Source organism: Stegodyphus dumicola, chromosome 6 (genome assembly GCF_044657685.1).
Source record: "Stegodyphus dumicola isolate Sdum_Otavi_A_Nest chromosome 6, ASM4465768v1".
In the NCBI taxonomy this organism is placed as follows: domain Eukaryota; kingdom Metazoa; phylum Arthropoda; class Arachnida; order Araneae; family Eresidae; genus Stegodyphus; species Stegodyphus dumicola.
In genome coordinates this window covers 25,859,942-26,436,657 of record NC_140773.1, presented here as the reverse complement: position 1 = coordinate 26,436,657, position 576,716 = coordinate 25,859,942, and the positions used below count along the sequence as shown (strand labels likewise).

Genomic DNA, 576,716 nt, shown 5'->3' with positions numbered 1-576,716 from the left:
GGTACGTCGAAAATGGCCAATTTAACATTGTCGGTATAGGGGTTTCTGATACCCCTTAAATTACAAAGCGCTAATGTTTATATTTCTTTGTAACTAATCAAATAATATTTTTAAAAAATAGTAATTAAGGTAGCTCTTATTGCACAGGCAAACAGAAGAAATGATATTACGAACATAATGCATATAATGATGATTATCTTTCATCAGTTTAAATAAAATCACTTGCACATGCTCCTCACTCCTTACTCCTACATAACATTATTTTTACTTCCTGTATTATGATGTCATTTATTTCTAAGAAGTAAGAAAATAAAATACGGCTCAGTGAATGAAGGCATCATGCACTGTATTTCCCTTACAATTTAACTCACACATCGAGGCCAAAGTTTAATGAAAACCTACAAGAAAATATCAAAAGAATGGATCTTTAGTATCCACACGTTGCATGAAAATCACAACGATCTTTCATTGTATCAGAAAACAATACCTTTTGTCAACGTTAACCAAGGGTTGTCATAACAAATTTGAGTGAGAGTGCATTCGAGCGAGCCAGTACCTCGAACGTTTTGGTTGTATATAAAGGCGGAGGCCTATTAGTTAGCATTCCATTGCATACCTAAAATATGTAACTACATGGCGGTACTTAAATTCAGAATCCTTTTTAAAACATAGAATTATAATGTTTCATTTGATCATATAGATCAGAGATTTCTGAATCTTTCTTTTTGTGTGTGTGTGCGCGCGATGATAAAGTGATAACATTGTAAAGGTCTTCCATGTAATTTCTAATGAAAGGTTATCAATTAAATTTAACAAAAAGGCAATTTATCAAAACGAATAACAAGATTTCTATGTACAGAGGCTCAATTTTATCGCTGTGCTATTTTTGAAAGCAATGTTTGCATGGAATAGGAAATTGTTCTTATACTTATTAATACTATTTATTTAAATATTATTACCATTTATTAAATTTATGATAACTAAAACTTTCTATAGCCAAAAAAAAAAAAAAAAAAAAAATGCTGATATATACAGCACATGACTTCCTTGCACGAAATTTTAAATTATAATCATTTTTTCCTGCATTTAGTTTAAATTTGCCTCCTCGAATTTCATTAGAGATATATTTCACATTTATTTAATTCAGTTCTCGCTTCGCGGCAAAGCAAAAATGCATAAAAACTCACAACATCTTCATTAAAAATAGCAAAAAAGAAATCTTCATTAAAAGAAATTGCATCAGCAAAAGAAAAAAAAAAAAAAAAAACATAATACACTAAATACAGTTAAAAAACGAATTTTACAATTAAAATTAGAGTTTCTAGGCAAAACAAGCAATTCGCACAGCTGTTAAAAAGGCAGACTTTAAAACTGAAAGTTTACTTTTGTTCCCACTCGGGGAAAAAGACACTGAAGGTGCAGAAAGACTTAATTCACTATTCTGATAAATTTTCTAATGTAAACAAATATGGCTGTTATGGTTTAAAAAAAAAAAAAAAAAAAAAAAAAAAAAAAAAAAAAGGCATTAGCCGCACTTTAACAACTTTTAAATTGCTGATAATTCTATAACTATTGCATGCAGATTAACTAAAGGCATAAAATCCTTAACCGGAAGATAGGAACAACATAATTGAATAATTTTTAAAGAAAAAATGCACAATTTCCAACATATAAGAATAAACAAACTGAGCTCTTCGAACAGAGTAACAGAGTGGATATATATACTTTTGGCGTAACCAAAAAGGGAGATTCACAACTACATGTTATATGATACAGAATTTCAACGTTCTGAGGCTACTCGTTTTGGAGGTATGGCAGACACATACATATGTACGTACAGATACCTCGAAAAAAAATCTCTTCTGAATACATTTTAAATCAGTTTTCTAATTCGTTTGGGGGAAAAGAGTCCTGTATTCTGTCCTTACGTACAGATGTCATGCAGAAACATCACTAAATGGCATTCGATAACGGTTAAGATGGATATTTTCGTTGAAATATGGTACCCGGAGTTTTTCATGATTACAATTCTTTCTTTACTTCGTACCCAGGAAGTAAAAAGAAAAAAAAAAAGTCTTTTATAATATTGTTGCGTGCGTACGGGTTATTAATGAGTTGAATGCACCCAGAACCGATGATAGCTTGATAAAATTTATTTTCACGAAAGAAAATCTTTACAGTTCTTGAAATTTCTACAAACTGAACGTAATGCAAAACGAATGTAAAGAGAGAAGCTGGCACGGAGATCTCACTCTGAAGCGAAAATTGCGAACTGATGTTCTCTTCGGGCTTATATAGTTCCCCGCGGCCTCCGAGAAATCTCTAGTACCTTCCATTTCTCGAAATTACTGGAAGGAATATGCGGTTAAAGTTACGTATAAGGGTCAGATGCGATTACATTTACATATAGGGATCAATTACAGTTATTTAATTACAGTACCAATTACACTTATACAGGGATTAGACACAAATGTTGCCAAATGGTAGCCAAGTTTGGCGCCTTTACCGATTTATCGCCAAATTTGGCAACAAAAATTAGTTACTGATACCATTGCCAATTTAGCAAGATATTTAGTATTTATCTCAGTGTTAAATTGACATGCTCCTGTAATCTTATATTTTCCGGCAGAGCTTCACTTTTTTAAGCGTTTCATGTTGTATTATACTGGTAGTTCGGTCCGAGGTTCGAATCCCGCGAACGGGCTGGCTGCATGGGTGTTTTCGTGGTTTTCCCCATGTGTAACGTGTATACGAGCCAGTTTCCCTTAGAAAGTCCTCCACGAAGGCATCCCTCCTCTTAGGCAGATAGCCCTAGTGTGCTTTGCCATAATTAAATACACACACACACACACATACACACATGTTGTATTATACAAAAGATAGTACAGTTTCACAAATAATTTCACAAAAACTATTTACATATATACAAAATTCACAATAATATCTTTTAACAACCTCAAAATTTACTCTGCTTCTTCTTAGAGAGACCTTGGCATCACTTTCCTTAAGCAGATTATCTTCGGATACTTTGTGGTACTTGAAGAAACCAATCAAACTATCTTCGTTCTAAAATTTCCAGAATTTTATCATAAGAGCAGTTTTCTTTAGAGAATCCTCCACGAAATCCTTTTTTAATTTGTGCAGCTAGCTGTTAATGAATTTTGCCCTACTAAACAAGTAAACAAACTCTCTTTTCCAGTCTACCTGCTTTTTTTTTTAAAAAGAAATAAATGATTGTGGACTTTTGAGCTGCAGAACTTTGTCGCAAAATTTAAAAGAAAAGATACAAATCTATAAATTGACAGATGGCAATTTTTTTCAATGAAATCAAAATTTAAAACTATTAAAATTTTCATTATGGTATCCATATAGTGTAATAATAAATAATTTAAAGACATATAAAATAATTCCTTTTATCAAATGTTCGTCATTTTACAGCATGAGGTATGTATAAAAGGAAGATTTAAAAACAAATGATATGGAACTGCTACCCTAAGTTTGCAACATTTTTTTTTTTTTTTTTTTTTTTTGCTGCACGATAAAGATTCTAACCTTGCATTGTGATTTTTTTCATAAAGAATATCTACCACTAATCATAATTCTTGCAATTGTATTATATAGCTTCATTATGATTTTCTCATTTAAATACCGTTTTATTTATTTATCTATCTTATTATTAATAATTTTGTTAGTTCTTTGAAATTTAGATTTGTTTTTTGTCTTATTATTTGTAATTAATATAAAAAAAATAGAAACAATGCTTATAATGACGATATTTCATGATTCTTTTCCGGTTTTTAACATTAATGTGAGTAGAAACGGAAAGTATTGAATTTCATCAAAATATTAATACAAAACTAATGCTTTCATTATCTTCTGTAATATCAAGCGACTGAAAACAGAGCATTAAAAGACATAAATATAAAATAACAGCTTTATTAAAGGGTAAAATATAACAGCTATTAGCAACCGCCTGTTTCATTATTTTTATGAATATCATTTGGCAGTTGCAATAATTGGCGATAATTTCTTATTTCTCTTTTTTGTTTCTTTTCTACTTCTTTGAATGATGCATAATGTTTAGCATTATATGAAATCGGTTTCGCCTCTTCTTCAAATTGTGCAGTATTGAAGAGAAATGGCACAGGAAGTAATCAAAGCACTTGTCACATTATAAGGTATTTCTCCCACTTCCCTAGCGTGCCTTTGTGGTGTAATGGTAGCACACTGGGCCGGTATTCCAGAGATCCGTGGTTCGATTCCCGGCGAAGGCGGTTGCATATTTTTCATCTTTTCTACTTCCAGTTAACCTAATGACTCTACAACATGACTTCGTTGTTTCAATAACTGAAATACAAATTTAGTGAAATTTTATTTTCGTTCTTTTCATTTTTAAGAAATTTCTTTTACTTAAGTATAATAATATACTTTAATATTATATAACCAACTGTAGTTATAAACACAGATTGCAGAATAATACTGCAGTAAAAAACACGGATTGCAGAATTTGAGCCCACAATATGTTCAGTGTTGAAATTTCGCTTGGATATGCGAACTTTCAACACTGAACTGTCAAATTTTACACCATATTTAGAATACTTTACCTTTTTGGATCAGTCTTGTACCGTCTTGGCTGTTTTAGACACTTTGTCAAGCAGCATCCAGTTTTCCTATAGAAATTTAAAAATAAGCTAATTTTTTAATCAATTTCATAGATTTATACATTATCATATGGAACAGAAAATATAATTTGTATAATACAACACTAATCAGTGGGCGAACGGTTAAGACTGCTAGTCTATTCCTTGGTGGTTGAACGGTCTGGTTGCACGAGGTTTTCGTAGTTTTCTAACCATGCATCGTAAATACGAGCCAATTATCTTTTACAATTATTGACCCAGTCACAATTTCTTTGCCAAAGTGAAATAATTCAGTTAGCGACAGTGCTTGAGATTATAAAATTAAACAGTCGAAAAAAACAATAAATCAAACAAATATAAATTCATAAAAACATAAAGAGCTAAAAGTGATGGTTTGGTTAGTGGAATGCAGGAAAGGACATTTCGGTTATCGACCTAAGTGGACGGATGCCTTCGAGGATGACTGTCTAAGACAAAATAGCTCATATTTCCTTTATACATGTAAAAATTCAATGAAACATCTATATTCATTGAAATTTGAACCCGGATCAAACTGCTACTGTTCAGCGTTCTTATCAACACTTTCACTAATGGGCTCAGAGCTAATGTTATATGATATGTCTTCCGCCTTCTTAGCATGCCTTCGTGGTGTAACGGCCAGCACACTCGGCGTGAATTCGAGAGGTCCGTGGTTCGAGTCCCGGCGAGGGTGTTGCTCATTTTTCATCTCTATTGCTTTCAAAAAAATAACTAATGTTCTACAGTGGCGTCTGAACTACAAAAGATGCTGGATGATGATTCTCCACCACCAGGATTTGGCGACTGGATCTCTAACTCCAGTTGCCATTTAAAAGAGGGAGGGGGAGTATATAAGGTATTTCTTCCGCTTCTTAGCATGCCTTCGGGGTGTAATGGCCAGCACACTCGGCATGTATTCGAGAGATCCGTGGTCGAAGGAGGTGCTTATTTTTCATCTCTTTGGTTTTCAAAAAATACCTAATGTCTTTACAATGGTTAATAAAGTTGAAGAAATTAATAAAGCTTAATTTTTTGTAGAGGCATTAGGTATTTTGAAAACAGGAGAGTTGAAAACTGAGCAATGCCTTCGCCGGGAATCGAACCATGGACCTCTGGAATATGCGCCCAGCGTGCAGACCACCACACCACGAAGGCAAGCTAAGAAGTCGGCAGAAATACCTTATAAACTGTTCACAAACACAAGATCAATTTTCCACTGAAATGGCTGGGCAAATTTCACGTTGCACAGTATTCTAAATCCTAACATATTTTCATAATTTTACATAGAATGTTAAACCATTTGGATTTTTTTTTTTTTTTTTTTACTTAGTCTTAAGTTATTTATTTATACTTAGAATCAACAACGATAATGATATAAGGACTTGCTGTTTTAAGTTCTTTCTGATGATGGATAATTTTAATAGCTTTCACGAGGCATATTTACGAGGAACTTCCATGCTTTCTTTAGAATAAGTATTAAAAAAAAATGAAAGCTTAAATAAATTTTAAAAGTGATATTTGAAATTTTAATATTGTTATCTCATAAATGTATTTTGAATTAAGAAATTGACCCCTACTTCAGAGAATTATGATAAATTTTACACTAAATTGAAATAAAAAGTTTTCGAAATCAAATGGAATCACGCTTTTAATTTTCTTTATTTGATAGTTACCAGAAGGTAAAGAATCACTGCCTTCACTGTGAAGCACAGCTTTGCTTTAGTAAGTGATTTATCACCTTTAATCCGAAAAAAGGGCCCTCAAATCGTGATATGAATAGATGGAGCATTTTTCTGGATTTGGACTGTGTGGAGTCAACCAAGGGTGATGGCGTTGCCAATAAATGCTCTTTCAATCCAACGCTTTAGTGAAGGGAGACCCCATAGTTGCCCAACAAGATGTCAGCAGCTATAGTCCTTGGTTTCCATACTTGTCAAGCATGGTTCGCTGGCGGGAGTTCTTTCTGTCGGGTCCTGTTGATGAGCCAGAGGGCCCTTGAAGGGCCACCACAATCAACAGCCACAACACGGGCCCTCTCTCAGTTCGCTTCACCAAGCATCCGTCTAAATTTTTGCCACTTTCTTTTAAAAAAGTGTTCGCCATATTTTTCATCGCACATGCTCGTAGCATTTTTGTTCTTTTTACTTTTTTTTCCCCTAGATAAAAACGAAAAGGGACTGTTCTCGAATTGCATTTTCGAATGCTCATCTTAACCGCTTTAAATCGCAGCCAATATGTCATTAGAGCTTCCTATCTTAATTCATTTAATTTGATAAATTAGTTGTTGGATGATTCGAGGTATTTTGCTCTTTAAGTTTGGTTAGTTCTTTGAGGTATTTCTAGTCGATGGTTTATAAGGACTTTAATTACTCTTTCACATTAGTAAAATATATTGATTAATTAGCACTTCAAAAGTAATATACCTAATTTTTAGTAATTTTATTTTGATTGTGTTTTTAGTAATATTTGTATTTTTTTGTAATTTGAAATGCATCTAATGTATGCGATCTATAATACTATATACTTAAATGATAATTTTTAGATATAATACAATAAGCTAAGTCATAATTTTCAGATTTATTTACACCATTGTTTTGATTAATAAGAGTGTTTATTATGCCACGTACTGCATATTCCAGGATATTACAACCGTTTGCATGCGGTCTAATGACGAGACTAGTTTTTAACATAATCTCTATGATGGTAATCAAATGCATTTAGTTACATATGTTTTCTTATCAAAATATTGGAAGTTGTTCCTAGTAGTTAGAACATTAATGCTGCAGCTTTATAAATCCTGAGACATATTCTTTTTTTTCCATAATTAACACTTTCAATAAAATTTCTCGGACGCGTGCTTTTCTTTCTTTACAAACTGCATAAAACTTCCTAGAGGGAAAATGCTATTAAATGCAACTTATTTTTTTCCCTTTCTGTTATCATTATGTATTATAATTAATTTCTTTTAAATTAGTAATTTCTGTTTAGTTATATTTGATGTAAGAAGTATTATAAGTTAGAAAGTAATATAAGTTACGTAAAAGGCATTATCGGAGGCGACTTTTACGTAACTTACTCTCAAATAAGGAAATATAGGACAAATGAAGTAAACCTAACATGCAAAATGTTTCAGATAGTTATAAAGCCTTTATTACAGTAAGTGCGACGTAAAAGTAAGTTTCAACTACCTTTTTTAATTGGTTTGCTTCGTCGATTGGTTTGTTATCTATCTAAATTTAAAATTTGATATGAAATATTAATTTAAAACTATATTTCAATATCTAATGCTACTTTTAAATAGATATTAATACTTTAGAATTAAAAATATAAATTTGATGCAAAATTTAATATTTTATGGTGAGCTTTCATTATTCTATTCATACAACTATTGAAAATAAGGTTTTCAAAGTAATAATAAGTTATAGCTTTTTTTAAAGGGAATACGAGAGTTGTGTCGGTTGTTAATTTTTAAAGTTTATTTCTTGGGTTAATTCTTCTAATTTATTTCTTAGATGAATTTGCTTTCTTTTTTTAATATTCCTTTGGGAAGACTGATGAAAACAACTATCCATTCATATGTTATATTTCGGAAATGCTTTTCAAAAATTTCAGAAGTTGGTTTCAAAATGGCAAATGGCAAATATTAAAGAAAACCTGACTACGTGTGCACTTTAAGCTGCGTAGGAATCTTTCAAGGTTTTCTCTTTCTTTATTATTTAAAGGTCTCGCAGTATAAGGTGGCATTACGAAAGAAGTTCCAATTAGAAGTTATTTAATTAAAAGGTGCAGTTTCAGTTTAGTTTCTTGGAATTTTTAATTCATGCTTTAAATTTTCAAACACGTTACTTTTTTTATAAAAAAGTAACTAATAAACTAATAAAAAATACTAAACCAAAAAAATAAAGTAACTAATAAAAAACTAACGTATTTTCTCCAAAAACACGTTACTTTTTCTTCCTTGTACGAAGTAAAAAGGAAGTATTGTAATCGCGAAAAGCTTCAAGCAGCATACTTCAACGAAAATATCCACTTTGACCGCTTTCGAATGCAATTTAACGATGTTTTTGCGTGATATCTGTACGTAAGGACAGAACAAAAGACTCTTTTCCTCCAAAAAAACTAAAAAACTGCTGTAAAATTAATTCTGAAGAGAATTTTTCGTGGCGTCTGTACGAACGTATGTACGTACGTGCGTACGAACGTACGTACGTACGCATCTCGCGTAACTCATAAACGAGTAGCCTCAGAACGTTGAAATTTTGTATATAGGACTACTATGTATAACATGTAGATGTGCACCTCGTATTTTGGTTTTAATCGGCAGCGCCAAACGTATATAAATATATTTATAAATATATTCACTCTGTTACCCAGCTCAGTGATCTCAATTTCTTTACTCTTATATGTTTATAAATTGTACATTTTTTTCTTTAAAAATGATTGAATTATGTTGTTTTTATCTTCCGGTTAAGGGTTTTATGCCTTTAGTAAATCTGTATACAATATTTTTACAATTATCAACAATTTAAAAGTTGTTTAAGTGCCGCTAAGCCTATTTTGATGGTGGCCATTGCTTGTTTACATTTGAAACAGCTGAGTAGTGAATTTGTTGCCAGTCTAGAGAAACGTAGCTTCGCAGCAACAAAGATCAACGCCTTCATTTATTATTGCGATTTAAATCATGCTTAATCCTTTCTGGAATTTTTTCGAGGAAATAAGTGTTTAAAATTTACTTAATTTTTAATAATTTAATTTTTAATAATTTAATTTTTAATAATTAGTAATTTAATTTTTAATAATTAGTAATTTTTTGTAGAGATATTTTGAGTTTTTATGTATTTTTGCCTTGTGGCGAAGTGGGAACTGAATTCATTGAATGATAAATACTCAATCGTTTGTGAAAAACTGTTTCTTTTTTGTTTTGTTTGCTTAATTTCTTTTATGCATCGTTCTAGCTTTATTATAGTACTTGAATAGAACATGTGGCAACGATTAGATAATTCTTTAAATGATACAAATTTTGTGCATTCTGAGTTATAATATGAATGAAATATAATACTGTTAAGTGAAGCTAGCGCCAGAGTGTCGCTATGGTAAACAAATAGAGGGATTTTTAAAGAATGCACGTATTCTATTGTGGTTTGTGCGCTGTCGGCGAATCCAATAAGTTTAAACAAAATGCAAGAAAAAATGCGTATAATTTAATATTCTGTACAAGGAAGTCATGTGGTGTAAACATCAGATTTTTTATTTGTGAGATATAACATAAAATAAATTAAAATTTAAAAGTTTCAGTTGAAATGATAGAGTTAACAAATTACTCCTATGATATAACTTTTTTAGTAAAGAGCACAGAGATTTTAATCATCCTCAAACTAATAACTTTAAAAGTTCCTTAAGAGAGAGAGGGTACGAAGGTTCCTATAAAGGGTATTCGCACATTTTTTAGAGGATTTTCATCGTATTTATAGAAATATTTTACCTAAACCTTTTTTGTTTAAATGTTATAATTGATAACCCTTATTCTTCATTATCTTACTGCACCGTAATTTCCCCGGGACAATAAAGGCTTTCGTAGAACCGGAAGAGGTATTTTATCCCATTTCTCTTGAATAGATGTCCAAAGACCAAGATGGGTTGTAGATCGACGTTCAGACAATCCTCTTTTTAAGAGTCCAAAAGTCTAAAAATCCATTGGTTGATGCATCAGGATATTTAGTAGGGATATTAATGAAGGATATAGGGTCGATAGCATTTTCTTGTTATATTTCATCCCATTCCTCTTGAATAGATTCCCAAAGTCCAAGAAGGGTTGTAGATCGACGTTCGGACAATCTGCTTTTAAAAGTCCAAAACCGTTAAAATCCATTAGTTGATGCATCAGGATATTTAGTAGGGATATTAATGAAGGGTATAGGGTCGATAACCTTTTCTTGTTATATTTTTTCCAGAAATTAAAAGTGGATTTTGACGTGTGGCCGCTTGCACTGCCTTGATGCAGTTCTGCATCAAGCCTTGATGCCTTGATGGCATAAAGGCAATTCAGTTGGCCAGAGCCTTGATGGCACTGGGGATAAAGAGAAGGTGTTTCATATTTGAAAATTGGGTACAAAATATGTTCCTGATAACATATAGAGTTGATCATAACATTTGTTTTTCACTCTCTTTATTTTAATTTGCCGTTGTATGAAAAACCAGCAATCAAAAACCCGTTTGGAAACCTTTCTTCAGATTTTTGAATCATGCTTTGATATTTTATTCTCCTCTTTGATGATAATAATTTAATCTTTTTATTGCAGTCATTTAAATATGCCCACGATTCATGTATTGTGACAATATTTTTCCATTTTAATCCAGATAAATGTTTCTCATAAAGAATTCTGCTGCGAGTTCTGTGTTCGGCGGTATGTCGTGGAGAAAGACGATGCACGTTATGTTTTTTTTGTGTGTGTTTTTAAGATTTAAATCAGCATTAATAATTTGGTTTACAGTTGACAGTCATTATTTTAATAAGTTTCTAATTGTCCCTTGAATTGCCGTATTTTATATTAGCAATAAAGATCTCACATTTGCAACATTCGAAACATTCAGTTTTTAACCGTTGGGCACGTATCTGGAACAATTTTTTAATTTATGCCAAACTTTAACGTTTTTAAAATTTTCTTGTTGACCATATTACCTATCGCGGCTTTAAATATCGGAAAACCATGGATTTCACAGTCTTTTTTAATAATTAGATGCGGATAATTTTCTTCGGAAAGAACATAAATATAGCTCTTCACCCATTGTTTCTTTTAAAGCGCCATTTTGCATGAAAACAAAACTGTCAAGTAGCAAAATATAATTTATACTTTCAAAAATCTAGTTTCAGTTAAACAAAATTCTAAGCAGAAGAGCCATCTTTTTAAAACAGAAAAGCAAAATCGCCTAAAAAATGTGTACATAGCCTCTGTATATAATTAAATATTGCGAAGAATTCAGTATAATTGTTTTAAAAATAAATAGTGTTTTAATATTCAATCATTGCCAAAATACTTAAAGAAATATTCTGAAGAGAAAATACTTCACAATCTATTACTTGCAATGCATTATGTTAATATTATAACTGAGGTTTATTGCAACAATAATACAATATTCTCGTCTTGTTAAAAAAGTCAGTATTAAACACACAAATAACCTGTTGCTTATTATTGTTTTTTTAGCATTTAACTTCATATATAGCATTTAAATCTAATTTAATTTGAAAAGCGAGAAGTTGTAAAACGCATATTGATAAGGCATGACTAATTAACCTTATAAGCGCCTTGAACTGAGCGTTTTATTGTTCATGCATAGTTTAATCACACTTAAAAATCTGTTTTTATGAATTATTATATAGTTTAAAATAGTAATCAATTCTACTGTTAACAACCAGGAACTCGTCAAATGCCAAATTAAACTAAATGCACCTTTACAGCAGTCAATCATATTCTTAAATGTTGACATTATTGTATATATCACTGCTGTTATTATTGTTGTCGTGTCTATGATAAAGCCTATTCAAACAGAACCTTTGGAGAAGATGTCAGCCCTGGCATTCTGCAAAATTTTACCATCTTAGATGATCGGTTTCTTAAACAAGACCCCATTTTTTACCAATTCGGCAAGGATGGCTGGAACAATAAAAAATGTGTGCAATTGTCAGTTCTGTATCCGGGCACTTATCACAATTCCTGTAGGTCATCCTGCCCTCTCTGTCAATTTTCAATCCTCCGTGATTGCAAGTTATATAAGTCTGACTATGGGTTTAGTTATAAGTCGATCTCCATTGATGTTATGGAGCGTTGGCCATGGCATTTCCGTCCAGGTAACATTAACGTTTTTGTTATTGTTGAGATTTCGAGCCTCTTTTGCCAGTTTATCTGCGTTCTCGTTAGTGATGTTGACATTTGCTGGCAACCATTAAAGAATGCAGGCCTTAGCCAAGTTTTGAAGCCAGAGTCGTAGCTAGGGTTTTCAGCGCCCAGGGACAACTGAAGATTTCACGCCCCCTATTGGTTGCCAAGGATGGAAAACATTTAATTCTAAAATGTCGTAACATCAGTTTGGCGCCCCTTGGATTCTGCTCCCGGGGACAGATGCCCCCCTTGCCCCCCTCTAGCTGCGCCCCTGTTTGAAGCTCGTTTAGTTAGGCGAAAGTTGGTAACCTTCTATCCAGGATAGCTTACAGAGCTGTCTTACAGAATCACAGAAGACAACGATTCCTTTCGCTTTCCCCAAAATGGGAATACATGTCAAGAGCCTTCGCCATTTCCAGAAGCTAGCAAGAGCAGTTAGAGACTATGGCTCCAGCACCAATTTTACGTTGATGAGTAGGGTAGTGAGAAATACTCTAGAATCTCCATTAGTGATTTTTTCATCAGATGAATCATCATACAGATGGTTCTCTTTTGGTCAGATGGTCCTCTCTCTTACAAAGTCCTCTTTTGGATACTGTCCAACGGTGCTGATCCCTTTCGCTTTAATTATATCAATCAATTGTTTTTTGCTGCATGACTCAAGTAGGTTGAGTACTATTTTAAAGGTCATATAAAGCTTGGCTCTTAGAAGATGGGAAGTTTGTTGGGATCGAGGTCGAGAACTGCTCTAATATCTTTGTAAAATTGCATATTAGATGACCTGTTCAGTTTAGTGCTGTATTTAGGTTTTCAAAGGTTTTTCTAAATTGTACGTCACTAATATATTTGTCATTTTGGCAGAATGTAATGTTTTCCCAAGTGTTTCGAAAATATGTAGAGAAAATTCTGGTACATTTGAGATTCGAGTTTTCTATTTTATATGAATTTTAAAGTCTTTAACAAAAATTTGATGAAATCGTTTTACGGTTTTTGATTTCAAATGGATAAGGAGAACGAAACATATTTTCGAAGCATATTAATCGACTTTTATGAAGCTTTAATTCATTTTCTTCTGATGGCGGAGTTTCAATAAAAGGAAATTAATTTTCATTTGTATAATTTTGTATATTTCTCTTTCGCATTTTTATTTTTCGAGATTGTACTACTATGAATTCTTTCTTTAATTGGATAAGTTTTGGTATTGTGTTACACCTCTTATACATGGTTGCAATTATTGTATTATAGAGGAATGGCCTTGCTTCTATTCCAATCTACTATTAATTTAGATGCTTTAAGTTTATATATATATATATACTAATTCAGAAGTCAAACAACAAAAATCAGCGTTATATTTTCAAATTTTCACAGGACTAGTTTCGATGGTTTTACAAAACCACCATCCTCAGCTGCAAAAGCGCAAATGAACGAGATAGGATATAATGATTAGATAAGGTAAGAAAACCTGGGCAGAAAATAAGCTAGTGGCGCCATCTGTTGATGAAACCAGAACTAAAACACAATTTCTTAAAGGCCGAAGGCAAAGGTGGATTGGAATTAGGATCGTTAACTAGAACAGAACTATTTTTTTGAATGTGAAATGCCACTAGAAAATCCAGTTCTCCAATGGAAGATGTTTTTTGAATAATTTTGGCAGCAGAAAAATTAAAAGTGTGATTTTCGGACCAACACTGTTGGGCAACAGAAGACTTCTGTGTTCCCTTTTTTCTAACATATGGCTCATGTTCCTTGACGTGAAATTTTAAGGTTCTCTTAGTTTGGCCAATGTAAATTAATGATTATTGTGTCTTAATATATATACATATTTAACACTGGAAATCCTAGCATTAACCATATACAAAATTTAATCCACCCGTAAAATTAGCTGGTCTATATTCCACAGTTAAAATATACATATTTTTTTCACTAGTGTTTTATCTTACGCGAATCATAAATGATATTGTAAATACTAATTTGCGAGAACAAAATAGTCAATAAATAGACGTAATGTGAACGTTTATCGAAGTTATTGATAAGGTAAATGGTTTTACACAGACAAATCATGAGTAAGAATTGATTTTGAAACGTAAAATTTGAAGATATTTCAGAAATTAAATATAAATATGATAGAAATTAATTAAGTCATCACTTTCTTCAGTGTTATCTGTTATCAAGTTATTAATGTATTAAACGTCTGTAAAAATAATAAAGGATAAATACCTTTTGAGTTATTCTTGATATTGCCATATAGAAACGTTATGTTAGACTTGCAGTCAATCCCCGAATGTGAGACTTTTATTTTTTGTCACACAAAAGACTTTTTCGTAACAGTGTGAATGGGAAACGTTTCTATTTCAGATTTTCCCCACATAATATCTTCCAGCTATTCCCTCACTGCTTCTATGCATGTTGTGGTTGAGTTTAACTTTTTATTTAACAACACGGGCTAATATATAATCCTGTGAAAAGCCAATTTCTTCCATTTCGAAGAACAAGTACCATGGATGACTGCTCTTTGCTTTTTTTAGGGGGGCTTTTATTCAAAGGACCGGAACGGTGATACTTTGGGGCACCCCCGTGGCGCCTAGCTCTCCCTTACACCTGGTCCCCTGGAACAATTTATAAAGCAGTGGGGGTTCTGGTACTTAAAAACGCGCTACTTCTTTTCTCAAGAAACCTTGCATTATGGCTCGTTGGTCGACGCTCACCAACCAATGTACGAAGAGAAATTTGACGACATTACGCATCAGTTGTCAAAAAAATACGTTTATGTTGAAACTGCAGAGCACGTGTTAGTTTTGCTTTTCTTCGCATCTTTTCGGCATGCCTGTCAGTGTCGCATGTCAGACACCGGAGGAGGGACTTACAGCCTGATTCTGATTGGATGAATAAGTGAGAGATGTTATTATGTAGATCTAACGGGTTGATTGCTGGCTGCCTGAAGCAAACTCTTGATCTATCAGGGTAATACAGTATTTTCGGCGTCCACTATTAGCTAAAAAGCACGACTGATCTGAAAACAGTTTTAAGGGGTGTTGGAACCCCAAAATCTTCAAAAAATTGTGATTTCGGATTTTTGCATTTTCAAATTCTCTACACTTTTATCTTTCTAAAAATACCATTCTTTAATCTCTATGAAAATTAGAACTGTAGAAAAACCTAGTTTTAATTTGTCGCCTACTGCTTTGATCAATGAGGACTTTTACATAAAAACGCGTTTTTCTCCAAACGTGATTTTTTTATACTCAATGTACCTTTTCTCAGGAACTACTGTTCACAGATATCTAAACTTTTTATGGCTTATTTATTAGGTTCCCTAATATTTACTAAAATGAGCTTTTTGTAATAAACTTAGAAAAAAAAATTAAAAAAAATTTGTGTGTGAGGAAAGTGCTATATTTTACTATGCCTGACAAAATATTCTGTAATTTACTCTAAAATTCAAAATGCTTCAAAAGCTCATTTCAGTATAATCAGATAGGTATACTTTAATTACAGAAAAAATTTCAAGCTTGGAATTACAGAAGAATTTGAGAAAAGGTACATCAAAAATGGCCAATTTAACATTGTCGGTATAGGGGTTTCTGATACCCCTTTTAAAAAGGCAGGAAAGTGGGAAAACCTATATTATAATTAACAGGAAATACTACCAGCAATTTACCTGCAATTTTAAACATTTTTATTTAGAATTCAGAGAATTATTTCATTATGTAAATCAAATAAGCATTAAAAACAGGAACAAATAAAATTTTTTAAAAAAAATCTGAAAGTTTTCAGAGGCCTTCCAAAGAGGTTTTTCTTTAACTTTTTATGTGTTACCTTTATTTATTAAATATCATGTTCTTCGTACTTAAACCATAAAATTCAATTCAAATGCAATATCACAAAATATTTAAAATAGCATATGTTTAGAATTTCTGATACACAGTTTCGCGCGCTGGAAATAAAAATGCTTTTTTCTTCGTACATTGTTGCCACTGCTCGATTTGAAATCGTTGAATTATTAACCAAAACTGATAAATGCTTTACAAAGTATGAAATAGATAATAAAACAAATTCCAAATTTGGACTTCCAGATGCCCATATTGGGGTGGAGACGTATACGTTATTCAAAATTCGATGGTTATAGCTACCGTTGCTTTATCACAATGCGAGAAACACACATTTATGTAGATTTTTCATTATTTAATTTCTTTAAATATAATACAGGGCGATATTTGGTGGCAACCATTTGAAAAGTGAAACGGGATTATAGCCGTACCCTTAATTTATTTTTGAGAGATAACTATTCATTTTTAATAGATGGTATAACTATATTTATATGTTCCAGATTCTTGCAATTATGTTAAATGATGTTGTGTATAAAAACAACTTCGCAACGCTGTGACATCATCTGCTATCTCTTCTATTTTCACACCCAAACTCTTCCTCTTCTTGAATTTCCCGTAAAAATTTTGCTTTATTCTACCGATGTGTGTTAATACTTTTTTCATTGTTCCGCAATAGTAATCAGAAGTTTAAAGGATGGTTTGCAAATTATATATAAAACTGAAATTAATGTTTAATACGTGTTTCGAATTAATGTATTTCGGTTTAAAAATTATTCATAATAGATAATTTACTGATTGCAATATTTCGCTATAGCTTGTTTTTTACCTAGACTTAGCTTTGTATTTTACCTAAACTTTGTATTTTACCGAAAATTTAATTACGTCACTAATGCATTAGTACAGTAGTTAGAACGAAAAAATATAGCTTTATATCTAGCCAAAAATTTGGATAAGACTTCAATAATATCTTATTCTTTCTATTTATCGTTTATACACGCAATTTCATCTTTTTGTTCTGAATCAAGGAGAATTATGAAGTTAATAACATCAAACATGCTATATTTAGTATATTCATTTTTATAACTTTCCATGTATTTACAATTGTGTATCATTTTATCAATTTGGGCCCACCAGCGGCCGAGCGGTAAAGTCGCTGAACACTGGTAGTTCGGTCCGAGATTCGAATCCCTCGAACGGGCTGGTTGCATGGGTGTTTTCGTGGTTTTCTCCACCCAGTTTCCCTTAGAAAGTCCTCCACGAAGGCACCCCTCCTTTTAGGCTGATAGCCCTAGTGTTCTTTGCCGTAATTAAATAAACCAAACCAAACGATTTTATCAATTTTAGATACCAAGCGTGAATTCTGCTTTTAGAATTCTACAGCAATATTACGTGCTTAGTAGTTAGCATCGTTTCACTTCTTGACACAAACGAAAACAATGGATTCAAATAATCTCCTCCCCAGGGGAAAGAGGTTAGAGAATATTATGTCTAACGTTTAGGTGGGAAAAAGGATTAGTTGGGATGATATGGATTCACAGTAAATGCTGGTGTTACACAAGAAGCCCTGGTTTAATGCCAGAGTTAAAAATGTAAGCGGATATCCTATATTTCCAAGAATTGGAATAAAATACCCTATTTAGACAAGTAATGCATTGTTACAAAAGGACAAATTGTCGCTGTCTGAAGATAAACTTAAAGTACCTTATCTAGTCATCACTGATGAAGTTTAGGTGAAAAAAAGTATGTTTACGCGCACAATTACTCAAATTTCAAATTCAAGAATGAACTCTTTATGTTGAGAGGTTGATTAGTGGTTTGTTTATCAGCGTACAGCTTTTTTTTTAGACCAAGAGCTATCTACAAACATGCTTTAACCTAGATCGAAGCTAGCGGTAGACGATTATAGAATTTTAGATCCATCTTCAAGCAAAGTTTAAAGGCTGAAAAAGTATCTACTGTTCTTTCGTTTGTATATGGAGGGAACTGCAATACCTTTAGCTAAGCTTCGAATAAATTGTGAGTTTATCTAAAAAAAAAAACAGCATAAATGTTTCCCAAAAGGAAAGAAAATACTCCAGTAACAAAACAGTATCATTTTGTTAACTTTCATATATTTTTTGAGGATAAATTAAGTTGTATATTATTGCAAAAAGGAATACATAAACCGCCCAACAGTGATAGTGGTTAGTGACTCTGACTGCCGTACCGAAGCGCCTGGGTTTGAACCCCGGTGATGGCATAGATATTTGTGAATGTATAGTGTCTGTGCGGCATGAGGCACTTAAAATATGCGGTGAGTCGAAAGTCCTCTGGAGAGGTTGGTGGTATGGGACAGATAGTTGACAGATAGATCCGCGCCGGATGCTTTCCTTCGAGAGGGCGGAAATGAGCAAAGTCGTACTGTCACGTGTATGGTGCTCCAGGAGCGACGACAGGAGCAATCTTGCTCCTTGCCACGATGAATTTTGCGGGCTTGTTCTGATGTCAGAAAGCGAGATAGTCAAAATAACCACAGCAACAATAACAGGACTACATGAAACTTTTCTAATTTCGGCTTTCTTGTTTGCAATTGCAATAGTTGATGATGAGCAACTCGAATCGTTGAGTTTCAAAGATTTAGTAAGCTAGTCGCACGTTGAAAATTCTCATTTTCATTCGAAAATTGACGTACTGTCTGGATTTAGAATTTTTTTTCCCTCTCGTTTGAAAAGTTTACGAAGTAGTTGCGGTATTGCAAGTCAAATGAGTAGTAATTTATTCTGTTTTATTATTCAGAAGTATAACTGCCTGAGAATAATTTCGATTCTCCCTGTTTCTACTTCGATTTGCAACACATCTTTCTTTTGAGATGCTTTACACTTGGTTTCGATAAAAAAATGGCTATGCAACGATGCAAGTGAGTTTTGTATGTCAATAATATATTCTGTTCTTACAAGCAAATAATTTTGGGAAGTTGGCCATTGCTATCCGGAGTATTCTTTGAATGCTACCATTGACTCAAATATCTACAACTTGACAGGAAGTAGAAACAAAGCTGTCCATAGGAATTTGTAAATTTATTTGAAGAAAGATGTCACATGTATAACTTGTTTTTCTGGACGCCCAATGCACGAGAAAACTGAAGAATACAGGTTTATTGCGCTAAATGGGGCTTTAATATATTCTGATGATTTTCGCAATATCTCAAAATTTTAAAATTTTATTTAAATTAAATTTTATTTAAATTAAATTAAATTTTATTTAAATTAAACAAAATTTTAAAATTTAAATAAAATTAAATTTAAATAAAATTTTAAAAATTGAAACATTGAATTCATTTTTAAAATTGAATTAGTTAATAGAATTAAAATTAAACCTATAAATTCGAAGTGATCAGTGACTAATACTGTATTTATTTATTTATTATTTAAATCTTCAAAAGACGAATTAATTTATTCTGCTCTTAAAGTTATTCATCATATGAAATTCTTTCTTCTCATATTATAAAACTTTTACAATACGGGATTAAAAGGAAGACTATTTTGAGAAAAGAAAATGGCGTTCTTTTATAGGAATTAGGAGTATCAAATGCTTAACTTTTAGGAAAAGAGATATATTGATTATTGAGAGAGACAGCAAAGGCACAGAGAAGCAAAGAAAACAACCTTCTTATTTAGTACGCAATAGAGAAAGTACCCGATGCCAGTTGAGTTACATTGAGAGTAATGCATCTAAACACAAAGAGAACGATACCGCTGTAATCCTTCTCTAATAACGATGCAAAAAATACGATCCATCGTCATACATTTTTCAGGCAGATGCGATATGGGACACACATAAAAGGTTTCGATAGAAAAATAAACCATTTCTCTCTCATTATCTCAGCAACAATGGCACGCAGTTTTTAACGATTTTCGTCTTTCTAATCAAATGGTCGTAAATGCTCAAGTTCCATTCAATATTTCACCTATATTCAATTTAGTCGATTAAATGTGGCAAAAGATTGATCATAATTGATCAAAAATCAATAACGCGAACAAAAGAACAAACACACAAACAGACATTCTCCTTTATATATATGCCGGGTGGCCATAATTAAACTGACAGTGCTCACAGTGTTCTGTAGCGCGATTTCTTTGCGAGAATAACGCCACATTTTGTAGGAAGATTAAACAAAACGGGGGAAGAAGGATTCCGCGAAAAAAAAATTAGTTCCAAAAGTCACCGCTAGGGGAATATTTGGCGCTGTGTAATAGAAAATAGAGTGTTAACAAATGCAAATTAATACGGAATAAAATTACCTTTTATTATGTACATTTTCTGATTTAGTTCAAGTGCAATGTGGCAACACTTTTAAAAAAAGAGTAAAATCTACATAAACACCGATAAAGTCTCGTGATCTGCAATATCACGTACGCTAAGCAGAAGAAGTTCTTTATTCAAATTTCACGTTACATCCATTCGCACAGTGCCAGCTGCTTGGGTTTTAAAGTCAATGTGTTAAGTTTCGAATCAATCGGATTGAAAGTTTATGTGCAATGTCTCCTTCTTTAGACGAGCGTGCGTTACTGGTCAAATTCTTTTACCTTAACCAGTGCAACGCGTCAGCCGCTCTTCGTGCTTTTAGAACGCACAAAAAATGCGTAAAGGTAACGGTCCTGTGTCAGTTAATGGACTAAAAGCAATGGTTGCGACGTTTGAGGAAACAGGTTCTCTGAAGGTTCAGTCAGGCAGAGGACGAAAACCTGTACCACAGGATACAATCGAAGCAGTTGCCACGGCGATTGTCGACAGAGGACCAGACAATATTGCTGCCACCTCTAGCGCTCGTGGAGTAGCTCTGAATATGGATATGCCTTACAGTACGGTATGGAAAATCTTACGAAATATTATCAACTTCTATCCGTACAAGATCAGCCGTGTACAGAGTTACTGAACCCCGACCATGATAAGCGATTGACTTTTGCTTTCACCTTTCTTGCCAGAATGGAGGTGGATGATGCTTGGCCGTGATGGATGATCTTATGGGGAGACGAGGCCCACTTTTACCTGAATGGAACTGTGAATACCCAGAACTGCCGAATTTGGGATGACAAATCCCCACATGCAGTTACAGCATTTCCCTTACATTCACCAAAGGTAACTTTTTGGTGTGGGTTCACAGCGGAATTTATCGTAGGTCCATTCTCCTATGAGAATATTACCCCGACAGGACCGGAAACCTGTTCTGTTACCGTAGAGAAATATCGCCACATGTTGAACAGCTTTGTCATTCCGGCACTTCAGCAAAGACAATGCCTGGGGGAAATCATTTTCATGCAAGATGGAGCCCCTCCACACTTTGCTGTACGGGTGCAACAGGTTCCGACAGGACCGGAAACCTGTTCTGTTACCGTAGAGAAATATCGCCACATGTTGAACAGCTTTGTCATTCCGGCACTTCAGCAAAGACAATGCCTGGGGGAAATCATTTTCATGCAAGATAGAGCCCCTCCACACGTTGCTGTACGGGTGCAACAGATGCTACGACAGAAATTCACAACAGAAAGAGTCATTAGCCGCTACGTTCCAACTGCATGGCCACCTCGGTCGCCTGATCTTACCCCATGTAACTTCTGGCTATGGGGTTACCTTAAGTCCAAGGTCTATCAAGGAGTGGTCCAGGACCTGGCTACGTTGAAGGATAACACATCACGGACTGTACGGGAGATTCCTGCAGACATGTTACTTTCTGCTGTTGTGCATACTGTGTACAGAATGCAATATGTGGTTCACAACAACGGCAGCCACGTTGAACCTCATTTGAATGCAAAATAAAAGGTAATTTCCGTATTGATTTGCATTTGTTAACACTCTATTTTCTATTACACAGCGCCAAATATTCCCCTAGCGGTGACTTTTGGAACTAATTTTTTTTTCGCGGAATCCTTCGTCCCCCGTTTTCTTTAATCTTCCTACAAAATGTGGCGTCATTCTCGCAAATAGATCGCGCTACAGAATACTGTGAGCACTGTCAGTTTAATTATGGCCACCCGTTATATAGATTTTGTAAAACTCACCAATTTTTGTTAACAAACTCTTTGAAAAAGAAGCAAACAGTAGTTGAAAGCAAAACAGTAGCATCGTTGAATTTGAAAATTTTTTAAGTAATTTGAATTTGAAAAGTATGTAAGTTGAACTTGAAAATTTGAGATTTTCTTAAAACAAATTTATTATTAAAAATTAATCAAATTTTTCATTAATTTTTAATAATAAATTTGAAAGCAAACAGTAGCAACACTTTTCGACATAAAGCAGAGTTTTATCTCCAGCGTACGAGACTGTTGCCACTCGGAAAAATTAGTGCGAAAATTAGTGCTTTCAGAGTTTTTAATTAGTATCTTGGCTGATTCAAGTCGTACGAAGATGGGAACAGTCGAAATGGCTTTCCGCGAATTTTTTAAATCGGGAATAATGTATTTCCGTTTTGGCAATGCTATTTTTATTTCATTACAAAACTTAGAAAATTTTTATTAACAAACTGATTTAAAAGCGAACAGGGGCAACACTTCTCGAAATAAAGCAGATTTTTATTCCAGCGTACGAGACTGTCGCCACTCGGAAAAACGAGGGCAAAAATTAGCGTTTTTAAAGTTTTTAATTAATATCTATAATTTTAGCATATTTTTTTCGGGGGGGGGAGGAGTGAACTTCGACTTTTTCCTTGACCCATAAAGGAATTGTAGAAAGTTTGGTGACTATAGTAGTGACTGATTTAATCGCGAACAAACAAACGCAAAAACATATATTCTTCTTTATGTATATAAATAGATAATATGCACATAATACATAATTTTTATATTAGTATTGAGAAGACAAGAAAAACATTCCCTTCAAGTCGTTGTATTACATCATTCACTTTGCTGCGGTGGCGTGGACAGCAAAACTCTCAGTGATTCGAGATGTACTGGCTTTAATTGATAAAGCGTGAAAAGTTAATGATTTCGCAGCTCCCCTTCCCCCACTAACGTGAAGTGATTATGCCTCTAGATAATGGCAATCGGACGACCCCTGTCATTTCCGCGTGGCCGTTTTGCGAAGTGGGAGTTAGCGGGCATGGGTTTTGCATCACGGTTCGCAAGAAGGCGCGACCATTGCCCACCCCCGCGTCTCTGGGTCTCTCTGTGGTCTTTGTCGTGTCTCGGGAATCCTTTGTGATCTTTCACCGCCTTGTCTAAGCAAATAAAGGGGTTCATTTCCGACGGTATGTGAAGTTATAGGAACTTAACTGAATTTGATGTCAGTGTGCACTAGAAGAAGCGAAAACCACCAAGCATGATATCATTGTAGCCAGGCAGATGTGTTCAAAATTCGTAAGTGTGGTCTGCACAGATCCATGCAATGACGATGAGTAAACGATGATCACAGTTACATAGGAAATGGGAGAATTAATTGGCAACTGACTAAAGCAGTTCAGATTGCATATATAATGAACTCTTTCATCGCAAAACTCTAAGACGATTATTTCTAAAAGAAACCAATATTTCTCAAAACATACGAATCTTATTGAAAATCAGTTCTCTTGTACAATCATCTCCACAGAAAATGAAAATCATCGGGAACTGCAGGTGATTGCATTTACAGGGTTCTGGGAAAGGAGGTTGAGAATACTTGATTATTGAAGTTACTTTATTCTTCCTCGTACGAAGTATTGCAATTGCAAAAAAATTCAGCTACCATATGTCAACGAAAATATACATTTTGACCTCTCTCGAATCCATCTGGTGATTTTTTGTGTGAAATCTGTAGGTACAGACAGAATAGAGGACTCCTTTTTTCCAAAACGCATTACGTATCTTTCATAACTAAAAAATGATTAGCAATAGAACATTGAAATTTTATGTATATGACTGCCATAACATCTAGTTGGGTGCCTCCCTTTTTGATTGCATTCAGCCTCTCCAAATGTACGTATATATTAACAAATAATCACATGTAAGTAACAACTATTAAGAATACTTAATAGTAACAATTACTAAGAATATTGCATCTAGGCTGCATTGATTCAATTAAACATAATTATAATTAAAGGGGAATACTCCTATTAAAATTCTTACATTTCAAACTAAATTAAGAAAGCTAATAAAGAAAAATAATTAAAATTTGAAGTTTAAATAAATTACAATGCACAAATTCGTAAATTTTATTTAATATTAAAAGATTTTTAAATTTTAAAATGTATCAGAAAAATTTTTACAAGTATTAATTAGTAAAAGTTAAATAGGCATGGAAAAATTGCTTTACCAGCAATGGCCAATAATGGTGGATATGCGTAAAATTGGGATAAAATTTGCTAATGATAATTAAAGCCATATAAAGAAAATTACTTAAAAATGAATACCTGAGAGGAAACCGAAATAATACCGACTCTTCAGGGGGAATTATCTTATCTCGTCCTTGTTATGCATATGCAAATCGAAAATAGAAATGAAATGAAACGTAAATATATTATTATAAGACACGTAATCCCAAATTTAGCATACTCATGTGCATATCAAGAATTCCCTTACACGATGTAAATTAATTTAAATTATTTGGAATGAAAAATTTTATTTAAATGCCAAAATCTTTTAGAACAAAACATAAGCATCGAATCAATGAGATGAGTAAAAATGTGATAATAAAATATTATAATGCAAATGTAAATAAAAGAAAAATAACGTAATGTATAAAAATATTCAATTAAAATGAAATTCAAATTTAAAAATGAATTAGGCCAGAATAATTTTAAAAACCACTCTGTATTATCGGTCTAGGAACTTATTCTGTATATCGTTCTAGTAACTACAAAGAATGTTGTAGTATTCGTTATCTCAAGGGCAGCTGCTTTGCTTGTTGTTGTCAAGTTTATAAGAATAAATTAAGTTGATAAAAATTGTAATTATGGCATGGATAGAAAGTGCGATTGAAATAAATTGGCTCTGAGTTAATAAAAATATTCAATTAAAATGAAATTCAAATTTAAAAATGAATTAGGCCAGAATAATTTTAAAAACCACTCTGTATTATCGGTCTAGGAACTTATTCTGTATATCGTTCTAGTAACTACAAAGAATGTTGTAGTATTCGTTATCTCAAGGGCAGCTGCTTTGCTTGTTGTTGTCAAGTTTATAAGAATAAATTAAGTTGATAAAAATTGTAATTATGGCATGGATAGAAAGTGCGATTGAAATAAATTGGCTCTGAGTTAATAAAAATATTCAATTAAAATGAAATTCAAATTTAAAAATGAATTAGGCCAGAATAATTTTAAAAACCACTCTGTATTATCGGTCTAGGAACTTATTCTGTATATCGTTCTAGTAACTACAAAGAATGTTGTAGTATTCGTTATCTCAAGGGCAGCTGCTTTGCTTGTTGTTGTCAAGTTTATAAGAATAAATTAAGTTGATAAAAATTGTAATTATGGCATGGATAGAAAGTGCGATTGAAATAAATTGGCTGTGAGTTAATAAAAGCTTAGAAGCCAGAAAAAGAATATTAAAAATTATAAACTTTGTACTATTTACATATGTACAAATTTTCAATCTAAGCCATCCAACTCTAGCCTCCTTATTATAGGTTTCGTGTTATAGTCTTCATATGTCCTATACTCCAAGATTAAAAAATTAAAATGAATGCCTGCTTTTTACTTCCTTGTACGAAGTAAAAAGGAAGTATAGTAATCGCGAAAAGTTTCAAGCAGCATATTTCAACGAAAATATCCATTTTGACCGCTATCGAATGCAATTTAACGATGTTTTTGCGCGATATCTGTACATAAGGACAGACTAAAAGACTCGTTTCCTCCCCACTCTGTTACTCGGCACAGTGATCTCAGTTTCTTTACTCTTGTATGTTTGTAAACTGTACACTTTTTGCTTTAAAAATGATTGAATTATGTTGTTCTTATCTTCCGGTTAAGGTTTTTATGCATTTCGTAATTCTGGAAGCAATATTTGTACAATTATCAGCAATTTAAAAGCTGTTTAAGTGCGGTTAAGTTTTAAATAACATGGCGGACATATTTGTTTATATTTGAAACAGCAGAATTGTAGATTGGTTGCCAATCTAGAGAGACTAAGCTTCGCAACAACAAAAATAACGCCTTCATTTATTATTGCGAATTAAATCATGCTTAATCCTTTCTGGAATTTTTTCGAGGAAATAAGATTTACTTAATTTTTAATAATTAGTAATTTAATTTTTAATAGTTAGTAATTTTTAATACAGATATTTTGAGCTTTTATGTATTTTTGTCTTGTCGCGAAGTGAAAACTGAATTAATTGAATGAGAAATACTCAATCGTCTGTGAAAAAATGTTTCTTTTTTGTTTTGTTTGCTTAATTTCTTTTTTACATCGTTCTAGCTTTATTATAGTATTTGAAAAGAACATGTGGCAACGATTAGATAATTCTTTAAATGATATACATTTTGTGCATTCTGAGTTATAATATGAAGGAAATATAATACTGTTAAGTGAACCTAGTGCCAGAGTGTCGCTATGTTAAACAAATAGAGTGAATTTTAAAGAATGCCTTTATTCTATTGTGGTTTATGCGCTTCCGGCGAAGAAGGTTTAATTCAGTCTAATAAGTTTAAATAAAATGTAAGAAAAAATGCGTATCATTTAATATTCCGTACAAGGAAGTCATGTGGTGTACACATCAGATTTTTTAAATTGGGTACAAAATTCAAAATTTCTAAGCTTATATTATTTCTAAGCTTATTAAATTATACTACTGGAAGTGTTCTAAAATTGCATTGTTAATCTCAGTTGATTTATTATTAGTTTTTGTGCTACTATTTAACGTAGAAAATTTTTTGATATGCGCTATGAAAATTTCGGAATAGTCAAACTCTAAAATATTGTTGCTTCTGAAAAAAGTAAAAATGAAATCTTAATCTTTTTATAAGCTGTCAGTTTTAAAGTGAAGAAGACGTATAATCAAAATTTGCAACTTACGAATGTTACACGTATTTTTAGCTGTAAAATTTTAGTGCTATTACTGTATTACTTCTATTATACAAATTAATTTTGCTACCCAGCTTATATTAAATTTCATATACTACATTTTATTGAGAAAAATAATAAGAGCGAAACCCACCAAACATACATTAAAGTGTGGTTACGGGTTATGAACAGTAATTTAATTGAGCCGTAAAGAGGCAAACTTACAGCTCTTACTAAAAAAGGACAAAACCGACATTTTTATCAAAACAGCAGACGGCCTGGAAATGTTATAAAACAGTACCGTCTTATTCAAACTGCGTGTTTAAATGATTTAATTATAGAGAACGTTACATCAGTGATTCATATCAAAGCTATTATGTCTGAATATTACACACAGAAAAGCCAATATTTTAAATTTCTGCTGCAAATAGTAATATATAAAAAAAGGGGCAAAGGATATATTTTTTTCACTTCAATAAAAATCTCTTTGCTTGGAAATTATGTGAACGTCTTATGTGTATGTCTTAAAAAATGTATTTTATTTGAAGAGAATAAAGTTTCTGCAAAATAATTACTTCGCGCAGGCGCAGAACGTTTTTTCGTGACCTTTCTGACATATAAATTAGAGTATAAGCAGCGAAAGATAAATACTAGAGATATAGTTGGATGTTTTATTGCAGGGCATTTTTAATCCCAGACTCATAATGTCCGAAAGATGTTCCCAAGACTCTCAAGTCGAAACTGTCACTTCTCCCACGGTACTCGGTTGAGTTACGTCTCAACTTCGAAGTTTCTTTTTCCTTTACAAGCCACTAACATAACCACGAGAGCGGCATCAAACTGTCAAAACATCATCTTCTCTCTGTTTGCACAAAACAAAGGATCTATCCTATAGACATAAAAAACAAAAAATGCCTGCAACATTCTCTCCGGCGTGGAATTCTAAATGCATACCTGAGACGCCATTTTTGAACACTAGTTTACGGAAAATAAGGGAAATGCTCAAAGACGATTGCTGCTCCTTTCTTCTCACCAAAAATTTGAAAAAAAAAAAAAAAAAAAATGCTCGGATTGCTTTTTTATTCTTTAGCAAGTTGTATTTGGATTTACATTATTTTCATTTTCACAAGTGTACACTTTAATAAGATTTGTTAAATTTAGAGGTTGTGTTGCATAATGTATTTGTAAGATTCAGTGTAGCCAATGTCGAGTATTGTACGCAGTCAAATGCACTCGGATTAACTTTGTCGTTTATTTATAACACACAAAAAAAGATTATATATACTTTATATAAACAGAAAATATATTTATGAGGGCAGAATTCCTGATTATATAATCACTATATTGAACATTCGACCTCTGTCGCGGAACGCCAGTCTCGAGTTCATCTTTTTCTCCACCTACAGGGTGCTGAAGTCAAGTTTAGAAGGGTGCTGGAGTCAAGTTTAGGTTCTAGAAGTTTTTTTAGTGTTAATTTATCATGAACCTATTTTCTTAAAGACAACATCTTCTATTTAAAAGCTTTTCATTTTTCCTATTCAATGATTTTAGTTGATATAAATGATTTAACAAAAGCAATGTAAAGAAATTTTAAATATCAGTGTATAGGATCTAGGACGATTAGAACTGCCAAATCTTGTTTATCAATTAGTAGTGTAGCAAATGTGAAAAACATTTTGAGAAGAATATAAGATTTGAGAGTCTATTTGGAACACTTTGCTTCTAGAAATTTATAAGTTTCTGTTACGAGAATTTGTTTCTAGATATTCACAACGTAATTTCTCGTTTCTTATTAAAAAATTGTCTATAGATACTCCGAAACGCAGCAGTCTTCAGTTTATTAAGTTTATTTACTATTGTTCTGTTTCGTTCAGCACTTTGTGAACTGTAAATCATCGAAGAGGTTTAAAAGTGAGTAAGAATGAAGCAACTGCTGAACATTTTTCAAATGACTTAAAAAAAAAAAAAAAAAAAAAAAAAAGACTAAAGCAAAAAAGCGGAAACAGGCAGAACGTTACACCTTTGATCGATCCATTATGGTGAAATATCTCTGATAACTTCAGGTCACATTATTGTTCAAACTATCTTCTAACGGAGATCCAGTTTCATCTCTAATCTACTATTTTGTAAATTTGGTGTATTCGCAAGCATTCAGGAAAATGTTCTCTATGTATAATTAGATACAGAGGCTAAATTTCTCCAGCGATAAATAAATTTCATAAAAGGTAAGTACCTTTTTAATTAAAGGAGAGATTTTTTATGTTTTGATTTACCATACTTACAGTATTTTGTATATTTATCATTTTGTTTGATTCATGAATTGCTTAGCCACACATTATTTTCTCAAAGCACAGATGAACGTAACTCTGTCTAAGCTGCATCCCCCAGTGGCCGAATAACTAAGGCAGCACTAGAATCTGATATGAATTTTGATCCCTGCAAACAAGCTGGTTGAAGGATTTCAGAATAGGTAATATAAATCCGAACCAACTTCTTTATAAAGTCCTACACAAAAGCATCCCTCTTCTTAGACAGGTAGCATAACTTGACTTGCCATAACCAAGTAATTCAATTCAAATTCGTCTTAACTCTTTGAAAACCGAAGTCTTCGTTAGCCCGTATGCATAAAAATACCGAACCGTCCGAAAACGTTTTCGAGAGTCACAGCAAATTTCTTCCCTCCCCATCCATTAACGCACTAAGAAGAGTGAAAATTTCAAATGACATCCTTCCTACTTCCAAATTCATTGTATCAGTTTATTGCAGACAGTGTCTGCAATAAACTGATACAATGAATTTGGGGAAACTACACCTGCTATTGCATACCTTAGGGAAAGGAAGAAAACAACGTCGAAATTTGGGCCGTTTCGGGCGGTTGTGGTTGTTGGAATGAAAGGCCGTCTGGGGCGTTATGGTTTTCAAAGAGTTAACTGAGTCGCTAAGACAATCGAATGCAGTTAATGCGTCTCATATTTTTATCTCGGTGACAAAAATAGCTTGATGTTTGAGTTTTATAATTTTCTGTATGTGTAACATAAATACAAGCAAGTTTGTTTAAAAGTCTTAAATGCCTTTCCTTAAAAGTCGATGAAAATTCGGCATTTGCGGTAGGTATTCGTTGAATGTTTTACTGTAATAAATAACTGTTATGAACCTGTATCCACAACGTATTAGCATTTACACCCTGTTTAGGTACTATTGTATTGAAATCGAACTCCAGAAAGGTAGTCATGAGATTATATAATTCTGTTAACAGTTTACTCCTAATTAGTGTACTTGAGAAACTTAGGTACTGCGATTAAAACTCGGTGCTTTGCTGAGCAAAAATTTTGAAAAACAGTATTTTCTGAGCTTAAAAATATACAGGAAAAAAAAAAAAAAATGATGATTTACGGAAAATTGGGTAATATTTGTAGGAGAAAAATCTAGATGAAGATACTTGCTGTTCTTAATGTTTTCAGGAAAGCAGATTAAAATTTATAAGGTATTTTCTCCCTTCTTTCGGCATGCCTTTGTGGTGTAACAGTAGCACAAAAGTCCAGGTTCCAAAGTCCAGGTCCAGGTTGGAGTTTCGCTGCTCATTTTTCAGGTCTTCTGCTTCAAAATAACTTAACGACTCTACATTGGCGCTCGAACTAAAAGGGGGGTGAAACAATAATTCGTCACCACCAGGATTTGGCGATTGGGTCCACTCATCCCCTGTCGCCTTTTAAAAGGGAGAACATGTAATGTATTTCATCCCCTCTTTTGGTATGCCTTTTGTGGTGTAACGGTAGCATACTCTACGCATATTCGAGAAGTCTAGGTTCGAATCTCGGCCAGGACATTGCACACTTTTCCCGTCTCCCCCTTCAAAATAGCGAAATGACTCTACAAATTTATCAAGCTAAATTTGTCTAAGGCAAACGTTGATTACTGATTGCAGGTTCTGAAAATCATATTTTTTAACAGCTAGAAGATCCTATCATTTTCAATATGCGAAAAAGGACAGAAACTGCGTATTGCGGAAATAGGAAATATGATCAACTTAGCGCTGAAAATTGTTTATAAATAAAAACTTTTCACCTGGTGTCTTATCTGTTATTATTATGGAAAAGTTACCAATTCAAATATCAAAATGTATTTAAGTACAAAATGTTGCCAACTCATTCATCCAATTATCACAATTTATTTTATTTAATTAATGTTATTTATATTATTTATACTCCATTTGTACGACATTTGTATTCTTTACTGCTACTTTATTACTGCAAGGGATGCCTTCCTGGATGAATTTTGAAAAGAAACTGATTCATATTTGTGTCACAATGAGAAAAACCACGAAATATCAGTTAGTGAACTCTCTAACTGCACTTGTTCAACATTAAGAGGATTTTCGCATTTCGCAGATGATCTTCAGAACGGATTGGTAAAATTTAACAGAGTTCGATGTGGACATATATATATGGAAATAGAAAAAGAATGTACTACTCAGCGATCTTGGCATATTTCGCATGATCAAGCGTAAGACTCATTGGCACAGGAAAGTCTAAAATAGAGGTTTTAGGCTGGAACAAAAATGAAGGCTTATAGGAGGTACTACATATTTTGAATTAAATTTTTAGCATATTTGAATTTGAATTTATTTTGACCAAATTTCCAGCTACCAGTTTTGACTGTGAGGTTTGAAATACTACATGGTTATTGGATATTTTCCAAACAGACTTCCAATTGCTAGTAAAATGTTAATGCACATAATTTTTCTTCAAATATTTTAACATTTAACTATAATTCAAATGTCTATTTTGACCTTTCACTTCATCACAGATCTTAAATTTTAATAGCTCTTTTAGTGGCTTGATATTGGAGAAAAATTAGATATGAACCAGTTCCAAAAAGTATCCATTCATGACAGAAAAAATGAATTCAAGAATTTAAGCATTAAAAATAGAAAATTTCTGATTTTGCTATCACCAGAAGAAGAAAAATATCAGTACAGTACAAAGCAGAAACAGAAAATGAAATTAATAAAAAATTCTGAGCAATTTCCATTTAAATATTTACTTAAGAAAAATAAAACTATCAAATCATGAAACGTATTTTCGTTGAATACCTGCACAGCAAGTGTTCAACTGAAATGGTGTGACCAAATATGGCTAACATACTGTTCCTCAGTTTTTGAGGGAAGATCATATTTATGGCCAATGTCAACAGCGTAGACACGAAATGGTGCTGGCTCTGTAGTTATTTCTCAGTACACGAGATTTTTTTCGGCGACGAGATATCAGAACCGAGTCCCTGGCAAGCATCAGGAGGCCCCGATGGCAACGTTAACTCGTCTTCCCGTCATATTTACGGCCGGTAGAGCTGACCCTTGAGGTCAACCATCTCTACTCGCTGACGAGTTACAAGATACATAAAAACCGTGCTATGAATCTCTCTTCTTCGCTGGGATGTTAACTTTCTCATGAGACGTATATTAATCTTGTTTTGGCGACCGCGGGCACTTTGCAGTTCTACCAGCTATAGCCTGCGGGAAACTGCTTTCACAGGGAAGAAATTTTTCGTTTTACCCTATCACTCCTATCTTCAGATTATTAAGCCAAGAAGTGTGTTTGCTTTCAAACAGAAAAAAACTTTGATACAGATATCTCAAAATGAGGAACGTATTCTACAGGAAGCATTAAGTGTTTAAGAAGTGTTATTTGAATGCATCAGATGAATCCTTTATTTCATATGACATGTATCTAAAACGATAATTAATTCAGAAAAGACATAAGCCTACCACTTTCAGCATCAAATGTTCCTTAGAAGCGTAAGCAAAACTTTTAAACTTTAAGCTTTTTGTTATTATCATTATTATTATTATTTCTTTTTAAATCAGGCGCTGGAATACTCTTTTGTATTATCATTGCCGAATGGTGTCATTTATTAAGGTAGCAATGAAAAGGAACTAAAATTTCATTCACATATTTCATTATTAAATTAATAAATAATTTATTTTTATTAATTATCGCTGTAATTTAATTAATTAAATAATATTTATAATAAATACATTTTTTTAGTTACTGTATACTTGTCTTTTTCTTTTCCAAACATTTCCCTTTCCTTCCAGTAAAAAAGAAGACTTTCAATATATGGTATTTTAAACAAAGTATAATGAACTGAATTAATAGTAATAGTGATAAAAAAGAGCGCACAAGAAAAAAAAAATAATTTTAAGCAAAAAAATTAGTGAATTATCAGATTATTAGTACAAAGGGGCTTTGTCCCTGAAGGACTATTGTTTTCGTTTTGCGATGAATCACTATAAATGTCCGTTTCACTTTTCAAACTGTTGCCACCAAATGGTAGAGTCCTGCATTATATTGGAAGAAATTAAATAATTAAAAATATGCATAAATGTATGGGTATTTCTCGCACTGCGATAAAACAACGGTCCATAGAGCCATCGAATTTTGAATGACGTAATCCTCCTACGAATATGAACATATGGAAGACAAAATTTGAAATTTGGAATTTGTTTTATTATCGATTTCATATTTTCTAAAAGTTTTGTAAGGATCCTAAGTTTTACTAACGTTTATTTTATTTTAAATCTTTACTATCACTTCTTATTTTCTACTTCCGGCCAGAATTAAAAGCTTTAACTTATTTATGCAAATTTGTCTTGCTAACGCCAAGTACTTAAGTTGTGGCTTTTTGCCAAGCAAGGGAGAGGAAGGAGCTATTAGAAGCAGGCCTCTTGCCATAGTAGTTTTACTCGGTTGCTGGTTGCCTTCAGGACCAGAGGTTTAATCCTCTTGATAATTTTAAACGTATCGTAGTGTTAGCAGTTCTCTGTACTACATACGGCTTTTTGTTAATATACGGCCAATCTTGGAGTTAGGCACTTGCTTCATTAATACAAAGTTAGTTTAGTTAGAGTTTAGTTAATATTTTTATGTTCTTACGTTCAGACCACAAGTGGTTGGTCTCTGTATTCCGAGGTCCGGAAATCATTGTAAAGAAAGAAAAATAAAGGGTTTCGTATACCCTTCCTGTGTGTATTGTCTACTTCCCAAATTTATTGATAATAGCTTTAGTAAGCTCCCTGTTCCGAGTCAGGACAGTTAATGTTCCCTAAGCAAGTAAGGAGGAACACAGAACCTGAGAGTTTAACGAATTTTTGAGTAACAAACTCAACTATTTAAAAGCGAGCAATGGCAACACTCTACGGAGGAAAAAAGACCCTTTTTTTTATCTTCAGCGCGCGGAACTGTGTATCGGGAATTCTAAATATATGTTCATTTTAAAATTATTTTGCGACATTGCTATTAAACTGAATTTCATGGTTTAAGTGCAAAGAACATGAAATTTAATAAATAAAGATAACACACAAAACGTTAAAAAACGCCCCTTCGGACGTAATTTAAAGTCTGAAACTTCTCAGATTTTTTTTAATTTATTTTTTTTAGGAAATACTTTATATACTCTGCATTGATGATATCAGTTCCAATCTATGGTATCTATTTGGGCTCCCAATTTTATATAATATGAACATGCAATATATTGTAGCTTCAGAAAAAAATAATGGTTAGTTTTATCAGTCTTAGACCTGTATATATGTGTAGGATAAATCTAATTAATGAAAGAGCAGAATTGTTTACTGAAGAACTTTCAGAAATACGCTCTGATTCTATAGAGATTATGTGTATTCTTTGATAGCATACACCCTGAACTCTACGTCGAAGACGAAGTAGCGAATTCTCACTATGTTTTTAAGAATAAATACTGCAGAAGAAAATTTTAAATAACCTTTTTATTTAAAACATAAATTAAAACAGGTGCACGCATTTCGTGCTCACAAATCACCACCACTCGTGATTACGTAACAGAAAATAAGAATGTAACAATTTACTAGTAAATTAAGGTAACCTAATGACTGGCTCCTTAAATCGACGCTAATCGCTCCTAACGTTAAATCAACGCTAATCACTCCTAACGTTAAATCGACGCACACAGCAAAGATGAGCCGGGAAATATCACTATAAACTAAAAGGTGTCGAACACCGAATGAGAGAGCTAATTACAGTGTCTCACAAAAGTGATGGAACACTTGTGCTTCTATAGTACAAGTGTCTATAGTAAAAGAAATCTATAGTAAAATTAATTAAAAGAACATGTAAAAATTTTTTGTGGGTGTGTTTCATACTTAAATTTAGTAACAATTATTACATAACATACATTTTCTCGAAATATTAAAATATTAATTTAATAAAAATACAATTGTTTAGAACGGAGCAAAAAATGGCTCACATAAGTGATGGGACACTTACTTTTCCATCAAATATTTATCCAAAAATTTTACTTTTTAAAAGGTTTTAATATTTAGTTGGATTTCCTTTTACTTTTAAAACATGATTTAATCTTCTTGGGATGTATTCGACTAATTTTTTTGTGATTTCTGGAGTGATTTTACCCCATTCTTCTTGAAGCACCGATTTTAATTGTTGTTTTGAAGAAATGGTGTGTTTGCGAATTCTTGATTTCAATTCTTGCCAAATATTCTCTATGGGATTTAACTCTGGAGATTGTGGTAGTGTTTTTATTATTTCAGGACAGTTATACAGCAGCCAGAGTCTAACGTTCAAAGCAGTGTGCTTGGGGTCATTGTCTTGGTAGAATTTAAAATCGTCATGAAGGTTCAATTTTCGTGCTGAAGATTTCAAATTTTGATTTAAAATGTCAGTATACTTGTACTGATCCATTATACTGTCAATAAAAACAAGAGTACCAACTTCAGCGGACGACATACACCGCCATACCATAATTCCTCCTCCACCATGTTTTACTGTTGGCACAAAGTTCTGTTTGCGAAATTCTTCCCTGGGTTTTCTTCACACCAAGATTCTACCGTCAGAACCAAATATATTAAATTTACTCTCATCAGCAAACATAACTTCATTCCAGTAATCAGAATTCTTATTTATGTTGGATTTTGCGAAAGCATTTGAGTTTTCTATTCTTTTAACTTAAGAAGAATTTTTTCCTGTCTGCTCTACCGTGATATCTAGCAGATCGAATTACTCTTCTAATAGTCTCAGGATTAACAATTACTCCATATAATGCTTGTAAATCAGCAGCAACTTTAGGAGCACTCATTCTTGGATTTATTTTAATATTTTGAACAATAATTCGCTTTCCATTGGATAGCTTTGATGGTCGGCCAGGTCTTCTTTTATCTTGAATCATATGATTCTTTTTATAACGTTTAATGATATTGAAAACTGTTGAATGACTCATGTTAACTGTTTCAGCAGTTTCTATAATATATTTTTCACGTTCAATATGCAAATTAATAACTAATTTTCGAATTTCAGGCAAAGTTTCTTTTCGTTTAGCATTCATGGCTGCACAGAGCTAAAAAACACAAAAATTACAAAACAAACCAGAGAGAAAGACTGCAGACGATTTTATAAATTATTAAAAATAAAAACCCCAAAAAATATTTTTATTGTAGTACGTAGTAGTATCTAATGGTATCCCATCACTTATGTGAGCCATTTTTTGCTCCGTTCTAAACAATTGTATTTTTATTAAATTATTATTTTAATATTTTGAGAAAATGTATGGTATCTAATAATTGTTACTAAATTTAAGTATGAAACACACCCACAAAAATTTTTTACATGTTTCTTTAATTTATTTTATTACAGTTTCCTTTTGTAAAGCACAAGTGTCCCATCACTATTGTGAGACACTGTAGCTTAAATACTGTTTCTGAAACACGTTTAAAATTTGCATCTACGTCATACAAAATATACATTCCGGCAGGAAACTGAAATCAGGATGGAAAGGAAAGAAAACTAAAGATAACTGTTTAGAATAAAATAAATCCTTACAATTTCTCTGAAGCCAAGTATTACCAAACATAATGTTTTATTTCAACGGTTAAGTCTACAGTAAAATCGTCAACTATAATATACATCTCATACGATGAAAAATTAAGCGTGCTAACAAATTTTAAAAAAGGTAACTCATTACCACACCTAGTAATTGCTTATATAGTGAAGTTACGTTATACAGGCAGTTGTGATGCTATTCTCTCTAACTGTTGCAAAATAAGTCAGCAAAGTGTCTGAGTGTCTGAGCCCTATGGAAGATTGTCAGATAAAGTAAACAATAATAAACAAATAATTAATTATTGAAATATAAAATGCAATTTAAAGAGATAAAAATAATAAATTAAATTGATGGCGAAAGTTTAAACAATAAATTAAAATACCAAATTTCATCTTATTTTGGTCTCCGGTTGAAATAAGATTTCTCTCAAAAATTGGCAACACAAGCTTCGATGAGCTCCATTTAAATTTAAATTCTCTCTTTATTAAATATTTTAAAAGAGCAGGTGACTGGCTAAATTATGACTAAATTATGAAATCGAAATTCACAGTGATAATAATATGTGAGAATTGTTAATAATCTTAACATTACAGGAATAATGATAATAAATTTTTAAGAAGAGTCTATAAACCTCGTGAACGCGCAAACATTGTTAATGAATGAGGAAGTTCAAAAGATGAACATGACATTTCTAATAAAAAGCAATATATAAAATTCATCGATTTCTCCTATCTCAAGATAATACAAAAGCAGCTTTCAACGTTTATTTTAAAGATAGTTTATAAGCAATGAAAGACAGGTAGCTAGAATTGACGACTATTTTAAACCCATTAGAAAAGAGTTTTTCTTGAAAATAAATGCTATTTGATTAAATATTGTTTCCCTGTACATATTGCTTATCAAAATTAATGGAAATTGAAATAAATAAAACTTACTGAAACATGATTAAAATCAGTTTGCATAAAAGTATTTATTTCTTAACATAAATTGCCATTTCTATCAGTTGATTATCCTCAAAATATCGCATTTAAAGATAAATTTATGGAAATTAAAAAATGATACTGAGAAATGATCTCTGTTTTGCACAAGTTTTTCCGTAATGTGACCTATTATCTCCGCAAAAAAAGGGCAAACCTCACATCTTGATTTCACATTACTTAGCAAAATATTAATAAAGGTCTTACAGAATTGCACCCACTTCTCTGAAGATACACTTTTCATTTTGTAGAGCTATTAGGTTATTTCGAAGCAGGAGTACATGAAAAATGAGCAATGCTCTCTCCAGGACTCGAACCACGGACCTCTCGCGCCGAGCATGCTCACCATCACATCACGAAGGCATGCTAAGAAGGCAGGAGAAGTACCTTATATACTCCCCCTTTTAAAGGGCGACTGGGGATAGGGGACCCACTTGCCGAAGCCTGGCGATGGATAATCATCATCCACAACATTTTCTAGTTCCGGCGCCACTGTAGAGACATTAGAGAAGAAAAATGAGCAGTGCCCTCGCCAAGACTCGAACCACGGACCTCTCGAATACGCGCCGAGTGTGCTGACCACTACACCGCGAAGGCATGCTAAGAAGGTGGGAGAAATACCTTATAATTTCCTTGAAGTTTTGGGCAGACTTTTAAGTTGACTGTTGGGACATTTCCCATATGCTCAATTATAGTGAGAAAGTTGGGCAATCTATTCCTGTGACAAATTCTGTTTTAAAATATTATGATTTCCCAGATGCACGGTGTAGGCGAACATTATTATTCATTAGCAAAAAATATAAGCTGCATTGTTAAGCAGACTAACAAGGTCTTCCACACGTATATGACCGGTTACAGAACCATCAAAAGATATGCAGTTCGGTACAGCGATTTTTCATGCTAAGAAACAACCCATGACATGAAACCGCTTCCATGGGAACGGAATCTTTCATGATAATAAAATGCAATTTTTTGGCCCCCTCCATATCTAAACACTTCCAAAATTACAGTTTAAGCTATACTTTGACTCTTTGGTAAATAGCATATGCTTCCATTCCTCTTGGTTCCACTGAACATGACAACGACAATAGTTTAAATTCGTCCCTCTGGAAGATGAAATGAGTGGGACACAGATCATTGGTTTTTCTTTCATAAAGTCTAACTTCAGGAAACCTTAGTGCAGTAGTGGAATGACTGATTCGAGTTCTTGTGGCTTTCTTGACCGCATATAGGCTGATTTCGTCTAAAGACCTAAAATCAGCTCTCTCTTAGTCGCTTCACTGTTTCGTCCAGCCAACAATGACAGAGAACATATGCAGTTGTCGCTCTGGTCTCAGTTTACCAATTGATTTGCTGGTTCAAAAGTAATTCCAGGTTTTTGATACTATAATTTAAGGGCTATTTGAATCTTGGGCCATTTTTATTTGTTTTGCCTTGTTTCGAGTTTTGCCTTGCTTCCATTAGTTAATCACATTTTTCCGCGTTCATTTAAAAGACGTCTTTGAATCATAACTAATGCATATTAATCACCCTCAGAAACCACATTAATTTTAAACAATACAGCAGATTCAAAGTTTTAAATGCATCCATTGAGCAGCACACTGCCTTTCGTTTAATTTGTGTATTTCATGCCCTAATCTATACGCGGAAGTTCAATTCTGCGTTGAGATAACTACAATAAATAATTATAGCATTAGGCATTTACTTGTTGTTGTTTTTGTTACTAGTCTCCATGCCTAGAAATATATTAGATGAGGTCCACGAGTCCATTCACCTTTAGAAAATCGAAAACAAGGTTAGGAGACCCGTAAAGGTCCACAAGAGACAACTCCAGGCACTCAAGGATATGTGCCGGTGATGCGAGTGCATTGTGACACTTAGAACAAATTAGGTGCATCTTGATACCACTCTCAAAAGTAAGTCCCCTCAGGTGCCCACTGAAGAATCGGGAGAGTGTTGTCTGAAGACGTCTTTCGCAATCCATAGCAAGGGATCTTCCAGGACAATCCATTTGATACCAGGTATGACTCGGGGAAGGATGTCAGCATGTCCTCTAATGGAATGCAGTTCAAGATACAGGGGTTGGACAAAAATATGGAAAAACCTTTAAAAAAAAACATGTTTCTTTGCTTAATATGGTGTAGGAAACCCGTTGGCATCCAAAACAGCTTGCAGTCTTCTCGGAATGGATAAATACAGTTCCTGTATGTTTGCCAAGGGAATATTATACCATTCTTCCTGCAAAACGGTGGCAAGTTCAGATAACGATGTTGGCGGGGATAACGAGAACGTACTTTCCGTTCCAATGTAGACCACAAAGGTTCGATAATATTCAGGTCTGGTGACTGTGGTGGCCAGGGAATATGGGACAACTCATCCTCGTGCTCAGAAAACCAGTCCTGGACAATGTGAGCTGTGTGAACATGGGCTTTGTCGTCTTGGAAGACACCATCACCATCGGGAAACAAAGTTTGTACCATGGGATGAACTTGATCGGCCAAAATGTTCACATAAGTCTTGGCAGTCATGTGCCCTGACACAGTTATCATGGGGCTAGCAGAGAACCACGATATGGCTGCCCAAACCATAACAGAGCCCCCGCCATGTTTCACTCTTGGCAACAAGCAGTCTGTATTATAGGCTTGAGATGGCGTTCTCCAGACGTAAACTCGGCCAGAAGTGGGAAACAATGTGAAAGAAGACTCGTCAGACCATATTACTCGCTTCCACTGCTCTATAGTCCAGGCTTTATGACTTGAACACCACCTTTTCCTGTTACGGGCATTAGCATCACTGATGAGTGACTTCTCAATTGCAGCACGGCCAGCGATTCCCTGTTTATGAAGCTCCCTTCTAATTGTTTTGGTACTCGCAGGGTTCGGTAACACAACATTCATTTCAGAAGTAACTTTTGCAGCTGTGGTCTTCTTATTTTTCGTCACAATTGCCCTTAATGATCGTCTGTCACGATCACTCAGGACACACTTTCGTCCGCGCTGTGATTTAGCAGATGATGTTTTTCCGCTTTTCAAATATGCGGAATAAATCTTCGATACAGTACCTCTTGAAACACTAAACACCTTAGCTACCTTGCTTACGGAAGCACCTACCATACGTGCTCGAACAATTTGCCCACGTTCGAAGTCTGTTAACTCTGACATAATGCAATGACAACCTCACATGACAGTACTCCGACAACAACTGAACTGTTTAGCACATTTACGAAGTTGTATAGATGGTGTCAGTAGTCAAAAACGCCAGCGCCACCTACATATTTCATTAAAATCAATCTTTCTTTTCAAACATGCATTTCACAAGGTGTTTCCATATTTTTGTCCATCCACGTATGTCAGGGAATTGAAAAGGTAATTCAAAAATTCAGGCATTTACTGAAAATTTTAAACAGTAAGCGTGTTTTTTCAGATTATCCGTTAGATCTGACGAGCACTGCATCTGTAAAATTGTTTCTATTAAAATGCGAAATGTTATATTTCTGTTCGTTCAAAAATTTAAATAAATTTTTCTACTTTTTTACTCCCCTACTTCACTCAAATTCTAGTTTGTCATAGAATATTGTCTCTGCATCATGGCGTTTCAACTTAATGAGGATTCAATGCATGAACTTCATTCGGTTTACTATAACTGAAGTGAGTCGACTTCATTTTTAAATTTCCAGTTAACTGTTTGTACAATAAGATTTCCGAGTAGAGAGTAACTCCATTAATTTTCAATCGTTTCTTTAATATATATTCATGCCGAAACTATTTAATGATTTTCGAAAAAGTATTATTTTTGCTAAATTTTTCCCAGTATACCACGTTAGCAAAAAAGTACTTTGCTATGCTGCTTAAATGAAAGATTTAAAACTAGATTGAATGATTTTAGATATTTCTATAATCATAACTATAATAAGATTATTTATTTTTGGCAAAATTCCACGGATTATTTAACTGTGGTACGTCTCAGTTTTGATGGGAAGCATTCCATAACAGGGAATCTAACGCTATCATCGAGGTTTTTAAGAAAACGTTCGTCGCAACAGCTTTTAAGTACTTCAAGTTGCAATTCCAATAGTCACAAACATTCATGCCTTATCCGAAATTCGAAGCTAAACCCAACAGTATAGGAATCCGTTTTTTTTTTTTTTTTTTTTAGTCCAAAGGGATTTGAATCCCGAAGGACTCTTAGTTTCGTTTTGGCATTTTGCGTCGGACTCATAAATGTCGGTTCACTTTTCAAACTGTTGCCATAAAATGTTAAGAGTCCTGCATTATATTTGAAGAAATTAAATAATGAAAATCTGCGTAAATGTATGTATATTTCTCACATTGTCATAAAATAACGGTACATAGAGTCATCGAATTTTGAATAACGTAATCCTCCAACGAATATGAGCATGTGGAAGACCAAATTTGAAATTTGAAATTTGTTTTATGATCGATTTCCTAATTTTTAAAACTTTGACGAATTTTTGATTAACAAACTCAAGGATTTCAAAGCGAGCAATGGCAACGTTGTGCAGAAAAAACATTTTTATCTCCAGCGCGTGAGTCTCTGTATCGGAAATTCTAAAGATATGCTCGTTTTAAAACTATTTTGCGATATTGCTGTTGCATTGGATCTTATGGTTTAAGTGCGAGGAACATGATATTTAATAAAGAAAGGTAACACACAAAATGTTAAAAAACGCCCCTTTGGACGTAATTTAAAATCTGAAACATTTCAGATTTTTTTTTTTTTTTTTTTTTTTTTTTTTAATGCAAAGAGACAATTTGCCCAGAAGGACTATTAATTTCGTTTTGGCATTTTGTGTTGAAACGTCGGTTCACTTTCCAAATTGTTACCACCAAACATTAGATCCCTGTATTATATTTAAAGAAATTAAATAATGATGAATCTGCACAAATGTATGTTTCTCGCATTGGGATATAACAACGGTACCTAGAGCCATCAAAATTTGAATGACGTAATCCTACTGCAAATATGGGCTTCTGGAAGCCCAAATCTGAAATTTGGAATTCGTTATATTATTGATTTGACATTTTGTAAAACTTCAACTAATTTTTGACTAACAGACTCAATGATTTAGAAGCGAGCAACGGCAACTCTGTATCGAAGAAAAAACATTTTTATCTCCAGCGAGCGAGATTGTGTTTCGAAAATTCTAAAAATCTGCTCATTTAAAAATTATTTTGTGCTACTGCTGTTGAATTGAATTTTATGTTTTAAGTGCGAAAAAACATGATATTTAATAAATAAAGGTAACACACAAAACGTTAAAAAAAGCCCCTTTGGGCGTAATGTAAAATCTGAAAGCTTTCAGATTTTTATATATTTTTTCTTTTTTTACTTCCTTGTACGAAGTAAAAAGGAAGTATTGTAATTGCGAAAAGTTTCAGGCAGCATATTTCAACGAAAATATCCATTTTGACCGCTATCGAATGCAATTTAACGATGTTTTTGCGTGATATTTGAACGTAAGGACAAAATAAAATACTCTTTTCCTTCAAAAAAAAATTATAAAACTGCTTTAAAATTAATTCTGAAGAGAATTTTTCGTGGCGTCTGTACGAACGTATGTACGTATCTCGTATAACTCAAAAACGAGTAGCCTCGGAACATTGAAATTTTGTATATAGGACTGCTATAACATGTAGATGTGCACCTCGGATTTTGGTTGCAATCGGCCGCACCAAACGTATATAAATATATTATTCACTCTGTTACCCGGCTCAGTGATCTCAGTTTCTTTACTCTTATATGTTTGTAAATTGTACATTTTTTGCTTTAAAAATGATTGAATTATGTTGTTTTTATCTTCCGGTTAAGGATTTTATGCCTTTAGTAAATCTGTGTGCAATATTTTTAGAATTATCAGCAATTTTAAAGTTGTTTAATTGCCGCTAAGCCTTTTTTTAATGGCGGCCATTGATGTTTACATTTGAAACATGAGACTAGTGGATTTGTTGCCAATCTAGAGAAACTTAGCTTCGCAACAACAAAGGTAACGCCTTCATTTATTATTGCCAATTAAATCATGCTTAATTCTTTCTGGAATTTTTTCGAGGAAATAATTTTTTGAGATTTACTTCGTAATTTTTAATATAGATATTTTGAGTTTTTGTGCATTTTTGCCTTCTCGCGAAGTGAGAACTGAATTAATTGAATGAGAAATACTCAATCGTCTGTGAAAAACTGTTTCTTTTTTGTTTTGTTTGCTTAATTTCTTTTATACATCATTCTAGCTTTATTATAGTATTTGAATAGAACGTATGGCAACGATTAGATAATTCTATTCTTTAAATTATATCAATTTTGTGCATTATGAGTTATAATATGAACGAAATATAATACTGTTAAGTGAATCTAGCGCCAGAGTGTCGCTATGATTAACAAATACTAGAGTGAATTTTAAAAAATGCATCTATTCTATTGTGGTTTATGCGGCGAAGTAGATTTAAATCAATCCAATAAGTTTAAATGAAATGCAAGAAAAAATGCGTATAATTTAATATTCCAATTTAATATTCCAATACAAGGAAGTCATGTGGTGTACACATCAGATTTTTTTAACTTAGTAATTATAACTGATTTTCGGATCATACTCCCATGATTTTTAGAATGTACTGAGACATTTTAATTCGTTGCTTAAAAATAAGCTTGCTTTTCTTCCTCTGTCCCGATATTTACCTCGACATACTATTTTGCACATAGCTCATAGCTAAATATTTCAAAGGATTCCTTAATTGCAGAAAAATAGTTAATTTATACTCTATGTATCAAAGAAAGTAATGGCCAAGGTAATCACTAAAAGACTAGAAAGATTTCCAAATATCAACGTAAGATTCATTGGACAGACAAAACGTAAACTGAGTTTTCCTTTTGCTTGCTTTAAATTTACTTTCGTCTAGGCTGCAGTTCAGGACAGGGTGACAAGTCTTGGTTGTTCGTTTATGAGTTGTGACCGTCGCAGCGAAATCACGTCCACCCTTAGGACCTTTATGGCTCAGTGATTTACGCCACAGACGATATTAGGCAATGTAAAAAGCTGTTTTGCATGAAATTTCGCAACCAGATGTGCCCGAAGCGAGTCACGACCGCGTTATCCAATATGTTGTTGCCAGTTTACGATAGTCTCGGTATGTTTCTAAGATATCGACATAAATGCTCGCAGCTACCGATGTATTGCAATTCGGGCAGTCAGTTGTTCCATTTCCGAATAAGAATTTTGAAAATTCTGCACATGTGCCTTGCTTGATTTTTTATTTTCCTTTCCTGCACAGTTCAGAACAACGAACAATGAATACTTAAGTAGAATTATACAGAAAATTAATGAGCGAAACATAGATATAAAATATGTATTTAATATCAGCATTCATTTAAATTGAAAAAAAAATAAATATGCTTTTCTTTGCTGGGGGGGGTTTAGATTTGTTCTGCAGAGAAGAGCTTTTAATTTTCCGGGATACTGAAAGTATTTACATTATCAATTCAGTGTTTCGAATAATGTTAAGCTTACAGAAACAGAATAAATGCGCCCGGAAAAAGTCTATTGTTATAAGAATGCTTTATCTCCTCTTAATAACTTAAGGATTTGAAGATAATAATGCAGTTTTTTTATTATTGTGGCTCCATTTTTAGGTTTTAGCTTTTAATTAAAAAACTATTTAAGTTTCTCTATTTATTATTCTCTATTAAGTATCTCTCAATTAATATTTTATTGTTTATCTTCTTACTTGTTTTACCTTTCCTGTTTAGTTTTAATTTTAATCTAATCTATCTATTACCTGTATCTATCTCTCACTCCCTCTCTCTATATATATATGGATTAAGTTGAAATTAAAACTAGACGGTACAGGAAAAAAAAAAAAAAAACTTAATATTAAGGTAATTTTCTTCTGCCTGTACCGTTTAGTTTTAATTTTAACTTAATCTTCCTATATATATCTTACTTTCTCCCTATATATAAATATTGATTAAGTTAAACTTAAAAACTAAACTCTACATGCACAAAAAAAAAAAAAAAAAAAAAAAAAAAAAAAAAGTGTGATTAATAGTTTAAGCAGAGGGTGGGTAATCAGAGATGAATAAATTAAGCAAACGGTGATTAACAATTTATATTTTTTCTCCCATTAATATTTTTTCAAACTTTAATTACCCTTTTAAGAAAATTTTTTTCTCAGATTTAACATTTAACTAAGAATTAACATGAGGCAATATTAATACCCTAAAAAAATTTTCCTAGAATGGGATATCTTTTTAATGAACAATTAAAAAAGATTTTTCATTATAATAATTTCCTTAACATTATACATATATATATATATAAATAATAATTTATTTCCTAAACAATATTATATATAGTCAAAAATAAGAAATTTAGAATCCATTTTACAAGAGGAAGACTTCAAAATTTTCGAATAACCGTTAGAATTAAAAAACGTAAGACAGTTAGTTCATCACCTGGTTTAGAATACAGAAACGGAAGGGTTTTCGAGAGGCAGGGGGATTGTAATTGAGCCTGATGTATTCTCCTCTTGATAATGTTACATTGGATTGAATTGAATTCTTCTTCTTTATTTTTTGTCTGGTCTTGGTATATTTTTTCGGATTTTTATAATTTTTCGGTTTTAATTTCACATTGCTTTAATTCTTTTTTTTTTTTTTTTTTTTTTTGTATATTTATAGGATAGTTTGAAATTTATTGGTATTGAATTTTACCTTTTTTGGGTCTTTGTGTAAAATGGGTTCTAAATTTCTTGGCACTGAATTGCAGATCTTCTTTCAGTAAAATAGAGTGTAGCCTCATTTTGGGAGTCATGTGCGAGACGAACTGAATTGTCGACTTCCAGGACAATAGACTGTTAGAAACAGACTTATTCCACAGGCTGCAAGGAGTCTTAATCTTACTTCATTAGACGTTTTCTCTGAAATTTTGTCAAGCATGATATTCAAAGAGAAAGAATCTCACAAGCAAGTGCAAAAGTATACCAGACGTTTTTGTTAGAATAGAGAATGCCGCTATGATGTCTATCGTGCTGTTTGTTGATGCTGCATTGGAAACGTTTTGATCAACTGAATTAAATAAAAGTACTTTCAAGCCGTTTAACGTAATAATAAATGTGCTTTACAAAGACCTTTTGAAATCCAGTTATTCATTACTAGAAAACTGGTGAACTAGGGGAGCAACCCGGCTCTCCTTGCAAAATAAATTTGCTCTTTGGCCATACTTGAGCTGCACCAATTCCAACAACAAACGAGAACATCCACCGGTCCGACCATGTCCCATAAAAAAGGTTTTAATTGAATGAATCAGCACCGAAAAACTAGGCCCTGTGTCCCGAGTAATTAACGTACTATGCCAATGGCCTTCTTATCGTTGTTGATGACCTTCATTATTTTCCTTGCAGTCTTCAGAGCACAATGTATACCTTTTTTCATGAAACTCATGTCTGCTCCTTTGATATGTCTTGTTAAAGCGCATTTTATTATAAAGTGCAAATTATCACCAACTTTGCTACAAGTTCTAGATACGTCACTGTTCTGTAAATTAAACATTTTTAATTAATGAGGAAATCTGTCGTGTCCAGAAATCAGTTAAATCAATATCACAAATGGTTCTCAGTTTTTGATTCGGTTTAAAAAACACTAAAAAATGAAGCACTTTTTTCAGAGGTTCCCATTGAATTTTCCATTTCACAAAAATATCCCTTTTCATTATGTTGATGCATTTCTTTCTAGCGGCTTGAATGTATATTATACTGTAAGGGTTGTGTTATGTTAATTTTATTAACAGTTAAATTTTGAGTTAAACTTCTTTCCTGTCAAATTCTTAACTTCAACTTACTACTTCCGGCCAGAACGTAGTTTTAGATTCACGTTTGAATACATAATGAGGAGGAGAGGTATTTTACCGCGTAGTTCTACTTGCTGAGTTAGAGAGAGAATCAGAGATTCTGATTAACGCGCGTCCGTCTTTTTGGCTACTCCCTCTCAAATCTGTTATTACGCTCAGTCGTACTCAGGCCCTTGATAGCTTCGCAGTCATCTCGTGTTTAAGGGGCCAACTACGTTAAAACTTTGATAGCTTCAGCTATATCTCTTTAGTTAAGCTTAGTTTTAGTTTAGTTCTTAATAGCTTAAGTTCAAAGCCCGAGTGTTCGGCTTTATTGTAAAACTCCAAGACGGAATTCTGTTAACTCTTATCTGAACAATAAAGGGTTATTTTACCCTTTTTGCTTGTTGTTTCATCTACACGATTATTCGCTTACTAGTTCTTAAGATTCTTCACGTTCAACTGCAACGTAACATTTACAAATTGAGGAACTCTACAATACATGTATCCATTCATGATGCTGCCTCTTTTTTTAAGGCATCCGTCCTCTCGTTGCCTACATGCTCTATATGGGTTTTGACCCAATTAAAACTTAGTTTATGTTTTCCAGTCAGCTGAAAGTATAAATTTTTAACAATTTGAACATTAAAATTTTGTTGTTCGGGGGGGGGGGTCAAAGAGAGCCTGCAGAACAGACAATCTGTCAGTATGAATTATTATCTTATAATGTTGCGAGGCCCCAACTGGTCAGCAACAGTAGTAGTGACTGCTATAAACTGTAAATTACACAAACTCGTAAGAAGGGTTTAAATCCCTTTTTATTCCACTTTCGAAATACAGCTGCGTTCACTTGACGCTCACAAACTACGCCGACCCGGCGGTTTAACAAAATAGACAAAAATGCAACTAAAAATAAATGACAGGATGAATAAATAACGAAATCACTACCTACGGGGCTCTATAATCGTAACTAACTTAACCGCGTTCTAAGATACAGCTGAGATTCAGAAAACTTTCTGATTAAGAAGTTGAAAGATTCAACGAACTGCCGAAATAGGCACACAGGCCGAAACGCGCGGTTCTTAAATTTCTACCTAGCAACCTTCACGCTCGTGATTCAAGAAGCACACTTACAATCTCGTTTCCCTTCTATTTAACTCAATTTACTTCTGCTAAAAATTTGAATACTCTGCGCGTTCTACTACGATTTACATACTCTGGCAGTGGCAATTCTAGGGGAAAGTAAAGGCTTGACAGGAAAGATAGCTTAAAATAAATGTTAGTTAAAATAAATATAAACCCTACAATCTCATGCGATTCTTTTAAAATTTCTCAGCAACCATTCCATCGCCTTTTTAATTACAGTCATGTCCGCTTGAAGCATGAGAGAATTTCAGGAGAAATTCGAGAAACATGAGAGAAATTCATTGCGCGAAGAATGCATATATTTCTTAAAGAGTTCATTATAATTCGTCTTTAAACTAAAAGTAATTAAATTAATTAAATGAATTATATTTTTCAAGTCGAAATTTTTTATTGTCGATTTCAGTGCCATGATAATATATTACAAAGGCCAATCCAACATTTTCCTCTAACGCCGAACCATCTGTATAAACAACTATTTCTCCAATTCTTAGAATTTGCTTATTAAAACCAATAGAGCGTCAATTCCTTGGGTGTAAAAGATGATAATTAAAAACTCAGAAGGCAGTATTAAAAACAAATTCGTCACCATAACTGTACAGATCAAACCTTCCCGCTCTCAATGCATATTTCCAGTACCAGAATTCAAACCGGTATAATATTTAAGGATAAATGTAAGCAAAATTAGTTTCTTTTGTCACTTCAAAAATGCAGGTACAAATGATAACCATATATTTAATAAAATGTTATTCTGTTGACAAGTCAACTCATACATTATCATCACCATCGACTGATCCTTTATTTGATACCGCAAAACTATTTCTTGTTCAGAGTCTGCCATTTTGTCTGAACCTGTCTTACCCCCATCCCCTCTCTCTCTCCTGGAGGTATGGAAAAACTTCCTTTGACCTGTCCTGCTTCAAGCGCACTATATTTCTCTCTCCGACTACAGGGTCTCTACGGCCACCCACCACACAAACATCTGTTGAGGGACTCTCTTTCTCTCTCTAGTCATATTAAGACTACCTTCTCTGAAAGCGATTAGACTTTTATTATATCGCTTTTGAATTTTAATTTCTCTAACCACAACCGTGCTTTTGAGTTTTGTACGTAAGTGCAACTAATATTTCAATGATTACCAAGGCTGATTTAATAACAACACTTAGTGATTAAAATTATTATATTTTATTTTAAGAATAGGTTAGGTTAGGTTACGTTATTTGGACATAGCAAAGTATTCAAGGACTATCTGTCTGAGAAAAGAGAGACCTTCGTAGAGGACTTTCGATAGGAAACTGGCTCGTATTCACGTTGCACATTGGGAAAACCATAAAAAAACCAAACGTGTAGCCAGTCCTTCCGCCTCGCATCGAACCCAGATCAAACTTCCAGTATTCAGAGTTTTTCATCACTCGGGCCCACTGGTAAAGCGTTTTAAGAAGAGAATTGTATACTTGAGCTGACGCAATGAAGTTCAACGGCAATTGTTTTAAACTTTTAATAAGAATGACCTATTTATTACTTTTAGTTTAATGAAGAATTATAATTTGGTATTGAATTTAACTCTTAAAGAAATATATGCATTCTGCGCACGATGAATTTCTCTCATGTGTCTTTAGAATCACGTTTTAAAGAAATAAATATTATACGGTGAGTAATTTAAGTGGCTCAGATATCTCCACCACGGCTAAATAACTTAAACGAAGACACCTGAAATGATAAAAAATTACAAAAATAATAATAAAAATAATAAATCTGAAAGCTTTCAGATTTTATATTCCTCCCAAAGGCGCATTTTTTAACGTTTTATGTGTTACCTTTATTTTATTAAATATTATGTTCTTCGCACTTAAACAATAAAATTCAATTCAATGGCAATATCACAAAATACTTTAAAAAGAATATATCTTCAGAATTTCCGGTACACAGTCTAGCAAGCTGAAGATAAAGACGCTTTTTTTTTGTTTGTTTTTGTTTTGTTTTGTTTTCTTTTTGCACATTGCTGCCATTGCTCACTTTGAAATAATTGAGTTTGTTAATCAAAACTTCGTTAAGCTTTTACAAAATATTAAATAGGTAATAAAAGGAGTTCAAAATCCCAAATTTGGGATTCTACATGCTCATATTCGAGTGGAGGACTACGTTATTCAATATTTAAGGTCTCTATGTATCAGTATGACTGTTCTTTCACAGTGCGAAAAACATACATACATACATTCATGCAGATTCTTTATTATTAATTTCTTTAAATATATAATGCGGGGCTCCAATATTTGGTGGCAACAATTTGGAAATCGAAACGCCGTTTAAGCAACGCAAAATGCCAAAGCGAAATTAATAGTCCTTCTGGGCAAATTGCATCCGGGCTGAAAATGAATGTAATTTTAAACTACATTCGAGTAATTACAGAAACACGAAAGACAAAGAAAGAAATAAAACTGAGTAAGAAAAAAAAAAGTAAATTAAAGCATATTAGCCTTCGCACATTTTAATTAAGATCTGAAGTTTAAATCCTTGTTTCTTATATTTCGTCGAAAACTATGAGGTTTGACTAGAAAATTTTTGAACACATCAAAATCAGTTTCGTCATGAGCGGCAGATATTTGACGTGTTACTGAATTTTATGATTAATAAATGTGATTCGTATAATTTATCGACTCTTTGTCATAGTACATACAGAAAATGGCAGATAAATATCTTACTCGTTTAACAATTAGATAAGTATTTTGTACTGTACTTTTAAAAAAAATTAAAAAGAAAAATTTAGCTTTTTTATGTTTCTTTTATGTATAAGTTTATTTTTAAGTTATGAACAATGATGTATATGTATATACACATAAAATTATGCAATAGTATGGAATTATTTAGTTCTTGTCTTTTATACAGAGGCTGTTCGCACATTTTTTAGACGATTTTGGTAAGCGGTAATAAAAAATCGTTTGATGCAAAAGAAGTAATTGCAATTGTATTATGTTTTTAAAAGTCAAAATTATCGTCTGTGGCTTGAAAATTTGGTTTTTAATCAAAATGGCGAATTTAACAAAGCAGTGATTCGAAGGCTACATTTACGCTCTTTCCGAAGAGAAATATGCATACTGCGTTATCCAAAAACGATGTGAGAGTCATGGTTTTGTGATATCTAAAGCGTCGATAGGTAATATCATCAACAAGAACGGAAAAAAACGTCAAATTGGAGCCTCAAGTGGGACAAAAATTCCAAACAAGTATCCAAGGAAAAAACGGACATCTTCGACTATTGCAAAGGTACGTTGTTTAATGTTAAAAGAAAATCCCCCTAGTCAAAGGACAGTTGCAAAATCATTAAAATGCTCGGTGTCCACTGTAAACAAAATGATAAACGTTGATTTAAATATTAAGAAAGCGAAAAAGCGCATTGTGCATGGTCTTCTTCCAAAGCATATCGCTCAACGCAGGACGCGCTGAATTCTATATGAGAAACACTTATCCAAAGAAAAATGGAAAACAAATAGATGAAGCATGGGTGTATTTAAATGATTGTAACAAAAAAAAAAAAAAAAAAAAAAAAAAAGAGCCATTTATTATCATAAAAGGGGAGAAAAATATTTAAGTACATGGTTCAAAGAATCGAAAGAAAGTTTTTCTAAGGGATTCATGATTGTTGCTGGTTTTTCTTATAATGGCAAGTTAAAAATAAAGAGAGTGCAAAAAAATGTTAACTCCAAATACTATCAGGAAGATATTTTATAGCCAATTTTTCTGAATGAAATACCATCGCTTTACCGACAGTGCCATCAATCTGTGAGACTCCATCAGGACAAAGCTATGTGTGAACAGCCTCTGTATATGTTGGATAGGTAAATGTAAAACTGTTTTCTGGCAAAGTTTCAAAGTACTGATGTATCACATGGGAAAAATCGCATGACAAAATCTCTTGCATGCCTTCTCTTGAAAATGTCGCACGATTTAGAAACCTTGGCTTGATTTTTTTGGAATGGGATGATTAAGAAATGATTAAATAAATAAAGTTATAAACAGATTAACAGCTGAAGTATTAAAAGAAGAAATAAACAATAAACTAAAAGAAGGGCTTCACATCGCCAAAGCGCAAATACACTACATTACTCCCATTTGCATAAAGTTTCTGATCAACTGTTTCTAAAGCAACTGCCATCTTAATGCGATCATCTTCACATTAATGTAGTTTCTTAGTGTTATTATCATTTAACCATTTCTTAATGAGTTCCTCATCATCATCATTATTTCTTAATCTAATCATTGTTTTTGAATGTGTTTATATAGCTTGAATTAAATCACGAAACTTAAATCTATTACTGAAGTGATAGTTTAGGAATTTATTGTTATGCAATTTACTTAATACTAGTTCTAAGTGAAATTTCTTAATAAAAGGAGATATTAAAAACTAACAAAATTAAACATCTGTTTGATTTTGGAAACAAACAAAACAAACAAACAAAAAACGGGAGGGGGGGAGAAGAGAGAGAGAGAGAGAGAAAACAAAAGCTCATGAAAATGTGAGCCCATTTATTGAGCAAACTAACTCAAATATAATGAGAATAAAGGAAGAACAAATTTTATGTAGGAAATCCCTACAAATCGTTAAGCATTTTATTGGACAGAAGATGGGAAAAATGTGCAATACCTTCGCCGAGACACAAACTCTCGACCTTCCAATTGCTAGCCGGAGTTACTTTGCACACTGTAAGGGGAGCGAAAAACCTTGGATTCTTCCTACTTAAAGGGCAGTTGGGTAGAGAGTGACCCAATTATTAACCCCTGGTGACGAATCACCGTTTAATTGGGGAGCCATTGAAGAATTTACTGGGTAATTTTTCGAAGTCAGGAAACCAAAGGATATCGCAATGATGTCTCGAGGGCTCGAACTTCGGATCTTCCGATTGTTAGCCATACTTACTTTCCAGTTACACAACGAAAGAACACAGTAAAAAGAAAGAAAATGTCTACAATTGCGTAGCTACCTTTGTATAGCGATAAATGAAATTAAAATTATCTTAAAATTTGCTTTCATCCTTTTCTTCCTATTTTATTTCTCGACTGTCTTCCTGGGTGTTTTCTCCACGAAAGCTTCCCTTTACTCAGACAGATACTTTTTACGTGTTTTGCAGTCGTTTAAACAATCCAGTTTAATTCTATTTGATTTCTTCATATTTCTTCTTTAAGTTAGTTCAATGTTAAATGATGTGTGCTTCTTACTTCTGTGAACTATAAGTCTCAAGAAGTTCTGCGAATTGTAAGTCTCAAGAAGTTCTGTGAACTGCAAGTCTCAAGAAGTTCTGTGAACTGTAAGTCTCAAGAAGTTCTGTTAACTGAAGGTCTATACGTTAATTATTAATTTTGAAGTAATTTTTGCATCACTGCTCAAGTATATTTTTCCTAATTATTGCACAAGATCGTAAATTAAAAATTAAAATGTTAAATGATGTGTGCGTTCTGTGAACTGCAAGTCTCAAGAAGTTCTGTGAACTGTAAGTCTCAAGAAGTTCTGTTAATTGTAGGTCTATAATACGTTAATTATTAATTTTGAAGTAATTTTTGCATCACTGCTCAAGTATATTTTTCCTAATTATTGCACAAGATCGTAAATTTCTGAAAACGTATACAAACTAAATATTACTTCTTTATCATTCAAGAAGAAGCCCCTTTGTTGATGGGCTATAAATTTGTAATTAGTAAAAATGATTTCAATTTAGTGATACAAAAGATTTTACAAAATTTCCAAGCCAATGATCAACAAGAATCTTGTATAGAAATTTAGATATAAGCACCACGTTGTTATATCTCAAACGTGCAGACGAGGCGTCAAACCACACAACTTCTTCTGGCCCTGGTGTTAGAGGTGGGATATCCGTGACCGCAGGTGCCCTGTCATTAGGGGGTGGCAGATTCATGCACCCTACATTTTCTTTCTTCCGCTTTCCCCTTATGCCTACCCCTTGGTGTTATGTAAACAACCACCCAACACGCTGATAGACTCGTTATGAGGCAGGATGGATGCATTTTACGCCGCGAGGCGCCGAATTAAGAAAAACCAAGAAAGTTTCTAGTCGGTTTGTCTGCGAGATTCCATTTGGGGGAGGGAATAGAAACAGGAAGAGGATGGTGAAGCTGGTCTTGCACGCGCCCTGTTACCCGACTCTTGTCAGTTCGTGTTACTGTAGGTTTTAATTTTATGGAAAAAAGTACCATTTTCATTCAGGATGTGCTAACAAAACGTTGTTTCAGGTTTCATTTAGCAGCCGGAATATCTAATGCATGACTTGTTCTTGTAGCAAACTCTAGAAATTTAAAGATTTTAAAATTTCGTGATTAATTTAGCAAACTAAAACAATGAAAAGGTATAAAATGCTAAAATTCTGGTAATTAGGAAATAAATGAGAAGATTTTATTTTTACCAATTTTTTTATTTCATTGTAAGGCAGGAAGTATTGTACCTGCAAAGGAAGTATTGAAACTGCGAGAAATTTCGGGCATCATACTTCATAGAAAATATTCATTTCAATCACTCTCGAAACCATTTTAATGATGTTTTCGCTTGACATCTGTGCTTACGGGAAGAATAAAGAACTGTTTTTTCCAGAAAAAAGATTGTAAAATTGTTTTAAAATGGATTCTGAAGAAGCTTTTTGTTACTGTCTGTGCGTACGTAGGTATGCATGTATGTATCTCGCATAACTCAAGAACGAGTAGCCGTAGAACGTTGAAATTTTGTTTATGGGACTGCTACAACATGTAGTTGTGCAACTCCCTTTTCGTTTGCACCACCTTTTTCGTTGCAATCGTATATAAATATACTTTTCTTTAGAGTACACATATTTCCGTTCCGTTACATGGCTCGGTGAGCTTAGTGTTTTTAATCTTATATATTGGTAAACTGTACACTTTTTGTTTTAAAAGTGGTTGAATTATGTGGTTTTTATGCTCCGGTTAAGGTTTTTACACCTTTAGTTAATTTACAAGCAGTAGTTGTAGAATTATCAAGATTTTAAAAGTTTAAGTGGCGAGTTAAGCCTAACGAACCGCCATTGGTTTACATTTGAAACTAAGTAGAGTAGTGAATTAAGTCAGTTTCTGCACTTTCAATGTCTTTTTGCCGAGTGGGACAAAAATGAAACTTACACTTTTGTGCACCGAAAAATCTGCCTTCTTGCCCGCTGGCCGAATTGCTTGTTTTTGCGTAGGAACTCTAATTTTATCTGTAAATTATTTTTTATTTTACTTTATTTATTTATTTATTTTTATTAACTGTATTTGGTGTTTTATGCTTTTCTGTATTTTACAATCTTTAATGAAGATTTTTTGAGTTTTTATGGATTTTTGTTTGCCGCGAAGTGAGAACTGAATTAATTGAATTCGAGGAAATACGTTTAAATGAAATACAGCAAAAAGTGTGTATAATTTACTAGGTCATATAGAGAAGTCCTGTGGTATCCACATCAGACTTTTTTATAAATAAAATAAACCTTTACACTTGATTTTATAGAAAAGACAAACATTAATATGAAAAATATAAATAAATATATTGAGAATATACTCAATATATTGAAAGTTGAGGTCTTTTAAACTATGACTGATTTCCAGAACTTAAGTGACTTGAAGTAAATTCTTTCCAGGAACTAAGTATACTAAAACTGTAAAAAATTTACAGTAAAAAATTTACAATTAAAAATTTTAAAAAGAAACCTGTACTGATGTAAATAAATGTCGTTTTAATGCTGTCAAAGAAATAATGCAAGACATTTGCCCAAACTACAACCATTATAAGGTAAATAAAAATTAATCTCAAAACAATGGTATTAAGGTTTGTTAAAAAATAAAGGTAAAACAGCCCTCAGTACAATTAAAGAAAGATAATGAATGGAATCAAAATGAATCCAAAAATAATCGTATTATAGTTTGTTAAAAAATAAAGGTAAAATAGTTGTCCTTTTAATCCTGTCTTCTTAGCATGCCTTCGTAGTGTAGTGGTCAACACACTCGGCGCGTATTCGAGAGGTCCGTGGTTCGAGTCTCGGCGAAGGCATTGAACATTTTTCATGTTTCCTGTTTCAAAATAATCTAATGTCTCTACAGTGGCGCCCGAACTAAAAAATGATGATTCTCCACCACCAGGATTTGGCGACTGTGCCCCCTAATCCCCAGGGGGAGTATATAAGGTATTTCTCCCGCTTTCTTAGCATGCTTTCATAGTGCTGTGGTCAGCAAGCTCGGCGCGTATTCGAGAGGTCCGTGGTTCGAGGGAAGTGCTCGTTTTGATGGCAGGAAGAAGAGACAGGAAGATTTACTTACAACATCTTCCCAATACCTTATCTCAAGAGGCTCAAATGCAACCGACTCTTCCTCCAAGCTTGTACCAACCACGGGAAATTCCCAGCGTATTACAGACGATTCCTCAGACGGGACGTCAACTGTTCTTGCGGTTTTCGCGGGGAAGACTCGGACGCACTTCATTACCTACTCTCCTGCCCTCTGACAGAGCACCTTCGACAGCAGTTCTTTCCTTCCGACTACATCACATATCCTGTGAATAGACTGTTCACGGACTATTACTGCAACAAGGACATCTTAGAGATAATGAAGCAAGTGAATGAAAATAATTATATCCAAGAAACTACAGATTAATGTAAAATGCAGAAAGGCGGCCTAACCGTCAGATTGCTAGCAATGACTAGGATGACTTCCTAACCTTGTAGTGCCATTAACTTAGTTTGGCGGAACAGGTTACGTAAAGTGACCATATATCTCTCTTGCTTTCAAAAAATACTTAATGTCTCTACAAAACAACTGTACTGCTCTAGCTAAAATAAAGTTATTTAACTGTTAGAGCCTCGTAGAACTGTAAAGCGGCTATTCGCTTTGTGTTATGTAAGTAACAACTCAGTTGAAGGGTTAAAATGCAATTTTATTTTAACTCAAATATGCCGAAAGATGGCCCCACTTGGGCGTACATGAGTCCAGCACTTACGGCTTGAACTTAAGGATAGAAAACGTAAAACTAAACTAAAGTAGTGTGTGTGTGTGTGTGTGATTATGGCAAAGCCTCGAGGGCTATCTGCCTAAGGGAGGGATGCCTTCGTGGAAGACTTTTTAAGGGAAACTGGCTCGTATACACGTTACACATGGAGAAAACGAACTTTTCGAAAATGTCCATGCAGCCAGCCCGTTCTCGGGATTCGAACCTCGGACCGAACTACCAGTGTTCAGCGACTTTGCCACTCGTGGTGGGCTAAACTAAAGTAGAATGATCAGCCTAAGCTTCAGAGAGGTGTGTAACGCGAAGCTGACTGTTAACTAAAATCACAGGCGAAGACTAACAGGCCCGTAATAAGCAAGGCCGTAAAATAGCAAGATTTACCTAGCAATTAACAGCGTGGCCCTAAGGCAGAACACGCTCTAACCGAAGTAGCGCAGATCTCATAGTTTCACATTGTTCTCATAGTAGTTTCTACACTATTTTGCATAAAGCGTAAAACCGAAAACTCATTCTGACAGGAAAGCGTAGGTAGGAAAATGAGGAAGTAAGGAAAACTGTTTCTAATATAAAAATAACTGTTAGAAAAATAAAAAAAAGACCCTACAAAATAATGTAAACAATCAAAATGAATCCAAAAATAAACGTACTAAAGTTTGTTTCAGAATCGTTTACGATTATTGGTTGGTGCATTTGTGTTAAAATATCAATTGAAAAGTTGGCTGTGATGAATGAATAGCAAAGAAGAATCTGGCATCAGTTTTAAGGCGAGCATTTAGTTTCCTTAGATCAACTTGTTAAAGGTACCAAACTTCTGAAATGAAACCATATTTAGAGATTAAGAATAGATCTAATAAAATGGCACCTCGGTATACGTCATTAATGCATTCCAGATCACCCCAGGGTAACAGGTCCGACAGTCTCCCACCCCTCTTCCACTACACCAACCTCTCGAGAAAACTTCTAGCTTGTCCTATATTTCAAGTGATCCCATGCCGCTCAGACACTATACATTTACAAACATCCATGCCTTCTCCAAGATTCGATCCCGGACCCTTCGGACGGCAGTCAGCCTCGCTAACCACTCCAGATCAGGGATCAGAATCGTGTCTTTAGTTAGTTTCTTTCACTCGAAATCGTATCTTTAGTATAACATATATCCTCAGTATTTATTTTATACACAACACATTGTCCACAATATATCACATGCATATAGTAGTATTTGTATAGTTATTGATTATTCCGCTCGTAACAGTGTGTTTGTATTTGTAATTGGTACAGCTTGAGTATAGGACCCCATTGGCGACTTTTGGCTTGGCGCACTTTTTGAACGGTTGTTTTTCTGGTAACCCAGCAAATTCTAGAACACTCTACTTCGGCAACCCTGTCGCATTCCCGTATTCAACAAATTTCTCGAAATTGTAAGGGACATAAATTGGGCAGAGTATAGGATTTCTTTGTAAATTTACCATGATTTTGTAAACTTTACCAAATTTCCAGCATTTCTTTTATTTTTAATTTAAACATGTATTCTGAACTCCTGTTTTCAGTTTTATAATTTAAAATTATATTCAATTTTAATGGCTTTCTTTTTAGAGTTGTTTTATCTGATGCTTAGTGATGTTATGAATCCAAAAAGTGCCTGTGTTATTATGCTCATCTTTCAGTATCCATGCCTGAAATGTGTCATGTTTAACCTTTTGAGGCCGGGGCTTTGGTGGCAGTAAAAGCTACCAAAGGACGGGGAATCTTAAACCGAATGCTTTCCCCCCTTTAAGAATTACCTCCTATTTGCAACAAAGATTCCTGTGTGTAGTTTAATGGATTCTCAGAGGTGTGCATCAATGTCGCAAAAGGAAAACTTTTGAAAGAGATAAGTGTTAAAAACCCCAGGGACGTCAACTTTGACATTTCACCCCACATTTCAGCCTGGAAAATGGGGGAAAAAGACATGGCCACTAAAGTGGACAACCCCGTCTTTTCAAAGAGAGGACTCTATGGCCACTATAATGGCCATCCCGTCTTCAAAAGGTTAAGTACCAACTGTTTACAATCAGCAAATACTATTCCTTTGTATTTCTTAGCAACACTATGCAATTAACCCTTGTTTCGCATTATATACTTTTGAACATCTCTAAATGAACTCTGATGAGGTGCCCCTGGAGAACCAAGACCTGCTTGTCCTAGTAAATTGTGGGCTCCAGACAATACCCGAATAGTCTATGCTAGCCGCTTTGAGTGTCGTATCCCGCTTTTACCTGTCACCTGTGTTGCTACAAGTAAACAGTAAGTATATCATAAGCTTAAAATTTGCATTGCATAAATTACAGGACTATTCACATCAATTTCATGGAATCACTCTGCGCCAGATATTATAGGAACCGCCAGATATTATTAAACAGACGCCACTGTTGAATGTTTAACATCATTTCTTGCTCCAGAAATCCTAACAGACTCTACAACCATAGTGAATTATTTCCTGATGCTTTTAAAAAGTTCTTGCTTTGATACTGATAAATATGACTATAGCAAAATTAGCAAAATGCTTGCTTGTCTTCCTTTTCAAAGCTCTTTTATGATGAAGCATTTTTTCATGAACTCTCTTGCATTTTCAATGTATGAGGGACAAAAACTTTGTTGGAAATTGAAATCATCGAGCGAGATTAGTTATTGACCAGAGAAATGCCAGACTAGTCTTTTGGTCAAACTTTATTTAAGGTCGCTTCTACTCTCTACTTCTGGCTTGCATTTCTAACGGTTTACCATAAATACAGAATTAGAATGTAGTCATTATATAACATCGAAAATGCAGAATCAACTTTCAATATTCATATACAATTACAATTAAATGCTTAGAAGAAGTAAGAAAAGTTCTTTTAATTATTTAAGATAAGAACATAATGAAAATGTACTAAGTTAATGTCATAATCTGCATTGTGTTTAATATTCCCCCTGCAGCAATGACTTTTTTTGGTATTAAAATTAAATGCTTTAACATCCATTTGATAATTTAAATAAACATGAATGCCTTTAAAACATGAATTCCTTGAAACTCATGAGCAAAATTTAATTATCAAAAATTCTAATGAATCTCAGAATAAATATATATATATTTATTTATTGTCATGGCTGTAGTTAAATTTCAGAATGATAATTTACCACAAATATTATTTTGAATTGTTTAGTCTTTTCATAGTTTTAATTTAATTTTAACTAAAAATTAAATGAGAGGACAACAAACGAATACTTTGAACAAAACGAAGTTTGCCATTGTGAAACGTAACTTAACAAATTCATTTTATAAAATTAGCAGCCAATTTGTAACCATTTATTTCTACTTAAAATATATAACAAATTAATTCTGCGTATTCCGTAAAACTACTTCGATGTAAAATTGCAGTAATTTTGCCAGTGGATGAATGTAAATTTTGTTCGTATTATGAAAACAGATTGAAGAAATTGTATTGTTTCCTGCCAACAGATGGCAGCACTGATCCAAGTGAGAAACTGCTTATTGAGTGGAATTGTGTAAATTTGATTGCAAAGTTAGGTACGAATCACTGTCATAATTGCTTGCCGAATTTTTTTTTTTTAAATCTTTGAACAACTTTTTAAACTAGAATGATATGAACTGAGATAATACAAGTTACTTAAATGTTTCAGTTTGAAGCTATGAATGCCACCTGTATTGCACTAAAATATAATGTTAACTTTCTTTCATTGAAAATTGGAATTTATTCAAAAATCTGTTACCGGGTTCTGCTGCTAGGATAAGCTGCCTTCAAAAGTAAAATTTGAAGAAAGGGGTGTAATGCAATATATATTCTGCAGTAAAACTAAAATTGTGAGAACTATTTTAAGCGAACTTTGCCGTGTTTGTTTGTGAAAAGGAAAACTTTGTTTATTATTAAGCTACCACTTACAAGGAAAGGTATATATTTATTATTTACTTCCCTCTTTTCAAAACGTGTAAATTAAATGTGTTAAAGTAAATTGACTGACTGATATAAAAACAGTATCACAAACAAAAAATATAAGACATTAATGTTAATTTACAGACATTAATGTTAAGACACAACAACACGCCGAATAAATACTAATTCAGAAGTCAAACAACAAAAATAAGCGTTTTAGGATTGGATTATTTAATTATGGCAAAGCACACGAGGGCTATCTGCCTAAAGGGAGGGATGCCTTCGTGGAGGACTTTCTAAGGGAAACTGGCTCGTATACACGTTACACATGGGGAAAAACACTATTACTTAAGAAATTGAAAGTCTCGCTTTCTCTTTTTTTATATACTGTAGCATTTACATTTCATGTAAGCGAAAACTATAACTTCAGAATTCTAGTTAAAATTTAAAATTTAGAATTTTCCCGCTTTTTAAACATAAAACACGGAGAAGCTGGTAAATTTTCTATAATGAACATTTGTAAACTTAAAATAGATGATTTTATTTTCGTGATTTTACTCCCAGACACTAGAGTGTATTCCAAGGATCGGGCGATTGGTTATCCACGAGGCCAGATTTCCATTTGACTTTTATTAGTGATGCAATTCAAAACTGTGGTATAAATTGATGTTTTAAAGGGCTGTTCATCTGGAATATTGCACAGTGGAAAGCGTACCAACGAACACCGGTAGATATTGTCAAAAGAAATCTGGGGGCCTGGAGATATCTTCAACTGTGTATGCAACGTAATGTGGAAACATCAAAGATTTTTTAGCATGAAATACTATTGTCTTATGGTTTCCGGCACGGCAATTTGGGATGCATTTTCTTGCATGGACAAAAGTACTTCCATGCGGTACTAAAAGTCAAGATTGCCCTTTTATAAATCTCCAGATAGGGAGTTTTGTGCCTTATGACGAGCGCTTTTTTTTTTTTTGAAAAAATACCGTATTTACTAATACTGTCGTAACTAATATTACCGTATTTACTAATACTGTCGTAACTAATATTACCGTATTTACTAATACTGTCGTAACTAATATTACCGTATTTACTAATACTGTCGTAATAGTCGCACTTTTTTGGTCAATATTTTATTGTGAAAGTCTAAATGCGACTACTATATGGGGAAATCTACTGCACAATATTGTACACATTTGACGCCTTTTTCTGCTTCAAAACGGGGCTGCGACTATTACTTGTGTAAATACGGTAACAGTAGCCACGAGATGTTTACGCGTGTTCGTATGTATTTAAAATATGAATTACTGAAGGAGTGTTAAATGTTAGATTTTAGTTTAATACTTGCCTTTTAAAAGATAAGAAAAAATCCCACCAAAAATGAATAAATCAAATGGCTCAAAGGATGCATTATATCGCTTTCCATAAATAGTAAAAAGTAGTAAATAAAATGTTTTCACTGACATCAATTTGAAACTAATTTTGTAATCAAATGACAGGTCAAATAATCGGATCTATCGTGATGAAAATGCATCTTTCAAGAAAACGCGTATTTAAAAATGTATGTAAAACATATAAAATGTTCATCAAATGATATTGCAAGAAGTATTCTATCCACATATGCATGAGAAAAGTATTTTGAACTACACTATTTTCCATTAATAAGAAAACAAACAGAAAATTCGCAACAATTTTAATAATTAATGGTATTATCGAATTTTGTCATTTTGTTATTAATGAATGTTACCTCAGTAAATTGTATAAAAATTAACCTAAGCTGCATCAAGCTTTATAATTTCCTAATAACATAAAAGAAAGTATTTTGAAATGATTTTTTATTCCGTAATCTAAATGCAAGTAAATAAGTCCAGTCTAGCGATTTTTTGAGAAAATTGTCGATATATCTAAACAAATTGCAATAGAATGCTGCCCATCAGCTCCGAGTCCCCAAAAATGTTCAACTGCAGCATGATGACTAAGTGTAAGTTTTTCTGTCATTCGAAGATGTTGAAATAATTTTCTAAGCATGTTTTTTCATCCCGAAACTCCAGTGTAGTAAGATCTGACGTTGTGGACTAAGATTCGATAAAGTTTCTCTCTCGTAGCAAATACCATAAGTATTGTAAAAACATCATGACTTCTAATGAGTATATAAAGCTTCATATCAGAGATTTTTATCCTATGTGGTCAACACTTTATGTATCCGTCACACATTTTCAAATAACAGAATAATAGACTTGAGAACACAGTTATAAGAAACGGATTTAATACCAACGGTGGTCCGTATTCTTCGCCTATGTGTCTCTATGTGGCTGCAGAAAGTTGTCCAACATTATTCGATGTGGAATTAATTTGGAAAACATTTTTTAAAGGGACTATTATTGCTAAGTATCCTTGGAATATTTTCTTTTTCAGTGAGCACACAGACCTTTGTGAACTGACAAATGAAACTTTAGAGTTTAAAATCATAGAGTTAATTAATATCCTGGAATTTAATGAAAAATCTATGATGTCATCTCTATACTTTGGAATTCCAATATACAATAACATTATAAGGAAAGCTCTTACTTCTAAAAATAAATTAAGAAATTGAAAGTCTCGCTTTCTCTTTTTTTTTTTATATACTGTAGGATTTACATTCCATGTAATAATAGTTTGTAGAAATTTTATAGGTGAATCTCTCGTTCATACGGAACTTGAATAACAGAACTAGAACTATACACTGAAGAGGGCACCTGATTGAATAAATATGATACTTCCAAGAAAGATTAAATCTTATTGAATATGTATGATACGTCCTAGAAAGATTAAATCTTAGTGAATATGTATGATACGTTCTGGAAACATTAAACATGATTGAACATGTATGATAAGTCTTGGAAAGATTAAATCTGATCGAACATGTATGATACGTCGCAGAAAGATTAATTCTTATCTAACATGTATGATACGTCGCAGAAAGATTAATTCTTATCTAACATGTATGATACGTTGTGGAAAAAATTAATCTGTTCGAACATGTACAATACGTCCTAGAAAATTTAAATCTGATACAGCATGCATGACACGTCCTAGGAAAACTAAATCTTATCGAACATATATCATATGTCCTAGAAATATTTAATCTGTTGGAAAATGTATAATGCGGCATAGAAAATAAAACCTGATCGACCATGAACGATACGTTCTAGTTACAAGTTAAATCTGATCATACGTGTATAATACGTCCTGGAAAGATTAAATCCAATCGAACACGTGTGATACATTCTAGAACAATTATACCTTATTGAACATGTATGATACGTCCTAGAAAGATTAAATCTAATTGAACATGTATGATACGTCGTAGAAAGATTAATTCTTACCGAACACGTATGATACGTAATGGAAAAATTTAATTTGTTCGAACATTTTACAATACGTCCTAGGAAATTAAAATCTGATACAGTATGCATGACACGTCCTAGAAAAATTAAGTGTGATTGAACTTGTGGGATATGTTCAAGAGAGATTAAACTGATTGAACATGTATTATGCGTCCAAGAAGTATTAAATCTGATTGAACATGTAGGATACGTGATAGAAAATTAAATCTGATCGAACATTTATGATACGTCCTAGAAAGACATATCAATCCTTAAATTTCCAGCCGGCTTTACCATATAGCCTATACTTATTTTTAGCAAATATTCTCATAAAAATATGGAACAGTGCTGCTGGTTTTACATTATTGTAAGAGATGGCCACATACCATGGCAAAGTGCTTTGACATGTTAGTTTTATTGTAGATATATTTGGGAGGGCAAGTGTTTGCATAAATTTTAAGCATCAGAACTTAAGACGAAAAGATAAATTATCAGCCATATATACTGAGGAAACAAGTGACAGAAAAGAACAGTTGGAAGCAGTTTTGAACTTTTGTATGAACCAATATTTCAGTGAAAACCACTTCCTGTGAAAAATCTTTTCATTTTAAGTTTCATACTATGATAAGTGCATATTCATTCTTTCTTACTTTTATCGGTCATATTTAGTCTTTTTTACTTTCATCAAAATAGTTTATGTATTTTCTCTTTACGGCTATTTTCTAATTGCTCCTTAGTTTACAGATATTCAGGTATTATATTTCAGATATATTTTATAGGTTCAGATGATTTTCTATAATTTTCCTAGTTCAATTAAAAACCCATTAAAAATAATCAAAATTTAAATAAATGTACCTGTAGTTTTTGAATTTTGGAAAGTGTGGAGGGAGGCATGATCATGTAGTAATGGTGAAAGGGGTGCATGGGAGATGAAAACAAAAGATTGAAAACTACTAGCATAAAGCTTGCTGGTACAGTACACCATCAAAATTCAACTCAAGATTATTAAAAAAAAAAAAAAAAAAAAAAAAAAAAAACCTGGATGATGTCCTGAACGATGTTTTTACGATGCTCACATTTTTTATGAAATAGATATCGACAAATTTTAACGAAGATAACATTTTTATTATTTTCTTAAATCGAAAATAAAGTTATAAAAATGTCCATTTCTTTAAATTGTTCTAAAACATATTATCAGATAAGCTATGGACTATTAAGAAATTAAGTGTGAAGAAAAAAGGTCATTCAATAACTAAAGCAAATTACTTATTGAAAAAAAAAAAAGGATATTAGAAATTAAAAACAATAAAATGCCTTCTTTCGGTCGTATACTTTTTACCTTAATTGCAAGGTAATTTGAGCCTTTTTTAGGCAAATAATACACGTTTGAGTAGTTAAATCATTTTAACGTCATTTTAATTAGTTGAAATTCTTAAACCTTTCCAAGCAGAAATGTTAACAATTATCATTACTAATATTTTTTATTATCATATTCGTATTTTGCATGAAATTTAATTTTAAATATTTCGACACCTTCTTCGTTTTGACAGACGTGTGACTAGCTACACATATTTACTAGTCAGCATTTTCTAAAACAGTAACATTCTCATGGAATCCGTTTTCATAGTGTGTATCTACCATTTCACCACACTGTGCATGAGTGCTTTTCAAATATTTAAACTAGATATTAATATCCTGTATTAATTATGCATGATAATGGTCATTGACATAAACTGCCATACATGTTGTGGATAAGTTATCTTCCGACTTATTCACCTTTTCTACGAAATGGTCGGACATAGTCTATCTCCTATCAATCCATTCCTATATTTAGATCTCTAGCGATGGCATCAACCCCAACAAGTGGCACCCACTGCCACACTGTTTACTCACTCGCTCTGCTGATGGACAGTTGCTTTGGGCGAATGGGAGACGGTGGTGGTGAAGGGGCTTTCACTCGCCCGCGGGTTATAGCTGAGGTTTACTCTCTTTGAAGAGGCCTTAGCTGTGACCGCCAATATCTGTCACTGGGATCTGGGGAGCTCGTGTAGTCTTCAAAGTTGACGATGTAGGTGCATCCGGGCGCTCTTTTCTATTCATGCTCGCCACCCTCACCACCATTTCCCTTCTCGATATTCGTCAGGATGCTGCTGTCGAATTTTTGGCCATTGCTCCGAGTGATTGTTTACAGCATGTGTTCCATGTTCAAAACTGTCTTCTGGACGTGAATTCAATTTCCTCACGTCCACTTCGGTGTTATTGCATCTTCTAAGATAGTAACTGAATCTCTAATATTGCGATCAAGCATTGCTTCGACATAGAGATATAAATCGCGACACAATACAGAATGGAGACCAATACGGTGAAATTGACTTCGTGTCCCTGTCAGTTCTGTACATAAGTAATCTCTAAATTCAAGGATCCATTAAAGTTAGCAGTTGACTTGTTTGCCGTTTACAAAAGAACGCAGTTCTGTTTTAATTGGGAGACAGGTGCAAGTTCGGAGGGAATTCATTTTTATGATGGCTAGAAGCAGGGGGACCATGTAAATTTAAGAATAAGTTTATTTCTCTAATTATTAATGTTTTGCTAAATTTCTTTGGACAGTTTTAGAGAGGTAATTAAGGTATTTTCTGCCTGGATTGTTGTGAAAATAAAACTTAAGGTTAAAATGGAAAATTACACTGTTGAACATAAGAGGTTTAAAATAATGTAAATGTTTACACTCAGTTTTTTTTTTTTTTTTTTCCGGATGTTTAAAGCTCTTTTAATACAAAAAAAAAAAAAAAAAAAAAAAAAATAAAAAGCAGAACTCACGTCTTGAAAATCGCATATTTTTTCTGCTATCCTTTTAGTAAACTAATACATTTTAGATAGTAAAATTCTGTGTAAGAAATCCTGTACAGTTACTAAATGGAATAAAAGTTAACGAAAAAAGTATGAATGAAAAAAAAAATGGTGTAATGTACACGAATAAAAAGAAATCGTTACAAAGAGTATATAAATAAAAGTAAAGCACAATACCAGAATAGCATTGCCAGATTAAATAACTGTGTGCATTGTGGTGGAAAATGTCAATATGTTGTAATACCGCCTGTGGTTCTGAACAAATGGTTATCGGGGTATCATAAATACATAAAATTCGTGGATAATATGCTTGAATAACTGGTTTGCTTTTCGATATTGTGATATGGGCACATTCAACCTCAACCAAAACATATTCGAACAGAAAAAAGTTGGAGCGATGAAGTTAACCATGGAAGGGTTATTCCTGAAACCGAGTTATTCCTGAAAGAATTAGGTTTTGTGTGTTAAAGTGTTGCTTTATTGAAAAATGGCTGGTTGAAGACGCTGCATTAAGAATGCTAATGAAAGGGTCTTAGAATATCATCGATATATTATGCTGCTGTTATAATGGCACGGGGATCTATCGATGGTGTTTGACTATCCTAGGAAACAAACTCTCAGACAATCCCCCTAGGGCAAGTTTTGGCGTTATTATATTAAAACAAGATTCTATGAGTTGAAAAACCTATCTTCAGATATTAAGAAAGCGTCATTCGTATACAGTGCGAACTATGATACAAAACTTAAGATCATAAGTTTAGCTAAAAGCAGTTCCTTGTTGAATGGGATAGACACCATGGCAAAGAGAGCCGATAATGTTTTCGTGCATGATACGCAAAGCAAGGACCTCCTGAAATACAATAAGGATTCTGAAATGTTCTCTTAAATTTGGGTAGGGTGTCTGTATTTATTGAGTTCGTTATATGACCACAAGTGAAGAACCGAAACGTTATGGGTTCTAGTCGTAGCGTTATGAAAACAGTCTCTCATGAGCTTTTCTCTCATGGTCTGTTTGTCGTGGTCTTTTACTCTGCAAGACGTCAGGATTGTATCTTCCATAGCCTTCACCATCATTAACTCCAGCGTCATTGGACTGCTATTTTGATCCAGGTTATATACTGCGAGATAGGTCTGTTGAACCAACTGGCTCCTTCCAACCCACTGTTGCAACCACTTTCAGTACCGTTCAATCTGTGCGTATTACGTAAAAAATGACGTGGAATCCTCATGCACTGTCAGTTTGTAAAGTTGCGCGCCTCCAACCTGCACGCAACAAAGTGGTGACTGCTGAAACTGGAAATTAGAGTCTTGAGAAGGGTTTAAGTCCCCTTTTTATTCAACTTTAGAAATTACAATTGCGTGCTCTTGACGCTCACAAACTACGCCGACCTGGCGGTAAAATAAAAATAAGAAACTAAAAAGAGATACTAACAAGTAACTAACTACAAGGCTCTCTAAACGTAACTAACCTCACCGCGTTTTACAATACCGCTGATACTTCAGCAAACTCTGAATATCACGTTGAAAGATTAACAATTGGCCGAGGCAAGCACACAAGCCGAAACGCGTGGTTCTTCAATTTCTAACTAGCTACCTCCACACTCGTGAAGCAAGAAAGCACACTTCGAACTCGTTTCCTTTCTATTTAACTCAGAATACTTCCGCTGATAATTTGAATCCTTGCGCGTTCTACTAAAATTTACATACTCTGGCATTGGCAGTTTCAGGGGAAAGTAAGGCTTGACAGGAAAGATAGTTTAAACTTAAAATAAATGTTAGTTAAAATAAACATAAACCCTACAAGTTTTAACGTAAATTCAATTAATTTTCACAGTTGTCCTTGCGTTCGGGGTTTGCTGTTGATATGCTCATTTAGATGTATATTTTCCAGGCCGCTACTGCGAATCATTATTAAAAGACATTAGACTTAACCTTTTAATCATTTGCATATTTTATACTTGTAATATTTTCATGCGGAATTTCATCAGGATGAAATTGTTTCCTTCGAAGCACTTTATTTGTTTTATTAATAGTGCCAATTTTATCGTTATTGTTAAACGGAATATTTAAACGCCTTCACATTTCATTCATTTTTAAAGAATTTTGCTTAACTTTGCTAAAATTTAAACCTCTTTAAATTAAGGGAAAATATCTAAGGCACAGAAATTAAGAGGAAGAAAATATATATCCAGTTCTCACCCTTCAGAGCAGAATGAAAATTCAAACAGCTGTTATTAAATTAACTGTTTGTCTACATGTCTGATTTAATTAAATTTAATCTAAATAAATGGATAGAGTCAAAGACATTTTTATGCATTTACTCCTAAGAAAATCTCTTAATTCCTATATTCATTGGATTCATTCGAGTTTCATGTACATTTGTAACTAACTCCAAATTATATATAAAATTTATTTTACATTTAATTTGGAATTAGCTATAAATGCTTGGAATTATAAATATATACAGGCATAAATTTGACATTTATAAATAATTTCATATCTAAAATTACAATGATTTGGCATTTATATGTAAGGAAATAAATGATATTTAAATGAATAATCTTATTTTCAAGTCTTCAATAAATGCTGTCACATATGATAAGCTTGCTTCAGAAAGCTTCCTAAATTTCCTCTGCTAAAATGTGGATGCAATTATAATCCTACTTGTCTAACGTGTGTTTGGCGATCCGCTACACTTCAACGTTTCCGTTTGCGAAAGCAATATGGAGTACGCGAGGAGACCATAACTTTCGAATTTTCCGCTCGGAAGGCCTCTCTTCAGAGGGCCACAATTTTATTAGATCCGATATCAAATCGCGAGGCTTTCCGCCCCACCGACCTCTATATAGGCACTTAGTGCTCGAGTGTGAGAGTTAGACCATGGAGGAAATCGGGGAGAGCGTAGGGGATGTGGTAACTCTCCCACGTGCTACTCATATATGTCTGTCGGGGAGGAACACATCCAAGGGGATTCTTCTCAAAAAGAATCGGTTAGAATGACTGTTTCGGGTCGAAGGTGGAACAAATAATTATTTATGTTCTTTGCGAAAAATACTAAATAATAATATTAAAAAGGTGTAGTTATTTTTTTAATACGTGCTGAGATGTTTTAATCTAGCTATTTCTTGCAAAATATTTTTTTCTTTTGTCTATGAAAGACAAAATGTTTTGCAAAAAGTGCAATACAGTAAAATCTTTTGCAAGAAATATAATAATTAAATTGCATATTTTGCTCTTTTTCCCATTTGTTTTCTACTGCAATTTTGTTGCTTTAATTTTCGATTAGTTTTTTCATATTCGTCTGGTTGGTTTTAGAGGAAGTATTTTTTTTTTTTTTTTCCAATGGTGAGTCCAAACCGTCCACAGACGTCGGCCACTATTAAACCGCGTTTCAACCAACGCGGTCACGCGTTCGCGCGTAAAGCGTTAACCAATCAGGAGCGAGTTCAGAGGCGGCATTTGCCGGATGGCCGGAGACCGCGTGAGTTGGCTTAACTTCAACTTTTTGACTCTTGACGCGTCAGTTTCAGGCATCTCGTTTCAAACGCCCAGTTTATACCATGGTTTTTAAATGATTGCACTTTCAACAATTTTGATGGAAAAAAAAAAAAAAAAAGTCAAATGGACTAATCTTAAAAAAAAATTTCAGATAATAATAAAAAAATGCATATTCTAATAGAATAAATAGCTTTATAAATTATTTAAAGGAAAATTCTCAAGTTTATTAGCAGTAATAGACCTTAATAATCAACCATAAATGATATATGGTTGATAATCTTTATAAAATAATCTAAAGCAATAGATTGTTGCGAGCAAATAGTGATCGATTTCGAAATCCCAGATTTTGAATTTGTCTTAAAATCATCTTAAAATGATCTACATCAGTTTAAGGTTGCTCTTGTTGCCCAGTGGATAAAACGTTGGCTACTTGAGTTAAAGGTTTTGTATTGAAGCGTCACCAGGATTGGTGTTGTAATGGAGTTGTTATTATTATTATTTTTTTTAATATTTACAGAAAATATTAACGCTTGTTTCAGAGTAGCCCAAATGCTTCTTCAGTTTCCTGAAGGTGAAGTGTGAAAAGCACGCTTACCCGTAAGGTACCTTAGTGCACGCTCAGTAGGAAGTAGTAACACGCTCAGTAGGAAGTTCAGTTTTTACTGAGGACTTGTATTGCGGGTTGGGGGCTTGCTTTTTCCTACCTTTGATGATGGTACGAATACACTTTTCTTTTAATATACCGCGACTTTTTTAGGGAGGTGGAAATGACAAGCTTGCATATATTCTTCATTTCATTTCATTCATCATTCATATAAACCCAATTTTTGCTCGGCATTTTGTGCATTATCCTTCTTTTGACATTCGGCCGACACGAGACTAGCAAAAGCGATACCGGTGTGTATTTTTTTGGTGTATTTAATTGTGGCAAAGCACACTAGGGCTATCTGCCTAAGGGAAGGGATGCCTTCGTGGAGGACTTTCTAAGGGAAACTGGCTCGTATACACGTTACACATGGGGAAAACCACGAAAACGCCCATGCAGCCAGCCCGTTCGCGGGATTCGAACCTCGGACCGAACTACCAGTGTTCAGCGACTTTACCGCTCGACCGCAGGTGGGGCTAAAAGCGATACCGGTATTAATATAAAGTTGTTGTTTCATCTAATTAAGAAATTTAGTGAGTTCTGAATTTAAAACGAGTGGTGACGAGTAAACCATTTGTTAAAAAAAACTCAGAAAACTTATTTATACAGAAAAGAAGCTCAATAGTATGTACCTGATTTTATGGAATACTACTACGCATTTTAATGGCTTCATGTTTGTTTTTCTTGACATGCACGACCATTTTTCGACAGGTTTAATCTTGATGATAATTTTTCATGAATTTAAAGAATTTTTGCAGGAGCATTAGCAAATTTGCTAATTACGGAATTCACTTTTTAACGCAGGAAAAGCAGTATTATATAAATGCAGTTAATTCAATAAGTTTTAGATAAAAGTGACCTCATAAAATAAACCTTTAGATACTGGCTGTTCACACAAACCAGTCCATATATAGGAATTGTTTGAAAAGAAACTTCTATTTTATTTTTTGGCTGTATGCTAATCTCCATAATCTAAGTTAGTTTTAAATTTTTACCTTGAAATCTTGCCAAAAATCAAACGGCGAACCCTAGGTGTGCCCAGACAGGGCTCACCGATAATCTAGGACAAATGAGAGTCCGTATTCTTTGTTTTTCCGCATTTCATCGGTCAGTTCATTGACATCAATGCTCGTTTCAGGACACTTTCCGAAGCTCTATTCAATCAGTGTGCCCACTTTGGGCACACCCACAGAATTAAAACGATAAGTGCTCTCTTCACAAAATTTTACTTGTGTACTCCTCTAGGCCTAATTAGACCGCTTACCTTTTTTTTTTTTAAATCAAAACTCGGACTTTAAAAGGTAGCGTGCCGGAAAGGGTTAAAGACCCTTTCAAAGCCGAGTCTCCATCAATTTCACAGCATAGCAAGAAGTTTTTTTCCTCTCCCAATGGCGGGCTCTAGCCTTTTATAGGCGTTAGCCACTACTAGGGCCTGAAGAGGTGATCTCTTTGTTATGAAGGTATCTAATAGGTGGGCCTCCTATGAAGGGACGGAAAAATTACATCCATGTCTTCGCTGGGATTCGAGCCTGGGGATTTCAGTACGGCAGTCAGAGTCACTAACCACACTCTCGTCTGCACGGCGCTTAGCAAGGAATAGTTTTTTGGTACTTCAATAGAATCCCACTTAAAAGCTATATGGAGCAGGAGAAAGAAGATCTAAACTTCGAAGATAATTTTGTTGAAATATCTGGAAAAGCTAAAAATAATCTTTTTTAATGCAACTGCCTTTTCGCCGCCAAAAGGGTATAGCGGTTAGCGTCACTGATTGCCTCGCCGAAGGCCCGGGTTCGAATCCTGGAGAAGGCATGGATGTTTGTAAATGTATAGTGTCGGTGCGGCATGGCGCCACTCGAAATATACGGCGAGCCGAAAGTCTTCTCGTGTGGTTTGGTGAAAGGGGAGAGGGGTTGGAGACTCTCGGACTCGTCCTCCCGGGGTGCTCTCTACCAAAACTGGACGCGGAACTGAGATAAATCGCACTGTCACCTACCTGTAAAGGTCCCAATCACATTATATTTCGGCTACGCGGGACTTGACGTCGAAAGGGACAATTCTCAGAACCCGCACAATTCCAGGGAACACACCTTGCTAGGTTACCATTCTCACTTAATACAAAGACTTGAACGCCAAACTGTCATCGATTATGGCTCAATTTGGAATCACGTGGTCCTTCAGAAGCAGAACTTTCGTCTGATTGGTTGTCTCTACAAGGGACCGGAGACATTTTCGGTGAGGTTTGAAAAAATCCCGCGTAGCCGCAACATTTTTCGGTAGCTAGGCGGGACTTCGCTTCCAGCGGGCTCTTTTTTCTAGGAATCCTCCCATTTAAACCAGTGCTACCAGAATCTAGATTCTCAGAAAAGTCTGTCTATCAGGGACTGTAGCCATATGTGATAGCCATATAAGGTGCTCATGGACTCCTGGCCACGAGGAATTTCGTGGGCTTGGGCTGATGTTACTGTTAGACAAGTGAGCATAAGTAACAAGAACAACAAAAACCTACTTTCTCGATGTAATGCTACAGGACTTCTAGCAGTAGCCATCGTCATACACACAGGCTGAACATAGAAAAGATGATGAAGATCGTGATCTTTAATTTTCTGTTAAGATATAAAGATAGAATTCAATGCCGTGGGGAGAGGGAAAAGTTTCCTCATTCCATTAACTGTCTAATTAAAATATACAATTCTATAAAGCTGCACATTAATATTTTTTTTATAAATATACTTAAGTCCATAGTTTGATTAATTTTTCTTTCAGGTTAAAGATTCTTAAAGTTTAAGATAAAAAGATAAAACTGTTAAGATAAAATTTTAAGATAAAATTTTAAGATAAAATTTTTCAAGCGTATCGTAGTCTAACAATGTAATAAATGCCTATAAAACATGCACATATTAAAATATTTACTACTACTAAATTTTTACTAAATATTCTACGAGGTAAATTAACAGTAAATTCAGGCATAAGCCACTGGAGTTTTGGATCAAAATATTTGCATATGATTGGCTTACATATCTTACTCGTCAAAACAATAGACATTCTAATATTGAACAGAGATGCAATCATCTCTGTTCTTGTTTCTCTGTTCTGTTTGACTTCTAACTTTATTTTTGTTCGGCGTGTTAGGTCACCTTCATTAAAAGTATATTTCAAGATCTTCATCAAACCACTTTGCGTTACGATTAAAAGTATAATGTAGAAATTAGCTTAAAATTTCCTAGTTATATGTATTTAATCATTTAAATACAAGAAATACTCCCATGCTAATATTAATCCTTAACTCCATTATTAATAGTTTGAATACGAAACGTCGAGGCTTTCAGTTTTAGAAGCATTTAAAAATGTTTGAAGGATCTTTCATGCTGAAAATCCTTCCTTAAGAGTGCTTGAAGGCCTCATAAGGAAGCCTTAGGTTTGCTTAAGACTGTTTTATATAGACTTTACCAAAAGTAAAATATGGATTGCCCTATCAGTAAATAAAAGTGGTAGAGGAAGCATTTTTTGAGGGAGACGTTACCAATAAGGATACATTTCATATATCCTACCCCATCTGCAGATTTTTTACGCATCGTTTAACCTTACCCATTTTCAACTCAACAGACAGTGGCACTATAATCAGCTTAGCCTGGTAAAGTGCAGGAATGCGACTCTACTTCAAGCCATTATCCTTATCAACTTAAGGAGGTGGTCCTTGCACCCGCATATTTTGTATAAAAGGACTCTTTTCTTGGTAACATAAACGATTCTTGATGGTACATCGAGTTGAAGATAAAGTGGTGAAGAGGCAAGCTCGTTTCGTGATGGGAGTAAGGATATATATGCAGATTGAGGCTTTTTTTCCTCACCAGAAGTGATATTGTTATTGCGTGCAAAAAGGTTTACCACCATATATCTCAGTTTTCGATAGTTAATGGCGAAAATTTCGCAGCAGCCGTATAGAGTCTTTTTATTTAACAGAACTTAGAACATAAATGCACTTCTCGTGCTCACAGAAATCAGCCATCACTTGCGACGATGCAACTAAAATAATAGTCAAATTAAAATTAAAATCTTGGCTGGTAGTCAAAGATTATACGAGTAAATTTAAATCGAAGTTGGCTCAATGCTCTAACCAGCGTAGCAATTTAAACGTATGCAGCAAATAACTCAGTGCCCACATGATCAATATGTTCTTACTAACAATAAAACAGTTAAACAATTAATTACGCACAGGATAATAAAAATTTAGAAACGAGAGTTTAAAAGAATAAATTTAATTTATATTTTAACTTGAATAATATAAAAAAATAAACTACAGAATGTAATTAATTCTGAATAAAGGTGCTACAGCAACTTTTGAATCTGAAAAATATCGTAAACGAATATAACTGTCAAATAATGTTTAGCCCTTCAAATTCTTTGCTTTTCTTTATTAAAATTTTCCAAGTCGTCGGTTAGTTTAAGATTTCTTAAATATGCTATTATATCACCTTTCCAAAAAATGAGAAAAGCAAAATGAATTGAATTACTCCTGAAATAACATAAAACAAAAGACAAAGCAAAGGAATGGCCTTTTTTACTTCTTTTCCTTACCATTTCTTAAAAAATTTCCTCACCTAGAAGACATTACATAAATTACAACACGCAAATTTTGATTATAAAGATGTTGTAGCTCTGTTTTCAGTACAGATGGTTCCCTCTCTCGTAGCGCTTAACATAATATATTTCTTGAATTCTGTTCGTAAGTATGAATGATTTCTGATTTTGTTTAGTTCCATAATACTAAATCATTTCACTACATGATTTCTTTCGTAGATTCTAAAAGGTACTGCAAGTGTTTTAGTTATCAGACAAGCTTTACTTTATATTCTAATTAGTAAATGTGACATAACTCTGAAAAGTCATCACCTTAATTTATTGAAGCCGATTAATATTGTTAGTTGATTTATCTTCGCGCCTGTGAAAGTAACCACAGATTCAGAAGAAGGTGTATATAACCTTTTTATTTAGTAAATTTGGAAATTCACAGTGCAAAAGCACAACAAGCAATGGCTCAGTTTTAAATAAAAGCGCGAGGGATTCAGCTAGCAAAAAGCTAGCAAAATTCATCAAGCACCTAGCCGGCTAACCTAAGTGCTTGATGAAGAAATATCACAACAGTCAACGTCGCTGCCAAAGCTTTTTGCCTCCTTGATCGGTATCATGGTTAGCTTCTTGATCGGTATAAATAGTACCGATGGGCCTGAGGACGAATTCTGGAGTTGGTATGGATGTTTGTAAGTATATAAGGTTTACGTGGCATGGTATTACTCATATTGGAGAGCCTAAAGTTTTTTTAATTTAAGTGGTAGTTTGTGGTCAGTACTTTTGTCAAGTAGTAGAAAGTCAAGTAGTTTGGTGGTACAGGAAAAAGAGCAGGATACCTTCATATAGTCTCTCGAAAATGGATCTTCATCAAAATTGGGTACAAGCTGCACAGTTAGTGCTGTGAGCTTAACCTGTAAGAACCTGTACTACCAGTGAGCTTCTAGTGTCCTGCTAACTAGTACCTGTATCTATACCTACCAAATCACACAGTGTAACATTCCAGAACTAAATTCTTACACACACGTATCTCATTTACATCCTGGTGAGAGCTAACGAAAAGAAGTAATAGTACAATTAAAATAAAAATCCTAATGAATTACTTAATATAAATACTCTACAGCTCAAATGTGAATACGCATGAAGTTGACGTTGCCTGTATTTCAGATCTGTTGTTTGTCAAAAGCCACTAAAAGTTGTATAATGAATACTATTTTACAGAGTACGTTTTGTTTAAAGGTACAGTTACCATCACAGTAATTACAGTCACAGTGATACCTTTACAGTAATTGCCGTCAACCAGTAATATAAGCGAATTTTTATATATGTTGCATGAGTGTGTGTATTATTAAAATTAATACTCTTAATACCATTTTTTCTAACACATATAGCTTAATTTAAATCCAAATTTAAGCAAAATTTCACGCTTTCTTCAAATTAAGTCTCTTTAATCTTTCAGTTCAGTATCTCCATATCATAGGATATACTAGGTTGGCAGCTTTTGAGTTTGTTGTTAAGCCGCTTCTTGCGACACTGTGCATCATGAGATAACGATTTTACTCAAAATTGCTGTTCCCGTGAAACACAAATCGTATTTTATTTTCTGCATATTGAAATATTGCTTTCTGAGTAATATAGTGGCTTGTATAAACTTTCTGACGTTATCAGCTGTTATCTCATAAGTTCAGAAAACATCTACTTTCTCATGCTGCACGTAGCTATTCATAACAATACTTATCTTTTCTGGTATCTATAAAATTTGTGAGAAACACATAAGAGGGCACGCATTGATCTTTATGTAAGAGCGGATACTGAAGGGTAGGTAGGCGTTGAAACATGTGTCATCCCGATATTATGTTTGCTGTTCAAGTTTGAGACAGATGATAACAGATGTGTTCATTTTGGGTTTTAAGACTTGTGCTATTGTAATTTGTCATTATCTGGAACATCTGTTCACTTAATTTGATTTATTTAGAGGTTATTATTGATTTCTTTTTAAATTTATGCGGCAATATACTTTACTGATTGATTTATTGCATTGGGTAGAATTAAACGTATGGTAGATAAATTTTTTAATAAATTTTGCTTCATGCGAAACAACGCAAAATAAATTTCGATAACCAGGAGATAGATTTTAGATGAATACTTTTTATGCTTGCTTTTGTTTATTATTTATCATAATATACAGTTATTCATTTATAAAGCGATTAATTAAAAGCCATATACTTTATTATTATCACTCATCTTAACATAAAATTTCTGTTAGAAAGAAATTTACTATTAAAAATAATGAATAATTATTTGCAGAAGAAATTTGTTAATGAGCAATTATCAATGATTGAAACCATCTTTCAACCGTCTATTTTCAGACTTTTGTAAAGCTACGAAAATATGAATTTTGATTATCAAACCTTATTACTAAATGCAGATGAACACTGACTCTCACAAAGGTCGCATATTTATACTAAATACTTACGCTTGTTTTATATTTAATTGAGCAGAAACAGGTTTTGTAACAATGAAGTTATTTCTTCACAACGAATTGCGACTTTTAAATCTTTATCATTTGTCAATATTTTTGAAACATTGGGCGATTTAAAGAAGCCACTTCAAGGAAATAATTATAACATAGTCACGTTAAAATATAAAACCGGGAAGTTTTGTTAAAAATGTTAACCTATAGGAAAATTGAAAATGAATCTTTATAAATGCGTACAGTTGCCATTTGTTTTATATAACCGTAAATTACTTTTCCAAATTTTTAATTCTAAGTGTTATAATTGACTATTTGAAACGTCTGTTGACGCAATTTCAAAAATACTTCCCTTCCTGATACTGAAAGGGGTAAATGGAATTCATGATGGAATTATTCAGTAATTTAAAGAAACCTTTCTTTTATTAAAAGAAAGGGGGATTTTGTATTCTTGCACTGGTCCGTGTTAAAATCAATGTATGGTTTCAGCCATGCCGTCTGCTTAAATTTCAAAATCCTATGCACTGCAGTTAATGTTAAACCTTGCTTTAAATAAAATTGTAAATTCTTGTAATATAGTACTATATAATTTTGCTTATGGTTCAAATTGGGAATTAATTTCATTTGGCTACTGAAATTTTGATAGGGCAGGATGTTCAAGAAGAAATATCTTTTAAATTAATTTTAAACTTTTAATCGATATGAGAGGATAATCGTTATGGGCATTGTGCAGTTCGGAAGTATATTCCAAATCCACTTCCAAAATATATCCTTCAGTGGAATCTTCACTAATGGAGAGAATCCATTCAGGAGTCACTGCTTTCGCTGACATCCATTCAAATTAACCATATGGTAATGATTGAGACATCGCCCATCTATACAAGTTGTTTGCATCCAAATACATAATATAACTGTCTGGTTTGGTACAGTCATAATTTTGAATATAGTGATTATTGGCATACGCCCACCGCTTTGTAATCGTTGAAATTCCCCTTGTATTCCCTGGTGTATGAAGAAATGCATATCTATATTCGTTAAAAGTTCCAGAGGCTGATTAGTCATTTTTAGGCATGCTTGCCAAGACAGGTTGGGAGACGTCATCATATGTGCACAATCTATTTTGTAAAACTGCAGACATAATTAAATTATCAAATACATCTGCCAGTTGAAGGTCATCTGATTTTACATACAATTCATGATATTCTCCCATCGTACGGATCTTGAAATTCGTCCACACTGCCAGCGAATGTTCATAATCTGTCGAAGAGATCTCCTCATCAGTTAAACTATTGTGAAGGGCGGAAGGAGGTGGTAAAGCAGTCTCTTCAAACATATCGAAGGACTGGATGTAATCGTAAGGGTAAATACCCTTCTTCAAGAGAAGAGAAAGATCCCTTCTGTTACATTTTCCTTCAAAATGTAAAATTTTTCTGCAGGCAGGTTTTGTACCAAGTTCTCCAGAGACGTATTTACAAACAGGAAATTATCGATAAACTGCAAAGAAACTTTGAGGTTATTATGTTTCTTGCTGAGGGCAAAAGCGATATATTTTTCCATGCTTGTAGCGAGTACTTCAATTACATGGTCTTCAATTTTCCCCAATCCTTGCATTACATGATGAGCAACATAATGCTTCAAATTATGAAACACCACAGGTATCTTTTTTTGTAGACGGTATTTCAGGTTGCACGAATTGTGTAACGCTCCTCTATAATGTTCGATCAGGTGATCATGATCGCGAACGAGATCCTTATAAAGAGGCTTCTTACATAGATTACAATGCGTAGCTGTTACAAAATCCTGCTCTTGTTATGGGGACATAGTTATCGGAACGATGCGGGTTAATTTTTACGCAAGTTTGTCTTTCTCGCGGACGATATTTTGTAGAAAAATATCCACTGCATGCGTTCCTCGATAAACATGAGCGAGCTTTACACTTTTTCCATCAGGACCTATTATGATATAGACGTACCCGCAGGCTTCGTGCTTCATAATGGTTTCCGTATATGAGGCTGCATGACTAGGTTAAGAAATGTGCACCTTTTTTGACTATGGCTTCGAAATCATCATATATAATAATCATATATAATATACAGAACTAGATGCTGGAAATGCTGATTTTTCAATGAAAGATATTTTTCTTCCTCTGTGAGCATTTTGATATGCTGCGGTGAGTGTTCTCTGCAGAATGTACACTGGTGTGCAAAACTTAAGCAACAATATAATTTTTAATCAGATAGCCATGGAATTGCAGAAAAGAGGTTCTTCCGATGAGTACAATGAACACGCAATTCAATAGAAAGTTCATACGTATGCAAATGTCAAGAACAAAAAGTCACAGGCGACGTAAGCGTACGCAAAACACGTGTGGTCGGCGGGCTCAACTCAAGTCTACAATAAAAGGAAGGACGTAGACGCAATTAAAGACATTCACTGCAAGTACAAGTGGGTTCTTCCGTGAAATATGGCTAGAAGAAATCACCTGGATGACTGCACACCTGGAAGAACGATGGAAAAGCTGGAGGAGGAGCGTAGTGTGACCAGTGTAGCTGAAGAGTTCGGAATGAACAAAAGTGTCGTTTCGAGCGCTTGGAAAACTTTCCAAACCATAAGTACAGCTGTTAGCCAGGTTTGTGGTGGCCGTCCCAAAGAAAACAACTGCAGTGGATGACCGATATATAGTCCTGCATGTAAAAAGAGCCAATAAAGCCTTTTTTGTTTGATTCCATACTGTTTGCATTGTATTCATTTTTGTGCACCCATGGTTTCGTCATCGTTTAAATACAAATTGCTGTCTCACATTTCTGAATTTCATGCCTCTCAGAAGATTTCTCGTGGAATTATGGCAAAAAGAACATCTGTTGCTTAAGTTTTGCACACCAGTGTAACATACTTCTTCAAATTTTCCTCCTTCGAAAATGTGTGGACCATAACGCTAGTGTATGGAACATGGCGCTATCGTTGGTCAATGACTTCACAGTGGATTTGTGGGAAGGGGCTGGCACCTGAAAATTTAAAAAAAAAAAAAAAAAAAAAAAAAAAAAAATATGACTGTGAAACAGTGAAAGAGAGACCCTCAGGTGTCAGAAAGCTGCGGCTTTCGGTAAAAGCCTATGTGTGAATATGTGTGTGTGTGTGTGTGTGTAACTAAGTGATGAAATTTATTCTTTGTAATATTTTTAACAGTAATTTCTTTACAGAAAAGGACACTGTCGTGTCGTCATAGTAATCCACAGTTAACATCAGTACAATTATCGTTACCACGGTTGCCACTCGATAAAACCTAAACTTTTAGTGTTGCCTAATCCAATTCCATAGCAGCAGCATGTGAACTCCTCCACAATCTCCGCTCCTTCCGTTGATGTCATGCATGACGTAGCTTCGCTCCCGCTAACGTCACTGACCACGCCCACACCGCGTGTCGGCTGAACTCTCATATTCTATCTACTTAAATGCAACAATGGGTTGACTAGGTAAATGAAATAAGTATTTGAATAACTGAAAGTATTTTTCTAAGGAAAACTGCCTCGTATTAAAATGCGACAAATCAAGAAATTCTACGCAATTAGTTCGTTTTGTCACCAGGAACAGAAGAGATGGATTATTAACATCATCTGGTCTTGTCCAATTAGCAGCATCTAAAAATCAGCTAATGAATCAGATTAAGAATCGAATTTTCCTTTTAATAAATAAATTATTCAGCTAAATTAAGGTTGAATTTAGTTGAACAACTTATTAATTAAAAATTAGTCGGTTTTTTTCGAATTCTGTTAGAAATACGAAATATTCACTGATAACCAGCAGAATGAAGCTGGTAAGACCCGCCTAACGCTAGAGGGCGCTGAGAGCGCCATTGAGTGTGTGCTGAGATTCGATGGAAGTTACTCGATGGAGGATGTGCGATTTCTAAGATTGAGATATTATTATATTTAATTAAATCAATTTATATTTTATTGATTGGTGATTATTGATTTGGATTTATTGATATGAGATGTGATATGTTTTGCTGAACCACCACACTTTCGACAAACTTGGATTACCACTGAATCTTAAAACCACCGATGCGCAGAAGCATTTTCGATAGTAAAAGCAATCTTTCTTTCCGAGAAAATGTGATATTACGTTCCGCAATTTTTACTAGAAGAATTCTGTAAGAAGAGTATGTTCATCATCAGAATTTGATAAAATTTGTGACGTTTAGTTAATTGGCATAACAGTTGTTTTCTGTCTGAAATCTTTACTGTCACTTCTCTCTTCCTGCTTTCCCACTAGAAAGCAAATTATGTCAGAGCATGTCATGCCGTTTGAAGGCCACGTTACTAGGTTTGCTATTCTATATAAGAGTTTCTGTCTTCAGCCTTGCTTCTTGACGCTAGTTTAAATTCACACCCGTGTTCTGAGCCAACTTCGCGACCAAATTTCTTGGTGTAGCCTTTGGCTATTAGCTTATAAACCAGATTTTTTTTTTTTTTTTTTTAATTTCTATTTTGAGTTTTCTCCATAAATGCTGGCAGATTTGTAAGCTTCAAAAGTGCCTTCTGTTTATCTATTTTAGTTTAAAATAGAAGAGGCTTTCACACTTTCTCAAGTTTCTGTATCTTAATTTTAGACTAAGTAATATATCTTCTATAAGTCTACAATGAATTTAAGTCACAATTTATAGTGGTAAAAGACGTTAAACCTTATAAATTAAACACAATCACGAAGACGTGACTTGGCCAGTGAACTTAACTGTTTTAGTGAAGTCCAAACTGCTATTCCCTGTTTTTGCTCGTTTTATGTATGCATGTATTTTTTAATGCTTTAGTTCACTTTCTTTTATAAGCCCGTGTTGTACATCTGTGATGCACGAGGAGATTGTATGTGTTAAAAAAAAATAACGAAAAGAAAAGGTGTTCAGGTTCTGGCTCTGTCTTTAAGAAAACAGATTTTGTGATAGAATTAAGAAATTATTTGTTTTGCTGTTGGTGGTCTAAATTCATGCTTAAAACATTATAAGTTTCACAAAGACAAACTGCTAATCGTTTATTTATAATTGGCAAAAATATCGCTCATTACGAAAAGTGATATCCCCCAGTTTCAGTCTCCTTCAACGAAGTTATGCCGTACTTGCCCATTACTGGTGCATTTCTCCGATAGCTATCACACTGTAATCTGTGCTCCTTACTCATCAACCCCTATACTCAGATAAATGTTCGTTTCTGTACAAGTTGAATATCCTTTGCTGCTTAGTTCTATCGATAATTCAAGTCTGGCAGTCTGGAATTCGAAATTCCGAAGAGGGAATTAAAATCCCACTTTCCAAGTCCCTCCCCCCCTAATGGTTTCTCTCAGAGCACAATGGCGTCTCTTCGAGTTACAGACGGAGCGTGCATTAAGAGTAACACGTGTACCAGGGCGTCCTTTGTCGGGAGCCTTGAGCAAGGGCGAATAATTTGCAAGTGTCTGCTATGGCTTGATGGATGAAGTGGGTCCTACTTCAAATAATTAGGAGCGCAACAAGCAGGAGCGGGTTTTCCTCGGGATTTTCCATTAAACGGCATTAGGAGCAACGCAGGGATGCATTAGGTCCCTTTCATTGAGATGCCTTGCGTGAGAATAAGAGTAGAGAATCGGGAGGTCCTACAGTCTAATGAATAATTTCTATTTATAGGTCACATTCCTTACTGCTTCGAAACATTCATCGTAGGTTACTTCAGCAATAGTCCCCATTTTCATGAAAATCTTCAAGAGTAGTTTTAAGACATTTTAAGAATTCCTAATTTCATTAGTTGTTTTTTTTTTCCCTTCTCCTTTCTTGGAAATTATAAAGCGCACATGCTTTCAGCCGATGAGGCCGCCTTTTGTTTCAGGTTATACGAGTAGAAATGTTTGAAGTAAGTATTTAGTATTTTAGTTTTAATCTTAAATTTCTGTTTTAATTTCCAGAACTTTCGTGGATTTAATGTACTTTACCTTTTAAGTCGTTTTCTGAGATTTTAAACTCCACAACTTATACGTTAATACGAGTTAAAATGACTTAAAGTAAAAATTCGCGTTATTTTTTTCTACTAAGTTGCACTATGATTTTTAACAATATTTTAGGCTGCACTACGATTTACGAAACGTCCTGTAGTACCAATAAGGAAGCTTATTTTTTTTTTTTTTTTTTTTGATTAAGGGGACTCATACACCTTAAAACCCATAAGATGTTCGAATAGGTGACTGTTGCAAGAATTGGAATAACTTATTTATTTTAAAAGCAAATACTTCCAACTTTTCACAGCTGACGACATAATATAGCTGCTTTCTGAAATAGTAATCAGAAAGTTTGTGTTGCCACAAATATTTTTATAATTTAATCCGTTTTGTGACAACATTTTTCGTCATGTTTACAACTTGCGCGCACAGTTTAAAACATTCTGTTTCATAATTTAATTCCATATTTAATATATAGCTTTTATAACATTTGGAAACTACTGTGAACCTAAAATTCTAAGAATTTCATGTTAAATTTTTATTTTATTTTGAGTTGAGTTTATAAAATGTATTTTATTAAAAGAATTTTTAATGTTTTCGCCCATAAAATTTTTCAATATTAAAATATTCATCAGATTGTTGGTTCAGTTAGAAAATAGTGGCCATATAAAGAATTCCATCCAATTTCAAGTATGTACCATTAGCCATTTTTTAAATATCATGCGCGCAAGGTGGAAACACGGCGAAATATTTTGTCACAAAGAGGATTAAATTACAAAAATACTTGTGGCAACACAAACTTTCTGGTTACTAGTTTCCAAAGCAGCTATATTATGTCGTCAGCTGTAAAAAGTTGGAAGTAATTGCTTTTAAAAGAAATAAAATATCCCAATTCTTGCAACAGTCACATATTCGAAGATCATGAGGGGTTTAAGGTGTACGAGTCCCCTTAAGAATAATATTTTGCAGTATACAAGCACGCCTTTTGACGATGTGATCGCCATATTTCTTTTGGAAATTCAAAATATTTTAAATAGTTTAGTAGTAATTATTTTTGGCCTATTGCACATCTTTCTGTAAAATTTGGCGTGATTAACTTGTTTATCTAGTGCACTTTTTTTTATTTATTTATTTCTGAACTTAAATGCAGTGAAAGTGTTTTTTCCTTTTAGTTGTTTTTTGAAGTTTAAATTCTACAGTTTAATTTTTTGAGATCTGAATTCGCATTGAGCTATATTCTTGATCTTTGAAAACGGGAAATAAAATATTTTTTGTTGCACATATATTTAAATATTTTTAATAATTCTTTTTAGAAATTTATTTGTTGTCTCAATTAGTCAATGGAGACGAAATGCATTTAATTACTCAAGTTTAATTTAAGCTAATTACCTCCTGAAGAGTCTTTGCCATAAAATATTATGGCAAGATTTCTCAATTGTTTTTTAATTCTTAGCTTAAAAAATTGAGAAAATTAATTTTAATTTTATTATATTTTGCTTAATTTTAATAACTATTTTACTTGCTAAATATTTGTATAAGTTGCATTAATCCTTTGCACATACATATTGTACTTTCCCGGACAAAATAATCATTAATTATTGAAAAATTAAATTTAATCAATCTTAGCTGCATTTCGCTAGATTTTCACACCGAAAGTTCTAAATTTTACTCACTTTTTTAAATTGTCGTTTAAATATATTAATAAGGAGTTAATGTTTTTTAAATCTTAGCTACTTTAGCGCTAGTGTTTTTTTTTATATTGATTGTTAATATATATAGTATATTATCACCTTTGGTAAAGGTAGTAGAATTTTATTGGAATGAAGTAACTTATAAACATATTTAAAAAATGAAGCTTGATTTTTTTAAAATTGAAATATCAAATATGAATCATGAATAAATTGTAAAGGGATACTTCTAAAAAATGAAAATGTAATCAACAAACCAAGTAATTATCGTCATTGACCGGAAATTGATTGACTTTTCAAGGGGAACAAACAACCCCCCCGATCAATTAACAATAATTAATAAATGCGGAGGTATTTCGTCTTTTATTCAAGTAAGAATTATGCCAAAAAGGTTGGGTGGATAAAATAGTAAATTACATGTTTAGTATTTTGCACGATAAGAAATTTTGTAATTTTGCACGATAAGAAATTGTATAGTTGAAGAAACTGTGTATTTGAGGAAACACGTAACTGGGGAAATATAAGGCTTTTTTTGAAAATACCTTCATTTACATTATTTGGTCTAAATCAGCGTTGCCAGCCGGTGGTCCACGGACCACTGGTGCTCCGTGGAAACCTTTTGATGGTCCGCAGAAAAATTGGGACATTATTTATATTTTTATGAAGATTCAGTTTAAAAATTGACGAGTAACAAAACCTATTATGGAATATGGATCATACTTTTATTTAAATTTTAGCTGCTACTTTTGGCGAAATTCCATCTGAATTTAGAGACTTTTTAGCTACTTTAGCTGGTGTATCTAACGAAATTTGAAAGTGAGAGTTGGCACCCATGGATATGCTGCTGTTATCTATAATAGCGCGAACTTTTTTCTCTTTCCTTTTTAATTACAAACATATGCTATTGTAGTCGTTAATAACACAGTTTTTTTTCCGTGTCAATAAGCAACTTGATGGAGTTTTATGAGAACCATATGCTTTCTTTTTATAATTGCATCACTGGAAGTTTCCATTTTTGTTTTGTCTAACTGATGATTGATGGCGCCACTGCTGAGTAAGCAATGATTTTTATGTTTACAATAATTAAATATTGGCGGCATAACACAGTCAGTTTATTGATATTGCTTTGCATTTGCTGATTTGTTCTTTATTTTCGTGAAGTTCCTTTTGAGTGATATGGAAATCTGAAGCTTTCTGTACAAAAAGCTAAGATTTTTGTACTTTTCATATAATTTTTTAATGTGAACAAAATATGTGTGTCAGTGAGATGTTAATACTGTTTTAATTGTTACTCATAATCAGGGACGTAACCTGAATTTCCGTAAAGGCAGCATGACTTTATGCTGCCAAATGTTTCGAAATGAACACCAAATGTTTCGAAAATTATAATGAAATCAGAATTCCAGTTAAATGAAAATCAGAATTCCAGGTATTGAAAAATTGAATATTGTTTCTGCGTATTAATATGTTGTTTTTAGGGTCTGATTTAAGTTTTTTTTTTAATTCATATTAGTGGTCCGCCAAATATAAAATTATATATATAGTGGTTCGTGAAGTTCTAAGGGTTGAAGACCGCTGGTCTAAATTACGTTCTTGTATAAACATTTTTCTTTGCTCCATCTATTTTATTTACTTTTTTTCAGTTCGAAAGCCTAATAATCGGAAATAAGATGTAAGTGAAACATCCGTAATGCTCAAAACACAAGTTTCAGGAGTTTTCAGCATTACGGATGTAAATGGAGTTCTTTTTTCTGAAATGAAACTCGCAAATTCTCTGGCAGATAATTCACTATCAGCATTTTGAGTTATGTTTAATTTCGGTAATTATCAAATCAAAACATGATCTAAAGCAGAGGTTCTCAATCGGTGGTACGCGTAACACTGGTGGTACTCAATGAAGCAAAGAATTTTTAACTATTAAATTCCAAAATTTAAACCCCAACATCCTGATTGAGTTTTTTCTCTAACACTCGTAAATTTATGCAATTTGAGCTTTGTTCAAAAGTGGTGGCGGTAGTAATACTTTGTAGTGGTGGTAATAAAGGTTTTCAATTTTTGCTTAGATGGTACGCATTAGTCAAAAGGTTGATATTCAGATCTAAAGTATTATGCATCATTTTTAATGTAAATATCGTATCTCGAAGGAGATGTATAGTTTTGGGTTAGCATGTAAAATCCGCATGGTTATGGAGGGGATATTGATGGAAGAAGGAAAATATCTATCAACAGCATAAGCATTCTGTAAAATGTTGCCACTGTGCGAAGCATAAAGCTTTTAACTTATGCATCATGCAACGTCGAATTGAATCAGTGTTGCCAGTCGGCAGCGGTTAAGTTCTACAATTAATATTTTACACTTAATCAAGCTGTCATTGGTTAACAACATGCAGAGGTTAAAAGCAATAAAGCCACTTATTTCATAATTAAAAGTTTCAATTTACTTTTTAAATTATATTCAATTTATTGCATATCTGGCCGAAAATTTTCCATGAACATTTGAAATTTCGTTGCAATTAACAAAATACGATTCTAATTACATATTGGTCCAGATTATTGTTGTTTTTTACAACTTTTACAATGCATTGCCTTTTTAATTAATTTTTTTAGCTTTTTAAATTTTTAATAATAACTCTCGTTCTTGAGATGTTGACTTATAACGTAAAATTTTTAAATATCGATTTTTTTTAATATCTGCTAAACTAAAAAAAAAAAAAAAATCTGAAATGTTTCAGATTTTAAATTACGTCCAAAGGGGCGTTTTTTAACATTTTGTGTGTTACCTTTCTTTATTAAATATCATGTTCCTCGCACTTAAACCATAAGATCCAGTGCAACAGCAATATCGCAAAATAGTTTTAAAACGAGCATATCTTTAGAATTTCCGATACAGAGACTCACGCGCTGGAGATAAAAATGTTTTTTCTGCACAACGTTGCCATAGCTCGCTTTGAAATCCTTGAGTTTGTTAATCAAAAATTCGTCAAAGTTTTAAAAAATAGGAAATCGATCATAAAACAAATTTCAAATTTCAAATTTGGTCTTCCACATGCTCATATTCGTTGGAGGATTACGTTATTCAAAATTCGATGACTCTATGTACCGTTGTTTTATCACAATACGAGAAATATACATACATTTATGCAGATTTTTCATTATTTAATTTCTTCAAATATAATGCAGGACTCTAACATTTTGTGGCAATTGTTTGAAAAGTGAACCGACATTTATGAGTCCGACGCAAAATGCCAAAACGAAACTAATAGTCCTTCGGGATTCAAATCCCTTTGGACTAAAAAATCTTTTTGTAGAGCAATTTATTGTGCAAATATGAAAAAAAAAAAACTTTATAAAGCAAAAAATATGTAACTTTTTCGACGAAATAACGCACATGAAGTTATCTTAAAAACACACTTTATTACCTTAAACTCTTTTTAATAGAAATATAAAGTAGTCATCTTTAGTCTCCTTTATTCAAAATAACATTTAAACCATCTTCCTAATTCGTGATTCATATTTTTTTTTTTTTAATGTCAAAGCGGAGTCTAAATATCTCTGCATAGAATATACCACAAGCTATGATTCCTTATCAGAATGAATGCATATTTTATAAGGATTAGCCGTCATTCAGATAACGTAGCTTGTGATTGGTCCCTCCTGTGATAGGACGATCTCCTTTAATAAACCTTAAGAATCGATTGAATCGCTCGACAGGAAGAAAGGAGGACCCCGAAGTCAGGCCCATAGAGGAGCCTTTTAAAACCTTTCCTTTTGTCGGGAGTAATAGAGAAACCTTCGTTAATTCGAAGAGCCTTTTTCTTCCTCATTCAATCGGGAAATGATAAGATGGAACCTTCTCGTAGGTTGACTCGTGTAATTTGCAACTCATGCTCCTCTTCTAGGAAAAGAATGGCAAATACATTGGTTTTGTTGATTTTTTTGAGCGGCAAGACTTTTCTTGTTTCAGTCAACATAATGCTTATTTTAAAATTTAATACTTAAAATATATCTTTTATCATAGATTCCGCTCAATCAGCTTTCCTGTGTCGCTCGGTTGGGAAAAGTGAGTGAAAGTTGTAGTTCGTTCGCTAGAAGTTTGAATAAGGAATATTTTAAATGTATTATGCTTTCTAATTATTGCGGATGCAAAATATTTAACTTATGCTCCATGTACATTTTGAAATGCTATACATAATTTTATCAACTCATTTATTTTTATTTATTTATTTAATACTTCGAAGAAATATTTATTCTTTCGCGTCAGTTTATATCTTAACAAAATAAAAAGTTTGATGTGTAACGGAAATATTTGTTGAGCAAGCGATTTAATCTCCAATAACTCCAAATAATAAATGCATAGGTCTTCATATGGCTTAATTTACAATGCAATAGTACTCTAGTAACATTTTGCTTATTATTTGATTTTGCTGATATGAACAGCATATTTTAAATACGTGATTCAAATTTCTATAGCTTTAATTTTCAGAGATGAATTTTAAAAACTAGTAGGCCTGTCTAACTGTTTAACTTAAAATTGCTTCAGGTGTTAAATTAAAATACAAGCTAAATTACACATTATTTTTAATCTTATAATTTTACATTAAAAAAATTCCAAATCTTAATGGTATATTCCTCGAGATGTCAGGTTGCACTCCGAAACACTGAGGTTAAGTTTTGTTCTATTTTAATTATGTTTATTTGTTTATGGCATTATCTTTGAATTTATGGGGTATGAATATTAACGTATGCTTAAGAATCCTATGAGCATTCAGATTTATTTTAAAATTTGATCCATAAAATGTTTAGAATAAATTAGTCTTTTGATATGTTTATAGTTTTTGTTACACGTATTTTGATTTTAATTCCATTGTAATATTTTTGAAGTCTCTTTATTACATTTAAAGATTTCGTTGATGTATAGCTCGACTTAAATTCATTATCCTAAGTGCCCTGAAAACTTTTAAGGTATGTTTTACATTTATTTACTTAACAACATAGGGCATATATTCTACGAAGAATCTAAGGAAAAGTTATTGATCAATATAATCATTAGGATATTAATTATCTTTTATAATGCTATTATGAAGTAAGAATGCATCGTAATATGTAATAAACAATTTAAATGGTAATAAATATAATAAATTTGTAAATATCTCGTAAGTGATGCTCACTTTAGCAATATTCTTAGAGTGTAACGATTCTTTGTAATAAATCACTAGGTAGCTGGAGATTTTTCTTCAGTATTTCTGCTCATATTTTCTCGTGGTTTCCCTTTGTATTATTTCGGGAAGAAATTGTTACGAAGTAGGATTTGAAACTATTAATTCCACCAAAAGAATTTTCCATCTTGAATAATTATAACCTTTGTTGAATCTTTTGTCTCCAGAAACCATCTTCTCTCCATTATATGTTTCCAAAAACGAAAAATTCTTTGCCTCTAAAGAAAGTAACTCATTTTATTCTTTTCCCGAAAACCAAACAAAAGCTATGCTGTATACACCATTATGAAAGATAAGCAGTCGTTAAGCCTTGCAAAGATAAAAATTGTGTTATCCTGTGTAACACGAAATGGGTTAAGTGTTCGACGTCAAAGCCTCGAACTTAAACAGCGATGATTAATTTTGGATAAAACAATAGAAGGAGAATAATCATTTTACACAGATTTGGAAGAAGCAGCTAAAGAAGGAAAGATAAAAAAACTTGTGAGGTTTCCAATTACATGCGGAGACGTCGTCACGTTACTGTTGTTTCCTGTTGCTATTGGAGGCGAACTCATTGCCAGTTAGTGGAAGTATGATAAACGGGCGACAGATGCTGGTTGGTGGCTTGTGGTTAGAAGAAAGATGAGTGATGATTTCGAAAAGTTCTGCTCCTGGATTGTCTTTGTTCGTCAAAGCATGGAACCTTCTATTGTTCCCATTTTAAAATGCGTCGCTTAACACATAATGAACTGCGAGTTTCAATTTTTCTTCTTGAAGACGGGGAAGGTTTTTAATTCGAAGCGACCGCCTGCGTTTGACTGAACGATGAATTTTAAGCGGCTCGTGTAACTGGAGCTTGTTCCATTTAGCGTTATGAATTGGCCGAGGTTTCGGTTTTCCTTCTTATAAATATGGAAATGTTACAAAAGACGTTCGCTCGACACACGTTTGGGGCGTAACGCGATCCGACAGTAGCTCTCTTTTTGAGTAGCTCCTTATGGCTGTCAGGAGAGTTGGAGCAAGACCGTGTACGCTCGATTCGAACATCGGTTTTAAAGAATGAGTAAAAATTCTGGAGATTGTTTCCGGAAAGATATCTACGACCACCCACCGTGAACTAGTGCCTCGATAAAGGTTTCGGACGAGTACAGTTACGACCAGTTTGTTCGTGGAAACACTGCATCGCCAACAAGAGCAGTTTTACTTTTGATTTCGATGCTTTGTTGCTTTGTCTAATCATAATCAAAAGTTGTTTCAAGCTAAGTGAAGCTTTTCTGTCTTCGATATATATTAAATCGAACGTAATCAAAAGCGTGTAATTTCAAGCCCAGGAAAGGATTTATGTCTACGATACATATCATATTAAACATTGTCGAAAATTTGCTGTATAGGGGGTAGATAAGGGATTTTATATCCCCAATATATATATCTGGCGCAGTCCATAAAAAAGCCATAGGGAGGCGTAGAGTCTGCCAGGAGGGTCGGGCTGCATCCCTCATATCATATCATCATCCCCAATATATATCAAATTAAACATAATTGGAAGCTTGTTCTTTCAAGCTAAGTAAGGGCTCGAAATATCAGCAATCATCACTTTAAACTTAGTAGAGCGAAAATACTCATTAAAAAGTTCTAGACACATTTCCCTGATATGAAGATAACGAAGTATTAACTTCCGAAGCAAGTCCCAACATTTAAATGCTTTATGTGAGCGAACACTTTTTAATTAATTTCATTTCAATATGCAGTGTCTAGATTTTCCTTTATATGTGCTAAGAAATTTTTCATATCTAAACTCTGTGCATTGGGAAGGCGATTCAGATACTTTTCAATTGTTTACTAACAGTAGAATATCGTATTAAACTTCCATATTTAGAATATTAGCATTTCAAAGACACTTGGTGAAGAACAAGCATATCAGCATAAAATACTAAGCAGAACTTTACTGCCTCTCTGCTGGTGATAGATGATGAAGAGCGGACTAGAGGTTGGATCGTAGACTTCTGGTGGCTACGAGAGATTGGTTTCTAACTGCAAAAATCTCCCGTCAGTTAATCTACTGATATTCTTTAGCTAATGACCTCTATGCTACTATTTACAGCTAAGCTCCCCTCTCCCCCCCCCCAGTTGCTGAGTGATTGAGAACTCTGAATGTTGGTATTTCGTCCTGGGTTTTCACTCAGGTGAATGGGCCGGTTGTATGGTCGTCTTTCTCTATGTTTAATATGGTTATAAGCCATTTTCTCTCAGAAGAAACTTCTACGGTTCTTCGTTCCCTTAAGCAGATAGCAATTGTGAGATTTGCAACATTTCAGTAAACAAAACCAATGCAGACCTTCCCAGCGTAAAAATATAAACTCGAACTATTGCCCTAAATGATGCAATAAAATCGGTGGCCTTTTTCATGCTTGTCAAATTAAAAAGTTAAACCGCATACTCACTTTAATACAAATCAATTCATATGCGCAATTAACTGCAATTCATATGTAATTCCTGCGTGAAGTACAACAAGTTGATTGGGGGCTACCTTCATGCATATGTTCAAGTATTTTTATAGTTACAGTGATGTTCAGCGCTGAGTGTGTTATCATTATTTTAGCAACAATGAATTTCAAAGTTGTGGTATAATACAAAACTACTTAAGTGTGTTCTATTTTTTTTTCAATGGCAGATTGTGAACAATTACAAATGTAACCCAGTCCATTAATCTATCGGCTAAGTGTGTTCTTTAATACAAGAAATTTATGCACAGCCCATGTGCATATTAACATTGATGTCTAATGTTGTAATAGTGCATATTAACATTGATTGTGTATTCCTAGTGATGAGTCGGTACTACCGAACCGGGTATTTTGTAACGGGTACTTAGTTGTAACGGGTACTGAAAATCGGTACGTCCAAGTACCCGTTACTTCAGTACCCAAATCGGTACTTTTCGGTATTCGTTACTTCTGTACCGAAACGGGCACTTTTCGGTATTCGTTACTTCTGTGCCGAAACGGGTACTTTTCGGTATTCGTTACTTCTGTACCGAAACGGGAACTTTTCGGTATTCGTTACTTCTGTACCGAAACGGGTACTTTTCAGTATTCGTTACTTCTGTACCGAAACGGATGCTTTTCGGTATTCGTTACTTTTGTACCGAAACGGGTACTTTTCGATATTCGTTACTTCTGTACCGAAACGGATGCTGTTCAGTATTCGCTACTTTGAAACGAAAATATGCGTCTCTTCTCGGTATTTCGGTATTCGTTACTGGAGGATCGATGAGGGTTCAGCTCACTTCAGTTTTGGTACGAGGACAGTAGTATCTGGTTGTATTTGCGAAATGGTGATATGCGCTCCTTGTGTCCATGAATTGCCTGCTCCTCAGACACTTGCGTAGTTGACATGTTTTCTGATATTCAAAATCTTACTCCGTACAGATAAAATCAAACACGTGGTGACGTGGCAGAGTTCCTTCAGTGCCCAAAATCGTTAGCTGCGTATTTCGGTACTTCAAACCGTTACTAGGCCACTTCGGTACTCCAAATCGTTACTAGAGTACTTTGGTACTCCGGTACAGCAAACCGTTGCTAGGGTACTCCGGTACAGCAAACCGTTACTCCGGTATTTCGTTACTTCGGTACTCCAAATCGTTACTTGGGTACTCGGTACTTGAAATCGGTTTTCGGTACTTTTCAAAGTAACGGTTAGTTGAGTAACGGGTATTTTGTACCGGGTACTTGTCTGTACCCGTTACTCTCGTACTGGGTACAAGAAAGTACCGAATTTGCCCATCACTATGTATTCCTATGCTACAACATCTCAACTCTTACATTCCTTACGATATCAACGGAGTTACTATCTTAACGGATTAAGCTATTAGTGTTAAATGAGTGATTTGGATAAAGGTTATGGTATTGTGGGAAACCTCACTTTTGATGAAACATCAGGTTTATATTAGAGAACTTCCTGTTCTCATGGGAACACACCCTAAGTGTCTTCTGAAATGGCCGGAATGTGATCAAGAAAAAAACTCGTTAAGGACAACCCCCTTTGCGCGGTTTCCTAGTGGCCCAAGCGAAAAAGGTATAAAAAAGGAGCTTTTGTCTGAAAAATGCCGTAGTAGTAAGTCGCATCATGCGACGTGAAAGTTGTAATTTCTTTTCTGTAAATGTGCCGATATTTCACTTTTTATTTAACAAGAAATATTTGTTTAAGTTTTTAAATAAATACTGATTGTGTCGGCGTGTTATTGTGTCTTAGTTATTGTGTCTTAATTTTAAATAAATGTTAAAAAGACCACTGGTCTGATTATTTTTCATCTCGGAATCTTGCTTACGTTACAGTATTTAAATGTAAACAATATGTAAAGAACAGTTGAAAACTCATCATTTCAGCAATGCATAGCTTATGAATGCCAGAACTATTCCACATGCACAACACATGCTAATTCATCTTTTAATCATCTCAGTTCTAAATCATTCAAAGATCTAAAGCATTTTACTTTCTTAATTTAAATAAATATTTCTTAATTTAAATAAATAAATAAATAAAACTTAATTTAACTTAATTGAACTAATTGGAAAATATCTTCTTTTAATTTACTTCTCTTTTTAAAAGAGATAAAGCTCTACCATTTGTTTTAAATATTGTACATCGCGTTGTAAAATCGTGTTGATTTTATATTTTCCTGTTTAATGTGTTTTATACACGATTATTATTGACGTTATACTTTATGTATAGTCATTTTAGCATGTTTTATCATCAGACTGATATAGGATTCCTGTCAAAAAGATGCTGCAAGGAAGAAACTGGAAGATTGCCGTCAAGAACATTTGATGAGGATATGTAAGGTTATAAGCCAGGAAAGTTCACTTCTATCACCATGTCATATACTTTCTTGTTATTCCTTACTCTGAATTGCTTAGTATTTAATAAGCGAAAGTACTGATCGCATATAGAAGAGTATGCTCTTCCATGCGATCAGTGCTTTTGCTATAACACATTAAAATATGCTAGGACTCACTCTTAATTTAAATAAAAATAAATAAATAGATAAAAAGTTATTAAAAAAACTTACGAGTTTACACATGTAAACGAATGCAAAAGTAACGACTGAGCTATTTGATAATAATTATGATTCTCAATAGCATCCTTAAGTTCAAACACCAGGACATAAAAAAATTAGGATAATTTTTGATGATGACAAAGCACATGAGGGCTACTTGGCAGAGGATTTGCAGAGATTATAACCCGGGTCAAAGTACCGGTGTTCAGCAGTCTTATCGCCCTGCCAGTGATGGCAAAGGGACATAGTACTAAAGCTTTATTGCAGCCTGCAAAATTATGGGCTGATGTAAACGAAAATTTAATAATAAGCCAAAGTTCAATTTCATTCTCAGGTTTTTATTACACTAGTTAATTAAGAACTGCTAAAGAGAACTGAACAATTACGCTCTGTTTTAAAAGGTTATTAATTAATAACGGATTTTCCCAACTGCATTCTGTATGTGTAGGACAATGTATACATTACTTATTTCCCAACCACCAAATGAATAGTTTTTCATTGTAGCAACACTTCTATTTGTTATGCTGTATCCATGAGCTATGTATTCTTAATGTTTTGAGGGTAGAAGTTCAAACAGCAATGCAATTCAATAAATGTAAAATGTGCAGTATGCATACCTATTTGGCGCAAATATTAAGTCAAGTCCCTCGAACTTATGTCTGTTTTATTCATCTGTATTAGTAATTGTCAGTGTATGTATATTTTAGATGCATATATTATAGTACGTATATTTTAGATTCAGCGTCTGTACATACATTTCATTACCGTATCAAAAAAAGAGTGACACAAAGATAGATATCGATTACAATATGAAATAAAGGTATTTCAGAATAAATAATAGCATTTTTTTTTTTTTTTTTTTTTTTTTTTTTTGCAAGTTGCAAATCGGGAAGCAAGCAGACTGATATCAGCGATTGTAGATCACTTAGCGGAAGTATCGACAATGTATTCAGATTGTAAGCGAGCCTTAAAACTGACGAGCTTGAAAAGCCTGGTTACAGACTTTTCAAGCTCGTCAGTAATCCTATAATAATTCGTAATTCTATAGTTTCGTAATCTTTGGGAATTGGTTCCTGTTTTTCTGTAGATATTTTTAATTTTTTGAAGAAATAGGGCACTATTATAGCCATTTTACAAGAATGATTAGCTATATTTGAATATGTGTTTTTATGTTGTAGAAATACCTGCCAATTTGTATAGATTGAAATTATTATTTGTGCTACTTATAATTGTATAATAGAATTTTATTATTTTAACTGCCATGAAAAAAAAAAAAAATAGCTGCAGTTTTTTTTCCATGTATATTTGTAGTATGTTTGATTGGTAAATATTGTAACTGTAATAAAAAATTAGTTGCAGCATTTGAAACATGTGTATTTTATGGTATGATGATTGGTATATAATAAGTGCTGAGTAATTATGTATTTTATGTCCATTTTAATTGGGAATTAGTTCCTGTTTCCATTAGAGTTTTAAACAAATATGTAGTTTTACACAATTTAGAATTGTATTAAAAAATTTAAGAATTAGTTTCCTTCCTTTTTTTTTTTTTTTTTTTTTTTTTAAGTCCAAAGGGATTTGAATCCCGAAGGACTATTAGTTTCGTTTTGGCATTTTGCGTCGGACTCATAAATGTGGGTTCACTTTTCAAACTGTTGCAACAAAATGTTAGAGTCCTGCATTATATTTGAAGAAATTAAATAATGAAAAATCTGCATAAATGTATGTATATTTCTCGTATTGTGATAAAACAACGGTACATAGAGTCATCGAATTTTGAATAACGTAATCCTCCAACGAATATGAGCACGTGGAAGACCAAATTTGAAATTTGAAATTTGTTTTATGATCGATTTCCTATTTTTTAAAACTTTGACGAATTTTTGATTAACAAACTCAAGGATTTCAAAGCGAGCAATGGCAACGTTGTGCAGAAAAAACATTTTTATCTCCAGCGTGTGAGTCTCTGTATCGGAAATTCTAAAGATATGCTCGTTTTAAAACTATTTTGCGATATTGCTGTTGCACTGGATCTTATGGTTTAAGTGCAAGGAACATGATATTTAATAAAGAAAGGTAACACACAAAATGTTAAAAAACGCCCCTTTGGACGTAATTTAAAATCTGAAACATTTCGGATTTTATTTATTTATTTATTTATTTTTTTTGTCATCTGGGAGCCAAGTTATTATTTACAAAACATTTTATTCTGTGGATAATAGTAAAATAGTGTACGTAGTACAATGAACTTCCCAACTGCAATTTCGTGATCGCCTTGTGGATAATTGCGACACAGTGTGCAAATTGCTATGGACACACATAATGAGGTGTGGTGCAAACTGTTAAGGACACGAAGTTATGATGTAGCGAAGTGGACAAGTAGTATTTACTTGAACAATGAACTTAACAAAAGTGTACTTCGAATTTATCAGAAGTTAACTTAGAATTCAGTTTTATATGAACATTGAATAGCCTACACAACATCATATACTTTGGGCTATGGAACTATCAACTACCTGAAGTGATGTGACTGGCTTACTCTGTGGATAACTGAAAAAATAATACGGATACACGTCGTTAGGTTTGTAACTGATAAGAATATGAAGTTATGACATATTGAAGAAGACATGGGTTTAAAAATTGGTTAATATATACCAAGTTCCACTTTCCACAACATAGATCCTATCCATGACAATGTAATTATTAATTGATCGTATATTTATTCTTCATACGGATTATTATGTAACAATTATTGTATAGATGACATTGTCAATTTAGCATTGTAATATTACTATCATTGATTCAGTGAATGCCGCTGGATGGTAGATGCTTTTCCGTCGCATGGACTGGTGTAGAACCTTAGGTCGGAGGTCCATGCGACTGCGTTTCGTTTCAGTTTCGTAATCCTCTAATGTAAAGCTAATTGTAAATTACACATTTAATTTTGTTGATCCAACAACGGGTGCTTTCGCCCAAAATGTAGAAGGACTGTGGGGCTGCATTAAATGGCGAAACCAAAAAGCAAAGGGGTACGGCTCGACATCATCTAGAGCCGTACCTTTCGGAATTCATGTGGCAGAAATTCTTTGGGAAAGATAAGCCTTTTGATGCCATATTAAAAGCAGTCAAGAAGATACGGCAGCCACAAACTACATGCAAGCATTAAACTTGGTGATAATCTCGGAGCCATTTTGATAACGGGAGCGTTGAAAATCAAGTAGTACCGTTATTTCTGCTTTGTTAAGCTTTATAAGGTACTGTTCTATTATCAGGATCTGTTTCTGCAATACATGTGTGTATGCATGTATATATGGATGTAGGTGTTCATGTATATATGTAAGTACGATTGTGTGTGTGCATGCATATACACATATATGCACATACATACATACATACAAACGTGCAGACATTCATACATTTCAGAATCCCGTTCCAATAACAGAATAGTACTCTTTATAATATATACTTACGTAATCTTAGTTCATTAGGTTTATTTCAGTATTTGTCTATAGTGACTGAGTTTAGCACACTACATAACAGACTAGCGCCAACTACTTGCGCACTTATTAATATTTCAGTATCTCTTCATGCAACTGGAGTGAGAAGTATTTTTTTATGTTGGAAAGAGATTATTTAGTTGTTAAAAAAATTAGTTGAATTTCACAAAATTAACAAATTTTAGAAAATATTACCAAATTTGTGTACAAAATTCAATTTTCTTGATATCCGAAGATGCCAACTGAAAGTACTGAATGATGCAGGCAGTTTTAAGTTCTCTATGGGCTTTGTGGCCGTTTGACACTACACTTCTCCTTCATCCATCAACCAGTGGGGCACCTCACAAAATGGTATCACTGTACAAGCCACATTACACGAAAGGGGGTCTACCGAATTCACAAATTCTAATAGAATTCTCACGTTCGCGCCACTATGTTGCTTTGTATCGCTTCGACCACCCCTTCTACTCTGTACTTTGATGTATGGGAGGGTTGGGTCCTTGCAAGAATGAAACGTTGAAAGGTCTTCCACCTCATAACTAGTGGCGAATATTTTGTGGTGTTTAGTATTAAGAGTAAATTATTGGTTATGAAAGTTTATAGTTTATATGTAATTCTACGAAGTTAAACTCAATTTCATTCAGATATCTTAATTTAAAGCATTTTAATTTTTTAAAGAACAGGGCAAAAGTTCTATATAATATTTATTTTTTTAAAACGATTTAGAGTTAAAAATTAGAGTCAGGAATTAATAAATTTTAAGAATTTGATTTATTTTTATCTAGCCAGTTGTTTTATGCTAAGTAGCTTTACTGCCATTCTCTTTTTCCGTTTTCTGCCAGAACGCTAATTTTAGTTCGCGAGTATTCAAATAAGGTAAACAGAGATAGTATTTAAGGAAAGGTTTTAGACTGTTTAACCAGAGCGTGTTCCGCCTGCCGAAGGCCACGTTACTAATTGAAACCCTTCGATAGCAGTTTTTTCGCGGCGTTGCTTTATTCTTGCCGTTAATACTTGTCACGTCGGATAAGACTGAGCCAATTTGCGTGTTATTAATTTTGTGTAACCTTTGGTAACTTGCAACATAGTTTAAACTGAATTTACTGCTTTTTAGTTACGCCTTAAATGCTGCCTGGCTTTGTAAGCACAAAAAGTGCCTTCTGTTAAATTACTCACTTTTACTAAAAGGGTATTTTACACCCTTCTTACTTTCTCTGTCTTATTACTGGACATAGCGATAAGTCGCCGAAATTCAGGTAGAGTCTCATTTTAGTTAATGCTTCCCAAGATGGTGAGACTCTACAAAATGATAAAATGCAGTTTTATGCAATGGCTCGATCTTCCATTTTTGGGAGCTATCATTCTACAAATTAACTGCCTATCTTTCTCATTTTTTCTCGAAATAACAATGAGTCCAAAGAAAATCAATATCGAAAACAAATTAAATTTTACATTAAATTTATAAACATTTATTTCAATCTTGACATGCAACTCTGCAATGATTAATGTATCTTTATAGTTTCAACAATTTGTTCGTAGAATGGGTGTGATGCAGACAATCTAAAGTAAAATCTGTGAATATACTCGAAATCTTCGAGACAAATGGTTTCAAGTGAGTAACAACTTCATAAGCAATTGTGATAGAAAATGGATTTTAGGATTAAGGATATAGAATTCATAATTCCCATCAAAATATTAAAACTGAATTAGTTAATTAATTGTTTAGTTCAAAGCTAAATTTAACTGAAAGGTGTGACATTTCCATTGATATCCCTTTAGTTCGTTTATGAGTAAAAACTGCGAAGAGAGACAGCTCAGTACACAGATATATTATATTAGACAGAATATTTGATATATATATATATAGATGTATAGAGAGAAAAAAAAGAAAAATAATTATTGTTTTTTAGGTCTAATTAAGGTCTAATTAAAATTAGCAAATTATCTTCCGCCAGTTTTTTTTTATCTCGATATATAATATATCAAATACAGCTTACCAGACGGTACAGTGGTTAGGGAAGGCCGACTGCGATACCAAAGGGCTCGGGTTCGAATCCTGGAGAAGGCATGGTTGTGAATGTCCATCCCTTCATAAGAGGCCACCTATTAGGTGCCTCCAAAATAAAGTGACCACCACTTCTGGCCTTAGTAGTGGCCAAGCCGAAATCGGCTGAGGGCCAGCCATTGGTAAAAAGGGACGGGGGGGAGGAGTATTATATAAAAGACAAAAAGGGAAAATATAATTTATTGCTTTTTAATTTTAATTAAAATAACAAATTATGTTTTATCAGTTTTATTTTTCACATTATTTTTTCACTTGCTTTCATTTATTTACTTATTTACATTAAGTCTAGATTTTTCCCACCTTTATGTAAGTACTCTAGTTCAAATCTAAACCTAGCTATAAATGCCACAAAGGAAGTCTCAAAACTGTAGTTATTCCAATATTTCTACCTTAACGGAAGTATTTAAGAATAAAGTTATTTATGGCAGTAGTCAAATTAAATTTTCATTAATTGAAGTAACAATGACTACATGCAACTCCGTCAAGTAAGAAACAAATAGAACCAGTATAAAAAAAAATTATAGTGGTTATACGAGGGCCATCCAGGAAGTAGATTACGTTTCCGTCTGTGTCCGCTAGGGGCGGGGCTAGCGCGGCCATCTTGGGGTCAGAGCGTTGCGCAGCTCAGTCTGCATCTAGCCGTGCTAGTGAGAGGTTCGTGCTGTGCTCCGTTCAGATACTGTGACGGTTTGAAATGTCTGCGTTAATTGAAAATCCTGCGAGGTGCGCTCAGTAATAAGGTTTCTGACTGCAAAAAACTGTAAACCGATAGAAATCTATCGGCAGCTTCGTGAAGTGTATGGGGACAACATTATCACTGAAGGTGGAGTGCGTCAGTGGGTCATAAGATTTCAAAATGGCCGAACCAATGTTCACGACGAAGATCGAAGTGGGAGACCCAGCATAGTGACCGCCGAACTTCTCGAAAAAGTCGATGCTAAAGTCCGTGAAAATCGAAATTTCACAATAACGGAACTTTCTTTGAGTTTTCCACAAATTTCGCGAAGTTTGTTGCACGAAATCATCAGCGAAAAGCTTGGTTACCACAAGTTTTGTGCAAGATGGAAGGCAAGAAGAGGTAACGAAGTGGTTGAAGGCGCAGGCGGCCGAATTTTTCGACGAAGGAATTTCCAAGCTCGTACATCGCTACGATAAATGCCTTAATTTGTATGGTGACTATGTAGAAAAGTAGTATTTGAGTGTGGCTTTCATCTGTATATAATAAAATTTGTTTCCTATACTTTGTTTATTTTTTTATTCCAAAACGTAATCTACTTTCTGGATAGCCCTCGTATACTGTTTGAGTCATTTTTTTTTTTTTTCCTTAAGAAACTTAAAAAACCTACAACTAACATATTTTCATAGGTGAGAGTTTTCAAGGACAAACTTCTTTTCAATGTCCCATCTAAGCTACTACACTCAAAGCAACAACCTCAATACTTTAAACAGCATGAAATCTGAAGTCACTACTCATATTACCTGAAGTAATATTATTTTACATATTGCAATTGACGTGCATCATTCTAAATAAAAAGTTGAAACTGAAATTGCTGAATGAAGCCAAGGAATAAAAGAAATATTCAAATAGAAATAATAGCTAGTCTATGTTAATTAATTATTGTAAAACAATTCAAGGTTATCTCCTTTTCAGAAGATCATCCTAAACTTAAAACTGAATAAGACTGTAAATTTATACATCGACGATAATTAATTTTCAAGATGCAAAAATAAATCTGGATTTAAAAGTAATCTAAATCATTTGATATACTGTTCCAAAATTTAAAAAAAAATTTAAAAAAAAAAAAAAAAATCTGGAAGAGTTCAGATTTTAACGAACGCCCAAAAGGATTTACTAAGGTTTTTTACGCTCTCTCTGAGCCCGCAGTCTAACAGCTAGGTTTATTAAAAGCACCATTCTCTTCCTACTTACGCCATATACGATTCAACAGCAAAGTTACAAAAATTTTAATTCCAAATGCATGGTTCAGTGTTGGCATGTATTTTCCTATTTTTTAGCCCAAAGGAGAGTGAACTCAAAAGGACTATTAATATCCTTTTCGTATTTTGAATTGATTCACTATAAAAACCTGAATCACTTTTCAAATTATTGCCACCAAATATTACAGCCTTTCATTATATTTAAAGAAATTAAGTAATGAAGAATCTGCATGAATGTAGGTATGTTTCTCACATTGTGAAAAAACGATGGTACCTGTAGGCATCAAATTTTGAATAACGCATTCCTCCACTCGAATATGGGCATCTGTAGGCCTAAATTTGGAATTCGTTTTAACACACACACACACACACACACAAAAAAAAAAAAAAAAAAGGTCCCTTTAGGCTTAATATTAAATCTGAAAACTTTCAGATTTTTTAAAATTATTTTTCAGTCTTTTCTCAGTTCATCCTATCAAGTTTCTTAGTTATTAGTTTTCTTAGTTAAGATGGCATGCAAAACTTTTGTATGTAATTTTATTATTAAAGTTTCGTGTGTTGATTTAATGTGCTACATATCACGTTCTTTGCACTTACGTCACATAAACTTAAGGATTATGTTAATTTTATTAACAGTTAAATTTTAAATTAAAGTTCCTCTCCTGTCGGTTCTTAACTTCAACTTACTACTTCCGGCCAGAACGTAGTTCTAGAATCCAGTCTGAATACATAATGAGGAAGAGCGATATTTAACCGCGAAGTTCTTCGGTCTTAGTGAGAGAGATACCAGGTATTCTGGCTGCACGCGTCTGTCCTTTTATGCTACACTCTAGTAAGCTATTATTACGCTTCACCGTACTTTAGGCCCTCGATGGCTTCGCAGTCTATTAACGTTAAGAGGCCAACTTTATTAGAATTTTGATAGCTTCAGCTATACCTCTTTAGTTTAGATTAGTTTAGTATTATTCTTAGTCACTTAAGTTCAAAGCCCAAGTGTCGGCTTTGTTGTACCCTCCAAGACGGAGTTTTGTTAAACCTTAGTTGGAATAATAAAGGGTTAGTTTACCCTTCTATCTTGCTGTTTCCTGTCACACGAACTCAAGCGATTATTCTCTTATCAGCTCTTAAGATTCTTCACTTCCAACAGTAACTTAGTATTACAAAGTCAGGAACTCTACACTTCAATTCAACAGCAAAATCACAAAATATTTAAAATCGGCATATCTTTAAAACTTCCGACAAACAGTCTCGTGCGCTGGTGATAAAAAATATTTTACTCCGTACATAAAATGTTGCTATCGCTTCCTTTCAAATCGTTGAGTTTGTTAATCAAAAATTAATCAAAGTTATACAAAATATGAATAATAAAATTCGTGCTTCCAGGGCCATATGTTGGGATGGAGAACAATGTTATTCTAAACTCTAAACTTAATGACTCTGTATGGTAATTTTTTTACAATGCGAGGAAAGTACATATATGCATGCAGATTGTTCATTATTTGAAAACAGTTCTCTAGTGTATTTATACACATGTACAGTGAGTTACAGACATAGATTTCCGTAGGTAATATTCTAAGGATAAGAAAAATTAGACAGAATTACGTCAATAAATTTTTATTTATTTGTTTAATTTGGAGGAGGTTTACAAATAGATTACAAAAATACCATCTATCTATACAATACTATATACATATAAACGAATAAATACAAAGTAATAAAATGTAGTTCATCTAATCCAATTGCTCGCTGAAAGTACTGATGGTAATAATTGAAAATAAAATAAAGTAAAATATACGTTTAAAATTAAATTTATCGGCATTTATCATTATTTTCATCACCAACTGCTTTTACTTCTGTTTTTTAAGCTATACCTAAATCTATATGGCAGTATAGTTTGGATGCCCTTAATACAGAGGAATTAGAGTTTCTTGTCAAAATTCTAACAATGGTCTTAATTTACATTAGACTGTCTAATAGTTTTCTATCTCTTTTCAGCTCTAGGTTGCTTATAATTCAAAACATTTTTTCAAAATGCTGTCTTAGCATTTTCTAAATTTGCTCAGAACTTTGCTCGTAGTTTACTAGAAACAGCCCTTACAAATACACAATTTACGTTTTTTAAATTTTTTATTTTTCACATTTTTTTTTCTTCTAAAAAAATTTATAGTGCATTAAAATTTTAAAAATGTATTTTTTTGTATTAAACACCATAACTTACTCGATTCCTTGAACAACCTTTTCCATTTGTTCAACTAATGCGAACTAATATTTTATTTGTACTCTTTTTAGGATTTTTTTATCCAGGTAATTCGATGTCTTTTCATTTTACAAATTTCATTTTTACTTCTAAATTTTTATATTGAATTTAATTGATCACTACAAGAAGTTTCTTCTAGTTATATTTGAGTTCATATATACTAGAACTCAAATTCGTAGTTTGCAATACAACTTATGCCATTCGTTGAGTTGAATACTACAATTTTTTCCGTTCGTTGAACTAAAGCGAATTAATACCTCACTAGAACTCAAACCGGATGCCTTTATTTATTAAGAATTCAGGTAATTCGATGTTTTTAATTTTTTAAATTATTTATTTTTACTTTTGTATTTTCGATATTGCCATAGAAATTTTTTCTAAGCATCCTTTTTTGAGTTGAATCAGTTTAAAATCATTATTGAATATGAGAGGAATTTGAATCATGTATTATAATTTATTTTATTCTGCATTGCTATACATATATATATAATTTATTTCCTAAACAATATTGATTAATTTATTATATTATCTCCTCAGTTTAATTAAAGTAGAATTATTTTAAAAGAGTGAATCCATACTTGTAAGTTATATTTTGAAAGAAGTTTTGAAGTAATTTGAAAGCAAAATGTTAATAATGTTTTAACGGGGACTGGAGTTAAATCATCATGAAGAACAAAATTTCAATTGTAAAAGGAAAAATTAAAAACATGTAATCATTGTCATTGATCGGAAATTAGTTGACTTTTCAAGCGGAGCAAACCAACTCCCGTTCAATGAACAATAATTTATATACTAGACATATTCTATTGTTGCGTGCGTACGGGTTCGTTATGAAATGAATGCACAAGTCCGATGAAAAATGAACAAAAATTTATTATTATCACAACAAAAATGCTTAATTTTTCTCAAATTATCATGCAGTATTACAACATCTCACAGTAGTTTTCTTTTAACTACTCAAATGTCAATAGAACGTAATTCAAAACAGCTAAAGAACGCTAATCCGCGAATTCGCTACAATCAACAACAGTAGTTTTCTAAACAACAACAAACTAAGCAACTACTACAAACTGAGATGTTTTCCTCCTTTTATAAGATTTTAAAATCACGCGCTAGAATTTTCCAGTACTTTCTCGAAATAAAAAGAGATATTTATTTATTTAATGCACGCGCTCTTGTAGTTTCAATTTTCCGGCTTAGCTTTCTTTTAATATTCGTCACGCGCTGCACTGCGCGAGAAATAAAACCATTTAATTTCTAATTGAACTAACATTAGCTTTTTAAATACCAAATTCGTAACACTGCCCCCTTCCCAAGGACTGCACGTCCCGGGCAGTACAATCCCTGGACAGGAAGCAAAACTTACAACTGTGGCATAAATGCATTAATAAGCATTACATTACAATAATAAACAACATGAACAATAAATGCAATACATAAAACAAATCAAATGCTATCAAATACAAATCAAATACACATTTAAAAACAAAATGGACCATGGTCTTATACTATTTACAATTAGTTACATTATGTACTATGGCCATAGTAATGAGCTAACCTGTCGTAATGAACGACTTTAGGTTTAGAGTTCGAAGACTTACGAATCCGAACCACGACGTCATTCAGCCTGTTTAGGACTGTGTACGGCCCATCCCAAGGTGACTGTAATTTCGGACAAAGTCCTTTCCGTCGAGTCGGATTCCACAACCACACCTTGTCTCCTTCGTGGAATTGATGTTCAGTAGCTCTTGTGTCGTATCGGGTCTTCATCTTCTCCGTCGCCAAGTTGACTCGCTCTCGTGCAAAATTGTGCATCACTTCAAACCGGGCCTGGAGATCTTGAATATATTCCTCAGACGATGAAGGAGCATCCGGAGGGCGGCCAAACAATAGATCACAAGGCAGACGAAGGTCAAGACCGAAGAGCATCTGTGATGGAGAATAGCCGGTAGTCTCGTGGACAGCACTGCGGTAAGCCAGTAAAAAGAGTGGTAATTTCTTGTCCCAGTCCTGTTGGTTTCTGGAAACCACTAATGAGAGGTTATTAAGGATGGTTCGATTGAACCTCTCTACCATGCCGTCCGACTGGGGATGCAATGGCGTCGTTTGAGTTTTGTCAATGCCAAGTAGTTTGCATAGTTCTTTGATTACTGCCGAGGCAAAATTCCTTCCCTGATCGGAATGTAACTGAAGAGGCACTCCGAACCTGGAAATCCAGTGCTGTATCATTACCTCAGCTACTGTGACTGCCTCTTGATCAGGAATAGGATAAGCTTCAGGCCACTTGGTGAAGTAATCAATGACAACGAGTATGTATTTGTTGCCATCAGCAGTTCGTGGCAGAGGTCCCAGGATGTCAAAGGCGATACGTTCAAAAGGCGCACCTACGTTGTAACGTTGCAGTCTGCCTCGGCTGCGTTTCCTCGGTCCTTTCCGACCTGCACAGGCATCGCAAGATCGGCACCACTTTTGCACGTCATTCTTTGCATTATTCCAGTAAAAGCGCTCACGAACTCTCTGTAAGGTCTTCATAATTCCAAAGTGACCTCCTGTAGGGCTGTTATGTAGTTCTTTGAGGACATCAGGAATCCGGGATCTCGGAAGTATCAGTTGCCATCGGAACGTCTTCCCATCATCCGACTCGAATTTCCGGTATAAGACGCCGTTTCGAATGTGAAGTGAATCCCAGAGTGCCCAGTATTGTTTTGTTGTAGGACTACAGATAGAAATGTCCTGCCATGTAGGTTTTCTGTTTGATGACTCTATTAAATCAAGTATGGGTTTAATGTCGCGGTCTTCCAGCTGGTCTTTCCTGACTTCATCATCACTCCACGGGTCTCGAGCAGCCGATGTTGATGTTGTAATTTGTCTTGCGACCGGAGTCAGCAGTTCGTATTTCGCTTCCACCCTGGAACAATATCGGCAGTTTTCTTGGCAAGGTCTTCTAGACAGGGCGTCGGCGTTTCCGTGTGATGATCCCTTACGATGACGGATAGTGATGTCATATTCTTGGAGTCTCTGTATCCACCTGGCTATTTGACCCTCAGGATTTTTGAAATTTAAAAGCCACGCCAATGAGGCATGGTCCGTGCGGAGGAGGAATTTTCTCCCGTATAGATAATGATGGAAATGTTCTACAGCTTTGACTATGGCGAGCAACTCTTTCCTTGTGACACAGTAATTCCTCTCCGGTTTAGACAGGCACTTGCTCCAGTAAGCTACTACACGTTCTTGGCCGTCTATTTCTTGGGACAAAACAGCACCGACACTTTCATTGCTCGCGTCGGTGTCGAGAATAAATGGTCTGTCGAGCTGAGGATACGTCAGGATTGGAGCAGATGTTAAAGCTTCCTTTAAGTTGTTAAATGCATCCTCGCATTCCTTTGTCCACAAGAATCTTTGCTTGCTCCCTGTCAGCTTGTGAAGTGGTCTTGCGATGGAAGAAAAGTTCTTCACGAATCTCCTATAGTAGGTGCAAAGCCCTAGGAAGCTTCTCAGCTGATGGACATTTTCGGGACGCGTCCAGGATTTAACCGCTGATACCTTTTCAGGATCCGTGCGCACACCTTCTGCAGAGATGACATGTCCCAGGTAAGTCACTTCCTTTCGAAACAATTTACATTTAGCGGGAGTCAGCTTCAGATTGGCCTCTTTCAGTTTTTGAAGCACCTTTCTAAGATTTTCTAGATGCTCTTCAAAACTCTTTCCGACGATGATGATATCGTCCAGGTATATCAGACAGGCTTCGTAAGAAAGGCCTTTCAAAACAGTCTCCATAAGACGTTCGAATGTTGCCGGCGCATTACACAGTCCAAACGGCATCACTTTGAACTGCCAAAGTCCTTGTCCCGTAGTAAATGCCGTCTTTTCTCGGTCATCAGGATGGATTTCTACCTGCCAATACCCACTCTTTAAATCAAGTGTTGAGAACCACTTGCTTCCAGAAAGAGTGTCTAGAATGTCATCAATTCTAGGAAGAGGGTAACTGTCTTTCTTCGTAACCTCATTCAACCGGCGATAGTCAACGCAAAATCTTGTTGAGCCGTCTTTCTTTCTGACGAGAACGATGGGAGATGCCCATGGACTCGCTGAAGGCTCGACGACATCGCCTTCTTCCATATCTTTTAACAGTGTTCGCACCTCTTCCTGTTTAGCAAACGGTAGACGTCTTGGATGTTGCTTGATCGGGGGATGATCGCCAGTATCTATTCTATGTTGTGTCAAACTAGTTCGACCCACGTCAGAAGACGAGCGGGAGAAAACAACTTGAAGATCTTTAATGACGCGATCGGCAGCATTTTTCTCTTTATCGTTTAATTGTGCATTCTGCAATAACTCCGATGTAATGCTCTCTGAGGACACGGATTCTGGGATGTTACTCTTTTTTTCAACGCTGGTTACTGGAGTACATGTTGCAACCACTTCACCTTTCTTAATAACTCTCGACTTTTCAGTTACATTGGCGACTCTCACCGGGATAACCGTTCTGGATAGGTCGACGAGTGTTGAGGCTACTAATACTCCTTTTGGGATATTACAGTTATTGGGATATTCTATGATGCCGTAGCGGAAATTTCTATTTTCGGCTATGGATTCAGGAAGTAAAATTTCTGTTCTTGCCGGTATTGTAATATAGTCTTGTGCTATGATTTTATGGACAGATTTAACTTCTTCATCATTAACGAGAAATAACGCTATGTCCTCAGATGTAGAATGCAATTCGTTATTTTTAAAATCCAAGGAAAAATTGTATTTCCTTAGAAAGTCCAATCCGAGTATGCAAGAATCAGTGATCTCTGCTACATATGCCGTGTGATGGTAAGCGGCACTTCCAAACGTGATGTTAACATTTACTTTTCCGTCGATGTCGATCTTCTCACCGGACACAGTCTGGAGGGTAACGCAGGGCGGCGTCCAGATAAGTTTTAAGTTTGTTTCCTAGTTGTTGAGCCAAATCTTTTCGGATGATGGTGACGTTGGCTCCTGTATCTATAGTCATATTGCACGGAACTCCATTAATATGTCCTATTATGAAAAGTCCATTACTGCCGCCTCTCACTGCAGAAATCTGAAGCGCTTTAAACGGGGGCTTTTCATTATCTGGCAACCTCCGCCCCGCGAGATGGCCACTAATTAGTTTCCCTGCTGCTTGTTAGAAGCGGTCTTAACATCAGTACCCTGGGGTGTTTTGCAGTTTCGTCGTATGTGTCCTTCAGCACCGCAGTTCCAGCACTTAACGGTCGGTTTCTTCTCACCAATATTCCGTCTCAAGGCGTTCAGTTGTCTAGTTAAATCGTCAAGTCGAGCGGTGACTTGATCCCCTGGCTCCTGGACTTGAGCAGCTCTGACTGGGTGGCGGTCTCGACGAGTGGCTTGCTGGGCTGCCTCAAATTTCATGGCGTACACTAGAGCACTTTTTAAATCTTTTACATCCGCCATTCGTAGAGCTTTCTGTATTTCAGTATCTCGGATGCAGTCGATAAAGTATTGCAAGGACAGGATTTCCCTTGTTTCTGTCGGGCATTCCGAAAAGGCGAGATGGGACAGCCTTTCAACATCCGCGGCGAGCTCCTGAAGTGTTTCGGTAGGCTTCTGTTGACGAGATTTTAATTGGAGCCTGCTGTAGTCTTTTAAACACTTCTCCCCAAAGCGCAACTCCAAGGCGCCGGACAGAGCTTCGAAATCTAACCTTTTGTTTTCGGGAAGAGTCTGAAGGATATCCGCTGCGTCGGCTCTTAGAGAAGCGGCGAGATGACAGGCCTTAGCTTGGGAATCCCATCCATTCGCATCCGCCACGATAGAAAATTGTGTCTTATACACCTGCCAGGAGGTCTTCCCATCATATGTGGATAGCTTCAGAGGTGGACGAGCAGGCATTGGTAAGAATTTAAAATCATCACTCCTGCTCCCTGCCGACGCTACGAATTTCTTTAAAGTATCCATTTCTTTGGCAACTGCAGAAACTCTCTCATCAATTTGTTCTTTTACAGAAGAAACTCTTTCTTCTATTTCTTCTTTCACCGAAGAAACTCTTTCTTCAATATGTCCAACTTTATTTTCAACTGCGTCAATTCTGCCTTCCATAGCTTCAAATTTATTTTCTATTATGCAAGTAATTTCTCTTTTCATTTCTTCTTGACCAGCTTGAACGGCTTTCATTTCGTCCTTAACGGATTCCTGGCCCAATTTCATTTCTTCCTTAACGGATTCCTGGCCCAATTTCATTTCTTCCTTAAATGATGCTTGGCCAGCTTCCATCTTTTCTTGGAATGCAGCAAAAGCACTAATGAGCTGTCTCAATTGTTCTTCCATCGCTCTTGTTATTGGCATTCAAACCCCACTCCTGACACCAAAAATTGTTGCCTGCGTACGGGTTCGTTATGAAATGAATGCACAAGTCCGATGAAAAATGAACAAAAATTTATTATTATCACAACAAAAATGCTTAAATTTTCTCAAATTATCATGCAGTATTACAATATCTCACAGTAGTTTTCTTTTAACTACTCAAATGTCAATAGAACGTAATTCAAAACAGCTAAAGAACGCTAATCCGCGAATTCGCTACAATCAACAACAGTAGTTTTCTAAACAACAACAAACTAAGCAACTACTACAAACTGAGATGTTTTCCTCCTTTTATAAGATTTTAAAATCACGCGCTAGAATTTTCCAGTACTTTCTCGAAATAAAAAGAGATATTTATTTATTTAATGCACGCGCTCTTGTATTTTCAATTTTCCGGCTTAGCTTTCTTTTAATATTCGTCACGCGCTGCACTGCGCGAGAAATAAAACCATTTAATTTCTAATTGAACTAACATTAGCTTTTTAAATACCAAATTCGTAACACTATTATTATTTATTTATATTCATGGCTGCAGATAAGTAAATTGATAATTTCAGAATGATGTTTATTTTGAAGATGCAGCTTATTCGAATGAATCGAAACAAATGGTTTTGGCAGAATTAAATGCAAAATAATATTTTATTTGCAACAAGTATCTACTTTTACTTCTATAAGAGTGAACTGACAACTGCACAGAGAGTTTTACTTTCAATGCTTCCACATGAAATTTTTTTTCTAATCGAGTTCCACCTGTGAGTTGGTTATGTCTCTATTTTTCACTTGCTTTTAGGAAAATAAACAAGATCTAAATAGATTTATTTTCATCACAAAACATTTGACACGCGGAACGCCTGAAATTCCGAAATACGACATAGGCTACCCCCTTTCCACCACCTTTTCTATATAGATCCTGCTGTGAACACCGCCCCTTGGAAGACCACTTTCTGGAAAAGCATTCATACCCTTTTCATTCGTCGGTGTCAGAGGCTTGGTGGAAATCTCATTTATTAGACCAACTCGACATCAGGGATAGAATATAACGATAGAGCATTGTGGGAAGACGCATAGTAGCCGAGTTATTGTGTCATTTTGTGGTTCAACGAGCTTCAAGGCTTGGCATTCAAATGTGGCAGATAGTGTCGTAATAGCGAGAAATGTGCATTTGTGACTTGTTTGCAATTACTCATTTAAGGTTTGGCTTCGCTGAACTCAGTTTTCATAAGATGTCGTCGTTTACAAATATCGATTAGAAGAAAGAAAAATGTGAACATAAGTTTATCACAATACAAAGAGGCGTAATTTTTCTGAAATACATTTTTGGTGTTGCAGCTCAGCTGTTTTCATTTAGTTTAATTCATAATTAGCTGAATTATTACTTCCTTGTATGAAGTAAAAAGAAGTATTGTAATCGCGAAAAATTTCGGGCATCATATTTCAAAGAAAATATCCACTTTGACCGCTATCGAATGCAATTTGACGATGTTTTTGCGTGACATCTGTACGTAAGGACAGAATAAAGGACTCTTTTCTCACAAAAAAATTATAAAACTGATTTAAAATGAATTCTGGAGAGAATTTTTCTTTGCGTCTGTGTGTACGTAAGTATGTATGTGGTGTCTGGCATAGCTCAGAAACGAATAGCCTCAGAACTTTGAAATTTTGTATATAGGACTGCTATAACATGTAATTGTGCAACTCCTATTATACTACAACTATCCTAACTACTATTATATATATATATATAATGTTGTATGAACTTAAATCCATTTAGTGCGAATACAAGTTATTATTACTTGCGCAATTGCTGCAAAGTTAGTTAATAATAATTTATTTCCTAAACAGTATTGATTAATTGATTATATTATCTCCTAAGTTTAATTAAAGTAGAATTATTTTAAAAGTGTGCATCCATACTGGTAAGTTATATTTTGAAAGATGTTTTGAAGTAATTTGAAAGCAAAATGTTAATAATGTTTTAACGGGGACTGGAGTTAAATCATCACGAAGAATAATATTACAATTGTAAAAGTAAAAATTAAAACATGTAATTATTGTCATTGATCGGTAATTAGTTGACTTTTCAAGGGGAACAAACCAACTCCCGTTCAATGATCAATAATTGATAAAAATACGTAAATATGAAAGTGTTTCGTCTTTACTCGAGTTATAAGTTAAAGCCAAACCGGCAATTCTAGTCAGGCCAAATATTTCCGCGAATAGTTGTTACTCAAAGAACTTATTCTCATGAAGCATTTTAGTCAATTCAATTTGGAGTAAAAATCAATTACTGTAGAGAAATCCTGTAAAACTCGAGTAATCGTCCCAGACACTATCATCTTTATGTATTTGAGTACTACATTATTTGTAGAAATTAAACATTGGAAATTGTCATTATGAAATCGAAATCAATCAATACTGTTTAGGAAATAAATTATATATATATATATATATATATAATAATTTATTTCCTAAACAGTATTGATTAATTGATTATATTATCTCCTAAGTTTAATTAAAGTAGAATTATTTTAAAAGTGTGCATCCATACTGGTAAGTTATATTTTGAAAGATGTTTTGAAGTAATTTGAAAGCAAAATGTTAATAATGTTTTAACGGGGACTGGAGTTAAATCATCACGAAGAATAATATTTCAATTGTAAAAGGAAAAATTAAAACATGTAATCATTGTCATTGATCGGAAATTAGTTGACTTTTCAAGGGGAACAAACCAACTCCCGTTCAATGAACAATAATTGAAAAAAAAAAATACGTAAATACGAAAGTGTTTCGTCTTTACTCGAGTTATAAGTTAAAGCCAAACCGGCAATTCTAGTCAGGCCAAATATTTCCGCGAATAGTAGGAATTATGAACTAATGCTGATACTCAAAGAACTTATTCTCATGAAGCATTTTAGTCAATTCAATTTGGAGTAAAAATCAATTACTGTAGAGAAATCCTGTAAAACTCGAGTAACCGTCCCCGACACTTTCAGCGTTACGCATTTGAGTACTATATTATATTATTTGTAGAAATTAAACATTGGAAATTGTCATTATGAAATATATATATATATATACTTTGTTACTCGGTAATGAGCTCAATTTTTTTATTCTTATATATTGGTAAATTGTGCATTTTTTGCTTTAAAAATGATAGAATTATGCTATTCTTATCTTCCGGTTAAGGTTTTTATGCCTTTAGTTAATCTGATTGAAATATTTCCAGAATTATCAAAAATTTAAAAGTTGTTTACGTGCGACTAAGCCTAAATTTTTTGCTATAGCAGCCATATTTGTTTACATTTGAAACTGAGCAGAATAATGGATTCGTTGCCAATCTAGAGAAACTAAGCTTTGAAGCAACAAAGATAACGCCTTCTTTTATTATTCCGAATCAAATCATTTCGAGGAAATAAGTGTTTAAGATTTACTTCGTAATTTTTAATACAGATATTTTGAGTTTCTATGTATTTTTGCCGTGTCGCGAAGGGAGACCTAAATTAATTGAATGTGAAATACTGAATCGTTTGTGAAAAAAAAATTTATTTATTTTTGTTTGTTTAATTTCTTTAATGCATCATTTTAGATTTATTATAGTATTTGAATAGAACAAGTGGCAACGATTAGATAACTCTTCAGATGATATAAATTTTGTGCATTCTGAGTTATAAAATGAATGAAATGTAACGCTGCTAAGTGAACCTAGCAGCAAAGTGTCGTTATGGTAAACAAATATAGTGAATTTTAAAAAGTGCATTTATTCTAGTGGGGTTTATGTGCTACCGACGAAGTAGATTTAATTCAATCCAATAAGTTTAAATGAAACGTAAGAAAAAATGCGTATAATTTAATATCTGTACAAGGAAATCTTGTGGTGTACACATTATAATTTTTTTAATGTTAATAACACTTAATAGATTCAGTGTGTATTTGAAATCTCTCATCTGTGGAAGTGGTAAATATGCTTCAATACTTGGTATACAGAAAATTTTGTTGAATAAAATAGGAAAAACAAAATAATTCATATTCCAAATAGCATATGCATTTATAAACTGAGTAATAAGTAGTGAAGCTTGTAATTCAAATCGGTAACAGCGAGGAAAGTGAAAATTTAGCAAATGAATTCCTCTTATATTCATCTTGATGAGAGAACAAAGAATTTTTTAAATTATTAACTTTCATACTGAGTTGAAGTCTGTTGCAACTGTTAAGAACTTGATTGAATTGTATTAGGCAAATCTTAATACTGTGATATGATTGATAACTATTATAGTTTTCTTGCTAATGTTTAATAATTTACTATAATCATCCTTATTGAATCTTGCATTGATATTTTAATAGTTTTGTTAAAGTTTTTAGACTGTTCAATAATTATCTTTAAAAAATATTTTTAAATCACTCTTTTTGGGGAAATGGCAGTAGCGTAGTTAGTGGGCAGCAAAAGGAGGGAATCTGTCCCCTGAAGCAGCCTCCAGGGGGGGGGTGCCAAATTGATATAAATTTTTAGAATGAAATATTTTCCATTATGGGCAAACAGAAGGGGGCGCGAAATCTTCAGTTGCCCTTGGGCGCTGAAAACCCTAGCTACACCTCTGGGAAAGGATGAATAAATTCCTCTCCTCAAATTTTATTTCATTCTTTGACTCAAGATTAAATAATTAAGAATCGTTTGAGAGAAATCAGAACCTGCGCCTACCCGTTTACGAATACATTTTGTCAAATTTTTGTCGATAGATCACAAATAAATTAATTTGTGTTTTTACAAAATTCTAACATATTTTCAAGTTTTTTAGCTGTATTATTCAAAATTGAAATTTAAAATTTAAAAAAAAAATAGATTTTTTGGGGTGAAAGCACTTTTGATTTATTTAAACGTTTCCGAAATATATTTTATACTCCTTTTATCACATTAAAATACCTTTTTAATAAGTTGTTTTTATTAAAATAACAATATTCTGCATTTAAAAACGCATTCTCTCTCATAGGAACTTTCTTGGGTGACTCTTATGCAGAATTTAGCATCCAAATGTGACATCAATACTTCTGAATTCAAACTAGAATCCTTTTTTCTTTGTTTCTTTTACATTAATCATCTATTTGTTTTAAAGGAACTAAGGAATGTAACTTACTTTATGGTAAGAAATCTATAGTATCTATTAAGATTTCCAAAGCAAGAATCATAAATCCTTTGCATTTAATATTCCTTTATATTTAATATTCAAATTACCTCTTTTCCGACTACTAGCCCGGCGTCCTACTACTTGCAATTTCTGCTTTATCACGATTCTTTATGTCGTTTACTTTCTGTTAAATAATATTGTACTTTGAAATTATTGGAGCACTGTCTGTCTCAGGAGAAATGTCATTAAAAAAAAAAAAGATTTCCAAAACCCAAGAATAGATTTTTATAAGAGCAACACCTTTTATTTCAGAATGGAAATTTTGTTATTCAGTTAACTGTAAATTTAAATATCTAACGTGTATAAAATTGTATAGACTTAAGATGACTTATCTTGAAGTAGTATGAAAGCAAAAATTGCGAAACAAATTGCCATTTTTTTAATCGAATATATACCCTTCCGCTACATTTCAGATACGATTTTTTTCTTAAACTTTTATTAAATGAATTTAGTTATTTGTGATTTGTGTTTCAATTTAATTAATGGAACACAAGTGGCCGAGCGGTAAAGTTGCTGAACACTGTAAGTTCGGTTTGAGGTTCGAATTCAGCGAACGGGCTGGTTGCATGGGCGTTTCCGTGGTTATTCCTCATGTGTAACGTGTATACGAGCCAGTTTTCCTTCGAAAAGTGTTCCATTAAAGCATCCCTTCCCTTAGACAGATAGCCCTAGTGTGCTTTGCCATAATCAAATAAAGCAAACCAAACCAACCTTAAAAGTTCAACACCTCAAATATCGGTAAACTTCATAGACGTGTTCGAGATTTTTCTTCTTGTATAATATAGTAAATATTGGTGACTGGGGAACCTTTAAATATTCGATGATAAAATTTCACCATTCCATTATTACCAAACTAAATTCTGTTATTATTATTTCTCTCTTTAATACTGTGCTAAATCTATTACAACGAATTATAAATAAAACTAATAAATAACTGAGACATTTTCAATGCCTTACAATAAGTAATTAATGTTGAACAAAAATATATTGGGACACTGCGGTTACAAATATGATAAAGAGCCAATCTTGGCAGGCTATCGTTTAATTGTTAGAAAGAACTATTTTAAACCTGATTTAATTTTCTCCGTAAAGCGAATCGAAGGCACAAATTAAACTCGCTAAGATATACATTAAAAAGCCTCAAGATATTTGGAATTGGGCTATATTTACATATAAAATCTAATTAAGAATTTTTGAAAATAATACACAGCCTTAGCATTTAATTTCGAACGGAGAATATTGCATTCAGAAAAACACAGTGGAGGTAGCCAAACATCTGGGTTTGCATGAATACTTACGGCACTGAGTTCTAAATTTTACTGATAGTAATATGAATAAATTTATGTATTTAAATATTTTAAAACAGAAACTTGGAACTGAGTACTCAAATTTGGGCATGTGGTCGCATTACGAATTTTATCAGGCTAGTGGTCATGAGCCAATATTTGCAAACTGAAGGTTTTATTATATCATCGACGTGCAATCAAAACGCCTGCGAAAATCCAGACCTCAGGTTTTGAACATATTGAACATATTTGCAACTATTTCAAGACAGAAACAACCAACTGAAAATTTCCAATAGAATGAATTCGGAGAAAATTCGTTTCAGAACGCTAAGAAACAGAGGCAAAGTTTTGACAAAATCTTGCAAATTTCGTAAACATGTCTCATCGGAATAGGAAAAAAAAAGAAGACAAGTTATTAAATACACATATTAAAGTATTTAATCCAAAAGTAAATAAATAAATTTTTTAGTCTCAAAATGCGATTTTTCATGGCCCACTGTAAATGTTTTTTTTTCATTTTTTTATTGGAACATGTTGCCATTCAGAAAAATGTAAGATATTATTTTTTCATATTTAATCTGTCTGTTATTAATTAACAAATTAAACTATTTAAAAGCAATATACGCAGTTCTTAAAAATATTAGTTTTCCAGTTTTTAATCTTATTTAAATAAAAATATATTTAATTCGTGATATAGCCAATTATAAACAACAATTATTTTTATAGAATTGCCTTATATATTTTTTCTCTCTTTAAATATACACATGATATATAATGTTCCTATGTTAGTTTAATTGCATATTCACTTATTATCCTATAAAATATTTCGTTGTTCCACATAGAACATTTCTTTTGATAATTTGTAGTGATGAACCATATTAAGAGCTCTTGTGGACAATCGTTAAATCTTTATAGTGTTTTCGTTTACTTTTTCAATAAAAATCTGTCTGTGAGCCCATATAGTCTCTTTTCTGACCATTACTTTCTCGTTTGCCCCCAAAAAGTGTATTATTCAATATTTATTTAATACTGTTTTTAGTCAATTTTAAGACTTTTCAATTTTGTTTAGGCCTAAGATATGCCATGTATGGGAAGCTTTCGTTTAAGTTAAATATTTAATTTGTGTTTCAAAAAATGTTTGAATACTTGTTATGCCTATTTGACTCACTATAAATGCAAGCCATTTTCGTTTAGAAATTCCTCTACGAAGACTTTCCTCCATCAAACAGGTAGCCCTCGCTTGTTTTGCTTTAATTAGTTAATCTGCTCTAAATTTCGTTTAGTTTATTATGGCAGAGTAAAATAAAATAAAAAAAGAATAATCTTGTATGCATTTAATGAAATATTTTATGAACTTAAGCTTTCTGAGCTAACTCTGAAACTGAACTTATTCTGCAACAACGTACTTTTCACGATGGTTTACATTTTTTTCGGTCTTCTCAAAAAAATCTTGAACCTTAGAATCATGTATTTTGCCAATGCAGTGAAATGTTCGCCAAGCTGGATAACTGAGATCCGTGTGTCTTACAGTCGAGCAAACAAGTCAGACCCATCTACCTAGGAACTCTATTATCCGTGCACCGGAGGGACCCGACTTCTATGATATATCCCCAGTTCCTATTGGGACTCGCTATGGCGGAACAAATACCTGAGTGTCCGGAACGGATCAACTTGCCTTCCACTGACTCCCCTACTCCCTGACGGGGGTTGACGCATCGGGGGATTTATCCGTCCATGATACTCTTGGCGAGAATCATGTTGAGAACTCAATGTAAAGCTTAGTGTTCCCAATGTATGCACATTAAAGGCCGACGAATAAAGAAAATGCTTTACGCTTATTTGGTGTTTTAAGCAGTAAGGGGGATACAGAGAATCTGTGTCGATTTATTAGTTGACTTAATTACTTATTATGCAAATAACTTAGAAATGAGCACTATTATTACCAAACTTGGGTCTAAGGATTAGTGTTATCATGCATAATCCTCAGAAAGAAAAATGTCGTTATAAATTAAATATACGTATTAAATGTAGTAGACTTAAACAACTGCAATATATTAAATATATTGCTGTTGTTTAAGAATACAGAGGTACCTAGATATTAAACGAAATAATTACAATTTTAATAAAAATACACTTTTGGAATGATGTCTTTCTAGGAAGGATGCCCCAGGTAAAACCTTCTAAGATTATATTAATTCACTGATTGTATTTACTTCAGGATATATTCCTCATGCATATTATCATATTATCATGGGCATTCCTCAGGCAGTCCCATGAAGAAGGAATGGGATGGGGTATTTGGATTACGACAAAGTACATTAAGGTTACTTGAATATGCCAAAGCACAACAAGGATATATGCTGAAAGAAAGGATGGTTTTGTGGAGGAATTTCTAAGGAAAACTGGCTCGTATTCATGTTACTCATCGGAAAAATCACGAAAATTAACAACGCAGTCAACCTGTTCGCTTGGGATCGAATTTCTAGTATTCAGTCGTCTTTGAAATTCGGCCACTGGCAGGGCTAAAGCATCCTAGGATTATGTGCTTAAGGAGAGAATTGCCGTAGAGGTGTACTTTCTAAGGCAAATGCTCGTATTCACGTCAGATGTGAGAACTGAAATTGATTTGAGCCAGGAACGAGAGTAGTGGGAAGTAGTTTCGTCTGCTTGGACAATCTGAATTCGAAGTGCTACCATATATACAATTTTTCAGTTAATGGATAAGAAAATAAGCTATGTTGCATTATTTTCCATGTAATATCACAAGCATCCCTTTGCATTATAAAAAGCAAAACAATTTAAAACTAAAATTATTATTAATATGAATGGTAGATCATAAGTTGTGAAGCATAAATAAAAGGAATAAAAATATATCTAAATCCTTATTAATGAAAGAATGAAATTAAAATTTTTCCTGGATTCATTCAAAAAATAAATTTACGCTTGGAAGTAACCTCAAAATTTCATGCAAGACTAATAACTGATTGCTTCCACTTGACTTGTTACGTAAGTGGAATCCTTACGAAGATCGTTTGTTCAAAAAAGATATTGATCTTCTGATCTTCTTTATGCTAGGATACTGAGGTAAAGATTTCTATCTTGGCATGCACTGATGGTTGACCTGCATATAGGCCGCCACTTTTATGAAGAGTCCTGTCCAGAAGAATTTCTATGTTTACAAATGTCCTTTTAACGAAAAATGTTAATCGTTTAGCAGGCTTTTTTCCTAATTTGGATCCAGAGCAAAACAGGAGGACTTATCTGCTTAAGAGAGGGAGGAGTCATGAAGGATTTTCCCCCATACCAGACGGTTCACCGGGATGAATAACCGGATCGAAACACCACTGTTTATAGGTTTAATCACTTAATAAGTTTAAATGAAAATTGCAAACATGAGGGCTGTTTGCCCAACTTGAGAGATGCCACTAACTGGATAAGAATCTTAAACACTAGTAATTCAATTGAAGATAGAATTTCGGAGAAAGTTTCAGGAGTCAGGTAGTTTGCTTCGAGGTTCGAATCCAGCGAAAGGAATGGCTGCACAGGAGATCTGCATATGTAACGTGCATACGAGCCAGTTTCCCTTAGAAAGTCTTCCACAAAGGCATTCTTCCCTTTAAGATTCTTGCTTCTAAAAGTTAATAAATATTCATTTAAACGTAATTCATAAGTTAATAATATTATTAATTATTATTAACTTATATTGCACATCAAAGGACGGAACTTAGAACAGAAAATTACGACAGAAGTAGCACTTTTTCTGTACTCTGCGTCAGATTTCCTCCACACATAAGATTTATTTCCCTCTTGATAATTACTATATGCTTGTGGCAAATGGAAAGAGAGTGACAGCGCGCTTTTACTCTTCATCAGATAAAAGAATGTCTGGAACAACAAAAAGAAAATACGAAGAATCAAGATGGTAGAATGGGATATTTCACTTAGCGGCCATCAGTCGGCGGAGAAAGATGAAATGAATGAAAATAGACCAGCAATGTGAAAAAAAGTTGGATCAGTAAGACAGTAGGTACTTCAAATAATTAACAAAATGTTAGGTTAGAATATCCGAAGGATATTTGTGTTTTGCTCTAGGAAATGGTGAGCATCGCAAAGAGCTGATACAGCTGTTTGGATGTAATAGTACAAAAAGAAAAAAATTTATTGCAAGTTTTTGGATATAATTTTGTATAGTATCAATTTGAAGATCTCTGTGAATATATGAATTTGAGATGAACCAGGGTGCATTAATAATTTCACGAAGGCTTTTATTTTGAATAACTTCGATCTTTTTTAATAATTACTATACTATGTGTAATAAGTGAGCAAATTATTTCCATCAGATTCTACGCCAATAGCGACTGTTTACCGACATGATTTAAAAAATTCTACCTCTTTTACTTTTCCCCCTTTTCTTTGTGGTCAGTTGCCCACTCTTTGATTCCCCCCCCCTCCCAAAGCTCGCTGGACGTAGAATAGGGTTATTCCACAAAAGTAAGGGCATTAAAAGAAAGAGAAATGTCAAGAAAACGTCAGGAGAAAAAAAATTGCACAGGAGGGGTTGCAAGTTCTCTCGAAGCCAGACGATCGCTCATGCACGTGATCCGATTTTTCATGGGTGTTAACAAGTAGAAGGATGCTTTCGAATGATTGCCAACAGCACTTGGCAATCCATCTTCTGCAGATACAGCGGTTTTCGGGATCCAGCGCCAAAACCTGCTCATGGTGACTCACGAAACGGAGCCTGCGCGAGACGGGTACCCTTCCATGAGAGGGATTTATAATTTACCATGAAATAACGAATAGAGGATTCTTTTTTAAGTCGATTTAAGTGATTTGACATGGTTTATGCTTCCTCTTTAGAGAAGGGGGCTGCCCCGTTCCAGTAATTAGTATACTTCAACGCTCACGCTACTAGATATGGCAGTTGTTTATGCCAGTCAAGCATTCATTTGTTTCACACCGTAAGAGTGCTGGAGGAAATTTCTGGTATACGTAATATTTTTTCGAAATATTTTGAAGAATTGATCTAGTTGTAAATTTAAGATTGGAAGAATTCTACCTGAGACGAGTTTTTATAATTTGCCTTTTTCCCCATTCCCCCTCTAATAGTTTGGCTTGGTTTATTCAGTTACGGCAAAGCGCTCGAGGGCTATCTGCCTAAGTGGAGGGTGCCTTCGTGGAGAATGTATTAAGGGAACTTGACTCGTATACACGCTACACATGGGGAAAAACACGAAAACGCCAAGCCAGCCCGTTTGCGGGATTCGAACCTCAGACCGAACTACCAGTGTTCAGCGACTTTACCGCTCAGCCGCTGGTGAGCCCTCCGTCTATAATGAACTGAATCTGAAATATTTCATAGAAAATTGAGGAAATATTTCACATTTCGGAGATCCATATTCAGCACATCAAGTGTGCACATTATGTGACATACATCGTTAACACTAGATTGCCTAAAAGTCATTTTGACTGCTTTTCAATTTCAATTAGAAAAACAATTATGTATATACTGACACAGCTACGTATAATTTTGTGACTTTTTGTACAACATATAAATGCATTTATTAATCATTGTAGTTGCCTCCCTCTCTTTCATTTCCTGTATATATATGTGTGTTATACCTGTATTGCTTAAAAGCAGTCGTTTTGACTGCTTGGAAATTTTTGAATAATCAATTGACTTTTGTTATTGAATTGAGTAAATTTCTTATATGACCTGTTCGGCTCTGGATTGGAATAACAGTTTATATATGTATATATATATATATATATATATATATATATATATATATTTACCGTCACATGATAACATACAAGTTCCTGATAAATTGTCTATTTGGGCATATACATGATAAGTTGCAGTTGTGGCTGCTATAAATGCTTGGATCCTTCGCAAAGAAGCGACAGGAATACAAATACAACGAAAATAGTTCTTGTTTGAATTAGCTGAACAGCTTTCCACCGGTTACAGAGCTGCAAGACAGAAAAATTCATCAGAGCATGAAGACCCACAAAGATCAGCTGCAACATTAACAAATACAATATATTCTAACAAACGAAAAATTTGTCAAGTACGACTTTACCACAATAACAAGACAAATAATATATGTGAAAAATGTCAAAAGTATGCTTGCGGAAGATGTGCACATAAAAAGATTTCCACTTTCATTTGTTTAAAAATGTACAAATAATGCATAAATTATTTTTTTCCCAAGTGAAGTAATTTTTTTATTGTTAATACTTGCTAATAAGCAAATAATATAAAAATATTAAAAATTAATTTTGAACAAATTTCTTTACATATAAGTTATTCTTTCACAATCCAGTCATTTTGACTGCTTTGGGACAATATAGGTATACACTAAGTTTTAGTCTTTATAGTGTTAAGGATAATATAACTAAGCACATATAAACTATATGTCACTGGAACTTGATTTAATATGTGATTTTGCCTAACAGTTTAAGTGTTGAGATTCCTATCGGAGTTATGGTAGCTTTGTTTAATGCCGTCCATCTTCCATCACAATGAAAATTCTATATAACACTGACACAAGCACTAACATTCCGTATAACGCATACAACATTAACATTCCATAAAACACACATCCATAAATTCCATATAACCCATCATATGACATTCTCAATATTAAATTATCTTTAGCTATATTGTATATTTTAAAGTTTACATGAAAAAATCATTATAAATTGATAAAATGGACACCTATAAAAGCAATATTTAATCATGGCTAATTGAGAAGGTATTGGAGGACCTAAAGACGCGAAATATTTCATTCTAACATGTATTAATAATTACATACTTTCATTTATAATTCTCATATCATTTGCAGATTGTGTAACGACCTCAAGGAATTTTTAAATACGTCATAAATTAAACGTGAAAATCATTTTGATTACAAACAGCTTCGTCAAAGCCATAGATGATTTATCATTCAACCAATGTTCTAATAACGCTTAACGTCTAAGAATTTTAATTGGGCAATTTTACGTACATAGCGTAATTTATTATGGAAAACTACTGAAAGGGAAAATGCTTTTATAGGGGCCTTATAAATACCAACCAAATTTCCTTAGAAAATTCTGCACGAAGTCATCACTTTCTTTAGGTAGCTCTCGAGTACTTTTCAAAAATCATTTAAGAAAAGAAATAAATATCTTTGGAGAAATACTTACCTATTTAGTTTTGGTGTATTTAATTATGGTAAAGCACGCGAGGGCTATCTGCCTACATGGAGGGATGACTTCGTGGAAAACTTTCTGAGGAAAAGTGACCTCGCATACACGCTGCACATGAGGATAAGCCACAAAAACGCCCATGCAGCCAGCCCGTTGGCGGAATTCGAACCTCAGACTGAACTACCAGTATTCAGCGACTTTACCGCTCGGCCGCTAGTGAGCTCAAACTGCTTTTATAAGAATTATTTTTACATGTTAGGCTGAATTCCAAATGTGCTAGTGCACACAGTCACGTTCAACTCTCCAAGGTCACGGACACAAGACGGAAATTCATTCGCTCGACGTGGGATCTTTCCTATTTAATTTACTATGCAAGAGAGCTAACTATTAGAATTTTATAAAAGCTACGAAACCCGAGAAATCAACTTTACCCTCGCAAGTAAGACTACCGATTGCTAGTCAGACGTGCTATCAGTTACACTCGGAGTGAAGAGAACGAACTAAACGCCTATGCGGTAAGCTATTTCTGTACTTTGAAACTAAATTAAGATCACAGATAGGTGAGTTCAGTCCACTTAACATCTGCTTAACTTGGTGTTTATGCAATAAGCAATTTTAAAAAATGAGAGTTACATTCTCATTGCAAGAATGTACAAAAATCCTTTGTTGTGCCTTTAACAGCAAAAGTTGAACTTTTTGAGTGTTCAGTAAGAGTATGTACCTTGCCTTCATTTGGGTGTAATAAACTAATTAACAAGATGTAAATCTCAAACTAATGCCAGACTAATTGTATTGCAAAGCTAATAAAATGATACCTATGCTGTTACTGTGCTGTACAGGGTATCTTATTTGCCTTACAGTTATTGGCAATTAATGGGGGCCTTTTCCCATTAAGTGGCAGGAATTTGTACTCAAGTATTTAGCAGAACTTTTAAGTGTGTTTTGTTAGACTGGTCTATGCAACATTAAAGATATTCTCTTTTTTCGATGCCCTTTTGCAATGAGCAGACGACTCCCACGCTTGGTAAATAGCGCGAAATACAGCAGGTGGAAGTGCCTCCCCCCTTGAAAAAGTCCTTCCCTGCAGGTCACGATACCGACCACAAGTCATTGGCTCATTACCTGCGTGCCTAACAAAAGATCTGGACTTCCGGATAGACAGACGTGCGAAACACGATCTCCAAAATTATATTTTTCTATGTCACCATCTCTTTCTTCTGGGACTTGATCGATGATGTCTCTGCCAGCAAAACAGGAATTCCACCTGCACTAGCAGTTTCAATGGATTAATAAAAGGGTGGAAGAGTTAGTGTGTCTTTTATGATTAAATGATTTAGGTTGGGGACGATATTTTTTCCTTTTTTATCGGCGATGTCGAGGGTGTAGTTTTCTTTTGTGGACGGACGTGTTTCTCATGTTCTCAAACAAACAAACGGATTTTTCAGAGAAAGGATATTGTTTTGTTTTGTTTTTCTTTCTTGTTCTCGTATTGGTGACAAATTTCCGGGTCAAGGGCATCTCCAGCTTGCGGGGGAGGTTAGCACTTGAATAGAATATGGAATAATTTTTCATATAGCATATAAAAGATGACTTACAAATGGTTTGATATTTTCATCTCCGGGGCGGGAGGGGAAGAGTATGTAGTAATAAGCTTTTTGTTTTCTATATCGTTAATAATTTTAAGGGCCTAAAATCTTACTGGTTAGGAAACCTTACCTAAAAAAGAGAAAACGAAAAACACATATAAATTTGTGACTTGGACGACGACAAATAACCTTCAAATATTGTGATAAAGTGATCGAGGCAATGCAAACAACCATTCTGTCTAAAAGTGACCGAGTGGTTAATGCTACTAAACACTGGTAGTTCGATTTCTGGCGCAAAGTTCTACGCCATGTTAGTACTGCGCATTGTCGATCCCATTAAGGCTCACTAGCAGCCTAGTGGTAAAGTCGCTGGACACTGGTACAATTCGACCTGGATTCGATTCTAGGCGAACGGGCTAGTTGCAAGGGTGTTACCTTAAGATTTCCTCCGCGAAGGCATTCCTTCTCTTAGATAGCTCTCGTGTGCTTCCTCATAATCAAATAAACACAAAGGAATCACTGTTTAACTTCAGAATTCAGTTCGCGGCCTTTCTTTTTCTCGAACGTCACAATAACCAAGCATGAGTCTTAAATTTCATCATAAGCCTGTTCCATTCTATTCTAGTATTTCAAATATGGTACTCAAGTTCTTAACTTTGAAATATTAGCAATCAAATTTTTATCAATGCAGGGAATATACTTCATATTTTTCTTTTGGCCGACTACATACAGGTGCATCTTCCTCAGGAGCAATCTTTGCAGATTCTTTTGGTCCTGACGAAGAGGGACCTGCACCTGTGTTGCCCTTGAAATCGATTGAGATCTTGACTAAATCTACGCCGAATTCAAGGTTGTCGCGTTACTAATTTCATATAAACCTCATTTATATAATTAGTAAACATGTATATACTTAAGACACAATAACACGCCGAATAAATACTAATTCAGAAGTATTTATTCGGCGTGTTAATTCAGCATTAAACAAAACAACAAAAACATTCAAACAACAAAATTCAGCATTATATTTACAAAATTTTCACAGGACTAGTTTCGATGGTTTTACCGAACCACCATCCTCAGCTGCAAAACCGCAAAAATGTATTTACTTGTATCAAAACCTAACATATTCCATATTGGCTTCTTAGACTTACGTAGAGAAAGCAGACATATTTGAGAAAGTTTGCACAGCAAAGTTCAGTTTAAGTACAAAACTGGTACAAGGACAAGTTTTGTAAAACGTGCATTATAAGGTATATCTCCCACCTTCTTGGCGAGCCTTCGTGGTGCAGTGGCTTGCACACTGGGCCGGTATTCCAGAGATCTGTAGTTGGATTGCCGGTGAAGGCGTTGCTAATTTTTTATCTTGCTTGCTTCCAAAAACATCCTGATGTCTCTACAGTGGCGCCCGAACTAAAAGGGTGTTGGATGAGGATTCTCCACACCCAGGGATAGGCGAATGGGTCCCTTAAAAACCCAGTCGCTCTTTAAAAGGAGGAGAATATAAGGTATTTATCGCGCCTTCCTAGCGTGCCTTCGTGGTGCAGTGGTTCTGCACGCTGGGCCGATATTCTAGAGGTCCGCGGTTCGATTCCCGGCGAAAGCGACTGCTAATTTTTCATCTCTCTTGCTTCCAAAAAAATACCTAATGTCTCTACAGTATCTTAAGAAGGTGAATCCCCACATTTAGTTTTCTCATATGGAATAGAACAATACATTTTTTATTATAATCCCATTCTTACTTAACAGAGTTCACTGTGAATAAAACAATATGTCCATTTATTACAAGCTGTCATTAGTTGATAGCGGGCTTTCTTATATGTGCAGAACAATGTGATATTTGATTACAAGTGCTCAATAAAAGTTTACTTATGTATGTGGAACACCATATCACTTGATTATAAGCCCTCCTTAAAAGCCAGTTTTACGTGCGAAACAATATGACTCTTAATTACAAGCCAAAAGAGCTAACTTAGCCTATATTGCAGATTGTGTGTGATTCTGACAAAGGAAGAGTTAGGTCTCTACTTAGTTCTAAATGTATATTTTACAAAGGTGTTGGTGTATTTAATTATGGCAAAGCACACTAGAGCTATCTGCCTAAGGGGAGGGATGCTTTCGTGGAGGACTTTCTAAGGGAAACTGGCTCGTATCTACGTTACACATGGGGAAAACCACGAAAACACCCATGCAGCCAGCCCGTTCGCGGGATTCGAACCTCGGACCGAACTACCAGTGTTCAGCGACTTTACCGCTCGGCCGCTGGTGGGCGCCTATATTTTACAAAGGATAATTGCATATTATTTCCTTAGAAATGAAATAAATTCGACTACAGTAAGACCCCGCTTAACGCGGGGGATACGTTCCATCGAAGTAGAGCGTAATGCGAAACAGCGCTAAGCGAGGCTATCTTAACATGTAAATAATGGGTTTAGGGGAAGACGGATAAAAAATGGTTAGGCATTAAATTTAATAATGTTTTTTTAATAAAAATAAAATCAAACATTTATTTCTTACAAAAATAAAAAAAAATATAAACGAATATACTTTTAAAAACAAATAAAATTCTTAGTCAGATCATTCAGTCTATTCTGGGTTTCCAATTTTCTGCCTTTTTGTCAAGAAGGCATTAGGATAGATTGGCTTAATGGCATATTGCGTTCAATTTCGTCGTCAATCCATATAGAGAGTCGTTTTTCCATTTCCTCTATAATGTTATTTCTAGAACGGGTAATTCTAGTTGCAGAGCTTGACGTAGTTGCAGTTGCCGATGACAGTATTTTTTCTTTATTCTTAAGAATTGTCCTTATTGTTGAAGTTGCCAAAATCAAATGCAGCACTAATTTGAGATTGACGTTGACCAGAATCTAATCTTCTAATCACTTGCATTTGAGTTTCCAGTGAAATGCTTTTTCTGGTTGCTTTCTTTTCTTGTGTTTTACTCGTATTAGCACCCATGATAAAAACTAAAGATCATACTATTTGTCACTGTATTATTAATCGTTATAGTATTATATATCAAACTTACAATAATGTCAACAAATGTTGTTTCAAATGATAAAAAGCAAGAAACACAACTACACTGTTTCGGATATGTTATTTGGAAACCTAGCGCTGCGCACAATTTCGGAGAATCCCCGGGTTGAAATAAAAGAGCGCTAAACCGAAACAGCGCTAAACGAAACAGCGTTAAGCGGGGTCTTACTGTATTTTTGCGTCCACGAAAATGTTCACCTGGCTTTCCAGTCCATTTCTGAGATGGCAAAATCCGGGATTTCAGCTCTCTTCAGTTCAATTTGTATTCCACGTGCCAGAAACCCTAAAATCCGAAAAGATAATGTAGCTTTTGGAGAAGAATCGAAAAGATAGATTGTTCAAAGTCTTATCCCTCCGACAACGTTACAAAACTACCTCAATTTGTGGCACCCTGCTTCAGTTTACTTTGAGTACAAAGTAGAATCGAGATCTCTAATACTTTTGCGGAGGAAATACACGTGTTTCTGGAATTCGAAATGCTTTCAAAAGTAAAGTGAAAAGCCTCCCTAAACTCGTACGAGGAATACAAAATACCACTTCGTGTTCCATCAGAGAAGATTTTCAAGAATTTCAAAGCACGTAATTTCCACCAAGTCTTTTATTTCCCTTTTTTTTTTTTCTTTTACTTCATATGTTTGTTTATTTCGTTGACAAGAAAGCTTTTACAGACGATGCAGCTGCAGAAATTTAGTACAACGTTAAGCTAAAGGAGATTGATGTTTGCAAAGTTTCGAAATAAAAGTGCAAAATAAATCAGCTTGAAATTCTAACAGCTTTTCTTTGCTATTTAGATTAAACTTTAAAGTTGTTGTTGTCTTGTCCATATTACATGAAACAATAGTTGCCAGAGCCTACTCCAAAGAGAGATTAAACTTTAATGATTGAGTCTTTAAAGCAATGAAAAAATAATATTACCTCTGATAACGAAGTATACAAAGCGAGAGTTTAAAATCCATCTATCAACCAAGAAAGAGGTGTAATTATCCAGTTTGTGGTGACATTAAGGTAAAATATTTCCTTTTCACAACTGTGTCTACTGTGTGTGGGGGGGGATGCTTCAGAATTCTTATATATATCCGAGAGAAATATTAAACTCATATCTGCTTTCGATTGCTATTATAATAAAATATCCCAATTGCTTGTTGTTTTTGCTATTTGTTCTTGTTTTTAATGTCAGGTTGATATCGCAATGGTTAATATTCGGCTTTACCATTAAGATTTTTTTAAGCCAGTTTAAGGGGTCTCATACACCTTAAACCCCTTACGATCTTCGAATATGTGACTGTTGCAAGAATTGGGATATTTTATTTATTTTAAAGGCAATTACTTCCATCTTTTCACAGCTGACTACATAGTAATATAGCTGCTTTAGGAACTAGTAACCGGAAAGTTTGTGTTGCCACAAATATTTTGTAATTTAATCCGCTTTGGAACAAAATTTTTTTTCATGTTTCCACCTTGCGCGCATGATATTTTAAAAATGGCTAATGGTACATACTTAAAATTGAATGGAATTCTTTATATGAGCATTAGCTTCTAACTGAACCAAAAATATGATGAATATTTTAATATTAAAAAATTTTATTCATGAAAACATTACAGATTGTTTTAATAAAATACATTTTATAAATGCCACTCCAAATATAATAAAAATGTAACATGAAATTCTTAAAATTTTTGGTTCACAATAGTTTTCAAATGTTGTAAAAGCTACATATTAAATATGAAATTAAATTATGCAACAGAATGTTTTAAACTGTGCGCGCAAGGTGGAAACACGACGAAACATTTTGCCACAAAGCGGATTAAATTACAAAAATATTTGTGGCAACACAAACTTTCTGATTACTATTTCAGAAAGCAGCTATATTATGTAGTCAGCTGTAAAACGCTGGAAGTAACTGCTTTTAAAATAAGTAAGTTATCCCAATTCTTGCAACACACATATTCGAAGATCTTATGGGTTTTAAGGTGTATCAGTCCCATTAAATCCTGTAGCTCGTAGCTATTCAAACTTTATTTTCTGTAGTACAATTTCTGCAATTCTTGTTATAAATATAAGTAATAGATCTAAGATTTTCTTATCGAAAGATTGAATTCTAAGCAAAGAACTTAAAAAAGATTTATTATTTTAAAATGCTCAAGTTCTTTGCACTTATCTTATCTTCTTTAATATCTTAAGTTCTTTGTACTTAGAACTATAAAACATAATTTAAAAACTATGAGCCAAATATTTTGAATATTGAGTGCTGAAAATATTTTCACAGATTCTACGCTTAGTGGACCCAAATTTGATTGTATTTTTCACTGTAAGGTTTTTTTCCACTGTGAAGACTATATTCACTATTAAGTCTTTTCCACTGTTATTGTAAAATTTTTTTCATCGTTATAGTCACTGTTTTTTTTTTTTTTTTTTTTTTAACTACAAGATTATATTCACTATTTTTTTAGCGTAAAAGCGGCTATTAATCTCAATGGAAATTTCAAAGAAATCAAATACTCAAGAATCTGCATGTGTGTAGGCATGTTCCTCACAGTGTGGAAAAACGACGGTACCTAGAACCATAAAGTTTTGGATAACGTAGTCCTCCACTCAGCATGTGCATCTGGAAAAACGAATTTTGAATTTTATATTTCAAATTTAGTAAAACTTAAATATATTTTCATTAACAAGCTCAACGTTTTAAAAATTTTGACTTTGAATTGAATTTTATGTGGCGTAAATGCGGACTGTGAATGGAAATTATAAAGAACGGGATATTTCTTGAATAAATTTAACACGTAAAAAGTTAATAATAAAAAGACAATTTTTTATATTATTCATCTAACTAAGGTAACTGAATACTGATATGACAAACTGAGAAAAGACTGAAAAAAATATAAAAACGTATGCCAACACTTAACAATGCATCGGGAATTCTAAACATATGTTCCTGTGCAGCATTTATAAATTTCGTGGTTTTGTTCAATTGCATGTGGCGTAAGTGCAAAATAAACGATGCTTAATATAAAAAGCTAAAAAAAACAAAAAAAGTGGGTTAGCAGGAGTGTGTGATAGAGTGATACAGCAGTGACAGACTGCGAGCTAAGCGAGAGTTCAAAATACCTTAACAAACCATTTCGGGCGACCGTTAAAATCTGAAACATTTTAGACATTTTTTTATCTGCTTTCCTTAAATACTAATATTTTAATATTTCTACTTAATTAATTGATATCATGAAATCTTTTGTCTTTTACTTTTGAGTGCTCTCCTTGAATTCTGTTATTGGTTGAGTATAATTTAGTTGTAAGTTTTTTACCCAAAGTGGCGTTAGTCCAAAAAGGGCGTTAGTCCAAAAGGGCTGTTAGTCTCAAAACGGCATTTTGCGTCGAATCACTGTAAATGACTGTATCAAATATTATCGCCCTCTATTAGATTTAAAGAAATCAAATAATGAGGAATCTACATGAATGTATGTATATTTCTCCCACAGAGAAAATTTAACGGTACCTAGAGCCATCACATTTTGAATAACGTAATCCTCCGGCCTAATATGGGTATTTGGAAGCCCAAATTTGGTAATTAGAATTTGTTTTATTATCTATTTCAAATTTTGTAAAACTCTAAAGAATTTTTGATTAACAAACTCAAGGATTTCAAAGCGAGTAATGGCAACACTGTACGGGGGGGGAAATATCTCCAACGCGCGAGACTGTGTGAGAGATTATAAAGATATGCTCTTTTTAAATATTTTGTGATATTGCTTTTGAACTGAATTTTATGGTTTAAGTGCGAAGAACGTGCAATTTAATAAATAAATGCAACGCACAAAACGTGAAGAAACGCCTCTTTGGGCATAATATAAAACATTAAAGCTTTCAGATTTTATTTATTTTTTAATTGTTTATTTATTCATTTTATTTTTATGTAAATAAATGGTACTGTGAAATGAAATTTGAAATTTGGCTTAATTTTGAATAATGCTTTACGCGTTAGAAATGCTGCCTGAAAAGTATTATATTGTATGATTACGATGCACAATTTAATTCATCTGTACGTTTTTATAAACATTTCAAGTAATAGTTTCTTTGAGGAGTTTTATTCATTGTATAAACTGAATTTTATAAAGGTGTTGGACATTACTTGTGTGTTGGAGAATAACGGACAGTTTTCAAAACTGTGCCGGAACCTTCGTACAAGTTAACTTTGCCGGTGAATGAGCACCATTTGCCTTAGGTAGAAAACCTTAGTGTGCCTTGTCATAATCTAATTCAGTCTTTAAATCTTAAGACATAAAAAATTGAGTAGTCTATCGAAGTCCTAGATTTGAAATTTGTTTTTGAAAATTTTACAAAAATTTAATTCGTTTATAAATTATGCATTAAATTAAATTTAATTTCTTTATGAATGCATGTAATAACTAACATGCAAAATATTCCTTCGCTTAAAATGAACTTAAAGAAATCCGAAAGCGATTTTTTAAGCGACTTTTATTTTAGAACCTCATATGAAAATTATAATTTCTTTCAGAAATTCTGAAGTGAAACTTTTAAGTCAATTTAGGTCACGGTTCAGATAATTCTAGTGAATTTGTATGCAACTTTAGGTCTATAGAAAGATAAAAAGTTATATTTTTGTAATTAAACTTTTATTTCTAATAAACGAATTAAAATTTTTAGCACGGCTTCTTTTCCCAAGAATTAACACTGAAATAAAAACCTATTTCTTCTTTTTACTTCCTTGTACGAAGTAAAAATGAAGTATTGTAATCGCGAAAAGTTTCAGGCAGCATATTTCAACGAAAATATCCATTTTGACTGCTTTCGAATGCAATTTAACGATGTTTTTGCATGATATCTGTACGTAAGGACAGAATAAAAGACTATTTTCCTTCAAAAAAATTACAAAACTGCTTTAAAATGAATTCTGAAGAGAATTTTTCGTGGTGTCTTTACGAACGTATGTACGTACGTATCTCGTATAACTCAAACACGATTAGCCTCAGAACGTTAAAATTTTGTATATAGGACTACTATAACATGCAGATGTGCACCTCGTATTTTCGTTGCAATCGGCCGCGCCAAACGTATATAATATTTATAAATATATTTATATATATATCCACTCTGTTACCCGGCTCAGTAATCACAGTTTCTTTACTCTTATATGTTTGTAAATTGTACACTTAAAAATGATTGACGTGCGTTGTTCTTATCTTCCGGTTAAGGTTTTTATGCCTTTAGTATATCTCTATGCAATATTTTTAGAATTATCAACAATTTTAAAGTTGTTTAAGTGCCGCTAAACCTAATAAGGTTTTTGATGGCTGCCATTGCTTGTTTACATTTGAAACAGCAGAATAGTGGATTTGTTGCCAATCTAGAGAAACGTAGCTTCGCAACAACAAAGATAACGCCTTCATTTATTACTACGAATTAAATCATGCTTAGTCCTTTCTGGAATTTTTCGAGGAAATAAGTGTTTATGATTTACTTCGTAATTTTTAATACAGATATTTTGAGTTTTTATGTATTTTTGCCTTGTCGCGAAGTGAGAACTGAATTAATTGAATGAGAAATACTCAATCGTCTGTGAGAAACTGTTTCTTTTTCGTTTTGTTTTCTTAATTTCTTTTATACATCGTTCTAGCTTTATTATAGTATTTGAATAGAACATGTGGCAACGATTATATAATTCTTTAAATGATATAAATTTTGTGCATTCTGAGTTATAATATGAACGAAATATAATACGGTTAAGTGCCGCAAGAGTGTCGCTATGGTAAACAAATAGAGTGAATTTTAAAGAATGCATTTATTCTATTGTGGTTTATGCGCTGTCGGCGAAGTAGATTTAATTCAATCCAATAAGTTTAAACGAAATTCAAGAAAAATGCGTATAATTTAATATTCCGTACAAGGAAGTCATGTGGTACCTACATCAGATTTTTTCTTCTGAAGAAAGGATTAGAAGAAAACTAATCACTTTGTTAATAACAATCTGTTTTCCAAACGTACCTTGAATGGCAGTTGTTTAAATTTCGTAGGTTAGTGCGAAATTCTCCTTATTTGTGGAAATCAGATCAGGGAATGTATTAACGGCATTTACATCTAAAGAGGTAAATGCATGCGGCAATATTCTATTTATTGCTTGAAAACGGCTCGACACTCGTTTAAATAAAATGAATTTTTTTTTTCACTTAGCGCTGCTAAAATCCTATATGCTTCAAGATAAGGTTTATTTTAAAAGTCTAAATAAAAGTAAAACAGCTTTTTTTCCCGCAGAGACAAACAAGTGGAGGGCAGATAAAAAATACTCTCTCCGCAAATTTCAAACAAATTTTCCCACTTTCAAGCAAACATTTTGGAGCAACTTTTTTCGCCTCTCTCGACTTTTTAATAACATGACTCCAGTAACGGGGTTGGTCTTCGGAATATCAGCTTCGGGCAAATAATCCGGAGGCTGAAGCGAAAGGAACAAAAAGACATCTGTTTGCCCACTCGAGGCCCACTTTAATAAGAGCGGGCTGAAAGCCAATAAAAAAGACAGAGCACCTTACAAACAGTGGAAATGGTTGGTTGGGGGGGGGGAAGAGATTTGCTCTTTTTTGCATATGGAAAACAGTGTTTACGAAAAGCTAACTGTCACTCATTTATGTTGATTAATATCATTCGATTTCTACATAAGTATTCTAAACGTAACGAAATAATTTTTGATTTCGCTAAATTCTTCTTGATTTTATATGAATTAGTTATTTTTATTTCTATATTTAATTAATCACTTCAATTAAACCTCATTAGCTGTTAAACTATACTTGTTTTTGCTAAAGTTTATAAAGTTTATTGAAGAGTCTATTATATGTCTTCTGGTATAACTAAAAATTTAACAAAAACTAGGCGCTGCCTTTCACACGTAACAGAAATGCAAATAGTTAAACAAAGAGGTTACTTTCAACATCTTAATAATTAAAAACTCGCTAATTTTGGCATTCATGTTTTCGAGTGGCAACAGTGTCGTGCGTTGGAGATAAAAATGCTTTATTTGGAAAAGTGTTGTTATTGCTCGCTTTCAAATTGTAGAGTTTATTAATAAAAAATTTGTAAGTTTTATAAAATCTATCTATATATAAATAAGAATGTCTGTTTGTGTGTTTGCTTGTTTTTTCGCATTAATGATTTCTGATTAATTACGATGAATTTTTTGCCAAATTTAATCGATTAAAATTGAATACAGGTGAAATATTGGATGGAAGCTTTTACGACCATTTGATTAGAAAGACTAAAATCATTAAAAACTGCGTGCAATTGTTGCTGGGATATAATGAGAATATTAGCTTATTTTTCTGTCGAATTTTTTTATGTGGGTTCCATATCGCATCAGACTGAAAAATGTATGGCTATGAATCGTATTTTTTGCACCGTTATAAGAGAAGGATGACGGCGGTATCGTTCTCTCTGTTGTTAGACGTACTAACTTAACTGGCATCCGGTACTTTCGCTAGTCTGTAATAAAAAAGGAAAAAGTAAGGTCAATAAGTTCGATAAAGAACACCCTAAAATTATTTTGCTCACTGTCTTGTAAGATTTACTTTAACACTTTTTTGTTATCGTTTTTTCTGTCCTAAACTTCTTTCTTAATTCAGCTGCAACAGGAATGTAAACTAAATAGGCTTAGATAGCGAGTAAGTATAAGTTTTTGGCCGCAAAAGCAACTGCACTGATACCTATTACAGGTTTAGATTTTAGTGAATGTCTTTAGACTGTTGCTAGAATTTGTGCTTACGTTTTAGAGGCCGGGTGGTTATGTATTTGATTGATTTGTTATTTGTTTGTAAATATTTTGCTTTGTTGCTTTTCCAGAGCCTCAAAAAGAAGCGATGCTCAACTGTCAACTATTTAATTGTAACCTAAGAGCTGTATATTGATGTTTTAAATTAGCTTTTTGTAATTTCCATAAGTTGACTGTAGAGTAGGACCATTTAAACAAGCTGTAGAGCTCTTTTAGAAATTTTTGGAGTCAGAAAGCTGAAAAAATCCGCAATCCCCTAGCCGGGATTCGAACTCTGGTCCTCCCGAATACACGTCGAGCATGCTTCCAGTTACACCACGAAGGCATGCAGAAAGGAAGGAGAAAATACCTTATATACTTCCTCTTTTCAAGTGCGACTGGAGACTAGGGGACACAGTCACCAAATCCTGATGGTGATGAATTACTTTTCACCGCCTCTTTACTTCGGGCGCCACTTGTAGAATCTCTTGCATTTTTTTAACGAAGGAAATGGAAGAAATTCGTAAATGCTTCCGTGAGATTCGAACGTTGGACATCCCGAATACGCGTCGAGGGTTCTTCCAGTTACCTTAAAAGATATGCGGAAAGGAAGGAGAAAATGCGTTATAAAGTATGCAGTTTCAGAGTAAATTTAGGTTTAAAATTATGGTCTTCGAGCTTTTCTAACATTTCAATTTTAACTTCAGAATGCAATATATAATTTATATTAAAATGCATGGTCAAGAATGCAGATAGTTATTCTTGCAACAGGCGCTTATATATTTTTTCGGTTAACTGCGTAATAGAGAATGCGTAACATCTGTCATAAGTCTTTTCCCTAAGGAATTTGGTCAACGAAATCTTTCATACTCTGCCCATAACAAGGAATTGTTTAATAATATTGAAATAATAAGGAACTGTTTTATTATTTTGAAGGAATAATAAGTAATTGTTTAATTATTTTGAAAATAGCACATATTCCGTAGACAAAATGTTTTCTCATTCAAATACCTTTTGCATTTCAAGACAAATTGTTCCAACAGGAAAACAAGTTTTATCTTCGTTCATTGCCCAATGATAAATGCTGCCACCTTATATACAAGTCTGGGGGAAAATAATATTTTAATCGTAATTAAAACAATAAAATATTTTCTTCATTTTTTTTCCGAACAAAAAATATAAGTGTTAATATATTTTAACGACCACAGTATACTTTTTCTGTTTCTTCTTCTCTTTTTGTTGCTGTATGTGTATGGTGGAAGTGCACTTCTATTTATAGAGGCTAAATGGTTTATAATTGTATTCGCATGTCTAGAAACTTATCAGTTTATATATTTAATTTATCTTACTAGCAGATTACCCGAAGCCAGTTAACTTAGATTGAAAGTAATGTATCTAATAACAGAGAGAACCATACTGCTTGTAATACTTCTCTAATAACGATGAAAAGAAATACGATTCATAGTCATACATTCTTTAGTCTGATACCATATGGAACCCACATAAAAATTTGGACAGAAAAATAAAGTAATCCTCTCTCATTATATCAGAAACAATGGCACGCAGTTTTTAATGATTTTCGTCTTTCTAATCAAATGGTCGTAAAAGTCAAGTTCCATCGCATGTTTCACCAATATTCAATTTTAGTGGATTAAATGTGGCAAAATTTGATCATAACTGATCAGAAATCAATAATGCGAACAAACAAATACACAAACAGACATTTGTCTTTATTATTTTCTTGGCCCACCAGTGGCCGAGCGGTAAAGTCGCTGAACACTGGTAGTTCGGTCCGAGGTTCGAATCCCGCGAACGGGCTGGCTGCATGGGCGTTTTCGTGGTTTTCCCCATGTGTAACGTGTATACGAACCAGTTTCCCTTAGAAAGTCCTCCACGAAGGCATCCCTCCCCTTAGGCAGATAGCTCTCGAGGCTTTGCCATAATCACACACACACACACACATTATTATTTTCTTTATTTCTTTATTTTATTTATTTATTATTAGTCCAAAGGGATTTGAATCCCGAAGGACTATTAGTTTCGTTTTGGCATTTTGCGTCGGACTCATAAATGTCGGTTCACTTTTCAAACTGTTGCCACAAAATGTTAGAGTCCTGCATTATATTTGAAGAAATTAAATAATGAAAAATCTGCATAAATGTATGTATATTTCTCGTATTGTGATAAAACAATGGTACATAGAGTCATCGAATTTTGAATAACGTAATCCTCCAACGAATATGAGCATGTGGAAGACCAAATTTGAAATTTGAAATTTGTTTTATGATCGATTTCCTACTTTTTAAAACTTTGACGAATTTTTGATTAACAAACTCAAGGATTTCAAAGCGAGCAATGGCAACGTTATGCAGAAAAAACATTTTTATCTCCGGCGCGTGAGTTTTTGTATCGGAAATTCTAAAGATATGCTCATTTTAAAACTATTTTGCGATATTCCTGTTGAATTGAATTTTATGGTTTAAGTACGAAGAACATGATGTTTAACAAATAAAGATAACGCACAAAACGTTAAAAAAACGTAATTTAATTTGGACGTAATTTAAAATCTGAAACATTTCAGATTTTTTTATTTTTATTTTCTTTATTAGTGTGTTCGATCAGAAAGGCTATTAATTTCGTTTTGGCATTTGGCGTTAAAAACTTAAAATGTCGGTTCACTTTTCAAACTGTTGCCACCAAATATTAGAGCCCTGCATAATATTTAAAGAAATTGAATATTGCAGAATCTGCATACATGTATGTATGTTTTTCGCATTGCGATAAAATGACGGTACCTAGAGCCATCCAATTTTGAATGATGTAATCTTACTACGAATATGGGCATCTGAAAGCCCAGATTTGAAATTTGTAATTTGTTTTATTATAGATTTCATATTTTGTAAAAATGTAAAGAATTTTTTATTAACAAACTCGACGTATATTTCAATTTGAATTTGGTTATTTGTTACAATTTATTATAAAATAAATCCAGAAGAAAAAATGGCTGCTTTTATGAATTTATTTTCCTAAAAGTGACTGTACACGATGTAATAATACAGAAATCTTTTTAAAAAAATGCTGAAATCCTGTAGAAAAAGGATCGATTTAAAGACTCTAATTTATTAATACAGTAAATCTTAAATCATTACGATTTAATATAATAAGTAATTAACGCATTTTACTTGGCATTTCTTTTCATCATTTACGATTAATAATTTTTATTTTTGCATTATTAAAATAATTTGATAATTCTATAATTCCGCTTTTGCATTGAGACTTATCTTTCTAATATTGGCTCTGTTTAGTATATTTACAGTTAGCCATGGCTAACATTTATAGCTAGCTCTTGCATCTCGTCTCAGGTTAAGGCCTACACAGAATTTTTAAAGTTTTCCGTATGTAAGTAAATATAATACAATTTTCCTCCGAATACCTTCCGCAAGAATAGTCGCATCCTCAGACAGACAACACTCGTATGCTTAATGAATCTTGCTTGTCACAAAAATCTGCCCAATCTTTTGGATACGAATTTATACTTGAAGTAACTTATATTAACTAATGCATCAGGTTTTACTTATTTTTAGTCGAAAGGGGCAATTTGCATGAGAAGGACTATTAATTTCGCTTTGGCATTTTGCGTCGATTCACTACAAACGTTGATTCACTTTTCAAATTGTTGCCGTTGCAACTTTAGACCAAGTATTCTTATTACAATAACGCCACAGTCATATTATAATCATGGCATAGTTTTATTATATATACATATACATAATATATAGGTAGCTATGTGAAATACAAAAAATGACAGTATACATCTTATACTAGCTAATAATTCTGCAAATACGGATTTGTTGCTTTGTATGCTGAACGTATTTCACATAATTTTTAATTTATTAACGAAAAATTGATAATTTGTTTCCCAGTTATGTTTCATTATAAGAATTTTAACAATTAATAACAATATTTAAGGTACTTTTTTTAATTGAGATTTTAACGTTTTTCTTACGTTATTTATAACTGATTTTACTTCTATTAAAATATTTTCTTATTAATTGTCATAATTAAATACTTTTGGGCTTCTAATTATGACTTTTAACTATAGTTGTTCCTTTCGTAATTTTTTGGAGATCACGGAATAAGTTGAAAATTCAACTTATTCTATGATCACACTCAACTTATTCTGTGAGTTGAAAAAAACACAGATTTTAATAAGTTGAAAATTCAAAACAAAATTATTTGACAATTATTTAACAATATTTTAGATGTTAATTTTTGGGAATATTTACTTCAAGTGCACTTAGTGAAGCAGTGTATATAAGTTAGAAATTATATATTTACGTAGCATAGCTGTATGTATAAGCTATAAATTATCTAGCAGTTATAAAATATAGCTGTATGTATACGTGTATAAGGTATACAGTAGTTATAGCTGTACATATAATCTATGTAGTAGCTATAAAATACGATTGTATATATGAAGTATGTATTAGCAATATAATATAGCTGTATATATGAGGTATGTAGTAGCTGTATATATAAACTATATAGTTTAAAGACTTGAATGTTTCTAAAAGAAAAATTGATAAAGTTATGTAGAATTCCCCCACTTATAACTACATTTTCCCTTTAAATACATTTTAGTGGAAAAAGAAATGTAAAAAATGTCAATCAAATTATACATCAATGAAATATATGACGTATTACGCTTATAAGAGTTACACGTATTTTATAAATGCATATTCCTTTTTTTATGACTTGGAATTTTATTAAAAGTTAACAGTAGCGAAACACACAATAACACCAGATATCGGGGTAGACATACTCTTTGTTTGCGCATGGAAGGAGGGAATCACTGCACACATATTGACCCACCCCAGTCCCGTTTTAATTAACACGTCGAATGTCAACAGTCCCACACCCGCTTCTCTTCTTCAGAAGATCAACAGTAGACGAATTACACTTGTTCTACGTTTCGCAAAACGCATTTCTACTTTCCACTCTGGCAACCGAATGATCATTCCAGCAAGCACTCGAAGATGCCTATTTTTTAAATTTTGCGGTTGCTCAATATAAATATATTGTAAATAATGGTTTATCTTAAGAAATAAACATTTTGCTCTTAAGCTGAGATTGGATTGGAAAAGAAAACTTCTATATTTCGTCACGAGATGGCGTTTCCTGTCATTTATCATTCGATGTTGCGTTATCTGAAGCATTCATGTAAAATTTGAAAATGAACATCTAATCACACTGGATTTCTTTTACTAAATGCAACAGTTTTAAAATCCAAGTAATAAATGATGCAATAAATTAATAAAAATAAAAAAAAAATCTGAAATTTTTCAGATTTTAAATTACGTCCAAAGGGGCGTTTTTTAACGTTTTGAGTGTTACCTTTATTTATTAAATATCATGTTCTTTGCACTTAAACCATAAAATTCAGTTCAAGAGCAATATCGCAAAATAATGTTAAATTAAGCATATCTTTAGAATTTCCGATATACACAGTCTCGCGAGCTGGAGATAAAAGTATTTTTTTTTTCTATATAACGTTGCCATTTCTCGCTTTTAAAGCATTGAGTTTGTAAATCAAAAATTCGTTAAAGTTTTACAAAATATAAAATCTATAATAAAACAAATTCCAAATTTGGGATTTCAAATGCCCATATTCGCAGTAGGATTTCGTCATTCAAAATTCGATGGTTCTATGTACCATTGTTTTATCACAATGCGAGAAATAGACAATCATTTATGCAGATTTTTCATTATTTAATTTCTTCAAATATAATGCAGGACTCTAACATTTTGTGGCAACAGTTTGAAAAGTGAACCAACGTTTATGAGTCCGACGCAAAATGCCAAAACGAAAGCAATAGTCCTTCGGGACTGAAATCCCTTTGGACTAATTACGCTAAAAATCATTCCGGGTAATATTAAATTCTTAAAATATATCCGCAGCAGGCAAAATGAGAGAAAGACGAATCGCAGTTGCATATGGTATCTTATTCATTTATTTTTACGAGAAGGGAATCATAATGTTGTTTAGCATTTAAAAGCATCCATATTATTTTTCAAAATTACATGCATTCACGAGGCTTCATAATAGTATATATTATTAAGCAGGATTATTCATTAATTACAAGATATAGTCTAAATTGAAAATAAACTTTTATTATGCAATTATAAAGACTAAATCAACGTTTTACTACTATTAAATGTATTTTTTATGGACTTCGGAAGAAACAATAGCAACTTTATAGCAAGAAGACTGTTAACTTTTAATGTTTTTTAGCACCTCAAAAAGAAGCATTGTTCTTTTCACTGCGTGAGTTTTTCAATCTGGCAGAATGGAATTTGTTTTACTTGTTTATTCCATTTTAAATGCAAATAAACATTTTTTGTTTCGCAAAGAAAAGAGCTGATACAGCTGTTTGGATATAATAGTACAGAAGGGAAAAAACTTGTTGCAAGTTTTTTGATATAATTTTGTATAGTATCAATTTGAAGATCTCTGTGAATATATGAATTTGGGATGAACCGATTTTCCTTGAAGCTCCATTTAGAATGCTATAAGTACAAACTTCACGCACCTCAAATCCGCGCTACTGTTTTGTCAGCCGTATCCACTTGCTGTTCTTCCCATTCAACAGCTGTTGAATTCTCTCGACCAGCTATAAATGAACCGCAGTGAAGTCATAAATGTGATTCTACAGCCTTCAAACTTATTTTATTCAAAGTGCAAGGAAAAAGTACAACAGTTACAGTTAAGTAACACCTCTGTGCATTAAAACAAAAGGTGCCTTGTCGAGAACTGATTAGGGTTGCATCAAATGAAAATTCAGGTGTTACGAGTGTGTTGGGATGTCTGCTTATTGGTGTTAAATCGTATTCCTATGTGTTAGTTTTATGGTCGACGAGATAAGTATTAATGATTCTTATCAATTTGCAGATTTTGTGTCATGGTTAATTAGAATATCACTCTAGGAAAGTATTTGTTGCAAATCACCTATACAGGCGGTCCAGTTGTCAGGACTTGTGCGTCTCTTGTTTTGCTTTGGAAACATGGAATGCCCTGAATAAGAACAAGGAGCTTACTGAAGCTATGTTCAAGATTTGTGTATAACAGATGACACAAGCAGGAAGGGTATACGAAACCCTTTATTTTCAATACTTTACAGGCACTTCCGAACTTCGGAATACAGAGACCAACCACTTGTGGTCTGAACGTAATAATATAAAACTACTAACTAAAACTCTAACTAAAAGCTAACTTTGAATTAGTATACAAATGCCTAGCACTAAGACTGGCCTTTATTTAAAAGGGTACGTATGTAGTACGCCGAGCTGCTGAAACTACAATACGTTTTCAAATATCAAGAGGGCTAAACCTCTGGCCTTAAAGGCAACCAGCAACCGAGTGAAAACTCGTAAAACTGCAGTGGCAAGCGGCTTGCTTCCTAAAACTCCTTCTTTCTCTCCCGCTTGGCAAAAAGCCACAACTTAAGGACTTGGGCATTAGCAAGACAATTTGCATAAACAAGTTAAAGCATTTAATTCTGGCCGGAAGTAGAAAATAAGAAGTGAAAGTACACTTTTAAAATAAAATAAACGTTAGTAAAACTTAAGATCCTTACACAGTGAAATAAATACACAGCTATATCATGAACAATTGGGTATTATTTTCTTTATTAAATAAATGCCCCAAATCTCTCAGGATTTCATTAGCGATAGCATGAAAACATAAAATAAGTGATTTCAAATTATGCTGGTCGTAAATTTCAGCAACAAATGTAATTTGAAATTCGATTGATTATGTATAACGTATTCAAAAGTTATTGATTTATTTCTAACCTATTCGCTATATTGATTACTTTTTACTTCTGTAATATATGTGAGTAAAAGGTGTGGAAGTGCACTTGAATTGAAAAATAAAAAATTACGCAGGACTTTGTAGGCCCGCAAGTCCAATACAATCATTTACATAAGAAAATAAGGAATAATGAATTAGCCGACATCACGTGCCTACATTCAATAATGGCGTCGTTGCGAACTGCTCTCTGGACAAGCAAACTCCTTGTCGGACATATTTCCGTCCACGTGGCTGCCGATTAAAAGCCTGAGTCACAGGGTTTGGGAAAACACAGACCGTGATTTGCGAACAGTGTCCTTTTCCCAGTGCACTCCTCTGCTCTAAAGGGTCAATTTCCGCAACCATTCGTTTACCATCCTCCTTCTCCTCCTTATCCGCACTCCCTTATCCGCATAGGTGTCATCTCCGGCCGAGCTTTAAGTTGTGTGTCAATAACCTATCGCGGTCCCCCTATTAAGATTGAGGACAGTGGAAAAGTGGTTCAAGTCAACTGTCTCGAATCAGGAGTTCTATGACGTTTCTCAGGGTTTACTGCTTAATAATGAAAAGTAAAAGGCATAGATCCTAAATCGAAATCTTGCCTATGTTAGATTTGGCCTTTGGAGCAGATTACCAATAAAATTCATATACAGGGTGTTTATAAAGTCCCGGACCCATTTTGATGTTTAATAACTCATAAAATAATGAAGATATAAACAAACGTATGGCATTTATGGATGGAATAACTTATATATTTTCCTTTTCAGGTTTGAATATCTTTACTTTTGTAAATATCGTCTGCGCGTGTGGTTAATTTCAGATAATTTCATTTTCGAGTCTAAATATCGTCTGCTTATTAATTGCATTTTTCTCGCTTTTGTTTTTTTGCATCTTTCTGGCATTGTTAATCGCCATAATGTACGCATATGGGGATCTGAAAACCCCCATGAATACCGTAAGGCACAGAGGGATTTCCCAAAGGTTAATGTGTGGTATGGACTAATGCACGACCGAGTCATCGAGCCTTTCTTTTTTACAGAAAAGACGGTCTCATCAGTCGTATACTTAGACATGTTGGAAAACTTCGTATTTCCACAACTAGAAGAGCTTCAGCCACATGTCTTTTCACAGCAAGATGGTGCACCACTTTCATTGGGGTACCATCGTTCATCGTTCGTAGTTGTTTGAATGACCATTTTACAGGAAGATGGATTGGGCGAGGAGGTCCAATTCCTTGGCCACCCAGATCACCTGATATAACGCCGCTGGACTTTTTCCTCTGGGGATTTGTAAACGACAACGTTTACAGGAGGAGAGTGTCGAACATGGATGACCTAAAAGCCAGAATGACAATCGCAATAGCCTCTGTGGATGCCGACGTGCTTGCCGGTACCTGGCGCGAAATGCAATACCGACTCTATATTCTCCGTGCGATGAAGGGGGCACACGTGGAAGTTCATTGACAAGGGTCATGAAACTTTTTGAGTCTATCTAACCATTTATGTTATTAACTTTAATCTATCTTTATTATTTTATGAGTTATTAAACATCACAATGGGTCCAGGACTTTATAAATACCCTGTATAACGAGAAATTTCTTAAACGGTTTTGGGTCCATCGATTGGCCTAGCCTCAGATTTAAACACACCAAACAATGTCTCTAACATTTTTAAAGAGTTTTGTGTTTGGTAATGAATTTTTAAGTAGATAGCAGCCTCAATAGCAATCTTTTCTTTGTTAAATTCCCTCCGCCAGAAGAATTTCTTGACGAGTTTTGGAATCACCGATTTATCCGGTAATTAAATGCTATCAGAATAAAATTCTTCTGTATCTTAACATAATTGAAATATTTTGATTTACACTTTTTTTATTAATTTAAAGAATTTTCTGGATTTTGAGACTATAATTTATTGCTATCTAAGATTTTTTTTCAGTTGTAAAAATGTAGAAAATTGTAATTAAATTTTAATCAAAAGAATCAACACATATTCATTGCTTATTTCTGTAATAACAATAAGCTTTGTTTATTTACAGTTGTCTAGTCTTTATGAATAATTGTTAACTGAATAAACAAGAAAATAATAATAATTTTAATAATAACAAAAATTTGAAAGAATTAAGATTTTAATGTGGCACTAGAGGATTTGTTAAGGTTTTCTATGCTGTCTCTGAACATTGTAAATTACCAGTCTGCTCTTAGACTCCTTTTCCCAGTGCCCTCCTCTGCTCTAAAGGGTCAATTTCCGCAACCATTCGTTTACTAACCTCCTTTTCTTCCTTATCCGCACTCCCTTATCCGCATAGGTGTCATTTCCGTCCGAGCTTTAAGTTTTGCGCCAATGACATATTAACTTTAATTTAATTTAAAGTGTATAAGGTATTTCTCCAGCCTTTCTAGCGTTGCCTTCGTGGTATAGTGGTTCTGCACGCTAGGCCGGTATTTCAGAGGTCCGTAGTTCGATTCCCGGCGAAGGCGGTTGCTAATATTTCTTCTCTCCGACTTTTCCAATTAACCTAATGTCTCTACAGTGGCGCCCGAACTAAAAGGGTGTTGGATGATGATTTTTCTCATCCAGGATTTGGCGACTGCGTCCTCTAAAAACCCCAGTCGCCCTTTAAAAAGGGGAGTACATAAGGTATTTCTCTCACTTTCCTAGCGTGTTTTCGTGGTGTAGTGGTTCTGCACGCTGGGCCGGCATTTCCAGAGGTCCGTCGTTCGGTTCCCGGCGAAGGAGATTGCTCCTTTTTCATCTTGCCTGCTTCCCCCCAAAAAAATACCTAATGTCTACAAGTTAATTTATTAATATAATTATTAATAAATAACTTTATCTAAGCATCACTAAACATCGCTTATGCCTCATATAACTTAAAAGTAAAGTTATAAAATATTTAAAAACAGTATAATTTTAGATTTCTCGATACAGTCTTAGGGGTTACCATATTTTTTTTAAATATTCGCTATATTATTTCTTTATAAACTGACCGCTCGATAGGCAAACAACCTAAAAGTGTTGTCGTAAAGAGAAAAAGAGTATATAATGATTTCAATGCGTCCAGTGCCCAAAAGTGTCATTCCGTAAAAGTATTTAATATTTTTAATTAGACTTCTCATGATTTTAATACGCGTTTATTTAAATCAATCGTATCAAAAAGTAGAAAAAAAATAACCCTAAGTGTTGTATTTATCGCTTTTAAATCGCTTAGTTTATAACTCAGTAAGCTTCCAGATTAAATTTCAGACTATCTTTTTGAAACTAGCTGAATGGCAAAATATAGGTGGACGGAAGATAAAAGTATTTTATTTTCAGCCGTGGCAACATATTGCTTTTCTAGAACTGAGTTTGTTAGTTAACTGAAAGGTTAGTATCTCACATTTTTCTGAATGGCAAGTCAAGGAGATGCGATAATTTTTTTTTTTTTTTTTTTAATTTCGAATAGTATTATCCCTCTTCGCTTTCAAATTGTTCAATTTTTTTTATCAAAAACCCATTAAAGTTTTATGAACTGTTAAATAAATAATTAAACAAAATTGAAATTAAAATTTTGGACTTCTATGTTCACATGTTCGGGTGGAGGATTGCGTTATTCAAAATTTGATGACTAGTGCCGCCGTGTTTTCCCACAATCCGAGGAACATACGTACACACATGAAGATTCTTCATTATTTTAATTTCATTAAACATAATACAGGGGGATAATATTTGATGGCAACAATTTGAAAAGTGATTTTTATTACGAACCAACGCAAAACTCATTTCGAGACTAATAACACCTTTGGGGCTAATAATCTGTTGCAATAAAATATATAACTTTCATTAAATAACCACAAATGTTCTAATAATTTTATTAAAATTCTAGTGAAAAGACAAAAATTAGCAGAAAGAAAAATAGTGAAGATAGTTAATACATTTGTTTTCTTTATTACAGGTCACAAATTATCAGTTATGCTAGAGAACAAAAAATTATGTTCTCATGAACTTATTATAATATTAAATACAATTAAAATATTCTATACAAACTTTATGCAAATCTAAGCATAAATAATATCTTTAATTATGTACCAAAAAGAAAATAATAAATGAATTACAGTATATATTGGCATTCTGGTCTTTTATTCAAAAACTGCACAATACCAGGCCCCTTTTTCAGTCAGCACTTAGTTTGAGACCTGTTAACAACAACAATGCTTAACACTGAAAAAAAAAAAAAAAAAAAAAAAGTCTTTAAGTTACTTAAAAATAATGTGAGAAAATGCGCTTTTTAACTTATTTCTTTCAGGCATTATACTCTTCTTATACGTGAGGAGAAAATTAAAGTGATTTATTCATAGAAATTTTATTTCGACCACATATTCAGTAATTTAATTTAATCCGCGGCAAGAAAAGATCTAAAATAAACTTGAATTTAGTAACTCCGTTCATTTCCTCGGTGTAATGGAGGGTGATGAGTTAAATTGAATATTTACGCTTTTCAAAATATATAACAGCTTAAAATAATGTCTTTTATAGCTCAGATTTAAAAATTCATATTTTTATGCATTAAATGTGGGTTTCATAACGATTGTTATATACTTATCCCGGTTAGATAGCTAACTGAAACTACTCACTAACCATAACTAACTAACTAACCATAGCAACTAACTAAACCATAACTAACTAACCATAACTACTAACTAAACAACCATAACTAACCACAACTACTAATTAAATAACCATAACTCCTAAGTAACCATAGCTTAACTAACCATAACTACTAACTAAATAACCAAACTAACTAAATAACCATAACTAACTAACCATAACTGCTAAGTAACCATAACTATGCCTTTTCAAATAATCATCAGCCGAGTGTCTTTATGTATATTACTGTCGTAAATTCGTTGATATTGGAATGATGCTGAAAATTTTGAAAACAAAAATTATGTTAAAGTTATCTTTCCTCAAACAAACAATTGTGTTTGAATGTTTCGCATAAAACTTACCTATTCTTTGTATTAATTTACTGTATCTCCTTTTTATTGATTTTTTTTATTTTACTGGTATTATTAAATTATTCGATATTTCATTTTCTGAAAGAGACAAAATGGCTACTTTTTCTTCAATTATAGTTTAGATTTTTTTGTTAGTCTAAATGGGCTTTGTCCGGAATGACTATTGTTTTCGTTTTGCGATTTTGCGTTGAAAACTTTAAAAAGGCTGCATCACTTTTCAAATCGTTGCCACCAAATACTATCATCCTGTATTGTATTTGAAGAAATTAAATAATGAAGAATCTGCATAAATGTATGTATGCTTTTCACATTGTGAAAACTAAAAAAAAAATGTAGAGCCATCCAATTTTAAATGACGTAATTCTACTGCAAATACGGGTATGGGGAAGCCCAAATTTGAAATTTAGAATTTCTTTTATTATCTATTTCATATTTTGTAAAACTTTTATTATCTGTTTCATATTTTGTAAACTCTATACGGGAAAAAAAAAATTACCTCCAGCGCGCGAAACCGTGTATCGGAAATTCTAAAGGTAAGCTCATTTAAAAAATATTTTAAGATATTGCTGCTGAACCGAATTTGATGGTTAAGTGCAAAGAACATGATATTTAATAAATAAAGACAACTCGCAAAACATTAAAAAAACGCCCCTTTGGACGTAATTTAAAATGTGAAACCTTTCAGACTTTTTTTTTTTTTTTTTTTTTTTTTTACTGTTTAGGAGGATAAAAGCGATTCCTCCAGTTTCTTCAGATTGGGAGCAATTTTCCCAAACCTAATCCTATTCAAAAATTATTATGCTTAGACAAAAAACTTACACTTGCTGAGCAAAATTAAGCTCTTTTTCTGTTGATGACGCTACGCTGCAATTTCAGGTACAAATCCGTCATTTAGGTACAAATTTAAGTACAGATCCCCGTACTTCATCCGTCATTTCCAATGTTTTTATGCTGATAGTTAGAAAATCATAGCTATAAATTGAATGAGGTTTGAATCTATATCTGTAACTAAAACCTTAAATAAATAATCTTTTTTGCTGAACAAAATATATTTTTCAATGCAATTCTTTCAATAGAGCAGTTACACTTAATCAGGTATTTTACCCACCTTCTTAGCATGTCTTCGGGGTGTAGTGGTCAGCACACTCGGCGCGTATTCGAGAGGTCCGTGGTTCGAGTCCCAGAGAGAGCATTGCTCATTTTTCATCTATCCTGTTTTCAAAATAATTATATTGTCTCTATAACTTATTTATATTACTTTTCATTAGTTTTAAAACAGATTTATTACTTATGAAACATACAGATAGCTATTTTATCATAAATTAAAAATTGAATGACAGTTAAATTAAGCTTTGATATTTTCTTTTTGTTCATATTCATTTATTTTTTAATGATAAGCGGAAAATAATTTATACAAATACTTTCTTTTTTATGTATTAATATATTTTTAAATATTCTGGGTCTACGTAAAAGTCACAGTTAGTGCAAATTTAAAAAAAAAATTAACTTTTTCAAAGGATAATATTACACTAATCCATATATAGAAGGAAAACCTCTTTTATGCCTTTTCTGCTAAATTTGATGTACTTATTTGTTAAGATCACTTCCCCCTTCCCCCCAAAAAAAAATATCCATCAGTTTTGGGTTTTGTGATGTTACTACTTTACGTTATCTACTAAGCTTTTAATTTACGTAACTTAAAACATTTTAACAGAAATTTTATAATTAACAAGCGTGAATAAAGCAGTGCTTTTATTTATAATTTTCTACCCGTCGTTTTATCTGTATTCTGTATTTTGAAGTCTGTCATAATATGGTCAGATACAGTCAATAATATGTCGACAACGGAAGCTATACAGCAGCCCAGAAGAGAAAGTTGTTAGTGATACTGACTGCCATGGCGAAGGACCTGGGCTCGTATCCCAGAGCATGAATGTTCCTTCATAAGAAGGAACATTCATGCCTACTCCGGGATGCCTACTTCCTTCTGTCCCTTCATAAGAAGCAGCAGTGATTCTCTTAAGCGCCTGTATATTAAAATAACCGCCACTTGCCAGACATTGGGGGAGGGAAAGGCTGCTATGCTCTTTTTCCTGCCTTCATAGCATGCCTTCATCGTATTCAGCACAGTCGGCGCGTATTCGGGAGATCCGAGGTTCGAGTCCCGAGGACATTGCACATATCTTCAGTTTCCTGACATCGAAAAATATCCTAATAACTCCACACTGGCGCCCGATCTGAAAACGTTGGTAGATGATGTCTCCACCACCAGGATTCAGCGATTGAGTCCCCTAATCACTAGTCGCCCTTTAAAAGAGGAAATATATAAGGTCTTTCTTCAGCCTTCTTAGCTTGCCTTCGTGGTGTAGCGGTCAGCACACTCGGTGCTTATTCGAGAGGTCCGAGGTTTGAGTCCCGGCGAGTGCTTTGCTCATTTTTCACGTCTCCCGTATCATGAAAATGCCTAATGTATCCACAAGGTGAAGTTCTTGAACTAGCTTAGGTTGGTTATTCTTCGTGCAAGACCAACCTGCAACTGAAAGACTAAGCAGCTAGAAGCTAAAAGTTTCATCCGGGTTCCAAGGATTTTTTTTTTTAATGCATGCGTAAGACTGAGATTCTTTAAGAGTAAGAGGTGCTCATTTCCTTTCAATTTCTCAAGGCAACATATCAAATAACCGTAACGTACGCAATCAAATAACCCTTTACATAGACTTACCATAATTAAGTAACCTAGTAAGTGTATGTACTATGTTATCATGAAAGGCCGAAATCTGGAGAATGTTGACACTCTCCGGTGAATTTCAATTTTCACATTCATTGTCGCTCTGTGTATGCCCGAAATACTTGCTAAATATTCTTTATTTGTCATGTACACAGGCAAATATTGACCTTCACCCTGCATTGATGCTGAATGTTGAATAAAAATATTTATTTTACGTTTTTAAATATACTTTGTTATTAAAATATGTTATGATTACATCTTAAATGGGAAAAAGTTTCAGTAACAGCACATATAGATAAACTGTTTATCTTAAAAGAAACAGTACGCGCTAAATGAGAAAAGAAAATAATCCGAGTAATAAACTTATTTAATTATGTGATTGACTTTATACAATCCAATTTATTGCAACCAGAGTATGACAAATGGATGCGACGGGACCTCAGTTGGGGCAGAACAAAGGATCTGGCATTTTTTTTTTAGTCTCTCTATCTGTCTTCTCGGCTTCTCGTTTCGACCTCCACTAAAGCATATTCTGCGCTTGTCGACATTCACCGGTAATGGTCCGAATGTGTAAGAATATAACCAAATAATATTCTGCTTTTCACAGACGTATTTGGTATGCATTGACATTCATCGGAGAATGTCGACATTCTCCATTACGGTGCTAACATATATAAATCCTGTAATAATAAACCCATAAATCAAATTTGGTAAATAAATACTAAACAGATTTTCATATCAGCGATTTCATCGCTATATGCTAATGTACCCTAGAATATCATTTTAATAATAATTTGAATTCTAATTTTTTTATGTTATTTGAATAATACTCGCAGTTAAACAAACATTTTCTGTATAACATTTTGAAATTAAATGTTAAATTTTCGATTAAATATTTTGCTTAGCTGAATATCAAAGAAAATTTATAAATTTATAAAATCAAAGTAATATTTTATTTTATTCATTAATGTTGATTGATTTGTTCAGTTTTCTTAATTAAAATTTAAAAAAAATTTAGATACATAAATGAATAAAATAAAGAAAACATGTGTTATATTATATTGGTTTCACCGGAATATAGTTAGAATTATTCAGTAATTGTATCCTGTAATAAATTTCTGGCACTCAGTTGAATTTGCGCATTATGAAAAGTAAATGGTGTCTTTGAATTTGAAACCACTCATTTAAGATCACAGATTTTTCCGCTAAATTAATTATTTCAAAGTAATTAATTTTTCCAAATTATTAATTTCAATAAAAATACCATACAAAAGGAGACAGTTTCTACTTTTAATAACCACGAGCTAAGTTTTCTTTTTGGCGAATGTATTCTAAGCTAGTTTTTATTTAATCAAAACTGCTAAATAAAATATAGTTTTAAAATGTGTTTTAGCATTTTATTTCATTTTTTTTAGACTCAAAGCGTGGCCTTTCTTTATTAGTAATGCTGAAAATAAAGAGCGCGTTTCAGAATTGATAGGCTATCAGAGGTTCTTAAGATAAGACTTCTGAACAATTTTAGTTCGATTGGACATGGTTTTCCCCAAATGTAACATGAATAACAGACAGTTTCTGCAAAACGTTTTCCAAGAAGGCATCTCATACTTCGCCACAATCCATAGAATAAGCAATCAATTTACAATAAAGGCGAAATATTTAGATTTTTATTTATTTATTTTTTTCTTGGTATGTTCCATATCACTTTTAACTTTCAATTTTTACTATTCAATAAGATTATAAACTTTTAAGTTATTTAGTCTTTATCTGATGAATTTTTCCCCCCACAGAATGATAATAATAATAATAATAATAACAATACTTCAAATCTTTGCTAGCTCATATGTTACTTTTCCTCTGATCGTATACTAAATTAACTGCTGTCGAACTCTTGAAGGGGGGGCAACTAAGGGCGTCCGGTGGACAGACGGACGGAAGCATAAACATTCGCGTGTGTTCATCGGGGTTATATACACTAGCCGAATGGATTCAAGTGAAATCAGCCGACCGCTAAGAGAACTCGCCGGAGATATTTCCCTAATCGAACGTATTATTCGGTCCGTGTGTTTGGAGGGTAGATGGAAGCTTTGAGTACTCTTCCCGCATCGGCAAGGGGGTGGTTGGATCTCCGAAACCACTCAATTTCCAATTAGTAGAACCCATGCTGTGCATCTGAAAGCTCTCTATTCTGTTTGTTTCAGGGATATAGATCTTTCTCTGCTCTCTTTCTCTTATGCTGCTCATGGAAGAGAGCATCAGAGAAGATTTTCCATTTCCACTTTTAATAACCATAAGCTAAAATCTCTTCTTTTTCAAATTTGGACGAAGTTAGCTTCGGTGCAAATTAAGAACAATTTTCTTAAAGACGTAACTTTCATGAGTTATTCGATTACCATACAGCAGAAAAGTATGGCAGTTACTATGCATTCATTCAGGTATTTTCGCCAATTAACTAATGAGTTCTTTAGTTACAAATAATTTTCATGAGTTATTTGATATAATATAACTCATGAACGGATAGTTATTGGCTACATACCATGTCATGTATATTATGCTTTGAACCACTTCGCATTGCAGTACTCATAACAAAATGTTAAACTTAAAATTATAAATTCCATTTATAAATAAGTTTCCGTTTTGGTACTTAATTTTTATTCCAAGATAATTTTATATCACATTATTTTTTTTAATTAAAAAATACAAAAATAGGAAACTTTGCGTCATTTAAAACATTTTTGGAATTGAAAGTATATGTGTACGGTGAATGGTTGTGAAAATAAAGGACGGGTAAGGACCTTTGTAGTAACGATGTATATAAAGTATATATATATATGTAATAATAAATTATATGTAATAATAAATAATTTAAAAAATAAAAAATAGTCAAGAATACACTTAAAATTCTAACTGTATGTTCTTTTCATTTTTAATGGCGACGTTCTCTTATTTGAAAGTACGTGGAATTAAATCTACAGCCCCGTAGTCAAGTTGTTTTTCCCGCCTTTTCTACACGTACAGTTATAGAATGTTCTGAAGATATTTAAAGCGAACTGGATTGGCTGACGAGGCTGACGTCATTTCTTGGAAGCTCCGCCTTTCCAGAGGCCATAAAAGGACTCTCAAAGGAATATAAACTTCATACAAAAAGTTATTAGTAATTCTTTTTTATTTACTCCGGAGATCAGATTTTTGTAATTGGTATTTCCCCTGAAATATAATAAATGGATCCTGTTTTTTAAACTTATCGTCTGATAATTTAAGCTACGACTACATTTATGATTCTTCACCAATCAGTCATTAAAACAAAAGCTGGTACATCACACACACACACACACACATATATATATATATATATAACGAAATCCAACTGGCCGCTGATAGCACTAACAAGTAGAGGTAATAATACAAAATAAAAAACACGTTTAAAATTCATCCCATATTCAATTCGGAATAAACTACATACAAAAAAGAGAAGCACAATGGCAAACTACAAGACACAAAGGGACACAGTGTGCCAAAGAGAAAAACGAAATTGGAATTTACGTCATTCGGGGGGGTGGGTGCAACTAAAGAAGTAAATAAACAAAACAGCCCGTTTCAGAACCGAGAAAGGCACAAATAAAAGTTTAAAATTTAAAAGTAAGTTTACAATGAGTTAAAATGGACTTGAAAAGCTTACTCATTTTTACTCATCTTATTCATTTTTTACATTCCATTTTTGCTCAAATTGAATTGCAAACCCAAAACCAAAATTATCATTGCGTATGTTCTTCGATAGCTAATCATAATTCAAATTTAGCCACAATTATAATTTTGGGTCTGCAAAAATTATCCAAAAAGTTTCTTCCATTGGTGAATGGGGTTTTCTTGAAGCTTTTCACATTCACAAAGATTTAATTTGTTTAGTAATTGACTTTGATTCCAACTGAATCCTCCCAAACGCTTTTAAATTTCTATTAACGTAAATTTTCCCGTTTCGCTACTATTTCAGTCGACAGATGGAGCTACCTTCTCGTTCGCTTTACTCCTTTTGGGTATACATACAACTGTAACTTTCCTTTCATCGCTGGTTTCCTTGCTTCTGATGAACAAGGACCTGCACCTGCTTGCCTTCGAAATCGATATAGTGTTGACTGAAATCTACCCCAAACACAACGTCGTTGCTTTGCTAATTTTGGCATTTATTTCATATTGCAAAACATTTAATGGATAACAGTAACTAATTAAAGAAAGGAAGATAAAATATTTAAATTAACGTTGTTAGAACAGAATGATATTTAGCGAATGAATGTTCAGAATGATATTTAGCAGATTGACTGCTATGTTTTTGACACAGGGATCGAGTTCTGGAAAAAGTGTGATATTTGCATTGTGTCATGCAATAAATAACGCAGTTTTCTCATTTGAATTAAAAGTGTGAGAGGCAGGGAATAAATTACTCCAGTCAACGTACTGTAAAAGTAGGTCGCAGTTTTACTTTGCTCATTTTCGTAGTTCAAGGTTTGATGAGTGCAGTTCTATTTTAACAGTTTTTTCAAAGCTATATGGAAGTGATAAATCAGCATACTGTAATGTCAGAACACCCGGGTTGGGTGAAAAAAAGGGCAGATTGTCTTTTAAAATATTTATTTTAAAAAATTAATAAGAAATTAAAATAAATATTAAAATAATTGAACCATTAAGCCATAATTCATACAAAGGCCGCTGACGCGGCTACGACGCTGGATGCGTCTTCTTTCTCTCGTTTACAACATCAAAAGCTTTTTTTCACAAATCCCTCTCTTCGTTTTGTTAAAAACCTGGAATGGGTTTAATTAGTCTCTTATGTCCGGAAACCGCACCAGGAGGTTTCCGCTGCGCCTTCCTTCAAAAGGTCTGCTGTCCATTTTGTCTCTGAACAAACAGGTAGATCTCATTAAGCACCTGGAAGTCCGAGGTGTGCATGTGACTGATCGGGTTACAATACTCAGCGTATTTTGCCTTACGAGTTCAGTTAAACAATTATTAAAAGGAACAATAATGTTGTATATAGAGAGTTGACAATGAAGAGCAGCATCTCGGGAGAAATCTGTATAACTTAGCGTTTTGTAACATCTATTAATTCTGGCAAATCTCTAAGATTTGATTTGCATACTTTGGATTTCAGGTACCATAAATCCATCGGAGTAAGATCGGGACATTGCGGTGATTGCGAAACTGCAAAAGTTGCGGGAGATAACTCTATTTTGAAATGTTGTACACCTTGGAAATTTGTGACTCCAATAAAAAGGTTTGCCATTTTCCTCTCTGGTCATTGGTTCTTTGTAATATTCTTCTTCGCAAATGTTTTACGCCGGCAGTTTTCGTCATACCAGTAGCGTTCCAATGTCTTTCAGTGCGCTGATTCAGAAAAAAAAAAAAGGGTGTTGCTATTTAAAAATTTGAACATTTTTTCATAGTAACCGTAACTATGAAAGCTCGATTGTTTTAAATCATCATAACCTTGTGCGCATACCCAGAAATAATAACATCTGGAATTATATTTCCTCTGGCTGACCGAATAAGGCACCAGGGGTTCATATATCGGGGAAGTATTTATGACCATCCTGCATTAAGATCTAGCAGAGAATGATGGAGAATATGTTTTAAATTAAGAAAGGATTTTGTTTATATTAGTTTTGAAAGTTAAAGAAGTATAAAAAACCGCATTGTTTAAAAGGATGGCCCAAAAGTTATTCATACCTTCCACACGGTTATAATACACTGACTACCAATAAGTATTTGGACACCTGTGATAGAAAAGAAAAACTAACTTTATTGAAAATCAATAGTTGGTAGAGCCTCCACGAGAGGTAATTACAGCGTGGACCCTCCGGGGCATACTTTCCACAAGTCTTTGTATGACAGCTAGTGATATTTTCTTCCACTCGGCTTGGAGAAGACGTAGAAGTTCCTTCACCGATTTTGCACGGGTAGTGCACCCCTGAATTCCGCGATGCAACTCGTCCCAGAGGTTCTCGATAGGGTTCAGGTCTGGACTCCGGGCAGGCCAGTCCATTCGATGAACTCCATTGGCACCATACCAAGCCTTGGTTAATGTCGAAACATGACAACTGGCATTGTCGTCCTGAAAGTAACAGGGATCCAACCCGTAAAACTACCATAACGTAGGAAGCACATTGTCATCCAAAATAGTGCAGTAGGCATCGGAGTTGAGCTTACCATGAATGGTGAACAAGGGTCCCAGCCCATACCAGGAGAAACACCCTAGACCATAATTCCACCTTCGCCGAACTTGACTGTTGGCACAATGCATTCTGGCAGGAGACGTTCTCCAGGTAGAAGCCAGACCCAGACCCTGCCATCCGAACGGTAAAGGGTGAACCTTGATTCGTCACTCCAAAGAACCCTTTTCCACTGATCTACGGTTCAATTTCGATGTGCTTTGCACGACATTAACCGAGCAGCGCGGTTGGACTTTGTGATCAAAGGCTTATGGGCAGCAGCACGACTATGAAAACCAAGCAGATGTGCTTCCTTACGGATGGTATTCATCGAAACAATACTCCCGGATGCCTGTTGAAACTCCTCGCGGATGAGGACCATCGGTTGGGTGCGGTTCTTCCGAATTCCTGTGGACAGTACTCGTCGGTCTCTATCTCCCAGTTTCGTTGGTCTGCCGACTCGGGGCACATTCCGACAATCACCGCTCACCTTCCTCTTCTTAATCACATAGGCCACTGTCGATTTTGGGTACTTCAAATCGCTAGATATGTCCCTTAAGGATCGGCCACATTTGTGATACCCGATAATTATAACTTTCTCGAAATCAGAGAGCTCCGAACTGCGAGGCATCTTGCATGCGACTAAAGCCGATGCTGTTTCCTACACGATATATACCGGCGAAGTCCGTGACGTACCTTAGGACCGCAGATATCGTCATTTGCATAGGTGTCCAAATAAGTATTGGTAGTCAGTGTATATTTACCGTGTGGGATGATCTTAAATTCACTTAGTGCGAAATCAAGTTATTCTACTACTTGCGCAATAGTTGCAAAGTAAGTTAGTAAATATTTATTTACTAAAGAAATATTGATTATATTATCTCCTAAGATTAATTTTAGTAGAATTATCTAAAAAGAGTAAATCCATGTTTAGTAAGTTTAATTCCGAAAATTGTTTTAAAGTAACTTGAATGTAAATTGTTAAAAATGTTTAATGGGGACCCGAATTAAAAGTCACGAACAACAAAATTTCAATTTTAAAAAGAAATTAAATCAAAAGCAAGTAATTAATTTAAAAGCAAGTAATCATTGCCATTGATCGGAAATTAGTTGACTTTTCAAGGGGAACAAACCAACTCCCGTTCAATGAACAATAATTAAGAAAGAAATACGAAGGTGTTTCGTCCTTTACTCAAGTAATAAGGCGATGCCAAACTGGCAATTTAAGTTAGGCCAAATATTTCCGTGAATTGAAGGGATCGAGAACGAATGCAAAGCACCCAAAAACCCATTCTGATTAAGCATTTTCGCTAATTCAATTCCGAGTGAAAAGCATTGAACGGTAGTGAAAAGCACTGAAAGGGAGTTCATTGAACGGGAGTTTGTTTGTTCCCCTTGAAAAGTCAACTAATTTCCGATCAATGGCAAATGCTTTTAATTTAATTACTTGCTTTTAATTTAATTACTTGCTTCTGATTTGATTTCTTTTTACAATTGAAATTTTGTTGTTTGTGATTTAATTCGGGTCCCCGTTAAAATTTTTAACAATTTACATTCAAGTTACTTTAAAACAATTTTCGGAATTAAACTTACTAAATATAGATTCACTCTTTTTATATAATTCTACTAAAAATAATCTTAGGAGATAATATAATCAATATTTCTTTAGTAAATAAATTATCATTTACCGTGTGGTATATATAATACTTCTGGCTGTCGCTGTCAGTAATGAGACAGATAAACAGCCAATGGGAATGCCTGTTCCCGCTGAATGCATTAAATTGCAAGTGTATAAAATAATGTATTGACCGTTTTAATGTCCGTCAATATACTGCAACATTTATTTTATTTTCAAATAAATATTTCTTCTACTTCAAAACGGTCTGAGTTTACAACACAACTGGAGAGTATATTCATTTAAAGAAGCAAGGCCTTTAATAAAACATTAAAAAATTATATAATAATAAAAATACAAAATATTTGAAATGCACTTCTAACTGAATTAAAATACAGTGTAATTAGAAATTTAGAAAATCTTCTATGTCGATTGCATTGATTTTACTTTGAAAAAATTTTAGTAGATAAGAAGTATGTAATTTGTATCCATATTTCTCAAGAACAAAATTTATTTTTCCGAAACTTCACTATCTTCATTATAAACATATCTTACAAAGAATCCATATATCCACTAGATTATATAAAGCAATAGATGAATGTAGTAATAATTCATATCGAAAAAGAGTAAATGTTAATATACATATTTAATGCTCTTTTAACTACTTTACTTAACTACTATCTATAACTTAACTACCTTTAACACACTTAATGCTCAGTTATGGAATTTCATGAAATTCGCAAAGCATTCTAAGCTACATAAAACAATATGACGAAGCTGGAAAATCAAGTACTCTATCTTTATTCTCACGTCTAGAAATACTATTTCATTTCTATTTCCTAGAAATGATAATAGATGGCGCTGTGCTCCTGGGAACACAACAATATGTTTTAAACAACCGGCTCTTTAAACAATTTCTGGAAGGAGAATAATATCAAGCAAGAGAAAAATGACTGCAACTTTTAGTTTATGTAAAACTAGCTTTTCCCAGTAAGTAAGTCTATTTTTTATTGTAATAAAAGTTCAAATATCTGTTTTACAAATACTTGCTTTTCAAAGAACCTGTAAAACGTAATTTAAAGCAACCTTAAAGCACAGAATTCGAATTATATATTTAGAAAATAAGTACAAAGAATTTAAAATTTGTTAAAAAAACAAAAGCATTCAGAACTATATATATATATAGATACATATAAGCAAAAATTTATTTTTATTAAAAAATAATTTGGGACTTTATTTCTTATTCTTATTCTTGAAATACTTCATAATTTTACTGGTTTAAAATGCTTCTAAACTGTTCTAAACATTCATATTACCAAGAATTTTTTCAGTTGTTTTTCTAAACATTCATATTAGCAGAGATTTCTTCAGTTGATTTAGCTTTAACGCATAATTAGTTAAATTAGCATAATTATATTTATAATGCAGAGCTTCATTGCGAATTATACCGAAGAAACTTGAGATTGAATTAAATATAGAGCTGCCAAATTTAAAGATCGCGTCCTTTGTGGGTAGTCTTTATTTTGGCCCTCTCTTTTTTACAATATCAAAAATCATTGCTAGATTAGTACTTCTTGTTATCATTTTTAAAAAACAATTTTTTTTAATTCTTTCCATTTATCTTTATTTCATCACAGAATATATTGCAGTTTGTGTGAAAGAATTTAAAAGTGTATATGCTTAATTTCCTGTAAAATCTAGGTATTCTTCTGTTTTATGACTGAATGTAAAACCTCAAGCGCCTAATATAAGTAAATCATAATAACTAGTTTCAATCAGTAAATTTTACAACGCTGTGATGTAGGAAATCTTCAAGACTTTCTTTGTATCTGCAGTGTAGAAGTCGTAAATGTTTGCTAAATTTTTCTGAAGAAAACGTTTGGTAAAAACGTTTTCACTGCGTTCGTATTAGTTGTGATGATATTGATCATGGCATCATTGAGAAAATGCCAAAAGTACGATTATGCTAAATTGGGGCTTTAGGAAAAAACGTTTCAAAGTTTGAACAGAAATTTTGTTTTCCAATATATCAAATTATGATTTATGAATAATAATTTTGAATATTCACCTGAAAATGCATTTCTGTTTCTCTTTTAATATAGAATAAAATGTTGAAATATGTTGAAATATAGCCTAAATGCAGGTTACTATAAACAAACAAGCAAAAAAAGTGATGCAGATTTGTGGATTTAGTCACAAAATATTAGAAGTAGCGAAAGTTTAGTCAGAGCGAGTTTTCGCTACTGCTACTGAGAGCGCACGTTGTTAATTCTACCAGTTGTTTGATTTTTGAATTTCGGCTTCACATTCTTATCGCCGAAATTCGTTTCTCGCCGGTTTCTGAGTCAACCTGCTAGTTTAAATTAAATTGAATAGTCCTGTACTACTAGTTACCTTTAAATTTAGTTTGTTATATCATCTTTAAGTTATTTACCACAGGTGGTTCGCGAGAGTATAAGTACAATTGCGCAAGTCCGTGCCGTCTGTAAATAAATGTGTTCTATAAAAGGGAATTTTACACCCTTACCCTGTCGCATTCGTCTTCTAGTTTTTGCAAGAAGCCGCAACACAGACTTCAAGTAAATCTAGTTACAGTGTATGATAGCAAAGAATGCTAAGTCCTACAACTATTATACAAATTTTCTAGAGCATTATACGCCTTTACATATAGCATAATAACTGAGGAATCAAACTAAAGAAATGAAAGTGTACATTTTTGAAATACAAATTGATCAAGTCGCAGGCATCCATTAAAATAATAAGAAAAAGTGGAAGCATAAAATACTTTTTACTCAAGTGGCAAGTGTAATATTCAGATTTCTTTTTCCTAATTTGAGTGTACAAAACGTTAAGGAAGTTCTTTAAATTAAATATATATATATACTTAAGTTTAAAAATATAATATTGAAAATTTCTAACATTTAGAATTATATGAATTGTTAGAGAAAACTATATAGTAGTTTTATTTAAATAAATAAAAAAATTAATAAATTTTCCTAAAAAAATTAATAAATAAATTTTCCTGTTAAATAAAACTACCATATAGTTTTCTCTAGCACGAAGACTAATCACAAGTTTCTGAAGATTGAAATAATATTTTTTGGAATCACGATTTTTCGGAAACGATGTAATACTGTAAACGATTTTTCTTTGTAACATACTGTAGGCTCCTGTTTAATTTTTCTAATCCAATACTCGTTTAATTTTCTAGATCATTGCCACTTATCAAATAGCAATTACTCAAAAGGAATATTCTACTACAAAAAACACTGAAGTGTTCCCATATCTTAAAATCTTCAGTAATTTTGATTTCACAGGAGATTTCCAGTCATTTATGAAAGCAATGATTTATTTTCTATAAAAAATTCCTTTTATATAAAAGCTTTTGAATATTTCATCGATTATCTGCCCAGAAGAATAATGCTCCGGCTTAACCCTGCCACCTGCTGCTGAAAGACATAATATCTTATATATATGCGGCTTAAGCATTTGTCGTCGACAGTTTATTGGTTGCTTGTGTAACTGTAAATTGTTTTATTCCCTGTGCAGTGCAGCGCGTGAGGAATATTATGAGAAAGCTAAGCCGGAAAAATTAAAATACAAATTTAGCACGTGCATTTAACATTTAATAAAGAAATTTAGCATCTATATACAATAGAATTCGGAAATATGCAACCGGCAAAAACCGGAAACGATGTAAAAAGAAATAAAATGAAGTAAATAAATATCTTTATTATATGCGGCTTCAGTGTCTGTTTGTCGCCGATAGTTTATTGGTTGCTTGCGTAACTGTGCTAGCCAAAGGGGGGAAGTTGCTACGGCACAGGGTTTACCGTTTCAATTGAGACGTAGATAATCTCCTGTAAAACTTGCCTTTGCTATGACCATCGATAAGTCTCAGGGACAAACGCTTAAGCGTGTTGGCATTTTTTACCTGAGGCTGCATTTGAACACGGTCAACTTTATGTTGCCTGTTCAAGAGTTCATGAAAGAACGAACGTAAAATTAAAAATAATGGATGGTCCTCTGTAAGGCGAGCTTCAAAGTGATGGAAAGATCTGCACAAGAAATGTTGTGTACAAAGAGATCTTTGACATGTGAATTAGCATTTTATTATTTAAATAACCTTTATTTATTGAACTAGCGGTGGCTTTTAAGAAATGTACCGCCAGTGGTTTCCTTCATTGCACTCTACTTTAAGCATTTAAGCAAGTAGAAGGGGGAAACCGTGGGGCAGTAAGCAAAGGGGCGTCCTGGCTGCCTGCCCTGGGTAATTCAGTATGAATTAGCAGACATCTTTGCACAAATCGTTTTAATTACAATTTATAATATCTAGAACAGCGCTCATTTCGTATGACCGCCGGGCTTTCTAGCAATATTATAACTGTGTAAATAAAGAAAAGAGGTTTATGAAATTAAATGAAAGTTAAATGCACAAGAAATTGTTTTCTTATCAATTAATTAAGGTTTACGAATGTAGAAAATATTTAACAGCAGCAGCATTATATAGACCAAAATATGTAAATAATAAATAATAATTTAAATAAAATTAATTTAACAAAACTATTATGTAAATAATAGTTTTGTTTTCGAAAATTACCTTGTAAAAAAAAATTCAATCATTTTGCTTATACCTGTATGCATCCATTTTTCATAAGATTTTCTTTATAATGACATTTCTTCGTAAATACCTCATTTTACATTGTATAATTATGTGTTATTCATAAGTAACATACATCAGTTTTGTATGCATGACTGTGATTATTACAGGCTATATAAACCGATTACCGTAGACGGTTTTGTATCTGCAGAGTAGTTCATGCATTTAACCTTCTGACAGGCTTGGCAAGTTTAATCCTTTTATAAGAATTGTTTTTTTTTTTTTTTTTTTTTTTTTTTTTTTCTTTTACCACTTTGTTTCTCTTTGTTTAAAATGAAATTTTGCGCTGAATTACTAAAAGCACTGAATTACTAAAAGTGCTGAATTACTTTTCAAAGTGTTGCCACCAAATGTTATCGTTCTGTGTTATATTTTAAGAAATTAAATAATGAAGAATCTGCATGAATGTATGTATATTTCTCGCACTGTAAGAAAACGAAAGTACTTACGGCCAGAAGATTTTGAATACCGTAATCCTCCACCCGAACACGGGCACATGAAAGTCTGAATTTAGATTCAAATTTGTCTTATTATCTATTTTCATATTTTGTGAAACTTTTACGAATTTTTGATAAATAAACCCAAAGATTTCGAAGTGAGCAATAGTAACACTGTGAGAGGGAAACAATTGTTTTACCTCCAGCATGGCACACTGTCTATCGGAATTTCTAAAGATGTGCTATTTTTAAATATTTTGTGATATTGCTATTGAATTAAATTTTATAGTTTAAGTGCGAAGAACGTAATAAAGGTAACACACAAAACATTAAAAACGCTCCTCTGGGCGTAATATAAAATGTGAAAGCTATCAGAATTTTTTTAAATATTGTGAATATTATCCTTAAAAAACTGAAGTAACTAAAATTAAAGTAAGTAGCTGAAGTAAGTAATTGAATAAAGAAATTGCTCAGATTTTCAGTTCTTTAGAATAGTATCAAGCATATATAGTGTAAATCATCAGGAATGAATCCAAATGTTTGGATCCTCAGTGGTTTAATAATGACCTTAATTTTTATTAAACTCTTTGCTAGGTAAGAATGAAATCTAAAAAACCATAAATAAAGTATTGTATCTTTGTATGACACAATATTGAAGATAATCATTTAAGTAAAATCATCTACAGAGTTGGTAAGATGTTTCTTAGGTGTTTCGAAGCAGAAAACACGGAAAATTGACTGCGCTCTCTTTCCAAGATTCGAGCCATTGTTATTCCGTTTGCTATGAAAGAAAACCTGCAGAAAAGCGTCAACTCCGTACTTTCTCTTTCGACCATTCCTTACTTTCTTATTCGGCGGCTGAGGAATAGCACGGAAACCCATTCGACCAAATCCAGGAGACGAAGAGTGATTATCAACATGAAGGAGCGTGATTATTCTTTACAGACGAAGCATGAGAATGTTTAAAACCTGGATATAAAATGTAGGAGAAATGAAAGTCATACATTTTCCACTCAGGATTAGATAAGGAAAGGCAACTTTCAAGCCAATTTAAATTATTTTTCTATTTAATTCTAGCATGAGAATACGCATGAGTATGAAACTAATCCGCAGTCCGTCATGCTCATTAATTCTAGCAGTCTCATGCTAAATAATTATAGCATGAGAACACTCATGAGATTATTCTTTACAAAAGAAGCCTGAGAATTTTAAGGCCCTTGGTAAGAAATTAGGAGAAATGAAAGTCGCACATCTTCAGTTTAGGATTAGATGAGAAAATGCAACTTTCAAGCCAATTTAAATTATTTTTGCAATTAGTTCTAACACGAGAATACATATAAGGGAGTACACTCCCTCATGCTTATTAATTCTAACATTCTCATGCTAATTAATCATTTCTAATTACTCATTTTCCTGCCAATTAATTTTAGCATCAGGTAACGTAATCATTCTTTACAAACAAAGCATGAGAAATTTTAACACCATCGATAAGAAATATAGGCGAAATGAAAGACATACATTTTCAACTTAGTCGAGAAAACGCAACTTTCAATTTAAATTCTTTTTCTAATTACATTATTTTGTACATCGAAATTATTGCATTGATATTACTTTTCGTTCTTACAGTGATATTACTAGGTTAGATGATGGATCCGCCATGCAGGCCGAAAAGACTCACATTCTGAACTTTCGTTTCATTAATATTATGTAACTAAATATGAATTTTTGTGGTCTGGAGTCTCTCAGATGGCTTTTGAAGAGCAAAATCTACACCACTGAATAAAGCTTATTAAAGCTTTTGCTATTTACAGAAAGAAAAGTGCTAACTGAATAAATGTAAGACATTTAAAGGATTTAATATTAAATCTGTGTATTAAATTACATATAGTTATCAAAATTAATCTCTTGTGTCTAACATTTACTTGTGTCTACGTATCATTCATAGATTATTGTATCGTACATTTGTATCTTACTGATTTTCAAAATTTTCCTTATATTTCCAAGTAAAGGGTGTCACAATAAAAGCGCCAGATTCAACATGCCCAATAAAAGGAATATATATTTACATACAGACAATTGCAACTAGTACGTCCGGGAATTTCTCTATTAGTCTGCGATTCCATTAAGTACATTAAGTACATTTTAACCATTAAGTTCCATTAAGTACATTAAGTACATTTTAACCATTAAGTTCCATTAAGTACATTTTAATGTTAAAGGATTGCACCAAGCACCATAAGAAAAGACTGTGTAAAGCACTCGCCAATTTTGTAATGAATTTTCGCAATCAAAACTCAGTCCAAATCTTATCCCACTAAGTCGACTAAACTGCAACGAAGCTGTGAAATGAACTGATAGTGATAAAATGCCACTCTTGGGAGATCAAATCAGAAATGAATCGACAGTGATAAAATGCCAGTATTGCCAGGTCAAATCAAATTCAACATTCTTAAATCAGAATATTTGCCTGCTGTAAGAATGTAAAAACATTTTCTACCTTCTAAAAATAAAGTATTCGTGTGGGCATATTAAATCTGGCGCTTTTGTTGAGACACTTTTTATTTCTCATAAATGCTCATTATATACCGTATTTTACGGACTGTAAGACGCACATTAATTTTTAAACATTCCTTTTAAATAGCATTTTTACAATTTTTATTATTAATTTGAAAAGTCAGACAGAAAGAAAAAATTCTTAGTTTATAAAACCGAACTGACCTTTAAAGTCCTTGAAAACCGTCATCTGAACTTTCTTCTTCTTCTTCTACCGATAACACAAATCAATTTCAATTCAAGTTCACTGGCACCGTAGACTGCATTGATGCATCATAGGCTACACAATATTCTGGGTTTGTGATGGCGGAACGGGAGGGAAACAGTGTTGCCAGTTGCTGCCAGTTGAATCCAATGTTGCCAGATATAGATAGGTTTCCCGCGGCATCGAGTATATGGCCATTTTTAAGACTGGCGGGAATTTTTAATCAAACATTGGACATTTTTATATTAATTTCGAATATAAGACGCACCTGAAATTCGGAGGCATTTTTTTTTTTTTTTTTTTTTGAAGAAAAACGTGTGTCTTATAGTCTGTAAAATACACTAGTTTCTATTATGGAGAGAAATAAGAAAGTCTGGAAAATTACATTTAAATAAACTTTTTAAAAAAGATATGTTCATGATACTAGCAATTCTCATCCTTCTAAACATTTTCTCGCAGTGTTTTTGTTTTTATTTTCTCCCCTCCACCCACAGAGAAGGAATATAATCCTTGAAGGAAATATCGATATCTCATTAAAAACTATAACATATACTTAAATACAGTTCAGCTTCAGAATCGACTTTGGGAACAGTATATTTCATTGCTAGGTGTGTTTTCCAAAAATTTAAGTGATTCATTTTACAGTAAGATTACAAGGGCAAGAAAAGATATTTTATCGCTATAAACTAAACATTATTTCTTTTCTGGCTGCACATTTTCATGGAACTTTTCCGTCGAATAATTAGTATCCTGCTTTTTTAACTGTAGATGCAAAATAAAATGAAGCTATTAGCAGTTTTTGTTAAACTGGTGAAATAGTTTTAGGTAAGGGTTGTCATAACAGAAGTTAGCAGAAGACTGGCTTACAATCATAGTGTCTAAACTGTGTAGAATCGACACGACAGTTAGCAGAAGACTACCTTACATTCATCGTGTCTAAACGGTGTAGAACCGACACGATAGTTAGCAGAAGACTGGCTTACATTCATAGTGCCTAAACTGTATAGAATCGACACGAGAGTTAGCAGAAGACTGGCTTACATTCATAGTGTCTAAACTGTGTAGAATCGACACGACCGTTAGCAGAAGACTGGCTTACATTCATAGTGTCTAAACTGTGTAGAATCGACACGACAGTTAGCAGAAGACTGGCTTACATTCATAGTGTCTAAACTGTGTAGAATCGACACGACAGAGGAACAAAAGAGTTACAGGAGAAAACATAGCAGTAAAAAACATCGCGGACGGAAACTTTGCTGAGAAAACTACTCAAGGCGGAAACGTCCTCCTACAAAACATAGTGAAAGAAAACGAAGTAAGGAGAAAGCATCGCAGTTCTAAAACATCGTAGTACAAAACATCGTTGTCGAAAATAAAGCAAATCAAAAATTTCGCAGTTTAAAAACATCGTTGTCGAAAATATCGTGGTAAGAAATAAAACACCATTGTATGAAGACAACATCGAAAAAACTTGTTTTTAAGGCTTTAAAAGTTGTAAATACATAATTGCATAATGATTTGTGAGATGAAGAAAGGAATGACGAATATTTTTTGTTATTATATTTTTGAATTAACTAAAAAATTTTTGCTGAAAAATTAAGAAGGAAACGTAAGCATTCAGAAACTGAAAATGACCAGAAAATTAACACTAAGATAACCGCAAACAGTTATTCATCATCCTTTTTCTAATCTTTTTTAGACTATATTTTGCATGAGAAATACCAAATTGAATATGAAAATTTAAATGAAAATGAAATTGAATAAACGAGATTATTTAATTAATGACAGTTATTAATTAAGTATATTAGCTTGAAATTCTATTAATCGCTACACTTAGCGTTATTTTTCCACTCAGTTTCTGAATATTCTTCTTATGTTTTCAGCAAAAATTTATTAATTAATTCAAAGACATGAAATATTAAAGATATTCATCATTCTTTCTTCATTTCCCAAATCATTATACGAATGAGTATTTACAAATTTTAAATCCTGAAAAACACGTCTGCGATGTTATCGTAATGCGCTGATTTTTAAAGACAAAGTTTTTTAAACCTCGAAGTTTTTGAACGGCTTTATTCTCCACGGCGATGCTTTGTACCGCGATGTTTTAAAACTGCGATGTTTTCTTCTTGCTTTGTTTTCTCCCACGATGTTTTGTAGGACGACGTTTTCGCCTTGCTTTGTTTTCTTCGTGACATTTTCGTCCACGATGTATTTACCGCGATGTTTTTTGGCGGACACCGAACAAAACTGCATGGGAACGACCCGGTGTCCGCCGATAACATCGCGGCAAAAACATCGCGGACGAAAACGTCGCGTAGAAAACAACGCAAGGCGAAAACGTCGTGCTACAAAACATCGTGGGAGAAAACATCGCAAAGAGAAAACATCGCAGTTCTAAAACATCGTGCTAACAGAACATCGTCGTCGAAAATAAAGCGATTCAAAAACTTCGCAGTTTAAAAACATCGTCATCGAAAATATCGTGGTAAAAAATAAAGTATCTACAAATCATCGCATGACGATAACATCGCACAGACATGCTTTTTTCAGGTTTTAATAATTGTAAATGGATATTCCCATAATGATTTGTGAGCGCAAGATGTAAAGAAGGATAATTTTTACTTTCACATTTTTTTTATTTACTAATAAATTTTTGCTGAAAAAGTAAGAAGGAAACTTAAGCATAAAAAATTAAATGCAAATTATAGATTATACTTTTCATGAAAAATTACCAGTAAAAACTTTATAAAAAAGATTTATTAATGGCCTTTTTTAGTTAACTATGTCGGTTTAAAATTCTATTAAGTGCTATAAGTTGCATTAATTTTCTATGCTTAAGTTTCATTCTTATTTTCTCAGCAAAAATTTATTAGTTAATAAAAAGTATGAAAGTAAAAATTATCCTTCTTTCCATCTTACGATCACAAATCAATATGGGAATATAAATTTACAGTTATTAAAGCCTGAAAGAAGCATGTCTGCGATGTTATTGTCACGCGATGATTTGTAGATACTTTATTTTTTAATACGATATTTTCGACGACGATGTTTTTAAACTGCGAAGTTTTTGAACCGCTTTATTTTCGACGACGATGTTTTGTACCACGATGTTTTAGAACTGCGATGTTTTCTCGTTGCGATGTTTTCTCCCACGATGTTTTGTAGCACGACGTTTTTGCCTTGCGTTGTTTTCTCCGCGACGTTTTCGTCCGCGATGTTTTTGCCGCGATGTTTTCGGCTGTAACCGAACGACGCTGACTGATTGCACTATATTATCAATAATGAAACAGGATAGATACCGGTGTATGATCGATATTATGAAAATGAAATTTGAATAATGGTGTAGTAATCTGTACACCAAACTATCGGTATATCATAAATGCGCTCATTATGAAACTGTATCGGATCGACTCCTTGTGGAACTGTATCCAATTAACCCACCACAGGAACAAAACTGCATGGGATCGACGCTCCTCATCGATACGCCATATTATTACGATTATCGATACGCCGGAATCGAAACAGGATTAAATCAACATTATAAAAAAGCAGTTTTGAATAACGATGTAATAATAAAGAGGATTAATGCATATTTTTTCTTTGCACAGAGTGGAAACTGAGAAATGGCTGACTCTATATAGGGTCGACACCAGCGTACTATCGACGCAGCGTTATACAGATTCAGACATAAGACCACGGAATCGACATGACATAGGATTAAAACCCGTATACTATAAACCTGACTAATTTTGAGCAGAGGAAGAAACTGATATCACGTGGAAAAGAATAATCTAGAGGAAAGAATATTGATTGAATTATTGTTTATTAGGATACCTGCATAAAACCGACACCGGTGTAGAATCGACGCCAGCACAAAACTAATATTTTGTACAGGATCGAAACCTAATTTTGAGAAATACAAAAATGTTGTCTATTCTATCTAGAATTGATTCTGTATTGAATTCCGGATTATTTAATATGTCAAAGCTGATTTTTAATTGAGAAATTCATAAATTTTAACTGTAAAGAAATTGTAATATCAAAATAAAGCAATGCTTTATAGATTTTCTTTGGGAGCATAAACGAGAAGCAAACTATGAACTATTTATTGTTGTGTAAGGTATAAATTACAGAGTCTTGGGAAAATTAGAATAACCTTTCTATGAAAATCAGAACTTGAACATAAATGCCCGTCTTGTGCTTAAAATGCCAACCACCACTTAAAATAATAGTAATGCCAGAATTTAAACAAAGCCTAATAGTTGAAGGCTACACAATTAACTTCAATTCTAAGTTGGCTCAGAACTTTTCATTGGCTCACAATTTAAGTGACGGCAGCTGTAACGCAATGCCGAATAATCACAATCTTATCAGAGCTGGCAAAAACTTAGTAACGTGGCATTGAAAGGCAGAAACAAGCTATGTCTTATAATCCAAAACCATCGACTTAAATACTCTATAACGAATTTGCATTCTGGTGAGGAAACGGAAAGGAAAAGTGATAGTAAAGACTGAAATTATAAATAACTCTTAATTGTAACTATACAGCTAATAGTGAAATAATGGTAATTGTACAGCTTTATGATTCTGTTCCAAAACGAACTCCAAAACTTCCAAAACGAACTCCAAAACTTCCAAAACGAATATGATTTTAAAAATGTTTTTAGTCGATGTGTTTAATGTCAAAACTAGGAGGCTGTAAAATTTTAAGGAAGGATTTTCTAAATTTTTTTATTATATTTCATAGGATGACTCTTTCATTAGATGACCCGAAAACGGTATTAAGTAAGTTATGAAACGTACATACGTGGAAATTGCGTACAAGGAGGTGGGACATTGGAAAACGAACAGAAAAAGTTTTGATGGTCATCAGGACAATGACATCAACAGTATGTCACAAGGAAAAATGAAATCGGAAGCTTCGATAACCGGATTGTTTTTAAAGGCAAGATCTTCTGACAAGATCTATAACAGGCAAGATGTAGATGGATTAAAGGCAAGATGTAGATGGATTAAAGGCAAGACCTTCTGACAAGATCTATGGCAGGCAAGATAAAGGCAAGATGCAGATGGATTAAAGGCAAGATCTTCCGGCAAGATCTATGGCAGGCAAGATAAAGGCAAGATGTAGATGGATTAAAGACAAGATCTTGGGTTTTAATCCAAGGCAGGCTCTAGATTAAAGGCAAGATCAAGGGCTTTAATCCAAGGCAGACTCTGCATTAAAGGCAAGATCTATGGCAGCCAAGATCGCCTGACTTTCTCCCTTCCGATGTGTTCCTATGGGGTGGTTTAAAAAGAGAGTTTACACTTAACACGAATGCAATTCATATTCCAGTTTAAACAACGTTAATGTAAACAACATTCGACGTGAAACTGCAATGATTATTGATATAATCTTGCAGGTCATTTTCGTAAACATAAAGCATCACATTCCGCTATGTTTGGGCAAAAGTAATAAATATTTCTACCTTGTCCTCTGCTATCTAAGTGATACCCTTGGTGCAACGTATGTGGTTACGTTTTCATATTAAAAATTTAATAAATAGTCTTTGAATTAGTATCTTTTACTAAGGTCTAGTACCGAAAAGTCCCTCTGAGTTATGTTACGCTATCACATGCTTATCTTTTAGGCAGCTGGGAATTGCTTAATTAGGGGAAAGGTAAGCCTTTTCTTTTATTACCTATAACCGCCATTTTCTAGGCCGTTGACATTTGACATGACGCTGGCCTAAGATATCTAATTTTCTTTTCAAATTACAATTCTTCTCAAACTGAAAGATTAAAAAGCAATAAATGTATTCCTTAGCAATTAAACATTTACTTCATCAGTATATTTAATTCATTGATTAAATATGTTTGACTTACAATATGTCCAATTTATGTTTATGGATATTTGTAATACTGTTATGAATAAAAAGATGTTTTCTAACGCTTTAGTAGGTATTTCAAAGCAGAGTCTGTAAGGCTTTTCCATAGTAATTTGAAATATATTTCATTGAATTCTCTTTGTGCTGATTGATATGCTAAGTTGAGGAGCAAAAATTACATAGCACTGTTTTGTAATCCTCCCAGATCTAAGCCAATTTGTCATTTCATCAATTAGAGTTTGTGAGAACTTAATTAACGTCTTATAATCTATAAATATGCAAAACTTCGGAGATATGTGACTCGTTTATGCTTTTGTGAGAAAGTAAGAATCAGGGTGGTATTAAACTGCAATTTACGCTGTAAACCTTTTCTCGTCCCAGGAGACCCAGCAGGTGCAGGTCGAAGAAAAGTTTAAAACGCCATCGTTTCTTGAGGGGAAACCTGAAATGCTTTAAAAACATTTCCCGCTCCGCTAATGAATCTTTATTTAAGTCGAGGGATTTTCCGTCTGCCTATGGAGAAAAATCTGGAAAAATCTTTTCTTCCTCTTCTTCGCTTATAATCATCTCGAATTTGGAAGCAATCGCGAGCATTAAGGCAAATTGCCCCTTGCAAAAGCATTTTTACAGAAGAAGCCTCTCTGCCGAAAAGCTACATCTCGAATTTACATATCTAATTAAACGAATAAGTTCTCTTCGCCGTGCGTCTTGCCTCACTAATTAGTGGAGAAGGAACTCAAGAAGGTTTTCAGACGCCATTCCACCCAGATGGGGGAGTCCGCGGTCTCAGAGGATGATCCAACTTTTACTTCGTCAGAATATCTGTTTGTGTAAAGACAGCAAAGTACGCGTTGGGGGATTCGGTAATCTGCCTGAATTTGTTAACTTTGGATACACGAAGAGATCTTTCTTTTTAGAGAGCGACAGAGAGAGAGTCTCTTTTCTCGCTCTCTTCCGCTACTCATTCTCTGGCTTTTCGGCGTTCTTGAAAAAGTTCTTTTTCCCGCGCTTCCGGCGTGCTTCGAGTTTCGTTAATAAGCAAGGTTTCGACAATGTTAATTTAATACCAAGACCCGAGAGCAAAGGGATTTGGATGAAAGAAAAGGTTTTTGAAAAGAAAGGTTTTCTAATTATCAATTTTCTCTTCCCAACAAGAAAGCAAAATGTTTCTGGTGGAGACACGGCACCGACATTTTCAATTCCGAATGATCTGCTTCTCAGCAGTTTCAGAAGGTAGCAATTTATTTTTCAGTCAGGAATTTCTTCAGTCAAAAGCATATTTCGGAGAATAGTTTTAAAGTACTTTATTTATATTATATTTGAATGGATTCTGTTGTTTTAAGGGGACTCATACACCTTAAAACCCATAAGATCTTCGAATATGTGACTGTTGCAAGAATTGGGATAACTTATTTATTTTAAAAGCAATTACTTCCAAATTTTTACAGCTGACTGCATAATATAGCTGCTTTCTGAAATGGTAATCCGAAAGTTTGTGTTGCCACAAATATTTTTATAATTTAATCCGCTCTGTGACAAAATTTTTCGTCAAGTTTCCACCTCGCGCGCACAGTTTAAAACATTCTGTTGCATAATTTAATTTCATATTTAATATATAGCTTTTATAACATTTGGAAACTACTGTGAACCTAAAATTCTAAGAATTTCATGTTAATTTTTTATTTTATTTTGAGTTGAGTTTGTAAAATGTATTTTATTAAAAAAATCTCTAATGTTTTCGTGCATAATTTTTTTTTTAATACTACAATATTCATCAAATTTTTGGCTCAGTTAGAAGATAGTGCCCATATAAAGAATTCCATTAAATTTTAAGTATGTACCATTAGCCATTTTTAAAATATCATGCGCGCAAGGTGGAAACATGACGAAAACTTTTGTCACAAAGCGGATTAAATTACAAAAATATTCGTGGCAACACAAATTTTCTGGTTACTAGTGTCTAAAGCAGCTATATTATGAAGTCAGCTGTAGAAAGTTGGAAGTAATTGCTTTTAAAATAAATAAATTATTCCAATTCTTGCAACAGCCACATATTCGAAGGTCATAAGGGGTTTAAGGTGTATGGAGCACCCTTAATTTGCGTACCAATCAATTATCTTCCATTCGCTTCTTTCGCTTACACTAAAATAAATATAGTCTAAAAGCTTAGTCTCCTACTACCTCTGTCCCATAATTATTGTAGCAAATGAAAATTTAAACCGGAATTATTGGCGAATGCAGCTATAAGTTACGTTGTAGCTCAAAATTGCAAAGCCTTCGTTCAAAATAAATCTTTCATAACATCTGTCATTTGTTTTGGCCTATTTTCAATTTTTAAGTTAACCGTATCGTTATTAATGGTAATTATTTTTCTAATTTTATCCGCCGATAGAAATGAATATTTTTATTCCAATTGAATATCATCCAACTGTAAAAGTAAAAGACAGAAAAAGAGTTTTCTAGGAAATATCGAATTGCGATTTCCAGCTCTTGTAGCACCAAAAGAAAAACGAAAAGTTGCAGAGCGGTGGAATTTTGTCAGCTGCAAAACAATTTAAATGCAACAAAATGACCTTACCAAGAATCTGGAAACGTGCTTCCGAAAATATTTTTTAAGCTAACGCTGATGTTTTAAAAAAAAACAGATCTGTGGATGTAAATTATAGAGAAAAACCTGGGAAAATTTAGACAGATTCCTCTTAGCAGAACAGGCACCACAGCAGCAGTAAATATAAGTTTTAATTCTATCTCCCTGGAAATACTGGTTAATACGTTTCTATCACTTCAAAAACATATTTAAAACAATAGAACTCTCATGTTTACAGTTACAGTGGAAACAATTTCGAAATTTTCGAATGGCAACACCGACCTTTTTTCCTGCGCAAATTGATCAGCGCATTCTAAAGCCATAAATGGTGTTGGAACGATGCACGTATAACGAAAATCGTCGGTGTAAAACATTTGCAAAGAAGAGTATTATAAAGAACCGATGATAACTCGACAGAGGAGAAGTTAAAAAAGAAAAAATTTATTGGAATAACAAGTTTTCTGCCTGCCGACCTTCGTAGACGATAACATATTGCCGCACTTCCTGTGGAAGATTGTTGACAATAATGACGAACGTAACATCACAGGGGGGTATCTATATAACTTAACATTTTATGCATCTGTCAATTTCAACAAATCTGGTGGATTTGATGGGTACACCTTAGATTTCAGATAATCCCAGTACCAGATATCCATCGCAGTTTGCTAAACGGATAGCGGTGGCCACAGACCTGCCTAGTTAAGGGAGATGTCTCTATTTCGAAATGCTGTACTCGTCAAATTCTTGTAATTCCAGTAAAAGCTTTCTTCGTTTTCCCTTCTTGTGTTATAATTGGTCCTTTGATAACAATGATTCTCAAGAGTAGTGTAGAGACATTAGGTATTTTTTGGAAGCAGGAAAAGGGAAAAATGAGCAAAGCCTTCGCCGGGAATTGGACTATGGACCTCTGGAATACGCTTCCAGCATGCAGACCACAACACCATGAAGGCATGCCAAGAAGGCAGGAAAAACACCATATATACTCCCCCTTAAAAAGGCCGACTGGGGTTTTAAAGGACCCAAAAACCAAATCCTGGGTGTGGAGAATCATCATCCACCACCCTTTTAGTTTGGGCGCCACTGTAGAGACATTAGATTAATTGGAAGCAGGAGAGATGAAAAATCAGCAATGCTTATGCCAGGAATCGAACCGCGGACCTTTGGAATACGCGCCCAACGTGCAGGGCACTACACTACGAAGGCACCCTAGGAAGGCGGGAGAAATACCTTATATACTCTCCCTTTTAAAGGGCGACTGGGGTTTTTAGGTTACTCAGTCGCCAAATCCTGGGTGTGGAGAATCATCATCCACCACTATTTTAATTCGGGAGCCACTGTAGAAACATTAGGTTTTTTTTTTTTTGGAAGCAGAAGTGAAAAATGAGCAACGCCTTCTCCAGGAACCGAATTATGGACCTCTCGAATACGCGCCCAGCATGTGGACCCCTACACCACGAAGGCACGCCAAGAAAGCCGGAGAAACACCTTATAGTAGGACTGTGCAACATAGGAGTACCTAAGAGCGATGACTTTGCCTCCATCGAAAAATGGTAACTTTAGAATTTATCAATGAGATCTGAAATGGAGGCTCTAACGGTAATTACGGAAGTCCAGAATTTGGAGAATTAATTGATAATGTTCAAAATTTTGGAAATTAATCATAGCTGCCAAGCTGGCGATGTTGGAATAAGAAACTTAGCATGCAAAACGCAATTACGAAAATATAAAGCATTTAATAAAATTAGTAATACATAAGCAAATCAAACTTCATTCACGCGCCCAATGGTTGATTAATTACATCGAATAATTTTGGTGTAGACACCAAAAATCTTGTTCATTTCACGAATGATCTTCATAAAAGCTGCAGATATGTCAATTGTGCAGTTTTTCTCTTGAGCATTTATATTTTTTTTTGGTTATCTGCTCTACTAAGAGATGGGATCTAAGTCTGGTTATTTACATCAATGTCAACATCTGAAATTTCATTTCAATGAGATACATTCCGATGACATCAGAGATCCCGTGACTTATGCATAGCTAATGTAAACAAGCAATGCAGATGACCTCAGAGATCACATGACTTATGGCTAATGTAACAACAGCTAATGTAAACAAGAAGGTCATTCTTCCTCTTCTTTCCTTGCGGAATGTATCTCATTGCTTGGGTGGATAGGCCGCTAGGACTTCAGATAATTGGGAAGTTTCTTTATGACCACGCTGTATTATGATCTAGCAGAGGATGAAGAAGAATATATTTCAAATTAAGAAAGAACTCTGTTTATATTAATTCTGAAAATAAAAGAAATATAAAAAAAACCGCATTGTTCAAATGATGGCCCAATGGTTATTCATACCTTCCTCACGGTTGTAACATATTTCTACTACCGGATGCCGCTGTGAGTAATGAGACGGATAAATGACCAATGGGATTGCGTATTCCCATTGGTCATTCTAGAATAGTCTATACAGAGGGGGTTCAAGGGTCTCATGTTCTAGTAATTCTCTATAGAGAAGTATGTTCTAAGTAATCCTTCCTATCTTACTGAAGCATTTAGACAGAGAATATGTAACAAAAACATCAAACTTAATTAAAGATTATGAAACAAACTTTTATTCAAATCTACTTTAGGGAAATCGCTAAATTTTCAAAATTAGATATCTAGATTTTCAGCAAGAAAAGTAGAAAAAAATAAAATCATGTGGCTTATGTTCAATAATTTCGTTGGTGAGAAAGCTAAAAAAAAATTCTTTGCTATAAAAATATTTTGTACTTATACTTGATCTTTCTAAGGTGTAAAAGCTGTCAAATGAATTTTGCGAACAGTAATTATTTCTACCAGAAGCCACAGTGAATGAGCCTAAAAAGAAGATGAAGAAAAAATAAAAAAGTAGCATTAAAAAGAATGAACAACATTTCGCATTTGTAAGTATCGCCTGTCCAAAATGGCATAACGGAGGAGAAAAAGGATCAAGTTTTCAGAGAAGATTATTTTTGAATATCGTTCTTGTGTGCTTCGCTGCTTTCCCTGTTACTACCCCCTTCTCCATTTGCAACGCGAGTGGTTTAGTTCTGTATCGGGGATGACATAGAATAGATAGGCCTAGAAAGGCTTACGTAAAAACTGGAACAAAAAATGAAAAAAAGAAAAAACTGGAAAAATAGGAAAGGCTACACGCCTAACGACCGAGTCATCATACCGTTTCAATATTCGCGCAAAAGTATCTACATCTGCATGCAGGTGGTATTTCTGGAGACGTAGTTGGGAGAGGGAGGAACAAAAATAATATACTCCGTGTAAGACTGAGCTTAATAGTAAAAACGAAAAAAAAGGGAATTTTTTTTTTTCCCTTTGAGAAAGACATCGGTAATACCGTAAAGAAAGAAAGGGGAAAATAAAATACAGAAGGCATCAAAACGTAAAATCAGTAAAGGGAAGAAGAGGAATGTTAGAAGGGGAAAAAAGGGGAGCAAAAAAAATGGTGAATAAATGAAGGCACTTTAGCTTCACCACATCATTAGACTAAGATATTTCATCGAAAAGGTTTCGAGGGGGGGGCTTTGGGGAACTACAATCTTCTTTATGTAAATACCCGAGGGAAGCAGCAGCAACAACAAGCCGTAGGACTTAAAGAAATCTTTGAGGAGGAGGGAAATGTATTGTTGACGGTCTGCGTATCGAGATTATGCAGTGAACGTGGATTACACGTGCCCGGAATACCGACCCCCAGACCCCCAGGGGGCTTTCTTTCATTTTTTTCAGAGAGTCATTTTCGTTATCCGGCGCATTTTTTAGATCTTTCTAATGATTCGCAGGATCTCAAATTGCAGCTAAATCAATACTGAAAGCAACCGGTTGAATAAGCTAAAACATTGCTCTAAGTCTTTGCAAAGAGGAAGAACTTCAATCGCAATTCTTTCGGAGAAGTAATACGATTTGGAAATTTCTATTACTTTTCGTTTGAAGCAGACTCAGTGTAAGCCTAATAGTTTCTTTTATTTACAGTTAATAATTACATAGAATATTCATTATATAGTTCATTTACCGTACTTGTAAAATATTAACTTCGTGCAGCTTATCCATATCTACATTTTTATTGAGTGTACAAAAACTCCTTTGTAGAATATCTACTTAAGTTAGCTCATACACCTTAAACCCCTTATGATCTTCGAATATGCGACTGTTGCAAGAATTGGGATATTTTATATATTTTAAAAGCAATTACTTCCAACTTTTTACAGCTGACTATGTAATATAGCTGCTTTTGAAACTAGTAACCAGAAAGTTTGTGTTGCTACAAATATTTTTGTAATTTAATCCTCTTTGTGACAAAATATTTCGCCATGTTTCCACCTTGCGCGAATGATATTTTAAAAATGGCTAATGGTACATCCTTGAAATTTGATGGAATTCTTTATATGGGCACTATTTTCTAACTGAACCAAAAAGCTGATGAATATTTTAATATTGAAAAATTTTATGGACGAAAACATTACAGATTTTTTTAATAAAACACATTTTATAAACACAAGTCAAAATAAAATAAAAATTTAACAAGAAATTCTTAGAATTTTAGGTTCACAGTAGTTTCCAAATGTTATAAAAGTTAGATATTAAATATGGAATTAAATTATGCAACAGAATGTTTTAAACTGCGCGCGCAAGGTGGAAACATGACGAAACATTTTGTCACAAAGCGGATTAAATTATTAAAATATGTGTGGCAACACAAACTTTCTGATTACTATTTCAGAAAGCAGCTATATTATGTAGTCAGCTGTAAAAAGTTGGAAGTAATTGCTTTTAAAGTAAATAAATTATCCATATTCTTGCAACAGTCACATATTCGAAGGTCTTGCTGGTTTTAAGGTGCATAAGTTCCCTTAAGTGTTTCAAGCTTCAAGTGCTGCTGAAAACGAAAGTATAAGGATTATTACCTTAGAAGCAGAATTAATCTGTTTTCTCGATAGCTTAGAAATTTCTGTGCCATGTCTAACAAATGTCAGATCGAGAATGGGATATCTAACCGAAATGAAAGAAAGTTTTGATCTGATATCCTATAATATTGACTGAAAACAGTTGCTGTAGTGAATGAGTATCGTTTGGCGAATAATGGTTAAGCGCCGCTGACTCTCGTGCCGAAGGGTCCGAGTTCAAATCCCGGAGAAGGCATGGATGTTTGTAAATGTATAGTGTCCGTGAGGCATGGAGACACCCTAAATATAATGCTAGTCGGAAATCCTCTCCAGAGGTTTGTGGTAGAGAGAAAGGTGTGGAAGACCCTTGTCCTCCTCCGGGTGCTTTCCATAAAAACTGGGGGAGGAACTCGGTTAAGTCGCACTGTCACCTGTAAGGTGCTCAGGGCTGTTGCCAACGACAGGCGTAATCTTGAGCTCCTTGCCACGAGAAATTTCGTGGGCTTCTGCTGACTATAGGTCAGACAAGTGAGCATCAGTCAACAACAACAACAACGATCTACCAATGTAGTGGAAGGAGTGTACTATGAAGGAACTTAATCTTACAGTCTCTTCACATTTCTAATGTCTAGTTATAGGCAACAAAAATTTAAAAAGACTTTTCACGACAACAAACAGACTTTTAGTTACAAAGGGTTCGTTTCGTTTGCGAAAATTATTCATCATTTTCCTTGTAAATTATCTCAAAATACGAAAAACAGCTGTCTATGGGTGATTTATTTTAATTATTTTTTACACTGAATTTATCATTCACTTAAAATACTACAGAAGACTTCATTTTGTTAGAAAAGAAAAAAATATGCGACGAAGATTATGTCTTTGCATATTTTTTTTTCTTTCCTAGCAAAATGAAGTCTTCTGCGACAATTATGTCTTCGCAAAAGAAGATTTTTCTCACGAATTGAGTTAAAACTGCAAGACGCCAATAAGATGTAACCACAGAAAAAACATAAACACATATATTCTCATAAAATAAACCATAGAATTTCTAAGATTTCAAGCACAAACGCATACTATTCGGTTTTGGATCTCTGCCAATGACATAGGGAACTGGGCAAAGGGTCTACGCAAGAGGAGAACTTTCTAAGAGAAATGGTTTGGCTTTTACTTTATACATAAAAAAAAAAAAAAAATTGTTTGATAGAAATGAAATGTCGTTGTTTCGGATTGATGATGAGCCTTCGAAAAAGCAAAATTTCTTTCAGAAATCTTCGAAAAGGCTTTCAATGTGCCATCCTCCTCTTTATAAAAATCTTGGAGACAAGTATTTCATTTTATCACAGATTACCATCAGGGTCATGAACCTGCAGTATGGGGCTCTAACAACAAACATTCACTGCAAACAACCAGCAGACGTAATTTTTATTCTACTCTAAATCGTATCCATACTAAAATACTTAAATATACGTCAGTTCAAAGCAATAATAGATGCTACCAATCTTTCTATTACAACATTTCTTCATATATTTGTCTGTGTCGCCTGACGGTAAGGTGGTTAAGCTAGCCTACTGCGGTACCAAACGGCACGGGTTTGAATCTTGGAGAAGGCATGGATGTTTGAAAATGGTTAGTATCCATGCAGTATGGGGACATTTCAAATACACGGTGAACCGAATGTCCTATCGAGAGTTTCCTGGCAGGGGAAGAAAGATGCAGAAACTCGTCCCGCCCCCCGGGTGCTCTGCATTAAAATTGGGGGCAGAACTGAGCGAAGTCGTACCGTTTGTTACCTGTATGGTGCTCAGGGCTCTTGCCAACTACTGGCATAATCTTGCACTCCCTGCCACGATGAATTTCGTGGGCTTGTTTTGTTGTTACTGCCAGACAAGTGAGATAAGTCACAACACACCACCAGCATATTTGTCTGTTTAAAAGTTTATTAAAGATTTTTATTCAAGTTTATTTATTTAAATGTAAAACGCCTGTTCTGATAAGTTAACCGAGTGAGGAATTCTTGAATCGATAAAATAAGTAGGATTTTTTTTTCCGTTTAATGAAAAGTTTTCATCAGGTTGTAGGGTTTATATTTATTTTAACTAACATTTATTTTAAGTTTAAACTATCTTTCCTGTCAAGCCTTACTTTCCCCTGGAACTGCCAATGCCAGAGTATGTAAATTTTAGTAGAACGCGCAAGGATTCAAATTATCAGCGGAAGTATTCTGAGTTAAATAGAAAGGAAACGAGTTCAAGGTGTGCTGTTCTTACTTCACGAGCGCGGAGGTAGTTGGCCAGAAATTGAAGAACCCCGCTTTTCGGCCTGTGTGCTTGCCTGGAAGTATTGTTAATCGTTCAACGTGATCTTCAAGTTTGCTGAATTAGCAGCGGTATTGTAAAACGCGGTGAGGTTAGTTACTTTTAGAGAGCCTCGTAGATAGAGTCTTCTCTTTAGTTTCTTTTCAGGTTATTATTTTTATTTGACCGCCAAGTTGGCGTAGTTTGTGAGCGTCAAGAGCACGCACTTGTAATTTATTACGTTGAATAAAAAGGGACTTAAACCCTTAACAAGACTTTGTCTTTTATCCAGTTTCAACAGTCACCTCTTGGTTGCGTGCAAGTTGGAGGCGCGCAACGTTACAGGGTATTAATTGCAAGTGTAATACTGTAAAAAAATAACATAATCTATTTGCTTAATACATTTGAACTGATGAAATAACAAAGAAATATAATAATAATACACTACACAACAGATCTTAAGATGTAATTAAAATGCTACTGATAATAGCGTTCGAAATAACTACTTTCCTTTCATTCCAGTACCTTCAGATCGAAAGAGGAATTTAGGACAAATATTTAGCATGCCAGTTACATTTATACCTTTTTAGTCAAACCACAACAAATTCCGATTGGCAGAGATTAAAGACAATACAGCTTTACTTTCAAATATTTTTTTTTTTTTTGATCAAAATCTCCCGTTCGTTGAAATTGCAAGCTGTCGGAGAACTCATCCAAATCTTTTTTTTTAGCCTTCACAAGTTTAATGTGTCTTCCCCCTCCAATTCGCCAAGCAACTACGGCTAATTTTTTGATCACATGCAAAAAATTTTCCTGTTACAAGTAAAGCCAAAAAGTCTATTTTTCTTGAAAGTGCTGAGTTTTTTTTTTTTTTTTTCCTAAATTTCTCCTTCGTGTGCAGCGTAACATTCTATCGGAAACCTCAACCAAGCCTTTTCTTTGTCCTACAAATATCTGATGTTTCTTTCCCCACTTCAGTGCCATTTTAACAAACATGGTTGCTTCCAATCCAATGACACCCCCGCTGAAGTGTTTTCTCTTTCTTTATTCTCACTACCTTTATAATTTGCTTGGAAGGCGGTCTCAGTGGCTGTGATGGTAGCGCTTGGTAAGGGCACTGCAATTTGCTCTGGAGCGGATGTGCGGACGTTGCAACCACACCCTTGGCGGATATTTCTCTGATTGGGTGAAAGGGCCGACAGCCATTTGCCTTAATACGCACAAAACTCAACTATTCCCTTCTCTACCCCTACTATTTTTTGCGATTATATACCCGGGCATGTTTTCAAGGAAGGGCGTCCCGGTTAGATTTCTGTCTGCTTACTTAGAAATTCGATGTAGTACTAAACATTAAGATTGCTATTTTATGTTTTTTCATCTTTCTTTTAGTTCATTCATGACCTTCCCAACCTTTCTCAGCCTTTAGTTTCGAAATAAAATTCTTTGTCTTTTGTTCGAGATGCAAAAGATGGACAAATGTCTGAAGAATTTATTCTGCAAGTGCTATAGCAGCTCTTTTTGTTCATGCAAAAACTATTGTTGATTCGTGTTATTGGTAGAATTAGATAGCTAAAAAACTTTGTTAATTTGTGTTCACTGGTGGAATTAAATAATTTAAATTCATTATTACAAATTATTTCTTATTAGACCAGAAGGGCTATTAGTTTCGAAGTGGCATTTTCCCTCTAAATGTCAGTTTTACGTTTCAAATTTTTGCCACCAAATGCTATCGCCCTGTATTATAGTTAAAGAAATTAAATAATGAAGAATCTGCATGAATGTATATGTATGTTTCTCGTATTGTGAACGCATTGTGTGTAAGGGTTACAGCCGAAAACATCGCGGCAAAAACATCGCAGACGAAAACGTCGCGGAGAAAACAACGCAAGGAGAAAACGTCGTGCTACAAAACATCGTGGGCGAAAACATCGCAAAGAGAAAACATCGCAATTCTAAAACATCGTGGTACAAAACATCGACGTCGAAAATAAAGCGGTTCAAAAACTTCGCAGTTTAAAAACATCGTCGTCGAAAATATCGTGGTAAAAAATAAAGTATCTACAAATCATCGCATGACGATAACATCGCAGACATACTTTTTTCAGGTTTTAATAATTGTAAATGGATATTCCCGTAATGATTTGTGAGCGCAAGATGGAAAGAAGGATAATTTTTACTTTCATATTTTTTATTAATCAATAAATTTTTTGCTGAGAAAATAAAAAGGACACTTAAGCATAGAAAAATATTGCAACTTATAGCACTTAATAGAATTTTAAACCGACATAGTTAACTAACAAAGGCAATTAATAAATCGTTTTTTATAAAGTTTTTACTGGTAATTTTTCATGAAAACTATAATCTATAAGTTGCATTTAATTTTCTATGCTTAAGTTTCCTTCTTACTTTTTCAGCAAAAATTTATTAGTTAATAAAAAAAATGTGAAAGTAAAAATTCTCCTTCTTAACATCTTGCGCTCACAAATCATTACGGGAATATCCATTTACAATTATTAAAACCTGAAAAAAGTATGTCTGCGATGTTATCGTCATGCGATGATTTGTAGATACTTTATTTTTTACCACGATATTTTCGACGACGATGTTTTTAAACTGCGAAGTTTTTGAACCGCTTTATTTTCGACGGCGATATTTTGTACCGCGATGTTTTAGAACTGCGATGTTTTCTCTTTGCGATGTTTTCGCCCACGATGTTTTGTAGCACGACGTTTTCGCCTTGCGTTGTTTTCTCCGCGACGTTTTCGTCCGCGATGTTTTTGCCGCGATGTTATCGGTGGACACCATGTAGAGCCATCAAATTTTGAATAACGTTATCCTGCTCCCGAGCAAGAGCACTTGAACACCCGAATTTCGAATTTGTTTTATTATCTGTTTCATATTTTGTAAACATTTAACGAATTTTTGATTCACAAACTCAAGGACTTCAAAGCGAGCAATGGCAACACTGTACAGAAACTAACATTTTTAATTCCAGCGCTCGAAACTGCGTATCGGAAATTCTTAAGATATGTTGTTTTTAAATATTTTGTGATAATGCTGTTGAACTGAACTTTGTGTGGTTTAAGTGCTAATAACATGATATTTAATAAATAAAGGTAGCACACAAAACGTTAAAAAAACGCCCTTTGAGCGTAATATAAAATCTGAAAGCTTTCAGGTTTTTTTTTTTTTTTTTTTTTTTTTTTTTAATTTTTTATCTTAATTTTCCAATGCTTATTGTCTGTTAATGATTTCACTCTTGTCACTCAGTTACTTTTCCCAGTCTATCCTTAACAGTTGAACTACCAATCTATTAGAACGGAAAATTTTACTCCTTTTGCTGAAAAATGCTTATTAATCGTCTGTATTTTTAGTGTTAAAGAGTTTAGTTTTAGCAGTAACTTAACTGTCACACGATAAAAATCAACTCGAAATAAATTTTACCTGTTTTAAGAATTATTCAATGTCTGTTTTTTTAAGAATAGGTGTTAACTGATTTAATTTTATGGATTTATGAATAAAATTGATTAATTTTACGGATGGCTATTCGTGAAATTATTTAATTTTATGGATTTGTAAATAAAATTGATTAATTTTACGGATGGCCATTCGTGAAACTAGATTTAATAAAGGCTCACCAATGGCCAAGGTCTAAACATTTTTGTTCAAATGTCGGTGAACGAGTAATGAGCATGAGAATTTTCGTGGTTTCCTCATGTGTAAAATAGATACCAACCAGTTTTCCTTAAAATGTCCACCCCGAAACCATCCATCCCTTAGACCAGATGTTATTAACCAGAGGGGACGCACAAGGATCTGTCTGGTTTTATGTAGCTAAACTTATTAGTGAACTAGTTGTGTGCCTTTGCTATGTAACAGATGTCTTTTTTGCCTTCTTTTTTACCTTTTCACCTTTTATGTCTTTTTTACCTTGATATACTTTTTACCTTCTTTTAAATGGTGAAAGTTAGAGGGCGCGATGAACTTGGAAATAATTCAATTCAAATAATTCAATAATTCCATTTTAATTTATTCAAACATGAATTCGAGCCTTGAGCGCTGTACATACATATTAATTACTAAATTCCTAAATTTTCTGATTTTTAATACTGTGAGTTAAGATCACTTATATCTTTGATACACAATACCTAAATAGAAAAATGTCACTAACATGAATAAAGAAATTATCTATCGTTTTGTATTTTTTAGATTTTTATACAAAAAACTGAGAGAAAATTTTATAAAAGTTGTGAGGTATTTAGATGCATTTTTATTGCTTTATCTTTTACCTAAATAACGATATAACATTTTAAAAATCTTCTTCTCTCATTTATATGCCAGATTTCTGTAGACCTAGCTTTAAAATTTCATTTTCCTTGAAATGATTTTAATAGATTTTTGTATGGTTAATCTTACTGGTATAAATTAACTAAAAATATAAATGCATTAAATTTAACTAACTTTGTATTTTCACATTTATGTGCATTAAATTTTAAATAAAGAAGAACTAATTTTATGAGAAAATGAAATGAGATCGATATCGGATAAATCTCATCTTAGGAAAAATAAGTAAATAGAAGTATCCAGAACCTTTCCACAGAAATAAAAATTAATTTTCTAATTGAACACCATTTGAAAATAATTATTTGATAACCAAAAATAAATGTAATAATTTTCAAATCGACCTTCTTTTGAAAAAGAATCCAGAAGTTCTTTTTCTGAAAATGAGAATTCGTTTCCACTTGAGAAGAAAAAAAAAATTAGCTAAAATTTTGTTTCCTTAAAAAGATATTGTACCATAGCTATAATTAAATACAATTATTTGTTATTCTAATTAGTAACGAGTAAATGATGCATTAAATCTTAAATTTGCTCTGAAATATTTGACCTGATACAAAATTTTCTCGGTGTTTCAAATAATGTTGAATAAAACTACTTGAAATAAAGTATCAAGATCAAAAACGTTTTCTAATATTATTTTTATAATACGTTAGTGTTACTTTAACGTAAACAAGTATTCAAAGAAATGTTCTAATTTAATTAAAAGTCTTAGTTTAATATTTCCCTACATCACCAAGGCATTTATGTTGTAGTTTCGGTCTATTTTAGTTAAATTTTTAGTACAATTTCTTTTTAAGCATTTAACTTTTTTATGGAAAGCTAATGAAATATTTTGTAATTTCTTGTATATGAATTGCGATTGTTCTTGTCTGTGGGTTTAATTATGATAATTTTATAATGTCAAAAAAAAAAAAAAAAAAAAAAAAAAAAAAAAAAAAAAGAGAAAATTTCAATTTAGCACTTTTGCGATATTTACTCAAAAGTAAGACTCCTCGATATAAGATTTTCTTTAAATTTTAAGGTAATTTTTAAGAAATAAATTGCAGGTGAATATATGATTAAAATTTATTTGATTCCAGTTACTAGAATGAAATGTAAGCTACCGAATTAAATACAATATTTTATCACGAATTAATATTTTTTTTCATTTCAAAACTTTTATTGCCCTGGTATGGTATATTTATTTATGACAAAGCACTGGTGGGCTATTTGTTTAAAGGGAGGACTGCCTTCCTGAAGAACTTTCTAACGAAAACGGAGGCTCGTATACACATTTATTTAGTACAAAATAGCGAAATTATAATATACTGTGTGATAATTAAACTTCTTTTCATTTTGCGATTTTATTTATCAATATTCCCGATTATTAGTCTTTACTAAGTTTTAGAACTAAAAATAAATTCGCCTCCAAACAAGTGTATTCGGACATTTAAGTAACAGTAGTTTCAATCCAAATCTCGTTTACAATTCAACAAAATTAATCATTCAAATAAATTTTCAGAAGTAAATTTAATTTTTTTGAAGATTTTCAGTAAAGCGATTGAGTTTTGTTTAAAGGTATTTTAAATTCGAAAAGAATCTTCTGTGCAAAAAAAGAGTTTCGCTATTAAAACATAAGCTTCCATAACGCATAAATCATTTAATCCTTTGATAAATGTCTTTGATAAATTCCTTTGATAAATTCTGTTTATTCTGCGATGTCCTCTTCTGCGATTCTGTTTATTCTGCGATTCTGTTTATTCTGCGATGTCCTAACACTTAGTTTTTGAATAATTAATCTTCAAAATGCCTGATATGTCTAGCTAAGTTAAACAACTATAATTCACACATTTGGCGATAAATCCTCCATTCACAGTGTCTTCGAATAGCCTAGCATCTCAATTACTGCAAAATGTTAGTTATCTTTCATTAGACTTTAAAAAATCGTTTTTCCGTTATAACACAGTAGTTCAACTTATTGGACGGTTTACATAGACCAGTTTTAAAAAACATTAACTTCTTTAATGCAGCTTTATTATATACACATTTGTGAAACGTTATTTTAATATCGTGTAGATCTTCTAAAAATTGAGATGATATACTAGATTAATATATATGGATGAGCAGATCGGAAAGCGTATAAACCATATTGCTTTTTTTCTCTATTTAGGACAAAAAGATAGATTCGAAATGTTACATCGTCAGAAAAGTACATTGAAAATTTGAAAGCGTATAATAATTTGCATCTATTTCCGTGTATAAGCCAAGAATAAGTGTTCCAATGGGCCCAAATGATGCGTTATGTCCAAAGGTTAGGAAAATTAAAAAATGAGAAACTGTTTCCAGCCAAAATCGTCTGTTTATTCTGCGATGTCCTAACACTTAGTTTTTGAATAATTAATCTTCAAAATGCCTGATATGTCTAGCTAAGTTAAACAACTATAATTCACACATTTGGCGATAAATCCTCCATTCACAGTGTCTTCGAATAGCCTAGCATCTCAATTACTGCAAAATGCGCAATTAAGCAATGACGAAAGAAGTGGTGGAGAACATGTCAGTCAAGAATGTAAAGATGTTTTCTCCAGCACATCTTCTGACGTAGATGGAACCAATTTGACAGAGCATAAAATTGATACGGGGGAAATAACATCACAGGCTTCTACCGATTGCTAAACAGGAAGAGGCATGGAAACTTCTAAAGGACATGAAAGAAAGTTATCGAGTCTTCAACAAGTCCCTGAAACTCTTCCATCATCCTGGTCAGAAAAAAGATGGTCCGACTATATTTTGCGTAAACTATCGCCGATTGAACGACGTCAAGAAAAAACAGTTACTATCTTTCCAGAAGCGACGACATTCTGGACACTCTGGAAGCAAGTGGTTTTTGACTCTTGATACTAGTTTTTACAAAAAAAAAATTCAGTTTTAGGATTATACACGGGTCGGCTTTTATTGAAATATATATAGTATTTATTTTATGAGTCTCATTTCTAGTAAAATCGGGATTACTTACGTCATTATTAAAGATTAACTGCAGCCGGAGGGAAAACTGATTGTTGTCTAATGTACAGCAATCTATTCCATAAGGCTTATATCTGTTTCCATTATTAATAATTGCAAATTTTTTTTGCTTTGTACAATTTGGTACTTTTATGTTAAAGGGCCTTCAGTTTTCAAATGTGCGCCAAAGCTTTAGATCTTGTAGCCTATTTATATCGCACCATGAACAATTGTGCAATGATTTCGTAGCGAGTAAGCTGGAAGAATGAATAATGAGCATCAATCCAGGGATTTTATGTCCAAGCTTTACAGATGCTTAAATGGATGAATTGGCAGCTTCCTGATGTAAGATTGTAATAACAGTAGTTACTTGTAATAACAATAGTAACTTGTAATATTTTCTAGTAACTTGTAATATTTTCTGGTAACTTGTAATAACAATAATAACTTCGAGTAACTTGTAATAACAACAGCATAACTTGTAATAACTTCTAGTAACTTGTAATAACTACTGTAACTTGTTACAACAGTAATATTCAATAGTATTAGTAATATGTCATATCATAAAATACAAACAATGTTTAATTGAATGCATTAGAGGGCTATCAAATTTAGAAGGAAGGCATTTATATAGAAAACTGGCCATCAAGTAAGTTCGCCATCGCGCACGGCCTCAGCAATGCGCACAAAAAAACGCAATTATATACAATATACACATATAATTTTTTAAATATTTTTTGAAGGTTGCCATAATGTTTTCTAGTTATTCTTTTCCAAAAGCTTTTATGTATCGTTAGGGCTTTTGTTAGATTTCGAGCCAACTTTTTGCTTGGTGCTAAATGGCGTTACGTTAACAGAAAGCACCAAAAAGTATTTGGGTAATTTTTTAAAAAAACAATGCATTATAATAACTTCTGCATCATGATTTATATTGCATTATGCGACGTTTGAAACGTGCACAGTTAAAGTTATCACAGCTGCACAGTTACTTGCTAGGTTACACGCACAGTTGCACAATTACGTCAAGTGCACAGTTATTCTTACAGATATATAAATCTGTTTTCGTAAGAAGTTTAGGAGTTTTTGAGTTTAGAAGTTTATAAGTACATTTAGATTCCTCTTTTACCTTTGTTACGAAATATTAATAATCAAGAGTTAATACAAGTATTTCGTGGGAGGGAGGGGGGAATGAAGCATCAAACTTATTTAAAAGTAAATGTGTTTCAGTCGTAAAATTTATGCTCCGCTAAGTGCTTTATTTCCCATTAAAAAAATTGCCTTTCAGAATAAAGTCGCTCTGTACGCACTCAGCCGTTCTGAATTACTCCTACTTCGCAATTATTTTGAAGTATTCCAATTCAAATAATTCCTGATAGCGTACATAGCTTAGCACAACATAAGACACAACCCGTCATAGGCCTCTACTATCATCTACCAGCCACTGTAATTTCTCGCATTATTTGCTCTCTGCCACCAAATGTTTGGACAGAGTCCACCCCCTCCTTTTGTATTTTTTTAACCACCTTAAAAAACGGAAGGAGTCACGGTAACTCAGGCGCCAGAGAAGAGAATGACATTTCATGCATTAGCACCTGTTTGCTCCGATTTCATGCTTCCACGGTTAACTGTAAATCATTGTAATAAGACGGTTTTGAGTCTAGGATCTCAGTTCCTCCCACCCGTCGCCGGTTGTTCTCTATTTTTGCTTTCATGGTATTTTTCTTTTCTTCAATTGCCACCCCCTACTTCTGGCACCAGGACTGCGGCGGAATTGTCTATTCTTTTCTCCTCACATGCATGTTTAGTTCCGTATGTGAGTATCAGAGATGAGCAGCAGTGATAATAGAGTTTTTTTTTTTTTGAATAATATACGATTACGTGGGTTGCTTTTGAGATTATATGTATGATTATTATCAGAATTCCTGTAGGATCTCAGCTTATAATGCCTTGGCCAAAATTATTAGCCACCCCATATTTTTATGATATCTTTAAAAAGTAGTACTCAGATATAAAAATGTTTATCTACATAAAAGTACGATTTTTTTTTAAAGTCAGTGCAATTTGTAAAACACAAAAGCAAATAAACAACTTTTAATTAATTTTTGTTGTTTTCGTTAAAGAACGAGATTTGTTAAAATTTTAGAACTACTTTGTTTCAGTGGAAATTTCATTACCATTTTATTCAGGCTAGTCTGTAATTTTTACAGAAAATGACAAAATGTAAGCATGTACAGGCGTTAGGTAGTTTTTTGAAGCAGGAGAGATAAAAAATGAGCAATGCCTTTGCCGGAAATCGAACCACGGACCTCGAGAACACCTGCCCAGCGTGTAGAACCACTACACCATGAAGGCATGTAGAAAGAAGGGACAAAATACCTTATATCCTGTCTATTTTTGGCGTACGGGTGGGAAACTTTTAATTTTATATTTTCATAACTAATATGAAGCTTTCCCAAATATAATTTTGGGAGACCACATTAAAAGTTAGATTTCTTTGTTTGTCCAAAATTACTTTTTTAAATTTGACATTTCTGCCCGGCGTGCTGACCACAACACTACGAAGGTCTGCTAAGAAGGCGGGATAAATACCTTATAAGAAACAGTATTAATTTTTTTTTTTTTTTTTTTTTTTTTTTTTTTTTTTTTTGTGAATAAGCAAGGAGGATGTGCAGTTAAAATTCTCGAAAATCTTAAATGCTCACGATATGCTATAGAATATGATTTGGAATATTTAAAGGAAATAAGTTACACTTGAACAGAAAAGAAATGGGCGAAGAAACATCGAAACATTAACGTGGAAACGAAACGTTAGAACTTTGATTGGAAAATATGTACGAAATCGAAGAAAAAATTCTTATGATCTTGTGCAGAGTTATCATAGGAAACTGGCAGTTCGGGGGGCACAGAGAAAGTAAAGAAGAGAGAGAGAAAATTAAAAAAAAAAAAAAAAAAAAAAAAAAAAAAAAAAAAAAAAAGAGAGAGAGAGAAAGAGGTTTTAATTTTAGATTAAAATGAGTTCTATCACCCAAGCAGTTTATAGGTAAAGAATGGCCAAATATTCTTTTTTCTGATGAGTCGAACTTTCAAATAAGCTTTGTTTTGCGTCTGTTTTCAACAAAATATTCTTTCGTATATGCCCGAAATACTCTTGGCTGCCCTTGAGTTTTAGGCTTTTCAGTTTTAGGTTACTTATGGTGCAATGTGAGAGGAAGAAAAAGGCGAGGAATATAGTAGAAACTGTATAGTTGCTATTGTAAAACTTACAGGAGGAGGTATTATGGTCTGGAAATACACGTTGTCAATGGTGTAAGAAAAATGTATATTTTTGAAGGTCAAGTGAACAGAAAAAAAATTATATGGATGTTCTTGAACCAACTTTAGAACAATTCTGTTATAAATTATTCTGGGAAACAAACATCGATGGCGTCACGTTTTAGCAAGATAATGCACCATGCCACAAATCCATGACTTCAATGTAGTAGATTTGTGGCATGGTGTACTAGAAAGTCTCTGATCTTAGCGGATATAGAGTCTTTTAGGTCTTTTGGACATTGCAGCACTAATCAACACTCAGTTGCATTTAAAAGTTACATAAAAGTAAAAGCTGCACTAATCAACACTCAGTTACATTTAAATATTTCCCTTAAAAATGCTCTTGAACAAGTTTGTAATTGCATAAACGTGAAAGAATATCGTAAAATAGAGGCCAATATGCCGCTCACAGATGCTTCTGTAACAAAAGCTACAGTTGGAAACACCAGACATTAAAACTGTGAAAAAAGTTTGCTTATATTTAATGGTAAAATGTTTGCTTTTTATTTACCTCAAAACTGTTTCAAAATAAAAGCATTATTATAGGATGCTTGATAATTTTGACCAAGGTTGTATTTTCGAGTGGCAGTGACCACGACGTTTTCGCCTTGCGTTGTTTTCTCCGCGACGTTTTCGTCCGCGATGTTTTTGCCGCGATGTTATCGGAGGACACCTTTTCCCATAGAGTTGGAAGAATTAAGGAATTTAATCAAATCGGAACCATGACTAGCTGTGCTACAGATCGCCCAGATATAAATGTATAATTTTACATTGTTTCAAGGATTTGGTAATGATAGTTAAAGTCAGGAGGTGTGGCAATCGGGTGCTTCAAGAACTAAAAGATGAAAACAAATCACAATGCAGTCTTCAATCTTCAGTCTTAAGAAGAAAGATTCCTGCAATGAATTATGATTGTGAACGAGCAGTGAATGTTCTGCGACAGTCGTACCTGTTTGTTGCAGCGGGAGTGAAAGATGTGCCAAATGTTCTGATGATGCTCATTCCTTTCTCGAAGTGAAATGATAAATGAAGCTTTTTATATTACAAACATGAGGCAGATGCATGACAAGTGCTATATAATCGATAATAATAAAACACAAATAGCATCGCGAACTTCTTAGGAAAATTCTGGTTTTTAGATCAAACAAACTGTGTAGTTTTGATAAATGGCTTGTTTTCTGGCATGTTTAAACTTTTAGCCAGACGTTTTATGATTCAAACACTGTATTACGTAAAACACTGTATTACGTTACATTAGTGATAAACATAATTCAGCGCAGAACGTAATCAACTATTAGCCATTAAAAATCAACAATTAGCTATTAAAATCAACAATTAGCCATTAAATCAACAATTAGCCATTAAAATCCACAATTAGCCATTAAAATGAATGACTAGTTAAGTTGTCAGTTAGTAGAAATTAGTCATATGAAGATTCGAAAGAACGTTTAAAGCAGTGAATATAATACGCATTCATTATTGGTTTATACATACGTGGCGGGAAAGGGTTTATTTTTAATGCAGAATCTCATAAATGTGTAGCATATGTATTATAATAACTCAGTGTAATTTATAAATTAGAACTCAGTGTAATTTATAACTCAGTGCAATTTATATTTCATAAATGTAAACTAAAATGTGTGTGTGTGATTATGGCAAAGCCTCAAAGGGCTATCTGCCTAAGAGGAGGGATGCCTTCGTGGAGGACTTTCTAAGGGAAACTGGCTCGTATACACGCGTGAACTAAAATCAAAAAATAATTTAACATTTCTATCATATATTAAATATGCGGCATTCTGCTATTCCTACTAGCACTTTTATTTGCCTTTTTGAGAAAACATTCCTTTATTTACCCAGGATTAAAAATTTCTGTTTCATTTCTTTTAGAAGTAGCATTTGAATTTCGTATTCCTCTTGTTTAAAAAGAAATCTGAAATGAAGTTTAGAAAACTATGTACTTGAAAACGAAAAACTTAACATCAGGAATATATAAAACCATTCATTTCTTTTTAACAAATGCTTTAATAATACTTTTAAAGCAATCTGTCATACTCTGGGTAAATATTTCCTCAACACTGCAAATCAGGATTTTAACATACTTTGAATATTCTATATTTTGAGCATTACAAACTAATGACCAGACAACGCTCAGATAATATATATGGAAGAAGACCATTAAGAATGATTCTTTTTTGGCGAGAGACAAGAGTTCTTTGCAAGCTGTACATACTAAGTTTATAAACTCGGCAACCCTAAAATCAAAAGACACAACAATAAGAAGAAAAGATAACCTGGAATGACTGCTCTGGACGGTAAAATTTAGATTACAGTCCAGTAGTTTTACATGGATACTCGGATCCGTCCTCTAAACCTGAGCGTACCAACCACAATGTATGTCTCTGGCTTCTAGACCAAAAGATTCCTCTTTAATAATGCGTTTGTAACGAAGTGCCTCCTACAATGGCTGCTGCTGAAAATAACAGGTCTCCCTCTTGAGCTGTTTGGCAGATTTCGGGTGGGGCACCTCACCAAGAGGCTGGACCATCTCCGGAATGGAGGCTTTTCATCAAAACAAGAAGTTACTGGGATCAAAATAGTTGTAGGGTAGCTAGTGGGCAAGGTTAAGGTATATTTATAAATTCTGAGCTCTTTTTGATTTCTTTTGTGGCAATAGATGGACACTCCGAAAAGACATTCTTTTTTTCGCTTTTTTCCTCCTTCATCTTTAATTTAACCCACTGAAAGATGGATGATTAAAAGTCATTGTCTGTGCCGACTTTTCTGTGGGATTCTTTCAAGCAACTGCTATTTGTCGGAGAAGGCGGATTTATTTGCCATTAGAATGCGTGTTTTGGTGTTCGTACATCCGGTAGAAATCTGAATTTTGTTAAGTGGTATTGTGGTTGCATCAAGGATTCACTGACACTAGTTTTTTGGTCTTGTCGAAAATAAAAATGAATTGTGGCTGCATCAAGGATCTGCTGACGATAGTTTTTTGGTTTTTAGAAAAACATAACAAAAAAAAAAAAAAAAAAAGCTTTTATTGTTCAAATATATAAGTAGTCTATTACAGCTTTTTATAATTTTTTTTTATGAAATGATACTTAATTTCTTGTTGCTGCTTATTCATTTTAAAATATTATTTTCTAATTTGATAAATTTTCTAATTTGATTTGAACATTAATTATTTATAATAAAAATTAAAGAGGAAAATATGTATTTAAAAAAAATCTGAAAGCTTTTATATTAAGCCCAAAAGGGCGTTTTTTTCATTTACACACACATACACATCTCGACAGCATTTGGGCTAATGCTCTTTTGGACTAAAAATATTTTAAAACAGCATATCGTTAGGTTTTCCGATAGACATGCTCGCGTGCTAGAGATAAATTTTTGTTTCTTTCGTACAGTGTGTTGCCACTGCTCGCTTTGAAATCGTTGAATTTTCTAATCGAAAATTCTTCAAACTTTTACAAAATATGAAATAGATAATAAAACAAATTCGGAATTCGGGCTCCCAGATGCCCATATTCGGGTGGAGGATTACGTAATTAAAAATTTGGTGACTAGGTTGTTTTATCACAATGCGAGAAACATACATACATTTATGCAGATTCTTCATTATTTAATTTCTTAATAATGGAGGGCAATAATATTTGGTGGCAACAATTTGAAAAGTGAAACGGACTTTTATAGTTAAACACCTCAAAATTCTATTTCGAAACTAATACCCGTGCCGCTAAATAAATGGAATCGTTTAAGTATTTTATGAATTTCCTTCCTTTAACTTCACACTCCTCTTTACTGTGGAAGTTCTCAAACTTTTTGAACTTTATACCACGTACATAAGAATAAAAAATCTATGAGCCCTCATAAAAGCATTTTCGGTTTACAATTCAATGCATACTGAATAGTGTTTATCATCAAAGAATTTTTTTTTTTTAATTTATAGTGTTCAATTATATTTGTAAATGAAACTTTTACATCATAATAAAATATACATATATTGCGGTAAATAGTGGGTCCTATTACGAAACAGCAAATATAAAGGTTTATTATTGATAAGGATTACTGTGACAAGTGAGCCTGTTTTATTATATGCACTTTCAAACAGGTTATCTTCATTAATTTCAAGTTACCTATATTTATTTTTAATTAATGGCATGGCGAAAAATCCAGTTTCGCAAAGATATGATGGGTTGAAATGTATTAAAATGATCGCTTTGTCTGAAATATATTTAGATTCATATCGTCTTTTTAACCAAAATTTGCTCATCTTTTTGAAGTCATTCATGAGATTTCTGTTACAAGAAATATCTAAAAACTGATCCCGTTCTTGAACTGAGGCATTATCTAGCTCAATATGCGGAACAAGAAATGAATCTCTTGTCAAACTTTCATTTTATAAATTTTGAGGAAAGCAGAAATGAAAATTGGCAACAAATCTTACGCAGTTTTCCGAATTGCGCCAAAAACGAAAAAAATGTCTATCTGAATCATAAAGATTAAAATAAAATGCTAAAATAAAGTGCGTTTTACATTCACTTTTACTAAAACTTTTGCGTACAATAATAATGTAATGTACCATTACTGGTGCTTGCGCCATAAATAGAGCTTACTAGTGTATGAATGTTTTAAGGGGGCTCATAGACCTTAAACCCCTTATGATCTTCTAATATGTGACTGTTGCAAGAATTAGGATAATTCATTTATTTTAAAAGCAATTACTTCCAACTTTTTACAGCTGACTACATAATATAGCTGCTTTAGAAACTAGTAACCAGAAAGTTTGTGTTGCCACAAATATTTTTGTAATTTAATTTCGCTTTGTGACAAAAGTTTTTGTCATGTTTCCACCTTGCGCGCATGATATTTTAAAAATGGCTAATGGTACATACTTAAAATTCAATGGATTTATATGGGCACTATTTTATAACTGAACTAAAAATTTGATGAATATCGTAGTATTAAAAAAATTTATGCACGAAAATATTACAGATTTTTTTAATAAAATACATTTTATAAACTCAACTCCAAATAAAATAAAAAATGAACACGAAATTCTTAGAATTTTAGGTTCACAGTAGTTTCCAAATGTTATAAAAGCTATATATTAAATATGAAATTAAATTATTCAACAGAATGTTTTAAACTGTGCGCGCAAGGTGGAAACTTAACGAAAAATTTTGTCACACAGCGAATTAAATTATAAAAATATTTGTGGCAACACAAACTTTCAAATTATTATTTCAGAAAGCAGCTATATTATGTAGTCAGCTGCAAAAATTTGGAAGTAATTGCTTTTAAAATAAATAAGTTATCCCAATTCTTGCAACAGTCACCTATTCCAAGATCTTATGGGTTTTAAGGTGTATGAGTTCCCTTAAATAAAGAAACATTCGTCATTCAGAATTATTGAAAACAATCTAAGATTTTATTAATGTGCTTAAATTTCTTAACTGTAATAAAATATTTTACTAACAGTTATTGTAGTTCAACACTTCACGCGAAGCAATTTTGATTCTCAAGCAACTGATTAATTGTAACTGGGGACTCTCTTACACAATAAATTAGGAACATTATTTTGAATTACCCCAGTTGTCCACCGTAACAAATCCTTACTAATAGGTGACCTACATAAAGGTCTGTCCATCCATTACAGTAACAAATCCAGGGAACAGGATTTGAAGAGAGAAAGCCAACTTTTCCGGAATGAAGGAAAAACATCGTTCTTTCAACCCCAGAAGGGTCCATGGGGACCCCCATGTCTTCTTTTCTCTTAGATTCTTCCATTCTTCCTTCTCGTATGAGGGGTAAAGCATAAATTGCATTTCATTCTGTACTTATTTATGTATGTTATACATCTAATATTTAAGAATTTTCCATAACAATCAGTTCAATGCATTGGTTCGTAAATACAATAGAATTACGTTTACCCCTTCCTTTAAGTCATTTTGAAAACCGTACTCGTAATACATGCACAACCTAGCATTTAAAAAGTCTATTAATATAATTTTCTCTTACGCTTTAACTTTCATGTTAAAGATAACTATAAAAGCTAATGAAGTAATATGTCTTAAATTATACTGTTAATATTCATTTCTACCGTCTAATAAAAAAATCAGTTTTATATTCAACTAAGCAAATAATTGATAACCAGTAAGACATGCGAAAAAAAGCATTCTTTGCTCGTAAAACACGTTTATGTAATGTAAGGTGAATATAATTCTCGGTTTTCTGAAAACCTGTAATATTATTTTACTTCTTTATATACGAACTGAAAGCAGTATTGCTATTTCGAAAAATTTCGGGTAACATATTTAAAGGATATATCTAATTTTATCACTCCCAAATCTATTTCGATGAATTTTTTTGCCTGATTTCTGTACCTATGAAAGGAATAAAGGACGCGTTTTTTTCCAAAACAGATTGTAAAATGGATTTAAAATGGACTTATTTGTGACGTCTGTGCAGACGTAGGTACGTACGTATGTATGTAACTTGTGTAACTCAAAAACGATTAGCCGCAAAAACGTTGAAATTTTATACATGGGATTGTTATAACGTATAGTCATACACTTCCGGTTGCAGAACCGTTTTAAATGATATAAATATTTATGCTTTGGCAATGTGAAATTAAAAAAAAAAAAAAAAAAAAAAAAAATTGGGGCAAACAAAGAAATCTAACTTTTAATGTGGTCTCCCAAAATTATATTTGGGAAAGTTTCATACTAGTTATAAAAATATAAAATTAGAAGTTTCCCTCCCGTACGACAAAAATAGACAGGATATAAGGTATTTTCTCCCTTCTTCCTGCATGCCTTCGTGTTGTAACGGTTAGCATACTGGACATGTATTGGAGAGGTCCAAGTTTTTGTTTCTACAAGGACATTTAAATTTGCAATTTTTGATGTCATTTTCAACTTGTTTTGAAGGATCAGTTAATTAAGTTAGTATAGCCGAGGAAATAAGCTTAAATGAAGAGCAAGAGAACATATGTATAGTTTTTCTAATAGTACGGTTATTCGTACAAGAAAGTGTGAGGTGTTCACATCAATTTTTTTCTTTTATTATTAGCCATTATATACACTATAAATATTTAATTAATCTGTTGAAATTTAATTTGTTGAATTCATTTTAGAGTGGGTGGCAGTTCAGCGAAAGAATACATGTAATGAACAAAAAGCATATTAGTAGATATTTTTCTATACGATATAAAAGTGAAACGTAAATCGATTCTATTTAAAAGGAAAACGAAATTTTAGCTGTAGTGTGAGGAGAATGTGTTGACAGTGAAAAACTGCCAACGTGGAGAAAGCAAATTTACCACACAATGCACATTTCTGGCTCTCTACTCATTTACGTTACACTTATCAAGACTTATTAATGTCGCATTTGTAAAGGAATACTTACGCCTCATAAAGAAAATAATTTAATTTTGTCATCAATGGCCTCATAAAAATTCTTTGAGAGACAAGAAAATATCTTTCTCTGGGACTGCATGTGAATATAGTATATGCATTCATAGTTTTGTAAAAATTTAGTATTAATCTCAAACGACATATTAAAAATTCTAAATGTATTGTGTAATTCTCTTGCTTTGGACGACAAATTCTATATTTTGTCCTCTCCATAAATAATTAATATAACAAACTAAATTGTAAGTTAATAAGAAATAGCTCTTGATTCGTACGAAGTATTTATCTTGTTTCTATTCTTTTTCTTCCAGATTATTAATTGCAAGTAAATTTCATAATATAAAATACGTAATTCCTGTAAATTTTATACTGCCTTGAAATAAACGTAAAAAAATCTGACGTGTACACGCATGACTTCCTTGTACGGAATATAAAATTATACGCATTTTTTCTTGAATTTCATTTAAATTGATTGGATTGAATTAAATCTACTTCGTCGACAGCGCATAAACCACAATAGAATAAACGCACTCTTTAAAATTCACTATATTTGTTTACTATAACGATACTCTGAATGCACAGAATTTATATCATTTGAAGAATTATCGTTGCCACATGTTCTATTCAAATACTATAATAAAGCTAAAGCGATGTATGAAAGAAATTAAGCAAACAAAACAGAAAAGTAACAGTTTTTCACAGACGAATTAGTATTTCTCATTCAATTAATTCAGTTCTCACTTCGCGACAAGGCAAAAATACATAAAAACTCAAAATATCTATATTAAAAATTAGAAAGTAAATCTCAAACGCTTATTTCCTCGAAAAAATTCCAGAAGGAATTAAGCATGATTTTATTGGCAATAATAAATGAATGCGTTATCTTTGTTGTTGCGAAGCTAAGTTTGTCTAGATTGGCAATAAATCCGCTAGTCTCCTGTTTCAAATGTAAACATCAATGGCCGCCATTAAAAAAAAGGCTTAGCGGAAATTAAACAACTTTAATATTGCTGATAATTCCAAAAATATTGCACACGGATTTACTAAAGGCATAAAATCCTTAACCGGAAGATAAAAACAACATAACTCAATCATTTTTAAAGCAAAGAATGTACAATTTACAAATATATAAGAGTAAAGAAACTGAGATCACTGAGCCGGGTAACAGAGTGGATATATATATAAATATATTTATATACGTTTGGTGCGGCCGAGTGCAACAAAATTCGAGGTGCACATCTACATGTTACAGCAGTCCTATGTACAAAATTTCAACGTTCTGAGGCTACTCGTCTTTGAGTTATGCGAGATACGTACGTACATACGTTCGTACAGACGCCACGAAAAATTCTCCTTAGAATTAATTTTAAAGCAGTTTTATAATTATATTGGAGGAAAAGAGTCTTTTATTCTGTCCTTACGTACAGATATCAGGGAAAAACATCGTTAAATTGCATTCGATAGCGGTCAAAATGGATATTTTCTTTGAAATATGGTGCCTGAAACTTTTCGCGATTACAATACTTCCTTTTTACTTCGTTCAAGGAAGTAAAAAGAGCGAATTTCTGTCGAACAGATAAGTTCATTCAACAATTTTCAACCACGAAACAAGGATCTGCCGCTTTTTGGAGCTTCCCTGAAAGCGAGGGCCACTAATCTCTCCTTCCCCTAAGCCTCGTGATAGGGGCATGGGCGCATCCCCGCGGGGCGGCCGCAGAAGGCTTTAGGTTCCGGCCTCGCCATCCATCAGAGGTGGCGTTGACCGGTACAAAAGCATTGTTTAATTACCTCGATAACTGAAGACGACTCTAATGGAGAGGTTGACGAATCCGGGGTTGTCGCGTGTGGTTAGTTCTCGTATCATTAGAGCAGATCCACCTATGCCAAGGACTCTTGTTATTTCTCGTAACCTCGTATGGACCTTTCTCAAGCAGATTCGTAATGTTATTATGAAATTTTTTTTTTATCTCTTGGGAATATGGTATAACTTGAAAATACATTTGCACGAAGTAAATCTCGTAAAGGTTTAGTGGAAGCTAAATTGTGATTTCCTTACCCGGTATAATTTAACATATGTAAAACGATGCATATCATCTTATAGTCTAATGAACATATTCTTATATTATAATATTCTAATAATCATATTTTTTACAGTCATTAGGTTTTTATTAAGCAGAGAGGTAAAAAATTTGCAGTATCGCCGCCGAGACTCGAACCCTGGACATCTCGAATACCCATGTATGCTATCAATTACACCCCGAAGGCAGGCGGAAAAGAGAAAGAAAATAACTTATACTACCCCTTTTTGAATGGAGACTTGGGATAAGGGGACCCAATTGCCAAATCCAGGAGGTGACGAATTATCGTCTACCACGTTTTAGTTCAGGCGCCATTTGTGACATTAAGTTGAGACATTAGGATTTTTTGAAGTAAGAGACGAGAAAAAAATGCATTGCCCTAGCCGGGACCCGAATCTTGGACTTTAATTTATTGCACTACTCACTGTAATTTTGCCATGTACATTTCTGCATTCGATTTTTGGTTAAAATAGCTCATGATAGTAGTTTGAAAGGGATTCAGAACATTTATACCACACTCGCAGGCATACATTCACATGCGGAATTCAGAATTTGTTGTTTATTTAGAAGCGCCATCTTAAAATTATTTATTAAATATATCTCATCGAATTTCATAAGAAAGAAAATATTTGTATGTTTACAAAACTGTTTTTAAAACTTCCAAATGCTGAAGTTATTCTCAAAACATTCTATATTTTATTTCAGGAAAAGGTTATAATTGTTAACTAATAATTAATTAATAGTTTAAAATAAATATAGCTATCTTGCAGTACAAAGAATCTCGATTAAGCACACAGCACGAACATCCTAATTAAAATTACATATATGAAATGAATTTGAATTTCATGGTGTGTCATGAAATAATTGGGACACGAATTTTTCATTTGGAAAGGAAAATAAATGAAATAATTTGCATCACAGAAAACAAAAGTTTCCTCACACGTAAAACGGATATTTGAAAACTTTTTCCTTTTATATCATTGGAAAATTTCTATTAAAATCTATTGAACTTCAAAATTCTCCTGTATTATCTTCTTATAGTATTCCTATGGAATTATTTTCTGAGTTTTAAAACATTTTCCTAAGGCTGCACTAACATTGATAAAGGTCTCATTATGTTAGTTTTACTTCCTCATAAAGCAATAAATGTTATTACAACATTCAGCCATTTGTGGCTGTGATATAAATAGGATATTCATGTAGTCATTACAAATGTTCCATGCATGTAACATATTTATGCCTATAGAATTGCCCACCAGCGGCCGAGCGGTAAAGTCGCTGAACACTGGTAGTTCGGTCCGAGGTTCGAATCCCGCGAACGGGCTGGCTGCATGGGTGTTTTCGTGGTTTTCCCCATGTGTAACGTGTATACGAGCCAGTTTCCCTTAGAAAGTCCTCCACGAAAGGCATCCCTCCTCTTAGGCAGATAGCCCTAGTGTGCTTTGCCATAATTAAATACACCACACCACACATGCCTATAGAATTAATAGCTTAATACAAGACAGTTTTCAAAATTACCATCCAAACGCAGAATACTCTTTAGCAATAACATAAGCCCCATATTTATTAATATTTGTAAATGATCGAAAAGTTTCACTGCTATAGTCGAAAGTTATCATTGTTTTACCCCCCCCATTCGCTTTCGTGGCGTCTGCTTCCTGGTGCTTGAAGTTTATCTGTTTGTAAATCAGATACTGTAAAGGCCCTTATTTTCGCGGGTCGTAATTTTCGAGAAAATGAATATATCGGTGATTTCGCGAGTTGAAAATTTCGCGAATTTTATATGAACAGAACCGAAAGTTGAAAAATTTCAAAAGTACCTAAGTAAATTTGAGAAAGTTGAAAAATTCCAAAAATACATCTTTTGCATAAAGCATTTTAAGAAACTTCCTTTTGTCCGAAAAGTTTCCCCCCCCCCGTTCCCGTCTAAATGGTGAGTTCAAGCGTTTGCTCAAGAATGAGTTTATTGAATGGTATTCTAATAAGCTTCAATTTCTAGAGGAAGAAGAATCTGTGGACTTGCGAATATCACGACTAAAACCGATTCACGCTTCTTGGCTTGTGCGCGTATTTAACGGTATTGAAGCCAAACATGAGATAATTTTGAATGGCTTCAAAGAAGCTGGTATACTAAATAGTGTTCTAAGTGAATGAGCTGCTTTCTATTAATTTTATTGTTTTATATTCGAGAAATATAGTTGTATATTATTCAAAAAATAGTTATAAGAAAGGAAGTTGTCAAGAAAAAGCTTGTAACTGTGCAATAAATCATTAAAGTTTGGGTAAGTGAAAAATTTCTGATTTTTTTTATTATTATTTGGAGGCGGAAAAAAAAAAAGTATTTCGCGAGGCTTAAATTTTCGCGATTACGATGGGCTCGCGAAAATCGCAAAAATTAAAGCCTTGCGAAAATAAGGGCCTTTACAGCATTTAAGAACGATTTTGAAAACCGGTTTTATGTAGGTATCTGCCTCAGAGAGTGAGATAACGTTACAACCTGGAATTCCATACCATATAGGAGAAATCATGTGATAAATGAATTCTTCAAATTCTACCTAGTGATTTCACTATTTAAAGAAACTTATTTCAGCAATTAATCACTTGATGCGCAACCCAAGAGCCTGTTGAACAACCTGTGACGAACTAGAGCTGCCCTCATGTGGGCGCTTAATTAAACTTTACGCTGTGGTATTTGGGCTGGATATACATATTTCTTGCATCCATCACGGGCCTTATCTTTTGTCGATCCCGCGCCCGGCCGTGTAGGTACAGGACAGTGACTCAAAAGCAATTCAATTACTATGGACTGGATTTTATTATCCACCAATGTACACCGTGTCGGATCGGATCCGCCATTAATCAAGTGAGAACTCTGTGGACAACGATGACAATGGGCGCATCTGCCTCGCGCAGGCAGCTCTGGTGACGCTTACCCGATTCGAGTAAATTAGAAAATGTGACGGATTATGGCGTGGGATCATTTTAATAAATCTGCCATTAAGATTAGACGGGGGGGGGATCCCTTAAAGGGCCGTAGCGCCTCCATTACGTCTGCCGAGTGAGGGTGTGTGGGTAAGGGGTAGTGAAGAGTGAGATTATGGATGTTTTATTCATACTGTGGCACTGGCTGGTGCTCTACGTATGCTTTGACTATCTTCCCCCCTTTTCACGCTCTTCCTCCCTTCAGCACCCATTCAAAACAATCTTTTAGGGGGGATCTGTGTCTTCCGTTAGTGATTTCATAGTACAGGTCTCACAAAATTATATTACAGTATCTTCTTTATCTCTTTTTGCAGATTTCTTTGTATAAGCCTCACAAATTTAAGTCCCATATTTAAAATTTTATTCAAAATATTTTTAAAGCTTATTACAGTAAGACCCCGCTTAACGCGGGGGATCCGTTCCATCAAAGTAGAGCGTAATGCGAATCAGCGCTAAACGAGGCTATCTTAACATGTAAATAATGGAGTTAGGGGAAGATGGATAGAAAATTGGTTAGGTATTAAATTTAATAATATTTTTTTAATAAAAATAAAACCAAACATTTATTTCTTACAAAAATAAAAGCAATATAAACGAATATATTTATAAAAACAAATAAAATTCTAAGCCAGTCAGATCATTCAGTCTATTCTGTGTTTCCAATTTTCTGCCTTTTTGTCAAGAAGGCATTATGATAGATTGGCTTAATGGCATACTGCGTTCAATTTCGTTGTCAGTCCATATAGACAGTCGTTTTTCCACTTCCTCTATAATGTTTTTTCTAGAACGGGTAATTCTAGTTGCAGAGCTCGACGTAGTTGCAATTGCCGATGACAGTATTTTTTCTTTATTCTTAAGAATTGTCCTTATTGTTGAAGTTGCCAAATTCAATGCAGCACTAATTTGAGATTGACTCTCACCAGAATCTAATCTTCTAATCACTTGCATTTAAGTTTCCAGTGAAATGCTTTTTCTGGTTGCTTTCTTTTCTTGTTTTTTATTATCACCCATGATAAAAACTAAAGATCATAATATTTGTCACTGTATTAATCGTTATAGTATTATACAAATTTATACTTACAATAATGTTAACAGATGTTTCAAATGATAAAAATGCTTCCGTACAGCACCTCACCGCACCAAACAAGAAACATAACTACAAAGTTTCGGATATGTTATTTGGAAGCCTACCGCTGTGCACAATTTCGAGGAATCCCCGTAGTTCATGCTGCGAGCAATTTCGGGGAATCCCGAGGTTGAAATAAAAGAGCGCTAAACCGAAACAGCGCTAAACGAAACAGCGTTAAGCGGGGTCTTACTGTATTATTATTATCATAAAGCTATCATACCAGTGTTTAAACTTTTAATAGAAAAGTAGGAACTATTTCGATAAGGTGACAAATTAATGACATACAAGGTTCTGTTTTTATCAAAAATTTCAATTTTAATATGGATTAAAAATCATGCCGAGGTAATAAAAATAAAAAAAAAAATACTTTAAACATTAATTAGTGACCACACTTTATATGAAAGTGCTCTTGTAAATTTTTCAAGGTCCTTTGAAAAGGAGTTTCGTATTTACTACTTCAGTTAGATCAGTTATTATTAATGTTCTAGTGGACGGGAAATATCTGAAATAGGATCTAACTGAAATAGTTTCGTATTTACTATTTCAGTTATATCAATTATTATTAATTCATAGTTAGATCAGTTATTATCAGTTATTATTATTCTAGTTCAGTTATTATTATTCTAGTTATTATTATTCTAAGCTAACTCACTAAAATTAGTACAGATCGTTTCATTTTCAGGTTTATCACTATGTTATTAGCCTACTAAGTTATGCGTTTATGTAAAGCGCAGAAGGAAACCTTAACAAATGAAAAACTTCTCTGGAAATATTTTCTTAAATTAAATGACTATTTTTCTTTAAAACAGGAGTACTTGAAACATACAGTAAAAATCATGCTTTTGCTGTAAGGGAGACAAGTATCTTCAACATCACACTAAAATCACGAATCTCAAATTTTGCTGCTTCATGTATATGCTAGATTCTGTCTTTCCTGTAATGTTTCAGCCTGTATTTAAAGAACATGGTGTAGACAACAACAACAACCAAAAAATAAATAAATAAAAAAAATAAATAAATAAAATAAATAAATAAATAAATAAATAAATATACTAAAAAAAATCTGAAATGTTTCAGATTTTAAATTACGTCCAAAGGGGTGTTTTTGTAACGCTTTGAGTGTTACCTTTATTTATTAAATATCATGTTCTTTGCACTTAAACCATAAATTCAGTTCAAGAGCAATATCGCAAAATAATGTTAAATTAAGCATATCTTTAGAATTTCCGATATACACAGTCTCGCGAGCTGGAGATAAAAGTATTTTTTTTCTATATAACGTTGCCATTTCTCGCTTTTAAAGCATTGAGTTTGTAAATCAAAAATTCGTTAAAATTTTACAAAATATAAAATCTATAATAAAACAAATTCCAAATTTGGGATTTCAGATGCCCATATTCGCAGTAGGATTTCGTCATTCAAAATTCGATGGCTCTATGTACCATTGTTTTATCACAATGTGAGAAATAGACAATCATTTATGCAGATTTTTCATTATTTAATTTCTTCAAATATAATGCAGGACTCTAACATTTTGTGGCAAAGTTTGAAAAGTGAACCGACGTTTGTGAGTCCGACGCAAAATGCCAAAACGAAAGCAATAGTCCTTCGGGACTGAAATCCCTTTGGACTAAAAAAAAAAGGCCATAGCGTGGAGTGTATGATACCTTAAGCCACTCTGAAAGAAAAAGGGAAACCTTCAATTTGAGTTTTTTTCTACATTACCACAATAAAATATTCAAATGAATTCTATGTGAAAATGTGTACTTTTTTTATGTTCAGAAATAAAATTGAAGTTTATTTTTCTTTAATTAAAAATCTGTGGGTAACTAAGGGCCATCAGATCATTTGATCATGATTATAAAAGCAAATGCACATCAAAGTAGTTTTCATCAGGCTTTAAGGGAAAAAATAAAGGAGTTGTGGGTAATAAATTTTCTCCAAGCTGTTAAAATAAATTTTACGATCTTTTATAGAGAAATCTGAAGCAGTAAAAAATCTATAGTTGGGATTATGGTAGATCTCTTGCGAAAAACAACTCACCATGACTGAGTGGTAAAATCGCTGAAAACTGGTAATTCGGTCCGGGGTTTGAATACCGACGAACGGGCTGCCTGAGTGGGAATTTTCGTGGTTTTTCCCATGTGGAACGCGTATATGAGGCAGTTTTCCCTTTATAATCCTTCAGAAGGTATTTATTCTTTTCGGAAACAACCCTCGATTGCTTTTCCACAGTTAAATAAAACCAAACCAAACCTCTTCCAAGGAGAGTGGGTTGCTTGAAAACTGAAAATGATTTCCACTGAAATTAGAGAGGAACAAAAAAAAGTTTTAAATGTAAAATATAGTAAAATGACTATCTCTACACAAAAGGGGAGCACAGCCTGGAGAAAAACTGGTTTGGCTTGGTTTACCTAATAATGGCAAAGCACTCAAGGGCTATCTGCCTAAGGGGAGGGATACCTTCGTGAAGGACTTTCTAAGGGGAACTGCCTCGTATACGCATTACACATGCGGAAAACCACAAAAACGCCCATGCAGCGAGCTCGTTCGCAGGAATTAGAGAAAAGGATTTGGAAGAATATAACAAGTTTCCGTAATTAGGACATCACCGTCCTGCAAGGTAACTTTTTTATATGATGGTTATATAACATTGTTCCATTTGGAATGGAGTAACATGATTAAAAGGTTTATAACAAAGCACGCAGTGATAGCATTGGAAGTTCCTTATTTTCTCCTGATAGTCTTCAACCCCTTTTTTAAGTCATTTGAATACTAATTAGAAAAACAATTACAACTCTAAGATTCTTTAAATTGATTAGGAACAGTCAAACTGAAGTCCGTCGGCTGCAGGTAGTCATTTAATTATTGTTTTTAAAGCTGCAGTTGTGATTACAGAATTCATTATCATCATTATTATTATTAAATGAATATTTTCTGTGTAAAGCAATACCTTTACTTATTCATATAATCTAATCCTATTCATTATAATTGTGGGGGAAAAATTAGATTATTATACGAAACGTAAAATTATAATAAATCGTTAGTGTATCAATTAAGTTAAAATGTATATGGTAAAGAGAGAGGAATACATACGCTTCCTCTCTTTTAAATGATGCTACACAGTTTCTCAAAATTCAGACATTTCTCACTTTCTCAGTTTTCTAGAGTTTTGCTGAACGATAAATGTAATTTTCTTTTTATTGCTTTCTTTAGTTTCTATCGTTTCTTAAGACTTTTGTCTTTTAACTGTTTTGCTCTTTCCCTTGCTATTTCGCACTTTAAGAGTTTAGGAGTTTTTGTGTTTAATTCAATGTGCCATCAGAAACTTGTGTGTGTGTGTCTTCTGTCCAGAAAGTCTGTCCGAACGTCTCTGCGAAATCGAGTCGAGTTGTTTATGTGGAAGCATAACGACTTGTGGCTGATCTCCATCGAAATCCATAGAGTTTTATTTAAAGTCCACACCAGAATAAGATTGTTGTTTTGACTAATTTAAGTTTTACATTGGCGTGTGTTACTTCCTATTTGGTTCCTCACTTTGTATTTGCAAAACAAGATGGTTTTAACAATAGCTGTAGGGTTTTGATGCTTATTAACCAGTTATATAATTAATACTTTTGCCTTTGTTGGCACTTATATTTTCGTCAGCTCCCACCAGGATTCAAATTAATTTGCACACAAGCTCAGTCCTAAGGTCTAAGAAAACGTTTCGGCAGCAACCGCTGACGGTCTTTATACTATTTTGTCCAAGCTTCTGAATTGACTTGAATTAGGCTTAGCTAGCTGTATTTTGCTCGTGTGAGTTGATCACCGAGTCAGAACTTGTAAATAAACTTTGTATTATATATCTCATACTTCAATATTTAAGTTTTAGTTTGAATTTTGTTTCTGTGAATTCAGAAAATATCTGAGACAGTTTCTGTTAGTACACAGGTTTTGTAAGCTGTTAGGCCGAAGAACTAACAAAACAGTAATTTTAAACCTTCTTCTCTGTTCAGAATTACTGCACTGAAAGATTAAGATGAGATGACAAGTGTCCTTGTATTCGGGGATTAAGAATTGATATGCAAAATAACTACATGTGTAGCTATCTACCATTACATACAAAGTTATCTACACACTTAACTATTCCTACATAGCGATCTAGCATTACCATTCTACATAATTTTCTTTAACAGTTCGTCATCCTGAAATCCATAAATCATTAACTCGTTTATGTTTTTAACTTAAAATTTGTACTATGTTTAGATTTAATTGAAATTGGTTATTTTAGAAATGTGTATAGTTTCTAATTTAAATCCTGTGAATATACAGGTGTATCCTGTGAATACATTGCTAATAGAACTGTATCAGATTTTTTTTCTCTTTTGAACTCACAAAACGTCATTAAAGTTACAGGCTGAACAAGTTTATAATAATTTTAAAAATTCCATAATTGATTTAATACTCTCTCTCGAAAATATGCGATTTCGCATAGCTCCCAGTAGATATCTCTTGTGAAGTTAACTAAGCGAATCCGGAGTTTTACCATTCTTCGTTACTTGTATTCAGGTAAATGTGAAAATTAACTTCTTTGTGTTTAGTGTTAGTAGAAAATAAAATGTTTTTGACATTGTGAAAAAATATCATTTTCAATTCTTGTAAATATTTTAGATTTTGAATTCCAATACAGATGTATTTCTAATTAAGTGTTGCAAAATTCACAAGGGTTTTCTTTTTTCTAGACGCAAAAGTACTCTCATATATATTTGTATTTCTTTAAACAAGATAAAACAATAATTTCCTTAAAGTGTGAACATTTCTCAGAAATTCGAACTCAAGTTTAAATCCAATAATTTATTTAATTTCCTTGATAAATATACCTTATAAAATAAAACGAAATCATTTGTTGAATTCCAGTTGATAATCGTAAACTTTTCCCTTGGTATTATTATGCTAAATATTTTGAAGATAAGAACGGAGACTGCAGATTAACTGTAAGTGATATAAGATTGTTTTTAAATAATCACAAAATTTTGAAAATTACTGCTTATGATTGTTCCAAATACTCAAGAGTATGCCAGGAAAATTAATCACAATATTTAACAAAATTTTATTTCAAGTTTTCTGTCTCAACGGAGCGAGAAGTATTTTGAATGTGTTAAAGCTCTTGAAGGGTAACATTGTACTAGGAAATCATTAATATAAATACTAGATGATAAGTACATTACGTAAATAAAAATGTTTAAAATAATTTTTAAAATAATAAGATGTTTATTGACTACGTTTACTTCATCTCAAAAAGCACAATTTTAAGCCAAATTAGTAAATCGTCTCTAGAAATATTCTCTTGGTAATTATTGTACATGCAAAGAGTACAAAACTTGGTTTGTATATCATTTATGATTTAAATTGCAGCTAGCTTAGCTTGAATGAAACTTAAACAAAGGAATTCCTTATTTTAATTTTGATTTACAGAACTAGAAATACACAGGAATGAGTTTAACATTTAATCGAAAATTAGACTTTCCTTCTTCACATTCACCACTAGTAACATTTTTAAAATTTATTTTATTTTAGTTTGGTTTGCTGTATATTTATTAATTAAGAAACTGCAAATTTTTCCCTTGAAGACATTAATTAATATGGTAGAAATTTTTGTATTGTTACATTATTATTTAAAACAGTTTTAACCCGAAAATATGCATAACATACTATATCTGTAACCTTTATTCTACCAATGTGCCTTCTACCGAAAATGTGTTTAAAGAAAACATAATTATTTAATTTTACAACAATTGCCATGCTTTTATTTAGCTGGAATTTGCATCATACAGAGTTATTTTAATTAAGGTTTCACTTGCTGTAAAATGTTCTGAAATTTTGTTAAAAAATAATAATAAAAAAAAAAAAAGAATCACTTGCCAAAATAACCTGAATTTACACGAAACATTACTAATTTCTCTGACGAAAGAACAAAGTAGTTCAAAGTTTTATCAACAGATAGCACTACACTTGTTACAATATGCTAATTTAGATATGACATGTACACTATATATTTAATTTAAAAACACGAGTATACGCATTATTCTGGGTCTGAGAAGCTCGTCATGGCTCATTGGAACATCCGACTCATCAATGAGGATTGGACTTTGCTTATGAAGCCTTTTTACAAGAATAGTGATTGTGCTTGAAGTGGCCTGAAGGAGTTCGAGACATTAATGCGTAAAAGACGTGGCTCTGATTCAAAGTCTGTCAAGTGTCTGCGGAAGATGATTCGTAGTGGCAGTTTCATTTGACATGAGATATGGCAGAGGGAAGAAAGCAATTGCTTTGACGTCAGTGAAAGATGTGGCAGAAGACGAAAAATATATATAAAGGAAAAGCTTCCATTGACGAAATGTAAACTAGTTTGGCTGCTGCGCCGCTATATCGCAGCGGGACAAATTCTCGTCTTCAAAACACCAGGCGTACAGGAAATTGAAGAATACAATACAAAATCAAAGTACTTATAAGGATTCGTTTGCGGTAATTTAAACAAAACAAAACTTTTCGAGATAATTAAACTTGGGTTTTAGTAGATTTTGTTATTCAAAATAAATAAGCTATTAATTAAACAACTTGGGAGTATAACTGATTTGATTTACGTCGATACTGCGGAGAAAAAATGGTATCGCAGAACTTTGAACTCTTTAGGAACGTGACCTCCGACCTTCGACAACGGCTTGACAAACCATACGCAAAAGGTATTAAGAATGGATCTGCTTCGACACCGATTCGAAAACTATTTCATGCATACTCAAAATGATATTAAGGCTGGAGGAATAGCCCTTGTTTTCCTGTGCGGTCTGAGAAAGCAACCCCTGCTTTGGCGAAGCTCTTGTTCTTAAAATACATATTCTTTGTTATAACGAGACGAGAAATGATGTGAGAATGTGCAGTGAAAGAGGAATTGCCAGATCTTTAGACATGCTTAATCAGCAAATTTTTGTAAAATCTTTAGACATGCTTAATCAGCAAATTTTTGTAAATTGTTTCGTAAAATCTTACGAAATATCCTGCATTGCTAGCCATTCAAAATTATGCACGTTCAATAGCTAACCTGTCAATATGACAAACTTTTGCCGTGCAATTTCTTACTCTGATTGAAGCAAACAATACGTAGCCATGGGAAGTTATGCAGACAGACGAAGCCCATTTCCGGCGCCAGAATTCTGTCAGTACTCAGAATTTAAGAATATTGCAGACATTGGATCAGAGACGCATCTTATATCCATTAATGTCTGAAACTTCTTCAGTGCAGTTGAAGCACCGTCACAGTCCTTGCAAAAAAAAAAAAAAAAAAAAAAAAAAAAAAAAACCTTCACAAGCAGAGCCCAATCCTCCATTAACAGAATCGTGACGAGTTTTTCAGATGTAGAATAATGGAAACTGCATGTACTCAGTGTGTTTATTAACTATAATAGGCAGTGCTCCTGTAACGTCTTTTAATTAGCATATTATGAGAAATACAGATAAATATATTAATAAAATTTTAAGCTATTTTTTTCTTTCACCAGAGAAATTCCCACTGCTGTATGTCCCAATAAGTATTTAGGCACCCCGTGATTAGAAAAGAAAAGCAAAATTAATTCATATTCAATACCTGGTAGAGCCTCCACAAGTGGCAGTTATAGCCTCAACCCTCTGGAGCATGCTTTCCACAAGTCCTTGTATGACGGTTAATGGAATTTTCTTCTATTCGGCTTGGAGAAGACATGTAAATCCCTCCACCGATATGGGACGATTGTTGCACTCCATAATTATTCGGCAATCCAACTCGTTCTAGAGGTTCTAGATAGCATTTAGATCTGGGGTTTGAGGAGGCCAGTCCATTAGGTTAATCCCATTGTCACCATACGACTCTACGGTGGACCACGCAACAGGAGAGCTGGCGATGTCGTCGTGAAAGTAACATTGGTCCAGCTCGTAAAACTGCCACAACGTAGCAAGAACACTGTAATCCAAAATTGTTCAGTAAGCGTCAGTGTTGAGTCTACCATGTATTTGGACCAAGAATTCAGTCCGTACCAGGGAAAACACCATCAGATCATAATTCCACCTCTGCCGAACTTTACTGTGGGCACAATGCATTATGGCAAGAGCTGTTCTCCAGGCAGACGCCAGAGCCAGGACCCTTCCATCCAAATGGTAGAGGGTGAAGCTTCATTTGTTGCTCTAGAGAACTCGTTTCCACTCATCAATGGTCCACTATCGACGTGCTTTACACCGTATAAACCGAGCAGAGCGGTTGGAATTTCTGATCAAAGGCTTATGGGTAGCAGCACGATAGTGAAAACCAAACAGATGTGCTTTCTTACGGATAGTATTCATTGAAACAATACTCTAGGTTGCCTGTTTAACTTTCTGTAGTATGTGGACCATCGGCTGGGTGCGGTTGTTTCTAATTTCTCTGGGCAGCACCAGTCACCCAGTTTTCTGCCGACTATCACCCAGTTTATCACTGCCGACTATCACCCGTCTATCACTGCCGACTATCACCCGTCCCTATCACCCAGTTTCCTGCCGACTCGCAGCACATTTCGAGAATCTTCCACTTCTGAATTACCTAGGCCACTGTTGAATTTGGGTAATTCAGCTTGTAGTCTTCCTCCCTTTTAACTATTAACTCACTGTTGAGGAACCTAGCGAACTACTAAACGAATAATCGCTTAAGTCCAGAAGCAGAAACGTAACACTCAAGGGTTAATTACTCTTTATTGCTCAAACTAAAAGTTTACAGACGGTCCCTTTCTCAGGAGGTACAAGTGGACTGTACAGGATTTTCTTATATTTTTGAGTTTAAGCCTCCACTTGAGTTTAAACTCAAAAATATAGGAAATAAGAACTTAACCAATAACTAACTAAAGAGATTTAGCCGAAGCTAACATAATTCTAAGCTAACTGGCCCCCAAATATCGAATTATTCAGCGAAGCTATTAAAGGCACGTAATACGGCCGAGCGTAGTAACAGCTTAGAGAGATGTAGCCAAAAGGCAAACGCGCGCTATTCAGAAATTATGATTCTCTCTCACATAAGTCAGTGGAACTTCGACTTAAAATACCACTCCTTCTCATTGGCATTATTTAACGCGATTCTAAACACTCATTCTGGTAAGGAATTTGTAAGCTGAAGCTAGGAGAGATAGGAAAGGTGCATAAACGTAAAAATAACTATTATAAACTTAGGATAAACCTCACAAGCTCGCTACCTATCCCCCTTAAGAATTGGTCATTTTTGTGATACCCGACAACAACATCTCTCTCGAAATCAGATAACTCTGCATTTCGTGGCATCTTGCATGCTACTAAAGGCAATGTTGTTTTCTACCCGATATTTGATGACAGAGGGCGTGATTTATATCAAGACAGCAGATATCGACATTTGCATGGGTGTCCAAATACCTATTGGCAAATATTATTCAGTTTAACATTTCCGGTCATTCTGATCAGTTTTTCTTTTTTCACAGGTTTTGAAAGTGGAACTTATAATCAGCCTGTATATTTAAAGAATAAACACTAATTATAATCAGCCTGTATATTTAAAGAATAAACACATATACACAAGGCTATACATTTTTGTTTAACGTTTCGTTTAACTAAACATAACTAAAATAATTTATAATTTTATAAACTTGGTGTTTGATTCATGTTATGATCAGACTAAGATTAACACGCTTGCAAATGGATCAGTAAAAACTCCAGCATTAACAGCTATAGATTGTAAATTTATCAACTTGTTCAATTATGGATAACTTCATAAAATTGTCAATTAAAGTTGGTTTACTGGTAATTTATTAGATTCTTTGCTTTTCGAAATATTTTTGAAAATATAAAATTAAATAATACAAAAATAAACTCTATATTCAAAATCTTCTTCAGTTACCGATAACTTGATAAAATTGTCAATTAAAGTTGATTTTCAAGTAATTTATTGGATTTTTTGTTTTCCAAAACATTATTAAAAATATAAAAGGAAATAATACAAAAAAGCGTTCCATTCAAAACTTATCAAGTAATGCAAGAATGTAGGCAAATGTATTATATTCCATACACATAATGATACCACACATAATAGAAAGTAATTCAAAATTATTTTGATATGTTAGCAAATTATATCAGGACATGTCTTTATTACAAAAACATTGGGAAAATTCTTCACTTGCATGCATAATTAAATTATTTTTACGTTTTGTGCGCCTATCTTAAAAAAAAAAAAAAAAAAAAAAAAAAAAAAAAGTATAGAAATATATAATTTGTATACTAACTATACTCTCCTAGCTGAAAATCTATTATTGTTTGTACAAAATAGGCTAACCGCTTATAAAGTTCTCAGGCCTGGTGATCATTAGATATTCATGTTATATTTAATATATTTTCCCCTTATTTTTTCCTGCCAAAAATTCTTCACTGTTTTTCTAAGAACTTTATTTATCATTGACTATCAGAGCTTACGATACTACTTATTTATCCTTTATCATTGACTTTGTTTATCCTTGACTTATCAGAGTTGATATGTCATGAGTTACAACAATTTTGGTTTTTATTAAGAATTAAATATATATATATATATATATATATATATGTGTGTGTGTGATGTACCAGCTTTTGTCCGGAATAGATAGATTGGTGAAGAATCATAAATGTAGTCGTAGCTTAAATTATCAGATGATAAGTTTACAAAACAGGATCCATTTATTATTATTCAGGAGAAATAGCAGTTACAAAATCAGATATCCGGAGTAAATAAAAAGAATTACTAATAACTTTTTGTATGAAGTTTACTGCATCGTTGCATTAAAGAAAAGCCCCCGATATTCCTTTGCGAGTCCTTTTATAGCCTCTGTAAAGGCGGAGCTTCCAAGAAATGACGTCAGCCTCGTCAGCCAATCCAGTTTGCTTTAAATATTTCCAGAACATTCTATAACTATACGTGTAGAAAAGGCGGGAAAAACAACTTGACTACTGGGCTGTAGATTCAATTTCACGTACTTTCAAATAAGAGACCGTCGCCATTAAAAATGAAAAGAACATACAGTTAGCATTTTAAGTGTATTCTTGACTATGGAAATTTATTATTACATATATATATATATATATATATATATTATAAGAAATGTTGTAAGAACAATACAAAAAAAAAAAAAAAAGAATTTTGGTAGCACATCTATAAAAATTTTAGAATCGATATTCGTGTTATTTCTGTTAGTTCAATAACATGTGATTGTTCTTATACATGGATTCAGTTAATTACAAGACTTTCTTTGTAATTGTAATGTTGTTAGTTGTTAGATTTTTTAAGAATATAGTACTATTCATCATTCCGTTTTTAGAGGTCGGTATCAAAAATATATTAACAGAATATCAAAATAAGTATTTCGTTCCTTTTTATACGATGTCCCAAAGGGACTTTATTACTTAAAACTGTGTTTCGATTTATCAATTTTCCAAGCATGAATTTCGGTATAACGTAAGAGATGCATAATAGGCAATTTCACAGCTTTAGTGCATTAATGATACCTCATACCTTTGAGGAATATATTTTAAAGAAACCTGCCTTGTATTTCCAACTATTTTTCTATATCTTTCGATATTCACAAATAAATCGTAAATCAATTTACTGGTATTATAATCTATACTAGTAGCTGCACTAAATAAGCTGAATCTCAGAGTAAGATGAAATAAGATATACTGAAACTGGCCACGACGAAGAGATAACTACTGTAAAAATATTCGGATATGTTTTAGTAAAATTCTTCGTAGGTTCAATTTTCACTTCACTTTTAATGTTTTTAATATCATCATCAAAATGAGCAATAAATTTCAGTTCTGAGAATTTTTTAATTATTGCAATCAAGTTTATTAGAGCTTTTGACTTTATGTACAAAAGTTTATCTATGCCAAGCAACTTTAATAATTAAGCAACTTCAATTTGAAACTAGATCTAAGACTGGAAATAAAGTAAGTAGTTTACAGATAAGAAATAATAATAATAACAATAATAAATAGTTCGCCTTTCGCTTATTTAGTTTATTTATATAATTACCTAAACAAGTTGAAATTAGCTTATTAAGCTAAATATTAAATATGAAATTTAGAATTTTACATTATGGTATTTGATATATATTATATGTATGGATGATAAGTGCGAACACGTAGAAAGCTTATTTTTCTCAGTATTTGTACAATATCGGTGGAGAAGCACAGGCGAAAGATACAAAATATCTTGTTTAGAATTTCGTAGGAAGGAAAAACGTACAACAGAAAAGTAAAAATTAGAAGCATGAAATTTACTTGTTTGGTTTAATGTCTGCACTATAAGAGTAAAATAGTGGAATTTAGCAAGTAGACGAGATTTTGAGCTATATTCTCGTCACAAATACAAGAGTTTGATGCAAAGTAGTGACAACACATCGATAGTTTTAAAAAATCTGATGTGTTCACCACATGACTTCCTTGTACGGAATATTAAATTATACGCATTTTTTTCTTGAATTTCACTTAAATTGATTGGATTGAATTAAATCTACTTCGTCGACAGCGCATAAACCACAATAGAATAAATGCATTCTTTAAAATTCACTTTGTTTACCATAGCGACACTCTGGCGCTAGGTTCACTTAACAGTATTATATTTCGTTCATATTATAACTCTGAATGCACAAAATATATATCATTTAAAGAATTATCTAATCGTTGCCACTTGTTCTATTCAAATACTATAAAAAAGCTAGAACTATGTATAAAAGAAATTAAGCAAACAAAACAAAAAAGAAACAGTTTTTCACAGACGATTGAGTATTTCTCATTGAATTAATTCAGTTCTCACTTCGTGAGAAGGCAAAAATACATAAAACCTCAGAATATCTATATTAAAAATTACGAAGTAAATCTCAAACGCTTATTTCCTCGAAAAAATTCCAGAAAGAATTAAGCATGATTTAATTGGCAATAATAAATGAAGGCGTTATCTTTGTTGTTGCGAAGCTAAGTTTCTCTAGATTGGCAACAAATCCACTAGTCTCCTGTTTCAAATGTAAACATCAATCACCGCCATTAAAAACAGGCTTAGCGGCAATTAAACAACTTTAAAATTGCTGATAATTCTAAAAATATTGCACACAGATTTACTAAAGGCATAAACCCCTTAACTGGAAGATAAAAACAACATAATTCAATCCTTTTTAAAGCAAAAAATGTACAATTTACAAACATATAAGAGTAAACAAACTGAGATCACTGAGCCGGGTAATAGAGTGGATATATATATAAACATATTTATATACGTTTGGTGCGGCCGATTGCAACCCGAATACGAGGTGCTCATGTACATGTTATAGCAGTCCTATATACAAAATTTCAACGTTCTGAGGCTTTGAGATATGTGAGATACGTACGTACACACGTACGTATATATGTTCGTACAGACGCCACGAAAAATTCTCTTCAGAATTAATTTTAAAGCAGTATTATAATTTTTTTGAAGGAAAAGAGTATTTTATTCTGTCCTTACGTACAGATATCACGCAAAAACATCGTTAAATTGCATTCGATAGCGGTCATAATGGATGTTTTCGTTGAAATATGCTGCCTGAATCTTTTCGCGATTACAATACTTCCTTTTTACTTCGCACAAGGAAGTAAAAAGGTCTTTTTTATCATAGATGCAAATATTTATAGTCCTTCAAACAGTCACCTACCATATCATCTATAATGTACTCAAGGCTATTGCCGCACGACAGGGGCAATCTTGCACTCCTTGCCGGGATGAATTTCGTGGGTTTGCTATGATGTTATTGTCAGACAAGTGAGATAAGTCACAACAACAAACGAATGTATTTTATTATATATAATTAAATACTTAGTTAATTAATATAAAATCATTCATTAACATATATTTACGATATTAGAGAATATTAATATTGAATTTTAGAGATTATATTTTTACTTAAAAATATACTCTGTTTACAGTTCCAAAACGTTAAATGTTACTCCATGCCTTCATTCCAGAGAGAATGTTTTTATGTTGCTATCAATTAGCCTATTAGTTTCCCTTTCAATTCTTCGTCTCTGATTTGAATAAAAGAAGTTGTGCAGAGTGCGTGATTAAGACAACTTGATTGATTTTTATTAACTGTTTACTGTCTGCTCTTTCTTTTTTATTCGATAAGTTGAGTGTTTTATGCGAGCTCTGGACATAAGCTGCTATGAGATACTTTGTATTACGTCGTGTTTTAAAACAAATCTATATACTTTTAAATTTTAACTGTAGCCTTGTTTGAAAGTCACGTTATAAGGTATTTCTCCCGCCTTCCTAGCGTGCCTTCGTGGTGCAGTGGTCTTCATGCTGGGCGCGTATTCCAGAGGTCCGTGGTTCCATTCCTGGCGAAGGTGTTGCTCATTTTTCATCTCTCCTGCTTCGAAAAAATACCTAATGTCTCTACAGTGGCGCCCGAACTAAAAGGGTAGTGGATGATGACTCTCCACATCCAGGATTTGGCGATTGGGTCACCTAAAAACCCCAGTCGCCCTTTAAAAGGGGGAGTATATAAGGTATTTCTCCCGCCTTCCTAGCGTGCCTTCGAAATGTAGTGGTTCTGCACGCTGGGCCGGTATTCCAGTGGTCCGTGGTTCGATTCCCGGCGAAGGCGATTGCTCATTTTTCATCTTGCCTGCCCCCCCCCAACAAAAAAATACCTAATGTCTCTACAATGCAGGCTAGCTTTGTGCAAGGTTTAGCTTTGATGTTGTAATTATTGAAACAATTACTAATTGTACAATTTGTTTGTCAGATTGAAAACTGTATCAATCATATTGTTTGTTATTTTGTCTTATAAAACTTAAGCTGAATATAAAATAATAGCTCTCCTTCTTAATCATGCGCCATTATTCAGAAATTAATTTATGTCGTCTAAGACGATAACGTGTCAGTCGTAGATAGCAGTTGATAATTAATAATCAACTAGGTTAAGTATCTAAGATCTTACCAGCTTCGAATTTCATCCTAGTATTTAATCGATTTAGTAAAACATATACAAAATGAACGGTTAATGTAATATCATATCATTTGAAATATATACAGTGGATGGACAAAAATATGGAAACACCTTGTGAAATGCATGTTTGAAAAGAAAAATTGATTTTATTGAAAATATGTAGGTGGCGCTGGCGTTTTTGACTACTGACGCCACCTATACAACTTCGTAAATGTGCTAAACAGTTCAGTTGTTGTCGGAGTACTGTCATGTGAGGTTGTCATTGCATTATGTCAGAGTTAACAGACTTCGAACGTGGGCAAATTGTTCGAGCACGTATGGTAGGTGCTTCCGTAAGCAAGGTAGCTAAGGTGTTTAGTGTTTCAAGAGGTACTGTATCGAAGATTTATTCCGCATATTTGAAAAGCGGAAAAACATCATCTGCTAAATCACAGCGCGGACGAAAGTGTGTCCTGAGTGATCGTGACAGACGATCATTAAGGGCAATTGTGACGAAAAATAAGAAGACCACAGCTGCAAAAGTTACTGCTGAAATGTTGTGTTACCGAACCCTGAGAGTACCGAAACAATTAGAAGGGAGCTTCATAAACAGGGAATTGCTGGCCGTGCTGCAATTGAGAAGCCACTCATCAGTGATGCTAATGCCCGTAACAGGAAAAGGTGGTGTTTAAGTCATAAAGCCCGGACTATAGAGCAGTGGAAGCGAGTAATATGGTCTGACGAGTCTTCTTTCACATTGTTTCCTACTTCTGGCCGACATTACGTCTGGAGAACGCCATCTCAAGCCTATAATATAGACTGCTTGTTGCCAAGAGTGAAACATGGCGGGGGTTCTGTTATGGTTTGAGCAGCCATATCATGGTTCTCTGCTAGCCCCATGATAACTGTGTCAGGGCACATGACTGCCAAGACTTATGTGAACATTTTGACCGATCAAGGTCATCCCATGGTACAAACTTTGTTCCCCGATGGTGATGGTGTCTTCCAAGACGACAAAGCCCCTGTTCACACAGCTCACATTGTCCAGGACTGGTTTTCTCAGCACGAGGATGAGTTGTCCCATCTCCCCTGGCCACCACAGTCACCGGACCTGGATATTATCGAACCTTTGTGGTCTACATTGGAACGGAAAGTGCGTTCTCGTTATCCACCGCCAACATCGTTATCTGAACTTGCCACCGTTTTGCAGGAAGAGTGGTATAATATTCCCTTGGCAAACATACAGGAACTGTATTTATCCATTCCGAGAAGACTGCAAGCTGTTTTGGATGCCAACGGGTTTCCTACACCATATTAAGCAAAGAAACATGTTTTTTTAAAGGTGTTTCCATATTTTTGTCCAACCCTGTACTATGTAAAGTGATGAAGATGTTAAGAATGGATGAATAATGGAAGGGATGATTATCCAAAGTATGTATTTTTACCCATAGAAAACGACTAAAATTTTCGATTTTAAAATTTATTATAATGGAATAAAACGCTTGGTAAACTAAAACTACTCAGTATCCAGAACAAAGTAATTAACTAATTTTAATTATTTTTACACAGTTATTAAACGATTCTTTTCATTATAGACTTGTTTCACTGTTTTTAAAATGATATAAATGTGATTATTAAAAAATCTAGCTGCGGTTCTCGAAATTTCGTAAATTCGAACATGTGGTTCTTACTGACATAAATTTTGGCCACCCGTGCGCCGAACAAAAACTTCATAACCTGTAATTTGCTTGAGTAAAAATTGCAGAACTGCAATGTCCTAAATAATTTTGGATTGCTTTTAGGATGTGATATTGATGTGACTATGCACGTGTGACTTAAGTGTAATTATTCAATTTAATTTACAACAATTTATTTTTTTTTTTAGATCTAATAGCATTTTATTTAATATTAGCACAGATTTTTCTAACTGCAATGCTCTGTTACAATTACCATCTACATCAAAAAAGTTATTTTTACAATTTAGTTTAAAGAAAAAAAAATTGAATAATTTTTTACTCTTCTAGATAATTTAAATTTTATATGCATTTATTTTATTTTTTTATTTTTTTTTGCTATCAACCACGATCAGTTGACCAATAAGTTACATTCCCTCTCAAAGATCTAAGACGAACGGATGAATACTGGTAGTTCTACTCAGGTTTGATTCCAGGAAAACGTACTGGCTGTATACCCGATTTCGTGGTTTTCTCGTTGATAAGGTGAATATGAGCAGTTTCTTTTAGCAAATTCGCTACATAGGCACTCTTAATGTTAGGCATACAGTCTTAGTGTGCTTTTCATAATAAAATAATCCAATCAAAATCATTATAAAAGAAGATTTGCGAATTACACTACACAACTAAATTCTGTTATAATCGCCCATATTCTCTTCATCTGCACTTGTTACTGCATCTTTGTTACGATCAAATATGATGAACAGGTATTTTATTTAAAACTAATTTCTGAATTTTGACGCTTAAAAACTCTTCTTTTCATTGCTATTTGTTGGACACGCATTCAAGTCTTAAAATAATAAATATATATTTTTTTGCAATAAGGGGAAAACCCCTCTTACTGCAATCTCTGCTCATGGCTGCTCGTTTTCCATTCGTATCTGAGCCATGAAAATGGCTTACGCCATCATCGTATATTTAATAAACTATCGGACCCCCATGAAAAGAGACGGGGACGTCGTGGTCAGAGGGGGCGTGGGCGCCACAGATAGCCTGGACAAAAAAAAAAAAAAAAAGGGGTGGGAATAATAATAATAAAAATCCCACTAAATATAAAAAAGGAAAGTGGGAATTCGGGAAGCAGATGTAATTGCCACTGCGCATGCTGGAGGATGTTAAAGACATGTGTAACGGTCTTGGGGCGGGTTTTTACGGCCCTTCGTAACCCTAATCCGAAATTATTCCGAATATTTTTAAAACCTTCGATAAAAAGAGGATTTTACAGTGTTTGCTCGGGTCTTTTTAACGACAAAAACTTAATTTTGTTCTCACCTCTCCAGGCGTGAAATTGGGAAGATACTACACTTCTCCATCCCTCTTGCTGGCATTGGTTATCTTGTCCTCCCCCTCTAAACACACTTTTTTTCTTCTTTTTAAAATGGTTTTGGAACAGCAGCAGCGTGAGATTATTGAAAAGGGCTGATATTTATTCTCTAATACATAGTAGAATATCTTTCTTTATGATGCTCAGGCAAACCGGTTTCTTAAGTGTGGAAATTCTGACATTGGTTCCAGTGCGTGTAAGCCGCAATATAAAAATTAGATTATGCAAGGTTCTCGTGGTACTTTCGAGAGCAGCTGAAATTTCTCTTTTCGATCTTTTGAAAGGAAACGAAAGAGCGCCGTCTTCAAATTTGATCCGTGTAGCGACTTTTCTATACTCTGGTCTTTTTCAGTAGAATAACTAGCTTGCTAGATTTAAAATAAGTAACACTTCTAAGGTCGTAAACATATGAGCTTTAGTACAGTTTGCAATTCTGTTTATTTATTTGCGCAAAGACTTAAACGTTTTACTCTACATTTATGATTATTAAAATGATGTTTTAACAGAAATTTGTGCTATTTTACAAAATAATAATAACAATAAGTTAATAAAAATAAAAATAAAAAGTTTCATGCATTTAAAAAAATTATTAAAAAATGGGCAACTTTTTACAGAGATGCTAGGCGTATTAATTTTCTGTATTGAAGCATTCAAAGACGATAAATAATGTTACTGTGTTTTAAAACTTTATTACTCTCACTTTAGAAAATATAACATTTGTGATTACTTCAATATGTGATTTTTGCTTTTGCAAAAGTTCAAGGCTGAATTCAAAGAAAGAACCCAGTCGACTGTACAAAGAATATTGCATGTTTCGGTTCGCATATGTTTATTTGTTGTTTTTATTGTTGCCTAATGCTCACTTGTCTGACTTATAGTCAGCCCAAGCCCACGAAATTTATTGTGGCAACGAGAGCAAAATTACACCTGTCGTTGGCAACAGCCTTGAGCACCTTACGGTGACAGTGCGGCTTAGCTCAGTTCCAACCTCCCCCCTCCTCAATTTTGACAGAGCACCAGAGACGAACCCCGCCATGGTACTATGCCTTCCGGGAATTGCGTCCGTACTCCGAGACCATCCCATGGAGGTAGGAAGTTAGAAGACCTTTCTTACCTCCATGGACCATCCAGGGGGGCGCGAACCCCATCCATCCCCCTTGGGCTTCCACGAAGCATGGGACCAAAGAACGCTGTGACGAATACTCTTTGCCCCGGTCACGGAGGTAGGAAGTAAAAAGGAGTCGCCCTAAACAAGTTTCTCCGTACCCTGCTCTGAAGCACCGGCGATCCCTACGTGGTGACCAAAACATTGGGTCATTTACCATTGAGTTCTATGGGATTTGACGCGTTCGGGTGTAAATATTTTGTAATTACGTCGCAAATATACATATAAATGTATATATTTTCTTTTTCTACAACACTTAAGAGTCCTAAGTATGTGAAAACAACATATTTTTAAACAACATTTCATTCTGAACGGAATTAAATGCTATACTTTTCACAGGACAGTTTTCTCAGAATGGTTTAATTTGAATGAAATATTTTCACAAGTTTTCGTTAATTACATTAGAAAAAAAAATTAAGGTAATTCGGTTTTATTCGGTTAAGGTACAAAAATTAAGATCAAAGTTTATTGTATTATTAATATTAAAATTATGCATTATTTCTTTTCTATTTATAGAGCTTCTTCCTAAAATACTTTCTTAAATATGACATGATTTTTTGGCTTCTTTTAAATCGAAAAATGTAAGTCAATTTATAATTAATGCTCTATTCAGTTCATTTTAAATTAGAGAATTATTAGGAATTAAATAGTATTTGACTTTCTCTGAACATTTCTGAAAGGGAATAAAATATGTTTTTTTTTTTTTTTTTTTTTTTTTTTTTTTAGTATAATTTAAAACTTGTAACTCAGTTATTATAAAATGTAAAGTGAATAATTCTTTTAATTATACTTATCAGATTTTTTTTTTTTACCCTTCATTTCAACAATACATATTCCAAAACTCTTTATTACGTTCTTAAGTGCGCATCTCATAGCATTTGCTTTACAATACCTTTTAACAGATTGCTTTCCAATACGAACAATTCTTGCTTAAATAGTTTTATAACGTATTTGTCAACAGGATTTCAATTTATGTTTACAATTCAATATTAAGGTTATTATATATTTAGATAACATTTATAATCATTATAAATTAGATACATTTAATCATTAGATTTCTTCACAGTACTTTCACAGTTGTTTATAAGTGAATAAATTCTTCATTTCAAATACATTTATAAATAATTTAATGAATATTTAAGTATTTTGTCAAAGGCAGATACATGCTTTTTGCAAGCCCATGCATAAATACCCATACATATTTCCTATTTATCATTTCCGGCATGTGCAAATCTTTAATTTCTGTGCATTCACTATATTTTTCGTGTAAAGTAATTTACACTAATTTAGCATACACCCGAAAGTTTTACATAAAAAATATATATGAATATAATTTGAGTGAAAATTATAAGTATTATTTTTAATACCCACTCAAAGGTCAGTTTTTCTTCAAAATTCCTCCACAATGGCATCTCTCTCTTTAGGCAGATAGCCCTTGCATGCGTTACTCTATTTAATAAAAACTTAATCTGACCTATGTGCCTAATTACAAATATTTTAACATACATAATTTTATATTTACATTTAGCCATCAAGTTTCAAACTTTTCAAATCTTCTAGAAAATAAATTTTGGCAGATCTCTTTTAGCAATTTTCTTAAAATCTATATTTTTGTAGTGCAACAGCTCAGAATTTTATAAAACAAATTCATAATCAAAATCGCTGTTGTTAGTTATCGAAAAATAACCAACATGTGATTTTTGCGTAAATGTCAGTAAACTATACAAATTGCTATTATCCATTACACTATGAATGTTTCTTTCATGCGAGAGTGTCCCTTTTTCGATTTCTATGGAACTGTCGTGTGTCGAAATCCTATCAGAATCTTGTCAAGCGAGCTTCTGAATGTAAACAAAGAACACCCCGTCTGGTGACCCAAGCTTCAAAGCAGTGCTTCACTTCTAGCGCGAAATGGCCCCTCCTCCCTTTCTTACCTCCATGGCCCCGGTCAACAGTCCGGAAGCATCGAATATTCAAAAGGGTAGTCCATACCAGTACAAGTCTCCCCACGAGGGACCGGATGAGACTAAACCAGAAAGATAGCCACGTATCATACGATGTAACAGCCCCACAGCCAAGGCAAAGACAAGACAGTACCAGTACGATCCCTGCCAAGCCTGGACCATCCCCCGAATAAACGGAGGTTCTAGTCCTGTGAAGAGTGATTATATACTCTTCACAGGGAAAGGAAAGATATTTTTATAAGATATTTTTTTAAAGGGTGGAATCAAAAGCCTGATATTTACTATTTTGACCATAGTTCTAGCACACTAATTATGTAGTGTCCAAAATTATCTTTACATCTATTAAAGCAATACCTGATGAAGTGAGAATCTGATTTTTTTTTTTTTTTTCATGGAATGAGAATAACGCAGATCTAATGTCAATATACACATGCGGCAAGCGCTTTGCACAATGTTCCGTTTTCTCTAGTAATACATCTGTTTCCTCTTGAAGCTCGGTAATTTAAGCTTTGATTAGCTGCTTGTTATTGCACCGAAATATCACTTTATAAAAATCTTTGATAGGGAAAACTTTCAGAAGCAGGCTTATTAATTATGAAAATATCAGGATGCCTGAACCGTAGTTTTAATATAAACAATTTATATCTTCTAAAAATGATTTAAAGTTACCAAAAGTGTTGCTATAGAGTTAGAGTAAGGGCACAGCTGGAAAGCAACTGCTTATTATATCAGTTTCTGTTCACAAATTTCCATCGGAACGGAAACGCGACGACTATAGACAGCTAAATTTAACGTTCGCAACCACCACCTAAGTTTTATATCCAATAAAATTTTAAATAGAAAGTTTAATGAGAAAAGCCTCTGCTCTAGAGAGTCAATGGTTTGTGTTTCATTGATTATGCAATAAAAGAGAATCCACCGGAATTAGTCACGAACCATCAAAGCTGGAATCTACAACAATGGACCTATATTCCCTTTAGAGATGAGTTAAAATTGAATTGTAATGTCTAATTTTGAACACTTTCACACCTGTCGAGAACCAGGAGCGTGGTGTACTCCCACCAGTATTAGGGATGTTAGACAGTCACTATGAACAGTTGTGATAATATGAAAAAGGTTATTGACCAATGTATGTATCATTCCGCATTTTGACAGAAGATCTGTGTCTGTATAAAAGAAGACTTAACGCCTTTTAGGAATCAGCATAGCCCTTTAAGGGGACATATGACATAAAAATTTTCAAATATTCAAATTTTCTTTTTTTGGTTAAAAAAAATAAAGTAGCCTGAGACGATTCGAAAAATATATAATTTATCCATGTTTAGAAATTTTAAGATAGAAATCTTTCATAAAATGCGTAAAGCAGCGCTAGCAAGCCCACTAGTTGAGAAAGGACAGATGTCTGGTTTTGTAACAACAAAGCCATATCAGCTGTTTAAAAGTAGTATGTTCATAAACATTCTTTGTTAGAACCTGTTTTATTAGTTTAGTATTTAGAAGTCTATCTAACAAAAAACTACTGTCAAATTACATTCGTGGAAGAAGTCAAAACCCGCCGCTCAACCGGTAGCATATTTCACTTCACAAGTGCACATCTATGTAGCCACCGAGGGTGTGGCTTCTAGGATCGACCAATGGGCATCCAGTAATATTTTTGTCATGTCACATGACCTTTCGTGTGCTTTAAGATTTAAGCAAGATGGTTGAAAATATTTTGCCACGCAATTTCCTGTACAAAATAATTAAAGCATAGTCGATTTCTTCTAGAAATTTTCATTGCGAAGTTAGATAAAATATAAGCAATTGTGAAGATTTTACTGTCTTGTTGAAAGAATTTGAAATGCATACATACATATGTTGGACACTCCGCAAAAATATCCATGTGAAATATTACTTAATAAATGGTAAATAAGATGAAGAAAGAAATATGTGATAAACATCTCAGTCCAAATGCTATCTTTATGTAAAACTATGCATATGACAAAAATATTTACACCAATTATATATGCAAATAAAAGTCAGCACTTTTTATTGTAATCTATGTATATGGAAAAGATGTTCTATAATAGTAGCCAATGCAGAATTTTATTCAAAGTGAGCTTTACTAATTTGCATTCATAAACACTTTGTTAAATTTCACATTTACTAACTGCTTACTCTTAAATATACTGTCTACACGAGAAATACTCATAAAACAGAATGAATTTATCTTATTCACAACGAATATATTATTCACATATAATTTTTATTGTTAACAGCGAATATAATCAGGTTATACACAATATGTGTTCTGAATCTTGCCTCTTCAAAATCAAAAGAATGCAATCATTGAAATAAGAAAACACTAGATTCATTGTAACACTTCCAGTCCTTCTCAGCTGAATTAAAAAGAAAATTATACACTTGAATTCTCATAATCCACAGGTGTTAGTAAATGCATAATATTCGAGGCTAATTGTAGCTTGAGTCGTTTTCTCGATGTAAAGAGCGATAATATGCCGTGAACATCAATCCAAATATTAATGCGTGATAAAAATCGCGAACGTGAAATTTCATAAATTAGTTAAACCCATAAACTGAAAGCACAACGAGATTTTCTACTATTACGCTATACGTTTATAACTGCGAAACAAATGCAAATTAAAACGTAAACAGCATACTCTCACATGCACAAAGATTTAGCGACACAACAGCAATAGAAGCTCATTGGTCCATTTTCGAAACCCCTGCCTCAGTGGCTACGCAGATGTGCACTTGTGAAATATGCTATAGTGGTTAGCATCGCTGACATCGAAGGCCCCGGATTCGAATCCCGGAAAGTGCATTGATGTTTCTAAATGTACAGTGTCCGTGCGACATGGGAGCACTTGAAATATGCGGCGAGTCGAAAAGTCGCCTCGATGGGTGAGTGGTAGGAGAAGAAGCATGGGAGACCTTCGGAATCGCCCCCCGTAGAGTGCTCTTTATCAAAATTGGGGGGGCGGAAATGAGTTAAATCGCACTATCACCTGTAAGGTGCACAAGGCTGTTGCCAAAGACAGGTGCTCCTTGCGCTGCTATACGTAAGACAAATGAACAACAACAACAAATGAAAACCCGAATGAAAATTTTAATAATTGCATCTGGACACGCATACCAAATACTGCTTTTGTAAGCGTCATCATATTAAACTTATGTTTATTAGATGAAGTAATATGTTTTAATGATGGTGTACGAAGCCGCAATGAATAATGGAATTATTGAATACAACCAGGATTTTAAATGGTAACGTTTTTGCGAAAGTAGACTGCGATAGTAGATTGCAAATTGCCAGTTCTGGTCTTTTCCCTTCGATTGCTTCTTTCAGTTTCATAAGTTGCCAGCAATAAACTACCGAGTTGATCGTTTAGTTGTTTGCAAGAAGTTCAAAATCCACAACACCTTTGCAATCGAAACTGATAGTGCAATTTTTTCCTGATCCATTTTTACTTTCGACATGACTTGTGCTGATTCATCATCATGGATCATGATCTTTTTAGATTATCGTTAGTGTAGGAGATCCATTTTTCATCACCATTGATAATTCGTTTCAAAAAAGGATCGATCGCATTGCCTTCGAAATGAGTAGCGCAAATGTAAGTTTGGTTTGGTTTATTGAGATTACAGCAAAGCACACTAGGACTATCTGCTTAAAGAGAAGGGAGAAGGGATGCCTTCGTAGAGGACTTTCTAAGAGAAACTGGCTCATATACACGTTACACATGGGAAAAACCACGAAAACGCCCATGCAGCCGGGCTGTTCACTTGGAATCGAACCCATGTCGGAGCTACTAGTATTCAGCGACTTTACCGTTCGACCGCTGGTGGGCATTGAAAATAAAAAAATAGAATCGTTGTGTTAATTCGTTATGTTAAAGGAACCCAAATATCGATATGTTTAACGAATCCAATACATTTTATGTGATTTTTAACTGTTGTGTGTCCGCCCAGACGGTATAGTGGTTAGGGGAACCTACTGCAGTACCGAGAGCCTTTGTTTGAATCCCGGAGAAGACATAGACGTTTGTAAATGTATAGTGTCCGTGCGACATGGAGGCACTCTAAATATGTGGCGAACCGAAAATCCTTTCGTGAAGTTTGGTGGAAAGGGAGAGGGATGGGAGACCACCGGTCCACCCCCTGGGTGCTCTCCTTCTCCTCCTGGGGTGGGAAATAGAAGTCTAACCTCTCTTTGGAGTTAGCTCTGGCAAACATTCTTCCATGAAATATGGACACGACAACAATAACAGCAAACAATTGTTGTGTGTGATAAACTTAATCTTTCTGCAATCTCTTGTACCGTTGTATGACGATTCGATTCAATTATGACTTTTGTCATACTCAACTTCAGAAGGTTGACCAGAACGTTGATAACTTTTGAGTGAAAAATATCCAGAATGAAATTTTTAAATCAATTATGACACATGCGTTCTGTCCAGCAATCAACATCGTAAACTTCATATACGTTTTTGTGAACCTTGACCGCTTTCTTGAATTTTTGAAGATGCCGAAAATGTTTATTTTTATTCCCCATGTTAAAACTGGCCGCAAACTAACAATTATAAACAAAAATACACGGAATTTGTTTCTATAGCAACCTAAAAGAGTCCGTTTTGCCAAATCTCCAAAGAAAAAAAAATATAAGACTGAGTGAAGTATAATAAAATGAATATAACGTTATCTACTTGTGCAAAACGAAATTACTTTACTGCTAACCCAATACATATACACATTTTTTTTTCAGTGGAAGTAAATGCGTTTCAACATAGCATAGCCAGGTAGATGAATTTTTGGCTGTTTGTTGGTTTTTTTCGATTACGGCAAAGCACTCTACGGCTATCTGCCTTCGCGAAGGGATTTCTAAGAGAAACTGGCTCGTATGCACGTTACAAAGGGGAAAACTAGGAAAACACCCATGCAGCTAGCTCGTTTGCGGGATTCAAACCTCGGACCGAACTACCAGTATTCAGCGACTTTACCGATCGGTTGCTGGTCGGATGATGGTTGCTGGAAGCGAAACATTAAAAGAATAAACTGTCAGCTAAATAGTTTGTTCTGGCTTACTTTTCGAGGAATCTAAAATATTGTTGCTGCATATCATTTGAATTTTATTCTTTTTCCCGACATAATTTTGTGTGTCTTCCTTAGTATTTGTATTTTTCAATTTATGTTTATGTTTTATGAAATTACCCTCACCTAGTTTTGAAAAATGAATGTTTTCGTACATATAAAAATAATTTTAGACGGTAATGCCCATATTTAACCTTAAAATTACAGCAACTACTGTAGCATTTCAAAAATCAGTACCATTTCTTGAAGCTTAACTAGTTCATCCACTGCAATAATTTTTTTTCCTGTAGTACATAGAATATATATTTAACTGATTTAAAAATTTAAAGTGCAAATATCTGTTAATTTTTTATTTATTCATTCATTTTTGTTACAAAAGTAAAAGGTTTTTGAAAGGATAAAAATTTTAATCTTCCTTTAAAACAAACAAAAACACACACAAAAAAAAACTTTAAAAGTATGTATTTTCGAGAATTTTGGAGGAAGTTACCTTTCATTTATTTCACGTGTGAAGAGAACCATGAAATTTCCTTGCATCCACTCTGATCCATCGTGTGTGGAATTATCAAAGTTTAACTATTCTACGTATACTTAACTCTTTATAGACTTTAACTTCATCTTAAGCTGTTTAATATGCAGATGTAGCTAATGTAAATCCTTAAAATCTACTTTGCACTGTTTAAATAAGTTTTCGATCTTATAATCTGAAGATGGTATGCCTCATCTACTACAATGCTGATTTGTTAGTCATGCATTACGAAAGTGATTATATGTTCTCCTATCGACATTATTCTCCCCAGGTTTTGATTGTAATGAATGCGTACCTATTTTCTTTTATGATCTTTTGAGATTCGTTTTGAGTTTCATTAATCAGCATTTTGGCTAAAGAGAATTTTTTCGGTATTACGATGGCAACGATATCTGAATTGGAAGCAGTTTTCTTGTTATATATGAGGACTAATAATGAAATGAGAAATTGCAGAGAGCTCGCCAAAAGGTTACCAGGAGCTGTGGCTCTAAGAAAAAGTTCAACACATTTTTTAGAAAACAATGTCATTGAAGGGTGAAAAATTATTAAAAACAATGTCATTGAAGGGTGAAAAATTATTAAAAAAGCAATGTCATTGAAGGGTGAAAAATTATTAAAAAACAATGTCATTGAAGGGTGAAAAATTATTAAAAACCAATGTCATTGAAGGGTGAAGAATTAGACTACACGCGAAATAGAATGTGAAATATATTAAACACAGTAAAATACTAATCGTTGGAAACTAGTAATGGCAAAAAATACAGTAAAATGCCTATCGATGTGATAAGTGAAAAGTAAAAACATATAAAAAACCAATCGATGGAACAAGTTAAAACAAATAAAACAAAAAATATATAAAACAAACAAAAATATATAAAAATATAAAGCGGAAAATGGTAAATTAGCTTCATTCGAAGTCCAATCTGGCTTTCTAATAGGAGTTAAGGAGTTTCTCTTTTCCTCAACTGATATCAAATATTAAGTTTTTCACATACATGCGCATCTTTATAAATATAATTTCAATTTTTTGTGGGTATTTGCCAGACATGAGGGAAAAGAAGTGCTTAACTCGATTTTAAAACTACAGTCTTGTTCGCTGAAATCAAATTTCTTTTCCTAAACATAATATTTGCATATTCGTTAATCATTTGCTATATTTTGTGAGCGAAACAAGCAGAAGGACGATGACTCATTAGTAGACGAGAGTATTTTTTAAAAGCATATAAAAAACAAAAGGGTTCAAGAATGTAATTTTATTTTATAATGCACATAAAAAGCGAGTGGTTGAAGTCAATGACTTTCAGATCTTTCCTATTTAAATAAATGCTTTCTCTTTTTATTTATTTATTTCCTTTTTCTTTCTAATTTTTTTCCGTCTTGTGCTTAGTTCTTTCTCATCCTGTAAAATAAGCATAGTCGCGAACAAAAATGGAACTTGAAAATTACGATTGCAAATTAAATGGGAGAAAATGGGAGAGAAAAATTTTCAAACCGGGATGTCAGATGCACGTGCGACGGAAGGATTTTCGGGAGTCCTTCGGAGGGCAAGGTCTCTACGTTCGTCCAAACACATGATGTATTTTCCTCTCAAGCAAATTAACTGGGGGCTCAAGCCCCGCGTTTTTAATAAAACCAAAAGAGCTTTTCGCAACAAGGGGAAAGGTTTATAAATAGGCGGCACCGTTGCTTCAGGAAAACTTGTAATCTCCGCGTAAATTGTTTTGGTCCTCAACTAATTAGGGAAACAAATTGGTTTCCATGCGAAGCCGAGTCTTCGACGAAAAGGTCTTGGTGATTAACAGTTTTAGAAAGAACTTAATTGCTCCTGGAGACCAGCCGGCTGCCGGCTTTAGAAGTACAGGGGAGGTCCGCTGGCACAAGTGGCGCTGGCATCTAATCGGCCCGACGATTTATTTTTTCCAGATTTATTTTTTTAATGATATCAATTAGCTTTATGCCGCTATCGGATTTTTTTTATTGGCAGTCCAGTGTTTTGGAAGCCGTCAGGGCAAAATTGTTTCGAGACTGAGAATTCTTTTTTCGCAGTGTTTTTGACAAGGAATGAAAAACGTCTTTTGGAAGGGTGGGAAGAAAACGTTTTTTAAATTGCGCGTATTAATTGAGCTCCAGCACCCAAGAAACAGGCATTAACCCTTCTCTCTAAAAAATAGCGCTCATGGTGGAAAAAAATAGATTGTTTCTCCAACGTATAAATCACGTTAGTGATCTGGGAGAGAGAATGAAAAAAAAAATGGCAGTGTAGACAAAAACTTTTAAATCCCGAATCTTAAGGCTCCGTTTTCAGCGTAATTTCCTTCCTCCTTAACGGAGAATTGATTAATTATAGAACTTAACTCCCATATTTAATGATTACAAGTAACTGGGATATTAAGTAATGCAAATGAAGAACAATGTACAGCAGTATTTTCACAAAAGCGTAATTGAATTTCATAACAAATTTTCTGAATTCTTTAAACAAATATTGACCAACTCTAGAAATATCACTCCAAAAGCATAAATTGAACTTTGAAAACAATTCTTTGAAAGTGTAGATATGAAAGACATTTTTCATTATTCAGATGGATGTTTGATCATGTTGCATTGAAAATGTTGTATTTTTGCCACCGATATAATGTGCCATTTTTACCACATTATTCGCTAATATTTAATCGTCAGATTACTAATATAATTTGCAGAAAAAATTTAATAGTGAACCTGAAGTATTCATTTTGTAGTAGTGGCACCAATATCAGTATTAACCAATGTAATAATATTTGAGTTTTATGTTCTGTATGTTTGGAAACAATAATAAATCTCCAATACTTTGTTTGACTATTTCATTGCTTTTAGCTAGGAAGTCTCACAAAATTTTCTAGTTTACAGGGTGAATGATTTCACAAGATTGGAGAGATTATCAGTGACTGAATGATTACGACGCTTAAAGCGCATAGATTTGTTTCCATGATATGGAATTTGCCAACGTTATAGATATCTACCAAGCCTGAAAATAACGTATGACAGCCAATCCTATAAATAAACACAAGACAGCGTTTAGAAAATATGCCTCAAGCCAAATTCTTACTCAAGAAATTGTAACCATGGACCTAATTAATGATATATACGAATTCAGAAAGTTTCAGATTTCTACTAAAATTTGCAATTACATTTTAATGCAGTAAAACTACTCGATATAGTTAACTGAGTGACCTGTCAAAAGATAAGTCAATATAATTATTTTTGATCCATGCGAAATAAGCATGAACTATTGGTAACTCCGATCAAGATGCAGATCCTAATTTTCTACCAGCATTTCTTTCTCCAAAAATGTTAGGAATGGCAATTACCAAAATATCTGCATCAAAGCATAGTCTTTTCTTATGAAAGCGCATGGCTCCAAGGATTACTTGATTTCTCAGAATTGTATTTCTCTTTCTTCCCTTACATGAAAAGCAAGACCTATGCCAAGCAAGGCTTAGAAGACTTCTGCAAACTTTCATATACAGAATAACTGACATCATGCAGCAATACACGCTTACTGTGTTGCTATCGTTGTTGTAGAAATGATGTAAGTTATATAAATATTATACCTCCCTCCGGTTTTCAGAGTTTTAAATGTAGCCGAAATCTGTCCTTTCATTATATCTTCTATCTTTTCTGTTGTTATGCATGATACACAAAAGGTCTATTCGAACTGAGTCCACTGTACACTAATTTTCAATTTAATTTGGGCTTATTCAAACAGAGCAAATGCTTAATTAACGCACTTCAGAAATAAATATTTACTGTGCGAGAAATAATGCTTAGCTTATGAAGTAGATCATTACAAACGTATTTCAGTACATTGGCACTAATCTAAAAACACCTTAGAAAGGAAACGTGATTCGGAAATGCGGTTTTCCAAGCAATACACGCAATACCAAACTTTAAACACCCTTCTCCAATAATATAAGAAATTTTTTTTCTCCTCCAAAAAACCAACCTAATTTAAACTTTCGCTTGGTTAAGTGAAAGAACTTGTGAGAAATGCCGGAAATAAAGACGCTGATTTTCTTTCTTAAAGATGTAGCTACTACAACTGATTTCGAACATCTGAATGCAAAATGACCAAAGCTATATCTAAGAAAAAGAAGTTCGCATCAAGAATAAATTCGACCAGAACGAATTGACAGAACGACTGAAATTCTGTACTCAAAAGCAGGTAAAGATAAAAGTTAATGCACAGGTACAGAACTTCTCTACAGAATCGAACAGATATTGTTCTAGGACACTAACCATATAGAGTTTAGAACCCCTTCCATAGGGCCTCATGAATGTAGTAACTTTTCACTGTTTTATTATATTATTTAAGTATATCAATATTAATATAATCATATAGTGCTATGAACTTCCATCGACTTACCTAGCCTAACTTTCAAGATTTGTTGATTAGAAACTTTGAGAACATAGTGAAGACATTAGGAATTCTGGAGCGAAGAATGAAAAACTTACGATAGTCTTTTGGAATTGGTCGGGAATCGGTCAGTATATTGACCACGTTTAATATATATCTACTGATGCATCGACTTAAAACCACAGAAGTGCATGTGAATCTTTTTCTTAGATCTTTATGATATTACATGAAGTTTAGGAAGGTATGTTTTTTAATTTCCCACTTAACCTTGAAAAAAAATCACAAAGTGCTAACTAAATAATTTAGAATGCAAAATGTTAAATCGTTTACGTGTAAGTTTCAAACTTACTTGCTTAATATTAAAGAAAATAATTAGCATAAAATTTTAAAATTAACAGGACTACTAATTTGGCGTCGTTGATTTACTTGTCCAACTTATCGTTAAAATGACAGCAGTACTATATGCAGTACTAGAATTTTTGTAAATTGAAGATTATAATTATGTGAACCGAATAGAAATTTTATAATATATGTAACATGTTGGTTTAAGTAATTTTTAGAAATACTGATTATAGAAATTTATATGACATATTTTATATCGTATAATTCTCTAAATGATTAATTAACGTTTTTCACTAAGGTAATAGTGAACAGAAATTTCAGAAAACATCAAAAATTATAATTATTAAATATTTGAATAATTTTTTAATTTATTTAAATATTCCTTTTGTTAAGAAAAATTCGTAACCAGTTTATAGAAAGCTTCGAAATATTTAGACAATGATTTAACTTATGTTGTGAAATTCCTACAGAGATGAAATGCAATATTTTTCACGAAAATTATTACAAATTGAAAGTCATAGAAACTGTCGAAATTCATTAGGAATTTAGAGGTTAAAATTATAATTGCAGTATACTTATTTATGTGCTACTTTTGCTGTAAAAAATTAGCAAATTAACTTATGGTAAGCTTGGAAATATTAAATACGGCAATGGTTTAACATCAGGTGTAAAATAAAAACTTATTAAATTTTCTTTTCCCCAAAATTTTTAAAACATATTACAAAAAATATTCGTGAAGAAGAGAGAATGCCTGTGCTTAGTGTATTAAAAAAACAACAACAAAAAAAAAATGTGAATGTAAAATAAAATGCTTTTCCACTAGAATGAGAATTCGCTATTTGGTGTGCATCTGAATATCTGAATATTAAAATATTCAGGATCTTTTAAAACTCAGTGCCTTCAGAAAAAAGGCGATCACTCCAACATGATAACCGAAAGATTCTCTCAAGATTTGACTAAGAATACGAAGATGACTTTGACACTGAGTGTCAAAATAAACGGAAATCACCCCTACAATCGTAAAATGCAATTTCTGACTTGCTCCGAGTTGGAACTTCAATATTCCGCCGATTCGAGCTTAGTCTTAATCTTCCGGACATTTATTAATTTCCTTTATTTCCGAAAATCCAAGCCCTTCGCTCTGCCATAAACGTGGCCATTTCAATCTCATCCGAGGTGAGAATAACGTTTTAACTTTCAATAAAGGTTCGTTAATAAAAGCGCCTCTTAAAAAGCCCCTCTTATCAAGCAATGAGGAGAATTGCTTTAGTTTGAATGGGAGGATCTTAACGATCAAATATGGATCTCGAAGATTGGATCTTCTTTTATAATAAACCAGCTAAGCGTAACCGGCAGCCATTCGGGGAATCCGTCGCTTCCAGAATTAAACGTCGTCCACAATCAGATAAGAGATCCCAGCCTAAATCAAGGGAGCATCTACAAACATAATTTTCTCCGAGGGATTTAATTAACATTTTAAAACCATTTTTAGCATTTCTTCTGTATAAGTCGGGGAGTTAGCAGCATGTAACGCCAAAGAAAATGTTCAGTGCTCTTAGCTGTAGCAAGATAAACACTCAAAAAGATCATACTTTACATAAGTGTAATCATTTCTGAAGAGTGATACTTTCTCGTTTTCTGGGAACTTTTATACCAAAATGATTAAATTTTCAAACCGTTGTGGGATATATTCGTGAAGATATCATAAAATATTTTGCAAGACGTATTTATTTATAAACATAATCTTATCCACAAAACTTATTTAATCCGCAAGATAATTCTGATTGCAGAACCAATTCTGTCTAATTATCTTTAAAATTAAAATGGTCATTTACGGTTCTAATGGAATAAGTCTTCTCTTTTGACAGATGTAGAGACACTTTGAATATTACTTCAGCATTTAGACACAATCTAAGACATACTTATAACAAATAAATGCAAGCCATTGAAAATCATATTAGGAAAAACGTATTGGTAATGTGCAAATACAGCACTGTTTTTCATTTAACCGACACCTACAATAAGACATTTCAATTTTCATAAATTTACAGTTATAGGTAACAGTAAATTATGTTGGTAGCGTAGCAACGCAAATGCGTTACAGTATCTACCCCACTTCAGCGGAGTCTCATTGATCATAGTGTGATTGACGTAACGTGACATTTGCCAATACTGTGATCTTTTATGCAAAAATTATTTTCATTCTTTTTTCTAAAATAATTCTTCCCCCCCACACACACTTTAACTATGTTTAATAATGCATATAGAAATATAATAATTATTTATTACAGGTGGCAGTAATTGTTCGCATGAAAGATGGCACTTCCTGACACAAACATCGACGTGATGAATGAGAGATTCTGATTCATACGATCATGCAACTGTCTTTCACTTATCCATGGTCCAGTCTCGATGTTTTGGGGCCCACTGTAGGCATATATATATATCGTCTATAGCTGACGATGACTCTTGGTCAACAGAGGCACACGATTCAGATGTCTGCTGCGCAGTCCCATATCCAACAGTGTCTTCTGTGCGTTCCGAAACACTTGCACTTGGACCTGCATTGTATTGGGCTGTCAGCTGAGCCACTATTTGGCGCTGAGTTTACTGCACCAAGCGGGACGGTCCCCAAATTGTTTTCGACGTCCTTTTTCTTTGATGACGCGTGGACGTCCCACGTCTTGGCGTCTACTGCTAGTTTCATGGGCATTTATCCACTTTGCATAAATACTAACAATGGTAGATCGTGAACAACCTACCAGTTGTTCAGTTTCGGAGATACTCGTTCAGAGTCTTCGGGCCATTGCAATCTATTCTCTATCAAATTCGCTTAGATCAGCAGCCTTTCCCATCACTTGCAAAAGTAAATGATTCTGTAGATATTAGCCTATGTAGAATTACGTAGATATAGCAAAATTAAGCTATGAAAATACTCATATTTTTATAATACGTAAATAAATACATACATTTACAAAATTAAACACATTATAATCAAACACTTAATTACGAATGATGATCAGCTTATTATTTTAGAGTACTTAAGAGTAATTTTCTGCCTCCTTAAATCTGTGCTCTTTGAATGCAGAGAAAATAAGCAGAGAAAAAAATCCCTTCTGCATGAATTCATGTACCTTCCTCCCTGTTTGGTGAATAAATCAGTCTGAACGGGAATGCGTGTTTGTGTGCACGGTCGCGTCAAATGCAATTAAACTATATCGTTTACCTTTCTTAGCATACATATGGCCTTTTTGTTTCCCCAACGACTTGCAAATTTTCCTTCTTCTTTAATTAAAGAAATGCTAAAAATGTACAAGAATAAAATAAAATAAAAAAAGTTCCTTTTATCCATGGAAATAATAGTGTAGTGATATTACCAATTCGTGTTTTAATAAAACCAATATGGAATTTACTTTTCTCTTTGATTTTTCAAGCATATATGAATTCATTAATTTCGTTCGTAACAGAACATTGCTTTAATTTTTGAGTGAGAAATCCTAAAACATTCAGATTCTAAGATTGCATGAACTGCTGTTGTGTTACTATTTTTGCTTTGCTTTATTATTGAGAAAATCCAAAGCTGAAATTAAATATGTAATTGAAGTTATGAAATTGTACTGTTATAAATAAACCTTTGCATTAATATAAATAATTCTTTCAGATGATTAAAAGGAAAAAAAAACTTTTATAGCGTAATAGTATTTATCTTTTTTACTAAATCTTTTAAAATAAAAATTTTCACCACCCCTAAACCACAGAGTTGTTACATCGAATCATCTAATATAAAGATTTGTTGTTTGGCTGGATTAGAGACGAGAAAAAAATTTCATTTGAGGAAAGGGAGTGAAACTATTTCAAAGAGACGTACAACTATATAGTTTTATTTATTCATACCAATCACAGCTTTTAATTTACAGGTAAGACATTTTTAAACAACTTTAGTCTAATTCATACATTCGCAGTTTTCATTCACAATATTGGAAATATTGGGTTATTGCTTGTATGTCCCTATATCTGCACTTTATTTATATTATTTTGCATGTTACTGTGGTTAGATATCGACCTTTCATAATGGCTTCTTTATCCACCACTATATTTTTATTGTATAAATAACAATAAACCATAAAAATGTCATTCCAAGAACCAAATGCGGCAATCTTAACCGACCAGTTTTAAAAGAGTGTGTGTTTTACCCAAAATAATGCTCAGCACAAGTCGCTCAAGAATACGCAGATCGAGTCATCAACAACAGCGGTCTTCACAATCGCCAGCTCCTGAGGTAGAAGTAGAGCCTGCGGCAGAAGTGCTGACACACAAGCTTGAAGGAACAAAACCTATCAACATAGCTATACTCAAAGACGTCATGCAAGTTCTTGATGTTCTTAAGCGGTGGATAACTCATTAAGAAACCAAACATTGAATCAAGGATAGATACACTAAAATTAAGTGTTCACTGCTGAAAATCGGTACTATGGAATGCGAAAAATATCACCACCATAATCAAAGTATTTCATCATTTCATCATGGAACATGACATAGACATCTACATGGTTACCGAAATTCATGCTACACCATCTCATAGTTTGAAACTTGCTAACTATTCATCAGATGGATTGACAGACTGGCGGCGGAATTCTGATGTATAATATACGCACTTTAGATTCATGTTTCATATTTTTCGATAGCATCAAAGGATTCGAAACAGTTCAAGTGTGCATAACTCTGTCAAAATATGGACCAACCGTCTTTTGTGCAATTCACAATACCCATCCAAACCTTATCACTAAAGAACATATAGACGAAATGCAAGTGATAATACATACAAAGCACTCCAACTGGATATGTCTGCTATACTAAGCACTCCAACTGGGATTGCTATAGCACCAACAAAAATTGCCACGATGTTCCTGACTATGTTAGGAACAATACAATTTTCATTTACGTATCGGAGGAGCCAACGTTTCGACCAAATGTCGTAAATAGATGGCATGATATCTTGGACTTATTTATATCGACTAAAAACATATCCATGGCTTTAGCAGGGCAAAACTATCTCTTTTTATATCACGTCCACGTACTAAGGTATCTGGGAAATAAGAGAAGCAAAGATGTCCCCTCAAAATTAATGTGACTGGTTGGGATTTATTTCATAACATAGCAGCCACTTCAAATATCAGGCTTTGCTAGGCTGAAAACTGAAGCAGACAAGGGCAATGTAATTAAAGTTTTCGCGAACTTTCTTCAAAAATCACGTGTCAAAGCTACCCGCACGATCAACGGTAATCTTGAGAAGCATGAACTTCCAATGCCCATCAGAAAAGTCACTGCAGTACTTAACAGATTGCGTAAAGGTTTTAATAAGACATGGGACCCGAATGGGAAGATGGACATCAACAGATTAAATCGAAAAATTAAAGCGTTGATTCAGGAATACAAGTCTGTTAGCTGGAAGTTATAATCGCGAATCTCAGTCGCCAGTCGAGCGCCAGGTTATCTGGCAAACAATCGCATTGCTGTAATGATAAACAACAGTCAAATTCTGACCATATTGCACTGTGGTGCTATAACTGACTTCAAGAACAAATTGTTTAGAACCATCACATTGGGCATAATTTTCATGTCAAATTCATAAATCATATGCATATTTTTTGGCATTTATTTATGCTTTCCTGATACAGACGTCAAGTTTCTGTTACGGTAGATTCGCACATTTAACCAAAAGGAAACACCGGATTTGTCACGCCATATTATCCAGTAGTTATCCAGTATTTCAGACCTCTCTCAGCAAAAGAGGACTGTGAGAATGTACAAAACGACTTCTTTTCTTATTTTTTAGTTCTCATCCTCAAAGATGATTCACAAGTAATGAACTTTGATGTGTGAGGCCTTTCATAGGATTCCATGAGGCTGTGGTAAGAGAGGGATAATTTCCCACCGAACATCAGAATAAACAACGAAGCATCAAAGTATCATCATTCCAAGAAGGTATAAGGTATAGTTTTTGTTAAAAAAATTTACATCGCTGAATAATCTCGTCTGGAAGGTCTCGGTTTTGAAGAGAGCAAACATAGTTGAAGTTTCAAATTATGTTTCCAAAACGCCATGAATTTGCAACTTTATATTTTGTAGTTCACCTAAAAATATACGAAATTTTTAATAACGATAGGGAGGAAACATTCAGTTAGAATCGCAGTCAATTCAAATTCAGAGAAAATTCTTTCGTTTTGAAGCAGTTTACGGACACTGGCAGAGGAGCAGAGCATGTAGCCATGGGGGGGGGAGATATTAGGTTCGAGTTGCAGTCGAAGATCAGATCTTATTTGTGGGGCTTAGCTAGAAACAGAAACGTTGGTAAATACACGGAACTTTCATCAAAGTTGCATTTCGATTAAATGTGTCTCAGTAGGCTTATGGAGTTGAAATTAAGCAACATAATCGTTTAAAATGATAGCCAGATTCACGTATCTTATAGATAACATTGAAAAGAAAGCGTAAGATCACTCACAGTTATCGCTAAGTTCAAACAGGCAGAATTTCCCCAATGTCGATGTAGAAGCCAACTATGAGCCAACTATGAGCAGCTATGAGCCAACTATGAGTTAAGTCGATGTAGAAGCCAACTATGAGCACTGCGCAGTAGTATTAGTAAAATGTATTATTTTAAGAAAAAGTGTCTTTATTTAGAATCATTAAACAAATTTTCTTGTTTGGTAGCTAAGGAAAAAATGCCGAAAACATGAAATTCAGAAGAAAAAAAAAAAAAAAAAAAAAAAAAAAAAAAGAACAACCACTGCTGAAAATTACTAAGTGTCACTTCTAACGAGAGCGGAAAAATAATTATTTTTGCAATCAGGAGAAGCTTAGAGTTCGGAAGTTAATTCTTAAGGGATATGTTATCAATATGTAATACTTTTAGAAGCCTGTGCGTTTTGCTACTTAAAATTGTTGAAGTTTAGTTAAATTAAGATTAACTTTGTGCATCCTGTATCGTTTGTTGAATCAAATTACAAGAAAGTACATCACAATATTGAGTTGTTTTTACACTTTATTAAAACATATTTTTTGAACAACACATTTGAGAAAATTCCACAAATTTTTCTCACACAATTAATTGAAAATTTAGTTTTGTGTCAAATTGTAGGGAAATGTTGTAAGTGAAAAAAAAGCTACGTTGTTTGATTAATTTTCTTGAAAATCATAGTCATATTTAAAGAATGCAAAAGTGATAGATTTTAATTTAAAAACTCAAAAGTCATTTCTTCTTGATAATCTCAAAAAGAGTAAAACGAAAAAAGCAGATTTTATTTTTCTGTTGTGATGTCATAAACAGCCTGTGAATAAAAAATAATTACATTTTAATCGATAGAAATTACTTCAAACAGCACTTCTTAAAACTTCTTTGCTTGGACATGTTTTCTTAAATAATTTCTGTTAAAGGTTATAAAAATTTATTTTCATTCTTGATTTAAAAAAATATTCCTGAAAAATTAAATATCTCAAAGCTTTCAAATTTTATATTACGACCAAAGGGGCGTTTTTCAACGTTTTGTGTGTTACCTTTACTTATTAAATATCATGTTCTTCGCACTTAAACCATAAAATTCAATTCAATAGCAATATCACAAAATATTTAAAACAGCATACCTTTAGAATTTCCCATACACAGTCTCGCGCCCTGGAGATAAAAATGCTTTTTTTTTTTCGTATACTGTTGCCATTGCTCGCTTTGAAATCGCTGAATTTCTTAATCAAAAACTCATAAATGCTTTACAAAATGTGAAATAGATAATAAAACAAATTCTAATTTCTAAATTTGGGCTTCCAGATGCCCATACTCGAATAGAGGACTACGTCATTCAAAATTTGATGTCTCTAGGTATCGTTGTTTTCTCACAGTGCGAGAAACAAGCTCATGCAAGTTCTTCATTATTTAATTTCTTTAAATATAATGCAAGGCTCTAATATTTGGTGGCAACAATTTGAAAAGTGAACCGACGCAAAATGCCAAAACGAAATTAATAGCTCTTCTGGGCAAATTACCCCTTTGGGGTAATAATGAAATGCAACTCCGGATGTATTGGAAAAAAATATATAAAATAACTATAAATGACTTTTTTTATCTGGATTATATTTTAAGATCTTATAAGGAAGAGTATTGGACAGAATATGTTTTTCACTGGCTATGTAGGCATTGAAACACTAATATTCTACACATTATGTATGAAAATGGCAGACAATCACCTTCTGAAAATTCCTTTGGTCAGTATATACTTTAATCACAGAATTTTTAGTATTTTAAATATGAAAACAGTTTATTGCATATTATCCAATCAATTTTAAATATATTAAACATACGTCCAAACCAGTTCATTCTCTCAAATTTAGTAAATGAGGAAATTACTATTTTAGCAATGCTGTATATACTTATTTGGAGTGTAAGATTTTAATTCGATCTTCTAAATCTAACTGTTTGAAATATCACATTAATTGAATGAATGAATATGAATCGTTGTTTAAGTTAAGGATGACCGTTTTTTCCTTGGATACTTGTTTGGAATTTTTGTCCCACTTGAGGCTTCCAATTCCACGTTGTTTTCCTTTCTTGTTGATGATATTACCTATGGACGCTTTAGATATCACAAAACCATGACTCTCACATCGTTTTTGGATAACGGAGTATGCATATTTCTTTTCGGAAAGAGCGTAAATGTAGCCTTCGAACCACTGCTTTGTTAAATTCGCCATTTTGAATAAAAACAAAACTTTCAAGCCCCAGACGATAATCTTGACTTTTAAAAACACAGTACAATTGCAATTACTTCTTTTGCAGCAAAATATTTTTTATTATCGCTTACCAAAATTGTCTAAAAAATGTGTGAACAGTCTCTGTTTTAACAAGTTTAAAACCAAATCGTTCCATTCATGCGTGATCAGCAATTTCATGCGCTAAGTTACATACCTAGTACAAATCTATTTCATCTCACACAGAGACATTAACGGCAAAAACGAGCAACATTTATTTTGTAGTTCCCTAAATTTGGTTAAATACATTAAATGTTGTTGGATAAGCATGGGCAAATAGTTTCTTTATCTCTAATTTTTCCAGTAATTTTGCACGTTAGAATATGGAATTTTATACATTTAACTTGTTGGAGCACAATGAAAGCTTTACTAATTAGAAATTTTATTCTACATGATCCGTATAAAATCTAGATTTTCTGTTAACACAACTTACTCATCCGCACATCTGAGCCGGTTTTAAAAAAAAAACTGTGGACTCTTAGTTGGAAAACTTTGTTTTTGTATGTCACTTTTTTTAATGTGAATGAACAAATCCCGTAGCAACACGTTCTGGATTTTTTGTTTATTGTAATTCATATATTTTGCTTGATATCATACCTATAGGAGTAAAAATATCGATTTCTGAGTCAAATGATGGAGTTTTTTTGTCATGTTTCAATTTTACTCTCATTAGAAGAGCTTGCTTTAATTGTCGATTATTTGTATGACACTCAATTTGAAAGCCAAGAAGAAAGTTTTCAAATTCTTGATTTTAACAGAAATAATAATACCCACTATGCAACTATCAATATTCCCTTACCAATTATGTAGCGATCAACAACGAATGATAGCTTTCAGAATGGGGGGAATTTTCATAAAAAAATATTAAATTGTTTTTTAAACCCCCGTTAACAATTGAAGAATTGTTAAGTTTTCTAAACGTCTCTAGGAAGTTCCTGATCGACAGATATCGGAATGAACATATCATAAATTACTCCTTTCTATCGAGGAAGAAATAGAATACCACAAGCTATACATCTTTGCGAATTTATCTTTTTTTAGTCTACAGTTCAAAAATTCCTGTTTTGCCTTTAAGCAACCATCCTAAAAATGATCAGCAAGTAAGGCGCCCTGAAAGCATCCCGTTTTATAAAATGCTGCCTCCCCCGAAGTGGAAAAAGGGCGCGAATCAGCTGTCGGGTACTAAGCCGCCTCGGTCGGATGCCAAAATATGGGAATCAATCGGACGGCCTCCCCATAATTAAATGATTAAGGGGAGTCGACTAGGTTTAATTCGGCGCCAAAATCCGCGCCTTTTAATAATTCACGAGAGGTAAAAGCTTTCGTCCTGCTAATTAGAAAGAGCCCGAGCCCATTAGCTCGGCTAAGGATAGGGGGATAAAGAAGAGGCAAGCCGCGGGGGGCGGGGGAAATCGGGCCGCTTGATCCCTGTCTCTTTCCTACCACCGGCTGAAAGGTGTTTTCGCAAACAGGGTTGGCACAATGAGGGATTAATTGCTACACTAGGCTCCGAGAAGTTGGCGCTTGGAGTTCCCGCCGATTCATTATCTGGTCTTCTCGTCTATATAAATTGGATGCGCAATCGATTTAACTAAAATTCAGATTCATTATAAAAATGGATAGCTTTGGGTCGTAACTGCAAACGCTTACGAAAGAAGTAAAGCGCGTAGAATTAAAAATAAAAATAAAAATAAAAATAATTTCATTTCATTTCGGTATTGGCAGACCGTCATGTATATACATACATAAAGAGATTTAAGGAAATTAATTACAGGATTACATAGATTAAATATAATGGTCCTAGAAAGAAGTTAAAATGGAGTTCTCGTATCTTTCTGTACTCTGTGGAGAATCGTTTCCAATCACACTTGCATTTTTTTTTTCTATAGCGCAGAAAGCGTTATTTCTAAAAAAAAATGTCAATACTTTTCTTTGAGGGGGTTAGAGGAAATAAGAAGTTACATTCATCTAAAATCAATTAGTTTCCACGTCTTTTTTCCTCTATGACTCTCCTTTTCTAGTTGATTTGTAAAGTCATTAGATTTATCGATGCGCGGGATTTGAAAAATATGTAGTGCTCTTACCGGAATTCGAACTCTGAACCTCCCGATTACGCGTCGGATGTGCTTCCAATTACACCACGAAGGCACGCGGAAAGGTAGTAGAAAATACCTTATATACTTCCCCTTTTAAAGGGCGACTGTGAGGTGAAACAGTCGCCAAATCCTGTTAACGACGATTAATCATCCAACGCTTTTTTAATTCGAGAGCCATTTATAGATTATTTTAGGAGCTTTCGATGTCAGGAAACTGAGGAAATCTGCAGTGACCTCACCGGGATTCGAACTCTGGACCTCCAAGTTAGACGTTGGATGCGTTTCTAGTCACTAAGGCCTGCGGACAGGAGGGAGAAAGTACTTTATATGTTGATTAACTGTTTTCGGCAAATCATTCGAAGCTTCCATGAAAACATTTTTTCTCTGTCGTCGGAAAGAGCATTTTTCCTCTGTCGTAGGAAAAATGATTTCATAGAAGAAATTTCTGAGGTCTCTTTTTTTTTTTTTTTTTTGCTTATGTGCAATATATGAAAAATAAGCAATGGATTATGCAGAATCTTGCAATAATAGTATCTAACTCTTTTTAATTTAGTTATTTCCTCTTTAAATGCTACAAATAGTAGTTGCTTATACAGAGGCTGTTCACATATTTTTAGACGATGTATATTGTATTCACAAAACTAAATTACATAAAATTCTGGTGTTTTAAATGTTCTATTTGACATCTCTTATTCCGAACTATCTTTCGACACCGCAATTTCCAGGATAATAATGCCTTTTGATGTGGCAGAAGAGATATTCTATCCTATTCCTCCCGAACAGCTTTCCAGAGTCCTGTTAGGGTTTGGGGCAACGTTTGGATAATGCAGTTTTTAAATGTCCGAAAGCACAAAAACCCATAGGTGACACATCGGGAGATTTAGTAGGGATATCAGTGAATGGTATGGCCTTGATACCAGTTTTTTCTTCCATTTCATTTAGGAAATTTACAGTGGATTTTGATGTCTGACTGCTAGCTTTGTCCCGATGGAGTCTCACAAATGGATGGTAACACTGTGGGTAAAGCGATGGTATTTCATTCAGAGCAACTGGCGATAAAATATGTTCCTGATAGTATTTGAAGTTAATCTTGACATTTTTTTGCTCTCTCTTTATTTTTAACTTGCCATTATAAGAAAAACCAGCAACAATCATGAATCCCTTCGAAAAACTTTCTTTCGATTCTTTGAACCATGTACTTAAATTTTTCCTCCACTTTTATGATAATAAATGGCTCTTTTTTTGTTACAATCATTTAAATACACCCATGCTTCATCTATTGTGACAATTGTTTTCCATTTTTTCTTTAGATAAGTGTTTCTCATATAGAATTCTGCAGCGTATCCTGCATTGAGCGATATGCTTTGGAAGAAGACGATGCACGTCGCTTTCTTAATATTTAAATCAACGTTTATCATTTTGTTTACAGTGGACACCGAGCATTTTAATGATTTTGCAACTGTCTTTTAACTAGGGGGATTTTCTTTTAACATTAAACAACGTACCTTTGCAGTAGTTGAAGATGTCCGTTTTTTCCTTGAATACTTGTTTGAATTTTTGTCCCACTTGAGGCTCCAATTTGACGTTTTTTTTCCTTTCTTGTTGATGATATTACCTGTCGACGCTTTAGATATCACAAAACCATGACTCTCACATCGTTTTTGGATAACGGAGTTTGCATATTTCTCTTCGGAAAGAGCGTAAATGTAGCCTTCGAACCACTGCTTTATTAAATTCGCCATTTTGAATAAAAACAAAATTTTCAAGCCACAGACGATAATTTTCACTTTTAAAAACATAGTACAATTGCAATTACTTCTTTTGCAGCAGACGAGTTTTTATTACCGCTTAAAAAACCGTCTAATAAATGTGCGAACAGCCTCTGTCTCAAATTTCTCTAAACTGCATCATTTCAAAATTAGTGCTCCTCACGTGATTTTTACAAACTTTAATGGATCGGATGCATACATTAGACTTCAGCTAGTAATAATTTTAAATTTTGAGTACCGAAACTTTAGTAACCAATAAGAATAAAGCTGTACCCAGAGGGTTTTCATCTTAGATACTCCACACTCCTTTCTCTGCTTCTATTGCCAGTAAACCTTCAGTCCAAGCTAAACTTCCTTTCTTCAAAATATTAAAAAAAAATATTAAAATATTAAAAAAATACTAAGAAACCGATTATTGAATATTATTGCGGATTTATCTATCGTCCGAAATACAGCCTAAGGAAATGAATCCCTTTCCTCTCATATGATGAAGAAGAAAAATTTCATCTATACCTTAAACAGAAAGAAGCTGTATTGCTTGGCTGCGCACTTAAGATTTCAGCAAATCTTTAGAAGTGGCGTTCTTATCCGCTCATTCACATACTCTGCGTCAAGCAAATATTAAATAGTAAATGCTATAGAGATTTTTCGCCGAACATATCATTAATATAGCAACAAGAATTATGGCTGAATCCCAGTGCCATTCTCCAAAATCAATTTTACTTGTTGTGCTCAGTTCTTGTATAAATAAACTGGCCAGAAGAACATAACAACGAGTCCACCATACTGTCTTGACGTATTGGAAACACTTCTTCTGATTTGATTTAGCTTTCGAGGAATTAATACATTATGCTTTAGTAGATATGTGTATATTTCGCTGCGGAATGTGCTTGAATTAACAAAATTCCTGTAGGGTCACGGGACTTAATATCTTATACGTGTTCACTTGTGGGATTATTATTGTGTCACGGTGAAGAAGTTTTAGAAATTGTGGGATATATACTTAGACGTTTATATTTATGCATGGGAAAAGCGGACTAATGCACTACAAGCCTATTTCTAAAGGAAAACTTACTCGGAAGTTATATACTATAGATACATATGCGTATAAGTTAGCAATATATATGTTGTCATAATTATTGTACCCAGATATATGTATGCATACAAAGAAGTTCGAGTGTTTGAAATATGTGTTGAGTCCAAATCTCAACTGCATTACTGAAAAATTGTTAAGAACGGATGGCGTATGCTCACTGTCATTATTTATCTCAGTTGAGTTTTCCGTAGTTAAATAGATTTGCATATATAATAAATAATTGCTATAGCAATTCATTAATAACATTAATTATAATTTCATTTAACTCTTCAATCAGTTATGGATACCTAAAATATTCTGCAATATTACTTTTAACACTTTACATAAAGCTGATCAGTTTTGCTAAATTTTCTACTTTTGCTCCAGTTTTTTTTCCACTGAGTTAATGCTTATATCTGTTCAATATTCTATATTAATTAAAAAATTAAATTAGGAAATTGGCAACGCTTATTTGGCAATTTCGCAATTAGATGATTGTATGTCTCCGCAGTTTCGTAAAAGGACTGGAGGTTTATGCAAGTAAACTCTAAAAATTTTATTCAGTTTACCAAGAGAGTCGACTGAGTAACAAATCTTGAAAGTGTTTTTTTTTTTTTTTTTTTAGTCCAAAGGGATTTGAATCCCGAAGGACTATTAGTTTCGTTTTGGCATTTTGCGTCGGACTCATAAATGTCGGTTCACTTTTCAAATTGTTGCCACAAAATGTTAGAGTCCTGCATTATATTTGAAGAAATTAAATAATGAAAAATCTGCATAAATGTATGTATTTTTCTCGTATTGTGATAAAACAACGGTACATAGAGTCATCGAATTTTGAATAACGTAATCCTCCAATGAATATGAGCATGTGGAAGACCAAATTTGAAATTTGAAATTTGTTTTATGATCGATTTCCTATTTTTTAAAACTTTGACGAATTTTTGATTAACAAACTCAAGGATTTCAAAGCGAGCAATGGCAACGTTGTGCAGAAAAAACATTTTTATCTCCAGCGCGTGAGTCTCTGTATCGGAAATTCTAAAGATATGCTCGTTTTAAAACTATTTTGCGATATTGCTGTTGCACTGGATCTTATGGTTTAAGTGCGAGGAACATGATATTTAATAAAGAAAGGTAACACACAAAATGTTAAAAAACGCCCCTTTGGACGTAATTTAAAATCTGAAACATTTAAGTTTTTTTTTTTTTTTTTTTTTTTTAAATAATGGAGAAACTTATAGCTAAGTAAAATGCCGGGAGAAAATAGTCGGACACTTACAAATTAAAATTCACAAAATTAGAGGCTTAAAATAATAATGAAAATGCATAACTATTGTGATAAGGTCCTATAGAGGTTCTTTGTCTAGGATGAATGGTTTTCGAATGCAAAGGTACCTCTTTCAAATCATAGGAGAAATCCTGTACAACGAGGCGCCTTTGTTAATGATTCCGGTTGCAGCCTCGAAGGTCACTGTAAGGGACAAAAGGATAAAAGAAGTCTTTTCATCAGGTTCAGGATATGGACACCTTTGTAATGTACGAGAGAAGGAATCTCCACTACCCCTAGGAGTTCAGCGCAGGTAACGACACGGTGATTTAGTAAGGTTTGTAGCAGCAAGAAAGGAAGGTGGCTTTTTCCTGAAATGAGCCAGGAATTTTCTGCTGGAGCAATAGGCATATTGGCCCGCTAGAACTATCACTCCTCGTGTGTAATGTTAGTAGCAACAGCGCATTCTTCTTAATTTAACAAATTTGCGAAGTTACCAGACTAAAATATCCAAGTCCCACATCGTCATGATTTGCAATTGTTAATGTTTTTATTTTATTAAAATTCTTTTTATTATTGGAACTTGAGTTAGAAGTTCATTTTAACCCTGTACTACCACCCGGGGTTTGTGTGGCACACTATGTTTATCTGCACAATTTTTATTATGCGCATCAGAGCACTTTATCTAGCGCTTATTATATTACCTAACGTTGAAAGAAATACATCATATAATGAAGATTTTTTTACGTTATTTCAATTAACAGCTGTAGGATTATCTTTATTTTTATTAACGAGTTATTTTTAATTTCAGCTTTACTATCACTTCTTTCCCTTTCCTCACCAAAATATAAAATAGTTTGAGAGTATTTAAGTTGAGAGTTGATTTTAAGATAGAGAGTGTTTCTGTCTCTCCAGGCCACGTTATTACGTTCACCAGCTCTGATAAGACTGTAATTCTTCGGTTTGCGTTATTGCGTTGGACATTTAAATTGTTACGCCGGTGAGAAGTTTTTGAGCCAACTTCGCGTTAAACCAATAGTGTAAGCCGCATCTCCACAAGTGGTGGCAAGTTGTAAACATAAGACGGTGCTTATTATGTTCAAGTTCTGATTTAATAACAAAGTCGTTTTAAACCTTTTCAAGATTCTGTTGTTACTTCAGACCAAGCGATAATTTGCTCTAAGTCTGTGAGGAGTTTGATATTAATTTGAGCTACCAAAGAAGGCTCAGAATACAGCATTCAAACAAACAGGAAATTCGAGAAAGGAATTCTTTAAAATTCATCAAAAGGAATTACTTTAAAAGGTAAGAAATAAAAATTGATATTTAATGGGTGAAATTGTAAGCTTAGGTCCAAAGGGTCATTAGTCCAAAGGGGCAATTTGCCTAGAAAGATTATTAATTTCGATTTGGCATTTTGCTTTGGTTCACTTTTCAAATTGTTGCCAGCAAATATTAGAGCCCTGTATTATATTTAAGGAAATTAAATAATGAAGAATCTGCATTAATGTATGTATGTTTCTCGCATTGGATAAAACAACGGTACCTATAGCCATCAATTTTTGGAAAACGTATGTTTCCACCCGAATTTGCGCATCTGCAAGCCCAAATTTGGAATTTGTTTTTATTATCTATTTCATATTTTGTAAAACGTTTTTGATTTTTTGATTTTGGAATTTTTTTTAATTTTTGATTAACAAACTCAGCGATTTCAAAACACTCTACAGGAAAATATATATATATATATATATATATATATATCGAGACCGAGTATCAGAAATTCTAAAAATGTGTTCATTTTAAAATTATTTTGCGATATTGCTGTTGAATTGAATTTTTTGGTTTAAGTACGAATTTAATAAATAATGGTTACACAAAAACCCTTAAGAAAACGCCTCTTTGGGCCGTAATGTAAAATCCGAAAGCTTCCAGATTTTTGTATTTTCTTTTTATATCTTTTTTATTATTTAACCGATAGCATAATATAAAATTCAATGCCAAAAATCTTCAAACATCTCGCAGAGGATAAAGAATATCATTATCAAGTAAAATCATCGAATTTGCGAATAAAGTTTATCAGCTCCTTTACAAAAATTTAAAGTACACAGTACATATGTTCTTGGAAACATCAAATACGGAAATATTTTGTTTAAAATTACAAAAGAAAACAACTGTAAGCAATGAAGTACTGGTAGAACTGGCGATTCACAATTTAGCAGAAAGAAATACAACATGACTTTGTGAACCTATTTCACAAGAGTATTTAACTCACTATGTTATATTTTATACAAAAATAAGAGTTAGATGTTTATCGGCAAATCGCAAAGAAATTCGAGAAACAAACAGCTGCTCATTTACTAGCAAGAAAAACTAAGCAAGTGCGTAATAACCCGCTTTCCTGAACATTCATAATACGTATGATAAATTTTATGCTATTAAGAAACGACAACGAAAAGCTACCGAAAATGTGCACAAGCATACCGATCTAATCTTGAGTTAAGAATGAGGAATATTTCTCTCTTATCAAGCGCAGGTACAAGAAATGCAATTCATTAGAACAGTAATATTGTAATAAAACAAGATGGAATCTAATCTGATAAAAGAAAATAAACAGCCTGAATTTTCCGACACATATAAGAAATAGCTTATCAACGAAATTTATTTGCAACCATATGGATAACTGAAGATGCCGTACTGTATGATTTAGTTTTTAATTCTTAGCATTGCGTATGAATTGCACGTGCGTAGCTTTGTGCGATGCATCAAATGACTCATGGAGACGACTGATAAAGCCGTGATGGATGTTGCACTTGGGATTGGAATGACATGAGAATAACTACATGAGAATTATCATCACGCTGCTTTAGATGTAATAATATCTTGTTTTAAAGAAATTACAGGTTTAGATATCATGTATCACGAGAAGGAATAATATATATAGTTTTTTCGGATCAATCTAAAATTAATTGTCTCAATTCTATTATCTGTTATAGTATTCCGCTTCTTCAAAAATATTTTGAAATTATCAACACCAGTTTATTTACGCAAATTAGCAACATTTCACGTTTCCACATATATTTATAATTTCTTAGTTTGGTGCTTGGCAAAAAGTTCTTCCTTATCTAAGAAATACTGAACTCGTGTTGACAGTATTGATGATAATATATTAGATTTATATGTTTTACACCTATTTAATTCGAGTGTGTGTGTATGTGTGATTATGGCAAAGCCTCGAGGGCTATCTGCCTAAGGGGAGGGATGCCTTCGTGGAGGACTTTCTAAGGGAAACTGGCTCGTATACACGTTACACATGGGGAAAACCACGAAAACGCCCATGCAGCCAGCCCGTTCACGGGATTCGAACCTCGGACCGAACTACCAGTGTTCAGCGACTTTACCGCTCGGCCGCTGGTGGGCCCTATTTAATTCGAATTGTATTATTAGTTAAGTTTGCTTAATCTCAAGTTCTTTAAAACAACGAAAGTATTGCATTAAATTTCAAACTAATTTCATTCGTTCGACAGCAATGAAAAATTAGCAAATCTTTTTAGGGATTTACCCAAAAATGCTGCATTTAACAACAGCAAGGCTGGATATTCTATGCTGTTTCCCCATTTTAACGAAGATGGTGTTTTCTTGCTAGTATTTTAAAAGTAGACAATTAATCAAAACATCAGTGCTTATATGTTTTAGATCCGTAATTCCTAAGCCTTGTGGCTTTGGAGAATCCATGGATAGGAAGCATTAAAACACGTGGTATTCATTTTCTGGTGTTAATTCTGTAATCCAGAAGTTTTGGAAGGCGAGACAGCTAAAGTCTTGGGCCAAAAGCCAGACATTTGTAAAAGAGAAGCGGAGATTATGAAACACCTCAGTATTCTTGCTTATCGTCTAAGCTGACTTAGTAATTAAGCTTTCTTAGTGAAAATGACGATCACTTACTATTGATTAGTAACTACTTCAACAGAGAGAATTGATAGTAATTGATACAATTGATACTAATACAGTTGGTTAGTAAAACTATTGATTTACTTTGTGTTTCTTTGTTTCTATACGGGGAAAAAAGAGAAATATTTATATTTTTTTATAAGAAAGAAACGTTCTGTATTTATAAATTTAGAAAATTCCTGATCGGAATTTTTATTAACAATACACTTCGTAATGATTTCAAGAAATAAACATTGAATATTTTTTTTTTTAATTATCCTCCAATTTTATGAAAATGTGAATTTGATCTCTTCCAATTCAGTTATCCTTGATGTTTTTCCATATAATTCCTTTAGATTTTTTTAAAGGAAAGAAATAAAACTCAAGTCAACTGCGTATAACATACCATGGCTGAAAATTTGAAAGGCCTGAAGTTACACATGGCAATCGTTTATCACTTTTCTTCCAAGACTGATATTTTATGCAATTTATTACCAATTAGACTTAATTCAAGTAGGATGTCTACTCTAGTCTTAGCAACAAAAGAGGGATTTAAAGCACAATGACTATAGTGCTTCTTGCCAGATTCAATCCAACACAGAATAGCTATGCAAGAATCTGCAAGCTCATCCATTTTATTTAATGCGCATCCCGATACATTCTATAAAAGTTAATAAGATAAAGATTATCCGAACTCAAATAACCTTGAATTATTAAAAACAAATAAAAATTTTCTTCTATTAACCTATTTACTTGATACTAGTATAAAAGGAAATAAATTTTAAATAATTGTATTATAAAAATATAAGTGTACTTGTACTAAGATATGCCAGATATTGCTTTTCATGGGAGAGAAGAATAAGGGGAGTCCAAGGATTATTCTAATTTATAAAAGCGTTCTCCACTTCAAGAAAATTTGCGAAACGCTGTTTTAAAGTATTCTTCATTTAATTAAACCAGAAAGTTTACCCATATATCCAAAATATAAATAATAATATACAAATTCTTCTTATAGCATTATTATAGATATGAATATGATCAATCGGTAAAATATCTTTAATTTGTAGTTTATTTTTCCATGTAAGTGAATTCGAAATAGATGGTGCGGAAGACAGTATGCAGGAACCTCAGAAAAGTAATCTCTCAAATTTGCTGACCAGACGTACAATCGAATTTCGAATCCCCAATTGCGGGTTCATGTCTCTAAATAACTTTGCCTATTAAACAGGTTCTAACTTTAATTCAGAGGCGGAAATGGATTACATGCTCACGTGAGAAAAGGCGTAGAGGAAGAGTTGGGAGTAAAAGCATTAGATAAGATGAGCATTCCTTAACGACGTCGAAGTTAGACAGTCTGACCTGTGAGACACATGTCACCGAGACATGTCCAGGCTTGTAAGACACGACCGGACACCGCTGGAGACACCGAAAAGCTTTCGCACAAGACATCACCTTAGCGAAATACAAGAAAAAGTTTCCGACAGGGGACCAGTTAATTTGTTACTTGAAGGTCTTTCATTCTAGTTACGGATTTTCCTCTCCCTTTTTTACCGCTTTCTGTCGTAGGCTTTGGTGGTTAATTTAATTCAAGTAGGATGACTCTTCGACGTCCATTAAATGCCAGCTTTGTCAACGTCTACGAAAGAAAATTAAGGAATTGATTAAGTATTATCTGAAAATTTAGGGAAGACTGCTTATATTTAAATTCTTCGCTAATGACAAGGGAGTGAACATCGTCGCATTAAGCGCATGATAAATAGTTTTAGTAAGCAATACTATTAATATACAATAATTCATCAGTTAGATTAAGCCCTTGAAAAGCGCTTAATACATTGCTTATTAACTGCAACTTATTTTTAACTGATGTGTAGTGAATTCCACAAAATACAATCGAAATACTTGTGCTTGATCTAAGGATCTGCTCATTTTCGTATCGAGGTTCGAAGCCCGCAAACGGGCTGGCTGCATGGGTGTTTTCGTGGTTTTCCCCATGTGTAACGTGTATACGAGCCAGTTTCCCTTAGAAAGTCCTCTACGAAGGCATCCATCCTCTTAGGCAGATAGCCCTCGAGGCTTTGCCCTAATCACACACACACACACACAATCACACATTTTAGTATATCTCTGTTAAGTAACTTAAAGCATCTAAAGTTAAAGTTAAATTGGAATCAAAGCAAGGTAATTCCTCAACAATATTAATAACTGCAACCGCATATAAGAGGTTTAACACAATATCTAAACAAATCAAAATTAAAATAAGAATTCGTAGTAGAACAAACTCGGAAAAAAAGGTGCGAAAGGGAAAATATACAAAATTATAAAAATATAAAAATTAACTCTGTCGCATCGAGAGACGACCAAATCTGTTTTCAACAAACATCGAAAACGCCCGTGTTTACGAATTTGTCTTGGTGCTGCTCTTGGAGGTTTTTCTGCGGTTTCTTCCATTGTGTGCAGTTTCACCTTAGGGCTGGATTGCACCTGCGAACGTCAATAGCTTTCCGTATTTCTCCTTTATTTGCTTCAAAAGAATGATTGACATGTCTTTTAACAACTCGCGAAACCAATGAGCCATACACTAACGTGAAGGGGAAAGAACTAGGTAGAAAATAAACGAGGCGTTGGGGCGGTTTGCCGTTGCCTGAATGAACGGGCGTTACGGGCGACTTCGATGCGAAAGAGTTAATCTCCTTTCACTGAAACTCCAATTCAAAAGTCATCGGAAGAATATGAATTAAAGCTTCATAAAAGTCGATTAATATGCTTCAAAAACATGTTTCGTTCTTCTGGTGCATTTGAGATCAAAAACTGAAAAAAGATTCAATTAAATTTTCATTTAAGACATTAAAATTCATATAAAACCGAAGAATCGAATCTCAAATGTACCATAATTTTCCCTACACGTTTTCAAAACACTTGGGAAAAAAAGAGTAAAACATAAAATTGTGTCACATTGACTACTCAAATAAACCATAAAACTTTACATTATGCAAATTGACCATTCAAAAAAATTGTTCTTAAACCATATATGCAAATCCGAAATTCAAAAGCAATTACAAATAAAGAACAAAACAGATATACTTTAAATCAAATTGTCACTTAGACAACACTAAAAAATTGGATGGTCCGTCTAAACTTTTAATACATAGAAAACGAAAAACCTTTCATAGAAATTTCTATAAATCATAATTAATACAATGGAATCAGAAGGCAATTCCATGCAAAATTTGTATTCTATAGCATGTTGAGTGACTGTAGCCATTAAGTTGGCCATAGTTATTAATGAAATTTGGCAATTAGACATGAATTAAGCTTCAATGAAATATATTCGTCAAATGTGTAAAGCATTTTAACTAACATCATGAAGAGATTAGTACGTAGTAATCTCATTAACGTCGATCAACAGCGATTCAGACAGGAATATGAGTTCATAATATGAAAATTATCTAAATGAACTAGAAGTGAAATACATTAGAAGCAGCAGCAGAAAATCAATTGCATTGATGAAAAGTTGAAAGCCATTGACTTGGATCATTGGATCGACGTTTCAAAAGAAGCAATTATTGATAATGATCTGAGCCTACTGTAAGGTAGAAAAGAAATCAAGAGAATATGCAAACTAGTTTAGACTTTTTTAGTCAAGAAATAGATTATAGTTTCCTAATATTGGAAATATTATATATATATACACTCATGTCCATAAATTAAGGATAATTCGGAGTCATCCTGAAATCGAACTCTAATATATATATATATCACCTGTAAAATCACTACACACATCTTCAAGAATCATATGCAAATTTCAGGAAGTAACCAGATGACACCGATGGTACGTCACAATGACGAGAATGTAAGAGAGTGATGTATAAGGAATACAGTCAAAGAAGTAAAATTGTTCGCAGGCGCTTTATAAGCATTTCTGTGCAATAACCGAATAGTTATGACACAAAGGATACATTTGGATGATTTTTTATGTGGTAGAATTATCGGCCGTCTGGAATGTGGTCGTACCCAACTGGATGTATCAGACGAACTTGGAATTGTCCAGAGTGTCATCTCCAAGCTTTGGCAACGACTCCAAGATGATGGTAATGTGAGTAGACGTTACAGCACAGGTCGCCCAGAGTTACAACGCCGAATGAGGACCGGTATTTGGCAGTTACTGCCAAAAGAAACAGGCGGAGCACAGCCTCAGACCTGTCTCGTCAGCTCTCTTCAGCCATGGTAAGACAATTTTAAGGCAGACCGTGTACAGACGCTTAGGGCAGATTGGTCTATATGCTCGTAGACCTGTCAGATGCGTTCCACTTACTTCAACTCACTGTCGCCTGTGGTTAGCCTGGAGTAGAGAGCATGCATTGTGGACACCGTAACAGTGGGCTTGTGTGATGCTTTCCGACGAGTTCAGGTTTAGCTTGCAGTCTGATTCTCCCCGCACTTTCATATGGAGAGCTCCAGGTACCCGTATACTCCAGGTATACTAAGAAAACATAATTGAACGACACCGTTACGGTGGTGCAGGCGTGCTCGTTTGGGGTGGAATTATTCTGGGTTCCAGAACTGACCTGCATGTTCAAATTGGAACCATGACAAGCCAAATCTATCGGGACGTCATTCTGGAACAACACGTACGTTTGTTTCGGATCGCCATGGGCGCACAATTTGCGTTTATGGATGAAAACGCCCGTCCTCACCGTGAAACATCGTAAGCGAATGCCTTCAATCGGAGGATATCACCCGTATGGACTGGCCAGAACATGCTTGGCCGACGAGTTGCAGCCCGTCAACTTCCTCCTACATGTCTACCGGAACTTCGGACAGCATTGCTTTCTGAGTGGTATAATATCCCCCAAGATCAGATCGATAATTTGATACTCAGCATGCCTGGGCGTTGTACGGACTGTGTTGCATCGTCTGGGAGACATACAAAGTATTAACAATCATACCAACCATGTAATACTGGATTTTTGTAAATAGGTTTTTTTTTAATTTGCTCCAGGGAGAAAAAATCGCTAATTATTTTAATAATATCAAACACATAGCATCTTTTTTTGCTCTTTACCTTTTGTTTAATAAATAAGCTTTACAAATAATTCAAATTTGTTTTGCTTCTAACTCTTCCTTTGTCTGATCCTGCATTATCCTTAATTTATGGACATGAGTGTATATAGTATGTAAGTTTTTTATTTCATTTCACTTCCTTTTAATTTTGTGTAGTAATTACAGACGAAAAATAGTTGAATGATTTGTGATCCTTTTTACATATGTTGGAAAAATGCATTTTCATTTAACCCGACATTACACATAGATTAAATGACTGTGTTTTGCAAAGGACTACTGTAGCACATGTGACAGATCTTAAGAGTTCGGCCATTATTATCCAATTACGATGTACGAATTTTTGTGCTACATTCGATTGACATTGCAGTATTTGCTTGGAGTCAGAGGTAAACATACTGGACAGTACAGTTATTCTTGACCCCTTTATGTAATAAATAAATTCAAAAGAAAATTTCAAAATGAAAGACATTAATAAGAAGTACTGGAATAAAATTTGCCAGCATTTTTCTGAAAGCAGATTTTGGAGTATGGAATGCTAAAAATACCATTAAGATGCTATTTGGCGACGAAAATGGAGGCATAGTTCATTTGAAAGTGCGAAGTTGTGGAATGAAGCATATAGTTTTGATATATATACACTTGTAATGATTGTCCTTCTTCCTTCTGTGCAAGCCTTCGTAGTGTAATTGGAAGCACACTTCGCTGGCAATCGGGAAGTCCTGAGGTCGAATCCCAGCGAGAGTACTGTTGATTGCTTTACATTCTTCTGCTCCGAAATAAAATGCTAAATGGTCCCCACTTGCCGCTTGTCCTCGTGGTGTGATTGGAAGCACATTCGTTTAGCACTCAAGAGGTTCAAATTTCACATCCCAAAGAGAGAATTTTACATTTTTCATATTTTCTGATTCAAAATAAACCTAATCGCTCTACAAGTGACTTGTAGTGCTATTTAGAATTCTTGGAGCAGGAAATGAGAGAAAAATCAAGTATGCTGTCTACGGGGTTCAAACTCTGGACGTGTTTCCAACTACTCCACTAAGGTACACGTTAAGGGAGGAGAAAATTCGTTACGTACTTCAACAAGAATAATACAAATGCTAGTTTTTTGTAATAAATCGGCGACATTATTTGGCGAGATTTTAGAGTTCCTTTTTTTCCGTTTCTTATTTTCCGGGAGACCTTTTTTATGTTCCTTATTTTCCGGGGACATTCTTTCCGTTTCCCTTTTTTTCGGGTGACATTTTTTCCGCACATCATAGTTAATGTATTCCATATTTGCAACAATCTAATGTGTAAAATTAGTCTATTAGGTGTAAAAAGCTGAATAACTGAAATGTTTTCTCCCACAGCTATTCCTTTCGGGGATTTTTGTATGCAGAAATAATAATTTTAATATCATCCCATTTGTAAGAATGTGTATTAAAATTATTTTTACCTGACGAAAATTTATATCGATTTCAGCAAAACAAAGACACCAAATTTGGGAATGATAAATATATTTTTGTATTTTAATTAACGAATTTAACACTTTAAATAACAAATTTTAGTAAATTTCGATTTTGGTAGCATAATTCAAGTATAAAATGCACATATCAAATGGTGCAAGCAAGCTTTTGATAGAATATAACGAATAGATACCTTTCATCGTGTCTGATTATTTTGCTTAGAAATCCGTTATTACGTACATTTCGAGTTTAACTTGTGTGAAAAAAGGTAAAAAAATGTGAGCATTTATCACCGAAAGTGAAGTGAAATACAAGCTGCTTTTCGGACGTCGTTTGCAGTCGCTTAAGAAGCCATTCGTCCGCATCATATCGCGTGGGTGGTTCCTTTTTTTTTTTCCCACTTTCTTCGGAACCTCACGTGGTGGAGAACCATTAACGCCCGGAACGAGTCTAACGTCCGAATAATGACAGAATTTGACGAATGAGGAAAGACTATTAGTTTCTGGAAAACAAATCGCTGAGCCATCTGATCCGCCATTGTTTGAGAAAAAAGTTTCTTTTTGCGGTGAAAGGCCACCCAGCTTTTGAGTTCTGTCCGTCTGCTCAAGTGGAGAACATTTGATGGCCTTACCATGAGGGTGGATTCGAATTCCTGCTGCGTGCCATGAATCGGAGATTCAACCTTCACCAGAAACGTGCCATTTAAGATTAAATAAATAAATAAATATTATGAAGTATGTCACAGTTATCTTCGAAAACCCTGAACACATCTTTTAAGAAGTAGCTGCCTCATAAATCTAGTAAAAGAAACTGCAAGGGTTTGTTATTTTGTACCCATCATACAACGTAAAAGAATACTACCCGAATCTGTATTAACAGTTTAATGGATGAAAAAATTAAATTACTGTTTATTATATTGTAATAATTTATCAGCTATTGTTATGTCAACGGCAGCATCTTTCATTTTTCTTTTCTTTCTTTTTGAAATAAACCTTGCTGCGTATATGAAGGAATTAATAAAAGTTGGAAACCAGTTTCTGGTTCACATATCACAGACCTGCTTTGTAGCACGAGAAAGGACAACTGTTGTGAAGGGTAAAAACCACTCCACTATAGATATAACTATAGGTACACTTTTTTAATCTGACTATAGATATAACTATATATAATTCATTTTCGTTTTTTAGGTAGTCTCGGAATAGATTTTGCTTTTTCTTGATACGCTACGACGTATTTTTAGTTCAACGTCAGCCGATCGGTTAAATCGCTGAATACTAGTAGTTATGACCTTGGTTCGATTTTACACGAACGGGCTGGCTGTATGGGCAAACTCATATTTGGTTGGGTGTAACGGGTCTACGAGCCAGTTTTCCTTAGAAATCCTATCTTTCACAATGGCAGCTTCCCTCTTAGTCAGATGGCTCTAGTGTGCTTTATCTTAATCTACCAAACTAAACTAAATGTATTCAACTTTAATTAGAATTCCTCTAAAACTTGAATACTGTTGTACAGAAACTTGTGATGCATTCTGCGATTGAAAACGCAATATATCCTCAAAATTCAGAAATTTTCCACAAAATGGCAAAAGAAATTAAAGAACCGACCAAACTAGAAAGTGTGAAAGGGTTTTACAGCAGTAATAACTCGTCAGTGCTTTAACAAATTTAGTCCAGATTTACACTAAAATTATTTCTTTGAAAGATTTTGCGCCTACAAATTAAAGCCTAATGAAGGATATCCTGAACTAAGTTAAATGCCATTACGTGTCTATACCATGACTGAATCAAAGTTCTCTTTTGAACTTCTAGTGTTATTAGAAAAGGGTGTGAAATATGTGGTAAACTTTGTCTTGAAGACAAATCTGCCTGTAGTCTCATCTATAAAGTTGATTTACCTCCATCATTTTTCCTTTACTTGCTTCTGTCACTTATCAAAGTTATAGTATTATTTTTATGGCACATAATATATTAAATTACTATTATATGTTATAATTATAAATGATGATATTTTATATCATCAAATTATTCACTCATTTGCCACAATGCATGTGCTTCCTTTTAAGCATAAGTTTGCCATCTTTATTATTCATGAAAAATATTTACTTTGAATTGTTGGTTCAAAATGTTTCCTTTTTACGAAACATAAGAAGTTGTATATTGAAAGTAGTGAAATACTGCCATAATCTTCTTTTCTGTGATATCGCCTTTGAACGTGGGCATGCAATGATTAAAATGTAAAGCTGTCGTAGAACTTAATTTCTGCATTTCATGTGGAAATTAACTTTCATAGACTAATCAAAATCTAGTTTATATTTCTTGGTAAAGAGTAATTAAGAAAATTAAATTCGAGATGTATAATTCAAATAGCAGAGTATTTTTACATTACGAGGGCATTTCAAAAAGTAAAGATATAATGGCTCGCATTCCTTAAAAAAAACATTTATTTAGAAAACGTCAGTTACATCTTATTAACTGGATTATTTATTATTTTTTGACATAATCACCCCCGTTATCCAAACATTTGTTAAGTCGGTGCACAGGTTTTTGTATCCCACAGTCATAGAAGGTTGCCACCTGTTGGAACCCAGCGCACACATAATTTCCTGCACCTTAACTTGACAGTCACAACTTCATAAAGAGTTATCATTGACACTTCTGGTGTGATCTGACTCATTTCTTTCAATCTGAGACGTCTATTCGCACGAATTGCTTCCTCTATCTCTGAAGAAGGGCATCAGAGATCATTGTTCTTTGTTCGTCATGAACATCGGTCCTACCTTTAGAGAAATGACAACACCATTTCGTTACATTTTGTCGATTCATAATGTTCCCTTAAATAGAAACAATTTCTTTGTGAATATCCGCTGGTCGCAGACCTTTTGCATGAAGAAAACGTATGACGGAGCACACTTCGCATTTGGCGGGATTCTGAATCGGCGCAGCTATTTTAAACACGACCTACTCCAACCAGAATCAACGTTGAAATGCCGGACGACAGCGAGGAGAAAGCTAACGGTTCAAGGTTAACACCTGTGTTGCCAACTGGCTCACCAAAACTTTTCTTTTCCTCTAGCGTACGGTGTATCTTTACTTTTCGAAATGCCCTCGTATATATACTTTTCAATATAAGAAATAAAACGATTTTGACTAAAAATGTCTCTGAAATTTATTAAGCCTTCTTTAATGGTTACAGTAATGTTTATGAAATCAAATTATTTATAAGATATTGGTTATATTGTTTCGTTCTACGGGTTCGTGAATTTGAACACTTGATGAAAAATCAAAACGCAATTTATTCGTCAGTATTTCACAGGACAGTTCCAAAGACGCGTTACAGTCGTCGAAAAACTACGATAAACATACTGAAACAATCAGCAACACAGCCGTCAGGCTATCAGGAAAAACGGTGAAGACAGCTTCATGGCAAAGCAGTAAAATACAGCTCCCGGCTCGGTCGATCGTTCTCGGACTTTTTCACGGGAAATCTCACGATGTACTGCTACTCCGCATACTAACAGGGTTTATATAGCTTTTGACCTCCCTTCGAGAACATTTTGAGGCGCACCGGTAAGAATTCATTCCAGAATGTTCTCGTTCTGTGTATAGCATATCGCCAATTTTATCGCCAAAGGGCCGATTTCGCAGCAAATCTGGCAACCCTGCCTTTCCTTGTCATTTTCTGCAACCCTAAACCCGCTTTGCGGGTAAGCTATCTTACCGCAGCTGGGCAACAATATTTTTGAATCATCGGCAAACTGTTTATAAAAATTGTGTGAAAGTGACAACTTATTTAATGCCTTCACTGTGATTTAGCCAACCGCCTTTAGTCTGAAAAACGAGTTTATTTATTGTGATTTTAATTAAAACACATTCTATTAAAGACTTGATTTATGTTTTAAGCAAATTAGATATGCAGAGCTGTATATGGTGTGTGATGTAGTAATAAATCGCATTCGGCGTTTGGCCGACTTCCACGGAACAGCTTTCACTCCTTCTACTAGATTATTCTTTGAATTTTTGTTTCAGGCTATTAAAATAAATCTTGATCAAAACTCTAAAGAAAATCATTATTTTAAAAATAAACAATCTAGTTTTTATCACAAATTAGGTTTGAAAATTTAAAATAAAAACTGGTAAAAAGTCTATATTCAGATGTAGTTAGCAGGAGAGTTGTACCATGCACACACACAAAAAAATAAATAAATAAATAAATAAATAAATAAATAAATAAATTAAATTAAATTAAAAAAAATAATTAAAAAAAAAGGTGGACGTTCCTGTATCTCCCGTTCTACTGGGCCGGTTGAAGATTTGCATTTTTCATGTCTCAAAAGAGCGACTTAAGATATATATTAGATTTATATGTAGCATTGTTACAGATACGCCTAATACGTATTTCGCAGTTGAAACCAGTCTATATAGCGCTGGAATACAACTAGCGGAATTACAATTACCTCATATTATCATTTCCTCTGCTGTTTTAAAAGGCTAGTAAATTGCGCATTTGTTAAATTCTTTCTAGGCAAAGCAAGCAAAAGAATCAAAAATCGCACACAAGCTTAAACTGAAGTTGAAATTACAAAACCGAAATTTAAATAAAATCTAATCATGTAAATAAATGTTGAAATCTGTATTTTCAGTATTTATAAATATCTGCAAATAAATTACATAACTATTTATAACTACCTATAAATAAATTCAGTGTCTGGAAAATTATATAATGGACATGCTGCTCTACTCATGCAAAATTTTTAGGGATGTCTGTTGTTCAACAGGAATCTATTACCTCTATTGCCATTTTTGTTTATATGTATTTTGTTTCTTTCACATGTGTTCTTATGCGGAAGTATTCTAAGATGTGCAGTTTCGTTACTGTAAGATCAATAATGCAATCTACCTGAAAACACTACGAACGGAATTGGGAGGAGAAAGTTAGCAGGAAAACAACTTTCTGCCTATTTAATAAATAATAGGTTAAAATATCCAGTGGGAAAATCCATTTAAGTTTTGGACTGTATATATGTATCTGCCTGGTTTGACCTATCCAAACATTTCATTCCCTGAGGTATTACTATGTGATGTATGTACTTTAAACAGGTTTTCACAAGGTGAGAGAAAAATAATATTAATGGATTTCGACCCAAGGCAAAGATTTAACGAGGATTTTCGAACATTTTACTGGCTCAACTCCTTCTGTTTATGAACATTAGTTTGGTATCTGATATTTATGAATCATTTGATGATGGTAGTTTACTGGTAAATGCCCAGCTTCTCGTTGCGGAAATTCAAGCCCCGCCCCAATATCATCAACCGAAGCGTGGGAATCAATTCAGGTTTAGGTCGCTTTTGCTACAGACATTTCGTTAAGGAAGAATCTGACACATGTTTATTCGTTAACTCGGATAGAATTCTCAGAATTTCTTTTCAGTATGTGTAAATAGAGTTCGAATGGTGGAATATAGATTGCAGCAAGAATCTACGCACTAAATAAGGCAGATCTTAGAAGACTTTTCCTCTTAAGCCATGCTGGGCTTACCGACGGCCGAACGGTAAAGTCACTGAACACTGGTAGTTCGATTTGGAGTTCGAATCAAGCAAACGGACTGGCTGAATGAGCGTTCCCTTAGAAAGTCCCCCACGAAGGCATCACTCCTTATAGGCAAATAGACCTCGAGGTATTTGCCATAATCAAGTAAACCAAACCAACCCATGTTAAAATGCTAAATGTTATATGCTGCTTAAAAAGCCGGACGCTGAAGCGGAGGTTTTGTTAGGGTTGAAAAACAGCACAAATAATGTAGTTGTTTCTAAAGATACTGCAAATAGTTATAAAAACTATAGTATAGTTTTTAAATCGTCTATGTCAAGTAAAATTACAGAGAATTTAAGTTTACTTATACAGGACGCAGTAAAATGAATAAATATTGCATATAATATAAAAGAGGCTGAATTAATATTATAATACGTTATGTTTTTATTCTTAGAAATTGAATTAAAGTAAAAAATATAATCACTTTACAGATGTATATGACAGTATTCAGTATTCACTCTATAGAGTAATCAGTAATCACTCTTCTTTGTACCATACACTAAGTTAGTAAGTTTGGTTAAGAAGAAAGTTTGAGAAGAAAGAAGTAAGAAGAAAGTTTCAGCCTTCTAAAAGCAGTTATAGTCATACTAAAAAGTAGCAGAAGACTGAAATCTTGAAGTGGATAAAAAAGGAACTGTTAGTTATGTCTCAGGAAGAACATGAAGAAAGAGATAGAAGAGAAATTATGAAAGGCAAAATACAAGGTAAATCTAGTGCACAGATTTTCAATTTTTGTTTCGGTTTAGACATTCACTCTCTTCTCGTTGAACAGACAAATATATACTCTCAGCGAAAAAAAAACCGCCTAGAATTTTTTGCATCTGAAGCCTATATGAGAAGATTTATTGGAATATTATTGCTTACAGGATATCATTCTTTACCTCAAAAAAAAAATGTATTGGTCTTTTGATAAGGACATTTCTGTTCCTGTTGTACGAGAATCGATATCACGTTTGCAGTACAGGAATATGAAGCAGAATATGCATTTGACAACAGTCAAATTGACAATACTGATAAATTATATGAGGTGAGACCGTATTTAAACTTACTAAATATCACCACTTTTTACTACTGGAAATATAAAGTCTCTTTTAGATTTCAGACGGGAGAATGCATTATTACTTATGCAAACTCCTATTAAGAGTGTAGAATCAGCCAGAAATAGATCAGCAACGGAAGACCTAGTAAATTCAGCATTCAAAAACCATTGCTTGGAGATGGTAGACATTTTATCGTAAAGTCCGTTGATAACAAAAGACTTTGTTGTAAAGAGTACCATAGCCAGACTGTTTACAGATGCAAAGTATGTAATGTAGCTTTACATCATGATTGTAATCAAGCTTTTCATGCGTGAATCTTTCAATTGAAATAATCTGTATTTGTAAAAGAAATACAATGTATATTTTAATATTAAATTAATTACAAGGAAAGTGATTTGTAGATTTATAAAACGTTATACAGCTAAAAAGTAATCATGCGCTTCACTCAAAAGAAACATCACACGAGTACAATCCTACTCACTCAACATCCGTAGTCTTATCCCGCTGACGTTGCGCGAACGCAACACTCGCGTTTCCCACAGGTAAGAGCATTTTTTAAATTTTCAATGTAAATTTATGTTATAAATGCTTAATTTAATATTTGGCATTATTTTCATGAGAAAAGAAAATTTCATTCCTTGTAGTTTTGGCGGTTAATGGGTTAACCTAATGTCTCTACAGTGGCGCCCGAACTAAAAGGGTGGCGGATGATGATTATTCACATCCTTGATTTGGCGATTGGGTCCCCTAAAAACCCCAGTCGCACTTTAAAAGGGGGTAGTATATAAGGTATTTCTCCTGCCTTCTTAGCATGCCTTTGTAGTGTAGTGATCAGCACACTGGGCGCGTATTCCAGAGATCCGTGGTTCGACTCCTGGGGAGGGCGTTGCTTATTTTTCATATCTCCTGCGTCCAATTTACCTAATGCCTCTACAGGGTGTAAAAGACCCTTTTATTAAGAACTCCAATAGTTGAACAGAAGGCCCTCCTGGCCCTTACAAAACCAGCGAGAATTTATGGCGTAACTCGAAAGGCATAATTTCAAATTAAAACTAAGTTAGCCAAAATCTACATAGGAATAATTTATGTGCAAGTTGGCTCAAGCCTGCACCGGCGTGCCAGCACTAACTTCTCTTTAAGTGCTACCTCTTTCTACCTCATTTGAATATGCGCGAACTAAAATTTGCGTTCTGGTGGAAGAATGGACAGGGAGAAATGACAGTATAGGTTCTGATTATAAAATAACTGGTTAATTTAAACAAACACCTTACAAAGCAAAGAAAATAGAAATTTCCTTACTCCATTTATAGACGTCGTCGCTGTTTCTTGATTTCAATTTCCTGGTGACAGGTGAGAGCGGATCCGGACACCCGGGGCGGTTCACTAGGACTATTCGGGTATCGTCTGGAATCCGCAACTGCACAACGCGAGAACTCTTTGGCGCCCCAGTCAGGGAGCTTAATAGAAACTTTTGTTGATGCTGTATACTGAAATGTGAGCATTTTAAACTGATATTTAAAGATTTTAAATAATACAATAATTGCTAATTCAGAAGTCAAACAACAAAAATCAGCGTTATATTTACAAAATTTTCACAGGACTAGTTTCGATGGTTTTACCGAACCACCATCTTCAGCTGCAAAACCGCAAAGTTTTCTGTTCTAGTTAACGATCTGTTCTTTCTGTTCTAGTTAACGATCCTAATTCCAATCCAAATTTGCCTTCGGCTTTTAGAGAAATTATGTTTTAGTTCTGGTTTCGCCAACAGATGGCGCCACTTGCTTATTCTTGTCCAGGCTTTCTTATCTTATCTAATCATTATTTCCTATCTTGTTCTTTTGCGGTTTTGCAGCTGAAGATGGTGGTTCGGTAAAACCATCGAAACTAGTCCTGTGAAAATTTTGTAAATATAACACTGATTTTTGTTGTTTTACTTCTGAATTAGTATTTATTCGGCGTGTTATTGTGTCTTAATAATACAATAATTGTATACTAATGCACACACTTCAGCTTTTAGATAAATATTATGCACGAATAATTAAACATTACCTTGGTCCATTATTTTATGTTCACCTTAGGTTTAAACGCAACATATTGTTATAACAATATTTGTTTTACGCATGCGTACAGTAATTTGTCTCTGTTTTCAAACTCAAAATCCGATATAAGCGAATAAAATGTATAACTTAAATATGCAAAAAACGTTCAATAGCGACGTCTTACATTGCATAAGTAAATAAAAATGTAATTGTGATCATAATTAAGCATTTTTTTCCAATATGATAAACTAAAATTTCTATATTAGCTATATTGTTTGTGAATTAAAAAATCCAGATAAATTATGCTTGGTAAAATTTACTTAAAATTTTCATTATTCTTTTTATCTACAGCTGAAGATCTGTAAATAGTTAAGTCCTGAAAGTTATTTTTTTCAGAAACATTTATTTAACAGTTTTACAGGTTTAAAATTGTAAATACCAGCTCGCAATACCATTCAATACAATTTAGGCACATTTTGAAAATTTGACTGCATGATCTCTGTCATTTTTCCTAAATTATGTGTTTTAGACTCATTACTTTATCAAAGCCCACAATTGCTTATGCTTTATAATATGCATATTTGAGCTTTTGATCTACATTAAAGCGGATAGTAATTTGGAAGTTCCTATTTGCTTTAATGAATACATGCAGAAGAATGTTACCGTATAACCAAAGATTTTTAAAGCTTATGGTAAACAATAAAAATAGGAGTTCAAGATGTCATTCATTTTTTGATAAAACATTTAACATTGAGTAAAGTTACTAAGCAGAATTTTTTCGTAATATCTGGATAAATTTGAAACAGTTTGTTTAATGATGAGCAGGAACTTAAGTTAAATAAAAATATTCTCTGATTTCTCAATTTACATAGCTTCAAGCTTCACAAGCTTCATAGCTATGTAAGCTACTATGTAAGCTATGAAGCTAGCTTCACAAAATAGTATGATATTTAACGGGCAAATTAAAAGTTTGAAGAATATTTATGCATATTTCCTTCCTTCCTGTATCCGAGTACTTTTAATTGAACCCCTAAATAAATAAAAGCTCCTGTCAAACTTCGACTTCCATCTTAAACTAGAAGTTTAAAAAAACAAGGAAACAGCGAAAATTCCGGAAGAATTGTCATCCAACGATGTCAAAAATTACAACACAACACGGTTATTAGTCAGACAGACAGGATTCCTCAGCTCCTCTTCCTACTGGTGGGCGGGAGTGGCTGTTGAGGGGGGCGACTGGAATTACAGTGCCAAGCTATGTCCGTCTCAAACTACCGGTTGCCGTGGCCATGTGCCCAGCTTCCAATGTCAAGGAACATTGTCATTACGCAGATCACGACAGAAAGTAAATAGCCATCTTAAGGTCTGGCTTCACAAATGGACATTCAGTCTGCGGTGAAAAGAATCCTTAAAATGAACAGTAAAAACATAACGAAAAAAAAGAGAGAGAGAACTCTGCAAAGAAAGCTCTCCGCCCCCGCACAGCGAAATGGTATCGACATTGTTAGCTTTTGAGTTACATTTAATAACACACACCTAAGGAAAATTACCCGGAAATTACGGAGTATTAGCTGCGCGAAGGCAAATTACAGATCTCGAGTGTCCTCGACCCGCAAGCAGACGAGCAGCCTCGTTTGGCAACTGGTGGAGGGGTGCGCGGTAAATTTTGGGGGAAACTTGAGAACCTATTTACTTTAGAGATCACGAATCTCTTTTGCACGGGAGCTGTTGGTTGTTCAGCCCCTGCTCTGAAATTGCGAGGTCATCGAAGTTAAGATCATTTAAATGAATTCGTTTCTTCCAGAGTGATTCACTTCCTATAATTACCAATGAACACATCGTCACAATTGACAGTGAACATACAGTTCTCAAATGCTAATCGAATTGTTGGATTTTTGTTTCAGCAACAACTAATTTCCTATTCCTATCAAATTACACCCATACCTTCTTTTATACGTTAATGTTTGACCAATGGATGGAACTGCTAGAGGCACTCAAATGAGATAAAATTACATTCAAATATTTGTAGTAAACTATAAACACTCCTAGTTCTTATCCAGATGGGAATATCTCAATATCGAGAAATGTTGTCATTATACAGATTTGCTTTGGTTTATCAGATTACGGCAAAGCACTCGAGGGCTATCTGCCTAAGACTGTTATATAGATTACGAACAGTAAGTAAACAGAACAGGCAGGAAGTTATGAAATGCAAATGCGAACTAGTGTCCTTTGCAAAGTACTCTGTAAAGTCATCTTTCTTGTTAAGGACAAACGCCTAGCGTACTTTCCCCTAATATATATACATATTTTAACACCTTAATGTGTCATTTTGTGCGGACGCGTCGGGAAATTGGAACAGAGAATTGAGACTATTATAAAATTTTCCAAGACACTTTGTCTAAATTTAAAAAATGTTTGTATCGAAAAAGTTTCAATTGTCTGTTTCGGCGAAACGCGTAATGGGGTTAGCTTGATTCGACGTTCAAACAAATTAAATTTCCCTTGAAAAGCCAGTTTGGAAATCGAATGCGGCTAATTTACCATTTTCCGCTTACTTTTTTTTATCTGATTCTGTTTTTTAATGTTTTACATGTTTAATGGTTTGATTTGCATATGTATTAATTTTTTAAAACGTGTTGAACTTTTTGGAGCAACAGCTCCTGGTAACTTTTAGGCGAGCTTACTACAATTTCTATTTTACTTATTTTGCAGCATATTGCGCAAGATGTTTTCTAGACCAAATTGATTCTTCAATATTGTAATTACTGCCTTGCTTGATATGTTATATATATATATATATATATATATATATATATATATATATATATATATATATATATATATATATGTGTGTGTGTGTGATGTACCAGCTTTAGTCGTAGCTTAAATTATCAGACGATAAGTTTTAAAAAAAACAGGATCCATTTATTATTATTCAGTAGAAATAGCAGTTACAAAATCAGATATCCGGAGTAAATAAAAAGAATTACTAATAACTTTTTGTATGAAGTTTACTGCATCGTGACATTTAAGAAAAATGCCCCCGATATTCTTTTGAGAGTCCTTTTATAGCCTCTGGAAAGGCGGAGCTTCAATGAAATGACGTCAGCCTCGTCAGCCAATCTAGTTCGCTTTAAATATTTCCAGAACATTCTATAACTGTACGTGTAGAAAAAGCAGGGAAAAACAACTTGACTACGGGGCTGTGGATTTAATTCCACGTACTTTCAAATAAGAGAACGTCGCCATTAAAAATGAAAAGAACATACAGTTAGAATTTTAAGTGTATTCTTGACTATGGAATTTTATTATTACAAATATATATACAGTAGAAAGTCCGTGTGTTTGGTTGTCCGCTAATAAATCAGTTACTACTATAGCTATCGTCACCAAACTTTCTGCAATTCTTTTCTGGATCCTGGAAAAGGTTGAGGTCCATTGTTTCCAAAAAAAAGTAGCTAAAAGAGGAGATATTAATTAAAAACTCGGAAAAACGATCATTCTCGCCTTCATTTTCACGAGTGGCAACAGTCTCGCAAGCTGGAGGTGAAAATCAGATTTATTTCGAAAGTTGTTGCCACTGCTCGTTTTCAAATACTAGAATTTGTTAATAAAATATTTCCAAGTTTAACGATGACATAAAAATAGCATTGCCAAACATTAAATACATTATTCCCCATTCCAAAAATTCGTGGGAAGCCATTTCGACTATTTCCATCTTTGTACGACTTTTAATGAACTGAAATATTAACTAAAAACTCTGAAAGCGCTAATTTTCGCGCTAATTTTCCCGAATGGCGATGGAGATAAAAATGCTTTATCCTTGCTTGCGAGGTTTCTGTAATTGAATATTACTGAATCATTTCAAGATGCTTTGGAAGTTTTTGATTATGGTCCTTGATTCATATCTCTATGCTATACTTGGATGCCCATTTCTGCAGATGGGGTAAACTTCCTCGTGAATTGTAAAATGTTTGTGAAATAAACATGCTGCTTTACGTTATTTGCATTCCTTGCTGTTTTATTCTTCCTGTACCTGAAGACACTTAGGTTACCTTTGCGTGTAACCTCCTTCGTAAAAATGTCTCGTTTTTGTATGAATTATTTGCCCTTATAATTTGCTTGTGAACTTTTGGATGCATCTTTATAGATGTACGTACCAGTTCGTAATTACGCGTACTAGTTTCAATCTAGGATTTCAAAATTATTGTTCGATGATTTTGTCAGATTCGCTCTTCTATTATTTTCTGTTATAGTAGCTAAGAACTTTTGGAAACTGCTTTTAAATTCTGGGCTTTCTCTTTGCTGTTTTACCAGCTTTGGAAATAACAATAACAAAAAGAGTTTCCTGAGATAATTAGGACAAAGTTAAGAAAAAATTGTAAATGTATACAATTATTAAAAATGTTTTCTGATTTTTTTTAACGCCAAAAAATAAAACAATTTGGGCGTAAAACATTTGAAAATCTATATTTTATACCAAATGTTATCCTGTTTTTGTGTCAGTGATTTCTAAAATATCTGATTTCATTAAAAAGTCTGAATCCTTTCATTTATTCATCTTTTCATATTTTGTAAAGCCTCTAGCAAATCATTTTAATACACTCGTGTTTCACACTGGACCATTTTTCATGACATAGTTCTTTAATGTATTTCCTTTTCTTAAAATGGGTAATATACGCCTTCTTTTTAGTATATGCTTTCTTTTTTGGTTTAAAAAAAATATATTTTGTAGATTTGTTTCCCAGAACTTTCTCATGTTTAATTTTTTAACTGATATTGTTGCTATTCTTCTTATCAGAATGCTACTTTAATTGCATTTATAAAATAAAGTAACAATTATCGTTGTATTTAAGCTAAAACTCTGTTAAGATGCTTTATTGTTCTTCATTTCATGAGCTACCGCAAGCTAATCATGAGTTTTCCGCTGCTGAAACAGTAAGCGATAAAAATGACATCACTATCATATACATATACTATTCTACTATGGCACGGATGACATTATGTATTGAAATGAATGATTTTATTATGTTGAGACTAATTTAACTTTTCTGACAGTAACATCACAGCAAAACCACGAAATTTAATGGACAAAGGATTGCGTTTGCCGCCAGCATGGGCATGAGCACCATATAGGTGAGAATACGGTGTTGTCTCAAATGCGGTCAAGAAAGAAAGAATGATGTTAATTACGAGGGCAAAAGTACACGGGTGTGCTAGAGGTCTTAAGGAGAGGTATTTTTTTAAAGAAAGTTGAGCTCTCATTTGTTCTTTACTGTACATTACCAGAATGGAGAAATTATATAGGCCGATAAAAATTTTGAAGTGTTCTTTTTATTTTATGTATTACTAAACAGTGTAATAACATTAGTAAGCATTTTTTTGGATTATTATTGTATTTTAAATTATAAGATGATTTTATGGATTATATCTTTATTATACTATTTGTTATTTCTATAATCTATAGTTCTATTTGGGAGAGCTTTCGATTTGTATATTCGATTCAAATCACTATTTCAATTAAGTCTTAATGACTTTTATTTACACACATCTTTTATATTACAATATATACATAATTAGAGATTAATTTCAAATCAAAAGATGGGGATTTCCCCCCCCCCCTTCGTATTAAATTCTATCGAGAGAAACCAAGTGAGCGACTGCTCTCTTCCAAGTTCGTTTTTCGACTCCTCATTGCCACTGGCAGAAGAGAAACTTTCGCTCATTTCGCGTTCGAGTTGTAACACTATTTATTAAAATTTCATTATTACTTTCATTATTATTATTGTCTAGGAATTTCCTTTCTTTCTCCTGATCAATATATACAATTCCAGTTGAACAGCACTCATTAGAACTGTAATTGTTAATGAATGTATCCTAGTTTAAAAGGCATCGTACATCTAATCTATAATTAATGAATCATATTAGAATAAGGAGGAATTGTGTGTTGATTTAATCGAATATGGTAAAGAATATGAGGATTAGCTTTCGTGGAGAATTTTCTGGGGTAAACAAGCTTATATTTACATTAAGGAAAACCCCGAAAATGCTTACATCAGTGGTAAGCTGTAGGGGGCTTGTGCGATTCCTTTGTTAAATTTACCTCTAATTTCCACGCCCCTTGTTCTTTCTGTTTGTAGTTTGTTTAGTCAAAGAAAAACACATGTTAATCACTGAACTTCGTACGTTAATCTGAACAACCATTAAACTCACTGAACAAAATTTCTGTGACAAGAAACGTTTATTGACTGTACTGACTTTTTTTTTGACTGATTTTAGATTCAGTTACACTGTAAGGCATTTTCTCTCTCCTTTCTGCATTCCTTCGGGGTGTAACGGTAGCACACTCGGCGTGTATTCGAGAGGTCCAGGTTCGAGTCCTTGTTTATTTTTCATGTTTCCTACTTCAAAAATCCTAATGACTCTACAACACTAGCCTTAAATGGAAACACTTTTAAAATAATTACTTCTAAACGATAAATAAAAGCTTTCAGAAAAAAAATGTAGATAAGCTTAAATCCTCTTAGAAAATCAACTGATTTGAAAATGCTGTGACATAAATTCATTCGCTATTTAATGTAATTTCTGAAATATTTTGTAATGTTTATAGTTTTGTGAATATATTCTTGCTTATGTATGACTTTTTGTATTTTCTGTTTTCCTGAGCAGTGAAACATTTAATTAGACTCTCATACTTCGTTTTCAAAAGATAAAATGTTTTATTTAAAATTATTTTTACTCTTCATTAAAAAAAAATCTATTTTCCTAACCTTTTTGATTGATAATGCTATGTCTTAAGATGCAATAGGTGCTAAATTTTGTCTTACAGAAATAGCATTCTGAAAAAAATGTATCCAAGTAGTTTATATATTTAATGCAAAGTTTTATAGACCTAATAATCATTACGTAATTAACTTTATTGTTATTTCATTTTTAGAAATTTGGGTATTATTAACTGGGAAATGTAATAGAAATCTGGAACGCTGAACACAGATTCTTTGATTCATAGGAATGCTAACCATGAAATTTGCAATTTTAGAACGAAGAAAGCATAAGCATAAAATGTGAGCAAAAAAGGTTTCAAATATTTGGCAGCTATTTGTAAATTCATAGGTTTTGCGTCAACTTCAGGGTTTTATGCTTTCTATAAGCTCGCATTAGATCTTGACAAAAAGACAGTTTGTAGAGACATTAGATTATTTCGAAGCCGAAGAGATGAAAAATGAGCAACGCCTTTGCCGGGACTCGAATACGCGCCGAGCGTGCTGACCACTACACCACGAAGGCATGCTAAGAAGGCGGCAAAAATATCTTATATATTCCCCCTTTTAAAGGGCGACTTGGAATTAGGGGACCCAATCGCCAAATCCTGGGGCTGGAGAATCATCACCTACCTTTTAAGTTTAGTTCGGGCGCCACTATAGAGTCAAAAAAAAAACAAGAGTTTTTTTTTTTTTTTTTTTTTTTTTTTTTTTTTTTTTTTTTTTCTGGAACCAGGAGGTGTGTAAAAATGAGCAATGCTCCCGCCACGGGTCTCTCGAATATGCCCCGAACATGCTGACCACTACACTACTACGAAGGCATGCTAAGAAGGCGGGAGAAATACCTTATACATTTATTGGAGCAGTCAGCATTGCTGCAGTAAATACAGATTAAAGTTAAAATATTATGTTTCTGTTTTCTAAATTAAGTTTAAACTTTTAGGTTCGAATTTAAATAACTAGTTCTTGTTTCCAATTTTGCTCTTCTTTTTTAAGTCATCCGCCTGCAAAAGTATGCAAATGGTATCGGAACATCTAAGTAAAGGGCAGCAAAATTTAAAACACAAATTTAAAACACGAATTGGTTGCTAATGTAAAATATTATTATACACTGTATATTTTTCCTGAGTAATTTATTTTATGTAAAGACTTCATTTTTACTTTATGCACATATTGCCACTTGAAAATGTTACAGGGAGAATGTTTCCTTATTAGCATCAAAAGTATGGAATACATCGATAAAAAAATGCTTCCATATACCAATTTTTGAAAACCAATTTATATATACCAATTTTACCAATTTATACCAATTTTACCATATTCCAATTTTGCAAATTTTCTTTTCAAAAAGTCTTTTCAACTTTTCAGACAGAAAAAAATTGTCTTTAAATCTGTCCTCCTTTCTGTACTTTGTATTGTCGAAAGATAGAAAAGTGCATCCACGTTAGATTTCTGCTTTAACTGTTATATTACCTCCCAAAAAAGCAAAGAAGGACATTAAATCATTTTATAACTACAGCTTCAAAAAGACAGACTCTCCTCGTGAACGAAATTTGAAGACCTTCGGAAAGATGTCCGAACGTTGTCAATCAAATATACTTTTATAACTTCTTTCGCATGACACCTTGTTCGATTCTAAAAGTCCCATGCTGGCTACTCTTTTGAAAAGCATTGTCGAAGGGAAGAAGAAGCTGGTGACCGCTTAGAACTCCAGCTGTATAGATTGGACAGAGCAGAGCTATTTTTCAACAGGGGATTCTTCCCTCCCGGATGCTTCAAATGGAAAGAAAAAGAGAAGATAGGGATGGATGATTTATTGAAGTGCATTATGTATCTGGTGGTGCAATGTTTCCAAAGAAGATGGTTTAGAATATCTCAACGAATAACGTAGCTATTGATTTCTTGAATACGTTTTAAAGAGCACTGCTTAGAGTTGTGGTAATTGAACATTTTTGTAAAATATAAGGGAAATACATAAACATAGAATTATTTTCTGGCTCATTTACTTGAATTTTAGGTTTTGGCCTATATCTCAGGAAGATTTCGCATTATATTTACACGCATTATTTTCATTATTAATATAACTTTGTCGCTTAATTGTACTATGTACCATGTACTTTCAATCTACATTTTGAATGTACTTGTATTTCTTTGCACTATATCTTAAATTTGAAACGAACAAAGATTATTTTTTTGGTAATTTAATTGAATTTAAAGTATTAGCATATAGAAGGTCATATGCGTTTTACTACATTTATTTGCATCATTCTTGTACTCACTGATCATCAATGAGGACAATCTTAAGTCTAATATCATTAATGCGTATGCTCTTGTTCCACTGTGTTGAATTTGAATTTAGGCAATAACTTCCCAAAGCAATGCAACAACTAAGTGGCTTTCCAGTAACTTTATAAGGTATTTCTCCCACTTTCCTAGCGTCCTTCCTAGTGTAGTGGTTCTGCACGCTGAGCCGGTATTCGAGAGGTCTGTGGTTCGATTCCCGGTGGAGGCTGTTGCTAATTTTTCATCTCGCTGGCTTCAAAAAAAAATCAATGTCTCTACAACTTTCAGTCCAAAAGGTCTATTAGTTCCGAAATGGGATTTGCTTTGTTTCGGCGTATGACATATGAAGTATAACGTACGGCGTATGACTTTTCAAATTGTTGCCAACAAATATTAACTCCATATATTATTTTCAAAGATAAAAAATAATCTATCTTTCAATATCTTTCAATTTTAACTAACAAACTACTTTTAAATATTTTGTTGTTTTGCTGTTGAATTTAATTTCATGTGGCGTAAGTTCAAGGAACAGGATATTTAATAAATAAACACATAAAATGTTAACGATAAAAAAATATTAGCCATCTTACTAAGAAAATTGAATAATCATATGATAACCTCAGAAAAAAACTTAAAAAGTATACAAATATATACCAACACTTAACCCTGCATTCTAAGCATATGCTGCGTTAAAAATTTTGATTTTAAAAATTTGATTTGATTTTAAAAAATTTGTGATTTAGTTAATGAACTGTTTGCGGCATAAGTGCGAAGAAAACATACTTAATAATAAAGCTAAAAGACAAAAAAAAAAGTGGCGCTTAACAGGAGTGAGTGCAAGAACAGTTTGGTAGACTGCGAGTTCATTGAGAGTGTAAAAGACCTTAACAAAAAACTCTTTTGAGCGATCATTAAATTATGAAAATATTTCAGATTTTTTTCTATAAACAGTTATTACCAGAAGTGAATTTTAAAACTCATAATCTGAAATTCTCAGTAGCTTGGATTTCTCAGGAGGAGAGTATAAAACCACACCACTAGAAATCAACGACTTATTGTCAGCCGGTAGTTCTGTTTAACGTGACTTGCAAATTTTATCAGTATGCTTATTGACTCAATAATGTGTTCTTTCTTCTCAATAATACGAGTTTCTTAATATTTCTGAATGGGTTCCAAGGTAACAAATGAAAAGTGTGCAGTTTGAATAGCGGCTTCTATTAAGTGGTCATAAATTTCAATATTGCAGTTATTTACAGTAGTGTTCACAATTAATGAATAATTGTAAAAGTGATAATAAATGTACAAAAGATAAGTGAAAATTCCATTGAGTGTTATTATTTATAATAATTACATGCTGCTGAGTTCTGAAACCCATTGCTGCCTAAATAACTGAGTACAAAATATGCAGCTAAGAGGAACAAATTATATATGAACCTATTTGCCACGTCATCCAAATATCTCGATTAAACGTCAAGTTGTAAGTTTGAAACTTATCAGCTTAAGACATCTTTTAGATAAAGGTCAGAGACAGTACGTGTGAGACCTGAAGCGAGTCAAAAACATTGAAAAGAATTCTCCAGAAAGCTGAATATTTCTCTGAATATATTAAGTTTAATCTGAAAAGTTTAAAATTGCTTTTTAAACACGGTGGCTGTTTGATTGTCTTGTCGATCAAAGTTACCTGAAGTAACTGTCATTGATTTTTCAATGATAACACGAAGCAGCCGTTAGATGAACGCTTGCACTTCTCAGAAGCAATGGCACTCGAAGAAGCAGACATAATCATTCAAGAAAGCTTCTTGAGAGCAGGCAGTATGCAAGAAGGCCAATGTACTGCATTTAGCTTTTGACAACTCTTTCATTTTAAACTCTGCGCTCTGGGCAAGCATTTATAATGATGTCTTCATCGTCATCACCTATTGAACCAAATATGACCGGATACCCGAGTACGCTTTATGGATGAGTCCAAGTTTAATTTAAACAGCGATTTAAACGTTACTTTAGCTGAAGACAATAACAAGAAGACAATCTTTTATTGCATGTTCATGAAGGACACTGTTCTCACGGTGACAGTTATTTGCTAAACGAAAAACGGCTATAACGGGTTTTATATTTAAAACAAAGATTCTGTAAGCTGGCCGATGTATACCGATGTCTTCTGTGTCCCTAAATGAGAAATCTTACGGATACCACAAGTTAGATGTTTCGTGGATGGAAATACTCATGCTCATCTAACTGCTATGGCAATAGAATCTAAGTTAGCTAGATTTTCCTTCTCAAAGACTTAGGGAGTTCGTCCTTATGCTCTAGGAACCTGCATTTTCCCTCTGTATGAGATTATACTCTCTACTAAAAAATGCATATCTTCCATAACAGAGATGGTGCAACTCCTTCCCCGATTTTTGTGCGGACTTTGGCGTTAGCAGCAATATTTTCACATTTTCTAACTTTTAACAGGTTAATATTATAACGTATTTCTCTCGCCTTCCTAGCGTGAGTTCGTGGTGTAGTGGTTTTGCACACTGGGCCGGTATTCCAGAGGTCCGTGGTTCGATTCCCGGCGAATGCGATTGCTGATTTTTCATCTCCCCGGCCTCAAAAAAAAAAAAAAAAAATCCTAATGTCTTTACAGTGGCGCCCGAAGTAAAAGGATTGTGGATGATGACTCTCCACACCCAGGATTTAGCGATTGGATCTCCTAAACACCCCAGTCGCCCTTTAGAAGGGGGAGTATATAAGGTATTTCTCCCGCCTTCCTAGCGTGCCTTCGTGGTGTAGTGGTTCTGCACACTGGGCCGGTACTCCAGAAGTCCGTGGCTCGATTCCTGGCAAAGGCGATTGCTAATTTTTCATCTCTCTCGCCTAAAAAAAAAAAAAAAAAAAAAAAAATTCCTAATGGTCTACAATTATATGTGTTCTTGTACAAGTTCTATATTTCTTTTTGCGCTGTAACAAAATTTGAGATTGATATTAAACATAATCCATAAAATTTGAGATTGATATAAAACATAATTTTAAATGGCGTGTATATTCCTCAAAAGCCTACACGTAGAACAAAGGAAAGGATCCAAACCATATTTCTGATACTACCCGTAGTCGAAGCTTCCTTATTGCTTTACATAAAATTGCTTTCACTGATAAAATAATGAACACATAGTTTTTTTTATCCCTACAAGAAAATATAAATTGTTTTTCATGCTCAGTCCCTCAACTTTAAGACCAAAATTCAGCCATGATTCCGAGAATGAACATTCCATAGCTACAGAAGCATGCCATAGTTACTGATACTTATCGAAAACGAATTAATGATCGCAGTGCATTCAGAATTATCTAACTGAAACATAAAATTGCAGTTCCACTGAAGATACTGTCCAGATTGTTTTGGCAAATAGGTAAAAAAAAACGTACTTTTATTTCCAAAATAGACATTTGGGTAAAATAACTCGAGATAATATATTGTTAATAAGTTAATAGAAGATAAAAAGATAGAAGAAGGACATTCGCTTTAAATTATGAAGTGAAAACGCAAACATTTTTAGTAAGGTTAAATATGAATTCTAAACAACCTGGATCAAACGATACGACATTTTCTTTTATATGTTCACATCGGAGACTAATAATAATTACCTGAGCTTGGAACTTGTTAATATAGCAGAAAACATTCTAGATTTTATCAGAGAGGAAATACGCCTTTACCTTCTAAAGAATACAAATTAAACTGAAATATTAATCTGCAAAAATCAACCTTTATTTGTTGACAACTCTTCTGATGTTAAATAAATTATCATTTTGAACTAAATGATGCGAAATAACTTTACTGACCATTTTCTGTTCTTTTTAAGCAAGCAAAAGCATTGAAATATTAATGCTTATTTATGTAAATTATAACCTATACTTGTATATAGTCTATTTTTTTAGTATTATTTACGGAGGAAATAGGGTTAGACAAAACTATGAGGATATTTTGAAATATTTATATGTGCTTTTTCTATAAAACAACTGCAGAATTTTATTATTATGTTTCTCCGGTTACAATACGTCTCAATAACGCATACAAAATGTTAATTATGGTATTATAATAATTTGTATAACGATATTGTTATGCTATGCTAGAGCGTAACTATTAAAGGCGCTATAGGTTATGTAACTTTAAATAAGATAAATTATTTTCTCTTTTTTATAATCGCACATTTTTCCAAAAATTCAATAAAATTTATAAATATCTTTTAAGATTATGCTGATGGCTATAAATTGTTATAAATTAAAATTAAATGTTGTAGAGTCATTAAGTTTTCTGAAGTAGGAGGTATGAATAATGTGCAGTGCCCTAAGCCGGGACTCCAACCTGGACATCTCGAATCCGTTCCGAGCGTGCTACCGTTGCACCATGAAGGCATGCTGAAAGGGAGAGAAATTACCTTATATACTCCCCTTTTAAAGGGCGACTAAGAATTAGCCGGCCCAATCTTTAAATCCTGGGTGGTGACGAATTATTTTTCACCATCTTTTATTTCGATCGTCATTGTGGAATCATTAGAGTTTCTTGAAGCAGGAGACATGGAAAACTGTGTAGTACCCTCGTCGTTACTCGAACCTGAGCCTCTCGAATACGCGCCGAGTGTGACAACAAAGGCATGCTGGAAGGGGAAGAAAATACCTTATGTTATCTAAGAAAAGGAATATTTCATTTGTAGACATGTTTTCAAGGATCATGACAAAAGCACTTTAAAAAGAAACGGTGAATGAAGCGATGCACTTGAAGTAATTTAAAAAAAAAAAAGGATCTGGAATTCTTACAGACATTTTGAATCTGATATAACCAAGTAATAAATTATCTAAGATTCTGGAACGCTCCATAAACCAGCTTTGTTATTCTTTATATTATAATCTCATACAAACTTAATTTTAACTTAATTTATAGTACGTTATAACAAATGCTTTCTAAAATGTTTAAATAGAAATCAGTAATAACTTTTCAATAGTTTTCTCAAAGTAGCTTTGAAACATTCGTCTGAAAAGCCAGAAATCCATGTCCGATTTCCCAAATAAATCTTTGCAACGCAATTTGACTTTTGAAGATCTACTTAAGTTAGTGAGGTTTGATTATGCAATTTATTGTTTAAATAACAATACTGCGATAATTTGTTTCTTGACATATCTGTAATATCGCAAGTAATTTTTGAAATAAAATCTTTAATCCATACAAGACGAATGTTCGATGTCTCTAATAAAACCCATAAATCTTTGAAATGGAAAGACTGTCGTGCTGATGAGGATAATTTATTATATTTAAGCCAAACAAAAATAATCATATCTAACCAGTTAAATACTAGTTACATAAATCTTCTTCCCTGGGCAAAAAGCCAAAAATATCACTTTTCCCCTGTTATTTTTTTTCTCAGTTCCCTGCATCATCGCGTTTAAACTCGTTTACTTGTGTCGCCGAATCTTTTAAGTGAAACAAATGATGACTAAATTAATCTATGTCTTCATTAGGCTCATCTTTTTCGTGAAGGAGGAGATGTAATTGCAGCCCTGATTGGTACCGAAATTCAATATTCTGACATTTATCCTGGCTATGAAGAATATTTTCTCATTAATAAGACTCCTTTAATCATGATTAAGGATTCATGGCCCTTGAAGAGCCACTGTCGAGGAGAGCAATTACTTAATATTAGCGCACTTATTAGAACGGTTGGAAGGAGGATGAAAAAACAAAACGGAATAGAGAGAATATCACTGATTGTACTGAGGACCCGGAGTTGACAGCGACTTGTCACAATGGTCAGAAAGGGGCCGGATATAAATTGCTATGAATCTCTGGGAAAGATAGATTGAAATAGCCCCTTGTATTGCATGTATATTGTGAATCGATTTAGGCATACTGTAATCTCTGTAAAGCTGAAATACAAAAACATTTCTTTAACTTTAAATACCTCGTTCTCTATCTAGACCCCCAAGTCTTTGAGATTTATCCTCAAACTAATCACGCTAATCAATCTAGTATTTGCACAAGTCATTCAGATATACCTTCGAATCAATCTTCGAAACAATGACAAGCCCAGTTGGAGGGTATATTTTACCATTCTTGTTAGACAATAACGAACAGTCCATAATTCTAAAATGATTTGAAACAAAACTTTTATGATACAGTAAGACCCCGCTTAACGCTGTTTCGTTTAGCGCTGTTTCGGTTTAGCGCTCTTTTATTTCAACCCGGGGATTCTCCGAAATTGTGCGCAGCGCTAGGTTTCCAAATAACATATCCGAAACAGTGTAGTTGTGTTTCTTGCTTTTTATCATTTGAAACAACATTTGTTGACATTATTGTAAATTTGATATATAATACTATAACGATTAATAATACAGTGACAAATATTATGATCTTTAGTTTTTATCATGGGTGATAATACGAGTAAAACACAAGAAAAGAAAGCAACCAGAAAAAGCATTTCACTGGAAACTCAAATGCAAGTGATTAGAAGATTAGATTCTGGTCAACGTCAATCTCAAATTAGTGCTGCATTTGATTTTGGCAACTTCAACAATAAGGACAATTCTTAAGAATAAAGAAAAATACTGTCATCGGCAACTGCAACTACGTCAAGCTCTGCAACTGGAATTACCCGTTCTAGAAATAACATTATAGAGGAAATGGAAAAAACGACTGTCTATATGGATTGACGACGAAATTGAACGCAATATGCCATTAAGCCAATCTATCATAATGCCTTCTTGACAAAAAGGCAGAAAATTGGAAACCCAGAATAGACTGAATGATCTGACTGAGAATTTTATTTGTTTTTAAAAATATATGCGTTTATATTGTTTTTATTTTTGTAAGAAATAAATGTTTGATTTTAATTTTATTAAAAAAAATTATTAAATTTAATGCCTAACCATTTTTTATCCGTCTTCCCCTAACCCCATTATTTACATGTTAAGATAGCCTCGCTTAGCGCTGTTTCGCATTACGCTCTACTTCGATGGAACGTATCCCCCGCGTTAAGCGGGGTCTTACTGTACTAATGGCTGCATACCTTGTTATATAATCTTTTAAAATAATATAAATAATACATCTGTGGCTGCATTTTCTACAGTTCTGTTCGATGGTCTACTACCTTTTTAGCTTATTAACCAAACAATTCTTCACTTTCGCTTTTTGTTTACGTTTACTTCTTAGCCAGTCATATTTAATCAGTCAGTAATGTATTTGCACTCCATACAGATTATTATTGTATACCAGACAGATTATTATTGTAATTCCATACAGATTATTATTGTAACAAAAAAAATTGAACTGTGAGGGTGGAAGGATGTGTTTTTTGTCAGAAATCAAATCGAATTTAGAACCGTTAAATCTGCGTAAGAACTTGATCCCAATGCTTTGTCGAAGTCATTGACCCTTTTTCTCCTCTCTATTTGCTACTTGAATTGTCTGAACTGTACATAATTACAGAGTTTCTAAATTTCAATTTGAAATTATTGATGAAAACATTTTGACAGGATTAAATTTCTAAAAAGTTAACAATTTTTAGAAATTGGTATCCAGGACCTGGTCGTATCCAGGTCAAATTATTTGGTAAGCCAAATTACCTTATCCACATCGCATCGTCAAATGGAAGATACCCGACGCCGGTTGCCAAATTCATTACCTAAGCTATTAACAGCAGCATAATTGCACGGAGCAGAAGTTTCTATACTTCAATTCGGAACTGTTTTCAGTACGTATCCTGAACTAAAGTAGAATCCTGTTTGTTTTGAAAATAATCCTTTCATCCCTTTTATAAGGCTATAAGAATTTTTTTAATATAACTAAAGAATAAATTTAATTATTTATAATGCTGGCTGATTTTAGTGATTAAGCACTGTCAACAAGCCACTAACACTGTCATACAATCTGGAAAATCTAACTCAGCTGGAACACTGCCGGCTAAATCACGTTCCTTCCCCCCAAAGAAACCATAAAAATTTTAATTTCTGTTCTTTCTCAAACATTTAAGCGTCTTTTCACAGAATTCCAGGATTCTGCGAAGCTTACATACAGACTGAATAAGCTTTTGATGCGGGAGAATTTAAAAATCAAGTATATACTTACCAAGACTCCCATTTACTAGATGGATGACTATAAAACACCTACTATAAGAATACTTACAGGGAAAGTAATAAGTCCTTGCATGCTGCCCCACTTAAAGAGTGACCAAATCCATATGGTGACGAGCTATCAAATTACGACGTCACCTGTTTGACAACGAAAAAATGTAAAGAAGCTGGCTTTCAGAAAAGTTTGTTACTGAATTATTATGTCTGCTTTTAATTAAATGAATTAAGTAAATTTCTTGTAATTTTCAACGAAATAAGATGGTTATTCATTTGTAAACTTTAAATTTAGATTAAAGAACAAACTGGAATCCCTGTGAGTGAGTGCTACTGTACATCCAAGCAAAATAATGCAGGACACTAATAATCCAAGGAATCTACAGGAATTCATTGTATTCAACATCCAAGGAATCTACAGGAATTCATTGTATTCAACATCCAAGGAATCTACAGGAATTCATTGTATTCAACATTTATGGATTAATTTTAAAGTATTCAGGAGTAATAATTTACAGTTATAATTTAAAAAGAAAGTTTTAGGGTGAGGAAACTAACTTGAGAAAACATTGTCAATATAGCTTGTGCTTGTTGCAAAAATTAATTACGTAGTCTACAAACCAACAATAACTTTTAATAAATTATCTGCAGGAACCTAGCTAAAATAAGGACAATCCCGAATTAAAAAGAAGTAACAGTGTCTATAAAATTTTATGCCTTTTGTTCCCAAAGATATTTTTTGGTGTTGTAGAGCAATTAGGCATTTTTGAAGCAGGAAAGATAAAAAATATGCAAAACCCTTTTAATTCGGGCGCCACTGTAGAAGCATTAGGTTTATTTCGGACGCAGCAGAGATGAAAAATGAGCAACCGCCTACGCCGGGAATCTAACCGCGGGCCACTGGAATACACCCAGTGTGCAGACCGCCACACCACGAAGGCATGCTAAGAAGGCGGGAGAAATATATTATAGTGTTTGTAAAAAGTAAATGATTGAAAGAGTAACCATGTACTAAAGAAAATTATTATATTTTCATATCAGAAAATTAATCATTTCATTGAGAATGAAATAATTAAAATTAACGAGAAAAGAACCTGAATTTTTCAAATAAAATACCCTGGGCTGGAACAGTGAGATTTAAAATGCAGTTAAACTGCATAACAATAACTCCTTGGGTTCAAAGCAACCCTTGCTTTAGAAACGGAGCTACGATGAGATCTATTAGTTGAAAAATTATTTTTCGCGTAAATGATATTTGCATTAACATTCAATTCTATATTTTATTTCATTACTGAAGCTTTTAATGTTGTTTTTCCTGCCTTAAAATGCTTCTCGCAGCCGAGAAACCTCATCAAGAAAATAGCGTGGGTAATGAGAGGTCGCCCCCTTCATTCGCGACTCCACTAAATTTGTCACCTTCTTCTCCTCTTCCTGTTCGCGTCACATTCATAACCACGTCAAACGTAGAGTAACTTTTGAAATATCAAATTCATTTTCAAAACCTCGTGAAACATAATTAAATAATCCGGAGAATTATTTGTGACAAGTCTTGGCACGTCTCGCTGGGAAGTGAGAAAAGATAGAGAGAATTAAAAGCAAAAGGCGAAAGAGAAAGAGAGAGAGAGAGAAAGAATAACACGAAAGAGAAAGAAAAAAATAAACCTAAAAAAAAATCCACCCTGAAGTGAAGAAGAAGAATACCTTTTATGTCTCCAAGGAGTGTTTAAGTTGCATTCATCTACATTGACTTTTGAAAGGTAGAGAGTTCAAAGGAGCCTTTAAAAAAATGAAAAGTGTCACCACTCGGAAAAAGAGATTGTATTTAGCCGTCGCTGAGGTAATAAAAAGGCGACTGAGAAAACTGCACGAAATAAAAACTACGCTTAAGAAGAAGAACGCTTAATTTAGCTCATCACTGCCACATGTCAAGTGTAATTGGAAGATTGGGGGAAAGTGGCGGAGATTTTTCAGGGAGTTAAAAAGATAGATGCGAAGGCCTCTCTGTTTTCATTTCCCTGCGGAAAGACCTTACTTTTTCTGATATATTTTTCTCTCAATGCCAGTAATGCTAAGAATTAAAAAAAGAGGTTTTCCTAGATTGCGAGTATTTTAAGTAAGAGTTATGTTTTGAGACATCATTTATTAATATTTCGTTAATAGGATAACAGGAGTGCGTCGGCTAATGAAGAAAAGGGGAACGGAATTAGAATTTAATAGCGCTGTACAGAATTAACTGCGAACGAGTTGATATTTTTTGGTTTTGTTTTCGTTTCTTACTTAACTTTTCAACGATGTTTCTTTATTTTGATAAAGAATCATTTATTTTTAAAAATTGGAAGCTTTCTTTAACGTTATGAAAACATGATTTGCTTTGAATTTTTTTTTCTCTCAGTTGCTGTTCTTTCTATTTTGTGTTTCTTTAGATTATTGAGTAAATTAAGCTGCAAGGTTTTTTAAGCAAGTGGTATCAAAAAATTTCGACAGCCAGAGTCATTAACTAATTTAGCCGTTTAACTTATTGATAAGAAACGTTTTACATATTTTTGATTTCAATAAGTTCGTTCGGAAAAATAATTGACTAGTTAATCTTCTTCTCACTATTATCCAACCTTCTCCATAATACCAATTCACGCCCTACTACCCAGCGGTATTAACAAACCATAGAATTTTAGGAACATTTCTGTGATTGCATCAAAAAGTCCATAATGGATTCAAAGTAAATTCGAATTCGTTTATTTCAGAACATATACGAAATAATTATCTTCGGATATAAGTCTAAAAATGGCCATAAAATGAATATTTCCGGGGATAAAATTCACAGACAGTGAGCCGTAAACAAGGCCTACCCTAAACCTGTCACATAGTCAATAGGTCATGGTCAACAACTGCTAAGCTAATTTTATTATCTGGTTTATTCATTGTACTTCCATATTTTTCTGGTTTACTCATTGTACTTCCATATTTTTCTGGTTTTCAAACTTTTATTCTTATACGTACCAAGCGGATGGGAATCTCTTGTAATGCAACGATTTACCCGCTAGTTACGAGAATGGAGATGGACGATAACCACATTCCCACCTAAGCTGATGATTGGGAAGCAGAATCGGCCAACATAGAATCGCATAAAATACTAAGATAAATTAATGTACTTCTGTATTTTATGATACTATCTTATGTATTTTAAGATAGTATCATAAAATACATAAGATATTCGATTCTGGAATTACGTTTAATAAAACTGAAGTGGCTTTCTGTTAAGCACTAGAATTTTTTTTGCCTTGTTGAACACCCTTTTCCCCCAGAATGGATGTCTTCAAATTAGAGTAAGTGGAGGATTTATTACAGTACACGGAATAGATTTAGTTTGCAATTCAACTTTTAGATTTTGTTGTCAAAAGTGGTTATACGGGCAAGTCCATTTAACACTGAGATAAATGTCTACCTCGCCAAGGTGGCGATAGTATTGGCGACTAATTTTTGTCGCCATATTTGGAGAGAAATCGCAGAAAGTCGCCAAAATTGCCGATCATTTGGTGACATGTTGGTCCTATTTCTGTATAATGTAACTCGTCTTTCCCTATGTAACTGTAACTGTGTTTGTATCTATGTTCGTAGAGTAATTCTGTATACGTTGTAGAGTCATGAGGACTTTTTTTAAAGCAGAAGACGGGAAAAATTTGCACTGTCCTCCCTGGGACTCGAACCCTGGACCTTTCGAATACACGTTGAGTATGCTTCCAGTTACACTACGAAAGCATTCGAAAAAGAGGGAGAAAATACCTTACTTACTCCCCTTTTAAAGAACGACTGGAGACTAGCGGACCCAATCGCATAATCCTGGTGGTGACAAATTGGCCACCACCTTTTAGTTAGGTGCTATCTGTAGGTTCATTAGGTTTCCTTTCTTTTTTTCTTTTTTTTTAAATACAGGAAAGTTGTGCGTGCCCTAGCTGAAACTCGAACCTTGATCCTCTCGAATATGCGTCTAGTAGGCTTCCAATTACACCACAAAGACATGCGGAAAGGAAGGAGAAAATATCTTATAAAATTTTTATCTTATTCACCGGGCAGTAAATTTTAAAATCAAAAAGCTAAAAAAGAATTCGAAACTAAGATTTAATTCAAAATCACAAAGTTACTTGAAGTTTACGTATCTCATATGCACTTAGGATTAGCAATATATCTCTGGTTGATCTTAAAGTTGCATTCAATTCCTGCTGTCTCGTATTAAAGAACTTACCATAGCTTAGCTATGGCAACAAAACGAAACAAGAAAATGTCAATTAAGTCAGAAAAAAATTTTATAATTAATATTAATTTATTCTATTTAAGTCTCTGATTGTTAGTTTCAATTGCGTAGTTGAAAGAATATTATTACTATATTTTATCAAAAATAAGTTTTATTAAGAAAAGTACCTTTATATCAAGTAATAAACAGGAACACTTGTGCAAGTTTCTAGATACAGTAATGGAAACAAATTAATTGGAAAGTTTTAAATAACCAATAGAGTTTACAGGATTATTCAGTGTCTTAACCTTCTTTCAACACTGAAATAAATGTCAAAATTTCTCACCAAATTTCTGGTGAATAAACCAAGAAAGTAAACCAAATACCAAGAAATATTACAAAAATATTAGAACTATATTTACACAGAATATGAGAAATAAAATACTCATATCTGACTTTTGTTGAAGTTCTTTAACTGATCCAATTCAGCTTCAACCGAAGCTTTGGCTTCTGAGTTGTTGTGTAGCTAAAATTTTGAATATTTACAAATCAAAATTTTGATTTCTGTGATTCATTTAATTATATTAAATTTGCTACACAACATGTCGTAGCAAATTTAATATAATTAAATGAATCACAGAAATCAAAATTTTAATTTGTAAATATTCAAAATTTTAGCTACATAACAGAGTAGTGAAAAATTATTAAACTATTTTTCTCTCAAAATAGTTTTGTTAAGAAATGTTTTTAACTACTTTTCTAATGGTTAATCTACTAGTTAAGTAAGTTAATGATTGATAACTTGAAATTGGATTTCTAACGATAGAAAACAATTTCCAAGGTAGTTAAAAAAACTTGTTTGAAATATAACTAACTCTCTTCTGTGTTCTAAATTTGTTAAATACGTTCAGTCTCTAATTTCAAGAAACCATATTTGGATTGTTTATATATTATACAAGGATGTAATTATTAGTCCAAAGGGATTTGAATCCCGAAGGACTATTAGTTTCGTTTTGGCATTTTGCGTCGGACTCATAAATGTCGGTTCACTTTTCAAACTGTTGCCACAAAATGTTAGAGTCCTGCATTATATTTGAAGAAATTAAATAATGAAAAATCTGCATAAATGTATGTATATTTCTCGTATTGTGATAAAACAACGGTACATAGAGTCATCGAATTTTGAATAACGTAATCCTCCAACGAATATGAGCATGTGGAAGACCAAATTTGAAATTTGAAATTTGTTTTATGATCGATTTCCTATTTTTTAAAACTTTGACGAATTTTTGATTAACAAACTCAAGGATTTCAAAGCGAGCAATGGCAACGTTGTGCAGAAAAAACATTTTTATCTCCAGCGCGTGAGTCTCTGTATCAGAAATTCTAAAGATATGCTCGTTTTAAAACTATTTTGCGATATTGCTGTTGCACTGGATCTTATGGTTTAAGTGCGAGGAACATGATATTTAATAAAGAAAGGTAACACACAAAATGTTAAAAAACGCCCCTTTGGACGTAATTTAAAATCTGAAACATTTCAGATTTTTTAAATTTTTTTTAATGCTGTTGAAGAATTGCCTTTCTTTGACTCCAATTTACTTTTAACTTTCGATGCTTTAAGTTTAGTTCACTTCAATCCTGCAGCTATAACGCATATATATGCATGAGCTATAAAATATAGATTTTCAGTATTTTCATTTCTAAAGGACCTAAATAAGAACAGAATTAAAATTTTTTCACGTTGTTTCTATTACTTTCGTTTTTCAATTGTTACTTATTCAGTAAAGACGAAGCACAATTTAAGTATAAGTTACAGTGAACTAAAACGATATGACAGAAAGAAAAAAAAAAGAGGAAAACACATTTCAAGAAAACACTAAAGGAAACGAAATAATTAGAACACCAGAGGATAAGCTCAAGCTCTGTTCAAGTAGCAAATAAAAGATCGTAAAAAAGAATATAAGGTATATGACATACTGATTGCTATCATGAATATTTCAGTACTTGGATCTATCCTAGCATGCAGTCTGATTCAAATTTGTAAGTGTGTGTTTTGAAAAAATAGTATTACGAATCTATCCAACCAAATACATTTGCACTGAGATTTTTTAACTAAGTTATTGAAATTAAAAGTAAAATGTGCATTAAAAATTATTTTGACTTGATTTATTAATAAGCTCTTGGCCTTCAAATAAGCCAGTGATTTTTTTTTCGAATTTCCGAAATTCCGAAAAGATCAGAAGAGAGGTAGAACATGTTCATAATTTAATCACCGGATAACAAAATTAAATTAAAACGTAGTTTTAAGAAGTAAGAGGAAATAATTTATATCGGTATTATCCTTAGTTCAAGGAATTTCGTTTACTTTTATTTCTGATAATGGCAACAAGGAACTTGTTTGCTTGCAGACAAAATAGCGTATTGCATCGAAAAAGCAATGAGCGTTCTCTGGTTATTGGAAACGAAATCTCCGAAAATAGTTTAGAGGTGATTCCAAAATGAATTTAAAAAACCTCTACCAACGGAACAATTAATCGAAAGATGGTAAAATAGTCTGGGGAGTCGCACATGTTTTACATAAAGGAAAAGCAGGTAGGCCAATTGTCAGTAAAGAAAGTATTTCTACTTTTCGAAAGCATAAATGACATAATTGCAGGATTTGGGGTAAAAATCCCGCTTTTTATAAAGGAGTGAAGTAGATAAGTAACGTTTAAGCGCTCGAACTCATAACAAAGTGATTAGCCTCTTCTTTTCTCGGAGTCATCAATTAACTAGGATAATTACTTCGATCTTTTGATATTGTTTTCAGTACTGCAATTAGAAAAAATGCAGCCAAACATCTTTTTCGGGCAGAAGGGGGCCCCCTATCATTGGGCTATACATGGACGTGCTCCTTAATGTAACATTCCCAGATCGTGGTATTGATAGATATGATTTGGTTTGGTTGATTGTGGCAAAGCCTCGATGGTTATCTGCCTAAGGGATGGGATGTCTTCGTGAAGGACTTTCTAAGGGAACTGGCTCGTATACTCGCTACAGGAGCAAGGATTTGCAAGGTAAATTTTAAAATTTACTGAGTAGTTCCAGTCAATCCGTTCCGGTCTGCAAACAGGAATTCCCAGGTCGACTCTTCATAAAGTTGTTCATGAATGGTTGAAACTGACTGCGTATAAATTGCAGATTTGTCAACCAATCAAAATAATAATCGAGACATTTGTAGTTAATTTTCTGTAAACATTCTTGATTGTATCAATAATTATGATCAGTTTCTTCAGAAAATTGTATTTTGTAATGAAGAAAATTACGCTAAAACCTCGGGGGCTATCTGCCTAAGGACAGGGATATCTTCATGGATGGCATTCTAAGAGAGACTGGCTCGTATACACGTTACACTGAGGAAGACCACAAAATCGTCCATGCAGCCAGCCCGTTAACGATTCGAACGTCGGACTGAACTACCAATCTTCAGCGAGTTTACCTCTCGCCCGCTCGTGGGATTGGCAAAGGTGGACGAATTTCACAGCCATTCTGTTCTTCGGACATCAAAACACTCGACTTCTTTTTTAGAGATACTTGAAGAATCGAGTTTATTCTATAGAGATTCGCAACGTCGAAGAATTATAAAGTTGAATCACCACAGAAGTAGCTGCACTAACTCCGTAAATGCTTAATAAATCCTGGAGGAAAATCGAGAACAGAGTTAAATTCTCGAGAATGGAGAACAGAGTTATATTCTCCGAGAAACTAATGGTGCTCATGTTGAAGTCTATTAGTATAAAATTCTTTGGTGTGTTAAATAAAATTCATAAAATTCTTTGAAGTGCTAAATGAAGTGCAGTCAGTCTTTTCGACCTATCTCTTACTCTGCATTGTTTCAAACATATCTTTATCCGGTGAATAAATTATGCACATCCTGTACAATACCAAAATATGCTGTCACCATGTACCTAATTCTAGTATATGGTCTAAATGATTTGGAAGTATTTATATTTAATTAAACATATTTGGGAAAACACTGGACTTTTTGGTAACAATATATTTAACAATTATCACAGTCATGTATGTACATTCTCGTGGCTGTAATTGGTTAAGACGTCTGACTAGCAGTCGGAAGATTCGTACTTGAATCCCATCGAAGATACAGTTGATTATCGCGCTTCACAGTCTGCATGCATACAATTTAAATGAATGAAAAGTTTAATATCATTAATATAAACTTTATGGATAGCATGTTAGCGCTACTAAACTAATGTAAAGGTAGTTATACACAAAATTTGCTGCTCTTATTGTATATGCCACGAACACTTTTTAGGTATTTTAGTATGAAAACAGAGGAATAACATCAAAAACTCAATACATGAACAATATATAAATGTTTTGACATTAATTCACTTTAAAATACTTCAGAACATATTGCAATATCCCATTTTTAAAAGAATTATATATTCTTCTCTATCTTAAAAATTTCTTTAGGTAAATTTTATTTTCATAAGTAGAGTACCAAAGTTAGTGCACATCTGAAAAAAAGACATTTTTATTTCTTTGTACTTAGTTCACTTGCACATAAAAACCAGATCACTCTTTAGCGTGCAGAAAAGTTCGTAAAGGTAATGTCTGAGAAAAGTGCTGTTAAAATACTTCTTCAGAATAAACCCCCAAAAGTATTTCTGGCATATCTCGAATACTTCTCCTCAAAAAAGATATTCCACTGGCGTAGAACTGATTGTAATATACGAGAGACTTGTTCCCTTTTTCTGCCTTGCAGCGACTTAAAAGAATGACGTCTTAAACAACAGGACAAACTCTTTCGAAGAAAAACGACAAGGCGAGAGAAGATAAGAATGTGGAGAATTTTATGCAACCAAAAAACGCATTCCAACAGACATGACAAAGAGGAAAGAAAGGCTGGATGAGAGGAAGAGATAGCTGTTTTGGTCGAAGGCAGAGCTTGCATATGTTTCCCGCAGCTGACCTATTGCATTTCGATGTCGGTTTTTCCCAGTTGGGAGACCTTTCCATGCAAAACCTCCCCTTCTTTGAATACTAAGACGATCATCTCCTCCATCTTGACCCACGGCTAAAAAAAAGGAATTTGCCAGTGGATAAAAAGGAATGGTACTTAATCCACTTTAGCGACTGTACCCAGGAGTCCTGTTGCACACCGAGTTCCAGTTCTCGAGAAGTATTGCTTTTATTGTTATTGTTGAATTCTCGATTTTGAAGAAAATTCTTAGAAAACTCAAAAATGGAAAAAAAAAAAAAAAAAAAGTAAATAAATAAATAGAAAAATCTGATCATGAAATAAATTGCAATTTATTAAATTTGAAAGAATGATTTTACCCAGCTAATTGTGCAAGTTAATTATAGCTTTTTGTTGTAGGAAATATTATTCAATTATAAGGTATTTCTCTCGCCTTCTTAACGAGCCTTCGTGGTTTAGTGGTTTGCACACTAGGCCGGTATTACGCAGGTCCTCGGTTCGATTCCCGGCGAAAGTGTTGTTAAGTTTTCATCTCTCTGGCTTCCAAAAATACCTAATGTCTCTACAGTGGCGTTCGAGCTAAAAGGGTGTTGGATGATGATTCTCCTCACACAGATTTGGCGATTGGGTCCACTAAAAACCCCAGTCGCCCTAAAAGGGGAAGTATGTAAGGTATTTCTTCCGCCTTCCTAGCGTGCTTTCGTGGTGTAGTGGTTCTGCACGTTGGGCGGGTATTCCAGAGGTCAGTGTTTCGATTCCTGGCGATTGCTCATATTTCATCTTGCCGGCTTTTCCAATTAACCTAATGTCTCTATACAGTTATTGAAAAGTGCAATAGCAATAGAATGCAGCTTATTTGTTTGATCTGATTGTGCCAAAGCACATGAGAGCTATCTGATTAAGCTCTTTGCTTTCGTAGAGGAATTTCTAGGGAAATCGGATGGGGAAAACCTCGAAAAAGTTCCTTGCAGTCAACCCGTCGAAATGGGTTCAAACACAGGTCAGGCTCCTAGTATTCAGCCGTCTAATCTCTCAGCTACAACTGGGGCACAGGCACTGGAATTCATTGGCAAATGATTGAATTGATGACACCACAAGCCAAACTGGAGGAGCAATACTTTACAATGCTGCAACTCAAGTGCTGTATTTGTTGTTAATTTTCTGATATTGCCAAAATGCATTAGCTGAAGGAGTTTGCCGTGAAGTCAAGTGAACAATGTTCACTCATAAGGAACTGACGTAGATTGTTCTACAATCGATCCAGAAAAGAATCTGAATGTTACGACGAGCTTTTGACTCTTGTAAAATTGTACAATGCCCATAATTTTCCTTCATCTTTGTCTTCTATATTTTATATTTTACACCTTTAATTTATAAGTATTTTCCCTTTTCTCCAGCAAATTAAAGGTTTGTCTTAAATTTGTTGTGGTGATCAGACAACTTAAAGGTTAAAGAAGAAAATCGAATCTTTTGCATTCACGTAGGTTGTTATAATGTCGAGATTAGCGTATAAAACACATAACTTCAAATAATACACTGTCCCCACAAAAAAGTAGAAACATTTTCAGATTTTAACTGTCATCCAAAAAAAGTTTGTTAAGGTTTTTTACGCTCTCGCTGAGCTCGTTGTTTACCAGTTTCCTCTTACACTCCCACTTGCCAACTCATTCCTTTCTGCCTTTTAAACTTTATTATTAAACACTTTCTTCGCACTCACCACACATTTAATTTTTAAATTCTAAGATATTTCTCCCACTTCCATAGCGTGCCTTCGTGGTGTAACGGTAGCAGGCTGGGCCGGTATTCCAGAGATCCGTGGTTCGATTCCCGGCGAAGGCGGTTGCATATTTTTCATCTTTTCTGCTTCCAATTAACCTAATGACTCTACAAATTTACCGGAAAAATCACAAAATGTTTAAAAGCAGCGTGTGTTAAGGATTCTATTCTCGATGCAATGTTGAGTATTGGCATATATATATATATATATATATATATTGTCTTTTTGCAATTTATCTTTAGCAATATCACTGCTGTTTTCTTTATAAAGATTGTTTACAGTTTTTTTTTTTTTTTTTTTTTTTTTTTTTTTATCTTTGAATGATTAAAATTTTGTGTGACAACTTTCTTGATTTAACATCCCTTTCCATTTATACCACATCAGATTCATTTCAAGAGAAAAATCACAAAATATTTAAAAACAAAATATCTTTAGAACTTTCGATAAATAGTCCCGCTCGCTGGACATAAAAATATTTTATTCCGCACTATGTTACCACCGCTCGCTTTAAAATTGTTGAGTTTTTTAAGCAAAAATTCATTAAAGTTTTACAAAATATAAGAGAAATAATAAATATATATAACTTTATAAAAATGTTGATTATTTTTAATTAGATAGGTCGTGAATTAAATCAATCTAATTCAAAAGTAAGATACAAATATTCTTAAGAACTCTTTAAAGTTCTTAAGATCTAGTTCATAACATCGCTTTTAAAATGCTTTGTTTGTTAATCCACAACAGACCGATTCAGTTTGGAAGATAAATATCGAACATTTTGCCTAGTAGCACAACAGTATATTTGAAGACATTTCTGTCTAACAAGCATTCATTATTTGCTAAATTTCTTGACAGCTTTGTTATAAGTGAGCGTTTTGGAAATAATAAATAAATTCAGGCTTATCGATTGATACTGATATCTGAAAATAGAATAGTAAAAAAAATCTCAAAGCTTCCAGATTTTATATTACGCCCAAAGTTGCGTTTTTTGATTTTTTTTTTTTATTTATTTATTTTTTTTTGGTGTGTGTGTGTGTGTGTGTTACCTTTATTCATCAAATTGCATGTTCTTCGCACTTAAACCATAAAATGCAATTCAACAGCAAGATCTCAAAGTACTTAAAAGAGCTTATCTTAAGAATTTCCGATGCACAGTCTAGCGCGCTAGAGATATTTTTTCCCCGTACAGTGTTGCCATTGCTCGCTTTAAAATCGTTGAGTTTGGAAATCAAAAATTTACAAATGCTTTACAAAATATGAAATAGCTAATAAAACAAATTTCCAAGTTTGGGCTTCCAGATGCCCATGGAGACGTACGTTATTCAAAATTTGATGGCTCTAGGTACCATTGTTTTATCACAGTGCGAGAAACATACATACATTTGCCCACCAGCGGCCGAGCGGTAAAGTCGCTGAACACTGGTAGTTCGGTCCGAGGTTCAAATCCCGCGAACCGGCTGGCTGCATGGGCGTTTTCGTGGTTTTCACCATGTGTAACGTGTATACGAGCCAGCTTTCCTTAGAATGTCCTCCACGAAGGCATCCCATCCCTTAGGCAGATAGCCCTAGTGTGCTTTGCCATAATTAAATAAACCAAACCAAACATACATACATTTACGTAGATTGTTCATTATTTAATTTCTTTAAATTTAATATAGGGCTCTAATATTTAGTGGCAAGAATTTAAAAAGTGATTCGCCGTTCATAGTGAATCAATGCAAAATGCCGAAACGAAATTAATTTGCCTTCTGGCTAACGCCCTTTGGGCTAAAAATAAATTTATAGTTAATGAACAATTTTGTGACCAAAAATGTCTAAGGGCGAGTGCCAGTTTCCTCTTTTCTCGCCGTCATGCATCAAAAAGGAGAAGATGCTTCCGTATGCGAGTGTTCCGGGCAATATATAAGACCGTTGTAGCGCACGTGTTCCCCGCTCTCTGCCCCTCGAGTTGGGACATGTTTGTTTCCGATCTGCTGACTCGGACATGCTTTTGCAATATCAGCCCCTGACTCAGAGATCGGATCCGAAAGAACAGCCATTAGAGCCCTTGTCCCCACTGGCTCTTGCTAGAGAACCCCTCTCGCTCTCCATACACACACCTTCGTTCTATTTTTTCCATTTTCTTCCAACTCTTGTGTTACACAATGGTTTCGAATACATCAGTGGCCCGCCACTGTCAAGATGGATGCGGGGAGAAAAACTTTTTTTCTCTCTCTTAACCTCCTTTCCCTCATGCAAACCTGCCATCGACTGGGTGTGCATACAGAAAAAGCCGATTTTTTCCCTTTTTTAGAATATTTTATCCTCTCACCGGTGCAGATTAAATTTGGTACTCACTTGGGAGGCTCGCATTCTACCTCCTTGGCTCTAGAAATGCAATTTTCAACTGTACCCTTCTGTTGAAAAAATAATTATTATTCATATCTTTAAATCTTTATCATGTATGTTTTACGATAACTGGAAGCACTAAACAAAGATGAATTTCTGATGCATGTTTGACTGATAATCAAAAGTGCATGTTCTTTTAATGTGCTTCAGATTTTAAAATATTAAAAGTTCGTTTTCTCTACCCAAAATTCAAATCCATATGTCAGCATTTTAAACTCAACATTTTATTTAAAATATACGTAAATTTTCCATTTTTTTGGTCCAAAGAGGCTTTCTCCGTGAGAGACTATTGCTTTCGTTTTGCGATTTTCCGTTGAAAACTTTAAAAAGCTGTATCACTTTTCAAATCATTGCCACCAAATACTATCGCCCTGTTTTATATTTGAAAAAATTAAATAATAAGGAATCTGCATAAATGTATGTGTGCTTCTCACCTTGTGATAAAACAACGGTACCTAGAACCACCCAATTTTGAACGACGTATATGGGCATCTGAAAGCCCAAATGTGAAATTTGGAATTTGTTTTATGATCGATTTCATATTTTGTAAAACTTTAACGAATTTTTGAGTAAGCTCAGCGATTTAAAAGTGAGGTATGAGGTATGGCAACATTCTACGACGGGCGCGGAACTGTGCATTGGAAATTCTAAAGAAATGTTCATTTTAAAATTATTTTGCGACATTGCTACTGAACTAAATTTTATGGTTTAAGTGCAAAGAAAATTATATTTAATAAATAAAGGTAACACACAAAACGTTAGAAAAAACGCCCCTTTCGACGTAATTTAAAATCTGAAACCTTTCAGATTTTTTTTATTCCCGAATTTATTTTTACTTGAACGGCTGGACATTCTTTAGTTAAGCATTCGTTGCCCAATCCATTGGCTGTTTTGTCATCTCCTTACGGGGAATAGTGCTTAGGGTGCGTCGTAGTGAGGGTTTGATAAGGTTCAAATTTAAGACTGCGTTTTTTTCCTTACATTATCCTTTTGAAAATTGTGATTGTTTTACACACTTCAATCTAAATATTCAAAAATGAAAATTTATCATTAATTCTTTAACTTCTTAAGCGTAAGATATTTTCTCTCACCTCCCCGCGTACCTTCATGACGTACGTCAGCCGCCCAACCGAGAAATGGAAGAGAATCTTAATGTCCTCGTCGGGACGACTCTCAAGTCATATAATTAGACCAGAAAAAGAAGAGAGTTACTTGTTTCTGAGTTGTTTAAAAAAAACATTGACTCTGTTGTTATTATCCCCAGAACTTTGAATTATATAAGTCAATAAGCTATTAAAATATTGCGATTTTATTAAAAGACAGAATTACAAACGCACAAGAAAAGTAAGATTACGTGCAATAGCAAAAATGTGTCACAGGGATGACGAAATGTATACTAGTTTAAATTCAAGTCTGTTCTTCTCCGTAAAAGAACATCTTTCTTGTCATATACAGAGATAAAGATTTTCAAGAAAACTATGGATTAGTTTTAATATTCAGACAGGGTACTCTTAAATAGAGTAATATTTTCCTTATCCTACCTATTTATTAACTTAATGAGAAAAGAAATGTGTATTTAGAATTTATATTAGAAAAAAGTAAATACATTTCAGAGTTCAGATTTTAACTGCGTATAATGGAACATTTTGAAGCCTAGTGTAAATCATATGCATAAAAAATGGGAAAAACAAGCCACGAAAATGGCTTGGAAATTTAACTCAAAGAAAGCCTTCTTAGTTCGTATATTATGTGAAATAATAATAGAAATATCGTAAAAGTAAATAACAATGTAGTCAATAAAAATATTAATTTCGTTTTAGATGTAACTGTGTAGAGTCATTAGTTTTTTTTTTTTTTTTTTTTTTAATTATTTATTTTTTATATATATTTTTTTGGAGGCCGGAGAGATAAAAATTAACAAAGCCTTCGCCGGGAATCGAACCACGGACCTCTGAAATACCGGCCCAGCGTGCTACCGTTACACCACGAAGGCACGTTAGGAAACTGGGAGAAATACCTTATATACTCCCCTTTTTAAAGGCGACTAGGGTTTTAGGGGACCTAGTCGCCAAATCCTGGGTGCGGAGAATCATCATCCACAACCCTTTTAGTTCAGGCGCCACTTGTAGAGTCATTAGGTTTTTTTTGGAGGCGGGAGAGATGAAAAATTAACAACGCCTTCCCCGGGAATCGAACCACGGACCTCTGGAATACCGGCCCAGCGTGCTACCGTTACACCACGAAGGCACGCTAGGGAAGTGGGAGAAATACCTTATAACTGGATAAAATTGTTCTTTTTACGTGAATGAAAAATTTCTAAATTAAATACTCGATTATGTGACGATTATTAAAATAATACCTATCGCACAAAATGAAACATTATAACTTAAATGCCGGTGGTATTGTTTTCTGTGTGTTAATAATTTATGTAAAATGTACGAAAATCTTAAAATTTTATCTAACTGTGAGAAAATGTCTGTAAATTAATTTAAGCAAAAAATCGTTCAGTACAGAATTCTCATAGGGTCATATTTAGAAGACAGTATGAAAGAATGAAAAAAAAAAATAACTACGTTATATATTTATGTAAATATGCATTATAAAAATAATGAATACTTTTTCCTGTGCTATTTGAAAGCAATACACGAAAATCCAAATTTTTTTTAGGTTGAGTTTAAATTAAATACAAGAATATTATAAGCAAAGTTTATTAATAATGAGGCAGAAATAAAAATAATACAGCATACTTTAACCCACGTAATAACATCATCGACTATTATTGCCACGATTATATCATGCAATTTTCATTCAATATGGAAAACTCTTATTGTAAGTCCTATCTAATCATTACGAGGTAGGATTCAAAAGTTCCTGGACTGAGTCTATAACATAAGAAAATATTATGAATTAAATTGCAGAAACACATCCTCCTTCGATATAAGAGCCTTGTGCAATAACACACTTTTGCCAGCGCCGTCGAAACATGTCTTGAATTCCTTTTTGGCCATGTTCTTTGATTCAGACTGCGATGCACATTTAACTTCGTCTGAATATTGAAATCGACGACCCTGCAAGCCTCATGCCAGTTCAGGAAATAGGAAGAAATCGCAGGGTGCGAGATCAGGTGAGGAAGGAGGATGAGGTAAAACAGTTATTTTCGTTTTCGTAAGAAAGTCATTGCCAAGGAGAGATCGGTGAGCAGGAATGTTGTCATGCAACAGCCCCCATGGCTACTCAGCCCGCATTTTTGGTCTCTTCTTCCGGATAGACTCACGCAAACGTAGCAGGATTTTGGTGTAGAGTTCTTTGTTCACAGTGCGTCGTTCAGGGATAAATTCCAGATGCACAATGCCCTGGATATCGAAGAATACCTCAAGCATGATCTTTCCTTTAGAGCGATCTTGGCGGAATTTTCTGCTTCAATGGAGATTGTGGTGATTTCCACGTTGCCGATGCTCTCCTGGTTTGCGGGTCGTACAAAAGGTGTCCGCCGATAACATCGCGGCAAAAACATCGTGGACGAAAACGTCGCGGAGAAAACAACGCAAGGCGAAAACGTCGTGCTACAAAACATCGTGGGAGAAAACATCGCAAAGAGAAAACATCGCAGTTCTAAAACATCGTGGCACAAAACATCGTCGTCGAAAATAAAGCGGTTCAAACACATCGCAGTTTAAAAACATCGTCGTCGAAAATATCGTGGTAAAAAATAAAGTATCTACAAATCATCGCATGACGATAACATCGCAGACATATTTTTTTCAGGTTTTAATAATTGTAAATGGATATTCCCATAATGATTTGTGAGCGCAAGGTGTAAAGAAGGATAAATTTTACTTTCACATTTTTTATTAACTAATAAATTTTTGCTGAAAACGTAAGAAAACTTAAGCATAGAAAATTAAATGTAACTTATAGATTATACTTTTCATGAAATATTACCAGTAAAAACTTTATAAAAATGATTTATTAATGGCCTTTGTTAGTTAACTATGTCGGTTTAAAATTCTATTAAGTGCTATAAGTTGCATTAATTTTCTATGCTTAAGTTTCCTTTTTATTTTCTGAGCAAAAATTTATTAATTAATAAAAAATATGAAAGTAAAAATTATCCTTCTTTCCATCTTGCGCTCACAAATCATTATGGGAATATCCATTTACACTTATTAAAGCATGCCTGAAAAAAGCATGTCTGCGATGTTATCGTCATGCGATGATTTGTAGATACTTTATTTTTTACCACGATATTTTCGACGACGATGTTTTTAAACTGCGAAGTGTTTGAACCGCTTTATTTTCGACGACGGTGTTTTGTACCACGATGTTTTAGAACTGCGATGTTTTCTCCCACGATGTTTTGTAGCACGACGTTTTCGCATTGCGTTGTTTTCTCCGCGACGTTTTCGTCCACGATGTTTTTGCCGCGATGTTTTCGGCTGTAACCGTACAAAAAACACCATTTCTCGCATTTAGCTCAATTACTCGTCAAAAGTGATTGTGAAACAACCTCAAATGCCTGATTTATTCCCGTTTTTAAATCTCAAGTGTTTGTTTGGCACCTGCGATAAACATATAATTAATCTTTCTCATGCTGCTCTCTGAGAAGAAATCAGACGATGGCTTGTCTACCGAATGAGATTATCACAATACTCTCCTTAGGCGAAATCCTTCTGCTGCCAAATTTTCGCTGAGATAATGTCGTCCAGCCTTACCCTATAAGGTAGTTCCTCCCTCCTTTCTGCATGGAGTAACGGTAGCACACTCGGCGCGTATTCCAGATTTCCAGGTTCGAGTGCCGGCGAGGGCATTGCTCATTTTTCGCGTCTCCAACATCAAAATAACCTGATGACTCTCCAGCCCGAGATCATGCTTTATTCTGTATACCTAAATGACAAAACAAACTATCGAAGCAAATTCCTTTTGTGGCACATCAATTTGGTAAAAACGAAAGATCCATGGCAAGGTAAAAGTATTTTTAATTTGCGAAACAAACCGCGCAACTTTAATATCCATATTTTTATACGTTTTTCACAATGCATTTTTTTTTTTAATGTATTGGTTGTTTTTCTCTTCCTGACACTAGTTGTTACGTTATTTTCTTCTTTCACGTTCGTACGGGGTTCGTAGATTTGGAGTGAATAACGACGACACTTGATGAAGTATCGAAACACACTTTATTTACCAGTATTGTCAGGACAGCTCCAAAACACGTTTTACAGTCGTCGATGAACTACTATAAACACGCTGACACGATCAGCGACACAGCCTTCAGGTTATCAGGCTATCACGGTGGAGACAGCTTCACGGCAAAGCACCAGAGTACAGCTCTCGACTCTGCTTGGTCGTTCTCGGAATTCCACGTACTCTTGAGACTCTCCACGCTACAACTCGCGATGCACTTGACGATACACAAGAGTATAACTCTCGACTCAGCACAGTCTAAGACAAAAAGACTAAAAGACTCTCTCGATGCACTCGACGACCAACTCGGCGCTAGACTTCGAGACACTCGCTCAATGACTGACTCTCAGCTTGCTAGACGAGGCACACACACTCACTGACTGCGGACCACCAGGGTTTATATAGCTTTCGGCTTGTGTTCGAGAACATTCTGGGCTAAACCGGTAAGAACTCGTTCCAGACGGTTCTCCATCCGTCCATGGTATATCGCCAACCAAATGTCGCCAAATGGGCGATTTCTCGCCAAATGTGGCAACTCTGCCTTCCCTTGCCATTTTATAGCAGCCCTAAAACTGCTTTACGGGGAAGCCATCTTACCGCGCCAGTACATTTCGTAACAGTATAAAGTAATTTTAGACCATTCAGTAATTAGCGATGAGTCTCACTATATCAACAGGTATAAGAGAAATAAGCATAAGAGAAATAATTGTAAGAGATATAAGCAGAAGAGAAATAAGTGTAAGAGATATAAGCAGAAGAGAAATAAGTGTAAGAGAAATAAGTATAAGGAGAAATAATTGTAAGAGATATAAGCAGAAGAGAAATAAGTAGAAGGCAAATAAGTGCAAGAGAGGTTAATTGACATAGAAGAGAAGACATGTGTGCTCTACCATACGTAAAGCACAAAATTTCCATTACGCTGGAGCATTAAGTTTGGGTATTATTTACAGGAATTTTGCTAGAATTGTACATTTGTTACATTTTCATTCCTCATATATCTTCATATTTGAGAGGGCATTTTTTAAATATATATATCATTATTGCATTCTTGAATTATATACAACGAAACAAATCTGCATTTATACTTAAAAAGAATATGTATTTTTCAATTTTTCTAGAAACTCATCCCTTTCCATTAGTGAGACAAAGTTGTTCGTCTTATTTTCATCTCTTATTCGTGAATCTGTGAATTTTTCTATTGTAGGTGAGCCTGTTATATAATATGTCACACATGAGTTAAGATTTAAAAATTATACATATTCTAAGCATAGAAGAGAGAAAAGTACCTATTTGTGTTTATATTTATGATTACCCTTTTACTGTTTTTACTGCTTTTATATTTATGGCTATAATTTTGTGTATGCAGAAAAATATGTCTCTGTATTTATCGTCATCCTTTTACTGTTTTTACTGTGCTTGTATTTACGGCTAATTTTTTTATGTGTGCAGAAAAGTGCCTATTTATGTTTATATTGATAGCTATCCTTTTATTATTTTCACTGTGTTTATATTTATGGCTATCCTTTTATGTGTGCAGAAGAGCAAATATTTATACTGATATCTATCCTTTCACTGGTTGTTCTAATTTTAAGAATGGTTCCTTGTAAATTTTTATGAAAATTGTTTAATTTGATTTCATAATTTCCCAGACTTTTTTTCTAAATCGCAGCGACTGTATACAGTGATTAAAATTTAGGATATTAGTAATGATTTGGATCAAGCAGGAAAGCTTTCTGTGATTGAAGATTGAACATTACCGTCTTATCTAAGTTTTTAAGCAATCCGAGCTTTTGAAATTTCCACATAATCACTACATTATCAAATTTATTCCTGAAATTAAATTATTCCATCAATTAATCACATTCACGTCACGTTCAAAACATTTCTTAAAACGTCCTTCGTTCCATAAATGTAACATAAATAAATATATCTAAAAGTAATGGTGCATCGAATCTGCAATGGATCCACTTAGTAAAATATTTAGAAGTTTTGAACTTTAAACCTTTTTTTTTTAATTTTGAACTGAGCTTATTTCAAAATACGAAATAACCCTTTTTTCTCAACATTTTTGGTTTCCCTCATTACTAGAGCAGCGCCTTTAAGGGGACTCATACACCTTAAACCCCTCATGATCTTCAAATAAGTGACTGTTGCAAGAATTGGGATATTTTATTTATTTTAAAAGCAATTACTTCCAACTTTTTCCCGTTGACTGCATAAAATATAGCTGCTTTGGAAACTAGTAGCCAGAAAGTTTGTGTTGCCACAAATATTTTTGCAATTTAATCCTCTTTGTGACAAAATATTTCGCCGTGTTTCCACCTTGCGCGCATGATATTTTAAAAATGGCTAATGGTACATACTTGAAATTTGATGGAATTCTTTATATGGGCACTATTTTCTAACTGAACCAACAATCTGATGAATATTTTAATATTGAAAAATTTTATGGGCGAAAACATTAAACATTTTTTAAATAAAATACATTTTATAAACTCAACTCAAAATAAAATAAAAATTTAACATGAATTTTTTAGAATTTTAGGTTCACAGTAGTTTCCAAATGTTATAAAAGCTATGTATTAAATATGGAATTAAATTATGAAACAGAATGTTTTAAACTGTGCGCGCAAGTTGGAAACATGACGAAAAATGTTGTCACAAAGCGGACTAAATTATAAAAATATTTGTGGCAACACAATCTTTCTGATTACTACTTCAGAAAGCAGCTATATTATGTAGTTAGCTGTAAAAAGTTGGTAGTAATTGCTTTTAAAATAAATAAGTTATCCCAATTCTTGCAACAGTCACATATTCGAACATCTTATGGATTTTAAGGTGTATGAGTCCCCTTAAGAGTTTTGTATTCGTGTTGTGCTAAACTAATAAGCTACGTATTATAGAACTTAAATGCCTGTTATAAAGAATAAACATTTGTTGAAAATTTGAGATTTCCGAAGAAAAAGCGTGAGCAAAACTCTTTCAAAAATATGATAAGAACTTGATCGAAACAGTAATGTTAATATCCCTTTTCCAACATTCTTAACAAATGCGATTTCTGTTACCTTATTAATGAATGAGTTTGCTCTTTAAATTTATTTAAATTGGATACATTGATTATTTCTAAAAAAAAAAACGTTTCCGTTTTGAACTGTAACAAATATTTAAAATATCATGGCAATATGATAAGAATTTAGGAGCTTCTTATTAACAAGTAAATCTGAAAACAAGTAAGCGAAAATTAGGAATCCAAACAAATGAAAAAGCTTACTTTCTCAATAGTGCAGGATATTGAGCTCAGAATAAAAATCTACGCCTTTTGCCATTCGTATTGGCTTAACATTTCATTACTGTGCAGAGATCCAATTGATCCCAGCGTCCTAAAACAAATAAAGCCCCGTTCACGGAAAGATAGTACCTCGCTTGTTTTTATTTCACCTAAATCCCTGTACGCCACCACGAGTGTAAGGATCAACACTCACACTCATTTCTTATTTTTTTATTGTTTTATTTATTTATTTATTTTTTTATAGATATCTCTTCTCGTAACAGTAACCCCTTCAGAAGATCTTCACCCTTCAATACGAATAGCGACAAAAGACTGTCCAATCCTAGAGATCAGTCGTCAAGGTACGCTGGAGGCTCACCGTTAGCAACCTGCTATAAATACTTGCTTCTCTGCAAGACGAAAACGAAGATCCACCTCCGAGAAAGGGATTTGTTTGAAATGTGTCGACATCTTTTTCGTTGTGTTGCTTACGTTTGCTGGCAGGATACCTGATGTCACTCTTTGGTTTTACTTGCGTACCTAAATTCTAGTTTCCAGAATGGTTGTCGGTTCTGGGATATATTTTCGGAAATGAGTCTCTGAACCTTACTTTTGCCAAACTGCTTTTATCCTAGAATCAGTTTAGTCAAATTAAATAATCAAGATGTTAAACGTCAACTTTATGCTCTTTGTGTTTTAATGGCTTCTGTACAGAAATGTTTTGCTTTTTGCTATGAGTGCTTTATATGCAATGCATAGCAAAATGTTGGTGATAAAATGCACAAGAAGCTACTAGTATTTAGCTTTAAGCATATTTTGCTTTTAAATGTTGTTTCATTGTGATGCAGATATTTCCTTTTTTAAGAAATCGAAATTTTATGGCAAGCATGCATCAGTGAATCAACCACATTTTCTCCTCATGTCTCTGTGTTAAGTTCTGTTGAGACTTATGATTATGACTGTTGAGACTTATAATTGAGACTTATGATGGTTCTGCAGATTTTATGCTTATACTGAACGTATGCCAGTCTAAAGGGCCATTCACATTGGGGTTTATCTGAGCTAACGGAGTCAGTTTCATGTGTCGACTAGCACCGCTATACGTGCAGTTCAGATTTTTCAACTCGCTGCGCTATGGAAAAAAATCAGTTTTGGAAAGATGATGTCAATGGCTATGTCAATTGTTTCCCTTAGCTGAGAAAAACCCCATTGTGAACGACCCTTGATACTTACCTCGAAAATATGCCAAATATTAGTCGAAATACTTACCTCGAATATAGTAGGGACTAATAGTATATTTATTGGTTTATATTTCAAAGGACAGTCGTTTAATTCTGTATATAATTCAAACCGTCGCAATGTTTCTGCAGATTTCATACATTTAATAAATAGATAGTAAATTTCAAGCTCTTCGCTAATGTTATATTCAAATTAAAATTCTTAGTTACACACCTAAATATTCAATTAAAAACAATCGCATATTGAATAAACTAGGCACACAAAAATGGCTCATTTTTACGCTTTAATTTCAAATCAGAGACATGCAAGAGTGAGAAACGTGACACTTTTCTTTCATGTAAATATATTTAGTCCCTTATTTTAACCAAAGCATATAAAAATGGGTTGCTTTTATGCTTTGATTTCAAATCACAGACATGAAAGAATGATTACGATACAATAAAACGCCGAACAAATATTAATTTAGAAGTCTAACAACAAAAGTCAGAGTTATATTTTCAAATTTTCACAGGACTAGTTTCGATGGTCTTACCGAACCAGCATCCTCAGCTGCAAAAGCGCAAATGAAAGAGATAAGATATAATGATTAGATAAGATAAGAAAGCCTGGACAGGAGATAAGCCACTGGTGCCATCTGTATTATTGATAATTATTGATAATTATTGGTTATTATTGATATAATTATTGTCAAAAACCAGAAATATTTAAGCTTGGTGAAAAAGACAAATATACTTTCTGAGCATATATACCTGGTTTAGGATGTAATAATCATTTCAAAACGAAATGAATAATAGATTACTTTAAAAGAATTTCGGAACTAATCCAAACCATGCTTTAAGGTTTTACAGAACGCAGATGAATCGTTAATAACACTTTTTCTCCAGTATAAATAATAATTACGTGCACATTGCATGTCATTAGTAATTAAATAAAAGCTGAAAATTATATTCTCACAACTGCAATTAGAAACAGAGCTGGAAGATGGTGTGTATCTTTGATAAAAGACGATTGCTTGATATCGGTGAATTTGAAAAATTTCGATCCTTAGCCGAATCAAAAGCTAAATATTTCCTGATCCATTCTGTATACACAAAAGCGAAAACGAAATGAAAAACGAATCTTATACAACTTAAAGTACTTAAAAAAAAGTTTTAAAAACTTTTCTTTTAAAATCTCAACTGTTATCGGACTTTTCAACTCGGGCATTTTCATCAAGAACCGAACTATTGCAAGGCCGAGAATGATTAATTGTATACCGTGAGTGGACGTTTAAGGTCAGGCGGGAAAAAAGTGAAAACAAAATCCTTAGGACGGGGGGGGGAGGGTAAAAGTAGATAGAAATGGGGGTAGAGAAAATCCCAGATATGCCCCTCCACTCTTTGCAAGCGAGCGAGTTCTCTGGGGCATATGGTACGACCATTTCCTGTAGCCCCGCTGCTGACCTTAATGTTTTCTCCGTTTGAAGAATGGATTTTGATACGTTGTCGCTATCGGTTCCTTCGACTGATAGTCCAATATTGATCAAACCTTCCTTGGGGATATTACACCTAAATGGTAGAGGCTTGCAATTTTTTTTTTCTTTTGTTTCACATATCCGCGTCCTCTGTACTGACTTTCGTTTACTTGTTCTTCCTTTCCCTTTCGTGCCTACTTTTTCTTTCGTTTTATAATCTCTTATTTTGGTGGTGAAATGAATAAAGCGAGTAGAAAAGGAACAACGAAGGCAATATTTACGAAGGACTGAAAGTGAAGTAGTAAGACAAGGAGTACCACCATCCAGACAATAAAGTATTTACGTGACTCAGATAAAATATTGCTTTTTCTTTATGGCGATGAAAATGTTTAGATTTTATCATAGTTTGTGTGAATCGATATAATGTAAATCTATAATTTATCTTCAAGGACTGAGTTAGGTGAGAATTTTTGAGGTATCTCATGTAGTAAAGTGCTATTTGCATTTGCGAAAAGAACAAAATCCTGTAACTCTCTTTTAAATTTCAACACATATTTACCAGTATTATACGTGGTCTAACTGTGCAAGTTTCAAAAGAAAAAAAAAAAAAAAAGATAATCATTGCATCTATTTTTTTTTTTATTTTTTGGTACAGCTGGCATAAAATACGCTAAACGTATTTTAGAAAGGCATTCGACATCCGATATGTAAGTTGTGCTTAAAGTTACAATTATGGAAACATATTCGACAAATAATGCTTACGTTAGAGATGATGCCTTCTTGGAATTAAGGAGTAAAAGCACTGTATGGCATTTGATATATCCATATTACAGCCTCTTCCCATTTATTAATCGCATTCTCATTTTTGGAGAGAAATAGCCTGAATATGACATGAAAGGTTCATGCCCAACTTTTCTTCCTTCCACAAAACACAGGATAAAATTTTCTGACAAAGACATTTTCCTTTCTTCTGCTGAGCATAGGTCCCACCAGTGATCAAGAGATTAAAACTAGTCGACTAACAAGATATTAAGTAGGAGAGACTAGTAGACTAACAAGACACTACTAGAAGAGACTAGTAGACTAACAAGACACTAAACAAGAGACTAGTAGTTCGACCAGGCTTGGATTCAAACTAGGCAAACGAGCTGGCTATTTGGGTAATTTTCACTGTTTTCCCCATGTGTAACGTGCATACGGGTCAGTTTCTTTCGGAAAGTCCTCCAGGAAGGCATCCTTCCTCTTAGGCAAATAGCCCTCGTGGCTTGCAATATTCAAATAACCTAACCTAACCTACTAAGCATAGATCTGACGTTCATAAATATTCCGCAATTCAAACCCTATTCCACTGACGGGGTAATTACCAAAATCAATAGCAGACAAGGTTAAGCTCATCCGAACGCTCGAGTTTATTGACATCACTTCACATAGAGAAGTGAAAGAAATGAAGGAGACGATGAGGCAGTGACGTCACATTCTCCAAAATTTCTAATCGAGAAGAGCAAACCTTCGTTGACCAGCGTATCGACCTAGAACTTATGACCTTGTAATGTTGTTTCATTTTATGTTGTCTATTAATTAAGTGTGGGGAATCCTAGTGAACTACTAAGCGAATAATCACTTAAGTCCAAGAACAGAAACGTAAACTCAAGAAGAATTAATTACTCTTTACTGCTCAAAATAAAGATTCACAGATATCTCCTTTCTCAGGGGGTACAACAAAGCCCCACTTGGACTTAACTTAAAATGTAAGAAATAAGAACTAACTAAAGAGATTTAGCCGAAGCTAACGCAAATTCTAAACTAGTTAGCCCACAATATTAAATTAGCCAGCAAAGCTATCTAAAGCACGTAACAGCTAGAGTGGGTGTGCGTGATTATGGCAAAGCCTCGAGGGCTATCTGCCTAAGGGGAGAATTGCTTTCGTGGAGGACTTTCTAAGGGAAACTGGCTCGTATACACGTTACACATGGGGAAATCCACGAAAACGCCCATGCAGCCAGCTCGTTCGCGGGATTCGAACCTCGGACAGAACTACCAGTGTTCAGCGACTTTGCCGCTCGGCCGCTGGTGGGCCTCGTAACAGCTAGAGAGAGTAGCTAAAAGGCAAACGTGCGCTATTCAGAAATGCTAATTCTCTCTCTCTCGAAGCCAGTGGAACTTTGACTCAAATACTGTCTACTACTCATTTGCATTTAAAGCGATTCTAAAAACTCAAGCGGATGCTAAATTCGAAAGCACAAAGACTGTAAATAATTAGGTTTAATAAAAGGGTCTTTCACACTTTTCGATTGCTGTATTCATCTTCTAGTCTTAACAATAAGTCGTTTACAGGTTTACAAATAAGTCTAGTATCAGTGTATGCTAGCCAAGAATACTAGACGTTACATGGTTTTGCATTAGTTAAAGTTATTATGATTTGATTTTAACGTATTCTTTCCGTAGTCTTCACTAGAATGGAAATTAGTTTTGTTAGTCTAATAGTATAAATATTTAAATTAGAGCTTCTGGTAAACTCATCCGTTGTTTACTATCGCCAACTCTGCCTAAGTTTTCTTCCGCTTTAGCATCTTCCTACAGTTTAAAAATACATGCCGTAATTGTCTTGAGCCAGCTTAAGTAGTTTTTGTGTTGTAATGACATTTGAATTTAACTTTATTTTACATTAATATAAATTCTCGCAAGTAGTGGATGTTATATGTTCACAAGCAGTGCCTTTCTGTTCATTTAAGAGTTATATAAAAAAAATATTATAACTTCTTTAACCCGCTGGAAACCGCGTGGGGTGTATCATACCCCATTCCTACATAAAAGTGGAATATTCCTAACTTGTGAAACTGAAATTCTGTGCCTCATTCAGTAGCTGAGTTTCTAGTTGTGGTTGACTTTCAGAACGCTTTTTCTTTTCCTATGTGTTTCAGAAAAAGATTTATCGGTATTTTGTTGAAACTGTGGTATGACACACCCAACGCGCCTGTTCGCGTAAGTGTTTTTCTGCCTGAATATTTAGTTCAGAAATTTATTTCTAGAATGTAACAGTAAATATTTATACTCGAAAGTGATTTTAAAGTACTTGACATTAAATTCTTAAAAATTTCTAACCGCAATATGGTAAAAAGTATGATTCCCTGTGAATTGGAGATGCAACGCCTGTGAGATTTATTAGAAGCATTTGAAAGCGATGAAGATTGCATTTAGCAAACTGGAGATGAAACTAGGAACATTTTCTACATCGTTTTGGTTTCGAAAAAGATAAAACATTAATTACTAATGTTCCTAAAAAAGGAAAAACTGTTCTTATGCTTTCAACATTATATAACGATCATACTATAGATGATACTATTGGAGAAAATAAAACGTAATTAATTATATGTTTTTATAATATGACTAAAGGAGAAGTGGATATGGGAAATGAAATGTCAGCCAATTATTCAATTGCCAGAATAACCAGGAGGTGGGCAAAGGTAATTTTCTTTCTTGCACTGAATGTTGCTGTAATAAATGCTTGAATTATATTATATTCAACTGCTAATCCACCATTTAGAAACAGAAGTCTGTTTTTGAAGGACTTAGCATTACAATTAATGAAAAAAAGTATTGAACAAAGATCAGAGATTAATACTTTACCAAGAAACTGAAGTACTGCATACAAAACAAAAGCAGAAGTTTCGACTAAGAATTAAAATGAATACATGAAATTCGAAACAACTAAGTGTGAAAGATGTGATAAATTGCCCGTGCGCCAAGGACAGAAGAACGTGAATGCAGTGTTTAAAATGTGAAAACATTCTGTGTTAAGAACACATGAATGTATTTCGTTCAAAGTGTAAAGAAATAAAATAAGCATTGTGTATTAGAGATGCAATCAAACTTAGAGGCATGATGTTTATTTTTTTATTATTTTCTTTATCTTAATTTTAACTCTAAGATTATTTTGGAAATTAATTTTTTGAAACCCAATTATTATTCACGTATTTATAATACACGAGAACAAGAAAAACAGCTTTAAAACTAAATAAAACTATTTTTTTGTCGTATTTTAAATATTGGGGTATGTGATACCCAACGCGCCCAGTCTAGTAACATTTCCTGGTGCGACTTCTGCCGAGTTAAGTTAACCGTTTTTTCACCGATAATTCGCTTCCAGTCTTCTAGGATCTGCAAGACACTGATGCTTCTTGATTCAGTAGAACCCTTCAAAGCGAAAAATTAAATGCAGTAAAAAATCTCACTAAGTCAATGTAATTAAAACACTTTATGCTTTTTGATAATACCCTACACTCAATATGTTTTGTTATCCATAGGCAACGTATCTCTTTTATTCAAGGTTTCTATCTGCTTCTGTAACTTAATAATATAACGGACAATCGAGAAGAAATCCTGCAGTTTCACTGACATTTACGAAAGCTTTCAATCGGATTGAATTGGACTTACTGTGAAGTATAAGCTACATCCGAACATCCTTAGTAGTCCAGTTTAGACCACTCATCTGTCTGGTGAAAGGTGCTTGGAGGGCTTTCTTTGGGATCCCTTTTATCCGATGACCCCTCCCTGCACCTCGTGGTGCGAGATAGCAACTCAGTGCGTTGCCTGAGGGTCAGATAGAAGAGGATTCTTACCCAAGTGTAAAATCCCTAACGAAAGTATTTTTGCAGCGGTTTAAAACCTTTTCTCCGAGTAGCTTAGCATTTCAAAATCTCCGGAAATGTGAAGAGAGAAAAAAAATAGAACTTGGGGGTGGGGAGAATAAAATTTGGTCCTGCCTAACACTTCTTTTTTAATCCTCACTTATGTGTCAATATCCGATTGCAACTCCTTTGTTATGTTGCGAAAACATAAATAATCAGCTAGTCTCTAAGTTATAGTCTTATGCTTTACACTTAGCAAGCCAGGATATATTATAAAAATATGTTTCATGTGCATGCAACTGTTTGAAAAAAAAAAAAGCAATTCAGCATTCAAATCAAAAAGAATGCATAAAAAATGTTACTAATCTTTGGAATGTAACCTGAATGTTAATCAAGAAATGATTGGCTTTGATTATCTTTTCTAATCGCAATAAAATTATTTTCTATGTACGAATAACCTGAATGTTAATCAAGAAAATGACTGTCTTTGATTTTTTTTTCTAATCTCAATAAAAGTATTTTCCATGTAAGAATAACTTGAATGTTAATCAAGAAAATGACTGTCTTTGATTTTTTTTTTCTAATCTCAATAAAAGTATTTTCCATGTAAGAATAACCTGAATGTTAATCAAGAAAATGACTGTCTTTGATTATCTTTTCTAATCTCAATAAAATTATTTTCTATGTAAGAATAACCTGAATGTTAATCAAGAAAATGAGTGTCTTTGATTATCTTTTCTAATCTCAATAAAATTATTTTCTATGTAAGAATAACCTGAATGTTAATCAAGAAAATGACTGTCTTTGATTATCTTTTCTAATCTCAATAAAATTATTTTCTCTGTAAGAATAACCTGAATGTTAATCAAGAAAATGACTGTCTTTGATTATCTTTTCTAATCTCAATAAAATTATTTTCTATGTAAGAATAACCTGAATGTTAATCAAGAAAATGACTGTCTTTGATTATCTTTTTTAATCTCAATAAAATTATTTTCTATGTACGAATAACCTGAATGTTAATCAAGAAAATGACTGTCTTTGATTTATTTTTCTAATCTCAATAAAAGTATTTTCTATGTACGAATAACCTGAATGTTAATCAAGAAAATGACTGTCTTTGATTTTTTTTTTATAATCTCAATAAAAGTATTTTCCATGTAAGAATAACCTGAATGTTAATCAAGAAAATGACTGTCTTTGATTATCTTTTCTAATCTCAATAAAATTATTTTCTCTGTAAGAATAACCTGAATGTTAATCAAGAAAATGACTGTCTTTGATTTTTTTTTTCTAATCTCAATAAAAGTATTTTCCATGTAAGAATAACCTGAATGTTAATCAAGAAAATGACTGTCTTTGATTATCTTTTCTAATCTCAATAAAATGATTTTCTATGTAAGAATAACCTGAATGTTAATCAAGAAAATGACTGTCTTTAATTATCTTTTCTATTCTCAATAAAATTATTTTCTATGTAAGAATAACCTGAATGTTAATCAAGAAAATGACTGTCTTTGATTATCTTTTTTAATCTCAATAAAATTATTTTCTATGTACGAATAACCTGAATGTTAATCAAGAAAATGACTGTCTTTGATTTTTTTTTTTTTTTCTAATCTCAATAAAAGTATTTTCTATGTACGAATAACCTGAATGTTAATCAAGAAAATGACTGTCTTTGATTTTTTTTTATAATCTCAATAAAAGTATTTTCCATGTAAGAATAACCTGAATGTTAATCAAGAAAATGACTGTCTTTGATTATCTTTTCTAATCTCAATAAAATTATTTTCTCTGTAAGAATAACCTGAATGTTAATCAAGAAAATGACTGTCTTTGATTTTTTTTTCTAATCTCAATAAAAGTATTTTCCATGTAAGAATAACCTGAATGTTAATCAAGAAAATGACTGTCTTTGATTATCTTTTCTAATCTCAATAAAATGATTTTCTATGTAAGAATAACCTGAATGTTAATCAAGAAAATGACTGTCTTTAATTATCTTTTCTATTCTCAATAAAATTATTTTCTATGTAAGAATAACCTGAATGTTAATCAAGAAAATGACTGTCTTTGATTATCTTTTTTAATCTCAATAAAATTATTTTTATGTAAGAATTTTGCAGCTATGATATTACTTAAAATCCTTCATTACTGTGCTTATAAGGATCAGAAATGTCTCAGACTATTTTTGCGAAGATTCGATCACGAAAATGATTAAAAGAAAGTCTTTGATTGCCTTTTCTAATCTCAATAAAGTTATTTTCTGTGAATGAATTTTGCAACGGTGATATTGTTTAGAATACTTCCTTCCAGCCTTCTAAGGATCAGTAATGTCTCAGATTGTTTCTGCGATCATTTAATCAAGAAAATTATTAAACAATGTCTTTGAATTACCTTTTCCAAACTAAATAAAGTTATTTTCTATGAAAGTATTTTGACATTGTGATATCGTTTATATTCCTTAGTTTCTTAGTTCTTCTAAGAGTCAGAAATGTCTCAGACAGTTTTTGCTGTGAATCATTAATTTCGTTTTTTTTTTTTTTTTTTTTTTTTTTTTAAACCCCTTTTATATTTTAACCATAAAGCAGCAATGCCAGGCGGGTGGTATTCTTCCTGTTTTCTTACCCCTTCTATATTTTGGTTTTTCATTGTTCAAATTCTTAATTTTTATACTTGTGATTGGACTCAAGCTACATGATAAACAACCTTTCTGATAAACAACTGAAATAAATAAATGGTAGTTATTATTCATATTTAATCAAAGAGGAATAATATAATTACTATTTAACAATAATCAGGATGCATACTTCGTATTACATGTTTATCAATAATTGCACAATTTTTTTGTGTTTTTAGCTTTAAAAACTGTTAAAAATAAAATGCATTTTTAAGACTTAAAATTTAAAAAGTAATAAATTTCCTGTTTTACTTTCTCGTATTCTGCGATTTGTTAATCGTGGCCCACCAGAGGCCAAACGGTAAAGTCGCTGAACAATGATATGATAGTTCGATCCGATGTTTAAATCCTTGCGAACAGGCTGACTGCATGGGCGATTCTTGTGGTTTTCCGAATGTATAACGTATATACGAATGAGGTTCCCTTATAAAATCCTCCATAAATACAACTCGCCCTTAGGCAGATAGCCCTCGAGTGCTTTTCCAGAACTAAATAAACAAAACTAAAACAACCAACTTGTTAATCACTGTTTGTTACTGCTCTAATTAAAAAAATCTGATGTGTACACCACATGACTTCCTTGTACTGAATATTAAATTATACGCATTTTTCTTGCATTTCATTTACACTTATTGGATTGAATTAAATCTACTTCGCCGACCGCGCATAAACCACATTAGAATAAATGCATTCTTTAAAATTCACCCTAGTATTTGTTTACCATAGCGACACTCTGGCGCAAGATTTACTTAACAGTATTAATAATTATATGACAGTTAACTTATATAATAATTATATAACGGAAACTAAGTTAACTGTTATATAATCCAACAATTATATAACAGTTAACTTATATATTTCGTTCATATTATAACTCATAATGAACAAAATTTATATCATTTAAAAAATAGAATTATGTAATCGTTGCCACATGTTCTATTCAAATACTATAATAAAGCTAAAATGATGTATAAAGGAAATTAAGCAAACAAAACAAAAAAGAAACAGTTTTTCACAGGCGATTGAGTATTTCTCATTTAATTAATTCAGTTCTCACTTCGCGAGAAGGCAAAAATGCATAAAAACTCAAAATATCTATATTAAAAATTACGAAGTAAATCTTAAACACTTATTTTCCCCCAAAAATTCCAGAAAAAATTAAGCCTGATTTAATTGGCAATAATAAATGAATGCGTTATCTTTGTTGTTGCGAAGCTTAGTTTCTCTAGATTGGCAACAAATCCATTAGTCTCTGTTTCAAATGTAAACATCAATGGACGCCATATAAAAAAGGCTTAGCGGCACTAAGACCACTTTAAATTGTTGATAATTCTCAAACTATTGCATACAGATTTACTAAAGGCATAAAACCTTAACCGGAAGATAAAAACAACATAATTCAATCATATTTAAAGAAAAAAATGTACAATTTATAAACATATAAAAGTAAAGAAATTGAGATCACTGAGCCGGGTAACAGAGTGAATATATTAACATGAAGAGAAACATGATATTATATATAACATGAAGAGAAATTGCAAGACAGTTATGGTGTTCTAGAAATTAGCATATGTATAAAATGAACAAATCGGATGTGTCAGTTTAGTATAGAACAATTACTTTCATTATGGAGTATGAACTCCCCTAGAAGCATCGCAGCGATGTGTGATGCTGTCAATTATGCAGTCTATCAGTTCCGTAGAAAATGTGAGCCATTGCTCTTGCAAAGCAGTTGCAAGCTTGATAAGAGGAAGATTGAGAACAGCTACATCTTCCGAAAGCAACCCAAACATGCTGGATAGGATTCAGGTCCGGTGATCAAGCTGCCCGCTACATGCGCTTGCTGCCTGCTGAAGATAATCATCCACGATGCGAGCTCTGTGTGGTCGAGCGTTGTCATCCTATAGCAGAAAATCATCTCCTATTGCTCCGGCATAAGGGTGCACCATAAGTATCAAAACCGTCATCGCTATAAGTCTGAACATTCATGGTTCCACGTGGAAAGACATGAAGGTCTGTGAGCCCACCAAAGGAGATACCACTCCAAACACAGACACTGACTCCTCCATATGCATCTCTTTCATGGATGTTTGATGGATGATTACGGGTTCCATGTTCTCTCCAAATCAAATAAAGTCTATTATCGCTTTGGAGCAAAACCTGGACTCATCTGTAACGAGTACAGCCTTTCATTGATCAGCCGACCAGTGGGCATATTGACGTGCCCACCTCAAACGTTCTCTTCTATGACGTGACGTGAAGGCAAGCGAATGGCTAGTGGCCTCGCTTACAGACCTTCTTCGTAAAGCCTTCTACGCTCAGACGACGTTGACACAAGCATCCCGGTGGCTACAGCAAGGAAGGATCTGAGTTGAGTCGGAGATGCGATTGCATTCCTTCATGCGCATAACAGCAAATGTTAGTCATCGGGGCTCGTCGTAGTTGTTGGCCGTCCTTGGCTGAAACACCTTGACGCTGAACCTGTGGTTAGAAATTGTTGCCAAAGTCAAGGAACTGCAAGGACTCACATTTAGCCATCTGCCAACTTCTGTCTGACTTTGTCTTGCCTCTAGGCTGCCAGTGACTCCCCATCACAGTTCTTCGAGCAAATGATGCCTGGCGGTCTTTGCTACGAATTGGCTTGCTTAGATTTTTTATATCTGATTTCAGCGCCACAATTTTGCACGCTTCAGTTTTATTCAGGAACTCTTACTTGGCAACATATTCAAATTTATACGGATGGCTTATTTTTGAATGAGTTATCGCTATTTTTGTGATTTTTCCTTAATTTTTGGAAATTAGTGTATTAACGTAAAGGGGGCTAAGTAATTTAGGTAACGCAATTTTTTTGAAATTTGCTTCAGGTGTTACAATCTATTTAGCACAGGCTCTGCTTTTAAGATTTCTAAAATAAAGTTCCTCTCGTTTAATATTAAAAGTAATAAAAGCTGTTGTGTTAACTACAGATCGAGATATTCATGACATAGAGGATGTTAAGATATGTATTTGCATTTGAAATTGAGATTATAAGGTTAGTATAATTCGATGCATCATTTACTCCAGGAGCGGTAAAGTCGTTAAACACTGGTAGTTCGGTCCGGGGTTCGAATTCCGTCGAACAGGCTGGCTGCATAGGCGTTTTTGTTGTTTTCCCCATGTGTAAAGTGTTTATTAGCAAGTTTCCCTTAGAAAAGTCCTTCACAAAGGCAATCCTCTTCTTAAGCAAATAGCCCTCGAGTGCTTTGCCATAATCAGTCAAATCAAATCAAAACGAATCATTTTTTTTTTTTTTTTTTTTTTTTTTTTTTTTTTTTTTTCCCAGATAGCTCCATAGAAAGAAATCTGAACAGGTTAGATTTGCAATCTTGGTCAGTCACACAATCGGTTTAAGTTGTTAATTTCTTGCGTTAAATAATTTTCTACCTTTGAAAATGATAAAATTATAATTAACTGAACAAAGTAGTTAAAAAATGTCGTTAATGCAACAATTTTCAAAAGTAGTCTCCGTATATCCATACGATAACATATTTTGTTAGTACGTATGCGCTCTTCTCAATATGTAAAAAAAAAAAATTACCAATAAATAATTATTCTTTGTTTATTCTTTTGAGGTATTATCTGTCACATTTATTTTTATCACGATTCCATCTCATAACATCAGTTCTTCCATGTAACAGTTTCCATTTCATAAATCATTGTTTATCTAATGGCAATGTCTTTTCTGTAAAAGCGTTGTCCCTTGATATAGTTTGAGAGATGGCAAAGCTGGTCTAGATTCCAACAGCTTCTAAAACATGCCGAAAAGGTGCTAAAGCTATTTCCCAGAAGATTAAAATAAACACCTCACTCTGCATGCTCTGATGCTACTGCAATGTTTTTGTTATGCGTTTTGCGGCAAACCGAACTCTCGTCGGTGGCGGTTTCGCGACAGGATCTTAGGTTACACTGGAGAAGTTGGGCCCAAAGGGGTGTGTTCTATCCGTCTGTCTTCCGCAACCGTATCTGCTGTTCTTGGAAGACCCTACTTGTGAATAAATAACACGGCGGCGGTGTTACTTCTGTAGGGAGATGGGTTTTCAGCGTGGGAAGATTTTTAAGTTTTGTTATTTTTTTGAACCGACATCGGTATGTGAAGTAATAACATTCGTCTGTTAAACTTCACTAGGGTCATTGAGAATAAAGTAACAGACTTATATCTTCAGATACTGGAAAAATTGTTTTCGCGTTTCCTAGGTCGACGCGTGAGCAGTTATGACACATACACAGAAGCTGTGAGTACCTCCTTTCAGCTTGCTTATTCAGAGATGATATAAGATTTTGCAAATTTCTCAACATAAAATATTCCGCTCAGATTAGAACAACAAAAGTTATACAAATATTTATTGGCTAATTTTAGAAGTATACTTCTTTATGCTTTTACAATTAAAAATTATCAGGCCTGTTGAAAGGATACGAATTACATAATTTTATAACTTACTTCCATTAATGGCATGCAGTTTAAGTTTTATTATGCTGATATTACTATTTCTTATTAATTATTGTTTTTTGCAATAAATCAGTTGAGTAAGCCTTACATATCTTCGTAGTAGATTTTTCGATATTTGTTTTCCCCTTAAATCCATTACATTATTTTTTAGCTGCCAAATAAACCAAATGTTGCTAAATGCGGCATTCGTCAGTATAGTTTAACAGTGGATCTTTTGTGTATATGGCAACACTAGCTAAACCAGTTTCTGCAGAAAAATATATTTACGCCACCATTGCCAGTTTATCGCCATTAAATTCAACGTATTTTTCTAATCTCCTGTAGCAATGTTCATGTTTACAGAGTAAAGGCTATCAAAGAAAAAAAAAAAAAAAAAAAAAAAAATTAAAGCGTGCCATTCTATTTTTTTTCTTGCTTATTTAAATGATTGTACTAAGAGAACCATTGCTTATCTATATAAAAAAAATCTGATGTGTACACCACATTACTTCCTTGTACGGAATATTAAATTGTACGCATTTTTTCTTGCATTTCATTTAAACTTATTGGATTGAATTAAATCTACTTCGCCGACACCGCATAAATCACAATAGAATAAATGCATTCTTTAAAATTCACTTTAGTATTTGTTTACCATAGCAACACTCTGGCGCCAGATTCACTTAAAAGTATTATACGTACTTCGTACAAGGAAGTAAAAAATTGTTATGGTCGAAATGAGCTGATGACAAAAGTATATTTTCTTATCGGAAGTATCAGTGTGAAGCATATATCTCGCTACAGAATATTGTTTCGCGTATTTTGTGCTATAATTGATTAGTATGTAGTTTTCTATATCTGTCTATACATATAAAAAATATTTAAAAGCACATTTTAAAAGCGTTGATTTTTCTAATCATCATTAGAGGCTTTGTTCTTTATTTTTGATTTAAGAATAATTCTACTTCCCTTAATGTTTTCTGCAGAGCAACATTTGCAAAATTTCTATTAGTGAGTAGAATCTCACTAAACCTTAAAACTTTAAAGGAAAAAAAAAGTTGTGTTGTGTAAACCTACATTAAACATTCCATCCATCCATCAATCAATAACTAATGTAAAAGTTATAATATTAAAAAGAAACTGCAATCTGATCTTGGTATTTTTTCCGGGTAGGATCTTAGTTTAATGCAAGAAACAGTTTTAAGGTTATAAGGTATTTCTCCCGCTTTCCTAGCGTGCCTTCGTGGTGTAGTGGTCAGCACACTGAGCCTGTATTTCAGAGGTCCATGGTTCGATTCTCGGGGAAGGCATTTTGCCCATTTTTCGTCCTGCCTGCTTCCAAAAATATCCTAATATCTCTACAAAGTAAACGATTACAATATACCTATTAGTTTAAAAACTGGTCACCAGAAATTAAATGTATAGATATAGAACAGAAAATCTCATATTTAATACGGGCTGTTCAAAACAACTGAGCCACATGGTAGGGAGGGAGGGTAATGTAGTGTTTTCTCAGTGTGAATTAATTCCAAGCGAAAATTTGCGGACTTACCTAATTGAAATCCACAAACTGAAATTAAGAAACTTCTCTTTGGTGTATTTAAAAGTCATTATTAAAATCAGACTGGCCGCCTAGACCGGAAAGTGGTTATTGACTTTGTATGTTTCGCGCATTGTGAAAAAATAACGGTATCTACAGACATCAAATTTTTAATAACATAGTCCTCCACTCGAATATGGGCATCTGAAAGCTCAAACATGACATTTGGAATTTGTTTTATTACCTACTCCATATTTTGTAAAACAACTTGGCTCCCTCACCGAGGGGCGCGGGTTCGAATACTGAGAAGTCATGAATGTAATTTGTTGGAGGCAGCTCTGACCCCATCTATTAGCTAACACCATAACAATGAGATCACCGTTTCCGGACGAAGTAGTAGCAAACGGATAAAACCCGCCATTGGAAAAAAAAATCTGAAAGCTCTCAGAGTTTATTACGCCCAAAGGGGCGTTTTTTAAAGTTTTGTGTGTTACCTTTATTTATTAAATATCCTGTTCTTCGCACTTAAATCATAAAATTCAATTCAACAGCAATATCAAAAAATATTTTAAAAGAGCATACTTTTAGAATTTCCAATACACAATCTCTAGCGCTGAAGATAAAAATGTTTTTTTTCTGTACAACGTTGCCATTACTCGCTTTGAAATCGTTGAGTTTGTTAATCGAAAATTCGTTAAAGTTTTACAAAATATGAAATGGATAGTAAAACAATTTCTAAATTTCAACTTTGGGCTTCGCGATGCCCATATTCGCAGTAGGATTACGTCATTCAAAATTGGATGGCTTTAGGTACTGTTGTTTTATCACAATGCGAGAACCATACATATATTTATGCAGATTCTTCATTATTTAATTTCTTTCAAATATAATACAGAACGATAATATTCGGTGGCAACGATTTAAAAAGTGAAACGCCATTTTATAGCGGAAGACGCAAAATGCAAAAACGAAATTAATAGCCCTTCTGTGCAAATTATCCGTTTGGGCTAAAAATTCAGACTTTAGTCAAAGAAGAGCTAAGCATTAGGAAGTTCATGAAAATTAAAAAATATGAAATAAACATTCGACACCAGTTGCATAACATATGGTATTAGAAAAAAAAAAATTTTTTAATTACAATAAAGGTTCATATCTTCAGAAAATCATTACCTATATCATAAATTAAATTTGTTTCATTTTATATCAATTAGATATTATATTTAAAAAAATGTAAAACGAATATTGAGATGATTGAAGAAGCTATTTTTGGTATTTTGTTTCAAATCTCTTAGTTTGTTATCCAGTACATTTAAATTTGAAAAAGATTAATTTAATATCTTAGCTTTGCCAAATGGGAGCTTTCTGAGAATCGGAATGAGGGTACATGGAAGCTCAATTAATCGTCTTATGTCTTGTAAAGTGGCAAAAATTGCCAAAACGCGTTGATAATAACTGCTGTTTTTAGATTCGTTTTGCTCAACCTTCATCAGTTTTCAAGGCTGATCGCGCTTGCAGATTTCATTTTACCAAGCTGAGATTTTAGATTGATTTTATATAAAAAAAAATTTACAATTTTTTGGATTAATAAGATTTGCCTATACAGCAATGAAAACTCTTGTAGAAGCTTGTCCTCATAGTAAATCATATCAACGAAAATTTTATCAATGTTTAAATTGTCTAAATTAATGTTCAGAGACTGTATAATGTTAAGCTGCCTCAGCATTTGGAACTAGCATGTAAACGAAAGCATTTTAAATCAATGTTTCCCAAAATGTAATTGGAGGGTTGGAAGACAATTTTAAGAAAGTCCCGAAAAGTTTTGAGCTGCATTTTAAACAGTGAAAAATTTTCGTTGATATGATTTCACTATGAGGACAAGCTTCTACAAGAAATTTATTGTGTGATTTTATATATATATATATATATCTTTGTAATTACAGGTTAATTTATGGTTATCAGTTAGTTGTTAACAGTTTTTTATTAGTCCAAAAGGATTTGAATCCCGAAGGACTATTAGTTTCGTTTTGGCATTTTGCGTCGGACTCATAAATGTCGGTTCACTTTTCAAACTGTTGCCACAAAATGTTAGAGTCCTGCATTATATTTGAAGAAATTAAATAATGAAAAATCTGCATAAATGTATGTATTTTTCTCGTATTGTGATAAAACAACGGTACATAGAGTCATCGAATTTTGAATAACGTAATCCTCCAACGAATATGAGCATGTGGAAGACCAAATTTGAAATTTGAAATTTGTTTTATGATCGATTTCCTATTTTTTAAAACTTTGACGAATTTTTGATTAACAAACTCAAGGATTTCAAAGCGAGCAATGGCAACGTTGTGCAGAAAAAACATTTTTATCTCCAGCGCGTGAGTCTCTGTATCGGAAATTCTAAAGATATGCTCGTTTTAAAACTATTTTGCGATATTGCTGTTGCACTGGATCTTATGGTTTAAGTGCGAGGAACATGATATTTAATAAAGAAAGGTAACACACAAAATGTTAAAAAACGCCCCTTTGGACGTAATTTAAAATCTGAAACATTTCAGATTTTGTTTTTTATTAATTATTTATTTTTGCTACATTATTACATCATTTATAAGAATTTCCTCCCCTCCTCTATTGTTCAAGCAACAATATTTTGCAAAGGATGATTGCATTACCGTCTGTGTTTCCGTGTTGCCGCGCCTGACCATCACGATAAACTGTCCCAAAACTAAAGATTTGGCAAATACTCTTTCATATGATTCATCCAATTAAAAACAAATTCTAAGGTTGTTATAAGGTAAATTCGAAGGTTTAAGGTTTACCTTAAAGATCAAAATGCCATTCGGGAAAAAAAATCTGATCTGTATACCACATGACTTCCTTGTACGGAATATTAAATTATACGCATTTTTTCGGAAACTAAGTTAATTGTTATATAATCTAATAATTATATTTCAGTTAACATATATATTTCGTTCATATTATAACTCATAATGCACAAAATTTATATCATTTAAAGAATAGAATTATCTAATCGTTGCAACATGTTCTATTCAAATACTATAATAAAGCTAGAATGATGTATAAAAGAAATTAAGCAAACGAAACAAAAATGAAACAGTTTTTCGCAGACGATTGAGTATTTCTCTTTTAATTAATTCAGTTCTAACTTCATGAGAAGGCAAAAATACATAAAAACTCAAAATATCTATATTAAAAATTACGAAGTAAATCTTAAACACTTATTTCCTCGAAAAAATTCCAGAAAGAATTAAGTATGATTTACTTGGCAATAATAAATGAATGCGTTATCTTTGTTGTTGCGAAGCTAAGTTTCTCTAGATTGGCAACAAATTCACTAGTCTCCTGTTTCAAATGTAAACATCAATGTCCGCCATAAAAAAAGGCTTAGCGGCACTTAGACAACTTTAAAATTCTTGATAATTCTAAAAATATTGCATACAGATTTACTAAAGGCATAAAAACCTTAACCAGAAGATAAAAACAACATAATACAATAATTTTTAAAGCAAAAAATGTACAATTTACAAACATATAAGAGTAAAGAAACTGAGATCACTGAGCCGGGTAACAGAGTGGATATATATATAAATATATTTATATACGTTTTGTGCGGCCGATTGCAATCAAGATACGAGGTGCACATCTACATGTTATAGCAGTCCTATATACAAAATTTTAACGTTCTGAGGCTACTCTTTTTTGAGTTATGCGAGATACGTACGTACGTACATGCGTTCGTACAGAAGCCACGAAAAATTCTCTTCAGAATTAATTTTAAGGCAGTTTTATAATTTTATTGGAGGAAAAGAGTCTTTTATTCTGTCCTTACGTACAGATATCACGCAAAAACATCGTTAAATCGCATTCGATAACGGTCAAAATGGATATTTTCGTTGAAATATGCTGCCTGAAACTTTTCGCCATTACAATACTTCCTTTTTACTTCGTACAAGGAAGTAAAAAGATTTTATTGGTCAAGATTCTCTCATATTCTAATTTGCTGTAAGCATATCTTACTGATTTCAAGTCTGTTTAAAACTGATCAAAGGGATTCTCAGAATCAGAATTAATAATTCATCAATGAGAAGAAAGATAATAAATAAAAAATTTAATAAATGAAAGAAAATGAATTATTTTTTAATTCATTTATAACTGAAAAACTTTATCTTAAAAATTATGCTTATATACTTGCGAAATAACTGAAGATTAATTTAATTGAAAGTTAACAAAAACAGTAAAAGTGTTAAGATAATTAGTACCGCTGAGAAAACTGTTTTAAATATTTGAACACACTTTCACACATTTCCAAAATAACGAAGCTCGCCAGATTTGCTCACATTTTTTTTTGCAGAAAACAAAAGTTAGCGCAAAACATTCTGTGGTTTTTGGATGAATGAATCGATTTCCGTAAACATTCTTTGAAAAACACTATGTTCTTAACGTATTGTTTTTCTAGCCATTTCTGCCATATAACCCTCATCATACGATTCTACCATTTCCTAAACCACATGTGGATTCTTTGACGTATCAGGCAGGGAATGTGTTTATGTAAACCTTTGCCGACGTGTTTACATTCAATCCTTAAGCCTACTTTACTGCTGCGGAAAGAAGAATGGTTATCGCGTCTGTTATGTGGTACATCTGTTAAGAGTGACATCTATTCCACTCTGGATATATTCTGAAATATAGATTTTAACCTTGGGATAGTTTCTGGTTTATAACTGCATATAGACACAAGAATTTAAATATAGAAACTGATAAAAAAAAATAAGGCGATAGAATGAATTTTTGAGACGAAAGCATTAAAAGCTATTGGTATTAAAGAGATTCATGATTATGTATTCGGGAGACATGGATAATTTTACATATACTTTACCATTTTTCAGCACTTCTTTTAAAATTTATAATCAATAATATATGTATATTTAATGGATGATAATCATTATCATATAAGTAATGAATAATTATTTATCTTATTTAGCTGATAAAATTAATCATTTAATGCATATTTATTTGATTTATTTGTAGAAATGAATTACTGCGTGAAAAGTTTCAATAATTTTTTAATGTTATCAGAGACATCTATAACGTTTTTTTAAACGTTGTAAGTCTTTAATCATTAATTTTTGTCAACTTATCATTAATTTAATCGAATCGTTAATTTTGTTTTAATTTATGTAATTTAATTCCGTTACTTAACTCAACGATGCCATTAATTATCCACATAACCTGCAGGTGTTGCCACTGCAAATCTTTAAATTTATCTTCTACGTGTTTTAGTAAATGGAAAACTTCCAGAATGGCTCCACTCGACGTAACACATGATTTTTAATGTATTCATTTTTTAAATTGTATATGCATTTTTTATTGAATGATTTAAAAACAATAAAGATAGGATTTTGGATGCATAGTCATTGCCAATAGCACAAGTAGTTTTATATTACAATTTTATGGCTCCTCTTATCTTAGTAATTGAAGCAGTTGCGTATGTCGCCTACTCTCGGTGCAGCTCTGATAGTAATAATATTTAATTTAATATCTCCATAGAAACTATAGATAAAGAAAACTATCAGGCGCCAGCACCTTACAATTTTTTTAAAGCCACAAGCATATAATAAGTTAAACAATTACCAAAAATCCCACTTTATTGTCGCTGTCATTTCCTTTGCAATTCGTAAAAATTAAAAAATTAATTTATTACGCTTTAAAAAATACTTGAATATTAACCTCAACCATTTATTGCATTAAATATCGTTATAAAATTTCTAAACCAAGTCAGTAAATGTTACAGAAACTTGGATTCAAGCTATAGCAATTACGTCCTTTAAAAATACGTAAACAGCCCAAGCTTTTGAAGACTTGGGAGTAGTAAATGATCTGAAGCGTGAAGTTGAGATGAGTGGCATACACTCGCGCCATCTTTTGAGAGATTTGTCAACTACTGTTAAATCTCAAGCACAAGGCTTAATAAATGCAGTGAAAATGAAGGAAAATTTTTCTCATGTAAGCTTATATATTACTACTATGTTTTCGCCATATTCTGCAGTATAATGTTAAAGTAATTTAACTAGATTTCCTGATTAATGAGAAACTGAATGTCATATATTTACGTAAATGTTAGTCAAGTACTATGAAAGAGACAAAATTGGCCAATAATGCTATGGATATTGTAATATAAGTATTGTAGTAATTTTAATAATAACTCTTTTAAGGAGTAATTATTCATTTATAAACATGAACTTTAAGATTATTGGCAAAAATAATGCTGCATTATTATTAGCATTTATATTTGTTAGCTGATGAATTTAGAATAAAATTTTGTAGCGTTTTTTCATGCTGTTCCGACACTGTACGTTGTTGCCATTTTAATTATATTAAATTTTGTGAAGAGACATTAATAATATTTTACGCCCATATATGTTCAACTAGATTTTCTTTTCTAATTTTTTTTTCCCACTTTGTTTTCAATTGAAGAAATTTAGCGTATATGGAGAACAAAAATATGAGTAATGCAAATGGAGCCGTTTCTTTTCGATTTAATGACAGTTCTGTATTGCAAATTAAGTATAAATTACGTTAAAAAATATTATCTAAAAATATGTGATTAATTTTAGTGTTTCGAAGCGGAAGCGATTTGAGAAATTACTTAATTTGAACTGTTCACTAGCCGTTGACCGGAAAGACACCTAAAGGCAAGTATTTCGACCCAGGCTGAATTCCCGATAAAAAGGATAGCTACGTAATTTTTTTCATGGTTTTCTCAATGAGTAGTATAAATACAAGCCGGATTTTCTCAGAATTCCACGAAGGAGCTTCTTCCTTTGGACTGAAAACCCCGGTATGTTTGGTTGTACTTAAATAATCTAGGATTTTATTAACAAAATTTACGTTCATGCATTGTACTAATAAAATAGCAGGAATGAAAAGAGAGAATTGCTTACATATTTATTTTTAAGCGTCTTTTAGTCTTGTGTTATATTAAAATAGAGCATAAATATTATCTTTAAATTAAACTTTTGCTTTTTCCAAATATCTATGACATCTTAAATGCCTTATCTCTACATATAATAAGAGAAAGAGTCTGTATGTGTGTGTGTGTGTGTCTTTCGTTCGCGCTTGCGCGTAAGCCAATAGATCCACGGCTACGAAATTTGGTACATTAGGTGCATCTAGAAAAGAGCCAGTGCACCTCGAAGCGATTTTTTCGAAATTCGAATTCGAATTTTTTTTTATTTTATGTTTTGTGACGAAATCGCGTCATTTTGAGACATAAAGGGGTGTAGGCAAGTGAGATTTTACTCTACACACTCCATTTTCACATCGTCATGAAACGTAGGCACTTAGCTATTTTACGAACTTAAAATAAATTTCGTGTTTCAATAAATCGATTCAATACGAATTTATTTAACAAAAGGAGCTTAACACCTTTTGAATGGGATTTTTTTCTAAAAAAGTTTATTTTTAAAAGTGTACAGTTTATTTTTCTTTGATTTTTAGACACGTTAAGCTTTCATCCTTGCGACTGCTTTTACAAAAACAATTTTGGAAAAATGATAATATTTTGTATTTTTAAAAAATGTTTTAAATGAAGCTTCCGAGTACACTTCTCATATCTCACATCTTTAAAAATGTGATTTTGGCAACAATTTTCCTGTCTTATTGTTGTTGATAGATTTTTTGATGAATTCACATCATTTTGAATAGTTTCATTCTTTTAGAAATATGGGTTTGGGAACAATTTTTCATCGTATTTCTTATGCCACCGTTTTTAAGAGATTGGCATATTTCATTGTCATTTATATATATATATGATACATTTTTATTGATTTTTTTTTGACAAAGTTTTTCTGCAGAGTAAAATTATGCGCGGAATTTTATGTTTTTTGAGTTGATTTCATGTTATTTTTTGCTAATTTCACTGTTTGTAAGATATTGAAAAGTTTTGCATGATTTTTTTTCCTTCAACATAAAGTTGGTTAATTTTTTAATTAGGATAATTAATATTTGTATTGCTTATTTCATTGTAATTTTGTTATACGTAATAACTTTTTTTATGAAGTTGTTCTGCAGAGTAAAATTCTACGCAGTTTTTAAATTTAACGTTTGGTGTTCCCTTCAGCCATTTTTCCGGTACATTTAAAAGCCAGACAAAGGCTGGTAGCGAAGCTGCTAGTATGAAATATAAAACTTCCTCACTTGCAAAATTTTAGTTATCGAAGCTACTAGTAATATTGCATCTGGACCTGCAGAAATCTGAATGATATCTGGGAAATGAATATGAAGAGAGGTAAATTCTTCTTAAATAAGGACTTTTTCATACAAGGCAATAATTTTCTTAATAATTTTTGTTCTAGTAAACTTTTGTTTATTTTATTTTGCAGTCTGATTTAATTCGTCAGCAACCTGACTAAAACATCTTCAATAAATCTTGGGAACGCAATATTTCTTCCAAATAGCATTTATAGAGATATTAATAACCTACCGTCTATTTGATTTTAAATTAGGAAAGGAAATAGACTTAACATAACATCTCCTAAAGAATTTAAGTAACTTATTTTAAAGTAGCTTAAATAACAAACTTTGAAACAAGCTTAGCCTATCAGTGCAATTGTTTTAAATAAACTTAGCCTATATTATTCGGAATTCTCGATAGCATATGAAGAGACTGGGAATGCTGAAGTATTATTTTTCTTGCCCAAGGAACTTAAAATTGGTTTTATAAGCCTTTGGACCCCCTTTCTTTAGAAAACGATATTTTTTAATTTTCTTCTTTTGCTTTTCCTAAATTTTCGAACAAACTTTTTATTTTAATGAATTATTTTATTATTAATAAAAATATGCATTTTTAATAAAAACATATTAATAAAAATATGCATGCAAACAGCTCGAATATACGTTACATAAGTTAGTCTCCTATAAAAAAAATTCTTGTTTAAAATATGTTCTCACAAATGGAATTTTATTAATTTAGTTTGCTTTTGCTAAGAAGACTTGCGATTTGATTCTTTAACATAAATTATATTTCAGTTTTTGTCCACTTTTCTCTATTAGTTGGCCCATGATTAACTGTTCATTTACCATTTGTTAGATACAGGTGAGATATAGTCTGTTAAATTGTTAAGGAGCAGCCAATGAGTAATAATCTCACCCACCAAGGGAAAAAAAAAAAAAAAAAAAAAAAAAATCTGAAATGTTTCAGATTTTAAATTACGTCCAAAGGGGCGTTTTTTAACATTTTGTGTGTTACCTTTCTTTATTAAATATCATGTTCCTCGCACTTAAACCATAAGATCCAGTGCAACAGCAATATCGCAAAATAGTTTTAAAACGAGCATATCTTTAGAATTTCCGATACAGAGACTCACGCGCTGGAGATAAAAATGTTTTTTCTGCACAACGTTGCCATTGCTCGCTTTGAAATCCTTGAGTTTGTTAATCAAAAATTCGTCAAAGTTTTAAAAAATAGGAAATCGATCATAAAACAAATTTCAAATTTCAAATTTGGTCTTCCACATGCTCATATTCGTTGGAGGATTACGTTATTCAAAATTCGATGACTCTATGTACCGTTGTTTTATCACAATACGAGAAAAATACATACATTTATGCAGATTTTTCATTATTTAATTTCTTCAAATATAATGCAGGACTCTAACATTTTGTGGCAACAGTTTGAAAAGTGAACCGACATTTATCAGTCCGACGCAAAATGCCAAAACGAAACTAATAGTCCTTCGGGATTCAAATCCTTTTGGACTAAAAATACAGTTTCTTTTCTGCGGGCAGTTCCTTTTTTTTGTTTACTAATTTTCCATTTGAAACGTTTCTAGTTTGATGCCTTTTATTACAAATTTCTGTTAGGATAAAATAAAAATAAAACTAAAAACGTTAAAGAGAATTATTCTCGCAGAGGAAACTAAATTGGCTTTTTAAATTACGTCATCTAGGCTCCTCTATCTTCTTGAAAAAAGTAAAATTTTTTTATTGTTATTAGCCCAAAGATGCAATTTTCGAAGAAAGGCTATGAATTTCGTTTTGGCATTTTGCGTTCATTCACTATAAAACGGCGAATCACTTTTTAAGTTTTTGCCACCAAATATTAAAACACTGTATTATATTTAAAGAAATTAAATAATGAAGACTCTGCATATATGCATCAATGTTTCTCATATTCTGATAAAAATCCAATTTTAAATAACCATCCAATTTTAAATAACCTACGTTTCCACCCAAATTTGGAATTTGGAATATGTTTTATTACCTATTTCATATTTCGTAAAGCATTTATGAGTTTTTAATTAAACTTAACGATTTCAAAGCGAACAATGACAACACTGTACGGGGGAAAAACACTTTTATCTCCAGCACGCGAGACTGTGTATCGGAAATTCTAAAGATATGCTCTTTTAAATATATTGTGATATGGCTGTTGAAATGAATTTTATGGTTTAGGTTCGAAGATCATGATATTTAATAAATAAAGCTAACACACAAAACGTTAAAAAAAAGCCCATATAAATTCTGAAATCTTTCAGATTTATTTATTTTTCCTTTTTTATTTTATTTGTAATTTTAAAACCTCAAAAGTTAATCGTCTTCTATTATTAAAGAAATGGGTTAACATAGACTGCACTTTAATTTTCTTATCCCGATATCTTATGGAATTCTTGGCAATCCTTCTCGGAACCCTTGAGTGCAATGGAACAACATTTCAGAAACTTCTCTTTAGCCACTGATACTTTGTTACTATATTTGCATTTTTTCAATTATGTATGTTTAGTGTCTATGTTTATAATTATATTCAGTTAATTATTTTTCTGTCTTCCAGTCTAAAATCCCGGGTATAAAGAATATTAAACTTTAAATGAAAATTAAGGAACATGACAGAGTATATTATTTCTTATTTTATTTTAGTGTTCATTTCTCCTATCCATAACCGTATCGCGAATGATCAACATTCCACCGCTTGATCATTGGCTACCTTTCAGATCAAGCCACAGTTCGAACAAAGGGTTATTTACTGCTCTGCATTTAAATCCAACATTTTCGGAACACAGAGTGAAGCGAAAATCCGCGCTGAACTGCTGGCGGGTATTGTGAAGCTAGTTCTAGGGGTGCCGATTTTACGTGTTTATGTGTATGCAAGAGCTTAAATCGAGAACCCGTCGTCCGGTCGACATATCGGGTTGCGCTTGAGTTTGCGGTCGTCTAGTGTCCAACTAAGTGGATTGAGATCCTCCTCTGCCGGATCAGAAACCGGAGAAGTGCTTCTGCTCACTTTACTACCCTTAGGGGCCCGTCTCCTTGTCTGAAATATACACTGGGAGATCGGGGAAAAGGGAAATATCTTATATATTCGATCCATTATAAGACTTGACCTTTAATTTCAATACCTTCGATATAATAGTAAAACTAAGCAAATTTAATGAAATAAAATCTCCTAAATACACCTAGCAAATCATGTTTTTAATAATTTCGGTAAATGGTTTCGATTTATTAACAACAATAGTATATTTATTCAAGTGGGTAGTTTAGAAAATTAATTGATTTGGAATAATTAGTAATTTGGAAAAACTGCCATTTTATCAAGTATTCCATTTTTAGTTTTATTTATATAATGGGAAGAAGCATTTTAGAATTGGTATTTTCTGCCTTTCAGTATTCGTTTTCATATCATACTGAAGGTAGAAAAACCAAACTGCATCTCTAAAGCATTGTTTTCTCCCCTTATTTGAAATAGTTTACATAGTACAGTATTTTGTCAGGAATACCTTAGACGTCTTGGTGATGAACTTGTTTCTATTGTGCATTGATAATAATAAAAATTTCGAAAATTGAATGTAAAAAGAATGACATTAGTATTGAGAATCTGACAGACTTGCAGACAGACTCGGCCAAATTCAACATAATTTTTTATCGAATAAAGCCTTTTTGAAGACACAATATTTGTTTCACACAGAACTATAGGTGCAGTATGTACTCACTATTTTAAGACTCAGTCCATCCATAAGCAATAGAAGATACAGTGACCCGAGAGAAGCGTGGAAGCCAGAGCAGGAAAAAAGGGCAAAATATGGAGTGTTGTTACATTGCAGAGATATTTATAGTAAAAGTTTTCTTTAACCTGACTAGCTAAGAACTATATGCGGTGCAAAAGGTTAAAATGATATGATGCGGAATTAGTTTTTAGTTATAGTATGTCGCAGCTTCGAAAAAGCTAATACCATTTTTAGAATGGAGATAGGGGAATACCCAAATTAAAAAGAGGAATTTGACTAATAGCATACCTCTATTTTTTATTTATTTATTTTTATTTATTTATTTATTTATTTATTTATTTTTGTACATCGGAATTGCCTTTCCATTATTTATTTTTAATCTTTTTTACACCTTAATGTGTCAAAATAAGCGGACGCGTCGGGAAATTGGAACAGAGAGTTGAGACTAAAGTTTTTGACATAGTTTATTTAATTCATTGAAAAATTTGTCGCGCACAGTTTCAATTGTCTGTTTCGGCAAAACACGTGATGGAATTAGTTCGAAAAAAGCTTAGTTCGAAATTAATTTTAAAAAATTTCCCTTGACGAACCAAAATGAATTTCGAATTGGGCTAATTAAACATTACCGCTTCTTAATTTTTATTTTTTATTTTTTATTTTTACCTTGATCAATTGATTAGTATTTTACTGTGTTTTAAATCTACTTAATTCGTTTAGCTATTTTTATTCATTTTACTTGTAAATATTCAAGTGTTGTATATTTATCCTTTTTCACACATTTCATAGCAACTAAATATGCTTATGTTGAAGTTTTCACGGAGCCACAGTTTTTGGTAACTTTTTAGCGTGCGTACTAAAATTTATCTTCTAATTTCCTTAATTTTGCAGCACTTGACCACATAGGTCTTTTTTCGTTTGTTCTTACTACTTAACTTTGAAGTTACTTAACTTACTTAACTTACTACTTAACTCATATATATATATATATGAGGGTTGTGTTTTGTCTGTGTAATGAAATTTGGAAGAAGATCGTCGTAATAACTTGGCGTTGTAGATGGATGCATAAACCAAAAAGTCCGAAGACGTAGCTAATTCAAACATTTATATTTACTCAAATAAACATTTTCATGTAATTCAAATCAGCGACACAATGCCTTCTTCTTAAAGAATGCTTTACATCCCCTTTACATCCGCTTTACATCCTTAAATTGGAACACACATTTTTTGAAGGCAACAGGTAGCGGAGCGGAAAAGTGTAAAGAAGAGGCAAACAAAAAGAGCGAGCAAACAGAAAAAGCAACATGACTGACTGACTGATAACTTATAGCCAGAACACCACTGAGATCAGTAGTTTAACTGGCTCAATCAAATTGATGCCGGATGGGCACAATAACATTGAACTATCTTCACATAATGTCCGCAGTAAGGAGGAGAAAGACGGATAAAGAATAGGAAGACCAGCAACGCAACATTATGCGGCAAAGATTTTTTATACCAAAGCATGATTACATTTCGAATTACATTACAAGAAGTTTACATTAAGCGAATTAAATTTCAGATACATAACAGATTAGCATTCGAATGCTCGGCTAAGATTTTTACACTTTCCAGGAATAATTATCCTGCAGAGATCAGATGACGAATCACTTTTCAGAATTACAAGATGTAATGATTATATTAGAAAAGTTATTTCTTTACTATTTTTAGAATGAAGAGGAGAGCGGAGTAAAGAGCAATAGTTAATTTATTTTATTTATTATTAGAAAGTATTACATATTTTACTAACACATTTATAAATATAATCAATTATAGACAAACATATATAGATAATAAATTATGGACAATATATATATTGTTGCGTTCTTTCTCTTTTCTGACACTAGTTGTTGCGTTATTTTCTTCCTTTACGTTCGTACGGGGTTTGTATGGATTTGGAGTGAATAACGACGACACTTGATGAAGTATCGAAACACACTTTATTTAGCAATATTAATCAGGACAGCTCCAAAACACATTTACAGTCGTCGAAGATCTACTATAAACACGCTGAAACAATCAGCGACACAGCCTTCACACTGTCAGGCAATAACGGTGGAGACAGCTTCCTGCAAAGCACCCGACTCTGCTTTCCGGAGTACAGCTCCCGACTCTGATTGGTCGTTCTCGGAACTCCCCGTACTCTCGAGACTCTCCACGCTACAACTCTCGATGCACTCGACGACACGCGAGCAGAGCTCCCGGCTCTTTGGCTTAGTCGTTCCCGGAGCTCAGCACCCTCTCTCGACGATGCATTAACCGCGCTACACTAACAGACTCCTTCGATGCACTCGACGACCCACTCTGCACTCACTGCCCGGCTGTCAACTCGATCGACTCCGCAGGGATTGACTCGCTAGACGAGACACACCAACTCGATACTAACTAACTCGCACTCTAGAAGAGGCACACACACACTAACTGACTGCGGACCAGCAGGGTTTATATAGCTTTCGGCTTGTGCTCGAGAACATTCTGGGCTAAACCGGTAAGAATTCGTTCCAGAAGGTTCTCCAACTGTCCATGGTATATCGCCAATTTTTTCGCCAAATGGGCGATTTCTTGTCAAATGTGGCAAATTTGCATTGCCTTGCCATTTTATGGCAACCCTAAAACTGCTTTGCGGGGAAGCTATCTCACCGCGCCTGTACCTTTCGTAACAATATATATAGAGAGACAGACAAACAGAGATAGAGAGAGAGAGATGGTAATGTGTCTACGTTTGCAAAGGAACCTGGCATAACACATTTATTTTAAAATTACGTAATTATTGAATATATAGGAAATGGTAGATTGAAATTTTAATAGCAATATCTGGTTTTAAATCAGGGAAGATTAAACTTGTTATAACGATAAGGCATGTTTGCCTGAAAACAAAATAAAATAAATAAAACCTACATTTATTTAGTAACTATCATGTGTTTACATTTCATTTCCTGTCTATGATTATGGCATGAACCTTCATTGCTCAAAAACATTCAAACACCCGCAACAGATTTTCTTACACATTGGACAATGACTTATTGGTGAATTAGTTATAGACAGAGCATAACATTGTAACTTGTTCAGTAGTCATGTAGCTAATAAGTGCTCTAATGCACTGTAATTATGCAAAGTAAACTGGCATATTTTATTTATTATGAAACCATTTGGTTACTGAATAAACTTTAATAGAAAAGGTTGCTCTAATAAATGCACTCAAAACTGACAGGGTTTCAGAAAAGCAGACTGCATTGTTTGTCTTTCATTGATGTAAATTACTTTAGTGACAAATGCATAGAAGACAGTGTAGTAGCAACCTCTCTCTACTCTTGCAGAATGAGGCTCCCTCAACACTTGCTAAGTCTCATTCATTATATTGTCAGACACAGATCGCCCCTTTACTCAATTTGTGGGGCCCCTTTGCCTATTACAGAAATGGGCCCCTAGAGAGATTAGGAGTAACTCTCGGCCAGATTTCAGTTGACCTGGACGGTAACCTAGATGTTTATAGCTTTTGGAATGCTTAGTGTGATACCGGAATGCATTCCAAAGGAAAAGAAATTAAGCAATGGAATGTGATATTTTCTAGTAAATGAATGTTTTCTAGCAACCAAAAAAATCTCTTGTATGGTTTTTTTGGTAAATATTTTATATTTAATTATTATTTATGTAATTAAAAACGGTAATTCTAACTTTAAAAACATTTTGCGTATGAATGATTATATTTTAAGATTAAGTAAATAATCGATCCGATGATTTTTACTTAACTATTTTTTTCTGCTCAGTTGAATAATAAATATAAGCCATGGACTGGTGTAACTACTTTAGAAATTATAGAATAGATTACTAGTAATGTATTTATGATTCAGTTTGAATAATTATTACCTATACTGGTGATTTTAATCTTCTGAAATAACTGTGAAATAATAACCGGCTACACTTATTCAAATTCTGCAACCATTGGACATATGAAGGTATGAATAGAAACGTTACATTTTTTATAATGGAGGGCACTAGCCGTTTTAGGCTTTGGCCCCTACTAATGCCAAAAGCATAGTTATTCTATTACAGAAACACGTAGCAGAAGGCCAGTTGCGTCCTATGAAGGGATAGACAGATTACATCATTGCCTTCGCCGGGAGTCGAACCCGAGTCCTTCGGTACGACACTTTCCCGTCTGGGCGGCTGAAACGAGACATAAAAAATATGGTTTTGAATTTCAGACTTAGATTTGAAGTAATAATATTAAATACCATAAAAATGTAAATATCATTACTTTTCAAATTAATACAGAAATGGTAACTTTTTCTCGGGCAGTGTATCGTATAGTGTCTTCGGTTAGTATGTAAAATCTGCGTTTAACTTTAGTACAGCCTTCAGTCCAGTTACTAGAGTTCGATTTATATAAAATACAAAATGGAATACATAATTCTTTGATCAAGGATTGTTTTGTATTAATATGAATAACAGCAAAAGAAAGTACAAATTCTAGTTTAAATTATATATTATCTCGAATTTCGAAAGCAATAAGTGCACCTTCGACTAAAATCTAGTTCCAGTAAACGATAGTTTCATCATCATTTGTGTTAATTTTCACGCTGAACTACCTTTCATTTATTTTAAATTCCACGGTTATTTTACTCAACTATTTGCTCCAATGGCGTTTCAAAATAAAAATCAAGAATTAAAAGGACACTAGATTCAAACAAAAGGGTTTAATTGATATATTTATTTATTATAAAGTACAATTACACGATAATATGCCGCAAATAATTACACAATATAATAATTTGCACTATTTACTTTTAAACAGTTGACATTTCTAGAGGGAACACTGAGAAACAATTCACTCATAAGAAGAGAACAGAGATATGAATTGAAAAAATTACTTCACGCATAAAGTGAATAATCCTTTCTGTAAGAAAATTAAAGATTATAGCAACTTTTCTTTAGTTTCCTTTCTTAAGAGGGTCAATTTTTGTTTATTAATTGCTATTTATAACATTAAGAGTTTAATTATTTAAAATCTTTGATTTAGCCTTTTTTCTAATTTCCTAACTTTTGGGAAATGTTCTAATTTTCCTTGATTTTACCTGGCCATTCTCCATCTCTCTAACTAAACTCTAAAGATATGGAAAATCTTTTCAGGATTGCAGGTTAATGCGAAATCATGACAGATACATTGACATTCATCTCTGCAATCGCAAAGGTTGTTCTTTTTTACTTCCTTGTACGAAGTAAAAAGGAAGTATTGTAATCGCGAAAAGTTTCAGGCAGCATATTTCAAAGAAAATATCCATTTTGCCCGCTATCGAATGCAATTTAACGATGTTTTCCCGTGATATCTGTAGGTAAGGTCAGAACAAAATACTCTTTTCCTCCAAAAAAATTATAAAAACTGCTTTAAAATGATTTGATTTCTGAAGAGAATTTTTTGTCGAGTCTGTACGTACGTACGTACGAATTATGCGAGAGTACGTACGTAAGTTATGCGAGATATGTACGTACGTACGTACGTAAAAGATATACTGAGTTATATATACTGAGTGATACTGAGTGATATATATATACTGAGTGATATATATATACTGAGTGATACTGAGTTATGCGAGATACGTACGTACGTACGTACGTATCTACTGAGTTATGCGAGATACGTACGTATACGTACGTACCTACTGAGTTATGCGAGATACGTACGTATCTCGCATAACTCAAAAACGAATAGCTTCAGAACATTGAAATTTTGTATATATATAACATGTAGATGTGCACCTCGTATTTTGGTTGCAATCGGCCGCACCAAACGTATATAAATATATTTATATACATATCCCCTCTGTTACCCGGCTCAGTGATCTTAGTTGCTTTACTCTTATATGTTTGTAAATTGTACATTTTTGCTTTAAAAATAATTGAATTATGTTGTTCTTATGTTTCGGTTAAGATTTTTATGGCTTTAGTAAATCTGTATGCAATAATTTTAGAATTATCAACGATTTTAAAGTTGTTTAATTGCCGCTAAGCCTAATATTTTTTTTTTTGATGGCTGCCATTGCTTGTTTACATTTGAAACAGCAGGATAGTGGATTTGTTTCCAATCTAGAGAAACTTAGCTTCGCAACAACGAAGATAACGCCTTCATTTATTATTGCGAATTAAATGGAGCTTAATACTTTCTGGAATTTTTTCGAAGAAATAAGTGTTTAATATTTACTTCGTAATTTTTAATACATAAATTTTGAGTTTTTATGTATTTTTGCCTTATCGCGAAGTGAGAACTGAATTAATTGAATGAGAAATACTCAATCGTCTGTGAAAAACTGTTTCTTTTTGTTTTGTTTGCTTAATTCCTTTTATGCATCGTTCTAGATTTATTGTTGTATTTGAATAAAACATGTGGCAACGATTAGATAATTTTTTAAATGATATAAATTTTGTGCATTCTGAGTTATAATATGAACGAAATATAATACTGTTAAGTGAACGCAGCGCCAGAGTGTCGCTATGGTTAACAAATAGAGTGAATTTTAAGGAATGGATTTATTCTATTGTGGTTTATGCATTGTCGGCGAAGTAGATTTAATTCAATCCAATAAGTTTAAACGAAATGCAAGAACAAATGCGTATAGTTTAATATTCCGTACAAGGAAGTCATGGGCTGTACACATCAGATTTTTTTTTTTTTAACCTCCCGCCGCCTTACATACATAAGTAAGTGAGGTAATGGTTTCAGTCCAAAAATTCCATAACGAGTTTTCGGTGAATAAGCACGAATTAGGGTCTCACAACACGTGTTTACTATTTTTACGATGTTGTGTGTGATGATTTTTTTCGACTACGATAACTTTTATATCACACTTCCAAAATTTTAATTTTCCGGATTTAAGCTTTGTACATTCGTATAAAGAACTTGTAGGGATTTATATTTATTTTAACTAATAATTTAAAGTTTTATTTGAAACTTTCCTATAAGCCTTCATTCTCCTAATTGTCAGTGCCAGAATAGTTAAATGTTATAGCGCGCGTGAACGAATGCAAATTTTCTATTTTGAAGGAAGTAGTTAAAAGCCGAGTTTCGGTAGGAGAAAGACAGAGTTAAACTCTAGCTTGCCGTCTCTACCGTAGGTACGTTTGCTCATTGCTGGTTCAAGTGGCTTAATTGCATTGCTACTTACCGCTTCTTAATTTTAATATTTTTATATTTTACCTTGATCAATTGATTAGTATTTTACTGTGGTTTAAAATCTACTTTATTCGTTTAGCATATAGCTTACTATTTTTATTTTACCTCTTTCAATTGATTTGTTTTTATACTGTGTTAAAAATTACTTAATTCGTTTAGCATACAGCTTACCTTTTATTAATTTTACTTGTAAATATTCAAATATTGTATTTTTCTCCTCTTTCACACATTTCATAGCAACAAAAATGCTTATGTTGAAGTTTTCACGGAGCCACAGTTTTTGGTAACTTTTTGGCGTGCGTACTAAAATTTATCTTCTAATTGTTCTAATATAGGTATTTTGACGAAAACAGGACTTTTTCTGAAACGACGTGTCAATTTTTGTTTTCATATTTCGATTCTATGACTCAAGTTATGCCAAACTGCCAAATTTCGCAAAAATCTTAATACTTTTTAAATAGTTTTCTATTTAGTACTTCTATATAGTACTTCTAAATAGTTTTTAAAAAATTTGCTCTCAAAATTTTAGCTCCTTAATGTTAATTCAATTTAGTATGTATTTATTAATATCTCTTCTTTTATTACATTTACTTGATTCCTTCTTTCACACTTCGAAATTTAGGTTCATTCCAAATAAAATTCACCCACTTTTGTGATTTATTTTAAAAATTTGTGTTTTTAAGTAATTTTTATAAATTTTTTGAAAACATTTTGTAAAACCTGTAAAATTTTTACCATCATCTTAAAGTAGATGTATTTATAAGCATATCTGTAAAAAATTAGAGCTTTTTCTCCAAATTTCCTAAGATATAAGTGAACTTATATATTGGCGCGTTTTTGTTTCACCTTTATGTCGATTTATTTTTCAAATAAAAAGATGCTGCCACCAAATTTTATCGCTTTACATTATTTTTAAAGAAACAATACATTAAATATAAATAATATAGTGAATATAAAAACAAATACATGGCAAAACTTAACACCTTACCTGGAATTCTAATGTTAGCTGTTTTAAAAATTCTGTGATTGTTAAATTATTGTTAAGTGTTTGTAAATCCCAAACACTGTACGACCAGCTGGACAGTACTTGTTTTTGCAAATTATTAAAGTCATTCTGATTAATTTTTGAAATATTTGAATATAGTTCCAGAAGGTTTGAGAAGCTTCAAAATGTTGAAAATAAAAGTAAAAAACATTCATTCATTTTTTTTTTTTTTTCATTATTTAAAAATATCTGGTAAACTAAAATCTGCTTATAGTCATTTAGAATTGTATTTTGTACATGATTCTAAAGGACTGAACTTTCTGAACCTTATTAAAAGCTTAATCTGGCAAAGCTCACTAGACTATCTGAGACAGGGGATGCCTTTGTGGAGGACCTTTTAAGGGAAACTTGCTCGCATACACGTTACTCCTAGGGAAAACCACGAAAACGCCCTTGCAACCAGCACATTCGCCTGGTTTCGAATTCACGTCGTCGGAACTACCAGTGTTCAGTGATTTTACAAGTCGGCAGCTTGTGGAATATGTCGGAACATGCCGCATTATTTGGAAAAGTATCATATACCTGGGGATTTGCAAATGAACTTAGAAAAAAACATATTCCGTATAAGAATATAGCCATCTAAAAGCAGAAACAAATTTGAAAACATAGTGAAATGGACAAATTATAACGATTAATGAAAGGCAACAACATAGTGAATACAAACTAATTATAGTTTTTCCCTTCTTTTGTCTTGTATTTTGCATTTTTATAAGAAAATAATTTACTTTTTATTCCTATACGTATATAGTTTTGAATTTCGGAAAATGTGCGCTCAAAACATCTCAGAAAAACCATTCAGGAAACAGTAAAGATTGCTAAATTTCTCTTGCACTAAATCCTAACATAATCGTAAAATTTGGTGCGAAATGATTAAATGAAACGACTATGGTCATTTTTTGAAGAAAACTTCACATTAGCGGAGAGTAATAGGCAATTCGAAATTCTGTTAAGGAGAAACCTTTAGGCCATGCAACATTTTATGTTCTTAATTTGATGATACGTAATTAGGTCTCGTAAAATTTGAAGTTCCTGCCTCATCACTAAAACATGAATAAAATACAATTCTGCACTGTCTTAATACATTCATTAGTTATCAAAGTAGCGATGAGTACCAAACATTCTTTTCTTATCATTTGCCTTAAGCAAACAATGCTCTAAGAATTTATTTTTGCGCAAAGTAAATGGATAGTTTACAAATAATATATTTATAACCAAAGCTATTTTCTAACAATCTGTTCTTATTAAAACTTCTCAACAATTTTTTTACCACTATTTCCTAATTCTTGATCAAAATTAAATAATAAAATGTAATATATGTAATTTTGCATACACTTTCATGATTAAAATAAAATTTGCGTTTATGATGTGTACTAAAACACAGTGTTGCAAAGAATCATGAAAAGGGAATATGGAATATGTCAATTAGAAGATTCGACTTGGAAAAGTAAGCCTGAAAACATCGATAGAAAAAGGCCGATTACATGTCTTATTATTACTTTAAATAAACGCTATTTATGTTATAAGGTATTTCTCCTGCTTTCTTAGCATGCTTTCATGGCGTAGTAGTCAGCACGCTCGGCGCGCATTCGAGAGGTCGATGGTTCGAGTCCCGGCGAGAGCGTTGCTCATTTTTCCAGTCTCCTACTTTGAAATAAGTGTACTGACGATATGTTTTCATTTAATGTTGCAAATGGTGAGTCCGTTTCTATTTTTATAGACAAAATCCAATGACAGTCATAATTCGGTAGTTAAACCTTTATGGACCCTTGCAGACATTTTCAAAAGCATCTATTGCCTACTATCATTAAAAGTTAAACTCATAGTATGGATACAGGCATCAGACTTAATAAAAATTATGGCTATTAGTAGTGTAAAAATTAAAATCTGCTTGACATTATTAACAATTTTAAGAGTAAAAAATCTGGTGTAGACACCACATGACTTCCTTCCTCGGAATTTTAAATATTCTTTTTAGAACAGCAATTAAACTGATATTAAAAATTATTAGATATTTAAAATAAATTGATATTAAATATTGCTAGATATTTTTTCTTAAAGTAACTAATTATATAAACTGTTATTTAATATGCAGTTATATTTCTTTATTTTCGAGAATTAATATTTTAAAATTAATTACTGTAAAAGGTTGTTTCTTAAAATCTGACATTGCCAAAACATGAATATTTTCGTCATATAAAACACATCTGTAAGTGGAAGCATATGACTACGAATAACGATTGCTAAAATAAAGGTTGTGTAAGGACTTTAAAGCTACATAAAGGAGTTGGTGTATATATATATACACGTACACACACACGTTTGGTAATGCCAACAGCAATCAGAAAGTAATAGGTACACAAAGAGATGTTGTAGGAATTCCATAGTCAAAATTTCGTCGTTCTACGGCTAATCGTTTTTGAGTTATGGGAGACATACGTACGTACGTACAAACGTCACGGGAAAAAAAACCCTCTTTGAATCCATTTTAAATCCATTTTCCAATTCGTTTTGGAAAACAGAGTCCTTTATTTTGTCTGCATGTACGGATGTTACATAAAGTATCTTCCAAATGGATTCAGGAAGGGACACATGGATATTTTCATTGAAAATGATATCTTAAATTTTCGTATAAGGAATTTAAAATAACTTATGCTTGGTTTGTGACAAACTATTGCTTTAATGACGGCTGATTTTTTCCAATACAGACAATATGTGTTCCGACTTCTTTCAGCATTTTTGGATCAGCTGCAAGACTTATCAGCTACATGACATACTATACCTTTTATTTGACAAACCATAATGTAGTATTTAATCAGAATTCTTTATAACAAGATATGAATTAGTATTAGCAAGATTTACTGTGTAAAGTTTTTCTCCCTCTTTATTGAGTTTTTTTTTTTTTTTTTTTTTTTTTTTTTTTTTTTTTTTTTGTCGTGTAGTTGAGAAATGACGTCTGGCTAGCAAAAGAAACCCTGGAGTTCGTAACTTGGTGAGGGCACTGCACATTTTTAATGTTTCTTGCTCCAAAATAAAATTCAGAATGCCTCTACAACTGTAATATTTTACCAAATTCCTTCAAACTGACTGAAAAACTTAAACTGACAGCAAGAGACGCAGAGAGAGGAGGTTCTTTAGATCAGTACCTGAATGCATTTGTGGATTAAAATCACATTTCCATCCACCATTTTATTTCAAAAGTTGTGTAAAACTGAAAAATCTATTTGATATCACTAAGAATATATTAATGAATTTTTGAATATTTAATGAATGAATATTTAATATTTGAATAATCAATTTATATTTTAATGATTCTACAAAATCGAGGCAGCTTGCTTAGCAATTAGTAGCACAACAATATATGCATGTTTTTGTACTCTTATGAAAATTTTAGAATTTCCGAAATAGCTGACGGCAAATTCGTGTTTATAAAAAAATCAATTAATTTGTTGAAACAAGTCAAAATATTATTGTAACGTAGCTACTATGTGCTCATATTGGTACATTCTTCATTTTGCAATGCAAGAAATGGAGGCATACAAATCTAATGCATTAATAAATTCATGTTTGCCCTACAAAGCATCTGCATCCTTTGCTGTCAGTATAATGCCAAAGGATTCTGGATAAATACAAGACATTTTGAACAATCTATGAAATGAAGGTTAACAATTTCCCAGGTGTGTATGGAAAGGAATGCTCTGGTTAATATGGGTTTTCCCCATCTTTTACATCTGTATGGATGGATTATAACAGCTGCAGCATGGGCTCAGTAAATGAATTTCAGAAGTCAGAAAAGAGTACTTCAAACCTTTGGTCGTAATCCATGACAGAATGGCGTGAAGTTGAAGAATTGAAAAGGGAACTTTCCTAAAAGTTGTCACCAACTGTAAAAGATCTCCTGTGGTGCTATTGAAGTAGAAGGCAGGAAGTGAAAATGACCACCCGCAAATACTCAAAACACTCATATTTCCAATACTGTACAGCCTGTCAACGTTCAACTAGGTAAGGCAGTTTCTCTGTTCACTATTCTGCATGAATGCGTGTATGATATCTTGGTTGATGACGTCCGGCAATGCATCAACAGTTCTAAATAGATGTTCTCGAGAATCGGTAACAACAGAACTCCTGGATCGAAAACGATATTATCAGATTTTTACCCGATATTTCTGAGCTAAACTAAAGCTATAAAGATTCAACCATATTTCATCTACGAATTTTCTCTCTAAAATCACTTGAGTTTTGAACACAATATCACTTTTTTGATGTTTCGATATTTGTTTATAATATTCTGTGCTACAGTCACACATTTACGAGTTCTTTATAATACAGCAGCAATGCAATTATGGCAATTTCTTTTTCTCAATAATGGAAATTTCTACCCTAATCAGATCTAGATTTAAATTTTTTAAATTATTTTATACAATTCTAAATATAAATGGAAAATTTTTATACTATGTATTGTTAGTATATTTTAACTTCAAACTTATTCATCAACCCCATACTTCTCTATAAGCAAATAAGAATAGAAAACAGTTGCATAAATAAACAGTTATATAAGTAGCCAATTAAATTTATAGCGCAATAATTAAGGAAAATAAAGAGTGTTCGGATTTTCCAAAGGATGATATATATGTGTATATATATATTTCCTAATGACGGGCACTAGCCATCATAGGTGTTGTTCACAACTAAGGCCAGAAGCGGTGGTCACTTTATTATAGAGGCACCTAATAGGTGGACCACCATTGCCTCCTACGAAGAGGGCGGACAAATCACATCCATGCTTTCTTCTGCCTTGGAACCTGGGCCTTTTGGTAAGGCAGTCAGAGTCTCACTAAATTTACCAACTGGGCTGCCCAAAAGGCTGATATTTATTCTCGAGTATTAAAACCCAGTGATTTTTTTAAATCACATTTTGCGAAGCTCTGAACTTTAAAGAGGTAAAACAATAGGAATGCAAATAAGCTCGGAATTTAGTAACTACTTTATTCATATTTATTTATTTTTTTTATTCATTAAATTTCAGTCACACCAGCACAAGAACCTTAACACATTGTTTTACAAACCAATTTCTAATTTCAATCAGTTCTAAATTTTGTTACTGCCATCGAGAGACATAAAGATCTATCAAGCGATATTCCAAAGTTGTATTTCGGAATTTTGTGAAAATCGTAAACTGTTCTATTAGCATTTTTTCTGTATCACCATTCATTCAATTGAAGTAATAAATTAAACAGGATAAACAATGCTCACGGATATGATACAGAAGCTTCTTTATTTCAAAGAGTAACTGTCCTATGTGATTGCTTTCATTATTCCACAACTAGGTACAGATGCAGGTAGAAGTGGACGGAACACCAGAATTTCATTATTAGTCCTACAAGTATAATCTTGCCACACTAACTATACAGTTCCATCCCAAGTTTGATGGAGAACACTTTGAGCGAATGGATCGATGGATTTCCTAACCTTCTTTCTTTACCATCAACCACACGAAAGTTTTGGCTCACCAGAAATTTAAGTGCTCTTGTGCCGCACAGCCACTCACCATTTACAGATATCCACGACGTGCTGATTTCCTTGTGCCATGGCTACCAGTGGCCATGTTGTCAGTTGCCTTTCTAAGATGTGTAGCATCTCCAGAAGAGGCCTGTTTCTGTTTTGGCAAAGCGACGGTAATCCTGCATACTTATCTTTGTCTTGTAGCTTAGAACTGGCAAGAGTAACTGTTGTATGTAGCTTCAGAAGTTAAGTTAGGTTACCTGAATGCAGCAAGGTACACGAGATTACCTTTTTATAAGGGGTGGGATACCTTCGTGGAACTCTAAGACTTACAAGAACCAGGTGGGCCTTCTGTTCTGTTTAGTTTTAAATAAAAGGGTATAGATACATCCCTTCTCAAATTTCAGTTGTTATTTTTGGCTTAGCGATAATTTTTGTAACGTCTACCAAGAGTTTGGATACTATTTGAATGATTACAAAACATAACAAAATTTAATAAAGTTTAGGCTTTAAAAAGAGTTGCGAAAATATTCCAACGAGCTAGCATAGTTAAATTACGCTAGATAAAAAGATATAATAAATGAGAAACGATGCAGTGTATTCTGTAATTACTATAATGTAAACATGCTAGCCAGGTGTGCCTTTTGTTCTCCTCAGTTTTAAATAAAAGGGTCTTTTATTCCCTTCTCAAGTTTCACTTGTTAATTAGACTTAGCGATACATTGCACCGTTTTGCATTTATTATATTTTTTCTCAATCTAGCATAAAACTTTTGAAAGATTTCACAATTTTAGAAAAATTCCTCTGAGGACTTTCCTAACTTCAAAAAGGAAGCAGAATGTTGCCAGAGGAAAAGAAAAATGTTGATAAATATCTGAACCTAATTAAAGTTTACAGTTTTACTGTAATGTGATTTACTAAATGTGAGACTTACGCAAAAGAATAGTCGTATGAGCCCGGTTGTAATAATTAAAAAATAAAATTGTTCTATTTTAGAGGGAAAAATAGTATTTCTTATTAGTGGAGGCAATAAGAGTTGCAAAAATTCGACGCGAAATGTTCAAACGATGTTACACGTTGTTTTCAACATGCAAGTACAGAACAAGTCTGTTTCCACTTTATGGTTTCACAAGACTTGCTTATTGAGCGTTATCATGACCTCTTTAAGTCTGTTAAGATTACTACGTTATCGTGATGGACATAGTCTTTAAGATATTTTCGATGGTAAAATTCATATGGGTTCCAACTGTCCAAGCTAGGGGCTATGCTTTGGGAAAATGATTTCAATTCTCGGCTTCAGAAAAGGAAGTGAAACGTTCCTTTGGTATTGTAACTGAAAATTAAAAGCAATAAACAAGGCGATGATATCAATTAATTTTATTTTGTTTGATAGTTTTTTTGAAAGCATTAATTAAAATGAAAGCATCAATATTCTTAATTCCTTCTTTTTCTTAGTTATTTTCTTAGTTAATTTTCTGTAAACTTACCTAATTAAATTTTATTCTTATTTTTTCTGCTTCATGTTTATCATTTTATTTTCAGTTTTTTACCGATTTATGCACAAGTCTTTTCTAATTTTTTTTTAAAAATTACATTCTATAATTTATGAAAGAAGCATATGTTTTAGTATTTTAAATTTTTATAGTCGTAGATATTTATGTTTTTGTTAAACATGAAAAAAGAACGTTAATTGCAGTCCGTGTCTATCTTACAAGATTTTGAACAAAAGTTTTATAATCAATTAGCTTCTGATGTTATAAAATTCGGATTTTGATTTGTGGAAATTTTGTATTTAGTAAAGCAAGCTTACGAATTGGTACAGAGCTAAACAGTTATGTACCACGCGTATATTTCCACCAATATGGGTCTTGTTTATTTCCAAGCAAGGCCTGGTAGTCTTAAATCTTCTCAGAAAATTAAGATTTGATCAAACCCCTTGACTAAAAAAAATGCAAAATAAAAACGTAAAACTAGTATGAAATGCTGTTAATGCAATAAAATATACTGTTGTGGGTTTTTAATAACGGAAAGGTAAATGGTTATACCAGTAGTATCTATAATGTAACCTATTACGAACTCATGTTCCTAATAAATATCCAAAAATATGACAAAGGGTCTCAAACTCTAGGCTCTCTTGGCTACCGTATTTTCCTTCGCTCACAAACACGCATTGAAGCTAAATCCATTCTTCTTCCTGAAAAGAGAATGCATGAATACTTTTATGTGTCGAATCGATTGTTACAGCTCGAAAGCTGGTAGACAAGACCAGTAACTTCACGTCGGATTTAAGACTATTATGAGTTGAGTTTTTATGATCCCTGTATGGCATGGCGTTTAACAACAATACGACTAACCGCCGAAACTGGCAATTGGATGCGCTTTTCGATGCACCCGGGTTAACTCCGAGTTCTTTCACAAGCCCATACAGGGTGGAGAGTGTTTGTCGCTAATCGGGGAAGGCCCTTTTTTTCCTCTCTCTCACGTGTCATATAATAGATGATCCCATTAAGGCTGTGCCCCCAGTTGAGGGTCACCCTCAATTTGCAAGGGGGACGTCCCGATGGAGTGCCGAATCATGAGGACCACCAGTACCAGGTGAGAGGCGCCCCCTGGGTTCCCAAAGAAAAGGGGCGTCACCGGGGGTTGGTTCTCTGCCCTCCGAGGTCGCAACCTGTGGCCCCTATGTTTAGCGATCGTGTGTGCATTTTTGAAAAACTTCTCTTTTCAGCGCTTAGTCTAAGGTGTTATAGTCCACAAATAGGAGGATCTCATCAATGGGGATTTAGGGGATCATTCATTCTAAGCGATATCCCCTTCCAAACTTTCTTTTTCCTCTTTTTTTGGTTTTCGAGGGGTGACTGGTAAAAGACAGAATAGAATGCTTGAAAGCTCCGTTGACATCTTAGCGGATTTTGCTGAAAAGTCTCCTTCACATAAGAAATAACAGCTGCGATTTCTTCATACGACGCGGACCTCCGGTTGCCAACTTCTCGTGTTTTATGCGGATAGGAATTCCATACGTAGTGGTGTTGTGCTCCTAGTAAATAGATTCGGTAATGATATAGCGCCTGTCGTTGACTGCTTTGTGAACCACATTCAATATGTTCCCACGCATGAACAACATGTTTGTAATAAACCACGACCAATACTGTCCTATAAGAACAGAAGTCTGGGTGGTCCTTGCATATCTACCACATAAAAGATGTTAGATATTTCGTATACTAGGAGAACGGGTGTATAAGCAGATACTGAATTCGTCAACTGAAGTCCGAACAAAAGATACGGAATCATTTTGTTTGGTTAGTGAATTTAGAAGCCTCTCTTTGCCAAAGTTAGCACGAAGAATCTGTCACAACAACATTCTTCTGATTCGAAGCTGACTTTTAGGGACTACAAATGAATGACATATTTCGTGAAACCTATTGTCCGTTTGTAAATATTTGGCCACAAATACGTTATCTTCAAACTGGTATAATGGCTTAAAAGGATATATAGGAGTAATGATAGTTTTAAACGTATAAACCATAACATTGATAAGCTCAAAGAAAAACTGAGATTATATTTATTATTAATAATGATAAAAATTACTGATTTTGAAGACATTAGTAACATAACTTCATTAAGAAAAATATGCGCTTTTTTCTTATATTTTTTTATAATTTAATAATTCAGTTGCAGGTCTATAAACTAAAAATCTTACTTATAATCCTAAATTATATAATACAATAATAAACCTATAAAAACTCAAGGTTTCATGAATCGCATTTGTGTTTTAATTACGTTTTTCCTTATAACCTGTAAAAATCTGGAAATACATCTATTAACAATAAAATATTAGTATGATAAAATTAATAATTTATGAGTAATAATTTTATATTTTAATACGTAATTTAACATTATTTTATAATATCTCGTCAAGTGATTTTTTTGGATGATAATAACTGACATTAAATTTTTCAAGTTTAACCCTTGTTTTACCATGACGTTTAAAACTTGGTGTTTCTAAGAACCAATAGAGTGAAACTTACAGAATTTATTCTTCTTTGCTAGAATAAATTAATTCCAAACTCCTAACAGATTTGAAGAGAATTATCACTTCGTTTGAAAAGAACTGCGATTTCTTAAGAAGGTTTTAAAACAAACCCTTTTATTAAGTCAGAAATGGAACATAAATGCACGACTCGTGCTTGCAAATCAGCCAGACATTTGTGGAAATATAACTTAAGGGGACTCATACACCTTAAAACCCATAAGATGTTCGAATAGGTGACTGTTGCAAGAATTGGGATAACTTATTTATTTTAAAAGCAATTACTACCAACTTTTTACAGCTGTGTACAGAATATAGCTGCTTTCTGAAATAGTCATCAGAAAGTTTGTGTTGCCACAAATATTTTATAATTTAATTCGCTTCGTGACAACATTTTTCGTCATGTTTCCAACTTGCGCACACGGTTTAAAACATTATGTTTTATAATTTAATTCCATATTTAATATATAGCTTTTATAACATTTGGAAACTACTGTGAACCTAAAATTCTAAAAATTTATTGTTAAATTTTTATTTTATTTGGAGTTGAGTTTATAAATTGTATTTTATTAAAAAAATGTGTAATGTTTTCGTCCACAAAATTTTTCAGTATTAAAATATTCATCAGATTGTTGGTTCAGTTAGAAAATAGTGCCCATATAAAGAATTCCATCAAATTTCAAGTATGTACCATTAGCCATTTTTAAAATATCATGCGCGCAAGGTGGAAACATGGCGAAATATTTTGTCACAAAGAGGATTAAATTACAAAAATATTTGTGGCAACACTAACTTTCTGGTTACTAGTTTCCAAAGCAGCTATATTATGTAGTCAGCTGTAAAAAGTTGGAAGTAATTGCTTTGAAAATAAATAAAATATCCCAATTCTTGCCACAGTCACATATTCGAAGATCATGAGGGGTTTAAGGTGTATGAGTCCCCTTAAAGTAACAGTAGAATTCATTATTAAAAACTTATTAACCAAAGGCTACACAATTTGTGGCGATACAACTTAAAGTAACAGTAAAATTCATTATTAAAAACTTATTAACCAAAGGCTACACTTTTTGTGGCGATACAACTTAAAGTAACAGTAAAATTCATTATTAAAACTTATTAACCAAAGGCTACACAACCTGACAGTTGATCGGCCCACCAGCGGCCGAGAGGTAAAGTCGCTGAACACTGGTAGTTCGGTCCGAGGTTCGAATCCCGCGAACGGGCTGGCTGCATGGGCGTTTTCGTGGTTTTCTCCATGTGTAACGTGTATACGAGCCAGTTTCCCTTAGAAAGTCCTTCACGAAGGCATCCCTCCTCTTAGGCAGATAGCCCTCGAGGCTTTGCCATATTCACATACACACACATACACACGTGACAGTTGATCAATATGTTCTTGTACTCACCCCTGTTGATTGTTCTTCCTCTTACTATTCTACTCATTCATATAAAGAAAAAATAAAAAAAAAATTCATTAGTTTGCTTAAATATCTACCAAACTTCCGATTACGTGATGTTCTGAAAAAGGCTTGAGGAAACAGCAGCCTTCGTTTGGAGTCAAACTTCACTAATGTTAACCTCTATGACGTCAGTTATGATTGTTCCTTCGAAGCCAATCTATTCATTGCTAAAATGTTTAAATTATCGTTTTGAAACTGGAAGGTTTTGTTAAGTAACTGATAAGAAACTAAATAACTTGTTTTTTTGTGGAAAAAAGTGTTAACATATTTAAATGTGTATACACCGATAAAAAGCCTATTTGAAACCCCATTACTTGTAAGCACCAAACAAATTCTTCGCTAAAAAGAAAGAAGCAAAGCAAGAATTTCAAATTACGGGGGTCAGGAAGTCGTTTTATTTGCCACATAACAGAATAAAAGTCCAAAGTGGAGCATGTCCCATGAATTTTCCTCTGACCACCGCCAGTAAACAAAGGAAGACACAAACCAGAAAGAAGATCGAGAGGAAAAAAGAAAAACTACAAAACCTAGCTGCGTCGACAAGTTGAAGCAAGCCAGCCCACACATTTTACCATCCTCTCCAGAGTTTGCGGGCTCACAAATTTCATTAGGGCTACGTACCCGAATCCCTGGGGGAACATTACAGGAGAATGTGCAGGCTAAGAGAACTTCATACACCAAATTAAACGCGTCACCCACCGGGTTGGGATAGAGCCCTGTTGAATCGAGTTTCCCCCCCCCTTTGTAAGTGGTTGAAAGAAACAGTTGCATAGCATGCATAACATAGATTGGTTTTTGCGCTGGCCTCAATCTACTTTGCCTTATTTCTTACTCGTTGGCAGGAAAACCGCCGGCAGCTACATTTTGAGTAAACAGGATGCTTTCTTTTCTGAATAATATTTCTGCAGTCAGGGAACTGTTTTTCCGCTGCCTCGGAATTTCAGCATTTGTTATGCAGTAAAATATATCAATGTCATAGCTTATAAAAATGTTTATAAACAATTCGCAAATGTGAAGAAATAAAAGTGAGAATATTTTTTGATAAGAGTATGTTTTTGCCATTTGATTGGAAACTATGTTTACGTTTCGTATTATTAAAACTCATTGCGCAAACAGAGGTGTCTTTAAATACTAGCTGTCTTTTGTAAACAAAAGACAGCTACTATTTCACTAAAGCTAGTACTACCGCTATTATCAAAAGACAGCTACTACTACTAGCAAAAGATAGTTACTATTTCATTTTGTCGCAAGTGTTACTTGAAATTATCACTTCTTCGATTAGAGTGACAAACTTTTGACATGCATTATTCTTAAATTTGTTTTGCTGGAATAAGCGAATGCATTGATTTCTAATACACATGAAAAATACAAGACCGAAACTAAATAATGTAAATTTATTAACATGAATATAAAAAACAATCACAGTTTGATCAGAAGAGAGGTACCGTTGTAGACTAGAATATTTTTTTAAGCAGGGGCTGACAAAAATGAGCAATACACCCCGGGATTCGAACCATAGACTTCTCGAATACGCGACGAGGGTGCTGACCATCATGCATGCTAAGGCGGCGGGAGAAATATCTTATATACTCCCCCTTTTAAAGAGCGACTGAGGATTAGGGGACACAATCGCCAAATCCTCGTGGTGGAGAATCATTATCCACTACCTGTTTTAATTCGAGCGCCACTGTAGATACATTATTTTATTTCGAAGCAGGAGAGATGAAAAAAAAGCAATGCCTTCGCCGGGACTCAAACCATGGATCTCTTGAATACGTGTCGAGCGTGCTGACCACTACACCACGAAGGCGTGCTAAAAATGTGGAATAAATACCTTATACCGTCAACGCGAAGAAGCCTATTTAACAATTATAACAACTCGAAATCTCCAAATGCGTTTACTTAAATATCACATTATCAGATATATTCTTCAGTTCAAGATAAAACAAGCATACACATTTTAGTGTATATACGCTAATATGAGTACAATATAATGTTGTTCACCATAGCATATTGTAATGACACGCACATACCCAGTAGAAAATCGCTGTTAAATTGAAACAGAGGAGCCGAAATATAAAAATGCAATTGCACAGAAATAATGTATATATCTAGATTTATTTATTGTATTATTTGTGATATTTATTACTTATAGCATATTTATAATATCACTTATTTTTTACAGACAAACAAGTTAAATATTTCTTTAATTATAATATTGGCTTCTATCACATAATTTTTTATAACTAAATTAAATTTTTAATTGTTAAGTATTCCAGTTGCATAATTTAATAACGTCGCATAGTTTTATTTAATTAAGAAATATAAAACAAAGAGGCTCTAATTATTATTTATGCCTTAATTGTAAAAATATTGTATTTATCTTTTATGGCTTTCAAAGAAGGGGAATTCCCTGATTCGTCCTTTTCCATTTCATCCTGTAGTCAAATCGAGCCGATTCATCTACTACTATTTACATCTTCCTCGACACTTACTGAGAGAATCTTCCTTGTTTCATTTACTTTTCAAAAAATTATTGTTGAGATAGCAAACACTGCGTCATAAATGTTTGTTACCTTGTTATATTTAAAGAATATAATTGATATGTTGCTGAGACATGATTCTTGAACGACACATAAGAGTGAAATGCCATTTTTATTTCAATCACGTGTAATTAATATAAATTTGCCGCCTAATAGTTTTCTATATATATCTTTAAAATGTGTTCATTAATATATCGAAAACCAGTTTCATTGAAATCAGATGTGGCCATCTGAAAATAATACTTTAAAATGAAGGATATAAGTTAAAAAGCTACTTATAAAAATTATAAGAAAATTGTAAAAAAAAAAAAAAATAAATAAAATAAAATAAAAATGTGAAGGATTTTAGTTTTTATATTACGCCCAAACGAGCGTTTTTCCTTCCTTGTACGAAGTAAAAAGGAAATATTGTAATCGTGAAAAACTTAAGGTATCATATTTCAACCAAAATATCCATTTGACCACTATCGACTGCAATTTAACGATATTTTTGCGTGACATCCGTACTTTAGGACAGAATAAAGGATTCTCTTTCCCCCCAAAATTATAAAACTTATTTAAAATAAATTTTGAAGAGAAATTTTCGTGGCGTCTCTGCGTATGTACGTACGTACTCAAAAACAAGTAGCCTCAGAATATTGAAATTTTGTATATAGGATTGCTATAGTATGTAGATGTGCACCTCGTATTTTGGTTGCAATCCGGTCGCACCAAAAGTATATATATATCCTCTCTGTTACTCTGCTCAGTAATCTCAGTTTCGTTATTCTTATATGTTTGTAAATTGGGCACTTTTTGCTTTAAAAATAATTGAATTATGTTGTTCTTATCTTCCGGTTAAGGTTTTTATGCCTTTATTAAATCTGCCTGAGATATTTTTAGAATTATTAACAATTTAAAAGTTGTTTAAGTGCCGCTAAGCCTTTTGCAATGGCGGCAAGGTTTGTTTACATTTGAAACAACAGAATGGTAGATTTGTTGCCAATCTAGAGAAAGTAAGCTTCGCAAAAACAAAAAAAAAAACAAAAAAAACAAAAAAAAAAAAAAAAAACGCCTTCTTTTATTATTGCGAATTAAATTATGCTTAATGCATTCTGGAATTTATTCGAGGAAATAAGTGTTTAAGATTCACTTCATAATTTTTAATACAGATATTTTAAGATGATATAAATGTGCATTCTGACTTAAAAAATGAATGAAATTTAACACTGTTAAGCGAACCTAGGGCCAGAGGGTCGGTATGGTAAACAAATATAGTGAATTTTAAAGAGTGCATTTATTCTATTGTGGTTTATGCGCTAATGACGAAATAAATTTAATTCAATCCAATAAGTTTAAATGAAATGCAAGTCACATTGGGCTAAATTTTCGACAGACACTAGATAGTTTAGATAAAAATGTTTTATTCCTTCGAGTGATGTCACTGCTCGCTTTGAAATTGTTGAGTTTTTAATCAAAATTTCGTTAATGTTTTACAAAATATGAAATAGAGAATATAGTAAATTTCAAATTCGGGCTTCCAGGCGCCCGTGTTTGGGTGGAGGACTTTGTTATTCAAATTTGACGATTCTAGGTACCATTGCGTTTTCAAAATGTTAGAAACATACATACATTACTATAGATTATTCATTATTTAGTTTTTTATATATAATACTACGCGGTAATATTTATTTAATGGCAACTATTTGAAAAGTGATTTGACGCAGAATGCCGTTTCGAGATGCCATCTGGGCTAACACCCTTTGCGCTAATAAAATTACTGGAATAAAATGTTAAAAAATTTCAAATATCGAAAGCTAATCCAGTTGAAACCAATAAAGCTCACCTCACCGAAATCGTTTTAATTAATAAAAGAGGTGTTGTTCCTTGACTCAATGTGACTTTTCGAAAAGGGAATGAAAGAAGGAATTGGTGGAGAACAGCAGCTGACTAATCGACACAGATTTGAATCTGTGTAGGACAGTAGAGGACTAACCAGCGTAAGGTCAAGAAAACACGTCTAATAAACCTAACTGAGAAAACTGTTGAATAACTCAGCAGAGGAAGAATTTCAGAAGTAAAAAAAAGAGAATTAATACATGATATCTATAGATAAACTGCTAAAGTTCGTTATATGGGCAAAGCCAATTTAAGTTGAAACAAGATAATCGAATCCAAAACTCAAAGAAAAACCGGGAAAAAATTATTCATACTTCAATATCACTAACGTTTGCTTTGTAAAGAATTAAAGGAATTCCTATTATAGTATTACTATTAATACGTCGATCTGTTATTCTGAAAATTCGGGCAAAAACTCTGGGAGGCAGCAAAGTGCATTTTTATTTTTCAAGATTTTGTTCCCAGAATCTCTCCTATTTGATATAATTTAGAAAGTAATCTTAATAGTCATAATAATAATTTAGGAAATAAACATCATTACTTAATAAATCATTGCAAACTAAATTTAAGAATCTTTAATTATTTTGAAAAGGATTTTCAAAATGAAATAATAGATATCTATAATCGGCTGAAGAACGAAAGGCATGTAATAATAATTTAATCCGTTCATTACGATTTTTACCACGCTGTAATTTAGCATTTTTTTCACTAAGTTTTGTTTTGTTTGGCATGGGGAAAAAAGTACAAAACAATTAGATGGAATCTGTAATATGCAACTTAGTCAAATAATAGCTAACTTGGAAAAGCAAAATTATTATTAAATATACTCCTCAGTAAATATACTCCTCCTTTTAAAACTATTATTAAATATACTCCTCTTTTTAAAACTATTATTAAATATACTCCTGCTTTTAAAACTATTATTAAATATACTCCTCCTTTTAAAACTATTATTAAATATACTCCTCAGTAAATATACTCCTCCATTTAAAACTATTAAATATACTCCTCCTTTTAAAACTATTATTAAATATACTTTCCTTTTAAAACTATTATTAAATATACTCCTCAGTAAATATACTCCTCCATTTAAAACTATTATTAAATATACTCCTCCTTTTAAAACTATTATTAAATATACTCCTCAGTAAATATACTCCTCCTTTTAAAACTATTATTAAATATACTCCTCCTTTTAAAACTATTATTAAATATACTCCTCCTTTTAAAACTATTATTAAATATACTCCTCCTTTTAAAACTATTATTAAATATACTCCTCAGTAAATATACTTCTCCTTTTAAAACTATTATTAAATACACTCCTCCTTTTAAAACTATTATTAAATAACTCCTCCTTTTAAAACTATTATTAAATATACTCCTCCTTTTAAAACTATTATTAAATATACTCCTCCTTTTAAAACTATTATTAAATATACTCCTCAGTAAATATACTCCTCCTTTTAAAACTATTATTAAATACACTCCTCCTTTTAAAACTATTATTAAATAACTCCTCCTTTTAAAACTATTATTAAATATACTCCTCCTTTTAAAACTATTATTAAATATACTCCTCCTTTTAAAACTATTATTAAATACACTCCTCCTTTTAAAACTATTATTAAATATACTCCTCCTTTTAAAACTATTATTAAATATACTCCTCCTTTTAAAACTATTATTAAATATACTCCTCCTTTTAAAACTATTATTAAATACACTCCTCCTTTTAAAACTATTATTAAATATACTCCTCCTTTTAACGGATGACTGGGGATTAGGTCAATAATCGCCAAATCCTGGTAGTAACGAATTATTCTCCACCACTTCTTAGTTCGGGCGCCACTGTAGAGTCATTAATCTATTTTGAAGCAGGCTATGTGAAAAATGTGCAATGACGTCGACTCAAACCTAGACCTCTCGAATACAAGCCGAGTGTGTTACCGTTACACCACGAAAGGATGCTGGAAGGAGGTAGAAAATGCCTTAAAATCTTAATGTCGAAAAAAAGAAAAACTATCTTAAGGGGGCTCATACACCTTAAACCTCTTATGAGCTTCAAATTATGTAACTGTTGCAACAATTGAGATATTTTATTTATTTTAAAAGTAATTACCTTCAACCTTTTACAGCTGACTACATAATATAGCTATTTTGGAAACTAGTAACCAGAAAGTTTGTGTTGCCACAAATATTTTTGTAATTTAATACGCTTTGTGACAAAATGTTTCGTCATTTTCCCACCTTGCGCGCATGATATTTTAAAAATGGCTAATGGTACATACTCGAAATTGGATGGAATTCTTTATATGGGCACTATTTTCTAACTGAACCAAAAATCTGATGAATATTTTAATATTAAAACATTTTATGCACGAAAACATTACAGATTTTTTAATAAAATACATTTTATAAACTCAACTCCAAATAAAATAAAAATTTAACATAAAATTCTCAGTTTTTTTTTTTTTTTTTTTTTTTTTTTTGTTTACAGTATTTTCCAAATGTTATAAAAGCTATATATAAACTATGGAATTAAATAATGCAACAGATAATTTTAAACTGTGCGCGCAAGGTGGAAACATGACGAAAATTTTTGTCCCAAAGCGGATTAAATTACAAAAATATTTGTGGCAACACCAACTTTCTGATTACGATTTCAGAAAGCAGCTACATTATGTAATGAGCTATAAAAAGTTGGAAGTAATTGCTTTTAAAATAAGCAAGTTATCTCAATTCTTGCAACTGTCACATATTCGAAGATCACAAGGGGTTTAAGGTGTATGAGCCCCCTTAAGTTGAAAGAAAATGAATCATTATTCCTAAGTATGAATGAACGTAAAGGAAAATCCCGTAACTTCTAGTTCAGAACTCAGAACTGTTAACCAACTTCTCAAGCATTAGAATTTGAATTAATGATACTAATTTCCAAATATAGACAAATTTTTCAGAAATAAACACAAAAAATCGGCGTTTCATTTAATTGAAATAATTACCAATCAAACATAGCAAACATGTTCGAAGAAGAAATTAAATTTCCACCAAGCGTAAATAAATGCTAAGCAGAAATATTAACGTGAAGAAGTTCTTAATAGTTGATGATATCGTCAAGAATGCCCAGACAACAATTAACTATGCACTTGTATTAACCAGCAAGTGATACATCTTAATTTGTTCGGAAAGTGGAAATTCTGCGATTTTTCACTGACTTGAAGGGTGTTCCGTAACGAAAGTAATAAACGCAAAGGGTTTGTTGCGCAAAATAAATCAACGTGATAATCTCTGGATAATAAATGTTTCTACGCTGGTCTCCCGCAGTTTTATCGGTTCCGTTTAAATTCATCGGACTCGTAGTCGACAAGTTCTCTTATCTCGCTTCAAAAATGTCTTATCTCATTTTCTTGGTCTTGGAAAGACGTGGAGATCGTAAGGAAGGATTCCGTGGAAAAGAAACATAAGTAAATTTTTCCACATTTGCCAATACATACGGGAGATATGAAATTTCCTTTCAAGCCGTTCATACGAATTTCATCATTATTGAAAGGCCTAGCGTTAAAATTTCATAACCGAATATTTTGCGAGTGATTTATGAAAGTTCTTAGCTCAAATTAAATACACGTTCAGGCTAATTTAGTAAGGGTTTCATGAATTAAAATATAAATTATGCAACCACATAGAAAAAGAACATAAATTTTGATAACAATCGCGTTTTAATTAATAACAAATTATCCCATAATGCGCAGGAGAATAAAGTGTATCAAATAATTATTTAAAAATTTATTTGTGCCCAAAGAATGGCCGCGAAATACTAGCAATTCGACTCATTTTCGATTTTTAGCGGCTTTTCTTATTAATCTCCGTAGCTTTCTCGTATGTGACGTAAGTATATCAATTAGTTTTCCATACGAAGTCCCCCAAGAAGACTTTCCACCTTTTAAAAAGATGGATTTGAGGTGTCGTTGACATAATAATTTCATTAATCATTTATTTATTTAGAATCTGAGCGCAGGTAGATGTCTCTCTTCTTCACACATTTTCGCTATATGCAAGAGTTAAAAGGGTATAGGGTTATTATTTAAATTAACTAGTTATTTATAATTTAAGCCTTTACTATAATTTCTCCTTTCTTTTCCTCACCAGAATGTAAATGAGGTTAGATAGTATTTAAATTGAGTTTTTGGGATTGTCAGAGAAAGCGTGTTTCTGCATACGTTTAGCTGATGCCAGCTCTGGTAATTTGTAATTATACGGCTTTTACATAATTGATGCTGACATTTTAATTTGATACGTCAGTTAAAATTACTGAGACAGCTTAGAGTAAGATTTAGATTGCGTAGTTTTTGATTACTATTCTGTGCTTTACAGTGAAATTAACTGCTTCTGTTTAGTTATATCAACATGAGCTTTGGGTTGATTTTTTTAGCACAAGAACATGCACTGATGTTCTAAGTTCTGTTTAAATCAAAAGATTTATTTAAATCTTTATCCGACTTTACTTTCAGGCATAGCGACAATTCATATCTGTTAGGGGTTTTGGATTGATTAAGTTTTACCAGATAAAGAAAAACTTTATAAAGTAGCCCCAAAACTGATTATAAATCATGTCGCAACTCAAGACAACATTAAATCTGTCCCGCGTTTGTGTGCACTAATACAATGTGTGTAAATGGTACATCAAAACCAAAATCAAACAAACGTGCTCAGAAGAAAAAATTTTAAAAATGAAGTTTTTTTTTTTTTTTTTTTTTTTTTTTTTCTCTCAATTTTACATATTTACCACTTTTAGATATTATGAGCTTTATTTTCCTGTGTCATTATTTGTTTGTCTTTTAGTGGACTGAAGAATACTTCATTTCAGCTATTACATATTCAGAATTTTCTGTCTGTAATGGAATATATAGGCATCTTTGCTGATGTTGTGCAAGTTATTATTTTTCTTTTATTGCTCCTTTCCTCTCTGAAGTTGGAGTTGAACTTGAGATCTTCCAGTTACTAGTTGGATATGGTAATTACTACACCGCAAGGGCTGCACAAGAGGAATGCCTTTAATTACTTATATCCCCCCCTCCACACACACACATTAAGAACGATTGAGAAGAAGAACATGACACAGTTAGCCAAATAAAGACAATCATAATTTACTATCTGCTGCATTTACTTCGCGCTCCACTTAGGAAACTGTTATGTTTCTTACGAGCAGGAAATTTTAATCAAGAACTAATATGTGTTCTTCAAGAAGCGAACCCCAAACTTTCCAATAGACAGACGTATGTGCTGACAATGCACATATAAAGAATTATTGTCATTAAACAGAAATTAATTGTATAATAATACTAATAAATAATGAATAATGGGGAATAAATTGACCTCTGGTTAGTTAACAATAATTAATAGAAGCGATCATGTTTCGTCGTCTTTATATGTAGGAACAAATTGTAAAAATTCAAATCAGGAAGAGACTGAGTTAAAGTTATACGGTATTTTCCCCGCCTCCTTGGCATGCCTTCGTGGTGTTGTGGTCTGCACACTGGGCGCGTATTCCAGAGGTCCGTGGTTCGATTCCCGGCGAGGACGTTGCTCATTTTTCATGTTTCTTGCTTCCAAAAATGCCCAATATCTTTACAGTGGCGCCCGAACTAAAATTGGGGGGGGGTGATGATTCTCCATACGCAGGATTTACCGATTGCCTCCCCTAAAATCCCCAATCGCCCTTTAAAAGTGGGAGTATATAAGGTATTACTCCCGCCTTCTTGGCATGCCTTTGTGGCGTGGTGGTCTGCACACTGGGTGCGTATTCCAGCGGTCCATGGTTCGATTTTCCGCTAGGGCATTGCTCATTTTTCATTCCGGCTTCCAAAAATACCTAATGTCTCTACAAAGTTTAGAAATATAACTATTAAGCAGGTGGTCAATGTGATTCAAAGTAAAAGCCAAATATAAAGCTTAACAGATTACTAAAGTAAAGATTGAAGGATCCTGGCAATAAAGGCCATTCCCCGACGTAATTGCGGAAAAAATAGTAAAAATTTTACAAACTACATATGTTTTTTCTTAAAAAAATTTTCATCTTTTTTCAGTTTATCAATTTGCATTAATATAATTTTTAACAGCTGCACCATATTCTTAAATTTACTTGCATCAATACCTTTTTACATAATCTAGCTAGTGCTTTAAATATTTTTACCACGTCAGCATTAAAGATCACGATTTTTCTTTATATTCCTAGGAGGATAATTTAATTCCTGTTCTATTAATATATTATTTCTTACTATGCAGCTTTAGCGCAAGTATTAGGCTTTTTAATTTCATAAAAATTACCTTATTTAAGTTCTTTGAATTAATATATATCGTTGTATTTGATTTATTATTGTATTGTTAATTACTTTTTTGGATATGTTGGAATTCCAATTTATTCATTTGTTAGTATTGAAATTGAAGTTTCTTGTTTTGTCAAAAAGTAAAATTTTTTGTAGTTAATGATTTGAAGATCTAGGTAGTCTATGCTATTTTGTGAATTGTTAGTTTTATTAAGTGTAAGACAATTCGGATAAATCTCGGAGTGTTCAATTTTAGTAAAATTATTAATTGTAATAAGGTCATCAATATATCTGTAAGTGTGCTTGTAGTAATTTAACTCTTGTGGTTGTAGATTTTTTTTTTGGAAGTTAAATTCTTTGATAAATAAAAAGATATTACAGATCGAGGTGCTGGAATGTAAGCCCATTGGCAGACCTCTGACTTGTTTAAAAAGTTGATTTTGAAATCTGATGTAGTTATGAAAAAGTGTGCATTTTAAGTAGGTTTTCCATTTGTTAAGAGTCATAATTGTGAGCATATCAGGGAAGAGTTTAGGCAGATCTAGTAGACTAGTATAGATTTCTTCTAGAGGAAGTGAGGTATATAAGTTTTGGATTCACTCTTTTAAGATAATTCTACTTTAATTAAACTTAGGAGATAATATAATCAATTAATCAATATTATTTAGTAAATAAATTATTATTAACTTACTTTGCAGCAATTGCGCAAGTAGTAGTAACTTGCTTTCGCACTAAATGAATTTAAGATCATAGAACATTATATATATATATACTTTGTACATGTACAAATATTACGCTTTCGCGCATTTACTTTGCCCTTAAAATGATAAGGATGTCTTGCCAGATGCTTAAAACTATGCCATTTTTTTATTGCTGTAATCAGTATATGACCCTTCAGATATACTCTGAATTTTTATTAAAAACGATTATATATTGTAATTTGAATGATGATGACAGTTGAAGGCAAAATCCTGAGGAGTAGAAGAGGAGAGATTTCGTAACTGAACGTCCATTCCTGCACCATCTGACACGATTCATCTGCGTATGAATTCACAATTCTGAAGTTTGACACCTCCTTAATTTCTCAAGTAACGAAATCTAAAATTTTCGGAGGGGAAAAAGTGACACACGTCTGAATTTCAAGTGACTCTCACCACTGTTTCTCCCTGCCCCTCTCCATCTCTTGAAGAGAGAGGAGGGAAGCATTGACTCCTCCCTCTCTCTCCCTACACTCTCCTCATCCGTTGGCGCCGAGACAAATGCCCAATCAGGGCTCCTCGATCGTGTCTCCTCGCAGCGGCCGAGGAATTTACGGTCTTCTCGGCTGTATAAATAGAATTTGAAGCAAGATATATTTGCTTATAACGTACAGCTGTTGCAGTTTGTCTACCTAATCACGGCGTAATTTATGGCTGGCGATTTACATTTATTTCAGAGGAACGGGGGGCCCCTGCAATTGTCGTTTTAAACGCGCCTCTAACAATGGCTATCCATCAGACGCGGAGGGGGCTATTCTGGAGGGGTGCGTCTGCATAGTGGAGCCCTAGTTTTCGCAGTTCACTTCGATAATTTATAAATCGAAGTTGATGGTGATTGTATTCAGATATAAAAAGAGTAGGTGTGTAGATTAGTATGAAACAGTGAAATGGAAAAGCATACTTAAATGCGGGTGAAAATGACGAAGAAATCAACCAGTTGCAAACTAACAAACAACTAATTATTATTTTATTAATATTTAATATTTCACCAATGGGCTATTTATTGAATTTATATCATGAAGTAAATGCCTAAAAAATTCAGAGAAAGGATTTTAAAAGTTAACAGATTTCTAAACATTAAAACGTGTTTTTAAATAACTCAAATACGAAAAATTTCCAAAGAACCTATCTTTACATTGATTCATAGGTTTGAACTATTTAGTTAGTGCAGTAAAGTTCTAGAGACAGTAGTAATTTTTGAAAGGAGAGATCAAAAATAACCAATGCCCTGGCCGGGACTCGAACTACAAACCTCTCGAATACGTGCCGAGCGTGCTGAACATTACACAACGAAAGCATGATATGAAGGCGGGAGAATTATCTTGTACACTCACCCTTTTAAAGGGCGACTGGGGATTAGCGGACCCAATCTCCAAATCCTGGTGGTGAAGTCATTATCCACCACTTTTCTTAGTTCGAGCGCCACTGTTGAAACCTTAGGTATTTTTTAAAAGCAGGAGAGATGAAAAACAAGCAACGTCCTGTCCGGGACTTTAACCGCGGACCTCTCGAATACGCACCGAGCGTGCTGACCACTACACCACGAAGGGATGCTAAGAAGGCGGAAGAAATACCTTATAAAATTATCTATTTCATATAAATGCTGCATTTGAGGAGGTTTTTCTAAGGAAAATTGCCCGTAGTCTTGTCACACAAGCAAAACTATGAACATATTCAGCCCCCCTTCACCCTCCAGCACGTTTGGTTGAGAAGAAATGAACAGTATTTTACGGCCTTAGTTATTACTGCTGTAGCTATCTTAATGTTGAGCAACTATAACCGCCATGATTTACCTCCACCAAAACCGTGTCTACATACTTAACGTTATGAAACACTGGTAGTTGATCAATGTTTAATACTCAAGCAATGAACGGATTGCTTGAGTGACGCTTTTGTGGATTTCGCATGAAATACATTCCAATTTTCCTTAGGAAACCGTCCACGACAACCTCTTTCCCTCCAAAGCATATGACAATAGTATCCTTTGCTGAAACCGAAAAATCGAGAGCAAATTATCCTTTCGGCTGGTGGTGACTTATTCCTTCATGATCAGTTCTGCTTTCGTTTTATCCGTGCTGCCATGTTACACGCGTGTTGCCCGAAAAGGTATTTCTCTCATCTCCTTTCTCTCTGTTTTAAATTTGTTTGCCATAATGATAAATCTAGAGTAACCTGAACTTGATGGTTATAGAAATCGTGTGCCAGACCTTTTTGAGTTCTAGTAGCGCTTATGCAAATTTTATTATCATTACTTGCATGGATAGTATAAGGTATCTTTGTTTACACTGCTTAGCGATTGAGTCCCCTAATCCCCAGTAACCTTCTAAAAGGGGGTGTATAAGGTATTTCTCCCGTCTTCTTAGCATGCCTTCGTGGTGTAATTGTCAACATGCTCGGCGCGTATTCGAGAGGTCCGTGGTTCGAGTCCCGGGAAGGGCACTGCTCATTTTTTACATGGCTTGCTTCGAAATAACATAATGTCTCTGCAATATAATAGTCCTAACCTTCCCAATTGGAACACACACACATAAAAAAAATAAAATAAAATAAAATAAAATAAATAATCAGCTCCCAATTAACATAATAAAGGGATCTGTGAATTAATAATTTAGAAATAAAACTGCTTAAAATACCTTTTCATAAAAGAATAATGCGCATATAGATGTTAACTAAATACTTTTCTGTTGAAATTTGCTTTCTCTAAATACTATGATTCAGTCACCAAACTAATAACTTGTAAAGGAAGTTATAATTTAATAATTAATAAATCTAGTGATTAAGATGAATACATGCACTTATATTGTTTGACAAGATCAATTTTGCGAACAGTAAGGGTGTATGTGTGTGTGTGTTATTATGGCAAATCCTCGAGGGCTAACTGCTTAAGGGATGGAATGCCTTCGTGGAGGATTTTCTAAGGGAAACTGGCTCGTATACATGTTACACATGGGGGAAACCACGAAAACGCCCTTGACCTCAGCCTGTTCGCGAGATTCGAACCTCGGACCGAACTACCAGTGTTCAGCGAATTTACCGCTCGGCCGCCGGTGGGCTATTCGAACAGTAAAGGAAAGTGATGTAATATAATGGTTAAAATCATTTAAATAACATATCGAACACACGCATATCAGGTAGGTGGAAAATTTAGCTTTTGTGCATTAACAATATCACTAACAATAGTATGTTAGAGAGAAATAACGAGTATAATAGCTTAAAATCAATAGGAAGGCAGGTGAAGATAATTTAAATAAATGACAAATCTTGCCTCAAGAATTTATAAAAACATAAACTCCAATATTTTCCGAAGTCATACATGATATACGACAACTTATCCGAAGTTGGAACTTTGCTAATAAAGGCAGGTATTAAAATCGATTTAAATAAAGCTAAGTCAATAATTTCATATTATTAGCATTTTATTTAAATTAATACTTTTTTAAATGCTTCAGATTTAAATCATTGAGTTTTAAATTATTTTAGATATTTTAGAACTAATTTCTTCATCCGCCCTCCACTGAACGCAGAATTATGAGAACCTTCGCAAAGACTGCCGAATGAAAAATATTCGAGAAGTGTATTTATCTTTCACCATTAGTCAAGTGGTTAAAGAAGAAAAACACTCATACTAGTTTACTACGGAACTTGCTTCATGGTTACAAATTTGTTTTGAAAATTTTCCCCTGTACAATGTATTTAAGCTATGTTTCTACAGAAAATTTTCCAAGAAGACCTCTCTGAAAGAATCTTCCACTCCTGGATTTTGTTAATATTATTTAATCTAATCTAATTTATACAAACTAACTTAAAAAAATTAAATCTGACATGTCCATGACTTGGAAAGAAAAGATCGAATATATTCATGGCATAGTGGCAGTGTCCTCCAAGACAGTCTGCGCTTCTAGATTGTTTAAAACTAGCCCCAGTACTTACTTATCTTGTTTTCATGCAAGAAAAGAAGGTTATGAAGAGTTGTGGGGTGATTTCAAAGCTGGGGGTGGTGGGCTACAAAGCATGCCTTTTTTACAAAGTACACACATGTATGTACGTGTATTATCAAGCCCTGCATTCGTAATATAAAAGGTTTTGGTGTGGTTTATATAATTATAGCAAAGCACTCGAGGGTCATCTGCCTGAGGGAAAAGATTTCTTCGTGGAGGATGTGGGATGCTGGCTCATATGCACATTACGCATGGAGAAAACCATGAAAACTCCCATGCAGCCATCCTATTCGCAAAGAACTTCGGACAGAACTACCAGTGTTCAGTGACTTTACCGCTCGACAGCTGGTGATTTCGTAATTTAAAATATACGTTGGTCATATCTAAATTGAATGTCTTTAAGAGTGTGTTTATGGTATGCACTAGACTTTCAGTTACTCAAATTTCGGTAAGAAAAAATTTTCGGAAAAACGTTCAATTGTGGCTGCCTAAGTTAATGTTAATTTTCCTCAATAAACCAAAATTCTTATTATTCGACTTTTTTATTTATTTATTTTGCTTCGAAATATCAGCAGTATCTAAAATTAATATTTTCAATAAACATTACACAAATTCGCTATCTTAACCATATCAGATATAGAAATAATAGATTACATTTTTTGAGGTAGTGATATTTAATTCTTTTAAATCTGAAATGAACAAGAAAGAGAGTAAAATTACATTTCTTTCAAGTATGGATTGCATGAGAGAAGCGGTGATGTGCTGATGATTACCGATGACGAAAGTAAACAGAAAATATGTGCAATGCAAAGGAAAGATGACTTAGGTGATTGAATAGAGAAATACATGTTTATAAAAGCATTGACTTTTATTGTTTTGAAAACCTAAATTTGCTGATGAAGGATCATGTTTAAAACAAATGATAATTTATGATTAAAATTAGTATGTTTACACTGTATGGTCCTATTGTTTGCTAACCGATTAATGAACTAACAGACTACATTCATTTAATCTAGCAATGAGATGGCGGTTATCTGGAAATATTTCTTCACGAATGAAATGAATTCCGATTCTACCGAAATATATTCTGGTTTCCTAAGCTCAAAATATGAAGAAACATTAAAATTTTTGAATTAGAATAAGAAGATATTCACTAATGTCCAATAATACATCAAATTTTGTTGAATTTATAAATTCTATACCTCAGTACAAAATATTAATAAAAATTATTAACAGATAATGAAGCTTTTTACTTGTCGGCCCTTTTATACGAAGTAAAGGAATAATTATAATCGGAAACAGAGGTTCGAATCCCGCGAACGGGCTGGCTGTATGGGCGTTTTCATGGTTTTTCCCATGTGTAACGTGTATACGAGCCAGTTTCCCTTAGAAAGTCCTCCACGAAGGCATCCCTCCCTTTAGGCAGATAGCCCTCGTGAGCTTTGCCATAACTGAATAATCCACCAATCCACTATAATCGGAAACGCTTCGAAGATAATATTTCAATGGAAATATCCATTTTGACCATTTTCGAATCCATTTTGACTTTTTCCATGGCGACAGAATAAAGAACTCTTTTTCTAAAATGGAATTAGAATGGATCCAAAGTGGATTTTTTGGAGATACGTTCTTGTGCATGTATCTTGCATAACTCTAAGACGATTAGCCACAGAACGCTGAAATTTTGTAGATGGGACTGCTATAATATCTAGTTGAGCACTTTCCTTTTTTAACTGGCAGCACTAAAAGTATATATATATCTATATATATCTCTATATATATCCACCCCCTTATTCGGCTTCGAAGTACTTACCCGGCCTTACCTCGCACTCGTTGGTCGTAGTCATATACTTAACTGCTTTAAATGACGAAAACATTCATGTTTTGGCAACGTCGAATTAAAAAAAAAAATGTAATAATAACGAAATGTAACTAAATGTGGTCTCTTGGGTCGTATACATGTCGTGAAAAAACAAAAATACAAGACATTAGACTCACGTTCTGTAAAAATTGACCAGAATAATTTTCAGTTTTTGAAGTCATTTTCAACTTGCCTTGAGGGATCGGTGAATGAAGTTAAAATAATTCGAGGAAATAAGCTTAAGTGAAGTGCAGCAGTATGTATAATTTAATGTTGTTGTGTGTGTGATTATGGCAAAGCCTCGAGGGCTATCTGCCTAAGAGGAGGGATGCCTTCGTGGAGGACTTTCTAAGGGAAATTGGCTCGTATACACGTTACACATGGGGAAAACCACGAAAACACCCATGCAGCCAGCCCGTTCGCGGAATTCGAACCTCGGACCGAACTACCAGTGTTCAGCGACTTTACCGCTCGGCCGCTGGTGGGTCTATATAATTTAATGAGCCGTAGAAGGAAGTCATGTTCCCACATCTGATTTTTTTTTCAAGATTCAAAATATACATATTTGCTAATTTTATCAGATTATTAATTAAGAAATCTAACAAGTTCTTAAAATGACTGAGATTTTGCTTTAATTTCTTTTTTAAAACATAATTTAAGTGCGTAGAACACTTTTATTATTGCGTTTTTCAAGTATGTAAGCAACAATATTTCTTGCATAAAGTATGCAAGAATAATTAATGTATTAATAATTAATGTATTTTTTAATTCATTACATTATATGATATTTAAATAATTATACTTGAAAATCATTTATGTTATTAAACAGAAAGCAAAGGACAACAATCTTTTCTTTTTATCCCAGTATAGCTTAATTATGCGTTATTTATTTTAATAGTAATTTTATAAATGTGTTTATGATGCTTAAAATTATTAAAGTCCTTTCCAAAATTTCTTCATTATTTATAATGCAAATTTGAATTTAACTGTCTGCTTAATTAAATAGGGAAACCATACAGTTGCTTACCATAAGAAGAAGGATGTCTTAGTAAAGGGCTTTCTAAGGGAAATTGTAGCTTCATTATACCCGTTGCAAGTAGGGAAAATCTCAAGCATCCAGTCTCGTAGCCATTATTAGATGACTGATCGAAATTTTAACGTCATTTTCCTCTTGGTAACTGGGGGAAGAGCTTCCAACTAATTTACCCTAGCTACAGAGAATTTTGTTTTGATTTGTAAAGTTATTTTTAGTATCACCGTTAAAGGCAATAAATTAAAAAATTAAATTTGAATAACATTAAGCGATTATTCAATTCAAATTCTTCAGTATCGCAGAACTGCTCAAAAGTTTTTCCTACTTGCTGATAATTCGTAATTTTAATCCGGATGCCGCAGAAATGTAAAATATTCCATTTCGACAGTGAATAAACAACTGAAATCAGCTTAGTTTACATTCGTACATAAAGTTTTATCGTTTGCATGACAAATTTTGAAAACACAGTATGGTTATAATTGCAGTTAATAATTCTTAGCTCTTAATGTATAGGCATGTTTATAAGCACATTACGAAAGTGCATTTCAGAAATCTAAAGGCAGAACTGGAAGAAATGAAGAATATTACCAATAGTTAATGAGGTAATTTGTTTTTAAATTTTCAATGGCGAATCAAATAATTTCAATACTTTTCTTGCGATTAACTAATTAAATTACTAAAAATTATATTGTTTGCTAAAAGAGTACTGTACTAACGATATTTTTTAAATTAGCGTAATAGTTAATACAATTCGGGGTATAGGAGAAACTACGTAGTTTTGTTCTGAGGCATGCGCAACTTTCAAAACTGTGGAGTAAAAAATATCAGTTTCTGTTAAAGAATTAAATTTAACCTCAGTTTCAATAACTAAGTTTTTCTAAAATTAATCAATAGTAAATGATTGCTGCATATTGATAGAACCATCAGTATTATTCCACGCGTACCAAAGTCACAAAACATCAAATGTGATTAGACACATGTGATGTAAAAGACCGGGTATTGAAGTTAATAAACATTCAGTTTTTTTAAATATAGAATCAAGAATAAATGTTTAGCATGAAGTAACCAGAAGGGAAAAAAAGCGTCGAATATATTCTAATGCGTGTAGAAATGGTGAGTTGTTAGTTATCAGAATATTTAGTTTATATAACTTTAGTGAAAAACAATAATTAATAATTAAATATTTCTTGTTGATGCTCCAATTTAATTATTTCAGTCTTATAACTTCGTTATTAAATAGCAGCTTATAACTTGAACTTATTACAATTAATTATTATTACAGTTTATTACAATTAATCTAACAGCCAGAGAATAGAATCTTCAGTGACACATACTAGCTCATAAATATAATGCAGTATACACTGAGGTTTCAAAGATGCAAATTTCTGCTTTTTCAGAGACTTAAGAAAAGCGTTTATTATTATAATAACGTACAAAAGAAATGAAGTATTATTTCATCAATGATTGACAGACATGAAGGCACTCTTAACTTATTTCAAAGTATTAGCTTGATAATATGCATATTTTATTCTATGCTTGCTGTTACAGATGTTAAACTTGTGTACTAGCATGCTGGTGTACTGAAGGCATTTTTACGGCCTTAACATTTGTGACCTTATCGAAATATTTTTCGACTCGAATCACTTCGACTTCATTTCCTCTTTAATTCATGAAATTGCTTTTTCCTGCAGGATATTCCTTGACAAGAATTGCCCAATCGGCTGGCTTCCCTGCGCAGCGGGGGACTTTGTACTCGACCCCTCCTTTCGAAGTGTGAAGCGTCTCAGCTTGCGAAGTCAAGAAAACGGCATTTCCCCCTGTTATTAATGGCTATTTATTCGAAGCCCCCTCTCCTCGCTCGAAATGAGAGGCTACGGGATGCTCTAATCTGTTCCTCCCGTCAGCTCCTGTTTCTATCTCCAGCTTCTCTTCACTCTTCTAATGAATGTCCTACTTCCAGGGGCCGTTATTCCCGCCCACCCCCTCGGACGCGCTGCTGTTCTCTCGACGACAGACCGTGCTGGGGAATCATACAAAGTGTAGACAGTGGAAACATAGCGATTATCTCTCTGGAACCCACCTCCCCGACGTCAAAATTATACGAATCCGAGAATGAGATTAGAAATTTATTCTTCCTGTCCAGAGTTTGGAATTTGTCTCTTTCCATCAGACTAGGCATTATGTATGTATATAAGTGTTGCAGATGAATGTATTTTTGGAACAACTATCGGGTCGGTGTATAAGTCCATGCCGTTCTTCATTGGACTAGCTACGCTGTATTGTTAAGGCTTCCTTTTTTGTTATTCAATTGTTTCTCTTCAATTTGGAGTTTGATTGTTGCCCACAGGAGCTGGTATGTAGTTACCAACTCGCTTTAGCGATTTCCAAGGTTAATTAGTATGGATCGTCAAGTAGAGAGAAATGAACACTAGAACACATTTAACACCCTTTCTGATTACCATCTTTTCCGGTCTCTCTCTCTTTAACAGCGTTCAAGGACAGGAATTTCAAGACGAAGTTTCGCTTAGCAACTAGATAGCAGATTTCTTCATCTCGAAACCACAACAGTTATACAAGCGAGGCATTAAACTCCTACCTGAACGCTGGCAGGCGACCATTGATAAAAATGGCGATCACATTACTGAGCGAATGAATGACAAAATTATTGATTTATAATGTGGTATATCGCTGTCTTGTTATTGTGTACGGTATGATCTTGCTTTGTAGTGAGTTGTAGTGCATTTTGTTCTAATAAAAATCATAGCATGGTAAAACCTGCAACCGATGAAGAACGACACGGATTTATGCACCAACCCGATATATTGATTTCAGTTGTTTGGCAAGAGAGAATGAACACGAAATAAATTTGAGTTCACACATAAAAAAAGGGCGGCAGAAAATATAAATTACTAGAAACATGAAACAGTATTTGTAATGCGTGAAAGGAAGAGATTTTTATATTTGTAAACTTTGAAAACAAGATCTATTATTCTACTATTTTATTTTAAGAAAAATCTATTGCATAACAGAAAAGTACAATAAAAACTGGCAAAATATATGCATAATTAAAATGCATGGTATCCCTATCATTCTCGGGAGAAAACATGTGTGATAACTAAGATTAGGTATACAAGTATTACATTATCACAGGGCATGAATTAGTTATGTTAGGTTTACCAACCATTCTTCTGGAAAGTATAAGTGAGCTTTTGGACACTCCTCCCTCCCGGAATGATGTGCAACACGTTGCGCTTGTTTTAGCGCAAACAACTCCTGAGTTTAAATTTAAAAGCAGAAACACTTGTGACAGAGAGACATTCATTGCTTAAGGAATAATAACAGTTTAATAGTGGCAGTTCTGTACAAAACCACATCTTGATTATCTTTCGATAACTTGAAACAGCGACTTGTTTTAATAATTTGTTTGTAAAATTTTTGGCTATTGGATTGCACAAATATAGCATTTCAGAAAATGTTTATATTAAGTAGTATTAATGTATAAAGAATGATAAGTACCTTAAGACAGTGCTTTTAAAAACTCAATGTGCATGCTGGCCGGATACACAGTTAGCTGATGCGCCTTTTTCTTTTCCAAAGGGGCTTTGTCCCTGAAGGCCTATCGTTTTCGTTTTGCGATTTTGCGTTGAAAACTTTAAAAGGCTGTACCACTTTTCAAATCGTTGCCACCAAATACTGTCGCACTGTTTTATATTTGAAGAAATTAAATAATGAAGAACCTGCATAAATGTAGGTACGTCTCTCGCATTGTGATAAAACAACGGTACCTAGAGCCATCCAATTTTGAATGAGGTAATCCTACCGCGAATAGCGGCATCTGGAAGCCCAAATTCGAGATTTAGAATTTGAAACATTCCGATACACATCATTTATAAAATTTAGCAGCACGCGCTAATTTTGAATTTGCTAGTTCATTCATAATTTTTGTAAAATTCACTATTAACTTCTTTATGCACCCATATATACCCATATAAGGTGTGTGTGAGCAAAAATAACTAAATAAAATATTAATAATTAAGATATGAATAAATAAATAATGTATAATCGAAATCAAATAAAATGTAAGATAATGGAAAAGAATGAATAATTAAATTAGTGATATATAGTAAAAATTTAAATTAAAATATCATGCAAATTAAATGTAATCTCTAGCAAAGAAAAATTGCATAAAATAAATTAATAATAAATTTAAATGAATATTAAACAAATCAAATTATAAGTCAGATGTATGAAATGTAAATTGATCATAAGCCATGGCATTGAAGGCAAAAGAAAGTTAAACATTTTTCGAAGTAATTTTAACCGCTTCTTTCCTTTGAGTTCTAATTCATTTAAAGTTTTCTTTCCTAGATGATGTTCTTCTAGTCTTTCTTGATCAGATGACGACAGCCCATAAAAATTCTTCTACTTGAAAAGAACGCATTTTGACATGCAAGTTTTCTTCCACAGATATTAAGTCTTCTAGCATATTTCACTGATCTCAGGGAAAGTGAAACATTTATTCAGAAGCTATCATCAGTTTTATTAACTGCTGAATAATATGTTACAAATAATGACATAATTATTTATCAATATTTCGATTCAGATTCAAACGAAAATAATACAGCTTATCTGATTTTGGGTTCAGGTGAGTGGTTTTAGACACAGCTTTAACGCAAGCAGTTCAGTAATAGAGATTTCTTAACAAAAAGGTATTTTGCGATGATTTTAGTGTTACGACTTATACAGAAATAGTAAATAAAATGTTAATCTAATTTATAAGTTAAATTACATCCTAGATTTATTTCTTAATTTAAATAATAGATAAAAATTTTAATGAAATAATTAATATTTGTGTAATTAACTTAAATAGAGTACCTAATCTAAAGATACATTAATTTTGTAACGCAGCTTAATCAAGTTATGCTTAACTTTATCTTTATAGGGATTTCTTAACAAAAAGGTATAAGAGCAATAAAATGTTAATCTAATTTACAAGTTTAAATTACATACTGGATTTATTTCTTAATTTAAATAATAGATAAAACTTTGTAGAGACATTAGGATTTTTCGGAAGCCAGAAAAGATGAAAAATAGCAAACGCCTTCGCCGGGAATCGAACCACGGACCTCTGAAATACCGGTTCAGTGTGCAGAACCACTACACCACGAAAGACGCTAGGAAAGTGGGAGAAATACCTTATAACTTTTAATGAAATAAATAATATTTGTACCGCAGCTTAATCAAGTTATGCTTAACTTTATCTATAAGGTATTAATTACAATGCAAATTAGGAATAATAAAATATGCAGCACTTTTGTGCAGAGTAATAAAATGTTAATCTAATTTATAAGTTTAAATTACATCCTGGATTTATTTCTTAATTTAAATAATAGATAAAATTTTTAATGAAATAAATAATATTTGTGTAATTAACTTAAATCGTGTACCTAATCTAAAGATACATTAATTTTGTACCGCAGCTTAATCAAGTTATGCTTAACTTTATCTTAACTTTATCTTTATAGGGATTTCTTAACAAAAAGGTATAAGAGTAATAAAATGTTAATCTAATTAATAAGTTTAAATTACATCCTGGATTTATTTCTTAATTTAAATAATAGATAAAACTTTTAATAAAATAAATAATTTTGTACCGCAGCTTAATCAAGTTATGCTTAACTTTATCTATAAGGTATTAATTACAATGCAAATTAGGAGTAATAAATATGCAGCACCTTTGCGTATTAATTCAGCAATACATAAATAAAATAGAATATATTTTCCATGTATATAAGATTAAAGATTACTTTAAGATTACCGCATCCTTCCTTTTAAACTTAAGTAATTTCTTTAAAAATATAGCGCTAGTTTGTGTAAATTTTGTGCTACAATGTCATGGGAATTTGTCAAATAATTAATCATTAAAGCTTGCTTTGACGGATTTCAAATAGAAATTTCACAAAAATATTAGTATGCATACGTATTAGTAACTTAATACTGAAGTAAAATTAGAGCTTTATATGTTGTAGTGATATGCACACCTCTGTTGAACATTTGCTTAATGAGAAGAACTTCCTGTTTTGTCCAGAGACTAATTGTAAGTCAGAACTTTGAGGAAAGGTGTTGCGGAAATCCCTCGGTGCGGTTTCCGGACACAAGGGACGTCGTACATTACCCCATTCCCAGGAATTTCCGACAAGACATTTAACAAAACGAAGAAAGGAATTTTTGTGTGAGCGTTTTATGCAGTGAAAGACTTGAAAGAAGATGCATCCAGCTGCCATTGTTTTGTATTATGGATGTAATGGTTTGATTATTTTATTTATTAATATTCAAGAAATTCTTATTAAGTTTTTAAAATAAATATTTAAAAGACAACTGCTCTTCTCCTTTCATCCAACACGGGTGTTCAGACGTTACAGTGTTAATTACCTCATGATTTGAAATGACGCTTAATTATCGATGCACTGCATTGGTCAGAGCGGCCCAACCGAGTAAGTGGTTAGTAATTCTGACTGCCGTACCAAAACGCCCGGGTACGAATCCCTGAGAAAACGGATGCTTGTAAATGAATAGTGTTTATATGGTATAGGGGCACTCTAAATATGCGGCGAGTAGAAAGTTCTCTCGAGAGGTTGTTAGTAGGGAAAGAAGGGTTGGAGACCCTTGGATCTGACCCCGGGTGAACTCTGCCAAAATATGGGAGGAACTGAGCTAAAGCCAGGCTGTCACCCATATGTTTCTCGAGGCTCTTGCTATAGACGGGCGCATTTGACTCTTTGCCGCGATGAATGTCGTGGGATTGTACTGACCATTGTCAGACGAGTGATACTGGCCGAAAAACAACTTCTTTGGTCAGAAACAAATGTTCCTAAAAGTAAATAAAATAGATTTGTATGGAATAAAAAGCTGTATCAATGTTGAATTTCTGTTGTTGACAACGGGCTAAACTTAATTATGAAGTGTGCTGCTTTTTTAGTTTACACCTAAACGACCAAGTAAATCAAAGATGTAAAATAGATCCATAAGTAAATCAAAGATGTAAAATAGATCCATAAGTAAATCAAAGATGTAAAATAGATCCATAAGTAAATCAAAGATGTAAAATAGATCCATAAGTAAATCAAAGATGTAAAATAGATCCATAAGTAAATCAAAGATGTAAAATAGATCCATAAGTAAATCAAAGATGTAAAATAGATCCATAAGTAAATCAAAGATGTAAAATAGATCCATAAGTAAATCAAAGATGTAAAATAGATCCATAAGTAAATCAAAGATGTAAAATAGATCCATAAGTAAATCAAAGATGTAAAATAGATCCATAAGTAAATCAAAGATGTAAAATAGATCCATAAGTAAATCAAAGATGTAAAATAGATCCATAAGTAAATCAAAGATGTAAAATAGATCCATAAGTAAATCAAAGATGTAAAATAGATCCATAGCGGATCGTAAATAAATTTCTATTTGACATGCCTTGAGCAGTTCAGTGATAGAGATTTCTTAACAAAAAGGTATAAGAGTAATAAAATGTTAATCTAATTTAGAAGTTTAAATTACATCCTGGATTTATTTCTTAATTTAAATAATAGATAAAACTTTTAATGAAATAAATAATATTTGTGTAATTAACTTAAATCGTGCACCTAATCTAAAGATACTTTAATTTTGTATCGTAGTTTAATCAAGTTATGCTTAACTCTATCTACAAGATATTAATTACTATGCAAATTAGGAATAATAAAATATGCAGCATTTTTGTGTATAAATTCAGCAATACAGAAGTAAAATAAAAAATATTTTGTTTGCATATAATTTAAAAAAATTCTGTAACATTACCGAAATAATCTGTAACATTGTCTTCCTTTTAAACTTTTTCCTTAATTTCCTTAAAAATAAGTTATGCATATGAGCATATTTAAAGTGACAGGGTTTAAAAATATTACTCTCCTGAGTATTTACTCTAACTTTTGCATTAATAATAATATTGATATACTTTTTAAAATTATTGTTCGTTGTAAAACCAAGTGAAGCATCGGCGAAGCTATATTCACTAATTTGTTTCTGCTGATATCTTTAATATAAACAAGGACCTCAACGCTATTAATGAAATTTGAACCCAATCATTGCCTCTCAGAAACAATTTAAATGACCTTATTTGACAAAGTCAAAAAAAGAAGCAACGATATGATAATCAGTAACGTATTTCAATGCCACACAACTTGCTAACTTGTAAATAAGGACGATGGGAAATAAAAATATATCACCTAGTACGATTCTCATTCAGAAACAATGGCTTATCTTTTACATTAATTTTATGCTATCAAAGCGAAACTAATGGAAACAGACCCACAAACATCATAAAAAATCAAGAACATGGCTGCAGCTATCATTTCGAAAAAGACCAAATAAAGGTGTCGGCTAACCCGTTATATTGTTTGTATCTTTTTTTAACAGGTAAAGGGCGAGTCTGTTGGATTAACTGTGATTAACTTTCATTTGTAAAACTCATGGTGCGGAAAATGGGTGTTTGAAGGAGCGAAAAGGCTTCATTAACTCCCTTTACACTCCCCCTCCCCTAAAAGAAAGGGAGAGAAACGAGGAATCTCTTTAATCCAATCATCGGTCAGTTGCGACGGTCAGTTGACCGAATGGACGCGTGACTCTGCTTCTCTTTTGGGATTGGGGGAGATACTGAAAAAGCAAATCATTACTCGCTGTGATAACTTGAACAAATCTTTAAGAATATTATCATGAGCACTTTTATGGAGAAAGACTGACATGATTCTGTTTTCGTGATAGCAAAATTTACATGCTTCATTACGTTAGGTTTAACAATGCTTATTTTCTATTTCTATGGTTTGTAAGGATGCTAAGTTTTACTAACGTTTATTTTATTTTAAAACTGTACTATCACTTCTTATTTTCTACTTCCGGCCAGAATTAAATGCTTTAACTTGTTTATGCAAATTGTCTTGCTTACGCCCAAGTACTTAAGTTGTGGCTTTTTGCCAAGCGAGAGAGAGAGAAGGAGTTTTAGGAAGCAAGCCGCTTGCCACTGTAGTTTTACGAGTTTTCACTCAGTTGCTGGTTGCCTTTAAGGCCAGAGGTTTAGCCTTCTTGATAATTGCAAACGTATTGTAGTTTAAGCAGCTCGGCGTACTACATACGTACCTTTTTAAATAAAGGCCATTCTTAGTGCTAGGCATTTGTATACTAATTCAAAGTTAGCTTCTAGTTAGAGTTTTAGTTAGTAGTTTTTATACTCTTACGTTCAGATCATAAGTGGTTGGTCTCTGTATTCCGAAGTTCGGAAGATCCTGTAAAAGATTGAAAATAAAGGGTTTCGTACACCCTTCCTGCTTGTGTTGTCTACTTCACACCTTCTTGAACATAGCTTGAGTAAGCTCCCTGTTCCTATCAGGATCATTCATGTTTCCAAACCAAATTAAGAGAAACACAAGTCCTGACAGGTTATTTTATTGATATCATCCTCATACGTTTACAGCGGTCTTCTTAAAACAAAATTTGTCAGTAACTCATATTATCAACACTTTTATAGAAATTATGCAAGTTACAAAAATTTATAACGATTGTGAATGCAAGTTGGCCCTTTAAAGTCTTTCAGAAATTTTAACGCTAAAGAAATATTTTTCGCACGCAGACAGTTCAGTTTTATGGTGAAAATCTTGGAGTTTGATGACTATCGTTTCCCCCTACGAGATTTTCTTCGCTTGTTTCGGACATCTACATAAAAGTTAATTTTTCCTAAAAATTCACAGTTTTTTTTTTTCGTCAATAACAAGCAGGAATTGTATTTGAAAAGTTTAATCTCGATTTATCTTGATTTTTTCCTCATTATCTATGTTCCTATTACTAACATTTGCTTCTTTCTTATTTCTACACAAACTTATTAAATATGCAACTGTATTTTTACATATGTGAAACTATATGCTCATATACCTCTAAGTATAAGGATTTGCCTCTTAAGCGTGTGAAAGGTCCTACCCCTTAGTCAAAGAAGAAAGTCAAAGACATTTTCTGATAAATTTTTTCAAAAGATGTATTACGGAAATTACTGTAACCAACTAAAACAAATTTTAATACATCAAAATACATCTCTTATCTAACTATTCCAAATTAATGAAATTATTTTCAAGGAACATAGATTTATTGCTCATTTTGTCTGTTATTAAAAGCTGTTATAATGCATCAAAAGTAAAGCATAACTTTACTGCCCCCAACTAGCATTTTATTTATAATTTATAAAAAGGTTACAAGAAGTTTACAAAGAAAGCTACAAGAAATTTGTAAAAAATTTACAAGAAGTTTAGTTTTTACAAGAAGTAAAAGTTTTTTTACAAAGCTTACAAGAAATTTATGAAAAGGTTACAACAATTATAAATAAATATTACAGTACAAGGTTACAAGTTTGTCAAAGAGGCACTATTTGTACATTATTAGTGTAGAGTTATGGGTAACACAGATTTTATAGTTGATACAGATCAGTGGTCTTCAAACTGTCTTCCGCGGGACCTAGGGGTTCCGCGAGTCAAACCCAAGGTTCCCATAAGCCTAAATAAAAATTCGAAAAGGAAATTATAAAGCACAACTTAACTAGTATTTATTAACTAAAAAATATAAGGCTACATTTTACCTGCTTTCCCAGAGTTTGCTATTTCTGTGCAACGAGTATAAAATTTGCTTAAACCAAAATCCATAGGAAATTGCGCTGTTGCCATTGAAGATGGATATTCGTATTGGAATATTGTTAAGGATTTTGTATAAATGTAAATAATTTTAGTGAAATTGCATTCAAAACTATGGTATCTTTTGTATAATGAAGCTTGAAAATCTAAAGAAGCGAAGCTTTGTCGAAAAAATAACATAGAGGCAAATTTATTTAACCTTGAGTAAATAGCTATCTGGCTAAATTGGCGATATATCACCAAGATGGCGACGGTTTTGGCGATTAATTATCTCGCCCCAGAAATCGCTCAAAGTCGCTAAACTTGGCTATCATTTGGCGACATTTTTGTATTGTGTTGTGTTTAACGTTCTTAGTAGTCTGAAGTGCAACTACTAATTGTACTCTGCGATACTGCTAAGAACTGTACGAGTGCTTTTGTGGAAAGTTCTAGAACTGCAAAGTGTTTGTTAGGATAAAATTAAATTTTATCAAGACATCATAGGCTTTGTGTGCATTAAATCTGTTACGAAGCCATACATACGCAGCTATATTATTATAGTTATGGCTCAAGATATTAAAGGTATAAAAGAAACAGCTACAAATTTTGAAATTAGCTTTGATATTAGACTATAGTGAAATGTAACTAATAAAAAGACATATTCACGCGTAAAATACTGCAGTCAAAATTTCCATGAAATAAATAAATACAGTATTTATTTATGATTCATAATTTGCTGATTCTTAATATGAAACAAAAATATTGTTAAAAGACATTTAATGTTTGTATATTTTAGGATCAATGGAGAATTTATTTTAGTTGTACCATTATTTAATATTTTGCAGTTATTATATTTTGATTAGTAATGTAAAACGCTATTGAGTTGAATAGCTCTTGTAAAATTATTTAAGAAATTTTTGAAAGTTTCAAAAGCTTTTTTTTATTACAGATTGCTTTTTTTTACTATTTTTCTAACATTAAAAATTTATTGCATGAGTTGGAGCATTTATTCACAAGTTAAATGTTTTTGTTAATTAACAGATAACAGATTAATAAAGGAGAAATCATGGAAAGAAAATGTTTACTAAGTAGTGTGAAAATACAGTACTACTTCGCATAGTCCGATGTCATTCATTCTGGATTCACTATAAGAGCATTAGAAAATTTCTAAGCAAACTAAATTTTAATTCAGGAAAATAAAAATGAATTCTAAAAAATTAGCAAAAAAATTATATCTAATGCATAAATGATGCTTATATTATTATTATTATTATTATTATTCCTTCTTTATATAGCTACGTATCATTTTGCGCCATTTATTTTTATACTGGTTTAAATTATTTACTAATATCGATTAACAAAAGAACGGAAGGACAGCTTAAATAATGAAAAATTGTTGAAGTGCTTGCAAGAGAATTAACAGCTGGAAAACTGCAAAACATTATTGGCATTGTTGGAAAAATTTTGTCGCAGTATGTTATGGAAGTTGATTCCAAAATTAAAAGTTAGTCTAACAGTTTCTCGAACGATAAATAGTGCAGTTTGTTGTTTCGAAGAAATGGGTGAATAGAAATTACCAAAAGTGAAAAACGTGCAGATATCGATATTGCAGTTTTTAGAAAATAAAAATAATTACAAGAAACATGCACTTTTATAAATTATTTCTGATAAAGTCGTCAGAATTTATTATTGAAAAGCAGAAATTAAAAAAATTCTATTTGGAACTAATTATTCTTTTCTATGCATTTATTTCCTCCATTAATCCGTGTTCACATAAATCGGAATAGGGAGGCGAACTAATTACCCGCACCATTTACAGTCATTACTGTACTTATTTCATGAAAAAATTCTGATGTGTACACCACATGACTTCCTTGTACGGAATATTAAATTATACGCATTTTTCGTTTAAACTTACGAGATTGAATTAAACCTACTTCGCCGACAGTGCATAAACCACAATAGAATAAATGTATTCTTTAAAATTCACTTTCTATACCATAGCGACACTCTTGCGCTAAGTTTACTTAACACTATTATATTTCGTTCACATTATAACTCAGAATGCACAAAATTTATATCATTTAAAGATATATCTAATCGTTGCCACATGTTCTATTCAAGTACTATAATAAAACTAGAACTACGTATAAAAGAAATTAAGCAAACAAAACAAAAAAGAAACAGTTTTTCACAGACGATTGAGTATTTCTCATTCAATTAATTGAGTTTTCACTTCGCGACAAGGCAAAAATACATAAAAACTCAAAATATCTGTATTAAAAATTACGAAGTAAATCTTAAACGGTTATTTCCTAGAAAAAAATCCAGAAAGGATTAAGCATAATTTAAATAATAAATGAAGGCGTTATCTTTGTTGTTGCGAAGCTAAGTTTCTCTAGATTGGCAACAAATCCGCTACTCAGCTGTTTCAAATATAAACCAGAGCAATAGCCACCATCAAATTAGGCTTAGCTGCACTTAAACAACTTTAAAATTGTTGATAATTCTGAAAATATTGCATACAGATTTACTAAAGGCATAAAACCCTTAACCGGAAGATAAAAACAGCATAATTCAATCATTTTTAAAGCAAAAAATGTACAGTTTACAAATATGTAAGAGTAAAGAATCTGAGATCACTGAGCCGGGTAACAGAGTGGATATATTTATAAATATATTTATATACGTTTGGCCGATTGAAACCAAAATACGAGGTGCACATCTACATACTATAGTAGTCTTATATACAAAATTTCAACGTTCTGAGGCTACTCGTTTTTGAGTTATGCGAGATACGTACGTACATGCATTCGTACAGACGCCACGGAAAATTCTCTTCAGAATTAATTTTAAAACAGTTTTTTAGTTTTTTTGGAGAAAAAGAGGCTTTTATTCTGTCCTTACGTACAGATATCATGCAAAAACATCGTTAAATTGCATTCGAAAGCGGTCAAAGTGGATATTTTCGTTCAAATATGCTGCCTGAAGCTTTTTTCGATTACAATACTTCCTTTTTACTTCGTACAAGGAAGTAAAAACAGTGTTATTACTATGATAACTGGAATAAATTTGCAGTATATTTTAGCTGCATATTTTATTATTTCATTTATACATGAAGCAGCAGTATATAATGTTATGTTTCATCCAGATTAATGGACACTTCATTTTATATAGAATTCTAGAGCTGGCATGAAATTAATAATATTAATAAAAAGGCAAATGCAAAAAGGTCTCTAAATTCTCTAACGTAAACTGATCATCGTAATTTATTATTAAAATGACAAACGTTAGCGGAAAACTGCGATTATCAATTGCTTATAAATCTTGGAACAACTCAAATCCCCAAATCTTATTCGACTAAGTTTGTGAGCGACCCCTGAACCGTAATGGTCAGCCGCAGAGTGGACGATCGTGAGCCAGGGATTTAATTACATCGGGAGACCGTCGAGTGGGCAGTTAGTAACCTCTCTTCGCGTACTAGTGGATGAGCCGAACGGTCAAATCGTTACCTTGATGAAATGCGTGCTCTCGAATTAGTTGATAAGCGCTTGGACGTGGCGGTGTTCCAGATAGGGTGTTTGTGCTGTGTACTCGCTCTATGCTACGCTCCAAACATCCCAAGTAGTAATAACTAGTTAGAGGGCTCAACTATGGCTCTCAGGAAACTTATTGTCCAGATTTATAAACGTGGGTTGGGGAAGTTTAACAACTCCCTTTCTAATTTAGTATTATTCCTCCTCAAGTTGATTGATAGCGATGGTTCTACGCTTTCGCTCTTTAGTGATGGCTGTGGAATTAAGACATTTCTTCCGTTCGTTGTCAAATTTTCTACTACAATGAAGTACTTAAAAGATACTCAGATATATGAACAATCATTTATGAAATTCTTTTGTTATTTATTTGATAGGCTTTTGGCTGGATTATTTAGGAAGTTATTGATGTTTCCGCATACAATATGCTACTTCCGGCGTCAAATTTATTATTTGACTTCAAAATTACTTTTTAAGACTGCTATGAATTAAATTTGACTTTTTAGCTTTAGTCATCATGCATTTGTCCATCATAATTTTCTGGTTGCCAAAAAGTCTTCAGTTCCCAGTATATGTGTATATAGTTCCTGTCGTCTGGCAAAAAAATTGTTGCGTGCGTACGGGTTCGTTACCAAATGAATGCACAAATCCGATGAAAAATGAACAAAAATTTATTATTTTCACAACAAATATGATTAAATTTTCTCAAATTATCATGCAGTATTACAATATCTCACAGTAGTTATATTTTAACTACTCAAATGTCCAATAGAACGTAATTCAAAACAGCTAAAGAAAGCTAATCCGCGAATTCGCTACAATCAACAAGAGCAGTTTTCTAAAACAACAACACACTAAGCAACTACTACGAACTGAGAAGTTTTCCTCCTTTTATAATATTTTAAAATCAGGCGCTAGAATTTTCTAGAACTTTTTGGAAATAGAAAAAGAGATATTTATTTATTTAATCCACGCGCTCTTAAATTTTCAATTTTCCGGCTTAGCTTTCTTTTAATATTCGTCACGCGCTGCACTGCGCGATAAATAAAACCATTTAATTTATAATTGAACTAATATTAGCTTTTTTAAATACCAAATTCGTAACAAAATGTTTGGGCAAATACAAGAATCCAATGCAGAAGCAAAAAGTACTGATTTTTCATTGTGAGTTTGATTCCGGTGGTTGAACAATTAGCTGTCTGGGGTTTTCATGAATTTCCTTACGGGATTAGAAATGAATGCTTTTGAAGGAATGAAAGTTTAAAGCCTCAACAAAGATATAACTGAAATAGATAGTTCTCAAATGTTTTATCATAGCAAACAGCTAATATAGCTAATTCAGTAATACAGCTAATATACAGCTAATACAGTATTAAGTATCTTTATAAGTTTTCACAAAAATAATTTTTTCTATTTGTTAAGTATACCTTTTTCCCCTTAATGACCTATTTTTTTATTTAATAGCCATTGGCCTCGGAAGTGGCCGCCTTCATTTTGGAAGTACTTAACAGGTAGCCACCGTTATTTTCTATGAAGGGACGGGCAGTTAGAAGCATGCCTTCTCCGGGATTCGAACCTGAGCACCTCGCTACGGCAGTCAGCGTCACTAACCACTGAACCGACTGGGCAGCTGTTAAGATACCTTACGGAGGTAAAAAAAAAAAAAAAATTACTGTAAATGGTTTTAGTTACCAAAACGATTGTGCATACATCACATTATTAATAAGTTTTTTTTTTTTTCACTGTGTTTTTGGTATCAATACTCTTTTCATATGGATATGTTTTAGGTTTGCACGTTAGAAATGAAACTCAAAGAAGTTCCTTAAGCTGACCTTCAATTTGATTATTTGATTTAATCAAAGAGAGTTATAAAAGCGTAAATTTTATTCATGTAGTACATGAATTCATGACTAGATAATTTTTGTGAAATGTTTTTAGATATATTATTAGTCTCTCTACAATTATTTTTTTTATTGCATCAAATAATTTTTTGTACCATTTTATGCTCAGTAATCTTCCTGTCTCTTGTCTTTAACAATTACCAATGCCCTACATGCATTAGGAAGCTCAAGCAGCTCATATTTTTTATGACGATTTTGCTATGACAACCGCACACGATCGGGTTGATCGTTTCGCACTGAGAGTAAAAATTTCGCAAAGTTTCCATTTTCCCTCATTTAAATATTTTTTGAACATTTCTAAACTGTGAATTCAAAATTAAAAAATTTTATTAACCGGAATTCGTAAAATGTGAAGGTATAAAATAAGCATATATATAAAGCAAATGAATAATTTCAGCTGAAAAAAGCTATTTTTAAGTAAATAAGCAATTAAAATAATTTAAATATTGCATTCATTGTTCTAAAAATTATTATTCTTATATAAAGTCGTAATGCATCATATTACTAGGATATTAAGCTAAATTTCAGAGCTATTAAATAACATTAAAATATGATGCCTAAAAATTAAAGCGATGAAATGTTCAAAATAAGTTAGTAATGAAATAAAATAACAGCAAATAACAAAGCTAAATAATATATCTAAGAAAGCTCCTAGTAAGATAATAAACTTCTAAAATTTGACAAAGCTGCATTGCAGTGTGCAAATGCAAATAAAAATCAAAGTCCAAAATAGCAGTCGGTGTTAAAAAGAGGATAAATGTCAAAATTAAACTGAAAAATTGGATTGCTTGGCCTCTTTTATCCTGCAAAGTTTTGTTTTTATATCCGTCTTGCAAAACAGAGTGTAAAGACATTCCGTTTCAATTCGCTGGGAGCAATCTTGCTTTATAAATATTAAATGATCAGCAGAAGGTTAAAAAAGACAATGATAAGATCTGCAGTTGTTCATTTTTATGGCTAGCGATCATTTCACTAAATGAGTAAGCTTATACCGCAGTGAACAGCCATCATTTTCCCGGCTGCACATCTGTCTGAAGACACTGGCGAGTATGGGATTATACATCTATGCCAGTCTTATTCGCTCGATTTTTCTTCACAGCCCTTGATTTCCCAATATACTACCTGTGAAGTATCCCCACCTATAGCTATAGCACCCTTTTTAAAAGCGACCCTTTTAATAAGCGACCCTTTTTAAATAAGATTGCCTATGCTAAATTGAAAAAGAATAATAATAAAAAAAAAGACCTGAAATCCAACCTTCCCTTTAGAAGTGGGGCGAAAACCTGCAAAATGCCGATTCTGCCGGAGAACCCGAAACCTGGAGTCAAAAATACAAAGTGATAAAAGGGGTTCAAGCGAAGAAAATAACTGTAAAACGATATTCGATCGAACGGCATCGTATAACATTGGGCTGGATGCCATTCAGAGTCTCAGAGTGTTCTTGGAGATGAATGCTATCATCTCGCAGAGCTATGCATGCTAAACAGGGTGCGCCATTTTTTTCGCCTCGTAAATAGAAAAGGTGCTACTCTATTTCGACGGTGAAAGAACCGAAAGCCATTTTCTTGAGCGTCCTATCCTATTCTATTGAAAACAAACGTTTCGTAGAATGTACATTAAAGTGAAACCATCTATGCTAGCAATTTTTATACTTTCATCATTTCTCAAATATCTATTGCTCCAAAAAAGAGCTTTACTGAATTTCAAATACATAAAAAGTAGGAAAAATCTTCCTCTTTTGAATAATTGGAGAGGATTTCAACGCTGGTAAGTTGTGAATAATATTTGGACCATAAATGTTGACTAGAACTGTTCTAAATTATTATTGGATTTGACCACAAGGGTTTCCATTTTATCAAATACTATTATCATCCAATCTAATATCATTACTGAACTAACTTCATGTAAACATATTTAATGAAGACTTAAATGCAAATTATTATATTAGTTAAAGAAAAACTACCCGATTTTTAAGGCCATCTGCTATATCCGCCTTCGCTTTTGTTTATAAGTCAAATTTCCCGATTCATGTTATTATGCGGATTAACGTAGAGATTTAAATTTAGGTTAGTAATTATGAATTCAAATAAACTGCAGCTATCTTTAGGAGAAACAATTCAAATTTTTGTATACGAATATGCAAATGTTTTACGTTTACTACTTAATTATAGTTCTGTGCCTATTCCCAAAGTTTCCCATTCCTTATTTTTTAAAGTAATATGCAAAGGCTTTACGTTTACTACTTAATTATAGTTCTGTGCCTATTCCCAAAGTTTCCCATTCCTTATTTTTGAAAGGAATATGCAAACCCTTTACGTTTACTACTTAATTATAGTTTTGTGACTATTTCTAAAGTTTCACATTTATTAATTTTTAAAGGAATATGCAAATTCTTTACATGTACTATTTAATTATAGTTCTGTGCCTATTCCCAAAGTTTCCCATTCCTTATTTTTTAAAGGAATATGCAAATGCTTTACGTTTACTACTTAATTATAGTTCTGTGCCTATTCCCAAAGTTTCCCATTCCTTATTTTTTAAAGGAATATGCAAATGCTTTACGTTTACTACTTAATTATAGTTTTGTGACTATTTCCAAAGTTTCACATTTATTAATTTTTAAAGGAATATGCAAATGATTTACGTTTACTACTTAATTATAGTTTTGTGACTATTTCCAAAGTTTCACATTTATTAATTTTTAAAGGAATATGTAAATGATTTACGTTTACTACTTAATTATAGTTTTGTGACTATTTCCAAAGTTTCACATTTATTAATTTTTAAGGGAATATGCAAATTCTTTACATGCACTACTTAATTATAGTTCTGTGCCGATTCCCAAAGTTTCCCATTCCTTATTTTTTAAAGGAATATGCAAATGCTTTACATTTACTACTTAATTATAGTTTTTGCTTACTTTCAAAGTTTCATATTTATTAATTTTTAAAGAAATACGTAAATAATTTACGTTTATTACTTAATTATAGTTTTGTGCCCACTTTTAAAGTTTCACATTCATTAATTTTTTAAGAAATGCTATTTGTTACGATTGTAAAATTCTCAGTATGCTTCTAAGAAAGAGTAGACAGTTCTTTTGTGCAGAATAATGAAAATTACTCTATTCAAAAATGAAAATAACAAATTAATATATTAGAGATATTATAGACTTTATACTTGAAGATAACATAACAGTACGCAAAAAGAAATAAACATCAAACCCAGGAGAAAATCAAAGTTTACATTTAGCAGATTTTTGCATCTTAATTTAAATATGAATGTAGCCAAGTTTGCAGCGTGCATTTAATATTAGTCGAACCTAATATAACATCCATTAAACATCAATGCTTTATCTGAATTTAGTTTTCAACTTTTAATGCAAGAATGAAACTGTAAATAATTTATGATAATAATGTGAATTTGAATTCATTCTAAATTTTGCAAAGCGAATTAAAATAGTGTTCTTTCCTAAAGAAAACAAAATATTTGTTAACTCAATTTGTTTGACTCAATAAACAACGCCAAAAATTCTTCTCATACTAAAAGTGCTAATCTTTTTAAAAGAATTAAAGAAGTTTCAAAAGGGTTATGAACCAACTTATCACTAATTTTATTCGACTGAAAAGAAATTAGTTTGGATGCCTATAATATGCATATAATGTAGTAGAACAAAAATGTTCTCCCATTCTTACACTAAAATTACACTTATTTCTGTAATTCATATAGTTTTCAGTATAAAATACGAAGCGATATTTTCGGAGAACGTTTTTCAGAACTTATTTATGAGTTGACGAAAAGTATTCTCATTCAGCAAACTTATTAGCAGCATGATATCTTTTCCAAGTTTTGCTACACAATTTTAAATATTCTATGCATCTAATTTCATGCTATAAAGATGATTTAATGCTGTATAAAGCGATATATGACCTAATTAAATCGTAATATAAAATATTTCAACGGATTTAAAGATTTTCCAGATGCTTTTATCCTTTCGTACAAGAATACGTATGAAACTTATATTCCAGCCAAAAATTTATTTGTTCTCAGTTTTCACTTTTGGCTTATTTAATCGGGTTTTTCTTTGCACAACATTTATATATTTTTGCTGAACATATATGACCAAATTTCTCCTTTCTCATTCAGTAGCATTTACATTACTTTTCGAAGTACATATGTTATTTGAAAAATGATTCATTAATTATGAATCATTTTTCATTGTACAACATTCACATATTTTTGCTGAACATATATGACCAAATTTCTCCTTTCTAACTCAAATAGCATTTACATTACTTTTTGATGTACTACATATGTTACTTGCAAAATGATTCATTTATTATATTGCTTTCATTACCTTTCATTTCCTCTTTGCACAACTTTATAGTTAACACTACTGTTATAAAAAGTTCTTAATGTCTTACTTTTATGTACGATGTATGAGCAGTATTATGTAGTAAAAATACATACATAGTAGAAGTATTATATAGTAAAAATAACTAATTTAATATTGCTAAAATTCTTGGAAAAACTTAATTTTTTCAATGCGATATAAATAACCAATGGCTTGGATTCATTGATTATATTATAAAGCAAGCGTAGGCTAGAAGGCTGCTTCAAATGAAAGACATCTTTAAGGAGGATTTTCTAAGGAAACCTGCTGGTATTCATGATGCACATAGGAGAAAAGTTTAATAGTAAAGGAACCCTGCACAGTAAAGTTTAGAAACAATTAATTTATACAACTTTGTTTTGTTATTATATCTGATAACGAATTATTTTTGTTTAAGAACTCTAATATTCATCATAATTTAAGCAACATACCATTTAATACTTCTAATTCTATTAAGACGAAATAATGTAATTCTCAAGGTTACTATCCTACAAGATTCGGTCTTCTCGACCAGAAATCTTTGAGCGTGTGACGTCATTGACGTACAGTCTATTTCAAAGCAATTACTCCTTACACCCTTTGTGTCCTCGTTTCCCCTGCTTCTGATGTCAAAGAACATAACTGACGTCACTGAACTCGATCGCAGGGAAGAGAAAAACTTGTTTGTCTGCTGACCTTATTAATTTCAGTCATTCATATTTTCTGCATTAAAACGGCTGGCTGCACAAAACTGTATTTTAATGCCTTTCTCTAGCGCTAATACTTTTACTTTTATTATTTATTTTCAAAGCAACATGCATTTAATAATTATAATTCTTTGAAGAAGTCTATGTCGATCCAGTATCCAAATGTCTGAGGAGACGAAACAATAGTAACATTCCTGATGTTGCAAACATAAAATATTCACTAAAGTAAAAGTTATAACTTTATTGCTAAATTATTCTTACAACACACAAAAAAGCTGTCGTGTTACATCGTTTGCTAGTTAGTTACACATATAATACTTCGCTTTAAATAAGAAAAAAAAAATTACCATGAAATTTATCTTTCTAATGCAAACTTAATAATAACCCGTTTAAGGTAAATACAATATCTCTTCTCTGCAATTACCCACTCAGTTGTAAGACCATCAATAAACTTAATGTTATCGTCATAAAAACATCTCCCATTATTTGACTGGTTTCATCAAAAGCTGTAAATATATGAAGGGAGACTTGACAGGACTAATTTATTCGAATTCACAATCCGATTTTTAACAGTGTTAACTCAAATATGATTTAATCCACTCACGACTTTCATTTGACCCTCCCTTTTGGGGTGCCAAGCCTCATCAGTACATCGCCGCATCTGTATGACAGAAATTGACATTGTGTTCCTTCCCGTTGCTATAAGTAATCCCTACTTGCACAAACAAGCTCGTCTCCCTTCATTCCCTGATCCACCAATCAAAACTTTTGCGTAAAAGAAAGATTAAAAAAAGAAGAAGAAAAAATTAGAAGAGGGATGTGAACGCAGAATGAAAGAAGGGTGGATGTGGAGGAAGAAAGTTAATTCAGGCGTCATACGCTTTTCATCCCCCCTTCCACCGAGCCCAATCCCTAGATATACTAAACCCACTTCCAAGTATTGGCGTCATCGTCGACATTTTGTATGGGCAGGAAACTGGGTATAATTCCTTTGGGAGTGAAACATAGGTGCCTCGCAAAACACGCATACAGATGTATAGCAAGAGGGGGTACACAACCTTCCTCCGGATTGGTGGCCAACGCAAGGAGCTTGATTGGTTGGAAAAACGTGCCTAGCTATTGATAGCAGGGGAAAGGGGGATAAATAATATCCCATGGGGGAAGACAGGGAATGTTAATATGTTCCTGCAGATTCGCCTGGTTGGTTAGCAACGATCTAATCCGTACTTCTTTTTGAGCTTTTAGCACGCTTCCAGGGACAATAGCCCCCAGAAGAGGGATGGTTTGTTTGTCAGGGGGTTTTTAGATGGTACCGAGCTCATAGCACTGGCATCCGTTTTTTGACGCTTATTCCTTAGGTACATAGAATAAATTCTTCTCCTTTCTGATTATCTGGATTTTTTGGTTTACTGGCAGCTTTTGCGGACGGTTTTCCAGCATAAATCACAGGCATTCTGTTTTATGTCTATGTATTCGGCGATACTAAAATAAACTGCAGATGTTTATAAATTTAGTGCTGCCAAAATGACTCAGAATGTGTTACATAAGGCTAATTGTGCTGTAACAGTTTCAAGTAGCATATAACCTACCTAAGAAAACTGAAATTTAGTGAGGTTTGGAACGACACGAATTCTGACTCATCCATTGTAACAAAAAATTCTCAATAATTTCACCGCAGGTATAAATGCCATCAACTACTTTTAAGAATTGATGTGTGTGTGTGTTGGTGTATTTAATTATGACAAAGCACACGAGGGCTATCTGCCTAAGGGGAGGGATGCCTTTCGTGGAGGACTTTCTAAGGGAACTGGCTCGTATACACGTTACGCATGGGGAAAACCACGAAAACGCCCATGCAGCCAGCCCGTTCGCGGGATTCGAACCTCAGACCGAACTACCAGTGTTCAGCGACTTTACCGCTCGGCCGCTGGTGGGCCCCTTTTAAGAATTGAACTTTTAGAATTTCTACTGAGCAACAGTATAATTAATAGAAAAGATTTTTAACATTCGCAATGCTAATTTACGGAGTTTCATAGGTACTTTTATATTATTATCAACAGCATTTATATTATAGCGTACTTTGCTACAAAAAGGAACTGTTTCGGCAAATAATGTCAGCATTAGTTGTGAAATAAGATTTTATATTGAGTCTTTAAAATTGATTTTTTACGTATACGTAAAATTTAAATGTGCTATCATTTCGAATATTTTTTCTCCTTTTTAAAAATAACTTTCGATTTGATTGCAATTTATACTATTAAAATCTGTGCGCGTCTGTCTGTTTGTGACATCATTACCTCCGGATCGGGGGGGGGAGTTGAATGTCAAGAGAGGTACCTACGGATTCCAAAAAATTCGTGGGAAGCCATTTCGAAGTATTCTCATCTTTTTACGACTTAATTAAAATTAGCGATATTAATTAAAAACTCTCAATATGCAACAGCGTTGGAAATAAAAATTGGCTTCGTTCCGAAAAGTGTTGCCACTGCTGGCTTTTATATCGTAGAGTTTGTTAATAAAAAATTTGTAAGTTTTACAAAATACGAAATAAAAATACCGTTGCCAAACATTAAATGTGTTACTATTATATAAGGTCATGCTCTGAAGATGAAGAAAGCACGTGATTGCACGTGGCATCATTGTATGTGGAAAATATTTCGTTAATGTTAGCATTTTAAATAAATATCTGCTGTTGACAGCTTTTCTGTTTCAGGTTAGGTTAATTGACCCGGTATGTCATATGCACTTCTTTTATTGATATTAAGAAAGGGTTGTTATATTACATTAAATTTTAATCATGACGTCATACGTATACGTGTTAACCTGACGTGTCAAAAGTTTTTGCTTCCTGGTTTGGCAACAAAAAAAAATATTTACGAATTGGTTGTTGCTTGAAAAGAATGGGCTGATTTCATTCATCTTCTCTACATATAATAAAAGAAAGAGTCTGCCTGTGTGTGTCTTTCGTTCGTGCTGCGCGTAAGCTAATAGACCCACGGCTACGAAATTTGGTACGTAGGTGCATCTAGACGACAGCCAGTGCACCTCGAAGCGATTTTTTCGAAATTCGAATTCGAATTTTTTTTATTTTATGTTTTGTGACGAAATCGCGTCATTTTGAGACATAATGGGCTATAGGAAAGCGAGATTTCACTCTACACACTCCATTTTCCCATCGTCATGAAACGTAGGCACTTAGCTATTTTACGAATTTAAAATAATTTTCGTGTTTCAATAAATCGATTCAATACGAATTTATTTAACAAAGGAAGCTTAACACCTTTTCAAGGGGATTTTTTCTAAAAAAGTTTATTTTAAAAAATGTACAGTTTATTTTTCTTTGATTTTTGGACACGTTAAGCTTTTATCCTTGCGACTGCTTCTACAGAAAGAATTTTGGAAAAATGATAATATTTTGTATTTTTAAAAAATGCTTTAAATGAAGCTTCCGAGTTCACTTCTCACATCTCATATCTTTAAAAATGTGATTTTGGCAACAATTTTCCTGTCTTATTGTTGTTGATAGATTTTTGATGAAATCGCATCATTTTGAATAGTTTCATTCTTTTCGAAATATGGGTTTGGCAACAATTTTTCATCGTATTTCTTATGTCACTGTTTTTAAGAGATTAGCATATTTTATTGTCATTTTTATATATATATAATACATTTTTATTGATTTTTTTTTTTTTGATAAAGTTATTCTGCGCGGAATTTTATGTTTTTTGAGTTACTTTCATGTTATTTTTTGCTTATTTCACTGTTTGTAAGATATTGAAAAGTTTTGTATGATTTTTTTTTCTTCAACGGAAAGTTGGTTAATTTTTTTATTAGGATAATTAATATTTGTAATAAGGGATATAGCCTATTTCAATGTAATTTTTTTTCTCTTGAAAATATAAGATAAAATATCATTAATTATACTTTGCTTTTCATAATGTTTGGTTTTTTGTATTCTTTTATGTTATTTATTGCTCATTTCACTGTTTTTAAGATATTGAAAAGTTTTTAGTGATTTTTTTAGGAAACAAAGTTTACCTCCTTTATACCATTTGCGTTCTTAAGATTTTGCAAAGGGAAGTTGGTTAATTTTTTTTATTAGGATAATTAATATTTGTATTAAGGGATATTGCTTATTTCATTTTAATTTTGTTATACGTAATAAGTTTTTTTTTTTTTTTTTTTTTTTTTTTTTACGAAATTGTTCTGATGAGTAAAATTCTACGCAGTTTTTAAATTTAACGTTTGGTGTTCCCTTCAGCCATTTTTTCCGGTACATTTAAAAGCCAGACAAAGGCTGGCAGGGAAGATGCTATTACTGAAATGTTTTTATATACGAGGGCTATCCAGAAAGTAGATTACGTTTTGGAATAAAAAAATAAACAAAGTATAGGAAACAAATTTTATTATATACAGATGAAAGCCACACTCAAATACTACTTTTCTACATAGTCACCATACAAATTAAGGCATTTATCGTAGCGATGTACGAGCTTGGAAATTCCTTCGTCGAAAAATTCGGCCGCCTGCGCCTTCAACCACTTCGTTACCTCTTCTTGCAGCTGTGCGTCGTCATCAAAACGCATTGATTGCAATTTCGTTTCACAGTTCACATGTTTCACCCATGTTTCGTCACCAGTAACGATGCGATCGAGTAAAGAGTCACCATCCTTATGGTAAGCGTCCAAAAAGTTCAACGCTGCAGCCATTCGCTGATTTTTGTGGTCCTCTGTCAAGATTTTTGGAATCCATCTTGCACAAAACTTGTGGTAACCAAGCTTTTCGCTGATGATTTCGTGCAACAAACTTCGCGAAATTTGTGGAAAACTCAAAGAAAGTTCCGTTATTGTGAAATTTCGATTTTCACGGACTTTAAGCATCGACTTTTTCGAGAAGTTCGGCGGTCACTATGCTGGGTCTCCCACTTCGATCTTCGTCGTGAACATTGGTTCGGCCATTTTGAAATCTTATGACCCACTGACGCACTCCACCTTCAGTGATAATGTTGTCCCCATACACTTCACGAAGCTGCCGATAGATTTCTATCGGTTTACAGTTTTTTGCAGTCAGAAACCTTATTACTGAGCGCACCTCGCAGCTCGCGGGATTTTCAATTAACGCAGACATTTCAAACCGTCACAGTATCTGAACGGAGCACAGCACGAACCTCTCACTAGCACGGCTAGATGCAGACTGAGCTGCGCAACGCTCTGACCCCAAGATGGCCGCGCTAGCCCCGCCCCTAGCGGACACAGACGGAAACGTAATCTACTTCCTGGATGGCCCTCGTATGTTCATTTCAGGTGTACATATAACTTATAAATTTTGCTTTGGTCGCAGTCCTCTCTAACGGGCTTGTGGATAGTCAGTTGATAAAATCTGATGAAATTGAGTTAATATCTATAAATACATATATTTATAATTATATACACTCTCACGTATGTACACACACAAATATACACATGCAGACACATAGAGAGAAGATTGGCATTACTTGCAATGATATGTTTCTACAGCATCGAAAGTAACTCAATAGTTGTGTAACTTTTTTCTTAAAGTCGTTTTTCATGCTTTGGCAACACTATCTTTAGTTTATGTTCAGAATAAGAAACGCGTGGCAGAAATGTGCCATATTATCGTTACTGAGTTGGATTGTCTGCTTTATTTCGATAATTTATTCCTTTTTTACTTTTTTTACTGCAGAACCAACTGAATGAATAAAATTCAGATAGAGTCTCATAACACTAAGTAAAATGTCTAAGACATCTTTATTATGAAGAAGAAGACAATCTATGAAGTAACATGTATTAGTTTTCAGTATAGGCTGAGATAATCAGGCTAAAATGGAGAAAAATTATATCTCACTAAAATTGCAATAGTACAATTAATCATTGCCAAGGTACCATAAAAGAAGAAACTTTTCAGAGGTTTTTAAATAAGCGGCTCATAGTTTGTTTTTTAAAACGGAAGTTATTTAAAAGAGTAAAAACATTTACATAAATTTTCAGTTTTCTTAATTTTTTTATAGATAGCTACATTAATATTCTTTCAGTATTCTTCCATTCAAAACTCGTTCACCGAATTGAAATTGGTGAACGTCTTTTAAAATGTCGTTAAATGTTTTCGAGATACCTTTAAAAGGTGTAGAATCGATAAAGAATAAAATGGATCTTACACGCATGGATAATTTGTGTTCCGTGAATTTGTTCAGTTTTGCAAGCAAGACTGAATAATAATGCTGAATAGTTAAGTAAAACTATTAATGATCAATAAATAATAGTAATTTGTAAATTAATCAGATTTATATATTAACAATAGCTTATATTATAAAATATTAATTATTAATAAACATTTTTATGTAGTACATTTAAATATTTGTAGAGTCATTAGTTTATTTTTGAGCGGGGAGAGTGAAAAATGAGCAATGCCATCACCGAGACTCGATGCTGGACCTCTCGAATACACGCCAAGTTTGCTACCACGAAGGCATGCTGGGGGGGAGGGAGAAAATAACTTACATAACAGATTTATAAATGGTATTGATATAATATACGTCTAAAATTATTTAATTATGTAATAGGCAGTTGACCTTGTTTGCATTGTCATAATTAAATAACTTACCGAATCATTTACTTGCAATTCATTATTTTTTATTAATTTACTAGTAACTGTTTTCAAGTAGCAATAGACTATGAATTGCGATAATAAAGATTTTTCTTTTACATTTACTTTAAACTGAAATTAAAATATATATATATGATTACATTTTACCGCTTCTGTCGTTGTTTAATAACGAACGCTGACATAGCGGGGGGAGGGAAGTTTAAAAGCTGTTCCCCCCTAGAAATTTATTCATTGAATTGGGGCCAAAATTTTTTTTTTTTAATTTTAAAATTAAATATCTTGAATAAATTTTGTCGTACGAATGTCAACCTTTTTGTGTCTTATGTTTTAGAATAAGTATAAATTCTCACTAAATATAATTTCAGGGACCACTGTAATGCATGAAAAGGAGGATTTTTTAGTTTTTGTAAATTTGATTTTATTCAGTTAAAATAAACGAAATATTTGTATATATATTGTCTTATTCAAAAGATTTTTATAATGGTACGAAAATGCCTACTATTAACAGGTGCGAAAATGTAATCTGAGTAAGGACTCTTATGGACATGTCGCAATCCGGATTTAAACGCGAAATTTCATTCTGAAGCTTTGAAATAGAAGAAGAATGTTTTATTTTTTATATTTATTAGATATATTCTTTCGAAATAAACCATACGAACGAAATTTAAGAACTTTGTAGTTAATTAGAGTTCCTGAGCCTGACAATAATAATATTTATTTTTTTCTTTCGATTACTGTGCTCTTTGTACTCATACGTAAAGCAGAAATTGCTGATTTTTATGTAAAGTTTGGTATTTTAAATATAATATAGGATTTTAATTAACATAATATTGGATTTTAATTAATGTGATTTAAATTAAATAATTCTTAGTACCATTTGAGATAATATTTCTACGGGCAAAAAGTATTTGATGATATACAGTGTTTTTGCTCCTTTCCTGAAAAAGCTTTCTTTTTAAAATTTCATGAAAATTTCATTGAGCAATTTTCTTCGTCGCCATAGGATCTTACCTGAATCAGTGTTTGTTGAAATGTATGCATAATAACCTAATTTTTAAACTCTCAGTGCACCTTTTTATGACCATATTTTTTTAATTATGAACAAAAATTGATCCATTCCATATGCAGAGTAACCCTTATAGGTACTAGTTGGCCCAATCCAATCTCACTAAAAAGAGAACTAGCTAGCTACTAAAGTATCCGTCTGTCTCTTCTGCAAAATAAGGAAAGCCTTCAAAAAGGTATACACACACTATCATTGCCGGAGCAGCGAGCAAGCGGACTAGTTGAGGGTATAGAATCTCCAATCATCCGGCGTTATAATGGACGGCCGGATCGATCGTCCCCTCCGGCTGATTTGCATTCAATTTTCCGAGAGAGAGAGCCCCCCCCCCTCTCTGCGAAAAGAGGAAGGAGGGATGGGGTAAAGTGGCCGGAGTGTATTTAATGGATCGCGTCATTGGGCGATGATAGGGGAAGGGGCCAAGAGGGCACATCCATTCCGGGCCATTGTCACGATGAAATAGAACCCTCTCTCGCAGGAAGAGATAGTGTGTGCGTGTGAAAGAGGGCCGATTATGGGACATAGGGCCGGCCACTGACGTTGATACGTTCTGTAGAATATTTACGAGGAGTTCTTTTCGACACCTACTGCTCTGTGGTTCGATCGTGAGGTGCAGCTCTGCATCCTGTAGAATATATCGGTTGAAATAGCAGTGAGGATGTCGAGAAACGTTTAGATCGAAAACTTCTCATCAATTCAGGCCTGGATATCTTATCTGAAAAGGTTTATAGCGATTGCCCACACATTCGATTTCACTTCTGAACAGGGGAAAAAAAAAAAAAAAAAAAAAAAAAATCTGTGCGTTTATTTATGTTTTTTTCAGGAGGACAACTTGAATGTATCTTGAAGCGTAATAAAGAAAATTACATCAAAAGTTGCAAGCGAATATTTAGATTAAATAACGGTTGGCTGAGAGAATATATTATGTACCTCAACTCAAATTTCGACTGTATGTTTAAAAGTGTTTCTAACTTTGTAAATAGACCTATCTCTTAGGCGCAACTTAAGTGCGATCTTGCACTATTTATTTTAGATTTGACTTGTATTACATTCTACGTTTTAGTTTCCACCCCAAGTTGACGATGTTTTTGTAACTCACGAAGTCCATGCCTATCTGTTAACTGGTTTGAATTAATAAAGGGTTATTTTTACCCTCCGTCCGAGTCAGCAGTTTCATTCACGCCTGTGCGAGAGTTCGCCAGGTCATTATAGGGTCTATTCTAATTTATGTGGAACAAGTAAGACAGACTTTATAAATGTTGGCAGCATATATACCAGCCAGTAGTCTCTAAATGGTTTCCCTTGATACTACCGAATGCCTGGAAGGTGATAAATGGCGTCAAATCGCGTTTTTTTAGTTCGGGCGCCACTGTAGAGACATTGGGTTATTTGGAAGCAAAAGACATGAAACATCAGAAATGCCCTAGTCGGAATTCGAACCTCGGGCCTCTCAAATACACGCCGATCGTACTGACCGCTTCACCACGAAGGCATGCAAAGAAGGTGGGAGAAATACCTTATAATGTGATTAAAATTCAAGTGTCAGCAGCGATACAACGCAAAGCCGAATAATTACAACTTTTTAGATCTGGCAGGAACTAAACTGAATACTTTTTCTCCTGAAATGAATCATAATATACTATTTTTATTGTTCATTAAATGGTATTATTACACAATTTTCACAAAAAAAAATATTCAAAAGTAATTCTCCTTTCGGGTCTTAGTATTGGAAAAGTTATGCGTAAGCTACTAAAATTTCATATACTGTATTTCTTCAATTCTCAGACGCTACTTTGTTTCCTATATAAATATCATTAAAAATGAGGTGCGTCATAGAACTGCTCACATTTTAATGTAAATTGCTAGTTATTCTGCAGCCATAAGTCGTCTAAATTACTAATTTAAAGGGGAGGAGAAATGTAAGGAATTTTCTCCTCTTCGATAGGGAAGCGTTACTATATCTAAATTGATTACTAAAAAATATTTGCTAAGCACATTATAGTCTCTTATTTCTTTTACTTTAAGGTCTTAAAATCTTTACTCTGCCCTTCCCGTTAATAACACTGAAATTAAGAATGCATTGCCGCCCGGACGCGCAATGGCAAACCGCACATTGAGTTGATCAATGTTAGGCGAATTTCATTTACTGCGCATGCCCAGAATATAAGTTGGTGCAATTACAACTTTGGCGCAATTTTAAAAGAAGATAAATGCGGTATATGGTTGATATTGCGTTATCTGGGCGTAAACAGTTCGGGGTTTTAAAACTTGTTAGGTTGTAAGTTGCTTCATTACACAGAATGTATTTCAATTGTAAACAGTAAATCCAATATGACAAACAGGCTTGTGTAGGGTTGCTTATCCTTAGTCGCCAGAATTTCCTCCCACGCCAACGGTACACCATTGAGCAAGCGCAGTAAGCAAAATTCTTTAACATTGATCAACTCAATGTGCGGTTTGCCGCCCGGACGGGAAAGTGGTTAGTGACTGTGACTGCTACACCAAATGGTCAAGGTTTGAATCCCGGAAAAAGCATGGATGTAAATTACCTGTCCCTTTGGAGGCAACAGTGGCACCTAGCCTCCATGATGAAGTGACCACCGCTTCCGGCCTTAGCAGTAGCCAACGCCTATAATGGATAGCGCTCGCTATTGGGAGAAAAGATGAAAAGGATGCGTCTTACAATATAATGAATATTGTGCCGTAGACATAGTCATAAATGTGGAGAAACTTGTTGAAGTCCTTTCAAGTATTACTAAAAGTACCGTATCCATCAAAACTTTATGATTTATGCATTTATAATAAAGAAAGAAGGTGAAGTAATTGATCAGTGTATTTACATGTACTCTCATAAAAATTCTCTTCGTAAGTTATTCTGTAAAACACATTCAACTTTATGCATAGCTTGTTAAAAAAATTATTTAAGTTGCATTTACTAAAAATTGAAGCCCATATTCATTCGGATCATTTGCTTGCGACATTTTCACCGTCTAAAAATATCCTATCTAATATCCACCTTGTGTAGTTCTTCCCTCTCATCGGCGGCACAAATCGAAGCAAGCCAAAATCTTTTTACGATGCCATAAAACCGGGATTAAAGCTTGCCGAAGAGAGGAGGCGAAGGAAATGCGCTTAAAAAGAGAAAGAGAAATCTGCTCCGAGTATATAGATCACGTAAGAAATTGTTTATCCTCGGTAGCATAAGTAATAAAGGATAAAATACACTGTTATGTCCCACTTACATAAACCCCGGCAGTTCGTCACTTGTAAAACGGACTCTTATTCTCCTACCATCGAGATAGAGCGATAAAAGGACGCTCACGATGGACAATCCATTCTGATTACTCTCGGTCCCCCCGCGCAATTCTCTCCTTTTTAGCCTTCACCGCAGCCTCGAATATAAATCCTAAATATGGAAGGGTCCTCTAACTTCTCATCAAGACAACGGCGGAGGGGTTTCCTGGGGTGATCGCTGCTGAGGAGGGGTTCCTTACAAAATGAAATCGAGGTACACCCTGTAGGGACGTATTTTTGATATGCTTTTGAAATGTGCATTGCTGAAGGATGCATCTTTTCTGTATTCACCATATATAAGAAGTAATTGTAACATAAGTCTAGCACAAGGGATATAACATGGTTTTAAAGAATGATATTTTTCAAAGAAAGCTTCAAGTTCAAGAAGAAGAGAATTCAGCATACTATCAGCAGAGTTTTGGGCTACGTTGAAAAAATAAGAGTAACGCTGGGAAAGTATGGAAAAAACTGCACTGTGGGGAAAAGATTTGAAGAAAACCAGTTGGATATATTTTTAAGCCAACGGAATTTGTTCGAGAGGTCAGGTTGCATAAATCTAAAACAAAATATAGTTTGCATATATTTTAGATTAAGTAATTTATTGTGGAAAACCTGTTGATGATTACACAACCTTAAGGGGGGGACGTGACTGTTGAAGAATTTAATCAGTTCATAGATGTCTTATATATGCGAAACGCCATGAAAAACATTATGCTCCAGGTTATTAAACCTATAAAATAGGAATTAAACAGAGTACGAATTACAGTTCGGCTTCTCGTGGATCTAACATTTGACTGGATTGCAGATCTTAGATTTGACTGGATTACATGACTGAATCTTAGATCTGGCTACATTGAGCAATAGCTACAATCCTATGCCACATTCATCTTTGTTTCATCTCTTTTGTTCATCATCTTTGAGCATCTCTTTTAGGTCCATGGATGACACCAGATATTGGTGTGTTTGCCCGTGCATAGAGCACTGGTAGATACCTTCGATGGCAGTATTACCAATATTAAAGCAATATTACCAGGATTTTGTACCAGATATTCAACTGCTGCACAATAAGTATGGCGATAATTTTTTCAATATATATATAAGTTCTGAAATCAAAGTTATCTGTTAATTTTTATGCATACTTTGTATTTTTATATGTTAATTTCATTAAAATGTGTCTAATATATATTTTTTTATTTTATTGGACATTTAATTTATTTCATATGGATCTGTTTTGAATCGTTTTACTTCACTTCCGGAATTTCCATGCGTCGGCGACGTGTTCAGAATTTTGCGGGTGAATTGTTACGATTAAATCATTTAGAATGATTCATCAGCTAATTTTGGATGAATAGAAATGTGGTTTTCCTGGGAAAAGGTATAATGTTGAATATTAATAATGTTGATTTAGATTTTGATTTCAGTTCCCTTCCTGTTTATTTTATATTTTTTATAATTCACATATCTGTAGCTTTTAGAAATTCTAATGATTTTATAATATTTTTACATACTTATAGGGAATTTTGGATTGTACTGGTATAGAATTTATAAGGTATTTTTCCCGCCTTCTTAGAGCGAGCCTTCGTGGTGTAGTAGTCTGCACGCTCAGCGCGTAATAGCGAGGTCCCGTGGTTCGATTTCCAGCGAAGGCGTTGCATATTTTTATCTTGCCTGCTTCCGAAATAAATCCTAATGTCTCTACAAATTTCATTTCTTTCGTGTCTTTGTGAATTTAGTTCTACATGGTAATTTTGCTACTTAGATATCACGTCTATGAAGAATAGCACCATTCTGAATTTTTACAGGGTGTTGTTTGAAGGATTCATACAGAATTATTATAAATTTCTTGTATTATAAAAGTATTTAATGGTTTTCTATAAAAAATTTCTATAATAATGCATTATATACTATTAGAATTGGCAAATTTGTTATGTGTATGATATTTATTAAGCAGTTATAAATTCAGCAGTTAAATAGACTAGTGTATTTTCAGTGTAAGCTGACGCTTAATTAGATTTTCCATTCTAGTGCAATTTATATTTTCAAAGGTAATTTATTTTTAAAATTACACATTTAGGCATTTTGCATTGATTTACTATAAGTGTCTGAATCACTTTTCAAATTATTTCCACCGAATATTTGAGCCCTGCTGTAACATTGATATTGCACGCAACAAGAAGAAGAGTTTGAATACGAATATAAATTATAGACAATGAAAATCGCACTCTCAACAGTTGAAGCTAGATGTAATATGCAGAAGGAATCCGGATATCGTTTAAAATTAGAATCTATCTGAGCGCAAAAAATTAGGGTATAAAGAATGGCATTTCTCAATGTGGAAAGTGACACCATTTATGAGTTGTACTACATCTGATCCTAAAATTGATATCAGAGTTGTATATTTAGGATGACCGCGATACCTACATGCGTACTTCCTTCCTCTGCATGTACGATGTCCTTATAGATGTACCATTTTTTGCATGGATATTTTCTATATCATCCGTATTACAAGAAGATAACTCTCATCCACACACTTAGAAAAGCTGACCAAAGAATGCCTTCGAAAGGAATGCTTTGTACACGTGAATATTCAACTCAATATCATTATCTAAATCAGATTTAACCAGTGCAGGATTACGTGTAAATCAGATTTAACCAGTGCAGGATTACGTGTAAATCAGATTTAACCAGTGCAAGATTGCGTCTAAATCAGATTTAACCAGTGCAAGATTACGTCTAAATCAGATTTAACCAGTGCAGGATTTGCATATGACGTGCAAAATCTCAGCCGCCCAACCGAGATAATGGTTAATGACTCTGACTGCCATATTGAAGAGCCTAAATCAATGGGTATCAAGGATATCGAAGGGTTTTGTAAATGTATAGTGTCTGTGCGGCATGGGCGCTTTAAACGTGTTGCTGGGGGCGGAACTGGGTTAAAGTTTAGTTGTCATCTATATGGTTCTCAAGGCTGTTGCCAACGACCATTTGTGCTGACCATTTTTCAGACGAGTGAAATTGGTAACATTGGTGAAATTGGTAAATTGGTCTATGAGGTTTTTGAAGGCAGTGCTTACCTCTTAATACTTATTATAAATTTACAATTGCTGTTACTTCCTACTAAGTTAACTGGCACTATCTGAAACAGATAATTAATTGCTGTAAAGCTTGCAAGATTGCAAACTTTGATTACATTCCCTATTATAGAGTCGCATTGTTAAACTTCCCATTGGAATGTTTACCTTATTTTTAAGTTAATCGATGATATACGATATGTTTGATAAATTGCGATAATATAATAAAATGCAATCCTGTGATAAAATGCGGTATGTTTCTTATGTAAAATTCTTATTTTGCCATTCTAGAAATTTAATTCATATTTTCATTGGATATTAACTAAATATTTTGATGTAGCTTTATTTGTTTATTCTTTGACCTTACTAAATTTTTTCTCTTAATTGAAGCAAACCAGCATGAAGAAATACCCTTTTTGAATTGTGGAAGCTCTTTATCCAAAAAGCGGTGAAAATATATTCCTTTTGCTGTTTCCGTGTTCACATTGTTTTCATCCTTTCTTGCACATCGACCTGCACTTTCGAGGAATCATTCGAATGTGCGGTCCCCCGCAAAAACGTCCTGCGATAACACCGCTTCTCTACTTGTCCAACACAGAATGGGACACAACGTCCCAATGTATACGTCGACTAGGAACCGTTACTTTTTATGGCCCCTCTTACTCCTTAAATCAACGCGATATTACTCGTAGATCTGGGCTTGCCGACGCCATTAGCCGCAATGGCCATTCTGACGTCTCGCCATGTTTCGCCACCCCCCATACATTTTCTGCACCTTGAAATTGTCGCCTCTTCCCTCTCTCGTCGAATTTGTGTGGTGTTTGCAAGGAAGGGTGGTCTAAATGCTCTTGAAATTTGGTGCCTTAAAGGTAAATCATTTTAGATGCCTCATTATTATTCTGCTTCTTTGAGTTCGTAATTTTTGCGCGGAATAGTTTTTACTACCTTGAAAGGGATAAACTTAATAACACATCTTTTCGTAGTTTTTATTTCCTTTCTTAGAATTATACTTGAAAACATTATTTAAGGATACAAGTTACAAAGTTATATATATATTTTTTTTTAATTTTAGTAAATGTTCGTAAGTTTAATTAATTTCACTTACTATTTAAAATATTTTATCTCAAATTAAGAAAAAATGAATTAATATGCTAGTTATTTGTTATCGATATCTAGATAAAGATTATTTGAAATTTCATATATATATATATATATATATATATTTCGCAGGAGTGGTTGAGGATCTAAAAGATAAGTAATAGTCTGCTCATATCTGTGAAAAAACTCTGCTTGTAATGTATACCAGTTCAAGACCATCATATACACTGTAGAGACATTAGGTTATTTCGATGCTGAGAGACGTGAAAAGTGAGCAATGCCCTCGCCAGGACTCGAACCACGGACCTCTCGAATACACGCCGAGCGTGCTGACCACTACACCACGAAGGCATGCTAAGAAGATGGGAAAATACCTTATATACTTCCTCTTTTTTAAAGGACGACTGAGGATTAGGGAACCCAGTCGGCAAATTGTGGAGCTGGAGATTCATCATACACCCCCTTTTTTAGTTCGGGGGCCATTGTTGAGACATTAAAATTTTTTGCAGCAGGAGACATATGAAGGCGGGAGAAATACCTTATAGACTCGCCTTTTTAAGGGGCGACTGGGTATTAGGAGACTCAATCGCCAAATCCTGGTGGAAGAGAATCGTCATCCGCCACCTTTTTTAATTCGGGCGCCATTGTAAACTCATTAAGTTATTTCGCAACAGGAGAGATGAAAAATGAGCAAAGCCCTCGCCGGGACTTGAACCTTGGACCGCTCGAATACGCACCGAGCCTGCTTATATTACACCAAGAATGCATGCTAAGAAGGGGGGAGGGAGGAATACCTTATAGCAGTGTTCGGCAAAGTGCGGCTCCAGAGCCGCATGTGGCTCTTTGGCTCCTTAAGTGCGGCTCTGGTTTAAATATCCACGGAAGGCGCAATAATATTTTCATTTAAAAAACCTCGGTAAAAATGAATTAAAATTCTTCTATAAATCGAGAACATGTATAATTTTTTGTATGAGTAAAAAGATAGATAGGTAATTAAAACTTCATATTGTTGTAAAAATACGCAACGAACATCGAGTTTAATTTTATTAGTTTTCGAAAACGTAAACATAAACCATGTACAAGCTACCGGCATGCACGTGCATGCTTTTTATAAAATAGTGAAGGTACAAATTGGCCTCACAGAGCAGCAGTTGCAGTGTGAACAAGTGGTCTGCTTTGAATGACCTGGAGAAGGAAGGCATGATCATTTTCAACGCTTGTAATAGCATTCCTGACTCTTACAATCAGCTGAAAAAGTTCGCGTTTGCTGTTCTTTCCTTTTTTTCTACATATATATGCAAACAATCTTTTTCAAGCATGAACATTATCAATAGTAAGCTGAGAAGTCGTCTTATTGATGAGAACTTGGAATCATGCCTCAAATTAAAAAGAACAACATACAAACCTGACTTACTCAAACTTTCCAAGGAGATGCAAGCACATTGTTCGCATTAATAAATATTTATTAAGTATTAAATTTAGTTTTATTTAGTGTAATAAAATTTTACTAAACAAGCAGACTTGGCTCCCAATTTTTTTAAACATTGTTGTAATGTTCATATTTGGCTCTTTGGCTAATACGTTTGCCGACCACTTGCATAACTGGCTAGGAAACGGACATTGGTGATGTCTTAATTTGCAGTACCTCGGACAACTTTCTAGGAAACTGGCCTTCAAATGTTCTGCCATTTTCTTGTCATACTGTAATATTTGCAAGAAACTCCTTAATTTTGCACACCTGTGTAGTTAATGATTTTTCACATACTTTGCTTTTTGAAGTATTGTAAACCGTAAATTAATCTGAATACCTTCTTCTTAATAAAATTTGATATTCTTATTTCGAGTTAAATATGTGAGATTTCATTAGTTATTCATTATAGAGTTGTTTTTGTGATGCGAATTTTGAACTGAGTGCATGAAGGCTCTTAAACTTCGAGAAGTCATTTAACACTTCCTCTTTAGTTCTCGGAATTTTTTTTCGAAGCTCAATTTGTAATGGAATGAAACTCGAAAAACGCTCTATGTAGAAAATCTTCGATGCACGAATAATTAAATTTTAATTAGATGTTCATACGTACTTTCTTTAAATTTTGCATTTTCAAAAGATTTATCAAAGACCTCTGGTGCCTCGCGTCTTGCCGTTCCTTAGAAGTTTAGCAAAAGACGCTTAGATTCTTAACTAATCTTACTCCGCTTTCGAACTTTTATTTTAAATTTCCATTTAGTGTTTTCCTTTCATACTTTACATATCTCAAAGATTTCTTAAAATATTACTTCAAGTCAAATTATTCTATTCAAATGCCGTGCTCTTATGCGAAATCAAGTATTCACTACCAAAAGGTATTCTGAAATATGTGTGGCTGTGGTTTCTTTATATAAAATAATATCATTATCGAATGTAAAATTGTGCATTTTATTAAATTCTCTATGATATAATAGGAAGAAGAATTTTTTTTTTTTTTTTTTTTTTGTTTTTCGAATATAAAATTACAAGCACTGCACTTTTTCTTCTTGCTCTTTTTGTTGTTTAAATATCTTTCATGTAAAGTGGTTTCCTTCAACGCGGCTTCGCTCTTACACGATAAGAAAATTGGAGAAACCTTCGTATAGCATTGTAACACGGTTTCATTCAAGCACGTTAATTAATAGGCCTATAGATCTATGTAAGGTTATAGAAGGTTTACAAACCTTCTTATGATACTTTATGTATGTAACATTTCGATAACAAGATTTTAATTCTAATCATTTATAAAAATTAAGTTATGTACTATGCCATCACGTGCAGTACGCAATAACCTATTTATTTATGCACGCAAAAGTAAAATTAAAATCCGGAAATACCGGCATTCTCTTACATTGAAATTCTTTCGCCCATTATTTACACAATATGAATTTTGGGCTTCCAATATTCATTTGGTAGATTTAATTAATTGTGATTTTGAAGGAACTTTAAAGAAAATTGCGTGACTAATTAGCTTTGTTGCTTTTAGGAGTAATTATTGTTAAATTATATTTCAGTCTCAAACCATGTTGGAAATTAAGAAACAACTTTTCTAAAAGAAAATTTATTTCTTTGGACATGAAAATACAGATTTCGAATCATTTGTTAAATGTAGAAAATGCATCTTACGTTGCAAATATATAAATTTAACCATCCAAGGTTTATGGACGTAAACTCCGTATCGAAGGAGGGTTTTACCGTTCTTTATAAAATGAAAATTTCTGTCAGACACTGATAAATCCGATTTTGGGTTGGGTGTACATTAAATGAAACGGACTAAGGGTATGAAGTGAGAGGGTCATTTGGAATTATAGTCAAGGAAACAGCACTTATTCATAAAGTTATGGGAAATTTTGGAATTTCAAGGCCAAACCCGTAACGCTCGAAAAGTTTCAATGAGACAACAATAAAAACCATTAAATTTAGTTTTGGCATTTTGCATTGAAAACTATAAACAGGGAATCACTTTCCAAATTGTTGCCACCAAAAATTATCGCCCTGCTTTATATTTAAAGAAATTAAATAATGAAGAATCTGCATGAATGCATGTAAGTTTCTCGCATTGTGATAAAACAATGGTACCTAGAGCCATCAAAATTTGAATAATGTAATCTTTCGTAGAATATGGGCATGCTTAAGCCCTAATTTGAATTTGATATTTGTTTTATTACCGATTTTATATTTTGTAACACTTCAACTAATTTTTGATTAAAAAACTAAACGATTTCAAAGCAAGCAATGGCAAGACTGATACCTGCACTCCTTCTTAAGTTGTGGGCGCAGACTAATTTCATTCACATTCTGAGCAACATTTTATTAAACTTTGGGCTAAAAACGGTATAATTTTCCGCAGCTTTCTGATAATAATCTTAGTAATGTAATTTAGCATTTTGTTAGTTTCTTATTAGCTACTTTTAAATCATTAACAGTTGAAAATCTGCATTTATTATCAAAATATTTAAATGAAATGAAAATGGTTCACATAACTTTGTAATGCTTAGCTCAAATAAAGTCCTTTTACTGCTAGAACTTAGCAAAACTAATTGCTAAGTTCTTGTTGTGTGAATAAGAACTCCAAGAAAGGGTTAAAATACCCTTTTACTCTAAATCAAGATGTTTACAGACAGTGTGTCTTGGGCGTACAGGAAGGGAATACTTTTGGCTTAAAATAGAAAATGCAAAATTAAACTAAAGCTACGTTAACAAAACAGCTTAAGCTGCATAGAGTTGTTACCGCAAAGCTGGATCTTATCTAAAAGTCACCGGCTTAGACTAACAGGCATGTAATAAACACGGCCGTAAATTAGGAAGCTTTAACTCGTTCAACAATGTGGCCGAAAGGCAGAACACGCTCTAACTGGAGTACCTCATACCTCAGCTTAATTCGTAGTTTCTCCTTAATTTTGCATAAAACATGAAACAGACAACTCATTCTGGTAGGAAAGCGTAGGTAGGAAAATGAGGAAGTATATGAAAGCTGTCTTAAAAATAAAAATAACTATTAGTTCAATAAAGAAAACTCTACAACTTAAAATAATATATCAGCTTCCTTTATATGACAGAAAAGTAAGGTGTGACAATAGGGTAGGATGAAAAGGGTCATAGTCATACTAGTTTTCTGGCCTAAATTTTAATACAATTTATTTGCCTTTCTCTTTAATATCGCTCATAAAATCAATATGGTAGTCAAATTTGCTTATTTGATAATTTAGTTTAGTTTCAATAAGAAAAGCTGATAACACCTAAGGCTGCTTCTATTAGGATTTTCCATTGAAAAACTAAGAAAAAATTAGGAAAACGTTTTACCTATATTAGAAATATTACTTATATTGGTAACTTGATTGCTCTCGGCAGTTCTCATATATTGGTAACTTGATTGCTCTCGGCAGCTCTCATATATTGGCAACTTGATTGCTCTCGGCAGCTCTCATATATTGGTAACTTAATTGCTCTCGGCAGCTCTCATATATTGGCAACTTGATTGCTCTCGGCAGCTCTCATATATTGGTAACTTAATTGCTCTCGGCAGCTCTCAATTCTTGTGTGTCGACCGTCACAACGGCAATCCTGTGGATTCTTGCTGCAGCATAAACTTCATTAAATTACTCTGCTAACTTCTTTGTATATTAATTGACAAACCTCATGTGAAGACAAAAATTTCAAAAAGAATTATTTTCATTTTGCAGTAGTTGGAAATAATTTCACACAAGCAAATAAATGCGAGCAAAAACTCATAATGCTGACATAAGTAATAGTGGAAGCAAGGTTCCAGACTTATACCGTTTTGCCCCCACATTTCTCGGCACAGGCGCTTAATGGTTGAACACTCATGAACACGAGATAAAGTGTAAAAGGCACTATTTTTGTTCAGAGATTGAAAATTTTCTTTTATTTGGCCTCTCCCTCCTTAAGTTAATGGGGAATAATGCCGATAGCAACTCTGTCGCGAAAAACCATTTTCCAGGAGGAGAGGGGAGGAGAAGAATATCCTCGTATGTGTGTTCTCCATTCGCTCCTATATCCAATAACGGTCTCAGCCATGTCCGGAGGTTGTTTATATTTATGGGGGTGCTTTTAAGTCGTATACAAAACGGCGACTTTCCCCCCGAAATGGAATTTGATATGTTTACGGGCGATTTTTACATGAGAAAAGCTGCAGAACACGATTTTCGTAGAAGCTGTTTTAAATCAAAATCTCGGTTTATACACGAGTAAGCTCTTTGCAGTGTGGTAGCCAAGGTAGCTTTCGTGCTTAGTGAAATATGTAAAGCGTAAATAGACTTTTATGATATTTTATGTCTTCCGATCCGTAGCATGTTCACTTATTCCTCTCCGAGCTATCAGAAACAGTCAAAATTATGTGGTATAGGTACACTATCGTTTTTTAATATTTAACACAGCGTTCTGTGCTTCCTAACGCAAGGGTAAAACATTCTGCAGGGTGTGTTATTAACTTCTGTTCTCGCTTCCTGAAATATGAATAATTTAGTTATTTTTTCTGTAATAGAATGAGTGCAAATTTCGCTGTTTAGCAAAGGGTATAGTAATGTATTATTAGAAATATTAAGAGATGAAGATTGGAATTGAATAATTAAAAGAACAAACTTAATCATTTAATTAATACTGCATGTTTTAATTTTATTTGTTCTTTCCTTCGTACTTAGAACTACGACTCGTAATATTAAAGATCTGCCGAGAGTGAATTTTAATACAAGTTTTTAGAAACAATTTTTCTCAATTAGAATATAAGCAGACGTCATATTTAATTATATTTTCATATTCCTGATTGAAATGTAAAGCAAAATAAGATCTGATTATTAAGTTTGAAGTCTATGAGTACTAATCTTTCTGTTATTTTTTAAAAGGAATATTCGAAGTTTTAATGCATTAGATGCCATTGCTTTGGTTCCCCAATAATAGAGTAGTTAAGATCGCTAAATATTTGTAGCTGCAGCCGAATTTTCAAACCTCGGCAAAAGGGCAGGCTGCATGGGACTTTGTATGTTTTCTAATGCATAACATGAATATGAAGCAATTTTTCTTAAAATGGCCTTCCTAAGTGCAACCTTCCATTGATAAATATATCTTGTATGCTTTGCCTTAAAATCAACCAATCAAATTTCAACTAAAATCACACAGTACTAAAGATTCATACATAGGTTCAATACTTCTGTCTTCAAGAAAAATATGACAGTTCTTGCTATAGATAAAATAACTAAATAATTTGCTAAAAATAACTTTTCTTCTCGCTCTTCCTGAATAAACTTACAGGCATTAAAATTATAAAGATGTCAAGAAATCTAGTTTTCCTTTGTTTCATTACTTTAATGAAATTTTATCGCAAAACTATTGCATAAATTAATAATTGTAATTTTAATAAAAGGTGTTAGTTGCCCTGTCTAGCCCAAAAGACGCCATGAGTGCCGAAACGGGATTTTTGTATCGGTAACCTACGAATCACTTTTCAAATTGTTGCCACAAAATATTATCACCCTGTATTATTTTTAAAGAAATTAAGTAAAGGTTTGGTTATGTTATTGCTACAAAGCCTCGAGAGCTATCTGCCTAAAGGGAGGGATGCCTTCGTGGAGAAATTTCCAAGAGAAACTGGCTCGTATACACAATACACATGGAGAAAACCACGAAAACGACATTGCAGCCAGCCCGTTTGCGGGATTCGAGCCTCAGAACAAACTATCAGTGTTCAGCGACTTTAGCACTCGAACGCTAGTAGACCGAAATTAAACAATGAAGAATTTACGCGTATATACCTACGTTCATCGCACTTTGAAAACATGATGGTATCTAGAGCCATCACATTTTTAATAACATAGTCCTCCACCATATCAAGTACGCCTGGAAGCCCGAATTTTGTATTTCGAGTTTTTTTTTTTTTTTCATATTTTGGAAAACTTTAATGAATTTTTGATTAACAAACTCAAGGGTTTCAGGGCGAGCAGTGGCAACACTGTTCGAAGCAAAACTTTTTTTTATCTCAAGCGCTATTGCCATTCGTAAAAAAATGTAAGATATTTATCTTGCTGTTTTAATTAATAAACCAGGCTCTTTGAAAACAATATGTTACAGAGGCCGGAAATGAAAACGTGGACCTCTGGAATACGCGCCCAACGTGTAGACCACCACACCACGAAGGCATGTCAAGAAGGCGGGAGAAATACCTTATAGGTTTATGGAACGACAACGAGTGGATACGGACTTTTCGAACAAAATCTTCTTCAGCGATCAGGCTCTTTCTTCTGGATGGCTTGATTAATTGATAAAATTGTCTCATTTGGGGCTCAGAAAATCCACGAGTGATTTTTGAAAAACAAATGCATCATAACATGTCAGTGTTTGGTGCCGTTGGGAACATCATCGGACCATTCTTCTTTGAAAGTATGGTCTGTCAGACAATAACAGTTTATGATGCTTGCTGTCGCGATGTGATAATCCAGTTTTTAAAGATAAATTGCAAGATATGTATGTAAATTACATGTGGTTTCACGTAGTCCGCAGCGTGCCATACAGCTCAATGACTTCCGAGATCCCGCGATTTAACGCCACTGGACATTTTCACCACTGGATTTTTTTAAGTCTGAGTTTTATACCAACAAACCCACAACTCCGCCTTGAAGGACGAAACTGAGTGCTGTTTCAACGAAATCAGCAGCATTTATGCAAACGTTCATGGAAAATTCCAACAAGTGCGCGGTTGTACCAGCAAAGCTGTGAAGGGAATTTACCTATATGCTATTCCATATATAACCCTAAACTGTTTACTTTATAAATTAATTAAAAATTTATAACTTTTGACTATAAACCTGTGTTTCCCATCAAAATTACTTCTTGCATTAGTTTTGAAACACCCTTTATAAGGTAGATCATGTATGCTGTATGCATAAAATGCTTTAAATTATTTAAAATTTTTCTTTTAATTCGTAATTCACATGGAAATTCCTTGACAGTCAGGAATACTCACGAAGAATAATGAATAAACGTGAATAATGAATAAAATATAGGGACAACTTCCCCAGACAGAATGTAGTATTTCAGATAAATATTCCCTCCCAATATTGTATTTCAGCTAATTATTTCAACTAAAAGCAATATACCGATATTAATTCATAGAAAAAATACTCTCGAAACTAAAAACGATGATCTCTTTAAAGAAGTAAGTTAAAGATGGGATAAAAGCACTTCCATAATAGAAAATATTCAGCAGAGATTTATATTGGCTTCTTACTTTAATTGCACTCCATCAAAGATAAAAGACCACACTGAGACAAATTTATTGTTATTCTTCAGAGTACAGAGAAGGCAAGGGATTAAATAAACTTGAAATATCCACGGAAATAATTCTGTTAAGGTAGCCCTGACAGGTTTAATTATATAATAAACTAAATTTTTGTAAAACATTTCCGAATAAACTTCATAAACCAATCAATCTACATCATTTTTCGCCTACTTTAAAATTTTCTTCATAAATTAGTTCTCATCAATGTTAATTATTTTATTCAGAAAGGTTTCAATGAATATAGGGCGATTGTGCTTCTACTGCTTAGCGTTGAAATATTTCTTAGCTATGCCTTGTAGAAACTAGTTTCATAAGCATGTAAATAATTTTAAGTGAATGAATAATTTTATATTATTTTAAAATTTACTATACCACATATCCAAAATGTACTTCTATATTTTGATTTGCTTATTTATTGCGTAACGTTTTCCATTTACAAATCTTTCACATTTCCCTTCTTCCCTTGATACTACCGTGTCAACTAATCCATGTAGCAATGTAGCTCTATCCTTGTACCTTCGTTCTAACGTTATGCTAAAGCGAATTTATCTTTGGCTTCCATTGCTGAAAGGTGGAATTTCTTTTATTCTCAGATGACGGACGGACGGAAGGATTCTTTGGAGCGGGAAATTTCTCATATGTGTCCATCTGTCGGGCACTAGACCACGCCAGCTGTTGGCCTTGCAAAAGAGAGGAGTCAGTCTAGATGACGGTTGGTGGAAAAGATGCTGACGTAACGTGGTCACCCTTGTCATAGATTTTTCCCGCCCCTTCAGAACCCTTTCAGTTCCCGTTCTTTTATTCCATTCCTTCCCTTGGGGGGATAGATGTAAAAATCGAGAAAACTGCACCCTTCAGCATATGGGCACTTAGCCTTTTCTTCCAAATATCAGTTTCTTGTTGTTATTGAAACTTTTCAGTGTCACGTGTACACCAAAAGCATTAGAAATAATGATATCTCAGTATTAAAAAACATTTAAAATGAAATTAGTGTAATACCGTTTTCATATACATAATAATAAAAAAAAAAAAAAAAAATCTGAAATGTTTCAGATTTTAAATTACGTCCAAAGGGGCGTTTTTTAACATTTTGTGTGTTACCTTTCTTTATTAAATATCATGTTCCTCGCAGTTAAACCATAAGATCCAGTGCAACAGCAATATCGCAAAATAGTTTTAAAACGAGCATATCTTTAGAATTTCCGATACAGAAACTCACGCGCTGGAGATAAAAATGTTTTTTCTGCACAACGTTGCCATTGCTCGCTTTGAAATCCTTGAGTTTGTTAATCAAAAATTCGTCAAAGTTTTAAAAAATAGGAAATCGATCATAAAACAAATTTCAAATTTCAAATTGGGTCTTCCACATGCTCATATTCGTTGGAGGATTACGTTATTCAAAATTCGATGACTCTATGTACCGTTGTTTTATCACAATACGAGAAATATACATACATTTATGCAGATTTTTCATTATTTAATTTCTTCAAATATAATGCAGGACTCTAACATTTTGTGGCAACAGTTTGAAAAGTGAACCGACATTTATGAGTCCGACGCAAAATGCCAAAACGAAACTAATAGTCCTTCGGGATTCAAATCCCTTTGGACTAATAAATAAAAATAATTACTTATTTCATACTCTGATTGAATAAATGGTAATTTACTAAAAGTGAGCTGATTAGAAAAAAATTATGAAGTTACTAGAAGTGTGCTGATTAAAAAAATTAATGAAATATGTTTATAATTTAAAACGACGCTTTTTATACAGAGTGTTTGTTCTAAACCTAATATTTAAAAATTCAAAAATTTCGCTGTACCTGAGTAAATTTTACCATACCTCAAGTACTAGAGTGTCTTCTTTTCATTAAAAGGTTTCGATGTAGACTATGTTAAAATATTTGTACGAATTTTATGAAATGTGTTTATAAACGAGAAGTAAATTTCTTTGTAGTTTTAAAAATTACATAAATTGTGATCTGCACTTTATTTCCCATTTTTCTAACTATTTATGAATTAATTAGACATACTAAGAACAGCAGTTTGATGTTTGCACTAGGATTACCATCATAAACTTTCCAAAATGGTTTCACTTTTAAAACAAAAGCTAATTTTTAATTAGTTCAAGAATTTTAATATTAAAGAAGTAATTTTTAATTAATTAAGAAATTAATGCTTTAAATTTAAAATGCTTTTAATTAGTTTCGCCCTTGGAAAAAATTTTACTTAATCATTAAAAGTTATTGTAAAAAAGTGTGTGTTAATTTACAAGTAGCTGTGCGTTATATGTATTAATATCCTTGTCCATAGTATATCTTTTAACTTTTAAAGTACGCAAATTCGATCCTAGAAGACAGTCATCTGTATAACACTCTTTGTTATTCTATAAATACCACTCAATAAACCATTTTCTTTTGATGGTTAAATACCAAGTTTTGTTAGCTATTCCGCGATATTAATATTTGTAACATATATGCATCTTAATATATAATACCAGTCTTTGTAATACATATACATATGCCTATGTAATATATATGCATCATTTCGAATATTCTGTTACTGACTTATTTTGCATTACGTAACTCAAGCAGATTCCTTGGACGCAAATGACAAGGAAAACTAATGTCAAAACACGCCAATTGTTAATCATAAAATAAATGGAAATCAGTTTGATTATTCGCTCGATAATTAAGCTATAGACAATCATAATTTCTACTCTAGTATGCATGTCAACCAGTAGTAACTCAGCTTTCTGATATGCACGGTCCCCTCTCTTTGACAACAGTTGCTCAAGAACAAACATGGCATGGAAACAGCGTAAAGAGGGGGAAGTGAGTCCGCAGTTCAATTGCGTGCAATTCGATGAGGGAAAGGCTTATTATACCCCTTATGCGATCCCCTCCGAAGTGTGGACAACCACACAAAAGGTGTCACCGAGTGTGCCACCCAGAGATACGGAATCCCTATCAAATTCAACCCTCCCGGCAGCCGAGATGGGCGGATTAGACCAAGATGACTTTCCTTTGTGCAGCGGGAAAAGCAGAGTGTTTTCACTACTCTCCACAAGGAAGGGGTGCATCCATTCTGTAGAATTAATCCGATTTTAATGATGTAATTTTATATAACACTGATTTTCCTTTTCTTTCCTTCTTTATTTGTTTTATGTCTTATCATTTAGTAAAGTGTAAGTGTTTTGCATCGCATTACATCATCGAAAGAAAGCAAGAAGTGCAGATTGGACAAAGATAGCCATAAGTTTCGACAGGTAATTTTTCGAGACATTAGCAATTAATTAAAATAAAAACTCTTTTTCCCCCATAACAGAAGACTTTTTTGACATAAATAAATAAATACTATTTTAACAGCCATTTGAGGACATAAATAAATACTATTTTAACAGCCATTTGAGCTGAATGAGCTACATTTATGATACAGCTTATAGAGTTTGATTTATAAATAAATACTATTTTATAAATAAATACTATTAATAAATAAATACTATTTTATAAATAAATACTATTAATAAATAAATACTATTTTAACAGCCACTTGAGGACATAAATAAATACTATTTTAACAGCCATTTGAGCTGAATGAGCTACATTTATGATACAGCTTATAGAGTTTGATTCTCTTGGGAGCAAAAACTAGCATTAAACTCCCAATAGACGTAAAACGAATTATAGCTGTGTTTGAAAAGTACCAGTCTTGAAAGGTTTTAAATAAACTTTTTTATTAAATCAGAACTTGAACAAAGAAAGAACTTCTTGTGCTTGACAAGATCAACCACTACTTGTGGCGATGTAACTTAAAATAAGTCAAATTCAAATTAAAACTTAATATAGTACTCAAGAACTAAAATTTCCTTTTTAGACTTCCTAATAGAACGTTAGAGATACATATTTTTATATTCACGGTATTATTCCTTTATAAACTAGCCACTAGCACGGCCAGCCGCCTGAAACAGTTAGCACAAAAATGAAAAAGTATGTAATGATTTCAATGAATTCAGGTAGCGTAGTTCCATAAATGTAATGAATATTTCCAATTAGACATCTCGTCATTTTAATACATGTTTATTTAAATTAATCATATTAAATAGTAGAAAAATATTCTTGTATATATTGATTTTAAGTCTCATAGCTTATTATTGAATAACCTTCTAGATTGAATTTGTAAGTGTCTTAGGCTTTAAAGAATGGTAACATGCTGGTACATAGAAGATAAAAGTATTTTATTTCCGGCCGCGTCAGCACGTTGCATTCATACAGACGAGTTTATTATTTAAAACTGGAACATAAATACCTTGCACTGTCTAGAATAGCATCAGTTTCGCGCTCTAGAGGTAAAAATGGTGTATTTCGAGCAGTCATGCCCCGCATGTCATGCCCTACAGTAAGACCCCGCTTAACGCTGTTTCGTTTAGCGCTGTTTCGGTTTAGCGCTCTTTTATTTCAACCCGGGGATTCCACGAAATCGCTCGCAGCATACGGGGATTCCCCGAAATATTATGCAGCGATAGGTTTCAAATACATACCCGAAAGAGTGTACTTGTATTTCTTGTTTGGTGCGGTATTGTACAGACATATTTTGAAGGGGTAAATGTGGAAGATGTCGAAGAAATAATTCAAGAAGCAGCGGCTAGTCTTTCTAATGATGAGCTCAAGGAATTAACTGAACAAGAAGAAAACAAAAATGTTGACAGCAGTGATTCAGAAGAAGAGCAAAAAGAACTTTCGATGGCGTTTGTAAAAAGGAGTTTGTCTACCATAACTGAAATAATGGATCAATTCATTGAAAATGATCCGAATTTTGACAGGAGCTCAAAAGTAAGGCGTGGTGTTAGAAATGCTCTATCCGTTTATGAAGAACTTTTAAGAGAACACAGCAAAAGAAAAAGGCAAACAACATTAGATGCTTTTGTCACAAAAAGGCAGAACACTGAAAACGCAGAAGGCTAGCTAAATATGACTGACTGAGAATTTTATTTGTTTTTTTTAAGAATATTCTTTTTATTTATATTTTGTTTTTATTTTTGCAAGAAATAATGTGGTATTAATTTGGGCTTTAAGAAATAAATGTTTGGTTTTATTTTTGTTAAAAAAAACATACTTTTTAAATTTAATACCTAACCAATTTCCTAGCCATCTTCCCCTAACCCCAATATTTACATGTAAAGATAGCCTCGTTTAGCGCTGTTTCGCATTACGCTCTACTTTGATGGAACGTATCTCCCGCGTTAAGCGGGGTCTTACTGTACTCGCTTTCAGATCTTTGAATTTGTTAGTAAAAAAATCACTAAAGTTTCACAAAATATGACATAAATAAATACTAAAACAAATTTCGAAATTACAAATTCTGGCTACCAGGAGCACATGTTTAGGTGGAGAACAACATTATTCAAAATTTGATGACTCAAGGTACTATGGTTTTTTACAGTGCGAGGAATATTGACTCATACATGCAGATTCTTTATTATTTAATTTCTTTAAAAGTATTACAAGGGGATAACATTTGGTGGCAACAATTTAAAAATTGAAACGCTGTTTATAGTGAACTGACACAAATCTCATTTCGAGAATAATAGCCCCTTTTGGATTAATAAATACAATTTTATTCGTACGTTTTATATATTATGTTATATTATAATGTATCTTTGGTGTGTCACACTTGGTTCCACATCTTATTTATTAATTTGATAAAGGTTTAAAATGTAGAAATAACATCTGTTACTGACTAAATAATCGGATAAATGATAACGGCTTTCTTCTCGTGGCTCATTATGCAAGCACCTAAAATGAAGTTTCTTTATTCAAAATTAAGTCAAAATCAAAATGGTTATGTAATATAGTTTTCTTATACAGTGATATCATAAAAATATAAATAAAAAGGTTTATATTATTGACAGCATTACCTCTACCCTCTGTTATTTCTAAAAAGTACTGTAAAACCAAATAACTGCGTTAAGGATGAAATAAGGGGATATATTCAAATCAGGCTCAATTTTAAATAAAATTACTCGGTCTTTCCATCTGAAGCTGAGTTCTAAATAAAACTGTCGTGGCTGATATGGGAATGGGTTGAAAAGGTTTGAATCAAGAGTAAAGCATTCGTGCTGTGTAAGTGATTGAGACACTTTTTCTGCTTTGATGCTCTTTGGATTGCAAGCATAATACACGTAAGCTGTAAATGTATTACAGTTATGAGAATTCCAAGCTAGTGTGGGTGTTTATTAAGAATAGCTATCTATTTGACAGTTACTAAACCTTTTTAGTTAATATAATCGAGGCGATAAAATGTTTACTGTAATTTTGAGTTTCGTAACTTCAAATTCCTAAGAAAGCTCTTAGTTGTATTATAGATTCTGCAACGTTTCATGGATATAAAAAGAAGAATTGTCAAATTATTTTGGTATACGTTACTCCAGTTATTGAATTGCGGTGTACCCAACTACCAAAAATTTTAACTAGCTATTTGATTGTTAATATAATAAAGTATTAAGCCAGAACTTTAAAGGTAATAACAGAAATAGGGAAACATATAGTTTAACTCTATAGTTTAAAACACAAAAGGGAACCATATTTGTCCAATTCTAATTCCAAAGCATTAAACTTTTCTGAATAATGACCTTTTTCTTTCTTGTAGCATTAAGTTTTATTTACAAGAGAATTTCTGAAGGTATCTGGCTGGTATTCGGGCAATGTATTAAAAGCCTCTTAAAACCAGACACGGTCAGCTGCCATACTCCAAGTCTGAAAGAGTTATCAGTGTTCAACAGCAATTATGGTCATTGGTATCCTTTGTTACATCAAAGAAAAGAGGAAAGAATGTGTCAGGACTTGTGTTTATCTTGATTTGCTTTGGAAACATGGAATGCCCTGAATAAGAAGAGGGAGCTTACTCAAGCTATGTTCAAGATTTGTGCATGACAGACGACACAAGCAGGAAGGGTATACAAAACCCTTTATTTTCAATACTTTACAGGCACTTCCGAACTTCGGAATACAGAGACCAACCACTCGGGTTATGAACGTAAGAATATAAAACTACTAACTAAAACTCTAACTAAAAGCTAACTTTGAATTAGTATACAAATGCCTAGCACTAAGGCTGCCCTTTATTTAAAAAAAGGTACGTATGTAGTACGCCGAGCTGCTCAAACTACAATACGTTTGCAAATTTCAAAAGGGCTAAACTTCTGGCCTTAAGGGCAACCAGCAACCGAGTGAAAACTCGTAAAACTGCAGTGGCAAGCGGCCTGCTTCCTAATTCTCCTTCTCTCTCCTTCTTGGCAAAAAGCCACAACTTAAGTACTTGGCGTTAGCAAGACAATTTGCATAAACAAGTTAAAGCATTTAATTCTGGCCGGAAGTAGAAAATAAGAAGTGATAGTACAGTTTTAAAATAAAATAAACGTTAGTAAAACTTAGGATCCTTACAAATGGAAGTAAAATTACGTTTAGAATAAAACATGATGGTTGTATTCATTGAATCATAATTTTTACTAATCAAAGTAGCATTTAAATTATTATTGGGTGCCTGCCTATTTTACATGTTCGACTGGGATCCAGTCACCATTGGCAACTGGAATTTACCTTTTGCGTTTTCCTTTGAAGCCATTGTTTAGGCAATGAAGTCAGCGCGCAGGTTCGCTGTTTGAAAATTTCAATTTATTTTTTATCTTTTGGAGAGCAGTGAATTTATGATTATTTGAGTAATTCTTATCATTTGGGCAATGGGAGGAAGTTGTAAGACTATATCCGCTATATGACTCAGGAAAAAAAAATTCCTGTTCTTTGCTGGTGTTTTCTTGCCTTTACTGAAGAATTCATTGAACTTAAATATGAAAAAAATTACAAGTTCATTTGCAAATTTCTTCTCAATTTCTGGAACATGTAAACTATTCAACAATCAATTTTGAAAAAAAAAAAAAAAAATTACCACATGTATGCCAGGAATAGCTATTCAATTACTAATTGCTTTAAAACTGATATAACTTTGAACATGTTGATAGCTCCTTGTTGTGAGAAGTTTAAGCTTAATAACCATGAATTTAAGGTTAAAAACTAGCTCCCGAATTGTTGGAAAGGCCATCAAAGTCAGTAGGAGGAAAATTTGCACTCGCGTTTAAATTCAATTAACCACCCTTAGCGAGCTTTCCGTTTATTGCTCTCGTCATTAGTACCCTTAATCACGTGATGGCTCTTGCACAGTGGCCGTTATTCTGGGCCATAAAACTCTGCTGACGTTATTAAACATTTGCGCTGCCTTTCGAATTGAAAACTTTTATTTCCTTCATAGAGCTGATTTGGGTTGTCATCGTTGGACTACGGCATATTTTCTGCTTTTCTGTAAATGCCATAAAGTTTTAGGTTTGATGTGCAGTATGGCACATTTCCCATTTCCTCCATAATAGAAGACTTTTTGGGTTCCCATATCAGCTTGCATTTTAGAAATATATATTTATATGCCCTTTTAAGAAATTATGAAGAAATAAAATTTTTATAGCAAATGTAAATCGTAATTCGTAATCTAAATAAATTCAAATCAGGCTCAACTTTAAATAAAATTACTCGGTCTTTCCATCTGAAGCTGAGTTCTAAATAAAACTATCGTGGCTGATATGGGAATGGGTTGAAGAGTTTTGAATCAAGAGTAAACCATTCGTGCTGTCTTAACATTATGACTCCATTATGACTCCAAGTTATTATTACTTAACATTATGACTCCAAGTTGATGACTTGCTGGCTTAGCAAACGAAGCTAAAATAAATAATTAGGATTTTTTAAATTTTTTTTAAGGCGGAATAGCAGGTCATATTGTTCTCAAAAAACAAGCCAATAATTCCACTTTTTCTCATTTTTATATTATCTTAAAATTTGTTCAAAAATATATCCAAATTTTCATATGAGGAAAATACAGTTCCATACTTTAATTCATAAAAAATGTCTATTCTTTCATTTTTTCTAATTTGTTTTTGACATTGGTAAAATCACCCTAACCACTGTTGATGCAAAGAATGTATGAAAGGATTAAAAACAGTATTAGCATATCAAATATAAGAACATTCGATTTTAAACAGATGGAAGAAATCCGTATCTAAGATAAGCTCATCGCATATAATTTACAGTCTTAAAGTGTTTTTAAGAGTAATGAAATAATTTCTCATGAAATTTTTACATATCACTATGTTTTGAGTCCCAAACATATAAAATCTTGACAAGAAATTCAAATGATTTTTCGAAAACGGAAACAAATATTAAACTAGCCAAGCTCTTAAATTACCTGTTTATGCAGAAAGAGAGAAGAAAAGATTCCCAGAAATTTGCGTTCCAATTACAAGACATACAAGAGAAGTTATGAAAGAGTGTAGTACTTTGCAGTTATATTTATATATTATTAAAACATTAGAAACCCAAAGAAATTTTTTTTTTTTTTGCTATTTTAGAAAGAAATTATACTAAAAAAATGTTAACTTTAATGCAGACAAATAGAGAACATTGTTGTACCCAACATTAGAGCTTTATAGAGTGAATTTTTGATGGGTAGCGAACAATTTTGATATTTTTATAATATTTTGCATAATTATATATGTTTATTTAAAACTATGTAAGGAGTTTTGAGTTAATTAAGCAGTTATTTATAATTTCAGCCTTTACTATAACTTCTCCTTTCCGTAATCCTCACCAGAATACAAATGAGTAGCTAGTATTTAAACTGAGGTTTCTTTTTGGATTTTAAGACACAATGCGTTTCTGGCATCGTGTATACGCAACAGTTGTAAGTTTCCTGTCAGCTCTGATGGTTGTTATTATTTGGCTTACGTTCTATCGCTGCCGACACTTTGATTCTGACGCTCGAGTAGAGTAGCGAACCAGTTTCCAGTAATAAATAATTGTGTAATCATTAACTACTGCTTCATGTTTCACTTAAATTTGACCGTTCTATTTAGTTGCATCACCACAAGTTGTGGCTTCTATTCTAACTCAAGCAAGTGCATTTGCATTCTAATTTTCTTTTTTTTTAGACAAAAAGCTTAATTTTAAACTTTTTAAACTTAACACGACATTGTCGTTGTTTCGGACATAATGATAATTCGCTTCATGTCTGTTAATGCTTTTCAACTAACTTAACATTACTAGATCAAATGAAACTCTACAGTTGTAAAGTAGATTTTAATTATATAGTTATTTTATTATTATATTGCCTCTAATTCCAAAACTTTTATTTCTCTCTCTGTTTTTTTTTTTTTTTTTTTTTTTTTTTTTTTTTTTTCCCCATCGCAGTTCTTAAAAGTTCTGGAATTTCTGCTCTTATCATTGTGATAACGCATGTTTCTCGTAGTGTAGGTTTGAAACAGTAACATATCGGTAGACAATTTTTTCAAGTAGTTTTGAAGTTTTGAAGGTTTTGAAGTTTACTTATCTTGTTATATAATTATATGCATTTTTTCACAATTATTTTCTTAATTGCCAATAATTTTTCGTTATTAATTCATATTGCATTATTTCAGTTTATTATTTTTTTTTTCCAGTCTCTTTTCTTTCAAAACCTGTATGCCTACAAATCCAACAAAATTTAAATGTTTACTTGTAAAGTGTAGATAAAGATTCCTTTTTATACAGTTTCCTTCTGATTTTAAATTTATATTTACTAAATCTCTTCATTACCCAAAGTATTTATATAATCGTGTGACAGAAAAGAGTAATAACGTAAAAATATATGGTAAAAGAACTTCACGTAGTCTCTCTACCCTGGAAAAAAAAAAAAAAAAAAAAAAAAAAAAAAAATATATATATATATATATATATATATATATATATATATATATATATATATATAAATTAATAAAAATAAAGAATAAAATAAAATAAATTAAATAAAAGCAAAAAGAAATATGTAAACAATTAATTAAACAAATAAAAATAATACAAACAAGTAAATAAATAAAAAAAATAAATACGAACTATCAGTAAGAGTAAAGAAAGTGATGTCATTTTTTTTACGATGTTTTTTTTTATGAAATCAACATGAATTGCACATTTAAGAAAATCACTGTTGATCAAGGTCACCAACGCTTAAGACTGTTATACAACCCGAGTTCAACTCCAGCGAACGAGCTGGCTGCATAAGTCTTTTCATCTTATTCTTTATGTATGATGTGAATATGAGCCACCCTCATATTCGCATCATATTTCATGAGAAAGTCCCGCATGAAAGCCTTCTTCTATCTTCTTTAGACAGAGAGCTCTAATGCATTTTGCCATAACCAAAATAACCTAATATTGCTTAATATTATAAGCGTTCCAGTCCTTCACAAATATTTTGCTTTTGATTGCAAGTAACTTACAATTACCTAAAAATCTTAAGTAAAAGTCATTTTTGTCACACAATCCATACTCTGTTATTACGCGTTTTTTAATTATAAATTTATGGTTTGATGGCTTAAAAATAAATTTGTAATGCTGTAATTTATATATATATATATATATATATATTTAAATACGTTTTGAGAAGAAAATATTTTCATATAGGTTCATTTATTTTGTCCCATTTAATTAATTTCACTGAATACATTCTCTGCATGGAGGTATCACATGGAACTGACTCCGTTAGCCTAGAAAAACCCCAGTAGAAAAGCCCCTTAAAAGTTTTATAAATTTCTCTTGTAATATCCATCAATAAAGTAATGAATGTACTCTTTTATTCTTTTGTTTATTTAAAGGTAAAACACAATGTGTAGAAACATTAGGATTTTTTTAAAAGAAGGCAAGATGAAAAATATGCAACGCTTTCGCCGGAAATCAAACCACGGACCTCTGGAATACCGGCCCAGCGTACAGAACCACTACACCACGAAGGCACTCTAGGAAAGTGGGAGAAATACCTTATATATTCCCCTTTTTAAAGGGCGACTGGGGTTTTTATTGGACCCAATCGCCAAATCCTGGGCGTGGAGAATCCTCATCCACAACCCTTTTAGTTCGGACGCCATTTTAGAGACATTCGGATTTTTTTTAAAGCAGGCAAGATGAAAAATATGCAACACCTTTGCCGGAAATCGAACCACGGACATCTGGAATACCGACCCAGCGTGCAGAACCACTACACCAAGAAGGCACGCTGGGAAAGTGGGAGAAATACCTTATAAATGAAGCCACCTCATTTTGTCTTCAAGAACTGTAGTCGAAATAATATGTGATACTAGGGAAGCCATGTACGTACTCTGATCCTTTTAGCAACTAGGCACATCAAAATTACATTTCCCCCCTCTTATCCCTTTCTCCAATGATGTCACCTTTATCTAAACAACTAGAGACTTCTGTTTGTATTTAGATGTTAAAAGGAACAATAAAAATTTGATGAAAAGCTGATAAACGATTCCAATATTCTGCAAACATTACCTAAATTCACATTACCAAAAAGAAAAAAAAAATCATTAAGGAACTCAAATGTGTCTGAAAGCGTAATTGCTGCAAATTACTTTTTTTCTTCTAACATCTGTTTTATTCCCATAGATAACTCATAGCTCAACTCAGCAATTCCCCCCCCCCTCCGCCACTAAGTTATAAAAATGCGATGCGTGCACTTCATGTTAATTCTTTCCTCCAGACTTGGATGAAGAATCCAGTTTCAGGAGCGAATTGGAGAAATAATACCGGGATAGATTCCACTTTCCCACGTGTTAGTGTGTGCTAGAAGTGTAAAAAGACCGCTATCTTTTTCAACGGTGGCGCGTGTTGCTCACCCGTCCAATAAATATTTGGCATCCCTCACTTTACGCACCAGCCCGCCCCCTTGTGGTAAGGGGGCACCGCCTGGCGCCGCAGAAAGAAACGGTGAGGAGGGCAGGCTAGCGCAATATGGCCCCACGTGAGACACCCACACCCCATCCACTGCTTATCGGGTGCGGATTTTCTATATTTTATGCATTAAGAGAAATAAGCTGTCACCTCGAGGCCTTACGATTTTGATAATTTTTTGCTCCGCTTCCAGTGCATGGATAATCAAATGTGGCAGGTTATTATTTATCGCTGTCGGGAAAGAGGTGCTCAACTTCTTGCCTGAGGCGACGCTCAGCTTTATCCAAGCCCTTATCCTCCGTTGTATTTTGGCTCGAGGATGATGCTGCTGTTCCAGCGAATTATCGATGAGGACGCAGAGTGTTGAGTTTTTGAGTAATCAGGTTTTGAAAGACTTGGAATATTGAGTGTCAGCAAATCTTCCATTTTTGCACAGAATTTTTATTTTGTCTGATGAATTGGGTTTTTGTACGGTCTTTGAAAGTCAACCGAATCCATCAGTTTATGCAAATTTATGAACAATTTATTACAGTTTTTAGTTTTTTTTTTTAGGTTAGTAATTTAAATACGTATCTAGAAACACTTTTCTATTGTAAAATTTTAATAAATTAAAAAAAATTAATTATTTTTATGTATTTATAATTAAATTATTCCATTAGATAACGTGTATTTTTTTTTTTATTATTTTTTTTTTTTTATAAAATGCATCTTTTTTTTAACGTACAATGAAGCATTTACAAATAAAACTAAAATAATATTATCTAGTTTTTGTTAATTTTAGTTATAATTCTTTATTTATAGATTAGCTCTTAAAATTCCTTACTTAACTGCAATTTATTGACCGAAGGGATATGTATCAGTGATATGCATTCGTGCCAGATATTTGATAACAAACCAGATAAAAAGTGATGCAGCTATATTTTGTTACTTTAAAGTAAGAATTCCATTTTCATTCGTCCGTTTTTATTCGCAACTAAGGGAACGATAACTCTTCAGCAGAATATTCGAGTCCCCTAATACCCCCCTCTCAACATGCTCCATTTCCGTTTAGCGTGTATCGTTTCATGGAAAGCGAATATATGAAGGCTAACTTGAATTACAGTCTCATATGAGAAATAAATACTGAGTGGTGATAATGACTCTTTATGCAATCGCAAATGGACAGGGTGGGAACAACCTTAAAGTGCCTATTTAAAAAAAATAAGACTATAGTTTTTTTTTTTTTTTTTTTTTTTTTTTTTTTTTGCAATTATGGGATAAAGCTAAAGTAAAATGCAAAAGAAAGGTAATCTCATTTCAATGATTACAAATCCGAAACATAAAAAAAAAATTCCCAATTCAAATTTTGGGCAGATGAGAGTTTAGCTCTCTTTATGCAATTGTTACATAATAATGATTATAATTGCTAGTAGGCTTGTTTTGCACTCTTTCATACGGATAGTAAATTTGATGTGTATGGTTACATAGAATTTTAGTTAGTAGTTAATGATAAGACATTTATTTATTTTCTTTTTACCTTGATTTTCCCTTATTGCATTTTATGAAATAGTTGTAAACAGAAAATGTTTAAGTAAAATAAACTTTTTCAGAAATGCTTCATTGCATTGAACACTATACCTAGTATAGCTACCATAATGGCCTCTTATGAAAGCACTGTTATGTTAAGTAAGCGTTACTTTATAAGAATTCCTCAAACTGTGCATTCTCATTTACAGGGTTCTGTCATAATTAAAGATATTAAAATTAAAATTCTGTAGAGGAAAATCGATGCCCAAACTGTTAATGAAAAACTGGGAGGTTAATGGTATCTTTAATATCTGAATAACTGCACGTCCACGCAAAAATGCTGGTAGCTATCTAACCTTCTATATATGCGCATACAAACATAAATATATTCCTCTTCTGCCTACATTTGTTTCGGAACTACTCTTATATGCGCCCTCACGTCGCCAAATTTCTCGCCAAACATTTTTGGCGAGAAACTCCACGCCGGCATATTACTACCTAAATGTTTTGTATATATTTCGAATTTTAAGCCTAAAATGTTTCCAAAAAACTCGGTTTTCGTCCATGCAACAACCACGTTTTGAAGATACAATTTAAGCTAAAAATCCGAAACAAAAACAAAAAATTTAGATAGCAAAAGCGTAAAGTTTCTACCCAAAAATATTTGAGAAGAATCCATGTACACAGCGATACGTTTAACTTCAAAAACCATCTACGAATTGCACATTCTAGGCAGTGAAGGAATCTACAAACTACGCACACCTCGCTTCAATAAATTAACATAACAACAATAAATTTCAATGAATACCACGTACACAGCCTTCTGTTTAAACTTAACATCTACGAATTACACAATCTAGGCACTGCGCACAAATCAACCAAATAAACTAAACTAAATTACAAACAATTCAAAAAACAACAGAAATTCACAGTAAAAAACAATTAACAGAACTACAAAATAAAAACAGTAAAATAAAATGCACTTCCTGAATAAAATTTCGCCAGTCACACAACGTCTCTGAACAAAAGTGCCACGATTTTGCTATATCACATGTCTTTCTGAGATTCAAAATTTCGAAAGTAACGATAAAAACTTCCTCCAAAGTTAACATACTACACAAAACCACAATCTAAATCTTAAACTCCGCTGACAGCCACATATTTTGCCAGCAACCATTTAACTGCAAATCCACAGCTCCGCATTTCGGACTCCGTTTTAAAAGTTCCACAGAATTTCCAATATACACTTCAATTCTCATAAAGCCCACCAGCGGCTGACTGGGAAAGACGCTGAACACTGGTAGTTCGGTCCGAGGTTCGAATCCCACGAACGCGCTGGTTGCATGGGCGTTTTCGTGGTTTTCCCCATGTGTAACGTGTATACGATTTAGTTTCCCTTAGAAAGTCCTCCACGAAGGCCTCCCTCCCTTTAGGCAGATAGCCCTACTGTGCTTTGCCATAATTAAATAATCCAATCCAATTGTCATAAACACACTCGTGAACAAAAGACTCGTTAACAACTCCAACATCGTACCTTTTAATACTAAATTTACTTTCCACACAATTACGCGACTGAAATCTTGCCACCAAGTCTATCATTGCAACAAAAGCCATTTCAAAACACGCACGATACGAACAACGAGCAATTAAACCACTCCAGCAAAAGATTTTTCAACGTCAACAGGGTTTTGTTGTCATACAACACGTAATCGCGCCGAAAACAAGCGCAGAACACATATCACCACATTTGGTGAAATTAGGGCGCATATAAGAGTAAAGCCTCTGTTTCATTAATGTACTCCAAACTTTAAATATTGATAAATGAATGAAATAATAAAAGTAAGCATTATTAATTATAACTTTTAAATGTATATAATAATACAAGGAAAATTCGGAAACTAATCTCCGTTGTGGGGTGGCGCTAGTAGAAAGGGGCGGAACGCAATCATTGTTACATCGAGCAATTTGTGATTCAGTAAGCTTCCTGTTAATCTAGCAACAGTGTCGTACTGATGTGCGTGTGCTTGTTGTAACGTCGTAAAATGTTCCTTGCTACTGAAAATCCCGCCAAAGCGAGGCAAATGGAGTAATACGATTTCGATTTCTTTGGGCAAAAATACTGTCACCGAAAGATATTCATCTTGCATTGTGTGTCGTATATGCCCCAAACTTTAAGGGTGAAGGTGTAATGCCTCATTAAGTGAGATTTTTCAAAGAGAGAAAAGGAAACATTCATAGTTAATCAAGGAGTGGGAAACCTTCTGTAGTGAGGTGATGATCTCGTCAAATTGAGGACAAAATCAGTCATATCCATCGATTCAAAATCTTAAAACTTTCACAATAATTCCGAACATTTCTCGGATTGTTTTGTACGAGATAGTTATTTGAAATTAGGTTACTAGAAGTTCTGTGCTCGATAGGCACCGAAAATTCTCACAGAGATCCACAAAAACAATACAATGCTGCCTTAAACTTTTATTCCCAGTACCCCACGGAAGGGAAGAGTTTCTGAATTTGACTGGCGACGAGACTTAAGTAACGCATGTGAATGCTGAGACAAAACTACAGTCAATAGCATGAGGTCATACCGGTTGTCCAACTCGGCTGAGGAAAGTCTATCGAATTTTGTCAGCGAGGAAGGTTATGGTCACCGTGTTTTGGGATGCTAATAGAATCTTGCTTGTCATGGAACCTGGTATGGCAATCAATTCTGAAATATACTGTAACACTTTGAGAAAACTGAAAAGAACTATCCAGAATATACATCTAGTTGACATCTAGAGTTGTGTTCCTGAATGATGACGCTCACAGTGCTCAGTGAACACAAGATCTTCAATGTCAATTCAAATGGGTCATGTTTCAACATCACCCTTACAGCTCGCCGTGACCTTCGGGAATTTAGAGCCTCCTGTTCTCCAGTTTGCTGTGTCTTGACTCCTTCTAAATTACGATCTGTTCCCAGCAATGTAGAAGTGGCTGAAGACTGCGCTTCGCTGACGATAAAGAATTTCAAACCGTTGTGACGAGTTGATTGAAGCCGCAGGCGGCTGACTTTTATGCGGAAGGAATAGGTAAGTTGGTAAAACGCTATGACAAGTACTTGAATGTACATGGTGACTATGTTGAAAAATAGAGGATTATCTGTACCTTTGAGATGTAAACAAAAAATGAGTTGAGTCTATGCAGGTTTTTTATTTACAGCAAAAGGGACGTTAGCTTTCAAATCGTCCTTGCATTCCGTACACTGTCTTAAAACCTTGATAATTTTTGCAATTTTTTTGATTACGTCCTTGTATGAAGCAAGTATTGTAATAGCGAACAATTTCGGGTGTCATATTTCAAAAGATAGCCATTTTATCTGTTTCCTAATCCCCGGAGCGTAAGATCTGTATTTACAGAATAAAAGACTGTTTTTTAAAAAAAGGAATTGAAAAATTGATTTAAAATGGATTCAAAGGGGATTTTGTCGTAATGTATGCACGTACGTAGACATGTATATATGCATGTATGTATGTATACTGCATAACTCAAAAACGATTAGCCGTAGAACGTTGAAATTTTGTATATGGGATTGCTATTACATCTAGTTGTGCACTTCCTTCAGTCGGTAGATCCAAATACTATATATATATACAAAACCTGCACACACATACGCCTTTAATCACCTTAAAAGTTCTTATTCGGCCTTTATTTTCATAGTCGTTGGTCGTAGTCACATACTTTCATAGTCACATATAACGGAAATGTTCATGTTTTGGCAACTTCAGATTTAAAAAAAAAGAATTTCCGAAAATAACGAAATCTAACTCTTAATGCAAACGCCTGGTTCCTATAGTTATATTTGGGAAAGTTCTATACTGGTTCTGAAGAAAGGAAATCATAAGAATACGGCATAAGTTGACAGGAATATTTAATTTTAACATTTGCAATTTTTGATGTTATTTTCAACTTGCCCTGAGGGATTGATTAATTAAGTTAGAATAATTCGAGGAAATAAGTTTAAATGAAGAGCAGGATAGGCAGTATAAGAAATTCATGTGGCAACTTCAGATTGTTGTGGCACATCAGATTTTTAATTTCAAATAAAGTTTATGATAGTTATTTGCCTAAACACGGGATGCCTTCATGGAAGCCTTTCTAAGTGAAACTGGAATATAATCACGTTATTCATGGAGAAAGCCACCACGGGAAATCCCTATACCTTTTTTTTTTCCGAGATTCGAAACTTCGATGGTTTTATCCATTCCGCCATGACTGAGCCGAAATTTTGCTTCGAGTAAATATATTAGTATTTTAAATTCCACTTGCTTTTTTTTAATTTTTTGAGATTTAAAGACAAATAAGTTTCTACAAGAAACAAATTATATGAAAATAGTTAACGCTTTCACAACTGCTAACGTCTTTTCTCAACCGTAGGAACCTCGAATTTACCTAGATAATCTAAAATACACTGATGCGCAGGGTCTGTATGCCTTACCATGATAAAAATCCCAAATTTTATTCTAAGCAAATTTATACTATCATAATCATTGTCCATAAAAGTCTTGATGTCATAATTTTGGATCCCCACTTAGCACACAGCTAATTATGTTGTTCAATTTCTGTTCTGTACTAGTGTTTTTTTTTTTTTTTTAATTTTTTTTTTTTTTTTTTTAATTTGAAACATAAAACCCGTGCACCACATATGTACAACACGGGGCTTAGAGAAGTAAGTTAACTAAGACTTTAAAAGTTACATGCATAAATAAAACGAACGAAAACAGAGAACAGCAGTCTGGACTTTACGAAAACAGATAAGTTCGCTGGCCAAGTCACTCCGAACATTTTCAAATTGAAATCCAATTCGATTTAGTTTCATTGATTAATCGCATCATAAATTCTTATTTAGATATCTTTAGAGAATTGCATGCTTTGGAACAAAACTATTTTTATGCTCATTCATACAGTAAGTTTTTTGTTTCATTGTTCTCATTCACCCAGTTATCTCATTCACCAGTTAGGTTTTTGTTTCAATCAGCTTTTTGATTCATTGAGGCAGAATCACTCTATACCGGAACTTTGTAGCTTTGTATTAGGTAGGTTTATGGTTTATTTTAAAGACGTGAAAAATGTACATTGCTCTCGTCGGCAAAAAATGTGCGTTGCCTCTCGAATACGTGCCGAGTGTTACATCACGAAAGCATGCAGAAAGGGGAGAGAAAATACCTGATAGCTTAAACACATCTTTAACTTTTTCGAAATGTAATCGGGAGAAGATTGATCTTTAGACAGAAATCATTAACGATTTTGACACTTTTCATACCTGATGTAGTTAGTCGAAACTGTAATTTACTTCTTAACATTTAAGTCTTCTTATTTCAGCACATCGTCATCGTTGACAACTTGTAAGGTTTATTTTAAGTTTTTAACAGTTATTTTTAAATTAAAGCTCCTTTCCTGTCTCTGGTAATTTCAGCTTACAGTTTCCTACAAGAATGTGTTTTTAGAATCGCGTTTAATGCAAATGAATAAGAGTAGTATTTAAGTCGAAGTTCCACAGACTTCGAGAGAGAGCCTCGGAGTTTCTGACTAGCGCGCGTTTGCATTTTGGCCACGTCCATCTAAGCTGTTAAGACACTGAAATTCCAGAATATGTTGACATCTAGTTTAAGCATCATTTTCTCAAAATACGGAGTTTTTAGAGCTAGATATGTGTTTAACAATCAGGATTTTACTTTTTCTCGACTGCCTTGATATTAATATCACTTTCAAACTATTATTTTGTTTTATTGAGGCAGAATCACTCTACATCGGAACGTATTTCTTAATTTATTAATGCACTGAAAATGGAATTTGTTTATTTCTGTGAATAATATTGTGCAAAATCAGATGCAATGCATGTCACATAATGTAATATACATAAAATATATTAGATGTTCATCTATAAGCACGAATATTCGCGAGTAGTTTATCACACAAATTAAAAATGTAAAAGCAGAATGCTGCAACTAATTTAGTTCAAACAACTTAACAGATTTAGAAAAATGTAGTCTTCAACGGCTTCAACCATTCTATAGAAGGGCTTATTGATGGACACATACTGCCAGTGGGAAAATGATGAATTTACAAGGTAATTAAGCTTTGAAAAATTACATTCTCTGTTTTAGCATTAGGCGTGGGGGAGGAAGACGTTACTTTCGAAGGGAAAAAGAATTTCACTTCTCAAAATTCCCTTTAATATAAAGCGGAATAAAGTTCTAAATGTCTCTACTATCTGAAAAAAGCATTTCTAAGGTGACCACCATTTTAATTTATATCAAAACTTATTTTATCGGTACACTTCTATAACTCAGACTACACATTTTTTACTTTCTTTTACACTTATAAAAACACGGTAAAGAATAAAAGCCTTAGAATTTGATTAAATTTTATTCGTATGCATAATTTATTACTAAAAAATTTTTATCACACGATTTACGTCTCACTGCCTACATTCAAATGAGTTGTTCCTCAGATTCAGACACATGTCGCGTGTCAAGTAATGAGAAAACTGCATTCACGATTTTTGGCAAGTATTTTCGAGCTTGGGGGGGAGGAATGGGACAGGGGGACTGGTAAAGAATAAGGGGTAGTGGGCGAGCGAGACCTGCCACCTCCAGGACCGGAGTCGCGTTCTGTGATTAACAAGTCATCTCCCGTTCCTGGAGCTCACGCACGAGCGCGCTCACGGAAAACACTGCTCCTTTTATACGATGATCCCCTCTCACTTTTCTCTCTTTTCGCGCAGCCGGGGCCTTTTCACCCAAATCCCCCGACCAGGAGGTGGGGGTTGGTGCTATGGGGAAGTGGGTCCGCGAAAACGAGCAGACGATCTACTTTTCATGGAAGGCTGTGCAAAGTGTCACATCGCATGGCGACTTCGTGGCGAAAAGGTGAGCGCGATCAGCACCTCGCTCCGCTGGCTCCATCTCGCTCCGTTGCCTCGGCTACCATCAGGAATAAACCCCCTCTCCGGATAATCTGGAAGACACAGAGGGAAAGAGAGAGACTCTCTCTTCTTTTTTAACACTTTCTCACTCTCTCCACTCACTATATATATATATATACCCTCTTCGGCGTTATTCGTTTTAACGTGAACGGTTTGACTTTCACAAGTCCTCCCCGTTCCTAATCTCGTTCGTTTTGAAATTTAGTGGGTTCTTTTAGGGCGTAAAACTGCCAAATCCAACTCCCTCTCGAGAGGATTTAATAGGGTAAAAGAGGTGTCGCAGTGCACCTCCTTATCGTAAGGATACATGTGATTTTACCATGTTTATTCGCCTGGTAGCGTTGTTAAATTCCCAAGCTTATGTCTTCCTAGATATTTAAATAAAATTAATCTCGAATATAATTATTTACAGTATTGCATCGCATTGTTGCCGCAATTTTCTAAAGTTTGAATTAATGTAACTGAAGTCGAATGAATGAAATTTATATAATTCTAGAAACTAATTTATGTAATACTTACTTTTTTCCGATCGAATTTGCTGCCGACTTCTAAAGTCTGGAACAAAGACTAATTTGCTGCTGACTTCTTAAGTCTGGGGTAAAGACAAACAAACGATTTGCTGCCGATGACTGTTAAAGTCTGGGAGAAGAACGGGACAAAGGAACTACAACTGGCAACATTGAAGAAACTAATGAAAAGGTTCCCTTCTGATGTAGTTAGTTGTTTTATTAATTATTTTTTATTTTTTATTTCATTTTAATGTTCCAACAGTTTAATTTATCTACGCAATGCTGATGGACTGAAGCTCCAAAGACTTTCTTATTACACATTCCGCCTTAGAAAAGACATTTATTCTTACATTTATGCTTTTGGAAGCATCAGTTGTTGAACTTTTCAAGGACAGTCTTTTCTCAATATGATTTGTGTACACTATTAATACCAGAACTCAGTTATCTCAGGAAGTCCTCTCAAGTGGTTGATGGTAAAAAAAAAGAGGGGCGGAAGAACCTCGGACCTCCCCCCGGGGTGTTCTCCCTCAAAATTGGGGTGGAAAGTTTAACAGTTAGCTAGGTTCAGCAATACCTCAATTACCTGTGGTACTACGGAGGTGCTGGCCTAGCTTCTACCTGTACCTGATGTAGTTAGTCGAAACTGTAATTTACTTCTTAACATTTAAGTCTTCTTATTTGAGCACATCGTCATCGTTGACAACTTGTAAGGTTTATCTTAAGTTTTTAACAGTTATTTTAAATTAAAGCTCCTTTCCTGTCTCTGGTAATTTCAGCTTACAGTTTCCTACCAGAACGTGTTTTTAGAATCGCGTTTAACGCAAATGAATAAGAGTAGTATTTAAGTCGAAGTTCCACAGACTTCGAGAGAGAGCCTCAGAGTTTCTGACTAGCGCGCGTTTGCATTTTGGCCACGTCCATCTAAGCTGTTACTACGCTTGACCGTATTACAGGCCCTTGATAGCTTCGCTAGCTAAATTCGATATTTAGATGCCAACTACTTGGATTTGTGGTAGCTTCAGCTACGCCTTTAGTTAAATACTTATTTCTCATTATTTTGAGTTCAAGCCCAAGTGAAGGCTTTGCTGTACGCCCTGAGAAAGGGGTCAACTGTTCATTCTTATTTTGAGCAATAAAAGGTAATTAACGCTTCTTAAGTCTTACGTTTCTGTTATTGAACTTAAGCGATTATTCGCTTAACTGTTCACTGGGTTCCTCCACGTGGTGGGTGGAACCCCACAAACTGATCATGACTAATCTTAGACTAGGAATAAAAGAGTTGTTTTAAAGTTGTTCCAAAGGATCTAGGTTACTACCATTCTAAGAGAAACGCTTCAGGAATTCATCTTTCAGAATTTAGAAGGATTAGTATTATGTGAGAATCTATGCATAGGCACGCTTTAAATCTATGGGAAAGAAAATACTATTTGAGATTTTGGCGGAAGTGTAAAGTATTTACAGTCATGATTTTATTTAAGGATTCAAGATATTGACGAGTTCTGATCTTATACAAAAGCCTTAATCCTAATAAAGATTACTTTTCTGAATAGAAAATTCTTGAGAAACATACTGGTGAACAAATAAGAAAATAGTACATGGCATCAGGGAAATCAGATGTTCAACATTCAATAATAACACTAAATTTCGTTAATTTTGTTACGATCAATTCTCTACGTACCTCATAGACTACATATCGCTAATGGATTTTCAGTTGTCGGCTTCTGATCTAAATTTGGAAATTTAAATGGCACACTCGAATGTTAGAAGTATAAGAAACAAGCTTCGGAGTAGTAACTTCCGGGCTCAAGTAACTTCCGGGCTCAAGTAACTTCCGGGCTCAAGTAAATATTAAGCGGTGAAATATTAATGAAAGAAAATGTAATTATAGTAATGCTTTATTTTCATAAAATTCGTGATAATAATGTTCAGGATACAGTTGCATATGTGTATATTAGTTCCTGCAACAGTTCAACTTAAGAAATTTTCTATACATAGGGTACTAAAAATATTATTATTTGGAGTCATTTTATTTCTGTTTTTCTCAATTTTAGGAGTCTTGAATAAAATGCAGCACTTTTTCAAAATCGATGATTTTATTCAGATAAAAGGAAAGAGCTTTAAGTTAAATAATTTTCATTATGATTAAGTATATTGCCAGGAAACGCAAAATGATGCGTTTAAATAAAGAAATGTTTCCCATATTTCAAATTTACAGACATTTTAAATAATTAAAATTAAATAATCAATTAAATTTGTTTTCATTTTATTTTTTAAAGCCCTGAAATTATTACATATATTGAAATCTAATTCAGAAAGAGTTTTCCCTCTTTTAGCGAATATCGTAATGTAATCTTTGTAATATATAAATTAGGAAAACAAATTTCTGCTGTAAACAATAATAAAGATGCAAGTACTGCCATATTTTTTAATTAAAAGTCCAAAATCTGAAAAACTTAAGTGTCTTATTTTGTTTAAATTTTTTTTTTTTTGATTATTTTTTTTAGTTTAGATCATAATCAATTCTTAAAAAACTGCAGGATAAAAAAGTTAGGAAAATTAAATGTAGTAAGTGTAATTTAATTAATAGTAGGCCGAAATTATGCTGTCAAAATTTTCTTACTCTTCAGCACAAAGCTATCTCGGAGTCATTACGAAGTATCCCATAATTTTAATATAGCACTCATTCATATTTCTCTCTACACTAAATTTATTTTAAAGTATAACTCACTATCTCTCTACATAAATATCACGTGAATATCTTTCTTGTATATTAGGACATCAACCTGAGATCTATCGTTGTAAGCAGAACTAGCTCAACGTTCTATCTCTGAAACTATTGTCCATGGCTCCTTCTCCTCACTACCTTTTTGCCTTTAAAATCCAGTTAAAATGTGTTTTAGCTTTTCGTTTCAGCTCATATATACCAACTCTTGTTCCGGTTTAAACAGAACTCAAGTAACGGGGAATAAATAGTGGAAAAGAAGTATCTTAAAAGGAGATGTATATATATATATATATATATATATATATATATAAAGAAAAAAAGTGTGGCATTCTAAAGAAGCACCGGAGATGAAAACCACCCCCATGCCTAGCTATCCATGTCACTGACCCACGAAAAAACGATCTCCCTCCTGTATTTATTTGATTCTATTTTATTTTTCAGACCTTAAACAGCGTATCTTCTGCCTTGTTGACATACGTCAGAGGTCAAGAAAAGCGACTTCCTTGCACTTTCCAGTCGAGGAAACTTTTAAAACCAGATTTCTGCGCGTTTACTTTAAAAGTTTTTTAAAGGACTTCATCGCCATTCTGTTTGAAATCCTCGAAGGAAGCTGTTTTTTAATGCTCCATCTCAAGGGAAGGAGGAGATCAGGAAGAGGGATTTCTCAGCTCCAAAGTGTTTGTCTATAGGAGTTAAGGAAACTAACTTAACAAAGCTATGCAGCCGACGCTGTAGGAATGGAAAATGAGGCTGCCTTTTTTTTTTATTATTATTTTTTCACTAGTCCAAGTCAATCAGTTACTTGAACCTGGCACTTTGTTTTGATGGCGAAACGTATTGTTAGCATTTGAAATAACAAAAGGGCAGTCATAGTGTCCGTTCATTTCCGTCCATTTCTGTATTTAACTTCTGTTAGTATAAATCAAAAATAATCCAAACCATAATTATCAGAGAGGAAAATGATGAGTCGGAAGACAATCTTTGAAAGCAATCTTCTCTTATACACATATACGGGTATTTAACTGTAATCGCTGATTAATTTAAAATTATTAATTAATAGTAAATAGTTACGTAAGTTTCATAACTATTACTTCATGATTACATCATTTTCTTCCAGAAATTTCTTAAAGCAACTATACATTTGGGCCACTAGGCTAAAACATTTCAAAGACATTGATAATAATGAAAAAAAAGTGCTAATAAAAAGGTAATCAGGATCAAAACTATTTTCATCTGAAGCGCCAAAATTATTTTATATTTACTTATTATTTTCTCCCTCCTTTCTGCATGCCTTCGTGGTGTAGTGGTTAGCTCACTCGGCGCGTATTCGAGAGGTTTAGGTTCGAGTCCCGGCGAGACTATTGCTCATTTTTCACGTCTTAAAAAAAAAAAAAAAAAAAAAAAAAAAAAAAAAAAAAAGACTCTGCAGTTTGTTGTAAAGGATAAATGGTTTCTGTGAATCTCACATTGAGTAATATTTAATTTCCAATCTTCAAGCCGATTTTACTGAATTACGATGCATTGTTTACTTTCATTATTTTTACTATAATTTATATTTATTACTTTGCTGTGTTCTGACACTAGAAAAAAATCAATGTGTTTTAGGCATACCAATGAAATTAGCAGCTATGAAATGATCATTTTTCTAAGCCATTATAGTCTTCGAAGCATTTTTTATGTAATCTGAATAAAGCTATGATCATAAATTAAAGATGCTTGTGATTAAAGTGTTATTTATATTTTTCATGTCTTCTGCTTTAAAAGAAAAAAAAAGACTGCAGTTTGTTGTAGAGGATAAATGGTTTTCTGTGAATCTCACATTGAGTAATATTTAATTTCCAATCTTCAAGCCGATTTTACTGAATTACGATGCATTGTTTACTTTCATTATTTTTACTATAATTTCTATTTATTACTTAGCTGTGTTCTGACACAAAAAATTCAATGTGTTTTAGGCATACCAATGAAATTAGCAGTTATGAAATAATCATTTTTCTAAGCCATTATAGTCTTCGAAGCATTTTTTATGTAATCTGAATAAAGCTATGATCATAAATTAAAGCTGCTTGTGATTAAAGTGTTATTTATATACTTTTACTGAACAAAGAAATATATATTGATTAGATATTTTTAGAAGAGATTAAGACTCGTAGATAGATTAGGTTATTTTAAAACAGGAAGACGTAAAAAATGAGCATTGCCCTAGCCGGGTCTCGAACCTTGACCTTTTGAATACCCGCCGAGTGCGCTACCGTTATACCCCAAAGGCATGCAGAAATGAGGGAGGAAATACCTTATATACCCCTTTTAAAGGGCGACTGGGAATTAGGGGACCCAATCACCAAATCCTGGTGGTGAAGAATCATCATCCACCACCTTTTAGTTCAGGCGCCACTGTAGGAACATTAGGTTAATTGAAAATTTTAGTTATTTCCTTATATATCCTTATATAATCAAAATATTCAATAAGGAAACTGTTATCAGGCACCATAATTTTTCTCACAAAAACTGTTAAATTTAGTTTTAATTAATTTTACATTCATTTAAATATTAGAGTACAAAACTAATTTAAAAATTATTGTACAGAATTAATTGCACTTTAATTAGAGGTGCGCTATGACAGACAGCATAGAGAGGAAAACAATGATATTTATAGTTGTTTTCTAAGCAAATTTTTATGATTATTTTATCTCAAGCAAATATTCGAATATTATTAACAAGTATTTAACTCGATGCAAGACATATTTAACATACTTAAAATATATGATTTAACTATGTGTTAAATCAGTTTTAATATTCAGTGGTACTAAATCGATTAGGTTGTACTATAAATCTGCGCAATTAATTGCGTATTCTAGTTGATTGCGCAGATCATTGCGTATTTTGACGAAATAAAAATTCTCTAAATTGATAGAAAACTCCTAATTTATTAGCTTCGTACAGGAAAAATGTCGTCGAAACTCTTGAAATATAATTCTAAACTGCGAAATAAAAATTGTAAAAACCAAGCATAAAAGCTTGAGGACATTAGCACTTGCTGTCATCCATTATGGTTCTCTTCTTGAATCGGGTTTAACATTCAATAACCAAGTAGATATTTTGCATTTCCTAAAATTATCTTAGATAGCAAAATAAGGAAATTTCATCTGAACAATACATGTTACTTGAGAGGATGTTTCAAGGAGGATGTTTCAAGGTACTTGTAGGTTTCTTTAATTCAGACAGAATAAATCTCTAGTGACAGATACTTTTCAGCACTAAATTCCAGAAGTGAATTGGTAATCATTTCTCAAACGCATCCAAATGAAAGTATTTTTTAATTCAAAATTTATCCAAGTGGCATTTCATGGAAAATAACGAATTGTAGATTGTAATGATTGATTCATAGCTTGCCTCGTATTATTTGTAGAAAAGAATAAGATTTGAAAGATTCTTCTTTGAATTTGACTATGATCTTATGAAGTGGGCTCTTCACAATATTTAAATTTCGTTCTATGGTTGAACATATTAAAAAAAAATACATACTTTTCAAAATAAACCAAATAGACTGAATTAAATTTATAGGTAGTCTTTGTATTTTCATGGAAATTTATATAAGCATTCCTTCTTCAAAGACAAAGACAATTCTGAACCGAACTGCTAAAACTTAATTGCGTAATTATAAGAATTTTTTTAGTTAGTAAACAGGAAATGAGCAAGTTATTTGTTTTACTTTTATATGATTTCGTAATTTATTTATTTATATTTATTTTTATTTCAAAATTTCGTTAGTTATTTTTATTTTTATTTACTTCTGTACTGAAATTTTGGCACAAACCATTCGGAATAGCAATTTTCCTTGAAAATCATATCTTATAGCTAATTTTTGAGAAAATTTGTTCAGAATTTAATTTTTAGAAAACTAATTTCTTAACGGGGCTCATACATCTTAAACCCCTTCTGAGCTTCAAATTATGTGACTGTTGCAAGAATTGAGATATTTTATTTATTTTAAAGTAATTGCCTCCAACCTTTTACAGCTGACTACATAAGATAGCTGCTTTGGAAACTAGTAACCAGAAAGTTTGCGTTGCCACAAATATTTTTGTAATTTAATCAGCTTTGGGACACAATTTTTCGTCATTTTTTCACCTTGCGCGCATGATATTTTAAAAATGGCTAATGGTACATACTTAAAATTTGATGGAATTCTTTATATGGGCACTATTTTCTAACTGAACCAAAGATATGATGAATATTTTAATATTAAAAAATTTTATGCACGAAAGCATTACAGATTTTTTTAATAAAATATATTTTATAAACTCAACTCCAAATAAAAAAAAATAACATGAAATTCTCAGTTTTTTTGGTTTACAATAGTTTCCAAATGTTATAAAGCTAATATATGTAAACTATGGAATTAAATAATGCAACAGATAATTTTAAATTGTGCGCGCAAGGTGAAAACATGATGAAACTTTTTGTCACAAAGCCGATTAAATTATAAAAATATTTTTGGAAACACAAACTTTCTGATTACGATTTCAGAAAGCAGCTATATTGTGTAGTCAGCCATAAAAAGTCGGAAGTAATTGCTTTTAAAATAAATAAGTTATCGCAATTCTTGCAACAGTCACATATTTCAAGATCATAAGTGGTTTAAGGTTTATGAGCCAGGTAAATATATTTATAGAACCTGTTTAAGATTTTCTTGAAACGCAAAAAGAATTTCTCTAAAGTAAGGATCAATTTAAGAATGGATTTTGCTTTATTTTAAGCTCAAAACCCAGACATGTGTCGATTACATTTATGAATACCTGCAGTATTCTGAATTACGTAACTCAAATGATGGAAATTATTATAGTGCTCTGAAAAATGAACAGTCAACCTGGAAATGGTAAATTAAAAACTGCAAGTTCATTTCTATTGATAGCTTAATCTTCTTAAATAATATTTGCAACTAAGGGTTGAATACTTCATTTCGAGTAACTAACTGTTAGTTGCTTCAATTTCTGAAGCAACTAAGTCGAGTAGTATAATGTCATTAATAGACTATTTTTACGGAGTGCTCCATTAAACTTTGTGAACCTAAATGCGAATTAAAACAAAATGACAGTTAAGCTTTAACATACATCCGCATGCGCAGTTTCATTCCTTGTTTTTTCGTCTTCCCTTTGGAGAAAAACAAAGTGCCCGAATCCCGAGGAACCCGACGGTCCAAATGCAACTTGACAGAATTAGTGACACAGAATGTTGGAGAAATCGAGTCGCAATCGGCCGTGCTAATCTCCTCCCTACTAGAGGGGGAAATCGAAAGATCGAGACTTCTTTTTTTCATTCTCTCCTCCACTTGATTTGTTTCCCGAGACGTGATAGGGGAAGGCAGACAAGGGCTGACACTTTTAATTAGTTACCTTAACCCTCGGGATAAGCGAGATCTCGGCTTCATTAGATAAGAAGAGTTCCCTGCTTGGCTCAACGAGCCGTTGTTTTTGTTTGCTTTCCTGCCCCCTTTTATTCGTTGTGGGCAGGTCTCTTTTCTTGCATCGGCTTCTGTTTTTCGACAGACAAGAGTATTTCTTGCCTTAGTTTTAATATACCTATTACGATTACATTTGCTGTTACTTCTAGCATTCGTTGCACTACACCAAGGAAAATGAATACAATGTCAGTGTCTTTCTTTTAAAGTGGAATTACATTATCACTAAATTAGCATGAAAGTAGACTAAAGTATGCACATCCACTTTTATTTCAATTATAATACGCATATTATAACTTTGTTTAGAGTTTCTTCTTAGCTTTAATACAAAAAGAAGATTGCAGCGGTTATGTTATATTTCAAAAGAGGGATTACGTAATCACTAAATCCTCAGGGAAGTTTATATATATAGCAATAGTGTAAAAATGATCACCTACTACGAATTTTCGGCACTTTGTAAGGATTATGTTAATTTTATTAACAGTTAAATTTTAAGTTAAAGTTCCTTTCCTGTCAAATTCTTAACTTCAACTTGTAAGTTAAGTTTGTAACTTGTAAGTTTCAACTTGTAAGTTTGTAAGTAACTTGTAAGTTCAACTTGTAACTTCAACTTGTAAGTTTACTAACGTTTATTTTGTTTTAAATCTTTACTATCACTTCTTATTTTCTACTTCCGGCTAGAATTAAAAGCTTTAACATATTTATGCAAATTTGTCTTGCTAACGCCAAGTACTTAAGTTGTGGCTTTTTGCCAAGCAAGAGAGAGGAAGGAGTTATTAGAAGCAGGCCGCTGGCCATAGTAGTTTTACTCGTTTGCTGGTTGCCTTCAAGGCCAGAGGTTTAGTCCTCTTGATAATCTCAAACGTATCGTAGTTTTAGCAGCTCTCTGTACTACATACGGATTTTTTGTTAAATAACGGCCAATCTTAAAGTTAGGCACTTGTATATTAATAGGCACTTGTATATTAAGTTTATAAAAGTTAGTTTAGTTAGAGTTTTAGTTAATATTTTTATATTCTTACGTTCAGACCACAAGTGGTTGGTCTCTGTATTCCGAAGTTCCGGAAATCGCTGTAAAGATAGAAAAATAAAGCGTTTTGTATACCCTTCCTGTGTGTATTGTCTACTTCACAAATTGAACATAGCTTGATAAGCTCCCTGTTCCGAGTCAGGACAGTTCATGTTTCCAAAGCAAGTAAAGAGGAATACAAGTCCTGATAAACTTACTACTTCCGGCCAGAACGTAGTTTTGGAATCATTCTGAATACTTAATGAGGAGGAACGGTATTTAAACCGCGAAGTCTACTTACTGAGTTAGAGACTTTTGGCTACTCTCTCTCTTAAAGCTGCTATTTCGCTCGGCCGGATTCACGCCCTTGATAAGCTTCGTAGTCAAATAGAGTTAAGCGGGCAACTAGATTAGAATCTTGATAGCTTCGGCTATATCTCTTTAGTTGATCTTAGATTTAGTTTAATTTTTAGTCACTTAAGTTCAAGCCCAAGTGATGGCTTTTATTGTACACTCCAAGACGGAGTTTTGTTAAATCGTATTGGAATAATAAAGGTTTAGGTACCCTTTCTTATTGTTGTTTCTTGCCACACGAACTTAAGCGATTATTTGCTAACTAGTTCTTAAGATTCGTCACTTTCTACAGTAACTGAGTATTAAACTAGTGGAAATCTTACAACTTCATTCTTTACACACTAGTCTAAAGAAAACCAAAATGGCAATCTATTCATCCAAAAATATAATGTACAATTGTTATCGTGAAAGACCGAAATTGGAGAATGTCGACTTTCACCGGAGAATGTCAACATTCACCAAATACGTCGGTGAAAGATCGAATATTCCATTACATTCTTGTTCAATCGGACCCTCACCGGTGTATGTCGACAATCACAGATATGCTCTTGTGTAGGTCGAAAAGAGAGAAAAGAGAGTACACGCTGTCATTGCAAAAGGAAGTGTTCCACAAATAAATGCAGTTGTAAAAGCAAGGGTCTCTTGTGCAATTCAAAGTGTCATAATAGTTTAAGTTGTTGCAATAAATAAGATTTGAATCACATAATTTAGTAAGTTTTTAACTTCTATTATTTTCCTTTCTCATTTTGAATGTACTGTGTGTTTTAAGTTCTTATGTTCTTAAGCTCTTATTTTAAGTCTCAAGCGCGTTTTTTCGCGACTGAATTACGGAGAAGAAAATATAATATTCTTATTTGTTCAACATTCACCATTAGTACATGGAGAATGTCGACATTGACCGGTGTAAGTCAGAAATAAGAACATTTGGAAAATATTTCGGACATACACCGAGCGACTATGTGAATGTTGACATTCACCGGTGAAAGTCGACATTCTCCAGATTTCGGTGTTTCACCGCAACATAATCACTAAATTAAAAGGAACACTTTGTAGAAGCTTTAGGTTATTTTGAGGCAGGAGAGAGGAAAAATGTGTAGTGCCTTCGCCGGGACTAGAACCACGGACCTCTCGAATATTTGCCGAGTGTGCTGGCCATTATAGACGAAGGCATGCTAAGAAGACGGGAGAAATACCTTATATACCCCCCTTTTAAAAGGCGACTGGGGATAGGGAACCCAGCCGCCAAATCCTGGTGATGAAGAATCATCATCTGCCACCTTTTTAGCTCGGGCGCCTCTGTAGAGGCATTAGATTATTTCGAAGCAGAAGAGATGAAAACTGTGCAATGACCTCGTGGGGATTCGAATCACGAACCTCTCAAATACGCGCCGAGTGTACTGGCCATTACACCACGAAAGCATGCTAAGAAGGCGGGAGAAATACCTTATAACTTCTTTATGTATAATAAAGTATGCGCACTCATTAACAAAGACTTCATGGAAGCGTTATTGGAACAATTTATCTTGAAACAAAAAAAAAAAAAAAAAAAAAAAAGATTTTTAAGATCAGTCTAGAGGATGTCTGAAAATTCTAAGACGAAAAATTCTTGTTTTGAAAATTTTAAAACGTTTACAAGCACTTTTGCTTTCAAAATATTTTCAGGTACTTAAACTACGATGTAAATACTTAACTTAATTATTTTGAAAGAATGTTTTAAATTGTTTTAAATTTATAAGCATTTTACAGCGCTTCTTTGAATTTAACAAATCAGAAAATTATTCTTTGCTTTAATTCTTCAACGATCAGAAATATTCATGGTGTAACAAGCTATCACTTAGAACGCTGGATATTTTTGTTTCGACATGGAATCAAATCATGGAGAAGAAGCTGGCTGCTCCTTTTGATTTCTTCATGTACAACACGAATAGGATCGAACTACTCTTAGAAATCCTCCATGAATGAATTATCTATTTAGGCAGGGAGCTCTAGCTTATTTATTTATAATCGAATAATGAAGTCAAATCTATTTGTAGTCTAAATTAAAAAAAACAGACTAATATTCAAAGTATAATGCGTTGTAGAAAAACTTTAGAAAACTGTGTACTAAAACAGATAATCATCCGAAACACATAACATTTATCTAGAAACGAATTATGCGCCACTACAAATACTAAGGAAATGATTATCAATATGTATTTTTCTATGCCAAACTAAGTATTGCTTCAAGAGAATAAATCTCTAGACCTTTCATCATAAATGTCTTAACAATGGCGTAACTATAAAATTAGCAATAAAAACTTTAATAGTATATTTTATAATACATATCCTAACAGTTTCGTTTCACGAATTTGATATTTCACGAATTAGATAAAATTAAAGTTGCATTCAAATCCTCAGAATGTTTAAATCTTGTTTTGAATAAAACAACCAGTTCTGAAATAGGAAGGAATCTTGTGAGCCTTTTATTTAGCTGTGAAGAATTTAGCTTTTGTTTATGAAAACAAAAAAAAAAAAAAAAAAAAAAAAAAAAAAAAAAAAAAAAAACCTATTCTTATTTTTGGTGTTTAACAACATTTTCTATACTTTTTATTTTTCTAATTTACAAAACGCATTAGAAAATAATCTAAATTTAAATAAATTTAAGTGTGAGTGATCGTCTCGCAATGGTGAAAGAGGTGCTTCTGGCAAAAAAGATTGAGAAGCCCTGTTATATGTATTCACTTATGAGTATTTCATTATTACATCATTTTCTTCCGAAACTTTTTTTTCTTCTCCAGAGAGGCCCACCAGCTGCCAAGCGGTAAAGTCGCTGAACACTGGTAGCTCGGTCCGAGGTTCGAATCCCGTGAACGGGCTGACTGCACGGGCGTTTTCGTGGTTTTTCCCCTTGTGTAACGTGTATACGAGCCAGTTCCCTTAGAAAAACCTCCACGAAGGCATCCCTCCCTTTAGGCAGATAGCCCTCGAGGCTTTGCTGTAATTAAATAACCTAACCTAACCTATCTTCTCCAGAGAGCTAATGTATTGCAATAGTTCGTAACTATCTTTTTTTCCAAATTACTAGATATTGATTTCTCGAGAATTAGTTGGGAATGGTTAAAATTATTGGTCATTTATTGGTCTTGTCACCGGTGTCTAGAACTGGGGAATAGACATCACATCCACCAGAAAGGAGACACATCCAGGCAACCAGGCCCAGGCTTATGCGGGATTCGGATCCACATCCTGGAGATCGGACTATAGTCATTCTTTGGTAACAGTTGTGCCATCCATGGTGACCATTTCGCAACTATTCTTGAAGCTAAAGCGTTTTGAAAATGTTGCTTTAGGATAGATTAATTAATTTTGAATTAATTGACGTAACTATACATCAATATTATATTTTTTAAAGGCTGCAAATGCAAATAAATTAAATTTGTAAGAATTTTTAAAAAAAACGTGGCTTAGCAATTAACATTCGTACGCTTTTCTTGAGTCTTGACGCGGGAAAATAAAACATACAATTATCAAATTATCACTGAATTTGTAATATATTTGTGAAGCAATTTAAAGAAAACTAAGTCCCTCCCTCCGTTTTTTTTCCTCTTATCCCATTCTGAATAGTAAGTTTCTTGAGTTTCTAAAATTTTGTACTGGAAGTTATATTTTAAACATATTCATTTTTTCATGGTAAAAAAGAGCAATCCCTTTAAAAATTCTTATGGGAAAAACTAATGCTGTCTTCTTTCGTCTTTTCAACTAAAGGCTAACGGTAAATGCAGTTAACCAGGCACCAGACGCAGTATAAATTTTCCGGTTTGTAACATAAAAAACAAATTGATTAAAAAGTCTGTTGCATCTTATTTTACACCATAAATTCCTGTTAGAGTATTACTACTACTATCAGTTTAAAAATGTACCTCTTACGCAATTGAAAGGTATCTTATTTCCCCTTGTCTCATTCAATATTATTTCGATGACAGAAGACTTTTTTCGGAGCGGCATTCAGTAAGCTGTATGGACACAAATATCGAAGAATTCGCAATGTTCAACATCTGCTTTCAAGACATCACCCGTCAGCATAAAGCAAATAACACCACAGGGGCGTTCTCGAGGATTTATCCTCATCAAAAAAAGAGACGTGTCACTAAACACCCTGGCAGTTATGACCGCGAAACAAAGAAATTGTGTGTTTGGAGAAGGATTCTGGAGGTAAGTGAAAAAAGTGACCTCCTCGGATATATAAAGAAAAGCAAACTGGATGGCTTCAAATACATTTTTTTGGCTGTCCCATGTGTTGATCACGTGACCTTAGGGGATGTATCGCTGCGTTGACAGAAGCACAAAGTATGGCGACGACTCTGGCTCACCCCGAGCTGTCAATCCTGTCAGCTTGGCCACGCGCAGATTAGCTGATGACTCATGCCAATAACATCGCCCTCCGTCGTCTCTCTTTCTGTCATACACATTGTATATCTTTTAAAGCGAATCTCCATTCGCTGAAATGTACATGATGCTTACAAGCTGACGCAGCAGGCAGCGGCTTTCGAAGCCAGAGAAGAAATTGAATTTGCGAGGCTGTGAATAAAACAAAACAAAACAATCGCTTCCAATATATTTAGAGTCGTATTTGGAGTTCAAAAGTTGATAAAACTATGTAATTAATATTGTCCTCTAAAAATTATCCTGCTCTTCTCTTGTTTATTCTATGAAACTATCGAATGTGTTTCTTAAGTTATTAAGAAACACATTCTCAATGGCTTATCCATTATAGATAAGCCATTGAGGTCAATATGACTAAAAGTATGGATGTTTAGAGACGAATTCAAGCCCTAAACATCGGGTTCTTGAAAAAGGAGACAGCAACAAAGAAAATAATAATACATGTTAAACATAGTTAATAAAATGAAAAATATTATGCCCTCTTAATTTTTCCCCAATACTAACAGAGTTTTAATGCAACATGTATAATGTAATTAACAATAGCATATTAATAATCAGAACTTTTTGAACTAATAGTTAAAGGGGCTCATACACCTTAAACCCCTTATGATCTTCGAATATGTGACTGTTGCAAGAATTGAGATAACTTATTTATTTTAAAAGCAATTACTTCCAACTTTTTATAGCTCTTTACATAATATAGCTACTTTCTGAAATCGTAATCAGGAAGTTGGTGTTGCCACAAATATTTTTATACTTTAATCCGCTTTGTGACAAAAAGTTTCATCATGTTTCCACCTTGCGCGCACAGTTTAAAATTATCTGTTGCATTATTTAATTTCATAGTTTATATATAGCTTTTATAACATTTGGAAACTACTGTAAACCAAAAAAACTGAGAATTTCATGTTAAATTTTTATTTTATTTGGAGTTGAGTTTATAAAATGTATTTTATTAAAAATATCTGTAATATTTTCGTGCATAAATTTTTTTAATATTAAAATATTCATCATATTTTTGGTTCAGTTAGAAAATAATGCCCATATAAAATTACATCCGATTTCAAGTACGTACCATTAGCCAAATTTAAAATATCATGCGCGCATGGTGGAAAAATGACAAAAATTTTGTCACAAAGCTGGTTAAATTACAAAAATATTTGTGGCAACACAAACTTTCTGGTTACTAATTTCCAAAGCAGCTATATTATGTACTCAGCTGTAAAAAGTTGGAGGTTATTACTTTCAAAATAAATAAAATATCTCAGTTCTTGCAACAGTCACATAATTAGAAGCTCATAAGGGGTTTAAGGTGTATGAGCCCCCTTAACCATATCTAAAAGAATAATTAGAATTAATGATAGTATAGGCCTCGCTGAAATGTTAAGTAGCCAGAGCTGTTGCAGACCCGTCTGCAGTATATGTCCTATCGACCAGCTCTGCCAATTACATAATTCGAGCTTTAGCCATTTTCGTTAGCCGATGTTAAAAGGGCCCTTTAAAATATCTGAGACAGCTTAAATAGATCAGTTTATGTAGTCTCTGATTAAGCTGTCTTGAATCTGTGTCTCAACTTACGTTATTTTAAATACCCGGAAGTGCTAGGAGGTTATTTTGACACTTAAATAATGCATTCTGCTTAATTTCGAGATTTAATAAAACGTCTTAAGTTTAACCGTCTTAAAACTTTATCATATTAATTCAGAAACGCTTCACATTAATTCGATAATTATTCGCATATTAATTCGATAATCCGCTCGTCAGTCTAGTAGAATCTAAAGGGCAATTATTTAAACTTTTACACACATAGTTGGTAAAAGTTTTTCAAAAATGAGAATTATCAATAATGTACTTTTCACGATACACTTTTACTAAGTTAAACGAATTTTTAAGCTCTAAAAGTATTTTTGCTCGATTACATTATGGCAGGAGAATTTTAAGAGAATAAGTTTAATGGCATATTTTTATTAGTGCGCCTGGCAAAAACTCAAAATATAAATGAGTTATTTGATATTTTGAAATTTTACTTCTTGAAATTTTATTTCATCTTAAATGTTAGTATGTGTTGAGCTTCGAACTTTTATGGGATGAGAATATACATTGAAAAATGAATAAGATTTGAAAATTAATAAAATTTCATCTAAAATGCAATGAAAAGTGAAACTAAAAGTATTTTATAAGATTTTCGCCATTTTGTTGTAATTTGAGCTCTTTTATTTTTGCTGTATTTTACTCTAGCATATAAAAAAAACGGCTCACTAGCGGCCGAGCGGTAAAGTTGCTGAACACTGGTAGTTCGGTCCGAGGTTCGAATCCCGCGAACGAGCTGGCTGCATGGGTGTTTTCGTAGTTTTCCCCATGTGTAAGGTATATACGAACTAGTTTCCCTTAGCACGTCCTCCACGAAGGCATCCCTCCCCTTAGGCAGATAGCCATCGAGGTTTTGCCATTATCTCACACGCGCACATATATAAAATAATACAATTTTGTTTACAGGTGTATTTATCAAAGCAATTCATTTCAGTGAAAATATATTTGGTGTGGATGCTAGATGCAAGATTTGTATACACATAAAATAATGCAGATTAGTAAAATGATAAAGCAATGTGTTCTGATGTAAGAATGTCTGCTAGATGAGCAAAAGTAACAATAAATATGTTGCATGCTAAAAAAATGCAATGCGTATAGAGAATACGTTTTAACATAAGTTCAGAAATAAATATTAAGAAAGAAGTTTTCTATATCGAGGCGATGCGATGGAATATATGAAGAAAACAAATACCAAATGAATTGTAAAGACTATTTTAAAATGAAACACTTGTTGCCAATAAAACATAATAAAATAAAATGTTGTAAAATACCGTCAAATGGTGAGACTGAATAACGTATGGATCGTAGATAGACCAAAACAGCGGGGTAATTTTTCATAATCATTTACGCTTCAGTTTATACGCTAAGAAGATTTCTAGTAGAAATCTGCGTAATTACACATCTGATTTAAAATTTATATATTAAGTAAATTTGTACGAAATTATTGCATTTCGTTGTTGTGCTGAAATTATTGCATTGATTTTTTACGCTTTCTTTTTTCAAAAACCTAATAGTTTATATAGTGAAATCCGAACAAAAAATGCTGGAGGGGGAAGGTAATTCCTCACGATTTGGATTTGGTTGTGTTTTTATTAATTCACATTTTAAGTGCAAAAGCATGCAAGAAAATATCGACTTCTCTCGTTCGTGTTCTTATAATAAAAGTACTTAGCCTGCCCAGCTAGTAATTCGAGTTTTGAATCCCGGCAAGGACACAGTTGATTTCATTATGCTCCGATCAGAAAAAAACTAACAGTTTCTATAAATTTTAATATAATTTTGCTATACTTTCAGCAGTTCGTTCTGTAAGCAATCAGATAACTGTTTCAAATGTTTCAGTAGGACATGTTATGGGGCACTTACAAAGGTTAAAAAATAAATAAATAAAACAAAATGCTAACATGGGCATTGAATGAAATTTCACCACAGTGCTGAAAGAGGTAGTTTCACAAACTGTTTACTATCTCTTACACATGCAACATCTGTGTAACCCCAGTTCTTTTCATCTCCTTATCCCTACCCAAGCTTAACCCCTCTTGTCGGATTAAATTTCGCACTCCCAGCCAGCCCACTAATATCGCAAGCCAGCTCTAACGAGATGAAAACATCGGCCAAAAAGCACACATTTCACCACCCATCGCTGTCACTTAATTAAAATAAGCAGATTAAAGCGAATGCAGTCCCCCCTTGCTTACAGTCCTCCCTTGAATGGATTCGGCAGACGCCCTCCCACCCTATAAGCTAGCGCTCGTCAGTTTTTCATATATATTTATTCCTTTTATCTTCAGTCTCTTGGACGGACGATGCATATCCAGCCGACAGCTGAGCGCACTCCCTGCATGCTTTGGCCACGTGACCCACATGAAATTCGAATGAGGTTTGGTAAGGGGGGCATACTGAAAAGTGGAGAAATTTGGAGTGAATTTAACGCCTTATATCAGGAGAGGGGACCAGTTAGGGCTGCGGGGGGTGAGTATAATGATACATTTAAGCTTAACTCTATCCACAACGAACCAACTAAGTGGGTTGAGGGATGTTTACGTGTTTTGTCGGGATGTTCTGGAGATGTCCTACTGTGTGAACCGAGTTACACTGATTGGTAGAGAGAGAGTTTTCAGAGAAGCGGACAAAATCCGGGTTGCCCACACTTCAGTACGCCTTTTCGAACATTATAGTGCATTAGGCCCATTTGATTTAATCTGAGCTCTTAAAGTTTTGTTAAAAATAACACTAAGCATTTTAGCTTACTAAGGATTGTTTTCTACCTAAGAAAAATTTGCATACAAATAATATTGCAGTAGCAATTATTAAAAATTCGATCTTCGTAGTACGCCTTTCTCAATTTATTTGAAACAATTATAGAGTCATTAAGTTTATTTCGAAGCAGAAAACATGATAAATCACCATTACTCTCCTCGGGATTCGCCAGGCATTTCGATTCCTAATTCCTAGCTAGATGTGCTTTCCAGTTACACAACGGAGGAGGCAGTAAGGAAGGAGAAAATTCCTTACAAGATTAAATTTAGCATTACTTTTGCTTCGAAGCCAAGTAAAGAGATTATACGAATAATTAATTCAATAAGTGTTACCATTTTTAATGAACTATTTAATTAAAAAATTCCAGTTCCAACTAACGAATTATACGAATAATCAATTCAATAAGTGTTACCATTTTTAATGAACTAATTAATTAAAAAATTCCAGTTCCAACTTTCTTAACTCTTTGAAGACCATAACGCCCCAGACGGCCTTTCATTCCAACAACCACAACCGCCCGAAACGGCCGAAATTCCGACGTTGTTTTCTTCCCTCGCCTAAGGTATGCAGTAGCAGTTGCAGTTTACCCAAATTCATTGTATCAGTTTATTGCAGACAGCTTGTCTGCAATAAACTGATACAATGAATTTGGAAGTAGGAAGGATGTCATTTGAAATCTTCACTCTTCTTTGTGCGTTAATGGATGGGGAGGGAAGGAAGTTGCTGTGACTCTTGAAAGCGTTTTTGGGCGGTTCGGTATTTTTATACATACAGGCTAACGAAGATTTCGGTTTTCAAAGAGTTAATACTTGCTGTAGTTAATTATAACAATGTACGTATAATTAATGAGACAGTCACTGGTGTTAAACCTCCATACTTTCGGAAATAAGAATACCACTTAAGTACACAGCTTAAATAGTTAGTAGCTGAATGTATGTATAAGGTATTTCAAACATATATAAGGTATTTCTCCCGCCTTCCTAACGTGCCTTCATATTGTAAGGGTTCTGCACGCTGGGCCGGTATTCCAGAGGTTCGTGGTTCGATTCCCGACGAAGGCGGTTGCTAATTTTTCAATTTCTCCGGCTTCCAATTAACCTAATGTCGCTACACATGTACAGATGTTATTGACTGGAAATCTTACTGATAACATAAAAGTCAACTCACACAGATCTTCATGTTCTATTTTAGAATCATGAAGTTTTTCAAAGAGAAAACTTGAAAAATCGATCATCTCGTCACCAGAATCGAAATCCTGACATTTTAGTGTGCTAGTGCGATACACTGACTACTCAACACAAGAATACCCGAAAAGAATGCCTTTACGTTTTTACATCCTCTTTGCCTAAAGGGTTATTAGGCAGATCAGGTTGCCCAAATCAAGACAGTGACGATTTTCTACAGCCACATATTTGTTAAGGCTTTTCTGTAGATTCATCTTCCCCCCTTTTTTTCTGCGAGTGGAAAACTAAAGTTCGTGTTTTCATTGGCTATTGAACTCGAAGTCTTCTAACTGAATATATTGATAATACAGCACAAAGGCGTATAATGGGAATGCTTTTAATTTCTTATAATATGTATTAAAAGCTGTACTTTTTGCAGCGAAATAAGGCAAGAAAATTTGAGGGAAATCATATGGAAAATAAAACGCATATAGTGTGTAATATATTAAAATTAATTTACATCCAGTTTTTGCCAAATAAATTGCCTATCTAAAAGTTTACTGCTCATGTACTGTAGAAGCTGTATGTATTACTAAAATTAGATATAAAAAATAAAATGTTTTCATATTTAATATCTAATTTTAGTAATACACTACATTTACAATCATTACTATTACGTAAAATATTACTTAGTAACTGTATTTGTGCATATTCTATAGCAGGAAATCATAAAATATTGTTTGATATATTTCTCTTAAATAAAATAATCTAAAATGAATGTGGCTGTTCTACAGCAGTATATCATAAAATAGGTTTAGTAAAAGTTAGTTTAATATCTAGGGTTAGTAATATATATAACATTTAAAATCATTTCACTTAAATAAAACAATATTCAATGAATATATTTATGCATATTCTATAAGATTTACAAACGATTTCTATTCAGTAAAACGACATAACATTTACAGTTATTTTTATTAAATAAAACAGCACTGCATTTACAATTCATTCTACAATGTTCAAAACAACTAGAGGATATTGTCAGTTCGGTATAAAATAATCATATTGTTACGTTTTTCTTTTCTGACACCAGTTGTTACGTTATTTTCTTCCTTCACGTTCGTACGGGGTTCATAGATTTGGAGTGAATAACAACGACACTTGATAAAGTATCGAAACACACTTTATTTAGCCAATACTGATCAGGACAGCTCCAAAGTTACGTTTTACAGTCGTCGAAGATCTACTGTAAACACGCTGACACATCAGCAACACAGCCTTCAGGTTATCAGACTATCACGGTGGAGACAGCTTCACTGCAAAGCACCAGAGTACAGCTCCCGACTCTGCTTGGTAGTTCTCGGAACTCCACGTACTCTCTAGACTCTCCACGCTACAACTCGTAATGCTCTCGATGATACACAAGAGTATAGCTCTCGACTCAGCACAGTCTAAGACAAAACTCGACGATGCACTAAAAGACTCTCTCGATGCACTCGACGACCAACTCGGCGCTAGACTTCGAGACACTCACTCAGTGACTGACTGTCAGCTTTCTAGAAGAGGCACACACTCGATGAGATACATACACTGCCTGACTGCGGACCAGCAGGGTTTATACGGCTTTTGGCTTGTGTTCGAGTACATTTTGGGCTAAACCGGTAAGAATTCGTTCCAAAAGGTTCTCTATCAGTTCATGGCATATCGCCGATTTTGTCGTCAAATGGGCGATTTCTCGCCAAATGTGGCAACCCTACCTCCCCTTGCCATATTATGCAACCCTAAACTTGCTTTAAAGCAACACAGTAACATATGTTTAGAATTCTCGATACAGTGTCAAGTATTGACATACATATTTACATTTTTTTCCGTCTTTTCACATATTATTGTCATCTCATATTATCATATTGTTACGAATTTCCTACAATGTAATATGAACGGAGTGAAGAAATTCTTTGTAAGAAACAAAAGATTACCCGGGCAGATCTATTTATACATAAGATTACAAGGGCAAGTCATTGAGGTAAATAGCTATTTCGCCAAATCTACTAACAAACTGGCGGTGAAATTTCTATTTCCAAATTTCTCGAGAAATTTCCAAATATCCTCAGACTTTGCAATCATTTGCTGACATTTGAATCTGTATAATGGTAAATGTTACTGTAATTGATCCTTATACGTAACTATAACCGTATCCGGCCCTTATATGTTAATTTATCTGCATACGCTTTTCTGTAATTTCGAGAAGTGAAACGTAGAGGAATTTCTCAGTGGCAGTTAGTTCAAAGTTGATTTTGAAGAACTGAGAGATCTCAGTACAAGCTTTGCATGTGCTTTGTATTGCATTGTATTTAACGTTCTTATTAGTTTGAAGTGTAACTACTGAATGTGCTCTGTGATACTGAAAAGAGCTTTATGAGTACTTTTGTGAAAAGTTTCAGAACTGTAAAATGTTTATTTTGGAAAAATAAATCGGTTCATGGGTTCTGTGTGCAGTCTTCTCAGTCCATTACGAGCCCGAACGCACATAACAAAATCAATGCTTATTTTTTTTTTTATTTTTTTTTTTTTTTTATTTATTTTTTTTTGTAAGATGGCTAGTAAAAGTGTGTCTTTTTATTATTAACTTTTTATGTGTTACTTTTAAATACCACGTTCTTCGCACTTACGTTATATATAACTCAAGTCAACGGAAAAAATCAAAAAATATTTAAAAATAGCATATCTTAGAATTCCCGATAATCTCTTAGTCTTTGCCATACACATTTCTATATCCATCATATGTCTTCTTCGAAAACTAGCCACTCACGTGTCCAACCGCCTAAAAAAATTAAACATAAAAAAAGAAAAAGTATATAATGGTTTTTAGTCCAGCTAGTATAATTTCGTAAAAATGTTGAAGATTTCTAATTAGGCATCATATGATTTTATCACATATTTATTTAACTCAATCACATTAAAAAGTCGAAAAAATATTCTTAACTTTAGCTCAGATATTAAGAAGAGATTAAATTTGAAAGTACTGGTGGCTTTATTGATTAGTAAGACGCTGGCGCGTGGAAGATAAAAATTTTTTATTTCCGGTAACGGCATCACATTACTTTGCTATAGCCGAGTTTGTTAATTAAAATTGGGAGACAAATATCTTACATTTTTCGAAATGGCGACAGTCCCGTGTGCTGGAAATAAAAATGTTTTGTTTTTGTAATTGGAAGTAGATGACTACGACCGACGATAAGGCCGGGTAAGTATGTTTGAGTTGGGTACATATGGTATACTTTTGGTACTGCTGGGATTGTAATAAAAAAGAGAGATGCAGAACTAGATGTTATAGCAGTACTTAACAAAATTTCAACTTTGGCTATTCGTTTTTGTGTTATGTGAAGTACATACATACTTACGTACAAAAGTTACGAAAGTTCCATTTTGAAGCTATTTTATAATCCTTTCCGAGAGAAGAAAAGTCCTTTATCCTGTCCGGTACATACAAATGTCAAAACAAACAAACAAACAAACCAAAAGTCAAAATAGGTTCCAGAACAGTCAAACTAGATAGTTTGATCAAAATGTGATACCCGAAATTTGTCGCGATTATAATGATTCCTTTACTTTGTATAAGGAATTAATTTAAAAGAAATTCGAATTTCCCGCTTAATATAAAAATTTCAGATAAAACATAGGTAAGTGTAAATCTACCAAGAGGCTTTCATAATGGCGTCCCGTCCTAATGTTGCCGGCATCTTTTTGTAGCGTTCTAAGGTATTTCTCCCGCCTCCTTAGCATGCCTTCGTAGTGTAGTGGTCAGCACGCTGAGCGCGTTCTCGAGAGGTCCACGGTTCGATTCCCAGCGAAGGCGTTCTCTTTTTTCCATCTTTTCAGCTTCAAAAATACCTAATGTCTCTATAGTGGCGCCGGAACTAAAAGGGTGGTAGATGATGATTCTCCACACCTAGGATTTGGCGATTGGGTCCCCTAAAACCCCAGTTGCCCTTTAAAAGGAGGAAGCATGCCTTCGTAGTGTAGTGGTCAGCACACTGGGCGCGAATTCCAGAGGTCCGTGGTTGGATTCCCGGCCAAGGAGTTGCTCATTTTTCATCTTTCCAGCTTCAAAAATACCTATTATCTCTAGAAGGCAAGTCACTGTTTGTCTACTACATGAATACTAGCCTACATGAATGTTAGTCTTTGACTTAGAGGAAAGCTATCTTCATAAACGTACTGCCTTAATAAAGGTAGTGGCCGAATTCATCCTAATTATGCCCCATTTTAGAATTGACAAAAAATTTTAGATTTTTTATGGAAGAAAATAATGACTTACTGACTGAAATTAAATTTCGGATTGAAAAAAAAAAAAAAAAAAAAAAAATTGACAAAATTATGGCAAAATCTAATTTAAACTAACATTGATATGAGGAATGAAAATTCTGAGGATTAAGTTTATCATTTTTATGTGTACACGCTTATGCCATTTAAGTATGTATTTACCAATTTCTTTTTTATTCGTATGCACTTTTTTGCTCATACTTCTTTGTCATGGAATTTGCTTCAGGGCCTTTCCGTCATTTTCTGTACTTTGACATGAATTTTTCATCCGTCCTAAGCCGGGAGTCATAAGACAAAAAGTAATCCGATGACGAAGAACCTGGGGGCTTAAGCTAGCGCAAACCTTTTCGATAGCGTAATCCCTTGTCAACCGCAATCGTTAGTCATCAAATAAAACAAAGTTCGGAAATAGATATCTCTTCCCCTGAACTTAGATATCATATGCATTTAGCAGCCTTTTTGAAGGAAACTCTGCTGTGTTATATTTCTAATATATATGTTACCGTGAAACACCGAAATCTGGAGAATTTCGACTTTCACCGGTGAATGTCAACATTCACATAGTCTCTTGGTATATGTCCGAAAAATTTTCCAAATACATTTATTTTTGACTTACACCAGTCAATGTCGACATTCACCATGTACTAATGGTGAATGTTGACCATATAAAAATGTTATATATTTTCTTATCCGTCATTCAGTCGCGAATAAACGCACTTGAGACTTGAAATAAGAACTTAAGAACATGAGAACCTAAAACACACAATACATTCAAAATGAGAAAGAAAAATAATAGAAGTTAAAAACTTACTTAATTATACAGTACGTTCTAAATGAGAAAATAAAATAACAGTAATAAAAAACTTACTAAATTATGTGATTCAAATCTTATTTATTGCAACAACTTAAACTCTTATGGCACTTTATGACCTCTCTTTTCGACTTTCGCCGGAGCATATCTGTGATTGTCGATATACACCGGTGAGGGTCCGAATATACAAGAATGTACTGAAAATATTCGGTCTTTCACCGACGTATTTGGTGAATGTTGATATTCTCCGGTGAAAGTCGACATTCTCCAATTTCGGTCTTTCACGGTAACATATGTATAAATATAAAAATGTATATATAAATAAATAATTAAATGCAAAGAAGGAAAATCTCAAAGATTTCAAATTTTTACATCGCACCAAACGGGTTGTTAAGGTTTTTATGCTCTTCCGAGTTTGCAGTTCACCAGTCGGCTCTTGTATACCCTCCTGTTAACACAAGTTTTTCTGTTTTTTGCCTTTTCACTTTATTACTTTATAACTTTATGTCTATATGCTCACATGCCACATAAAATTTAACAGCAAAATCACAAAATCTTCAAAAGCAGCATATTTTCAGTATCCCCAAAAGAGTGGTAAATTGCAAAGGAACTTTCAGTGTCGTAGAGTCATCAGGCTATTTTGTAGCAGGAGACTTGAATAAAATGAGAAATGCTCCCGCTGGAACTCGATCCTGGACTTCTCGAATACGCGCCGAGTGTGCTAACGGCTACACCACGAAGGCATGCTAGAAGGAGAGGGAAAATACCTTCCACACTTTCCCTTTTAAGGAAAAGGGGACACAGTCTCCAAATCTGGATGATGACGAACTATTGTCCACCACCTTTTAATTCAAGAACCACTATAGAGTCACTATTTTTTTTTTCCCTCAACTACACCACGAAGAGCAATGCTCTTCAAGAGACTCCAATATAAACCCCTCGAATACGCGTCGAGTATGCTTCTAATTACACCATGAAGCCTTGAAAAAAGGAGGGAGAAAATACCTAATATACTCCCCGTTTTAAAGGGTGATTAGGGATTAGAGCACCCAGTCGTCTAATCCTATTCTTGACACTTCTTAGTTCGGGCGCCACTGTAAAGGTCATTTTGAAGCAGGAGACATTAAAAATGAGCATTGCCCTCACCGGGACTCGAAACTCGACCTCTCGAATATGCGAGTGTGCTGCCGTTACACCACGAAGGCATACTGGAAGGGAGGGTGTTACTATTTTTTCGCTCTTCTCTCGGTGCATCATATCAATGTTCACTTTTCATAGTAGTAGGATGTACGAATATGTTTTAATATTAATTTTTGTTTTCCGAATTTTATTTATTAAACTTTACGTTCTTTGCACTCACACCACATAAAATTCAACAGCAAAATCATAAAAAATTAAAAACAGCATATCTTTAGAATTTCCGGTAGAATTTTTAGTGATGCTACGAATTTTTTTATTCGCTATATTATTTATTTAAAAAATAATACAGGACGATAACATTTGGTGACAAAATCCTTTTGCCTAAAAAGTGATAAGGATAAAAATAGGAAGGACAGAACACCACTTGAAATACTTTTAAAAAGTTTAAAACATTTCGCATTTTAACAATCACCCGAGAGGGCTCTTTTAAAGTTTAATACGGTTCATCAACCCACCAGCGGCCAAGCGGTAAAAGCCGCTGAACACTGGTAGTTCGGTCCGGGGTTCGAGTACCGGCGAACGGGCTGGCTGCATGGGCGTTTTCGTTGTTTTCCCCTTGTGTAACGTGGATACGAGCCAGTTTCCCTTAAAAAGACCTCCACGGGACATCCCTCCATTTCCGTGGAGTGCCTAGGGCCGGCGCACGTAATAAGAAAAAACTATATATATACATATAGTTCATCAGTAGACATGATCAATGGACATGGACGAAGTGGAATAGTGAATCATTGTGTAAGGTAATAAATGAATATGCATTTAGACTAATATGCGAACGTTATATATCTCCTGTATATCTAAAAAGCGAAAAAATATAGATATGGTATTCTATCAAAATATTTAATATTTTTAATTAGATATTTCATTAATGTATTTCAATTTTATTTAAATCAATCAGCTTAAAAAGTAAAAACATAATATTTTTAAGTGTATCTATTGTTTTTAAATATTTTAGTATATTAGTTAATAACATACAGATTAAATATGAAAGTTTTTCCGAATGATAATAGACTCGATTAAAAAGCGAACAACGCAAAATCGTGTTTTGGGACTAATAGCTGTTTTGAGCTAAAAAAGTTTTCTGTTAAGAGGTATTTCTATGCAACAAATATTTATTCTATTATTACTTTTAAATTTTTAACTTTAATCTGTGTCCTTGTCAGTTCAGAAACAGGCCATTTTATTTATTTAATTCTTTCGTTTCAACCCCCTGATGATGACGATGTAACGAAAGATGTAAATATCATTTTTCATTTTAGGTTTTGCATGTTTCCCCCTATTTTTTTTTTTTTTTTTTTTTTTTTTTTTTTTTTTTTTTTTAGATTTGCGACTGCACTTGTGTTTTTGGTTTTTGAATGCGGTTTATTCCAAACTGGATATGAGATGGATTTAAACAAGTTCTTATACAAAAACTTTACTGTATTGAAGGTTAGCAGCCTCCTTACTTTTATATCTTGCTAGTTTAACTCATATTGAAATCACTAAATGTCATTCCACTAGATGACAAACTTGAAAATTTAACGCCATGCCTGCTACAGGTAAACCCAAAAAACAATTTCTATGAAAAACATTTAACTGTATTTACATGATTACATGCGGTACTTGACATATTAAATATATAGGACAGACTAAAAACAATCTTAACTTTCGAATCAATAACCATAGAGCTCAAATCAAAAAATTCAACGCACAAAAAAATAACATTAAAATAAGTACACCATCACAACTTAATACAGCAGAATTAGAACACTTTAAACACCATGACTTCAACTCTATTCAACTTCAGATACTAGATATAATACCCAATCACAAAACACGAATTTTTCAGGAATCTCTCTATATACTAAAACAACGTTCACTTTATCCATATGGACTTAACACTTATATACATAGTCATAGAGATACTTCTAAGAAGTCTATTTTCAGCCAATTTAAACTCTACAGCATCAAAACGCAGAGAGGAAAAAGAGGAAGCAAAATAAAAAATAATGCGAGATTTTTATCCACTTTGGATACACTTGCATTGAAAAAACAATTGAAATGTTTTTTTGACTCAGACTGTTTTCCCAAGAAACTTCTCAACTGGTTACACTCCTGTACTAATAAATTCCTTATCAAACTAAAAAAATTCATACAAGAAAGCTACGACGATATACAAATCATTAAAGACATGATTCTTGATTTTAGTCTTTTCAGACTCTCTAATAGTCTCACTCAACGCAAAATTTATTTTAAAGTCAATTTTCTGCATCCGCAGTTTGACAATATTCATTTCTCAAGAATCATCAGAGATTGTAAAGATTACTTCCCCGCAGTTGACACTATACCAATGATTGCATTTAAATATCAAAGGACCTTAAGCAACTTGCTTACTAACCACCATGAAATAGATGAAACTGCAGAATGACATTGTAAGACACCAATTTACAGCAATTACGTAGATTCTCATCACCAGCACATAATTACTGGCAACCTGAATATCATACAAAACCATCAACTAAAAACACTAATGAGTTATGGTACAAAATTTAGACCAGTCAGAAACATGACTACAAATTACTGTTACAAGACTTTCGAAAACAACATCAACGAATTTATAGTTAAAGCAAGCTATCAACTGAATTTTCCCATAGATACCTTCTTAAAATGGAAAGCTAAAATTCTTCAACGCATATCCACAGAAATCAGTCACCTCAAATTTAAAAGTACACTGAACTGGTCGCAACTTACATCTGATATTAGTAAATTAAAACAGCTTTTTACTATTACAAAAATAGATAAAGCAACTAATAACTTTAGCATTATATGAAAACAATTCTACACTGAGATTATTCATAAAGAACTTCTCAACGCAACTACTTATCAATCAGCCAACCTTACAGAAACATCTATAATAAACAGGATTAAAACTTTTCATAAGAAACTCAATATTACTTTCAATGCAAACTACAATAGATTTACTAATCTTTATGCGATTCCCAAATTCCATAAAACACCATTAAAATTTAGATTTATAGCTAATGGAACTAATAATTACAAGAAAAATATAGACTATTATTTTTCAATTCAACTTAATAAAATCTGTAAATTTATTTTCAATGATTGTAACACTAATCATAACTATTGCTGGATCATTCATAATAACACTCCTGTCATTAATACCATTCATACCATTAACATCCAAAACATTAACTGCTATGATTTTGAAAACTTATATACCTCACTTCCTCTAGAAGAAATCTATACCAGTCTACTTGATCTACCAAAACTTTTCCCTAATATACTCAATATCATGACTCTTGACAAATGGAAAACCTACCTAAAATGCACACTTTTTCATAACTACATCAAGTTTCAAAATCAACTTTTTAAACAAGTCAGAGGATTGCCAATGGGCTTACATTCCAGCACCTCGATCTGTAATATCTTTTTATTTGTCAAAGAATTTAACTTCCAAAAAAATCTACAACCACAAGAGTTAAATTACTACAAACACACCTACAGATTTATTGATGACCTTATTACAATTAATAATTTTGGTAAAATTGAAAACTCCGACATTTATCCGAATTGTCTTAAACTTAATAAAACTAATAATTCACAAAATAGCATAGACTTTCTAGATCTTCAAATCATTAACTACAAAAAAATTTTACTTTTTGACAAAACAAGAAACTTCAATTTCAATACTAACAAATTAATAAATTGGAACTCCAACATATCCAAAAAAGTAATTAACAATACTATAATTAATCAAATACAACGAATTAAAACTATATGCACAGATACAATAGATTTACAACGCGAAATTTTGATCCTTATCAAAATTCTCAAAAATAATCCAATTCCCTTTCAATTTATCAACCATTGCCTTAAAAGAGCAGGCGTTAAATACTCACTCTAAATCATTTAACTGATAGGGATATGATAATTTATTCCTAAACCTGAGAAGGCGGCATAAGTTGGATGACTGTCAGTTGAAAGATTTGTATATAGTGTAATTACTCAATTGTATATATTGTAAAAAGCTAATTGTCTTCAGACATATACTGTTACTATACTGTTACTAAAAAAATGGGCCTATTTCCTGCCTTTAGACTGTCTACTAGCTCTTGGATAGCGAAAATGCCTTTTTCCTTTCTTAAATTCTTAATCATTGCAACACGACAATTAGCCAGAAATTAATTAATTTCCATTCACTAGTATTTTTAAAAAAATCTTAACAGACGGTCTCTCTCAGATAAGAACTCCACAAAATACATCCCTCAAGAATTCCAAGTCCAACCCACTACCATAAATTTCTTCACCCAAGTCTTGCCGACTGATATAATTCAAAGCCCCTACTGCCGCTAAGAATTTTCGGACACCCTACACTTCTGAGTCAGACACGAAGAGAACACACTGCCAACTCCCCCACTAGAAAGAATGTAAGTTACTTAATACCTTTCTGGCCTTTATATCTTCATGTACATTCACTGATCTTATTTATATTATTTTCTATTTTATTTTTATATTATTTTTATATTATTTTTATGTTCTCTTTGATTTGTTTTTGCAAAGTTTGCATTATTTATCTTTTTTATAATCTTCTATGTTTATTTCAACTTTACTTTGATTTCGATTTCATAATGACAATTTCCAATGTTTAATTTCTACAAATAATATAGTACTCAAATACATAAAGATGATAGTGTCGGGGACGATTACTCGAGTTTTACAAGATTTCTCTACAGTAATTGATTTTTACTCCAAATTGAATTGACTAAAATGCTTCATGAGAATCAGTTCTTTGAGTAACAACTATTCGCGGAAATATTTGGCCTGACTAGAATTGCCGGTTTGGCTTTAATTTATAACTCGAGTAAAGACGAAACACTTTCATATTTACGTATTTCTATCAATTATTGATCATTGAACGGGAGTTGGTTTGTTCCCCTTGAAAAGTCAACTAATTTCCGATCAATGACAATAATTACATGTTTTAATTTTTACTTTTACAATTGTAATATTATTCTTCGTGATGATTTAACTCCAGTCCCCGTTAAAACATTATTAACATTTTGCTTTCAAATTACTTCAAAACATCTTTCAAAATATATCTTACCAGTATGGATGCACACTTTTAAAATAATTCTACTTTAATTAAACTTAGGAGATAATATAATCAATTAATCAATCCTAAGTTTAATTAAAGTAGAATTATTTTAAAAGTGTGCATCCATACTGGTAAGTTATATTTTGAAAGATGTTTTATATATATATATATATATGTATTATTTTGCATTATTGCCACCACTCGTTGGTGCTCGCTCTATACGTAATATCTTATATGAATATGATATTTGAAAAGACTTAATTAAAAAAATATCTCAATTTGCGGATCTGGAGTATTTAAAATAAGGAAAACAGAGATCACGAAAATTGCAATCTGAAGATTTCAAATTATAGTCGAAGAACTTAAAGAAATGTTTATCATTTAAAATTTGAAATATAAAAAAAAATTAAAGATTAAAACATCGTAAATGTATTTAAAAAAGACTGTAAACAAGTTTCGGAGTTAGAAACATCTTTCATCAATTTGAGCTCACCAGCGGCCGGGCGGTAAAGTCGCGGAACGCTGGTAGCTTGGTCCGAGGTTCGAATCCCGAAAACGGGCCGACTGCATGGGCGTTTTCGTGGTTTTTCCCATGTGTAACGTGTATACGAGCCAGTTTCCCTTAAAAAGGCCCTCCACGGAGGCATCCCTCCCCTTAGGCAGATAGCCCTATTGTGCTTTGCCGCAATCTCAATTTGCCGCATTAATTTGAAATGCTCTTAAAATTACCAGATAGATATAGTATATGTACTTTAGTTTAATATCTAAAAAATAAATTTATTTAATCTATAATAATCTGATATATTATTAAAATAAATACAATTGAAATTATGTTACTAAATTCGAATTAGGAAAGTAATTAAAGTATTTTATTCTTTGCCGAATGATAACACTTTGAGAATCAGGTCCTTCTAAATTATGTCTTCACATTTCATACAAATTTTTAGCAAAGTTCCCTTTAGGCTTTCTTTTACTGAGTCTCTAAATTTTTCTTCGCAACAATACGTTCACTTTTGCGTTCTTTCACAATATAACTTCAACATTCTGTATTATTTACAGAAAAATACCTATCCTTCATATAAAATAAAAATAACAAACTAAACAAACAAAAAATAAATAAAAACAAAATACTGTAAATTAAAGTTAAAAATTATATGCACCTACTTAATCTTTTCAACGGTTTTCTCCTATCTTACTCAAGGAAAACGGTAAAGAAGAATTGTTGCTTACGAGATTTATTTAAATATTTTTCATTTTATTTTCAATTTTTTTCTGATCACTATTGGAAGCATATTTTTTTGCTTATTATAGATATTTTTTAAAAAAACTTTTTCTGTCTCCTGTAGCTATTCGCTTGCGTAAACAACTCCTCTTAAATACGAGACGAATGTTAAGAATCAAGGGCCTGTTTCAGTTCTCCCTTTAAAGACATCACCGGAGCAAAATCGACGTTTAAATTATCAAAGTTCCTGAAAATCATTACTAATGACAAAGCAGCTAGGTCGACATCGATACGTCGATCGCAGCCCGACCACTTTCCATTTATTTTAAAGCCCCCTCCCCACCAAACGAAAAATACCACTTACTCGAAACTCTCCCCCTCCCTTACGGTGCAGCTTTTTCCCTCTTAAAATCATCCCCTCCTCTTCATCTACTGCTCTTTATCTCTCCCCCCCTTTTCGACTCAAATCTCGAGATACTTAAGTCTCCGCTTTCTCTTGGACAAACATTGATAGATAGACGTACCGACCGACTGTGAAGCTTAAAACGGTAGAATGTCGTTATTTAGAAATGTAGATTTCTCTGGAAAGCGGCCATTTAATTCCTAGAGAGCCTTTATCTGGCTGGATGACGCCATTTTCATCGCTTTTTACTTTTTTAATGGCTCCACATCACCCTTATCGTCGGGAAATTTATATATATACAGCCAACCCCTCCTTGTTTCTGATAGGCACTTTTAATCCGTAACTTCTATTGTGTCTCGTTATTACTTCTTACTGTTCGAGGTGACAAATATTAGGGAGAAGAATTGGAACAGAGAGTTGGAAAAGAGGAAGGAAAGAAATAGAGGGGAATGAAGAAAAGAGGAGAAAGGGGTGGTGGAAGAATTCCGGATTATTTTAACGTGTCTAGAGTATTTCCCTTCAATTCGATACTTCTTGGACTGTCAGAATGAGATGAAAGATCGAGAACTGATTGTTTTATGACTTCATATTCTTAAGCGAAGAATCTCTTACTTTTTTTTTCATTATTTTATGGCGTATCAAAATTTATTTTCTTTTATTTCGTTTTCATTTTCTGGAGCGGCGTCTTCTTTTATAGCAAAGGGTTCTTCCACTGGACCTGCCTATTACTTCTCCTCTTCAAATCACTAGAAATCGAAATTTAAATTGAAGCACTCGTCATAAGCGCCGAGATTTGGTGCGTCAAATGTTTTATGACGCGTCTGTCTTCTCCAATTTATTTTCAATAAAAGTTCCGTCAAACGCATATCGTCCGTCCCTTTTAATATCGTGTTTATTTTCGCAGGGAGATATTCGGGTGTCTTAGGCACTTGTCGCCTCAAGAAACGTTATTTACGGGACCCGAGTGATAAGCAGTTATTTATAGAATATGAGACTGAAGAAAGGCGACAAATGTTAAGAGCTAGCTTCGCTTTATTTACCGACACGCAATTTATCGCTTAGCTACCCCCCGGACTTGAAACGTTCTTCAAAAATGACGAAACTTTTATTAGAAATGGATTTTATAGTCTAGTTCTCCACGACATTGTGATTTATGATTCAAATATATATTGTTCCAACTTTCATAAACTCAGATGCGGATATCTATCTTAATGCAACAATTTATTAATGGCGCCTAGCAATGTAATATTATATAAAACTCTAGAAGCGAAATAATATTCATGGTATTTAGCATTTATACACTCGTATGCATAATTTTTAGAATGCCAAATTATATCGATTATTATGAGAAGTATTGAACTAAAGATACTAATTATATCGCCAAAGAGTCCTGCAAATATAATATGTGTAACCGTACGCTTGCTTGTCTAGGTAGCTGTAATTGTGAAGGAGATATAAGTGTACGAAGGCTTTTTGGCGATCTGTGTGCTCGTACACTTTCACGACATTAGTCGTATTTCTGTCAAGAGTTGGGAGAATTTCATAAGGTATCTGGTTAACTAAGTAGCCACGAACGTAGGGATGGCGGAATGAGATCGAGAGGCAGGCCAATCAAAAGTGCAGATGTCTACAGAGCTCAGTGTAATTGCAGTTTGTAGAAACTGTGTTAGCAGTGTCGTCTGCAGTTTATGGAAACCATTTCAGGGCACTGGATCCAGATCGAGAAGACCAACCAAGGTTGACCATGATCCACAACGGCGAATGAAGATTATTATTTGGCACTTTTAGCGGGGAGACATAAGATTGAAGAAGCTTCACAGCTCTCACGTGAGTTGCATTGACACTGGAATCTCAGATTCCCGATGTACAGTTGCCCGAAGGCTTTATGACATAGGACTCTATGCCAGAAGATCCGTTGTTTATATCCCTCTCACTGTAATACAAAAGACATCCCGTTTAGTGTGGTGCATACAATATGCATCTTGGACTAGACTTCAGTGGAGCACCATGCTTTTTACAGATGAGTTGAGACTGAGCCTGGACACTGATAATCAGCGTACCTATATCTGAAGAGAGTCTGGAACACTATATATCCCTCTTTCATCAAGAGAAAAGTATCATAATTGTGATGGAGATGTAATGGTTTGGGAAATTATTATGTTGGACAGATGCACACTCTTGCATGCGTTTGATAAAGCCTTCCTGACTGCTATGAGGAGATTTTAGAGCCCGACTTTCGAAATTTTAAGAACACAGTTTATATAAGGTATTTCTGCTGCCTTCTTAGCCTTCGTGGTCTAATGGCCAGCACACTAGGCGCGTATTCGAGAGGTCGGAGGTTTGAGTCCCGGCTACGACATTGCTCATTTTTCACGCCTTTCGGTGTCAAAACAATCTAATGTCTCTACAAGTTGATCCTGTGTTCCTGTTAATGAACGAAAACGCTCATCACGTAGGGCTGAAGTGTATTCGTCACATTGATTGGTCAGCCAGATCTCCTGACATTCCCTTTACTGAGTATGTCTCGAGAGGGCAATTTCATCTCCTCATTCTCCTCTGAGAAACACACGCTGACCACTACCCCGGTTGGGCGGGGAAATTCTCTTAAATGCCTTTAATAAAAAGAATTCTTTTTAAAATCACGAATCAGAGAAATTAACCATGTTTCCAATATTTTAGTAATATGATTACAATATTTTTATAGCTTATACTGCATCTAACACAATAAGATATATAATAATCTCGATCTTTTTACAAAGGTGAACCTTAATTTATTTTACATAACATATATCTAAGAATTCAGAATCTTATAACATTGTCTGAACGGCAGAGGAGACATTTTTAAATTTTTTAAATTTGAAAACTAAAACTTATGATTAGACATGGAAAAGATGCAATTTTTTCACGTCGAAACCTTTCCACTAGAAATAAATGATATCAATGGAGTGTTGTTTTTTTTTTCATTTTCATTAAATGTTTATTTCACGTCAAGATATTACAACCAGGAGTTTTATAAAATTTCACATGACCTAGATTATCCTTCTAGTAGATGTAAATCATACAGCTTTAGAAAATGAATCGAAATTTTCTATCGTATTAATTTGCTGAGTGAAATTTTTTTACAGTTCAGTTCATTAAAAGATAGCAAACTAGATAATTAAGCTGACTAATAAACTAATTAATAATTACTATTATTAAGCTGATTAATAATTTGTTTGGTTGGTTTCTGTTTCTTACTTTGCTTTTTATTAATTTATGTTCTTATGTTCTTAGAAATGTCTTTCTCTAAATCATTCCAAATATTTTAAAGCTTGACATTGAGTTACGTTATGTTACGCTGTCTTAGATTTGTACAGTATATCGATGCAGAAACATGAAAAACATATATTGCCGTCTCCGTGATCCGAACTCCGAACAACCCGAACACGTGTCGTGCGTGCTTCCAGTTACATCAAATTTTAGTTATAAGGGATAAATTTAAATTATAAGGGATGCGAAAAGGACGGAAGAAGAAATACCTTGCAAATTTCTCATTCATGGGGACCTGTAAAATGGTGTCATTTGCGCTAAAATAGTAACATTAATTTATTTTCTGCTCTGCTTGGGAAAATGGTATAAAATAACTCGTTAGAAACTAAACGAGACCTTACAAGGATACTAAAATATCTGGTTAATAAACTCAAAAAAAAAAAAAAAATTACTGGGGTAAATGGAACAGAAAAACGAACATAAAGTATAAAAAGCTCTTCCCTCTTCAGAAGTGGATTTCGAAGCATATTTTTCTTCTACTACCTTTTCCCAACAGATCCGAATCCCATTTATTTACTGTTAGACAGATAGACTTTGGAAAAGGACCGAGAGTTGGAAGTGTTCCATGGTGTTCGACAAGGAAAACTTAGAACTAGTGTTAGAATTTTGAAATTCTGATCCCACTCAATGATCCTTGTAACTTATGTTATTCACGTAATACATGTCCCTTGGGAAATTATAAGACTCTGGGATGATCTGTCTCCTATAGAGACTCTGTACGTTTTTACACATATGGGTTACGAAAACAGCATGTTGGCCAAATGGAATTTTGTATTTTTCCTTCCTGCAGAACTATTTCTGAATTTTCACTCACTTATGCGAGTTATGAAGGACTTAAAGGTGTGTATGACTTAGTTCTTCTCAGTAAGTCAATAATATCATTTTAGTGCGAAATTATGATGTTTTATATGCATATTAATTTAAATTCCTTTTGAATAGTAATCTTGAAATGTTACATTCCGATGTTTAGTAATTTTTAACTCGATTTTTTGCTTCTGTTTCATTTTTTCTCTTGTTTTCCTAGATAAAAACGAAATTTAATTTTTCTCCTTCCTCAACGTGTGCGTTTTGTGATACTGCTATAAGGTATTTCACCCGCCTTCTTTGTGAGCCTTCGTGTTATAGCGGTCAGCAAACTCACTTCGTAATTGAGAGGTCCGTGGTTCAATTCCCGGCGAAGGCGTTGCATATGTTTCCTCTTTGTTACTTCCAAAAATTATCTAATGTCCGCCCAAACTGAAAGGGCGTTGGATGATTACTCTGCTCACCCAGGAGTTGGCGAGTGGGTCCCGTAAAAAACACCAGTCACCCTTTAAAAGGGGGAGTAAGGTATTTCTCCCGCCTTCTTAGCGAGCCTTCGTGGTGTAGTCGTCAGCACACTCAGCGCGTAATTGAGAGGTCCGCAGTTCGATTCCCAGCAAAGGCGTGGCTATTTTTTTATCATGCCTGCTTTAAAAATATCTAATGTCTCTACACTGCATTGGTTACTATTTGTTACTTTTAACACTCAATTATTTCCTAATCACGGAGTTTCCAAAGTCTAAATGGACAGATTCAAGAAATTAATTATCTTACGAAGCAAATAATGAAATATTGTTATGTTATATATAGTGCAAATGAAACAGATAACTTAAATTTTGTATCTAGAGGTGGTTTGTACATTGATTAAAAAATCAATTTTAAAATAATTTACTTTGCTAATAAAATTAGTTAATCACGTTAACTAAATAACACAAGTATATTTGGTTAATATAATTTATATTTAAATATATATGGGCATATATGTATACATAAAGTTTATAATAATTTATTTTCTAAACAATATTGATTAATTGATTATATTATCTCCTAAGTTTAATTAAAGTAGAATTATTTTAAAAGAGTGAATCCATACTGGTAAATTATATTTTGAAAGATGTTTTGAAGTAACTTGAAAGTAATATGTTAATAATGTTTTAACGGGGACTGGAATTAAATAATTATGAAGAACAAAATTTCAATTGTAAAAGGAAAAATTAAATTAGGAGCATGTAATCATTGTCAATTATCGGAAATTAGTTGACTTTTCAAGGGGAACAAACCAACTCCAGTTCAATGAACAATAATTAAAATAAATACGTAAATACGAAGGTGTTTCGTCTTTACTCGAGTAATAAGGTTAAGCCAAACCGGCAATTCTAGTCAGGCCAAATAGTTCCGCGAATAAAAGGGATTATGAACCAATGCTGATACTCGAAGAACTTTTTCTTATGAAGCATTTTAACCAATTCAATTTTGAGTGAAAAGCAATTTCTGTAGAGAAATCCGAAAAAAACTCGAGTAACCGTCCCCGACACCCTCGTGTTTATGCATTTGAGTTCTATATTATTTGTAAAAATTAAACATTGAAAATTGTCATTATGAAATAGAATTCAAAGTATAAAGTTGAAATAAACATTGCAAAATAAGATAAATAATGTAAACTTTGTAAAAACAAATCAAAAATAATATAAAAATAATATAAAAAATATAATAAGAACAGTGAATGTACATGAAGAAATAAAGGCCAGAAAAAGTGTTAAGTAACTTACATTCTTTCTAGTGGGGAGGCGGCAGAGTGTTCTCTTCGAGTCCGACCCAGAAGTGTAGGGTGTCCGAAAAATTCTTAGCGGCAGTGGGGGCTTTGAATAATATCAGTCGGTAAGACTTGGGTGAAGTAATTTATGGTAGTGGGTGGGACTCAGAATTCTTGAGGGATGTATAATGTGGAGTTCTTATTTGAGTGAAACTGTCTGTTAAGATTTTTTTGAAAATACTAGTGAATGGAAATTAATTAATTTCTTGCTAATTGTCGTGTCGTAATGATTAAGAATTTAAGAAAGGAAAAAAGGAATTTTCACTGTCTAAGAGCTATTATTGAAATTAAAAGATTAATGAGCTTTTGCAGAAAGCAAAAACGAAAATTTAATGGAGCTTTGTTTGAAAATTAAAGCTATCACTGTCTATAAAATTTGATAAATTTGATTTGAACTAAGCAGACACTTTTCTTAATACAGGGTGAGCACAAAAACAGTCCCTGATTTCAAGGTGTCATAAAACTAACAGTTACTTGGATATGTTGATGAATGTAATATCCACAACTCAGTTAACTCAAATATTTTTCATTTCTTTTCTTTGCAGAATCGCTACGCATGACTTCGACTGCTAGAGGGCAGTGACATCGAAAATGGCGTTCTCCCCGCAGCAACGAAGCTGGTGTGTGTTACAATTTGCAAAAACAAGCAGTGTTCTGAGAGTGCAGCGTGAGTTCAAACGAAACTTTGATGTTGATCCACCTACATACAAATCCATTTTGAAGTGGAATAAAACATTTAGTGAGACAGAGGGCATTTGTGATAAAAGAAAAGAACATTCTGGCCGACCTTCCGTCTCGGATGAAGTTGTTACCCTTTCCCCCTCTGAATGATCTTCAAGAAAGCATCAGTGCTGCTGTCAACTCCATCACACCAGATATGCTTCACAACGTGTGGTTGGAACTGAATTACTGCATCGATGTTTCCCGCGCAACAGGTGGCGCGCACATGGAGTGTTAGTGATTCAAATCAACACCACCAAAAATTTCAGGAGTTTATGTAACTATGTTAAAAATTTGGGCAAGATAGTCCTTTCGGTATTAAAGTTATCCCCTTTCGAAACCGAGGACTGTTTTCTGCTCACGTAGAATGAATTCTATAATTTGATATTTAAAAAATCTGATGTGTACACCACATGACTCCCTTGTACGGAATATTAAATTATACGCATTTTTTCTTGCATTTCATTTAAACTTATTGGATTCAATTAAATATACTTCGCCGACAGCGCATAAACCACAATAGAATAAAGGCATCGCATTGTTTAAAATTCACTCTATTTGTTTACCATACCGACACTCTGGCGCTAGGCTCAGTTAACAGCATTACATTTCGTTCATATTATAACTCAGAATGCACAAAAATTTATATCATTTAAAGAATTATCTAATCATTGCCACAGATTCTATTCAAATACTATAATAAAGCTAGAACGATGTATAAAAGAAATTAAGCAAACAGAACAAAAAAGAAAATATTTTTCACAGACGATTGAGTATTTCGCATTCAATTAATTCCGTTCTCAAAAAATCAGTTAATTCAGTTAAATCTTAAACACTTATTTCCTCGAAAAAATTCCAGAAAGGATTAAGCATGATTCAATTCGCAATAATAAAGGAAGGCGTTATCTTTGTTGTTGCGAAGCTAAATTTCTCTAGATTGGCAACAAATCCACTATTCTGCTGTTTCAAACGTAAACAAGCAATGGCCGCCATCAAAAAAATTATTAGGCTTAGCGGCACTTAAAACAACTTTAAAATTGTTGATAATTCTTAAAGTATAGCATACAGATTTACTAAAAGCATAAAAACCTTAACCGGAAGATAAGAACAACACAATTCGATCATTTTTAAAAGAAAAAAAATGCAAAATTTACAAACATATAAGAGTAAAGAAACTGAGATCACTGAGCCGGGTAACATAGTGGATATATATGTAAATATATTTATATACGTTTGGTGCGGCCGATTGCAACCAAAATACGAGATGCACATCTACATGCTATAGCAGTCCTATATACAAAATTTCAAGTATCAATTGGAATTGAAATTCTATGTCACTCATAGGAGAATTTACTTTTGAATGTATATATAGATTATCATAGATTATTTCAGAAGATTTATAGTTTTATATATAGATTATTTCAGAAGATTCTCTGAACTTTTCTACAGATTTTAGTTACTATTTATTATCGTAGAGTTAGCTCGTGACGTGACAACAGATAGGTTACATTTACAGCGTATACTGTCGCATATAGTAGGCAGATATATAATATCATGATCTTTTGCCATGAGCACACGGTTGCTTCCTTAAACACTGAATCACGGAGTTTTCCAAAGTCAGTATGTGTATCTTAAAACTGAAATCCTTAAAACTGAACATTTTTAAGATCTTAATTGTGAAATTTCTCCGTCTTAATTTATTGGTATTGTAAAAAACTTGAATTTTGGTTGTCTAATTTTGAAGTTTTTGTTATATTTTGGTGGTATCAATTTTCAATTCAATGTTTTGATTTTTTGTCAAATGGCTTGATGTAAATGGATTAATTTTCGAATAAAGGAATGAGAAACAACATATATACACAATCTATGAGATGGTGGTAGATTGCGTATCACAAATGAATTCTGTATCAATCTTCATTTAAATATGAAAGTGACTGAAAACATTTCTTTTTTTATCTCCGCTTTCTTTTTACAAGTACGTATTATTCTTTTCGCTGTGGTGGACTTTGTAGCACTTGTTTTTGATAATTATCACTTATTTTCTAATGATAGTCTAATTTCAGTATTTTTAAACCTTTCTTCAGAATGTAATGCATAATGTTGTAGGGTTCTACTCTATCAAGAAGCTTGTGTCAAAAACTTGTAGACCCTACTAAACTGACAGAGACTTATCGCTTAGTGTGAAACAAATCACGACGTCATGAAAACTCCAGAATAATGCTTTGTATTTAACTCTTAAATGAACAGAAATGCACTATTTGAGCAACAGACGAGCTTCCGCTAGTTTCGGGTGTTTACATCAACATTACAGAAAGTTAAACATCAATGTCGGTAGAGTGGTGTAAGACTACAATACTAGTCAAGCTGGCTCAGATATTTAACTCTTTGAAGACCACAACGCCCCAGACGGCCTTTCATTCAATCGACCACAACCGACCAAAACGGCCGAAATTCCGATGTTGTTTTCTTTCCTCCCCTAAGGTATGCAGTAGCAGGTGCAGTTTCCCCCAAACGCATTGTATCAGTTTATTGCAAACAGGTTGTTCTAAAAGGATTTATTTGTGGTTTCTTATCTTTATTTGTTGGGAAGTAGACAGGATGACATTTGAAATCTTCTCTTTTCTTTGTGCGTTAATGGATGGGGAGGGAAGGGAATTGCTGTGACTCTCGAAAACCTTTTCGGGCGGTTCGGTATTTTATGCATACAGGTTAGCGAAAACTTCGGCTTTCAAAGAGTTAATTGCGCCCATTTTAAAACGTCGGCTAGCAAAACGCTAAAGCCGGAATCAAGCAGAGCTGGGGATTGTAAGTAACAGCAAGACGCAGCTACCAGAAGCTCTAACCTAAACATTCAAACCCTCAGCTTAAATACACAAGACAACTAATTTGCATTCTGGTGATGTCTACGAAAAGGGTTATGGGTTATGGGTTATTCAATTGTGGCAAAGCACACGAGTGCTATATGTCCAAAGGCAGGGATGCCTTCGTGGAGGACCTTCTAAACGAAACTGGCTCGTATACACGTTACGCATGGGGAAAACCACGAAAACGCCCATGCAGCCAGCCCGTTCGCGGGATTCGAACCTCGGACTGAACTACCAGTGTCTTTACCGCTCGGCCGCTGGTAGGCCCTACGGAAAGGAAAAGTTATAAAAAGGTTTAAATTATAATAATTGTTTAATTAATGTAAAATACCTTAAAATATGCAGATCTTCATTACAAATTATCAGTTGTGGAGCCTTATTTTCGTTTACATCAAAGCAGATCTATTCCTTCTTCCGGTAACAAAACCTCCCACCAGCGGCCGAGGAGTAAAGTCGCTGAACACTGGTAGTTCGGTCCGAGGTTCGAATTCCGCGAACGGGCTAGCCGCATGAGCGTTTTCATATTTTCCTCACGTGTAACGGGCAAATGATCCAGTTCCCTTTAAAACATCCTCCGCGAAGGCATTCCTTCTCTTAGGTAAATAGCCCTCGAGGCTTTGCTCTAGTCGCCAAACGAGTAACTAATATTCAGACCAAACCAAACGAGTAACTAATATTCAGTAATATAAGAGTTGGTATATTACATAGTAAAATTAATAGCACTATAATGTTAAAATATGTGGAAGTGAAAGACGACGAAAGAAGGCAGCATTAAGATTATAATATAATAAACTACAAATTAAAAGTATCCCTACTTCTAAGTTAAGAATTATAAAGTTTAAATTATTTATGAATAAAAAAATAATATTTTTAATTAAATGTAGAAAGGAAATACGACATAATTCCGTTTTCAGTACTTGGATGCTGAACTAAGTAGAATAAATATAGAAATGTACTCTAAAATGACAAAATAATACCGAAACTCCTCTTTTTATTTTCCCTACGTTCCAGAAAACTCTAGGATTATGATTATCATTATATAAATGCCTTATTTTCTATGAAAATATGTGAAGGAAAAATCATCAGTTAACAAATGTCTAATCATCTGAACCTGTCTATGAACTTATCAGCCCTTTCTAGGATTCATTTTCAGGTAAAAAAGAAATGCTTTAAATAATAAAATCATAAGAACAATTTTACATATACCTACATGAGATTTGAAAATTTTTCCTTCACCCTAAACTTTGATATTTGCTGTTAGATTCCATGAGAAAAATTTAATTTTATTATTACAGCTTATTTTGCAACAGGGAAATCAATAAACTGAAAACAATCTCTGAATATGCAAAAAATGGGTATTGTAATTCTGGATACTTTATAAAGAAAACCTGCGACAAGAAAATAATTAATTATCCTTTTATAAAAAAAAAACCAACGACATTCTTGTCAGTACTTCTGATCTTATCGCTACAAATGATTTATGTCTCATTAAAAAGTAAATTAATGGATCTATGGAGTTCAATGTTAATTGAATATTTGGGTCTTATAGGAAAATGAATGAAATATTTTTTTATTTAAATATTTGAGCAATTTTTTATAGTCTAAACATTTTACTTCTATATTAGTCTTTTTCTCCAAATAGCAAAGAAAAGTTTTAGAAAATCTAATAAAATCGAATAGAAGTAAATAATTTCAGTAAGAAGTGAAAAAGCAGTTTCTCTGTAGCACTTTTTATTCCAGTCAGTACTTTTAATTAAGCTAAAGCACTAGACCAGACGGTATAGTGGTTAGGGGAGCCTCCAGAGAAGGAATGTTTGTAAACATACAGTGCTTGTGTGTCATCGGGCACGGATGTTTATAAATGTATAGTGTCTGCGCGGCATGGGACATGAATGTTTGTAAATGTACAGTAGCTGTACGGCATGGGAGTAATCTAAAATGCGGCGAGCTGAAAATTCTCTCGAGAGGTTGCTGGTAGGGGAAGAGGGGGGAGACTCTTGGACCCGCCTATCCCCCCGCGGTGCTCTCCATCAAAATTAGGGGCAGTTTAAAGTTTTACAAAATAGGAAATCGATAATAAAATAAATTCCAAATTTGAAACTTTGTCTTCCACATACCCATATTCGTAGGAGGATTACGTCATTCAAAATTCGATAGCTCTATGTACCGTTGTTTTACCACAATGCGAGAAATATACATACATCTATGCAGATTTTTTATTGTTTAATTTCTTTAAATATAATACAGGGCGATAATACTTTGCTGCAACAGTTTGAAAGGTGATTCGCCGTTTGCAGTGAATCGACGCAAAATCGCAAAACGAAAACAATAGTCCTTCAGGGACAAATCTCTTTCGACTTAAAAAAAAAAAAAAAAAAAAAAAAAAAAAAAAATAGCTTTTATGCAAGGCTGTTTTTGCTGAGTAAGTTGAGAAACTACCTTAAAACGGCCCTAGATGTAATACAAAAATTTTATAATACATTAGTTGAGTTTAGCAAGAGGAAAAAAAAAAAAAAAAAAAAAAAAAAACATTGCTCTATTTTTCTTAAAATTTATAATTTTGATGTCTTTATGAGACTAGGAGTTTTAAAACGTATTTTGTATAAAAAATAAAGCAATGAACAAAACTTCTAGGTCATGAAACGTAACGCTATTATATATGTTACGTAGTAGAGATTATTTATAATGTATTGCTTTTAAGTGTAAATACATTTATGCTTAAATGCAGTAAGTTATTTAAATTAAATCATATTAATGTGTTAGAGTAGCATAAAATTAAACGTGTACAAGATATTACATTTTTTTTCCCAAGATATAGTAAATGTACACATTAGATATAAGTACGAAAATTGCAAGAACTATTACATATATTAATGAGTGAATCCTACATTTCTTCTTTCCTTCTATAATATAGTTCTTTAAACATTTTATACGAATTTTTGTTGGAGAAACTATGTAAGCATAAGCCCATTCCAGGAGGAGATAATGTTCCTAGGACGAAAAGATTTTGAGGAATAGATAATGGAAAAACAATGTTGCTGGAAAACTACAGGGCTTTTTTTCTCGTTGTGTGAAAATGTCCTCTGTCTGAAGTATACGATTGTAAAAATAATCGAAAATCCACGGTGTACAGGATATCTTCTTATAGGACATAAAATGCGTTGCCCGAAAGCATAAGCTCCCCGGCCATTGTATCCATGAAGGTACCTGTCGCATTGTCTCGGAGCATTGTTTTTATACATCGTCGAGGAAATATGGCTTGATGCTAGTAAGTGGTAATCCTGGAAGCGACGTCGTGTATGGTGTAAAGTGCACTCAAATGGATTCCTGGCGTCTCGGAATCCCTGACCGATCTGCGCCAGATTAAGGTGAGAGACGAAGAAGCTCTTGTAGTAGATAGCGCTGTCATTGTCCATAAAGCATCAAGAGCCAGAAATTTATGAAGAGACACTGAATCCCATTTCGGGATATTTCCCAAGGTGTAAAAGATGGGAAAAGTACTTGTACCTGAGGAAGTTGAGACTCCTTCCGCCCTGTTTGGTCACGGAAATCAGAAATTATATGAACTGGGTGTGCCCACAGAAGAAAGGCGTAACTCGCATGTGGAATTAAATCATGATGAAAAAATCAAAGATATAAAATGTAATTAAGCATTAATGTATGTTCTGTTTTAATTTCGAAAATCTGAAAATTATATTCACTAGTTTTGATTCAGGAATCACTGCACAGACTGTTAGATATTTCAGACCACGATGTATGTAAAATTAACAATGCCATCACCAGAAATCGGATCATGGATCTTCCAATGTCAACTGAACGTGCTGCTCACTTACACCACGAGCGCATACATGGAAGAATGGATTAATTTCTACAACTTTAGTCGTGAAAAAAGAAACAAATGAATAACTAAGACATATTTTCCTCCATTAGGAAAAAAGCTTAATATTAGCACAAAAATTAAGTGAAATCAGTATTAAAAAAGATGCAGAAATGAGAGAATTAAAAAATTATATTATGAAAACAAAATCACAAGAAAGGCATTGAGGGGACTCATACACCTTAAACCCCTCTTGATCTTCGAATATGTGCCTGTTGCAAGAATTGGGATATTTTATTTATTTTAAAAGCAATTACTTCCAACTTTTTACAGATGACTTCATGATATAGCTGCTTTGGAAACTAGTAACCAGAAAATTTGTGTTGTCACAAATAGTTTTGTAATTTAATCCTCTTTGTGACAAAATATTTCGCCGTATTTCCACCTTGCGCGCATGATATTTTAAAAATGGCTAATGGTACATACTTGAAATTGGTTGGAATTCTTTATATGGGCACTATTTTCTAACTGAACAATCTGATGAATATTTTAATTTTGAAAAATTTTATGGACGAAAACATTACAATTTTTTTTTAATAAAATACATTTTATAAACTCATCTCAAAATAAAATAATAATTTAATATGAAATTTTTAGAATTTTAGGTTCACAGTAGTTTCCAGATATTATAAAAGCTATATATTAAATATGGAATTAAATTATGAAACAGAATGTTTTAAACTGTGCGCGCAAGTTGGAAACATGACGAAAAATGTTGTCACAAAGCGGATTAAATTATGAAAATATTTGTGGCAACACAAACTTTCTGATTACTATTTCAGAAAGCAGCTATATTATGTAGTCATCTGTAAAACGTTGGTAGTAATTGCTTTTAAAATAAATAAGTTATCCGAATTCTTGCAACAGTCACCTGTTCGAACATGGATTTTAAGGTGTATGAGTCCCCTTAATATAATCAAGTACTTTGGCGGCACAAACAGACAAGCACTAATAAAACAAGAATGTTTAACATTGATTTGCATGGCATGACATTCTTGGCCTAATATTTATTTGTTTATCTTTTTTTCTCTATTACATTGTTATTTAATTTGTTGACTTCGTATATATCTGTTTTATTCATTTCCTCAAGTACATGTATATATTTAATTTCGTATTTGTTTTATTCATTTATTCAGATATACGCATATATATACTATATAATATATATTCATGTATGTGTAAATAAAATCTACTCAAACATAATTAAAAAGTAAGTAACTAATCAAATACATCTAGAATGTAATTAATATGTAAGTCAGCATGATAGTTGTGCGCAAACAAATAAAAAATGAAGTTATCTTTACTAGCAAGTCCCTGCTTTATGTAGACTTAGCTAACATAGCTGCTATTTGTACTATGAAAAAATGTATTGTTAAAAAATGACAAAGGTTATAAATATAAACTAATTATAAATGAAAATAAAGATATATATGATTCAGAATTCATTCTTTACGGGGCTTTAATTTATGACAGATATAGCTGTAATAAACTTAATCTCACTGCTGACTGTACAAATTTGTGGTAACTTGTAAATAAGTATTTCTGCACATATTTTGTACAAACTAAGAAAGAAAATGACTGCTAGAATTTTTCTTTTCTTGAGAATTTTATAAAGTTTTCCCTGCTTTTCATATAAAATTAACGTATAAATATTAAAATTACATACTATTATTATTTAAAATTATTATGCTGAATTATTATTCTAAATTAGCCCTTTTTCTAAGGCACCAGATGTAATCACAATCAGTTTTTCCTATGTTGACAAAGAAAATCTAAAATCCTGATTTAGATCCTCGACTTCTTCAGAGAAAATTCGTGAAGTTTTTTCGGCAAGCAGAAATTGATTAAATATCCGGTTTAACAACCCAATTTTAAAATGCAATGTTATGGTCGTAGGCTTTTGATAATCAAATGTCTTTGTATATCGGGTGTACGATTTATGTGTATGTTAATCGAATCTCTAAATTTCGCAGTTTTAAGTCTTGATGGAACGGCTTTTAATCGTTTAAAAAACAACTTACGTCAAATCAGGTGTTGTTGGTGTGTGTATTTAATTATGGCAAAGCACACTAGGGCTATCTGCCTAAGGGGAGGGATGCCTTCGTGGAGGACTTTCTAAGGGAAACTGGCTCGTATACACGTTACACATGGGGAAAACCACGAAAACACCCATGCAGCCAGCCCGTTTGCGGGATTCGAACCTCGGACCGAACTACCAGTGTTCAGCGACTTTACCTCTCGGCCGCTGGTGGGCTACGTCAAATCAGAATAAATTCTATAAATCAATCAGGAAATTGGATATTTTAAATTCAAAGCCTTGGTTTGTTTGTAAAAATATTTAAATATTTATTGCTACATGAAGGCGAAGATAAAATTTTACCTATTATTTATTATGTCACATGTTTTAGCCATTTAAGCTCGAATAAAAATTTCATCGGATAAATCATAGAACTATATATTTTAATATACTGTGTAAGAATTATAAAAACATGTTTTTTTTCAGTTCGAAACTTAAACCTGAGATTCTTTGCTCTGCATGATCAGGCTGCTGTTTCTGACTTAGCTAATGAAGTTGAATACTGACAATTTTGCTTTTAGAATGAGTCTCAGAATCGCGATCTTGGCAGCTTGATTTGAATTGCTTACCCATTCTAGATATCCTCTGCTAGGATACATTTTTCGTCCTTCTGGGCGGTATGTAGAGATAAATCTCTATTGGGATCTTTCTTGAACCTTTGTTGAGAGAACTAGAACAAAGGGAAGGTATTTCGATCTAAAAAAATTGCTCCTTGTCAGATTACTCTTACCTGCCTAGCTACCGAAACAAGCCATCGACTCTGAATACCTTCCTCTCTGAATTTCAAATATTATGGACAAGTCACTTGGGCTCGAAGACATGACCTGAGCAATGTTTGAGCATTAATGGATTTCCTTTGATAAGACGCTATTCGGAAAGTCAGTATTTCTTTTATTTTTCGAAGTAGAATTGGTAATATTAGAACGAAAGGTATTTCATTTTTTTTTCAAACAAGCTCATATTCTATTCAAATCCAGGTTGGTTCTCGGTGGAAAAGTTCTGACTATCAGTTTGTCAGGACTTGTGCTTCTCTTTATTTGCGTTGGAAACATGAATGATCCTGAATAGGAACAGGGAGCTTACTCAAGCTATGTTCAAGAAGGTGTGAAGTAGACAACACAAGCAGGAAGGGTATACGAAACACTTTATTTTCAATACTTAACAGGTATTTCCGAACTTCGGAATACAGAGACCAACCACTTATGGTCTGAACGTAAGTATATAAAAACTACTAACTAAAACTCTAACTAAAAGCTAACTTTGAATTAGTATACAAATGCCTAGCACTAAAACTGGACTTTATTTAGAAAAGGTACGTATGTAGTACGCCGAGCTGCTGAAACTACGATACGTCTGCAAATATCAAGAGGGCTAAACCTCTGGCCTTAAAGGCAACCAGCAACCGAGTGAAAACTCGTAAAACTGCAGTGGCAAGCGGCTTGCTTCCTAAAACTCCTTCTCTCTCTCTTGACAAAAAGCCACAACTTAAGTACTTGGCGTTAGCAAGACAATTTGCATAAGCAAGTTAAAGCATGGCCGGAAGTAGAAAATAAGAAGTGATAGTACAGTTTTAAAATAAAATAAACGTTAGTAAAACTTAAGATCCTTACAAATCTAAAATTACGTTTAGAATAAAACATGATGGTTGCTTTCATTGAATCATAATTTTTACTAATCAAAGTAGGGTTTAAATTATTATTGGGTGCATGCCTATTTTATATGTTCGACTGGGATCCAGTCACCATTGGCAACTCGAATTTACCTTTGCCTTTTCCTTTGAAGTCATTGTTTAGGCAATGAAGTCACCGCGAATGTTCGCTGTTTGAAAATTTCAATTTATTTCTTATCTATTGGAGAGCAGTGAATTTATGATTATTTAAATAATTCTTATCGTTTGGGCAATGGGAGGAAGTTGTAAGACTATATCCGCTATATGACTGAGGAAAAAAAAATCTTATTCTTTGCTGGTGTTTTCTTGCCTTTACTGAAGAATTCATTGAACTTAAATATTGAAAAAATTACAAGTTCGTATGCAAATTTCTTCTCAATTTCTGGAACATATAAACTATTCAACAATCAATTTTGAACTCGTAAAACTGCAGTGGCAAGCGGCTTGCTTCCTAAAACTCCTTCTCTCTCTCTCTCTCTCTCTTGGCAAAAAGCCACAACTTAAGTACTTGGCGTTAGCAAGACAATTTGCATAAACAAGTTAAAGCATGGCCGGAAGTAGAAAAAGGATCCTTACAAGATAAACTATAAAAGGCAAAAGAGCATGCACAATTATAATTGTATTCAGGACCATCTCTAAAGCAAGAGCAAACTGGTATCATAATTTAGGTTAGGCAGTTTAGGAAAGAATCAAGTAACAGAATTTCGGAATCGTAGAATTTGTACTAAGCGGCAAAAACTCTGGCACTGACCCTGATTGCTTCAACATTACTACTATTTTTTTCAGTTTTTAAGAAGCCTTCATGTTTTTTATTTGTAAGATACTTTTGAGTTTCTGATCAAGTTATGCTTCTTGAATTGAAAGTAATTATTTTCTTTCTTAATTTCATAAACCTATGACGAAAGAGATAGAAAATTATGAAAAGTAACTATAACTCATTTTATGGGAAAAATGAATAAAAAGCCCTTAATAGAAAGGCCTTTAAAATATGTACCAGTAAATGGAAGAATTCAGTAGTATAGGATCTCATCTTAGAATGGAAAAAGTGTAAATAATGGGAGATAAAATCTGATTTGCTGAGAAAAATTCGAATAAAATATGGAAATACATGTATTATAAAAACAAAAGTAGATGATGAAGAAAAAAATATTTTCTTAAAAATGTTAAGGAGTGCTTTCTGATAAAGCAATCAAGAAAATTAATCAAGGATTTTATATATTCAGTTATAATGGTATGACAGAGGTACAATATATATATGAATCAGAACAAAAATATTAAATATAATAATAATGATTTATACTCCCATTTTAGGGGGTGGAAACTTTCATTATATTCTGTGCTATAGCGAACTATTCCGTGCTATAGCGAACAAAGTAATGCAATTATGTTGCACTGGTAATGCATCTTGGTTAATAAATTGATTTATAACATTTTGTTTAGTAAGAGAGACAACTGAAGACCTCACAGGCTTTCAGTGACAGATACGCTAAATTATCAAGTACATTCTTATTATATACTTGCTGCGGTGGAGTTTCATACTAGAAAAAGCATATAAATATATTTTCTGGAATATGTCTTTTCTGTATGAGCCTTTTCTGCCTGTAGATTAGTAATAAAATGCGATCTTAGGTTTGCTTACAATTGACCTTAACGATAATAATAATCTCTGCTTTTTTGTGTCCAAGAATGGCGGAACCTAGCTGAGCTTCCGAATCCTCGATTGGCATTCCTACACCCGTAAACACAAACCGGGTACTCGTCGGAGGTGTTCGCGCCCCGGGCTCTATGATAGATAGGATTATGCTGGGTCATATATTTCTTCGCCTGGCCGGGACTCCCGCCAAGATGTAGCGCATTGTGAAACATGACTTTTTATTTATATGGAGGATTGTGTCCGTCCTGCAGAGATCCAGCGTGTCCAACAGACCTGCTGGGATCAACTCCGCATCCTTGAATTTTTTTACGCTTTTGTGTGATGGACAGCGAAGGATTTTTGTACCGTATAAACATTTCATATTCCCTCCCCTTCAGCTGCAAGAGTCTAGACACCCGCAGACCTTTTGTTGCTTTGCCAAAGAATCCATTTTTTTTTTTTTTTTTTTTTTTTTTTTACTTTTTGAGAATGCCCTTTCGGCTTACGCGAAGGCAGAGAAAAATCTCTTTATGTAATCGTTTTGCTGTAGTTTGTGTTTAAATCTCCAGGTTATTGTTATATAAAACTGCAAGAATCTATTCTTTATAACCTTAACTAATACTACTGTTAATAAAAGTTATTTTAATTTGTATGCTAATTTTGTCCACGTTTATACTAACTAGCAATTAGCTTGTTGGCCAAAAAAGATTTTAAACAGGAAATACAGAAGAAGAGAATGAGAAGAAAACTTCGAAAACAATTAAAAGATTCAGTTGAAAACATGAAATTAATTAACAAATAAGAAAAAACAAAGAAAACTTTGGTATTCATAAACTTTAGAGAAATTTCATAAACCTATGACGAAAGAGATAGAAAATTATGAAAAGTAACTATAACTCATTTTATGGGGAAAATGAATAAAAAGCCCTTAGTAGAAAGGCCTTTAAAATGTGTACCAATAAATGGAAGAATTCAGTAGTCTAGGATCTCATCTTAGCATGGAAAAGGTGTAAATAATGGGAGATAAAATCTGATTTGCTGAGAAATATGGAAATACATGTATTATAAAAACAAAAGTAGATGATGAAGAAAAAAATATTTTCTTAAAAAAGTTATGGAGTGCTTTTTGATAAAGCAATCAAGAAAATTAATTAAAGATTTTACGTATTCAGTTATAATGGTATGACAGAGGTACAATATATATATATGAATCAGAACAAAAATATTAAATATAATAATAATGATTTATACTCCCATTTTAGGGGGTGGAAACTTTCATTATATATTAAAAATCTTTCGTTTTATATATTTTCAAGAGGTAAATGTTTACCTCTGATTATTTACAAAATGTTTAATATTTTCATATTTCTTCGAACTCTGAGGCATCTGTATACGGTATTCTTCTGAACAACTCATTTTATTCTTTCATTTTTTTAAAATCTCATTTGAAGTTTATATTTCATTTAAAATAAATTAAAATTTTTCCTTTTTTCATAATGTGTTAGAATCTTTCATATTTAAAAAATATGCAAAAAAAAAATAAATATTTTGTTACAAAACTTTGTCATGAGACAGAGTTATTCAGGTCTTTAGGATTCTGGTCCAGATCTAGCATTTCGACTCTATCTTACAAAATAACACTATCAGAGTTTATGCTAGCTAGCAGAATTCATCCGAAGTAATGGAAAAATTTAAATTAAAAGTTCAGAAAACAAATCAGTATTTAAAATTAGACAAAAGAATTGTGCCTGATCATCATCTAAATAGGTAGCTATGCTAACTAACAGAATTCATCCATAGTAATTCAAAAATTCAAATTCGATACATAAAATTATGAAAAAATCATTTGTGTTTTAACGTCATCTAAATCATGGTTTCTTAAACTTTTTTCAGTCGTGAAACCTTTTTAATGTAATATACTATTGCAGTTTTAGGTCGTTAACTTTAATTTCTAATTTTAAGACATAGAACAATGTGAAAATTTTAAATAAGTAACAGATGAAATTACGGCGTCATGTGCAAAGCAAGGAAAATGAACGTTTATGTTATAAAAAGAATGAGTCCAAACGTTTTCTTTTCTTTTCTTTGTCTGTATTGTCTTATCTTTATCTATTTTCAGATAAATTGTATAAAAATATTTGGTAATTGTAAAATTATTATAGTAAGTTAAAGAAATATCAAAACTGCTAAAATTTTTAGCAACCCCCTGCTGCAGGTCCCCCGACACCCTTGGGGGTCGCGACCCACAGTTTGAGAAACGCTGATCTAAATAGATAGAGTTTTATTCAAAATTTATTCTAAATAACTGCTGCTTTTTTATTAATCTTATATAAATCTTTTTATTTTAAGAAGTATTACTACTTTTCCAAAGTATTATTTTATTTTTCTTTCTTTTTCCCTTTTTTATTTTCGTTTCATACTAGTTTAATTCTCTTCCAGTTTAGTTAAGAAGCAAAGGTTTTAATTATTTGTATTCCAGTGTTACTCAATCTTTGTAAATCTGTTTTCGTTTCTAGAATGTAAGAAAAATCTGTTGAGCTATCAAATTTATAAAGTTCACTTAGGGAAAGCTCATAATAAACTTTTACGATGTGATTTAAGTACATACATTTATATTTATATATTAATTTATACTTGCATACATATTTATATACATCTATCTATTCAAATTTGTGTGAACATACATTTACACATTTAACTCACCAAGCATATTTTAAATTAAATATGTTTTAATAAATTGTTAATTTTTAATTACTAAGTACGACAACTTCTATATTATATATCTCTGCTGTAAAAGTTTAGTCTTTGGAAAATATTTTGTCTGTCTTTATATGAGCGCAGTATGATATTAATGTCTTCACTTTATGCGATTATGAATTGAAGTGCATTTTCCGGATAACTAGCTTAGTGTTTTTTATGTAGTATTGTAATTTTTAAACACTATTTAATGTTATTACAATAATGAAGAAAACGAGAAAATAATAATTTTACTGGTGAAAGAGGAAAATATGCATCAATTCATGAGCATTTAATTTTTTTTTGTAATGTAGCATAATTCAGAGCTGAAAAATTTTAATTAAATTTTAATAAAATTTATATTTTCTGAAAAAATTTATTTTTCCAATAGATGTAACTTATATCAGTGAAATTACTCTGGAACTAAAAGCTAATCATTGAAGGGGAAAAATAAAATAAAATAAAATTTTGCATAAGATTTCTTCTTGTACGTAAAAAGAAACCCTCTGCATGTTTTTAAGAAAGTGTTTTTAAATATAATCTTACTGTGCAACTTCTTGTAATTTTACTACGATTCAGAAATTCCTAAATTATTTAATCAGCATTTGTCAGCTCTTTCCATTGATTTCCACAATTACCAACTGCGCCTGCAATGTCGGCTTTTTTGTCATATAACTGTTAGTGCGGAAAAGTCGTCTCTGAACAGGATGGGAAAAACACATGTTTCGGATGCAATACACAAAAGAAAATATTGAAGGGAAAAAAAAAAAAAAAAAAAAGAATCTGAAAGTTTTCAGGTTTTATATTATGTCCAAAGAAGCCTTTTTTTAACGTTCTGGGGGTTACCTTTATTTACTAAAATCATCTTCTTCGCACTTAAACCACAAAATTCTAAAATTCAATTCAACAGCAATATCACAAAATAATTTAAAAACACCATAGCTTCAGAATTTCCGATACAAAGTCTCGCGTGCTGGAGATAAAAATGTTTTTTTTTTCGTACAGTGTTTCCATTGCTCGCTTTGAAATCGTTGAGTTTGTTAATCAAAAATTCGTTAAAGTTTTACAAAATCTGAAATAGATAATAAAACAAAATCCAAATTTGGGCTTCCAGATGCCCATATTCAGGTGAAAACGTACGTTATTCAAACATTGATGGCTCTAGGTACCGTTGTTTAATCACAATGCGAGAAACAGGCATACATTTATGAAAGTTCTTTATCATTTAACTTCTTTAAATATAATAAAAAAAAAAAACAAAATCTGAAATGTTTCAGATTTTAAATTACGTCCAAAGGGGCGCTTTTTTTAACATTTTGTGTGTTACCTTTCTTTATTAAATATCATGTTCCTCGCACTTAAACCATAAGATCCAGTGCAACAGCAATATCGCAAAATAGTTTTAAAACGAGCATATCTTTAGAATTTCCGATACAGAGACTCACGCGCTGGAGATAAAAGTGTTTTTTCTGCACAACGTTGCCATTGCTCGCTTTGAAATCCTTGAGTTTGTTAATCAAAAATTCGTCAAAGTTTTAAAAAATAGGAAATCGATCATAAAACAAATTTCAAATTTCAAATTTGGTCTTCCACATGCTCATATTCGTTGGAGGATTACGTTATTCAAAATTCGATGACTCTATGTACCGTTGTTTTATCACAATACGAGAAATATACATACATTTATGCAGATTTTTCATTATTTAATTTCTTCAAATATAATGCAGGACTCTAACATTTTGTGGCAACAGTTTGAAAAGTGAACCGACATTTATGAGTCCGACGCAAAATGCCAAAACGAAACTAATAGTCCTTCGGGATTCAAATCCCTTTGGACTAACAAATAGCTCATATACTCCCCCTTTTAAAGAGGACCTAGGAAATAGGGGACTCAATCACCAAATCCTGGTGGTGGAGAATCATCATCCATCGCCTTGTTAGGCCCGATCTCTGTAGTTCGAAGCATGAGAAATAAACACTGAGCAATGCCCTCACAGGGATTCGAAATACGGAGCTTCCGAAATGCGCGCCGAGTTTGCTGGCCATTACATTACGAAGGCATTCTGAGAAGGCGAGAGAAACACCATATACACTAACTAAAATTTTTTAAAATATCGTAGTCAAGTTCTCGTCATTAATTAAACTTTATATCTGTCAGTATATTAACCTCTGTATTCTTTGCCAATATCTAAATTTAGGAAATATTAATTTAAATACAGTGTTTTTTTCGTCGTCTAATTAGAGCACCCGTCAAAATGTCGTTGAGTTTAATTTATGTTATGTATTGTATAAATTTAGTCATACATATACTATTGTATATTGCTATGTGAACGAAAAAACTATAGTATGTGAGTAGAATCTTTTCTACTCCACACTTATGTATTATAAATACTTATGTAGCAATTTCGCTAGCCGACTTTCAGAACAGGCCGTTAAAATATTTGAGTCAACTTAGGTAGAACAATTTGTATACTACCTGGCAACTTTGCTGCTGATTTGAATTTTAACTTTAGTTTGTTTACTTTTGTTAATTCTTTTACTTATGTAGGAATCTATTATTATTATACTCTCCATAAAGCATAGTTAGGAACCTCAGGGAAGGTGTCAGCATCTCCAGCTAGACGTGAGATCAATACCTGCTTACCTCTGTTAGAAATCAGGTATCTCCGTTTTCGTCACCTGTCACCTGTGTTTAGTTTTAAATTTTTGGAAGACAATTTTCCCCTCTAAACGAAAGATAGCTCCATTTCTCAAATTTAAGATCTCGGAGACTGCTTGAAAGTCCGCTGTTGGCGATGACCATTAATGTTCGTTTCATAGAAAAATAGTTCAAGCTATTTAAGGTTTAAAAAAAGAAATTGAAATTGTTCAGTAGATTCATTTCTTCTTACTTACTTATTACCATAAATAAGTTGAGCTTAGCAGTCAGAACAGAATGTATTGATACTACAAGTGGGAAAATGATTATGCTGCACTACTGTTGTACAACCATTTCTTAAAAAGTATATAAAAATATTTTTGCATAAAAAGGAAATTTTATTTAGTTCCACATTTGGAATTATACTCGTAATAATTTTTCAAAGATTTGCCACTGGCTGAGTTAACATTTCACTGCATAAAACAAAACTTTGAAAGTTCATTACTAAGCTTTCCGTAAAGCCTCGTGATAATTTACTTCTTCCAATCTGTTGAGGGAATGCAAAGAAATACAATGCAGAAGCAGAAGAGTAAAAAAATGTCTCCTGCATTCGCATTACTGTTTCAGTTTCTCTTTTGATCGTTTGCGAAGAATGTACAAGCAGTCATTTAACACCATCGAAAAAGTTAAAAATCCAAACTTTCGACGAAAACAGCAATTACTCCGTTCTCTTGCTCAAACACCGAAGGGAAAAAAGAATCTTCTTCCCAAAAAACGTTTTAAAAGCCAAGCAAATTAATTACACAACTGATTTACTAAAGGACAACGAAAGTAGACAACAAGCATAAAAGAACAGAATCACATACACAAAAAAAGGAAATGAAAAGCTTTAGAGAAAAGACTGAAAAGAAGAAACAGAGAAACAGTTTAATAGTACAAAGGAGAATTAAAAGGCAGATGCCCGAAAAAAAAAGGGGGAAGCATTCATTAACTCTCGCAATATGTTTGTAATTACACGAGCCACAATCCAAGTCAATACACTTCAGACAATGCCAATTGTCGCCCGGGGGGGGAAAGAAAAAGTCTTCCTGATTAGCAACGGGGCGAGAATAACCCGTCTTCGCATTCAATATGCGCGTTTAAATTAACGTTTTTGCAGTAATCCTGAACTTTTCTTCACTGAAGAGGATGAGTGTTGCTAAGGCACATTGTTCTTTCGACCCCACCACATCCCTCCCCCCTTTTTTTACATGTTCTCTCCGACGGTTTCTCCGCATCTCCCTCATTGGCTGCTTTTTGTCATTGCTCCAAGGATTTTCCTAGCCCCACTTACACCCCCCCTCTCATCATATTCCCGTTCTTTCTGCTCTTATTATTATTATTATTATTCGCCACCTTTTTTTTATTTTCCTCATTTTTTTTATTATTTTTTTCGCGGCCCAATATAGATGGCCCTGTCACACCGACCGAAAGTGACAAGTTTTTGAAAAATGATAACCACCCCATGCACACGGTTTGAAGAAAAGAGGTTTGGGGGTGGGGCAAATAGAAGGGTGAAGAAAAGGAAAAAAATAGCACCCCCCCCTCAGGAATGAAAAAAAAGGGGGATTGTCGTTAGAGAAGGAAAAGATTTTGCATCGAAGAATCCCATTATTCAGGGCGGTTAGTTTGTCATCCTCCTTCAGCCCCGACTAATGACTCCACAGTATGTAAATAAGGAACTCATTAGAGAAACGAAAACCGTCTGCTCCTTGAAGGAAAATTCCACCCCTTCCCTCACTCTTTTGGATCCCTCCTCGTCGCTCCCTTCTGATTGGTCACGCCTTTTCCGTGCCCGTTGACATTTCCTACTGATGGATGAAGTAGAAGCCGTATTGACCCCCTCCCCCTAGCCCGTGCACCACCTCCTCCTTTTCCTTAAGCTATTTATGTATAAATATCCTCGAAAACTCCTTTGCATGATTCCAATTCCGAAATAATACCACCAGAAGAAGGTATTGTCTCGTTCTTTTTCATATATATTCACATGGTACGAAATCCAGCCAATCAGATGAAAATGCCCCAAAAGTCTGAATGCCTCCTCGGAATTATTCTTTTTTTTTTTTTTTTAGAAGGCCATGTTAAACGTTCTCCATTACTCTACGATAATTCAGAGGGAGAGAATTTTAATCTAATGGTAATTCCGGCTGTGTGCGGCAAATCGCGGAACAAACCTCGGTGGAATTTAAATGGAAATACAAAGTAATAGCCTAAATATTTCATTGTTTAAGAAAACAGTTCCAATAGCTATAATGGGAGTTTGAAGCGGAAGATATTAATAAATTGGAGTGGAAAATTTAAAAGAGAAGGTCTTAAATGAGACGGGAATTGTGGGAGTGTTGCACTAAAATAGATTGGTCAAAAAATGCATAAGACCACAAATAAATCGTCAGACATTTTGTTGTTGGATTTGAGAAATGAATTTAGATTTAAGGACTTCAGGCTATTAATCGTACACGAATTAATCCATTGAGCGCTATACAGACAATAAGGCTATCGAAAAGAATTTGCGTAACAGATGGCTAAATTATGTTTAAAATCTGTTTAAATTGTTTTTGCAAAGGAAATAGGAAAGTAATAGTATTTCAGACTTTTCCTTTTCCTTTTCCACCGATAGCGAGGCAGCCGGTCCACTGGGTAGTTAGCATATCGGCCAGCTATCCCCGCTGACGGAAATAACTTGAACAAAAAAACACACTTATAACTACATATTGTGCTCAAGACGACTGCTGGGGGCAGTGCAAACAAATGCTGGACGAAGACGATAGTGCATGATGGAAGAAGGATGCATTGCGGGTGTGAAGAACAATTTCAGTTACATATTTACAGAGTTACGGATAGGTGGTTACAAATACTAAAAGTAATAAGAAGTAAAATACTAGAAAGTAAAACAATACATAAAATAAAAAGAAGGCAAAACAGTGGAAACAATACATAAAATAAGGCAAAATACATAGTTCAAGGTTCATAATTCAAGGTTTACAGTTCAAGGAGATAAATATATATGGGGAATAAGAAAAAACGAATGAGCTAACTTAAGATAAAATTAGTTCACTAGAGTTAGTTCACTACAAAGCATACAGGGGCTGTGCTGGTGACTAGGATGGTGGCTGAGAATTACTCCAGCCTGTCTGAGATTTTGCGTGCAATGTTTATGCAATCGCATATGCGTTTCAATGCCTTGCGATTTTTTGAAGTATCTTCGGCCCATGCATGGATGTGGTTTGCTACTGGTTGCCTAAGATGATATTTGACGGTCTCTCTGCAAGCGAACAGATAGTGGTCCGGATCTCCTACCATCCCGCATGAGCAATGCTCGTTTTCGCGTCGTCTGAAGCGATGCAGGTAAGTCATGAAGGGACCATGTCCTGTTAGGTACTGAGTGAAGTGAGACGAGTCAGATTTTAGAAGCCGGCAGACTTTTGGAAAAAATCTGTAAACTCTTCTACCGGTGGTTTCTATCTCCCACAGATGTTGCCAACGTTTGAGTAATTCTCTCTCGAGCTCAGCTTTTAAGAACGAACCCGGGAGAGGCACGTCAAGTGTGCGAACGTGGGGGTCAGTTGCTGTTCTTTTGGCTAATGCATCTGCAATTTCATTACCCAGTATTCCAGTGTGGGCAGGTACCCACTGGAAAAAGGAAAAAATAAAGTATTTCAGACTTTTTATATTCACGAAAAGAAAGTCTACCCATCTTCTGTGCAGATACTCACACAAGGGGAAAAAGCCCCAACTGGTTAATATATCAATAAGTTATTTGACTTCTTTTTATTATCCGTATTAAAATACTACTGTTGTTCACGACAGAACGTTTTTCAAATATTTTTAATACCTCTATTGGATAAAAATTCAGTCACCCAGACGGTATACTGATTAGGCGAGCCTGACCGCGATACCGAAGGACCCGGATTCGAATCCCGGAGAAGGCTTAGTTGTAACATTTGTCTGTTCCTTCATAGGAGGCAATGGTGGCCCACCTATTAGTTGTCTCCATAATAAAGAGATCACCACATCTAGCCTTAGGAGTGGCCGACGCCGGCATAGGCAAGTGTCCGCCATTAGAAATAAAAGGAGCAAATATTCGGAAAAAATATTTATGAGGTTCCTCCAACTTGAATAAATTATTTTGTGCTTTAAATCTGTACTGTCACTTCTCTCTTTCCATTTTCCCTCCAGAATGCAAACTAGTTTGCGTGTATTTATGGTGAGGTTTTAAGTTGTTACGACAGAACGCGTTCTGCCACTCATGGACACGTTACTTCAGAGAAGAGTTCCCGTCTTCAGCTTTGCATTGTAATTGTCAATAGATGAAATCAACGCCGATGAAATTCTGAGCCATCTTTGCGATAAGTTACTCTGTGTAACCTATTATTATTACTTTTTTTAAATTCAAGCTTTATTCCGTACTAGTTTATTTCCCGTTACCTTGCATTATAATTGTCGATAGTTTAAATGAACGCCGATGAAATTGAGCCAGCTTCGCTATAAATTACTCTGTGTAGCCTTTGGCTATTATTTTATTTAAATTTAAGCTTTACAATTGACATACTGATTAGTGGATTACCGCAATGGCAAACGAACGCTTACTGTTGCTATGTGCAAGACGTTGTAGATCACTAACAGTACGTCAGCTGGCGTTGCATCGCTCTACTGCTGAAGGAGGCTCGAATGCCTCCATACTGTGTCTAGGCGACTGCATGAAGGTTGACTGTACACTTGACAACCTGTAGGTTTCGTTCCTTTGCCCCCGTCGCATGTAGAGAGCGGTTAAATTGGGTCTGTGAGCATCTCATGTGGACACCAGAGCAGTGTAGCTACTCACAGTTAACGACTGATCAAGTCTCGATTTAACATCGTGAACGATTCTTGAAGGGCAATGGTATGAAGAGAGCCAGGGACTCGCTGGTGGCTTTTTTGTATGGTCTAAGATTGCCTAACTGTCCTTTACGTGATTCTTGGTGGTTCCATCACAGCCGTACGATGGTACGACAAAATTCTACACACCCTTGTGCAATTTTTGTTACTGCAATAGGTGCTGACGCGATATATGGACGATTACGCCCGCTCGCATCGAGTGGTGCGGAGTTATTCTGAGAGTGGAACTATTCCACATCTGCCGCTGCCTGTTAGATCACTGGACCTGAATCCCTCAGAGTATATGTTGGACATGTTTGGACGACGGTTAGCAGGTTACAGTGTGCCGCCAGTCACCCTCCAAGAGTTCCGACATGCATTACATGCAAACGAAGCTACTGCCACAGCAAGCGATTCACGACACTCTTGCCAGTTTGCCTGGCTGTTGCCAAGCATGCTCTTCAGCTATAGGATATCATACCCGTTATTAGACTTATGTTTCCATTGCACATTTTTCTAACTCATTTGGCCTTTCGCGGTGGTGATGGTCGTAATGCATCTGTTTTTGTACGTCTTTACGTTATTGCTTGCTACGTGGTCTAGTAATGCCATACCACCTTAAGGAACAATTTCACGTATATTCATTAAATAGTTTTTGTTTTATTTCGTGTTTTGGCTTTATTGCTTATTTTTTTAGTATACTTTACAAACGAGTTTGTTTATCCTTCAGAAATATCACTTTCAAATATTTTAAGTTTTGGCAATTTACGCTTAGTTTGTTTTGTGAAATGCAAGTTAATGTAGAAGAGATTTTTCGTGTTTCTAAATTTAAATAATTAAGACATTTTATTATCAATTTTAAATCAAACGTATGTGCATGCTCATATTTGTTAACCATCTGATAACGCTTAAAAATCAAAACATAAAATATGAAACGTTTGATTCAACTACGAATTGTGATTCAAATTTATTGTAATAATTCATGATACTCATCTACCATGGAAAATTTGGTAACTGAATAAATATACTATGGAAAAAAGTACAAGGTTTCTTAAAATAAAAGTACCAGGGTAAGGTATAGACAAAGCAAGCAGAGGAGTGGCAGCGTAAGTAAGAGATGGAAATATTATCTCCATCCTGGTTAGAAGATTCCATCCCGTACTTATAAGCAAAGCATAAAAATCCATTGTTGCCCGTTTTCATTAGGATGCATTTCCTCGCCAACGAAATGCAGCTTTGCCATATTCTCTTTCCAAGGTATTTGGCAGTCAGATACCGTTCACCACCGCCGGAACGGTATAAAAAATAAAGATCAGAAACTGTTCTCCTCAGCATAACCGATACGGCGCTACAGAAAAAAACAATCGGTATAAGAGGGAAAGAAACCGCACGAAAACCTTTAAGCCGTTCTCCTATCCACAGGTTCGGAAAAGCAAGCAGTTACTTAAAGCCTAAAGGTTTAAAAATGCAAATTTGGCGTCGGGTGCGAAAAAGCAAATTAAGTCATTTCCACGGGTTTGTTTGTCTTAGAGATCAGGTCTCGGCCCCTCCGCCTGCTGAAGCTAAAAGAGCCTTTTCGGCAGTAAAAGAAAAGAAAAGAGGAAAAAAAATCTGCCTAGGTTCAACCTAGATCTGAATATCAGATTGTGCGCCTTTTCGGATTATAGGATTTTTTCATCGGTGATACAGGAGGACTTAAATTCTCACTCGCAGCCTGATGCGGGGTGATAAAAACAGTCAACAGTATGTGATGTATTTTTTCCACTACTCATGCTCCGTGTAAAGGGCTTGGAAACCTGAGGTTATCAGCATGTGAAAATAATCTTTGCTGACGCGTATGGAAAGTATAGAAAGAATACATCTACTACAGTATATCAATCAGTTCTAGGTAGCAATACAGTGCTATCAGTCTTTGAGACACTAATACGCTTAGAAATATCAAACCACCATGATCTGATCCACCTAGCCTTTGCAAAAAATCTGAAGCGGATACCACATGATTTCTTTGTACAGTTTATTAAATTATACACACATTTTGATACACTTAAAATTATTTTCTTGAATTATTCTAACTTAGTCAATCGATACCTCAAGTCAAGTTGAAAATGATATCAAAAATTGCAAATTTTTAACTTAAATATCCTGGTCAATTTTCATGGCACGGTACACAAACTTCTTATAATTTTATTCTTTCATAACGAGTATATGATTTTCCCAAATGCAAATATAGGAAACGGGAGATCGCATTAAAAGTTAGATTTTGTTATTTGTCGCAAATTAATTTTTCTTTAAATCTGATATTATTCAAACATGAATATTTTCATCATTTATAACATTTCTGTAATTGGAAGTTTATGACTAATAACAACCACTGCGAAAATAAAGGCCGGGTAAGGATATATATATATACATGTTTGGTACTACCGATTACAATAAAAAGGCAGATGAATGACTATATATTGTAGCAATCTCATATACAAAATTTCAGAGTTCCATTTCTAATCCTTTTTGAGTTATGTGAAGATACATATATATATATATATATATACTTACGTCATGAAAAAATATATTTTGAATCCTTTTTAATTCCATTTTACAACCGGTTTTGGAAAACATGTGTCCTTTGTTTTGTCTATAGATACAGACGCTGTACAGAAAAATCTTCCAGATGTATTCTGGAACGATCAAAATGGATATTTCCGTTGAAATATGACATCCAAAAATTTTTGCAATTGCATTAGAAATACAATGCAAATAAATGTTAGAATTGTGATAGCTTCAATTAGGATGAAAAATCCAAAAATACCGCAAATATATAAAATTTTCCAGGTGAACATAACGCAGTTCAATTTGTAAAGACATTAGGTATTTTGGGAGCCGGCAAGGTGGAAAATTACCAACGCCTTCGCCGGGAATCAAACCGCGGACCTCTGGAATACGCGGCCAGCGTGCAGACCACCACACCGCGAAGGCAAGCCAAGAAGGTGGGATAAATACCTTATATACTCCCCCTTTTAAAGGGCGACTGGTGTTTTAGGGGACCCAATTTCCAAATCCTTGGTGAGGAGAATCATCATCCACCACCCTTTTACTTCGGGTGTCACTGTAAAGACATTATGTATTTTTGGGAGCAGGCAAGATGAAAAATTAGCGAGCCTTCGCCGGCATTCGAACTGCGGATCTTTGGAATACGCGCCTAGCGTGCAGACCACCACATTACGAAGGCACGCCAAGAAGGTGGAAAAAATGACCTTGGTCTCATTTAAATTACTCATGAAAGGTGAAAATTTAGGAACTTCCAGTGACCATTTTGATACACTATTCAGTCAAATGAATTACGTAAATACACAATAGAGCTTCAAAAGTCTAACTCGTTCCGTTTCTCTAACTTTTAGCAAAGAATAAATAGTAAGCATATATTCCTGTAAATTTAAAATACGTTTACTTTTTCCACCAAATGATCGCAGACTTGCTTCTGAAGCATTTGATGGAAATGGTGTACCCACTATATATTTAATCGACTGATCACTAAGAACACTGCGCAAAGTGCCTCACAAGATAACCGATATTATTTTCGTGAAAAGAGGGACGGGGCAAGTACAACACTTATACTGCAAGTCTTACGTTTAACAAATTTCATTCTCTTTTTAGTGTTTAATAATATGAAATATCATTTTTAGTAAGGTTACAAATTTGTTGAAAGGTTTTAAAATTGCTTTGTTATTCAGATATAGATAATATTAAGTGACCTGCATTTTTTTTTTTTTTTTTTCGTTTTCAAACTAGAGAGCTTTATATTGAATTACCCTTTTGTGCATAATGTTTTTTTAACACTTCAAGTACATGAGATAAATCATTTTGAGGCATCCATTTCAGCAATGAAGCACAGGCGATTTTGTTTCCTCGGAAAGAATATTTTTTTATGTATTCGTAGTTACCTTTTCAGTCTTGCAAAATGCCTAGAAATCTTCTATCACAAAAATCTAGCTATCTTCTTGTAGAAGGGTATTCTGGTTCTGTCCGATGAATTTTCATGCAGTTCAGCATTGTCCAGGAATCAAAATTACTATTTCTTGAGCAAATCTGTAATTTCTTCTCTAAGTTTCAACCAAATGCGTTTTTACGTTATTTGTATACTAGTTATACTTCAGTTCCTTTTCCTATATTGACAGTGTTGACATCTATAATTCTAGTGTAAATCCTGCGAGAATGTGCTTTGTGATCATTGTATGTTACTATCTTTGAAGTGTCTGGCAATTGAAATATTGAGGGTGGAATAGGGCTTCAGCACTATACGCTTGCCGTAATTTTTCAAGTATTTATAGTCGCCCTTCCCATTGTAATGTAAAATTCAATTACAGTTTTACCATATCTTCATACGCATGCCTTTTTCAACAAACCACGATCAAGCTACTACGCTTACTTAAGACGCAGCATATTGAAAACCATGTGTACCCAACTGCAGGTTCAGGTACATCGATGTCAGTTTCGAGACCTTCACAAATTCTATTGTACAGTTGCTATGCCTAATATTCCGAAGAAAAATATTTGAATCCCTAAAAAATTTTTAAATCAGCCCTTGATCCTGAGACGGCTTTAGGTAAATCATTATAATAGCTAAAAACTTGAGGGAAGTTTAAATTTGTCTTAATTTGCAGCAAAGGCTTATAAGAAAAATACTATTAATTATTTACAAAGGCGTGTTGGATTAAATAATAAACTTTAATTAGATAATGTCTGCCTCAATTAGGCATTCTCTACTAGATGGCAAATTTTAATTGATTTTAACGAAATGAAAAGGTTTCTGTGATAATGTTCATACTTAAAGTCTGAGATCTTTGAAAAAATTGAGAATTTTACATTTTTTAACCGTAATAATGCATATGTTTCCTAAAACAGCAGAAGCAATATTCCTTTGTTTATTTATTGCCTATTTATTCAAGTATATTTTATATATATAAAATCCTCTCTCGATTTCTCTTCTTCTGTACCTTTCGTTAATGCAAAATTTCTATAGCACTTTTTTATTCTACTATGGTGGTGTTTTCTCAGTTGGAAGTTGGCGGATTTTGAAGACGAAAAGCAAAATAAAAGTTTTTTTCTTCTTTTTTTTTTTTTTTTTTTTTTTTTTTTTCAGAAAGGTGTATTGGAATTTTCATACAAAAAAGATTGCATGCTTCACTTTGTGAGTGCGTTACGCCTACTGCACGGAATTTCAATATACATAGAATGATTACTTAGATATTTAAAAGCTTTAGAGTTATTTTTTTAAGCGTAACAAGGAGAGCGCATTTCATAAGAGCAATATCATCGAAAGAGAAGGGTGAATAATTAATAGCACTGAAACTCCTAACACTTACATTTCTTTATTCAAAGCAGTGTCTTAATATTATATACTAATAATCTAAGCATTCATTTAAAATTCATTTCGTAGTTTATATATCATTGTCAAAATGTGTTTTTAGAATACTTAAAGAAGAAATATAATAAGTACCGAAAAGTAAAGGAAAAAGGGAAATCACCATTTAATTTACTTTTTGCAATTATAGAACAATTACATAATTTGTTTTCAATACAAATGCTGGGGAAAATTTTGCCTAATACTTCCAAACGAATAAGAAAATACAATTTCTTAAGGATATTAAATATAAGACAGTATAAGATATTTGCCGATCTGCCCTGGCCTCCTATGGCAGGTTTGTTGTTATTTGGAATGCATTTAAGCCTTTGCTAAAAATAGAAAATATTGTTTAAATGTGTCACATCTTAAAATCAGCATCTAAAATGTCCTCCATGTATATCGAATCATGCATGCGCCCCGCATAGAGAGTCTAACTGCACACGTCGCAGAAGCATTTTATTCATCCAAGTACAGGCAGCATGAAGACGGACGACTAAGTCACTTTTATTGTAATTAGGTCTTGATAGACCAATTCCTTCAGATGGCCCTATAATAAGAAATCCAAAGGTATCAGATCTGGCGGTCATGGTGGCCATAAACTGAGCCGTCATGTACAATACAGAGACCTGGGTATTCCAAATCCTGCCAAGCACGTAAAACAGCGCTGGAATAAGCTGGAGCTCCATCATGTTGATGACGGACAGTGTCGATATGACGGATATGACGTCATACGTTTCTTTCGCCTTTCTGGAAACTTTCGCCTTTAAAGTTTGGGCGGTCTTGATGAGACACTCTGTATATTAGTTTATTACAGTTTTTATAATTAATCTTTTAATTTGATTAGAAAGAAGCAAACTTCTGTTATCCTTAAGTTAGCCTTAATTTTTTAAAAGTCAAGTAAGCAGTAAGATGTATATAGTAAAATACTCCAGGTTTTTAAAGCCACTGAAATCATTATTTGTTTCAGTATGATTTATTGTACACGCGTTTAAAATTTCTATTTACATGAATGTTAAATTGTAGATAAAGAAAGATTATTCTCAGTTTAAAATTTATGTATGTGATTTTTTGAACGTTATTCAATATTTTCTAAAATCAGCTGTTGATGCAATGAAGTCAACAGTCATAATGAAGGAACAACTCGTGTTCTTTGTAATATTAATTAAATTGCAACACTAAAATGATTTTAATTTATCTTCATTATTAAAAAAAATTACACATTGCATTCAGACTAAGGAATTAGAAAAAGTTCTCGGATATTAGGTATTGCTATAGATAAATTTAAAATGAAACAAATGAATATATATTATTGTTTAACATATTGGAAATGAGAACGGAGATAAAACATAAGTTTCAGCTGCAAACCTGAAAATTGATTATACACTTACTTGAAATTTATACGTTATTTTTTAGGAACAATGGGTAATTACTAACTAACAATTCATTAGTAAAAGCCGAACACACATTGTCATTTAGCCAACAAGTAATCCAGGCAGTGCATCGGTGCATGCCCATGACGCATCGCAGAGAGGAAATTACACTGAAAAAAGAGGAAGCTACATTCAAATTCTGTCGGAGAAAATCCCCGTCGAAGAATCCAAAATTCTCGTTCCCTTTCTCTTACCATTAACTTCTCGAGTAAGCTTTTATCTCAATAGTATTTCAAGTGCTTCCTTGCTGCAAAGAGATAGTACACTAATAAGTATACTTGATTTCTTCCGGATTCAAAGCTGAGCCCAGGGGTATGGATGACAGCTCTCCTACTTCCATGCCAACAGAGTGACTATACATTAAGAGTACAAATGGTAGTATAATCTATATGGTAATTAATGGATAGTATGATCATGGGACAGGTTCGATTCCTTCACATGGTGCAGATATTTTTGGATATAGTATCTTTTACCAAATGCAGGTGTTTAGCATGCATTAATTAGAAAATCTTCTAATGCCTTTGTAGGGTTTATATTTATTTTAACTAACATTTATTTTAAGTTTAAACTATCTTTCCTGTCAAGCCTTACTTTCCCCTGGAATTGCCAATGCCAGAGTATGTAAATTTTAGTAGAAAGCGCAAGGATTCAAACTCAAAGTAATCTGAGTTAAATAGAAGGGAAACGAGTTCGAAAGAGTGCTTTCTTGCTTCACGAGCGTAGAGGTGGCTAATTAGAAATTGAAGAACCACGCGTTTCGGCCTGTGTGCTTGCCTCGGCAGATCGTTAAATCTTTCAAAGTAATATTCAGAAGTTTGCTGAATTGTCAGCGGTATCTTAGAACGCGGTTAGGTTAGTTACGTTTAGAGAGCCTCGTAGGTAGTCACTTGTTATTATTCTTTTTTTTTTTTTTTTAGTTTCTTATTTTTATTTTACCGCCGGGTAGGCGTAGTTTGTGAGCGTCAAGAGCACGCATCTGTAATTTCTAAAGTTAAATAAAAAGGGATTTAAACCCTTCTCAAGACTTTGTATACTTTCCAGTTCATAGCAGTCACCACTATTGTTGCGTGCAGGTTGAAAGCGTGCAACATTACACCTTATTTAGTAGAAGTGAACGGTTGAAGGAAACAGCTACAAATCTCATATAGTCCATCCGGATGGACAAGTTAAGGAGTTCGCGAGCACAACCCCTTTACCATAGCGGTTAATTGGATTGGTATAGCACTGCGTCCCCCTTGTGTATGGGAAATGGTATGGGAAAGGGTAAGGGGCCACATGACCCCCCTCACAAAAGTCGCCGATTTAAAATAATGCAAAGATTTCTACAGCTTCTCCATTACAATCTTGTGGGAAAAATCATAATAAGTAACGGTGTTACCTGTGCAAAAGTTTTCGCATGAATTTATTTTTGATTTGATACTAATCCTTTCGTATAAAGGCTTTCTTTCTGAAAAATGATAAGAGTGTTAGACTCAATACTATTCGTTCTTTCTTATTTCAACGTCTTCTCAGCCCGCGGCGCTTTTTCTGGTGTATGCGTAGCTCACTTTTCCACCAATGCAGCTTTTTAAGTAGTTTTTACGGGGAGGTGTTCCTCACATCCTTCATACATCCTTCATGAGATCATCCATATGTCTGCTGTAGATCTTATATTAGTTAGGCGCCTGTGGAATGTTGAAAGTCGTAGTTTTATTATTCTTGTAAATAATCTAATCTTTCTTCCTGGCAAGTAATATCTTTTAATAAAAGTCATAGTGATAGTTCTATCGAATTTGTAGGTGATGTGATTATGGTCCGACAAGCTAGTTTCTTCGACCACCGCCCAATCTTGTATAAGTGTGGTCAGGGTGATATAGCAAAGGTAATGTCTGGTCAACCTTGCGCATACATATTATCAAACGTTAGAAGAGCATCTGTTGTATTAATTAGAAATAAGCTATTTGCAGCGAGAAACTCTTCAAGGTTATGACCCTTAGGTCTGTGTTGGCATATTCCCAAATTATATTACGATCACTGAAGTCACCTGCAAGAGGATGTTATCTATTTGTACTGCTTTAGTAAACTGACCATGAATATTGTAGCTGCATTTATATCTGATGTGGTTGGGGAGTATATTGAACTGAGAATAATCTTCAGATTATGTGTTTCTAATAGGACAGCAATATGGTCTCTTTCCAATGAGATGATATTAGGTGACGATTCTGAGTTGATGCACATTAAGATGGCTTGAGGAGGGAAATCTTTGTTCTCCTTTTGATAAAGACATGAATGAGATCAACTCCATCCCGATGAGGTTAATCTCATTCATATTTGATACTTATTATAAGTAATGTCACATTATGCTAATTATGCTCAAGCTTTAAGGCCTTACATGACAGGCGCATATGTGCTTACTAGTATTAAATACATAAGAACTGTTTAGGCTCTACCGCCCATACTAGAATGAACGTAAGATAACAGCATGACAGCAAATTTGAAAATAGCCCATAATTTTTAACGAAATTAAGAAAAACACGGGTTTCGGGTTTGGTACACCTATCTTGGTTACTTGGATTGAACTTTCCAGAAGTTTTCCTATTTGCATAATTCTTTTAAGCGAACATCTGAAGATGAAGGAGGTACCCAGATTCTTCATAAAATAGCATTCTACATTTGCGTCTAAAGTAAATTGCATTTTAGCTTATATGTAAATGATAGATGATTTTTTATATTTACTAGTTTGTAAAGAAGAAATTCTCACTAACTTCGCTTTCCTGGTGTGATTAATAATCAACATTATCACGACAAATATTCAGCCTACACGTTCTTTTAAGTTTTATGAGCATTGCATCAACACAAAATGCTTCGCTTTCGGCGAAGGGAACAGGAAGAAGACAAAAACAACTAATACTCAACCACTCTGAACATCCCCGTTCTCCCATCCAGCTTGTCCCAGTAATTAAATAACCACCTTCTCTCCATGAAGAAGACCAGAAATTCATCTGTTTAGGCTCTACCGCCCATTACCGCTCTAAAAGGCCATGAAATTGCCCTAATGGCGTACGAAGCCAATGATATTTACCATCATCCCCCTCGCCTAATTTCGTTTCTAAAAGTTATGAGGTAACTGTCCGTCGTCCTTTCTCTTCCCCTCTCGAAAGAGAGAGTCCCAGAGCCTCTATAACGTCGTTTTTCACCCTGCAGTTGACTGGTGGTGACATGCTCACAATACTTGTGTGTCTGCTGAGAGAGAGGCTTGGGGGTCGTGGGGTGCTTGGCTCGGGATGGAATAGGGTTTTTGCACGCCCTATTTTATTCCTTACAATGGGAATCCTGCCCCTGACTGTTGCCCTTAAACCATAGCGAAAAGGTAGATCATCCCGATATTATCACGGATAGGGGTTTCCAGGATTGGCGAGTTTATCGCCTGTTTTTGTAGCTACGAGGAAAGAAATATGAGTATGTAGTGTATCACATGGAATGTTTCATTAACGAAGGAAAGCTCTGTCATTGGTAGAAAACTTATTTTAGAGAAAAGAAAATTTCTGTGAATTTTTTAATGAATGAAATGTAATACAATTTTTATTTTCTTTTAGAATTGGGAAAATATGGTTTCTTTTGTAGATTTCTGAAAATGATGAAATTCGATTCATAGTTTATTTCAAAAAGTTAATATAGATTTGGAGATTAATATGATAAGATATGATAAGGTTAATGCGTCTTCATTATTTTTGTGGTAGTAATAACAATAAGCCATATTATTCGAGAATAGTGAAAGTTTTATTTATTATACATTTAATGAGTAATACTAAACTGAACGGGAGTTGTTGAATTTAAGCCAATCCTATTTATGAAATCGGTAATTCTTGCTTAGCGACTGCTTCTAAATTCACGCACCCATTTTTACAAAAAAAATTATTTATTTATTTATATGATTACTGTTCTTCGAATTGAAGACTTCGTTCTATCTCGCTATACGACAGAAATTTCGTTCCTTTGTTTGCTTTATTTTTATGCAAAGGCATCGAAAGATATAAATAATCAAGATACTGACTTTTATAAGTAATAATATTTCTACTGTACGAAATTCTCTGCTTAAGAACAAATATTTTACGAATCATCTTGCTGCAATTTGTTCAGAATATTATTATACAATAGATTGGTTCTCTCAGATGTACTCAAAAACAATTTACTGAGAAAATTTAAAAAAAAGTATTTTATTCTGAACAACATCCAGATGTGCAGCGCCCTCAGTTACACACAAATTTGAGCACAACATAATTAAATATTCAGACTACGATTAGAATTTTCATGCATATGGGATTCCTGTAACACTTTTGATCTAAAATAATAGTCCTTAATTTTATAGCGGGAACATAAGAAAAGAAAAGAAAAGAGAAAATAATTTTGGTTGAATAATATATATGTATATTCTAAAGCTTATTTCACTTAGAGTTCAAAATGTCAGGGCTGCATGAAAGTCGATCAAATGCAAGATCTTAAATTTTAATTAAGAAAAAGGAACCTTAAAATAAAATAAATAAATACGATTTAATAACACGTATCAATAGAAAGCTGTAAGTAAGAAAGCCAACTGAATTAATTGAAACGTCTGCATTCAGAACTTATAAAAGGCTTACAAATATAGATTTGTGAGTTTTTAATTTCTTATTGGACAGTTATGAGCTTGGTGCCCACTAGCTGTCGAGCGATAAGAGCACTACGTACTGGTAGTCTGACCCTATTTTAAATCACGGCAAACGGGCTGGCTGTATGAGGTCTTCATGAGTTCTCCTAATGCAACATGAATAACAGCCAGATTTCCTTACAGAGATTACCACGAAAGCGACTTTTCCCATCAGCAAACACCTCTAATGTGTTTTGCCAGAAGCTAAAACATCTAATTCACATTAAATATGAGGAAGGTTACTTTCCAAACTTTTTTTACAAGCTTTAACGTCTCTAAATTTAAAAGAAATCTCTAAGTCTAAAATATTTTAGAGTTCTCTAAGTCTAAAATATTGCGAGTCGTTTTCACAAAATGCCAAATTTCTGCAGAAATACGTTTCGTGGGATTTTTTTTAATTAAAAGTGTTCTCAATCTTAGGATTTAGCCGATGTATATTTATTATATCATTCGATAAGCATAATATTTTATGGGTATTAAAATACTATTTCAAAAAACATTTTGCCCAAGATCGACCGATCTTTTTACATTATATAGGATTAGACCATAACCCAGCATGAAATGATCCACGAATTGACAGTTAACTTATAAAGGTTTTAACAATTAATGCAATTTATTTATTAATACATTGCTGGAATTTCTGAATAATTTATTTTTACTTTAGTTACTTTTAGTTAGTTAAACCGAACTCGCGATTAAATTCAAAAGTGCATGAATATATGGCACTTAACTGATTACGTAATTAATTATTGCTGAAACATTACTTTCATCATCAGTAATCTGTTAAAAAATGACAGCGTAACATAAAGTATCAATGACCCTTTAAAATACTATCAGTGTGCATCAGTCAGCACATTGAGAAATTTTCGTATTCACAAGTTGTAACTTCATTATAACTGAATTTTGCATCAGTTATTCAGTGCATTAATATATCATAATCAGTTAAAGTAATGGTTTAATAATTCCAAATACCAGAAATATTTTACTCTTGATGATTTGCATTATAGCTGTTATTTGAGGTCCACGCACGGGATGATTGGTCTGTTATTATTGAGTTGGAAAGAAAGCATTTTTGGTTCTTTAAAGTGAAATAAAACTCAATTTTTTTAAATACAAAAGTGATATTTAATCCGTCAAATATCCTCCATTCTTTTCGATAATATGTTGTCAACTTTCTGGTAACTTCATGAATTGCAAGCTGATGAACTTCAGGTCTGCAAAAGCTCGTGAACTTCTGGTCTGGAACTTTTAGATCAGCAAAAAATTCTACCAAGCGTGATTTGAGGTCATCGTTATTACTGAAATTTTTAGCATTTAAGAAGTTTTGTAAATTCGAAATAAATGATAATCCAATGGTGCAATGTCGGGGATTCATGCCACCAAACTCCAATAATTTTATATATATTGCTAAACGTTTGTAAGACCTGCCTCCCATTGTCGTGACAAAACATGATTTCAATTCTGGCTTTTTGTTTTTGATTGCTACCTTCAGTTTCTTAAGTTGTTGGCAGCAAAAATTTGAGTTGATCGTTCGGTTGCTTAGAAGCAGCTCAAAATTCACAACACCTGTTTAATCCCATCAAATTGGCAAAATAGTTTTTCTGTTATAATTTACCTTTCAATATGATTTTTGTTTATTTATCATGCTTGGACCTTTCAATATAATTTTTGTTTATTTATCATGCTTGGACCATTATATTTTTCGATTAATTATTATAGATGCTCCATTTTTCATCACCAGTGATAATTCGTTTAAAAAAAGAAGGTCGATTGCGTTTGAAACGTGTATCACAAATATTGATTCGTTGCGTTAAGTGAATTTCAATTCATGCGGAACCCAAATACCGAGCTTCTTGACGAGTCCAAGACATCTTATGTGATTTTCGATTGTTACGTATGAAACATTTAACCTTTTTGCAATCTATAACACAGTTATATGACGATTCGATTCAATTATGACTCATTATCGTGATTCAATTATGACTCATCAATTTTCTCATCATCAGCTTCAAAAGATCGGCTGGAACGTTGATCATCTTCAAGTGAAAAATTTCCTTAACAACACTTTTTAAAGCAATTCTGACGCATGCGTTCTGTTAAGCAATTATCACAGTAAATTTCACATTATGTAAGCCTCAGCTACCTTCTTGCCTTTTAAGAAAGAAAATAAAAAGAAAAGTAAAATATGTCGAAAATGTTTATTTTTGATTCCCATGTTAAGGAGATGGTGGACTTTAAAAATTAGTTTTTTAAGTTTTTGTGTTTTCAACAAGAAATTTTATACATATACATATTATAACATCAGTTTATAAAATATATGTTCAAAATTTCAATTTATTTTAAATTAAAAATTTTTAAAACAAATAATTAATTATTTTAATTAAACATTTGTAGAGTTGTGCGCCTCCAACTTGCACGCAACAAAGAGGTGACTGTTGAAACTGGAAAATAGACAGAGTCTTGCTAAGGGTTTAAGTCTCTTTTTATTCAACTTAAGAAGTTACAATTGCGTGCTCTTGACGCTCACAAACTACGTCGACCCGGCGGTAAAATAAAAATAAGAACCTGAAAAGAAATAATAACAAGACTCTAACTACGAGGCTCTCTAAAAGTAACTAACCTCACCGCGTTTTACAATACCGCTGCTAATTCAGCAAACTTTGAATATCACGTTGAACGATTAACAATTCTCCGAGGCAAGCACACAGGCCGAAACGCGGGGTTCTTCAATTTCTGGCTAACTACCTCCGCGCTCGTGAAGTAAGAACAGCACACTTCGAACTCGTTTCCTTTCTATTTAACAGAATACTTCCGCTGATAATTTGAATCCTTGCGCGCTCTACTAAAATTTACATACTCTGGCATTGGCAGTTCCAGGGGAAAGTAAGGCTTGACAGGAAAGATAGTTTAAACTTAAAATAAATGTTAGTTAAAATAAATATAAACCCTACACATTTAAAATGCTTCTTGCGCGCTAATTTTCAATATTTTTCCTAATTTTTCCTTTTAGTTATAAAGATTTGACAAACGTTTTTGTTTATCCGTTATTGAATATGATGGATCAGAAATTTTTAAAAAGGATTTTTATGAACTTAAACCCAGTTTTCGGAAAAATGTCACCTTTTGTTAAACATTATCACAAGTTTAATGTCTTAATAAACTCATATCAAAAATTGCATACACAGGTCTACTGTAACATATAGCAAGATAGTTTCATCCAAATATCATTCACTTTTAACTAAAAAGGAGACACCTGGAGCATTTTCAAGACACACGACCAGCGAAAAAATTTGTTTTGAGAAAACAGAATTAAAAATTTTTCTTCAAACTTACCTTTGATACATGTTCATGAGCAACATCAAATTGAATTTAAATATGAATATGTAGACACTAGATAACATTTTCGTATCATTTAACTACTTTTAATCTTATAATATTAAATATGCGAAAAATAAACATATCGGAAATTGGTACGTGATTCGAAGTTAGAGGCAGAAACAATTTATGCATTATATGCAATGAACCTTTTAAAATTCACTCGCATCATATGTTTTGCCTTCGTTTGTTACATTTACATTATCTTTTAACGCTTACAATATTTTTTGCTATTCTTATTTTTTTTTTCCAAGCAGGTAAACTTCTCTTTTTGCTTTGGTTCAAGAGATGTTGATTACGTTTTTTTAAAACGAGTAGGGAAAACGAATTTGTTTCCTCCCTGTTCAACGCGTACAGCATTTACATAACCAAAGTTAAATACATTAATAGGTGTCAAAATTGACATTTCTAGCCTTTGGTTTTAGAAATAAACACTACTTTTGGGCAAATATATAAATTATGGCATCAGTAAATAATTGTTGAAATGCATTTTGTTATATTCTCTCAAATTTAAAGGGCAAAGTTTACTTTGTTTACACATTTTAAATGCTTGTAACTTCTTTAAAAATTAGAATATTTGAACTCGGTTTTTTGCATACGATGTAGTTACGTATATGGGATATTACGAGAGTAAATGAAAACAAATTCAATATTTTGATTGGTTTTTTTAGCTATTTTAAAGTCTACCGTAACCTTAAAATTCACCGTAAACTAACAGTTGTAGACAAAAATGCCCGGAATTCGTTTTTGTAGCAACCTGAAAATGTCAGATGTCGAATTTCATAAGCCAAAAATATAATATTGACTGAAGAATAACAGAAAGAACATAACGCCGTCTAGTTGTACAAACTGAAATTACTTTTTTGCCAACCCAAGATTAATAACATATCGCCGCGCAGACGGTATAGTGTTTAGTGACCTTGACTGCCGTAGTGATAATCCAAGGTTCGGATTCCGGAACACATTCATAGTTGTAACTGCCCATCCCCTCATAGGAGGCTAAGGTGGCCACCTATTAGGTGCTTCCATAATGAAATGGCCATCACTTCTGGCCCTTATATTGGAGAAAAGCTAATGGCTATTAAATAAAACGTCCGGCCATTAAAAAATTATTAATAAAAATGCAACTTTATGTTACAGACACAACCTAATATATAAACTATTTATAACTAATGCTAAGTGTTAAAAATCTGATGTGTACACCACATGACTTCCTTGTACGGAATACTAAATTATGCGCATTTTTTCTTGCATTTCATTTAAACTTATTAGATTGAATTAAACTAGTACTTCGCCGACAGCGCATAAACCACAATAGAATAAATGCATTCTTTAAAATTTACTTTGTTTACCATAGCGACACTCTGGCGCTAAGTTTACTTAACAGTATTATATTTCGTTTATATTATAACTCAGAATGCACAAAATTTATATCATTTAAAGAATTATCTAATCGTTGCCACAAGTTCTATTCAAATACTGTAACAAAGCTAGAACGATGTATAAAAGAAATTAAGCAAACAAAACAAAAAAGAAACAGTTTTTCACAGACGATTGAGTATTTCTCATTCAATTAATTCAGTTTTCACTTCGCGACAGGGCAAAAATACATAAACTCAAAATATCTGTATTAAAAATTACGAAGTAAATCTTAAACACTTATTTCCTCGAAAAAATTCCAGAAAGGATTAAGCATGATTTAATTCGCAATAATAAATGAAGGCGTTATTTTTGTGTTGCGAAGCTATAGATTGGCAACAAATCTACAATTCTGCTGTTTCAAATGTAAACAAATATGTCCGTCATGTTATTTAAAACTTAACCGCACTTAAACAGCTTTTAAATTGCTGCTAATTGTACAAATATTGCTTCCAGAATTACGAAAGGCATAAAAACCTTAACCGGAAGATAAAAACAACATAATTTAGTCATTTTTAAAGCAAAAAATGTACAATTTACAAACATATAAGAGTAAAGAAACCGAGATCACTGAGCCGGGTAACATAGTGGATATATATATAAACATATTTATATACGTGTGGTGCGGCCGATTGCAACCAAAATACGAGGTGCTCCTGAGGCTACCCGTTTTTGAGTTATGCGAGATACGTACGTACGCACGTACGTACATACATTCGTACAGACGCCACGAAAAATTCTCTTCAGAATTCATTTTAAAGCAGTTTTATCATTTTTCTTGGGGGGGGGAGGAAAAGAGTGTTTTATTCTGTCCTTACATACATATATCACGGAAATACATCGTTAAATTGCATTTGAAAGAGGTAAAAATGGGATATTTTCGTTGAAATATGCTGCCTGAAACCTTTCGCGATTACAATACTTCCTTTTTACTTCGTACAAGGAAGTAAAAAGCAATAAGAACTACTACATTATTTTTTGCCTAGCTTATATTTCACTAAGCACAAAGTGTTATAGTTTTACAGAGATATATGTTATATGGCAAAGCTAGCCATAACGTTGCTTGCCAGCCACGCGCGGCTGTCGCAGGCGCGTTTTGCGGCTGTTATGCAAGTAAAATTTGTGTATGAAATATGGTAAAATAAAATTGCTCAATGCCGACACGAAAATAATTAGTTTAATTCTTTTCGTTATACAAAGCTATTAGTAAACCTAATTATAAAAAGTTACAAAATTTTTATTATGATTATGCTTATTAATTATAAAATCTTTAGTAGATGAAGTTTACAAAGTTATTAGTAAGCTTAAGCTGATCAGTTTCCAAACATAATTATTTTATTTCATTTCTTGTTACGTAAGGTATTTTGTCTTTCCTCTCTGCATGCCTTAATGGTGTAACGGTAGCACACTCGGCGCGTATATGAGAGGTCCAGATTCGCAACCCGGAGAGGCCATTGAACATTTTTCTCATCTCGTGCTTTTAAAAAAAAAAAAAAAAAAAAAAAAAAAAAAAAAAAAAAAAAAACTGATGACTCTACAGTGGCACCCGAACTAAAATGTGGTGGATGATGACTCTTCACCACCGGGATTTGGCGATTGGGTCCTCTAATCCCAGGTCGCCCTTTAAAAGGGGGAGGGAATAAGGTATTTTTTTCTTCTTTCAGGCATGCCTTCGCGGCGTAATGATAGCACACTCAGGGCGTATTCGAGAGGTCCAGGTTCCAGTTCCAGCGAAGGCACTGCTCATTTTTCATGTCTTCTGCTTCAAAATAACCTAATGACTTTACAATTATTTATTTATTTATTTATTTATTTTGCTAAACTTTATTGATTATGCGAAAAAAGCTCGACAATATTAAGGTTTTTTTTTTTTTTTTTTTTTTTTTTTTTTTTTTTTAATTTAAAATATTTAATTTTTGTTAAAGCTACAAAATTTATTGCGACAGATTTCACAGAATTTCCTGTAGAAACCCGTAAATTAAATTTTACAGCTAAAGGAAGCTGATTTTAGCACGTGTCAATATTTCCTAAAAATCATTGTAATATTTATGTTTTAGTTGCATAACATCGGGAAATATGTAACATATACTACCATTAAAACCTATCAATGGTCGTATACTAATACGTGGAGACTAAACATTGAAAAAAAAAATATATGTGTGGGATAACACTAACTTTAATTGCAGTTTAAAATTAGGCAAAAGAATAACTTTGCGTTTGACGCAAATTTAATAGAAATTCCATCTCAGCGGTACTCAGCCCTTTTTTACGTCCTTTTACCAATTCTGAGAGATCATCGCCCCCCTCAATTCCCAAACTCGAAAAATAAATACATGCATTTATGTAGATTTAGATGATTTATAAGGTATTTCTCCCGCCTTCTTGGCATGCCTTCCTGGTGTGGTGGTCTGCACGCTAGGCGCGAGAGGAGGGGAATTCCTCCTTAGTTGAGAATCCTTTAACCTTTGATTTCGAGGGTTAACATTTACAATACCGTCTTCGTTAAAAGGGGGGGGGGAATGAGCAAATTCTTTTTTTTTAACCTTGCTTGCAGATTTCTTTTGGTTTGCTTGTTTAGTTCTGAAGAAGGAGGGCCTGTAACTGTTCACCATCGAACTCGACGGAGTTCTATTAAACTTACACTAAACACAAGGTTGTTCTTTCGCGCAATTTTAGGCTATACATTGGCGTGTTTCTCTTTTCTCTTGATTTATTGCAGCACCAGCATATCTTCAGATAAACTTTCCATACAAGCATTTTGATATTATGTTCCTTTTCTGTGATTTTAAGCCTTTTTTTTTTTTTTTTTTTCAAGAATTTCGCTATTTTTTTTAGACTTACGTTGCGATAACCAACCACGTATTAGCTCGGATCCGAAAGTGAGAATGCATCCGACTTGGCGACGTGTCATCAAATATGAAGCAGCAACCATCGTGACTCGTGGATGTCATAAAGAGGGCTTTCGGGGTGAGTCCACAAACGATGAATAAAGTATCCCCCCATATTTACCCAAATCTGAATAAGCAGATTCGTCATGGCCATCACACCGTGTGCGAAAGACTCTTCGCGCTCTCTGCACCGTGGGTGGGTTTTTAGAGGACTCCAGATGTTTTAGATGAGTTTAGTTGCCTTTGTGCTGTTAATCGGGACGGCGAAAACAAATGGGCTGTTTGTGAGGTTAACCGATGAAAGTATCACTTGCGGTTATGAGCAGCAGAACCTCGTTGGCAGCAGCTGTAATGGATGATAAGACCCGCACAAAAACATTGTTTATTCAACTCAAAAAAGCGCTTAATGACCCGAGAGATTCAAAGATTTTCTCCTCCATTGGAGTATGAGTAATTGCTTGGATTCCATTCATGTCATTTGACTGCTATTTATATTTTCTTCAAAAAGATTTTGAAATTTAAATGTGGCAACAAGTTCTTCGGTCTGGTTTTTCTATTACATCTGAGTAATGGAGTTCTGTAATGGAAAAACAATTATAAGACAGATTGCTAAGAATTTAAATTCAAAAGATGGCCATAGTTTTAAAGATAAATAGCAAATAGACTGTCATTTTCATTTTTTTTTTATCAGCAATTTATGATCTCTGAAAAATAACTCTAGATCATTGTCTTTTTATGAGAATGATTTTTTTTTGGCTTAAATTTTCTGACATTAAGAACATATTAAAGTTTATGAGGTATTGTATTCATTTGATAATGAAAAACTGGATTAAATTCTTCATTTTGAATGCACTTGTGTGGATTTCTAAATTTGCTCTGAATTATTTACTCTATTAATACTTTTTTAATTGTTGTTATTAATTTTAATATTTTTATGTTCATGAAATAGATTAAATTTTAATTATTACATTTATAATATTTTGTTTTATTAATCTCATTATCTTATTAATTGACTTACTACAACTTTAACTTTCGTCAGCTTCCACAATAATGTAAATCACTTTAAAATGTAGAATAGCTTTTATTTAGTGATTTAGACTTCTAAGTATTAGATTTCTAAGTGCGAATGCGCTTGGCGTAGAGTGGCATCACTCCGCTTAACTTTTCTCCTGTGCAATTTGATTTGTCAGGTTAACTTTCTGCTATCAGTGATTGCTTAGTGCTATAGTTTAGTGCTACAGTTTGCCACTTTAAAGCTATGCTATCCAGCCGGAATAGTGGTTAGCGACGTTGACTGCCGTACCGAAGAGCATGGTTTGAATCCCGGAGAAGTCATAGATGTTTATAAATGTATAGTGTCTGTACGGCATGGGGTGTCGATATGAAAATCATCTTGAGAGGTTGGAGGCAGAGCTTTGGACCCCTCCTTCCTTCAAAACTTGGAGCAGAACTGTGCAAAGTCATGCTGTCACCTGTATGATCCCATCGTTGTCAGGGCTATGAGTGATGGTTTTGGGGAAAATGGCCTTGGCATGCATATTCTAAAGTAACAAACTGTAATAAGGCTTACAGTTTTAGTTTTGTGGTCAGTTGCAGTTTTAGTTACAGTTACAGTTTTAGTTTGTAAACGAGTCAAGGTTTAGACTGGGCGTGTTAATTGTGTCCTTTGCATTTGATTTAATCTGAAATTTCGTTATAGTTACCCACAAAGCTAGAGAATTTAACTCCTGTTAAATTTTCTGTTTTGGCAACTGTCAGGATGAATTCCTAATAAATAGTTTTATTTTAAACTTCTACTTTAGCTGCAGTGCTTTTATTTAGAAGGCATACAGAACGAAAAGTGGTCTGTCAGTCTGTTATGATTATTCAGAGGTGAATTGACATTTTAAAGTAATAACCAAACCGTACACATTTATTAATTATGAAAAAATACATTCATCCAGAATTGATATATTCAGTTATTCCAAATTAATGAATAATTTTTTGCTTTTAGGTCTATGTTATACGATTTGAGAATCACGGTTTCAAAATGTTAGCGAATTATTTATACACTCACTTCCAAAAGCTAAGCACGGAGAGGAAAATGCTAATTTCCGGAAGCCAATCAGAATCGAAGAGTATGCAATTCACTGGAGTGGTAGATGGAAGTATGCAAATATGTTAGGTAACAGCCAATCGCGCTTTCATGTCAAGAAAGACGCAAAAAAGACAGTCTTATAAGAAGACAGCTTTATGAAGGGTTACAGAAGTTGATTGTAAGTGCTGATAGAAGGTGTTTAAAACTTTCGTACAATTTATTTTCAAGACATACGTGTTTCTATGACTTCCAGAAGATGAATGGAAGATTCTGAGCCCTGGCGTGCTGTCGGGCGATTTGAAGCAGGATAGTCGATCACAGATGTTGCTCTTTTCTTCGGCTTTCATCATTCTGTAATTTCACGTTTATGGATACAATTCCAAACCACACAGACAGTTTTCCGAAGGCCCGTAGTCGGTCACCCAAGAGTTACAACCTCCGCGGAAGATCGATATATTGCTATTGTAGCCAAGCGGAATCGCAGAGCGACCTCCACACGTGTGACATCTATGGTTACAGCGTCCATTGGTAAGGCGATATCTGCAGCTACTGTACGCCGAAGATTACATATGAGTGGTACCTCGAGTTTGCGTTCCTCTATCCGTCCAATCAAGAGGGGCACGATTACAGTGATGGCCGGAACATGTCAATTGGAATGTGTCTGACTTGGGCAATGTCATGTTTACTGATGAGTCAAGATTTGCTCTGGAGCCAGATGACAAGCGTATAAAGATATGGTGTGAACAACGAACACGCAATCACTCCCAAAACATCACCGAACATCACGTATTCCGAGGAAGCATTATGGTGTGGGCAGGGATTTCATTAGGTTACCGCACCGTTCTGCACATCTTTAAACGGGGTTCTTTGACGGCTATCCGGTATCGAGATGAAGTCCTAGAACCCATTGTGAGATTGTACGCTGCAGCAGTTGGCCCTACTTTTGTTTTAACGGACGATGACGCACGTCCCCATAGAGCTGACATCGTCGATGACTACCTGGAGAGTGAAGGGATTGCGCGTACGGCTTGGGCAGCATATTCAACCGACCTTAATCCTATTGAAAATCTTTGGGATGCTTTCGGCCGTACTGTATCTTTACGTTTCCCACCTCCAGCCCCTCTTATTGAGCTGGAAACGGCTGTACAGGAAGAATGACAATTGTTTAATTCTGCGGTGGTTGACCACCAAATTGAAAGCATGGTCACAAGGTATAAACTTTGTATACAGATGAAGAGGATCGCATACGCTATTAATGTCCTTTTTTTTTCGTTTTATGCTTCTTATTTTCACTTTATACATAATTCTGTTTAAGTCTCCAGTATGTCATTATCTGATAACTTACAAAAATTTACTCTTGTTTCCATTTCTGTATATAATTATTGATTTTGTTTTATGCATAAATATATATGCTACTTTCCTGCCGAATTTTGTGTCAATTAAAGCAGTATTTGTTGATTTGTTTGCATTTTACATCTTCGTGCTTAACTTTTGGAAGTGAATGTAGATAGATATTTTAATAATTTTTCTGCACTGCTGCCGAAAGAACCATGAACAAAGAGAATATTTAGATTTGATTTTGGTGTGTCTTAATAACCTATAACTGGATAAAATTTAAATATTGACTTAACCATGTATAGGCCAAAAAAGAATGGGTAATATCTTCACCTGCAAAACACGTATTTATTCTGAACATTAACGTTGTAGTAGAAATTTAGGAAAAAATATCCAGCTTTTTTTTTTTAACAAAATGCTCCACTTTGTCTATCTCGTGAATATGGCGTAAAGAATTTGCCACCGTTTCAAATTCTGAATTTATGAATTCTTCCCCTGAGCAGTGCATGCCACAAGGAAAATTTCCATAATGAGTTATATATACACTCAGTAGTATGAGAATAAAAAAATTATATGAAGAAGCACATGTACAATGCGAAAAAAAATGAGACAGTTCTATATCTCCGTTCTACTGTGCCAATTGACATTACAATTATAAAAGATTTGCATAAGATATTAGATTTACATATACAGTGGTTCTAATATAGATATTTTGACACAAAATCGGACTTTTCTGAAATGACATAGCAATTTTTTCCATATTTCGATTCTACGATTCAAATTATGCCTAGATATTAAATTTTATAAAATTTGGTGCGACATTTACGGAGAAATTCAACCTGCGCCAAGTCTAATTCACTTGGCGAACTTCTTAATATGTGGCAACCTATTTTTCTTCCATTATGCTAGACCGAAAAAAAAGGTACTTCGTTCCTACCTTTTTACAATGTGAATGAGCGGAAAAAAGTCACATCGTTCCTACTTTCAAACAATTTTAACAAAGTGCGTAAAAGAATCCATTTGCTTTCAACAAATTTGCCAAATTTCAAAACGCGCCAATATATAAATTGACGTAATTTTGAATAAAAAACTGTAATTTTTTGCAAGTATGCTTAGAAATATTTCTACTTTTTAAGGCAATGATAAAATTTTTATAGTTTATAATTCAAAATAACTTTGAAAACTTTATAAAAAAATATTTAAAAATACAAATTTTAAAAATAAATCACAAAAAATGGGTGAATTTTATTTGGAATGAACCTGAATTTCGAAATGTAAAAGGAAGAATCAAATAAGTTTAATGAAAAAGAGAGATTAATAAATATATACCAAACTCGATTAACATTGAGGAGCTAAAATTTTGAGAGAAAATTTTTTAAAAACTATTGGTGCGATTTTTACAAAACTTGGTTGTCTGGCGTAATTTGAGTCTTAAAATTGAAATATGAAAAAAAAAAAAAAAAAAAAAAAAAAAAAATTGGCATATCATTTCAGAAAGAGTCCGATTTTGTGTCAAAATCCCTATATTAGAATAATGCTATATATAAATCTAATACATATCCTAAGTTGCGCTTTCGAGACATGAAAAACGCAAGTTGAATTTCGTTAATCGGCCCAGTAGAACGGGAGATATAGACCTGTCTTCTCTCTTCCCCCCCCCCCGCAGTGTACTTGCTGATGCAAATGGTGGAGCTAAATAGACGTAGAATAAAGTTACCAGACATGTCTTGCAGCCTACATTTATGCTCCTTCTTCTTTAGAGTTGCTCTAGTACGCATCATTTCTGCGTACTAGAGCAACTTTAAAGAAGAAGGAGGGAGAGGAAACTTCAAAATCTTCGGCCTGTTTACAGTCTTTTTAGCCAGTGTCTGTTGCCACATTCGAAATGTAGTTAGGAGTGAAAATGTGAAGGCTTGCCTTCACAATATACTTACACTTTTTGGTTAAATTCTCAGTGGATATTACTTTAAAAGAAAATTTTTTTCAGAAGAAAATATCATACACAATGAATTTCCTACAATTTTTGAGAAATGTTATTCTAAGTACAGAGAAAGATGCATATATATTTTATTGCAGTCTATATTTTAAGATTCTGCAAAATTATCTGTAATTTATGCTAAAATATCAATGAAAAAAAATTTTTTTAGTTCAAAGATACTGTAAAAACTCAATTTGGTTTTGTAAACCTCAGCTTTACGAATTGAACCGTAGTTGGTAATTTTCAAATTTATGCCTACTTATTATTTTAAAATTATATCAATATATAATTCTATTTTTAAAAATTAGAAAATTTCATGATCAAGTTTAATACTAATTTTTACAAATAATAAAATTTACTTTTAAAATTAATCGTGTTATATTTATTGAAGCATTCTTATAACTAAAAATCTTAGTTCAAACCATAAAAACGGGTAATTTAAAAATAATGAATCTCTGTCATATTGTAGTCCACAAAACTAAAAATGTACCGTTAAAGTCATCCAATCTAAACCTAAAGTCATCTGGTACTTTTCAACTTCGGTTTGAGACAGAGAAAATTTATCATCAGTGGTGCTTTATTTATTAAAAAAAGAAGAGAAATATTTGTTGAGAAAGATGAACAAGAATTTACTTTCAGCAGCATAAAAGTAGATTTTCATGAAAGGTGCAGGTTGGAAAGTTAGTAGATGTCGTAGACATGAAAACAATCTACCCATCTCCTACCTTTGGTTGGATTCAAAGAAAGTAATTTCGCTTCAGCAATGGATTTGGGAAATGCCTTTAAGATTCGGATGCCACCTCACGTTCGTTTTTAAGATGCCCATAAACTTTGTAACTCCATTTCTTCCTACTGTTGGTGGACAGTGACTAGGAGAGTCTATTGCTTAGTTACAGTGAAAAAAGGAGCGGCAAGGAAAAGAATCGAAACAAATCTCTTCTGGTATTACTTTCCACTACAGTGTGACCCGGGGATTGTGGAGTTTCTCATTACAAGGTGGGATTTCTTACTTTTTCCCCTCTGTTGTAAGAAGTGGGAGGGGTGCCAACTTCAACAACAAATAACTCGTGTCTGTGTTCCCTGGAGGCTTGGACTTCCTGAAATTTCAACTTTTTTTCTTCCTTATTCATCTTTTGTTTGGGTCACCAGAAAAATTCATGTCACGAATTTCTTGTAGAAAAGAGCTTGCATGTTTTTACTCTTAGGGATTGCAAGCAGAGAACTGAAGGAATAACTAAAAATAGAAAATGAATTAACGACTTTTATTCTGGTTGCTATTAGTGTATGTATTTAAAAGAATATACAGGGTGTTTATAAAGTCCCGGACCCATTTTGATGTTTAATAACTCATAAAATAATAAAGATATAAACAAACTTATGGCATTTATTGATGGAATAACTTGTTTATTTTCCTTTTCGGGTTTGAATATCTTTACTTTTGTAAATATCGTTTGCGCGTGTGATTAATTTCAGATAATTTCATTTTCCAGTTTAAATATCTGTACTTTTCTAAATATCGTCTGCTTATTAATTGCATTTTTCTCTTTTTTTTTTCATCTTTCTGGCATTGTTAATCGCCATAATGTGCGCATATGGGGATCTGAAAACCCCCATGAATACCGTGAGGCACAAAGTGATTCCCAAAGATTAATGTGTGGTGTGGACTAATGCACGACCGAGTCATTGGGCCTTTCTTTTTTACAGAAAAGACGGTCTCATCAGAGTTAGACATGTTGGAAAACTTCGTATTTCCACAACTAGAAGAGCTTCAGCCACATGTCTTTTTCAACAAGATGGTGCACCACCTCATTGGGGTACCATCGTTCGTAGTTCTTTGAATGACCATTTTACAGGAAGATGGATTGGGCGAGGAGGTCCAATTCCTTGGCCACCCAGATCACCTAATATAAGGCCGCTGGACTTTTTCCTTTGGGGATTTGTAAAGGACAACGTTTACAGGTGGAGAGTGTCGAACATGGATGACCTAAAAGCCAGAATTACAACCGCAATAGTCTCTGTGGATGCCGACATGCTTACCGGTACCTGGCGTGAAATTGAATATCGACTTGACATTCTCCATGCGACGAAAGGGGCACACTTGAAATTCATTGACAAGGGTCATGAAAGTTTTTGAGTCTATCTAACCATTTATGTTTTTAATTTTAATCTCTCTTTATTATTTTAAGAGTTATTGAACATCAAAATGGGTCCAGGACTTTATAAACACCCTGTATTACTTATTTTAGGTTACATTATAAGGTATTTCTCCCGCCTTCTTACCATGCCTTTGTGGTGTAGTGATCAGCACACTCGGCGCGTATTCGAAAGGTCCGTGATTCAAGTTCCGGCGAGGGCATCGCTCATTTTTCATCTCTACTGCTTATAATAAATGCTTTTAACCTAATGTCTCTTCCACATTAATCAATTAAAATCATTATGAAAACTGCTATGTAAAACCGAAAAGTACCGAATGTTTCATCTGCCCTATACTACTTCTATTATTTTAAAAGGAAGAAGGCTGCCTGAAAGAAGACTGAAGCTGATAAACGACATAAAATACAGGTAGTCGTGGTAAGGAAATAAAAGTAAATGTAAATTTCAAAAGGTTTATTTATTAATGTAAGCTGTTCTCTTAAGCTGATTGCTGCAAAACTGGTGAGGGCTATCTGGCTAGGAGGTAGATTCATCCAAGGAGGGCATTCTAAAAAATACTTTTCATGGAGAAAAAAGCAAAAATCTATGAAACCATGCCATTCATCGTCACTCGAACCTGAACCAAATTGCCGCTGTTCATCGGCGTTACATGCTCGGTCACTGAAGGGCTCTTGTTTGAGAGCGAAAAATGAGAAACATTGTTAAGTGTATAAGGTACTTCTCCCGCCTTCTTAGCATGCCTACGTGGTGTAGTGGTCAATACGCTCGACGCGAATCCGAGAGGTGCGTGGTTCGTTTCCCGGCGAGGGCACTGCTCATTTTTCGCATCTTCTGCTTCGAAATAACCTAATGTCTCTACAGTGGCACCCGAACTAAAAAAAGTGGTGGATGATGATGCTACAACACCAGTATATGACAACTGAGGCCCCTAATCCCCAGTCGCCCTTTGAAAGGAGGAGTATATAAGGCATTTCTCCCGCCTTCTTAGCATGCCTTCGTGGTGTAGTGGTCATCACGCTTGGCGCGTATTCGATAGGTCCGAGCTTCGAGTCCTAGTGAGGGCACTGCTCATTTTTCATAACTCCCGCTTTTAAAAATTCTAATGCCTCCACAGTGGCGCCCGAACTAAAAGGGGACGGATGATGATTCTCCACTACCGGGATTTGGAGATTGGGGTCTCCTAATCCCCAGTCGGCCTTTAAAAGGGGGAGTATATAAGGCATTTCTCCCGCCTTCTTAGCATGCTTTCGTGGTGTAGTGGTCAGCACGCTCGACGCGTATTCGAGTGGTCCGTGGTTCGAGTCCAGGCGAGAGCATTGCCCATTTTTCATCTCTCATGCTTCCAAAAATGTCGTAATGTCTCTACAACTTTATTAAATGAGTAACTTTATTAGTGAACCCTCTTTAAATGCATAAATAATATTTCTTTCATTTGAAGTTTTATTGGTCAGTATCTCCTTTACGTGACTGATAACGGACTATCATTACGGGCCAGTTTCTGTTTCAATCCAACCGACAATCGTTGCTAACCCTGTGGCGCCTTCTGTACTAATATACATTGTTGAGCTTGAACTTTAGATATCAAGAGACTGTAAAGAATAATTTTAGAAATATCCATTCTAAAGAATAAATGTCTGTGCAACGTTCCTGCAAGAAAATAGTTCTGAAAATTTATGATATCCAAGCGAATTTAAATATTCAGACTACGTGCAAAAAAATTAAAAGGCATAATTAAGCAAAGTAAGGGGTTCAGAAAATGTCATACATATATTCTACCGCGATTTTGTGAATGCCAAAACTTCTTGATAAAACTAATTTTATTATGACGATAAAATGAATTCATGCTACTTTAGAGCGCCAAAGTTCTTTTTTTTTTTTATCAAAACTAATGATGAGTATTTAATTCTAACGGCGTACACATCCCAAGACTCGGAATATTTTCAATTCTAGCTAATTAGTAAGCATGTATAGTCACCTCAGATAAGAATGCAGGCAAAAATTACTTACAACTTGTCATTTTATTTGTGTTTTAATTCTAATTTTAAATCAATGAGGAATATTGATACTTAGTAGCAGAAGAAGGACGTAGTTATTTTTTTTTCTTTCCAATGAAGATTATATAGCATTAAGGAATTATTTTAATACTTACCTTTTGAAGTTTCACTGAAACTTTATTTTATTTCGTATCTTATTTTGGGGAAAATTACAGTGGATATTTATACAAAGTTATTCTCACTTGAGTTAAAAGTATTTGTTTTGTAAAAATCAGCAATAAACTGGATAAAATAAAAAGAAGTAAAATGAAAATGGAAATATGTTACTGATTCCTTGCATGTTATGAGTTCAGTGACTCCATTCATATAATAAGAATTTAGTTGGATCATTAACGATAAACGTTATTTGTATATTCGCTTTATAAAGATAAGAATTGCCTTCGATAATCTGATTATGGCAAAGGACACTGAAGACACCTATAAACAGATGTCTTCGTAGAGAACATTTTAAAGGTAAGTGATTTGTTTCAGCGTAATACATGGGGAAAACAAATAAACGCTCATGAAGCCAGTCTGTTCGTGGGGATTTTAAATTAGATCGAACTACCAGTCGACATGTTAACATGTCGGCCGCTGCTTTTTTATTGAAAGTAAATATTTTCAGGTATATTTTCATGCGCATTTCTTAGATAATTTTTAAATCATCAAATTTAGTTGAAAAAATACTCAACTCACTTTGATAAAGTTAGATTTGAAGTTAATGAAAGCATTGACATACAGCATGTTTTATGAAAAGCAAAATTTACACTTTACTTTCCCTAAAGAAAGATGCTCTTTATTATTTATTGGCGCACCAGCGGCCGAGCGGTAAAGTCGCTGAACACTGGTAATTTAATTGAAATAGAATGGGAGATGACACACCCTGTAGGGAAACTCTTAACATGCATAAAGATTTACTGATTCTTTAAGAATTATAAATATCAAAGATTATACAAATTTTTTGGGATTACATATGCATGGAAATGACGAAACGCGATCTCTGAACAATTGAAGGAAAGTGAGATAAACTAATTGCTCCTAACGAGTCGGTGGGTCCACCAGCGGCCGAGCGGTAAAGTCGCTGAACGCTGGTAGTTCGGTTCGAGGTTCGAATCCCGCGAACGGGCTGGATGCATGGGGTTTTCGTGGTTTTCCCCATGTGTAACGTGTATACGAGCCAGTTTCCCTTAGAAAGTCGTCCGCGAAGGCATCCCTCCCCTTAGGCAGATAGCCCTAGTGTGCTTTGCCATAATAGAATACACAATAAAACCTTTATTATTTATTTATTTTTCATTTATATTGTTATTATTATTAGATATGCAATATCTAATTTAAAGATTGAAATGCAGTGTATAATAAATCTCTTTCGGTTGTAGAATCATTAGGTTAATTGGAAGCAGAAAAGATGAAAAATATGCAACTGCGTTCGCCGGGAATCGAACCACGGACCTCTGGAATACCGGCCCAGCGTGCTACCGTTACACCACGAAAAGTGCTATACCTCACAGTTGTAGAAAAAATAGCTTTATACGCTGCAGTGATCTGGGCGCAGCCAATGGGTACTCGCAAGATCAGGCAACTTACAACGCTACAACGCCCCTTCGCCCTGCAACTAAGCAAAGCCTACCGCACAACCGCCACCAGTGCAGCAACAGTTCTAGCCGGCATATTACCACTCCATATAAAAGCAGAGATATAGGCAACTTTTACTAAATTGATCCACCTACGCGAAGATGCAACTTTCACAAATACCAGCTACAGTCCAGTCCAGTTCGAACGTCCCTCCACTTCTACCCATACTCATCCAGCTCTCAGAGGAAGTAGAACCCACATCAAAATTGACAAGCAACATACTCACACCTCGACACACGCACCACGGAATGGGAACCAGATCTACACAGACGGTTCAAAGCAAGAGAATGGTGTAGGCAGTGCTTTTGTGCACTATGAGAATGGCAAAACTGTACACGACTGGCAAGGACAACTTCGCACTCACAATAGCATCTTCCAGGCGGAAGTACTGGGAATTACGGCAGCAGTGCAACATCTCATAGATTGCCAGATCCCACGAGCAAATATCTATACCGATAGCCTTTCAACTTTACTTGCACTTGAGAATCATCATCATGTCTCACCTCTCATACTCAGTCTCCAACATCTCCTTATGCAACACCCTCATTACCATCTCAATCTAGTCTGGGTTAAAGCCCATGCGAATAATGAGGGCAACGAGGCTGCTGACACGTTGGCCAAAGATGCAATTTCCAACCCGACAGCCCAACCCATCACCGTACCTGCGCCCTGCTCTTATCTAAAGGGCCTCCTACGAGAGCAAGGAATGCACCAATGGCAACGTGAGTGGACCGAATGCGAGACAGGCAGACGGACTTTCACCTACCTCCCGAAAGTTTCCGCCGATCGACTCTTTGCCGTAGCACCTCTCACCTACTTCATCACGGGTCACGGCCCGTTTCCCAGCTATTACAATCGCCACGGCATCTCAAATACAGATATCTGTGTCTGTGGATCAGAAGGGTCACCAGACCATTACGTATTTGAATGTCCTTTGACGGCTGCACACCATCTTCCGCTACCTACAAATAATAGGAAAGCCTATCACCGGTTCCTTATAACGCATAAAGGAGCGGTTAATTCAATCTCCAGCATCATGAATACCATCGCGGCATTGGGCACAGACCTTTGCTTACCGTGCTAAAATGACGCTATGGTGTACTGACGATAAGCTGTAAGACTAGTCCAGTGAATTTTACAATATTTGGGCTTCACCACAACTGTGTGTTTAAGCTCCCCTGCCCACAATCTAGAGTGGCAATACTAACAATTCGCAAATATGTGACATCTCCTTAGAGAGATGTGTTATGCCTCCATAATGATACGTGTGTAATCCCTTCAACAGCATGTGAACAACATCTTCTTGCGCAGTGTTAGTGAACGCTTGTGTGCCTCACGGTGCACAGATTGCTGGGGCACTGCCCAATAATTAGTGCTACAACATCCTCGTGCCTTTTATCAGTGTTTTTATCTATGTTCTTAGCGATGCTACAATAATCAATGCCTTAGCAATCTAACCGCACTCTTCTTCTGCACACATGAGTATTCATGAACTCATCATTCATTATTCAAGATGTACCTGTATTTATATCCAACAGAACTGCCTTACACTAACATTGTGCTCCAGCTTTCATGTGACTTCATGTACTCCATTTATCTTTTTGTGCCTTAAGTGACTATGTGTATGTACCTGTTTTTTGTGCTCTCTGTTTATGCATTTTACGCATTGTGCTTTATGTATTGTTGCCTATGCATTTTTATGTTTTTTTATTATTTTATTTTTTTTAAATTTTTTTATGCGTACGTCTTATTATCCAAGTATTTTTAGTTTAACTACCTACTATCTGTAACACCACAGCTTGCCTCTTCAAACTGTAATACAATCCTAAAAATGCCCTTGTAAGGCCATGTACTTCCCTTTGACAACCTCAATAATCTCCTGGTGCAGCCTCGTGTGGTTCCAGGAAGCTTTTGCCGTAGTTAGAGGAGGGTTTGGAACACATGCCTGTTTACCTCTGTTAGACACCAGGCGTTCCAGTCCTCCGTAACCTACCTACCTACCTATGTATAACGTAACCAGTCATAAAAGTACTTTCATTTCAAGGAAAAAAACTGTGCTTGCATACAGAAGTATATTCCACAAAAGGAAAGAGACGTCAAAAATAGAAATAAAGAGATTTGAATTGTGGAAGTCAGTTTCATATGTATTAACAAAAATATAAGAATTTTAACTCTAGAAAATATTTAACATAATTGTAAATATACAAATGTGGTTAGATTGTACTATAAACCACAATCCGAGAAGGAACATTCGTTTAATTTATACAAAAGAGTTCTGTAATTTCATTGCTTATGCCAGATAATTCTAAGGGCTTCTAGGCTTTTGTAGTTCTTCAGAGGCTTTACCTAAGAAAGAAAAATAATAAACATGTCAAAATATTAGCCCCTTATACTCATACAACCTTATTAAATAGTTCATACATTGATGCAAATATGCGAAATAATGATATCTTTTCTGTGAGGTAATCCTCAAGCACAGCTAAACTCTAGTAAAGCTATTTCGCTTAGAAACAAGTTTTATGGAATTATCATGTTATAAGCATACAAGATGGTCCTATTCTTAAAGAATTAAGCTTCTAATTTTATAAATTTCTTGCAATTGCTTAGGATTAAATAAAATACCCAATTTTATACAAATCATTCTGGACCTCTGACCACTAACTAGATTAGCAAGTATCAGTGAACTACAATTGGGGCCCACCAGCGGCCGAGCGGTAACTTCGCTGAACACTGGTAGTTCGGTCGGAGGTTCGAATCCCGCGAACGGGCTGGCTGCATGGGTGTTTTCGTGGTTTTCCCCATGTGTAACGTATATACGAGCCAGTTTCCCTTAAAAAGTCCTCCACGAAGGCATTCCTCCCTCAAGGCAGATAGCCCTCGAGTGCTTTGCCATAATCTAATAAACCAAACCAAACCTTGTGTGAACTACAATTAAAAAATTTGTTTTCTTTATGATATTCATTATAAACATTTGCAATACAGGTGTCATAAATAAATTATAAATGTGTGAATTAAGAATCTGCTGATCAAGAAAATAAATAAATAAATAAATAAAAATAAAGTAACAGTAACAAAAAAATTCAAAACGTTCAAATTAATTACCCGAAGCAGAGTTTTCATAGAAATGCGCAGAAGAACATGGGAAATTCTTTGACAAAGAAAAATGTTGGTTACTGAAATGATTACAATTTCAATTGAAATCACAGCTGTACAGAAGTTAGCCGATATTACTGGCCATATTAAAACAAGCAGTTTGCTAGTATATGACAGTAATTCCAGCTGAATCCTTTTTGACGTTGCATAGGATATCATGCCACCGTCTAATGGCCATACTTATGAATGAGGGCTGCCACTTTAACATTTTCACGTGGGTTATCGAGACTAACTTTTTATGCACTAAATAATTTAGTCAAATATTCACTCAACAAAGAACAGAAAAATAAATTAAAAGGATTTGCCATTTATTGCTCCACACACTGAATAACAATTTTTTTATTTCGAGAGTAAATTAATTTTTTAATAATTAATAATATCTCGTTTGCAAAAGTATTCCAGTGACTTTCTGTACATTTCTGTGAGCATATAACACTGTCAATATTGTGGGAGGGCATCGTTCATTATAATCAGATGACGTGACAAGCTGTGAAAATAAATCTTTTACTTTTCCGACGATAGAAGGCAGACGATTCCGCCATTAAGACGGTGACGCGACTGAAAGATGTTTGAATGTAAAGACGATTCCTTCTCTTCATCTGTAAATGATCTCATCTATTTCCTTCTACGTATGTAATTACTTTGTAGTTTGTTGCAACTATTCATGTTTCATTAAATATTCAAGTTATTTGTAAATCGGACTAGTTTATTAGCCCCTAGACAGCCACCTAAGAATTAAGTTTACAAACATCATATTCCTAGACAGTAAGTTCCGATTCTACAATATTTTCAAAATTACTGAATTTTTGCTTTTCTGGATCACCCGATATGAAAAATTGTACTATAAACCTACTATTAGTAAAAAAAGCTAAAAAATAAATAAAAAAAATCTGAAAGCTTTCAGATTTTATATTACGTCCAAAAGGGCGTTTATTTTTCATTTACACACACATACATATTTCGAGAGCCATTTCGAGATCATTTGGGCTAAGGCCTTTTAAAATATTTAAAAACATCGTATCTTTAGTATTTTCAGATAAACATTCTCGCGCGCTGGAGATAAAAATATTTTATCCAGTTCAATGTTGCCATGACTCCCTTTGAAATCATTGATTTTTTCAATAAAATATTCTTTAAAGATTTACAAATAATGAAATAGACTATAAAACAAATTCCAGATTTGAGCTTCCTGGTGCCCTTTTTCTGGTGGAGAACTAATTTATTCAAAATTTGATGGCTGTAGATAATACTGTTTTTTCACAACGAGAAACACATAAATTCATGCAGATTCTACTATTCATGCAGGAAATAATTAAAAAAGTGAAACGAGCATTTATAGTGAGCCGACGCAAAATGCAGACTAGTAGTTGTTTTGGAGTAACAACCCTTTGGGCTAATAAAATGTGAAATGAAAAAAATATTTATTCCTGTCATTTCAGAAAAAGGAGCTATATAAGTTACACAGACAATGGATACATTTTTAGAATTTTACAGTCTTTTAAACATTTCATAAAGCTTAATATGTTGCATTTATTAAGAAATATGTTTTAATGAACTAGTTACATCATTCTTCACTCTACTTTTTCCTGACTATTTAAATTAAAAATAATTTGCAGCTTCACACTTCGCAGTAGAGTGATTAGTTAAATTTTGGGTTTTAAAAGAGAAAGGCAAAAAACTGTTAGTTTTAATAAATGCAACATATTAAGCTTTATGAAATGTTTAAAAGTCTGTAAAATTCTAAAAATGTATCCATTGTCTATGTAACTTATATAGCTCCTTTTTCTGAAATGACAGGAATAAATATTTTTTTGATTTCACATTTTATTAGCCCATCACATTTTATTATTGACGAGCGAATGTATTTCTGTTAAACAGATAATTTGATACAATTCAATAGCTTACACTCTTTATTAGTTCTCTTCGCGATACTAGATACTAGCTGCTATGGAATTTTAGCAATGTCAATAGAGTAGCTTTCAGATTAATATTTTCTGACATACACGGAATATTTTTTTTTAATCTTATGAAGATAAATAGCCCTAAAATTTATAATATAAATATCTACCGCATTTTATATAGAGGAAATGTTCAATAGACAAAAACGGGGACCACCAGTGGCCGAGCGGTAAAGTCGCTGAACACTGGTAGTTCGGTCCGAGGTTCGAATCCCGCGAACGGGCTGGCTACATGGGTGTTTTCGTGGTTTTCCCCATGTGTAACGTGTATACGAGCCAGTTTCCCTTAGAAAGTCCTCCACGAAAACATCCCTCGTAATTAAATACACCAAAACACCAATAGACAAAAACAAGAAACATAAATTATTCGTCTTAGCTAAATTTACCTAGAGAAAATGTATTTTTTCCTCTAATTAGTGCTTAAATTTAACTTACTAATTTTTAAATCAGTGTTTTCTTCATTTTGTGTAAGTAGCCATAATATGTAGATCGCGTTTGTTTAAGATGTATATAATACATTTCTTTTACGCTTATTAAGTAAAATTAACATCCACACGATTAAATTAAGAGAAATAAATCCATATATTTAGCTACAGAACCAACTTGGAGTTTTAAAGTTTACTTAATTCCAGTCACCTGTTTCAAACTGACATGTCGATCGAACTTCTAAAATAAATAGTATTTGATTCATTTGCATCTTAACGTATATTTCATTAATGAAACCCAACTTCGGTCTAATATAGATATCTCTGAATAACGCAGCAAGAGGAAAGTGGGGAAAAAGATGAAGCTTATAGGTGTTATTTGGAACTCAACTTTATGACACTCCTCGTTCATCACTGTGCGATTAGAGTGTTTAAATGGAGGGATTTCAGGGGGTGGATAACATTATCGGAATTAAACATTGTTTTAGTGATGAATCTGTGGACATTCTGCTTCCAGTAATTGAGCTTCCACTTCTGCACACTGAATTTAATGGCTCAATCTCGCTGCTTGAGGGATAGCTCCCCACGTGACTATCGTCTACTTATTTTCTATGAATCTGCTGATTGAATTCATGGAGGGTAGGATTATGAGTCTTCGGGGTGTTGTGCAGCTTCACATATGCTTTCATTCGTTACCACAAATATCTCTAGGGTCGCCTTGAAAGCTATTATGATAGAACTTAATATGCCTTTTTTTTCTGCAAGCAGCATAATATGCTCATGTTGTCTATCAATTGAAAACACTTGGCATTAGTAAATATTGAACACCTATACGTCTTCCATGATAGCTAAAATCACTAATGAATGAATCTGACAGCTGATGTCTATATCCAGATTTAATAGAAATATCTAATTAAATATATCTATCCGTATATAATTTCTTTTTTTTATCTTGCTGTATTAATAAGAATGTAGCAAGATTACAATTTAGACATTTCAACGTATGACGAAACATAGAAGTAATGGCATAACGACAATGTAAATGAATGACGTGACATAACGACAAATGACGTAACGTAGCCATTTCATAATGTTTATGAAATGCAAAATTTTCGCAAATTACTGCTCGGCCTTCACAAATGAATTATTCAAATTCCCATTCTCAAATATTGGAACTTTGCAACTTCGTATAACACTTCGCAAATGCGATTCAAAGTTAAAGTATTTATCTACATTTACAGAAAATTTATAATTAAAAATCAATAAAAGTTATTCACTTCTTCCTTCGCGAAATGAGACTGAATTAAATTTAGAGTTTGGCTAGCTTTAGAAACATTAACTAGTAGCTACCATTTAACAGACCTTCCAGACTTAACGATTATTGTCGTGTCTGGAGCAACTACATAAGCTTGAAAAAGGTTTAAAATAAGCTTTTATTAAAACATAATATTGAACATAAGCGTGTGTCTTGTATTAACAGCATCAATCATCACTTATGGGGATGCAACTAAAATAATAATCAAATTCAAATGTAAAATGGGCACTATTAGTCAAAAACTACACATTTTTATTTAAATCTAAGCTAGATAAAAGAACTCTAATAGGCCTATCAAAACTAACTCTAAAACGTAAATGATTTATTAAAACTGAGGTTTCTTGGATTGTAAAGACAGAGCGTGTTTCTGCCTACAGATTCCGCGTTACTTTAGTTCTACCATCTCTGATAACTTTGCAATTATTCGGCTTTGCATTATTTGCTGCTGACATTTTCGTAGGTGAGAAGTTCTGAGCCAATATAGATTTAAATTAAATTCTGACTACCAGGTTGAAATTTAAATTTGGATTGGCGGTTGATTTTCTCCAGCACGAGAAGAGCATTTTTTGTTCAAAACGTTTCTGTTTAAGGATATTTTTAAACATTTTCAAGACTTTGTCGTTAATTTTAGACACAGCGGTTATTCGTTCTAGGTGTATTAAGAATCTGAATCTAGTTTATACTCCCAAAGCAAGTCAAACTCCATAACTCATCCCTTTGACGCAGGAATGTTGTACTATAATACAGCCTAGGCTTCCTATTCATTTATTCCTGCTCTACTATTAAGTTTTACCGTATCTTTATACAGCACAGTAGTTTAGAAAGTACACTATTCACAAAAAAGAGAGAGACAGTGCTATGTTTCCCCTTCTTGTTTCTTCTTGACAGTTTGACGAAATTTAACTTGTTTTTCATGTCTTGAAAGAGTGGCTAAGGAGGATATTTATTACACAAATATATGACATTGTTATAACATAGGTATTTTGGCACAAAAATCAGACTTTTTCTGAAATGACATACGGAATTTTCTTCCATATTTCTATTCTACGACTCTATTATGCTTAAATATTTTACGCTTAAATATTCTACGATTCTATTAAGCTTTTGTAACTTTTGGTAAGAAACTTACCGAGGAATTTAAAAATTTATCTTGTAGCACTTTTTTTAGTTTGCGCCAACAATAACTGAACTAAATTCTTAATTTATGGTAACATAGTTCCCTTTTCTTTCATTTAGCACGAAAGAAAAAAAGTGCGTGGTTTATTCTTGTAACAAAGTGCCTAAATCACATTTGGCATTGTTATTGCCTATAGCAAATATACCAAATTTCAAAGCCCGCAGTGTATAATTTCACGTATATTTGAACAAAATCTCTAATTCTTTTGCAGGTATGCCTAGAAATACATCTATTTTAAGGTGATAATAAGAATTTTATGAGTTCTAATTCAATTCTTTTTTTCGAAAAATCTGTAAAAATTACTATAAATACGAATTTTAGAAATAAATTAGAATATAACTGCGATTTTGTATTTGGGTTGAACCGAAATTTCAAATTGTGAAAGTAGGAATCAAATAAGATTAATAAACAAAGAGAATTAATAAACATATATAAAATTCAATTAACATTGAGGAGCTAAAATTATGAGAGATAAGTTTTTAAAAACTACTCATGCGGTTTTTACGAAACTTAAGAAGAAATTGAGACGAAGAATCAAATATGAAAAAAAAAAAAAAAAAAAAAAAAAGGTGGGGGATATCATTTTAGAAAAACTCCAATTTTTTTCTCAAAATACCTATGTTAGAACAATAATTTATATGAATCTAATTTCGCTTCCGATACATGAAAAAAGAAAATTAAATTTTGTCAATCGGCTTAGTAGAACGGGCAGAATTCTACTAAGAATTCTACAGAATTCTACTATGGGCTTAGCAAAATTGTCCTCCCCCTTGCTGATTGTTGAATCCTTGGGCCTTTTCAATTAATCCCATCCTGTTGTGATTTATCACTACCAAAAAAAGTCCAGTAATTTTATTGTGGGGAGAAGCCCAAGACTGAGATTTGAGACTGTCTTTGGTATTGGCCTAGGGCAGCTTATAGATGACGATACTACTTTGCCCAATTCCGTCCAAATCTTTGGCAAGAATCACTTGTAAAACGGATCCAGGAATCTCTTACCTGTCTTCTCCTGTAAAACTATTTGAAAATACTTCGGATAACCGTGTATTTTAAGTGTCCATCTTATAAAGGCACTATACACTTACAAACATCCAATTTTTCTCCAGAATCCGAACCCAGGTCCAAAGATATGGTAGCAACAATGGCCATTAGGAGGGATAATTCCATCCTACATAGTTCAATAAAGTATCAGTAGCGTAGAATCTTGGAATACTTGTCGTACTTTTTGTTTGCCTATTTTAAAATTTAAGTATCAAATTTCTTGAAACTAATTTCTTTTGAAATAAGTTACTCGAATTGTGTTCAAGCTTATTCTCCAATTGGTAAGCTGACTTTTAAACAGTAACAAAAGTACTTTTTCAAAAATTTCGAAACCTTTCTTCGTAAATAATAGTCTATTCGTAGCTTAACTAATATGAAGGTGAAAGTAGTACAACGACTTTCACAAGGTCATCCAGGATCTACTGTACCGTTACAAATTTCGAACTTCAGATACTTGATATAGAAGAATTTCAAATAATAATCACATCTTACATCTAACGGAATTATGATTCTAAATTTCTGTCACACACCACACGTAGATAATTTGTACGGAAATAACAAGCATAACAGTGGCTTTGTCTTCAGAGAATATAATATTCTACTTCAAAATATGCAGAACAGCAATTTTTTTGTTGTCAGCAATGTTCGATTAGAAATCAAACATTGGTGACCTTCACATTCAAGGTCGTGATCAGCATAAACAATGTAACGATGATCTGTAGTGCATTTTATTTCTTATAACAATAACGGGAAGTGCACAGTAAGTAGTGACCTAAGCCTCTCCGGCGCACTACCACCTGATTTAAATTCAACTCTTGTTATAAGAAATTTAAGATTGGCATAAGATTACAATACTGTGATCTGCGTCGTTTCATAATACAATAAGATTTGCTTAAAAGTTCAATAACGATTATCCGGATCATGCATTAAATCTTGGATATCCTTGATCTTCGATGCATCAGACAAAGGATTTTACCAGATATTTCCGTTATGAAAGTATGATATCAAAACGGGAGATGAAAAATGCTATTTTTCTGAATTATTTGAAACTCTCCTCTTGGTGATAAGGAGAAAAATAATAAATGTTAATTCGCTTTAATATTTATTTTCATTACTCAGTATAAAATTATTTGTATTATTAGAATTGTATTTATTCTGTGCAAACTATTTTTCAATCCTGTTGTGATGTTTTAGTCTTCTTTAACTCAGTTTCCTTACTTCATATAATTACAAAAAGTTTCACAATGGCATTTAATTGTTAACAAATCTTAAAATTATTTTTGCATTCTAATTACGTTTTAATTCCCGCTTACCTCAGCCTGCTATACTGAATAAAAAAAATTTTTGATGAATTATTTACTATGCAAAAATATTTAGATGGATAACTTATAATATTTGAATATTTTAAAGTTTAGGAATTTAAAAAATCCTTCTTGCTTAACAGAAATGAATGTTTTCTGGCGTCTTTTATGGTATTAAATTTTTTAAAAATCTGATATTATTGTTACGAATCCAATTTTTTGTGTAAATTAGGTTAGATATAATAATGTTAAAATACTTTCATGGGACATTAAAGGTCTAGGTGACATCTCTTCTTTATCAAAAGAAGCTAAAATATGCTTAATGACTATGTTAAGTATTTTTATTTATTCCTTCTTCATGTACCTCTCAAGCATACATGGTTCTATGAAATTGATTTTGGTATCTTCTAATTAGTAATAATTTCTCTGATTTTTGATTTTTAGTTATTCAAAGTTAAAAGTTCCTGAACAATTAGCAGCAAACTCTTTTCAGTTTATGTGTTTATATTTTATTCTTAATAAAGTGTTGTTTATGTACTGACCTTTACAGCTTATATATCAATATTTTTATAGTATTTGACGAAGAAATAGGATTTAAGTAATGTGCTTTTAGTAAAGGGATTATCACAGAAAATATTTTCTTTTGTTTGCATATTTATTTAGGAATTAACTTCCGTTGAAAATAATTGAAAATGAATCCAATAAATTTCATTAAAAGACCAGTTTTCTTTTTTTTATTTGTAACATACTATGCTGCGAGGTAATCTTCTACTGACACTCTGACATTTTGCCTCCTCATTATTTAATAAACGTTCTAGATAATAATTTTTAATTTACATAGAATTTAAGGAAATTATAAATAAGCACTATCTTCTTCTGGCATAGTAACAGAGGACTCTTTTACCAGTGTTGAAGTATTTCAAAGATAATAGGAGAAGTTACTGTGATACGAAAACTGCTTGTACAGTTCTTTAACATTACTTGCCACATAGCTAAGGTAGAGCTAAAAATTCTATGAGAGTTACCAGAATATTTTTTTCATTCAGTAGAAATATCAGACGAACGTTATCTTAAAGATTACACAGACAAGCATTTCTGTATAGCTACATATAAACTTTGATATTTGAAAGCTTAAATTTTCAGTCTTTCTTAACAACGTCTTTGAAATATTTGCTTTAATTTGCTGTAAGTTTTTCTAGTCAGTATTTTAAAATACAGATATAATGTCTTTTCCCATTATGCATCATTTTCTACCTCTCAGCATGTAATGTTAAACTTAACTTTGCTTAAACTGAAAGTGTGTACTACTAAGCCTAATATTCTAGAAGAATTTCTGTTTCAGTAAATGCTTACAGCAGAAATAAGAACAATTAAAATTAATTTAAATTTCAATTTGAAATATAAAACATTAAATTACGAACGCAAACTTACTTCCGCTTCTGGGAGGAATAACAAACAACACGCAAATTCAAAATATTTTCAGTTTAAAAAAATAAAGCCTGATTCAGTAATACTTCACGAAATAATTGCCTAATATTAAGCAGTAAATGGGTAACTCATCCGCTGGGAGAAATGTTGTATATGACTGGTACAACCAGAGGAGTTCTTTACGGTCAGTTGGCATTACCAATTCTCCTTCTCTCATCTTAGATTCTTACTCGTATTTAAAGTCCTCTCATTTACATATTCTGGAATTTTGGGAGAAGAGACGAAGCAGTAGTAGTGTAGAATAGGTTTTTAATATTACCTTGTAAGGTACCTCACTTTGGAATTCTAAGTTAATGTTGGAAGTGAGGAACCTAGGAACTGATAAACGAATAATCGCTAGAGTTCGAAGACAAAAAACAACAAGAGAGAAGGGTAAATAACCCTTTATTATTTCGATAAGATTTAACAAAACTCCGCCTGTGAGTCTACAAATAAAGTCCACACTTTGGACTTGAACTTAAAAGGCTAAGAATTAAACTAAAACTAAGATTAACTAAAGAGTATAGCCAAAGCTATCAAGGTTCAATGAGAGTTGGCCCCTTAACTTATTTTACTACGAAGCTTAGCAAGGGCCTGAGTACGGCCGAGCGTAAAAACAGCTTTGAGAGAGTGTGTGTGTGTGTGTGTGTGATTATGGCAAAGCCTCGAGGGCTATCTGCCTAAGAGGAGGGATGCCTTCACGTTACACATGGGGAAAACCACGAAAACGCCAATGCAGCCAACCCGTTTGCGGGATTCGAACCTCAGACCGAACTACCAGTGTTCAGCGATTTTACCGCTCGGCCGCTGGTGGGCCCGCTTTGAGAGAGAGAGCGGCTAAAAAGGCAGACGCGCGTAGTTCAGAAACTCTGTTTCTCTCTCTGTCTCGATAAGTAACTTCGTGGTTTAAATACCGCTCCTTCTCATTAAATATTCAGCAAATTCCAAAACTATGTTCTGGCCGGAAGTAGTAAGTTGAAGTTAAGAATCTGACAGGAAAGGAACTTTAACTTAAAATTTAACTGCTAATAAAATTAACAAAATCCTTACAAGCTAAATATTTTTAATGAAATAAATCTTACATATATCATCGTTTAGGGTTTTAAATATACCATAAATTTCATTCTATTCAAAGTTAAAAGGACACCACGGAACAGTAAACTTTTAATCATAAAATTATTAACATGTTCGAACATCTTACTTAAATTTTTAATAATTTGTAGCTCAGGTTAACTGGTTAAAGCAGATAGCATGAAGTCTTTTTTTTATTAAGGGGTGATGCTTTCGTGAAAAATTTTCTAATAAAATTTTGACAATTATGCTTTAAGTTTCACTAACGATAAACTTGAAGCATTCGAGCAGGTGTTCCCGAATAAAAAATTAAGCATGTATTAATTTTATTTTAGTTTAATTACCTATTTTTTAAAGTTATTTATGACGATGCACCATCTATCTAAGAAGACAGACAACTTTGTGAAAAGTTATTTGTTTGAATCATATTCATGTCATACATGTAAAATCCATGAAAATTCCCATGTAGAGAGCCCATTCGTCGATATTAGAATCCGAAGCGAACTACCAGCGCTTATCTGTTTTAGCCACTCAGTCACTAACAGGCAGTAATAATTTGTAGAAGGTTACTGATTAGTACGAAACCCAATCAACTCTTCAACTAATCAATTTTAATTAAACGTTCTCAGACAAGTGTACGTTACGTTATCTTATTAATCATAATCAGACGCTAAATTTGTTGAACTAGGGGTTGTAGTTCAGAAACATACGAATTCTACCCATTCGACCAAGTGAAAAACGGTCGAGCATGTGTGCAAAAAACTTAACAAGCAGCTAAGCAAGTCAAAAATTAAACTTGGGTGATTATATTGTTGGCAGGAGCGAAGGAAACATGCGGTTATGGCTTCAGCCTCATTAGTATTCAGAAGAGGCGATACTTTTTGTAAAAGAAGAGGAGTTACTCGTTTTGAATGCATTCGAGCTTTTAAATAGGAGGGAGCAGCTGCAAATTAAATCCGGAAGTTTGTGATCATTTATAAGAAAGCATATTTGTAAAGGGGACATTTTTCATTTTTAAGAAGCTTATATCTAAAAAAAGAATTGCTAATATTTTCATGTCTTACAGTCCTCATGTGTAGTAATTTTTACTGTTTTCAACTTATTAGTCCAAAGGGATTTGAATCCCGAAGGACTATTAGTTTCGTTTTGGCATTTTGCGTCGGACGGATAAATGTCGGTTCACTTTTCAAACTGTTGCCATAAAATGTTAGAGTCCTGCATTATATTTGAAGAAATTAAATAATGAAAATCTGCGTAAATGTATGTATATTTCTCACATTGTCATAAAATAACGGTACATAGAGTCATCGAATTTTGAATAACGTAATCCTCCAACGAATATGAGCATGTGGAAGACCAAATTTGAAATTTGAAATTTGTTTTATGATCGATTTCCTATTTTTTAAAACTTTGACGAATTTTTGATTAACAAACTCAAGGATTTCAAAGCGAGCAATGGCAACGTTGTGCAGAAAAAACATTTTTATCTCCAGCGCGTGAGTCTCTGTATCGGAAATTCTAAAGATATGCTCGTTTTAAAACTATTTTGCGATATTGCGGTTGCACTGGATCTTATGGTTTAAGTGCGAGGAACATGATATTTAGTAAAGAAAGGTAACACACAAAATGTTAAAAAACGCCCCTTTGGACGTAAATTAAAATCTAAAACATTTCAGATTTTTTTTTTTTTTTTTACATAAAGGCCAAAAGAATTCTTTCATCTCGTTGTATTCAGAGTATTTAAATCTAACTTAATTTTTCATTCTCGTATTTATTATGTACTAGAATTTCCCTAGTGTGAATTACAGCATGCATAAAATAATTAATTCATTTTTTTATGGTTTAAAATTAAGAATTGTTTACTTCAAGGATGTGTCAAGCATTAAAAAAAAACAAAAACAAAGCATTTGTTTTTTAGCCCTAAATAAATAATTTAAAATCTGAAACATTTCAGATTTTTTTTAATGTTTTATTTACTTCAGTCACAAATGTTATAATATCCGAAAAAGTTTTATACTTGTTTTTCAAAAAAAGTGAATCAAACGCGTTCAACACTGCACTGGAATTTGAATTACTTCATTTAATTTAAGTACATATTCTCTAGAATACAACGGTTCTTTTGTTATTGCTTTACTGGTAATGAAATTAAATTAATCATAAATGCTTTCAAAAAATTTCTTAAAGGTATTAAAAGATTTACTGTATTAAATACTAAATACTGTCTCCTCTTTTATTTTTATTTTATTTGTTTTTTATCTTACTGTAAATGGGTCAAATTTCTGCTTAAACTTCTCAATTGAATTTGAGACTAGATTTCTACGAAATTACAATATTTTCTTCTGAAGCGTTATAAAATTCAGCCGTGCGTGCTTTCTTAATGTAAAGAACGTTCAGCTCGTGACTGGAAGGTTCGAGATTCGAATCTCGGAGAGAGTGAAATTGAAATTTTCATGCTTCCTGGTCTGATATATCTAACCAGCACTTGGCGTTTGTAAAGTGGGGTTTCAGAGTCTCCTTAGTAGCTCTTTAAGTGAGAGAGAATGTAAAGATTTATTGTGCTCGTGCTCTTATTGGTTAAATAACACACTCTGCTAGCAACTGAAAAGTTCATTGCTTGAATCCTGCTTAAAGGCTGTGTTGATTTTTCATATTCCTTAGTTTAAAATGTTTATAGTTTTGCACATTTTTATTCAGAAAATATATTTATAATTAGAGCAACCAGGTTGAAATATTCCTGTTTAAATTTCTTTAACTGTTAACAACTGACTTACTTTTCGTCTATATGACTTATAGTTGCTTATAGTTAACAACATCAAAGTTATTTCTTAATCATTTCTTAGCGTTTTTTGGCATTTAAAAACTTTAAAATGCTTAAGCCTTGTGTTCTGAATTCGCTATGATTAGGCAAATATCGACCTTGGTAAGTTTCCATTTATCTTTATTGATCCATCATTTAATTTTCTGTATAATATTACACTGTGTAGCATACATAACGTTTATATTTACGTTAAATATACAATTAGAAACATTCTAAAATGAGAGAGCTTTTTTCATAGAATAATTTTCCATCCATTAAAAGTTAAGTTAATGATGGATGCTGAAGAAAAACTCATCGCATCTATGCTTCTTGCTCTACAAATCGAATCATTCTGTTATACCAACCTCTTTAGTTAGCTCCATTTTAATCCTTTAACCCTGTTATTACACTCACTGTTCCGTGACGTCTCGTATGAAAATACAAGTATTTAGAATATACGCTAAAGTAAGATTAAAACAATGTAATTTTGCAAACTGTTATGATAAGGATAGGTTAAAAAAGGTTGTTTGTGTATGGCAAAGCCCACGAGGGCTAGCTAGTTAAGGGGAGGGATGTCTAAAGGAAGCTGGCTTTTATTCATATTAAAAATGCGAAAATCCACAAAAAACAGCCATGCAGTCAGCTGCATTCAGTAGGTGATTGAACCCACGACAAGCTCCCAATATTCAACGATCTTAGCCACTCGGTCTCTGGTGGGGCAGTAAGGATTAAGAAATACTTATACCGATAAATAGCTTATTATGTAAGAAACAATTACTTCAAGTAGACTTCTGAAAACATATCCTGACCCTTAAATTATATTACATATGGAGAAAACCCCGAAATATCCAAGTAACCACTTTGCATCTTGGAAGGAAATCAAACCCGTGCCAAACTGCTGGTAATCATATAGCTCATAGAGAAAACGTTATGCTTGAAAAGGAAGCAGAAAGTTATAGATATCAATCTATTCTACACATATTGGCATTTGAATTCTGTTAATATATATTTTTCTAATATCAATAGAAGTTTTCTTTCATATTTCAAGTGCTGTAGTTATGAAGTTTCTTCCAAGTTGCACGTCATCTAAGGCAGTTGTATTTCACTATAAAAGATGTAGGTGATCTTCGTAGGATTGAAGTCATTTTCGAGGTCCTTGGAATTTCGAGGAAGTTTAGTATGCTTTCGAAACTCCCGCGAGAATTTCAGTTTGTAGAGGTATACCAAATTTCGGGTAAATTGTAAGCGAAGAGGAACTCATTATTGCCGTCAAAACTGGAAAATTTTATATTCAGGTTACTACTATTATAACAGTTTTAAAAGTGTAGGCTGTAAACATTATTGCTTATATTATACATAAAATATTACACCAGAAATTATAAGTGTACAAATTTTTTAAACATCAGAAACTTTATGTATAACAAGCTCAGGTCAGATCTTAGCTGCGTGCATTGCACTGCGGTACAAAATTTATATTAATGTCCAAATTCTAAATCTGATTGCATCCTACATTTTGCAGACCAAACTGTATGTGACTAAGTGAAGTATTCAGAATAAAAGTGCTGTAGTTTTAACTTGGACAGTTTTTGAGTAAACATTCATTAAATATTATATAATACAGGTAGCCCTCGATTCGTTTTTACGGCGGCCAAAAATTATGATTATATCGGGTTATTTGAATGTGGCGAAATAAGCGAGAGATAACTGTAGAAGAGGAGGGATGCCTTTATGGGGGGGGCTTTCTAAGGGAAGCCGGTTCATATTTAAATAAAAGCCTAATTTATAAAAAGAAATACACAAAAACCAACTAGGCAGTCAGCGCATTTGCCTGGGGTCAAACTCCTAGTATTCAACAGTGTTAACAACTCGGCTACTGATGAAATGTAATTAGAATAATGCACTCGAGGCATATGAAAAAAGTTCCTGTAACAGGTTGTAAGGTATCCCTTATTGTGAATAACAAATTAATTTAAGTTTTAGTACCTTTCTTGAACCTCTCCTTTTCCCGTCGCATTTCCTCGCCAGGATGCATGTTTTAAGTTAAGTGAAGTTAGTATTTAAGCGGACGAATCTTGTAGTTTACTCAGAGCTTGATTTCGCTAGCCAGCGCACGTTACTAATTTGTCCTTGCTGTTACGCGAATTTCCTGATACGCCTTTTTGGCCATTTAATAAAGTACATCCTGGGTAGGTTGCTGAATCAGCCTCGTTAGCCTTGAAGTGAATTGCTAGTCCAGCACTACTCTTTATCTTTGAATTTATTGTGAATTATATGTTAAGGGTTTGAAAAATAATTATTTTACCCTTCTTCCATGCTGGTATTCTCTTACGCCTGTGCGGCAATTCGCCAGGTTATCTCGTAAGATCATTTTAACTTTATGATAGCTAAGAAGGTGTGATCTTACAAGGTAGAGCTTGAAAAATACAATGAGCATAACCTGAAACAAACTGCAAAGAAGAAATTGAAATAACATCTACGTTAGATCTAGATATCTAGATGGTGGTTACAGAAGAGTTGGAGATCAAGAAGAATGGGGACAGGCTGATGACATTTTGAAAGTATTTGCAAAATGAAGTACTTGTAGAAGAAATGAATAGGAGGAAGACGAAAATGAGAAATTGTCAAAGAAACTTATCATAAAAATTTACTGAAGCATTTTCCAAATTAAATCAAGTATTTCAGATATTCTGAAATTATGGATCAAACTTGATCGTTTCACCAATTCAAGTTGAAAAGCAAACTTAACAAGTTAGATATTGTCGCAGAAGTATGCGAAGATAAAAAAGAAAACAACTGACCAGTCAACTATAATTTTTTGTTTCAAAAACTATTGGTTCTAATGAATGCTTCAGATGAGTAACAATTTCTCACCTGGTGTTTTTAATTAGAGACATATGATATGTTTTTTGCTAATGCTAACCAACTTAAAGGAAGGATATGTATTAGTCTCATAAAATATGTATGCAAGTAATGCAGATGTATATGCATACAAATAAACTGTTTTTAAAAATTAGGTAGTTCTAGGCATTCTTAAACTCATTTTGTTTTAAATAAAAGCTTAATTTATAAAAGTAAGATGAATGGTATCAAGAGTAAACTAAATGTCCAATTTACGCCAGAAATGACTTAAGACGCTACACTTCTGCAATGACATTCGACGTAAAGCGATGCGGACTTGTAAAAAGTAATGAGAAAAGAAAACATATTTATTGATTTTATATATGCCAATAAGAAATCATATATATATTGAACTTATAAGCAAAATACCTCACCTGAAAAAATGACACGAAAATACATTTTTAGTATAAAAGCGTAGAATTGCAGTTTCGATACTGAACTTTAAAATGCCCCACTAGACATCCAACCTGAGGGAAAAAGCAGACGAATATGTTTTCATAATTTTTGTTGGGAACCTTAGGAGAAATAAGTAGAACAAATTGATAAGTTGTTGACTGAAAACTAATACTACAAAGGAAGACAGAACTAAAGAGCACCAAACGATATCTTTTCTTCTTAACAGGTATCACTTTACATCTAGTGTTTTAGAGGGTCTCCTGTTACATTCAGTTATTGTTAGTGATGTCTCGTCTACAAGCAAAATCCGTCATCTTAAACGTAACCCATCTTTGTAGTGTCTGGTAAAAATCCGTAAATTTATGACTAAGTCTCTTAGAGTACTTTTATATTGTTGTATAGCTTTTCTACACAAACATTTAAATCTATTTTGACATAAAATCGAGTTACACCACTGGAGCCTCAAATTACCAATATGTCATTATATTATTGTCTTCCAAGTTATGCTGTAAGAATACATGAATATAATAGAAAAACTTGCACTAATATCACTGTAATGTCTCGCTCTATTTAATAAATATGAGTTAATCATTTCTCTGTACGGAATTTGCAACATCCACAACTGATGTTGATTTCTGTTTAAATTTGAATACTATTGTAGTAGACGAACGAATATGTTTGGTCTCTCAGAATTTTGTTATTGGATTTGCCAACCACATTCTTCAATAAGGCAAGGCTTTATTCGTATTAAAGTGTAAGATGAATGTACAAACAATTAATACTTGTTCTTAAAACAAAGTTTGGCAAGTTTGTCATTTAATGAAGGAAGCAAGTGTAAACGGAACAAGAAATTATATATGAATCACTAACAAACTCTTCTTCAAGAATCACTTGTGGTTTGAGTTGATAGTTTATCAAATTTTCCAGCAATCCTACTTAGTACCTCTTTTGTATTGTACTCTAAGGAAATTTTTCTTCGGTAGTTTTTATTTTATTATTGACATTATGCACTACAAAATCCTGCAGTAGTTCAGAAGAAATTCAATTGATTTGCTCTATTGAAATCATGTAGGAGAATTCACCGCTATTTTTGTTGATGGATTGAGAATGCTTTCCTCTAATAATGAAATCAAATTTTACGGGCAACCAAGTATCTTTGAATGAATATCTGTCTGTCTGTGGATTTGGTTTTGTAGCGTTTATTCACATGAAAATTTCTGCAGAACTCCCGAGCTGCAGGTGATTGTTCCGAGGAAGAACAAAAGCCACGAAAACTTGCAGAAGGGGAAACGAGAAGAAGTTGAGTCAGTGATGCACAGAGAAGATACATGGTCAATGAAAATCAGGCGCTCATTAAATCATGTCTTCTGTCACACTCAAATTACGTGACCTGTTTTGTAAAATCCCCGGATGCATTTTTCACCTTCTTCGTGTATCGAATCTTGGGTCGAGGAACCTTCTTTTCACAGTTGGAATTATTTACACACATCAGCGGTAACCAGGAGCTCACCCATTTGCAATCTGACTACCCGCCCTCTTCAATTTTTTTTATTACGTAAGCTTAAAATGGCGCATGCTCAGGTTGTTAATTCCGGATAGCTGATAACAGAGCTTCTTAACTGAAGTTATTAGCCCACAAATTTCGAAACTTCTATCATTTCTTCTTGTTGCGTTTTTTAATTGCAGTGTAGTTGAAAATACTCGAATTATGAGTCTTAAATCCTCAATTTACGAGACTGAATGTATTTCTGAAGCAAAGGAAAAGAGAATACTTTTTTAATATATTTTTGAGGCATATTTTATTTAATCCTTAGGTAACAAAATGGGAAATCTGTTATGATGAACACATACATCATTTCCTATTCTAGTGATGTTTTGGGAAAGAAATAACTGTATGCTTACTTATCATCTGATTAATCGAATTAAAGCAAAAATATGACTACAGTCATTTTAGAAGGGTTTTATAAGGTCAGTGTATATACTATATGCAAAACTACCAGAGGCTTAGAATATATTAAAAAGCATACATTTCAATAATTAGCAAAACTTTATTCGTGTTTAATTTTTTTTGTTTCCATATAGTAACTTTAAATCTGAATTTCTCATGTTTTCTGGAAAAGTAATCATTCGTATTTTTCTGATTGCTTCTTACTGCTATCACAAAATTTCAGTAATATGAAGTACATAAATTACGTTTTCCTTTTAACAGACAACGTACTTAACTAATTTTCCATTTTTCCCCATTTGTGAAGTGAAGGAGAAAATGATGTTGCAATCTCACTAAGAGGCCGAACATTTAGATCAAGCCCTTCAAAATTATAATTAAAACACAGTTCGCTACCTTGTAAGGATCCTAAGTTTTACTAACGTTTATTTTATTTTAAATCTTTACTATCACTTCTTATTTTCTACTTCCGGCCAGAATTAAAAGTTTTAACTTATTTATGCAAATTTGTCTTGCTAAAGCAATGTACTTAAATTGTGGCTTTTTGCCAAGCAAGAGAGAGGAAGGAGTTACTGGAAGCAAGCCGCTTGCCATAGTAGTTTTACTCGGTTGCTGGTTGCCTTCAAGGAAAGAGGTTTTGTCCTCTTGATAAGTTCAACCGTATCGTAGTTTTAGCAGCTCTCTGTACTACATATGGACTTTGTTAAATAACGGCCAATCTTATTGCTAGGCATTTGTATACTAATTCAAAGTTAGTTTTAGTTAGAGTTTTAGTTAGTAGTTTTATATTCTTACGTTCAGACCACAAGTGGTTGGTCTCTGTATTTCGAAGTTCCGGAAATACCTGTAAGGATAGAAAAATAAAGTGTTTCGTATACCCTTCCTGTGTGTATTGTCTACTTCAGAATTTATTGAACATAGCTTGAGTAAGCTCCCTGTTCCGAGTCAGGACAGTTCATGTTTCCAAAGCAAGTAAAGAGTAACACAAGCCCTGATAACCTTAATAAACATTTTTTGCTTTTTATTAAAAAATTAATAATGCTAAAACATTTATGCATGTCTCAAGGAACACTAGCCCACCAGCGGCCGAGCGGTAAAGACGCTGAACACTGGTAGTTCGGTCCGAGGTTCGAATCCCGCGAACGGGCTGGCTGCATGGGCGTTTTCGTGGTTTTCCCCATGTGTAACGTGTATACGAGCCAGTTTCCCTTAGAAAGTCCTCCACGAAAGGCATCCCTCCCCTTAGGCAGATAGCCCTCGAGGCTTTGCCATTATCTCACACACACACTCAAGGAACACTTGTAAGTAAATAAAAAAGAGGGAACTTAAAATTTTGCTCTTTGGTTTTAAATAAATTTAAACCAAAGAGCCTGTGTTGAATATCCATCTAATATGTTTAATTAGACAGAACAGTACCGCTATCGTAATAATAGCACTTTTGCAAAATATTTTGGAACCATAAGCAGATGGGGAAAATATAGACAAAAGAAAAAAAAAATATGAAAGGTTTCAGACTTTAAATTACGTCCAAAGGGTCGATTTTTTAATATTTTGAGTGTTACCTTTATTTATTAAATATCATGTTCTTCACACTTAAACCACAAAATTCAGTTCAAAAGCAATATCGCAAAATAATTTTAAAATGAGCGCATCTTTAGAATTTCCGATACACATTTTCGGGCGTTAGAGATAAATGGTTTTTTTGTACAACATTGCCATCGCTCGCTTTGAAATCCTTTAGTTTCTTAATCAAAAATACGTTACAGGTTTACAAAATATGAAATCGATAATAAAAAAAATTCCAAATTCAAACTTTGGGCTTCCAGATGCCCATATTTGCAGGAGGATTACGTTATTCAAAATTTGATGCCTCTAGGTACCGTTGTTTTATTACAATGCGAGAAACATGCATATATTTATGCAGATTCTTCATTATTTAATCTCTTTAAATATAATACAGGGCGATGACATTTTGTGGTAACAATCTGGAAAGGGAAACACGCTTGTGACAAATAAAAAATAATAATAATAATAATAATAATAGTAATAGTAGTCCATCTGGGCAAATATTTCAAATATTTCAGTTTATAATCAATTTTATTATAGGCCTCCCTTTTATTTTAATTGTTTGGATCTCAAGAGTTATCATTTGTCATTTAGCACGAATATTACCAGAGTGGTAATATTCGTGCTAAATAAACTTTATTGCAAAGTCCATTAACAGTGGAGTGAATAAAATCAATGAATGACAATAGTTCGTTTCTGCCCAATAGTCGTTACTAAACAGTCGGAGTGAGCTGGATTTTCGAACATGTCTGGTATATAATATATATAAATTTAAATTTCTTTGAAAAACGGTCGAAAAAATATCTTTTGAAGCAGGATACCTTTGAATGGTTATATATAATATTAACAGTATGTTTATAGTATTCTAGAATATTAACAGTATACTGTTCATTTTTTAAGAATTTGATAAAAAATATTAATTTTTGAAAAATTATGTAACGTTATTGCTACAATAATTACGATAAATTTTGCTACAACATTTACACAAACATATTTTCCTACTTAAGCATGTTTCTGTCTTCTGTTAGGATTTCTGTTCTGTTATTTTCTGTTAATCTGAATGTGCGTTGAAGATAAAACTCAAAACTTTCCCATCAAATTTGAGTTTCTTGCACATCTTCAGAATCTAAGACAACTAAAAAACTTTCTACTGTTTTTAAATACGAGAATCACGTTATTTATTAAGGATATACTATTTATTTATTTATTTAATTAGTCAAACTACATAATCTCATGGCTGCTTTCAGGTTGAATTGGATTGGATTATTCAATTATGGTAAAGCACACGAGGGCTATCTGCCTAAAGGGAGGTATGCCTTCGTGGAGGACTTTCTAAGGGAAACTGTCTCGTATACACGTTACGCATGGGGAAAACCACGAAAACGCCCATGAAGCCAGCCCGTTCGCGGGATTCGAAACTCGGAACGAACTACCAGTGTTCAGCGTCTTTACAGCTCGGCCACTGGTGGGCTGCTTTCAGGTTGAAGTTTATTTCTTAGTAAACTGAACAGAATATATGGCTCGTATTTATGTTGGGTATGGGAAAATCAAAGAAAATACCATTGATTTTTTAAATGCTTCATCAATGCTTTAAAATATTTTTGTAGTATTAGGTGTGGTGTGTTGGTGTATTTAATTATGGCAAAGCACACTAGGGCTATCTGCCTAAGGAGAGGGATGCCTTCGTGGAAGACTTTCTAAGGGAAACTGGCTCGTATACACGTTACACATGGGGAAAACCACGAAAACACCCATGCAGCCAGCCCGTTCGCGGGATTCGAACCTCGGACCGAACTACCAGTGTTCAGCGACTTTACCGCTGGGCCGCTGGTGGGCTTTGTAGTATTAGGAAACGATACAAAACTTAAATATTTAGCGATTTAGTCGCTTAAATTTTGTTGTGACGATAAACAAAAATATAGTTTTTCAGGGAAGTGATTTTTGATGTTAGTTTATTAGAAAAAGATAAAATTTGCAAACTTTTGATATCCTTTGTCAATGCATTCTGCAAACAAAGCACATTTAACAAGCAGCTAATATAAACAATAATTGATAAATATCTTTTCCTGTAACCTTACGATTTCAAGATAAAGTAATTACCTTGAATTCGTATCAAATTACCACTCGACAATACGAGTAAATTACATAACATCGAATTATCTAAAAGGAAGCTGATTATTGTGTCAGAAGTAAGTAAGCCGATGTAATAACAGTACCTAAAAAATTTTAGCTGAAATTATGTTTTTCTTATGTTGTTTCTATGGCTGCGATCCTTGACGTCCTAGGCGGGGAAGGGTGGTAAAAGACAATTGTGTTCATCTTAAAATACTAGATAACAATCTCACAACTGATCTTTGTCAAAACCCCGATTTGTCATCTTGATGGCATAGATGGCGTGCTTCTCAGGATAAGCAATCCGACACTGCTACAACAAAACAAGCAACTTCCTTCCTTGCCAGCATTTGTTTAGTTATTTCGTACCCGGAGAGAAATTTTATAGCCTTCGGATTACTACAGTCAAAGAAGTCACAGCCAATTGACAAACCTAATCGGTTTCATCTGCATAAGGGCCCGACAAATGTTTTAATGTCATCACGAGTGTTGCGTCCCGCTGAGACCAAGTGTCAGCTAAATGATTTATCGTAGCCTCGCAGATCATCAACTGGAGGATGATTGCGGTTCGCCAGTAAAATGAAGGGATTTATGCATTGCTAAATCCACTAAAGGCGGCCGCTCAAGCAGCCAGTCACGCGATCCGTAGACAAGCGCGCGGTCCGAGCATTATTGCGTTTTGATAGGTTTTGGATGGCGCTCCAGCGACCTGGTGGAATTAAGCGCTTTCCGAGAGAAGATATGGAAATGGTGAGCGCCTTTTCTGTGGTTTTCTTTTGTTGTTTTTCCCCCGTGACTGACTCCCCTTTCGCCACCATGATAGGCTCCTTTATTTATTCAAAAACATGCACTGGACTGGAAAACGGAGCACGCAAAACTCGACAAAAGTTTCTCGTAGATTTCCTTTTTCTGGAAAAAGTGCGATTTTCTATCACGAAAGCGTAAGCATATATGCATAGTGCCACTTTACATGAAGAAAAAAATTTCTACACGGTAACCAGGATTTTCTAGCCTCTTAGCCGCTTAGAAATATTTAAAAATTGCACATATTTAATCAAAAGTAGCTGCATATAAAACATAATAGTATTTATTAAAACAAATGTATTTATGGAAAGGAGATTCAAATTTATGCAGAATATCTTTTTATTCTTGTATAATACGTTTCAAAGATCTAGAAAGGATACGTAAATTACGAATAATAAAGATCGCTATATTAAGGGGTCTGATACGTTAAAAATGGTCAAATCATCGTAAAAATTTTTATTATTTATTTTTAATACTTAAACAATTCTGAATAAGTCACAAAAAACCGCATTGAAAAATATGGATTACTTTTCGAGATATGTGTGTGTGTGTGTAATTATGGCAAAGCCTCGAGGGCTATCTGCCTAAGGGGAGGGATGCCTTCGTGGAGGACTTTCTAAGGGAAACTGGCTCGTATACACGTTACACATGGGAAAACCACGAAAACGCCCATACAGCCAGCCCGTTCGCGGGATTCGAACCTCGGACCGAACTACCAGTGTTCAGCGACTTTACCGCTCGGCCGCTGGTGGGCCTTTTCGAGATATGACGCCAAATGTAGCACTCACTCGTAATTCCTGTAACCATTTAAAGGGACTTCTTTGATTGTTTACATCTGGACGCTGCTAATCACTTTCTTTCTCACTTGCAGGTGTCACTCCTTTTTTTGTTTTTGTTTTCGTGTTTTGTGTTTATTTCACCCATGGTTTACATATAATTCAACTTCTAATTTACCATAATATACCATAATATACCATAATATGTCTGCTGATAAGAAACCTCGGCATGAAAAATGCCCAAAGGGGAAGAACTTGTGGTGTTTTAACACGAGAAATCTCTGTCAAAATGACTCGCATGAAATATGCTACCTACCAGCCTTCTGTGTAAAAGCAGCTCGTGGGATTATTACGAAAGTCCGTGAACTTCTTGAACAGACTTATAGACCACCCAGCAAGAAGTATGAACCGAGAAAAGCGAAGATTTGAAGAGTAAACTCCAATATGAGAAATAACTGCATAAGGTTCTCACACGAGGCACTTTCATTCGTTCTATTTAGTTGAGGTCCTAAAGTGTATGAAAGTAGTAACATTAGAAAACTGCTGTCAGTACTAGGTTTCAGTTACTGTTCACTATTATGACTATTTCTCAACTCGAAAGTATTTTGAAAGTAATATCCCGCGAATCAGGGAATACAAAGACAAAAATGTATATGTTAAATAAGATGTAAGAATTCTAAATATTCAACCAGCTTAAAAGGCAATTTGCTATCAAGATTACATTTCAGATTGAATAAGTATATCGAAGGAGTCTAGATTTGCATTAAATATTTATTCTATGTCCAGACACAGAATTTAATTTTACAAGGTAATGGGTTGAATAAAGTTTTGCTAATAAATTTCAGGATTATAATATTTGAAAATTTTTCACCAATTATTTTTGATTGCTGTTAGGAAGCCAACTAAATCTTAATGCTCATACGTGGAATGAAATATGCAATAGTTTAATTTAAAACAAATTACATGGTTTCATGCCTTAATTAAGGAAATTATATGGCTGAGTAGATCAATAAGCAGCCATATAATACAGGTTTTTTAATCGACTGTGGATTAAGCCTTGTCAGTTCCTTAGTTGAAGATTTTACGACCGCTAATGCTTCAATGTATTAGATTGCTAAACGGGCTTTTTTAAATTATGGCAGACCACGCAGAACCGTTACTACGATCACCGAATAGTAATACAACCGATCGAGTTATGGGTAATCATTGACTGAAACAGGTTTGTTTCCCAGCTTTATAAAACCTTATGTTGACGCTTTCATGGCTAACTCTAAGTAGGTTTTGTAGTCAGTAGCCCGTAGCGGCACGTAGTAAGGCCCCGTCGCAAACCATCTGCTATACCCAACGACAAAGGGTTGGCTGGATTAGTCGTATATCATCTATAATTGTTTTAGTAGCACTTAACACCGTATGAAATGTTGAATCAGAAATGAATCCTGTGTTAACCACATCTCTTTTCAAAATGACAGCAGCGAATTATGTTTCTTTATTAAAATTGTTTCCACTCTTTCCTTTTTGCACTCCTGATCGTATTTATAATAAAAATAGTGGCTCATTGTTTAATGGGAAGCTACCTATTTGTGAAGGAGAGAGTAAAATACTAGTATAGTTACTTCCTTGATTAACATTACCTTGTCTAAAAACAGATCACTTTGTTTGTTTCGGAAAGATGGAAAGGTCAAAAGTACAAACCATCATTATACAGAAGATATAAAAATGTAAAGAAAAGTTCTTGGGGTAACTATGAAAGCAGATGATGTCTGCAATATAATTTCTGCCCAAAAAATAAAAAAAAATAAAAAAAAAAAATAAAAAAATAAAAATAAAAGTGAATAAAAAATAAAATCTGAAATGTTTCAGATTTTAAATTACGTCCAAAGGGGCGTTTTTTTAACGTTTTGTGTGTTACCTTTATTTATTAAATATCATGCTCTTTGCACTTAAACCATAAAATTTAGTTCAATAGCAGTGTCGCAAAATAATTTTAAAATGAGCATATCTTTAGAATTTCCGATACACAGTTCGACGCGCTGGAGATAAAAAGGTTTTTTCCTCCCATAGAGTGTTGCCATTGCTCGCTTTTAAATCGCTGAGGTTTGTTTCTCAAAAATTCGTTAAAGTTTTACAAAATATGAAATCGATAATAAAACAAATTCCAAATTTCAAATTTGGGATTTCAGATGCCCATATTCGCAGTAGGATTACGTCATTCAAAATTGGATGGCTCTAGATACCGTTGTTTTATCACAATGCGAGAAATATACATACATTATGCAGATTTTTCATTATTTAATTTCTTCAAATATAATGCAGGACTCTAACATTTTGTGGCAACAGTTTGAAAAGTGAACCGACATTTATTGGAGTCCGATGCAAAATGCCAAAACGAAAGTAATAGTCCTTCGGGACTCAAATCCCTTTGGACTAAAAAAAAAAAAAAAAACAGAATATTTGAAAAGGTTTCAGATTTTAAATTACGTCCAAAAGGGTGTTTTTTTTTTTTAACATTTTTTGTGTTACCTTTATTTATTAAATATCATAGTCTTCGCACTTAAACTATAAAATTCAGTTCAACAGCAATATCGCAAAATAATTTTAAATTTGAACATATCTTTAGGATTTCCGATACACAGTCCTGGAGATAAAAATATTTTTTTCTATACAAAGTTGCCATTGCTCGCTTTGAAATCCTCGAGTTCGTTAATCAAAAATTCATTAAAGTTTTACCAAATATGAAATCGATAATAAAACGAATTCCAAATTTCAAATTTGGGCTTTCAGATGCCCATATTCGCAGTAGGATTACGTCATTCAAGATTGGATTGCTCTAGGTACCGTTGTTTTATCACAATGCGAGAAAAATACATACATATATGCAGATTCTTCATTATTTAATTTCTTTAAATATACTACAGGGCGATAATATTTGGTGGCAACAGTTTGAAAAGTGAAACGCACATTCAGAGTGATTCGACGCAAAATCACAAAACGAAAACAATAGCCCCTCAGAGACAAAGCCCGTTTGGACTGACAAAACCTAACCGATATTTTTACGTGGATTTGAACTCAGTGATATTGTTCAAGTTTTGTTAAGTTTACATTTTAGTGCAATTTATTATTTATCGTTGCTGCTTATTCTTCCATTAATTACAGTATGTTGTTTTCACTTTGAATGCTGATTAAATTTAACTAAATAATTATACTAATCTCAGCACTTCGAATTAATTTATTACTTTTAGTACAATCGTACTTACTTCTTGCCTCGTTGACTGCTTCTTATCTCTTAACCTGTTTAAAAATTACAGATGGATTATAAATAGCATTTTTCTGTTAGTTATAATATGCGTTAGGTTAGGTGAATTGATATAGCAAAGCAGCTCCAGAGCTACCTGTCTATGAGAAGCTATGTATTTATAGAAGTCTTTTTAAAGGAAACTGGCTCGTACCCGTGTTACAGATGCCGAAAATCTAAGGAAACTAGCCACGCAGCCAACCCTTTCGCCAACATTCAAACCCATGTTGAACTACCACTGTTTAGCGACTTTATCTTAAGAAAACTGGTGGGCTAGATACAGTACGGGACATTCTCCTTTCCTATATACTTAAAATGTCCTCAGATGAGTAGTGGCATTGCTTAACCTAGGAACACAGATCCCCTGTATTACTCTAGTCAATTGGGAGTTGGCTGTATTTGCAGTAGGGAGTTGACTGCATACTGTATCACTAGATACAATATGGGACATTCTCCTTTCCTGTATACTTAAAATGTCCTCAGATGAGTAGTGGCATTGCTTAAACTAGGAACACAGATCCCCTGTATGACTCTAGTTAATTGGGAGTTGACTGTATTTAAAGAAAAAATATGACTGGTTTTCCTTAACTTTGCTTGTGTTAGCTAGATTTGTATGTAGTTAACTTCTATGTTAGTTAGAGGATGAAACTAAGATTACCGATCGCTAGAATTTCGATCTGGGCATGATTCTCGGGACATGAAAGAATATAATTTCGTGTTCAGTTTTCCGTTTACGCAAAGTTAACGCAAGCCAGTTTCTTACTAAAATTCCTACATAAAAGATAGCAGTAGATGACAAACAGCCACTGGGACAACTTTAGCGCAAAAAAGTATTTTCAACAAATGCCACTGAAAAAGATATCAGAAATTCTTATAAAAATGAGCTGAATTCATTATTGCGTTACTTTTATGAAAATGAATTTAATTACTAGTCCATTCTTGAAAAAAAAAAAAAAAAAGAACAGTTATGCAGCTTTTTTAAAATGAAAATTAATTTAATTACTAACTCCTTCTTGAAAAAAAAAAGCAGTTATTTAGCTTTTATAAAATAGAAAGCGCAGAAAATTATTGATCTTTACTGAATTAAAAACTATATTAGTACAACTTTTAAGAATTTCGCCAAAGATTAGAATTTTACAATCATTTCTTAAACGCAGAGTACATGTATTATTTAGATCCTCCAGAGGATCTAAGTAATCTAAATTGGTATACTTTTTGTGTTAAAGAGAACATGAATCTCTTTTCACTTTTTTACTCTCTTTACTTTCACCTTTTTTGAGTACAGCAAAGTAATTCTAAAAAACCAATTACTTATTAATTTCTTTAATAGCAAGGGAATAACGAAATACACATGTAAAATATACTTTATCAGTTTAGTACATTAATATACATGCTTGTATCTTTATTTTCTTGCGACGTTTTTCTAAGTATGAAAATGCAGCATCACTTTATCAGTGTTATGTAAGGGGGGGGGAATCTACGTGCATCTAAAATTTGCGATTAATATGATTTTCCTAAAAACACCTTTCTCATTTTCTATTTGCTTAGAATATTTTATTTAATTGAAAATAAACAATATAATCATTTACAAGAACTATTAAACGTGATTAAATGTATAATTCTCTATTTTTCAAAGAAAAAATTACAATAATTATCTTTTCTATGGATTAAAACGTTGTTACATTTAATAAAAAATATCACTATTTCATTTTTATCTGAAATTCAAGTGAATAATGAATTTTTATCTACTCAAAACCTAATTAAATTATTTAATGTGGAATTCCGTTAGGAAAAAAACTACACATCATTTCAATTTTTTAACGTCCTTATAAAAAAGTATCAACCTTTCTTTAAAAGGTAGAAAAATTATTGTTTCTTTAAATATTTCTAAATGTATAACAGAGAATTGAAAAACTACTGCTTGCGTTCAATTAAGGCTATTACTTAAAAAATTAAAGTGCTTTCTCTTATATTTTGAGCTTGCAAAATGCTACAAAGCTAAGAAATTTTACTCTCACTAAAATTTCTTTTAATATAAAAATAATTAAAATTACCTCAAATTCAATAGTGGCCTACAAAAATATTATACGGTTTTTTATGATAATCAAGTAAAAAAAAGCTCATTCTAATATTTTAAATAATTATTTTATTTAGATATAAAAAATTAATTAAAGCTGTGCGGATGCTTTTTCTTTATTTCGTCAGTAATCACTCAGAATTTTTTAAGTGTTCTCAGTTGTTTTTATAGCTGCAAAAAATGAATGCATTTATTTTATAATTGGATTGTATATTTTTGTTAATGTATTACACATTTTCCTATTTGTACAAAATTGATAATTTATATTTAAGAAAAACTTTTTTTTTTTTCTTTGGCAGATTAAAAAAGGGAAAACTTAAATAAATAAATAAAAAACATTATAAATTAAATACTAATAAAAAACAAAAAATTCGAAATCTTTCAGATATTACATTTACATTAATCCCAAAGGGACTTTTTTTTTAACGTTTTGTGTGTTACCTTTATTTATTAAATATCATGTTCTTCGCATTTAAGTTATAAAATTTAGTCCAACAGCAATATCGCAAAATAATTTTAAAATGCGCATACCTTTAGAATTTTCAACACATAGTCTTGCGCGCTGCAGATAATTTTTTTTTCGTGCAGTGTTGCCATTGCGCGCTTTGAAATCCTTTGAGTTGGTAAATCAAAAATTCTTTAAAGTATTACAAAGTATGTAATAGATAATAAAACAAATTCCAAATTCCAAATTTGGCTTCCAGATGCCCATATTCAGATGGAAACGTACGTTATTCAATATTTGATGGCTTTAGGTACCGTAGTTTTATCATAATGCGAGAAACACGCCTACATTTATGCAGATTCTTCATTATTTAATTTCTTTAAATGTAATACAGGGCTATAATATTTGGTGGCATTAATTTGAAACGTGAACCGACATTTATAGTGAACCAATGCAAAATTCCAAAACGAAATAATAGTAATCCTGGGCAAATTGCCCCTTTGGACTAAAAAATCTAAACACCTTCAGATTTTATATTACAACCAGAAAGCCTCTTTTTAACGTTTTGTGTGTTACGTTTATTTATTAAATATCATGGTCTTCGCACTTAAAGCATACAAAATTAATTTCAACAGTAATATCACAAAATATTTAAAAACAGCATATCTTTAGAATTTCCGATACACAGTCTCGCGCGCTGGAAATAATGTTTTTTCCGTACTCTTTGAAATCGTGGAAATCTTTGTGTGAGGAAGGTGTACGTTGTGTTTTTTAAAAAAAAGCAAACAAAACTCAAAAATTCTTCTGATTCCCAAGAACTTTTTGTTATTATACAAAAGTAAGATGTTATTTTTCGTATTGTTATTTTATTTATTTATTAATTTTGATATTAAACATAAGTAGTTGGGCGTATTTTAATGCTATGAACTGAAATACAATGTAGCAAAATCAAAGCATAAAGCGCATCAAGTACATGTATACTAATGTAATTTTAATCTAGGTCCACCCCTGAACACTGGTAGCTCAGTTCGGGTTTCAGATCCCGGCAAACTAATGGTTGAGTTGGCTGATTGAGTGTTTTCGTGGTTTTCCTTTTGTGTAACGTGTATAAGAGACAGTTTCTCTTAGAAAGTCCTCCACGAAGGCGTCCATTCCCAAAGGCAGATAGACGTCGAGTGCTTTGTCAGAATAAAGCAAACCAAACTAAATCATTTTAATCTAATGAGTGAAAAGCTGATATATTTCTATACCAGTCTTTTGGTAATTTTCAATTTTAAAAAGTTCAAGTACAATAAATAATATTTAAACTTCTTGAATAATAGCATTTTCTTTCAAGCTTTTGTAGAACAGAAATACCTTTTGAGCTGAAGAAAACGTGTTTGGTGTTAATTTTATTTAATTCCTCCTTCTATATCACCGTCGATTTAATTCCTAAGCGAATCTGAGTGATATCGCGTGACTAAATTATCGCAAGAATGAATTAACTTAATTTAGTGATCATTCACTGCAACAGGCAGTAGGTACAGCCTCTCTCATTACCAAGTTTCCGGATTATGATGGTTTTACATCAGATAAGAGAACAAAGAATTCGGCCGTAAAATATCTCTAGTGACAGAGCTCATAAACAAAGAATTAAATTATGGAATTGAATGGCTGAGTGAGCGTAATTTTTATAAACATGTAAAACTTGCTTTCTTCTCAAGTGCCACAGAAGTCAAAGGTCCGAGGCAGATCGACTCGCCTAACGCATCATTTGCGGCACATACCGCTTCTAACGGGTCTAACATAATGACGGGGGTGGTTTGGAGCCAACGTAACCTCATACAAATAAACATCAAGCGTGGCTTACACCCTCAATGTGAGAAAACCACTTTTTGAGGGTGCGGATGCCTGGCTAGCCCCCCGCTCATCACCTAATCCATAGAAAGGACGAAGAAAATAACATACAGAGGATAGCTCGCCGAAAGGAAGTTGGATTCGAACGTGTGCCAACTTCCGACTGTTGTTAGTGAGGAAAGTTCATGGGGGCGCCAGGTCGCATACCTTTACTCTACTCGCACCGCGCCTTCTATTTTTCTTTTTACACGTTCCTTCACCTAGGGGGCAAACTATAAATTATAAGCCTCTAAGGATATGATATTGTTATGGACTATATTTCTATTTTGTGTGCAGATACTTAGAAAGCGATATGAGGAAAATCACTTAAGGCAATTTGTTTTCTCATGGTAATTGATATATTTTTCCTCTTAGAATTTAGCCCCCCTTATTTTTTAAAGCCCAATACTTTCGTAAATTTTTGATTAAATAACTAACCTTTTGGAAACTTTATCGCGATTGTTAAAAAATTGTTTCGTAAACTATCACAGCACTATTAATTTGAAGGATATTATTGCAAACTAGAACAAATGAAACCATTTTAAAAATAATTATCGAAAAACTAGCTTAAGTATAATTTTAATTTAATACTCATATGGCACAAAAGTGCGATTGTGGAAGAATAAATAAATAAATTAAATTAAAAATAACAATAATAATAAATCTGAAAGGATCAGATTTTAACAGTGGCGCAAAAGAACTTTGATAAATTTTAATACGGTTTACTAATGGAGGTTATAAACAGAGACTGGTCAGGTAGCATAGAGAAATATTTTATAGGATACTAGATGGATATAGATTAAGACAAACATGGGAACATTATATATCTTCTGCGTGTTTGAAAACGAATAAAATATACACTGGTTTAAAAAAATTTGGGAAAAGTAACAAATATAGCGAAAACTCGTTCAAAATAAGATAATCTGTATAAAATATGAATGTGTTGTCAAGCAAGAATTACTGAGTAAAACTGTCGCATGCAAGCTAGCGGCGCTGCAATGGAAAAACGTCACCTACAAGGATCATAAAATTTCATGTTTCAGAGCAAGCTCGCAAATTTCATTGTGATACTGAGATAAGAAATTTGGGATAGATAATAGGTAACAATGATCTCCAGACATCATTTGCCCAAAGAACTGCGATGGAGAGCTATTGGAAGATTAGAGGCAGGACAAAGGTGGATAAATGTGAGTCATTCTGTTGTTCATAGACTTTGATAACAATTTCTAACCACAGAATCTGAGATGGAGGGTTGTTCTCTTTGCAAATGAGTCCAGGTTTAACCTCTAAGGCGATAGTATTTGATTGGGAGAGAACCTGAAACCAGTTATCATCCTTCAAATATCCGTGAAAGTGACGGATACGTAGGTGGCTGTGTTTGTGTTTGGGGTGGTATCTCTTTGGGTGGACGCACAGACCTCCGTGTCTTTCCACGTGGAACCATGATTGCATATACGTATGACATCCTTGATGCTTATGTGCGCCTTTATGCCGGAGCAATAGGTGATAATTTTCTGCTACAGAACGACAACACTAGACCGCACAAGGCTCGTACCGTGGATGATTGTTTTCAGCAGCAAACAATTCAACGCATGGAGTGGCCAGCTCGATCAACGGACATGAATCTTACTGACCATGTTTAGAATATATTAGGAAGACTTACAGCTGCTCTCAGTTCTCCTCTTCAGACTGTTGCCACGTTTGTAACTTCTTTGCAAGACCAATGGCTCTCACTTCCCTACGGAACTCATAGACTGCATGATCGACAGCACTACACATTGCTGTACGTGTTTTATTGCTTTTAGAGAATTTATTGCTCCATATTGAAGGTAATTTTCCTATAAAAAACTGATACATCCGATTTGTTCATTTTATAATTATATGCTAATTATATATGTTAATTTCTTAAAACTATAATCATCTGGTAATTTCTTTTCATGTAATTTTTGCCTTACTATGTGTTGTATACTTTGAATCAGTTTCATTAAATTCTACTTGCAACTTTTTGAGTAATCATAATTTTTGTGATTTTTCCTTTAATCATAACCAGTGTATAATGTAACTATATAAAAATATATAATGTTTTTAACTACACATATAATGAATTAAATGCAATTTTTTGAAGATCAATCATATTATAAGCTAAAAAAATATAATTCTTAAGAACCGCTGTATTGCAGCTAAAGATTACATTTAAATTGCTCAGTTTATAGATTAATAAAAGAACAATTTAACTTGAAAGCTAAATGTACAACATTTTTGTCGAATGGCAACAGACTTGAATGAAAAGTGAAACACGCATTTACAGTGGACGACATTTAAAATTAATGAACACAAAACTCTGTTCAGAGAATAATAGCTTTTTCGGCTAAAAATGATATAAAGTATTCAACAGTTTTCTTCCCCTGGCCAATTACGATTGGTGAAAGTAATCTAAATATTCTCCTTTGATCCTTAATCTCTTAGCCATAGCTTTGGATGAGCTGGGTGAAATGAAATTTTCCAATCCGTATTCGAGGCCGTTTTCTTTTAGGATATCTTGTTCGAAGTCATTGTTGACCTTAAGTGGGTAAACCTATTGCGCCATCTCATGATCATTCAATTCAGTTAGAAGCTAGTCTTATTTCAGTATAAATTTAACACATTAATACCAGACTTTATTTAATTTAACAGATGTTTTATATAGTCAATTTTAATATTGCAATACCAAAAGTAATTTAATCAGCTCTACAAATTAAATGCTAACAGAATGCACAAAATCCTTACTAAAGCTAAAAGAAGTTCGTGTTTGAGCCAAGAGCTAATTGAAACTTATTTTATATAAGTTTAAATTGCAACAAAACGTAGCGATGTAGCAATATTACAGCTATGTTTTACTGTTTTTTTCAGCTACACAGTGAGCAACCAGAAAAGTAGGGTTTGTTAAAAAATTAGGCGAAATTTACGTTTTATTTCTGATTCAGTGAACGAAATGGCATTTAATAAAAAGTTTCCATTTAGCCAAGTACTCGTAAAATAATTAATTAAATAAAACCACCTTACCTTTACTTCCATATAACGCTCTCTCAAAGTTAAATTAGTTTATCCTGGGCAAATATCACTCCTCTCTGGTTTAGTTAATAATTTATCATAACGGCTGAGTA

General features: G+C 33.5%; 1 long non-coding RNA gene across 1 annotated transcript; it reads left to right on the top strand.

Annotated features, from left to right (window-relative positions):
- The first annotated feature begins 163,759 nt into the window (after positions 1-163,759).
- LOC146996682 (uncharacterized) lies at positions 163,760-488,759 on the top strand. Its single transcript, XR_015041451.1, has 2 exons — positions 163,760-163,829; positions 486,733-488,759. It is a non-coding gene; the product is annotated as an uncharacterized LOC146996682 (long non-coding RNA).
- Positions 488,760-576,716: the final 87,957 nt, after the last annotated feature.